This window comes from Eubalaena glacialis, chromosome 2 (genome assembly GCF_028564815.1).
Source record: "Eubalaena glacialis isolate mEubGla1 chromosome 2, mEubGla1.1.hap2.+ XY, whole genome shotgun sequence".
Taxonomy (NCBI): domain Eukaryota; kingdom Metazoa; phylum Chordata; class Mammalia; order Artiodactyla; family Balaenidae; genus Eubalaena; species Eubalaena glacialis.
This window is the reverse complement of record NC_083717.1, coordinates 126,393,369-126,970,084: the sequence shown is the minus strand read 5'-3', so window position 1 is coordinate 126,970,084 and position 576,716 is coordinate 126,393,369. Positions and strand designations below refer to the sequence as shown.

Sequence of the window (576,716 nt, the reverse complement as noted above, 5' to 3'; positions counted from 1 at the left end):
CAGAGAGGCAAAGGAATTGAAAGCATATGCAAGGGAGTTAATGTAATGATTGATTATGAAATTTAAGGTGATTTAGGAGGCAAGAAAAGCTTATACAGGAGTGAGGGAAAGCAAAAATACGGTAGGATTAATGGACTGGAGATCCATGTTGAGTGAAGGTATTGTTGAAGTTGGGGAGGTAGAGAGAGTACCCCAACATGGTAATTTGAGAATAGAATATGTTAAATCAAGATCATGGAGGGGTGGAAATTGTTAGCAATATCTAAGGCATGACTATTAGTGTTAATGGCTAAGGTAAGGTGGAGTGTAAGGCTTTGAGAAGTTCATCCTTGTAGGTATGGAAACTGTTGTAGACATGGAAACAAGACTGTTGGATAGAGTGACAATGAACCAGATGTTTGACTTTTCAAATGAGAGTGGGTGATCTGGAGGACAATAATGACAACAATAATAAAGGAGTAGTGGGTAATAAAATCCAATGACATAAGATTTAAAATAAATAAGTTGAAGAACATAAAAAATTATTTAGGGACTTCCCTGGCAGTCCAGTGGTTGAGACACTGACCTTCCAGTGCAGGAGGCATGGGTTCAATCCCTGGTTGGGGAACTAAGATCCCACATGCCAGGCAGAGTGGCCAAAAATAAATAAATAAAATGGAAAAATATTTTTAAAAAGTGTTCTTAGTATCCTTAGAGATATTCAAAAGGCATTCATAGGGCTTCCCTGGTGGCGCAGTGGTTAAGAATCCACCTGCCAATGGAGGGGACACAGGTTCAAACCCTGGTCTGGGAAGATCCCACATGCCGCGGAGCAACTAAGCCCGTGAGCCACAACTACTAAGCCCGTGTGCCACAACTACTGAAGCCTGCGTGCCTAGAGCCTGTGCTCCGCAACAAGAGAAGCCACTGCAACAAGAAGCCTGCACACTGTGACGAAGAGTAGCTCCTGCTCGCCGCAACTAGAGAAAGCCGCCGCAACTAGAGAAAGACCCAACACAGCCAAAAGTAAATAAATAAAATAAATAAATTTGTAGAAAAAAGGCATTCATAAATCATGAATAGGTTGTTATGGAAAGAGAACAATTTAAAAATAAAAAATAATGTGTAGAAATTAAAAGTATCATTGCAAAATAAAATCCAATAGATAGGCATAACCATAAAATGGGCATATGTAAAGAACAACTTAATGGTCTGAAAAATAAAGATAAGAATATTGCCCATGATAGAGACCAAAATTATAAAGACATGATATCTAAAAGAGAAGAGTTGAGAGACATGAGGGAATCAGTTGAGGGTCCAAAGAAGTTCCAGAAGGAGGGAATGGAATACTCAAATCATTAATAGAAAAGAATCTCCCAGAGTGGAAGAACGATCTTATTCCTCATACTGAAAGAGACAGCAAATGTTGAACATGGTACATGAAAAAAGACACCTACCTAGACAGAGCACATTAAGATTAGAATACCAAGGATAAGGCAAAAATTCTAATAGCTTCCAGAAAGGAATAGATTGTTAATTACTAATGAATGAGAAACAGATTTACATCAGGCTTTTTTCTAATCAACCACCTGGAATGTAAGAAGAAAACTGAGCAGTATCTTCAAACTAGTGAGTGAAAATACTTTTTTTATTGTGGTAAAAAGCACATAACATTAAATTTACCATCTTAACCATTTTTCTGTGTGTACAATTCAGTACTGTTAAGTATATTCACATTGAAATGCAAAGGATCTAGAGAACTTTTTATCCTGCAGACCTGAAACTCTACACCCATTAAATACAAGTCCTTCCTCCCCACTTCCTCCAGCTGTCAGCAATCACTTTTTTACTTTCTATTTCTATGATTTAAACTACTTTAGATACTTTATATAAGTGAAATTATGCAGTATTTTGCTTTCTGTGACAGGATTATTTCACTTAATATGTTCTCGAGGCTCATGATGTTGCAGGTTCCCCTTGTACAGAAAGAGAATGTAGATACTAATTAATTTTAAATGTGTTTGAAAAATTTAAGTATAAATATGCGTGACAAAAGTGTAAGTAATCACTGAATAATATAAATAGGCTCTATAACTTCCAAATAGAAGAAAAGGAATAAAATAGAACATCAATAGCTCAAAAAGTTCAACAGGGCAAAGGAGGGCAAAAGAGAGAACAAGAAAGCATAGTCATAGAAAACATAAACTAGGTAGTAGGAATAAGGACAAATATGTCATTAGTTATGATATTGGTTATGATGTTTAAATGGGTAATAATTTTAATATTATTTAGTTATATTTATTAATAAGGTGTTTGTTGATGGGTGTAATTTCTCTATTAAAGGATGGAGATTTTCAGATTGGGTAAACAACAATATTTAGATACGGTTTAGAGGCAACACTAAACAAAATGGTACAGAAAGGTTGAAAAGAAAAGCATATGCGAAACAATCTAACAAAACTAAAGCATGTATAGCAAGACATCGAAAAGTAGATTTAAAGCCAAAAATATTTGATAAACAAAAGGGATATTTTATATGAACAGCTCACTGAGAAGATACAGTAACCATGAAGAAAAAGCTGCTAAAAGAGTACAGAGAGACAGTAACTTACCTGAAATCACAGTTGGAAACAGTATACTTCTCTCAGAATTTGAAAGATCAGCTGGAAAAAAAATAAGTCAAAATAAGTAAAATTTCAGTAACAAGCAACAAGCTTGATCTAAGGTACCTTTATAGCTGCCTCTATCTTTATAACCCACATATAGGAAATCCACATCCTTTTCAAACCTTCATGAAAAATATGTGAAAAGAAAAAGTAAACATTAGTAGAGCTCCCCGCCCCTCCAATTTCAGTATATTCCAAAAACCAGAAATAGTTTAGGCCATGTGCTCTGATCACAATGCAATAAAATTAGAAATTAACAACAAAAGGGTAGAGAAAATAATCTCTAATAATTGAAAATAATTACTTTTGAAGAAGGGAGAATTTGGTGGGTAAGGGGGAGGTAAAATGGGATTTTCATTTTTCATAAAATTTATACGTCTGTACTTAAGACTTCCGTAATCTTACCTCTGTAGTTAAAAAATAAAAAGCAATTAGCAAGTTATTCCTTCAATGAATGAATAGAACCTCGAAAGTTCTCCTTATCTTCTGTCTTCATAATATTCCTGTGAATATTGTGGAGGTAGGCATTATTCCACTTTGATGCAATGAGAAACTGAGGTTTTAACAAAGCAGGTTAGAAGACTAAGCAGCTAAATTGCATTATTTTCCCCTTTTGGGGGGCTTACAGGATGAGTCTACCTTTCCTCTAGATTCCTACTTTCTAGAAATACATAAAAACAAGAATATCCATTTGTTTATGCAAACAAGTCAGAACCATGCTGTAAAGACAGAATGCTATATTTGAAAATTTTCTTATTTAAAATGTAATCCACTCTAATATTGTGAGCAGAAATCATTTTTTAAAGATCTTTTGTTTGCCAAGGACAAATTCTAGCTATTGATCGAGGCAGTAGAGTTCACTGTATGCCTTATTCTCTGAGAGGTAAATACAAGGAAATGATGATTCTTATTACAAGGTACCAGGCCTTTTATCCTTGGAAGGAACAAGACATTTCTGATTTGGGAAAGTTTATGATCCCTATTTTGACTTAAAAAATCTTTTAAAAATAAACATCTTAAGTATTAAAGAACATATATAATGTTTTTCTTTAACAGAATATACAAAATAATGAAAGCATCTTTTTTTTATTCAAAATGAAATCACACGACTTAGGAAATGAGTTCAGAGTTCAAAGTCCTCAACCCATTGCAAAAAACTAATACTTACTTTTCCATATTTTTCTCTAGTTCCCCTCTTTCTGCATTGAGACTTCCTGTAGTATTCAGAACCCTGACTCCTGTCTCCTTGATTTTCCACCAGGGACCTTAAGTTCCTCTCCATTCTACTATACAGAGCTCTAATCAATCTGCCACCCCCAGATTTTCACACCCACACTCAACATGGGGCTCAGTAACACAACAGGGCCTGCATGTAATGGGACCCACCCTCCTTAGAAAGAGTTGGGATCATAAATAACTAAGTTGTCTAGTTGACAGCTTGTTTTCTGTGGCCTGCAAAAGGTAGTGCACTTTTCTCAAGGACAAGTTAAGTATGAGGAAGATCCTATCCTGAGAACTCTTTTTATTTAAGTGGCAATAAAATTCAAATACAATATTTTACATTTCCAAATACCTCTGTGCTGTGTGCATCATAGAAACATGGCTTTGTTCTCCAAGACGATCAAGAAACCCTAGAGAGGGACTTCCCTGGCGGTCCTGTGGTTAAGACTTCGCCTTCCAATGCAGGGGGTGCAGGTTCGATCCCTGGTCAGGGACCCAGGATGCCTCGTGGGTCAAAGATCCCACATCCTTGTGGCCAAAAAACCAAAACATAAGACATAAGCAATATTGTAACAAAATTCAATAAAGACTTAAAATTCTCATCTCTCAACTTGCTTCACAAGAAAACAAAAAACAAAAAAAAAGAAACTCCAGAGAGAGTGACAACATCAGTTCTAGAAGGAATATGTTTGCTGCATATGTGAGTTCAGCTATCAGAATTTTAAATTAAACTAAATTTATTAAAAGCCATTTTTGTACATCCAAGTCATTTTTATATGTTTGACACAGTGTAAGATAAAGGGGAAAGGTCTCCCTGTATATGGCTCTCAAAGTTTACTTCATTACATTTGTTTCAGCATTTGGGTGGTATAAAAATTAGTCATGTGAACGCCAAGCTGAAAATATGACTCTCAGCCTCTGCTAACAGCTGCCTTAAAAACAGTTTTGCCTTTTCAGTGGTAAATGTATTTTGGGAAGTGGATTTTTATGGAAGTCTGGGATATTTTCAAGTGCATTCTTGGGTTTCTTTGTTTATTACCTGGGAACTCCTCGCTGAGAATCTAGTCAGGACACGTTGGTACATTCTGGAGAAGTTCTGTTTGTACTGATGAATTCCTTTTGAGCTTCAGAATAGATTCCTCTGTCGAGGTACCCATTTTTGGTGGCAAAGGGTTGTTTTAGAGGACTAGGAGAAGGAAGCCTGTGATATTGTGATTTATAATAAATATGTATTTGGTCTTTGATGGCATTCCTAGCACAGAGCTCCTTGGAATTTCCTAAGTGGTGAGAGAGATAAAAAGGTCTGTTGTTAATGTTATTGAGGTGACATTTGGAATGCCTCTAACTCTCCTAAGGATTGAGTCTGGTTGCCAGGGCAACCAACCGGGTGACGAGAGGGTTGGAACTTTCAGTCCCCACCGCCACTTCCCAACCTCTGGGGAGGGGAGAGACAGGGTTCTGAGAGCATCCCAGTGGTGAGCATGTGGAGGTGTGGGGAGAGTGACACACCTGGAGAGGGTATGGAGGCTCCACGTTCTTTCCCACAGACTTTGCTTTGTGCATCTCTTCCATCTGGCTGTTTTTGAGTTACATCCTTTTATGATGAACTGGTAATCTAGTGAGGAAAATGTTTCTCTGTGTTCTGTGAGCTTTTCTAGCCAATTAATCAAATCCAAGGAGGGGGTCATTTGGAACTCCTGATCCATGTATGGGCAGTTGGTCAGAAACACAGGTGACGACCTGGGCTCCTGATTGGCATCTGAAGTGGTGGTGGGGCGGGGCAGTCTTGTAGGACTGAGCCCTTAACCTGTGGGATCTGATGCAATCTCCAAGTAGATAGTGTCAGAATTGAGTTAAATTGTAGGACACCCAGATGGTGCCTGAGAATTGCTTGGTGGTGCAGGAGAATACTCCCCCATACTTCGGGATTGTTGGAGGAGAACCTTAAAACCAAATCTGTAAGAAAGAAGGTCTGAAATCATCAAACTCATTGACACTTCAGTAAGATTCAACAGGAAACTCTAGGCAGAGCTATGGATAAGTACTGAAAGTGCATTAAGATCTAAGCAAGAATCAGTACTGAGCAGGATTTATTAAACACCCATTTGTACATAATACCAGTCTAAATGTTGTACACTTAGATAGGTTTTGCATTCTTGAAAATTTCCCTTTGAAACCTAAGGTAATTTCTAATTCCTTTCTTTGAACTCCATTCTTTTTATCATTTGTTCCTGCTGCATAATTCCACTTAATGATTCACAGTTGATTCCCACCTAACCCCCTTCCCTTCTCTTTACAATTGTTCCTTTATATTTTTCTAGCTGTCCATTCCACCCTTCTCTCCCTTGGTCTTATCTTTGTCTCTTTATTTGATTCAAATGGGGAAGTTGTTGGAGTTTAAAGTGAAGGTTATTGCATCTGACATCCCTTATCTGCCCTCCTGGGGCTTGTTTGGGAGTCACCTTCCCACACATTCTCAGTGTAACATGTGATTGTTGCTAGTACAAATCCACAGCTCTGGTGAAATCTGAAGGGTAATTTGAGGAGCCAGCTGGTCTTGTGATCATGGATGACCAACCGAAAGGTAATGCTTAGAGTCAGGACCTAAATAGGCCCCAGAGGCTTGCGTTCCATTTAAAAGAGAGCATCTTCATGTTTCCCAGCTGTCCCAGCCCTTGGCAATTCCAGACTCATGGGGTTTCTTTCAAGAAGCACCTGTTTGCATTGTAGCCTGAATTTGTAGCAAATTATTTCTACACAGTTGGAAATAACATCAAATTGGCTCTTTTACCAGGCACGCTGGTTGGGCGCATTTGGGTTTTGTAGATGTTTGTGTGTTCTTGTAGTGTGAAAATGCCTTTATTTAAAACAAATACATTTTCCAGCTCATTATCCCGCAGTATGAAGCCCAATTCTGTTAAAAATAATTACAATGGCTGAATTGTTTTGCTGAGAAAAACAGGTATCCACATGCCACTACAAATTCAAACTTTTGTTTCCAACAGACTTTTGATGCATCATCCCAGGATATTGTGGCTTGAAAGTTTAAAGAATATTTCTCTAAGGTTATTGTCATAAATATTTTTACTGATTTGATGATGAAAAATCCTTACCAATACTCACATTAAGTATATTTCACATCTCTCTTAGATTAAATCCAAGGAGAATGAGTTTCTTTTATTCTTTTTTTAATTCTTGAAAATATTGAAAGTTATGAGATACTGTAGTCTTGTTGGGAGGAAAATAAAATGTTCATCTTATGACTTGCCATGTATGTATAAAAAAGTCTAATTTGCTTTGGGAAAATAGGAGTTAAAATCTGAATATGGTAGAACTTAAAAGATGCAAAAATTTCAATTCTCACACAAAATCTGACACCTTTGGGTCCATGAACCTCTGCTTTGAACTTCAAACGAACAAACCCCTCTACATTCTTTGTCTATATTTATCTTTGTCAGGACTACACAAGGCACATTTGCATGGCTTATTCTTCCCTCCATCTGTAATTTGAAGATAATTAAAGAATAGGCAGACAAGGGAGATGGTAAGAAAGAGAGAATTGAATGCTCTGTTCACCAGAAATTTTTTTCAGTGTCTGAACCTTCATGTTATTCAAGTAATTAGAGTTGATCGTTAATTCACAATAGCTTTCTAAGGTTAAAGCAGTCACGTTATCCGGGGAGACTGGAAAATTCCTCCAGGCAAATACAATTTTTGCAGTAACTGTTTTGGTGTGCAACAAAGTTTGAATTCGACTGCTTTGGCTCTCCTAGAAAAGACACTGGGCAGAGAGACACTCTAGTCCCTACGGGTGCCTTTTCCTGACCCTCAAAGATGCTCCTTGAATAGTGCTGTGAGATGTTGGCAAATACTGTATTTTATATCCTCCTCTTTGTGCTTCACACTGCACTTCAACATACTAAAAGTTGTAAGAAGTTCAGCAATAAAGTACTTTTATTAATTAATAAAGTAATTTTATTTAACCAAATTTTCCCAAACTTACATGATCACGGTACCCTTTTTATATGCAACATTTATTAACATCCTGGGATTCCACAGAAAGAATGCTATTTTTTGTTTAAAAAGCTTTGCAAGGAAGAGTTCTAGAATTATCTCCTGAGGTACAGGTTATGGTTGGTAAGAGTTATTGTATGAACTGATATTGCCAAAAGTATTCTAAAATCTTAGAAGATGTGTGAAGACCCAGGAGATAAGGAGGATGTAGCAGTGAGTATAAGAAATATATAATTGAGTCTCAAATTTGGTTTAGGCTTTTCTGGCAGAGTTGTCATTCTAATTTCTTTTAAAATTATCAAAATTTGTTCTTGAGATATAAGTTAATGTTTACAGATACTATTATACACGGGCAACGTTGCTGGAAAGTAAGGGACTGGCTGAATGTTGGTGGGAGTTCAATTTTAGGGGAAAATAGTCCCAAAATTTATAATTAAAAACTATTATATTTAATATATATATTGTTTTCAAAAGTTTAAAATAGTAATGTTTGAGTTTCTCTCCCCTCTACCTCTCTCTGTGCCCTCCTGCCCTTTTGCATATTTAAAAAGCAATTCTAAATCACCTCCTGGGTACACCGTTGTATGTTAAGTACCACTGGGGGGATAAGAAGAAATAGAAGGCATGATCCCCATCCTTGAGTAGCCGATTAGAAAAGACTTCAGGTTGGATTTTTCCACTGACTGGGTAGCTTTGGCTACACAGAACAAAGAGGGGAGGTGCGTTCTGGGTGGGAGGTTCAGCTGAACAAACCACGAAAGCAGAATGAAACCTGGTCTCATCCCGTAGTCAACTAGCACAAGGAAGCAGAAATAACGCAGGTTGCCTTGAGTCAAGTGGTTATTAACTCTTAGCTGGATGGCTGCTCACTCAGAGGGGCATGACCTCTATTGGCAGCCGGATCCCCTTTGTTGTTTTTATATGGATATACTCTATCTTCATCCCAGTTTAGAAAAGTTCAAGAGTTTTTTTGAGGTCTGTGTGGATACAATTATTTATGAAACTGGATTGACATAGGGGAAAAGTCTGCAAGACATTTGAAGGCTGTCCTTCTGGTGAATGTGATGGCAACTTTATGCAGCATGATCTAGAGGAACATGTTCCCCTGTGGTCATGGTTAGGTTAATGAAAACTCTTTTTCAAGTGGTATTTTGGGGATCTAAAAGGGACTCTTACTTACATCTAGTGAAGGAAGGAAAATATATTGGACCATGGCTAGAAACCTAGCTTCCAGGTTTCTGCTGGAAAGTTGATGATGTTTTCCCCACCTTGGAAAGGAAAGGAAGAAGAGGCAGATGTTCCACTTTTCTAAATAAATAAGCAAGTCTTTTTGTTCCCTTTTGGGAGATTTAGCTGGTTTGGGAAAAGGTAGAAGGGAACGAAGAACTGGAGGAAAAGGTAAGGAAGGGTCAGACTGGTTCATGGCTGTTTGCTTGATGCCAATTTAAGTTGCTAGCCCGGATCACTTCTCATCTTCCTTTCCTGAGATGCAAAAGGGAGACAATCAGCTATTTTATAGTGGCTATTGGACTTGAAAGATCAGAAAAAGTACACATTAGGGAATATTATTTCTGGTGAAAGATTAACAAGACACTACTCATTGACTCTCTGCTATGTACAACCTTTGTTTTTTCAAGTGCTTGTTATAAGGGACTTTACCTGTGGGCTATAGTTAGCTAACCAATTAACTAGAAATTACTCTCCAAGAATTAACTAGGGCTTTGCAGTCCAAAGATAGAAAATCCCCAAGAAGAAAAATTGAATAATTTAAGTTCTATAGAAATGAAGAAGGCTTTGGAAATTTTTCTGATGTTTTCTGGGATTCTGATGTGTCTTTTTAAGCACCATCAAATTCTGGATTTGCTGCCATGCTTAGATCAGTCTAATATAGCAATGTAAGTGCTGCTTAAATGAAGCAAGAGGTTTTGTTTAATGTTAAAACTATCATCTCTCTTCTTAAAAGTATAGAACCGGTTCTCTAAAATGTAGCCGATAGGAGATGTATGACAGTGTAATTATTCTAAAGGAATTTTAAATTGGTGTATAGGTACATTTAAAACACAAACCTGAAAAAATACCCTTCAAAAATACAACACAAGCATTGAAATACTATGTTGTCACCTTTACCAAGATATCTAAAACTCATACAACACAGTAAGAGGTCTAATATGAGTATAAACAGTTTAGCTTTTTCAACTAGAATCATTTAACTGCTTTACTCTTTATATTACAGCAGCTAAGACTCATTTTAAGACCTAAAATGTATCAACAAGTATGGCGTCATGTATTCACATGTAGTCAGTCTCAGTGATAGGGATTATTAAAAAATTAGCCCAAATAACCAGTTATTTCAGTCTCCAAGAGTAGAGTACACAATCCGAGGGCCACAAAGGCTGGGGTGTAGTCCTTGGAGCCAGGAGGCTACCAAACAGCCTTTAAAGTGTGGTCAGACTGTGAGGACTTGGGGAATTGGTCAACAATTGGCTAAATAAGCCCTGGACTCAGTCCTTGCCTTGAGCTGCCAATTACACAGCAATGTGGGCAGTGCTACATAGAAGTAAGCACAGGGCACTATAATGGCTCCTCGAGCATCTAGCTCAGGCTTGGGAGGTGGGGGGTCAGCAAAGACTCCTTAGGGAGTGCTTATCATTCCATGAAGTAGAAATGTATAACAGGGAAGTTATTATCTAAGTACAGAACAACTAAATGCCAGTTACTGCAAGTGTTCATAGATGATAGGATCATAGTACAATAATATTACAACTTTATGTGTGTATAGTGCATCCAGTTTAATAATTCATCTATAGCATAATATCATACCAGCTGAATGTTATCAACTTGAATATTTCCTGATCTTCTCTTTTCCAGACACATGGTAGGATTATACTTCCCTAATCCATTGAACTAAGTGTGGTCATCAGACTTGCCTTGACCGCAGAAATGTGAGCAAAAGTGATGTGTGTCACTTCTTGGTGGACATTTTAAAAGTTTGTATGCAATTCACCCTCTCTTTTTCCATACTGTGGTGATCTAGGAAGCCTGTGTCCAGATGAGACGCTTCTCTACTGGGTTTTGAGTGACTAGAGAAGCAGTGTCACCCTGTCAACCCGTAATGGACATATCGGGTGAGAAATATATTTTTGTCTTTAGCTACTGAGGTCTTTTCTTAACAGTGTAATCTCATCTTCCTTGGTAGATATAAACACTGTTCATTGTTCCTATGAACTCTCATGGTACCTGCTAAAGGAAATTAATGCAGAACATGCAGAGCTTCTAATGCTTTTTTTAAAAAATAGACTTCTTTTTTTAGAGTAGTTTTAGGTTCACAGCAAAATTTATCTTAAGGCACAGAAATTTCCCATATGTTTCCTGTGCTCACATATGCATAGCCTTCCCCATTGCCAACTTACCTCACTAAAGTGGTACATCTGTTATAATTGATGAACCTACCTTGACACATCATAATTACCCAAAGTGCATAGTTTACATTGGGTTTCGCTCTTGGTGTTGTACATTCTGTGGGTTTGGACAAATGTATAGTGACATGTATCCACCATTGTAGTATCATACAGAGTATTTTCATTGCCCTGAAAATCTGCTGTGCTCTGTCTGTTCATCCCTTCCTCCCCACAACCCCTGACAGTTACTGATCTTTTTATTGTATCCATTGTTTTGCCTTTTCCAGAAGGTCGTATAGTGGGAATCATGCAATATGTAGCCTTTTCAAAATGGCTTTTTTCACTTAGTAATATGCAATTAAGTTCCCTCTATGTCTTTTCATGGCTTTATAGCCCATTTTTTTTTTAGTGTAGGATAATATTCCATTGTCTGCATGTACCACTATTTATTCATCCATTCACTTACTACAGGACATCTTTGTTGCTTCCAAGTTTTGCAATTATGAATACAGCTGCTATAAACATATGTGTGCAGGTTTGTGTGTGGAAATAAGTAAGGTTTCAACTCCTTTGGGTAAATACCAAGGAGCACAATTGCTGGATCATATGGTGAGATTGTGTTTAGCTTTGTAAGAAGGAGCAAAACTGTCTCCGAAAGTGACTTGTACCACTTTGTGTTTCCACCAGCAATGAATGAGAGTTCCTGTTGCTCCATGTCATTGCCAGCATGTGATGTTCTCAGTGTTCTGGAGTTTGGCCATTCTTGTATGTGTATAGTGGTATCTCCTTTTAATTTGCATTTCTCTGATGACATATGATGTAGAGCACCTTTTCATATGCTTATTTGCCATCTGTATATCTTCTTTGTTGAGGTATCTGTTAAGATTTTTGGCCCATTTTTTAATCACGTTTTTTCTTATTTTTGAGATTTCTTTGATATTCTGGATAACAGTCCTTTATCAGATGTGTCTTTTGTAAATATTTTCTCCCAGTTGGTGGCATGTCTTTTCATTCTCTTGACAGTATCTTTTGCAGAAAAGAAATTTTTAATTTTAGTGATTTTTTTTCATGGATTCTGCCTTTGGCATTGTATCTAAAAAGTTAATGCCCTACCCAAGGTTGTCTAGGTTTTCTCCTATGTTATCTTCAAAGAGTTTTTAAATTTTGTGTTTTAAATATATATATATATATATATATATATATTTATTTATTTATTTTTGGCTGTGTCGGGTCTTAGTTGCGGCATGTGGGTTCTTTCATTGTGGTGTGCGGGCTTCTCTCTAGTTGTGGTGTGCAGGTTTTCTCTCTCTAGTTGTGGTGCGTGGGCTCCAGAGCACGTGGGCTTTGTAGTTTGAGGCACACGGGCTCTCTAGTTGAGGCGCACGGGCTCAGCAGTTGTGGTGTATGGGCTTAGTTTCCCTCTGGCATGTGGGATCTTGTTCCCCGACCAGGGATCGAACCCCTGTCCCCTGCATTAGACGGTGGATTCTTTACCACTGGACCACCAGGGAAGTCCCTGTGTTTTAAATTTAGGTCTATGTTTCTTTTAGAGTTATTTCTTGTGAAGGGTGTAACATTTGTTTCTAGATTAATTTTTTTGCATGTGGATGTTCATTTGTCCCAGCACCATTTGTTGAAAAGACTATCTTTGCTCCATTGTATTGCCTTCACTCCTTTGTCAAAGATTAGTTGACTATATTGATGTGGGTATATTTCTGGGCTCTCTATTCTGTGCTACTGACCTATTTGTCTGTTCTTTCTCCAGTACACACTGTCTTGATTACTGTAGCTTTATGGTAAGTCTTTAAGTTGAGTAGTGTCAGTCCTCTGACTTGGTTCTTTTCCTTCAATATTGTATTGGCTCTTCTGGCAATTTTTGTTCTTCTAGTGCTTTTTGTGCCTGGTGTGTAATACGGTGGTCCAAAGGCCTTTTTTGGACTTGTATCCTGATAATTGACTGCCAAAAAGCTGAGTTCTGGCGCAGTGAGTTGTTCCTAAAAAAAGGATAGCCATTGCCTCCAGACAAAATGTAAATGAGCCAGATCCACAAGAAGCATTTAAGTAATAATAATTCACGTCCATATGATTTTTGTCCTAGAACAAAATGATTATAATTCCAAACACATTTCAACAAACCTAAGATCACCTCTTAAATTATAGTTAAAAATAATCCAATAACCAATTTGTGTTAGTGTATTTACTCTTTAGGCAGGTAAAAAACACAATTTGCTTTTCCTATCTTGGTTCATGACAGCTGTGCCTTCCCAGTCACCCAGGCTCTGTTCTCTCTGTCATTCCTCAAAGCCCAAGCAATTGCCAAGGCCTACTGTGTCCTGCTCCAGAGTTCCTCTGTTATCCATCACTTTCTTCCCTCTGCATTGCCAAGGCCTAGCTCATGTTCTTTTCATCACTTTCTGTGTTACTGTGTCTTTCTGATTCCAATTTCTCAGATTCCAGAGAACGTATTCTCTATGTTGCTATTGTTCCTTTTCTAAAGCAGATTTGGATTTTTAGCTAAAAATGTGAAACCATATTTTGATGAATTTTTATGTCTCTTTTAGTATTTCTACTTTCTGGGCTCATTCTCCCCTTATCTATTGGCATTAGTATTTCAGCTTCTTGTTCCCATCACATAGATAAGTTTAGTTAAAAATTTAATTTATGTGGGAAGACATTTATGACATCGTACTATTTGAGAGATATTCTTTCCCTTATTGTACTAGTAGCACACTAACAATAAAACAAAAACCCTAGCCTGAAATTCAGCTCAGATTATATTTGTTTATCTTTTTCTCAGAAAACCTTATTGGATTCCTTATTCCCACTGAATAAAGGAATTCAGGGATGTCTAAGCTTACTTCTAACTTCACCTACTAGTTTGTCCTTTAAGGTAGAAACTCTTATGATTCCCTTGCCTATTTCATATATTATAGTACATATTCAAAATAAATGTTTTTAGAATTGATTTTCTGAATGAATTATTTATCTTAATGACTAATATTGGGTATATGAGAGCCTGGGGTTATTTGATAAATTTGCTGAAATTTATTGAACTTTTAGTAAAATATAATGAATATCTTCAGTTGAAAAGAACAGTGGCCCCAGACTTAGGCTAAGCTGGTCATTTCAGCACTGAATCTCATGGGTAAATTTAATAGAAGGTTGGACCAAAATGTCATGTATAGCAACAACTTCTTCCAAGATAGTGAAGTCCAGTGGAAAGGCATTTCATGTATAGATGCTGGCGCTACTAAATCAATTGGTCAGGGAAGACCATAAACCCTGTATGTACAGAACATACAATGTCCATTTTAAGTGAGCCCTAGATCTGCCCATCTTGCTGATCAAACGAGGGGTTCAAACAGGACTGTAAAAGGAAACATGGTTATTTGGGAGAATCTAGGGAAAGTATCTTAGAGAAGGTGGGATTGAGCCAGCCCTTGAAAATTGGGAAAGGTTTGCAAGGAAACAAACAGAAAAATACTAGGGGCAGGAATAAATAATTGAGAAACCTGTCTGATTGGAATTCATGTTAAAGAAGGGGATTTAGGTAAGATTGAGTAGATAGACTAAGCTAGAATCTAAGAAGCTTGTATAGCAAACTGAGAAGTTTGACCTCTATACTCAGGGCCGGTACTTCTAAACTGGGGCCAAGGGTAGGAGGAGGTAGCAAAACTTCCAGGAGAGCTTCTTAAAGCTTTATTGCCCTCTCAGTGCCTCATCACTAAGCTGCACTGAGTAGTCCCACTGTAGTGAGCCCCTGTTACTGACATAGTGCTTAAATTGTTTTTGGCAAGAACAAATATTTGTAAGGCACTGCTGTAGGCACTTAGGAGCTACTGGAAGTTTATGAGCAAAAGAGTTTATGCCAAATAGTTATATAATCCGACAGTGACCTTCACCCAGTGTCCCAAATCCCTCTTGAGCCTCTCCTTGACACCACTAAAGAAATATATGACAGGTGGAGGCAATAGAGCCTGTACTTGTCTTTTTAACCTACTATTTATGACATATTATAAAGTTATAACCAACAGAATTAATGTTTCAAGTATTTTCCCATATTTCAAAGAGGAAATATTGAATTGTAATATTCATGCACATCATAAATTCTAGGGTCATTGTTACCTCTTAATACACAGGTGATATTTTTGTACACTTTAAAGAGAGATTATTCTGGGTAAATGTCATGAAATGAACTCTATCTCAGGGCAAAGGTATGGCCAATATATAAATCCCTTTTAAAAATAAATGAAGAAGTGTTTCTTTCCATCTGTTCTAAGTGCTGCACCTGAAGTCCGGATCTGAAGCTGAAGCCTGCCAACATTTACATGCTGATTAATCCTATAAAATTTGATAGAGTCATTCCACTACAACACCTGGAATAATTGCATAGTTGCTGGCAAAAGAGAGCAGAAGGTACTGTTAAATCTGCCAATCATGGTGTAATTAATAGTTCCCCAGAAATTGCACTAAATACTAGAGTCCTGACCTTTTTGTTTATTCACGACCCATTTTCTTTGTATTTTTCTTCCTTTGATTTGATTGTTTGTTGCTACATTTAACAACAACAAAAAGAAGAAGCAAGCCACCCACACCAAAATCCTCCTTTTATCCATTAAAATTAAGCATTAATAATAACAGAGGCTGAGAGAACAGTGAAGCTGCTGAATCCTAAAGCACATCAATAAAATGTGGAATTGGGCTCTTTTATCAGTAAGGTAGGTCTGTTGGCTTCCCAGTGCTAGACTGGGCCCAAATCACAGTGCAACCCTAGTTTGGGAACAATTCTTATGTTAAATTATGCCAACTTGTTATTCTAGAACACCGTTTGATTTTTTTTTAATGTTTTCTTAATAGTGCCTCCATTCTCATATCAACTCTTGAGAGCCAAGTTAAAAAGAAAGGACTCAGGTGTTTTAGTTTCCCATTTTATTGATAGAAAACTAAGACATGAAATGGTTGTAACACTTTTCTATAGTTAATTCTGGTTGAATATCCAGATAATCTATGGGAAAAAAGTAAGACACTGGTCCACAGAAAATAAGTGGCATTAGTGGAAGGTATATGGATTTTAGAATAACAGACCTTGGGTGAGTTACCTAAGCTTGTTGATCTTCAGTTTTCTCATCTATAAAGTGCTAACAATAGTGTGTATACATTTGTATTGAACTTTGTCTTTTCACTATGTATTTTGCTCAGTTGTTACATTTTCTAAATTTGAAAACTAGTTGTACAACGTGTGTTATGTAAGAAGTGCTAATAATTTATTAACTCCTATGCAAACAGTGTTTGCCTTTTAATAAAATACAATTAAAAAAATTAGCAAATGGAATAATTGGGTCATTTATATAGATGAGAGATGCCTAAAATTAGTTTCAGAAAAAGAAGATTGTAAATAAATAAATCATTTAGAATGAGTGGAGATGAAAATTTCACTATACTACAGTTTTCTGAGTTCCTTAAAAATAACATTTATTCTGGTTTTTTTGTGATTACAAAAAGAATATTCATTGTATAAAGATTGGAAAATGTAGAAGAGAACAAAAGGAATTACAGTTATACATGACAGATTGAAGATACCCTTTTTCTTGAAAAGAAATTGCCCAGCATGTCAGTAAACACATTTTAAAAGGCATAAAATCTCAAGGACACACCAAAGAGAAAGGATATGACAGCAGACAGAGATGTCAATAAAATTTTGAATGATGGGACACAGATGGATTGGTGCTAAATCATTTAGAAGAGTGAGAAAGTAGAAATATAGTCACATACAAAGGGGGAATAAGGGGAGAATTTTAAAAACACCTAATAGTTTTGAGCCTCCAAATTCAGGATTATAGGCACATAAAATGTTCAGTAGTCTTGGGCAGGGTAGGAATGAAAATGGGAAGATTGCTTTAAAATGTATACTATGAATATGTTGGTCCTTAGATTTCCTCATCCCAGCAGAAGGCACCTTTGATGGAAAGGTTGAACCAAAGAGACTACGGATCCAACGTACAGCTGAGGCATGAGTTAGGTGAAGTGAAAATCCGTACTGAAGAATGTATATTCCTACTTTTTAGGTTGTATGTGGAGGGACTTTCCTAGACTGACATTCTTGGCATCTTGCCCTATTTCTATCTTCCTTTTTCCCATGGAGGAGGAGAGAATTACCTGATTGTTGATCACTGTTTTGTGACTGGGAGGAGCTAATTCATCAGTCTTTTTTCTCCTCTCTTAGTGTGAGGCAGTGATTACGGATAAGTGAGCCTGCTCTGCAGCCCTGAAACTTCCCTCAGGAATGCTGACCAAGGTCTAGATAGGGGCAGAGAATTTGAGCAAGCTCATTCTGCCCTCATGTCTAAGCCATATTCTTCTAACCAATCAGTGAGAAAGACGATATTTGGACTTTAGTCTCTCAGGTGGTTTAAAACTTTGGCAGAGCTTTAAGGCAACAGACATGTTATTAATTGATTTCCTAAATATCGTACAGTTTGCATCTTAAACAAAAAGATTCACAATCCCCTTTCTCCACTTGACTGCCAGAATATTGGCCACTGGCATGATGTACTTCAAACAGAAGATGAGTCAAACCTCTCTGGGGAACTGACCAAAGGAAAAAACACCACATGTATTGGCATTTTGGAGTCCTCCAGTGAGATAGCCAGATTCCTGGGTGTTCATCTATGGTAATGCCCAGTGGTCAGTAAGCCTGTTTAGGCAAGAAGTGTTTTCAGGCATCATTTTAGTGCTTCACTCTTAAATATAAATTCACAGTCAAGGACTTTTGAGGAAAGACTCTAATATAAAAGAGAAGAAGAAAAAAGAATGAAAGAAAGAATTTTCAGAGAAAATAGACATATCAGAAGAAAACATCACACTTCGTATTTAATATCCTCAAAGAGAAAATAAATTATTCCATGAAATAAGAATAGGATGCTATAAAAGGTAATATTCAGGAATGAGTAAAAGGTCTTAGAAATTGAAAATATCATAGTGTATTAGTTTTCTATTGCTGCTGTAATAAATTACCAAAAATTTAGTGGCTGAAAATAGCACAGATGTATTATCTTACAGTTCTGAAAGTCTAAAGTCTAAAGTGGGTCTCACGGGACTAAAATCAAGGTATCATCAAGGCAAAATTCATTTCTGGAGGTTCTGGGGGAGAATTTGTCTTCTTGCGTTTTCCAGCTTCTAGATGCTGACTGCATTCATTGCTTGTGGTTCCCTTACATCTTCAAGTCCAGCTGGTTGAGTCTTCATTACATTGCATCACTCTAACTCCTCTGCCTCCCTCTTTCACATTTAAAGACCCCTTGTAGTTACACTGGGCTCATCCAGATTATCTGGGATAATCTGCCAATCTTAAAGTCAGCTAAGTAACCACCTTAATTCCATCTGCAAATTTAATTCCTTGCTCTGTAACATAACATATTCACAGGTTCAGGGATTAGGCTGTGGATATCTTTGGGATGGGGGTATTAGACTATGTACCATAGATAGCAAAAGATAATCTAATTGAAAGACTGAAGATAAAATTGTAGAAATAGTCCAGTCAGTAAAACAAAAAGATAAAGAGATAGGAAATAGGGGAGAAAAAAAGTCAAGACATTTGAGAACCAAGTCCAATTAATAGAAATTCCAGAGAGAAAATACAGGAAAAAGAGGATGAAATTACTTTAAAACAAACAAAAATAATATAAGAAAATCTCCCAGAACAAAAAGACTTGAATTCCAGATTAACAGAAATTCCAGAAAGAGAATACAGAAAAAATTTATAGGAGGAAATTATCAGAGGGATAATACAAGAAAATTTCCCCAACTTCCCCAAAGTATTGAATTTCCAGATAGAAGGAGTCCACCCAGAGTCCAACAGAATGTTTGGGAAAGGATCATATCATAATATACCACACATTTCAAAATACTAGGAGTAAAAAAAGATGTAAAAGTTTCCAGAGAATGAAAAAGTCATGTACAAACTGACCTTCTCTAATGATACTGACATTCTCTAAAACAATATTGAAAACTCAAAGAAAAATAATACTTTACAAATTCTGAGAGAAAATAAATCCATTCTTGAATTTTGATCCTGAATAAATTAACTAAGAGGAAGAGTTGAAAACCATTTTTATCTACTGTGCATCCTCTCTCAGAAAGCAAATTAAGGATATGAAAATGTGGCAATGAACTAAGGAAGGAAGAAACAAAGAATTCAATAAGAGAGTGTGCTAAAGGGAAGTTTCAAATAAATGGTGAAGGGAAGTTCCATGTTGACTGCTCTGAAGCATATCCAAATTACAACCAGTCTCAATGGAGTAGAAGGACTGAGGGTTTCAGTGGCAATATCCCAAAGGAAAAAAAAAATTTTTAAAGGGAGGAAAGAAAACATAATGTTTTCTGTTTTAATGAGAAGAATTTGACACTTCTGTCAAAAATTTTAGACCTAAATTAGGATAAATACTTTGAAAAATAAACAAATGAAACAAGGCAATTAATAACGTGAGTAAAAACAAGTTTTAAAGAAAGCAGACATAAAGATAGTATATCATGTAAATCAGTTCCAAATAGTATTTACATAATAGTGAAAACACTAAATACTAATTTAACTGAGTCATTGTTATGTAATTATTTGGGGAGGATGGGGGATATATGTAAGTGTATAGTTTAAGACAATGAAATCTTTATTTTTCATAATAGGAAGTCAAAGAAAATGTCAAAAGTAGATACTTCAGGTATTTTCAATATAAACTTATTATTTTGAAAACAAGATAACCAGTTAAAAGAGTTAAAAGTATTGGGAATTCAGAATGTTAGGGCAAATTACAACTTAGTTTTTTTTAACTATCTACAAATAATACTTTTAAAAAATAAAATTTAAATTAATTTTTCTTTTTTATCTAGTTCATAAATTACTATTTTCCTCTCATTCACTATGCTCCAGCCAGACTGACCTTCTTCCTGTTCCTTGAAAATGACACCTTCCCATCCAAGAGTTTTTACAGGTTTGTGATATTCTGTTTTTCAGGAACATATGCCTTAGAAAATTTCCAAGTTTCCCTTCTAATATTCATCTCTCAGCTCAATCATCACCTCCTTAGGGAGGTGTGGTAAAGATGATTGAAATTTTTGGTACTTCTCTCATCAAGGGGTAAAATCTATTTCCTCTTTTCTTGAATCTGAGATGTGCTGTGACTACTTGATCAGTAGACTATATATCAGTAGTGATGCTATGCTAGTTCCAGGCCTAGATTTTTAGAGGATTGGCAGTCCCCACCTTGGTCTTTTGGAATCCTCAACTTTTCTTGTAGAAAGTCTGACTACCCTGATGCAACCATTCTGTGAGAAGCCCAAGCCCAACAAATAGTGATGTTTAAGTTCTGGCTTGCTTGAACTCAATTCCCTGCAGGGGCAGCAGAGGGCTCTCTTCAGACAGAGGCTAGGAAGTCTCCTGTTACTGAATCTGCTCATTTCCACGTGATACCTCTTGTGTGGACCCTCATCACAGCCCTGCTCTTCTAAATTCTCCCACATCGTCGTAGGTAACACTCACTCCATTTTTCTATCTCCTGACCAGCCTGACCTCTCTAATTTTTCTCTGTCTTATAAGAGAGTCTGTGTTTTCATATATTTTCTTTCCAAGCCTTGTTTCTGGCCAAAATTTTAAGCCTTTTCCTTTAAGGTCTTAGACTTTTGATTTTCAAATAACCAATTCTCAAAGTTCTTCAAAACTTCTGACCATTAGAAATATAAAGGATTGTCTCTGCTCTGAACTTTATAAAAATTAGAAACTCAAAATCTGACCTTTTACTTTTCATTCCTGCCATAATGGACAATGAAAGCCCCTGACTCAGTTGGCTAAGGAGAAGGTTCTACGGTAATGGTACCTACAAAACATAGCCCACCATACTATCAGCTGCAGGACTGGAATCTGAACACTGGGTGACTTCCAAGGCTCCATATAACCATGTGTTATGTGTCTCTCCAGAATTTATCCTTTTTCAACAAACCTACCTTTCTCTCAATCAGGGAAAAGGAGGGGGAAAACCCTTGGTTATAGGCTTTCCTCAGTGTGTGTGTGTGTGTATGTGTGTGTGTGTGTGTGTGTGTGTGTGTGTGTGTGGCATGTTAGACCTAATTACATGGTAGTGGTATTACCAGAAAAATGGGTTCTTATGCAAAGTTGATGACTAACATTAGTCTACCCTTTTTTCTTTGGAGGTGTAGGTATAAGATTTTCCCTAAGTATGAATGCTATGGAATCAGTCACATTTGAAGTACTTTATCTGAATTCAAAAGGAAAGAAATTACCACAGCATTCTAGGGTCAGATTTCAGTTCCGTTGTTAGAGTTCTAAATGACTCTAAATTTGTTAGTCACTGTTGGAAGCTTCATGATTCTTCCTGTTTCTCAAGAGTGTCATACTGTGTAGCAGCCATGTTGACTTGCTGACGCACACCCTAAAGGCCCCAAAGAATTAATTAACAGCTTCTGGAGGTGTGTGTCTTTATTAAATACTCTCTTATCGAAACTTTCAATATAGTGCTATGCAGAACAACTAAGACTGACATTTCCTCAGACGTTGAGACAGAGAGCAGGGACTCACCACTCCTCACTTCTTAGATGACTGCTTATTTCTCTCTGGGTCTCATCATTTCTTCTATAGACTCCACTCAGACTTTCAGATGAGTTTTTTGAAAGAAAAATTAAATGAGCATAGCAATTTTATTGTTAATAGATGTTAACCATAGATGTGGGATGAGGTAGACAAAGAAAGGGAGGAACTGGAAGGTGTAGGTTTGTTTCCCACAAGGTCCACCTGGCAGCATTCATGGTATTGCAGGCTTTGGAAACTGGGAGGTTGAGACAGTGACTGGAAGTTATAGGGGTGTGTTACGTGGCACTATGGATACTGAATATTCCAATGTTATAAATAAGTACACTGAATTTGGTTGTTCAGCTTTGTATGCATTGATTCTTCAGAAAAACTGACTAGGGTAAATCAGGGCTGTATGGAAAAAGAAAATTCCTCATTTGGGGAGTTGAGGGTTTCCTGCTGATTCCATTTACAGGTATCCCTCGCTTTTTGAAAGATTGCTTTATGCCTCTTTGCTTTTACGAAAGACCTACTTTAGTACCTATTTTCACTAATGGAAAGAAATCTGAAGAGGATTTTGATTTTATGAAAAAGATGAAAAGTGAAAATAGTGTTCAGTGAGCCCTTATAGAGGTAGTTGCAGTGAGCCCTTGTAGAGGTAGTTGCAGTGAGTCCTTATAGAGGTAGTTGCAGTGAGCCCTTGTAGAGGTAGTTGCAGTGAGTCCTTATAGAGGTAGTTGCAGTGAGCCCTTGTAGAGGTAGTTGCAGTGAGTCCTTATAGAGGTAGTTGCAGTGAGCCCTTGTAGAGGTAGTTGCAGTGAGTCCTTATAGAGGTAGTTGCAGTGAGCCCTTGTAGAGGTAGTTGCAGTGAGTCCTTATAGAGGTAGTTGCAGTGAGCCCTTGTAGAGGTAGTTGCAGTGAGTCCTTATAGAGGTAGTTGCAGTGAGCCCTTGTAGAGGTAGTTGCAGTGAGTCCTTATAGAGGTAGTTGCAGTGAGCCCTTGTAGAGGTAGTTGCAGTGAGTCCTTATAGAGGTAGTTGCAGTGAGCCCTTGTAGAGGTAGTGCACACCCAGAGCAGCAAGAGTGACACCACCAAGCTCCTTCCCTGGGAACTACATGCAGCATCTCAGCATCAGGCTGCCATACCTTTGAACTGTGTCTGTGAGCATCTGTCTTCATCTTGATTTATTTCGTGCATCCGTTAGCAAGATGTGTCTTAAGGAAATTGCTTCATCACTGTATGTCATTTTGGCTTATAAGAGATTTCATAGGAAAACTCTACTTTCAGATATCGGGGGAAACCTGTACTCCTGGAGGCAAAAATGCACAGCAAACACCCATTATCTAGAATCTACACAACTGACGCAAATTTTAACTGAAATCTTACTTAAAAAGTAGGACAATAGGTCCTTCAGAGGAGGATGTCGTTTAGCTCTCTTTGCTATGTAACATTTAGCCTAGTGCTTTGCGTGCAGCACGTGATCAACAATGTCAATACAGGTTAGTTGAATTAATTAGTTAACCATCATAGAAAGAAGAACTTATATTCAATATAATTATAGAGTCAAGTATAATCAATTTATCTGAGTATTCTGACTTTCAGTTGTTTTGAATAATTATGGGGATTTACTGGGAAAAAATGTTTTCTGGGATCATTTTATGTAATAGTTGATTATGGGTTTGTTTTCTGTCCTCCAGATATTCATTCAGTGTATATTTATTTAGAATTTAATATAATACTTGCAGAGCATTGGAAAAACATACATGAAAGAGGAACACTCTGTGCTGTTCCAGGAGTTTATGCTGTAGCTGAGGGGCACAGCAGGGGAATGTGTACATAAATTCGTTAGCAGATACTTAATAACTTAGATGCTTAGAAAAGAACATCTGATAGTCATAGAAGGCTTTGCAGGAGAGGAGGCATTTATGTGCTAAGAAAATGAGGATGACTTCACCATTTCTCCAGAAGTGGGTGAATGATTATATTACTGTATTTTAGGAGTAGGAGGATTTTGTGGAATTAAGAAAATAAAATATTTTTCCTTGATTTGATGAGCCAGAGAGACATTCAGAGGAAGATGCCCTGTAAGCTGATGTTTTTCAGACATATTGAACCACAGGCCACAGCAGGAAATTACATTTTGCATGTTGACACAGGGCATACAGATATAAATATCAGACAGAAACTAAAGTGTCACAAAGCAGTCCTTATCCTTACTATATGCAATACACTATGATACTTTCTATTCTAATCTGGTCTACTGTAGTTCGTGCTGGTTGTGATCTTCTAAAATGGATGTCGGGACCCAATCACTGCTGTAGACAGTTGTGAGTGTGGTTCTACAGCTCATGGTGCAGATAGAGTTTAACATAGAGACTTATGAGTGATCAGCTCCAGGAGGAGGCAAAAGTCATAAGAGTGACCAATTAGTGGGGTTTCCCTGGTGGCACAGTGGTTGGGAGTCCGCCTGCCAATGCAGAGGACACAGGTTCGAGCCCTGGTCCGGGAAGATCCCACATGCTGCGGAGCAACTAAGCCTGTGTGCCACAACTACTGAGTCTACGCTCTAGAGCCTGTGAAAGACAACTACTGAGCCCGCGTGCCACAACTACTGAAGCCTGTGCACCTAGAGCCTGCGCACCACAACAAGAGAAGCCACCGCAGTGAGAAGCCCGCGCACTGCATCGAAGAGTGGCCCCTGCTCGCTGCAGCTGGAGAGAGCCTGCGCACAGCAATGAAGACCCAACATAGCCAAAAAAATAATTAAAAAAAGAAAAAAAAAATCTACGAGCACCCAGTTCTAGAAGTTGGTGATAACATATCTTTATCTTTCTCATATACTTCCTTTTCAGATCATAAGTCAGTTTTAGGAGTCCAGAAATCCCTTTTCTATCTAGGTCTTCATCCTCTTCCCATATTTTCCTTGTTCTTTTATGCTCCTCTAACCTCCTTCTCAGTATCCTAGCTCCTGAGATCCTGAGAAGGTCCCAACACATCTGTGGAAGAGTGTCGTAGATCCTTAAAGTATATCCTCCTGTCCTCATAGAAATAGACTTAGGCTTTTTAAGATTCTTAGTAGTGGAGTTGCTATAAAATAAACACACCTTTTTTGTTGTTAATACTGGCCATGTCTCATAATATTACTTTAATATGTTATCGTGCTAATGCAGTCTCAACAACTCTGCCGTTTGAAGGAAAACTCATTCCCTATTCATGATGTTTTCTTGTGGAAAGGCTAGTATAACAATACTGGCCTTTTTCTGTCCCTTCACTCATTCCTCTCTAGTGAGAAAAGAATGAATTCTAATCGATGTGTCTGGTAGCAGACTGGGCATGCTCCTCAGTCCCTTTCTCCTGCCCTTCCCTTAGGGCATCTTGTCTCAGTCTCCATGTTGTAAAGGAAGGCCTGTGATTCTGGGAGGTAGGATCAATTCAGTGAAATGTTAGGACCTGGTGCATTGGCTGAAAACATTGAGAGGTTGACAAAGACTGGAATTTAGGGAGCAAAATAGTGCCCTGAGATGAAAACTTCTGGCAGAACCTTGATCAAGAGGCTTTAACACAATCCTAAATTTTGTGTTTTTAATTTGGCTTATAGGCCATGGAAGCTGTGGTATAAGCAAGTAAAACTGAGTCAAAAAATGTGATTATATATAGCAAACAGAGAGTTTGTAAACATACATTTTAGACATTTGGAGGTGGAATGATCCTTAGCTATTTTACTGTGTTTTTCTGCAAAATCTGGGAGCTAGGACTATCAACGGCAACTAAGTTACTTATTCTAGAGTGCGCTGGTGTGTGGACTTCTAGCTTTGACTTCTTTATACCAGGCTTCTTGGCAGCATAGAGAGGCTACTCGGAGTCCCATTCTTTTAAATGATGGATTTGGAGCAAAGGGAGGAAACTAGAAGAGATGACTTTAAATTCACATGGCTTGTCCAAAGTTTCCAGACCTACACCTCACTACAAAGTCTCAAGTTGTTTTTGAATTGTTAAAGATATAATGACTGACCGTGGCATTAGAATTCAGAGGCCAAATTGTGGATTGGCCCATACAAGTGTGGTAGAAATTAATAAAAAATAAACCACAAGAAGAATTTGAGTTTTTTTAGAAAGAATAAAAAGCTGTCTTCTTGGGAGGAAGCAAACAAATCGTTCATTGAAATTATTGTAAACCTAAAAAGGCAATTAAAAATCTTGGCCTGAAACACGGCCTCTAGGGATCATAAAGGAGAAGCTGCAGTGGTTTCCAAAGTGTGTTTCAGTCTTACTGTCAGAACAGGAATAGTGGAATTATAATGAGCTATGAGGAGAGGCATTTATATAAGACAAATATTAAAATCTTGGCTGGATAAAGGTGAAGAAAAAAATGAGATATTGAAGGCCAGTATTGACTGTAGGGTCACAACTGTGTCTAACTGCTTTGAGAGAGCATTATTACAAGGGGACATATATTTTAGTAGTTGTTAGTTGTTGCTAAATCAGAAATGGTGACAGGGGCTGGAGATACCCAACAGAAGAAGGCTGGCAAGACTTTAGAGAGCAGACTGGAACAGACTCTATCAAAGAGAGCCAAACTCCAGGAAACTATAAGAAATTTAGAGACATTAGACACCGTATCATACACTCCATATCATATCATGGAGTCTAAATTTCTAAATTTAGACTCCATATCATAGAGAGTCTGTTATGAGAGAAATTGGGTTACTACTACCTCTTAAAGAGTAAGCCAGCACACTAAATGCTACAATAATCTAGACAGAATTTAATGGGTAAATCCACAAAAATGTGCACTATTGTTGGAAATACAAAGTAAGGGTGGAGGTGTGGCCAGTGGATAATTTTGAAAAACTCAGAACCTACTGATTTCATGTTTCTCATTATGGAGGATGCCTCAATAAAAAAATTTGAGTAACATATTAGAATAAAAATATGTAGGGGCCACAAAGCAAGGAAAAAAAATAAAATGAAAGAAATTTGACTCTCAGTTCCCGCAAACAGTTCTAGTCTTCATGGATTCAGGAAGGAAAGGATCAAAGTATTTTAAACTATTGGAAATATAACTGAGTTTCCCAAAGGGAATTGTAAGATCAGACATAAGAGGCATATCTAACTACTGTAGATGAAGAAGAAAGAAAAATGATTGAAGGCCGGGAACATTCAAAAGTTTAGGAAAGATAGCATCAGGAGGAGCCTGTGACATGGATATTGGTTGGCCCTAGAATATTAGGGGTCCAAGCTTTTAAAACCATAATAGCATCAGCATTTCAAGAATCTTTTGAAGTGTTTCTCCAGCTGAAGCTGATGTGAGGATGAGGGGCAAAATTTCTCTTTGAAACAGATTTCCTAACCTAATGCAAAGTTTCTCCATCTCCTCACTATTAACATTCCGGGAGGAATATTTCTTTGTTGTGGGGACTGTCCTGTGTACTGTAAGTGGTTTAGCAGCATCCCTGGCCTCTGTGCCCTAGATGCCATTAGCATACCCCTTCCTCCCCACCTCCCTAGTTGTGAAAATCAAAAATGTCTCCGGATATTTAGCATTGTTGCATGTTCCCTGGGGACAAAATCATTCCTGGTTAAAAACCACTGACCTAAGCAATTCCTGTTAGAAGAGGTATGGAAGAAGCCAGTGTGGCACGGAATGGAAAAGTCTGTACGCAAGACATTGTGGGTGTTATAAGGTGGAGCTTGCCCTCAGTTCATCACTGGTGCGTTAGAAACACAGAGTCCAAAGGCAGAAAGGAAGTAAAGGAACCGAATGTGCTGATTCAGGAAGAAAGGCATCTCAGATTAGACCTGAGGTCTAAGGCTACCATTATTGCAAATTTTGTAAGAGGGCAGGATAATCTCATGCAACTTTCTATGAGAGGTGAATGCATAAGTGTCACCCTCAAGCCCCACCGTGTCTTCCAGATATGGTAAATGCATCATGCTCAAAGTAACCTCTCTGTGGGAGAGTTCTCCCATTATGTTGAATTTTTAAAGTTGTGGACAATTAAATTTGCCATAGATGGCTAGCGTCCTAGTTATGTAGAAACCAAGATTTTCATTATCTATCTGCCTTCCCTCAGATACACTGAGTCTCTGCCATGGCCTTTGGAAATGCCTAAGACCTTTGTCTGTGGACATAATTTTGCCTGGAAGATCTGCTTAGGAAACAGGGATTATTTCATATTCCAAATTTCATTGAAGATGGGGCCAGCACTGTTATATTCTTGTATGTCTTAGTAACCTTTTGGAATCTTGAAAAATGAGGCTCATCAGAGATTTTGAAACAGAGTCAGATTCACAGCTCTGAAGGAACTGTACTTCATTCATTATAGGATTGAAACTGCTGTGCCTCCACCAAGGCTTCTCATAGAGAATCTCTCCAGCTGAAACTGAACAAAATAAGAAGGCTGACCTCAATTTAACTTTAAATATTTGTAATTTAACTTTCAGTGGCAAGATAATTTTCATTTGTGCTTCAATTTTATTGGATTTAATTTGTGAATACTTTGAAAGTGAGGTACATGAGTGTTCAATTTCTTCATTTCTTGAGAAATTAATAATGAAAGAGAGTTTATGTTAAAATTTGAGGACTCTTTATTGCTGTCATTTTATTACTGGAGTATCTTTGATCTCACTGTAGAACCTCTGATAGCTATGTTAATGTGGCTGGGAAAAAATTGGAATTAGAATAGTGAGTGAGCGTTAGGCTATGGATAATAGAGTGGTCTTAGAAATTTTAACCCACTGCATGGTTCTGATCCATTTCAGAGCATTTTGGAGGCAAAACTATGCTGACCTAAGAAAACCCAAAATGGAGCAATGGTGGCTCTTGGAGCGTGGTCTCTTGAAATTGAGAGTTAGTCTTGTGGTGATAGTATGCTACAAATCTTCTTTCTTGGAAAATAGCTCCATTTCTGGTTTATCACTAGCGTAACAGTTAGCCCAATGCGTTTAGAGACTGAAAAGCTGAGCAAAATTGGATGCGGAAACATTTGTCCTTACTTCCTTATATTTCCCTCAACGTGGAGGGATGTGTATTAGTGCAACACTCTTGTCTCACTTCACTTCCTGCTGGTGGTGGTGCACTGAATTCAGCTTGGTGATTTGACAGAGGAATGCGCAGTCCCAGGTCTGCCCCTTCCTCCCGCCGTTTTCTTCTGAGCAAGGTGCCCTCCGGAAGCTCTGTGGGAGGCTTGCTTTAGGTACGTTTCCTTGTGCTCTCAGTCTGACAGCGGTAGACTCCCACAAGAAAGGCCTGACGATGTTTTGCACCACCTTTCTTACTCTGAGGTTTCGTCGTAATGCTAATAGTTATCTCTAGCCTACTCCTCATCTGTCTCTGAAGTGGTTCAGAATTCAGGACAGGAGAAAACGGTTACAATTTATGAGACCCTTCAAACCCCAAATGATCCTCTTACCACTTAAGGAAGGAATAAAGGGGGTCGGAATACAAAACTCCGTCCTACCACCCAAATCTAAACTGTCCTTGAGCCTTTTGTTTCTGGCTCCCTCTCCACAGGTACTCCCATTTAAGCTAAAAACCAGGCCAAATTAAACCCTTAGGATAATAAGCAGACACCCAGTTATGTCCTCCATGGCAGAGATTCTGCTGTTTAGAAGGTGGAGGAAATGCTTTGGATCTGATCTGTTCACTCTGGGATTGTTCTCATTTCCTAGAGGATTGGCAAAGCACCTCCCTATAGGGTTTATTTCAGAGGTATTCTGGCTCATCGTCCAGTGCTTCTTCATTATACCATATTGTCTAGTAAAATCTGAGAATCCCTCTTTGTATATTTCCACTGCTGAGTGACATGCACAGAGGTGTTCAATGCAGTAGATCCCATTAATACACTGGCATCAGGATATAAGCCAACATTTGCTTTAGAGATGTTCTCTAACAGTTGAGTGAATAAATTCTATGAGTATCATAGGTACACAAAGCATAGTTTTTTGAGTCCTCACCTTTACCATTATCCAACTGGTAACTTTGGCCAAGTCACTAAATAACTTTAAGTTTCAGTTCCTCAATATGTTTGTTAAAAAAAAAAAGATAATGATACCTACTCAAATATGTGATGTTAAAGTAATACCACAGATGTAGAAGTGATTGAAAAGTTGAACGGATTTTAGGAATGTTATGTATCTGAACGATAGTGTAACCACAGCCATGGACGACTAAGGCTCTTGATGATGGGTGTTTGGTGAATGTGCTTTCTGTGAGTCATCTATTCTATTGTGTGTAGCACTGGGCACAAAGCAGTCATTCTGAAATATCTGTTCATATGATTATCACATTACAAACAGCTGAAGGATCCAGCTTTCCACAGGATCCAGTATACCTTTTTAAATATGAAGGAGTAGCCTTTGGATAAACCTTTTTTGTTAATGTTGATAGTGAACAAAACAGTCAGAACCATGTGTTTATTTTGCTCAGTCTTTGATTCTTCATAGCTAGGCACTGGTTTGACTCTCCTTTCTTGCAGGGAAGAGGCCCATGACTCATAAAAGGCCTTTCCCTAGACCAGTGTTTCTCAGATATGTTAATTCTGATTAACAGTAGGTTGATTCTGTAGGTTAGGGTTGGGCCCCAAGATACTGCATTTCTAACAAGCTCACAGATGATACTGATATTATTGGTCTGCAGACACTTTGAGTGGGAAGGCAAGTCTCAGAGGCCATAGACAGATCCTTTCTAAAAAGTACCTTAAAAAAGAACAAAAAGGGGAAAACTACTCTTGCAATTAATTTGAAATTGATCAAGGTTCCAGCAGGGGAGGGGGGAGCAGTGTTGTGTTTTATAGCCTAACACCTGTAGCTTGAGGAATGATTTGTCTATCTAGAAAACTTTATGAAATTCATGAAAAAGACAGGTAATCATTGACCAGATTTGAAGAATTCTTTGTAAAGCTTAGCAGCTGGAAAGAGTTGAACAAATATGATGCATATTTTCTTGCCCATTGAGGTCAGTTAGTTGGCAGATAGGAAGAGCTACCTCTCGATATCATTGTCATTGTTGTAGTCAGTTTCTTCATCATGAAAACATCTATTTTGAGCACGTCATTAATGATCAATTCTGTTATGCATCCTGTCAAAAGTCTACCATATAGTCTGTATGAGATAGGCCACATTGTGACACCAACCTTGTCCAGGTAAATAACAATATTCAGTCCCTTAGAGATAGCTTCAACCTTGTATGCATGCAACTACTACAAGAATCAAGAATCAAATGAAGTATTTATTTATAAAAGTATTTATCTCCCCTTTGATGGTAGGTAGGAGGAAGCCAATATAATCAGAACACCAATTAGCTTTTAGCATTTTCTTTATTCCTTCTGTTTTTTCATGATCATAGTCAATGATGAATCTGATGTAATGACCATCAAAAACAAGAAAAATAAAGTGCCCACACTATCAAGGGCCCCCCTTTTTGTAATGAAAATGATCACAATAGGATCTCATTAAATTGGGTCAATTGAGATTGGGTGAGTTTAAGTGAGTATAACATATGAATCATGGCATGTTTTAATAATGTATTACTTTCAAATATCCACAATAACTAGAATGAAGCTCAAAGAACACTTTTTAATGAATAAATAAGAATACAATTAATCATTTGATATTATAAGTAGATTCTTTTAAAATGTTTGAGGGTGTCAGAAAATTGTTCTTTGAAGTTGTAACTTTATTGCTCCTTTTTACCATTACCATGTATGTAAAAGTTTTGTTTAAAAATAAATTGACCCAAACTTAAAAAAAATCCTAGTCCTTCTATATGTGCCATATGATGGAGCTGGAAAAAATGAAATCTTGCTGACATTACAAGTTTGCTTTTCTGTTTGGCTGAAGTTCTTTCAGGCCCTCGGCCTGTGAACATAAGCTCTGGTTATATTTTGACCAAGTCAAGAGACTGTTTTTAGGTGGCATAAGGATATGCATGGTTCTCTTTCCTTCCTTTTAATATGAGTTAATTTCTGTTGCTGTCTTCGTGTTCCAGTGTTGTTTAGAAGCAGGCGATGGTATCCTGCCAGATGCTTGCATTCCAAGGTTCTTGTCTATAGGTGGAGCCGCCTATCTGGCGTTTGATGAAAACCCTTTCACTGATGATTCTATTTTCACATTTTTTTTTAATAATCTCCCAATTAACTGCTTCAATATGTTTATGAAATTTCTAACCTGATAATACCAACAGGCATAACATTTGGTAGAGATATTTTGATGTGAGCATAGCTGGTAGTGGTAATACAGCAATAATTGCCGGCTCATTTACGGACTATTTAGGTCGTGCAGTGAGCCAGATGAGAACAGCTAATGAGCACAGCTTCTTGCTGTAATTAGTCAAACAGTGGTGGCTCACAGATGATTTACAGTTTGCAAAAAAATCTGTGTATTTACTGAAGTGCTTATGTATTCTGTAAAGTTGTGACAAAGTAACAACTTGGGGATGTTGTGCTTTCTGCCCCCACATACCCTTCAGAGAACTTAAACAATAATGCTCTCAGCACCCGCAGCTTTGGCGGCGAGTGGCGCAAGTGATAGGTGGCTTCAGGTTTTCTTTTTTGCCTGTTTCTCACCCAGTATTTCTTTCATATCCCACAGTTTCTTTCACATGCCTCTTTAACAGTGTGGCAGGTACAACAAAGCATCTCCACAGCTTTTCCATTATGTCTGCTGTAAGGTGAGATTGTTTTGTCAATCACATTTTTAAGAGCCAAACAGCTGGAATAATCACAAGTAACTGCAGAGTATGGTGACCTGTCTTTAAAAGGTGGATTCTCCATTTCTGGAGAGGACTGAAGCCAGAAAGCTATACCTGTAGATTTAGAAGGATCTCACTTGGAAAATATTCTGTTAAAAAAAAAAAAAAGATTGGTTTGAAGCTGCCCTTGGTTTTGGAATTATGCCAGAGGCATGACTTTAGATGCCTGTGATGATTAGCTTTCAAGGAAAGATGGTTCTGCCACTTTTTAAAAATATTTTTCTATAGGTAAAAAAATATTACTTTTAGATTTTTTCCATTATATTTTTTTCTTAATTTCTCTTCTTGCAATCAGACTAATTTCTTTTTTGTTCTAATCTTGGTACCAATAACTTGTTAATGTCTCTGGTCAAACTTAAACATTGCCACACCACTTGCTAACCACACTCATCACCGTGGCAGCCAGAAGTGACTGTCTTGTACAGCGATCCCATTGAAGACAGAAGGGTGTTTCCTTTTGGCATCAGTCTGATGGGCATTCCAGAAAAAAAAAAAAAAGAAGGACAGAATGAAGGAAGAAAGGATCCCTAACCTATTGAAGCATTTAGTTAATCAGAGAAAGCAATTAGAAGGAATGAATATCTCTTGGGCTATCTGAATATTTTTTAAAGGTGGATTTTTCAGTTACTTGCAACAAAAATCTTGCTAAAGGATACAGTTCCAAGAAGTTGTTCATGACTCCTTTTGTTCATAAGTCCAAAACAGCTCTATACAAATGGTAGCCCACACCATCTCTTGGTGATGAACAGAGTTGATAAATTTTGCCCTGGCTTAGATTTTTATTGGAGTTAGAAGGGTGTAAGCAGAGAGGTTATGAACTTCTTTGATATTGGTAAATACCATTTAAAAGAAAGCACATGGAACTAGAAAGTACTAAGGGGGTAATAAATGTTTATTGTCAAGATTGGGCAAAATTAGGAGTAAGGAACTCAGAATGACAACGGCTAGGTCTCTGCTTCTCCAATGTGAGTAAGTGGGACTTTCTTACTAACACACAAACCCACACAGTCAGTTTTGTTCTTACTACTTGTCTGCTCTTATAGGTATGCCTTGATGTGCTTTCTACTTGGCTGCTTGCATTAATTTCTATTAGTGAATCAACAATGAAAAAAACCCATCCTCACACCATACTCTGCTAGAGAGCAGAGACTATGGTCTTTTTAATAAGTATTAATTGATAACCAATTCAGGGCAAGTTCATTCTGGAAAGTTTATAAGACATAAAATGGTATAAGTGTAGTCAAAAAGTCAAGGATATTAACATTTTCTGTTGATAAGAAACTGTCAAGTGCTCCTTTTAATGAAGTGTGCTTGTTTTGGTGGCCTAATGGCACCTACTTATTTCCTTATTTACAGAGGCAACCTTCGGTCACCACTATCTCCCAGGAAAAAGAAAGCAATAATGCACTGAGATTAAGAGATATCCGGACCAGTTTCTTAGCAGAAGCATGGCACTGCAAGCAGTGCTCTAAGCCCCAAGCAATGGAAATGTGATGCTCTGAGCAGGGAAACCCTCACTTTCTTCAGCTATAAAATGCAGACAATACTAGCCACTGTGAGAAATGAGGGAGGATTGAGTGGCTAGCATAGTGCCTAGTATATAGTAGATATTCAATAAAAGGTAGCCATTATTCTCAATAATAATTATGATAGATGTAACTTGCTAGAAAAACCAGCTGATCTCAAAAAGTTGAAGTGTACTTTTATGACAGTGATGTTCATTTAAGAATTATTAGCTGTTCTTCTTTGATATAGGTTCTTTAACAAACTGCATATGGGCATAGGGAGCGCCTTGAGAAAGACACATTAGTTGGTGGCCTGTAAGTGGTGGCCTCTACGTAAGGAGAAATGGGATTCACACCTGGGAGACTACCTTCAACTCATAACAGTAATGGTGAAAATGTCTAAGCAAATTTTCTACTACGCTAACCTCCAGTAATTTTTCCTTCACTTTTGTTAGTCTTTTCTGACATTTTACTTAGAAGTGTTAAACTTAACACTATTCTTTTTTTTTAAAAAAAAGTATGCAGCAGCTAACTTTCGACTGTTTATCAGCTATCTGTTTGTCCATTAGGCTTCTCTTACTTAGTGCATATTTCCCTATTTATTTGCATTGTTACCCAGAAAACATAATATCAAGATTCTGTTGCTCCAATTAATCATTGAACAGGTCTGGCAAAAAAATTTCACAGGAGAGAGAATTTTTCCTTTTAATCGTGATACGTATTAAACACAAACTTGGTTATAAATCGTCAAGGCAGTTACTTACTGAAATTAAACTTGATATGTGAGCCTCTTGGACCAAATCCCCTTGGACTTTCTCAATTATTGTGTAAGACAAAATTATTTTTCTCTGCATGGGTCTTCTAAGAGTCTGAGAGGCCACTATGTAATCATCTTAAGTATGACCTCTTAAGGAAATGGCACACACACACACACAGAACACGGTAAGCACAGTTATGGGGTCTGAGAAAATTGACTAAACTTGTAGGATAAGAGACTGTCACAAGTTCATTAAAGATGAAAAAAATTATGAATCTTCATGTACCTAGGATTTAAAAAATTATCTCAAGGAGGTAACTTTTAAATGCTTGTCAATGACCATAGAATAGTTAATTTATGTGAGAGATAATAAAAATTCTTAAATGGATAAAAAACACGTATCTGCAGTTGTTATAAAAGACTTTTTCAAAGTGAGGTACCATTTTGTACTCAGAAGACTGGCAAAATCTCTAGAAGATGAATATGAGTTTATATGTGTAGAAATGAATACTTTCATACTTATTTTTGCAGCTTCATTAAGACATATTGATGCATAATAAGCTGTACATATTTAAAGTATACAATTTGATGCGTTTTAACATACCTGTCATATCTTTAAAGACATTGTCATATCAGAATAATGAACATATTCATTGCCCCCAAGAGTTTCTTTGTGCCCCTTTGTAATTGATCCATCTCTCCTCCTCTCCTGTCTTCCCAATTAGTGATCCTCTTTCTGTCACTATAAATTAGGTAACATTTTATGGAATTTTATAGAAAGATAATCAAAGAGTATGTACTCGCTTATCGTCTCACTTATATCACTCAGCATAATTATTTTAAGATTCATCTATGTTTTGTGTATCAATAGTTTATTTTTTTATTGCTGGGTAGTATTCCATTGTATGGCTATACCACAGTTTGTTTACCATTTGATAGTAGACATTTGAGAGTTTTTTTTTTCTTTGAGGGTGAGCTGTATAAAGCTGCTCTGAGTATTAGTGTACAGGGTTTTTTTGGGGTATTTTTTGGGGGGGGTTATTTATTTATTTATTTATTTATTCATTTATGGCTGTGTTGGGTCTTGGTTTCTGTGCGAGGGCTTTCCCCAGTTGCGGCAAGTGGGGGCCACTCTTCATCGCGGTGCGCGGGCCTCTCACCATCGCGGCCTCTCTTGTTGCGGAGCACAGGCTCCAGACGCGCAGGCTCAGTAATTGTGGCTCACGGGCATAGTTGCTCCGCGGCATGTGGGATCCTCCCAGACCAGGGCTCGAACCCGTGTCCCCTGCATTGGCAGGCAGACTCTCAACCACTGTGCCACCAGGGAAGCCCTGTACAGGGTTGTATATGGACATGTGTTTTCATTTCTTGGGTAAATACGTTGGAGTAGAATGGATAGGTCATACTGTAGGTGTATGTTTAACTTTTTAAGGCACTGCCAGGCTGTTTTCCAAAGTGAAACTGTTTTCAGCAGTCTCTGAGAGTCCCACTTGCTCCACACCTGTGCTAACATGGGTATGGATCATTTAGTATGATCAGTTTTGGGTTTTGGTTTTTATTATTTTTAATTTTGTCTATTATAATATGTAGTGGTATTTCACTGTGGTTTTATTTTATTTAAGTTCTACAGCTGTGTTTTCTTTATCAGAATTCTCTTGGGTACTCTAAGTCCTTTGTATTTCCACATATATCATAGAATCAGTTTGATAATTTTTACCCAAATGCCTGTAGGGGTTTTTATTAGGATTGCATTAAACCTGCAGATCAATTTGGGAAGGAGTGACACCTTAGCAATAATAAGTCTTCTGAGCCAAGAACACGGAATATCTCTCCCTATATTTAGATCTTCTTTAATTTCCCCCATCAGTGTTTTCTACTTTTCAGTGTATAGGTCTTGTACATATTTAGTCAAAATATATCTCTGTTTTATATTTTTTGGTGGCATTATAAAGGGTATTTTGTGGATTGATTTAATTTTAATTTCCAATTGTTTGTTGCTGGTATATAGAAATACAATTAATTTTTGTGTTTTGACCTTCCATCCTGAGAATCCTTCTAAACTCACTTATTAGTTGCCTCTTTTGAAGATTTCCTAGGATTTTATGGGTAGACAATCATGTCATCTGCAAATAAATATCTGCATGTCTTATTTATTTGTTTATTTATTTACCTATTTATTTTCATACTTCATTGCACTGTTTAGGACCTCCAGGATCATTGGAGCAGACATTCTGTCTCTTTCCTGATCTTAGGGAGAAAGCAGGCAGTGTTTCACTATAATATATGATGTTAGTTGTAGCTTTTAATGTATATGTCCTTTATCAGGCAGAGGAAATTGCCTTCTATTCCTAGTTTGCTGAGGGTTTCATCATGAGTGGATGTTGGATTTTGTCAAATGCTTTTTCTGCTTCTATTGATATGGTCATTTGGTGTTTCTTTTTTAATCTGCTAATTTGATTAATTGCATTGATTGATTTTGAATGTTAAACCAATTTGAATTTAAATCAAATTCAAGTCAAACCAACTTGAATTTCTGAAAAAAATCATACTTAGTCATGATATATTATTCATGCTTATATTTTTGCATTTGCTTTGCTAATACCTTAAGGCCTTTTACATCTATGATCATGAGGGATATTGGTCTGTAATTTTCTTTTCTTATAATGTCTTCATCTGGTTTTGGAATCAGGGTGATGCTGCCTTCATAGACTGAGTTGGGAAGTGTTCCCTCTTTAAATTTTTCTGTAAGAGTTCATGTAGAATTTGTATTATTATTTACTTAAATGTTTAGTGGCATTCATTAGTGAAGCTATCTAGGTCTGGACTTTTCTTTGTGAGAAGGTTTTAAATTGCAAATTAAGTTAAGTAATAGGTAGAGAAGTCTTTAGTTCATTTCTTGATTGGGCTTTGATAGTTTATATCTTTCAAGAAATTGTCCTTTTCATCTAAATTGTTGCATTTCTTAGCATTTTAATCTTATAGAATGTGTAGTATTGTCACCTCTGTCATTCTTGATATTGGTAATATGGGTCTTTTTTTCTTGATTTCTGGTTAGAGGATTATCAATTTTATTAATCTTTTCAAAGAAACAGCATTAATTTCTTTATCGATTTTCTATTTTCTAGTTTATTTTTTTCTGGTCTGATCTTTATTATTTCCCTTCTTCTGTTTATTTTGGTTTCATTTGCTCTTTCTTTTCCTTGGTTTTTAGTGTAGATATTCAAGACATTTATTTAAGACTCCCTTCTTTTTTTTCTAATTCAGGTGTTTAGTGCTACAAAATTTCCTCTAAGCATAGCATTAGCTGAATCCCACAAATTTTGATATGTTTTCATTTTCATTCACTTCAAAACTGTTAATTTCCCTTATGGTACTATTTTGACACATAGTTTATTTAGAAGTTTGTTGTTTAACTCACATGTATTTGGGGATTTTCTAGAGATTTTTCTGTTAAAGATGTCTAAGTTCATTTAGTGTGATCAGAGAACATACTTTATATGGTTCGAATCCTTTAAAATTTATTAAATTTTCTAATGGCCCAGATTATAGTCTGTCTTTGTAAATCTTCCATAAAAAGAAAAAGAATGTGTCTTCTTCTGTTATTGCATGGAATGTTCTATAAATGTCAGATATCTTAGGTCAAGATAACTGAGATTATCATGAGTCTTCTAAACCTTAAATACTTTGTCTACTTGTTCTATCAATTACTGAGAGATGGGTATTGGAATCTTTGATCATTATGTACATTGGTCTTTTTTTACCCTTTAAATTCTGTCATTTTTTGCTTCATATATTTTGAAGCCCTGTTATTAGGTGCATAAACCTTTAGGACTTTTATGTTTTCCTTCTGAATTGATCCCTTTATCATTATGAAATGACTCTATCTTCTTTATCTTGACAATACGCCATGCTCTGATATCTATTTTGTCTTATATTAATAATGCCACTTCAGGTTTTTTTGACTGGTGTTAGTATGGTATATCATTTTCCATCCTCTTCATTTTAACCCTTTGTGTTTTTATATTAAAGTGTGATTCTTGTTAGCAGCATATGGTTGGATTTTTATAAATCCAATTTGACAACCTTTGTCTTTTAATTGGAGCATTTGAACCATTTACATTTAATATTACTATTGATGTTTTTAGGCTTAAGTCTCATCTTGCTATTTGTTTTCTGTCCTGTCCTTTGTTAGCTTTTTCCTCTTTTTCTGTCTTCTTTTAGATTAATTAATTATTTTTTGTGATTTCATTTATTGGCTTGTTTTGTTCTTTTAGTGGTTGATTTAGGTTTTTTTTCAAAGATATGTATGCAACTTGAATTTGTCACCTATTGAAAGTGAGACACTATTCTGTAGTTACCAGATTGACAAAAATTTTAAAAGAGGAATATGAACTGATTGAAGAAATAAATATACTCTTACATTTCTGGTAGGTGTATGAATTGATATCATGTGTCTGGGGTGCAATTTGGCAGTAGTATCAAAAATCCTAAGATAATCCATTTGACACAACTGTTCTACTTCTAAGATGTTAACTTAAGGAAAAAAAGTGGGTGGATGCACAAAGGTGTTTGTATAATGACATTTTTACCACAGCATTGTTTGTAATAGCAAGATAATGGAAATGCTTTGAATATCGAGCAACATGGGAGAGAGTAGATAAATTATACTGTAGCCATTTTTTAGAATATCACACTATCATTAAAATGATGTTGTAGATTTATAATTTTGCCATAGAATGATGCTGTCTTGCGTGTGTTCTCTCCCTCCCTTTCTCTCTCTCTCCATATACATGTATGTGTGTATATATACATGTACATACATACATACAGAATTACAGGATAATATGTAATCTCATTTTTTGATTGACAAAAAAACACACATACATGTGTGTATTTTTTCTAATGGGAAGAATGTGAAAGTATAACAGTGCCTATATCTAGGTGATGGAATTTTATCAATTTTACTTTAATTTAATATTTCTTTTTTAATGTAATAATCATGAATTAAGTAATTTGTTTTAGTTAAAGCTAAAATATAATAATGATAGCAGTGACTACTTTGAGCTTAATTTTCCTATTATTTAGTCATTTTACCAGAATAATTGAGGTGATACTATTGACTATGTGCCTCATAAAAATGTTTTAAAATGTCAGGGACTGCACCTAGTCCCATATTGATTTTGGATATTTTGTATTATGTTACATGATTAAGTCTTTTAATAGCATTGATAAACGTTCATAAATGACAGAGGCAGTTTGCAGCAAAACAAGGACAGTGTAGCATCACATTATTAACTGACTATCACATCCCACTTGTCTAGAGTAATGTAAAATGAACTTATCTTTTTACAAAAGATAATGGGAGAAATTCAAGCCTTTGGTTTCATTTAGTTCAAGTACATAACCCAGCTCTCTACAATTGCTTCATCTTGAAAGGGTGTCATTTTCTGAGACGTTCTCTGATTTTGCTCATGTTAGAAATATCTTCAAGAAGTCTTTTTCAATAAGTTTCACAGTTCTGCTTTGAGCCTTAGATAAAAGTACATTGCTTAAAGGTGGTAAAATTTAGAAAACAAAATAAACTGAATTATGTTGGAACTTATGTTTTAATTCAGTTTCATTCTTTCTTTGTCAGTATTTGGGGCATACAGCTTCTCTCTCAAGGGGATTTATTTTCTGATTTGCTTTCTTATGTTTATTCTCATGAGAAACACCTGCAACATTTCATGAAAATCATTGCCCTCATATATTTTTCAGAGTTTTTCTTTTTTCTCCTCTGAGGATTCATTTATTAGGTATAGGTTAGAAGAACCAACCTGAGGCTTTGGTTTACATACCAATAATCTGTGGCTTCCCATCAGTGATTTCCATTGTAGGTTTGTATTACTGTGAGAATACCTGAATTTTTCTGAGGAAATAAGATTTGTTTTTCTTTTCTTTTTTTCTTGTGCTTGGTTAAGGAAACTTATCTTCAAGTGTAAATTTCAGCCTAAATTGGAAGAGATATACATGTAATATGCCACAGTTTGTCAAGTGCTTTAGGCAATTATTATATGGAATAAATCATAGGTAGCATCAAGAGTAGGTAAGAAAATATGGCAGATATACAAGATAGTTTGCAATTAGAGGAATTTGGCTTTAGAGAAATTAATTTAATATACCATAAAACTTGATGAACTAGTGTTTGAGTGTCCGTCAAGCTAATAACTTTCCCAGTATATGTAGTGCCTATACTAATTAAATCTGAAAACAAGGAAAAGATGAAACTCTGGAGCTGGAACTTGGGATCAGGAGATACAGCATAATCCCATTTTTAAATCTGGAAAACCTAAGGAAGAAAATATACCTAACCCAGTTCCTTTTGTCAATTAACAAATATTTGTTGCCTGGCTCCTATCTGCAAACCGTCTACCAAGCACAGGAGACTCAGTGAACAAGACAGACGTGGCTCCTGTGTTTAGGGAACTTAATTCCTGCACTGTAAATAGCTTGTATCTCAGAGTATTTTGGGTGCTTTTTAACTTTTGTGCTCCTCTGTATTTTCAAAAATTCCTATTCCTAAAAATACGATTTCAAAGAAAAAACGAGTAAGTACTGCATTTTAAAAACTGGCCTCAGGATAAATAAAATCTATAAATCAATAAAGTCATTATTCACTGAAGTCTATACTCTTGTTTCTAGTCAGCTTGCTGTGGCGTGCTATCCTGAGTTTGTTTCTCTCATTTAACGGTTCCAGTTTGGTTTCACTTTTTTGCTTTCCCTACAGTTGATTCATGGTGATACACTTCCTACCTCAAGATTTTGTATGTTCTGTTTTGCAGGCTTTGCAACCCTCTGGATCAATGGCTTTTTCTTACTTTAATTCCTTTATCTCTGTCAGTTCATTTTGGCCTCATTCTTTAAACTAGTCATTATAGAACACCCAGAAACTCCAACCCAACAACTTTTAATGTGCTTTAATAATTACGTACTTCATTTTGAAGATTAGAAAGGGAGAATCCCAAGTGTCCTATTCTCTATCTAGCAAAATATCTGAATGTAGAGAAGGACAGGAGCTAGTATATTCTGTATGAACTCTCATTCTTTCAATCAGTAGATATTTGAGGGCTAACATTTACTGTGTGATTATTCTGTGTTAGGCATCATGGTAAGTACTTTATTTAAATTATTTCAACTAAAATGTATAAGTATTCTATGAAGTAATTTCTGTTAGTTTCCTAGGGCTGCTAGGAAACCACAGACTGACTGGCTTAAAACAACAGGATTTTATTCTCATCTTTCAGGCCAGAAGTACAAAATCAAGGTGTTGGCAGGTTTGGTTTCTTCTTGCGGACTTGGAGGGAGAATCTATTCCATGCCTCTCTCTTAGCCTCTGATGGTTGCAGCAATCCTGACATTCTTTGGCTTTCACCTTCCTAATTCCAACCTCTACCTCTGTCACCACGTGGCCTTGTTCCCTCTGTGTCTGTGTCTTCACATGGTGTTCTTCTTTTCTTATTAGGGTACCAGTCATTTTGGATTAAAGGTCCATCCTACTTCAGTATGACCTCATCTGAAATAATTACATCTTCAACAGCCCTATTTCCAAATAAGGTCACATTCTGAAGTTTGGGGAAGGAAATGAATCTTTGGGGGATAGTATTCAACCAGTATATAAATATCATTCTCCTTTACACAGATGAGGAAACAAAGAATCAGAGCGGTTAACTAATTTACTTAGGGTTACATGTGTTGTGGGGAGTTAGGATTCAAACTCAGATCTGTCAGTTGACAAAGTCCATTCTCTTTAACACTAATATGAGATGCATGAGGAAACTTTCCATATCTCAGTAAATTTATAATCCAGTTGGGGAGCAGAGTCACAAAAATTTAAGTAATAGCAAAAAGGGAGTACTTCAAGGAGACTATACAAAATAAGCTACTAAGTATCCTACTAATTATCTTTACAAACAAAATAGCACACAGTTAGAACATAGTTTCATTTTTTCTGTCTTTTAAAAATGTGGTGTACGGGAGAACTACAACAAAGTACAAACATGATTATTGAATCTATGTGTCGTTACTTTTTGCTTCCTTCAGTACAAGTTAAAATCAAAGCTCGCTGTTACATTCTTTGCCTTTTATAGTTTATCATATCTCTTTATATATATAATCTGCATCTTAAATTCATCTATGCCAAGGCCAAGACTTTTGCCCCAGAATCTTCTCTTTCCTTCAAATAGAATTAGGTAGTATCCTAACTCACTCCTCTCTGTCTCTGGCAACTCACTATCATGTTTTGGGGCCCATAGGAGCAGCTGGGCATGCTAAAGGCATAAGGCTAATACTAGAAACCACCTTCTGGGAGTTGAAGATGACAGGGGTAGACATTACCTATGTGACTGGGTCTTCAGCTTAAGGAAGAACAAACGTTATCTGTGTCAAGGCTGGCAGGATTGGAGGCACCATGGTCATTTACAGAACTGGGGTACAAAGATACAGTGGGGCTGGCTACGGAGTTGACTTGCTGGTGATTCTCTGAACTGCACTTCTAGGTATGAATAGATTTCCTCCAACATCTGATTTATACCAGTGACAAAACTTAGGGCAGAAATAAGCTAAGTTGTTCCTGCTGTGTAGTGTGGGTGGAAGTGCTGTGTGTGTGTTTCTTTTATCACACAGAAAGGTGCAGAGATTAAGTGGCTCAGCTCCCATTGAATCAAGACTATTGGACATTTCCCTACACAGTCTCCCAGGGAAAGTAGTATTCAACTGTAAATAATATTTATATAGTTCTTTGGGAGAGAGAAATAACATTTATTAAGCACCTGAAATGCGGGAGACATTCTTTTATGTGTTTAACATATATTATCTCATTTAATTCTTATCACGTCTTTTTATGTTCGTCAAAATAATGCTACCAGGAGGTATTATTATTATCCTGCACTGTAGATAGGAAAAATGAGATTTGGTGAAGCTAAAAGCTTTTCCAAACCACTAGGCTAATAAGCTCCTTGAGGAGAGAGACCATGTCTGGGGTTTTTGTTGATTGTTTGCTTTATGTTTTTATTTTCCACCATGGCAAACCCCAACTCAGCATGGTGCAGCAGGACACATGTTGGCATTTGTGCCAGTGTGTGTTCATCCTAATTTTAGCTCATCTCTTTCTCTTTGCTATTTGGAAAATGCCATAGCATTAGTTAGCTCTCATCAAATAACCATATGCCCCCTACATTTTCCGTTCTCCTTTTCTGTGAATTTGGTGTCATGTGACTAGTTGTAGCCGATGGCTACACAATGGAAGGTATACATGCCATTGCCGGTCATTTTAGAGCTGCTGTGCCTCTTCCACCTCTCTCTTTCCTGCCTGTGGCGACCTTGAAAGACAGATGTTTCAAACGGCATAGCTGCAAAAGGAGGCTGGTCAGATTACTGACTCAGCATTTGGAGAACAACCATATAGGAGAGCAATACAACCACATATAAAGTGTAAATGTAAACTGTCACTGTATTATCTCTCTGAGATTTTGGGGTTGTTGGTTACTGCATCATAGCCTATCCTGTCATTATTAGCACAGACAGTACCTTTTGTTGATTTTCTTCAATACCTTCTTCCTCTTAAGATACTTTCCTTGTCCCTTACATAGCGCTGCCTAGAAAAAGAATGGTATGCTTTTGAGTGGGGAGGACTTTGTCCACAAGTGTGATCAAGAACATCTTAATTATATTCATTACACAATGAGAATTTCATTAGTGTTAAGTTTAATGACATTGTCAGAAGCAAAGAATTCTACTATTGAATACATCTTACAAATTGCTGTAGGCACTGTGTTATTGGAGTATGTTTAATGAAAGTTAATAAGAAGCATGCTATGTGGGATGAAAGCTTTTTCTTTACTTCTTTGTAACGGCTACTCAATCCAGGCTATAGCAGACCATTCTAATTACGGGCTCATATCTTGGATTTTTAGCATTTAAAAATGTTAATTTGAACCTAATTATTGAACGGACAACCTAAAAGTTGCCACTTTTGTTTTTATTGACTCAGAGTTTACAGAGACAATTAAATAATGCAGTGCAAACCTACAAGGAGGATTTCCTTTCACCTTTTGCCAGCAGAGTAGTAATATAGCAGCCGTTCTGAGGCAAAAAGTAAGATATTCATTGAGGCTGCCTTCAGTTGCTTGAGGATACAGACCATCTGGCAATGAGAGGAGATGGGGCTCAACGTGCCCTTTGTTAATAAAGTGATTGCCACTGGGAGGAATAATTCTTCCTTTAATTGTGTACCTATTTGAGAAGAGAGAGCAATCAAAGGGTCTCCCTTCTCAGATGAAAATGATGAATGACCTTGAAGACTCAGCACTAGTCATCCTTGGAAAACTGAATTCTCATCAACTCTGCTCATTATGAGTTCAGTCTGAGTGTACACAAAGCATCTATTGACTTCAGTGGGAGTTCTAAGGCACAATCAGTCCTGAGGGAGGCGATGTTTTTAAATTGTGCTTCCTATCTCACTGAAAGGCTAGAAAACGAAGGCAGAAAACACAGACGCCTCAGTTATGAGCCTTAGAATAAGATAAAGCATAGAGTATGGGTTTCACATCAGTATCAACAATTAACTGCAACCACTACTTGCAAATGGAAGCTTGTGGTGCTTGGTGTCACTCAGTCACTGCTACGATGAAGGAGAGAGAGAAATGTAAAAGGATCTTCCCAGAAACAAATATTTAGTTTACAATTCATCTGAGACCAGGATAAGTGAAAGAGAAATGCTAGAGTTCATGGAGCTTAGATTTTATCAACTGGTATTAATAGTTATGATTTCATGACTTTACTTTTTAAACTAGCAAATATCGAACCAAACTTCATTGTGCTCAGTTCTATGTCTGTTACGGCAGTTATCTACCAGTTGCTTGATAAATCCATTTTATTATTGTTGCAGACCATGATGATGATGAAGATGATGATGACAGAAATGCAGAAGAAATATGACATAGGCTCCCCTCTCACAGATTTCATGGAATATAGATATTGTAACCTAATGACCTCAGTCATGTTCTACTAAAGTTATTTCCTTTTAGTCATGATTATGGTTTCAATACCATCTATGCTATCAAGGAGAATTGCTATGTGTACCAAAAATCAGATGTTTCAAAATTGTGTTGATCCATCCCTCTGAGGAGACAAGTGAGAGAACTGGAGTGGAATGAAGGGATTTCTGCCTGAGTCATTATTATTCATTATCAGTTGAATCATTTGAAACCTTGAGTTAGGTTGAGTTAGGTTTAGTTAGTAAGAGTTTGTCAGTAAGCAATATCTAAAAACTACTAAGTTAATGCTCCTTCTACCTATCTTATGACCAGAACATGCCTTATGTCCTTTACTTTGGTCTCATAAAAACTAATTTTAAAATCAGCCTGGGCAGAGTCCAAAAACCTAAACTTAAAGTGATATATTGACCATTAGTAACTACACATCACCACTTAACAAAGTGCGTTTTTTACTTTTAATGAAGGGATTTTAATGACATAAATCTAAGTAATTTTATTACCATGCTAGGAACATTGTAAGTAACCAACAAATATGTTTGAATAGTTTCTCTCTGTGTCTCAGTGGAGTCCTGTACAAAGACCTGTTCTCTAGCAGGTTTCTCTTTTATTCTGCTTTCTATCTCTAATCTTCTTCCCTTATCTAACTCCAATGACAGAATCTTTCCATGAGTTGCGTGCACCTTCAAGCACACTGCAGGTTTCTCAGAACAGTTAAACAACAACTCTAATTACTATGTATAATTGAAGAGTAATTTTCCACAGTACAGGTGCAGTTACCTGAAATCCATTCTGCCGCAAAATACTTAACTCTTTTCCCCATGTTAATTTTGCAAGGAAACTATTTATCTTTCAATAACCTCCTTTTCTTTCTATTTAGAAGGTGAATTGGGCTTTACTTTCTTTGCAACAAGAGATATTATCATATCAGTTTATTCCTGTCAGCACAGTTTGCTGAGATTAAGTTGATTCTATTGAGGAGGGCATGGGCTTTGTCCATTTACTAGAATTGACTATCATTTAATGCAACAGTGATTATTTACTTTTATTTCTTCTGGTCCGAGACCATTAATGCTCTTTACCAAGAATCTAAGTACTGTCTCTTGTAAAGAAATGAGCTCTGCAAAAGCAAGACCCTATCAATTTTGTACTCTTTGCAGTGTTAAGTCAGGTGTAGCGGGGAGGGCAAGAAATGGAAGGTCTCCTCCACAAAAAAAGGTTTTCTTTTCTTGATTTTTTGGAAGTCTGATGTAAACAAAATAGCATTTTATACTAAATATATAACTAACTTCCATTAGTTTCCTCAACCTTGAAAAAGTCTGAATGTGCAGCTCTGTATACACATTGAAAAAAAAGCTTTGTTAGAGAATTTGTTCTGTTTCAGCTTAATAATTAGTAATATAGCCTTTAGTTTCAGGTAATATTTAATCTGTTAATGGAACATTAATGAATAGAAGGAAGACTAAAATAGAAGTGTTGCCTTACAGCTTAAAGATGGCTGGAAATAGCTGCTTTTTGAACTGATGACCCCGCCTCCCCAAACTCTAAGCAAGTGATGCTCTCGGTCTAAGGTATCTTTTATCTTCATAATTAGAACTGAGAAAATTAAATCCTATTCCTGAATTCCAGATATTTCAGCTTCTTTGCCTCACGTCATCTTTAACTTAATAATCATCCTAAAGTTGTTGTTGTTGTTCTTTGAGGAGGTTTAATCCACTTTTTAGGACAGTCTGAATGTCTTGTGATTCTTGAAAACAAAATGGCAATGGCATTTTATGCTGCAACATGCTACATAACACTTCCCCAGCAGCAGAAATTCAGTGCACCATAAGTGAGGGTTCTTGGATTCACACACACACACACACACACACACACGCGCACACACACACAGAGTTATTAACAGTCTTGTAGGACTTTGCAGGGCAGATTCTATGCCTGAGTTTGCTGATTAATTTGTATAATTCTTTTGCAAGTGTTACCCAGTAGGCTTCTTGGGTATACATTAATACAGTAGACTTAAAGTCACATATGCACAACAAAACAAATCATAAATAATGAGATACAAAAAACCAACTGTCACTGAGGTAGCAATTATTGGTGTCTCTTTTTTGCTTCAGTGACTTTTTCCTTTTACCCTGAGGCGCGCAAACAGAACAAACAATTAGCGAAATAATTGATGATCAGTACCTTCAAAGCTTGTGGTGACCTGGTTTATGCTTTATAAGCCTAATAATGAGAACACCTCTTATTACTGATTAGTGTGCTGCCTGGTGCTCTCTGATGCTGCTCAGGAGGTACATCTGTATCAGACAAAAGGTTTTTATCTGCCCTTTACAGTTAGTTGGTCCCTAATGAACTGAGCTTTTGTCCCTTGCTGTTTTTAGATTCCAATTAAACTTGTTTATAGAATAGACAAATAAAGATGAACTGTTTTCCATGACTTAATATTGTCTTCCAATAGGGTTGTGTTGAAGTTGGTGGCAATTAACATATACAGTAATGTTTTTCATCATTTACATATTAAACCACATGCAAAATGTGTCCATGTTTTCTGAATCTTCTTTGTGCTTGTCAACCCATTCTCTTAACTTGCATTGGGTATGCTAATTACCCTCTGTCAAGCTAGGGTAATTCATCTTTTCCAAGAAAAAAATTCGGTTTTCATTTTTATGCTTGAGAAAGTCAAAGAATGGCAATTTATTCTGGAGCTTTCAGAACCAGAAAGAAATGCTTTAAGGTTATGACAAACTGATTTTATGTTGTGCACAGCAAGAAGTATTAAACAGATAAATAGCATGTCATGTTAGAAATTTTATGTTAGAGTATAATTTCGTACCTCTTTTGTTGAATTTTCTATCAACTTGCATCCTATATTAGGTCCTTATGCAAAATACATGTATAAAATATTTCTTGATCACAAAAACATGGAGAATGAAATAGGGAACCCTTTTGGTAGCCACATCATCCCCAAACAAATTAAAAAGTCCCAAAAACCTGAGAGACTGTGGAACTGTTAGTTCTCTTGTAATCTGTAGATAGCCTCAAGTTTTCACTTTCACAGTTTTTAAACAAAGATTTTAAATATGGTCATACCTTATCAGTGAGATGGGGAACTCTTTAAAATTCCTCTAGGATTTTCAGGAAATGTGTGACATTAGCTCACACTCCCATATCCCGAACACTATTCCTTCCATATGGCAGGCCCTCAGTAAATGTCTATTAATGGATTCATTTCTCCATCTCCGTCCATTTGATTCATCTGATTTTGAGTTAAGTATTAGTGAAAAAGCTATGCCCTGGGCTTCCAATGGCCTCGATGAACAAGGAGACCACCTGGGAGATATTGTTTGAGTAGGTGAGCTTTTTGTTTTCGTGAAACATCCAGAGTATGTCTTGCATAGACACTGCAATGGAAAGCCAAGCTAGTACAATCTGATGCCTTTTGAAAATTGTGATGAATTTGCTGTCTTCAACCGATTAGAACAAGTAAAAATAGAAAATGTTCTTTATTCTGTAGTCCTGAGGAAAAGATGGGAATATAATTCTAGTTGTATTCTAATTTCTTTTCCTCTTTGTTCTGGAACAAATCTTAGACAGTTTGTACAAGGCACGTTTTGGATGGCTATCAATCCTTCAGACACTAAAACTTGCTACTCTACAATGCAATATAAATAGCTTGGATGATCTATAATTTTAAAAAATATATATTTCCAGCTATGTGTTTAGTCTTTGAGATTAATACCAAGTGGACATTTTTTTTCCTTATGCAGTTATGGGCAGTGAAAGTGCCAGATAATCAAATCCTACATAATAGAAGATTTCCCAGTAGGTCATGTGTACATGTGGTTGGAGTGGGTATGTAGAAATACACAATCAAATTGCTAGATCAGTCAGCTCTTTCTGTTCCTTTAGTAAGACGTGCTGACAGATGACCATGGCACATGGAGTGCCAGTGATTACTAGGTTATTCCATAGGGAACCCACACATTTTTGCTCCCACAAGATAAGTTGCGTGCTTACCAAGAGTTAGTTGTGTTTGCTCCCAAGCCTATGTATGCCATTGGTACTTGTTATTTTAACCACATAAAATTGCTTATAATCTTAATTACTTTTTACATCCATGAAATATGAGTGCAAAAAAGAAAGCTATGTTTCTGTGACAACTAAATTGAATGCTTTGGAAAAACATGTTAAAGTTAACTTACTAAAAAAAAAAGTGTTGTAGAGTTAGATTTGGGTGAGACAAAGGAATACATAAAAATCTTTAAGGAAACTCCACTCCGATTGCTATGTAAGTCTCTATTAGTTGAAGAAACTCCAACTAGAACTCATAGAAAATGCATTATGGATGTGATTTATGCAAGAAAGATAAACAGACAGACCCACACTCAATGAAAAGGCCCACACAGAAATGAAAATTATTTGGTTCCTCCTCAAAATATTGGTGAAATAATGCACAGTCATATATTTTAATTTAAAATGCTTAGAACATATTCTTTTAACTATCTCCCACTTTAACTTCCTTTTTGGGTTAATTTGACAACTGTTATTCCCATTTGCTTTGATAAGAGAGCATCTAGTGTAACATAAGTAGAATTTCCTTATAACCAGTACTTTGGGTAATTGATTAACTAAACACCTTTGGCTAGGAGCCCAGACTCATATTTATTTTCCTGCATCTTGCTCTGTGGTGATGTTAGAGTGAAATAACTCTAGAGCATGGAAAAATATTTTTGTCCCAATTTGAAGCATGGTAAGGAACTAAATTATGGGTAAGCCAAATGACTGATTCAGGATCAGATCGTTTATAAAGTGGAGTGTCTAGGTGATCTCACACCAGTTTACTCCTCAAAGCATGAATCCTGTACATTTATTTCTGTAACTGTAATTTCTTCAAAGGCTAGCTGTTCTCGTTTGATGAATAGTAGGCTATTGGATTTTGGCAGCAAGTTCCAGGATTTCTTCCATTTTATATGCATATCTAGCACAGAGTATGTAAGTGAGAACTAGGCTCTGGGTAACTGACACATTAGCATGTGTGAAAATAGCTCAATTAACACAGGTAGAATGTGAGAACGTCCATTAATTCCTCAGGAAACAATGGCTTATAGTGCTAGGACCAATGCAGGGTCTTGCAGATGGTGTCCAACCAACTGTGTTTGCAAAGACACAATGCAGCATCTGGAGGGCTGGCAAAATACAACAGCTTCAGAGACAGCAAGTCAAATTTGATCAGAGAGACCAACACTTGACCACATGAGTGTCTCAGCTTCCTGGGATGTGTTCCAAAATCCATCCATCTCATCCAGTGTGACAGTCAAAAAAAGTCACACTTCACATCTCTGCATCAAGCCATGTCTCTGACTGTCACACAACTCAGCCTGCCTGACAGAATAAATTTATGGCATCCTCCAAAGGCTTCCTCACCTTTTTTTAAATGCATAACCTTTTCTTTCCCTTAAGTAAAAGAATATGCATAATAGACACAATGAACTACAAATGCAGTTTTCTGTGGACAAAGGAGGAGACCAAGGATTTTAATAATTTCATTGATTTTAGAAAATGCTTCTTCTCTTACCAGTGGTCCCTTTGTGGAAATCAGGGCACCAGGCAATATAACCACCTGAGCGTGTGAAATGGTTAACAGAAAGGGCTCTTGAGTCCAACTTTCTGAGTGTGCATAGCATTATCTATTATCAGCTGTGTGCCCTTGGGTGAGACACTCAACATTCCTGGGCTTAGTTTATATTTCATTTTTTAATTGGGGGGGAGTAATATATCTATCTCTAGAGTGTCATGAGGCTACAAGTAGAATAGTTAGGATATTGTCTAGAATATAATACAAAGTTAGTAAATGTTATAAATTATTTTTTTAACATCTTTATTGGATTATAGTTGCTTTACAATGGTGTGTTAGTTTCTGCTTTATAACAAAGTGAATCAGCTATACATATACATATATCCCCATATCTCCTCCCTCGTGCGTCTCCCTCCCACCCCTCTAGATGGTCACAGAGCTCCGAGCTGATCTCCCTGTGCTATGCGGCTGCTTCCCACTAGCTATCTATTTTACATTTGGTGGTATATATAAGTTCATGCCACTCTCTCACTTCATCCCAGCTTACCCTTCCCCCTCCCCGTGTCCTCAGGTCCATTCTGTACGTCTGTGTCTTTATTCCTGTCCTGCCCCTAGGTTCTTCAGAACCTCTTTTTTTTTTTTTTAGATGCCATATATATGTGTTAGCATACAGTATTTGTTTTTCTCTTTCTGACTTACTTCACTCTGTATGACAGACTCTAGGTCCAGCTACCTCACTACAAATAACTCAATGTCATTTCTTTTCATGGCTGAGTAATATTCCATTGTATATATGTGCCACACCTTCTTTATCCATTCATCTGTTGATGGACACTTAGGTTGCTTCCATGTCCTGGCTATTGTAAATAGAGCTGCAATAAACATCGTGATACATGACTCTTTTTGAATTATGGTTTCCTCAGGGTATATGCCCAGTAGTGGGATTGCTGGGTCGTATGGTAGTTCTATTTTTAGTTTTTTGAGGAACTTCCATACTGTTCTCCATAGTGGCTGTATCAATTTACATTCCCACGAACAGTGAAAGAGGGTCCCCTTTCCCCACACCCTCTCCAGCATTTATTGTTTGTAGATTTTTTGATGATGGCCATTCTGATTGGTGTAGGTGTTACCTCAATGTAGTTTTGATTTGCATTTCTCTAATGATAAATGATGTTGAGCATTCTTTCATGTGTTTGTTGGCAATCTGTATATCTTCTTTGGAGAAATGTCTATTTAGGTCTTCTGCCCATTTTTGGATTGGGTTTTTTGTTTTTTTGATATTGAGCGGCATGAGCTGCTTGTAAATTTTGGAGATTAATCCTTCATCAGTTGCTTCGTTTGCAAATATTTTCTCCCATTCTGACGGTAGTCTTTCTGTCTTGTTTATGGTTTTGTTTGCTGTGCAAAAGCTTTTAAGTTTCATTAGGTTCCATTTGTTTATTTGTGTTTTTATTTCCATTTCTCTAGGAGCTGGTCAAAAAGGATCTTGCTGTGATTTATGTCATAGAGTGTTCTGCCTATGTTTTCCTCTAAGAGTTGTATAGTGTCTGGCCTTACACTTAAGTCTTTAATCCATTTTGAGTTTATTTTTGTGTATGGTGTTAGGGAGTGTTCTAATTTCATACTTTTACATGTAGCTGTCCAGTTTCCCCAGCACCACTTATTGAAGAGCCTGTCTTTTCTCCATTGTATATTCTTGACTCCTTTATCAAAAATAAAGGTGACCAGATGTGTGTGGTTTTATCTCTGGGCTTTCTATCCTGTTCCATTGATCTATATTTCTGTTTTTGTGCCAGAACCATACTGTCTTGATCACTGTAGCTTTGTAGTATAGTCTGAAGTCCAGGAGCCTGATTCCTCCAGTTCCGTTATTCTTTCTCAAGATTGCTTTGGCTATTTGGGGTCTTTTGTGTTTCCATACAAATTGTGAAATTTTTTGTTCTACTTCTGTGAAAATTGCCATTGGTAGTTTGATAGGGATTGCACTGAATCTGTAGATTGCTTTGGGTAGTATAGTCATTTTCACAATGTTGATTCTTCCAATCCAAGAACATGGTATATCTCTCCATCTGTTTGTATCATCTTTAATTTCTTTCATCAGTGTCTTATAGTTTTCTGCATACAGGTCTTTTGTCTCCTTAGGTAGGTTTATTCCTAGATATTTTATTCTTTTTGTTGCAATGGTAAATGGGAGTGTTTCCTTAATTTCTCTTTCAGATTTTTCATCATTAGTATATAGGAATGCAAGAGATTTCTTTGCATTAATTTTGTATCCTGCTACTTTACCAAATTCATTGATTAGCTCTAGTAGTTTTCTGGTAGCATCTTTAGGATTTAGAATCTTTAGGATTATCTATGTATAGTATCATGTCATCTGCAAACAGTGACAGCTTTACTTCTTCTTTTCTGATTTGGATTCCTTTTATTTCTTTTTCTTCTCTGATTGCTGTGGCTAAAACTTGCAAAACTATGTTGAATAATAGTGGTGATAGTGGACAACCTTGCCTTATTCCTGATCTTAGAGGAATTAGTTTCAGTTTTTCACCATTGAGAACGATGTTGGCTGTGGGTTTGTCATATATGGCCTTTATTATGTTGAGGTAAGTTCCCTCTATGCCTACTTTCTGGAGGGTTTTTATCATAAATGGGTGTTGAATTTTGTCGAAAGCTTTCTCTGCATCTATTGAGATGATCATATGGTTTTTCTCCTTCAAGTTGTTAATATGGTTTATCACATTGATGATTTGCGTATATTGAAGAATCCTTGCATTCCTGGGATAAACCCCACTTGATCATGGTGTATGATCCTTTTAATGTGCTGCTGGATTCTGTTTGCTAGTATTTTGTTGAGGATTTTTGCATCTATGTTCATCAGTGATATTGGCCTGTAGTTGTCTTTCTTTGTGACATCTTTGTCTGGTTTTGGTATCAGGGTGATGGTGGCCTCATAGAATGAGTTTGGGAGTATTCCTCCCTCTGCTATATTTTGGAAGAGTTTGAGAAGGATAGGGTCTTCTGTAAATGTTTGATAGAATTGGCCTGTGAAGCAAGCTGGTCCTGGGCTTTTGTTTGTTGGAAGATTTTTAATCACAGTCTCAATTTCAGTGCATGTAATTGGTCTGTTTATATTCTCTATTTCTTCCTGGTTCAGTCTCAGAAGGTTGTGCTTCTCTGAGAATTTGTCCACTTCCTCCAGGTTGTCTGTTTTATTGGCATACAGTTGCTTGTAGTAATCTCTCATGATCGTTTGTATAGCTGCAGTGTCAGTTGTTACTTCTCCTTTTTTATTTCTAATTCTGTTGATTTGAGTCTTCTCCCTTTTTTCCTTAATGTGTCTGGCTAAGAGTTTATCAATTTTGTTTATCTTCTCAAATAACCAGCTTTTTGTTTTATTATCTTTGGTATTGTGTCGTTCATTTCTTTTTCATTTATTTCTGATCTGATCTTTATGATTTCTTTCCTTCTGCTAACTTTAAGGTTTTTTTGTTCTTCTTTCTCTAATTGCTTTAAGTGTAAGGTTAGGTTGTTTATTTGAGATGTTTCTTGTTTCTTGAGGTAGGATTGTATTGCTATAAACTTCCCTCTTAGAAGTGCTTTTGCTGCATCCCATAGGTTTTGGGTCGTCGTGTTTTCATTGTCATTTATTTATAGGTATTTTTTGATTGCCTCTTTGATTTCTTTCGATCTCTTGTTTATTAAGTAGTGTATTGTTTAGCCTCCATTTGTTTTTATTTTTTACAGACTTTTTCCTGTAATTGATATCTAATGTCATAGTGTTGTGGTCAGAAAAGATACTTGATATGATTTCAATTTTCTTAAATTTACCAAGGCTTGATTTGTGACCCAAGATATGATCTATCCTGGAGAGTGTTCCATGAGCACTTGAGAAGAAGGTTTATTCTGTTGTTTTTGGATGGAATGTCCTATAAATATCAATAAAGTCCATCTTGTTTAATGTATCATTTAAAGCTTGTGTTTCCTTATTTATTTTCATTTTGGATGATCTGTCCATTGGTGAAAGTGGGGTGTTAAAGTCCCCTACCATGATTGTGTTACTGTTGATTTCCCCTTTTATAGCTGTTAACATTTGCCTTATGTATTGAGGTGCTTCTATGTTGGGTGCATTAATATTTACAATTGTTATATCTTCTTGGGTTGATCCCTTGATCATTATGTAGTGTCCTTCTTTGTCTCTTGTAATAGTCTTTATTTTAAAGTCTATTTTGTCTGATATGAGTATTGCTACTCCAGCTTTCTTTTGATTTCCATTTTCATGGAATATCAGTGTCCGTCCCCTCACTTTCTGTCTGTATGTGTCTCTAGGTCTGAAGTGGGTTTCTTGTAGACAGCATATGTACGGGTCTTGTTTTTGTATCCATTCAGCCAGTCTATGTCTTTTAGTTGGAGCATTTAATCCATTTACATTTAAGGTAATTATCAATATGTATGTTCCTATTACCATTTTCTTAATTGTTTTGGGTTTGTTATTGTAGGTGTTTTCCTTCTCTTGTGTTTCTTGCCTAGAGAAGTTCCTTTAGCATTTGTTGTAAAGCTGGTTTGGTGGTGCTGAGCGTTTGCTTGTCTGTAAAGGTTTTAATTTCTCCATCAAATCTGAATGAGATCCTTGCTGGGTAGAGTAATCTTGGTTGTAGGTTTTTCTCCTTCATCACTTTAAATATGTCCTGCCGCTCCCTTCTGGTTTGCAGAGTTTCTGCTGAAAGATCAGCTGTTAACCTTATGGGGATTCCCTTGTATGTTATTTGTTGTTTTTCCCTTCCTGCTTTTAATAATTTTTCTTTGTTTTTAATTTTTGATAGTTTGATTAATGTGTCTTGGCGTGTTTCTCCTTGGATTTATCCTGTATGGGACTCTCTGTGCTTCCTGGACTTGATTAACTATTTCCTTTCCCATATTAGGGACGTTTTCAACTATAATCTCTTCAAATATTTTCTCAGTCCCTTTCTTTTTCTCTTCTGCTTCTGGGACCCATATAATTTGATTGTTGGTATGTTTAATGTTGTCCCGGAGGTCTCTAAGACTGTCCTCAATTCTTTTCATTCTTTTTTCTTTATTCTGCTCTGCAATAGTTATTTCCAGTATTTTATCTTCCAGGTCACTTATTCGTTCTTCTGCCTCAGTTATTCTTCTATTGATTCCTTCTAGAGAATTTTTAATTTCATTTATTGTGTTGGTCATTACTGTTTGCTCTTTAGTTCTCCTAGGTCCTTTTTAAACGTTTCTTGTATTTTCTCCTTTCTATTTCTGAGATTTTGGATCATCTTTACTATCATTACTCTGAATTCTTTTCCAGGTAGACTGCCTGTTTCCTCTTCATTTGTTTGGTCTGGTGGTTTTTTACCTTACTCCTTAATCTGCTGTGTGTTTCTCTGTCTTCTCATTTTGCTTCAGTTACTGTGTTTGGGGTGTCCTCTTCGCAGGCTGCAGGTTCAGTCCCCATTGTTTTTGGTGTCTGCCCCCAGTGGCTACAGTTGGTTCATTGGGTGGTGTAGGCTTTCTCGTGGAGGGGACTAGTGCCTGTGTTCTGGTGGATGAGGCTGGATCTTGTCTTTCTCATGGGCAGGATTGCATCCAGTGGTGTGTTTTGGTGTGTCTGTGACCTTATTATTATTTTAGGCAGCATCTCTGCTAATGGGTGGGGTTGTGTTCCTGTCTTGCTAGTTGTTTGGCATAGGGTGTCCAACACTGTAGCTTCCTTTTCGTTGAGTGTAGCTGGGTCTTACCATTGAGATGGAGATCTCTGGGAGAGCTTTTGCTGTTTGATATTACGTAGAACTGGGAGGTCTCTGGTGGACCAATGTGCTGAACTTGGCTCTCCCACCTCAGAGGCACAGGCCGGACACCCGGCCGGAGCACCAAGACCCTGTCAGCCACATGGCTCAGAAGAAAAGGGAGAAAAAGAGAAAGAAAGAAAAATATATAAAATAAAATAAAGTTATTAAAAAAGAAAAAATAATTATTAAAAATAAAAAAATTTAAAAGTAAGGAAAAAAAGAAAGAAAAAGGAAAGAAAGAAAGAAAGGATAGAGCAACCGAACCAGAAAACAAATCCACCAATGATAACAAGTGCTAAAAACTATACTAAAAAATAAAAATAAAAAAAGAGACCAAAGAAAAAGACAGATAGAGCCCTCGGACAAATGGTAAAACAAAGCCATACAGACAAAATCACACAAAGAAGCATACACACACACACTCACAAAAAGTGAAAAAGGAAAAAATATATATATCTATATATAAAAAAAAAGGAGGAAGAGAGCAACCAAATCAATAAACAAATGTACCAGTGTTAATAAACTCTAAATACTAAACTAAGATAAACATAAAACCAGAAACAAATTAGATGCAGAAAGCAAACCCCAAGTGTACAGTTGCTCCCAAAGTCCACCTCCTCAATTTGGGATGATTCGTTGTCTATTCAGGTATTCCACAGATGCAGGGGACATCACGTTGATTGTGGAGATTTAATCCACTGCTCCTGAGGCTGCTGGGAGAAATTTCCCTTTCTCTTCTCTGTTCGCACAGCTCCCGGGGTTCAGCTTTGGATTGGCCCCACCTCTGCGTGTAGGTCGCCTGAGGGCATCTGTTCTTCGCTCAGACAGGACGGGGTTAAAGGAGCAGCTGCTTCGGGGGCTCTGGCTCACTCAGGCCGGGGGGAGGGAGGGGTACGGAATGCGGGGCGAGCCTGAGGCGCAGTGATAGCCATGGCTCGCTCCCATCTCTGGAGCTCGTTTAGGCGGTGTTCTGAATTCCCTCTCCTGGCGCACCGCAAAACAATGGTCTCTTGCCTCTTAGGCAGGTCCAGACCTTTTCCCGGACTCCCTCCCGGCTAGCCGTGGCGCACTAGCCCCCTTCAGGCTGTGTTCACGCAGCCAACCCCAGTCCTCTCCCTGGGATCCGACCTCCAAAGCCCGAGCCTCAGCTCCCAGCCCCCGCCCGTCCCGGCAGCCTAGCAGACAAACCTCTCGGGCTGGTGAGCTCTGGTCAGCACCGATCCTCTGTGCGGGAATCTCTCCGCTTTCCCCTCTGCACCCCTGTTGCTGTGCTCTCTTCCGTGGCTCTGAAGCTTCCCCCCCCCCACCCCGCACCCCCCGTCTCCACCACTGAAGGGGCTTCCTAGAGTGTGGAAACTTTTCCTCCTTCACAGCTCCCTCCCTGAGGGGCAGGTCCCATCCCTATTCTTTTGTCTCTGTTTTTTCTTTATTCTTTTGCCCTACCCAGGTATGTGGGGAGTTTCTTGCCTTTTGGGAAGTCTGAGGTCTTCTGCCAGCGTTCAGTTTTCTGTAGTAGTTGTTCCACATGCAGATGTATTTCTGACGTATTTGTGGGGAGGAAGGTGATCTCCACATCTTACTCCTCCGCCATCTTGAAGGTCTCTATATATTGTTTTTAAGCCTCTGCTATATGTTAAATTCATGTCACAGTCATGAGAGAGAGAGAACAGAGCATGGGGCCTATGGAAATGGGACTGGAGGTTCTTTTCCTGTTCTAGTCTAGGCTTATGGGAGAGGATAATAAAAAGCCCTCTGAATGGTACTGTCAGGGCTGCCAAGGTAGTAGATTGTTATAAAGTGTGCACTTGCCTGGAGTCCCCCTGTGCCATGTAATTCTACTGTCAGGAATTGGTGGCAGCAGGTAGCCTTTAGGTAAAGATTTGGGTATTCAGGATCCTGGCCATCTTGCCGTCTGTTGTGACTAAGTAATAATGATAATAAAATAACCATACAGACATAGTAACCATGTTTATTATAGTGCTAGACACTATTTTAACCACTTTTCATATATTAACTCATTTTTTCTTCTCAGCTACCCTATAAGGTCTTTTCCCATTTTACAGAGGAAGAAACTGAGACTCAGTGATTAAGTGTAAGAGCTGGAATTTGAACCCAGGCAATCTAGGTTTGGCATCTGTGCCATAGGCTATGATATTAGGAATAGATATGTGTTTCCATTATAATCTGTATCATTATATTGTGCTATGACTTTCAACTCTTCCATCACTTTTATCCCCAAAAGTAAGAATTCCAGGGACTATTAGAAATTGTAAGTAATAAATTCATTAGGAGTAGGTATAGTAACATAATTCACTGATAGTAGAAGGGCACTTACAGCTTTCATTACTGCAATTCTGTAAATTCTCCTGGGGAAAAATAATTGAGAGGCATTTTCTATTGGGGAATGCTTTTGTGTTTAGTGAATGACACTTACTATTAAATCGCCAAATCATAGCCTAGTTTATGAATCTGAGTTCGATCAGAAAATCAGAAGCCACCAAGGTATTTTGGTTAGAAATTAGAAATTCCTCTAATTTATTAGAGGAATTAAAGGTGTATACAACTTCTGGAAATTCTGAGAGGATGCAGTCAGGAGACCTTTCAGGAAATATTTCAGGAAATCCAATGAGACAGGGTTTGCAGGGAAGCTGCAGCCAATGATCTCAACTCCTTGTAGCACCATTGTGGCTGATTCTTAGTAGAAATCCTCAGAAGTCAAAAGCAGCTCACACCTCACATAATCTAAGCTTCCTGCCTGCAGTTGCCACTGGGGAATGAGCTTCAGCCCGTGACAGTGCCTTTTATAGGCACTAAGGGCCATGAGAGGGCCAAGGACTTATGGGAAGTGTAATTCCAAACTTCCCTCCTACCATGCAGAGATGAATGCAAATGGGGTGACACCGAGACCGCACTCAGTACAGACCCTACACCACACTGAGGCTCAGTCTCCGGAAGTCAGCTCAGTCATACTCCTACTTCTCAACAAGATTTTGTCAACCCTATGAGGATAGTTATTTTCAAAATGCAGGAGAGAGTTCATTTTTTTTCCTTGAGGTAGTAAAATGGTATAATACAGAGAGTTCATTTATTAATTCAACAGATACTTACTGGCCACCTTCTTTATTTAGAACACTGTTTTAGGGAGTTCCTCATTACTAAGGTGTAGGCCTAACGCTGCCTGTTCAATTAAGACTTTATGAATGAATAATTTAATTTTACATCATAAAGGTATTAACATCTTTTCTTACCTTCTAGTAGATACTGTGATCATTGTGTGTCATCAGCAGGACAGATAAATGCTAGAGGAATTCTGAAGAGGAATTGGCCATTTAAAATTTTTGTGGCCAAGGAAGACCTTGTTAAACACATGGAATTTGAGCAAGGCTTAGAGAAAATGACCAGGCATTGCCATAAGTGATTTAATTATATCAGACACTAAACCTAGGCCTCTCTGAGGGTAAGTACTCTTCCTGCTCCCATTGTGCACTGGTGGTAGCTGTGGCTCAGAGAGGCTGTGTGCCTACCCTCAGTTGTCTAATACCAACTGGCAGAAATTATTGGAGGTGGGCCTCAAATCCAGGTTAGTGAGATTCCAAAGCTTCTTTCACCATCACCCATACTTAGTACCAACTATGTTTTAAGCTCTAAATATAAACTGAGATAAAGAGAGTTCCCAGTGTAAGTTTATGAACATATCAGTAAAGCTACACAGGTGACCCAAGTTTCACATAGAAACATAGACATGAACACATATTGAAATAAGTATATTTAATGTAATATGCTTATGTCTGATATCAACAGAGACCCAATGGTACAATTGTGAATTAAGATACTATAAACCCTTTTGCAGTCAACTCTAAATTGTTTGTTTGAGTTAAAGTCACTTGGCTATGGTATAGTAAGCGGTCCAATTTAGGGAAAGAACTTTCATTCATTCATTTATGAGGCAAGTTGGCTCTGTGATTAAGAGTGTGGTCTCTGGAGCTATACTGCTCTTGTTTGAATCCTGTCCCTGTTATTTACTAGGTACATGAGCCTCAGAGTTCTCACCTAAAAAGTAGAAATAATAATAATAATGTGTCACCTATTGCTGTGTAACAAATTACCATGAAACTGAGTCAGGAATCCAGGTATGGCCTAGCTGGGTGCCTCTGCTTCAAGGCCTTTCATAAGGCTGCATTTAGAGTGTCAGCAAGAGGGCTGTGGTCTCACCCGAAGGCTCAGCTGTGTGAGGGTCTGCTGACAAGCTCATATGTTCTTAGCAGGATTCAGTTCTTCATGGACTATCAGACTGAGGGCCTGAGGTCCTCTCTAGCTGTTGGCCAGAAGCTTCGCTATATCCAGAAGAGTTGATTACAGACAGGTGTGAATACTAGGAGGTGAGGATCATTGCGAGTCCATCTCAAAGGCTGCCTACCACACCTACCTAATGGGTCTGTTGTGTGGGTTGAGTTAATTTATGTAAAAGATCTTTGAACAATGCCTGGAACATAATAAATGATAGATAAGTGTTGGCTCTAGCTATTACTATGTTCAAATCACTGGCATGCTTAATAAATAAGACTCAGTTTCTACTTTCAAGAAAATGATAGCCTAAGATACTATATGGCAGGAAATGAAAAGTACTGTAATGGAGGCACAAATGAAGAGCTGTGGATATTGAGAGGAGGGAATGGTCACAGTAAGAGGTGAATGACCAGAAAAAGTTTGATTAATGAAACAATATTTGTGCTGAGCCCCAGAATATGGGTAAGGTTTTGATGGGGCTGGGTGAGGGAAGTTTGGGGGGTGGCGTGGGATGGACAGGGAGCTGTTGAAGGCAGCAAAGCAAGGAAAGTAAGGGTATCCTTGACTTATATAATCACATGACAATGCCCGGGGTTGCTAGGCATTATCCAGGAAACCATGGCTAATCCAGGTCAACTGCACCATCCAAAATGCAGCAAAAGCTGGGAGGGAAATAGAATGAAAAGAGCGATTTACACCTGGTTATTGAAAATACTGAAAAGCTGATGTATTTTGACTTAGTCCTACCTGTAGTGGGAATCACTGAAGATTAGGAACTGAGCTTCAGGAAGTTTATTCTGGCAGCTGGAAATAAGAATGGATTGGGGCAAGGAAATCCTGGAGAAGAGCCCAGTTAAGTCATTATTATAATAGTTAAGGTGATTAGGGTTAAAGATCTATCTGACTAGAGCAGTGTCAATGGGCTGGGTGAGGAAGGGGGTGAATCTGAAAGAGGAACAGCCTCAGCTGATAGTTTTGTTATCTCTGAAGTATAGGATGAGGTTGACTGGCTTTGAGGACAGGCTTAGGGACAAATCCTGACTTTAACAACTTTTAGCTGTATCACCTTGGGTAAATGGTTATAAACTCTTTGAACCTTAGTTTCTTTGTGACAAGAGGATTAAATGATCTAACGTGTGTAAATATATGTAAAGGACTCACCGTGGTGTCTAGCATAGTAAATGCTCAATGAATACTAGTTTCCTCCCTCTGAAAGGGTTGTTATTTACAAGTAGAACTATAAATAGAATTCTGGGTCATTATTTTATAATTAGTCCCACTTGTAATGGGTTTAAGCTTTAACTATTATAGTTATATATAATATATATATTATATATATAATAGCAACAGCAGCTTTTATTAATTTATTAATTTATGCCCAGCACTGTGCTGAGCACTATACATGCATCATCTCATTTAGTTCTGCCATCAGCCATATGAAATATGTTTTCATCATCTGCATTTTATACTTCAGAAAACTGAGGCTTAGAGAAATTAACTTTCTTATTTTTTTTTTTTAATAAATTTATTTATTTATTTTTGGCTGTGTTGGGTCTTCGTTTGTGTGCGAGGGCTTTCTGTAGTTGCGGCGAGCGGGGGCCACTCTTCATCGCGGTGCGCGGGCCTCTCACTATCGCGGCCTCTCTTGTTGCGGAGCACAGGCTCCAGATGCGCAGGCTCAGTAGTTGTGGCTCACGGACCCAGTTGCTACGCGGCATGTGGGATCTTCCCAGACCAGGGCTCGAACCCGTGTGCCCTGCATTGGCAGGCGGATTCTCAACCACTGCACCACCAGGGAAGCCCAGAAATTAACTTTCTTAAAGCCCAGCAGCTGATGAGTGGCAGAGCCCATATTTGAACAGGTTTTTGCTGTTTCCAAAGCCTTGCTCTTAGTTATTGAACTGCCTTTCTAAAATATAAATGAGAACACATGAATATTTCTCTTTCCATATATATCTCACCTGATATACCATTTATACAGTGAGAGTTGCTAAATCAATACTTGCTTGTTGATGAAGACCCATCACTCATGTTCCAGTTGAGATGATGTGGCTGCCATTTTTCTGGCTTCAGACTCTCTTGGCACTTTACCTCCTGCATGATGAATATGGTTTTACTCCTTACTATTTTGGCACTGCTAAAGTGCTTTAAAAATGTTCCCTTCCTGACTTCAAGAGGTGATTTACCAAAATGTCAGTCAGAATTAATTTGAATGATATTCATTGCAGTTCCCCAAGGCCTAGAGTTACTGGCATGTTGTTTTTGCATGTCATATTTTGATGGGAGATAACATTTTAACTAGAGTAGGAAGGGCACGATATTGGATGAGTCAAGCAGTAAGTCACCGGGGACTGTATTCATAACTGTATTACTGTTCTGCTTTTACAGGAGTTGTCTAATCACAGTGATTCCAAGCCATTTAAAATTTCCAGCACCCTATTTTTTATTTCATTTACAAAATCCTTCTCCTTAAATTACTCTATGCCATGTTTTTCTTGAAGAGATTTCAAATTGAGTTTACTTTGATGACTTTAAAAAATTATGCTAATACCAGTGAGATCATTAAGGCCATTCCAGGAGGCTGTAGTACAAGGATTTGGAAGTGTTGCTTCCATGATTCCATTTCTCAGCTCTGCTTATTCAAATAAACTTGGAGAATCTGAAGTTCTTTCTTCCTTTTTTGGGGAAGAGACTCTTTTTTTAAAGCAACTTTAAGATATCTTTGACATATGGAAATTGTATATATTTAAGGTTTACAACTCTGTGTGTGTAGATGTGTGTATATAAAAGGTCATCATAATCAAGCTGGATAACATCATCCCATGTACATATTTACCCTTGTGTGTGTGTGAGAAGATTTGATTTAAGGTCTATCCTTTTAGAAAATTTCAAGTATATGGTACAGTATTATCATCACCAGGCTGTAATTTAGATCTCCAGAACTTATTCATCCCAAATAACTGAACCTTCATACTCTTTGACCAACATCTTTCCATTTCCCTCATCCCTCAGCTTTTTACTCTCTGATTTTATGAGTTTAACTTTTAAAACTTCCACATATAAGTGAAATCATGCAGTATTTGTCTTTCTGTGTCTGGCTTATTTTACTTAGCCTAGTGTCCACCAGGTTCATCCATGTTGTTGCAAATGGTAGGATTTCCTTTAAAGAGATTATTTCCAGGTGCAAAAGCAGGATAACAATGTTTGCTATTTTCTGGGATCAGAAGAGTTGCATCTCAGACTCATTTAATGTGAGAATTGCAAGCGATTTTAGAAATCATCTAATTCATGCCTTGTCTTTTAGGAAGAAGAACATTAAGATTCAGGGTGGTGAGGTAATTCATCCAAGGTCCTACAGTTGCTTTATGATGGAACTAGAAGTGAAATTCAGGACTTCTGGCCCCCAACCCAAATTCAAATTAAATTGACTTAGCAGGTGCTTAGCTCATCAGAGGTGCCTTGTTTAGGTGTTTAGTAAAAAGCCATAATCCTTGAGAATACATTACTGTTTATTACTAAGGATAAAATTCACTCTTACATATTGTCTTCTGAATTATTGCTAACTGGCTAGCAAATTCATTTTGACTTTAGTACTCAGTATTGCCCATAATTATTTTCTTATCACTTTTTAGAAATACATCAATTAAAAGAGATGATTCCATCAAACCAAATGATTTTCCTAAAGTATTTTTGAAATGGAAACAAAATCTCTTAATACCAGCATTGGACATTATTTATTAGGTACCTGTCTATACCTGATACAGTTTAGTCATTGTATAGACTAAGACAAACATATATTCTGATTTTTCTACTTTTGTGAAATGATTGCTGACTGGAATGGAGTTGATGGAATGGCATCCAGTAAGTTTAATTAAATAAATAACATGTTAAGATACATGTAACAAAGGGGTTACCTTGCAAAGTGGGTAACAAAGAAGGGTCAAGTCAATTAGTTAGACAAGTGGCTCCCAGACTTTTTTTTTTTTTAATTAATTAATTTATTTATTTATGGCTGTGTTGGGTCTTCGTTTCTGCGCAAGGGCTTTCTCTAGTTGTGGCAAGCGGGGGCCACTCTTCATTGCGGTGCGCAGGCCTCTCACTATCTCAGTCTCTCCCGTTGCAGAGCACAGGCTCCAGACGCGCAGGCTCAGCAATTGTGGCTCACGGGCCCAGTTGCTCCGAGGCATGTGGGATCTTCCCAGACCAGGGCTCGAACCCGTGTCCCCTGCATTGGCAGGCAGACTGTCAACCACTGCGCCACCAGGGAAGCCCAGCTTCCAGACTTTTGAATTTAAAAGATTAGGGAAATTTCTACCCAAGGTTTGAAAATCAAATAAAATGAAGCCCTGCTTATACACAAATTTTATTTTGACAAATAATGAAAAAAAGTTTAAAAGACACTTCATCTACCATTGACATTATTATATAAGAAACAGGATATATTAATATTTAAAAAAGTGTAAGAACATAATTTTAGAACAAAGGATAAGTCTTCCCAAGAAAAGGTAGTTTCAGCTGGCACCTTTATACCAATAGGGATGTGTGTGTGTGTGCGCGTGCATGCGTGCACCTTATGTTTTCATTTTGCTACAGGTGGTACAAACTCTGTAACAGCAGTGGTCCAAGGACTGGTATTTAGGAACGATTAATATTTGTTAAGTAGAATCTGTAGATATTTACTTCCTGCCCTGAAGCTAGGGAAGGATTAAAGGAAAAGGAAAAATTGCAGGAATGTTAAAAAAAAATAAGCTACCACAGGTGAGAGCCAAGTACGTTTTCAGGTATAGATATAGCCTGGAAGAAGTCTTAGACTTAGGAATGTAATTATTCAATGAAGAAAGCATTTGATAACTACATCTGAGGAAAACATACAACCTGCATAAAGAATGAGATGGAAAAGAAGAGGTTGAAGAAAACCTTTGGGTCATCTAATTAATTTAAATTTGAGGGAGTTCATTACTTTTCTTCTGAGTTTTTAATCATGGCCAGAGTAATAATGAAGAGCATTGATTCAAGAAGAGAAGGGAAAAGCACTGATAAAAATGGCTGTTCTGAATAAGTAACTAGACATTTTTCCTTTTGAAAATACCCTACTTGAAATAAATGCATACCTGTCAAGCTTCAAGGTAAATGCACTAACTCTCTTTTATAGGAGTTTGTCCTTTAAAGATATGTCTTTCTTGCTAAGAAAATGTTATTTAAAAATCCATAATATAGAAAATAGCAAACAGGGGCTTCCCTGGTGGCGTAGTGGTTGAGAATCCGCCTGCCAATGCAGGGGACACGGGTTCGAGCCCTGGTCTGGGAAGATCCCACATGCCGCGGAGCAACTAGGCCCGTGAGCCACAACTACTGAGCCTGCGCGTCTGGAGCCTGTGCCCCGCAACAGGAGAGGCCGCGATAGTGAGAGGCCTGCGCACCGCGATGAAGAATGGCCCCCACTTGCCGCAACTAGAGAAAGCCCTCGCACAGAAACGAAGACCCAACACAGCCATAAATAAATAAATAAATTAATTAATTAAAAAAAAAAAAAAAGAAAATAGCAAACAGTTATTACAAACTCTTCCTGAACACCTTGCCTGGGAACAGCAAGGCCAGGCTATGCCAGGAGCAGAGAGACTCCCTTTAAGTCAGGAAAATTATTTCCAAATTACCTTCCTTCCAAGGTGTTCGGGTGTGGGGAGGCTTTTTCTTCTCTTCATGTGTCTGGTAGCTGCTCTCATTTGGAGGATGAGGCTTTGGAAAATCATGACTGGAGACTGAGTTTCTTCTTGCCAAGTGGCCAATACTTCCTTCACCAATATCATGGAACACCTGTGTTATCCTGTGATTGGAATCTCAAATTAGAATTTGGGATACCATTTTCCTTTCAAAAGCAATGTTATTAATGATAGTTACATCCTAGGATGGAATAGAAAAAATTAACTCCTTATGTAACCTCAGTGCCAGTTCTAATTATTTACTGAGCACCTACCAGGTGTCAATCACAGTTCTGGATCAATAATGGGCCTTTCCGCAACTGGAGAAAGCCCTCGCACAGAAACGAAGACCCAACACAGCCATAAATAAATAAAATTTAAAAGAAAAGGCTTTATAAAATAAATAAAATTTAAAAGGCTTTATTAAAAAAAAAAAAGTAAGTAAAAAAAAAAAAATAATGGGCCTTCCCTAATTTTTTTTTTTTTTTTTTTTTTTTCCGCTGCGTTGGCTCTTTGTTGCTGCGCATGGGCTTTCTCTAGTTGCGGCAAGCGGGAGCTTCTCTTGTTGCAGTGCACAGGCTCTAGGTGCATGGGCTTCAGTAGTTGCAGCATGCGGGCTCAGGATTTGTGGCACGTGGGCCCTAGAGCGCGTGGGCTTCAATAGTTGCAGCGCATGGGCTCAGTAGTTGTGGCGCAAGGGCTCTAGGATGTGCAGGTTTCAGTAGTTGTGGCATGTGGGCTCTAGAGCACAGGCTCAGTAGTTGAGGCACATGGGCTTAGTTGCTCCGTGGCATGTGGGATCTTCCCGGACCAGGGATCAAACTCGTGTCCCCAGCATTGGCAGGTGGATTCCTAACCACTGCGCCACCAGGGAAGCCCCCCTAATTGTTTTTTAACTCTGTGACTGTGATGAGATTATTCGTTCTAACTGGCTATGGCCTGTTTTATGTATTCTCCATTAAGAGTTCTCTAAGTGGCCTCATTTGTACTATTATGATAAATGAGTGTAGCCAATTAGTCTTTTTTTGTTGTTGTTGAAACAATTACCAATAAAAACAAATATTCCACAGACCCAGGTCAGATTGCAAGAGATTCCTTATTCAACAGAATTTCACTTTTTTCTTGAATTTTGAATTACAGTATTACCTATAAACAATTAAAGGACCTCTTTATTTCAAGTAATGAAACTAGGGATTTATACTAGACCCCAAAACACAGTTCAAAGAAGATAATTACACTACTACCTTTACTTTCTGATAATGGAGATGCCCTAATTAACGAATGTGGAAAAAGTTGCATGGGTCAAATAGTCCTTCCTTCTCATCAGGAGATCTTTTGTAGCATAACTGACGCTTGCTCTAAAGAGGTCACTGGGAGGGGTAGTTGGGGAGCATTTGGGGAGATGCAAGGTAAATAAATGGATACACTCGTCTGTTATAGAAGGCACCTTTACCTTCCTCTCTATTCATAACTTGTTTTTGATTGTAAGGATAACTTTTGTTAATCTTAAAAATAGCATAATTTAGTATTAGGTAACAGCTAAGGGAGGCAGTGAGATAAGATGCACAAAGGATTGAGAGGTTACGTGTGAAGTATGAAGTGTGACCAATAAACCTTTCTCTGTATAGCATGTTGAATATCTATACTCTGGACCACATTTTCTGGGTTTGAATCCCAGCTCTACCACTTCCTAGTTGTGTGACCTTAAGCAAATCACTCAGCTCCTCCAGGCTTCAGATCCCTCATCTGTCTGTAAAATGGAGATACTAACAGTACGAACTTCAGAGGGTTGTTATGCGAATTAAGTGAGTTAATATATCAAAGCTCTTAGAATGAGACCTGGCACAATAAGTATTTGCTGTGATTATGGAGCAGTGTTCTCCAAAGGAGAGAGTGTATTCCTCAGAGACTGATAATCCAAACATCTATTCATGTCTATTTTTATCTTAGCCTTTTACGTTTCCTACTTTGTGTATGTTTTCTAAGGTACATAATATTTATGAATTATGTAATATATGTATATATTTCATACATATAACATATACATGTATTAGAGGTATATAAATTTTTTTATAGTCATAAAGATTGGGAGACCATTGATATGGTAGTCTCCTAATTTTGTTTCAAAATCTAATTTTAATTAGTTCTCCTTGGGAAGTATCTTTATGCATAGCAAATTTTATTTTGTGTTGAGGCTATGGCCAAACTAATCAGAGTAGGAATATACTGCTTTTAAGACTAAACTAATAACACCACTAAATTTACTCAAAGTTTTGTTTTTCTTCTTTTAAATCATTTCTTCAGAATGTCCCCCAGTAGGGCATAATTCTTTAATTTTTATGAACATTCAAATAATTTGTATTGATACGTTTCTTGAAAACACGGAATCATTCTGGGTGTCATGTACAGCTAGAAAGACCTCACTTGGGTATTTGTAAACTACTCAACTCCTTTCTACTTCCCCTTTATGTAGGTTTTCTTCCATGCATTGATATATTAATTTCCCAAATTATCTCCTGAAAATCTAAGGACAGGAGTATAAAAGAATCATTAGCTAGGTGAATTTTTTTCCTTTTCAAGTTAAATATTTTAAAAATCTGCTTCAAAACATATGTCCCTTTATGGCCCAGACCATTTTGTTACAACTGAAGAACAAACCTATGGCATCTAATTTAGGCTGAAAATTAGCAGGAAGCTTTTTGAAAGCACCACTGTGGTGACAGAACAAATATATGAAATAATTATTACCTTCAAAAAATTCTAGAGAGGCTTGCTTTCACAATATGTCATTATATAAATGATCTTTGGAGGGCCCCAGAGCTCATGATAAAACTACCAAATTGCTTATTAGGAGGCAAACAACAGCTCTGCTGAGATAAGTGTAACAGGCTTAGAAAAGCACATCCCTGGTGCGGTCCACCTACACAAATTCAGCTCCTACAGGAACACAGAAAACACTTCGGAATACATTAGCATGCAGTATTTACTCAAAAGCTGCAAAAACATTGTGTTTGCATAATTTTATCAATTGTCAATAGCAGTGCTTGCCAACATTCATATCTTTATTGAGATGCAAAATTAAGAGCAGGAAGAAAGTTTGTATCAATATTAATACTGAACTCACTTGAAAAGATGACATTTATTAATAAAGCATCTGGCTCAACATTCACAGTGGTATTTAAAGGCTAAACACAGTCCTGGTGCAGGAAACATTTTTTAGCAAATCTTGTTCATGAGCCACCTTATAGTTTTGAAATGTAGAAATCATTTTTTCCATTCCACAAATGGCTACTTCCCTAAAATTCTTTTGAAATTTGGGATGGGCTGGATGTAGTCAGAACAAGAGCAGTAATAAGACAAAGATTACAATGCATTAAACACTCTTTGGAGAATTGTGTTGGTGCAAAGCATATTAGTTTTAAAAACTCTATGTTGGGAAACAGCTGGTGTGGGCTGAACATGGAAACAACTGTTGTAAAACAAATGTTAAGGAATTGCTGTAAACAAGACTCCATCTATTTACAGTATGTTTCAATTCTCTTTCTTTCCTCTCTCTCTCACTCCTCTATCTATATCCATCCTGTCCAATAGAACCAGAATGGTGAAAGATTCCAGTATGTAGGTAGGTGTGTGTATGTGTGTGTGTGTGTGTGTGTGGTGTGTCTGCACCTGTGTGATGGGAATGTTATATGCACACATGTACACACACGTACATATGTAATATAAAATATATCAATATCTATCAATCTACTCTGCTTTCTTAGGTTGATCTTTTGTGCTCAAAAACTGTAAAAATGGAATAGTGATGATATTATGGCCATGATGTAAATTGTAAAAAAACTACAAATTTTTCTCACTATATTACCCATATTCTTCATGACCGACCATCCCTTTGTTTTTTATGAACCAACTTTCAATGTATTGTGGATACATTACCCACAGATACGTTACATTGCTCAAAAACAACCACATTTCACATATGACCTAAACAGTTTGAAACTTGAAACTTTAGATAAAAATGAGGAGCATGCTGAGAATACTTGAAGTGGGGCAGGTACCTCAGATTCCACCTCTCTCTTTACAGTTGATCCACATGAATTTCTAGCAACATTAAGAACCTAACACTGTCTTGTCCTATTTTCAGTCTGCTTCCAACCCACTCCTGCTCAGCTGTTCAGTACATAAGGAACTCATGCATCATGTCATTTTTTTCATCTTAATGTTGTTGCCCTTGCCTGCTTCCCTAAATGATTATGATTATACAGCTTAATTAAAAGAAAATGAGGGACTTCCCTGGTGGCTCAGTGGTTAAGAATCCTCCTGCCAATGCAGGGGACACGGGTTCGAGCCCTGGTCCAGGAAGATCCCACATGCCGCGGAGCAACTAAGCCCGTGAGCCACAACTACTGAGCCTGTGCTCTAGAACCCACGTGCCACAACTACTGAGCCTGTGTGCTACAACTACTGAAGCCCGTGCACATAGAGCCCATGCTCAGCAACAAGAGAAGCCACTGCAATGAGAAACCCACACACCACAATGAAGAGTAGCCCCCACTCACCACAACTAGAGAAAGCCCGCACACAGCAACAAAGACCCAACGCAGCCAAAAAGATTAAAATTTTAAAAATTAAATATTAAAAAAAAAGAAAATGAAAGGATTGTAGATAAAGTAATCTAATGGAAAGCTTCTTATGCAATTATTCCTTAGCATATAAATTCCTGGAAGGCAGATGGATGCTCTAAATACCATTCATTTTTTCTTTCATTGCAGACTTCTGGAAACACCTCTATTTTCTAGAAGACACTGGCATCACCATGACTTGATTCTTAGACAGTAAGTGTACTTCTTTTTTAATTCACGCCTCAGCTCCAATATGTTAGGAATCCTCACTAAATCATGCCGTGATTCTGGTCAAAATCCTGCAATGGTTGTCTGATTCTAGACCATGAGAAAATACTGCTTTGTTTTAATTTTAGTGACAAAATGCTATTAAGGAAAGAATACTTTTCTCAGAAAAGTGGTTTTGTTCCAGTTCTCTCTTAACTTTCATTGCTTTGTTGTATAATTTTAAGGCAAATCATGTGTATTCTGCTTCTTATGAAATGAGAATTACTGGTATTTAGGAATTGAATATTTTTCCTCCACAGTTGTGGGCCATTATATTTATCATTTTTCACCATGTGTGTTATAAAGTTTGATGAGTTCTAATTGTTTTATTTTTAATCCTTAGGAAGAAAAGTACAATATAGAATATGATGATTACTTTTATTATTGCAAGAAATCTATCAAACTATCCCATTGATCTCGATTAGAGTAATCCATTTATTATCTTTTTTTTTGTTTCAACAAAAAACATCAAGTGCCTACTATTTGGGAAGTTGCACACAATTGAATATTCTTTGTCATAGAGCTTACAGTTTAAAAGAGCAGCAGAAAAATCCCCCCAAAGTATTGAAAATTGCATGTATTTAATGAAAGAAAAGGGAGCTAACATTTATTGTGCTAGGCTGCTTATGTAATAACCTCATTTAATCCTCACAACCGTCTTGCTTTGCTGGTAAGGACACTAAGGTTCTGAAAGGATAAACAGCCGAAAGTCTCAAGGCCCAGTAATGAGGATAGGGGAAGTCGGAGTCGTTCCAAAAGCTACATTACTTTCATCATAGTGAAGTACATTTGGAATTCAGAAAAATAGGGTTAGGGAATGGTGTCAAAGAAGTCAGTGGGAAGGAAGTAGATCAGGAAGAATTTTAGAGTGAGTAATAGTGAGAAAATCCTGTTTCATACAAATAAGTGTTTGCAAATGGTAATAATTTTTAGCTGCTTACCTATCTTCTCAGCTTGATCTTCAATTAAACTAATCTAGAAACTTGAAATCTGTTTAGAATGGATTTTTGATTTAAAGTTAAATTGTTAAAAGTAAATATTTACATTCCTTGTTCTGAATATAAGCCTATGACTCGAAGCCTTCAGAGCTCACAATTAACACCAAGCTACCTGTATTATGATATATGTTATGGATTTGCTTATTATTGCTCAATTGACTGTTACTCTGTGGGAGGATCATGTGGTAAGCTGATGCATCTGCACCTTTCAGAGCCCTGACCGAAACAACTTGCTTGGGTGCTCTGCAGGGGTAGAGTGGCTCCAGAGCGCTGAGGGAGACCTAAAAAGAACAAGGATGTAGAGAAAAAGGAACCCTAGTGCACTGTTGGTGGGAATGTAAATTGGTACAGCCACTGTGGAAAACAGTATGGAGGTTTCTCAAAAAAACTAAAAGGAGAACTACCGTATGATCCTGCAATTCTACTTCTGGTATTTATCTGAAGAGAATGAAAACACTAATTCAAAGAGATATATGTACCCCTATGTTCGTTGTAGCGCTATTTACAATAGCCAAGATATGGAAGCAACCTAAGTTCCAATCGATAGATGAATGAATAAGATGTGGTATTTATATATGCAATGGAATATTACTCAGCCATAAAAAGAATGAAATCCTGCCATTTGCGACAACATGGATGGACCTAGAGGGTATTATGCTAAGTGAAATAAGTTAGAAAGAGAAAGACCAATACCATATGATTTCACACATGTGTGGAATCTAAAAACCAAAACAATGAACAAATGAAACAAAACAGAAACAGATTCGTAGATACAGAGAAGAAACTGGTGGTTGCTTGGGTGGGGGTGGATGAATTATGTGAAGGGAATTGAGGTACAGACTTCTAGCTGTGAAATAAATAAGTCACAGGGATGTAATATATACATAGGGAATATAGTCAATCATATTGTAACAACTTTGTATGGTGACAGATGTTAACTGGACTTATTGTGGTGATCACTTCATAATGTATAAAAATATCAAATCATTATATTGTACACCTGAAACTAATATAATACTGTATGTCAAGTATAACTTAATTAAAAACAAATTAAAGCCATATGTTAAAAAAAAAAAAAGAGCTGAAGACCTCAGAACAGCTCTCACTGTCTGCTTTAATGACTCCCAAGAGTCAACATGGAAGGTGACGCCCAGAGGAATGTGGGGAAAATTTTTTTTTTAGTGGAGGAGAGCATGCAGAAAACTTGCTGGCATGCATAGTGTCTTTGTGACCAGTGTACACTCACCTGTAAATTTTACAAAAATCAATATACATCAATCTGGATTGAGAATAAAGAGAGCAGTGCAGAGCTCCAGTTCTCCCAAGTAATGACACATTTCCAATACTCAGGTATATGCAGAGTTGGGGGAAAATCTCCATTAAAAATGAGGGAGGAGCCCAAGCAAATAGGCTTGATAATCTACAGTGTATCAAAATTTGATACAGAATTCATAGGTATATGCTTGTTTTTAATGATCAATTTAAAAATAATTTTAAAATACATTTTTAGGAAACAAATTTTGAACAGCTCCTGAGTATTACCACAGAGCTTTATAATCTTCTAAGGGACAGAATTTGAGGAGTACTGATTTAAAGCATAATTTTCCTCCTGGAGAACTAAAACTGTTGAATATAGAGGTAAACACTTCATTTTACTCTAAGCAAACAGGGGTCATTTGTGCCTGTCCAAATCCTTTTTCTAAATCTTCAGAGGATCTCCTACTGCTTTTGTTGACATTAGTAATAGCCCACTGGGAAAGAAACTTTGTGGAGAGAAATGTCAAATGTTTCCTGCTAGAAACTGGAAGTGGGGAAACATACAAGGGGACTATATGTGAATAAATAAAGTACTGTTGAATGGCTTAAAATACAAAGTAGCATAAATTTTTTTTTCCATTTCTGAACTCGACCTCTACAAAGCTGTTTTGGCTATAATAGAAAGGATTACAATAAAAATGTAATATAATAAATTACAGTACCTCCAACTATATCAGTGATAATTGAAAGTTATTGCATTCAATTAGGTGATTACTCAGTCACACACATCTACATTTCTACGAATTCCACTTCATTTTACTATATTATAAAAAAAGAATCATTTTAATAGAACAACTTTAGAAAATTAACTAGAAGAATATGTCCACTTTCAGATTAGATATACCATTGTACATTTTGGCATACATATTTAACAACTCGTCCTTAATATATTAATGTAAAAATTTTTGGCTTTCTTCAATTTAACTTCTAAGAGAAAGAAGCAAACCACACACACACACAAAGCTATCTATAAAGGAAATGGAATAAAATAGAATAAACTGAGTTTAGACTCAGCTCTATCATCTACATCTTCTACACCTCTGCACTAGAGTTCATCTTTACATCTTTATGGTGGTCTGTATGTTGAAAATTTATGTTCAGATCAATGTTCCAAGGTATTTCAGTGTATTAACCATCCAAGATAGATTCAAGTAGGTTCACTTATGATGTTCTTACTAAACAATTCTAGTCTGTCTGTCTGTCTATCTCTCTCTCTCTATCCAAATGTATAATTGTATAACAATACTTTTAATCTTATTTTATTTACTATATGTGTTATTCTCTATCAGTAGAGCAGAGTTTGGCAGACTTTCTGTAAAGGTCCAGATATTTTATAGTTTAGGATTTGTGATCATACTGTCTCTGTCACAGCTACTCAATTCTGCCTTTGAGCTCAAAAGCAGCCGTAGCCAGTGAGTAAATTTATGGGTTGGCGGTGATCCAATTAAACTTCATTTATGAAAATAGGGGTGAGCAAGATTTGGTCCTTCATCCTTCTCCATATGTGTAGTTCAAATTCATCTTTTATGGATTGTATGTATATGTAAAATCAAATCCTATTGAGGGATATTTAGGTTTCCAATTTTTACTCTTATAAACTGCTGCAATAAATACCCTTGTGTAAGTATCTTTGAACTCATTGATTGTTTCTTTATAGTAATTCCTAGAATTTGAATTGTTGTGTCAAAGAGGATACAGATTTAAATATTTGAATCATTACAAAATTGCTCACCAGAAGAGCCAGACCAGTTTATACTCATGTGCACTGGATATGAGTGCTTGTTTTCCCATATCCTCCCCAATACTGGGTCATATTTATCTTTTAAATTCTTTCTCAGCTTGGTTGGTAAAACATTGATTCCTCATAGTTCTTTGGGTTTTTCTGATTTTAACAATATGGAGCATCTTTTCAGTTTCTTATTGTTCATTTATTTATTCTTCTGTGTGTTGTCTGTTTATGTAATTTGCTTATATTTATACTGACTTGTCCTTTTTTTTCTTATTGGTTAGTAAGAACTCTTTAAATAATGAAGAGGTTAACATTTTGATCTTTATATGTATTACAAAAAAAATTCACCAGTTTGTTCTTAAATTTTGTATGTTTTTCCATGTAGAAGCTTTTACTTTTTAAAAGTGTTTTAATGTAGATCTTTTCTTTTATTGCTTCTGAATTTGGAGTCATGTTCACAAAGACATTTACCAATAGAAGATGTAAAGCTATTTTCTTGTATTTTTTTGTCGTGCTTAAAGCATTTTCCTTTTTGAATCTATAATATACTTTAAAATAGTGCTTTTAGATTTTTAGCTTATTAGCATAAATTTACATGTCCTGTTTCTTATTATTTTAAATCTCTCTTCCATAAATGTGGTTACATCTCTTTTCTTAAAGTTATGCACTTGTTTTTTTCTCTTTTATTATTTATCCATTTCCTCAACATTTGCACATTGTCGTATGTTATTTTTCTTTTCAGAAAACCAGCTCTTAACTTTATTGGTTAATTCTTCTTGGTTCCTGCTTTTAACTTATTTACTGCTTTTTGTTTTATGAATTTATCCCTCCACTTTCTGTTTATTTTCTTGTACTTTTTTCCATCCTGAATTGAAAACTTTATGAAATTATATTCAGTAGTTCTTTCCTTACAGTAAAAGAAATATTTAAGGCTATAGGTCACATCTCATTTCTTTGCATATATAAGGATACCATTAGATTTGATTTCTAAATAACCTGGAATTATTAAGCTCCCACACATTATAGTTTCACAGTTGATTTAACTCAGGTCTTAACCATTAAGAGGTCATGGCTCTTTATCTTGATTCAGATAATTTGGTCGGTTGTTACACAGATGCATGCATTTGTCAAAACTTTTCAACCTATATTTTTGAGAGCTGTGTATTTTACCATGTATAAAATATACTTCAATAAAATTACTACCACAAAACAAAAGTAAAATAAATGTGAGAATGTGGAGGGGGGATATTTGTGGCACAGCTTACTAGCTTCTCCAGTTCCATGGAAATGCACTGGAGGAGCAGGTGCAGGCAACTTCAAGCTTCAAGCATCTGAAAACCAGGCCCACTGCCTTCCTTACCCACTGTATAAGCCCCACTGTGTATACCAATGATGTATACATTGGTATACATCAACCCAATCAGATAAATTTGAATAGTTCAAGGTATTCAAGAATGCATTTCCAACACAGCCAATTTATCTTTGGAAGATTATTCCTGTGGAGTTCATGATCTTCATTCCTTCCACATGAACCGCTACCAAGATTCTCCTTCTGATCCATTGATTTTATTGCTTCATCCATAGATCACTTCAGTTCTAGGAGTTATCATGGATCTCAATTATTACTGTCAGGCCTGATTATCATTTGGTGCCATATGGAAATTTTGACCTGATTATGCATAGGAGATTGGGTGTGAAGTTTCAATACCTTTGCTATATCTTTGCCTCCTTACTAGTCTTGAATTCTGGAAGACTAATTTTATTTCAGTGTATTAATGATACAATGTATTAACTATAAAATGTATAAAAAATTATAACATAGGCAGCCTGATCTTTAGCAATAGCTTATTTTTGAAGGTGTGTGACAGAGAAAAAGCACAAGACAATTTTATGTTCAAACTCAAAAGACCACATGAAAAGGATGTTTCTGAAATAACTCCCTTGGTCACTCTGAGTTCCTCATAGACATGCTGGCTGAAAGGTTCATGGCTGAGAACCTCAATCTCAGGTGCCCAATATGTTCTTATCTTGTCCATAAGCATAGGGGTACATATCAATGTAAAAAGATACATCTTTTTTTTTAACATCTTTATTAGAGTATAATTGCTTTACAGTGGTGTGTTAGTTTCTGCTTTATAACGAAGTGAGTCAGCTATACATATACATATATCCCCATATCTCCTCCCTCTTGCGTCTCCCTCCTACCCTCCCTATCTTACCCCTCTAGATGGTCACAAAGCACCGAGCTGATCTCCCTGTGCTATGTGGCTGCTTCCCACTAGCTAGCTATCTTACATTTGGTAGTATATATAAGTCCATGCCACCCTCTCACTTCGTCCCAGCTTACCCTTCCCCTTCCCTGTGTTCTCAAGTCCATTCTCTATGTCTGCGTCTTTATTCCTGTCCTACCCCTAGGTTCTTCAGAACCTTTTTTGTTTGTTTTTTTTGATTACATATATATGTGTTAGCATACGGTATTTGTTTTTCTCTTTCTGACTTACTTCACTCTGTATGACAGACTCTAGGTCCATCCACGTCACTACAAATAACTCAATTTCATTTCTTTTTATGGCTGAGTAATATTCCTTGTATATATGTGACACATCTTCTTTATCCATTCATCTGTCGATGGACACTTAGGTTGCTTCCATGTCCTGGCTATTGTAAATAGAGCTGCAATGAACATTGTGGGACATGACTCTTTTTGAATTATGGTTTTCTCTCGGTATATGCCCAGTAGTGGGATTGCTGGGTCGTATGGTAGTTCTATTTTTAGTTTTTTAAGGAACCTCCATACTGTTCTCATAGTGGCTGTATCAGTTTACATTCCCACCAACAGAGCAAGAGGGTTCCCTTTTCTCCACACCCTCTCCAGCATATATTGTTTGTAGATTTTTTTGATGATGGCCATTTTGACTGGTGTGAGGTGATACCTCATTGCAGTTTTGTTTTGCATTTCTCTAATGATAAATGATGTTGAGCATCCTTTCATGTGTTTGTTGGCAATCTGTATATCTTTTTTGGAGAAATGTCTATTCAGGTCTTCTGCCCATTTTTGGATTGGGTTGTTTGGTTTTTTGATATTGAGCTGCATGAGCTGCTTGTAAGTTTTGGAGATTAATCCTTTGTCAGTTGCTTCATTTGCAAATATTTCCTCCCATTCTGAGGGTTGTCTTTTCATCCTGTTTATGGTTTCCTTTGCTGTGCAAAAGCTTTTAAGTTTCATTAGGTCCCATTTGTTTATTTTTGTTTTTATTTCCATTTCTCTAGGAGGTGGGTCAAAAAGGATCGTGCTGTGATTTATGTCATAGAGTGTTCTGCCTATGTTTTCCTCTAAGAGTTTTATAGTGTCTGACCTTACATTTAGGTCTTTAATCCATTTAGAGTTTATTTTTGTGTATGGTGTCAGGGAGTGTTCTAATTTCATTCTTTTACATGTAGCTGTCCAGTTATCCCAGCACCACTTATTGAAGAGGCTGTCTTTTCTCCATTGTATATTCTTGTCTCCTTTATCGAAGATAAGGTGACCATATGTGCGTGGGTTTATCTCTGGTCTTTCTATCCTGTTCTATTGATCTATATTTCTGTTTGTGCCAGTACCATACTGTCTTCATGACTGTAGCTTTGCAGTGTAGTCTGAGGTCCGGGAGCCTGATTCCTCCAGCTCCATTTTTCTTTCTCAAGATTGCATTGGCTATTTGGGGTCTTTTGTGTTTCCATTAAAATTGTGAAATATTTTGTTCTAGTTCTGTGAAAAATGCCATTGGTAGTTTAATAGGGGTTGCATTGAATCTGTAGATTGCTTTGGATAGTATAGTCATTTTCACTATGTTGATTCTTCCAATCCAAGAACATGGTATATCTCTCCATCTGTTTGTATCATCTTTAATTCCTTTCATCACTGTCTTATAGTTTTCTTCATACAGGTCTTTTGTCTCCTTAGGTAGGTTGATTCCTAGGTATTTTATGCTTTTTGTTGCAGTGGTAAATGGGCGTGTTTCCTTAATTTCTCTTTCAGATTTTTCATCATTAGTGTATAGGAATGCAAGAGATTTCTTTGCATTAATTTTGTATCCTGCTACTTTACCAAATTCATTGATTAGCTCTAGTAGTTTTCTGGTAGCATCTTTAGGATTATCTATGTATAGTATCATGTCATCTGCCAACAGTGACAGCTTTACTTCTTCTTTTCTGATTTCAATTCCTTTTATTGTTTTTTTCTTCTCTAATTGCTGGGGCTAAAACTTCCAAAAATATGTTGAATAATAGTGGCGAGAGTGGACAACCTTGTCTTATTCCTGCTCTTAGAGGAAATGGTTTCAGTTTTTCATGACTGAGAACGATGTTGGCTGTGGGTTTGTCATATATGGCCTTTATTATGTTGAGGTAAGTTCCCTCTATGCCTACTTTCTGGAGGGTTTTTATCATAAATGGATGTTGAATTTTGTGGAAAGTTTTTTCTGCCTCTATTGAGAAGATCATATCGTTTTTCTCCTTCAGTTTGTTCATATGGTTTATCACATTGATTGATATGCATATATTGAGGAGTCTTTGCATTCCTGGGATAAACCCCACTTGATCATGGTGTATGATCCTTTTTATGTGCTGTTGGATTCTGTTTGCTGGTATTTTCATGAGGATTTTTGCATCTATGTTCATCAGTGATATTGCCCTGTAGTTTTCTTTCTTTGTGACTTCTTTGTCTGGTTTTGGTATCAGGGTGATGGTGGCCTCGTAGAATGAGATTGGGAGTGTTCCTTCCTCTGCTATATTTTGAAAGAGTTTGAGAAGGGTAGGTGTTAGCTCTTCTCTAAATGTTTGATAGAATTTGCCTGTGAATTCATCTGGTCCTGGGCTTTTGCTTGTTGGAAGATTTTTAATCATAGTCTCAATTTCAGTGCTTATGATTGGTCTGTTTATATTTTCTATTTCTTCCTGGTTCAGTCTGGGAAGGTTGTGCTTTTCTAAGAATTTGTCCATTTCTTCCAGGTTGTCCATTTTATTGGCATATAGTTGCTTGTAGTAATCTGTTATGATCCTTTGTATTTCTGCAGTGTCAGTTATTTTCCTTTTTCATTTCTAATTCTACTGATTTGAATCTTCTCCCTTTTTTTCTTGATGAGTCTGGCTAATGGTTTATCACTTTTGTGTATCTTCTCAAAGAACCAGTTTTTAGTTTTATTGATCTTTGCTATTGTTTACTTCATTTCTTTTTCATTTATTTCTGATCTGATCATTATGATTTTTTCCTTCTGCTAACTTTGGTGGTTTTTTTGTTCTTCTTTTCTAGTTGCTTTAGTTGTAAGATTAATTGTTAATTTGAGATGTTTCTTGTTTCTTGAGGTAGGAGTGTATTGCTTTAAACTTCCCTCTTAGAACTGCTTTTGCTGCATTTCATAGGTTTTGGGTCATCGTGTTTTCATTGTCATTTGTCTCCAGGTATTTTTTGATTTCTTCAGTGATCTCTTGGTTATTTAGTAGTGTATTGTTTAGCCTCCATGTGTTTGTATTTTTTACAGATTTTTTCCTGTAATTGATAACCAGTCTCATAGCATTGTGCTCGGAAAAGAGACTTGATAGAATTTCAATTTGCTTAAATTTACCAAGGCTTGATTTTTGACCCCAGATATGATCTATCCTGGAGAATGTTCCATGAGCACTTGAGAAGAAAGTGTATTGTGTTGTTTTTGTATGGAATGTCCTATAAATATCAAATAAATCCTTCTTGTTTGATGTATCATTTAGGGCTTGTGTTTCCTCATTTATTTTCATGTTGGATGATCTGTCCATTGGTGAAAGTGGGGTGTTAAAGTTCTCTACTATGACTGTGTTACTGTCGATTTCCCCTTTTATGGCTGTTAGCAATTGCCTTATGTATTGAGGTGCTCCTATGTTGGGTGCATAAATATTTCTAATTGTTATGTCTTCTTCCTGGATTGATCCCTTGATCATTATGTAGTGTCCTTCTTTGTCTCTTGTAATAGTCTTTATTTTAAAGTCTATTTTGTCTGATATGAGAATTGCTACTCCAGCTTTCTTTTGATTTCCATTTGCATGGAATATCTTTTTCCATCCCCTCACTTTCAGTCTGTATGTGTCCCTAGGTCTGAAGTGGGTCTCTTGTAGACAGCATATATACAGGCCTTGTTTGTGTATCCATTCAGCCAGTCTATGTCTTTTAGTTGGAGCATTTAATCCATTTACATATAAGGTAATTATCGATATGTGTATTCCTATTACCATTTTCTTAATTGTTTTGGGTTTGTTATTATAGGTCTTTTCCTTCTCTTGTGTTTCCTGCCTGGAGAAGTTCCTTTAGCATTTGCTGTACAGATGGTTTGGTGGTGCTGAATTCTCTTAGCTTTTGCTTGTCTGTAAAGGATTTAATTTCTCTGTCAAATCTGAATGAGATTCTTGCTGGGTAGAGTAATCTTGGTGGTAGGTTTTTCCCTTTCATCACTTTAAATATGTCCTGCCAGTTTCTTCTGGTTTGCAGAGTTTCTGCTGAAAGATCAGCTGTTAACCTTATGGGGATTCCCTTGTATGTTATTTGTTGTTTTTGCCTTCCTGCTTTTAATAATTTTTCTTTGTATTTAATTTTTGATAGTTTGATTAATATGTGTCTTGGCGTGTTTCTCCTTGGATTTATCCTGTATGGGACTCTCTGTGCTTCCTGGACTTGATTGACTATTTCCTTTTCCATATTAGGGACGTTTTCAACTATAATCTCTTCAAATATTTTCTCAGTCCCTTTCTTTTTCTCTTCTAATTCTGGGACCCCTGTAATTCGAATGTTGGTGCATTTGATGTTGTTCCAGAGGTCTCTAAGACTGTCCTCAATTCTTTTCATTCTTTTTTCTTTATTCTGCTCTGCAGTAGTTATGTCCACTCTTTTATCTTCCATGTCTCTTATCTGTTCTTCTGCTTCAGTTATTCTGCTATTGATTCCTTCTAGAGAATTTTAAATTTCATTTATTGTGTTGTTCATCATTGTTTGTTTGCTCTTTAGTTCTTCTAGGTCCTTGTTAAATGTTTCTTGTATTTTCTCCATTCTATTTCCAAGATTTTGGATCATCTTTACTATCATTACTCTGAATTCTTTTTCAGGTAGACTCCCTGTTTCCTCTTCATTTGTTTGGTCTGGTGGGTTTTTACCTTGCTCCTTCATCTGCTGCGTATTTCTCTGTCTTCTCATTTTGCTGAACTTACTGTGTTTGGGGTCTCCTTTTTGCAGGCTGCAGGTTCTTAGATCCTGTTGTTTTTGGTGTCTACCCCCAGTGGCTAAGGTTGGTTCAGTGGGTTGTGTAGGCTTCCTGGTGGAGGGGACTAGTGCCTGTGTTCTGGTGGATGAGGCTGGGTCTTGTCTTTCTGGTGGGCCGGACCACGTCCAGTGGTGTGTTTTGGGGTGTCTGTGACCTTATTATGATTTTAGGCAGCCTCTCTGCTAATGGGTGGGGTTGTGTTTCCTGTCTTGCTAGTTGTTTGGCGTAGGGTGTCCAGAACTGGAGTTTGCTGGTCGTTGAGTGGAGCTGGGTCTTAGCATTAAGATGAAGATCTGTGGGAGAGCTTTTCCCATTTGATATTACGTGGAGCCGGGAGGTCTATGGTGGACCAATGTCCTGAACTCGGCTCTCCCACCTCAGAGGCAGAGGCCTGACACCTGGCCAGAGTACCAAGACCCTGTCAGCTTCACGGCTCAGAGCAAAAGGGAGAAAGAAAGAAAGAAAGAAAAAATAGAATAAAATAAAATAAAGTTATTAAAATATAAAATAAAAAATAATCATTAAAAATTTTAAAAAAAAATTAAAAAGTAATGAAAGAAAGAAAGAAGAGAGCAACCAAACCGTGAAACAAATCCACCAGTGATAACAGGAGCTAAAAAAATACTATTAAAAAAAAAAATGGACAGACAGAACCCTAGGACAAATGGTAAAAGCAAAGCTATACCGACAAAATCACACAAAGAAGCATACACCACACACTCACAAAAAGAGAAAAAAAGAAATATATATATATCTATATATTAAAAAAAAAGGAGTAAGAGAGCAACCAAATCAGTAAACAAATCTACCAGTGATAATCAACTTTAAATTCTAAACCGAGATAAACATAAAACCAGAAACAAATTAGATGCAGAAAGCAAACCCCAAGTCTACAGTTGCTCCCGAAGTCCACCACCTCAATTTTGGGATGATTCGTTGTCTATTCAGTTATTCCACAGATGCAGGGTACATCAAGTTGATTGTGGAGATTTAGTCCGCTGTTCCTGAGGCTGCACAGAGAGATTTCCCTTTCTCTTCTGTGTTTGCACAGCTCCTGGGGTTCAGCTTTGGATTGGCCCCGCGTCTGTGTGTCGGTCGCCTGAGGGCGTCTGTTCCTGTTCAGACAGGTTGGGGTTAAAGTAGCAGCTGATTAGGGCCCTCTGGCTCACTCAGGCCGGGGGAGGGAGGGGTATGGAATGCGGGGCGAGCCTGTGGAGGCAGAGGCTGGCGTGACATTGCAACAGCCTGAGGCGCGCTGTGTGTTCTCCCTGGGAAGTTGACCCTGGATCACGGGACCCTGGCAGTGGCGGGCTGCACAGGCTCCCAGGAGGGGAGGTGTGGATAGTGACCTGTGCTTGCACACAGGCTTCTTGGTGCCTGCAGCAGCAGCCTTAGCGTTTCATGCCAGTGTCTGGTGTCCATGCTGATAGCCGCGGCTCGTGCCCATCTCTGGAGCTCGTTTAGGCAGTGCTCTGAATCCCCTCGCCTTGCACACCCCGAAACAATGGTCTCTTGCCTCTTAGGCAGGTCCAGACTTTTTCCTGGACTCCCTCTCAGCTAGCTGTGGCGCACTAGCCCCCTTCAGGCTGTGTTCACGCAGCCAACCCCAGTCCTCTCCCTGGGATCTGATCTCCAAAGCCCGAGCCTCAGCTCCCAGCCCCCACCCGTCACGGCGGGTGAGCAGACAAGCCTCTCGGGGTGGTGAGTGCTGGTTGGCACCCATCCTCTGTGCGGGAATCTCACCGCTTTGCCCTCTGCACCCCTATTGCTGCACTCTCCTCCATGGCTCCGAAGCTTCCGCCCTGCCACCCCCGGTCTCCTCCAGTGAAGGGGCTTCCTAGAGTGTGGAAACTTTTCCTCCTTCACAGCTCCCTCCCAGAGGTACAGGTCCCATCCCTATTCTTTTGTCTCTGTTTTTTCTTTTTTCTTTTGCCCTACCCAGGTACATGGGGAGTTTCTTGCCTTTTGGGAAGTCTGAGGTCTTCTGCCAGCGTTCAGTAGGTGTTCTGTAGGAGTTGTTCCACATGTAGATGTATTTCTGATGTATTTGTGGGGAGGAAGGTGATCTCCACATCTTACTCCTCCGCCATCTTGAAGGTTCTCCCCAAAAAGATACATCTTAATTTAGAGGTGCAGCACAGTCTCCAGATCTTATTGCTTGGGTTTGTATCCTAGTTCTGTTAGTTACCAACTATGTGATCTCGGGTAACTCTTTTAGCCTTTATATCCTTCAGTTTGCTTATCTGTAGAGTGGGAACAGTACTACTACTTACCTAATTGGGCTGCCGAGAAAATCAAATGAATTGATTCTTAGAATAGTGCTTAGTGTATAGTTAGTGCTAAATGTGTGTTTTAATATAAATTGTAATTAACATTATCCACCATCCCTATAAAGCAATCCATTGGGTTATTATCTTGGTTGGGCTCCTTGTCTTTGCATTCTCAATGCATGAATACCATAGATATGTTTTCCTTTAGTTTCATGAAAAATTGCTGTTTTTAATGTATTATACTCAATTCTTATGGACATAGAAATTACACTTTTAAGTTGTCTCTTGTTTTATTCAGTAACTATGTTTTAGTTCAGTTGCTCTGATTGTTCTTTGTGACCCTTCCCCCTAATATAATTGTTGTTGTTACCCTCATCATCCTCCATCACCCTTCACTTCTGATTCCAGTGTTCTACCACACTAAACATGCCTTTCTGGTGGGGGCTCCCAATCAGAGTACACCCCCTTACCACAAGCTAAGCTTATCATAGTACTTAATCATTCTGGCCACAGTGACTGCTCTAGGCATGGAGTCCCAAGTTGGACCAATCATAATTCTTCCTTGGGATTTTTAACATGATAGAAGGGAGGCTCCTTGGTCTTTTGTGTTGTAAAACGGAAAGTTTTGGAGTTGAGAGTAACCAGCAACTATGCTTCCTGCTGTGAGGATAAAACCCATATGCAGCGAGAGAAAATGAGGCTAAGACATTCTTATAAGCAGAGAAAATCCATGGTGAGATTCCTGTTGCTTTTCCAAATCCTTCATTTCAGTTATTATTACTAAGACCAGTTATACTCTTGCATTTTCTGTTTGTGTTAAGTGCCTCTAAATTCCATACCCCTCTCCTCTTTTTTGTCTTTATTTTTGTTTAAGCTAATTCATATTGGATTTTCCTCACAACACAGTGTCCTAACTTATAGAATACCTCTCTTTCAAGCAGCCAATTTTCTTTATATGTTCGGAGATTTTAAAATGCCTATTCATATTTACAAATAACTGGTTAGAAGTCATTTTCACTAGTTCCGTGAGGACATGGACCATGTCTGTCTTAATAATCACTACATCCCCAATGTTTAACATGGTGTCTTATGCTATAAGATAGTAAGGTGGTTGGAATTCTCCTCCAATGAACCAGACAGAAGGTAGTTGCCCTAAAGCATGGGCTGAGGGGTTACCGGATTGTTTTCTTAAGGGTGTACTAAAGAGGACCAAGGGAGACCTCCCATCAAGTGTGCTAGATGGAAGGGGGCCATAGGGCTCTAGCAGGTAGAAGTTCCTGTCCATTCACTTCCAACCTATTGAAAGGACCCCTCTGTAATTATCTGTGGTATAAGTGATACACATATTTAACAACTGGCTTTCAGCATTGGTTGAGCTACCTCACTGGGAAACTTGGAGACAGATAGATGCAACTTAGATGTAGATTAACATATTGCTTCCAAAAAAATCAATAAATATAATTTAGATAGGTTATCAAGTATTAATATAATATTTCAGGTTGTAAGAAATTTAAATATACTAGTCTTCCCCATTCTGTACATTTTCATTTATCATGATTTATTATGATTGTAGTGTACATTTATAACTGTTGTGTTTTTAATCAACAATCTATAAAACTCTGAATTCTTCTAAATTGAGTCATTGAAGCATTAAATAGGAGCTAGCTAAAGGAAATGACACATGTAATATATTTTTGTACATATATATGCTAAAATTCACCTTTTTCTTTTTTCAGTAGATAAATAAATGTACAAAAACAAAGTTTTTATTTAGAAAAATGAAAATTGAATGTGCTCTCAGATTCCTGGTATTGGACCATATTTTTAAAACAAGATTCATTATAATCTTGTTGGATATTAAATTGTCAAATCAGATCCATTTCAAAGATTATTTCTTAATTCTGGATAATGAAGTCATTTTTTTTTTCCCAAGGAAAGCAATCAAAGTAAGAGACACTCCCCTTTCCATGATGCTGCAGAACTGAATCTGTTACTAACTGCATCTAAGGCACTCTGCAGCTAACTAAGCCAAGAAAATGTGCACAATCAGTTGAGTGACTTGACATTGAAAAGCAAGGTTTCTAGTCAGATCCTAATGAGAAGAGAATTTTAAGGGGGAAAAAAAAGAGAAAATCCTAAAGAGACTTGACTGCACTTGCAGACAATTAGGAGGAAAATCCAAGGTTTTGTGTTAGGATGATTATAGGTATTCCTGGCATAAAATATGATTGTACCAGTTGTTGCAGACCACCTAGCAATTCTCATCCCTGACTGATACCAAAATGCAATTTAAAGCAGCCTTCTCTGGAAGTTACGGATACTGGCATTTCTTCTCTCAATTCTTTCTCTTTTAGTCTCAAAATTCAATTCAAACACCATTATGCTTTCTTTCTCTACCCAGCCTTTCTGCTTTCCTGCTATCAACTATAGCTTCTTGTATATTAGCAGCTTTGGGAATGTACTAAAGCTATCTTCTGATTATACTCAAAGGGGAAGTCAAACTATACTGAATGATGACTTGAAAGTATAAAAAGCTTATATAGAAATGAGCTCTTCCAAGAAGTTAAACTGAGTCTTCTTAAATCAGACTTGACAGACTTAAGAAGTTAGGCTTTTCCAAAAAATCATAGGGGTCATTATCCCGACGTTCTGTGAAAGATAGACATGTAGTGTGTCTGATTAAACACAAACTCCTGGGCTCTCAGCTGGGCCTGTAGCATAAAAGGGAGTTGAACAATAGCTTATGAATTCATTAGAAATGACAGCAATGTTTCTATCAAACATCTCATCTGTTGTATTTATGAGTCACATCAGTAGAATGAAAACTTTCACCACTTTGTGTACAAAACTTAGGAAAGCAATGTACAGCAGCAATTCATAACATGTACACACTAATCATCTGGTTTGTAAACCATTAGGTTTGGGCCTGAATACACTGTTTGACAGATGCTTTCAGCCTCTTAGGTTTTAAACAGTTTTCACTTGCCAAAATTCCCACTTCATTATTATGAACATAACATGTGGTGGCAGCAGCTGCTTCAGGTAAGCTAGCGATTCTCATCCACACCTAACAGTGAATCTTAAATTAAGAGTTAACCTTCTCAGAAAGTTAGGAAAATTTGGATTGGTGCTTTGAAGTCCTTTTCTGGTTTCAATTTCAAATTACTGTTCAAACACAATTCTTAAATTTTCAAACAATCCAACCCCAGAAATACCCAAACTCGAGCAACTTACAAGTTATTTCTTTTGCTTCCCTATTGTACAAAATCCAAAATTTATGTCCAGAAAAATCTATTTAACTGATGGTATGTCTGAGGTGAAGGGCAAAGCCAGGAAAACCAAGGGCCTGAAGCCTGTGGCAAGAGGCACACATTACCATGAAGAAAGAGTATAAATCTACCTAGAAATCTAGCATGCTGGGCAGCCTAGGGAAGACAAGAAAAAAGGTGTCTTCTCACATGTTGCCTGTCCCTGAGACCAGACTGCTGCAGAAAATTTGGTTCAGGAAAATGGGCGGAGCATCCACTTTTCTTTTTCTTTCTTTTTATTAACATGTTTTTATAACTGGCCTTGAAGAAAGATGGCTGATCATGGTCCACTCCAAGCAAAAAATAAGAGAAAAATATCAAAAGCATATGCTGAAGAAGATAGGTAGACAACTAGAACAGGGATTTGTAATTGGCAATTATAAAAGATGCATGGTAGGATCTGATAGTGGTAGGCTTCTCAGTTAGACAAGACATATGTTTTCCCCATGTTTAGTTTCTTTCCTGACACACTTTGTCTCTTTTTTTGGCCAAAAACAAAAACAAAAACAAAATAGAAACAAGACAAGTTTTATAGAGCATGTAGCTAATTTCATCTGCTCACACGTTAGTGTTTAATTGAGGTTATGGTAGTTACAACACTTTATCTCTGAGAAGGACTTCATGGGGCTTTATCATAGTGGCATGTACTCCTGTGGAGCCAGCACGTTCATGCCACCCTCCCTTCCTGCCGCCTGCCAGCCACACACACTTACATACTCCTGAATGCTACATTTTCCTCATTTAATTGAATCCCTTTTTTCTCTTTCTATGTTTGTTTGTTTTTTCTTTCCACCTGTAATTTTGGTGAAGGAGTTAAGGGCGTGGCAGTAGCTAAATGAATCACTAAAAGCAATGGCAACCTTAGGTCTTAAATATATGAAAAACCACAAAGTTGAAGTTCCTTTCAACCATATCTCTCTACATCATGCTTTCAAACACAAGAAAAATGCTCATTTTTCTTACAGGTTTATGTGTTTTAGATTTCCCCAGTGTTATTAATCTGCCAATTCCAGTTCAAGAACTAACTCCAATTGTACACATTCTTTTTCTAATCTCTTATTGTTCCTCGCCTGTTCATGTGCAATTTTTTCATGCCCGGTTATTTGTAGAATACAGATAGAAAACAGTAGAATACAGTGCTCTCTTGTTCCTGAACATAGATAACCAAGTCCCAAGACATTAGGAAATAGAGAGAAAAACAAATGCTTTGCAGGATATGTGTTCGGATGCAAAAGATTTATTGCAATAGTATATGTTTTTACTCTATAGACCATTTGGTTAGAGTCTTGTGTTAACTTAATGAGCATATTTCTTATTTCATATTTCTGTAAGGAGCATGTGAATAAGTACATTTGCAATGTGCAGGTAGTGAACCTATAAGTTCTATCTCTTTGTGTTCATCTGTATTTATCAATGGGAAATGGTCACATAAGCAGCACCATGAACAAGTGGTTACAGTCTAATTTTTCATAGTCATTCTTCTTCTTGCCCATGTCTTTCATTATACAGACAGTTTATCATCTAGACCAGAACATTCACATTTTTTTAGTAATGGGCCATTCAATCAGATATTATATGTACTCAGATTGTACGGACTTTTAAAATTTAAAAAAATATAAATTATAGCCTATATATATTAAAATATCCAGTTTGAAAGTCACAAAAGAGCAATTTTAATCAACTTATTTATGTGAAAAGCTTACCATTAACAGCATATTGCTAGTCATTGATCATTTTTTAGCAAATCAATAAAAATACTGCTACTTAGTACATTGAGTTAATTTTAAAACCTGAGGGATATTTTTTACTTAAGACACATAACAAAGATGTGGTATATATATATATATACTATGAAATATTATCAGCCATAAAAAAAACGAATGAAATAATGCCATTTGCAGCAACATGCATGGACCTAGAGATTATCATACTAAGTGTAGTAAGTCAGACAAAGACAAATACCATATGATGTCACTTATATGTGGACTCTAAAAAAATGATACAAATGAACTTATTTACAAAATGGAAATAAACTTATAGACATTGAAAACAATCTTATGGTTATCAAAGGGGGAAAGGGGAGTATAAATTAGGAGTTTGGGATTAACAGATACACACTACTATATATAAAATAGATAAACAACAAGGACCTACTGTATAGCACAGGGAACTATATTCAATATCATAATAACCTATAATGGAAAAGGACCTGAAAAAGAATATTTATTTATTTATTTATTTATAAAACTAAATCATTTTGCTGTATACCTGAAACTAACACATTGTAAATCAATTATACTTCAATAAAAAAAAGACACATAACAATTCTGATTCCAAAATTGCATCATTGGTGGTAGCTTTCACCTTTGAATTTGTGGTTTCATGAAAGAGAATACATTTTCACAGAGTCAAGTAAAATCAAATAAAAGCCAAAGTTTTGCTACAGGGCCACAAATTAAAGGACAGTTCTGAGATTTATATATTCATTTCCAAATTTCAGGGAAACTATATTTTCTGTAATTCTCCCTCAGCTCAGTAAGTTCCATATCCATATTAGCAGCTGGTTTATATTTCACTGGGAAGTTTTTCTTCCATGCACCTCCACTGCAGAAACCTAAATCATGATAAATATTTATCAATCTATAAATTACTTCTGACATTGTGGCTTCCATTGACCTCATGGAAGTTCAGCTGTACAAGTGATTTTTCTCCCCTAGTGGTGGGAAGAGAATTTCTTCCTACAGAGCTTGGGGCAAGATTTAGGAGTCACAGTGTCTGATATCTGCAGTAGAGATTCATAGGGCCGTGGGAAAAAGGAAAGATAGGACCTGGAAATGATGTCCAGGTCAAAGCCTAAAGACTTGTTCCAAATAGATTCTTAATACAGGTAGTGAAAGAAGCCCCGGAGGAGGGGGGGGGATGCAGGAAAGGGAGGAAGAACAAGAGCAGCCCAGTGGTGGGTGATATCACATATTAATTCCAGAGACAAGGTACCAACACTTGTGGGAGGCTTTTAGTATATTACTACATACACCTATATTTGTGTTTACTAGTTAAGTTCATTAAGAGGTCAAGATTCTACTTGCCCTTTGCTTAGTCTAGGCAGTTTGAGTTTCTTCTAAAAATCCCATAAATTGGCAGAGGTTAATGGCAGAGTCATAAGGAGATAGGCCCTCATAATCCATTCTTCTGATCACATTACCTAATAACCCTTAAACCAAAATTCACAGTATATGTTTTTCTGTGGTACAATGGACACTGGGAACATCAACTTCCATTTAAAAAGAGATTTTTATTCAATTATAGTTGACCTACAATACTATATTTGTTTCAGGTGTACAGCATAGTGATCTTTTTATACATTACAAATATATACAATATATATTATACATATAAAATATACCTATATAATAAATGAAATATGTAAAATAAAAATATATTTTAAAGAATACATAAAAATATACATAGTTTTTTAACATTATGAAATAATTACCATGATAAATCTAGTTACCCTCTGTCACCAAAGTTATTACAATATTTCAAAACTGTATCCCCTATGCTGTACATTACGTTCCCATGACATATTTATTTTTATCTAAAATTTTGTACCTCTTAATCCCCTTCATCTGTTTTGCCTGTCCCCCATCTCCCTCCCCTCTGACAAATGGCAGTTTGTACCTATGAGTCTCTTTCTGTTTTGTTTGTTTTTTAGATTCCACAAATAAGTGAAATCATATGGTTTTTTTTTTCTCTCTCTGACTTATTTCACTTAGCATAATACCTCTCGATTCATCCATGTGTTGCAAGTCGCAAGATTTCTTTCCTTTTTAATGGCTAATACTCCATTATATATATATATATATATATATATATATATATATATATACACATACACACACACACACATACATACATACACCACATCTTCTTTATCTGTTCATCTATCAATGGACACTTTGGACACTTAGGGTGCTTTTGTATCTTGGCTATTGTAAAAAATGCTGCAATGAACATAGGGGTGCATGTATCTCTTCAAATTAGTGGTTTTGTCTTCTTTGGAAAAATATCCAGAAGTGGGATTGCTGTATATTAATTTTGTAATTTATGACTTTATTAAATTCATTTATTAGTTCTAATGGTTTTTTGGTGGAGTTTTTAGTGTTTCCTATATATAATGGCATGTCATCTGCAAATAGTGACAGTTTTACTTCTTCCTTTCCAATTTGGATGCCTTTTATTTCTCTTTTTTGCCTAGTTGCTGTGACCAGAACTTTCAATACTATATTGAATAAAAGTGGTGAGAGTGGGCATCCTTGTTTTATTCCTGATCTTTGAGGAAAAGCTTTCAGCTTTTCACCATTGAGTATGATGTTACCTGTGGGTTTGTCATATATGGTTTTTATTATGTTGAGGTATGTTCCCTCTATACCCACTTTGTTGAGAGTTTTTATCATAAATGGATGTTGAATTTTGTCAAAAGCATTTTCTGCATCTATTGAGATGATCATATGATTTTTATTCTTCAGTTTGTTAATATGGTGTATCTTGTTGATTGATTTGTGGATGTTGAACCACCCTTGCATCTCTGGAATAAATCTCACTTGATTATGGTGTATTGTTGAATTCAGTTTGCTGATATTTCATTAAGGGTTTTTGCATGTATGTTCATCAGGGATATTGGCCTGTCATTTTCTTTTCTGTAGTGTCTTTTTCTGGTTTTGGTATCAGGGTTGGGTTATGCTGGCCTCATAAAATGAGTTTGGAAGCATACCTTCCTCTTCAATTTTTTGAAGTTATTTGAGAAGAATAGGTATTGACTCTTCTTTAAACGTTTGGTAGAGTTCACCTATCTAGTCTTGGCTTTTGTTTGTTGGGTGTTTTTTAAATTACTGATTCAGTTTCATTGTTAGTAATCAGTCTATTCTGATTTTTTCTTTCTTCATGATTCAGTTTTGGAAGATTATATATTTCTAGGAATTTATTTCTTCTAGGTTGTCTAGTTTGAACTTCCATTTTGAACTGAATAAATTGCTAAAACTTTTTCTTCTCTTTCATTTTTCTGCCTAATCTGAGATAACCGAACTCAGTGTTTGCAAGCTTAGATTAAGTTTCTTAATATAAGCAGGGAGTTAAGACCTCTGGTTTGTGCATGCTAACTATATTAGTCTAATATTTTTAGTTTTCTTAATTGGGTTTGATTTCAATTTAGTTTTGTTGTCCTAAAATTCGTGGGTCTCAGGTAGATTTTGCTTGGCACTTAGACTAAATGTGAATCTTCTTTAGAGTTAGTTAGAAAGGTAGTGCTTAAAAAGCCATTTGAAATGGACAAAACTAGTTAATGCTGCTAGAATGTAAAGCCACAAAAGAAAGGATTTCAAGTAACATCTTGCCTTAGAAAGTTATTAAATTATGTGAGTGTTGAGGATACTAATGTTTTAGATCAATATAGGTAGGTAATACTTAAGAAATTAAAAATTTTTTCTATTTCTTCTTGAGTTGGTGATTTTCAGGGAACTTTTCTGCTCTGTAGATTCAGGCTTTATTAATTTTAAAATTTCTTTTATTATTTGCTTCTACCCTATTTATTTTTCTTTCTTCCTTATTCTTGGTTTCTATCATTCTATTATTTATTATATACAGAATGGATGATTAGAATTTTTCTTCCATAGAACCTCTTATCTAAAATTATTTTCATTTTTTTATCCTTCACTTTTAGATAAATTCTGAAATTTGTCTTCTATTTCGCTAAAGTGAATTTTCTGCAATATCCAATCTGCTGTTTATTGCCCCTCCTCAGGTTTTAGTTGAACAATTTTATTTTTTACCTTCATGAAATCTGACATTTCTTAACTTCTTCCTTTTGATATTTGACATATATTTTTGAGAACTCAAATTAGACATTTTATAAAATGTGCTCTTTTTCTTGCAATAAATCTATTTTAAGGAAGGCATTTCCTCTGCTTCCTCCAGATGGTCTCTCTCCTTTTGACTTACAGTATCTTTTACATGTCTTTCTGAGGAAGCCCTACTTTGCCAACTCTTGGTTTTGGGGGGCCATCTGTTCTAGACTAAAGCTCATCCACACATATTTTCTGTTTGGTGCAGCTGCCTGCTCCGTATCCTGCCCTCATTTCTCAATTATAGGGTATTAGTGTATTATTTTAGGGTCTCCTGTACCTGTTTCCCAGGTAATTCACAGTACAGAGAATAGTCACCAGTTGGCCTTCTATATCACCTTCAATACAATAGAAATGCCAAGTGTCTGGCATAGGAGTGGTATTTCCCCCTCATTTCCAGCACAGGTACTGGCATATTAGTTTCACGCTCTTTAGCCTTTTTCATGGCAATTGGGAGTGAGGTGAGTTAAATATCTACATTCATAGTTTTCTTTTTCTCTTAAAAACATGGTTTTTAGGTTCCATGAAGTACCATCTCCAGTTATAGGCACCACTGAGAGCCCAATGAGAGTCTGGTCTCTCAAATCTTTTCCTTATTACTGTTCTTTTCCCCATCCTCCTTCTGGTTTTGAACTCTCCGAGAGTGCATGGGAACCATGGCATTCCCATGCTGAGGTTCCGCTTCCTATATACATTCTCTAAATTCCTTCCTAGCAGCACTAGCACCCTCTTCTGCCTTCAGTCTTCCTCTCCTCCCAGAGGTGCTCGGGGTTAAGATTACGTTGCCACATTATTGTGGAGAGAATGGAACATCAGGATGTTAGACTGCATCAAGCATGAGTTAGAAGGCAGCTCCCTGAGTGAGGAGGGATTCTTCTCCCTCACTGAGAGAGCAGGGGAGCTCCTGAGACTGTAAAGAATACTTCTTCCCATGGATACAACCTGATTTTAATCTGTTCTATGTGGTTGAATAAACTGTTGTCAGGAAACTTATTTTACTTCTCTTTATAACTCTGAAGTGTCTGAGGAACTGAGAATCCAGGGACGTAGAAATCTTTAGAGTCTGGAAAAGTAGTTGGAGCCATTTTGTTTAAAACCAATGTTTTAGTCTCTTTTTCTTTTGATGTTTTTTAAAATCACATATGTTTGATGATTTGGGGGTTGCATGAAGGATTTTTTTTTTTTTTTTTTTTTTGGTAAATCTGTTCCTACAAAAAGCAATCCAAAGCAATCAGGCTTTAATTTATTATACGATTACCCAATTGCTCTTATTGTCAGCACCTTAGCTAGCTTCCTGAGAACTTCCTTAGCCTCTTAGATTAGTTAAAAATTAGCCACAAAGGCTGAGAAATCTGAGTGTTTAAATGTGCTTTGCTGTGAACATATCTTTCTCTTAAAGCAATGACAAAGCTTAGTACAATTTTTGCCAGTGGAAGTATGCTTGAAAAAGGGAAGCAGATAGCCTAATGAGGACGAGTGGATGTGATGCTAAATGCAGCATGTTTGGAGGAAGAACACCTGGGCCAGGACGTGGCCCAGCCTAGCGCCCTGAAAAGAAAAGCTGACAAGGTGGGAGGTAGGTTACTGGGCACCTCAAGAATTTCCTCACATGCCAATCAAGCTGATGTCCCTACCATCCTCTACCCTAAAGTATTAAGGGGAGAGAGCCTGCGATTCTGGCTCCTATGACTGGATGAATTCCTCGTGGAATGTCAGAATAAGAGAGGCTGCAGCAGGGTGAGTTGTGTTGTACTCCTTTATAGTCCACTCACTTGTATCCCCATCTCCTTTATAGTTTTTGCCATGCTTATTTGCTGGTTTGGTAATAAACCAAAGTGAAAATTGCCTTAGAAGAATCTGAATCTATATTCTCAAAAATCTTTGAGCTTGTGTTTTCTGGTCTGACTTAGTGCCATACAAACAAGGTCAGTTTTTAATGAGAACTTTTCATCCTGACTATTCTACCAGTGATTTCATAAAAAAGGTTTGAGGGCAAAATTAACCATTTTACCAACGTATCAGGTTCACCTTTCAAATGTAAACACTATTCATGATCTGAGAATGACAAGCTTACCTCTGCAGAGCTCTGAAGATTGTCATTTTTGGATAGAAAATATCTCATTAATCAGAATGTTAAATAATCCACAGTACTTATATAATGTGTTATTATTTATCAGTCTTGAGCAGCTCTCTTTCCAGAGGGGAGAAACAAAATAATTTCAACCAAGTGAGCATAATATTAATGACAGCAGTTTTATAAATAAATTTAAAATGATACCAGAAAGCATGTGACAACAAGAAAAAAAACCCAATTCTCTGAATTTTTTTTTCCCCTTCAATGTGCAAAACATGCTGCTATACTTTTATCCACAGACTTTGCTTGAAAATTTCTCAAGACACAAGCCAGCTCCATGTCAACAAAGGATGGGTACTTGGTTTGGTGCAATTAAAAGATTTTTACAACTTCTACAATGGAAATCTGCAGGAAACCAGGAAAACTGGCAATTCATCAAACAATCTAACTGAAGGGAAAAAACAAACAGGGTGTAGATGAACCACTGAAAAGAGTACCATTCTTCTCTGTGATATTACTATAGGAGTGATCTTAGGGTCCCATGAATGTGAATTTCAGGCTCCCTTTCATTAAGCTCTCTTTAGACTAGGAATTATTCCAATATGATGTGAATACCCCTTTACATCCCTCATTCTTATAATTTAACTTGGAGCCTGTGTCCCTAAGCAGCTCTGTTGTCATTCTCCGAATAGGACAAACAGACAGGGACACTGTAGGAGACAGTGGTTCTCTGTGGGACACCACTCAGTCTTCCTGCAGAGAGAATCATGTTTCCAGTTTGAAGTTTGCTATTTTGATGCAAGTAGGCAGAGTGTGCTATGAAGACGAGCTATCTTTTTATACCTAATTACATTGGCTTCTGAGGCCTGTTCTGCTGATCTGCATACCTGAGAATTAAGTTGTTATTTATGCTGAGACTTGCCACCAGAATGTATTGGGCCAAGAAATAGATTTTCTAATCTCAATATTTTTCTCCAGTGCTTTATCCAATGGGTACCGTTCTTAAAGAAAGGTGTTATGTGACTGTCAAATGCCAGGCTCACAAACAGGAATGTTAGCTCATGTGGATTGATTCTAGGATGCCTCTTAGGATTTTTAGTTGTTTTAGTTGTTTTGCAGAAGTTTACGTCCTAAAAATGTACACAGATTCAATGCAATCCCAGTCTAAATCCCAGCAGTATTTTTTCTGTAGAAATCCCCAAGCTGATCCTAGATTTCATATGGAAAGGCAAAGGAACTAGAATAGCCAAAACAATTTTGAAAAAGAACAAGTTGGAAGACTCACACAGTCTGTTTTTAAGACTTATAAAGCTAAAGTAATCGAGGCAATGTGGCATTGGTGTAAAGATAAACTCATAATCAAGAGGACAGAATTGAGAGTCAGAAGTAACCCCCCACATATCTGATCAATTGATCTTTGGCAGAGGTGCGAAGGCAACGTAATGAAGAAAGTATAGTATTTCATCAAATGATGTTAAAGCAATTGGACAAAGCAAAGAAAATAAACCTTGACCAATACCTCATATTTTATACAAAAATTAGCTCAAAACAGATCATAGACTTAAATGTAAAATCTAAAACTATCAAATTTCTAGAAGAAAAAAATAAGAGAAAAACTTTGTGACTTTGGGCCAGGCAAAAATTTCTTAGATATGACACCAAAAGCACCAAAAGAAAAATCAATGAATTGGATTTCATCAAAATGAAAACCTGCTTTGCAAAAGACATTGATAATAGAATGAAAAGGTAAGCCATAGACTTCATGAAAATATTTGCAAAACACATATCAGAGGAAAAACTTTTATCCAGAATACGTACAGAATTCTCAAAGCTCAGTAAGGAAACACAGAATACATTTTTCTGGATTTGTACAAATACATCACCAGAGAAGATACATGGATCACATATAAGCATGTGGGGCGATGGTCAACATCATTAGTCATTAGGGAAATGCAAATTAAAACCATAGTGAAATGTCACTAGAAACTATCAGAATGAATAAAAACAAAAAACAAAAAAAACCCCGACAATACCAATTGCGAGCAAGCACTGTGAGCAAGTGGAATTCTTGTACATTGCTGGTGGGAATATTGCAACGTGGCCAACCCAATACACTGTGGTATAGCCACTGAGGAAGACAGTTTGCCAATTTCTTTTAAAGTTGAACATACACTTACTATATGACCTAACAGTCTTACTACTGCTCCAGTATTCCAGGTATTTACCCAAGAGAAACAAAAGCTTATGTTTAGGGCTTCCCTGGTGGCGCAGTGGTTAAGAATCCGCCTGCCAATGCAGGGGACACGGGTTCGTGCCCCGGTCCGGGAAGATCCCCCATGCCGTGGAGCTGCTAGGCCCGTGAGCCACAACTACTGAGCCTGCGCGTCTGGAGCCTGTGCTCCGCAACAAGAGAAGCCGCGATAGTGAGAGACCCGCGCACCGCGATGAAGAGTGGCCCCCGCTTGCCGCAACTAGAGAAAGCCCTCGCACAGAAACGAAGACCCAACACAGCCAAAAATAAATAAATAAATTTTTTTAAAAAGCTTATGTTTACACAAAAACCTGTACATGAATAGTGATAGCAACTTTATTCATAGTCACCAAAAACTAGAAGCAACCCAGATGTCCTGCAACTGATGCATGGATGGACAAACTGTGGTACATCATACAATGTAATTCTGTTCAGCAATAAAAAGGAATGCACTATAAATCCATTTAAGAATATGGGTGAATCTTAAATATGTTTTGCTAAGTGAAAGAAGCCAGACTCAAAAGACTACATACTATATGATTCAATTTATAAGACATTCTGGAAAAGGTAAAACAATGGAGGCAGAAAACAAGTAAGTGTTGCCAGGGTTTGGGGTGGATGCAAGGTTTGGCTGCAAGGGGACTTGGAGGAATGTTCTGGGGGTAAAGGAACTGTTTGTATCTTTATCATGGTGGTATTACACGACTGTATGCATTTGTCAAAACTTACAGACCTATGCATCCAAGAGTGAATTTTACTGTATATAAAATTTTTACTTCACTCTGTATGACAGACTCTAGGTCCGTCTGCCTCACTACAAATAACTCAATTTTGTTCCTTTTTATGGCTGGGTAATATTCCATTGTATATATGTGCCACATCTTCTTTATCCATTCATCTGTTGATGGACATTTAGGTTGTTTCCACGTCCTGGCTATTGTAAATAGTGCTGCAATGAACATTGTGGTACATGACTCTTTCTGAATTACAGTTTTCTCAGGGTATATGCCCAGTAGTGGGATTGCTGGGTCGTATGGAAGTTCTATTTTTAGATTTTTAAGGATTCTCCATAGTGGCTGTATCAATTTACATTCCCACGAACTGTGCAGGAGGGTTCCCTTTTCTCCACACCCTCTCCAGCATTTACTCTTTCTAGATTTTTCACAGGGAGATCAGCTCCATGCTTTGTGACTACCTAGAGGGGTGGGATAGGGAGGGTGGGAGGGAGGCTCAAGAGGGAGGAGATATGGGGATATATGTATGCCTATGGCTGATTCACTTTGTTGTACAGCAGAAACTAACACAACATTGTAAAGCAATTATACTCCAATAAAGATGTATAAAATATATATATACATATAAAATTTTTTAACTGTAAAAAAGAAAGAATCAGCACTTAGAGCTTAAAAAAATCATATTGTAGATTTTTGAGGGTAAGGACCGTGGCTTCTTTTTCATCCTAGTGCCATACAGTAAGTGTGCATGTGTTTAAAACTTGTATAAAGTGAATTTTGTCTACATCAGGTCATAGTGAGATTTCTGTAGTCAGACACTTCTATGTTCTTGAGACCAACTAGATTTATTTTTACCAGAGATTTTTTTAATACACATAGGAAAAGAAATAAATAAAAGAGGTCATTCATTAAAGCATCCCCAAAGGCATTCCCAAGAATTGTTTTGTCTTATGTAAATAACAAAGGAAGACTTTATTTTATAATGTATCTGCATAAATAAGAGCTTTCCCCCAAAATGAACCAATAATGTATTTTTTTAAAGGCAGAAATAACAGAAGAGAAATACATGTGACCCTTTACAGTGTTTTTCTTTCCGCCTACATTTGAAAATGTGACAGCCCCTCGCCTCCAGCACCTCAGCTGCAGGATCGGGATGCGGAAGGATTATTAACGAGGGCGCTCCCATTCTGTTTTCAAACCCACATAATACCCGTTAAAAAAATAGCCTTGCTGAAAGAATATTATACATCTTTCACACCATACTTGGAGATTTCTGACAGCCAGATCCAAAAAAGTACAACACCCCGTAGTCTTTGTCAACCAGAACGACTTTTCTTTACATAGAATCAAGAAGCAGTGCCCGTTTTCCCCAGAGATTCTCCCAGCCTAATGTTCCCCAAGTCAAATGTGTCAGGGGAAACTACATCTTGCTGTGGGATTCAGATGTAGTTAATAGAAAGAAACGCTACTGTTGTTGCGGTACTTATGGTGGTGACAATCTAAAAAGTTCTCATGACAGCAGAAATGACACTTTTGACATGCTATATATAGCGGCAGAAGTGTACCATTTAGAATCTGCAATGGATCGTGACTCAGTCTGCTTGTTCTCACACTTTGTATTGTTCCTTGGCACCACTGTGTGTCTTAAAGCACACACCAGTTCTGCCAGTCACAGACCTCCTTAGCCGATCCTCATTATCACCATGGCACAGAATCAAACCCCCATTCAGCTCTCTCTGCTTTTAAGAAGAGTATCTTTTAAACTTTACATCAATGTCATGTCAGAAAACTAGGGAGCTCCCTGCTTATGGATTTGCCCTATTGAATAGAAAACAAGTAAATGGAATAGTCAGTGTTTGTGCTGCAACAAAGGAAAGCTCCCAGCCCTAACATTTACCCCACTGGGCTAGCCAATATCAGGGAAAACAATCTTCTGCCTCTGGGGCAATAACCTTCACGAAATCGGGAACATTCATGTTTTCCGTCCTTCTCGACAACCTTCACTCTTCGCCATGAGGGAACAGGAAGAAACTCTTCCAACTTTACTTTCATCTGAAAGGCCATGCATATTCTGTTTGCCACCCTGACTGCTTTTATAGTAATGGAAAAATTTCTGAGTAATGGAAAATATCCTGAGGCCATGATGGTTTCCTGAGAATAAAATAAGCAGAAAATGGAATGGAAGAGAGAAAGTTATAGAAGGCCCAGAGACAAGGTAAGAAAGAAAGAGAGGCTAAGGGGAGCCAAAAGAAAAGGGGTCAGTGTCTGGGCAGACTGAAGAACACTTTGAGAATTTCATGAGGGCCACAAAACCTTTACATAAATGCTATTCTCTGCTTAGGCAGTTATCTCTGCTGCTGTTCAGAAAATTCAAGGTTCTGCTCTTCATCTCCAGCTTCATTACTTACATTCCAGGCATTTTCCATTGAGAGGGCATTTGTTCTTTTCTTAAAAATTTTATTGAAATATAGTTGATCTACAACGTTGTGTTGATTTCTGCTGTGCAGCAAAGTGACTCAGTTATGTGTGTGTGTGTGTGTGTGTGTGTATATATATAAATTACATATATATATAAGTTACATATATATATACACACACATTCTTTTTCATATTCTTTTCCATTATGGTTTATGACAGGATATTGAATATAGTTCCCTGTGCTATACAGTAGGACCTTGTTTATCCATCCTATATATAATAGTTTGCATCTGCTAATCCCTAACTCCCAATCCATCCCTCCCCCATACCCCCTAACCCCCTTGGCAACGACAAGTCTGTTCTCTATGTCTGTGTGTCTATTTCTGTTTTGTAGATATGTTCATTTGTGTCATATTTTAGATTCTACATATAAGTGATGTCATATAGTATTTGTCTTTCTCTTTCTGACTTACTTCACTTAGGAGAAGACATTTGTTCTTAATGTTCTATCCCACATGGTATGGTACCACAACCTTTCTACCACCACCAAGAATCTTCTTTCACTTGCCTTGGGGTCACAGCATATAAGCACCCACTTACCTCGCCCTCGCCCCTCCCCCCAAAAACAGACTGAGCAACCTTGTCTGTCTGTATATCTCTATATTCCATTAAAAAAAAAATTATTACCATATAAAAGAGCTGGTAAAATTTAGATAAGTTTTTGTGTTTTCTATGTATTCATTCATGAAGTTGTTTTTTAATTGAGCAGTGTATCAATATATAATTTGTTTTGTTCTAAAGGTTTTTACAAAGTGAAAAGAATTTAATTTTATGTATTAAAAGGCATGCTTATTTTTAAAAATTAGAAGAAATAAAATTATAATGAAGAAAATTTATAAAATACTGTAATTCCATATACAAAAACAAACTATATTACTTTTTACTATATTATGTCCTTGACACTTGTTTCATTTAACATGTCCTGAATCTTTCAGAATGTGTATCAGTTAGGATTGACTAATTTAGGCTGCAGTAACAAAAATCCCCAAATCTCAGTGGCTTAATACTACAAAAGTTTATTTCTTGCTCATGTTACATATCCCAAATGGGTCAGTGGAGGGCTCTGTACCACACATTCACTTATGGACCCAGGCTGATGGAAGCTCCGTCATCCTGTGGCTGCGAAGGTTGGAATGCCCTGCTTGCTCAATTTTCAAAGTAAGAGAAGGGAGAGATTAGAAAATCTTACAATGGCTTTTAATTGCCTCGATTTGGAAGTGGCACACCTGACTTCCACACTCCACCTTGGCCAGAGTGAATTACATGGCTCTACCTCACTGCAAGGGTGTGACAGAAAATGAAAGGAGTAAGTGAAATATCTAGTAGATATTACTGTCTCTGCCAGATGAGGATGGGGAAAGAAAAGAACTCCATTGTTTTAATTTTTATTTCTTTGATTCTTTGCCCTATGCTTTAAAATGCTCCATTGTTCTGGGTGAAAAAACTCAAGACAATTCAGGACTTCAAGAAATACGCCAATACAACAATTTGTATGAAATGAGAAAAATTAAATAATTTTCATATAAATTGTTATAAAGATATCTTTTGAAACTATATAGTAAATAATTTATCTACTTATACTTAAAAAGCAAATTCAGTTTCTCAAAGTTTTAAAGCAGCTAGTTTATAATCTCAGAAGTTTTGCCAGAACTTTTTCACCAAGAGCAAGTAAACTATCACCAATTTTGAAAAACAAATTTTGCAGATATTTTCTTCAATCACATATGGCAATCATTTATCATTTTTGTCCCAAACAGTAGAATTTTTAAAAATTGGATTGGTTAGGTGCATTCAGCATTTTGGGAAGGTCTGTGAATTAATCGTTTAAAGTATAGTTAAATAATACAAAATATATTTAAATATATTATAAAGCATATTATAAATATTAGAACCTTGATAAGGCCATAAAAATCATTATCCTATGAAAGAAAAGCTCACTTGTATAGTTAGATTTTTGAAAAGTGTGTGACGTACAGAAAAATCATATTGAACACAAAGAACAAAGTAAACAGATTGGATCAGAATCTTTGATAAATGAATCTGAATAAATGTTACTAAATCGGTAAACACACTGTTGGTTTGAAGAGAGAGAAAGAAATTTTGTTCCTGTTTGCTTTTCGTTACTACCTTCCTACCTCTAATGTTTAATTTTCTCATTAATTTATGAGGTGACTTTATCATGTTTATAAGTCAAGGAGAGGATGGCCTTCTATATTTCCTTGTTTCTATGGCATACTTTTTCTTGGTTCACATTTTCATATTTCTGATATCGGGATGCATTTTGCATTTGCTGTTAGCGAGGCAGCAGTCATGACTTTTAGTCACTGTCAGCACATGCATGTCAAAGCTTAGAGGATGGGGGAAGCAATTGAAAGAACGTCTTGGAGACAACAGTGGAGCAGTCATAGGAAATGGCATATAACACTTTTGATAGCGCAGAGTGTAATATTGTGTGGAAAAATATCCTCAACAATCCTGAGTGTGAGAGGAATCGACCTGTGAATGCAGAGTTTTAGGAATACCTTGTTCAACTTGTTTGCCTACATTTTCCTTTCTGTGTAGGCTCAAGAGAGATATATGTGAGTGATAAAGTATTCTAGCCTAGTTTAATGGCAACGTTTATTTTTCTTTACAAGTGATGATATCTTAGGATCAATAAAATAGAGTTTTAGAGAATAGAAGAGGACAAAAGGTTGAAAACTTGAAAGACGGATTAAGGTACTAGAAGAGGCAAAAGTGGGTAAGGTCATTGACATAAATAGAGGAGTTACCTTGGGAAAGAAGGTGAAATTCTTTCTCTGTTGGAAGGAAAGGAGAAGATGAACTTTCTTCTAATATCCCATTGTTCCTTATACCCACCTCTCACTCATGCTGCTGCAGAAATCCAAGTCAGTCTATGAAGAGGAAGTGATTATCCTGTTGCACATTGACACCAGAGAATCCAAATAATAAAATCTGTCATTTATTCAACAAGCCTGCTATATTCCAGGCTTTATACTAGGTGCTTTATTTGCAGATCAGAAGAAAAAATTTGAAAGTGTACTTGTTTCAGTGTCCTAACTATGAAAGTAAAAGTTAAGGCAGGTGAGGTTTCTCAGAGATGTTTTGAAGGAGGAGGAAGGGAAGGCAAAAGCCTGATATGACCATTTTAATAGGTGATTCATAGATGCCATGGCTCTAGTGTTCTACAGAAGATATTGGGTCATACTAATGTAAGGTCATCTGTGAGTACATATTCAAGTCTAGAGTAAAGTGACAAATTTAGAATAGCCTTTATGGTATAAAAATAAATACCACTTATAGAGCCCATCTATAGATGAAACAGTAGGCTAAGTGTTTTACATTCATTTCTTCATTTACTTATAAGGAATAATTGTTGGGAGGCAGTACAGCGAAGTGCTATAGAGCATGGGTTCTGGAGGTTTAAATCCTGCTTCTGCTATGTGTTAGCTATATGGCCTTGATCAAGTTAGTTACCTTCTTGGTCCCTCAGTTTCCTCATCTGTAAAATGGAGATGATAATAGTGCCCCCTTCATTATGTTGTTGTAAGGATCAAGTGAGTTAATTGCAAAGGGCTTAGAAGAGTGCCATTATTTTCACCTTTTTTATGCATGAGAAGATCAAGATGGAGGAATCTGTGTGATAGTTACTATGATAAAACCTATGTTTCAGGTAAGGAGACCGAGGCATGGAGAGGTTAGGGTCATATACTTAGTAAGTGGCAAAAGCTGTGACTTGCTGTTAGGTCTCTCTGATGCCAAATCCTATACTGCCTTCCTAATATGGTTGGCACTCAATTTGAGGTGAAAAACAATTGCTGAGCAACAGAGTAGACCCAGCTGAAGAGCATAGATTTTTTAGTGAAAGCACCCAATGAGTTTGGTGACTTAAACTTCTGTAGACGAATATGTGCATGATATTTGTGTGTGTATAAATTTAAACATTTTCTTTGTATCTTTTATGTATATATGCTTATATATGCAATTATAATACAGTATATTTTAATCAAAACACAAAAACCATAATTCATTAAGAAAAAACCTGATATATCAGTATTAAAATGTCCTTCTGACAAGTCACGAGAAAGTTATAAAACACACCATATGGAGAAGAGTTTTTTTTTTTTTTACGTAGAATCATTTTACAATTTTATTTTTATATTTTTTTATTTTTTATTTTTTGGCTGTTTTGGGTCTTCGTTTCTGTGCGAGGGCTTTCTCTAGTTGTGGCAAGCGGGGGCCACTCTTCATTGCGGTGCGCGGGCCTCTCACTATAGCGGCCTCTCTTGTTGCGGAGCACAGGCTCCAGACGCGTAGCCTCAGTAGTTGTGGCTCACGGGCCTAGTTGCTCCGTGGCATGTGGGATCTTCCCAGACCAGGGCTCAAACCCGTGTCCCCTGCATTGGCAGGCAGATTCTCAACCACTGCGCCACCAGGGAAGCCCTAGAGAAGAGATTTTTACAAACATATATGAGATATAATAGTAGTATTCAGAATATATAAAGAACTCCTATAAATAAGACAAAAAGACAAACATCTCAAAAGAAAATTGGATAAAAATACATGAAAAAGCAACTCACAAAATAGGAAACCTAAATGGCCAATAATTATGCAAAAATCTTCCAGTTTGGCAATCATTAAGGAAATTTAAATTAAAATAGGGAGATTTTATTTTATGCCCATCAGATTGGCAAATGGTCTGACAATATAAATATAAAATGTTGGTGAGCACATAGAGAAAGAATTATCAAACATTTCTGGTGGGAATGTAAATTCACATAACCCTTTAGAGAACCAGTTGGTACTAGGTAGTAAAGATGAAAGTGTGTAGAGATGTGTATAAGGATATTCATACAGTATTGCACATAATAGTCAAAAATGGGAAATATCTAATAGGGGAATGGGAAAATTTATGGTATGGTCAATTATATAATGAAATGCTACCTAGCAGTTAAAAGTGAACAAGCTACTTACGCATTGTTCGTGTAACACATTGTTGAGTGATAAAAAGCAAGTTGAAGAATATGCACAGAATGAGTGCATATATGAATAATTAAAAGAACATACAAAGCAATATCATATATTATTTATACATAGATGTATGTTATAAAATGACCTAGAAGTATATACAAGACCTAGAAGTATACAAATCAAATAATGATAGCATCTGGAGAGGGAGTGAGGGAGGGGTACAGGGTGGAGAAAAGTAACAAATACTATTTCAAATTTTTCTGAAATGCTCTATTTTTAAAAACTCTGAAACAAAGTGACAAACTATAAGCATTTGTTAGTTCTGGTATGTGAATAGTACATGCATGATGATGATGTGTGTGTGTGTGTGTGTGTTTGCATTTTTACTGTATTTAAATTTTTTTCCTCCAAATATTTAATGAGAAAACAGAGTTTCCAGGAGGTCACTGCAATGAGGAAATGGTATTGTTGATTAAACAATGCAAATTTGAAAAGAAGAGTGATTGGCTCTAAAATGCTTCCCTTGACCCTGCAACTCTGCCAGACTACTTTCTCTTCTCTCTAAATTCTTTCGCAACCAATATAAATGCAGGTGTTAATTTGGGAGTTTAACCCCTTGACCCAGTGACGAAGTAACATAGATTATTTTTCCAGATTCGCAGAAAGCCCTGTAAGGCTTCAAGGCAAGAGACAGAGCAAGAGGAGTAATTTTGATCAGTAGTGCTCAGATTGCAATAATTCTCATCAGTTTCTGTGTGGACACTGTTCAAGACAATTTGTAAATTGTAAGATCTAAAAGTAAAAGCCCAGAGTTTATTAGGTAGGGTTTGGGGATGGGGCAGGGCAAGGCTTGGCATTGCATGTTGAGTGGCCCCAGTGGAGGGATGACCCTGTGTGGCTGGGACAGTGGATGAGAGCCCTGCAACTTGAACAGGTGACAGTCCTTACATTGGAAGCAAAGCCAGGCCTGCTCCCCAACATCGACCTCCCCTAGGGTTCCTGAAGCTGCTGGACTCTCCCTCTGTTTTCCATGCTGGTACTGGGTTGTTGCTCAGATGATCAATCAACTTTTAATGGCTCTTCCTCACTTTTCAAGGAATACTGTTCTCAGTGAAGTGGATACTAAAGAGATAGAGATATAAGCCACTTAGAAGAGGAATGGCATAACCACATTAAAAAATCTCTTTGGTAAGGGGATTAAGAAAAGATTTTTGATTAGCTATGCATCCTTTCCTCTGCCATCACAACTCAGAAATCAGCAAATAAAATTCCTTTGGAATAGGACTTCTCTGCTGAGCTAATTTTAGGCTTAGATTTTGTGGGTAAAATTCTTTCTTCCTTTCAATTAAACTCCCTCAACAGAGATCTCTCACTTCTGGTATGTAGAGACTTCAGCACAAATTTCCCTCGATTTTATACATTTCCCAAAAAGGCCGACTGTGAAATATTTGCAGTGTCGCAATTTCCTTCCTTTCGATTTTTATTTTTCCCTCAGAGGAATACATTTCCATGATGACATGTAACTACTACTTGGGCTCATGTGATGTATCACTCAGAAAACCTTTCTAAGCCTTAATAACATTTTCACTTCTGTTTGCTATTGTGGTGTATGGTGGTGACACACTCGGAAAGTTTGTGGTCTTTCCCAGCACCTGCTTTTTTTCAAATATGCAATTGAATTTTTCACAGTTGAACTCTAACATTTCTCTCCTAACTGAGCGAAGTTTTACAACACATTTGAAATATTTCTGAGCCTGGGCATATGTTCCTGTTTATCCAACACGAAGCTGAGGCCTCTTTGAACTTTCATCTCCTGATAATGTTCCTCATATTTTAACATCATAACACTCTAAGATTGGAACTGTTTGGAGGCTTTTGTGCTTTCCAAAGGCTTTTCTCCTTTTTCCCTCCTCCGTGTTTCTCGTCTCTCATTTTAAGCAGCTGTGCAAGGGCTGCAGTAGCAGAGTGTATGGGTGGTCAGTGCCAATAAACCTTTGGTATGTACCCTCTGTTTTCTCAGTGGGGAGTTTTCTAAGAATCTTTATCTTACACATATTTAAAATCCTACAAGACCTTCTGGAGAGTTCCAGTACACCATCGTGGGTGTCAGAAGCCCAATCTATGCCAAACGTCTTTGCTCCTGAGTTGAGCCCCTTCAGTTTTTCTTCTCAGATGCATTTCCAGCCCCCTGTTTGTTCTATTTCTGATGTGTTGCTTCCCATAGGTAATGAGAGGCTAGCATAACAAAGCCTCATCTCCGTTAGGAAATGGAATGATGTGGTTACAGGTTGGATATACTAAAATACTAAACCTCATCTGGAATCTGTCAGGTTTGACTTTTTATCTTTTGTGAGGTTTGTTATTTTAAAGAAAAATCTGGCTCAGAGAAACCTGAAAATGACTTTCTTTGGCTCTTTAACACCTTCACACACCGCAAGAATATTATCCAGGATGCATTTGGCCCCCTATCTGCCATGAAACCTTGGTGAGATATTTCTCTGGAGTTCCTCCAAAGCTGGAGGAGCCCACATGGCATCCTTTTACACCTCTAGGAAAGAAAGAAGGTATTCAGACTACATTTATTGGCTGATTTCTTGGTTGGCTCCAAAATACCAGCTTTATTTGAACATTGGTACCTTATGCTAGGAAAATATTACCTTCTCAGTCCCTCTTTTTAGATAGAGTTTGACATATTCTTCACCTCTTTTTATCTTCTTCTCCTACCTCTTCTCATGATAGGGCATAATAAGTCTCTCACATGAGTTCTAAGGGAATGGATAAAGTGATAAAGTGTTTTAAGACATAGTAATTATTTGGGTTGCACAAAAGCAAAACTTTAGCATTGTTGTCCAAAAGATTAGAACCTCCGATTTTAACAAAATTTACAATTGCAGCATCTCATGTGAGCAGATTTTTATTTCATCTTAATGTTGTCTGCACTATTTTTTTTTTTAAACTTTTTTTTTTTTTTTTTAATATTTATTTATTTATTTATTTATTTTTGGTTGTGTTGGGTCTTCATTTCTGTGCGAGGGCTTTCTCCAGTTGCGGCGAGCGGGGGCCACTCTTCATCGCGGTGCGTGGGCCTCTCACCATCGCGGCCTCTCTTGTTGCGGAGCACAGGCTCCAGACGCGCAGGCTCAGCAGTTGTGGCTCACGGGCCTAGTTGCGCCGCGGCATGTGGGATCTTCCCAGACCAGGGCTCGAACCCGTGTCCCCTGCATTAGCAGGCAGACTCTCAACCACTGCGCCACCAGGGAAGCCCTGTCTGCACTATTAATTATCTTTGAATTCTTCATAAAAAGAACAATTTGTAAATCCAAGATGTCATCATAATTATGTTTTTGTCTTCCTTGAAATTTACTTAAGTGATTGGGCAAAAATGGACTTCTCAGCAATTCTTTTTCTTCATCTGTATTTAAAAGCTTAATTTTTCTATATGTCTTTTATCCATGATTGCATTTTCAAAGAAGAAAGTAGCAATTAATTAATTTGTTTGGTATAGATATGCTGACTAAATAATTGGGTCATCTGGATCTGGAATCTACTCTAGGGCCTAAAATACCTGACTGAACTGTCTATACTGGTAATGTTACTTGGATTACTAGATAAGACTTCCTGAAATTTTTTTTTTTTTTTGGCTGTGCCATGCAGCTTATGGCCCCGAACCCAGGCACCCCTGGCAGTGGAAGTGTGGAGTCCCAACCGCTGGACTGCCAGGGAATTCCCTGAAATTTTTAATTAGAAACACGAGACAGTCAATTTTATTTCCCAGGAGATCCAACGCAGCAGAAAATCTAATCATAAGGATGTTTTGTCCTTAGTTTGGTTGTCTGAAAGAATAATGTGTTCCTAACTAGGAGTCAGATCAACTCACATAACTTAGAAAATCTACACAAACATTCTCCAGATGTGTGGTCAATGGTCATGTGAGGCAGAGAAATCTATTTACTCCCTTTAGTATTCAGTATATTCTGTACTTCTCCTAAGTTTTCTTCTCTTTGTTTTGTTTTTTTTTTAATTAATTTTTATTGGAGTACAGTTGATTTACAATATTGTGTTAGTTTCTGCTGTACAGCAAAGTGAATCAGTTATACATATACATACATCCACTCTTTTTTAGATTCTGTGCCCATATAGGTCATTACAGAGTATTGATTAGAGTTCCCTGTGCTATATAGTAGGTTTTTTTTAGCTATCTATTTTATATATGTGTATATGTCAATCCCAGTCTCCCAATTTATCCCTCTTGTCCCCCCTTTCCCCTTGGTAACCATAAGTTTGTTTTCTACATCTGTGACTATTTCTGTTGTCTCCTAAGTTTTTGATAGACTGAATTATGTTTTGAATCAAAGATTTTAGAATGATTTATTAGAAATGGTTAAAGGTCTACATTTCCATTTTTTGCATAATCATTTAGGGAACATCACATAACTGATTCTCCTTCTCCTAATCTTTCTGTTTTCTAATTCATTTGTCACACATTTGTTATGCACTTATTCATTCAGCTATTATCTCTCAAAAGCCTAGAAAGTCCAACACAAATTAGTCTTTTAAATAACTGCCAAGTTAATTGAGTATTTTAATTGAGTATGAGTATTTAGCTTTACTTTTTCCTGTAATTCACATAACCTGTATATCATTGGCAACTTCCAAGGGCTTTTAATTACAGTAAAATACCTGTGTGCTATAAAACCACTGACTGTGGGTACCATACTTCTGTGCACAAAATGAAGAAGTATACCAGAAATAAATGAAAGTCTACTAATGCAAATAATCTTACTAAAAATAAAGTCAAAAGGTGTGCCTCAGAGATATTGTGGGTTCAGTTCTAGACCAGCACAATAAAGTGAATATCACAAAAGAGTCACATGAATTTTTTGGTTTCCAAGTGCATATAAAAGTTATAGACTGTAGTCCAATAAGTATGCAGTAGCAGTATGTCTAAAAAACACAATGTGCATACCTTAAATCAAAACTACTTTATTGCTAAAAACTGCTAACCATAATCTGAGCCTTCAGCAAGATGTAGTCTTTTTGCTGGTGGTGGGTCTTGCCTTGATATCGATGGCTGATGGTTGATCAGGGTGGTGGTTGCTGAAGATTGGGGTGGCCATGGCAATTTTTTCAAATAAGACAGTGGTGAAGTTTGCCTCATCAATTGACTTCCTTTTATGAATTGTTTCTCTGTAGCACGCAATGCTGTTTGATAGCATTTTAGGCACAGTAGAACTTTCAAAATTGGAGTCAGTCCTCTCAGACACTGACACTGCTTTATCAAATAAGTCTTTGTAATATTCTAAAGTTTTTGCTGTCACTTCAACAATCTTCACAGCATCTTCACCAGGAGTCCATTCCATCTCATGAAACTACTTTCTTTGTTCATCCATAAGAAGCAACTGCTTATCCCTTAAAATTTTATCACGAGATTTCAGCAATTCACATCTTCAGGCTCCACTTAGAATTCAGTGACTTCCTCCACTGAAATCTTGAACTCCTCAAAGTCATCTATGCAGGATGGAATCAACTTCTTCCAAATTCTTGTTAATGTTGATATTTTGACCTCTTCCCATTAATCGTGAATGTCCTTAATGGTATCTAAAGTTGCGAAACTTTCCAGAAGGTTTTCAATTTACTTTGCCCAGGTTCATCAGAGGAATCACTCTGGCAGCTATAGCCTTACAAAATGTATTTCTTAAATAATAAGACTTGAAGTTGAAATTACTCCTTGATGAATGGGCTGCAGAATAGATATTATGTTAGCAGGCATCAAGACACCATGAATCTTGTGGTACATCTCCGTCAGAGCTCTTCGGTGACTAGGTGCATTGTCAATGAGCAGTAGCATTTTTTTTTTTTAATTAATTAATTAATTTATTTTTGGCTGTGTTGGGTCTTTGTTTCTGTGCGAGGGCTTTCTCTAGTTGCGGCAAGTGGGGGCCACTCTTCATCGCGGTGCGCGGGCCTTGCATTGTCGCGGCCTCTCTTGTTGCGGAGCACAGGCTCCAGACGCACAGGCTCAGTAGTTGTGGCTCACGGGCCTAGTTGCTCCGCGGCATGTGGGATCTTCCCAGACCAGGGCTCGAAGCCATGTCCCCTGCATTGGCAGGCAGATTCTCAACCACTGCGCCACCAGGGAAGCCCTGAGCAGTAGCATTTTGAAAGGAATCTTTTCTCTCAGCAGTAGGTCTCACAGTGGGCTTAAAATATTCAGTAAACCATGTTGTAAACAGATGTGCTATCATCCAGACTTTATTGTTCCATTTAGAGGGCATAAGCAGAGTATATTTGGCATAATTCTTAAGGACCCTAAGATTTTCAGAATGGTAAATGAACGTTGGCTTCAACTTAAAGTCCCCAGCTGCATTAGCCCCTAGCAAGAGAGCCAGCCTGTCCTTTGAAGCTTTGAAGCCAGGCATTGGCTCCTCCTCTCTAACTATGAAAGTCCTAGATGGCATCAACTGCCAGTATAAGGCTGTTTTATCCACATTGAAAATCTACTGTTTAGTGTAGCCACCTTCATCCATTATCTTAGCTAGATCTTCTGAATAACTTGCTACAGCTTCCACATCAGCACTTGCTCCTTTACCTTGCCTTTTTATGTCATGAAGATGGCTTCTGTCTTCTTTCTTTAAACCTTGTGAACCACTTTCTGGTAGCTTCAGACTTTTCTTCTGCAGCTTCCTTACCTCTTTCAGCCTTCCTAGAATTGAAGAGAGTTAGGGCCTTGCTATGGATTAGGCTTTGGCTTAAGGGGATGTGTGGCTGATATGATCTTCTGTCCAGACCACTACAACTTTCTCCATATCAGCAATCAGGCTGTCTTGCTTTCCTATCATTTGTGTGTTCACTGGAGCAGCACTTTTAATTTCTTTCAAGAACTTTTCCTTTGCGTTCACAACTTGGCTAACTGTTTAGCACAAGAGACCTAGCTTTTGGCCTATCTTGACATTCCACATCCTTCCCTCACTAAGCTTAATCATTTCCAGTTTTTGATTTAAAGTGAGAGACATGCAGCTCTTCCTTTCACTTGAACACTTAGAGGCCATTGTAGGGTTATTAACTGGCCTAATTTCAGTATTGTTGTGTCTCAGGGAATAGAGAGGCATGAGGAGAGGGAAAGAGACTGGAAAATGGCTGATGGGTAAGCTATCCAAACACAAACAACATTTATCAGTTAAGTTCACTGTCTTACATGGGCACAGTTTGTGGTGCCCCAAAACAATTACAATAGTAGTATCAAAGATCACTGACCACAGATCACCATAACAAATATAGTAATAATGAAAAAGTGAAATATTGCAAGAATTACCAAAATGTGGCTCAGGGACACAAAGTGAGCAAATGCTGTTGGAAAAATAGCACCTAGAAACTTACTCTACATTGGGTTGCTATAAACCTTCAACTTATGAAAACGCAGTATCTGTGAAGCACAATAAAACAAGGTATGCCTGTACATGAAAACTGAGAAAGGAATCAGAATTAAGAATTGAAGAGTGAAGTAGTCATAGGGCAACAACACTAGTGTTTAACTGAAACTAGCATTGTTTTCAGTTAAACATTTCAGTTAAACAGAGGTCAAAAAATTATTGTAATTATAATTATAATGCGCAACACAAATGTCAAAATGATTCTTAATGAAAGCACCGAATGTTCAAAATAATGTTTTAGTCTCAAGTAGGTGAAACTAAACATTTACACTGTATTAACAAAATGATGAAGGGCAGGAGGTGGGTGGGTAGAAAGAAGTAGAAGTTTGTTAAATGCCTTATCTTAAAGAAATGTTCTACAGATGAGTTGTTTATTTTTAGTTACTATTATTAATTTTCAAGTTATAAGAGTAGTTATGTTTGTTATACATATCACTTGAAAACAGCTTCTATTTACTGATTTAATTTTTTTTCTCTGTATCTACTTTTTGTTTTTCCAGTATTTCTGAAATAAGCCAGTTTATAAGGACTTATTTCAGCTATTACTTGGATATATTCTGCAAAATGAAATTCTAATAGTGCTTTCTCTAAGTACACGAAACTTTGAATTTTTATTCAATCAGGATTCAATGATGAAATCTGAAACCAAAATTTAATTTGTATTTCCCCCCAAGAATCTGTTGTTAAAGCTGCCAATTATAAGTAAAATAGTCAAATATACTAACAAATGAAGAATGAAGAGGAATAATGTATGGATCAAGGATGATTGTACATGTGGGTTTTGTCTGTGATATTACTGAGACTTACCAACATGGGGGAAAATGAATCTCACTGGGGTGCTAAGTTATCATGAAACCAGAGGAAGAAGCAGGAGGCCTGGCTAGTCTCTGCTGAAAGATTTAGTCAGGGTACGTGTGGAAGCACACGGGAAAGAGTGTCAAGAGATGGGTCACCAGCAAGCCTATATTCCCGACTGAGGCCCAGAATGTCTTCTAGAGATTGCCCGTACTCCCCCGGATTCAGTTTATGGGTTTAAAAGTTAGCTTCCTCTTGTCCGCATCACAGATACTCTACGTGAGTACTGAGCTGGAGGATAGGCTACCTAAGCTGCTCTTGAGTCACCTCTTAACTAATGATAGGAAGGAAATGAACACTATCTAGGAAAGTACAAAATGAGCATAATGGCAAGCAATGATGTGCCTTTTGCTGAAGCAGTAACTTCACTGGGCTCGGAAAGGATATGAGGAAATCCTTGGGGGAAAAAAACACGTTTCAAGAATCTTAAGTAAGCCAGCAATTCCACATGCATATTGCCATTTTATTTTTAAAGAGACAAAAAAAAAAGAGGAACTGCCCTTTCAAATATATAAAGCAATTGGATTCTTCGTATACAATACCACTTTAAAAAAAAGTATCTTTATTTACATGTATTAGGAACAATAATGAAAAGCTTAAAAGTGGAGTGCTTAAAAATGAGTTGAAGAATATTCTTCACACATTTGAGGCTGCCTAATCATGCTTTTGAAATATTTTGAAATGATATAGGCAACTTAAAAATGAAAGTCTTCATTTTTTTTGGAAAAGCTATATCAAATATGTTTTTAAAAGAACATTTCTGCCTATTTGAGAGCTTCTTGCATTTTATTACCAGACCAAATATGAAAAAATACAAACTAACTCCAACTTATCAATTAATTCAAAAATTGAGGTTTTTGGGTTTTTTTGGCTGTGCTGCACGGCTTGTGGGAATCCTCGTTCCCCAACCAGGGACTGAACCTGGGCCCTCGGCAGCAAAAGTGCGGAGTCCCAACCACTGGACCACCAGGGAATTCCCAAAAATTCAGTAATATTTTTATCATTAACTATGAAAGGTGCTGAGGTTCTACCCTCGTGAAGCTGGCATGGCAACTATAACAAAACAATCCCTAAAGTTAAAAATCTACCTCAAAAGGAAAGTGTCCAAAATGATGGTACTTGTGCTAGGGTGATCAGTTTATGGGTGATCTTTTCCCCTTTTTTATTTTCTCAGTTTCGTATAATGTGAATATTATCCTTAAAGTACCACTGATTGAGATCAGTGTGCTAATAGGTGCTTTATAAACATTGTCTCATTAATCTTAATGATTAATAACAATCCCTATTTTACACTTGTAGAAACTACAGCTTAAAATATTAAAAATCATACCTCAAGCACTTATCATGGAGTAATTTGAAACCTGGTTGGTTTTACCTCGAATGCTCACAACCACTATGAAACATTAGCAAATCACAGAACTTTTAAAGCAATATTTATTTCCCTTGAATACGATATAATATGTTAAAAGATAAAGTAAAAGAAAATTTTCCTGGACTTGAACTTTGTAAATTAAAATGTTTTTGTGAGAAACATAGCAATTCTTTATTTTCTTTAAATCAACTCAATGTCCAACTCTTCCCTTCCCATTGGGCTGCTGGGCAGCTCATTCATCATTCTTTAAGCTCTTCCTCTTCAAGGTTGCACCAGGGATCCAATATTATAAACAAGTTTCAAGGGGTTCTTGAGATCTATGGATATTGGTTATCTGTTTCCACTAGTTAGTACTGAAATGTCCATTGTCCAAGCCACGCGTTCCATTCAGGTCTGGGTAACTCTACAGCTTTTTTGATTATGTTTTAGGCATAGAGGTCTTTGGAGAGACTGGAAACTTGTAGCCATTCTTCTGTGGGGTCTTGTAATCTCTTTGGGGCGTTGTCAGAGAACAGGAAGTATGTCACTTGCCCACCCCACTCCCCACCAAAACAGCTGTAAAATGTAAAACCTCTGTTGGTGTTGTATGAAACCACCATTTTCCCCAAACACTTGCTAATCCTTGTTAGAGGTAAGGAAGGGTTAACTTGTCCAAAACTGATCTCCTGTAGATTGGCTTCCCAAAGAGCGCTGGGCTCCTGCAAAGTTCCATGGAAACTGGCTATGACCTATGTTTAAGGCCACCAATACTTGGCAGTCTCAGGGCTTGGACCCCAGTTCCTCACCCCACCATGCCAGTCGAGGGGCCACCGCTTCAACTATGAAAGCACGGGGGCAGATTCTTTGCTGACTTGCCACTACGTGCACCTATCTGACTCCCAAGAAAGGGCATTCCTTCCAGCTGTGAACACCAAACTGGCAGCTTAGAACTGTAGCAAAGGTTCTGCATATGATGTTGCTATTGAAACTTGGCTTTTAATCCCCCCAGAGAAGGGGTTGGCCTTTCTCAATTCTGCTGCATAAAAGCATCGTAGCCCAAGGATCTGAGTTGCTTTCCTAGACCCCAGAGTTGGGCTCTACTAGATTGCTGTGAGGTGCTCCAGGGTACCTGCTCCTGTCCCTTGAATGTTTCCCAGGAAATGCTGCTCAAGCGAGCCTGGCATGTGAAGTGTGTGGCCACTTGAACCTGTTTACACGATACTTTGACATCATCAAATTAAAAAAATTTTGTTGCTAACCTGAAGGGTATAAAATGACATATAGTGTGCTTTTAATATCCATTCCCTTGGCTATTAATGGACTGAGTGTCTTTCCTTATGTTTATTGATCATTTTTGTTCCCTCCTCTGTGAAATTCTTGTTCAGTCTTTGCCTTTTTCTTATTAATTGGTAGAAGTTTACTGAAAACCAATCTTTTGTTTCTCATATGTGGTTCAAACCTTTTTTGCCCATTGTTTCTCTTCTAATTTTACCTATGTTATCTGTTTGCAAAGAATTTACATTTTCACTCCTGACTTTTATCCAAGCTTTGATACCATATTTTCTTTCTTTTTTTTAAAAATCTGATCTTATTTATTTGTTACTCTTAGATAATCTTATTTTTGACTTGACTCAGACTAGCATAGAAGCTCTTAGAGAGAGTAGCCTCTGTCTCTTGGAAATGTTCCTGGCATTTCTCCTCGGTCTTCCATTCTCTTGGCCAAAAGTTTAGCGTATTCTTCAACCTCTTCCTTATTTTTATTAGTAAGCTGTTTCTTCAGAGCAGTGTGTAGAATGCATGGAGTAACAGGACATAGAATTTGGGCACTCTGGTTCTGGGTTTCTTAATTTCTTTGTGCAGTGATTTTCTAACAGCATCTTGCTGGACATCCTCTTTTTAGAGAGATTGAAAACTTTACAGATGCTTTTAGCTTTTTGGGGCCTAAGCAATGAGGCACAGCAGTATCCTTCCAGGAATTTCCTGCTCTCCCTTTTAAAAAATAACCAAGTTAAGAACACTCAAATTACCATTTCTTTCTCCTATTCTCCTTGGTCTATCACAGGAAAACCCCCTACTCAGTAGCAGATGAACATGACCATGGATCAGGGCACACTGGATCATATGGAAACCTTGTTTGTCATTCCCACCGCTGATTCAAGCCACATAACCCTTCCACTTTTCACTCACAGCACCATCAGCAACTTCTGTGTCCATAGGCTTCTTAACAAAGGTATGAAGTTTTTGTTCATTGTCTATTGCAGTGAGTTTCTGGCAGCCAGTGACTGGGAAGAAGGTACCTATCTTCATCCTGAAGCAGCTGCTTTTCCTCTGAGATGCCTTGTGAAAGAGGGAGCCAGTCTTATATTTTCTAAGTATGTGTTGGACATCTTTCAAAATGAAGTCATCTTACCTTTCTCTTATGACCTCTCCTTCCAAACTTTTCTGTCTTGCATGGTCCCAAACTACTGTTGTACATAATGACTTGAAACAAAGTCAATTTTGACTTTTTTTTCCCTTTTTTATTTTTTTAACCTTTAGGCCCTTTCTAAAGACAATAAGTCAAAACACATTTGATGCCAAACAAACACACCATGATGTTACTCCTTTGGCTTTTTTCAAAGTTGGTAGAGAAAATATTTTATTGTTATTTTTCTTGCAACATGTTCCTTGGGTTCTAAGTTCAGTTGGGGAAGAAAAATGCTTATGCAAATAAACTCTCATGTGCCAGTTTTTAGTGAATGAAAGCTATACTGTAAAATGTTTCTATGATTACTTAATATGCAAATAAACTCCTTTATTTAACTTTCCAAAAAAGGGGTTCTTGGCAAGCCTCCTTTCTTGACCTTTTAATAGAACAGTGTTGTGAGTATGAAGGCGCTCTGGAAAGGGCCAGCACTCGCTGTAGCTTTTTCTCCTGGCTTCCCATTTTCCTATGTGGTTACCTCCAGTCCCATCTATGGGAAATTCTGTGAAAATTTACTATATGTTGCCTTTCTACATGAGGCATACAACCATCAAAATTTTATTTCTCAGTAGCCAGCTAGGTAGAAGAAAAATCAGCTGTGATTGTAATTTTAATGAAGGAGAATTTACATTGTTTCCAGGCTGTCTGCCAATTTGTTATTTAGGAAAGTTAACCCAGATGCAGCTTAATCAGTTTGTCTTTTTATTTTAATCACAAAAAATTCTCTTGTCAAGATCAGATGAAGGGTAATAATATCCCCTTAATGGTTTTGCACACCAGACAGGAGTCAGTCCCTAACTTCAGTGAATAGGAACCAGCTGGAGGTCCTAAAGGGTCCTTCTCTGTTCCCACCCATGGTCTAATGCAGTCATACTCTCTTCTCTCCCATCCAACCTGTTTCTGTTGGCTTCAGCAAATCCATCAGTAGCTGGGGTGTGTGGCCTCTTGACGAAATAGCTTGGGAAGCAAAATCTGACCTCATTGTGATAAGTCTTCCCCTGACCCATAAAAGTTTTCATTATATTAAAACTGTCTTGGGATTTCCCTGGTGGCTCAGTGGTTAAGAATCTGCCTGCCAATGCAGGGGACATGGGTTCGAGCCCTGGTCCGGGAAGATCCCACATGCCATGGAGCAACTAAGCCCATGCACCACAACTACTGAGCCTACAGTCTAGAGCCCATGAGCCACAACTATTGAGCCCGCGCCTAGAGCCTGTGCTCCGCAACAAAGAGAAGCCACAACAATGAGAAGCCCACGCACCTCAACGAAGATTAGCCCCCACTCGCTGCAACTAGAGAAAGCCCGGGAGCAGCAACAAAGACCCAACGCAGCCATAAATAAATAAATAAATTTATTTTGAAAAGAGCGTCTTGATGAATAGATTTGAATCTTACACTCTCACAGAACATTGGGATCACAACTTATGTCACACAGTTTACAAAGCTGATTCCTGAAGCCATCACATTTTATGTTCTATCATGTTTCTGTCAGCTAAAATGTGCGTGTGTGTGTGTGTGTGTATGCAAAACACTAGAACATTGTGATATCATCTGGAATACCAGAAGTTTGTTGTGAGGCAGGGTCATGTTATGGCCCCTGCTCCTAGGTGTCCACCTAGAAATGAGACTATAGTGGCCTTGATAAGCCTAGTGTGTAATGCAAAAATCAAGAGACAGAATAGGTCCCAAACACGTTGATTATTTTCCTGTAAAAGAATAAAAGCTTCAGGGTCCATTTTATATCCTCTACCAAAATATAAATGGCTGCAACTCATTCCAGGTTCCTTTCTTCACTACCAGTCCTCACTCCCTTCCACCAGCCCCACCGTAGTAGGTATTTATATGATGTGTGTGTCCTGGATCTGCTTGCTCTCACACCCCTTCCCTGCCCTCCCCCTGCTCTGCTCTGTATCAAGAGGCAGCTCTGGTTCCCATGCTTTTCAGACTGGATTGTGGAGGGGGCAATAGGGAGGAATAAGCCAGGGTATCTCTCTTCCTCCTTCCCTGCCAGCAGCTTTATGAATCCAACTCTTGGCAGGTGGGCCAAACTATGGTTCCAGCTTCCACTAGTGCTGGGAACACTGCCTTTGCCTTTTATCCTGTCAGTTGTGGGCGAGGGTGGCTTCCTGCTGTTGTTAATCTTTGGATTGCCCCAGTGTCCCTTGTTTGGTGTCTCAGCTCTTTCATCACCCACGGAATCAATTTTCTGCATTAAAGTCTCTTTAACTACTCAGGTGGTTTCTGTCTCCTGGCTAGACTTTGATGATACACATAATTTCCTCAGTACATATGAAATAACCTTTCAGACTTTTTTTTCTAAATCTCTATAAAGACTGAAAATTATTCAGTCACCCACAGAGGGCAAATCCAAAAATAAAACTGCCAAGGGGGAAGCCCAAGAATGTGCAACTTTTTAATTTACTCTGATACATCTGTTGACTTGCTCTATTTAGAATATATTTATTTAAATTAAATATTTCCTCATTAAAGATGATGTAGAAAATGAATCTCCGCTTTAATAAATTTCAAGAAGTTGAAATATTGCTTTTTACCTATTCGTATCATTTCTCTGGTTAAACTTTACTGATTGTTAGATTTTTACTTTTACAAAGAGAATTATTTCAGTAGTTTGTGGAGAAGGAAAAATCAGCATATAACATTTTGCATTACTTTTCTCTGGTTAACTGCTACAAAATGTGAACCTAGTAACAGTAAAAGTAGCTTCCAAGGTTTCCCACTTAATTTCAAACTGAAGCAATGACTTAGAATAGAGCCCTTTCATCTTTCCTCTATTTGACATTAAATATTGACTTTCAGTAAATTGCATCTTGACATTATTCCTCTGTTTTTCAGTGTAAGATGACAGAAATCTTTATAAAATAAGAAATAATATTTGGTGTGTATGTGTGTGTGTGTTTGTGCACATCTGTGTGTCACACTTTCTGTTTGTTGCTGTATATTCCCCCTGAAAAAAATGGTGAGACTTCCAAGGAAAAAAAGGCACTGATAAGGAAGAGTTAGATATGACATTGTAATAAAAATTGTTAGAATCTGAAATACCTTTTGTGTAACCATTTAAATAGCTTCCATTCTCCCTTTTCCTTTATTTATTTATTTATTTATTTATTTATTTATTTATTTATTTATTTATTTATTTTTGGCTGTGTTGGGTCTTCGTTTCTGTGCGAGGGCTTCCTCTAGTTGCGGCAAGCGGGGGCCACTCTTCATCGCTGTGCACGGGCCTCTCACTATCACGGCCTCTCTTGTTGCGGAGCACAGGCTCCAGACGCGCAGGCTCAGTAGTTGTGGCTCACGGGCCCAGCTGCTCCGTGGCATGTGGGATCTTCCCAGACCAGGGCTCGAACCCGTGTCCCCTGCATTAGCAGGCAGATTCTCAACCACTGCGCCACCAGGGAAGACCCTTTTTCCTTTATTTCTAAAACAAAAACTCTAAGCCTAGTTTTTTTGTGTTTCTTTTAAACATCTTTATTAGAGTATAACTGCTTTACAAGGATGTGTTAGTTTCTGCTTTATAACAAAGTGAATCAGCTATACATATACATATATCCCCATATCTCCTCCCTCTTGTGTCTCCCTCCCACCCTCCCTATCCCACCCCTCTAGGTGGTCACAAAGCACGGAGCTCATCTCCCTGTGCTATGCGGCTGCTTCCCACTAGCTATTTTACATTTGGTAGTGTGTATATGTCCATGCCACTCTCTCACTTCGTCCCAGCTTACCCTTCCCCCTCCCTGTGTCCTCAAGTCCATTCTCTAGTAGATCTGCGTCTTTATTCCCATCTTGCCCCTAGGTTCTTCATGACCTTTTTTTTTAGATTCCATATACATGTGTTAGCATACGGTATTTGTTTTTCTCTTTCTGACTTACTTCACTCTGAGGTCCATCTACCTCACTACAAATAACTCAATTTCATTTCTTTTTATGGCTGAGAAGATGTGGCACATATATACAATGGAATAAGCCTAGTTTTTTAATTGCCACATTGCTTTTATCAATGTTGAAAGCACATGCCAGGTACCAAATGCCTGCCATGGGCTGTATGTTTTACTTGCCTGTTTCTAATCATTATTAGCAAGTTAGACATTTTTACTCTCATTTTACAGATGGAAAAACTGAGACTCAGATGTAAATTAATCACTCAGCATACAGAATTTAGGCAGCAAACTCAGGATTCAAGACAATATAGTACTCTTTTATTTCACTGAATTCTCTGTGAAAGAAGGAAAGCAAATGAAAAACATTTTTGAGCCATTTATTTATGCATAGGACTCTGTTAGGATTTTTTGAAGACTTTAAAGTTGAAAATATTGACTCTACTTAACAGAGCTTACAATTTAATTTGAGAAATAAAGAGTCCCAGATCATAAACAGTAACAGAATAAATGGCAATCCAGACTATGACCATGAGAGTGTCAGAATAGTGTGGATAAAAAAAAAAAACCTCTGGAGTAGTAGGGTCATGTTAAACAAGGGTGTTTTCTTTGAAGGATTAAATTATGAAAGATTCAAAAGATAACAGAAGATCCAAAGTACTGAAAAAGAGAGTGAGAGGATTGGTTTGATTGAACCAAGTTAATAAATAATGAGTAAAAGAAATGGGAAACAAAATAGATAAGTTTTAAAAACTAAACCAACTTCACCAGGGCAATTAGGTAAGAAAATGACATAAAAGACATCCAGATTGAAAAGAATAAAATAGGAATAAACTTAACAAAAGAAGTACAAAAGTTGCACTCTGAAAACTATAAAACATTGTTGAAAGAAATTTAAGAATACTTGAATAATTGGAAAGACATCCCATATTCATGGATCAGAAGACAATATTGTTAAAATAGCAGTATCCCTGAAATTGATCTACAAACTCAGTGTAATCCCTATCGAAATCTAGCTGGCATCTTTGCAGAAATTGACAAGCTGACCCTAAAATTCATATGGAAATTCAAGGGATCTAGAATAAGCAAAAAAAAAAATCTTGGTAAAGGAGAATAAAGTTGAAGGATTCACATTTACTGATTTCAAAAGTATTACAAAGCTATAGTAATCAAGACTGTGTGGTACTGCCACAAGGATAGACATATAGATCAATGGAACAGAACTGAGAGTCCAGAAATAAACTCTCATGTTTATAAACAAATTGATTTTTGACAGGGTACAAAGACAATTCAATGAGGAAAGAATATTCATTCAACAAATGGTGCTGGGACAACTGGTCACACAGACCACATGGTTCTCTATTGTCTTTCTCTTGGCCCAGTTTACACATTTCTCATACCTGCTTTGTGTCTGTAAGCATTTGATTTTTCAACCTTGATCAAGTCCAACCATTCACCCAGTGCTTGAATTCTGCCTACCATTTCCCTGAAAAGAGGTTCTAGCATATGCTTGAGTATGTCTCATGGCAGGGATCTCCCTTACATTGAGCTCCATTACTTAAATCAGTAGTTCTTTACAGGGAGAATTTTTAAGTGATGTGATTATTTTTATTTTTCATAGCAAATAGAGGATGATGTTATTTAGAGGGTGTGGGTGGACAGAGATGGTAGATGTCCCATTATGCACATGTCAGTTTTACACAGTAGAGAGTTAATGGTACATGACTTTCAAATTTTTGAAATTTGAAATTAATACTTGTGTACGGGGAAAATGGTTTACAATTATTTGAGAGACTAGAAAATAATTTTACATATTACAACAAAGTTTCTTCCGTACAGTTATAAACTCAAATTTCCAGGGATGCAATACTGTTTATATCAAGGGAATATTGCACTATGTTTTCTGAGTGATATTCACCATTTCAGAAAATCACAGCAAGAAAACAGTGCCACTCATTATAACTGAGTCACCTATATAACTTACCAGTGTCAGTTGGTACACATAGCTGCCACATGCAAATATATAACAAAGGAAACCTGAGACTCTTTTTAACAGACTTAGAATTAAAAATTGTTAAATTAGTGAAGATACACAAGATACAGGGATCTTGTTGAATTTTATTAATAAAGATTGTTTTTATATTTCATATTATTGCCATCACATACATTTAAAAAATTTTGTGAATAACAATGATAAATCTAGATTATAAAAGTTACATATTGGAATTATTTATTTTGAGGATTGTCTGTTTTTGCCAGTGTACATAGATTCTCTGTCATAGTTTTTCACTGGTTTCTTGTATTACTGCTTCTTTTTGCAGTGCACCCTCCATCCCCCATAGCTTATCAAAGGATATGATCTCCTGGGTCTTTCTAAGTGCCGGAGATTGATAGCGAGCCTCAACATGTGGAGGAATTCAAGGCAGGAGATATGTTTTCAGAGATACTTTGTCACTATCCCATCATAACATTGGGAATTATTTTGACATTGCACTTATAAATAAGGCTTATCTCGTTCGTGCTAATATCATACTTCATCATTTTCTCTGTTTCCAAAGTCTGTAATTTGTCTTGGCATGTTATCCTTATTTCAATTAAGATTATTTCCCTCTTTTTCTTATAGACAAATAAGTCTGGTCTGTTACGACTTACTTTTAGTTTAGTGACCATTGGTATCTCCACTCTTTTATCTTCTGAATTTCTTGTGATGATGGGTTTCTGATCATGTTACTCTGCTACTCAAAGACCTCCTATATAAATACTGAATGTATGTATATATATGTGTATGTATATATATGTATATATAATGTGCATACTGCATATAATATATAATACATATATATATAAATGTATATATTACACCTCTTACTGTTCCTCATTTTTTCCCTGAATTAAGTCCAAATCTCTTATTATTTCACTCATGACTTTCTTGATTCTGATCTCAAATAACTTTCTCAGTATCATTTGCATCAATCTCCTATGCACAGGCTTTGCTTATGCCACGTGGGTGGTTTGCAACTCCCTGAATCCATTCAGAGATTTCAGATCTTCACACTTTTGTTCAGGCAATTCCATTTGCCTGGAATGACCTTTTCATGTCTGTGGGCATCTTTGCTATCCTTCAGATGCACATTCAATTGTTGTTTCTTCTGAACTTTTGCTTGAGCCCCAATCTGATTAACATCTCCCTCCACTGAGTTCTGAAGCCCCTTTTTACTTTTACAGCACTTAGATGACATCACATATATACTGCATATTTTTAATTTCCTTTACAAAATCCAAGTTCCTTGGTAAAGCAACATGGCATAGAATTAAGAATGTGAATTAAGAATGTGAGCCAGACCTACTGGGTCCAAATCTGGATTCAACCACTTACTAGCTTATGTGGCTTTGATAATACTAGTACCGTGCCTCTAGGGTGTGTTACGTACTTATTTTTATTCTGATGATTTGATATGTGGGACCTAACTGGCACTGGAGACTTACCTGCCCCTCCCAGGGCTAGCCAGTTCTGAGAGATAGTAAATGACTAGTCTGTGAGTATGGCTCTTACATGCAAGCTACCCAGTCCAAAGCCTACACTCTCTCCTACCTCCTCTATCAGGCTCTTACACTGCAAGCCAATATTTCCCTGCCTCAGTCACCCCAAGGCCAGGCATCAAGCAACTTGGGACAGCCCCTACACCCCAGAGCTACCTGAAATCATTCCAGCTAGCCAATCTTAAGCCTTTTTACCATGCCTTGCTTGTTCCTCCCAATGGAAACCGCAATAAAGGCTCTTACCCACATTTTCCTTGTACTCTTTTTATATTCTGATTGATCCTGGTGCTTCTTTGTGTGGCCCTGCACGGTGTGACGAGTCCCCCTCTCTTGGGAACTATGAGTAATGAACTGTCTTTTCAATGGCAGTCATCTCCTGGTCTTTTGGCCTCACCATACCTGAATAATAATAAAACCTGAATATTAAAACATAGGGAATGTTGGGAGGGCCAAGTAAGTTGATATTTGTAAATCACATAGATCAATGTCAGACACATAGTTGGTGCTATTTGAGCATCAGCTGCTATTGAGAGAAGTGTTGGTGTATAGAGCATCTTTGTGTTCTCCCATAGTGTCTTGCACATAGTAAATTCTCAATAAATATGTGACTGACAAATGAATGCAGCTGTTCTTCTGCTGTCATCTCTACAAAGTCTTCATTAATGAAAAGCAGGAGCAAGTTCATGAATGGATTAGAAAACAGAATAATTAAGAGGAAAATAAGGCTATAACTGAAGGAAAACATTAGCATTGATAATTTAAAGGGGAGTTTGAGAGGGAGCAAGGGAGCTGAAGAAAGCTGAAATCAGAGAAGTAGACTGCTATGAAGAGAAGAGATAAGGGCTAATGGGAAATAGGAGCTAAGGGATGTGGAACATCAGGGAGGGATCCAAAAGAGGAAACTCAACAAGCAGGAAAATTAAATCCAAAGTTATTATTGTTGCAACCTAATTACAAACTCCCTACTTAGGGTGTTCAGGTATAACTTGCCTATCTTTGATACTGACAAAAATGGGGGAATGAAGAGTAGAGCTATTCAGTGCATGTGCTTGGGGCCAAAGTAAGAACTGTGTGAAATGATTCCATTTTCACTACATGAATTTTCACTTTTGAAAAATTAGACTTTTGCAGAAACCATGAATTTGATGAGAACTAAAATTGTGTCATTTCTACCATAGAACAGTAGGTTGTCATAGCACAGAAAATAAATACAAGTGGCAAAATTCCACATCAGTAATACATCCAGAACTCACTAATATTGCCCCTGGCAAAAAATTTACTGAGCTATATAATGTTAAAGGAAAAAGAACTCTTGAGGGAAAATGACAGACTTTCACCTGTGAGAAGTCACCTGTCATGGCAGAGGGAAAGAAAAACTTAGAAACTTCCAGAAAAAAAATGCAAGTTGATTTTGTTAGGCGTATATCACATTTTTCTCACCAACAGTGAGAATTTTTTCTCACAGTTCTAGAAGAGAAAGCAAAGCTGAAGTCAGCCAAAGTGTCCTGTATGAAAAAAAAACAACAAAAAAAAACTGTGTCCATAAGCTTGGAAAAGCACAATGTTTCATTTTCAATTTTTTTTAGGAAATATGACAAATACAAAAACAGAACAGATGTTATGTCTCTAAGCAACATCATCTTTGACACATCTTGAAACTTTGTGAAACCTGCTCTACTTTATTTCTAACTTTTTATATCATAAATGGAGGAAGATGAAAATGTTTGGTTTTCATGTTCCCGTGGGCTGTTAGTTAATTCTTTGCTTTTTTTTCTACCACACCACAAGCATATACTTGCACTTAAGCTTTCTCAATCTATAATCAAAGGGTTGTTTAAGTGCAGTTACTCATTTAATTTAATTAAGTGCAGTTATTTAATTTAACTGTGTAGCATAATTATTATTTATAGATTGTGAAGAAATACCTAAAGAAAACTATGCCAGTGCTAAGCATATTCTGGTATGCTATAAATGTATTATCGTGTCACCTCTGCAACCCTTTAGGCAAAATTACTGTTTATTTTCAAAAATAAATTTATGAATCACCAAAAGAAGATATACACAGAAAATTTGAGTCCTTTACCTGGCACAACAAATCAATGCTACAGTCAACAGCTTTGTTCTTTATTTATTAAGATCTAACATACGACGGTGAAATTATTAGACAAAGTAATGAGTCTCTATCAATCTGTCTTTAATTTTATAAAACCCAGCTTTACTCTGTCAACCTTGTCAATGCTACTGAATATTAATGGGAATAAAGTTAATTGCTGGGTGGAGAAAGGTCTTACTCAAAGTGAAAAGGAAGCACCTTGTTGAAATCTGTCATTTTTGACAAGCCATAATTTATTTCTATTTAGTGATATGTACCGACAGGTTTCAAACCTCACTCTTATCTTTACCACAAATCTAATTATTTTCATTCGGGATATTGTTGGATCCTAAGCCTTTGACCACTTTCATCATTTAGAAATAAATTATTTCATGAAAGGTAGTAACGCATTGTTAGTAGAAGCAATTTTGTCTGGAGTATAGGGAAGCAACTTCCTTCTGCAACCTCTAGAAGACATATAAATGTATTTATTTTATTTCAGTAACCAAGGAGAGGAAAGTAATGACTTTCATAACAAGAAAGGGTTATATGTGAACATAATAATGCTGGCATAGCTACATGCTAGTTAAACAATTTCATTCAGAGAAAATGAATAATGAATAATCACTTAAGGTTCATCCTGATTAGATTGTCACCTGATTGGAAACACAACATTCGGTTGTGTTAAGAATCTTAAGAAGTTTCCATTAACTTTAAACAGTTATAACTTTAAAACAATACATATTTTACTTTAAATCAGTAGCCTATCAAAAGTAATACCATTCTTCACTCAGTAGAGTTTAGGAAATAAATTAACCTTGAAAATAAGCACTGGCCAGCTTATAAAGTTCTTATTCAAAAGGACCAAATTAAAATAAGGTGGTAAGATGAAAATGCACTTAATATTGTCCATTTCCCCTTCATATATCTTTGCAGTTGCTTTTTTATGAGAATCTGCATTTATTGTTGGAAACTTTGAATTACAATATTGTTAGCTGAAGGTTCATTGTGGTCCTTACACAAATAATAAAGAAAACACTAGAAAGAAGAGAAACAGCTAAGAGGAAAAAGGGTAGCTCAGTGGGGTCAACACAGGATTTTGTTTTTAGAAATTAGACTTTGTGGCCTGATGATTTTAGTAATGATTTAATAAATGAAATCCACCTGCCCTCATGACCTGGCCTCTTATAGCTGGCTGTAGATTCTTCATTATATTTGTCATCTACATCTAGTAACATTTCAGGAACCTGCTCTTTTCCCTTGGCTGAAAGTAAGTGCCACATGTGACTGGCCGGCAGATTGGGTGGCGTTTATGTTGTGGTTCTTAGTCATCCCAATTTTTCTCCACCACATCCCAGTCACAATGGGGAAAAATGAAAAGCAGCTGCTAACAGCCTCACAACAGTTCTGTAATTACTTTCCTGGGCTGGCATTATATGATTTGACAATGGCCTGGGGATGTAACAAATAAGAAAAACCTTGTCATTCAATTTAAAAGGCTTCCTACCAGGCCAACACACTCCCCACTTCATCAGAATGACAGTACCCCGCTCTGACACAGCCAGCGTGTTTAGTGCTGAGCGATGTAACTGCAGCCGGGTGGTGCCAAGCACAAACAGCCGACTTGCTTTCCTATAGACACTGCCATTGAATTCAAAGAGGAACCCTAACTTAGGCCAGAGATTCACATCTCAGGTCCGAAAAGCACCAACCTATTTATTCCAAGAAAAAATGCTAATATATTGGAGCATTTTAGTTAAAAGCAAAGATTTTTGCCAGAGATTTCAAGTTTCCTTGATGCTAACACATGCCATTTTCATAGCTTTGCATAATCAAGTTTCATCCTACCTTTCTGAGATAATATTAGGTACTGGCTCTGTTGGTCATGGTGGAATAGATATAAAAATCAACCCCAATTATCAGTGCGATAAAACTATAAAGATTTTAGCCGTCATTCACGTCGTTGTCCAGTAAAGAGTTTGGTGAATGGTCTTCCACCTTGTGATTCAGAGACTCAGCCTCCTTTCATCCGGTGATTCCATCATGTTCTAGGGCATCTGAATCCTCCACTGTATCCTCTCCTTCCGACCAGGGGCAAGGGAGAAGAAAATCACAAGGGAAACGTAAGGGCTCAGCCTGGAAAGTGCAATCCTATTCTGTTGAATTTCTACCCTATTCTACTGTCCAGAACTACACTCATAACCTCCCTAAGACTCCCAGGGCTGAGAAGTGGAGTCCAGCTGTATACCAAGGAAGAGATAGTGTCACCCCTGCCATGCTGCATTGCACAATAAGGTGAAGGACCATTAATCATTGCAGCTTACAACCACTTTAAAGTAACCTATCCAAGACCAATAAATTGTTATGCCGCTTAGCATTACTGTGAAACTCTTCTCCACTAGTGTCAGTGATGAGGTATATTTTTTGAAGGCAGTTTTTGGTGTTACACTAGTCATAATTATACCTTAATTGGTGAGATCACTAGAGGAAAAAGAAAAATTCTTTTTGCCTTCAGAAGCTATTGGTCTAGCCTTAAAAGTTAAAGCATTCATTCACTCAACAAGTATTCAGTGCTCTTGGTGCTTGAAATGCATCAGTGACCAAACAGACAAAATTTTCTGTCCTCACGAACCTTATATTCTAAAGGAAGGAGATAATAAACAATAAACATAAGAAATATTGTATAAATAGATGGTAGTACAAAATAATGAATACTTGGGGTGTGGATGGAGGTTGGGATATGCCTCATTGAGAAGGTAATAATTACTCAGACTTGAAGGAGTGAGGAATTAGAAATGCAAGTATCTGGAGAAGAGGCATTTTAAGCAGAAGGAAAAGTAGTTGCAAGGGCCCGAAGGCAAGGGCAAACCTGACACATTTGATGAATGTTAAGAGGGCAGTATGGCTGGTGTGAAGTTAGTGACAGAGAAAATAGAATGAGGTTCAAGTTTTCAAGAGGCCAATTCATATAGGGCTTTATGGGCCACTGTAAAGACATTGGCTTTTACCCTGCATGAGGTGAGGAGGCATTGGAGGATTTTGAGCAGAAGAGACATGTTATATTACTTAAATTCTAACAACTTTACTCTGGCTGCTATGTTGTCAATAAATTGTAGGAGGACAGGGGTAGGAGTGGGCCAGTTGGAAGAACATAAAAGTAATAATTTAAGTGAGAGATGATAGTGCATTTATGAGGATATATCAGTGGAGATGGAGAAAGTGGTTGAATTCTGATTATATCTTTTTTTCTTTTTTATCTTTTTTTTTTGGCCAGGCTGCACGGCATGTGGCATCTTAGTTCCTGACCAAGGATCAAACCCTCGCCCCCTGCCGTGGAAGCACAGAATCTTAACCACTGGACCACCAGGGAAGTCCTGATTCTGATTATATCTTGAGTGTACTTTATATTTTGAACAGAAAATCTTTGTGGATTCCGTATGGGGTGTGAGAAGAAGGAAGAAGTCAAGAAAGACTAAGATTTTTGGCGCAAATGACTGAAAGAATGGAGTTGCCATCCTCAGAGGTGGAGATGCTAAAAGCAGAGCAGGTTTGGTGGCAGGATGACTTCAGCTTTGGACATGGTGAGTTTGAAACATCTATTACATACTCAAGCATATTGAATTGGCAGTTAGTAATGTGAGTCTGAAGTACAGGAGAGGGGTCTGGACTGGTGATATATATTTTGGAGTCATTAGCATATAGATGGCATTTAAGGCCAAGAGATTGGATGGATGCCAAAAGTGTGTGTGTGTGTGTGTGTGTGTGTGTGTATGAAAAGAGATCCAAGGATGCTCTAGTATGCTCAAATATTAAGAAGTTGAAGAAGAATCACCAGAAAAGAAAACTAGAAGGAGCAACTAGTGAAGTGAAAGGAAATTGAGAAGAGTGTAGTGTCCTGGAAGGCAAGTGTGACTACAAGACAAGAGTAGTCAACTGTGTCAAATGCTGTTGATTGGTCAAGAAAGATGAAGATTGAGACTTGAACATTGGATTTAGCAACGTGGAAGCTATTGATAACTATGACCAGAACACTTTGAGTGGAGTGGTGGGGTGAGAGTCAGATTGGAGTGTGTAGGAGAGGACTTGGTGAAGGGAATATAGATGTCTTTCAAGGGGACAAAGGGGAAGAAAGGAAACAAAACCATTTGTGCAGGATCTGTCAGATAAAGTAGACTCAAGAGTTCTTTTGAGATGTACAAAATAAAAGTATCTTTATGCATGTTGATGGGAATGATCCAGTTGAGAGTGAAAATAGGAAAGTCAGGGAGGGGGGATTTGCTGAAGTATAGGATTTAGGGTACAAAGTTACGGATAGGCTTTAGATAAGAGCATAGATAATATATCTCTGGTAACAGTCAGGAATCCAAAAATGTTGGGGAAGATGTAGGAAAATCTTTGGAAATTCTCAGCAAAGTAGGAAGAAGAAACAATAGCACCAAAGAATAATCAAACAAAACTCAACACTATTGAAGAGTTCTAAAGGAGGTACTTCTAATACTTCAAATTTATGTAGGCTATTTTGGGAAAGACACCTTTTGAATTGATTAATATGGTGTAGCATCTGCACCATGAATATTTATGACCCAGGTCTCATGAATTCCATTTTCATGATTATCCTCATTTTTTCCATAATACATGTGCTCCATTTCATTCAGGAGTTTCCTAACTGGACTGTTGTAGGTTGAATTGTGTCCCCCAGGAAGATTTGTTGAAGTTCTAACCCTTGGTACCTGTGAATATTATCAAGTTTGGAAATGGGGTCTTTGCAGATGTATGGATGAAGTTATACTGGGTTAGAGCCTTAAATCCAATAACTAGTATCCTTATAAGGAGAAAGAGATTTGGACAGACACAGACATGCAGAGCAAAGACAACCATGTGAAGACAGAAGCAGAAATTGGAGTGATGTAGCTGAAAATCAAGGAACAACGAGAATTGCCAACTATCAGAAGCTAGGAAGAGGCAAGGAAGGATTATTCCCTAGAGTCTTCAGAGGGAGCATGGCCCTGATAATATCTTGCTTTCAGACTTCTAGCTTCCAGAATTGTGAGAGAATACATTTCTATTGTTTTAAGTCACCCAGTTTGTGGTAATTTGTTACAGCAGCCCTAGGAAACTACATCAACCATGATCATTTCAGCCTCCATAATTTTGCTATGCTCTTTCCCTCACATGAAGTGCCTTCTCCTGTCCTCAATTTAATTCTTATGTATTTACACACATTAATTAAAATTATATATTGCAACCGTTTATGTTAAATGGTCTGTAACCAAAAATTGAGATCTGTAACAAAGGTGAGGTGGAAAAGTTGAAAATAAAGCAGTATCTAGTATTTGCTATCAAAATAATTTCAAGAGCTCACCCCAATCGAATTCTGAGTGTATCTGCCTTAGAGAAAATCCAACAAAGTTTTAGCACTTGGGGAATAGAGAAAACTCACTTAGGAAGAAACCAATTATATTGTAGATGTCAGTCATTGCCCTCATTCCCAGTCTATGCGCCTTCCTAAGGAGATCTCCACCCTTGACCCCTGCTGAAAGGATCGCCATAGAAAATCATAATTACTTCAATAAGCTCAACCCACTGGCCAGAGATTATTGACCCAAAATGGATGAATCAGACTCTTTCTTTTGAGAATTGCAAAATGAGCACTAAATGACTAAGTCTGTTGTGGAAGAAGAGCTGTAATGTCTGTAAAGACAGATAAAAGTCAGTTCATGCCAAGCCAAAGCCATGTGGCCTTTTGTGGGAGTAGAGAGACCATGGGCAAACAAAGCTGGTTTATAAGAGGAAGAAGAACAATAAGATAAGGGGAGAGGCAGAGACCCAGTAGCATGAACCTACTTTAAAGCCAAGGTGGATAGCCTTGTCCTGACCTTTCGGATCCCATCCTATGAATCCTGGTGTTATTGTTTCCCATTCTTGAATTCTCGTGAGATTGTCTATCAATCCTGAAACCAAACTTCTCTATTGATCCCCCTTCAAATAAAACACCTACACATTCTTGCAGAGAATAGGCTGGCATGCTGTATTTTATGAGGGATATGTGTTTCTGGAAGCAGACATGGAGCTGAATTAGGACTACTGGGGGATGAAGATAGGTAACCCCAATCTTGAACAACAGCAATAATCCTTTCTCTTAAAATGATCAGAAATCGTGATATTTTTACGACCATTGTTTTAGCCACCATTTCACGCAATTATCGGTCAGTGCTACTAGGTCTCTATGCTCTTAGGATGCCATAATGTTATGGTGCCATTTATAATAACAAGGATATTGTGAATCCCCATTAATAATAAGCTGACTGCTTTCTAATCTTTACCTTCCTTTATAGATCATTTAGTAGTCCTAGACCACTGGTAAGGTGGCTTAAACAACTGTAAAATTTGCATTTTGAAATCCATCATGATTCTCTTGTTTTGTTTATTTGGGACAGGTTCAACCCTGTCTCTTGCACCACTGTAGTCAGGCATATGTGTCAAAATTGTTCCCCAGAGCAGAAACAAAATGGTGGAAAAAGGTCCACTGTGGAATAAGGAATGCATGATTTGAAGGTAGAACTTTGGGCCATGGGGGAAGGAAGAGGTCAGCAAATCCTATTCTCAAAAGCCAACTGTAAAACTGTACAAAATTGTCAAAGCAAATCCCCCAAGCATTTCTGGGCTTTAGAAATCAACGAAAGTCAAACAATGAAGAGAGAACCATTTATTTATGAAAAGCTGCTAGAATTTAGGTAAAAACAGTGGGAGGCAGCGGCCTTCTTGCCCGAGGCTGCTTCCATCTCTCCTCCACCCCAGCTCAACTGGCACACTATTTAGACCAGGATAAGGCTGTCTGTGAAACCAGCAGCTTTGCTGCCAGAGGGAATGGAATTGGTCTGTAGCTGAAAGCAAAATCCCATGGCTGACAGGTGTTTTCAGTAAAAGGAGCAAACTTGGTAAGAAATGAATAGGCAAGCCTGCAGCTTTGCTAGCTTGAGAGTGCGGTCCTGCTTGTGATGGGTGGCAGGCTTACAGACTAGCCAGAAATTTAACAGGGAGATCCTGGAAGTGAGAAAGCTGTAGCGGGGCTATGTACATTCTTCACACATCCCCGACTGACTGGGGACTTTGTGAACACACAGTGGGACTCCAGAGAGCTGAGAGGAAAATAAAATCTGGAACAGACAAGAAAAAGTTGTCTGAACTTTGAATGTCTTCTTCAAATCACACACAGTTCCATTGGCAGAAGATAAGTTTTATGAGCACAAGGTGTTTGAGCACAATCTCTGACCACTAAGCAATTCAGAGTGATCCCTAGGAAGCCAGGGTAACAAATAGAAATAAGAATTCTGAAAATCTTAGCAGAGACATTTGTGGTGGCACATTACAGAGGAGACAGCTTCTACAGAATAAGTTCAACGAAGCAATGTATAAAGAGAGAGAGAAAGAAAGGAAGTGGGGGGAGAGAGAAAGAAGGAGAGGGAGAGAAGGGGGAAAGAGAGAGAAAGAGAGAGAGAGAGAGAAGAACTCAATGAAGAAAATCAGGAAAACCAGAATCCAGGGTTACTACAATATACTATCTAAAATATCCAATGTTTAACAAAAAAAAGTATGAGACATGCAAAAAAGCAGGTAAATGTGACGCATACCCAGGGGAGGGGGGGGGAACACTAAATAGAAACTGACTTTGAGTGGGCTTTACAGTATTTTGGATCTACCAGATACAGACTTCAAAGCAGCTGTTAGAAATATGTTCAAAGATCGAAGGAAACCATGTACATGTAATATAAATATAAATGGTTAAAAGAAAATATGATGACAGTGATAAACCAGGAATCTCAGTAAAGAAACAGACTATAAAAAAGAAACAAGTGGAAATTCTAGAGATGAAAAGTAAAATAACCAAAATGGAAAATTCACTAAAGGGGTTCAATAGCAGATTTCAGATGACAGGAGAAATAATCAGAAAACATGAAGACAGACCAATAGAAAAATCAAATAAACAAATTTTTTGAAAGAAGAGAAAAATTATTCATTATATACAGGAGAAACAATATGACTAATAATTAATTTCTCATCAGAAGCAATAGAGGCCAGAAGATAATGGAATGGTATAATCAAAGTGCTGAAAGAAATGGAAAACTACTATCAACCTATAATTCTATATCCAGAAATGTTCTAAAATTGATTCTGGTGATGGCTGCACAGCTCTCTGACTATACTAAAAAACCATTGAAATGTATACTTTAAATGGGTAAATTGTATGGTATATAAATTATATCACAATAAAGCTGTTAAAAACAGACACAGAAAATTCTATATACAGCAAAATTATCCTTCAAAAATGAAGGCAAAATAAAGATATTTCCTCAAAAATGAATACTGGAAGAATTCATTACTAGCGGATCTTCCTGACAAGATACACTAAATGTAGTTCTTTGGGCTGAAAGGAAATGGCACCTGAGAGTAACATGAATCCACAGGAAGAAATAAATAACATCAGAAATGGTAAATATGTGGGTAAATATAGGACCATGAAAAAAATTTTTCCTTTTTTCTTCAATTATTTCTTTAAAAGACGTAAGATTATATATAAAACAGAATGAAAGATGCCAAAGACACTCAATTTAAAAGAGTACAATAGAGCATTCATTGACAGAAAGCAATGGAAACACGGTGTGCTATGCCCATTGCCTGAAAGCTTACATGGCAGCTTGCCTTAAAAGTGCTCGTTAACTGAGAGAAAACAACACTCAGCAAATGAAAACACATACTATAAATTTTTATGTATATATCTATTTTTTTTGAATTTTTGAATTTTATTTAATTTATTTTTTTATACAGCAGATTCTCATTAGTTATCCATTTTATACACATTAGTGTATATGTGTCAATCCCAATCTCCCAATTCATCACACCACCACCACCCCTGCCTCTTTCCCCCCTTGGTGTCCATATGTTTGTTCTCTACATCTGTGTCTCTATTTCTGCCCTGCAAACCGGTTCATCTGTACCATTTTTCTAGGTTCCACATATATGCGTTAATGTACGATATTTGTTTTTCTCTTTCTGACTTACTTCACTCTGTATGACAGTCTCTAGATCCATTCACGTCTCTACAAATGACCCAATTTATCTATTTGATGTGTATATAATTGTTTTATATGGTTGGCCCTCCGTATCCCCGGGTTCCACATACTCGGGTTCAAACAACCACAGACCAAAAATATTCGAGAAAAAATTCTATAAAATTCCAAAAAGCAAAACTTGAATTTGTTGGCAACTATTTACATAACTAACATTGTAGTTACAACTATTTACATAGCATTTACATTGTATTAGGTATTAAAAATAGTCTAGAGATGATTTAATGTGTACAGGAGGATGTACTTAGGTTATATACAAATACTAGGCCATTTTATATAAGGGACTTTAGCATCCTTGGATTTTGGTTTCCGCAGGAGTCCTGGAACCAATCCCACACAGATACCAAGGACGACTGTATTCCAGCTTTGGGAATTGGACTATCTGATTGATTTATCACCAGCCATTTCCTCATGGCAGTGTTCTCAAGGAATGGGACACAGGAAGGGAAAATACTGATGGGAGAAAATGCGTGGGGAACATTGGGAACGTGAGTTCCTGCCAAAGCCCTCAAAATCTTATGTGTGGAAGGTAGTGGTGATGGTGGTGGTCATGGCGGCTAGGGGAGCAGCCGCAAATAACGAGATGGGAGCCCTAAAAACCTGTAGGAGTCTTCCGAGAGTAGGGAAAAGCCAAAGAAAAACTCCTCATATTTTATAGTTTTGCCTTGGGATGACCTTATCAATAAAGTGTGATAACAATAACAGTAGTAGGCAGGTGAGTAAACAGTAAGCTCGGGTGGGGAGTTGCAACACCTTTTACCCCTCATGAATAGGTTCTTGCACTTTTCCCCCTCTATGAAGTCAGTAGAATTGACCTATTCAGGGCTTTTCTAACTTTAACGAGTGTGATTTAGTCATACTGTTCTGAATTCTTATTCCTCTCCATACATCGTCCGTCTCCTTGGGGAGAAGAAAAGAATTGAACCATTAAATAGGAAAGGGTTTATCCTTAACTACTTCTTCTATTCTTCTCTCATCATCAAAGAACTACACACCTCCCTGCCAAACAACAGGAACAAGAAGAAGTGGATATGTGCCTTCCAGCCTTTCTGGATGTTAAAAGGGATGGATTGAGCAAAGATGGTTTTGTAGCAATTATTTGCCTTTGTTTCTGGGTGTATGTATTTGTTTCCATAAAAGTTTTTTTTCCCTCTGTGCTGTGAAAGTGTCATAACAGCAGTCATGAACAATATCTACATGCTAAACAAATACCTAACTAATAGATAGCTAATAAGTATTTTTACTATTGAAAAGATAGCCTTTCCTTTGCATCCCACTTTAATTTCCTACCCTAAGGCGATATGAAGTAGCAAACCAAAGGGGAGGGAGATGGGAGAGAACTAGAGGCCTGCTCTGGTGAGGAGCCCGTATGCTATCACCAACGTGATTTAGAAATGCATGGTGATAAGAAGATGTAAGCAGATTTTTAGTTGGTTTTATTATGGTTTTTCAATTCCCTACAGACAGTGTGCCTCCTTACAACCTACACCTGGGGCAGACCACACCCCCGCACCACCCTCACCTTACTCTGCCGCTGGCATTTAGGAGAATAGACATGACATGCATATTGGAGCCCCAAGAAAGCAGACACTTTGTGTGCACCTTTATACAAATGAATATGCATGCAAACATGAAAAGATGGTTAAGTTAATATAGGGTCTTGAGCTTCATGTCCATAAATGAATTCTTATTTAGTTATAACCTTCTGGTTCTGCTTCAGAGAAAATATATAATATATGGACACACATATATCTTATATTTGTAACTGTACACACATTCATGGTTTAGGGCAAAGTTAACAATTCTTATTCATATCTATCTATCTATCTATGTAACTATGTATCTGTGTAACTATGTATCTATCTATGTATCTATGTATCTATCTATCTATCTATCCATCTAGGAAGAGGAGGGAGATAAGCAGAAAAATAACAGTCGGATAAACTACTCCCAGCTCTTCATGTATAAGTTGTATCATTTACTACTCAGTGCCTCATTTTCCTCAGTGGTAAACTAAGGATAATAGTTGTGGCTCCTCATAGAGTTACTGGAGGATTCAGTGAAATGATGCACATGAAGTGCTCACTCCAGCGTAAGTCCATGTCCAGTAATCATTAACTATTACTATTATATGAAATAGCCTTGTATTATAGTAACTTGGGTATGTTTTTATATGCTCCATTTCTCTTTTGCCAAATTTCCTCACACTGCATATTCATCAGGCAGAGGAGGGAAAGGTACAAATGTGCCTTTGTGCCATCAGACTTCAGCGTGTACGTGCACGCCCATTCCAGGAGCTACTTCAGTGACACCACTGCTACTAGGAGAAGACAGCATTTTCTGTGAGTCATGTATTATTCTAAGTGTTTCATAAATATCAACTACTTCAGTCCTCCCATCAACCTTATGAGGATGAGGAAACAGATGAGGAAACTGAAACCTAGGCACAGGTATTTTGCTGGAAAGCATGCTAACACGTGACAGAGGCAGGAAGTAAACACGGGCGGTTTGGCAAAGCCCTGGTGGTTTGGACTAGCCCTCTGCACCACTTCCCACAGTTCTGCACAGATACACACCATGCAGGGACCTGGCTGTTTTCCCAGAATGTGGGTGCATAGACCGAGGTACTAATAAGGTCAGGTTAAATAGTTTCGAAGACAAGTCAGTTTCATAAAGTGAGCAACACTCTGCCCTTTTGTCACCTGCGTGACAAGTTGCTGCTTCTGGTTGTGAGAAGCACTGCTGAATGCTTCACCACAAGATGGGAAAAAATCCCAACTCACATTTCATTATTCCCAGGTGTAAGAAGCACCATTATTGTGTATGAAATAGGAGACATTATTTCGTTGACTAGATTCTCCCCTCTTTGTCTTAAAACAGCCTGTCATTTTTCTAGTCATCATTGGGCCTTTTTCCGAGCCTTTCTTTGGGAAGAATTCCTCCAGATTACATCCCCCTCCTTCACTCCCCTAGGGAGAAAAACCAAATAAGAGCAAAACCCTCTTTAGTATTATAAACTAAACTTCAGAAGAAAATCCATCCCCAGAGAGTACAGTAATACAGTAATATCTTACTTTGGGGATCTATTTGCCTTCTCTAGGCTAGAGCTCTCCTAACATTTCAGTTCGGAGTACATTGGTCCTTTTTATGTGACCACCTGCGTGGCTCTGTGCACCTTTAGTGCCAAGAAGCATGAGAAGATTTTATAACAAGAGTAATTGTAATAGGATTTAATCATGTTGTTGGCAGCAAAGGGCCAGCAACCCTAATGATAATGTTACAATAGAGAGCCCTGGAAATGGTATAAGTAGGTAAAATACTGTAAATTGAAGGTGCCTTATGCCTGTAATATACACTTAAATAGCCATTCAAAGCCAGGCAGCATAAAAATATGTCCAGCGTCTATATCAGGCATTAAACATGAAGCAAACCTCTGACAAAAATCCAAAACCCCAAAGGATGCCATCATGTTAAAACCCCATCTGTTAGAAAACTGAATTGCAATGCATCAAGAACAGTTAAGAAATCAACAGTGAAACAAAGGAAAAATTACAATTTACAAATTACTAGATCTTTCAAAATTTTGAACAGATGAAATTTCACAACCCATTCTTTCACCTCTCTAAATGGAATGGGTAGACTGGCACACTGAGTTTAGATGGCAAAATAGATATATATGTATAATCTTTTGGCAGATGCTTTAGGTGTCTGAGAGTCTGGTATAAGCCGAATATCAGGTTGATCAGGAAGCTATCATTTGTAGGTTTTCTGCATGTCTTTAAGGGATAATTTGTGCATTAAGTAATACTGACACTGTTTATTCCAACCCTTTTTACAGAATGTTGCAAATGTTAATTCATCAGCCTCCACAATACCGTTTTGGAATAACATAGAAAGCAATATTAATAACACTTTGGGCTTATGTAATGCTTTTGTCTGAAAATCCCTGAAGGCATCATAAACATTAATAACATGAACAAAAGTCCTAATAATACTAGCTGGGTCTCAAACAGAAAAGATTCCTAACCTCATTCTGTAGATGCTGAGATTTAGTCACAAATCGGCTAGGAAAATTGCCTCAGACTACAGAAGCAGTCACCAGCTGAGCCAGCAATAGAAATCAATGCTTTTTGATTCTCACGTCCCCATTCCAGACATTGGACTTTTTCCTACAGAAGCAAGAGGCATTCGATCTTTACTCTTGAACTCTTGAATGTAACATTTTATGTTCACAAAACTATCTAAAACTATCTTGGACTCTCCTCCCTGCCTACATCTGTTATCCCCAGTATCAGGAGCATCAGTTCACTCCAGATGTCTATTTTAGGTGTGGACACAAATATTGTAATGGCTGCTTTTCATGTTCCCAATCATACTTACCCATACTAGATCTTGTAAATGCTCCCACTTTAACAAGATTAGAATGGTTTGGTTCTCTTTCACCATACCTAGACTTGGAGCCTTTATTGAATTTGAAACTTGCTAAAGCAACTGACACACACGCACACGAATCTAATTCATTAGATGATCTCACTATTAAATAAATTTTTTTCCCTACAAACTGGTTGGTAAATATTTACCTTAAACTAGATTTGCGTTAAATTCAACTTGTACTCTGAGTGTCTAATATCTTTTAGAGCAGATCAAAATCTACTCAAAGCCAACTAACTAGTTTCTTCTCCCATTATAGATCTTGACGACTTTTAGTATTTCTCCCTTAGAGCTGCTTTTATGAAATGATGTGGAGCTTTTCAGCTTTACTTTTGAAGGAAGGTGATGCTTTGCTTCCCTTTTATATTTGTCTGAAAGCACCTTCGCCATCCAACTAGCATCTGTGCTACATGTGAACTTTTCTACAGAATCTCCCAAACAAGGTGAAAAAAAATCATTAGTAGTCCAGATTTCAATCTTCCGCACAGCTCAGGTAACAATAAATGAGTAATTTGCCGCCCTTCGCTTTGGCAAGCTGATGCCTAATGATTACCCAGGGACAGGATAATGGTACCATAGTGATTACACTATGTTTTTCTAACCACTTTCAAGGCCTTTGCTTTCAGACCTGCCCTAATGAAAAGAAAGCTCTGAAATTGGGCCAGGTTTTTATTAAAAATGTTCTGACAGGCTCTGCTTAGATAAAATGTATTCACTTCTCAGATTTGAACCTTCTTCAGAGGATTTGGGCTCCAGAGTGGATATGATTGCCTGAACACTTTCATAAGGAGGAAATGAGGTGTTGGTTAATTCCAAAAGCCACTGGAAAGATTTATTTAAAGAAGATACAATGATAACCCATCTCTAGACAGTTTACTGGCTGAGGGAGAACTGTATAAGAAAAGGAGACAGAAGATCATAAAAATCTGATGTTTGTTTATATTACTGAGTTACTGTGTGATTTTACAAAAGTTAATTAATATTTCCAAGTTTCTTGGTCACTGTAGGCAGTCAGCACAGATGTTAATTATCTACTTTATAGCTAGAAGAGATTGATAGGTGATAATGATAGATAGACAGGAATACAGGTAGACTTACTATTGACAGGAACCACTATCTGTGCATGCAGTTGTGGCTATAACTAGTACCTTTAACATTTTTATCTGCAGGAAAACATCTGGGCAGCATTTAATCAGCCTCTAGTACATCCTCCACACTGCTTCCAGAACTGTCTTTCTGAAGCACAATATTTTATACAACATCATTGTGTAATACCTCACCAGTGCCCAGTGTTTATCTGACAATGGTTTGTTTGATAATCACCTGGGAAAATTTTAAAACACAGATTATTTCTGCCCCCTTTCTGACTCGGTATGTTTATGGTGGGAGTGGGGGTGGATAGGTGTACAAATAACAAACCTGTATTTTTAAATAATCTTCCTCAGGCTCTCTGGGTAAATCATATTTGGAAACCATTGACTACAGTATACATCCCAAACTCTTTGGAGGACTAAAGACCCTTTACTGGAGGACGCTAGGAAACTATCGTAAGAGTCCACACTGAGGTAGAAGAATACAGATGTAAAAACAGGGGACAAAGCAAGTAGGAGGAGCTCTGGATGTTACTCGGGATTTTGGATTAGGTGATAGGAGGATAAAAACCAACAGGGATATAAAGTGAGGTAGAGCAGGGGTCCCCAACCCCCTGGGCCACGGACCGCCAGCGGTCCGTTAGGAGCCGGGCCGCACAGCAGGAGGTGAGGGGCGGGTGAGGGAGCGAAGCTTCATGTGCCGCTCCCCATCGCTCCCCATCACTCACATTACGGCCTGGACCATTCCCCTCTGCCCCGTCTGTGGAAAAATTGTCTTCCATGAAACCGGTCCCTGGTGCCAAAAAGGTTGCGGATGGCTGAAGTAGAGACATATTTGAGGGATGAAGTAGAAAGTGAACGTATGAGAAAAGTGATGAGTTTAATGTGTGCAGAGTCTGAAGCAGTTGTTGATAATTAGCAGCCAGTTAAAATGAGAGATCTGGAGCTCAGGGAAAGCTTCTGGGTAAGACATATTGCTTTGAGAGTCAGCACTCATGGAGCATGGATAAGATGACCTAAAGAATATAGCTGAGAATTGAACCCTGAGTAGCTCCAAAATTCAGGGCAGGCAATGGATGGGGAGCAGACGCAGAGATGACTAAAAACAAGAGGTCGCAGAGTTAGAAGAGAGGTGTCCCAGAAGCTTGTGTGTCAGGGGTGAGGAGTTGACGGTGTCCCATGTTCTAGAGGGCCCCAGGAGGATTAGAACTGAAAGGCCTACACTAGGTTTGAGGAGAGCCAATTTATTGATGTGTGTTGACAGATGTGTTGCTGCAATTCACTGGGAGGGAATGGGGCTGGAAGATATTTAATTATGTATTTATTTATTTTTATTGAAATATAGTTGATTTACAATGTTGTGTTAGTTTCAGGTGTACAGCAAAGTAATTCAGTTATATATATATGTGTGTGTGTGTGTGTGTGTGTATGTGTGTGTATGTGTGTATATATATATATATATATATATATATATTCTTTTTCAGATTCTTTTCCTTATAGGTTATTACAAAATACTGAGTACAGTTCCCTATGTTATATAGTAGGTCCTTGTTGATTATCTATTTTATATATAGTAGTGTGTATATGTTAATCCCAAACTCCTAATTTATCCCTCCCTTACCCCTCGCTATCCTCTTTGGTAACCATAAGTTTGTTTTCTGTGTCTGTGAGTCTATTTCTGTTTTGTAAATAAGTTCATTTGTATCATTTTTTTAAGATTCCACATATAAGCGGTATCATATCATATTTGTCTTTGTCTGGCTTACTTCACTTAGTATGATAATTTCTAGGTCCATCCATGTTGCTGCAAATGGCATTATTTTGTTTCTTTTTATGGCTGATTAATATTCTATTATATATATATGTGTGTGTGTGTATATATATATATCTCCACATCTTCTTTATCCACTCCTCTGTAAATTGTGCTGCAATGAACATTGGAGTCATGTATCTTTTCAAATTAGAGTTTTCTCTGGCTATATGCCCAGGAGTGGGATTGCTGGATCATATGGTAACTCTATTTTTAGTTTTTAAGGAACCTCCATATTGTTCTCCATAGTGGCTGCACCAATTTACATTCCCACCAGCAGTGTAGGAGTGTTCCTTTTTTGGGGCTGGAGGATATTTAAATTCTATTCTTCTCTTTAAAGCAGCTTGGCTGTGAGGGGATGAAGATATGTAGTAATAGGTAAAGGGCCAAAGGCGGGATTTGTTAGGTAGAAGAGGCTTGAGCATGTTTATATGCTAAGGAAAAAGAACAACTGAGACGGGAAGATTGAGGATAAAGAGGAGAAGAGAAAATTGATGGAATGAGGCTGTCAAGGAGATGAGAGAGAAAGGGATTCAGAACACAGTTATGCATTTGGGCATGGGAAGCAAGAGAAATGGCCCTTCCTCTGAGGCTTAAGGTAGGATGGCAGTGTAGATAGAATTCTTATCTCAGATGCTTTGATAAGCCTGATTGGGGAAAGGTTGAGTAGGACCTTGAGAATAGCAGTGAAACGTGGAGCAGCTTCTCTGCAAATTGAGAGAACAAGGCTCTGAGATTCTAGGCAATATTAATAATCCACTGGCAGTTAAAGACTATGAAAATATAACAGCACAAATCTCATCCACCTTGTGGTTTTTCTCCCATAGTTCTCAGCAGGGTATACAGTAGATTCAGAGTTGGGTTTTTTCAGGGAGGGTATGTAGAACAAGAAGATAGAACTCTAAGGATAATAAGAATTGGGAGGTTGGAAATTATGATTCTGAGCATTAGACTGGAAGTGTAAGCCCTACCATCGTAGAACAGAAGTGAAAGTTCTTGGAGTTAGGAATTAAAGGAATTGAGAAGTGAGACGAGAGTTGGTGTGGGATAAAGCCTAAAATTAAGGCTCAATATGATGTGCTGCCTTGACATCTGGTAGAATAAGAAGGGCCTCAAATACCTTAATCACAAGCTTCCCCCACTCCCACTCTGCTCTCAGAGGTAAGACCCCCTAGCCAAACAGCCCTCCTTATCATGGGGACCAGGTGCAGTTCCTGCTTATCCCTGAGTAGTGGGTTTCAGTTCCCTGTCATCCCATAGAATTATCCCAGCAAGCCAATCCCCTGGGAACCAGGGGCACCTACCCTCTTGGTACTATAACGCCGCCTCCCACTGCCCCTTGGTAGTTCACTCTGCTCCCAAGCACAAGCCCATGTAGCCTGGCCTGGCATATGGTGTCCTCCTCTCCTGAGCTGTGAGTATCATGAGTATCATGGGACATTTGGGGCCATCCTCACAACTCCAGGGCAGGAATCCCTCCCTCACCAACAGGGTTCTGAATAGGAGGTGATTAAAACAATTGGGTGTGGTGTTCACCTGGACAAGATGATACCCAGTAGGTGGAAGTAGTGTTTTTCTGAAGGAAATGAATGTTCCCACTGTCAGTCATCCAGGGAAGTGAATAATCATGGGGCAGAAATTGAGAAAGCTTTGTATGCCAAGCTTTGAAGGATGTAAAGTTACAGAGCTCATCATGGTCATTCATGTTCTAATTGTGTTACCTGGAGCAGTTTTGTTGGGTAATGGATAAAGGCAGTCAAATTTAGATGGACAGAGAGGAGGGAAAAGTCAGCAGGTGCCTTGGAAGAGTGTGGCACCCTGAAAAGTTGAGGCAAATCATGACCCCAATGGGGGAGGCAAGATAGACAAGAAAAGCATGTATGGCATGATGTCAGGACTTGGGGAAGAGGGAAATTGAGAGTCAAAAGCCAGTTTTAGTAAATGCTGGAAAGCAATTTTGAGGCAGGTGGAGCATTAAAGATAAGAGCAGACAGAGAATATCCAGGTAACATGAGCCATGTGCGTGGGGTCTAAGATTGTCAGAAACTGCTGACCTTCCTAATGCTCAAGCTGAGGCGTGTCAGAGAGTTGTAGGAGGTCAGAAAAAAAGGACCCACGTCTTCAGAGACAGATCTGTGCCAGATGTTATACTGGACACTAGGCATGATACTTCATTTAATTCTTTCCCAAGCCAAATAAGATGGGTATTATCGTCTCCTTTTTTTTCAGAGGTGGTAGCTGAGGACCGTAGAAATAGGGAAACCTGGCCAAATTCTCAGAGACAAAGGCTAGACTAGAACATCGATCTCCTAATTCCCACTACTGTCCTACAGTGACTCTGTCAGTTCCTATCACTGGACATTTTATTTTGAGATGCTATTATGTTCAAAACTCTATTTTAGACACTGAGGATATAGGACATCAGTGGATACAAGAGTTCCTTGCTTTCAAGGAGCCTACAACATAATGGGAAATGTTGTCATAGTCATTCCTCCAGGAGAAACAATGACTTATGCCAAAAGAATTTTTAAAAATTGGTAATGTGAGGTCTGTCTTTACTGCATACTGGATTATAAGTTATTTTCAAACCTAGTGTAATCCTTTTGCCAAACACGAGAAGAGGGACCACTTTTACCAGTGAATATAGAAGCATCTATTTTTAATCACCCTTTTGTTTTTGGATCTTGCACCAGCCCCTACAGCTTAAAGCTGTGTCTGTTTCTCTTATAAGCAGCCTAGTTATAGGCATTGTATGTGGTTCTTTAAGAGCCTTATGATTTTTTATTATCCCTTTGTGACAGTTTTCTCAGAGTTATGCAAATGGTATGCCAAGTGTAGTAGACTGAAATTTCTTCCATTTTATCTCTGTCCAAATAGAAGTTGCCTCATCTGCATATAACAGTTCCCTTTGCAACTCAGTTGTAGTAGAAAATTGGAATTCATTTGTATTTGCATTTCCTGGGGATACAGACAAGAGCAGATGCCAATAATGGATGTCATAATTTGCTGCCTTCTCTTTGCTGCCTATAAATCTTTGAATATTTTTCCTACAATAGCAAGTAAAGAGATTCAGCAAGCATAACGGGGAGAGAGGAGATGTAAATCTCAGCAGTGGTGGTGGATTCCAGCTATGAATATTTCAGAAACAAGGCACTCTCTTTAAATGAAACACTAATGGTTTTTAAGATGCTGATAGGCCTGATGTGCTTTTGATTTCATTTAATAACCAAAGCTCCTGACTGCATAACACTAGTTCCAGGTTTGTATATTCTAAAGAAAGTCTTTTCTCCAGTGCTGGCCTCATTGTGGTGTTAAATCTTGATTGCCTACACACTACACCAGAGATATGCAGGTACGCACAGTTCAAAATTTAAATTATTTATATTTGGTTTTGAAATGACACATATACAAAAAGTCTCTCTCTCTCATTTTACACACAGGCATACAAATATGCACACTCACCCAAATTCACCCCCAAACACCTAGCCTTGGGTCTTTGCTTCCCTGAACCTTTTTCCAGTAGTTTCTGACTCAACTGAGTGTTGGTGATTATCCAAACATCGATATGAAAGACAGCATGTTTACTCAAATTATGAATCCCAAATATAGAGATTTCAAAATGTAATGCTATTGATCAAATGTTAATTTTGTGGTTTTCTTACATCTTATATCTTGCAAGTAATAAATTAGGAAATCCAAAATTCTCCAATCTCCCCTTTTTCTAACTCACTTGGGCCATTTTTCTACCATTTTACTTTATTTATTTATTTATTTATTTATTTACATCTTTATTGGAGTATAATTGCTTTACACTGTTGTATTAGTTGCTGCTGTATAACAAAGTGAATCAGCTATACATACACATATATCCCCATATCCCCTTCCTCTTGCGTCTCCCTCCCACCCTCCCTATCCCACTCTTCTAGGTGGTCACAAAGCACCAGCTGATCTCCCTGTGCTATGCGGCTGCTTCCCACTAGATATCTGTTTTACATTTGGTAGTGTATATATGTCAGTTCCACTCTCTCACTTTGTCTCAGCTTACCATTCACCCTCCCCATTCCTCACGTCCATTCACTATGCCTGTATCTTCTTGGATTGATCCCTTGATCATTATGTAGTGTTCTTCTTTGTCTCTTGTAATAGTTTTTATTTTAAAGTCTATTTTGTCTGATATGAGACTTGCTACTTCAGCTTTCTTTTGATTTCCATTTGCATGGAATATCTTTTTCCATCTCCTCACTTTCAGTCTGTATGTGTCCCTAGGTCTAGGGTGGTTCTCTTGTAGACAGCATCTCTACGGGTCTTATTTTTGTATCCATTCAGCCAGTCTATGTCTTTTGGTTGGAGCATTTAATCCATTTACATTTAAGGTAATTATTGATATGTATGTTCCTATTACCATTTTCTTAATTGTTTTGGGTTTGTTATTGTAGGTCTTTTCCTTCTCTTGTGTTTCCTGCCTAGAGAAGTTCCTTTAGCATTTGTTGTAGAGCTGGTTTGGTGGTGCTGAGCATTTGATTGTCTGTAAAGGTTTTAATTTCTCCATTGAATCTGAATGAGATCCTTGCTGGGTAGAGTAATCTTGGTTATAGGTTTTTCCCTTTCATCACTTTAAATATGTCCTGCCACTCCCTTCTGCCTTGCAGAGTTTCTGCTGAAAGATCAGCTGTTAACCTTATAGGGATTCCCTTTTATGTTATTTGTTGCTTTTCCCTTGCTGCTTTTAATATTTTTTCTTTGTATTTAATTTTTGATAGTTTGATTAATATGTGTCCTGGCGTGTTTCTCCTTGGATTTATCCTGTATGGGACTCTCTGTGCTTCCTGGACTTGATTGACTATTTCCTTTCCCATATTAGGGAAGTTTTCAACTATAATCTCTTCAAATATTTTCTCAGTCCCTTTCTTTTTCTCTTCTTCTTCTGGGACCCCTATAATTCAAATGTTGGTGCATTTAATGTTGTCCCAGAGGTCTCTGAGACTGTCCTCAGTTCTTTTCATTCTTTTTTCTTTGTCCTGCTCTGCGGTAGTTATTTCCAGTATTTTATCTTCCAGGTCACTTATCTGTTCTTCTGCCTCAGTTATTCTGCTATTGATTCCTTGTAGAGAATTTTTAATTTCATTTATTGTGTTGTTCATCATTGTTTGTTTGCTCCTTAGTTCTTCTAGGTCATTGTTAAACATTTCTTGTATTTTCTCCATTCTATTTCCAAGATTTTGGATCAACTTTACTATCATTATTCTGAATTCTTTTTCAGGTAGACTGCCTATTTCCTCTTCATTTGTTTGGTCTGGTGGGTTTTTACCTTGCTCCTTCATTTGCTGCGTATTTCTCTGTCTTCTCATTTTGCTTAACTTACTGTGTTTGGGGTCTCCTTTTTGCAGGCTGCAGGTTTGTAGTTCCCACTGTTTTTGGTGTCTGCCCCCTGTGGGTATGGTTGGTTCAGTGGGTTGTGTAGGCTTCCTGGTGGAGGGTACTGGTGCCTGTGTTCTGGTGGATGAGGCTGGATCTTGTCTTTCTGGTGGGCAGGACCACGTCCAGTGGTGTGTTTTGGGGTGTCTGTGAACTTAATATGATTTTAGGGAGCCTCTCTGCTAACGGGTGGGGTTGTGTTCCTGTCTTGCTAGTTGTTTGGCATGGGGTGTCCAGCACTGGAGTTTGCTGGTCGTTGAGTGGAGCTGGGTCTTAGCGTTGAGACCGAGATCTCTGGGAGAGCTCTCGCCAACTGATACTACGTGGGGCCGGGAGGTCTCTGGTGGTCCGGTGTCCTGAACTCGGCTCTCCCACCTCAGTGGCTCAGGCCTGTCACCCGGCCAGAGCACCACTACCCTGTCAGCCACATGACCCCAGAGTCAGTTTCTGCTTTCCTGGAGTGCCATCTTCTGCCCCAACTCCTGTTTTCTGTTTAGTTAAGCAAGGAGGCATTAGACGGAGGGGGCTCCAGTGCCATGACAACCAACGTAAGCAAACCAAAATCTGTACCATTTTACTTTAAATGTAAACCTTTGTTTACTACATTGTTTCAGAAATTCTGGAGCCTCTGGCAAGACTACCTCTCATACACAGTTTTTCCTTTTTAACATCTGCCAACGTATACAGCCTTTCTATAAGGTGTCTATTATTACTCTAGTGAGATGTTGAAATACATTAATTAGTGTTAATGTTGTACACTAACCCCAGTATACCTCATTAACCAGCTATATTCAGTAATACTACTGCCAGGAAGTATTGGCAGCCTATAGCTTAAAGAAAATTATCCAAAAGAAAAAAAGGAAAAGGGAAAGAAAGAAAGAAAAGAAAAGGAACTAAATAAAAGTTAACACCTAGTTGATGAGCTTCCACTGAGTTCAGAAAAATGTTGAAATCAGATATATACGATTCTGACCACAAATCTCCTCCAGATTTGAAGTCAGTGATCTTGTTGCCTAAATTACTGTTCACTCCCTAACTTGGCTACTCCGTTCTCAGCCTAATTACCTCTTTTCTCTTCCTAACAAGCCAAGTGTAATCTTCATGACGAAGTCTTTTCTAATTCCTCAGCAAAGAGTTTCTCATTCCTCCTGTAGGAGAGCTGCTGGTGCCCGGCCCAGATCCCTTTTAGCAGCTCACGTACAATGATTGCCTCCCACCAACAGGAGCCACCTCACTCAGAAGCGTCTGAAATGTTGCTCTCTGTCCCAGAGCTGGCGATATGGGGAGACAAAAGTCTGCCCTCTTGCCTCCAGGTGGGACAACTCGGTGTGCCCTTCATGCTGGAAAGTTCACCAGGGGATCGCTGAGGCTAGACTTCTGCTGTATCTCCGTCTAGCTTCATCCTCTGCCCTATTCTGCTTTCCTCACTAACTTAAAGTTTCTTCTGAGAGAACTCCTTCATTAAATCATTTGCACTAGAATCCCTGTCTCTGGCTCTGATTTTGGAAAACCCAACCCAAGATAGTTGGTACCAGGAATAATCCTAGAAAGCAGTCTCTAAGGATGGGAGGCTGGGGTGAGATCATTCACCAGCCAGATGGCAACAAAGACTTTATTACTTTTGATTAGTAGCATACTGATTCCTGACCTGCTATAGCAGTACAGCTGCTGAGACTTTCACCTCTGGTGATCTTGGATGGCATACAGGTGGACATAGCTTGTGTAATGGTCCTAAGGCTCAAGAATTTCAGGGAAAATAATAACTGTAAAGACTGAGGTATTTGGGAGCTGTTGCTAAGTGCTACTAATGCCTTAAAGAGAGAAAAATGACAGGCTCAGACTCAGTCTCCAATTTAAAGTAAAACATACTTCCTTGACTGCAGTTAAAGAGACCCGTACCTCTTGTTGCCAAAGTGCAGGCAGATCTGACAACCAGTCACAGGACTTGACTGTAAGAGTGGCAGAAATTCAAAGAAAGCTGAATTCATAGGCTTGGCGAGTCTGTGATACCAGTCAGAGCCCTGATAGGGATGGGACCAATTGAATGGGCTCCCTCTCAATATGGTTCGTCTGGCTACTACCATGGCTGACTGTCTGACCTGTCAGCCACAACGACCAGCACTTTGCCTCCAATCAATTTAAGCAAACTGATAAAATTGGACCCTTTCCACCCTAGAAAGAGAAACCATTTAATCTGATTGTGATTAACTCGTATTCTGGATATGAGTTTGCATTTCCTATTCACAGTGCCTCAGCCAGTACCAAGATTCAAAGGTCTGATCTACCAGCATGAAATCCAGTATAATATTGCCATGAAGCAAGACCCACTTTATGGCAAATGAGGTGTACTGTTCCTACCACATACTATACCATTCAGAAGCTGCCAGCCTGACAGAGTGCTGGAATGGCCTCTTGAAAGTACAGCTGAGGCTTGAAGATGACAGCCCGTAACATGGTGCTATGTCTCCAAAAGGTAGAATATATGGATCTGGTGATCAAGGCATGGAAGTGGGAGTCAGCCAACACCTATAACTGAAGTAACCCATTTGGAGAATTTGTGCTTCCCAACCCCACACATTTAGGCTCTGTGTGTCTAGAGGCCTCAAGAAGAGGAATGCTCGTTAAGTTTTCCACTGAAATTAAAGCTGCAGCTGCTACTGGTCATTCTAGGCTCCTTATACCAATAGACCAACAGAAAAAAAGGGAAATTACCATATTGGCAGGGGTAGTTGAACTCTGATAAGCAGGAAGTAAGACTCGTTGCATCGTGGGGTAGGGAGGAATATTTTTGGCACACAAGTGACTCCATGAGTCATCTCTTGGTATTCCCATGCTCCATTTTAATAGTGAATGTGTAAATGGTAAGTGGGTTAATATAGCAACCATGACCTAGAATGGTCAAGGTAACCAGAGATTCAGATCTGTCGGGGATGACAGTCTGGGTCACCTTACCAGGAAAGCTACCCGAATCAACAAAAGTGTTATCCAGGGATTTCCCTGGTGGTGCAGTGGTTAAGAATCTGCCTGCCAATGCAGGATACATGGGTTCGAGCCCTGGTCCGGGAAGATCCCACATGCTGCGGAGCAACTAAGCCAGTGTGCCACAACTGTTGAGTCTGCGCTCTAGAGCCCATGAGCCACAACTACTGAGCCCACGTGCCACAACTACTGAAGCCTGCACGCCTAGAGCCCATGCTCTGCAACAAGAGAAGCCACTGCAATGCAAAGTCCATGCACCACAATGAAGAGCAGCCCCAACTTGCCACAACTAGAGAAAGCCCGTGTGCAGCAACGAAGACCCAACACAGCCAAAAATTAATTAGTTAATTAATTTAAAAAAAGAAGCCGCCTACCAATGCAGGGGACACGGATTTGAGCCCTGGTCCGGGAAGATCCCACATGCCACGGAGCAGCTAAGCCCATGCGCCACAACTACTGAAGCCTGCGCGCCTAGAGCCCGTGCTCCATAACAAGAGAAGCCACCGCAATGAGAAGCCCGTGCACTGCAACGAAGAGTAGCCCCAGCTCGCCGCAACTAGAGAAAGCCCACGCACAGCGACAAAGACCCATTGCAGCCAAAACTAAAATAAATAAATAAATAAATTTATTTAAAAAAATAATAAAAGTGTTATCCAAGGCAGAGAGGACTCTAGAATGGGTGGGTAGAGAAGGGCAATGGTGAGTACTAGTGCTGTGGGGACTGTAGTTTGTCTCACTAACCCTCCTCATGTAAGTTTCTCCAGAAATTTTGAACAACCCAAATCTTGGAGAAGTTGTGCCATCAAGATACTAATTTAATGTGAGAAGCAAGTGGGGCTGAACGGTGTAAATAGTGGAATGCAGTAGACACAGATTCTATTTCCTGGGCCAGTGCACCCATCCCCCATTTGCTGTGAGTGATGACAGTTAATAGTCTACAGGGATATGCCTGAGAGTTGTCCCCGGTCGACAGAAGCCTGCGCATTTGGAAATGCCTAGGGGCGTATGCCTTCTCCCCAGGGCCATCCTGGAGACTGTGCTTTATTGATATAAGGTCTGGGCCTTTATCTCAAGGTGGGACAACTTTATGATGCTGTTCCTGACCCAGAGCTTCTTGAAGAATCAGACCGAAGCTGAACTACTGAACTTACATCTTTGTCTATATTCTTGCTGCCCACACTGTATGTTAGGTTTCACTTGAACACATTCCCTCAATAAATCACTTGCACAAGAATCCTTGTCTCTTAGGCTCTGCTTTTAAGAAACCCACCCTCAGAAATTCTCTTCTGTGTTCTCATAGCTCCTTTCACTTTGTATCAAATACCTCCTATCATATCATTTATTTTTATTTATTTATTTTTGGGCTGCGTTGGGTCTTTGTTGCTGAGCGCAGGCTTTCTTTAGTTGCGGCAAGCAGGGGCTAGTCTTCGTTGTGGTATGCGGGTTTCTCATTGCGGTGGCTTCTCTTGTTGCGGAGCACGGGCTCTAGAGCACAGGCTTAGTAGTTGTGGCGCACGGGCTTAGTTGCTCCGCGGCATGTAGGATCTTCCCGGACCAGGGCTGGAACCTGTGTCGCTTGCATTGGCAGGTGGATTCTTAACCACTGCACCACCAGGGAAGTCCCTATCATATCATTTAATACTTTGCATTTATCTTCATTACTAACTATGAGCTCCAGGAGGAATTTGTCTCTGGGTCTCTATTATCTAAAACAATTCCTGACAGACTACATAAAAGCATATTGAATCAACTGAACAAACAACTGAGCAAATGAGTAAATAGTCATTATTGTAGGGTTTGCCAAATCTGGGCTAGACTATGCTTTGAATCTTTTCATCTTAATTAGAAAAAAAATTCAAGATAATTACTGTGGCTGATCAATAGTTTCAATGTATGTAATTCTCAATTGAATGTAATTTCCAAGTAATAATAATGTGTTTTTCTTCATTTTTAGCTCTATACCTGAAGGTGGCGAAATTCAACTGATCAAATTGTGCTGGTCTCAGGAGCTACCAATTGCTCACTCTGTGATGGAAGGACTATACCATACTCCTGCAGCACAGAGGAAATCCTCTAGGGTAAATAAATTGTTTTTTTACAATTTCTTCTGATGGTAAAATTCCACTAGGCTTTTTCCAATGGGGAAATCCCTTGAGCTTTTCTTTTGATTTATTTAGGAAACAATGGTTCCTGCCTCTTCCAAAATAGTTTAGGCAAACATAGCAAAAGGAACAAACAGTTCTAAACAAAGGTTTGCAAATTTTCTTCATATTTCCTCTGTGCAGATTTATAGATGTCTTATTGGAAAATCTCAGAGACTTTAGTTAGCAAAACTTCCCATGTGGGATATTTCCTGTTTGCTCCTTCGGATTCACTCCTCATTTTCCCACCCTTCTATGTGACCCTAAGAGTCTGACCTGTTTGGACTGCATCAGTGGTAGAATTTTTTTTATCATTAGTGAGCATAAATACTTTTCACATACTTATCGGATATGTGTGTTTTATTGATAATCTGTTCATGACCTTATTCCATAGGGATGTTTATCTTTATCTTAATAATTTCTAAGTTATTTTTATGTTAGGATTATTACTCCATTGTCTTACATATATGTTACATTATCCCTAGTTTTCTGTTTATCTTTCAATCTTTTGAAACAGTACCTGAATCTTTATTTTTATATTCTTTAATGGTTTGTGTGTTTCATATCTGACTTAGATATCCATGAAAAATTCTGGTTATGAGTCAAATAAATGGAGGATCCCTAATAATATTTAGCTGCTATGCATAATGCCTGTTGTTTTAGGGGGTTACTGAAAATAACTTCTAGCTTGGACACTAGAAGACAGAAGAACATCAGATTTCTTTAATTTGTCTATTGTAGAATAGATCATATTCATTGATTTTCTTTTGAAAATTCTTCCCTCTATTTTATTTGGAGCTATCTAGTTGCAGAGCTTCCCAGTTACTTTGTGGAGGTTGGAGGCAAGTGCACCTATGCAATTCCTCAAGCATTTCATTCCCTAATCCAAGGATTACTAGCAACTTTTCGGGTCACTCAGTAAATGGGCCAGTGTGGAATATGTTGCTTCTAAATTCCAAAGAGGCCCACTAGGCATTGTGTCTCTTTTTCGGTTGTGCCATAACTTACCCTTAATCTTAGAAGGCACATCTCAACATGCCCTACAGTACTGAAGTGCTAGAAATTTCACTGAGGTAGAAGGTCCCTGAATTTTTGTCAGATTTATTTCCCACCCTCTGACACACAAATGTCTTACCCATAAGTCTAGAGTAGTTTTTATTTCTTCCTCACTAGGTTCAGTCAGCATAATGTTATCAATGTAATAGACCAGAGTGATTTCTTGTGGAAAGGAAAGGCAGTCAAGATTCCTGAAAACTAAATTATGACATAGGATTAGAGAGTTGGTATACCCCTAAGGCAGGACAGAGAAGTTGTATTGTTGGCCTTGCCAGCTGAAAGCAAACTGCTTCTGGTGGTCTTTATTGACAGGTATCAGAAAAAGCATTTGCCAGATCAATAGCTATATACCAGGAACCAGGGGATGTATTAATTTGCTCAAACAATGAAACCCCAACTGATATAGTCATTGCAATTTTAGTAATTATTCAGTTAAACCTAATATAATCCACTGTCTTTTCAGTTAAACCTAAAATAATCCACTGTCTTTTCCAAGATCCCTGTCTTCTTCACAGATCAAATAGGAAAGTTGAATGGGGATGTGGTGGGAATCACCACACCTGCATCTTTCCAGTCATTGATAGTGGTACTAATCTCTGCATTCTCTCCAGGAATGTGGTATTGCTTTTGGTTTACTATTTTCCTAGGTAGAGGCAGTTCTAATGGCTTCCAATTGGCCTTTCCCACCATAATAGCCTTCTCACCACAGATCAGAGAACCAAAGTGGGAAATCTCTCAGGTGCTAAGTATGCTTATTCAAATTATGCATTCTACAACTGGAGAAATAACCACAGGATGGATTTGGGGACCCACTGGCCCCACTGTGAGTCAGACCTGAGCTAAACTTACATTGATCACGTGACCTCCATAAGCCCCTACTATAACTGGTGGACCACAGTGATGCTTTAGGTCACCTGGAATCAGTGTCAGTTCAGAGCCAGTGTTCAGTAGTCCCAGAAAGGTCTGATTATTTCCTTTTCCCCAGCATACTTTTATCCTAGTAAAAGGCCATAGACCCCTTTGGACGAGGACTGAAATACAGATTAGCAGTATAAATGTCTGGCAGTGTACCAGGGTCTTTCCTTAAGAGGGCCTCCCTTGCATTTAAAGCGTTCCAGGTCTGTAAACTGGCTCAAGTCTGGGAACGGATTGAGGGGCTGTGACTCTCTCTTTTTATATTCAAGTTAGACTTTAATTCACTTAACATAGAATTTTTCTGCTTATACAGATCAAGTAAGTATTTAGTAGGCTTGCTATTTAGTTCACATTTAGGTATATACCGTGATCAGCTAGTGAATACTGCTTGAGTCAGACTATTCTAATTGCTGCTTTGACTCTGCTGTCCACTGCAGTAACCATACTCACTTTTCTTTTGGCAGTTGAGTGATGCCATTTGGACCCCGCCACTCTGGGATTCAGTTACTCTCTTGCATTTAGGTTTCCCAATTCAATGACTGCAGTTCCCAATGCAAGGTCTGGCTTACAGAGACAAGCAAGCAACAGAGCACTTCAAGGCTGTTGGGACTCCCCTCACAAATTGATTCCTCATAGTTGTGGTAAAAAGTGTGTCTTCTGGACTATCCCAGGGTGGGTGAGTAGGTCTTAAGTGACAAATCCACTCTAACATTTCAGTCTCCCTAAGCCTTTGAATCCCTTCCTCTACCGTAAAGCAAGGTCGGTCCAGCATTTCCAGCTTGCTCACTGTGGGCCACCTTTTGGTCCATGTTTTAGCCAATCAACCAACCAAATTGTTAGCTCCCTTTCTAACTCCCCAAGATGCAAAATGAAATGCAGAATCACTGCTTAGTCAGTCCATATTAATGAATTTGGCCTGATCCAACTTTATATTCCTGATACCATTATCCCACATCCTTATTATCCATTCCCACACATGTTCTCCAAATTTCTGTCTGTACAAATTGGAAAATTCAGGTTCTTTTTTTTTTTTTTTTTTGGAGTATATTGCACATCCTCATGGGTCACACTTTCTACCTTGGCCTTAGGGACCTATTGGGTCTTTAGCCTGGTTGTAGGTCTGGAAGCACAGAGGAGTGGGGGACAATCAGCATTGTCTTGCGTGGCATCTGCCTCAGGGTAGACCATTACTCTTTCATCAGGCATTGCAGGGTTAATCCCCCTCAGATGGGGATGGAGAGGCTGCTTCTACTGGAGGTTCCACTGGGGATGAAAAGACCTCTTCCATTGTGAGTAGAGAGGCTGCTTCCATTGGCAAAATGATTCATCAGAATTTAGGGGCTCAGTGTCTGTAGCTTCAGCAAGGGCTTTCCATGTGTCCTCATTCCACTCTTCAGGATCCCAGTGCCTTCCCAATCAGTGCCCTTTAATAGTAGACACCTTACCAGGCTGGGAGTTCAACATGCCTTGTAATTTAGCCAGCTGCAGGTTGAGATTCTGCTTTTGATTTTCAGCATTTTCAGCCCTGCAGCTATAGGAGCACACATAGAGCTTTCAGGTCATTTATGTGGCTCTTGAACTGGGAATGTGAATCCCTGAGCTCATTCTTTTCTTCTCCCACTTTGTCCACCAGTGTTAGGAGCAATGAGTTACTCTCCTTATACTTGTTAGTTTGACAAAAATGTTCAAAAGTATCATGTACACAGACACTTAGATCCTTGCTTCTTGTAAGTGGTTGTTTAGGAGTCTCCAGTGGTGATATTTTGCTTATCTCTGTTGCCAGAGGTTACCTGATCATGAACTATCAGTGCTTTCTTTATTACTGGAAATGGAGTCATTAGCATCTTTAAACCTAATCAAATTAGAAAGCCAATTCCAGAAACCCCAGAACCAATTCAGAAAACTCATTCTTATAATTCTATTCCTCTAGAATCCCTGTTGGTAAAATCTGTTTTAGAGTTCCCCAGAGAAACAGAACCAGTAGGATAGAAATAGAGAGGGAGATAAAGATGGAGATAGAGGTACAGCTAGAACTAGAGTGAAAGTGATAGTGAGAGCAAGAGAGAGAGAGATTGAGAATGAGAGAGATTTATTATAAGGAATCAGCTCACATGATTATGGAGGTTGGTAAATCTTAGATCTGCAGGGTTAATCAGCATGATGGAGGCTCAGGAGAGCCAGTGGTTTGGTTTCAGTCTCAGTCTGAAGGTCTGAGAGCCTGATGGTGTTGTTCTAGTCCAAAGCCCAGAAGTCTTGAGACCCAAGAAGAGCTGATGTTTCAGTTCAAGTCCAAAGGCAGAAAAAAGCCAATATCCCAGTCCTCAAACTCTCAAAAAGAACTCTTTTACTCATGGGAGGGTCAGCCTTTTTGTTCTAGTCAGCCTTCAACTGATTGAATGAGGCCCATCCACTTTAGGGAGAGCAGTCTGCTTCACTCAGTCTACTGATTTAAATGTTCATCTCATCCAGAACTATCTTCATAGAAATATCCAGAACAGTGTTGACTAAGTATCTGGGTACCCTGTGGCCCAGTCAAGTTAACACATAAAATTAATCATCACACCAGACTTCCCCCCCCGCCACAAAAAAAGGCCTTAATCTTTAATACCAAGTATTACCACTCCAACTTGTATGTTATGTTTGTTGGGTATTTAAATCTCAATTTGTTTGTTTCCTCCTCCCCAAATTAATCATTATTATTCTTGTTATTTAATGAAGTCAGTACTTTTTTAGACTTATCTACTTTTTACCAATTTATTTGCTCACCTCTCCTTATTTCATCTCAATCCTTCTTTACCAATTCAATATTCTTTTTCATGAAGAATATTCAATAGCAGTTCCTTCAGTGATAGTCTATTGATAGTAAATACAATTCATTTTTATTTGTGAAATGCCTATTTTGATCTCATTCTTAAATGATGTTAAATGAGCACAAAATATCCATTTTTGTGAGAATTTAAAATTTTCTCAGCTCATTGAAGAGGGTAATTTACTTTCTTCCATTTTTCATATTGCTACTGAGAAACTTCTATGTCTAATTGTTGATTCTGGGCTGCCTCTTCTCTTGGCTTGGTTTAAAAATCATTTATTTGCCTTTGCTGCTTTAGAGACTGCTTGGGATTTATAAGATTTCTTGAATCTGAGGACTGTAGTGTTTTATAACTTCTGGAAAATTCTCAGCCATTCTTTTAATAGATAGGCTTTTCACCATTCTCTCTATATTGTCCCCTGAAATTACTTTTGAATATATGTGTGACTTTCTCATTTTACCTCATGTCTCTTAACCTCTCTTTTTTGTATTTTTCCATTTCCTTGGTCTCTCTGTGTTTCTTCAAATTTATCCTTCTATTCACTAATTCTATCTTTAGCCGTATCTAATCCCTTTTTTAAAAATTTCAGTGACTAAATTTTTTATTTCTAAAAGTTATTTTTCATTTTTTTTTCAAATTTGCCTGGTCCAATTTTTTCATTAGTAATAATCTTGCATTATGTTTTAAAATTATAGGAAACAAAACAGTTAACTGGAATCAGATGTAAAGAAACTGAACATCCTTTGTAGAGAAAAGGGAACTCTTATGCACTTTTGGTGGGATTGTAAATTGGTGTAGCCACTGTGGAAAAAAGTATGGGGGTTCCTCAAAAAATTAAAAATAGGACTGTCATATGATTCAGCAATTTTACTTCTGGGTATCTATCTGAAGAAAACAAAAACACTAATTCAAAAGGTAACATGCAAAGCAATGTCCATTGCAGCATTATTTACAATAGGCAAGATATGGAAGCAATCTAAATGTCCACTAATAGAAGAATGGATAAAGAAGATGTGGTACATATATGTATAAATATATATATATGTGTAATATTACTCAGCCATAAAAAATGAGATTTTGCCATTTGCGACAACATGGATGGATATAGAGAATATTATGCTAATCGAAATTAGTCAGATAAAGATGAATACCATATTATCTCACTTTTATGTGGAATCTAAAAAAACAAAACAAACAAAACAGTATGAAAAGAGACTCATAGATACAGAGAACAAATGGGTTGTTTACAGAGGGGAGGAAGGTGGGTTGGGAGCAAAATAGGGGAAGGGGATTAAGAGGTACAAACATCCAGTTATAAAATAAATAAGCCACAGGGATGTAATATACAGCATAAGGAATATGGTCAATAATATTATAATAACTTTGTACAGTGACAGATGGTTACTAGACTTATTGTGGTGATCATTTCATAATGTAGGCAAATGTCAAATCACTCTGTAATGCACCTGAAACTAACATAATATTGTACATTAACTATATCAATTAATTTTTTTAAATAAAAAAGAGAATGAACATCCTTAAAGCAAACACACAAGTGCCTTTTAAATTCTTTTAAACAACAATGGATTTATACTATAGGATGCTTTTGTAACTAGCTTTTTTATAAGAAAATTTGGAGATCTTTATGTATCAGCATATATAGATAGACCTAATCTTTTTTAATTGCTGCAAAGTATTCAATTATATGCATTGTTGATAGTATTGTATTACTTTCTTAGACTTTTGAGTCCTTCCTCTATTTATTTTAGTCAGTTTAAACGTACTTATTTTTTTTAGTGTGTTTCAATCTTATTACCTAAAGCTCCCAGGGCCTTATTCTGCTGTTTGCTTTTTCTGCGGATGCAAGTTTTTTATAGACGTTTTTTTCCTACCTAGGTCCCAGGTCACCTCAACAAGGTTTCTCTCATTTCACTTTGCCAGTAGATGACTTTTTCCCTAGCTACCCTTGCCCTGAGGACATAGCCCTTCATATGTCCTGGACTTATATATGTGTCTTTGAGGGGAGGGTTTGCTAGTCCAACTCGCCAACTCAAGCAGTTCCAGTGCTTTGGTTTTTGGTCCATAATGTTCATTAAATTCCTTTCAATAACAAGAGTGACTAATATGCCCCACCCTCTCAAGCTGCCAAACTTTCAGCATCAGTTCACTAATCTGGTTTTCAATTTTCTCTTTGCTTTTAGCCCCTGGGGATTTTACAACTTCTCTGTGAGTTTGACTATGCATTTTCAACAATGTTTGTTATGTTATTATCTCATAAGTGTTTGCTGCTGAAGATTTTCAGGGTCTCTAATAGTCTGTAATGTTGCTAGACACAGAAGTCCTACTGTTTTATCACTCAGCCTTAGAAATGCCTGGGTGCTGCTTGCCTCTGAAACTCTCTAACTCTGAATTCCTTGTCTTCATGTGTTCTTATTGATATATTTAAGTAAAGTGGGGCTAATTTAGGTCTGAAAATTTGACATGGGTTAGTGATCGCCTTGTTTGAATTTCAAAGTAAAAATGAACATGCCTAATGAACAATGCCAAGGACATATCTGGCAAATATCTTTATTCTTCCTCACCTCCTTCCCTTCTCTCACACGACAAAAGCTCAAGCTCCCTGTTTCAATTTCAAGTCCAATATCAATTTTATAATTACATTCGAGGCAGTGCAAGGTAGTAGAAATAATAGTGACTACAGTGAAACAACCTGAATTATAGTTTAAGTTCTACCACTAAATTGTATGCCCTGGAATTAAATTATTCTACCTTTTAGTGCCACTGTTAATCTGTATGAAGCCCTCAAGCTCTATCTATGATCATGTAATTCTAGAGCTTATTACTTCAAAGAATTACTTCTAGCCACCAAAAGTGTAGAATGATTAAAAGCTGGAAGGTTTTATGTTTTTACGTTTTTTAAATTATAATTTTTAAAGGCATTCATAAAAACTGAACGAAAGGGTAATTCTTAGTTTCTGGAGTTTTCCCATAAATCAGGAGAAAGTGGTCATTAGATACATTATATTAAAATTATTGAGGGTAAGAAAATAGACTGACATGATTTCAATAGGAAAAGTCTAGGCATCCGAACATGTAAGTGTCTAGGTTACATGTAGGGCTGGAGCTAACTATTCTGACCCAGAGCATAATTGAAGGAATTAAATATAGTCACAAAGCATGTAATTAAAGAACTGACTATGGTGTTTCATTCTTTGCAGTAATTCGACATTTCGTCTACAGTGTCAGTTTATCCTGTCTTCTCCCCCGTTTACTCTTACCCCTACTCACACAACCCACTGAAGCCCAGAAATAGACAGAAGTCACTAGAGAAGGTCTCAGAATCCTGACTTCCTCGATCCTAAAAGCTATTTGTAATAGTTAGGAATTATATACACATATTTCTATGGTCAGAGCACTTCCTTTAATAAAAATGCTGGGAAGGAAATTTGTAGATCTTTTTGCTCGTGGCCTTTTAGTACTTTTGACATTTCAGAGGTGAATCTCTCTTGCGATTTTGCCTACTCAAATTTATATGGGTTCCTTCTGTACTTTCACCAGCGATTAATGGGATTATTTTATCTTTAATTTTCTTTAACAGTAGTAAAGGACCTCCAAACCTGTGGTATGATTTCCTCAAAAAGCACTGATAACATTTTTTAGACTCGCTCTCTGGAGGCCTTAGTTGATAGTAGGGAAATGTACCTCCCATAGACTTCCAGTAGATGGCAGGTACAGTATTTCAAACCTCTCATAACATGAAAAAATCCAATAGCTCAATGCATAAATATAGATTGTTATTGTGTTTTAAATCTCAAGAGCAATAAAAAGAAAGAGTAAAACTTTTGTTTATGGATCTAGTATCATATTACCATATAAGTATCTTCTTATTTTTGTCTTCTACTAAAAATACAAATGCAACAAATGAAAATATGTCTTTATCAGGGAATGCCTGCAATTCCAGATTGCAAATTAAGCATTTAAATGTTGAATAATATAATCACCATGTTATAGTTGTTAATTAAAGTGCTTAGTGAACAAAGATACATTTAGCAATTTTTAAATATAAATTTTGGAGGATGAGAAACTATTGTTTTATAGCAATTATAGTTTAATAGGCTTCCATTTTACACTTTATTTATTCAGGTTTTTTTTACAGATTCGTAGATGGCAGAAGTACAGACATAGATAGACAAATACATACATATGTACATACAGACAGACAGACAGAATTCTCAATCTGTTCCTTTGTTTTCTTTGACTAATTAATCCCATAATGTTTCCTTCAGCTTACTATAGAAATGACTTTCTACAGTGTATTTGGAAAGAAATTCCTCTCTACTATCTATGGTAAGAAACAAAGAACGTTTAAGCTGGCCCCTTATAGATGGGAAATGAACACTCGGTCAGACCATATATCACCTGATTAGTAAGGCAGATGTTTTTTCTGAGAAGGAGTGTGAAAGCTGCAAAATATTCCATTACACATTCAGATACACACTTTCATTAAAAAATATGTCCAGGTGTGACACAGCTAAGGTTCCCAGGACTTTCTGAAATATTTTTTATTAACTCAGTAAAATACTTTCAAAGGATTTAAAAATACTTTTAGCTTCAACATATATCTTGAATTCCTTATAAATTTATCATATTTGTGTTATACAGAAGATGTTCAAGGTGACTTGTTTGAATGAAACTCAGCCAAAGTAGATTTTGGGCTATTTACTTGGTTTTCCCAACTTCAGTACTATACGTTTTACTTATTTTGTTTATTTTCTGTCCTTCCCTTGAAATTATAAGCAAAGGTTTCAAATTTTATTTTATAGTTTTATTCATTACTGAATCCACAACATTTAGAACAATGCCTGTCACTTAGTGGATACTTAGTACATAAGTCCATAAGTGTAGACTAAGTGAATGAATGGATTTACTTTATATGGTTAGGTCGCAGGGTAAAAGAAAATAATGAACAGCAGTCACTCAATGAATGTTGGATTGGCTCAGTTTCCCTTTTCTCTCTCTCCTGTCTACTATAGCACACTAGAAACCTTGAAGTCATCTTTGACTCTTATTTTCCTTCATCACACTGGATTAGATCATTATTTTCAAAATCTTGTCTTCTTAACATGTGGTTCACAGATTAGCAGTGTGGGTATTACCTGGGAGATTGTTAGAAAGTCAGAATTCTGGGCCTTAGCCCAGAACTACTGAATAATAATTTGCATTTTTAAGAAGATTCTCAGGCAATTCATGCATACAGTAAAGTTTGAGAAGTACTGATCAAAGTCTGTTTCTTCTCCCACGTCTTAGATTTTTCCCCTCTCTGTAATCACCGTCAGAGAGAAAACATCTTCCAAGTTAGTTTACTTGCCTCTGAACTGTACAGTATACCACAACCAGATTTAACTTTTTACACAAACATTTGGTCACAATACACCTCTGCTTAAGGATCTACAACTCCTCCTTTTGCCTAGTTACAGGAAGTCCAGGTAACTCCTCTTCCGTAATTCATGCCTCTCCATCATCTGGCACCACCCTCCCAACCCAGTATCATCTCTTATCACAATTTATTCTTCCGTTGGATTTCTGCAGCCTCTACGGTCATTCCTGGCTACTTTGTCTCTTAATCTAGGACACATTTTTTTTACCAAACTTTTTATCTAATCAAACTCTACTCATCGTTCAATGTTTAACACAAAGAATTATGCCTCCAAGATCTTCCCTCCTTGCTAGAGCCCACATGGATTTCTCTGTTGTCTACTGCACATAATTATGCCACCTAATGCTCATTGTGGAATAAGCTGCATTGTTTTGGAGAGTTTTGTTATATGTGAAGGTCTTGTTTCCCTAATAAGATTTTAAGTTAATCAAAAGCAGAAAGTTTATCTTTTTATTTCTTTGGTATCACTCATAAGTGATTTAGAAACTTAAGTAAATGCTTATGTTCCATTTTAAACTAGTCAACTTTTAGGACTCTCTGGGTTTCCAGTAATACAAAACAAAGCCAGTTGGCTTAAGCATAAAGAAGTATCTCACAGACTCAAAGGGCAGAAGTTCAGTAGAGCCTCAGAAGGTACAGGAGCTAGAGCGTGCAAAGCTGTGTAGAATTCTTTCACCACTCACATCCCTTTTCCTTCTGCCTGGTCTGTTAATTTACACATATCTGCTTCATTCTTCTCTTCTTTCTCTCTGCGTATTTGCTGTCTCTGCTTCTCTGATCTGCATGGAAGGCAGATCACACTCACCAGCAGCTCTGTCTTTGAGCCTACATATTTCAGGACTCAAAGACATTGAGTCAGGCTCCTCTCACCCCAATCTCTGATTAGTCCAGCTTAGACCCATCCAGTCAATCAATGTCAGAAAGGGAAATCATTGCTGCCAGGGCTTCAATGTTTTTGTGATAAACAGTTAATAGGGAGAGAAGGGAATCATAACTTAGGAAATTATTCCAAGTTTGTACATTATAGCCAGGTAAAATAGAATCTTAGCCCATGTCTATTTAGGTCAGATGAGAAGAAAGCTTTTTTCCCTCAGCAAGTACAGAAAATATAATTAATTCAACAGTATAGCCTTCTCTTTTCTCAAAATCTTCCATGATAACTTTTGTTTGGTCGTTTGATCAGTAAGATAGATGTTTCACTCTCTACTTCAACAGGGCCGTAGCAAAAGAGTTTTCCAGGAGTTATCTTGCCATCCTGCTTTTATTCAGGAAAGGCTGCATTTTTCAAAAGCTCTCTAGGGTTGAAAATCTTTCAGTTCCAGTTAAGAATCTATTGTACAATTCCAGTAACCCTAAATATACACTTCTGCTACTTAAAAAACAAAGGTGGCAGAAATAGTTCTGTTCGCAAAAAATGCTGTAGGAAGATTTTTATAATCATTAGAAGTTTAAAATAGGTGAACTCTGTTCTTTCTGACTTACACACACACACACACACACTGAGGTCACTGAATCTACGTGAAAAAGAAACAAGAGCAGAGGTAAACCCTGAAGTGTGGACTTTTTTATTCACTAACTAACTTTTTTATTAACTAACAAACCCTAAAGTGTAGTCTTTTGACTACAGTAATTATGATTTGAAACTGTAGTCAAAAGAAATATTTGGGGATGATGAAAATGTTCTAAAATTAGATTATGGTGATGGTTATATAACTCTGTAAATATACCAAACGACACTGGATTATATGCTTTAAATGGGTGAACTTCACAGTATAAAATTATAACTCAATAAAGCTATTAAAATACATTGCATAAGATTAAAAACCAAATTTAAAGAAACCTGAAAAGCACAGGTACAATGTCGTTTAGATCACTGTTTGGACACTAAAAATGTCACTTAGTATGTGTGACTCATCATTTTGATAATGTCGTGTGATTATAAGCAAAATTGTTGAGTTGGTTTTAGGTTATTGAATATTTGAATAAGGTGAATTATTAAATAAAGGCTGGAGATATAGGGAAATTATAGTTGTGCCATTGTAATGGGTGGTATAAATGAAGCAATTCATTTGTAGCAAATGACTTGTAGTTTTCATTTAAGTGATATATGAATAAAGCTAAGTATAAGGTTGAGGAGCAGTAGGTTGTCACTATCTGGATATTCACTGGAAGGTCGAATATCAGGGAACATTGAGCTAATCATAAAAACAAGCTCTTCAAGAAGAATTATGTGCAGGTTTTTTGTGTATGAATTATCCTGAATAACCAGCTACCTTGAATTTGGTTGATTGATTATTCAGTTTTTCATTTCACTTTGCTCACATAGTGTCAACTTTGTTTCAGTAATCAGCACTCATAGACTAAGAGAAAAAGACCTTAACATTGGCACTTAACTTAATGATTCAGCGAAGCTCTAACAAGACTGTTACACTGGGTCTCTCTCTGGATCATTAAGCAGATCATACAACCTTTAATTCCAGTTATCAGTGTAGGCAAATGAAAAATCTTGCAGACAAATGTAAAAGAAAACTAAATGTCACTCACTGTCCTGCAAAATGTCTTCTAGTGTACAGTATAGTGGTGCCTTGTTCTCATGCCATGTTCTTCAACTCTGTAAACCGATTTTCTGTTTTCTCATTGTTCACTGGAGATAATCCTGGGTTTAGTGATTTCCTGTGCCTTCTGATAGCATAACCCCTAATTGTCACCCACTACTGCTTTCTCAGCAGGTTCCTCTACATTTTTCTTCTTTCCTCCATCACTTTGTAGAGCAAGCCATATTTACTTATATGCTACAGCCTGTATTTCTTACATGTCTACTGTATCAGTTTCTATGGATCATGCTATCTGTCTTCATTTGTTCTTTCAATGGCCAATTCTCTGTAGTCAGTCAATTCACTGACTAGAAGGGCCGAATTCCTCTGTGATCAAGAAAAATGTGATGCCTGTAAAAATTTATTCAAATGCTGTATTTATTGAGCTATTTTTTATTGTAGCTTTATTTTTAATTGTTTAAAACTAGAACAGAAACAAAGAACCCAGTAAAACAGATAAATAAATTGTGTTATAGTCATACAATGGGATACTATACAGCAATGAAAAAGAATGTGTGCCTTTCACACACAGGATCACTGTGTACAGGCATACTATTAAGTGAAAGATGATTCCATTTATATGAAGTTTTAAAAGAGTCAAAACTAAGCTATGAAGATAGAAGTAAAAGAGGTGTACTGTTTTTCCGTTGGGTAATAAGGGCAAAGGGACATGAGGGATGTTTCTGGGTTGCTATTTTAATATTCTATGTCGTGATCTTGACAGAGGTTTCACAGGTGTATCACTTTGTAAAATTCACTGAGCTGTACACTTGACAATATTTGTGTACTTTGTGTGTATTATATTTCTTTTTTCCTACTCTTTCTCTTTAATATTATTTCATACAAATAATAATGTTATTTTTATATTCATCAAGATGGGCCACAGAACTGTTTCAGATAGCTTTTTAGTATTAAATTTAAATTTCCTTTTTTTTAACCTTTTGACCCCCTTCACTCATTTCTCTCACCTCCCACCCCCTGTCCTCATCTGGCATCCACCAGTTATTCTCTGTATTGATGAGCTTGGTTTGTTTGTTTTAGATCCACATGTAAGAGAGGTAATATGCTATTTGTCTTACTAGATGCCTAGACCAGTGCTTGGGAAACAAAGGTAAATTGCATAACCTCTACCCTCAATAAGTTCACAGTTAATTGGAGGAGATATTTACAATCAGATAATATGAAAATAAGTGTCACGACTTCTGGCTCCCAATCCCATGACTCTCTATATCCTCCTTATGCCTTTAGGTGTGAAAGTACAACCAAATACTTCTTGCCTTTAAGAGCTGTTAGTCAAAAAGCATAATATCCCAGATGATGGAAATGTTACCACATGAGAAAATTCCTTAATCAGCTAAAAGAGCTTAGCATTCAGAACTATCCAAAGTGACTAATCAGACATTTTATCCTGTGAAAAAGCAAGTGATAAAGACGTTCGTAAAACACTACTTCTAAGAACTTTGTCGGAATTAAAATAAATATCCCCCCCAAATTTGGAATAAATGGTTACTTTACTATAGTACAAATAGATATAGATGTTCTAAGTAACAGTAAAACAATTTTTAATTCAATCATATGAATTTTAAAGGTAAATTTGGGGCAGAAAAATCACATAGATGTCGTTTTTTAGGCGTTTAAGTAGTCTGTTTTATCTGTCCCCATTATCATTGTTTGCAAATGCATTGCCTGTCTTTAGTCTTCAAAAGCATGAGCATGATATCTAGGTAATTTGGGAATATTCTCCTTTCTCATTCAGTAAACTATTCTAAGCCTCCAACCTGGTGGCAAGATTCCCTTCACCCTCTGACTAGTCATCTTTTACAACACAACCCAGCAGCCAAGATTGCCCTAGACAGATTCGCTCTATCATTGTAAAGAGGAAAATGCCCAAGTCTGCAGGAATCACTGCAAGGAACAAACTGGTTTACCATAAATAAAAATGCCAATTTAAAAAGGTACATAACAAAAATTGTTTTTAAACGTCATTTTAGCATCCTTGTTTCATATAGGCCTCTGGACACACAAGTTCACATCATTTTGTGTTACTGGGTTTGTTGGAGATTTAGTGTGTCCTGATCACAAGGGCTTTTTCCAGAGTCCATGTGACTGTAAGGGTTAGAGTTTTCTTTGGTAAATTTTTGCTTACTTACTAATTAATTCAATTATACATTACCTGATTCCCTATTATGTACTTTATATAGTTTCTACAGAATTTGCCTTGTAAGTGGTAGGCAACCTGGAAAAAAATGAATGAATTATTGAACAGAAAACATTATATCCTAACCTTCAAGAAACTGGCACATAGGGTGAAAGTACTTGTGCCCCCCCACCATTCCCACCCGCTATGGCCTGATACCCTGTGCTTCTGTTCTCCCTGACCAGGCTCTAACCACCCACACAGCAACTTTGTGGGAATTAGGAAAACACACTTCTTCCTCAAGGAAAAAACATGTATGATGGTATATTTTCTCATTTATCAATAGCAAATTTATAACAAATTAAATTGTTACCCCAATTGGATTTTGTTACAAATGGATTGTTAATATTAAATGTTAGTTATGAAATATAATTATATGTGAATTATGTCTCAGTGAAAGCACTTGTAGATTTAAACTGGAAACTCAGCATGCATTCTGGTGGAGTAAATGTAGATGATATTAAATGCAAAATGAAACATTAGAATTATCTAGATTAAACCATCAGGCTTTTTTTTTTTTAATGTAGAGATATGCCCGCTAAGTTGTACATCTGTCAGGAAAGAAGCTCCTCTTTTAGAAGCACAGGTTACAAAAATGTTGTTAGATCGGCAAGAGTTTTCTTGAATTCACATCACCTTTGTAAGTCAAAATGGAACAATCAAGACCAACTATATAGGAACAAGCCTAATCATTTCATTTGTTTACTATGATAAAAGCCATAAAATTGCCATAAGTATACAAATTGCCCATCTCTGGATTCAGCAATTATAATGAAAAGATGCAAAAGTGAAAAATAATAAAAATGTGAATTACGACCCATTGATATGGTGCTTTTGTGCAGTGCACAACCTAAACAAAGGTGTGCTGCAGACCTGTCCCTGACATATGACTCTTTCTATATTATCAGTTTTCATATGCAATCCCCTCTATTGGAATGCCATGGCAACCTTCATAATTCTGACACAAAACTTCTATTCACTTTTTGGCCAAGTCAAATTGAACCGATCTATGAGGATATTCTGGAACTTTCTCCTGATTGGTTGAGCATTGCCTATGCTTCTACAACACTTGCTTCATTTTGTATTGCAAAACACTCATCAGGTTGTTTTATGATACAGTCAGTAGTGTGCTAATAAACAAGCTCCTTGGAGGGTATGGAGAAACCCTGATTAGTAGTATTTGTTGATTTCCATGGTATAAGTACTCCCACCGCGGCCACTTTGAAGCTATCAATGGTTTAACAACTGGCTGGCAAAAATTCCCAGATGTTTAACAGTTGGCTCTCATGAGCCTGTATCAGCCTGCTCTAGCACACCAGTGGATATCATTGTTTTATATATCAGTCTCATCTACTGGATTGTGAATTCCTCAAAGCCAGGAATCCTGTATGTGTAGCTATGTAACCCTATGAGCTAATAGGGTGCTAGGTACAAGATAGATGCTTAATACATATATTGAGATGTTAGCTTACAATTGTTTTCCATCGGGGGTTCCCATTTTCTATTCCACAGTTCAAGCAATTGGTTCAGAGAATATGCTGTAGGGTAGAAAAAAGAAATAAATGCATGTGTCTGGTTTTTGTAAACAAAAAACCTGAGCCCCAGAGAGGGGAAAGGATTTAGAGTATAGATCAAATGTTAAGACATTCTATTTGGGTAAATTTTATAAACATTTCTATGTGCTCTAATTATTGGTTACAGTTAGTAATTGTGTCGTCCAAATTTTCTATATCCTCAACTTTTTTTTCTTGTTTTATCAGTTATTGGTAGAAATGTCTTAAAATTTTCATCATAGAGAATGGATTTGCCAATTTCTCCTGAAGGTTTTATCATTTAAAAAATAAACACCTTTTCAATTGTATAATGTACATAGAGGAAAGTGTACTTATTCATATCAAGCCATAGTGTTCGGCCTGATGAATTATGACAAAGAGCATACACCGAGGTTAAGAATCCCAGAAGTTCCCTTTAGGCCACTCCTTGTCACTAGCCCATCTTCTTTCCCAAACCACTATCCAAACTTCTAATATCACAAGTTAGTTCTGTTCATCTTTGAGATTCATATAAATGGAATCTGTTTTATATACTTGATTTTTCAATCAAACTTATGTTTGTGAGACTATTCATTAATGCAGTTGCATGTAGCTTTATTTTTTTAACTTTCACCATGGTGTAATATTTCCTTATATGAACATACTATAATTTATTCATTCTACTGTTGATGAGCATTTAGGTTGTTTCCAGTTTGAGAAAATTAAGAAAAATGTTTGTCTTTTGGAACACATTTCTAAACATTTTGGCTGGGTATATATCTAGAAGTGAAATTGCTGGTCATATGGTGTACATATGTTCAACTTTAGTGGATAATGCCAAGCAGTTTCCCAAAGTGGTTGCGCCAATTTACAATCCTACCTGCAATGTAATGAGAGTTTACATTGTTTTATATCCTTAGAGACACTTGGTGTTTTCAGCCTTTTTAGTTTTAGTCATTCTAGTGTTATGTGGTATTCTCTCATTGTGTTTTTTAATTAAACTTTTTATTTTGAGATAATTGTAGATTTATGTGTAGTTGTAAGAATTTGTACAGAAAAATCCTGGGTTCTCTTTGCCCAGTTTCCCCCAGTGGTAACATCTTCCAAAACTATAATATCACAAACAGGGTATTAACAGTGATGCAGTCAAGACAAAGAACATTTTCATCACTATAAGGGAATTCCCATCACTACTCATTTTGCACTTTTACAGCCACGTCTAATTCCTTTCTACTCCACCTGCTCCTTAACCCCTTACAACTACTAATCTGTTCTCCATTTCTATAATTTATCATTTCAAGGAAGTTATATAAATGGATCATACAGTAAATAATCTTTAGGGATTGGCATTTTTACCCAGAATAATTGTCTAGAGATTCATTCAGATTGTTGCACATATCAAATTTCTTCCTTTTTGGGGGGATGAATAATAGTTCATAGTACAGATGTACCACAGTTTGTTTAACCATTCACCCATTGAAGGACATTGAGTTTCCAATTTTTGGCTATTACAAATAAAGCTGCTGTAAATATTCATGTGTAAGTTTTCATGTGAATGTAACTTTTCATTTCTCCAGGATAAATGCCCAGTAGTGTAATTGCTGAGTCATACGGTAGTTGCATACTTAGTTTTTTAAGAAACCAAATTGCTTTCTAGAGTGGCTATACCATTTTACTTTCCCAACAACAATGTATGAGTGATCCAGTTTCTTCACTCCCTTGCCATTGTTTCTTGTCATTATTATTTTTCAATCATAATGATTTGTGTGTTGTGATATATCATTGTGGTTTTAATTTGCATTAACCTTAGTGATTAATGATGTTGAACATTTTTCATGTGCTTATTTGCCACCTGTTCCTATTCTTCAGTGAAATATCTCTTCAAGTCTTTTGCCCATTTTCTAATTGGATTTCTCCTTTTTTATGGTTGAGTTTTGAGAATTCTTTATATAGCCTAGATACTTTGTTGGATATGTGGTTTGCAAATACTTTTCCCCAGTCTGTAGCTTATCTTTTTATCCTTTAATAGGATCTTTCACAGAGAAAAAGTGTTTAAATTTGATGGAGTCAAACTTTTCAGTTCTTTCTTCTACAGATTGTATATTTGGTGTCAAGTTCAGGAACTGTTATCTAGTCCTAGATCAAAGATTTTCTCCTATTTTTTTTGGTAGAAGTTTTATAGTTTTACACCTTACATTTAAATTCATTATCAATTACAAATTAATTTTTTTATTAGCTGTGATATTTAGATTGAAGTTCTTTTCTTTTTTTTAAAATCTATGGATCGCAATTGCTCTAGCACTATTTGTTGAAAAGGTTTCCTTTCCTTCATTGAATGGTTTTTTTCACGTTTGTCAAGCATCAGTTGGGCAAATTGGTGTGGGTCTATTTCTGGGTTCTCCATTTTCTTCCATTGATCTATGTGTCTATCTCTGCCAGTTGTACACAGTTTTGATTATTATAACTATATAATCTTGAAATTAGGTAGACTGATTCCTTCCACTGTATTTTTAGTTTCATAATTGTTTCAGTTAGTCTAGTCCCTTTGCCTTTCCATATATATTTTTGGAATAATTTTGTCTGTAATATATAATAATATATATATAATCTTGTCTTTAAAATACTTTGGGGATTTTGATAGCAATTTTGTTAAACCTATGTATAAATTTGGAGAAAATCAACATCTTTACTCTGTTGAGTCTCCTAATTCATGAAAATGGTATTTCACTTCATTAATTTAGATTGTCTTTGATTTCTTTCATTAGTGTTGCATGGATTTTAGTATATAAACCCTCTACATTTTTAATATTTATATTTAAATATTTCATTTTTTAGTGATTGTAAATGGTGTTGTATTTTTAATTTCAGTGTCCACATGTCCATTCTAGTATATGGAAATACAACTTGTTTTTGTATGATTATTTTGTAATCCCATAACCTTGGTGATCTTACTTATTAGTTCCAGGAATGATTTTGTAGATTCCTTGAGATTTTTCTGTGTAGACAGTCATGTCATCTGCAAAAGGGAAAGCTTTATATCTTTTTTCTAATCTGTATGCATTTTCTTTTCTTTTCTTTTCTTATTGCATGGGCTAAAACTTCTAGTACTGTTTGAATAAGGGTAATGAAAGCATACATTCTTGCCTTAGTCCCAAGCGTAGTGGAAAAACTTTCAGTCTTCAGTCTTTCTCCATTAAGTATAATATTTTCTGTATGTTATTTGTAGATGCTCTTTATCAAATTGAGGTTGTACCTAGACCAGTGTTTAGATACAAAGGTAAATTGCATAATCTCCATCCTCAAGGAGCTTAAAGTTTAATGGAGGAGACAAATGCAAACAGATAACTAAAATACAATGATGAAAATATGTGTAAGACATTACAGGAACTCAAAAAAGGGGGAAATAGCAATGTGTATCCTAGAGTGGGCATGGGTGTGAAGGTCATGAAAGATATGTCAAAGGGCCTATGCCTGAGCTGAGTCTCCCCCACAGCCAACATTTTATTATGGAAATTTTCAAGTATACAGCTAAGTTAAAAGAATTTTAGAGTTTCCACATCAAGAACCTAGAAAAAGAAGAGCAATATAAACCCAATGTAATCAGAAGGAAGGAAATAATTAGGATTAGAACAGAAATCAATAAAATTTAAAACATAAAAGTAGAATGAGTCAATGAAACCAAGATCTGGTTCTTTGAAATATCAATAAAAGTGACAAATCTCCAGCAAGACTGACAAAGAAAAAAGAAGGAACACAAATTACCAATGTCAGGAATGAAACAGGATATCAGTACATACCCTGCATACATCAAAAGGATAATACAGGATTACTATGAACAACTCTACACGCACAAATTTGACAACTTAACTGACACGGATCACTTCAATGAAAAACACAAACTACCACAACTCACCTAATATGAAATAGATAATTTGAATAAACCTATAACTGTTAAGGAAATTGAATTAATAATTTTAAAACTACCAGAAAAGAAATCTCCAGACCCATATGGTTTCACTGGAGAATTCTGCCAAACTCTTAAAGAATTAACACAAATTCTACACAATCTCTTCCAGAAAATAGAAAAGGAGGGAACAATTTACAATTTATTTAACAAAAAGTATTATCATATCAAAACCAAAGAAAGACACTGCAAAAAAAGAAAACTATAAACCAGTATCCCTCATGAATATAGACATAAATATTCTTACCATAGTATTATTAAATAAAATCCAGCAATATATAGAAAGGATTATACACAATGACCAAGTAGGGTTTATCTTACTGAGGTCTTAATCTGTATTTTCCTGAAGAGTAAGGTTTAAGGACCTTCTTAAATATATATTTTTCTATTGTCTGTCATTTGCTTATTGATTTATAGAAGTTCCTTATATATTCTGATTACAAGCCATTTACCATTTAATGGTGTTGCAAATATTTTTTTCCTTGTGACCTGCCTTATCCCTCTCTTAATGGTGTTGTTTGTAGAAGAGAAGTGCTTACTTTTAGTTTAGCATAGTTTGATAATCATTTTCTTTATGATCAGTATTTTTTGTGTCCTATTTACAATTTTTTCCTATTATTAAGATATGTTCCTTTATTATCTTCTAGAATTTTTTTTTTTACTTTACCTTTAATATTTAATTTGCAATCCCTTGATTTCTGTGTGTGGTTTGAACTAGAGATTATATCTTTTTTTTAAATGAATATCTAATTGGTCCAGCACAGTTTATTGACTATACTACTCTATTCCCACTGCCTTTCAGGGCTTCCTTTGTCATTATGTGCATGGGTCTATTTCTGGATTCGCTATTCTATTCTACTAGTCTATTAATCTATCCTTGTGACAATTCCACAAAGTCTCTATTTTTTATTCTTAAAAATGGCTTTGCTATCCTTAGTCCTTTACATTTCCATGTGAATTTTAGGATTATCTAGCTGACTTCCACAAAAAACAAAATGTGCTTCTGTCACCCGGATTGGAATTGCATTTAATCTACAGACTAATTTTCAATACAATTCATGAACATTGTTTATCATTTCATTTATTTGGATCTTCTTTCATTTCTCTCAATAGTGCTGGAGTATATCTGGAGGTCTTGTATATCATTAGATTTATTCTTAGGTATTTGCTTTTTTGTTATTATAAATGTATCATTAGTCACTTAAATTTTCAGTGTCTTAATTTCCGTATTTTTACCCTATATGGTGGGTACAGCTACTTTAGATGAAGAAAGTAAAGCTTAAAACAACAACAACAATTTAAGGAGGTTAATTATCTTATGCAAGATCACACTTCTAGTAATTGGTAGAGCTGGGATTTAAATTCAAGCAATTTGACTGTAGAGCTTACAGCCTTAACCACCACCTTGTTAGGCCTCATCAGTCATTGCTTATTTCAGAAATACAAGTGGACTGTGATGAGACTGGCCACGGAGAGTGCTACAAAATGCCCTGTAACTCTGGGCACATGCAGGATGGCAGGCACAAAAAAGAAGAAAAGGAAGTGCAGCCTTATCAATTTGCTGACAAAATTAAATTCTCAGATTCCCAAGAAAATACCTAAAAAGGGAAGGATTAAAGTTGATTTTTAAAGTCTTATTTTCAACTCTAAGTTTTTTTTAAAAATGAGAGGTAGATGATTCCAGTGGTACCAGCTCAGGTTCTAATACTTAGATGGACTCTTACTCAGTTAAAAGTCCTAGGTGGCATTTTGCTGGCTTTATGGAAAGCCTGGTGGAGCAGCCACAGACCTTCCAAAGCTGATCCAGGGCAAAGGAACTCATGGGTATCTCCAAATGGGCAAACACTAAATTTGCTTCCCATGAGGTGGCCTGGGACCCAAATGGAGAAACTAAGACCAAGGGGAGAATTCCTAACGGGAACACTGCTCATCCTGATGGGATAATGTTTCTAAGATTTAGGGAAGTGTAAACACTCCTCTTTTTGTTTTGATTATGGAGAAGATGGATTTTTTTTATGGTCAACAGGCCTCTTCAAAAGATTGCAGGGCTGCAGCCATGGGTGAGTTGGTTGGTGAACAGACTCTAGTTGCTGCAATTTCTGATCCGCTGATACCGTAGTTGTAGGGTCTGAAGAAACCAGAGCAGGACCAGAGTGTGGAGCTCCATTGGCCCCGCAAGAGCCAGGCTCAGCCGAATCAGTTTGCTTTCTTGTACCAGATGTCTGATCTATGAGGAAGACAAGGTAATGGGTGAGGTCAAGTTGGAGAACTACCCATTGTTCTTCTCCAATTCCCTGCTTCACTCCCCCACCAATTATGTGAGGCCTGCTGGAGTTTTATCTCAAACAAAGAACTTTCCATCTGCACCACTGGCTTAGCTTCCTGGAGGGCAGGACTGAGGGACTGAGACCCTCCTGAGGGAACACGTAGGGACCCACAAACAAAGGAAGTAAGACATCTGTCCTGTAATGAGGCTCCCCAGCTCCACACTTAGGGAAAGATCGTCACACAGCCAGCCAGTGCTATTGGAGTGGGAGTTACCATCCTCAGAACCCTATTGCGGACAAGGACACAAGTCCTATGCTCTGGAGATGGAAGTAGAGGGTAATATCTGGATGAAAAGTAAAATTTCTTTGCATAAAAGCAGAGAATTTCTAGAAAAATGGATCAAGATGATATTTTTCTGATATTGATTTATATTTCCTGTCCTAGTATTTCCTCCCTCCCGTTGCCCCCATTGAGACAGATAAAGATACTTTTCATAGCTTCAGAGAAGGAATGTGAGAGGTTTTGGGGCACAGATTAAATAGCTAAGACAGAAACATGAGAGAAAAAAAATGCCCAGAGACTAGAAAAAGTTTCGTTGGATCAGAGAGCTGGGAGGAGAAAAGGAGGTTACTTTTTTTTTTTTTTTTTTTTTTTAATTTATTTTTGGCTGTGTTGGGTCTTCGTTTCTGTGCGAGGGCTTTCTCCAGTTGCGGCGAGCGGGGGCCACTCTTCATCGCGGTGCGCGGGCCTCTTACCGTCGCAGCCTCTCCCGTTGCAGAGCACAGGCTCCAGACAAGCAGGCTCAGTAGTTGTGGCTCACGGGCTTAGTTGCTCCGCGGCATGTGGGATCTTCCCAGACCAGGGCTCGAACCCGTGTCCCCTGCATTGGCAGGCAGATTCTTATCCTCTGCGCCACCAGGGAAGCCCAAGGAGGTTACTTTGAATAGCTTTCTCAGAGTGTATCTGAAGACAGACAGGACCCCAGGCAGTCTCACATAAGGATTCCCAGGTTCCAAGAGTAGCATGGAAGCTGAAGGGGTTTCCTGGACCTTAGGGCCTTGCTTGACTGGATCAGTGAGTGTCTTAGCAGTAACTTGTGTGTCCCGCTCCTCTGCCTTGTTGCCACATCACTTGGGACATAACATATCCCTGGACAGGATTAATGAGACAGATGCTAGGATTTCCAAACACAACCCAGTATGACAGAGCTAAGAGAGTGCAGTTTTATTTCTTGGACTCCTGAGTTTTTGATCTGAGGTGCATTAACTATCACATTCTATTCTACCATACCTAAACAGATTAATATAGTATTTCCTAAAATGTGTTTTTAGGGTACAAATGGGGGTTCCTTGATTAAACAGTTCTGTGGGACGTTGTTCAAACTGTTCAGTGGTTATTTCTATTGTTCATGAGCAAGAAGTTGTTAGGGGATTAGTGCTGGAATTGGCCTGGGGTCCACAGCAGAGAAACAAAGGCACTAAAAGGCCACAGTCTAAATTCAGAGAAAGCTGGCTATCGGGCCAGCTACCTTTCCAAAGGCATACTGAGAGCTGGCTCTCAGCAGAACAAGGGGAAATGGGCCAAGACTTCACCTTCTCCAAGTTACCAGTTCCCATGGAAGACTGAAGCTCAAGAGTTGGCCACAGCATGTAGATGAGATTGGGGCTTTAGCCTTGCAGGGGACTGTCACAACATAGCACAGAGAAGTGCATGCTTCAGAGGAAGACAATATGATGTTGCCTTCTACCAGTCAGCACAAAGATATAGCTGAGTCTCATGGGCCACCAAGGCCAGGGGCTGCTGGGTGTGAGTCCCTCACAGAGGGGGTGCCTACTGGAGCCACCACCTGTTTTACATCAAGATGATGAGAATAAGCTAGAACTGAAGTTATAGCCACTTGCCCAGGCAATGTATTAAGCAGCTATTAGTATTTTCCTTCTATTTTTTGCCCCATCAGAGTAGCAAACATTGTAATGAGGAAAGAAAGTGGTGTGAAGACAGACTCTGTCTTTCTTAAAGAAAAATTTTCATGGTCAAAGACATTTGGGAGACATTATATTAAACAAACTAAAGTTTCTTTATTGCACTGCTTCTTGAAGCAATTAATCACATGAAATCCTGAGAAAGGGAATGTTATACACAATGTACCCAAATTCATTTAGCCACCTATTCCTTTTTTCACAGTCTGGTGTAAAGGTATTGTCAACTCTGAACACCTTTTGAGAAATGCTGGGTTATTTGTCTGTACACAGTCAGCAGTAGGGTTGGGGGAGTGGCGGTCACAGAATACAAGGGAAATATCCAAGTTCATTCTAAACCAGTGCTTAAGTAACACCCATATTGCTTTTTAAAAATAGTTAGGTAAGTATTTTTCTCTTCACAGCTGAAATGGTAGTAAATATCAAAAGGTTGAAAGTCCTTTCATCTATGTATAGGCTACAAATATTTTAGGTCTTCCGTAGGTGTTTAAGTGTTTAAATGACCCTGTTTTCCAGAACAAAACATTCTGGAGAAATATTTCTTTGTGAGCCTTTGGCTGCTGTAGAACAAGATAAACTGGTTTTATTGACAGAGAAAAAAGGTAACTTTTATTTCAAGAAGTAACCACGTTATTCAAAAAAATAAGTACGTTTGTCATAAAAAAAAGTCTATTTAATTGTATTCTGAACTTCAGTTTTACAAACGTATTCACATTTCTATTTATCCCATTGGCTTTTCCACCCTTCTGTGAAACACACTCTAAAAAATTTTTTGCATAGTCAATCATTCCCCAACATACTTACACCCACACACAACCACACACACACACACACACACACACACACTTTTATACCTCTGTCTCTAAAACTACATACAAGGTCATATCTTACCATCAAATCTTTTGCTAATAAGAATCAGGTGTGTTCAGTTGTGTTCTAGCCTGGACAAACATGTAATTAAAAGTGACTGTTTATTAATGACTGATTCCTGAGAGGGGAGAGTTCATCAGTGTAAAGCCTCCCATCTAAACTGTTGTTAAGACATCTGAAGTACAACTTTGTTGCAAAAACTTGAAGTCAAGCTGCAGCCATTAATTTGTTCTCATTTCCTGAACTTCTGGCATCCAATGGAGGTGAAATTCTCTAGGTACAGCACACTTTTCAGTCACTTGAACTCTACTCCTTGTCCCCCTCAAAGTACACAAAACTCTTCTCAAGGAAAGGAATTTTTGTTGGAAGGACAAGTCTTCTGGTACCCAAAGTCAAATTAGTTTTTATCAGTGAGTGACATATATAACTCTGAAAAATATCAGTGTAATTTTAGTAAGCAGGATTGGGAACCTAACAGTTGCCAAGAATGATAAACAGACCATAACATACACATTGTGTATGTTCACCTCTGACTTTCAGGTGAAAATATCAGAGAATAAGGTGGGAGAATGCGCAATGTAATGTATGAGGTAATTGTCAAGTGTCACATTTGTCTTGGGGCAGCACCTGTCTTATGTATCACCTCTATCCCTCCAGATAGGCTCAGCTTCTGAGCCATCTTAATAAACTGAGACATATTCAACACACAGGAAAGGGCAGGATTTCAGACATGGGGACCACCTTCCCACTGTTTCTCTGTCACACCATAAATATACACAAGGCCTGATCTAGTGGTGGAAAGATGAAAATGGGTTACACATCTTGTTTATCAATTGTTATTTCTTGTGCTTTTCTTTGATTTGTCTTTAATTTTTATAACTTGCTATAGCAGCTACTCAATTATTTAATAGTCAAGAAATAAACCACCACTGGAAAGACAAAACACTAAAAAGATCATTAATATCCAAATTGACTTCTTATCCCAGCAATGATAGATTTTTTTATTGACAATTTTAGAGTGGTAAGGGAAAAATCAAAGTGGCATGTAACAAGCTGACACATTGAACAAGTCACATAATATTAGGTGACCATATGAAATGCAACACACAAAAATGGCTGTTTCATATGGCTCGCTCTAATAACAAAGCACACAGACCTTGTCTAAACCGACTTGCTGCTGCCTTTCCAGATCCCAAAGGTGAAGGTTCCATGGGTAAACGAAGGACTTCCTCTACTTGCTGAAGCTTTGTAATGCTGAACCATGGTAAGAACAGTAATAATGGTAGCTACCACTTACCACATACTGAGTGCTGCTGTGTGCAAGGAGTCTTATATTATTTATCATATTTAATCATTACAAAGAAAACACTGGCATAACCATTTTGCCAATAAAGCTCAAGGAGGCTAAATATTTTGCCGCATTCACACAAGGAAAGAGGTTGCAGTGGTGGTGGTTTTTGAACTTAGTTTTGCATAAAATGTGCACATCACATCCCCTCCCACTAATCATATAAGTTTATTATTGTTTTTTTTTTCTCAAAGACAATCTGTTTTACTATGTTTTCAAGGTGTCAACTTGAAGTTAAAAATAACTACTTTCTAATTCACTGCTATAAAGTTAACAGGAAAAACAAACTACAGTTGAAATATATGAGTTCAAAATGAAACTAATAGTTGGAAAACTTATCTAACCAAACTAAAAAGTAATAGCAAGTGAGAACAGCTTGAATTTCCACTTTACTGCCTGGTTTCCTCTAACTGTGGTTAAACTGTCACTTGCAATTCTTCAAATGACAAGTAATAGAGACCAGCCTAAACAAACCCTTTTCAAAAAGTACTTTTTAGTATAGATACTGATAAGCTTAATGGTTTTAAGAAACAAAAACTCTCTAGGTGTCAAGGGTAGCCAGGTGAATGCATCTTTGAAATTTACTTTTTTCTTTAGATCTAATACTTTAGAGAAGCAGCCGGGGAGCTTCTGTGCATTCTGCTGTCTGGCCCAAGTGTGATCTGTCAGAGAAAGTACACATCACAATTCCTACAAAAGTGCCTAAGGAGGGAGGTACAGAGAGCCTCCATCCACATTTCAATCAAATGTATACACACTTTATTGCACAAATTTACCTGGGAATCTTACTAAAACATTATATCACATAGCTTAAAGAAGCATATGTTCAAAATGTCCACTATCACTCATTCCTCTATAATATTCTGGGAGTTATGCATAACATTTGTGTTTCTAGTGAGATAACAACACTTAATTTAATTTGAATGTTTAGTATCCCTCTGCTGCCTATCTTATTTAATGTCAACATTCCCATATTTCGTCAATTCTAAAGCACACCACCACTCATTTTAACATCTCTGTAATCAGGATGCATCTCATAATTAATAACTTCTAACTGTTGTTGGCCCAGGACACAGTTGTAATATAATTTTCATTGCTGATGCCTGCGTGAACATCTTAATTATTCCTCTTGATAGAGCTGGACAATGGCAATTCCCTGACCTTTTAGTCAAGAAAAATTTTAAGGATCACTTGAAGGCATATAAATCCTAGACATTGTCTAACAGCCTTGCTTTGACATGCTCTTGTAAGATCAACAAAGTGCCAGCTTCAAAGCTTACAACTTCAAAGAAAATCTCAGAAACAATAGCGGAGGACTCTTGTTGGCACAGAGGACAATACTGTATGAAAAAAAAATGGATTTTGACAATTCTGAGTAGAAAAATAACTTGTAAGAGTTAGATTCTGAATGTGAAAGAAGTTTTAGGAATGCTTTAAGCAATCTATTTTGCTTATGTTTTCCTTTTCAGAAGAGTAAACTATGATCTTTAAAATTTCTGTCTAAATAAATCTAAAGTAACTTTTTCAGTTGGTTCAAAATAAAAATTCTAAGAGGGGCTTCCCTGGTGGCGCAGTGGTTGAGAGTCTGCCTGCCAATGCAGGGGACACGGGTTCGAGCCCTGGTCTGGGAAGATCCCACATGCCGCGGAGCAACTAGGCCCATGAGCCACAAATACTGAGCCTGCGCGTCTGGAGCTTGTGCTCCGCAACAAGAGAGGCCGCGATAGTGAGAGGCCTGTGCACCGTGATGAAGAGTGGCCCCCACTTGCCACAACTGGAGAAAGCCCTCGCACAGAAACAAAGACCCAACACAGCCAAAAATAAATAAATAAATAATTAAAAAAATAATTCTAAGAGATAGGAAAACATTATGTTACAGTTTAATAGAGTTTTTCCCTTTCTTAGTGAGAGATCAAATAATGGTGCATTCTACAATCAAAGTTGACATAGATTAGTAATAATCTAAGCTAAAGATGATCAGAGGCTTCCACAACATCTTCACTCCTTGTATCCCATTAATTACAAGACTTTGTCAATTTTGCTTGTGGAATATAATTTTAATCTGACTGCCCTCCACCATTTCCATTGTTTCTTCCCTAATTATGATCATCGTAATTTCTTCCAAGATTGTTAATAGTGTTTTATAGCTCCCTTTGTCTGTGGTCTCTTCCCAGCCCAATTCATCCTTCTCAACAACTGAGTGATCCCCACAAAATACAGTTATATTCAGGTCACTACTCAGGTTGCAGACCCTCAATAGCTCCCTATTTCCTAAAGCACAGTTAATGAATGTACTGTGTGTCGTCTTCCCACATGTCCATGGCTAATCAATCAAGGTTTTTTTTTTGTTTTCTCTCCTTTAGTTTCTATGCTCAATAAGGACATGTTTGTGTCTACCTTGCCAACCACTGAATTCCAAATCCTTAGCATACCACTGGCATATAATATGATCTCAATAAATTTTTGGTGAATGAATAAGGAAGGCAAATTTGCTTCATAATCCATCTAAACACCAAACTCCTGGAGGCAACTATCTATCTCTTGGAGTTGGCACTTAAAGTTAACAATCCCAAACCTTCAGGACAAAATCCTAAACTCTTTAAGTTAATAATCAAGGTCATTAAAAGTCTATAACTCTGTTCTTTTACAGTCTCATCTTTTGTCTCTCTCCATCATGCATCCTTGTACTTCAACCTCATCATACCACTTGACATTACTTGAATAGTCTTGCCAAAATTCGTAACTTCTGCCTCTGTGCTCCCCTCATACTGCTAACTCAACATTATTACCCTGAGTTAATTGAATGTGTCTGTTTGCCCTTTTAGAAAGTGAAGGAATTATGCCATAGTCATTTTTTATGCCCTGAATGCCTAGCATCATTTCCATCAGAAAAATGTGCTGAAGTAAAATGTTTATGGATGACCGTATTTATGTTTCCTAGGGCTGCCATAACAAATCACACAAACTTGGTGGCTTAAAACAGCAGAAATGTATTCTCTCACAGTTCTGGAGGCCAGAAATCTGAAATCAAGCTGTTTGCAGGGCTGTGCTCCTTTCAAAGGGTCTAGGGGAGAATCCTTCCTCTCCTCTTACAGCTTCTGGTGGCTCCAGATACTTCTTGGCCTCCATAATCACCGGTCTTCTCCTCTTTTTTGTGTCTCTCCTCTGTGCCTCTCTTATAAAGACACTTCTCTTTGGATTTAGGGCCCACTCAGATAATCTCATCTGAGATTATTAGTTTAATTACATCTACAAAAATCCCTTTTCCAAAAAAGATTACATTCATGGGTTCTGGGATGTGGACATATCTTTTTGAGAGCCACCATTTAACCCACTAAATGACTGTCTAGCATACACACTTTCCCCACAAATAGTTCTAAAGGTGTGAACTCAATAAAATGTAAAGGTAGATCTTACAGGGACCATGTACAAAAAGACCACATATTTTGAATAATACTAATATGTACTCACGTTGCTTAAATCTCAGGCTAATGTTGACATTTGCATTATTGCATTTTTATTGATGGTAAAATTATGGCCATTCTATGGTGTATCACTAAAATGCAAATAAGTGGTTCTATCTATTACAGACTTTGAAATATGATCTCATCTCTCCACATTCAAAGTAAGCATGCATTTTATTCATAGACTTTCCAAAGATAAGTCAATTATTCTAAAATATATATATGTAGTTATACAGATATCTATCTATCTATATATCTATGTATCTATCTATCAGTGTTATCAGCTTCCTGCTATTGCTAACCCTAGGGAACATTGCCATCTCTTGTTGGTTTCCTTTAACCTTGCCCACAAATTTTAAATAATCCCTCCATTAATTTCTCTTTAATCTCTTATTTTGAGTTTGACATTTTTTTCCTTCTAGGATCCTAAAAAAACTGATTTGGCATCAGGAGTGACTGCAGGAAATTAACCTTTCAAATGGGATTCTGTAATTGAGTTGCTAACACATTCGTGAAGGATGCAGGTAACTTCCCTGCCATCGGAAAATATGACAAGTCATTGTGGCATGTAGTGGCATCACTATTACTCAAATTATCACCTATCATGGCATAGAATAGAGAGTAGGTCGAGGGCAAAATATTTTAAGATCAGGTGACTGTGACACTTCATCACTTTGGGGACAATGGTGATTACAAAATTGTGGCTTGAGCTGGTTATTTCTGACTATTCTCTAGTGTGTAAAGAGAAGAGGACAAATTGAAAGGCTTGAATGCCAGAGTCATTGCATAAAGGAAAATCACAAAGCCTTTATGGTTAAAGGAATGTCTTATCCCCTATTGCTGCAGAGCAGATATGGCTGAGCATCAAGCCCACAGCCTGACTCTAAGGGTTGCAAAGTTGTGGTGCCAATTAAATATGCCGCCTTGTCAGGTCTTTTAGGCCCATTTGATCTGGTGAATAGGAAGTAGCAAGCACCCTAGATGCTTTACTAAAACACATACATGCCAAAGGATGGGAGGTAAACCCCATAAAAGTGCTGGTTTCTTTGTATAAGTGAAGTTTCTAGGCCTCTGTGTTGTCTGGAGTGTGTGGTAAGACCCCTTCTAAAATGAGAGGTACATTGTACTGCCCACCACAAAGAAAGAGGCACAACTTGATGGATCTCTTTGGATAGCAGGGACCACATATGTTACATTTGGGCATGTTGCTCCAGTTTAATTACTGAGTAATCCATAAAGCAGTTTTGAGTGGTACTAAGAGCATAAAAATGTTCTGCAGCAGGAACCGGTGTGGTGTAAACTGCCTCACCACCTGGGCCTTAAGACCCAGGAGACCAGTTTGTATTCAAAGAGTTTGTGGCAGATGAAGAGGATCTGTGGAGTATCTGGTGAGCCCTGATAGGAAAGCCCTAGGATTTGGGAGTAAGTTCATGTCCTCTTCTGCCATTAACCATTTTCCATTTGAAAATAAGCTCCTGGCTTGCTTTAGTAGAGACTGAAGAACTGACCTTGGCACATTGAGTGACTGTGCACTCTGAAGTGCTCATGTTATGGTCCACAGGGTCATAAACTTGTATATGTACAGCAGTATTCCAACGTTAAATGAAAATGGTCTGAATGAGATAAAGCTTTAGCAGATCCAGAAGGCTCTACAAAAATGAATGAGTGGGTAGCTCAGAATCCCATGGTATCTGCTTCTGCCGCTTTGTCACTTCTTTCTCAACTTGCATCCCTGGCTCAGCACTGTATGCTAACACATGCCTGAAAGTTGATAGGCACTGCATTACAGTTCCATTCAGAGGTGGCCCTGAAAGACAGTGGCTAAGGAAAATCCTCCAAAAGAATAGAACATCTAGTTGTCTAGTTGGCAAGGAAGGAGAGATGGCCTGAGATGCAGATCTATGCTGATTCATAAGAATAGCTAGCACGTTTATTACATCAGTTGGTCAGGGACCTGGAAAGAACAACGTTGGAAGCATGGTAACAAGGAGTAATGGGGAGGAATGGGGATGAGCTCTTCACAAGTTGATAAGTAAAGCTTTTCATAAATCAGTGAGTCAGATGACCTGACCCATGAATATCAGTCAGTTTTTAATCCCAGCCACTCTTAATGTTTGTTGAATGAGCCCATGAACAAAGTGCCAAGGGGGCAGGGATGGAGGCCGTACATGGACTCCACAATATGGACTTTCCCTCACTTATGCTGAACACTAGCTACTCTATTCCTCTACACGCCACACACAGTCTCTCAATTCATCCCTGAACTTCATCGTATCCCTGGGAGAAAGGCCTACCACTGCAGATAGGAAAAGTTGAAGCAACAGAAAGACTGGTGCTTGAAAGACAAATGTTACCCACTTTACATGTGTGCCCAGAGACTTATCCCCCTCCCTGCCAAGTTCTTACAGTGATATTTTATAATGGTATGGGATTGGTTTTCTACTCGTTTCACATTTTACATAGAAGATAAGAATTCAGGTCTTTCTAGAAGAGAGGCATTTTTGTGGAAACAACTCTTTGCTGAGTTGTCATTTTCAAAATTTATTTGACTTGCTGCTGTAAATATCTGAAAAATTCAGCAAGTTGCAGAATACAAATCTTTCTGCCTACATGAACCTTGAAGGTGCTCCAAATATCCTCTTAGCTTTCTAAAGCCCATGCTCTTTCCCTGCATTTGTGTCAGTTGAAGTGCCTTTATCAATTTAGAAAACTTTAGATTGGGAAACACCACCTTAGAAGTAATCTAGATGATGGGTTTCATTTACAAATAAAGAACGTGGATCTCAGTTAGATACACTGATTTGATGAAAGTCACACAGACCTGAGAGTTAGGACTTAGACCCACTCTCTTCTCTCCCGGCTACTCAGATAACACAGGCAGGGATGTTTGCCTGGCCTCTCTGGAGCATACTCCACAGCTGTCATGAACAAACCAACAAATCTAATTAGTCAACAAAAAATTAATAAAGAAAAGAAAGCGCCAGGTCTTTATTGGCATTGTGAGGATCCAGTTTCACATGGTCACTGAACACATCAGAGTAACTTCGTTCTTTCTCTTAGTATATAACGTGTGTGGATGTTAGAGTCTGATGTGTCACCTGCCAGCAACTCTGCCCCTTCAGAATTCAGTGCTTTTCACATGAACAGAACTATTCATGAAATCTACTGATAGATGGCCACAATTCATTCATTTACCAGGAAATTAGAAAATTAGAGTTTGACAGCATGTGGGGGGCGTTAAACAGTCACTGTCACTTTTGTCTGTTGAGTTCCAGATATATAGTGATGCTAGCCTTGCATAAATTTATCTTTCATCTTTTTATTAAAATTCAGTCTTATAAACTAGCAAAAGAAGAGGAAAATTTTTCTATCTATCTATATGTGTATTTTTTAAATTCAGCAGCAGAAATTTCAGGCCAGTTTCCTCTCCTTGAGCCTTAACTTATTGGTCCCATAACATATTCAGTCTCAGTTTCCTTATTTAGGTTTCCACAAGTTAGTCATCATTTAGAGTCTGCATTTTTACTTTGTAAGAAGGTCCTATGATCCTTTTAAATTTAGGTTGTTTGAGCTGTGAAAATGCTTACAAAAATAAACATGCTTTGTTTAATCTGCTCTAGTTGTCGGAAAACTGCACCCGATTCATGCTTTTGTTTTGTTCATTGTCTTTGCCTTTGTTTATTTTTCTGATGGAGTAAAGCCTATGATTTCTAGTCTAAATTTTTTATAATAAGCTTGTGATTATTTTAACTTATTTCCGTTATAGTCTATGCCTATCTCATTTAGCTTGCAAAGGATCTTTGGGGATATTTAGGGGCTAAAAACTAAAGATTAAATGGGGGATTTAATTTTTGTTCTTGAATTTATTGACAGAATATCATAGCTAGATTATTTTTTATTTCCCTATGTCCTAGTCAAGTAATTAGAAAAATTTAAGTCATTGATTGTGTCCATTTGAGCAATATAAACTTAATTTTATGTATACTTTTAAATGAATCTCTTTATCTGTTAATCCTTGATTAAAGTAAATACATTAAATCAATTCATTAAGTCACGTTATTTAACTTAGCATCAGCAATACAAACCAGTTTCCAGAAAGACTGCCTTGCTTATTGCTTGGTGCCAGATAGCCTCTTAAGTACATATGGAAAAGTCCACCTGATTTAGTCAGAAAATTTGCTTCTAACAACTTTATGTCTATTTAAATTGGAAACCCATTACTATTCATATTTCTGAAAGTAATTAAAAATGATTCCCTCTAAGATAATATGGTTTCAATTCCATATTTTTTCCAAATGCACTAGAATATTAGTATTTATTTAAAAGAATTGTTGAAATAGTAGTTTCTTTTAACTTAGTTTTCTAATCCATTATTAAATCATGCATAATGATCCAATATTAGCATATGCAAATTTGAAAATGTGGCAGTACAGAATAAGCCATTTACTCCAACATTTGGGGAGTAATGCATGTAAGACCTGGTGCTAATTCTAACTTGATTAATATCTGGCTCATCAGTCTATGCATTTCCGTTTTCAGTGTTGATGTGTATAAACAACGGGTGTTATGCCAATACACATCCAATAAATGTTTTTTCTTTACACCATTACTTTCATCATAGGAGAAGAGTTGTGTCTGTCTACATAAACACATGCACATACACCAACAGTTAAGGACAATGATTTTAAATCAACTAAAATACAGAGACCCAAAAATCCTTTAGTAACAGGGTCTGAGATAAAGAGAACACATTAAAAGTGTTCTACAGATTACCAGTTGCACCATTGATCAATGAACATTTTTTTAACAGAAAAATGTACAGAATAAAAACAATATCCCTTAGTTTCTGTCAATATAATGGTTATTCTCTTTAATTACCAAGCTAAATGGCAGAGAATATATCAGGATCATTTCTGGATTCAAGGCTCTCATGCTCATGGTTAAAAATCAGAGATGAGAATAAAGTCATCAGAATACACCAGAAATCAGCAGGTGAACAAAACTAACTTGGCATTTATTCTCATCACAAAATTTTAGGCATTTTTTTTTTATTCCTTTGGGAAAGTCTGACTAAAAAAAGTAAACCCAGTTTCAAATTTAGAAATTCTGAGGGATGGGGTTTGCCAGTTTACTCTAGAGACTTACAAAAAGACAGACTTTTGTGAAAAATCATATCCTTGGCATCTCAAAGCATACATTTTTTTCTTTTTTATTTATTTATTTATTTATTTATTAACATCTTTATTGGAGTATAATTGCTTTACAATGGTGTGTTAGTTTCTACTTTATAACAAAGTGAATCAGTTATACATATACATATGTTCCCATATCTCTTCCCTCTTGCATCCCTCTCCCTCCCACCCTCCCTATCCCACCCCTCTAGGTGGTCACAAAGCACCGAGCTAATCTCCCTGTGCTATGCGGTTGCTTCCCACTAGCTATCTATTTTACGTTTGGTAGTGTATATATGTCCATGCCACTCTCTCACTTTGTCCCAGCTTACCCTTCCCCCTCCCCATATCCTCAAGTCCATTCTCTAGTAGGTCTGTGTCTTTATTCCCATCTTGCCACTAGGTTCTTCATGACCTTTTTTTTCCCCTTAGATTCCATATATATGTGTTAGCGTACTATATTTGTTTTTCTCTTTCTGACTTACTTCACTCTGTATGACAGACTCTAACTCCATCCACCTCACTACAAATAACTCAATTTCGTTTCTTTTTATGGCTGAGTAATATTCCATTGTATATATGTGCCACATCTTCTTTATCCATTCATCTGTTGATGGACACTTAGGTTGCTTCCATGTCCTGGCTATTGTAATAGAGCTGCAATGAACATTGTGGGACATGACTCTTTTTGAATTATGGTTTTCTCTGGGTATATGCCCAGTAGTGGGATTGCTGGGTCGTATGGTAGTTCTATTTTTAGTTTTTTAAGGAACCTCCATACTGTTCTCCATAGTGGCTGTATCAATTGACATTCCCACCAACAGTGCAAGAGGGTTCCCTTTTCTCCACACCCTCTCCAGCATTTATTGTTTCTAGATTTTTTGATGATGGCCATTCTGACCAGTGTGAGATGATATCTCAGTGTAGTTTTGATTTGCATTTCTCTAATGATTAATGATGTTGAGCATTCTTTCATGTGTTTGTTGGCAATCTGTATATCTTCTTTGGAGAAATGTCTATTTAGGTCTTCTGACCATTTTTGGATTGGGTTGTTTGTTTTTTTGTTGTTGAGCTGCATGAGCTGCTTGTAAATTTTGGAGATTAATCCTTTGTCAGTTTCTTCATTTGCAAATATTTTCTCCCATTCTGAGGGTTGTCTTTTGGTCTTGTTTATGGTTTCCTTTGCTGTGCAAAAGCTTTTAAGTTTCTTTAGGTCCCATTTGTTTATTTTTGTTTTTATTTCCATTTCTGTACGAGCTGGATCAAAAAGGATCTTGCTGTGATTTATGTCATAGAGTGTTCTGCCTATGTTTTCCTCTAAGAGTTTTATAGTGTCTGGCCTTACACTTAAGTCTTTAATCCATTTTGAGTTTATTTTTGTGTATGGTGTTAGGGCGTGTTCTAATTTCATACTTTTACATGTACCTGTCCAGTTATCCCAGCACCACTTATTGAAGAGGCTGTCTTTTCTCCACTGTATATGCTTGCCTCCTTTATCAAAGATAAGGTGACCATATGTGCATGGGTTTATCTCTGGGCTTTCTATCCTATTCCATTGATCTATATTTCTGTTTTTGTGCCAGTACCATACTGTCTTGATTACTGTAGCTTTGTAGTATAGTCTGAAGTCAGGGAGCCTGATTCATCCAGCTCCATTTTTCGTTCCCAAGATTGCTCAAAGCATATATTTGGTAATTGTATACTGACCCTAACCTCTTTGGTCCTCTCTGGGATATTGCCTCACACAATAGTCCCCATTCTTGGGATTTTCAACCTATTCTGCTCCAAGAGCTCCTTTCTCTCTTCCTTCAGGCATGTGTAAGTCTCCTTCATTCTGAAAATAGCTTTCCACAACCAGTCTCCTCTCTAGCTACTACTGCTCCTCTCTCGTCCCCTTCTCCAACCAACCTTCTTGAAAGAATATCTATATTGGTTGGCTTTTTCCTCAATATTTATTCTCTCTTTATCCCCTTACAAGCCTGGTTCTACTTCTACCACTTTACTGAAAACTGCTGTCATTAAGGTCACCAAGAAGATTCTTCAAGAGGTTAGGAGGAGTAACTGTGTTAAAGGCTGTTGAAACCTCAGTTGGATGGTAATTGAATCTAGACCTCCAAATGGGGCAATTAGAAGAAAGGCAACCTAGGCTTTTCACTGGGGCATGTCTAGAGGTCATGAAACAGTCGGTGCCCCCCAAAGTGAGGAGGCCCTTTTAACATTCTGAAATGTATGCCCTCTGATTCAAAGAGAGGTTAAAGCTCAAGAATGTCACCCAGTTAAGGCAGCAGAGAATTATTCTGAAATAAAGAAGAAATCTGGAAATTTCACATATTTTAAGGAAAAAATATTACCCCAAATGTACATAATTCAACTGAGAAATGAAGCAGAATTAACAGCTCAAGAATAGGGAACTTCTAAGAATTTATATAAAATGACAAGTAATGAAGCAAGGCAAGAATAGAACTAAGTCTAAAAGAATCAAAATTTCACTACAAAACTAGTATCAAAAATGAATATTGAAAAAGAAGCTATGTAATATAAAGATAATATTTTAATAAATCATCTGGGTCAAAAAATAATAGATTATGCAGACAAGGAGCAGTACATGAATGCGGTACCCAAAAGGAAGAAGGCTGTAAAATTCAAGCTGACCAAGGAGTTATGCAAATAAGTCATGTGTAAAAATTTATAAGGGTTTAAACCCTCCCAATAAGGAGAAAGATTTTCATATGGAATAAAAAATTAATATAGATACAATTACATGCTTTTTCCTACAGCTACCTCCATAAATATATAATTCACATATTTTGGCCTCTGGGCCAAGATGGTTTCAAGTAATAGAAATAATAGATAACTCCCTATTATAGAAACTGAGAGCTTGTTTTTTTTTAAAGGTGGAGAAATATATCAAATAGTACAAACTTTTAAAAAGTAGTTTTTGTAGTTTGAGTAGAATTCAAGGCAAAACAAAAAAACAACAAACAAATATTGAAAAATACACAGCCCACAATGAGGATGTTAGTTATGGACTTTTAAGTGCAGAAGACATAAAAATATGTAAAGCAAAATGCTCTAGGAATATAAGGATTCATTGATTAAAAATGCAATAGAAGTAGGCGACCACATTACTCTATGAATCTTTGAGAAATTAAAGCAAATCATGAATAAGGGTACAGATGTGAATAATATGATTAGAAAATTTGATTTAAGAAATTGCAGATGTGTCATTTTGTCCTACAATTGAGAACACCCTCTTTTCAGAATCCATGGAACATTCGCAAAACCTAACGTTATAGTAAGCCATAAAATACATAGTACAGTCCATATATTCTGACTACATTGCTATAAATATAAAACATAATGTTTCCAAGTTTAAACGTAGCAACTTGAAAACGAAAAATTACTCTAGTGCTTAAATTACTAAGTATTTAAGACAGGAGTTCACAATAGAGGGAGGGGTTTTATTTAATTTGTTTTGGAATTCAAATAAAATTTGTAAGTGTAAGATTTTCATATTTGTTGAAGAGATATGACTTAAAATTTTGAGAAACACTGATTCAGAATTTAATTTAAATGAATATACTATGTATGAAAACTCATAGGTACAAAGTCAAACTTGAAGCGATCCTTAAATGTTTCTATTATTAACCAATAAGAATTAAAGTAGATTATACATGTGCTTAAAAAAGTAGAAAGAGAACACAACCATCTAAAGAAATTAGGAAAAAATAATTAATATATTCACTTATGGATATCAATTCAAAAGTCCTAAGTAAAATGTTCAACAAACTTAAAGTATATTTCAAAATGATTAATGAAGGAAAGGATAGATTAGTGGGAGAAAAACTACTACCTTTGTATTATTAAGTCAAAGAAGAACAATGTTGAAAAAAATTTTACTAAACTGGAAAGATAAATTATCAACATTATCAAGAATTTCTATTTCTAACTAACTGCTGGTCTTATACTTAATGGAGCATTTCTATTAAAGTTAAATTTAGGAGTGAAGTGGCCTGGCATCACTACTTCCATTTATTTACGTTTTTTTTTTTTCTGGAATTCAAACTAATAGTATGAAACAAACCAAAAATGAGGGAAAGATGGAGGAGATGGAGGGAGAGAAGGAAGGAGAGGAAGAGAAAGAAGGACACAGTAAGAGAACAAGAAAGAGGAAATAAGTGGTATAGATATTGGAAAAGACAAAAATCTACTTGGAGTTAATGGGATTATCATGTCAGTACCCTAAGAAAATGTTAGCTATTAACAACAGCAACAACAGAGAAATCACAGAATTTTTATGAAAACAAGAGCAAACTAGAAAATATTACAAAGCAAAAGATTAAATAAATGGGCATTTATTTTCTACTGGGTTTTTTGGTAAGATTCAGTATGGTAAAAATATAAATTCCCCCAAAATTAATTTATATACTAAATTTAATTCAAATAAAATCTTAACAAAACTTACAAACAATCTTAAAGTACTTCTGTGGTGCTTCTGGAAGAATACATGAACAATTATTGCAAGAAAAAATATAAATAAAAGAAGAATATTGAGAAGGAAATTGCCTTACTGATATTAAAACATATTTGTAAAGTGGCAGTGGTTAAAACATTGAGGTATGAGAATAGTCAAGTCAGCGTTACAAAATTAAAAACCTGTTTTTAATGTTTGTATTTTGTATTTTTAATCATATATGAATCATCAGAGGAGAAATTTATTCTTCATCTCTAGGAACTTGCAGTGAGGTGAACAGTTGTGTCTGAAACATTAGGCAAATCCAAATAAGGACCTTCTGAACAAACACACATACAAAAGTAATCATGTTTCTATGCAAGTGAAGGAATGAAAGCACTTAATGAGATGAAGTAAAGGATGAATGAAGTGTAAGGAGAAAAATTCAAAATTTAAATATATAAAAAAGGGCACAAAAAGTAATCCTATACTTCTGGTAGATGATGAGTAAAGGAAATTTGCCAAGTAAGAGTTACTGGTAAAACATTAAAGTAGTAAAATGTCTTTAAAATTTTTATTTTTCAAATATTTGTGGAACAAGTAAGTAAAAATGATAAAAGATCACCTTTTAAATGATTTGATCATTTAAACAAATGCATCTCCTTTTTATTATTTAACTTTATTGCAAGTAGCAGCTTCTGAAGCATTAGCTGCAGAATTGTGTTATAGTCTTTGGTAGCTCTTTAAAGTGAAAACAAGGCTGACCTTGGAATGTAGTAATTTATCATTAAGGGCTCTCTACAAAATTAACTTTAAAAGTCACACATGAAGACCTATCGTCCAAAAACTTATCAGAAGATAAGCTTTCGGCCTCAGGACTTCATAGGAGAAAGCACTGACCTTGCTCTGGTAGTTTTTAGATAGTGTTTCATTTATAGACAGAATAAATGAAATATGATGCTTGTCATATCAGAGTTTATTTTGCAACCTTAAACACTACAGGTGGAGCATGACTTTTTTTTTTGGAAGATTAAAACATGATCATGAGAATTGTTCCTGAGACGATTCTGGCCAGAAAAATTATTCTAGTGGGAACCCTCTCCACAGAATCCCTTTTTCTCAATGTTTTTCTTGGCCTGGGACAACAATTTTTCAAATCAGTCCTCGACTCACCTCCCAAGTCGCCTTTCAAAGACTTCCCTGGAGGCAGGATAGGGGAGTGGACAGAGGCCCAGCCAGAGGAAAAGGAAACTGATTTTGATAATAGTGTCTTATATAGCTTTGTATAAGTTTATTTCTTTCTCTAAAAAGAGAAGATGATGCCGTCTCTGCCCAACAGCCCAATATGCTGGCTCTGATTTTCTTCATTCAACATTTACCTACCCCATAATGTTACTTAATTATTTCAATGTGTTAAGAATGAGGGACCATGACATGTATTTATTTTATATTCCCCACAGTTTTATCATGGGGCTAAGAACTATAGTAAGGTACTTAATACTTCTGTGGATTGTCACAAATTTTGAATTGAATGAGAATTATAATTGCATATTATTCATGTGGAATTGAAACACTTCTAAGAGTCTAAGTTGATAAGCAAATATAAGATTTTATTACTATATTTACTCTCACAATAACAGAAGTCAGAGGTTCACTATATCTTATGTCTCTCTCCTTTCTTTTGTTTATCCTATTTAGTCCAAAAGTATCGATGCCAAAAACTCGGCCTTTGTGCACTGGTGCCAAATCGAATATCAGAGACAGAGTTTTGGGTGAAGTAGAGAAGAATAGCTTTACAGCTTTGCCAAGCAAAGGGGGACACAGCGGGCTCATGACTCAAAAACTGTGTGTCCCAACCCAGGAGGATTTGGTGAGGAGTTTTATAGCAGTGGTTCAAGGGCGGAGTTGCTGATAAGGATCAGAGTGTGTGCAGGGCCTGCACTCCTTTAATCTGGTCTCAGGTGGTCTCCTGATGAGCTTCTCTGGTTCCTTTAATCTGGCCTTAGGTGGTCTCCTAATGAGCTTCTCAAGGTTATCAAACTGTGACCTTCTCTGGAATGAAGAATGCTAACATCATCCATCTGTTGGGGGTTTTACTTCTGTAGAGAGCTCAAAGATATTGTTATGTGTATCCCTGGAGGGGGAACCAGGACCCTGCCCCAAGGCTGCACTATTGTTTCTTGGCTGTTCCTCCCTTGTCTCTGCATCCCCTTCCTTCCCTGATTAGCAACTGTTCAAATCTGCCATTTGGAACTCAGGGAGGTTCATGGAGGCTGGAATCTATTTCCTACAAACAAGAAAAGAGAGACACGGAAAGGCTTCCATGCCCAGGAGCCCCACAGGGTCCTGCTCAGTTTCAGTATTAGGGTCCAAATTCTATTATAGTAAACTCTTAGGGGGTGATCTAAATTATATAGTTTCCTTAAATTTTTTGTTATGTACAGTAACACTTCAAAGTTGACTAAAGGCTGGATATAATTTTGTTATACATAACTTTAATATTTTATTGATAGAAATAATTTTAGATTTCACATTAGGATAACATCAATCACTAATGCTAACCCTCAGGTTATTTTCAAAACAGTCAAACATATTTTTTGTTAACTTGATCTTAAGTACAATAGTTTTTTTTCCCCAAGCCAAAGTATATTTTCTTGTAGACATCATGGATCTTCAGCCACAACCTGTCTATTACAGGTGAACAATATTTTGTCCACATTTATAAAATTCAAAAAACTTTGAAAACAGAAAACTTTTCATGACTCATTTAGAGCCAGAATCCAAGCTAAACCAGCTCATTAGATGGCACAACTTGACTTGGACTGACATGAAGCTATTTGTGTTTTTATCCGTTTTTGTGCATTTTGTTACAAAATACAAAAATATTAACATGTTTGATTACAGAGTGTGGCTGTAGACCTAGATGGGCTTATTGAGAAATACATAGTAGATGTATTGCATTGCTTTCTAAATTTCAAAAATAATTTAAATTCCCAAACACATCTGGAATTTGGGGCCTGCATTTGTGTTTTCATTCGTGAAAAGATTTTAATCAGGTCAGAAAGATCACAGCACTTATTTTTTGGTTAATCTTTGCAGGTAACTCTTCATCCTATTGCTGTTTGATTGTTTATTTGTTTGCTTTAACTCCCCTGGTTGTGGACCTCATGGTTCATTCTGCCTTTACCATCATCCTCTACTCAGTGCTCCTTTGTGTCTCTTGGACTAAAAGGCACTCTTGCCATGTCTCTCCACTGTCACTAGCAACCCTCCTTGCTTGTCTCTGGGGAAAGAGTTTCTACAAATCACTAAAGGAACCCCTTGACTTGTTCTAACTTTCCTTCCTCCAAACTCCAAATTTCTGTCCTTATTTACCCTTTTCCATTATTAATTGCAAACAATCGACTCTGGTGATATTTGAAACATTTTTGTTCTTCATAAAATGGGGAAAAAAACAGTTTAAGAGGAATTTATTCCAATATATTTTAAGCTCAGAGATTGATATACCAAATAGTACTTAGCATATATAAATTACTGAAAAAATAAATGAAGATGGCATGGTGTTCTGGTTACCTGTTGCTGCATAACAAACTGCTCCAAAACTTGATGATTAAAAAAACCCCAATTTGTTCTTATTTTATTTCATGATTCTGTGGGTCAGGATTTTGGACAGGCACAAAAGAGGTGGTTTTCTTCTCAACCACGATGTCTAGGGCCTCATTTTTTTTTTTTAATTTAATTTTATTGAAGTATAGTTAATATACAATGTTGTGTTAATTTCTGCTGTACAGCAGAGTGATTCAGTTATACATATATATATATTCTTTATTCTTTTCCATTATGATTTATCACAGGATATGGTATATAGTTCCCTGTGCTATACAGTAGGACCTTGTTGTTTATCCATCCTATATATACTAGTTTGCATCTGCTAATCCCAAACTCCCAATCCTTCCCTCCCCACCCACCCCTCCTTGGCAACCACAAGTTTGTTCTCTATGTCTGTGAGTCTGTTTCTGTTTTGTAGATAGGTTCATTTGTGTCATATTTTAGATCCCACATGTAAGTGATATCATGTGGTATCTATCTTTGTTTGACTTACTTCACTTAGTATGATGATCTCTAAGTTCATCCATGTTGCTGCAAATGGCATTATTTCATTCTTTTTTATGGCTGGGTAATATCCCATTGTGTATATATACCACATCTTTTTTATCCATTCGTCTGTCGATGGGCATTCAGGTTGTTTCCATGTCTTGGCTATTGTGAATAGTGCTGCTGTGAATATAGGGGTGCATTATGTTTTCAAATTATAGTTTTGTCTGGGTATATGCCCAGGAGTGGGATTGCTGGATCATATGGCAACTCTATTTTTATTTTTTTTGAGGAACCTCCATACTGTTCTTCATAGTGACTCCACCAATTTACATTCCCACCAACAATGTAGGAGGGTTGCCTTTTCTCCACATCCTCTCCAGCATTTGTTATTTGTAGACTTTTTAATGATGGCCATTCTGACTGGTGTGAGGTGATATCTCATTGTAGTTTTGATTTGCATTTCTCTAGTAATTAGCGATGATGAGCATCTTTTCATGTGCCTGTTGGTCTAGGGCCTCATCCTGAATGACACTGAGACTCTAATGGTTGGGAGCTGAAATAGCTAGACACCAAGCCAGAATTTCAACCTCTCTCTCTCATGATCCACTGCCTCTTCATATGGCTATTTTGGACTTCCTCATAGCATGATGGCTTCAGATAGGCAGACTTCTTACAGAGTAGCTTGAGGCACCAAGAGGTAGGGAAATGGAAATAGAGTTCTCTTAAAGGCTAGGCCCAAATCCGGCATAGCATCATTTCCACCATACTTTACTGATAAAAGCAATGAGAGACTTGTCAAAGAATTTGTGGCCTTCTTTAATCTGCTACAGTGGGTCAATCACCTTCCTCTGTTCTCTGGAGTTCTTCTCTTTCCTTTTATTTTCTTTATTCTATGATCATATGACCTGATTCCATGATCACCCTTAGTGGATTTACAAAAATTTTCCTAAGTTGTTATTTTTAAAAGCCAATTTGTTTGCATTTTCTGTAATGTTTTTGCTTCCTCCATTCTTCCTATATGTATTACAAGAAGGCTAAAGGAGGTGATGATTCTCTAGCCGGGACTTCACATTGCAGTCTAATATTTACTTGGAAAAACAAGCAATGCCAAGAAAGACAGAGAGTATTCCATCTTACCTTTCCTCCAAAAAAGCCCCACAGGGAAAAAGTTGTGGATACCTCTGAAATCTCATTTTATATAAGATTAGCAATTAAAGAAATGAATTTAGAGAGTGCTATAGAAAAGATCAAACAAAGGAGAGGTTTTAGAAGTCCTTTATTTCTCCCATTCAATACCACATGTTCTTGAAGACGAGCTCCAAAAGTATGTATTTTATAGGGTATTATTAAAGTTCTTAATTGCAAACAAGAGAATCCACTCCAGCTAATTTACAGAAAAGACATGAAGGAAAGGAGGAAGAGATAAAGAAACTATACAAGCTCCCAGAAACAATGAACAGGAACACACCCAGAGAGAACACACCCAGAGGAACACACCCTGATGAGAAATCTGTCAGCAATATCTGAAGAATGATAGCACTACCTGCAGTAAGAAAAAAAATCACCACACAGACTTTTCAGATAGTTCACTTCTGAATCATTGTCTTCCACGAATGTTTCTGATCAATGGAACCATGGCCATGTGTCCCACCCTAGCTATTAGACTCCCTAGGACCTTTAGGATTAAAAAAAAAAAAAAAAGGTTAAGATTGTGGCAAAATATCAAAATGCAAAGTGGGTGTTTAAAATTTATTTGAAAGCAGACATATATGAGAAATATCTATCTCAGTCCATCTTTCAGTTGACAAACATGAGTATACATTTTTTCTACCATATTAAACTTATAAAGAACACAGCAGCAATACTCTCCAACCTAATATTCTGTAAATATCGATTATACTTTAAATATTCTTACTCTTTTCCTGAAAGGACTACCCAAATTCTTCTCAATCCAGCTCCAAGTTGGAGATTTAGGTGATGTCCTTTCCTCCTCTGGTGTACCATAGTCCCCCCTTAACCTCAGCTGCACTTTTCACAGTTTCTGTTATCCATGGTCAACCTCAGTCCTAATACATTAAATGGAAAATTCCAGAAATAAACAATTTATAAGTTTAAAATCAAATGCCATTCTGAGTAGTGTGATGAGATCTCATGCCATCCCGATCCATCCTGCCCACGATGTGAACCATCACTTTGTCCAGTGTATCTGACTTATTAGTCACTTAGTAGCCTTCTCCAGTTTGGTATCACAATGCCTATGTCCAGTTAACCCTAATTTTACTTAATAAGGGCCCCAAACTGCAAGAATAGTGATGCTGGCAATTTGGACATGCCAAAGAGAAGCTGTTAAGTGCTTCCTTTAAGTGAAAAGGTGAACTTCTTGAATTAGTAAGGAAAGAAAAAAAATTGTATGCTGAGGTTGCTAAGACCTATGGTAAGAGCAAATCTTTTATCCATGAAATTGCGAAGAAGAAATTTATGCTAATCTTGCTGTTACACCTCAAACTCAAAAGTTACAGCTACAGTTCATGATAAGTGCTTCATTAAGATGGAAAAGGCATTAAATTTGTATAAGATATTTTGAGAGAGACCACATTGACGTAACTTTTATTACAGTATATTGTTATAATTGTTCTATATCGTTATTGTTGTTACTCTCTTACTGTGCCTAACTTAGAAATTAAACTTTATCATTGATGCGTATGTATGGAGAAGAAAAAAATAGTATGTATAGGGTGCGATACTATCTGCAGTTTCAGGCATCCACTGGGGATCTTGGAAGGTATCCCTCGGTTAAGTGGGGAATACCGTATTCACAATTCGGTCTTGATGTACTTTCTAACTTATGGACTAAAATATAATAACATTGGGAAAGGTGGGGCATGGAAAATGTTATAAGTTTATATATGACCATCAAAAAATAAAATGTGTCTGCAAGCATCCTCCTTTTTTGAAACTAATCATAAGGCTGTATTTGATATTTACAACTCTGTGCTTTCACTACACATTCCAAGTTCCCTTTTCCCTCAACCAAATCTTAGTTGGTTACGGTTCTTTACCTTGTAGGGTGATACAAACCTTTATTTTTGAGGGAGCTGAAGCTCATCTCCCTTGCCCTGAGTTGGAACAAACTCTGAGGTCCAGTTTATGCTCCAAGATCCCTCAGGGTCAGGCTGAGGCTGTTCCTCTTCCAGGTCCAGCCTCCCAACTCCCTTCCTGGCTTCTCTTAGGAGCACTTTTTAAATACGTCACTTGGGCAGGAATCCTCACTTCAAGTCTACTTCTGAAGGAACCCAATCTGACAGTGTTGTCATAGGGTTCATCCTCAAGAATTCCCAGCCTACTCTGCATTAAGAAATTCTGTGCTGTGAATTGACTGAGGGAGCCATGGCATGGAGGCTCAATTCTGGACTCTGTTTTCTGGATGGAGTTGTTGCTGTTGTTTGTTTGTTTGTCTTGCTTATACAGATAAAGGGGGACTTTAGTGAGTGCATAACTTTTTCAGAGCTGAGGACCTCCTAATCAATCAGCAAGGCAAAGTGACGTGTATCAGATGACTCTGATTATCACTATGTGGGTTAAGTGCTGCTAATGAGGCTCATATTAATGGCAGCATCTCTCACCATTGTTTTCAGCTTGCAGAGAATAGACACTGCATACTTTTCAAAGATGGTTGTGTCTTTTGTCTGTTTTTTTTTTAATCTCATACTTTCCTTTTTCTAAACCCATATCTAAAACTTTGCCTCAACAGGTAATTGTATTCCATTTGTTCTGATTCAGAATCTCAGAATCCATTCCCGCATATACTCCTGCAGGTCTTTGGCAATATAATTAGGCAATATACGGTATTCTTTTTGGTGTATAAGCTTTTTATTCATGGGTTTGATTTTGCAGTGGCATCTTGGAGCATGCTATACTCTGACACTAGTTATGAGCCTAAGGCATTGAAGGGTATCAGGAATAGGTTGTGAGGAAAGTTACACCACCTTGCAAGGTAACTGCCCCAGGCAATGTGCCTACATAATTTTCAAAGAGGGCAGGAAAAGCTCATTAAACAGTGGTGAAAAAGCTATTTCTTCCAGTAAGGGATGTTTAGTAACCTAAAGTATTCAAGATGCTCTGAGTTTTCAGGGTTTTCCCATTTGTTCCAATTACGATTGGGATTTCAATGTCTTAACTTTCAACAAGAGACATGATACCAACTGAATTCAACAGACGTAATTCATAAGCCACAGGATTAGACTGTGCATCTAATTTTTAGTTTCATCAGCCCTGCAGAGTTGAGAGCTAATTTTAGGGTAATCATTTTGTCACCCTGGCTTTTTTCCTTTCTTGAGTTGAAAATTTTAAACTGCAAGCTTGTCATTTCATTTCTTTCAAAGCTCAGCACATTTAGAAGTAGTTGACTCACCCTAAAGTTCTTGCATTCTTCATGCCCATTATACTGTTCTAAGGCAGTGACCATTCATTCTTCCCATTCCTTGCCTTTAATAGTCACTTTATTCCAGGGGACCAATAGCACAGATGATAAAATAAGCAACTGTTTCATTACAGTATGCGCTGAGTACCAGTGCTCTTCTCTCTAAGACTCACTGGACTCAGAGCTTTCACTCTCAACCTGCCAGATAATGAATCCCAGATATCCATTTCCTTGAGGGTTCCTTGCACTTCTGATACAAAGTGTTCTATTGTTAAGAATCTTAGTTGCAAGCAACAACATTCACTCCATTTAATTTAAGCAGAAAAGGCATTTATTAAAGATACTAGGTAGCTTTTTTAGTCATTGAGAGGCCTAGAGGAAGAAACAGGATAGCCTCACCAGAACATTGCCCATAGTCTACTGCCAACTTCTGAACTGCTTTAAAAACAGTCCCAAGGGAGAAACTGCCTATGGCACTGCCAATTCCACAATCACCAGAAGAAAATGGATGCTCTCCAGAGACTCTCCTTACTTAATTGAAGACTTATGTGGGTGCAAATGATTGCCAGTGTCTGGTTTTTAATTGGTATATTTAGACCATTTATATTTAATGTAACTTTTGACATGTTAAGGACTAAATTTTCTATTTTATTATTTGTTGTCTTTCTTTTTCATTTTTTCATCCTTCTGCTTTCTTTCATTATCTTCCTGTGAGTTACTTGAACATTTTTGAGGACTCCATCTGGATTTACTTTAGTGTTTATTAATATATGGTTTGTATAATTTTTAGTTATTTCTCTAGATAGTATATACATACATAACTTAACACAGTCTACTGTTATTGACATTTTACCACTCTGAGGGCAGTATGCAAGACTTCTATTTAGGTTCCTTTCTTCTCTCAAGTTTTAAAATATAATTGTCTCAAGTATTTCCCCTATATTCATCGAGCACCACATCATATAGTCTTATAATTTTTGCTTCAACCATAAAGTATGATTTAAGAAACTCATGACTTAAGCCTCAAGTAATATATTCTATTACATTGACCTTTCTTTTTTCCATTCTGGTGTTCTTTCTGTTCTGAAGTTTTGAGACTTCAGTTACAATGTCCTTTCTTTTCAGAGAACTCCCCATAGCCATTTTTTACAGGTAGATTTAGTGGAAACAAATTCTATTTTTTCTTTTTTCTGAGACTGTCCCCACTCCCCCTTCATTCGTGAATGATATTTTGACAACACATACCATCCTGGTTTTGTTAGTTTGCCTTTCTTTTTTTTTAAGCTTTAGTGAGGTATAATTGACAAAATTGTAAAATATTTAAAGTGAACAATGTAATGATTTGACAGTTGTATACATTGTGAAAGAATTCCCACAATTGCGTTACAATGCTCAATTGAAGGAAAACTTTCAGTACTTTAAAAATGATGTACCACTTCCTTCTGGCCTCCTTGGTTTTCGATGGAAAATCTACTGTCATTTGAATTGTTTTTCCCCAAGGGTAAAGTGTCATTTCTCTCTGGGTGCTTTCAAAATATTTTCTTTGCCTTTACTTTTCAGAAGTTTAATTATGATATGTCTTGGTATGAAATTCTTTGCTTTTATCTTATCTGGAGTTCACTCAGCTTCTTGAATCTGTAGGTTTATGTATTTCACCAAGTTTTGGAAATTTTCAGCCATTATTTCTTTGAATACTTTTTTAGTTCCATTGTCTCTTTCTGGAAATCAGGTGATTCAAATAGTAGCTCTTTTGTATTGTCCCATCAGTCTCTGAAACTTTATTATTTCTTCAGTTTATCTTCTCTTTGTTGTTCAACATAAATTCTCTTAATCTGTCCTCAAGTCCACTGATTCTAGCCTCTCTGATCTCCACTCTACTACTGAGCCCTTCAAGTAAGTTTTTATTTCTGATATTGCATTCTTGCTCTTTTTTTTTTAAATTTATTTATTTATTTTTGGCTGTGTTGGGTCTTCGTTTCTGTGCGAGGGCTTTCTCTACTTGTGGCGAGCAGGGGCCACTCTTCATCGCGGTGCACGGGCCTCTCACTATCGTGGCCTCTTTTGTTGCGGAGCACAGGCTCCAGATGCGCAGGCTCAGTAGTTGTGGCTCACGGGCTTAGTTGCTCCGCGGCATGTGGGATCTTCCCAGACCAGGGCTCGAACCCGTGTCCCCTGCATTGGCAGGCAGATTCTCAACCACTGCGCCACCAGGGAAACCCCTGATATTGCATTCTTCAGCTCTATACTTTCCATGTGGTTTTTAAAATAACGTTTATTTCTTTGCTGAGATTGTCTGTCTTTTCATTTGTTCCAACAAAATTTATAATAGCTTGTTGAAACATTTTTATAATGGTTGCTTTAAAATTCTTGTCAGATAATTCCAATATCTGATTCCCCTCAGTACTGGAATCTATTGATCATTTTTTCTCATTCATGTGATTTTCCTGGCATGATGAGTGATTTTCTATTGTATCCTGGCCATACTGGATACTATTTAATCTTCTTTTAGAAGATAATCCCCTGGTGAGGTATAGCCCAAGGGTTGGCTGGATGTGTACATTCAGCTTCTTGCTGCCTTCACTGACACCACTCAGGCAAAAGAGGAGCAATGACTCACACTGCCCCATCTGTCAAGCCAGACTTCTGTATCTAGTGAAAATGTCCTTCAGGAATTAAGGTAAATAAAGATAGTCTCCAGTGAAGGAAGACTAAGAAAATTCAAATGTAGGCAATAGACTTGCTCTAAAAGAATTGCTAAAGGAAGCTCTTTAGATAGAAGGGAAATGATACCAGAAGGAAATGTTAAACATTTGGAAAGAAGGAAGAGCAATGAAATTGCTGAAGTTACACAGTAGCTGGGGATATGGGGCAGTAAGAGAGAGTGGAGCCACATGTAAGTACAGGCCAGTGATAAGGATGTGAAACTTGAGGAAGGGGGAGAGGGTGAGGGCATGAGCCAGCAAGCTTTGCAGGTATGATTGCAGGCAATGAAGAGGGGTGGGAGGGTACACAGAGATACAGGCCAGCAGGCTTAGTGACCAAGGACACAGAATGGTGTTGGTGGCACTGTGTGGAGGTGGAGGGTGGGCCAGCATTGTTGAGAGATTGGTTACATTGAAAAAATAGGTAAATTACTTGAGCAAATGAATAAAAATACTGAGGATGATGGGAACCAAGTTTCTCATGTTGAAGAGTATATTAACAAACTCAGAAAAGGGGAAGGCTAGAAAACCCTGAATGCTAGAAAAGTGGATTACAGTTGGAGATACAATATCACTGTGAACTCCTTGTTTTATAATATATACAGATGGATATAAAAATAGTTATAGAAGTATTAATGTGCATACATTCATGCATATATAAATATATACATACGTGTATTTCCTAGCTCCATCTGCTGAGAGGGACTAGAAGGAATGACCCATCAGTAGCAATGGGCACTACCAGGCAGGGCCCTGATCTTGATTTCTGGTAACTTATCCTCCGCTAAAGGAACCAGGGCCTCTTGGGGAAATGACTGACTCCAGGGCTGAAGATGGAGGACAATGTGAGCCTGGGATATCTTTTTGTGCCAGAAGGTAAGACTAGTCAATGATTGGGGTACATCATAAGGACACAGAAGTCAGCTGGAAAGGGCTCACTGGCCAAGTACAGGAAAATTTCAGCATCAAAATAAATAATAAAATATTTCAATACCATAAACAAATAAGAATCTATGCGCTCACAGTCATAAATTTAAAAAATGAATAGAGTACCTTCTCAGAAAAAAGAGAACATGGCTAACAGTGAGCTTTATTACCTTGTGGAAGAAACCTCCATTAAAGGACAGAGGCACAAAAAAACTTACGGAAAAGAACTTCCTGAGGTCTCCAGATCTGAGATAAACTTCTTTTACATCTTAGATTTGAAGTTGGCAAAAATGTGACAAATACATTCCATTTCTCACACTTTAATATATAGGAATTCTTAATTTGGGGGGGCAAAAATTTCAGCAAATTTCAGAGCTTCTCTTAGATGCTTGACTTTGGCCACCCTCCCTGCTTTAACTTATAACTTGTCCCCTCTCCCCATTCCCCATCACAACCAACATTAGTACTACCAGTTAATTATCTAGATTTTTACTCACCAGAACTCAACCTGACCTTCAACTTCCCAGCCTCCAGAACTATCAGAAATAAATCTCTGCTGTTTAAGCCACCCAGTTTATGGTATTCTGTTACAGCAGCCTGGAATGACTGAGACAGTCAGGCTTTTGATGTCATATCTAAGAACTTTTAAAGTTATGGATTTACTGTAATTTCCTTAATAGTCAAAGATGATTCAATTACCTATTCATTATTGAGTGAGTTGTGGTATTTATGCTTTTAAAGAAATGCTCCATTTCATCTAAGTTGTCAAATTTATGTGTGTAAAGTTCACTATAGCATTCCCTTCTCATTTTGAGGTCTGCAGGGTTTTGTAGTGATATCCCCTGCTTCATTCCTGATATCAGAAATTTGTGTCTTCTCTCCTTTTTTTTTTGTCAGTTTTACTAGAGTTTTTTTTCAATTTTATTGAAAAATAAAATTCAGCTCTTTAAGAAGCTGAATGAATTTTATTTCATTGATTTTCTCTATTTTTCTGTTCTCAATTTTATTAATGTCTGCTTTTTATTATTTCCTTCCTTCTGCTTGCCTTGGGTTTATTTTCTTCTTTTTCTAGGCTCTTGAGGTGGGAATTTAGATTATTGATTTGAGATTTTCCTCTTCTCTAATGTATACCTTTAGCCTTTAGTGCTATAAATTTCTCTCCCAGCATTGCTTTAGCTGCATCCCACAAATGGTTAGATGTTGTATTTTTTTCATTTAGATCAATATATTTCTTGATCTCCCTTAAGACTTCCTCTTCAGCCCACTGTTTACTTAGAAGTGTGTTGTTTAGTTTCCAAGTTTTGAGAATTTTTCCTGTCATTGTTCTGGAATTGATTTCTAGTTTGATTCCATTGTATCAGAGAACACGTTCTGTATGATTTCACTTCTTTTAAGTTTGTTGATATTTGTTTATGGCCCAGGATATGGTATATCTTGTTAAATGCCCTATGAGTGTTATAAAAGAATGTGTATTCTGTTCTTGTTGAGTAGAGTGTGTTATAACTGTGAATTCAATGTTGATGGTTGATGGTGTTGTTTATTTCTTTTACATACTTGCTGATTTTCTGCCTAGTTGTTCTATCATTTGTTAAGAGTGGGATATTGACATCTCCAACTCTCTTAGTGTGAATTTGTCTATTTCTCTTTTTACTTTGATCAGTCCCCCCATCCCACTCATTTTGCAGTTCTGATGTTTAGGGTCTCTACATTTAGGATTGCTATGTCTTTTTGGTGGATTGACCTTATTATCATTATGTAATGTCCCTCTCTGTCCCTGGGAAATTTTTTCACTCTGAAGTCTACATTATCTGATATCAATATAGTCACTCATGCTTTCTTTTCATTAATGTTTGAATAGGATATCTTTTCCATCCTTTTACTTTAAATTTTTCTATAGTGTTATATTTGAAGTCATTTTTGTAGAAAGCCTATACTGAGTCATGATTTTTAATCCACCCTGCCAATCTCTGCCTTTTAATTAGTATATTTTAGATGATCTACATTTAAGGTAATTATTGATGTACTAGAGTCTACATTTGCTGTTTTATTTCTTATTTTCTGTTTATCCCTGCTGTTTTTCTTTTCTGCTTTTATTCCTGCCTTCCTGTGTGTTACCTAAACTTTTAAAAAATAATTTTATTTTGATCTATCGGTAGTGTGTTTGAGTGTATATATTTGTATATTTTTTAGTGATTGCATTAGGTTTTACATTATACATACATAACTTACTACAATATACTGATATCAACATTTTATTCATTTGAGTGAAGTGTAGTAACCTTATCTTCTTTTAACTCCCCTTATCTTCCACCATTTATAATATAATTGCCTTAACTATTTCCTCTATATAGATTGAGAACGACATCATACAATTTTATAATGTTTCTTTGAATTACAAATCTAATTTTAAAACCTCAAGAGGAGGAGAAAAGTCTATTGAATTTATCTATGTATTTATTTTTCCCTTGCTCTTTCTTCGTTGTTTATGTTCCAGGTTTTCTTCTTTTATTATTTCCTTTCAATTGCAACAATTTCCCTTAACCATTCATTTAGGGTAAGTCTGCTGGCAAAAAATTCTCTTTAGTTCCCCTTCATCTGAGGATGTCTTTATTTCCCCTTTTTTCCTAAAGGATATTTTCATTGGACATAGAACTCTGGGTTGACAGATCTTTTCCTTCAGTACTTAAACAATATTGTGCCTCTTTCTTCTAGCTTCCATGGCTTCTGATGAGAACCCACTGTCATTTGAATTGTTTTTCTTCTAGAGGTGAGTTGTCATTTTTCTCTGGCTGCTTTCAGGATCTTTTCTTTGTCTTTAGTTTTCAGATGTTTGATTATGATGTATCTTGGTATGGAATTCATTGGGTTTATCCTGTTAGGGATTTACTCAGCTTCTTGAATTTGTAGGTTTATATCTTTTGCCAAATTTAGAAAATGTTCAGTCGTTATCTCTTTGAATACTTTTAAAGATCCATCCTCTTTCTTCTCTCCTTGTGTGACTCCAATGGTATAAATGTTGGAGCTTCATCTCTTTCCGTGGATAGCTTAGGCTCTGTTTATTTATTTATTTGTTTCAGTTTATTTTTTCTCTGGTTTAGACTGGGTAATTTCTATTGTTCTATCTTCAAGTTCACCAGTTCTTTCCCCTGAGCTTTTCATTCTGTTAAGCTCATTCAGTGAGATTTTACTGGATATTCAGTTATCGTTTCTTTCAGTTGTAAAATTGTCATTTGGTTTTTCTTTATTTCTCCTCATCCTCCTCCTTCCTTTTTGTTGTTCTTTTTTTGTTAAAGCTTTCTTTTTTTATTTTGTTTCAAGCATGTTTGTAATTGTTCATTGAAACATTTTTATAATGTCTCATTTAAAAATCATTGTCAGATAACTCCCAACACCTTTGACATCTTGGTGGTGTTATCTGTTGATTTTCTTCTCTCATTCAAGTTAGAATTTCCTGATTCTTGCTATGAGAGTGATTTTCAGTTGTATCCTGGACATTTTGGATATTGTATTAGTATACACTGGATCTTATTTAAATCTTCTATTTTAGCACGTCTCCTCTGACACTGTGTGAGAAGAGGGAGAGGCAAGGTAATTACTGTCAGGTGGAGGTGGAAGTCCAATTCCCTGGTCTGTCTCCATTGTCACTAAAGTGAGGAGGCTTACCTCATTGCTGGGTGGGTGTGGAATTCCAGACTCTCCACTAGGCTTCTGCTAGCACCACTCTAACGATAGGGGAAGGCATGCCTCATTACCATTCAGAGGGTGTGGAAGTCTAGACTCACCATGTGCTCTCTACTGATAGGAGATTGTTGGCAGCTAGAAGGATTGAAAGCCCAAGCTCCGCACTTGGCTTTCTCTGATATTATCCCAGGGGTAGAATGGTGGGGTATTTTATGTGTGCCGGGTGTGGTGCTTGTTCCAGGGGGTTGATGAGAGTTGAAGTCTAGGCTTCTTGCTCAGCCTTTGATGATGGGTGTGGATCACAGTTTTTCCCATGGCGTTAGGCTGGAATAAGGTAGTTATTATCTCAAAGTTTTCTGTCTTACTGGGCTTCTCCTTTCCTGGTCCTTTGGCTACAGAAAGCAGGCTTTCCTTAGGGCTTTTTTGTTTATATCTGTTGGTATTTCCAGGCTGTTGGCCTCTCTAGCACCCAGTCCAGACATATGAGGCAAAAATAAAACACAGTGAACTTAATTTTGTGTTATTTCTTAGGTCTCAAAATCCCTAGTTGGCCTGTCTTCTTCTCCCTACTTTTCAGAGTCCCCCTTTGTTTCATTAATATACAGTGTGCAGGGTTTTTAGTCGTAACGGGAAAACTATGGAATAAGTGTATCTGCTTCATGTTATCCAGACCTGGAAGTCCCGTTAGTAAATGCTCTTTTGAATTTCTATTTTTGTATATATTTTACACCAATCATATAACATTAATATAATTATACGTATGTTAAATTACAAGTAAGTATACAAACACATACATAGAAGGTACATGCTAAACTTTTACTAATGGGGTACACAGTCAAATTCAGATCGCAGACCACTGGTGCAATGAAAGCACTGTTGACTCATTTCTTGTCTGGCTCTTCTACTAACTTATACTATTTGGAGAATTCCTTTTTTCACCTCTAAAATGAAGCAATTGGATAAGATGGTCTGTAATACCACTTCTACCTCTAAAATTCTACAAATAAGACCAGCCAGTATCCCTTTTTAAAGATATAAAATACCACATGAAAATTGTTTCCCTTATTTATATTTTATTTAAAGCACTTTTTAAATCCTGAAAAATATTCATTCCCTCAAGTATAAATTTTTATACAATTTGTAATTATAGTAACAATCAAGATTGATGTCAAAAACAGCAAAATTGATTTGATTAAAAAGAGCCTATTATTCTATTCAGTAGCTTCTCTTTTTGTTTTGTTGATGTTTTGTTTTGTTCTCTTTTTGCTTTTGTTTCCTTTGCTTTAGGAGGCAGATCCAAAAAAATATTGCTGTGATTTATGTCAAAGAGTCTTCTGCCTGTGTTTTTCTGTAGGAGTTTTATAGTATCCAGTCTTATCACTACCTTTAGGTCTTTAATCCATTTTGAGTTTATTTTTGTATATGGTATTAGAGAAGGTTCTAATTTCATTCTTTTACATATAGCTGTCCAGTTTTCCCAGCACCACTTATTAAAGAGACTGTCTTTTCTCCTTTGTATATTCTTGCCTCATTTATCATAGATTAATTGACCATAAGTTTATGGGTTTATTTCTGGGCTTTCTATCTTGTTCCATTGATCTATGTGTCTGTTTTTGTGCCAAAACAGTACCACACTGTTTTGATGGCTGTAGCTTTGTAGTATACTCTGAAGACGGGGAGCATGATTCCTCCAGCTTCTGATATTTGCAAATGATAAATAGCTCTTACACCTCAACATCAGAAAAACCAAACAACCCAATTAAAAATGGGCAGAAGAACTGAGTAGACATGTTTCCAAAGAGGAAATGCAGATGGCCAACAGGCACATAAAAAGATGCTCAACGTCGCTAATCATCAGGGAAATGCAAATCAAAAACATAATAAGATATCACCTCACACTGGTCAGAATGGCTGTCATCGAAAAGAACACAAATAACAAATGTTGGCAAGGATCTGAAAAGGGGACCCTCGTACACTACTGGTGGGAATGTAAATTGGTGCAACCACTGTGGAAAACAGTATGGAAGTTTCTCAGAAAACTAAAAATAGAACTACCATATGACCCAGTAATTCCATTCCTGGGTATATATCCAAAAAACCAAAAACACTAATTCAAAAAGATACATGCACCCCAGTGTTCCTAGAAGCATTATTTACAATTGCCAAAGTGTGGAAGCAACCTAAGCATTCATCAACAGATGAATGGATAAAGAAGATGTGGTATATATATACTACTCAACCGTAAAAAGAATGAAATTCTGCCGTTTGCAGCAACATGGATGGACTTGGAGGAAGACAACTACTGTATGATATCACTTATATGTGGAATCTAAAAAATACAACAAACTAGTGAATAAAAAAAAAAAAGACGCAGACTCACAGATACAGAGAAAAAACTGGTAGTTACCAGTGGGGAGAGGCAATATGGGGATAGAGGGAAAAAGGGTTATGGGATCATGTGAAATCATGTGTGTGAAACCTTTGAAAATTGTAAAGCGCTATAGAATTTAAAGAGTCTTACATTCAATTAAAAAAAGAAAAAATAAAATAAAAAGAATCTATTATCCTAGTTTTCTATGAATTGTTAAGTTCAGGGTTATATTATCTTATTAAGCAATTTCATATTTTTCCTTGACATTTTTCAGTAATATGCTCCCCTCCCACACTTTTCTGATGAAACTAAAGAAGGTCAAACATCAGAAAGAGAGGCTATTGTACTCTATGTCTAGTGGTCCAAGAAAATAGACCTTTGTCTTTTGGCTCTGTATGTATACTGAAATATATTCATTCTACCCTAACATATTATATGTGACTGTGTTAGTTTGCTAGGGCTAGCATAACAAAATACCGTAGCCTGGACGGCTTAAGCAATAGGAATTTATTTTCTCACAGTTCTGGAGGCAGATGACTATTCCCTTGCTGCCTCTTCACATGGTTGTACCTCTGGGCATGAATGCTCCACAGTCTTTCTATGTGTCTTAATCTCCTCCTCCAGTCAGACTGGAGTAGAGGCTACCCTAAAGGCTTCATTTTTAACTTAAAGGCCCTATGTCTAAATACAATCACATCCTGAGGTCCTTGGGGTTCGGGCTTCAACATAGGGATTTTAGTGGGGACACAATTTAGCTAATAACAACTACATTCACCATTCTGCCATTAAAAAGTAAATTCTTTAAGTTAAGATTTTGAGATTATGCTAATGACCATAGTTTTAGTTTTGCTAATACAGTACAGTGGAATGTATGTGTATGTGTGTGTATGTGACATATTTGTTCAAAAGAAGCTACCTTTCCTCAGGTTATTTCAAGGCTGTGGGCTGTCAATGTGCTCCACAAATATGCAGTTTAACAGTAACTAAGAACATAGGTCAGTTAGAGATACTGTACTGACATAATTTGGGGACAAGCCAAGCAAATTTTATAGGCCCAATAGAATAAAGTTGCTTAATTATTTTTTTTAACTAAAAACTAGATGATTTCATCAATTGTATCATTAACCAATAATCTATGGCTTTGTAATCTTGAAAATGGGATTGGTTTGTTAAAATAGAAGTTTTTTTAAACATAGTTTTACTAGGTTTTAAAAATCAATTTTAAACATCCTTTATTCCATCTACTTTTGAACCATGTGCTTATAATTTTTAAAGTATTATACTTTAGCATTAAGAAAATTAGATTGGCACTTATATTTCTAGCCAATTAACAAAAAGTATGGTTGGAAAGTAGCAAAGCAAATACTTTACAATTTCACTTGTCAATGATATTTCATGAAGTTAATTAAGTTCTGTCATAATAAAATACAGTAAAAAAATATATATTCTATCACTTACTTTCTAAATATAGCATACATCACTGTTTTGATTTCTGACAGCAGGACTGATGTTCTCCTGAGGTGTCAAATTTGATTTGATTATTCAATTTAAAAACCTACAAAGTGTCTTGCTGATTTAAAAAAAATGGTTTTTCAGATTTTATGTCAACTTAATGTATTTCACCGTTATGAATTCTTTGAAATTTTGTGCATTTTTAAATGATTCTATTTTAATTAAAAGCCTCTAGATATTATCCTTGTTAGCAGAGCCAGTTCCTCCCAGAATTTATTAGTCTTATTTATGTTTTTTTCATGCAGCTGCATTTCTAAATCTATATTTCAATTTATGAATATCTTTATTGCCCAAGCAATAGTGCTATTATTCACATTTTTTAAAGTGTCCTAGCAAAAACAAAAATAAATGTCACAAAAGCGAGACACAAACCTTATTCTAGAATACTCTGCAGCCATTCCAAATGATGTTTCTGAAGAACATTTAATGACTTCAGAAAAATACTTTGGTATATTAAGTTTAAAATCAGATTTAACAAATAATATTTTATTTATATTACTCCATACACACACTCACATAGGAGAAATAGAAGATTAACATTAACTCTGAGTTAGGAGCTGATAGATTTTTTTTTTTAGATTTTTGTTTTTTCCAGATTTTCTAAATTAACACATATTACTTTTATAATCAGCAAAAGAACAATGCATGTTATTCCAAAATAGAAGCACAGCTGAAGTAATTGATTTGGGGGAAAGCTAGGCCATTAGATTATGCAATCCATCTTTTTAAGGCGTTTTAGACTCAAGTCATTGACTCCTTCAATAAACAATTATTGAACTATTACCAAGTATCAGCATCTATTCTATATCAGGTTTAACAATTGATTCTGGAGACACTTGAGGAGGGGTATGTTGAGATCATTACAAAATGGTTCCCACAGGGATACGATGCAAGTAAAACCCATATAATGTGATAGATACTATAGCAATAGCCCTAAGAAAGTGCTATAAGCATATCAGGCCAGGGGAGCTAACTATGTCAGACTACATCACAAGAATCGAATCTATCTGAACCTTGTTAACTGAGTCCCTCAAAGAAATGTCTGTCTGATTTAGAGTTGGTTTCCGTGACTTGAACTTTTGATCAGGGTGGATATATATGACTATTATCTTGAAAAACAATACTTGCAAATTTTTAATCTTCTAACTGTAGTTGAACAGTTTTATTCAAAAAAGCACATTAATAAACATTTGCTGTATTTGGTTGCTAAGGGACAGAAGGTGAGTAAAACAAGAGTCTTGCCCTCAGGAAGCTCCGGTTCTAAATCAAGTGTTTTTCTATGTCTTGTGTAATATGGACACTTGTGATAATTTTATTTAAAATTTGTGTTTAAAATAAGACAATAAGAATTAGAAAATACATTGTTTTCCTTCTTTTGTATTGACTGAGGAGGGTTAGAGCTAAATGTTTCAGCGGAAATCGTGGATATTAGTTGAGATATTTGCGCTACTTTGTTTTAATAAAAATGTTTCTAATCATTGATATGGCTTCATTGTTTTTTGAAAAGATGCAGGTGATATATCATAAATTAAAACCATGTAAATCCATTTATCATTTAATTATGAAGTATTTAAAATTTTATATAAAAGCAAAGAAAATATTGGTAAAGGAAATAAAGGTTAAAATGAATCTTCCTCATAGGTGACTTAAATTGTTGTATTTCTCCAAAGCAAGTGAAATTTATTTCAATAACTAAATTTTTTTAAAGTTCAACTTGCAAGGTTAGATGTAGATGGATATGTACTGAAATAAAATAAAGAGAAGACAAAGATGTACTTGCAAGTGATAGGACTGCTGTGGCATGGACAAACTAAAGAAGCATTCAAATCTAATTATCTACACTTGTCGACTTCAGCATTCAGCCACAGCAGCAAAGTGCAAAGATTAAGGCACTCTAGAATGTTCTTCCTTTATCTAAAAGAGTAAGTACATAATTCTTTTCTTGAATATATTCTGAAATAAGTCTAAAAAATAATGATTTTTTTCAGTTTATGAGGACTCCAATTTTCCTAGACAGTCTGGATGACAAACTTATTGAACAAAACAAAATATATGTATAAAAAGTATGTATAATATCATATAAAGGATTTACATATTTAAAATAAACACAAAATTAATATTTAATTCAAGAAGTAAATATTCTACTTTGAGCTGTATGAGGTAGAGATTTTTACTTCGAATGTATGTGAGATCAAATGTGTAAATTCGGTGTAAAAATAGTAAAGTATGGGTAAGAAGGTTTACTGTGGTTGCAATGATATGATTTTTTAGGATGGTATATTTGAGGAAAAGAATTGATAAAGAAAATGCAGCATGACAATTAGATAAAATATGGCTTTAATTCCATATAAATGACCTCATTTTAATTATGCAGACTTTCATCCTAGTGGAATATGAATTTTACAATAAATGAATTTTAGAAATAATGCCATTTAAAATTTTTCTAAGCCAAGAAAAGCAAATTATTTTTTTCTTAAACTATTAAAACTATTTTTCCCGGTTATGTCACAAAGAAATAAATCTGCCAAATTCTCTCCCTTAAAAAGTTCATTTTCCAAATCAAGCATCAGAAACCACACACGAGAAATTTCAGCTCAAAAAATATTTTTTTCCAGGAAGGAACCCAAAAAGCAACTTTGGATTAACTGTACCTCCTTTATTCTTTCTTATTAGTTTTTCAAGATTTATCCAGTGTTTTATAAAATGTACTGAATAATAGCATGTAAAGTATCACAAAATAACCTGTACTAAAGAGAATAAATCAGGTTATGGAATATTATCAACTGATGGGATGTATTTGATATTCATAGTTGGAAAATATTTGGCTATGAAAACATGTAAGATCCAACAAGAATGGAGGAAAAGTTTGTATCCCTGGAACCAATGGGCCTCAAAATAGGATTAGAAGATTTGAATCTTTATTAAAAAATATATATATGTGCTGCTGTTAATAGTTTCTGAATTTGAATGTTGGATTGACTTAATAAAAGCTGTTGTGCACAATTAGAGTTGGCAACTCTAAGCAATAGCCTTCTGAGTATACTGAAGTCCAAGGAAAAAGTGTTTCAGTCTGTTTTCTACAGGGGACCTGAGCAAATTTTATAATACCTTGGAGCCAGCAGATTTTAGTTCTTATTAGAACAGCAGAGTCAGAGTTATTACTGTCCAGGAAGGAATGATGTTAAGGGAATCAAGTCTAACAAAAGAACATAGTATAAAATAGAAATGTAAATGTAGGTATTTTGCATGTGTGCAAAAAGTAAAACCTTCAACATTTTGGACAAAAAATTTTAAAGTTCACTTCACTCGTGACTTTAAACATTAGAGAAATGTAGGTTAAAAAATACTTTAAAAAATTTAAAGCTAAACACTGGAAGCTGGTTCTATTTTTTCTAACCCATTGATGAATATAAAAGCATATAAAAATGTCCTCCAATAGCTGAGACAATTGACATTTTAGAAAAAAATAGGTCTAGAAATCAGTACATGTACTCAGCTCCCAGATTGATTAAAGTTCTTAAAAAGCAAAATAATAGAGTAATAATGGAAAGTAAAAACTACAGATGAATATTTTTCTGATCTCAGATTAGAGAATGCCTTTCTAAGCAATATAAACAAAGGCAGAAAAAGACATTTATAAAGCAGCTTGAAAGATATAACCCCACAAAAAATTAAAAGATGAATGACAAAAAGCATTTGCCTTTATATATAACAAAGGAATGACATTCCTTATATATGACAATCTCTTATTCATTAATAAGCAGAAAGCAAATATTCCAATATAAAAATGTATGAGGAACTTAGAATGTAATATTCAAAAAAACAAGACATACCAGTGATCAATGAGCACATTAAAACGTTTAACCTTGTGTAAGTAAAAATTAAATTGAAAAATTTAATTATTGCCTGTAAGTTAATTTCTGGGCGGGGCGGAGAATGTTTAAAAACTTGGCACTCTCACATATAGCTAGTACATGTTGTTTTTAGCTTAAAATAACCTTTATTTTTATTTCATCTTGCTCATATAGTTTATGTTTATTTTCGTTCATTCTCTTTGCAGATCTGTACTCATCCAAAGCTTAAAGTGTAGTCACACTGGTGTCTGAGTTTATTGCTCACCGAGATCATTTGTAATTTTATAGTTAAATGCTTCTTCGAGGGCCTCCTGTCCTTTTGAGGGTCTCTGACTCTAGGATCATATTTGTTTTTTCTTTGAATTTTTGAAATTTTCTTTCTTAAAGAGTAAATCAGTTTTCCTTCTTGGTGAAAATTAATTTCAGTTCTTTTCTGTTTCATTTTCCATGAAATTATCGGCAAGACAAGGCAACATTTTGTCACATTCTCAGGTTTTAGCAGAACAATATTTTGGCAGATGACTGTATAGTTCATATCTCCATTAGGATATTATTTTTCTGTTGTGCCAGTTTTGTGTCATTAACTTTATTTAACCTGGTCTTACAGACTATCATTTATGAACCACTCTTAAGGAAACAAACAATATAAAATGGTTATCATATACATTAATCACCTATCATCCATCCATCCATCCATCCATCATCTCATCCATCCATTATCCTCATGCTCACAACTTTCAGTGATTAATTGTATAAAAAGGAGGCCATTCTGGGACCATACTTTCAAATTTCCAGTTTCCACATTGGTATATAATTTCTCTGCTCTTCAGTTTTTTAGGCTGTAAAATGGTCGTACTAGGTGTAGATAGGATCCTTTCAGCCATAGAATTGCATATGTTTTCTACTCATTTTTCCTTCTCCATCGTCTGTTTCATCTGGACAAAGCATATAGTGCTTCCAGACTGTCTCCCATCAAATTGGGTCATTCTCAATCCTCTTTCTGATTACTGATTGTGAACTACTAGACACTAAATATGCATCTGGTTTTGCCATTCATGCTCTTCTTCGAAGTGTCTGCTTTTAATTATCTGAGCAATTTTCTTTACCTTCAAATTTTAACTTAAATTCTTTTACATTTGTTGTATAGTACTCCATTTTCCAAAGTGTGTTCTGTGGAACGCTAGCCATGTGAAATGTTAGGGTATGCCGTGTGATAGAAACATCATCAGCAGCAACGACCACAACAGCAACAGTAGGGGTTCTGAGATCAAAAATGTCTAGAAAGCAGTGGGTTAAATGAAATAAAACTTTTGTAGGACTTCCAAGTGCCTTCAAGTGCTAGTTTATATCGAGACTTTAAATGCTAAGTTAATTTGTAAGCTATAAAGAAAAATAAAATGTATGCACTTATATCTAAAACTATTTCAACATCCAGCCCTCTTTTGAAGGCCATCCTAAAGGATTAACATTCAGCTTTGGAAATTGTAAGTACCTCCACATACTTCTGCACACTCAAATCAGTTTACAAGGAGTCTTGATTAGGGTAATGAACCTACTTTCCAAGATGGTATTCCTTGACACTGCCAGAAGTCCATTATTCCAGTAATGTTAGCCAAGAGTAAAAACACATCCAAAATTCATGAATATAATTTATATAAACAGCTATTCACTCTCTACATCCTTTTTTTTTTTCCCCAAAGTTCAAACACCCAGAAGGGATTAAAACCACTGAATTCTTTCAGATCCTTCAAGTTTTCTATGTATAGTTTCAAAGTCACCAGAGATGCACGTCAGGTTTCTTTCAGGTGTTATCTGTTGTTCATTCTCTTTTCACTCAGCAAAAATGGGGAGCAGTTGGCAAACTGTCAGATCTCAGGTGCCTACTATTGAAATTGCAATAACCAACTCCACAGGCATTTTCTGCTTGCTATGGGGGAGCTCCAGTGGTTCTGAGATTTTTTTTTCTTCTTCTTGTTTCCCTTTATTCAATCCCTTGCATTCAGTAATTTACCAGCCTCTTAAAAGTGATTCTAATTCTCCAGAATTAAAATTCTTTAGAAGTCTCTCTCCCGCCCCTGCTTTCTTCTCAGTTATTTCCAACATCCTACAAGAATCTTTCATACTATTGAGAAATCAGAGTATAAGAAGCAGTTCTTGTCCCACAGCTTACTTTCTTCCTATACAGGACATCTAAGTTCCTGTCTCATATAACTGATGACTGCCTTAAGCCCTTCCTCTGTAGCGATCTCATCTAATCTCAGTTTGAAACATCTTTGCATTAATTATTTCCAAATGTATTTCTGACCCTCCTCTCTTTCCTGAACTCTGAGCTCAAATATTCAACTATAGCTGTTATTTCTAAGTTGAATGTCTAGTGGCATCTCAAACTCAACATGGTCAAAGCAGAAATCTTATTTCTCCCCAAACTTGCTTCTTCCTTGTCTTCTCGGTCTCAGTCATCAGCACCACTATCTGGCTAATTGCTCAGAAATTTAGGAGTCTTTCACAACTCTCCTGTTCTCTCACTCCCCATAAACCTCTGATTCATCAACAAGACCTTCAGTTCTGCCTCCAAATTAGATCCTGCATCTTTACACTTTTTAGTATCTCTACTACAACCAGAGTCGTCCAAGCCATAAATGTCTCTAGACTGAACAACAGCTAATATCCTACCTGGTGTCTCTGCTTTGACTCTTTTCTCTTACACACAGAGGCAGAGAGTGATTTTTTTAAAATGCTAATTAAATTGTATCACTCCCCGCTTTAAAATCTTCCAGTGGTTGGACAGTGCACTGAGAATAGAATGAAAACCCTTTACCCCGGGCTTTCAAGACCCTTTGTGATCTGGCTTCTACCAGCTCTCCGACCTCATCTCAGGCACTTGCCCCTCTGTTCCTGTGCCTTGAAAATGCCAAGTACATTCCTATTTTAGTTCTTTGCACTAGCTGTTTCCTATGCCTAGAGTGTAATTCCCCCAGATTTTCTTAAGGCTGGCCCTTTTCTGTCATCCATGTTTTGGCTCAAATATAAAGTCAGTGAAAACTTCTCTCATCCTTAGTTCAAAGTTGTGCTTTTTCCACCATCCCCCTCCACAAGTCACTCATTACTATTGTATTATTTTTATTCACTGCAGTTACGATTATCAGAAATAATCTTATTTATTGTTTTCCTTTTTTCATTTTAATATGATCTGTTACGGTAGGAACCTTGTCTGTCCTTGCAACTGCACACCTGGTGCCAGTAGTGCCTGGCACAAAGAAGGCCTGAATAGATCATTGCTGTATCTACAGAACACGAATGTCTTCATTTCTCCTGAATCTCAAGCAAAACTATTAGCTTTTTGTACGGCCCTTGTAAACTGACCAGCAAACTTTTTTTTTCTGGTAATAGGAAATTGTGGGAAAATTGACTTATTCCAACTTTAAAAGAAAATGAAATACATTTTCTGACATTAAAAAAAACCCTCAGAGAATTCCAAAGGGCATTCATTGCATTAAGAATAATTCCACTATTCTCCTAGCTTAGCTGAATCTGGTACATTAAGGAAATTACACTCTACCATGGATGAAGCGAATCACTTTTTAAGTAAGTTAGGAGGGAAACTGCCAACACACATGTAGACCTTCTCAGACCATCAAATCCTGAGAAAAAATTTAGGTCTCTTCTAGAGCAGTGAATGACACAATGTTTTGGGGGACATTCAAGACTCCATTACTTACCCTGGGAACGAGTCTCAAAGAGAAAATCACCTTGCAATGTCATGTCCTGGGTCAGAAACAGAGGTCAAGACATAAATAAACAAATATTGTAAACAAACAAAAAATGCAACTGAGTGCAAAATAAAATATGCATATTCGTTTGCGCGCGCGTGTGTGTGTGCGCTTGTGCTGTATAAAGGGAAGGACTAGGGAAGTGGAGAAGTGGGCTACATAATTTACCTGGCCCACTGCAAAATAAAAAAAAAAAAATTATTACGCATTCCAAGATGGTGACAGGCAGCAGATCGAGGCCCTGTGCACCTACCTGCACAGTTACACACCCTGCGCAGTGTGTGAGGCACGCCCAGGTGGGAAGAGAAGATTAGAGTTCATCTCCAAACACCACCACCCCCACCTCCCCACCCCCGCCAAAACTACAACAACAAAGGCAACGACAAGAAACAGCTATCAAAACTAAAGCAGATGGTGCCCAACTTTGACGGTGGCGCTAGTGATGGCGGTGGCGGCTGAGAGCATCACTCCTAAAAAGCAGACTTTAGAGTGATGGCAAAGGAAAGAAAACGGTTTCTGAGGCTCCCGAAGTAGAAACATCAGACACAAAGAATAAGGTAAAGGGAAAGAGGCTACATCAGACCTTCCTCCTTTCTTTATGTAGACAATGCCTTCTCTTTCAAAAGATACCTTATCCTGATTTCAGTGACTTGTGTTTGGTCTGGTGCCTTGGTAGCTGCGGTGGAGCGTGTGGGATTGGGGATCAGGGTGTGTCAGAGTCAAAAAAGGTAGAGACAGGTTTAAATACATTTCCGTGGATTGGCCTCCTACCCTCTTTGGCAACAAACCCAAGGGCTCCTAAAAGGAGCCGGGATGTACGTGGGTTTCCAAGGAACCTCTATTTTCATCCTCCCTCGACACTCCGAAGGTAAGACCCCCGGAGAACCGCAGGGCTGGGCATTCTTGGGTCCAGCACAGGTCACCTCACTGGTAGAAGTGCGTAGTCCTCGGACATTTGGAAGAGGTGGCGGGGACTGTGGGGACCGTGAAGCTCGCGGTCCGGGGCGGCGGGTCGCAGGAGGTGCGCCCCGTCCCCTACGTCGGCAGTCGGGCAGCCGGGCCAGCGGAGAGCGGAGCCCGGGAGGGGAGGGTCGGACCACGCCCGCGGAGGCGGCCCCGAGCCCTGCCGCTCGGTCCTGCCCCGGCCTGGGGAGGCTTAGGCCCCGGGAACCTCGGGCGGAGGGGGCGGTGACCGGGAACCCTGCGGCCACTGCGGCCGCACGGCCGAGGCTCTTGCGGCTCCGGCGCCTGCCGGGTGGTGGCTCCGCAGTGCCCGCCCCCAGCTCCCCTTCCCCGCCCCTCGCGCCCCCTTCCCCGCCCCCGCCCGGCGCCCTGGCCTCGCTGACCCGCCGCCCCGTCCCTCCGCGCGCGCCGCGGCTGCTGCTCCTCCGCGCGGCGGCGCCTCCCCCGCGCGCCGCCCGCGCTCCCGGCGGCGCAATCCTCCCGCCTCGGCCATTTTCCCTCCACCCCCTCCCCTCCTGATCCTCATCCCCTCGCCCTCCCCCCGCGCGGGGACTTTTCCGGAAAGTTTTTATTTTCCGCCTCGACTCCTGAAGAAAGAAGCTCCCGGCTCGGCGGCAGCAAAACTTTTCAGCTGTCCGGACTCGCGGCCCTCGGCGCGCCCGGCCGAGCGATGAGCGCCCCTCCGGTCCTGCGGCCGCCCAGCCCGCTGCTGCCCGTGGCGGCGGCGGCCGCGCTGGTCCCGGGGTCGGGGCCGGGGCCCGCGCCGTTCCTGGCTCCCGTCGCGGCCCCGGCCGGGGGCATCTCGTTCCATCTGCAGATCGGTCTGAGCCGCGAGCCGGTGCTGCTGCTGCAGGACTCGTCCGGGGACTACAGCCTGGCGCACGTCCGCGAGATGGCTTGCTCCATCGTCGACCAGAAGGTAAGGCGCCGCGCGGCTCCGAGCCCGGCGCCTCCCAGCCGCGCAGGGGGGCGCTGCCAGCCCGGCCGCCCTCTCGCCGCGCCAACTTTCCGGCTCCGGGGGCTCGGCCGGGAGCCAGCCTCGCCGGCGCGCTGGAAGGGTCTGGCACCCGCCGAGGTTGGACGCCCGCATCTGAGGCACTGCGCTCCCTGTTGTCCAGTTCTCCCCTTGCCCCATCCTCTTATATTCCCGATTTCTCTACAGTCTGCATCCTCCTCACCCATTCCCACCCCTTTCAGGACATTCCCAGGTATCTTGCTCTTTTCGGGTCGCGCCTCTCCCTTCCCCTTAAGACTTCCCGGCTCTCCCCTCTCTTCCTTCTGCACCCTGGACCAGCACATTCCTGGCGCCGGAATCCTCCTTCCTGCACTAGAGTTCCTCCGGGGACACGCTCAGCACGATTTCAGCACCACTCCCTTCCCCTTCAGGCCCCTCTCCCAGCTCAGATTGATGCTGAGGAGTTCCTGGAATGATCTGGAGAGGAGGAATTTCTCACCTGTCAAATAAGCTTTGAAGAGAGAATGATTGACTCGGCCAGCTGTGAAAACAACTGACCAGACCACAACTACCCACCTCCTTGTGGTCTTTTATTCCCAACCTTATGTGAACATGGGAGCAAATTTTTCAACGATAAATCTGAAAGTTGCAGCCTTCTTGATTTTGATTCCCAGGGTACTGATGGTGGAGCTTTGAAGCGGGGACACAGATATGTAGATGGTAGGGGTACTGTCCAGGAGCACCCGAGGCTGGCTGTGCCCTTAAGTTTGAGGCTGTGGGACTCTGGACAGCGGCCACCGAAGGCAGGGTTGAAAAAGGGCCATTATCCTGGACGAGGCCACCCGAAGAGGAGACCTAGCCCGCCCACCAATGTTTATAGTGCAATTCTGAGTTTCAGGTTGTGTCTGTAGCCATCCAGAGGGACATTGCATGGAAGGGGGTGATAAGAGTATAAAGGAAAGGGGGCCATGGCGCCAGTCTTCTTAGTATAAACAGCAAGTGTTTAGGGGTGGAGATAGAGGTCTCTAAAGGTGCTGAATTTCAACCCCGGGAGGACTGACTAGTACTTGCCTTATAAAGATCACTTGAATAATCATGAAAGCTTTCTTTAAACTATTTGGAACAGAATTTGCTAAACCTGCCTGGTGCAAATTGTGGCACTGAGCACAGGAATATTAGGAAAAGCCCCAGGGAAAAAATCACTAATCTAAAAGTTGTGAAAGTTCTGGAGGCCAGACTAAGGTAACAGTGAGTGCCAGGAATTTTTGTTTATTGAACGTAGTGACATTTTGTAATACATGTTACTCTTAATTTTTTGCGACTTCCACAAAAATTAGACAAATTTTGTCTAATTCTGCTACAAGTCATATCATATGACTTATCATCATCAGTATCGTGGAGTGTCTGTTGCAGGTGAAAAGGAGCATTCTCCTAGGCACTGAAAGCCTTCCCTTAATGGCAGTTGTAGTCTACAACAATTTTCACTGAGGTGCAATCCATTTAAGTAAAGGGCAATACTGATGAAGCATATAAGCAAGGTAAATTAAAATTTCTTTAAAAAGCTAATGTAATTGTATAGAATTTTAATTGAAAGCAAGTGATAGAGTTACAGGTAATATTAAGTTAATATGGACAGACTGTTTTTGACCAGCTTTAAAACACACACACACGCACATACATATACACACACCTTGATGGAGTTTAGGATGGGGAGAAACATGTATGGTTCAAGAGGTTTACGACTGGAAATTGATTAGAGAGCGAATTCTTATCTCAGTAGCTACCAAGAGGGATGTTATATGGAGGGGGTGATATGCGCGCAGAGGAGAGAGGCAGCAAGCACCTTTGGAACACAGTGGACCTGAGGGTAGTGGCTAGGATATTTAGAGAAAGTAAAACTGTGAAAAGGCCTTGCAACTAAGATGAACTCAGATTACTGGGAGTCTCTGTAATTGTCTACATAGAGATATCAAACCAAGGACATCTGAAAGATGGATTTGCTGTGTGGAATATGTTTTAGAATGCCAAGAATTTTGTGGCAGAAGGAAAATTGGAGTTCATGAGCTAATGGAGTCCTAAGCCAAAGCTCTTGGGGAGAGACCTGGAGAAATACTGGAAGAGGAAAATCATCAGCCCTGGTGACTGAGATATAAGGGGAACCCCTTCCTTCTATATTTACTCTAGTAGTTCTGTCTCGAAGAGTTTGAAACGTTTGACTGCTTGGGATAGCCGGAATAAAGATCTCACTTACACTTTTTTTTAAGGTTATGGCAAAGGGAGAGTTAGATTTAGAGATGTGGATTTGACAGTTATTTATGTACAGGATACTGTAAATAAGTATTTACTGGATTGTGGGTCTAAATAGGAAAATTTTCATCTATTTATCTGTCTTCTGTCATCTATCTTGAGATACAATTATGGCCCCAACAAGATTAAGAGGGCTGAGTATCCATCACAGGATAGCAGAGATCACTTTGTTTTGTGACAGTAGAAATGGAGGAGGGGTCAATGTGGAGTTAAGGAAGTAGGAGGAGGTCCTTTGTCCCTCATTTCAGGTTCTCTTGAAGTACTTTTTCAAGATACTAACTCTGAGGAAGGATGACAAGAGAGAAAAAGGGAGAGAGGAAGGGAGAGAGGGAAGGAAATGGATGTTTTAGGAGAGTGCTGGGAGTTTGAAGTCATTTATAATTTACTATGTAGAATGGAGTCATGTTGAGCTAACAGCAGAATTCTCCAGATTTTCTGAGCCCTCCACATTCACTGTGTTACAGCGTGTTAGAGGGTTTTCACATGATATGTTTGAGAGTTTCCTAAATACTAACAGAGATCAGACTAGCTTAAATCTTTGGAAGTATTAGCTGACAGTTCAGTTTATATCAGCAACATCCGTGGGACATTTTCTGTGGGATGAGTGCTTGAGGTGTACAGAGCTAAATAAGAGAAGTCCTGTCCCTGAGAAACAATCTTTAAGTTATTATTGTTATTATTTAGAATTTAGAGTATAGTTTTCTTTTTAATTATATAGGTTTGAAAAGTGGCAGACATATGATTGTACTTGAAAATTTTTGATGGTAATTGACCAAAAATATTCTTATTTTAAGATAAATGTACCCTAGGTATGTACTGAATTATATAGCTAAAGAATTTTTTAAATTTTTAAAATTATTTTTTAAGTTTAGTTTTTATTTTATATTGTAGTATAGTTGATTTACAATATTGTGTTAGTTTCATGTATATAGAAAAGTGATTCAGTTATTTTAAAAAATATTTTAGTTTAGATGAAAAATCTAGTGTTGCATTTCTGTATGTAACAATTTATGAATATAGAGATAGAACTAATTCCTTCTTTTTTTAAATATTAGCTTAAGGTTTTATTTATATTATGCTTATTTCTTTACTTTGCAAGCATGTAACCTTGAAGGCTGGTTGTATGTAAAGACATGTATCGTGTTAGATAGTATACATGATTATTATTTTCTGGAGGGTAAAAAAGAAATAATAACAGTAGTTGGCTTCAGTTTGAAACAGTTACTTTCTACTATCAAAAGAACCTTGAATATATAGACTAAGAAGGAATTGTTTTCAAATAAGGAACAGTATTCCAAAGGAAGAATTACTTTAGTTTCATAGTACATCATCTATGTGTCTACACACACACACACACACACACACACACAGACACACGTTTTTAAAACAAGCAGTATTAATTTAGGGATGTGGGATGCAATTAATATGACTGTCCATTCATTTTGCCTGTTATCTTATTAGAAAGAGGACTCATATTTCCCTTTTGAATTTACTTAAATGGAGTAATAACATCTATAAGACTCCTGGCATAGTTTCGCTTTGCGTAGTCATTTATCTGACCAAAGAAACTAAAGAGTGAGATTTTATAGAAGATAGCTCACTAAAGGAATAACAAAGGTTAGTGCCTTGGTTTGAGAGCAGCTGTGCTCTGCTTATAGTTGTTTTGCTTTCTTAATTGTAAATTGTTTTTTTAACACTTGTAGTGTCACTTTAATTTTTATTGTTAATTTTAGCTATTCTACTTCTACACAGATTGAGGAAACTGGAAGTAATTAGCTGCTTGATGAGGCCAGCATATGTGGACCAACAAAATCCTTTTAAGCTAATAGGTGTTTGGGTCTTAGGTATATTTTTTAATTTATATTTTATATTTGTCATCATTATATGTTTATTGATTTCTGATTTAATGATGAAGTATAGAATGTGTCAGTTCATTAAGCGATTCTTAAAGTAATATAATGCTTTAATACTGTATATCTAAAATTTTGTTTTCAAGTTTAGTTAATAATAGGATTATATTTTGATATACAAGTAATGCCTATGTAATATATATCTAATATATACGTACATCTGTAGTATATTATCTAAATATCTGTGTTTTGAAACATAATTTTGAAAGCCTAATTATTCATAGCCTCCAGATGCTGAAGTATTGTTTTTTATTTTGCATTGTAGGCTGCAAAAAGTGGGGCCTTGTTATATATCTCATAATCCAAAAGAGAAACTCTGCTTTATGATTTTTCTATCAATACACAGAACTAAAAACCTTTTCTTATCGGTGTATACTGTTTAACAGTTTTCCCAAGGAAATACCATTTGAGTAAGCCTTCCAGACTTAGGGCTGGGAAGAATTGGACAAATATGTGAATTACTTTAGACCTTTAGATCCAGGATTAAGATAAATTTGAAGGAATTTTCTGCAGCAACTATAGTGTGTGTGTATGTGAGAGTGGAGGTTGAGAGTAGGGAGTGGAGCTGGAAAACTATTAATGAAGTTTGAAAATTTGTCCGATACTTCATGACTGCATTGCTCTGTGTCACCGGACTCCTGTCATAATTATTAAGGGAGATTTAAAACTTTATTTTGCCAATTATTATTACGCTTTTTTTTGACAAGATGATTGTATGTAGGTCTTCACTATTTTTGCATAAATGACTTTTTTTTTAACATCTTTATTGGATTATAATTGCTTTACAATGTTGTGTTGGTTTCTGCTGTATAACAAAGTCAATCAGCTATATGTAGACATATATCCCTTTATCCCCTCCCTCTTGCACCTCCCTCCCACCCTCCCCATAAATGACTTTTAATGACCTTACTAGACAATACAAACAAATTTATAATCCTATGAATGTATGGTTGTCACTTATCTAAGATTACTTTGAAGATTAAAGATAATATGTGTAAAGGATTAAATATACTGCCTGGTAGATAGGTGAATAATAAATAGGATTATTGATATGTGAGCCTTTATGAATTAGCATACTGTTTTGTTAACAAAGAAATGTATATTCTATTATCTCATTCTTATCTCAATATAAAATTAAAATTGTATTAAAAAGCAATATAGCTGTAAGGTCAAGGTAACACTTTTTCTTCTGCCCTCTATAATAGAGCAAATCTTAGGAGTAGTTGCATTTTGATACTGCCTCTGAAATTCAACCTCTCAGAATTCCTCAAGGAGTAATTTGATTATTGCTAAATGAAAAACACATATGTTGATGAAGTAAAACATCTTTTTATTGCATTTTATTATTTTTGACAAGAAGTTGATTTAATTGCTTTTCAGTTTCAAGTGGCATTCCAATGATATTTCATTTGATAAAAAAAGGGAAATAAAATAGGTAATGGTGCAACATTTGGCAACATAATGATTCTCAAACATGGTCCTCAGGACTGAAATCAAAAGTTCCTTTGCAGATCAACCCTTGATGTGAGGAGGAAGGCACTTGGAAATGACTTATGGAGATCACATTTTGCTGCGGTGCTAGCATATAGAGCTTATTTGTTAAACTGTTGCATCTGATGAATATCTAATATAACATGGTTGGTTGTGCACACGCAGAAGTGTTATATTGGGATGAGAGGCGATTTTACTGGGAAACAATTGAGACAACAGTTTGGCTAAGCCAATCACAAGTCTTTTTCCAGATCTTTTCACTAACTACCACTTAACACTCATGGGAGTCCATGCTCCATTAAAAAACCTTTAAGACAACAACAATCAGTAATTATTCATCCATCTTTTAAAGAAGAAAAGTGGAATGGATAATTACATGAAACCTGTGTGTGTGTGTCTGTGTGTGTGTGTGTGTGTGGTGTGTGTGTTTGTATTAGATTGGAATCATTGAATAAGCGCTCAAGCTATAGTGAGAAACTAGTATAATCAAGATAACAAAGGCTGGACTCAGATTGGATTAGAAGTGAATAAAATGCAGTTCCATTGGAGTTGATCATAACATGAGAATTCTTTGTTTTATTTTTAGATTTGTGTTGTTTCTGTGTGTTGAGGATAGCTAATGCTTTTGACCTCTGACCTCTGATAGTCACCTTGGTTCATCTGAAAGCTCTAAACCCAAATGTGAAAATAGAGGTTGAAAATATAGGGTGTTTTTAAAGATAGTGCTCATCTTTTAATTTCCCCAGTATTATTCTAGAGAGGTTTTGAAAATGAGATTTCAGTTTCTTAAATCTTTCCTTGGTGTTGGAATATGTAAGAACAACAAGAAAAAAAATGCATCAATTTTTCTGTTTCTTCTGATAACGTTTAGATACAGAGAAAATGGTTATTTTGCTCACAGATATTAAAAATTCTTTTCACATTTTCTACAAGAATATGTGAAATTTCTCCCAGGAATTCCTCTGGTACTGTCAAACAAATATTTTTGTACCATTAAAAATCGATAATGACAGCACCACTTGACGTTGCTTGGCAGCAGAGAAATTATGCTGTTTCTTATTCTGTCTTTCTACTCTCACAGAAAATAGATAATTAAATAAATAAAGCCTTTAATTACATGGCCACTATGGCCATTATGGAATATCATACAATTTATATAGTTATAAAAATAAGAGTTGGGGTAAAAATCTCACATATTGAGACACAATTATGCCGGTCCAAATTTATAATTTCCTATATAGAAGTTTCTTCCAAAGTTGCAAAAAGGTTTTATTTGGCTAAAGCTAGACACTTGATACAGCAGCTAAGCAGTGTTGGCAAATATGAAGATTGGGTTTTTAAATATGTAATCATGCACAAATTTTGTCCAACTTATTTTACTGAAAAGAAAAAAAGTTATGTACCCTTCACTGCTTCACTGCTTCACTGGATTTTATTCTGACTAGGCCGCTGATTGATGAGGAATTTGTTGAATTTAGTCACAATTTCAAAAATTTCTGAATGCCTCTCTCCCTGTCAGCAGCCACTTTTTTTTTCACATATATGTTATGAAATGAATGAAAAGTATGAATGTGATAATGAAAATATGAGCCACAAGCAGCTGTGGCTTTCACCATTGTTAAAAGCAGAAAAGAGTTGAGGGGAATAGTGGGGACAGGAGGGGTGGCAGTGAAGCTTTGGTGATGGCTTTGAATCCATGGTGGCTGAGTAGACTTGAGTAGGCTACCGTGGGCGAGGCCGGTGGGATTTTGAGACTAGTGGCACCTTTGGGCAGTGAAGGAGAATGACAGCAAAGCTGTGACCTCTTATGGATTGAATTAGCATGAATGGTCCCACCAAGTAAAGCCTGCATAGCAATCGGGAGAGGTATGGAAGTGGCTTTTTACAAACAGAGTTGGTCCTCTTGGGAGGTTTTCAGAGTGCCACAGAAGAGAGGTTCAGAGAGCAACCCCACAAGGATTTGACTGAGAGTTTCAGGCGGAGCTTGTCCTGGGAGCCTTGGACCCTGCTCTGCAAGGTTCTCGGGCCTCATGGTAACAGTGACCTGCAAAGGGGAGCCTACAGAGCAACACCTTCCTGTCAGTGACTCCGTGTGCCTGTCTGTGTCTTGGCTTCTTTGTGTTTGTCGCGTCTGATTTTCCCAGTAGCCCTTTGTGATAGTCATTTTCTCTCCATTTTAAGGATGAGGGAGCTAAATAAGGGTCAGAGAGGTTAAATCGTTCACCCCAGATCACATAGCTGCTAAGTAAAAAGCAAAACCATCCAATTCTTTCTGCCCTGTGTTGGGTGAAATTTACTTAAAAACACTTCAGCTTTGACAGTGTGATATTATTTCTGTTAGTTTAAATTATTCCTTAATCTGGAAGACTTCCCTTATGCCAGATTCACATCCCAGTTAGCGGTCAGCTGGAATTCTAACCACTTTGGAGGCCACCACTGCACGGCTTCTTTCATCTGTGGCAAGATACCTACCCCAGGTATTGATAATTAGCATAAGGGACATTAAATATGGACTCTCACTGGGGATATTAGGGCCATTAGAGATAGGTGATTGCCTAAAGTATTTTAGAGACATGCATCACCCTTGAGGAGTCATATGAACTGTAATGTATCTACTTGTTAATATGTTGGGTCTTTTTTAAATAAATATCTGTGTGGCAGGATCTGGTTTGGTATTTGCTTTCAGCCAGTCGTCACCCATCTTTAAAGTTCCAGACACCACTGTTATTTATCCAGAGAAGTTAATTACCTTATGTGATTAAATTTCCTGGGTTGGTTCACAACACTTCCTTCCAAGGAAATATGGACACAGAGGTGTTTTGGAAGAAGTGATTATGTTAAGAACGTGTATTGATTAGTGTGGCTCAAGACTAGTGTATGTAAAGAATTTTAGGTACCCGTGAAAATCAGTGAATCATTTCTTCTTGAATAGTATATTGATTCTGAGCAGATTTTGAGAAAATAATTAAGGGTCTTAAGAAAAGTGCCTGTCAGTGGTTGCTTTTCATTTGAGAAGTATTTGGATTGCCTGTATGCATATGCTAAGGATTATGCTTTGCAAATATGTTTCCTATTTTTATAAATTTTATGTATTTGTTTGTTTGCTTATTTTTGGTCAATTATAAATTAGTCCCCACCTTAAGGTAAACTTAGTCTCACTTGTGCATAATCAATTACAAGCCATGTGGAATTTTTCTTTCCACTTTAGTAGTGCTAACCAATCTGGATTGTGAATTGTCTTGTGTTCCTTTGCATTGTCTGTGTACAGGGCTAAGGCCAACACTTACCATGTAGACTAATTGTACTGTTTTTACAAAAACGTAGTTGTATATATAGGTAGACATGATCTGATTTAAAGTATTATCATAACTCAGTTATATTCCAAGGGTTCCTGCCCTGAATGACCATTGGGAAGCCTATCGTAAAGTAGTTACTCAGCCCTAATAGATTAGAAGGGTACCTGAAATATTGCCTCTTTCTGATATATTTGGAACTTTGGAGCTTTAGTACAACGGACAGGTTACATAGAGAATTATCTTTTGACATGACTCACTGATAGTCTCTTGGCTGACAGAAAGGGAGCAGAGCTGTCCAGCTGTACTAGAAATCTGAATTTACTAGATGTCTCCTAGTGGAGTACTTACTGTTCTTGTAAGCCTTATCTTCAGATAACCTGTCTTGAGCTAGGAGGGCATGGCATCAGTTGTTGTTCGAGGAGTAGTGAGGTGGATCACTCATGCCTGGCTCTCCTCTACCAACGATCAGTGCTGAGAAAAACTTGCTTAGCTTTAGAGTGCTCTCCGGACGGCAGGGTTCTGTGCCCTTCCCTTTGACACATGCTATTTCCATCTACTCATGTGGCATGAGCTCTTGTCACCTGGGATGTAGATTTTTAGAGTATTTAAATAAATCCTGTAGCTTGCATAGATTTGCAAAGAATGAAAGACTAGATCTTGCATGATCTTTGCTTTTATTCAATTCTTTGGGAAGAATGGGGAGCAAAAGTGAACATAGAGTGAGGATGGACTAATTAGTAGAGTTAAATACAGTGACCAGATGCCCACTTGTCTGGGATAGTCCCAGTCGTGTCTGTTTTCCAAGAATTCTTTTACATTGTATGTTTACTGATAAAAACTGTGGAATTTTAAGTTAAAAACAAACAACAAAAAAAACCAAAGAAAAACCTTACTTAAGACAGACATTTTATTGCCTTTTGGCCAAATGTCCTTGTATATTTAAATATAAAAGCAAAACCTACACTTAGAATTTATTTCGTGGAGTCACCAGATTATGTGTATTAACCATGTCACATTGAGTAATTTTTCTAAATGGAATCTTAAGCTAAAAACAAAACGAAAACCTTAGTGTGATTAGAATATTATCCCCTTTGACCAAAAGTTTCTGTATAACTTAAAGATGAAGACAGCCAACATTTAGAAATGATTTCATAAACCAGTTAATGAGATCTGACTTTGAATATAGTATCTGAAGTAATTTGAGCTCTATTTTTTCCAACCAATCAATGTAAATCAAGATACTGTCATACTTATGTATGTTTTTTGTTTCAAGCAGCAAATAATTTTACTTATTCTGGTAGCTCATACTACCCTTATTAATTCAAGTAAGTAAATAGAAAGGCCTGCCTTGAAGCTCCAGCACCCTTGGCAACCATCACAAAGGTAGAGTACACTGACTTACATGCAGAGGGATAACATTATCATAGTTTCAAGGTGTACTTTACTGTATTCTCTGGTCTGCAGAAAATATAATGTGGTTAGTCAAAAAGGAGAGAAATTGCACACAAATATCCTTGATTACTTAGAAAACTTGTCTTATATTTAAAAAAACAATAAGGCGAATAAGGGAGATAATTTCTTTGGAAATTATATTGTCCCACAATAACAATGTGTAGGCTGTAGCTCATATTTTCTTAAGCTGTTCACAGGCATAGCCTGGAAGAAGCAAATATATGAGTTATACCTGTTCTTCTATGCTTGATTTCTATTGATGAGTATACTGTTGAAGTAATATTAAGAATTTTAAATTCAGAAATTATAGTGTTGAAAATAATGCAAGTCAGTAGGGTCTAAAACCACTTGAAAAGGAACTTGATTTTGTATAATCATTTCTGTTTAGAATTTTCCCCACATGGAATATTATAATTTTATACTTCAATTAAATAATTGTGTTTCTTTTACTTTGAAAATTATAAAATTACCACATATAATAGGCTGAATAGTGACCCTCAAAGATGTCCATGTCTTAATCCCTGGAACCTGCAAATGGTACGGCAAAAGGGACTTCGCGGATGTGATTAAGTTAAGAATTATGAGTTGAGGAGAGTATCCTGGATTCACTGGGTGGGCCCAGTCCCATCATATGAGCCCTTAAAAGTGGTGAATCTTCCAGGTTAGGTCAGACAGGTGAGACCGAAAAGCAGGAGAGATTACAAGTATGAGAGGGACTGGATCCCCTTTTGCTGACTTTGAAGATGGAAGAAATGGGCCAAGAGCCAAGGAATGCTGGGATCACCATGAGGGGGAAACAGGAAGAGTCAGATGATAGTAGTAGGAGGAGATGTGACAGCAGTAACTGGAGGTGATTCAAGAAAGGGGTCATGAACCAATACAGCTGAAGCTAGAAGCTGAAAAAGGCAGGAAAGATGTTTCTCCCCTAGAGCTTCCAGAAGGAACGATACCTTGACTTTAACTCAGTGAAACTGATTTTGTACTTCGATGTACAGAAGTGTGAGAGAATGAATTTGTTTTTTAAAGCTGCTAAGTTTGTGGTAGTTTATTACAGAAGTAATAGGAAACTAATATACCACATTCGCTGGAGAAAAGGTGAGAAATTCAGATAAATCCCAAAAAGGGAGCTCTATTCATTCTATAAATGAATATGCTCATCATAACTTGCATATAGTTCTTTTTCTCTTTTCATTCGATACTGTCTTTCTGTGTCAGATTTTAAATATAAAATGTTCAGTGCCCTTGGGGGTAATTTTTGTGTGAAGAAAGGCTATTCAGATATTTACTTTGGTTTTAGAATTTAATATTCAAGGTATTAAAGTTACAGAGTCAGATGTTAGTCTTAATCTTTCTAGTGCAGCTTATAAATAGTTTAATTTTTTAAGTCTAGTAGATTTTAACAATCACATTTAAGGACGTTTGAAGAATTAGTATCCTTTGCAAATGCAATTATTTAGATACTTTCAAACATTTCAAAATGCATTTGTAAATTTAATATATTCTATTTTCTTTAAATACTGCAATCACCTGCTTGATAAACCTTTATATCTTCTTAAGTAATTCTTATACATTTTATAAATGAAACTTATAAATATGCAAATTTGGTAAAATTTAAGTTCTTAAATGTTCCATTGCCATATACATAAGCCAAAATTAAAATTAATTGCTTAATTATATTTATATAATATGTACAAAAGTATTAATATGATGGTTTTGACTCTCAAACTTTTCTATATTTAATTTCAAATATTCCCATTTTTGAAAGATGTTTTTCCACCTGTGAAATAATTATGTGATTCCACACAGTTTGTGGAGTTCCCTCCCCATATAAATTCTACAGTTGTCTTCTTGGCTTGGTTAAGGTTGCATAAACACCAGTGCTCTTAGCTGGGATGGAGATTGGATTCTTTCTGGAAGTGTAGGTCGGTTCCATGGAATCCTGTTTCTGTCTGTGATTCCATTACTTCAAGAATGGGGGTAATCATGTATCCCATCCCTGGATTCAATTTATGTATTACTTCTGAGTGCTGCAAAGTCTCAAATTCCTATCCAGATTGATCATTTGATTGGATTTTGAATCACTTTAAGTCCTAAGATAAATGAATCCCTTTTCTATCTACACTAAAGAGCTTTGAACCTAATGGAATAACTGCATTTTCATATTTTTTTCTTAAGGCTCTTAAGGCTACATTATTCTTAGAGATATTAAGTATGTGATTGAATGTTGGCCCTCTCTCAGGGCCTTGCCTGACCATCTAGTCACAACTCATAAGATGATTCTCCTAACTTGGTATTTTCCCCTGTAAATAAAAGAACACTCAGGGCACCACTTTCTAATATCTGAATAGAATTGGTATATGGATCTATCACAATATGTTTAACTTGTCTCCTACTCTTGGATATTTAGGATTCTTTCAATTTTGGGTTTTAGTTTTTTTTTTAAGCATCTTTATGCATATGCCATGGCAGAAATTTTCCACCTACATATATAACATTTATATTTGAACTTGTCTGTTAAAATTCCTAAGATTAATATTGTCTTTTAATATTTTAATATTGTCTGTTAATATTCCTAAGATTAATATTTAGATTATAGCTTTTATTTTAGAATTATAGTGATTCTTTGCTTTCTTCAATTTGAAAAGTACAAATGCATAGGGTTTTGGGGTTTTTGCTCTGCTTTTAGAGAGAAAAATCAAGTGAAGCAAGCAGCAAGATGCAGAATAAACTGTTATATTTAATAGCCAACACTTAAATCCATCATTGGGTAGACTACATATGGAATATATCTAGCAAATTCACAATGAACAAATAATAAAATTTAAAAAAAGAACACTTTCCTTTTTCCTGTTTTCTTCTGTAACAACTGACCTGATATTTTCTCTGTATATCCAAATTCACTTTGATCTTTTAAAAAGCAGTTTGAAAAATACACATTCCTATAAAATTTCCATAGGATAATTTCTTAAAGATTAAAATTTCATCCTAGCTTGCTCTTACAGTTCTCTGTAATGTTCTTTAGATACCTGAAATGCAGAGAAGAGGTTCTTAAAGACCTAAGTGTGAGTGTCATCTTGACATGTCCATTTTTCTCCAAAAGTCTTTTCTTTTGCAAAAGAAGCAGTTGCATTGTTTATTCAATACTGTAGAGCTGTCTTTGATAATTTAAAATATGTTTTGATTGATAAAACTTTGATTTACACACAAAGGTTCAGGAACGTCTTTATTGAGTAAATTGAATAAGATTGAGTAAATCACATGAGAGTGTAAACACCATACAGGCAGCCATCTTTGCCTGTTTCTCCTTTGTTACATCCCAGGGATCTAGAATAGTGCCTGGCACTGACTGATTTGAAATAAAGATTTGTCCCATTATTTACTGGTTAAGTTTCTAGAAGCAGAACTGTGTGATCAGTCTGTATGCAAATTTAAGTCTTCAGTTATATCTGATCTATTTGCTTTCTAGAAGTCCTCATTTCTACTTTTGATCCGTAATTATTATTCAAATCATTGGTTTTTTTAAAAGTGAATTAGAAATGTTTTGGGACATAAGATGTACTTCGAGAGAAAGTTGGACTGTTATTTGAGGAAACAAGCAAACACAAAATTCTGGGATTTGAGTCTCATCTGAGGAACCGGTATTCCTCTCATCTAACTGGGCCAAGAATTTGAAGCCAGTGAAAGCTTTCCTGAAAACGTTTTATGATTGGGCCTGAATAAATATTTGTTGAATTGAATTGAGTCTTTGGAACAGAAGGAGTCTTTTGTGGTTGTTAGTGGATACCTAGTTGAAATATTATGAAAGACACTTCAGTGTTTTACTTGTCAAATCTCAGCCTAATTTACCTGTAGATTTTAAGAACATAATTATGGCAATAATAAAAGTCTGACATATAAAATATAGTGGTAGGAGAGACAGTGATGGAGAGGAAAGAATGTCTTTGCGGGAGTTGGGGGGGTGAATCAGAAAATAACACAAATTCAACCAATGTTAGCTGGAAGTCCCTTTGCTTTTTTTTTTTTGCTTCCCACTGGCTTGTGGAGTGAACTTGAGAAACTCGGATGGGCTGACAGGGAACAGGGAACATTCAACAGAGTGGCCTCCAGCAAGGAACTTTTTTAATAGTTAATAGTCACTAGTTTGGCTGCTTTGATGTGAGTCAGTAGGATTACAATTTAAAAACATTTATCTTTTCTTTGTTTCCTGCCAATTCTTAACCTTAGTTACTTTAATTTCTTTACTTTTTATGTCACAATTACTGTGTTTTATATTTCTTAAGTCAGATTTTAGCTTTTTAAATGATTTAAAGTTATGCTTATTTTTGAAAATCATTTTTATTCATACTTTTAATACTTATTGTATACTAGATGGCAGGTGTTAAATTATATATCTATACCTGTCCATCTATATGTGTGTATGTTTGTGTTTCTTATTTGGGGGGATATTTTTTAAAGTCTTATCTTATTTGGGGGGGTATTTTTTAAAGTCTTTTCTTAATTCTTTTTATTTTCTGTTCATAATTTTAGCTCTTGACAATCCAGATTTACACCTCATATGTTTTAAATTTTCTGTCCTGCTGTTTGTATCTTTTTTTCTCCTTCATAATTTACGTTCTCATGCAGTTTTAAGTCTTCTAGGACATTCTTAAATGTCTGAGTTGATTTTCTCCAGAGTCACAAACACCACTGGGTGGATATCATATTTGATTTTCTGCAACCCTGTTGCTTTTTAACATAACATCCAGTCCTTGGATGAGGAATCTGTGATCACCCAAGTACATAACCACTCTATTTGGGCAAAGAGTTGCGTGCTGTCAGCCAGAAGTTTGTGTAACCTCAACAGTCACTGCTGGGGAGGGCTTCTCCCAGCCCTTGGTGCCAAGCCAGGGAAGATGACACCCCCATATCAGTCATTCATAACAGGTGGAACAGTAGTGATTTTGTACCCGTGATTCTGTTTAAAACTATCCTGCTTCTAGGCTACTTATACAAGGATGATCCCCACCTTTCCTGGCAAGATTTTATAAAGAATGAAAAAGCTGGTGAGAACAGGAGTTATCTCAACTTGGATTTTTCACAGTGAAAATTTTCTCCACTGGCAAACAGTTGTTTAAAGTCATCAAGTGTATCTTTTATCCAGCATTTTAAGAGTCGAGCTCTTGATACTGAAAACAACTTTCTTCCTGTTTATTTTTGGATTAGTGACCCTACCCCCCTCTTCCCTCAATTCCTTGTGGTGCAGGGATATGGAAGACTAAGAGTTCCTGGAGAGAAACTTGGTTAAATTTCAAGAATTAGGCCAAGTTACAACACTCTTGATGGTGTAGTGTGACCTTCCTGCCTTTCTCCTCCAAGAATTTTCTCTCTGACTCCCTTGAAGGTGTGCTCTTTCATCTTGATGGGGTTCATCTCACACAGTCAGTGTGCTGTGCATATGAAAATCAGCTTTAGAGGTGACATCAGTCATCTGGCAGTCCCAGAGTACAATTAAACTGTCTTCAGAAAAAGTACCATGTGTTCTCCACAAATTATTGATTTATTGGCATTTTGTCCAAACTGATTTCCAATTAAAAATCTTAAGTCTTGTTGAGGCCACTGATTTTTTATACTAGGAACAGTCAGGAATTGGATGCTATTCTTGTACCACCTCTTTTAACTGGAAATAATATCAAATTACTTTTAGGTTTTATTAACTTCACCTTGGCCTTTGAATCCATGAATAAGAATCAGTTGTGATTTAACTTATTTGAACTCAGCATATAGCCCTGATCGTTTAAGCTCTATCAGAACCTGCTCAGTAAGGGACCATTGGCATAAACATCAGTAGGAATCAACTTCTGATAGGTCACTTAAGATAATATTAGCAATTATTATTATTATTGTGAGTATTATCCCTAGTACAGCTAACATTTGTCAGCCATTACTATACCGCTCTTAAAGGGCCTACCTAGTCTAACTCATTTACCCCAGAGGTAGATAACAACTTTTACCCTCATTTTACAAGTGAGGAAACTGGGTCACTGGAAGAATTATCCAGTATTACATAGGCAATGACAGAGTTGGGATTTAAATTTAGTCATCTAGGCTCCTAAGTTCATGTACTTAGCCACCAGACTATATCTATAGAACATCTTGAACATTTCCAGGCAGATTAATAAACCTGAAAAAGCAGTGGCCCCTCATCCCTTTAGCTTGTGTCTTAAACATTTGATAATACTTTTGAATGAGCTAGATGTCTGTTATAGAAAATACAAAGAAAATGTTCTTTTCTAAATGGATAAGTTTTATTATTTGAAATTACGAGGAGCCCGGACTAGAGACTGATCCTGTTAATTAATTATTGCTATAAAGACAGGTACCTATAAACTTTTCTAAATCTAAACTTATTATGTTTCCAAGCTTATAATGGATTTTAAGGAAGCAATTATATATATGCATATGTATTTGTACCTGTAAAATATAGGTATTTGTTAAAAACATGCATAATTAATATAAAATGTAGATGCATATTTAGGTTTCTTGGTATCCTCACAAATAGTTTATCTTAAAGAGTACATTAAGACTAGTACTGTACCATGTTAGGCTTTCTTTGGATACTTTAGTAGATTTTTATTTTCACTTTTTAATTATGGGCTCCATATACCTATAACCTAACTTCAATAATTATCAAAATATAGCCAGTTTTGTTTTATTAATAATTAATTTCTTGTTCCTCAGTCATTATCCCTTTATCCTCTTTTACCCAGATTATTTTGAACCTAAATATTAATATTTATTTTTAATTAAAGTTCTGGAAAGTCTTCAGAATGAGTTTTGGAGAGAATCTTGGTGTTGTAACAGCACTCTTTCTAAGGGGGGATGCCTTGCATTTAAGTGCTCAGGTTTGTATGGCTCCTTACATTTTAGTTTTATTGTCAGTCAGGATATGTGTTCCTTTGTTCAACTAGCAACAAAGAAAAATTATGCTCCAGGCATTATACTGATACTTGCTCCTTAGTAGTATCTTATGTGAGAGAGATGGGCTTCAAGGGGAATTGCTTGAAGGACACAGAGTCCATCCATTCTCCCATATCTTTTATAGTACATTCCTGAATCAAGTTATGTTAAACAGCTGTGTGCCAAAAGGCATTGCATTAGTGAAATGTAGAATTACTTGTCATGATGCCATTAAGCGATTTCTAGGTTGGTTAGTCCGTATGATCCTATGAATCTCAGGTCTAAGGTGAGGCCCAATACATTGTTCATTATGATGTACAGCCTTCTTTATAAGGAACCTACAGAAGAATTTCCTGTTAAACTTTAGTTCTGAGAATAGTTGTTCGTCTCTGAAACTGTTCCTAGGCTTCTAATCTCACTGATAGTGTGAAGTGTGAAATTAACATTTTTCAAACTTGTGATGACTGCCCTAAAAGTTAGAGCCAAATTTGAGGCCCGAAGAGCAGGTGTATAGGACCTTATGGTATGGATTTTAAAATTTGTTCCTACCTCTCCTTTGTCCTCACACTTGTTCTTCTTTTTCCTTTTTCAGCTAAGACAGAATGTACACAAATGAATAAAAATCCTAATAACGGTTGTCTCTGTTTTGGGGTAAGACAGGTGTTTATTATTTTCTTTTTACTTTTCTTAATTTTTTTACAAAAATTGTGGTTGGAGAGCCAGGGTCCTGTGAGAATTGGAGGACTCTATGAGTGCAGATTTTATTTTGTCATTTTGAATTAGACTTACTTGAAATGACCACATCTTTATAGAAAAAGGCTGTTATGTTGAGTACTTTCAGAACAGTACCTCATTGCATCCTTGGAGCATCCATGTAGGAGAGAAATATTCAGTCCCTCAAAAATACCTTCTAAAGGAAGTGACCACCTCAGCTAAGCGGCTATTAATTTGATGCTTTAGCTTTACTCTATTTGCCTCACTTTTAGAAGGCTTTGGTACTGTTTTGATGATCCATATTATTGATAAAAATAATTTATTCTGGTAAACGTAATGTGTTTTGAATGAGTTTCTTGCCATGAACATGAATTCATCACAATTCCAACAGCACCTTGCTCCACGTTGTGCGTTGTGCCCCGTGAGAGGAGTGACAACGTGACAGAGTGGAAAGAGAAATCTGGCTTCCGAGTAGAAGACCCAGGTTATGGTCTTTCCAGATGTACACCCGGTACTTAACTATATGCCAACCACTGTTCTAAGCACTGGAGATGTAAACTTGAACATCATTGGGATCCTTGATAGTCTCCTAACTTCTGAATCCTGAGTCCCCACAGTTTTACAATGTCTCATCTAACAGGGATAACAGTTTCTCTTGTTCCTACTATGGGGGTGGTTGTTGAAACAATCAAAAAAAAAATGGCTTGAGTGAGTGTTTTGAAAAGGGCCCAGCAGTGTTATGATGGGAAGATAATTTTATTGATGAAATAGTTTGACATTTTCATGTTACTGTGGATCAGATGCCAGTGTAAGTTGATTAAATGATACATGTGGAGTTGAAAACTCATAGAACTAATGAACTTAATGATTTACCTTTTAAAGTGCTTTATAATAGGGTTATTATAAGAGTTTTCTTTTTCCCTTTCCAAAGCCAAAGGTTTTTAATTAACACTGGCTCTCACTTGGCCTGGCTTGAATACTGTTTTTGCTACATGCTTTCTGAGTAACCTTGGGCAATTTACTTATGATCTCAATTGCCTTTTCTGTAAAATGGGGATAATAAGTGTCTATGCATCATAGTGACCTTTTTTTTTACATCTTTATTGGAGTATAATTGCTTTACAATGGTGTGTTTCTGCTGGTGATTTCTTAATAATATTATCATGCAGGTTAATAATGTCTATAGGACAAACAGTGCTTTGCACATTCTAAGCAGTCTATGCTAGCTATGATGACATCTCATTCATAGCATTTATTAAGGTCATAAATTCAGGCTTATATGGGCAAAATCATACATGGTAAATTATTATTTTACATGAACAACCTCTTCATGTTTAAGGGTGTATTGTATAAAATAAATTGATTCTACATTTTTTTTCAGTTTCCTCATTTTATTATTATTTTAATTTTTTATTGAGTTATAACTAACATACAATAGTATATTAGTGTCAGGTGTACAACATACTGATTTCATACCTTTATACATTATGAAATGATCACCACAGTAAGACCAGTTACCATCCATCACCATACAAAGTTGTTACAACATCATTGACTGTATTCTCTATGTGTGCTTTTCATTCCTGTGACTTATTTATTTTATAGCGGGAAGTTTGTACCTCTTAATCCCCTTCACCTGTTTCATCTGTCCCTCCCACCCTTTGGCAACCACCAGTTTGTTCTCTGTATCTATGACTCTGTTTCTGTTTTGTTTTGCTTGTTCAGTTTTTTAGATTCCACATATAAGTGAAATGATATATTTGTTTATCTGTCTGACTTATTTCACTTAGCGTAATACCTTCTGTGTCCATTTGGGTCATCACAAAGGGCAAAATTTCATTCTTTTTTATGGTTGACTAGTATTCCAGTGTGTGTGTGTGTGTGTATATATATGTATATATGTGTGTATGTACATATACACACACACACACCTTCTTTATCCATTCATTTACCAATGAACATTTAGGTTACTTCCATAGTTGGCTATTATAAATAGTGCTGCAGTGAACATAGGAGTCCATACATCTTTTGGAATTAGTGTTTTCATTTTCTTTGTATAAATACCCAGAATTGGTATTGCTGGATTGTATGGTAGTTCTATTTTTAATTTTTTGAGGAACCTCCATACTGTTTTCCATAGTGGCAGCACCAATTTACATTCCTACTAACAGTACACCAAGGTTCCCTTTTTTCCACATCCTTGCCAACACTTGTTGTTCTTATCTTTTTGATAGTAGCCATTCTCACAGGTGTGAGATGTGGTACCTGAATGTGGTTTTGATTTGAATTTCCCTGATGATTAGTGATGTTGAGTGCCTTTTCATGTGTTTGCTGGCCATCTGTATGTCTTTGGAAAAATGCCTATTCAGGTCCTCTGCTCGTTTTTTGTTGTTGTTGATTTACAATGTGGTGTTAGTTTCTGGTGTACAGGAAAATGATTCAGTTTTATATATTACGTAGTTTTTCAGATTCTTTTCCATTATAGGTTATAACAAGGTATTGAATATAGTTCCCTGTTTTATGCAGTAAGACCTTGTTGTTTATCTATTTTGTATATGATAGTGTATATCTGTTGATCACAAACTCTTCATTTATCCATCCCCCCTTTCCTCTTTGGTAACCAGAAGTTTGTTTTTCTATGTCTGTGAATCTTTTTCTGTTTTCCAAATAAGTTCATTTGTGTCATTTTTAAGATTCTGTATATAAGTGATATCATATGATATTTGTATTTGTCTGATTTACTTCAGTTAGTATGATAATCTCTAGGTCCATCCATGCTGCTTCAAATGGCATTATTTCATTCTTTCTTATGGCTGAGTAAGAATAGGAAAGTGTGTTTTTATACCACAACTTCTTTATCCGTTCATCTGTCAGGGTACACTTAGGTTGCTTCTGTGTCCTGGTTATTGTAAATAGTGCTGCTGTGAATATTGGGGTGCATGTATCTTTTTGAATTAGAGTTTTTATTTTTTCCAGTTATATGCCCAAGAGTGAGATTGCTGGATCATATGGTAGCTCTATTTTTAGTTTCTCAGGAACTTCCATACTGTTCCCCATAGTGGCTGCACCAATTTGCATTCCCACCAACATTGTAGGAGGGTTCCATTTTCTCCACACCCTCTCTAGCATTTATTATTTGTAGACTTTTTAAAAAAAATTAATTTACTTATTTATTTTTGGCTGCGTTGGGTCTTCGTTGCTGCGTGCGGGCTTTCTCTAGTTGCAGCGAGCAGGGGCTACTCTTTGTTGTGGTTTGTGGGCTTCTCATTGTGGTGGCCTCTCTTGTTGCGCAGCACGGGCTCTAGGCATGCGGGCTTCAGTAGTTGTGGCACGCAGGCTCAGTAGTTGTGGTCCACGGGCTTAGTTGCATGCATGTGGGATCTTCCTGGACCAGGGCTCGAACCCGTGTCCCCTGCTTTGGCAGGTGGATTCTTAACCACTGTGCCACCAGGGAAGTCCCTATTATTTGCAGACTTTTTTATGATGGCCATTCTGACAGGTATGAAGTGATACCTCGTAGTTTTCATTTGCATTTTTCTAATTATTAGAGATATTCAGCATCTTTTCATGAACCTGTTGGCCATCTATGTGTCTTCTTTGGAGAAATGTCTATTTAGGTCGTCTGCCTATTTTTTGATAGGGTTGGTTGCTTTTTTGATATTGAGCTGTATGAACTGTTCGTTTATTTTGGACATTAAGTCCTTATAGGTCACATCATTTGCAAATATTTTCTTCCATTCTATAGGTTGTCTTTTCATTTTCTTTATGGTTTCCTTTGCTGTGCAAAAGCTGATAAGTTTGATTAGGTCCCATTTGTTTATTTTTATTTTATTTCTTTTGCCTTGGGAGACTGACCTAAGAAAACATTGCCATGATTTATGTCAGAGAATGTTTTGCCTATGTTCTCTTCTACGAGTTTTATGGTGTCATGTCTTATAGTTAAGTCTTTAAGCTACTTTGAGTTAATTTTTGTGTATGGTGTGAGGGAGTGTTCTAACATCATTGATTTAGTCCCATTTGCTTATTTTTGCTTTTGTTGCCTATGCCTGAGGAGACATACCCCCCCAAAAATATTTCTAAGTCCAGTGTCAAAGAGGTTACTGCCTATTTTTTTTCTAGGAGTTTTATGGTTTTAGGTCTTTAATCCATTTTGAATTTATTTTTGTACATGGTGTAAGAAAGTGGTCTAGTCTCATTCTTTTGCAAGTAGCTGTCCAGTTTTTCCAAAACCATTTATTGAAGAGCATGCCTTTTCCCCATTGTATATTCTTGCCTCCTTTGTTGTAGATTAATTTACCATATGGGCATGGGTTTATTTCTGGGCTCTCTATTCTGTTTCATCTATCTAGGTGTCTGTTTTTGTGCCAGTACCATGCAGTTTTTATTAGTATAGCTTTGTAGTATAATTTCAGATCTGGGAACATGATACCTTCAGCTTTGCTCTTCTTTCTCAAGATTGCTTTGGCTATTTGGGGTCTTTTGTGGTTCTATACACATTTTAGGATTATTTGTTCTAGTTCTCTGAGAATGCCATGGGTACGTTGATAAGGATTGCATTGAATCTGTAGTTTGCTTTGTGTAGTATGGACATTTTAATGATATTGATTCATCCAGTCCATGAGCATGGTATATCTTTCCATTTATTTGTGTTGTCTTCTGTTTCTGTCCTCAGTGTCATACAGGATTCAGAGTACAGGTTTTTTACCTCCTTGCTACTCCTAGGTATTTTATTTTATTTTATTTTATTTTTTGGTGCAATTGTAAATGGGATTGTTTTCTTAATTTCTCTATCTGATAGTTTGTTATTAGTGTCTATATTAATTTTGTATCCTGTAACTACTGAATTCATTTATTAGTTCTAATAGTATTTTGGTGGCGTCCTTGGGGTTTTCTGTATACACTATTATATCATTCTCAAATACTGATAGTTTTATTTTTGTCCTTTCCAATTTGGTTGCATTTTATTTCTTTTTCTTGCCTGATTGCTGTGGCTAGGATTTCCAATAATATTTTGAATGAAAATGGAAAGAGTGGACATCCTTTTCTTGTTCCTCTTCTTAGAGGAAACACTTTTAGCTTTTTCACGATTGAGTATAACATTAACTGTGGGTTTGTCATATATGATTTTATCATGTTGAGGTATTTCCTTTGTAGCCACTTTGTTGAGAGTTTTTATCATAAATGGAAGTTGAATTTTGCTTTTTCTGCATCTGTTGAGATGATCATATGATTTATATCCTTTGTTTTACTAATGGGGTGTATATTATTGATTGATTTACAAGTGTCATACCATCCTTGTATTCCTGGAATGAATCCCACTTAATTATGGTGTACGGTCCTTTTAATGTATTGTTTTAGTTGTTTTGCTAATATTTTGTTGAGGGTTTTTGCATCTAGGTTCATCAGGGATATTGACCTATAATTTTCTTTTTTTGTGTATTGTCTTTGTCTGGTTTTGAGATCATGGTAATGCAGGCTTTGTAAATTGAGTTTGGCAGTGATCCTTACTCTTCAGTTTTTTTGGAATAATTTGAGAATGATAGGTATTAACTTGTCTTAAAATGTTTGATAGAATTCACCTGTGAAGCCATCTGGACCTGGAATTTTGTTTGGGGGGAGTTTTTTGATTATTGATTCAGTTTCGTTTCTAGTAATTGGTCTATTCAGATTTTCTATTTCTTCATGATTTAATCTTGGAAGATCATATGTTTTTAGGAATCTATCCATTTCTTCTAGGTTGTGTAATTTGTTGGCATATAACTGTTCATAGTATTCTCTTATCTTTTGTATTTCTGTGGTGTTGGTTGTAATTTCTCCTCTTTCATTTTTAATTTTATTTATTTGGGTTCTCTCTTTTTTCTTGATGAGTCTGTCTAAAGATTTGTTGATTTCATTTATCTTTTCAAAGAACGAACTTAGTTTCATTGAGCTCTCCTGTAGCTTTTTAAGACTCTATTTCATTTAATTCCTCTCTAATATTTATTTTCTTGCTTCTACTAACTTTGGATTTTGCTTGTTCTTTTTCTAGTTCTTTTAAATGTACATTTACATTGTTTATTTGAGATTTTTTCTTGTTTCTTGAGGTAGGCCTATCTCACTATTAATTTTCCTCTTAGAACTGCTTTTGCTGCACCCTTTAGATTTTGGGCAGTTGTGTTTCCATTTTCATTTGTCTCAAGTGTTTTCTTTTTTAACTTTCTTTTTGTTTCCTTTGTTGACCCATTGGTTGTTGAGTAGCATGTTGTTTACTCTCCATGTGATTATGTTTTTTCTATTTTTCTTCTTGTGGTTGATTTCTGGTTTCATACCATTGTGGTCTAAAAGATGCTTGATATGATTTTGGTCTTCTTAAATTTATTGAGATTTGTTTCGTGGCCTAAAATGTGATCTGTCCCTGGAGAATGTTCCAGGTGCACTTGAAATGTTTTTCTTTTGTTTTTGTTTTTGTTTTTGTTTCTTTTGGATGTATGGTTCTCTGTATATCTATTAAGTCCATCTGGTCTAATGTGTTGTTTAAGGTCAGTGTTTCCTTATTGATTTTCTGTCTCAATGATGTATCCATTGATGTAGGTGTGATATAAAGTCCCCTATTATTATTGTATTACTGTCTATTTCTCCCTTTATTTCTTTAATATTTGTTTTATATATTTAGGTGCTCCTATGTTGGGTGAATAAATATTTACAAATATTATATCCTCTTGTTGAATTGACCCCTTTATCATTATGTAATACCTTTCTTTATCTTTTGTTATAGTCTTTGTTTTAAGGGATGATATGATTATTGCTACCCTGGCTTTCTTTTGATTTCCACTTGCATAGAATATCTTTTTCTGTCCTTTCACTTTCATTCTGTGTGTGTCTTTACATCTGAGGTGAGTCTCTTGTAGGCAGTATATAAATGGGTCTTGTTTTTTAAATTAATTCAGCTACCCTATGTCTTTCAATTGAAACACTTGGTCCATTTATAATTGAGGTAATTATCGATAGGTTTCTACTTATAGCCATTTTGTTCATTGTTTTCTGGATATTTTTGTAATTCTTCTTTGTTCCTGTCTTCTTCCCCTGGTTTCTTCTCTTGTGGTTTGATATATTTCTTTAGTGTTATGTTTTGATTCCTTTCTCTTTTTTTGTGCATGTATTCATTGTAAGTTTTTAGTTTGTGGTTACCATGAGGTTCATATATATATCAGCCTGTATATATTGCTGCCTGTTTTAACCTGATAGGTGTTTAAGTTTGAAGGTATTCTAAAAGCAGCACCTTTTTACTACCTCCTTCCTTCACATTTTCTGTTTTAGAAGTCGTATTTTACATCTTTTTATTTTGTGTATCCCTTAACTACTTATTGTAGTTATAGTTAATTATGGTATTTTTTCTTTTAACCTTCATACTAGCTTTTTAAGTGGCTGATGCCCTGACTTTACTATATATAAGTGAGATTTTTCCTATATTATCCTGTGTTTTCTTGTTCGTAGTTGTGGCCTTTTCTTTTCCACTTATAGAAGACCTTTTACCATTTCTCATAAAGCTGTTTTAGTTATGTTAACTCCTTTAGTTTTTGCGTCTGAGAAACTTTGTTTCTCCTTCAATTCTGAATGATAACCTTACCAGATGGAGTATTGTAGGTTGTAAGTTTTTTCCTTTCAGTACTTCAACTATATCTTGCTACTGCCTTCTGGCCTATGAATTTTTACTGAAAAATCAGCTGATAGTCTTATGAGATTTCCCGTATATGTGATTAGTTGTTTTTCTCTTGCTGCTTTTAAAATTCTGTTTTTATCTTTAACTTTTGCCATTTTAATTAGACTGTGTCTTGGTGTGGATCTCTTTTGATTCATCTTGCTTGGGACTTTTGGTGCTTCCTGAACCTAGATGTCTGTTTCCTTCCTCAGATTAGCGAAGTTTTCAGCCATTATTTTTTCAAACATGGTTTCTGCCCCTTTCTCTCTCTCTTCTTCTGGGACCTCCATGATGGGAACATTAATATGTTTGATGTTGTTCCTTAAAATCTCCTTATTTTTAAAAAATCTTTTTTTCTTTTTGCTGTTCTGATTGGGTTATTTGCACCATTCTGTCTTCCACATTGCTTATCCATTCTTCTGGATCATCTAATCTACTGTTGATTTCCTCTAGTGCATTTTGTATTCTTCAGTTCTAATTTCTAATTTCAGTTTTATTTTCTAAGTTTTTAAAAAAATTTTCATTGAGTTTCTCCATTCTTCTTCCAAAGAATAAGCATTCTTATGACCATTTCTTTGAACTCTTTATCAGATAAATTACTTATCTCCATTTCATTAGGGTGTTTTCTGGGCATTTTATTTTGTTCTTTTGTATGGGACATATTACTCAGTCTCCTCATTTTGTTCGACTTTAGATTTTTATTTCTATGAATTAGGCAAAACTGCTACCTCTCCTGGTCTTGAAGAATTGGCTTTATGTGGGAGTGTCCCCTGTGTAGACTGCTTGTGCTGGTGGCTTTGACAGGCCAGCTGGAGCTGGAATGAGCCCTGGCTGGGTGTAGTCTTTGGGTAGTGTGGTTCCTCAGGGTGGCTGGAGATGGGGCAGGCTGGGCTGGGGGCAGTCCCTGGGGAGCACTGTGCCTGTGTCCACCCTGACAGGAAGGCTGTGGCTGGAGGGGGCATGGGCTACTGGTAGTCCTGAGGGTCCTCGAACAGTGGTTCTTGCTGGTGCCTCCAGCCTGGGAGAGGACTCCAGTAGTTTCCTGCCTGTTTGACAGAAGCTCTAGTGTTAGTAAATGGATTTCCTTCCTGTATAGCCCAGCCTTTTAAACTGCTATTTGTCACTGTGTCCCAGGGCAAGTGAGTCTGCATTGTGGCCCCTCAGCAATATCCCTCCCTATTGTAGGTCATAGCATGAGGAGTTGGGTTCTTCTGGATACTGTGTCTCTGTCCTCCTACCCATTTCTGTGTGGTCCTTTTATTTGCAGAAACTGCATGTAAAAATCAATCAGCCCTCAGGTCTTCTTCAGGCAGAATTGCTCTATATGTAGGTGAGATTCGGTGGGTCTGTGGAAGGACGTGAGTTCAGGGTCTTCCTATGCTGCCATCTTGGGACCCTCTCCCCTGATTCTGTAATTTTTTGACAAGGTTTGAAAACTAGAAAATTGATTTATATCATAGAAACTCTCATCAAGAGATGTTTGAGTTTTATTTACAAATGTGTCTAAATTCAGTGTTATGAAAATACTGTATTTATTTGATGTAAACTGCATTCTGCTGGTGTGTGCTTGTATTGATTCTTAGTGAACTGTGGATTGAATTCAAAATAGCAAGTGCTAACCTTGGTATAAATATTTTCATATTTGCATCATAAGTATGAGAATTTGCACTTTGAGCATTTCATAAATATTAATCAATTAAACTTCAGAATACTCCAATGATCAAGATATTGTAAATCAACCTTCTGGATGAGTATTAAAATTTTCCAGCCCACAGAGGTATTCTCTGCCTTATGTCCTCTAAAATACCATCCAGATAAGAGCCTTAATATTGATTCGTTCTTCAAAATATATCTTTCTTTTTATTTTAAAATATACTAAGTGTAGCAAAGGAAGGCTCAGGCAGTTTGTATCTGTGGGCACACCTGATCATTTGGAGTGAATCGGAGCCTATTTAGTCCAGTTTTCAGCCAGCTCAATTAAAAACAAAACCAACATGAGTAGTGATAACAGTGTCTTCTATTTTGCTCAGAATTATTAATCTAGTTATGTTGGAAGATATAATGTTGATGTGCCTTGTCTTAAGAAGTCTAATAACCCAGTGAAGTGATGAAATGTGAAATACATTACATCTTATCCATGAAAAGCACCAGTATTTGAATAATGTGGGATTAATTTATTCAATAAACATTTTATAATGTGTCTTTATTGCGCTAGGCAAACATAGACCTGTTGATGTAAAAAGAGAAAAAGACCATGCCTCACCCTGAGGAGATCACAGACCACTCCACGGCTTCCTTAGGCACATTAACTAAAATGTAGTGAAAATTTTTTAATCCTTTAAGAAATGAAGTAGCCTCTTCTTTTTTTTTAAACTTAGATGATTATTATATCTAATGACCTGCATAAACATTATAGAGTGAGTCCCTGACTTTTTTAATGTGCAAAAATACACATAAATGTAGAACTGCAAAATCCAGGATTGAAAAGTTGGATATATTACTTTTGCAAACACGATGAATAATAAAAAACTTAATTTTTTTAAATTTGTGAAATTAAGAAACAATTAGTAGTTTTAGGATAAATTTATTTCAGTTTCAACTTGTTTTAAATTTAAAGGGGTGCATAATGTATGAGGTATGTCCTATATTCCTTTACATTTCAAGAAACATAGGTAGCTTTATATTACTATACAAGATTGTTTTTGAGAAATCACTTCAATATATAAGAAAATGCTAACTACTATTTCTTGAACATTAGTACTCAGAATTTATCTTTTATCAAAAATCATTGAAAAGAATGATTTCTACTGGAGAACTTACCAAATTATTTTTTTTTAAATCTTAATTTTCCCCAGGTTTTAAAGTATTATATGTCTATCTTTAGTGATATAGCATACATGACCAATATCTGTTCCATTACTTTGGCATTTAAGCTTATCTCCTCAAGAAAGGAAAGCATTATTTTTTAAGATTTTTTTCATGTGGACCATTTTTAAAGTCTTTATTGAATTTGTTACAGTATTGCTTCTGTTTTATGTTTTGGTTTTTTGGCCGCAAGGCATGTGGGATCTTAGCTCCCCGACCAGGGATCGAACCCGCACCCCCTGCATTGGAAGGTGAAGTCTTTACACTGGACCGCGAGGGAAGTCCCAGGAAAGCATTATTAGTTTTCTACTTTTGCATGAAATGCCCTCCAAATTAAACTTCATATGCAGATAATATTTTGAGTGTTGCAGAAGTCTTTTTTTCCACTAACTATACATCACACTCTCTTCAACAATAACTGAACTTTTCTTTGATGGTTTAATAGACTTGTTGGTGGGTCCTGTTTTGCTTGATTGCCTACTACAGCTATTGTGCACTGAACAGTTAGTTAAGCTGTCAAAATACTATGAGATCATAGTTTCTGCCAAGTTAGAAAGTCAGTCTTTCAGAAATGCAACTCTAATTCTTAATCATATCTTTAGAAAAAATTAGAGTAACTAGGCACCTACCAGATACAGATCACTTTACTTATTTTCTTTACATCTTCATAAAAATGCTGTGAGATTGGAATTGTTCTTATTTTACAGATTAGGAAATTGTGACAGAAAGAATAACTAGTAAATGGCAAAGGTCTTTTTGCTCCATAACACTTGTTTTCCCACTGGGTCATGGTTCCACATCAGAGATCATTGCACTGCAGTGCACAAGGTTGCTTTAATAGGGCATTTGTCATCTGGTCATAGAAAATACTCCCCTTTTCAACATGCATTGGATCTGTTATAGCTGTTTGTGGGGTTCCATCAGTGTAGAGAGTTACTGAGGGTTTTGGGCCACACCTTCCTCCCTAACACATGCTTCATCCTTGTTTTCTCTATTAAAGTGTTTCTTTTTAATTCCTTTCTAAAAATACCAGTTTGAAACACAAAAACATTATATAATGTTTCCCTATGTGTTGAATTTTAACCTTAAGGTTAAATGGGAGTTGGCTAAGTCACACAATTTACTACCAAATATTCTCCAACTTAAGATGCACAATTTTAAGGTTTCTGAAGTTGGAGAATTGGAAAATTTCTTATCTTTGTTTTGTAATATTATGAAGAGTTTTCTCTTTTGTTAGCTGTGGGACATTGGACAAGTTATTAAGCCTCTCTGAGTCTTTTTCTTTTAAAATTTCTGGAAGTATCTCCGGATCTTCCTGTTCTACCTGCTTATTGGGTAGCTCTATTGAGACAAAGTAAGCCAAACCTTTTGTAAGCTGTTCAGCACTATAAACATTTAACATATGGGCTAGTGATTATCAGATTTGAGTGTTCATGAGAATCATCTCCTGAGCATGTTAAAAATGCAGTCCTGGGACCCACTTCCAGTGATTCTACTTCTGTGGATTTGGAGAATAGAAACAGCTCATTAGAAAAAAAAGATCTTGCCAATAGCTTATGAAATTTTGTAATAAAAATGCACACAAAACATCTTTCAGAGACTGGTTTTCACCTTTTAAATTGGTAAAGACGAAAACAATTAATAATAATTGATGTCAGGAAATGACTGTTCTTGGATGTCATTGATGTGAGTATAAACTTGGAATCACCTTTCTGTAGAATAGTTGTGGAATATGTATTAAAATACGTAGAAATATTCTTGCCCTTTGATCTAGCAATTCCATTTCTTGGATTTTTTTAAGCTGAAAACCTCACATGTACACAGTCATATGTGCAGGAATATCCAAGCATATGTGCAGGAATATCCATTGCATAGTTGTTTATGAAAGGAAACATACACTAGACAACTGAAATATGTCACAATAGGAATTAGGTAAATGAATTATGTTATATCCACATTATCAAGAATTATGCAGACATTAAAATGTGGATGTAGAACTATATTTTTATTTACATAAAGGTGTCTGTGATATGTGGTTAAGTGAAAAAAGTTTATAAAACACGTATAAAATGAGCCAATTAAAATTTGTATATATACATATAAGTCTAGAAAGATAATCTGATCATCTGAAGTGGTAAATGGTTTTCTCTGGCTGATGAGATTGTGTTTTCATTTTTATTGTATTTCATTTTTAATAAAATATGAAAATTTACAAATTTTTATAACCAGATAAATAAAGGAAAGCAATTTCTCTGCTTTTAAAAGGAAAAACATTTAGGGGACTTATATTACTGATTAATATCATTATTTTCTCTCATATTGTGTATCTATAGCCCCGTCCACTGCCCATTCTTCTGCTAAACATGATAGTATTGGGTTTTTTTCTTCTTAGGCTCTGACAAGAAGACTCATTTATGTGTTGTGGTTATAGAAGCCAATGAGTTTCCTGCCCCCTCCTCGATTTTTAAATTTAATTCTCATGATAAATTGAAACATCAGCATTTTTGGACCATTTGATGTAACTAAGGCCTAGCTACCATGATATAATGTACTTTTACTTGGTTGCCACATGTCTTATTTGTTTCGTATTATGTTTTCCCAGCTTTATAACCATATCTAAAGGTTTTGCTGATGGAGGGAGAAATAAGTTCTCTCTTTTTATTTTCCTGATGGATTACTGATTATCAGGGAGAGAAAAACCATTGAGTCCACTTCCACTCCTGTCACCTAAGCAAATACTACTTGTAGAAGGGAAAAACAAACCTCTGTTTAGGCTAACAATTTTGATGGGGAATGTTTGTGAGTGCGTGTGCAGGTGCACATGTAGAAGCATTAAAAACCTGATGACTCTTATAAACATGGTATTGAGCCAGAAGGTATCCACTTCTCAAAGTTTTTCTTCAGGACTTTGAATTTAAATATGTACTGTTATTTGAATGTACACATTTTAATATCATATGTCTAGAAATTAAATGGGACATCTTAGTTTTAGAGTGATTTAACTAAAGCCCTGGGGAAGAAATAAAATTTCAAGCGCAATAAAGATTGCCTTTGTTCTTCCTTTGACAGTACACGATCTGGGGTGATTCATTGTTGCCTTGCTTATTTCAGAAACTGAGAAGGCGTTCTCAACACCACCCTCTCTCTGTCCCCTCTCTACTTTATAATCACCATGTCTTGTCCATTGTGTTTTCATATGTTAATCTCTCATCTGTTTACTTCTGTGCATCTCCACTGTTATCCCCACAGTCCTAGACATCATCAGTTTTCCTTGTACTGCAAGTATCCTCATCTATCCTTAGCAAACAGAGACTTTTGTACAAACGCAAGTCTCATCAAATCACAGCCCTGTGTAAAACCGTTCAGTGACATCTTCTATAGCTTATTCTCTACAGGCTCCTGTCCCTTCTCTGCCCTGCTCTGTACCTCAGAAGGCACAGACTACATCACTGGAACTCCTTTGGCTTCTGACTTCCCATTGAAGATGATATACTTCTCCTTGCACCTAGGATGAAGTCCACAATCCATGACACTGACAGTAATCTGCAAGGCCCTGTACCATCTGACAATCCACCCAGGACACTCATCTTGCCTCTTTTCCCGTCTCTGGCTCTGATGGTTCCCTTTCAGTTCCTTGAAGACCCCAAGCCCCTCCTACCTCCTTGGGTTCATACATCTCATCCCTTCTGACTGGACCTCCCTCACCCTTCACTTGTCTCGCCCTTGCTCATCCAGAATGTCTCAGCTTTAATGTCTCTTCCTCAGAGAAACCTTCCCTGGTTATACACTTCCATTTCTCACTAAATTTTTCCTTTGAAGCAGGTGGCATGACTATATATAAATATTCATGTCGTTATTTGCATAATGTTTCTTTTCTCTGCTGGATTCCAGGCTTCATGAGGTCAAAGATATGAAAGTTTTTGTTTATCTTTTGAATCTCGACCTCAGATACAGTACTTGGTAAATAGAGGGCAGTCACTAACTGCCTGGTGAATGCATTCAGAAAGTGAAGATAGCTTCACAGGTAGTTTTCAGTAATTATCAAATAAATTTTAATGTGTTAGTGTAGGGTGAGACCTAGGAGCAGAACTAGAATTCAGAATTACAAGGCGACCTCGAACTAGAACCTTGGTGTGGCATTCTTTCCTGCACTGAAATTGATACCCATGAACCCGGTGGTAACATGTAAGACACTAAGAATCGTATGATAAAGAAAATAATGTCAACAGGCATTTCTCATCTTTCAGTTTTGAAATGGAAAGAGTATATAATTTTTTTCATTACATGTGCTTATTATAAATTTTGTGACTGGAATTATTGACATTTTTTCTAACTTTAATTAAGAGCAGTTATATGTAACAAATGGAAATGAGGGAGGGAAAACTTTGGCACCATATATGTGGGTGAAGACAAAAAAAATGACATTAATAAGATTTGAAAAACAAACCTATAAAGCTATGTTATAGATAATTCTTGTTATAAAAAAATTCCAGTTACTTTTAAAAACATTAACTTTGGTCATTAACACCCTCAATAAAATATAACCTTTAAACATAAAATTTGTTTTTGCCAGTAATGAACTACTCTGTTACATGCGTTAAATATTTTGAAATCTTATATTTTACATTTTTGTCATTATGAAACTTATTTTCTACTAGAAAATGAAAATCTACTAATCTCAGTATTATAACTTAATTTTATGTCATTGATTAATTTTTAGAAGTTTGAATTGTACCCTGAGATAGTGCATCAATAGCCATTTCAGAAGTAAACAGATATGTTATTGAAGTACATATGGTATTCTAAGCATTTCAAGTTCATAGAGCTGAATGGAACTTATTTTTAACTTTATGAAGAAATAGTCTTTGATGGACATTTTTAATGGTGCTTCTATTCCAAAATAAGTTTTGTGGCTGCAACATTCTAGAAATAGATGTGTTTGATGGAAATGTTGACAGATACTTATTTGTAAGCAATGAATAAAGCCACCTAGAATTTTAGTGACCTCTCTTTCAATGAATGGCTATTCATATTTATTATTATCAATTCTAATAATAATCAGTTTTAAAGTGCCAACTGAGCACTGTATAACATTTGATGTGCTTTCAGTCTAATAGGCCCACTTCTAAAGTACCATGGTTCAGCACACTAAAGCCAGTGCACAGCAGGAGATGATTCAGCTTTGAGCCTCTACCTTTTCCACAAGTTAATATATGATAGGAGGTCAGGATGTATATGTAATAGACCTTGTAGTGTTAAGTCATTCTTGGCACTGCAAAGAAAGGTAATTTGTGTAAGACTTTTATTGTGAGGTGGAAACTGCGAAACAAACTCCTGAAAGAGATGATGTTTAATACTCTTTTGTCTTTTATTTATTATTATTGTTTTCTTGGTATGGGTGGCCAGACATGATTCCAAATTTAGTAGAAAAAGGCACAGAAATTTGTTCTTGATACACAGATAAACTTCCTCAATAATTTGGCTAAGGTGTTTGGGAAATTTGAATCCTTAAATGAAAAGAGAAAACCCAGTTAATTATTTATCTAGTATCTACCATATACTTATCAAGGTGTTACACTCAATACACTGGTGTGTTTTAAATGAAAGAAAGAATGGTTGTATGTATAGACATGGATGATGAGATGAAAGAAAGGTGCTGAAGAGCTGTGTGTAAAAAAAACATCTGGAGAATGTGTGATCTGTAAGAAGTGTGTGGTGTAACATCCCCCATATACTAAAAGGACATGTGGTTTCGTGAAATTAAATAATTCTTTTTTTTTTTTAAATTAATTAATTTATTTATTTATGGCTGTGTTGGGTCTTTGTTTCTGTGCGAGGGCTTTCTCCAGTTTCGGCAAGCGGGGGCCACTCTTCATCGCGGTGCGCGGGCCTCTCACTGTCGCGGCCTCTCTTGTTGCGGAGCACAGGCTCCAGACGCGCAGGCTCAATAGTTGTGGCTCACGGACCTAGTTGCTCCGCGGCATGTGGGATCTTCCCAGACCAGGGCTCGAATCCGTGTCCCCTGCATTGGCAGGCAGATTCTCAACCACTGCGCCACCAGAGAAGCCCAATAATTCTTAATTTATGCCAAAGTGAAGTCATTATTGTTAATACGAACATGATGATTTAAGTGACTTATTTGTCAGCATCAATGGGCCTTGAAACTTTTGATGAAAATATTTTAGAAATTTTAAGAGGTAAATAGGGAAATCCTTTAGAAGTTTTTATAAAAAATGAATTTAGGTTAGATTATTTTGGTATTTTATATATATGTGTGTGTTTATAAATAGCTAGCTACATAGTAAACTCTGTTTCTGAATTTAATTCCCCAGATATCTCTCAAGTACCTTCTATTTTTCAGACAATGTATTTTTTTCTGTAAAGGCTAAATAGGGGTAAGGTACACACATTCTTTAGAAATTTACCCCATATGTGGCAAACAGAACAATCTAGAAGGAGATTTAAAAAAAAAAACCAACACTAAAAGTGTACCATCTAGTAGTAAAGGCAGTTTGGAAGAAACCATGCCTTGGGAGAGACAAAGAAGGACAAGATCCCATTCACTTGGAGGGATCAGGAAGGCTTACCTCATGGAAGAGGTAAGCATTGGAGTAGACCTTGAAGAAAGAGACTTCTTTGTATATATGAAGATGGAGGGGGAAGAGGCATCATGACTTTAGATAATGGACTGTAATAATATAATAGCGCATGGGAGGGAGGGAGAGGGCAAACTGGTATCTAACCAGATAGTTCGCTTGTGGGTTTTGGTTTTCGCTGCTGAATTGGCCTGAGGCTGTTGCCATCCGTGGTGGCTCTGCTTTATATGTGAAAAGGTCGCTCCATTTTTGAGCAGCCAGTACCTTTGCCACACCAATGATATTTATCCCCTTTAAAGGAGTTTTTCTGTCCACTCATTTTGCCTTTCCTTATTACATAGCTGTCTATTGGGCATCCTGCCAGCATCCCTTGACCATATGTGATGGGAGGTGTTGTGCATTGGTGTTTCTTCCTTGATAAGTCCCCAGTGTCTAGAACAGTGCCTGGGATATAGCAGGCACTTGTTAAATATTTGGTTAATGTTCTTGGTATTCTTTTTTTTTTTTTTTAATATTTATTTATTTATTTGATTTGCTGGGTCTTAGTTGCGGCTCGTGGGCTCCTTAGTTGTGGCATGTGAACTCTTGGTTGCGGCATGCATGTGGGATCTAGTTCCCTGACCAGGGATCAAACCTGGGCCCCCTGCATTAGGAGCGCAGAGTCTTATCCACTGTGCCACCAGGGAAGTCCCTGTTCTTGGTATTTTCTTATATTTAGTATCAGGTATACTGAAATGCAGATTAAGCTCATCACAAGAAACTGTGACTAGTAACTGTGGTGATAGATACAATTTTCAGTCATATGAAGCATCTAACACGAAGCATCACAACAGTGGATCAGTTTCATAAAAAATTACACATCTTTGTCAGAGTATGTGATGTCAAACAGCTGTCAGGTTTCTTTGATAATTGGTTTCAGTGTTCGCACTCTTATCCATCCATATGCTATCTAGGCAGTATCTTCTCTTGGAGGAATTATTGTATTGGAAGATTCCCTTTCCTTGGAAGATACTTAGAATATATTATCTTTAAACACTTTATTAAAAGAAAAAAAAAAGACAAGTCAAGGGGCTTGTTTCAGTCCTGTGATAGTCCTTAAAGTATATCTGAATTTTCTAAGGTTATTGACAAACTCACCTTCAATCTTTAGATTGTCAGGAGTTTACTCATCTATCTTCTATCTATATCTACATACACACACACACACACATATACATGTATTTATTTTGGGGTAACATTTATTATGTCAGGTACTAGGCCGCATTTGTTATTCCTCCCAGCATATTTGTTTTATAAATGAAGAATTTAGAATTAAGAGGCTTAGCTCTCTTGCTCAAAAGTAAACTATTAGTAAGTTATGGGAAGGGATTGACTCTGAGAGATTATTTGATGGGGTTCTCGCTTTCAGAAGATGCCTTTAAGAGATTTATTCTTCTACTTACACAGATTGGGAGAATTAATAAAAGTTCTCAACAGTGAGAAAAAAGAAAACACTGAAATATCTGAGCATATCAGAAACTAGCAGCTCCTTGCTTTCATCTTAGGAGAAACAGAATGGTGTCTGGAGAGAACTACATTTGATAAAATATGGGCAAAAATATTAACTTACTATGGTAATATAAATAATATAATCGTCTAGGGATTTAAGAAGCTCAAACGTGTAATAAAAATGACACAAATTATTTGAGAACCTTGTTAGAGAATTACCAAGAAAGGATTTTTAGTTTAAGTGATTCCCTGTATTTTTTAGGGCTAAGATTTTTCCAGAAGTTTCCCTTTTGAAGAGTCAAGGAGAAAGGACAGGATTGAAGTATATTTATGAGCACCTTAGTGGTTGACTTCTTCAGATTAGAATTCCCTAAATACCTGAACTATTGCCAGCTGTTATTGGCAGTATTCTCAGTTTGCAGTCTAAGGTATACTTTGTGCTTCTGATAATTTGGGGGAGTGGGTATGACTGTGTTGTATTATTTCATCTGCAAAGTGAGCAGTTTTAATAGTAAAATGATCTTGGTCATTTTATGTTAGAGTAGCATAAACTTTTTACTTTTTCTATGTATCTCTTTTTTTTTTTTTTTTTTTAAGTAGCTTCATCACATTGTTGTCTTACCACAATGTAATTTCACATTTATCTGTATGATTCTCTAAGTGGTGTCTGTCTTCTCTGTTGGACTCTACACACAAGAATACTTTTCTGCTTTCTTCTATATCTGCAGAGCCTAGATGAGTGTCTGGCATACAATATATGCTCTGTAAATTCTTGTTGGATACATGAAAGGACATTCGTAGGTTTTTTAGAGTAGGCTAGATAATCCATTTTTCAGCATCACTGACTGCATTATTTTCTAAATGCTCAGGAAGTATTTGTAAAGGATGGAATTGTCATTTAGCAGTCTATAGGTTTTATTTTATTTATTTTTTATCTTTTAAAATTATATTTGCACAAAGTAATTTCTTATATTCAAAAATGGTTACTTTTCTCATCAAACATACCTTACGTTATTTTTTAGAAAAGTTTTAGCTTCGCAAAAAAATTAAATTGAAGGTGTAGCGATTCATATTATTTTATTTAATTTTTATTGGAGTATAGTTGATTTACAGTGTGTTAGTTTCAGGTGTACAATAAAGTGAATCAGTTATACATATACATATATCCACTCTTTTTTAGATTGTTTTCCCATATAGGCCATTACAGTGTATTGAGTAGAGTTCCCTGTGCTATACAGTAGGTCCTTATTAGTTATCTATTTTATATATAGTAGTGTGTATATGTCAATCCCAATCGTCCAATTTATCCCTTCCCCTGCCCTTACCCCATGGTAACCATAAGTTTTCTACATCTATAACTCTATTTCAGATTTATATTATTTTAAAATGATACTTGGACTACTGATTAACCGGTGAACCATTTGATCATATGCATTATATATTATACATATAAACTGATGTGCTGTTATAAAACTCCATAAAAGCGAACTTTTGTCCAGTAATATTCTAGATATCTCTAAATTTATTAATGAACTATTGGACCACCATAGGAATAGTTTTTAAATTTCAAAACTTTTCTGTTTTGAAAATATTTGATATACTTGAATTTATTCATAATTAAAACCACTTAGACATGTTGACTTCTTGTCTGATTTCCCAACAGCTTTTTTTTCCTTGAAGGAAATAATAATGCATATTAGATACTTTTGTCTATATTTGCAGATGAGGAAATTGAGGTGGAATGATTTTTTTTATGATCACTTAGCTAATAATTAATAGGAAGTTAGAAAGAATTATATTATTTTATCTATCTTTGTTGTTTTTGTTGCAAAGAAGAAAATAACCGTTCATGAGGTAGTTTTTCGGTTGCTTCTCTATTTAGATGTGCTGTTATACTCAAATGATGATACTGTCATTTCATTTTTAATACATAAACTCTTTTAGTTCTTTTTTTAAATGTCCATGGCATTGGGCAAAACTTCAGAAAAAAAGTTTAAAATGTGAACAACAGCATTTCTAGAAGAATACTCCTAATGTGTCATTATTAAGTAATGATGTCAGCTGTTGTTTTGTATATATTTTCATGTAAATGGAAACTTCTTTTTATCCCTGATAAAATAGTTGTTAGTATATTACTTGAAGAAGCATCGGTAGAGATCATTGCAACTACAAATCCTTTTAAATTTAATTTTATTTTTTATTGAAGTATAGTTGATTTACAATGTTGTGTTAGTTTCTGGTATATATATGTGTGTATGTGTGTATATATATATATATATATATATATATATACACACACACACTATATATATATATATATATATATATATATATATTTGTATTCAGTTTTCATATATATGTATTCTTTTTCAGATCTTTTCCATTATAGTTTATTGCAAGATATTGAATATAGTTCCCTGTGTAACTACAAATCTTAAAAAAATTTTGGTTTGGGAATAGCCTTTCTAATTTAGATCTGAAACATAATTGCCTTTAAAATCACAATTTCGATTATATTAGGATAACAGTATTTATAATTTTTTTTGTTTTTTTGGCCACTGTGAGGCATGCTGGATCTTAGTTCCCCTACCAGGGATCGAACCGTTGCCCCCTGCAGTGGAAGCACAGAGTCCTAACCACTGGACCGCCAGGGAATTCCCAGTATTTATCATTTTAAATTGCATTAAAATTAAAATGAGTTTAAGAAATAGTATCGAGAGCTCAAAGGCTAGAGGATTGCTGCTTATAATTTTATAGTAATCTTACTCTGAGGAGAACCCGAACTCAGAATGCTTGGGAGGTGTTTGCACACATGAGGAACACAGCGACTCAGGGGATAGGGGAAGACAGATGTTTCAGAGGTTTAGGTCGCTGTCACTACTTGTATAATAAAAGGCTGACTTTGCCCAGCTTTACTCACCAAGTTATTTTCACATTATACATTGTATGCTTTCTTTGTGAACTCTTTTAAAATCATTTTAGAAACAGGGTTGAGTAGGTATCAGTAAATACTGGGAATTTTGGAACTAGGTGAGCTATAAATAACTTAGTGTTGTATAAATGAATTATACATTACCTAGGAACTGAATTTCTGATTTGTATGGTGTACCTGTTCTTTTCATCACTCCTCTAATTCTTTTTCTATTTCATTGCTATGTGGAGTTTTATTCCCATTACTCACCTATGTTAACCCTGTTGGTCAATATGGATGTCACAGATTTCCTTATATGCCACTTGTGATTTGCTGTCCTGTTACCCTTGAATTAAACCATTTAGGTCTGGATTTTTTCTTCTTCTCTTGAACATATTGCTTACTAAAATACAACCTATATTCCAGGTCTTGAGCATATGGTATCTCCCTTCATGAGATGCCTTTCTAGCCTATTCCATGTAAAAATTGATACATCTTTTTATAGACCTTCTTGTGTTATTTTGTTTTATGAGGCATTTATACATTGCCTCAAGTCATATTGAATAGGACTCATATCACTTATGACATATGACACCATAAATTAATAACTTGAGCTTTTCTTTCTTCCTGATTTTAAAGTCATCGAGGAAAGGCTCTTATATTCTTTTATATCTCTCAAGGAGCCTAGTGTTGTTGCTTTTATAAATTGGGTGCTCGGTTTTTCCATAGTGTTCTTGTACTCACAGAACGTATAGCTTATTTAATGCTTATTTGAAAGAAATACTGCTCCTACTGCAGTATGGATATATTAAGTACACACACATATAGGTACAACACAGATCAAATCTTCATGCATTATAGGGGGCATGCATTGTGTTAACTCCCTGTTGTGTACCTGTCACACCCCTAGTGGGCGACTTTACCATCTTTGTGCAAGATGAAGAGAGAGCAGTAGTGGCAGTGGGCTGTCATAAATGTTAATTCATATCCACCCCCCCAGGGCAGTCAGGATTGCTTCCTGAGTTTTCCCCTGTAGTTTGAGCTGATAGTAAGCATTAGAACCGTCTTTAGAAGATTTTATATTAACACTGGCAAGAAACAAACAATTGACATCAGGCATAAGTCTTATTTTGCGTTATGCTTTTGGCGCATCGTTGCTGGGAAAATTATGCTAATCCACACCATCTGCAGATACCAGATGTGCCATTGAGAGGTGCACAAGTTCCTTTCCAGAAAACTGCTTGATGTCGAATGTCAATCATTCATGTTAAAATGACAGCATCTACCATCAAAGGAGGGAGAAAAACTACAATTCGTGTTTTATCTTTACCATCACATACCAATCTGGATGATTTATACTGTAAATTAAATGTGGCTGACAGGGGAAAAGTAACAAATGCAATTGCTCAGTCCATCTTTTGTTCTTTTGCAAATAGCTATAGAATCTGTTAAAGACTGTCTCATTGGGTACACATGTACAGTGGGTGTGGTTGCATCCTGCTGACAACCTTACATTTCTTGGCTTGTATAGTTTATTATATTAAAAGAATTGCCTGGAAGGGTGTCAGCAGATGGTGCTAGGCACAGAGTAAGTTTTGTCATTGCGTGGTTGCATATGCTTCCAGGAACTCTTTCCCAAATACGATTTTTGAAAATAAGTTCGTTCATTTAAGCACACTAATAGGTTCTTCATTCATAACATTATGTCATAAAAGACATTGCCATCTATTCAGTGGAACTATGATTTCGTGTCTTCTGGTTGGGGGAGAGAGGGAGAGAGAGTAAGAAGCAGTTACAATTGACTTTCATCTGAAATCTTTTCATGTTCTGCCTGGGTCTGGATGTATCTACATTTAGAGGTAATAGAAATCCTTTATGTTCTCTTTTCATATCTTTTCAATTTTGCTAGCTACTGTTAAAAGAATGTCAGGGCACAGTTCAGTCTGAACTGTTGAACATGTCAGGTACACCCTAAAATTCCATTAATTTCTAGGATATTAGTGAATAGCAGTGTTTGTCAGCAGCTAGAACTTACTGTAAGCGTTCCTTGTGTAGTAATGTGTCCAAGTGGGGAGCAAATCTCTTCCTCTCCTTTTCTTGTCCTTGTTCTAAAGTTCCTGCAGCCACACTGCACTGTTGCCTGAAGGGGCTTTGTAGGGACATCAGAGAGAGTTTTTCATAGGTCAGGTATTCTATAAACATGTTGCAACCATTGTATCAGAAAAAAGTGTGGCTTGATTGAAATTACCCCTTAACCCTGATCAATGCTGTTCTGATTCAGGTTTTGCCAGGAAATGAGACATTTTTTTTTTTAAGTTATAATTATTTCTACAGACTGTCTTGGATAAATATCTAAAGTCACTCTTTGGTCCTATAATTGGTATATGGTGTCATTCCTAAGTCTTGAGTAAATGGGAATTTATAAAAGAAAATGAATGAAGAGCCAGCTTCGTCCAAAAAATACGGGGTCCCTGTGGATAAGTAGGAGATCATAATGTTAAAAGAATTACACTGTTTTGCTTTTTTGAATAACAGTGCCCATTGAAAGCTCATCTCAGAAATAAATAAAATTGTACGTTTTCTTTTCTCAGGACTGATGAATAAAGCCTATAGAGAAAAATATTTTAAACATTTTTTACTGGCCTTTGTGCCTTTGTCCTGCTCGTTCCTTCTGCTTAGAGACTTGTCACTTTACCCACGAAACCCTGGGCTCAACCTCAGGTGAATTTACCAGTGAATTATTTACTAGTCTTCTTTGCAGGATGCTTTTTTTTTTTGACTTCTCAGGGGAGAATTCTGTGCTTGTTCCATCCTGTACCCCCAATCTCCTTCCCTTCCACTCTCAGTGAACTGCTTATATGCTCTAATAATATGCTAACTTTTGTCTTTGTCACCTAACTAAAGTCCTTGATGTGTTGAGAATTTCTTCTCTTCTCCTTTTTTGTTAGATATATCTTTGAATCTGTCTTTGGGAGATAGTGAATGTCTATTAAATGTTTGTTGAATAAATGGATAGATGAATAATTTAATATTCTATTATTTTTTTATGGACTTTTAGTTGATTTATAATGTTGTGTTAGTTTCAGGTGTACAGCAAAGTGATTCAGTTATATATACATATATATCTATTCTTTTTCAGATTCTTTTCCCTCATAGGTTATTACAAAATATTGAGTAGAGTTCCCTGTGCTATACAGTAGGTCCTTGTTGGTTATCTGTTTTATATATAGTAGTGTTATATGTTAATCCCAAACTCCAAATTCATCCCCCACCCCTTCTCCTTCGGTAACCCTAAGTTTGTTTTCTATGTCTGTGAGTCTGTTTCTGTTTTATTCATAAGCTCATTTGTATAGTTTTTTTAGATTCCATATATAAGTGATATCATATGATACTTGTCTTTCTCTGTCTGGCTTACTTCACTTAGTATGATAATCTCCATGTGGCTGCAGATGGAATTATTTCATTCTTTTTTATGGCTGAGTAATATTCCACCATATAAGTATACCACATCTTCTTTATCCAGTCATCTGTCGATGTACACTTAGGTTGCTTCCATGAAATAGTGGTGCAATGAACACTACTGGGGTGCATGTATCTTTTCGAATTATGGTTTTCTCCAGATACATGCCCAGGAATGGAATTGCAGGATCGTATGGTAGCTCTATTTAATAGTTTTTTAAGCCTCCCTACTGTTCTTCATAGTGGCTCTACCAATTTACATTCCCACCAATAGTGTAGGAGGGTTCTTTTTTCTCCACACCCTCTCCAGCATTTATTATTTGTAGATTTTTTGATGATGGGCATCCTGACTGGTATGAGGTGATACCTCATTGTAGTTTTGATTTGCATTTCTCTAATAATTAGCGATGTTGAGCATCTTTTCATTTGCCTTTTGGCCATAAGAATGTTATATTATTCTTATATACAAAACTTTCATAAATGAAAAGTCATATTTGCCATCTTTATCTTCAAGGTTCAAGAGGGTATAAAATTGTGGACCATGAATTACAGATAAAATAATTAATATCTCTTTTTATTTTGAAAAATGTAATAACATAATGTGTTATATGGATCATTGGTATTGCTAATATTAGACTTGACATATTAATACATCAGTGTACATTTGAAAGTTTTTTATAAAGTCTTATTAGCTTTCTGTGTTTTAGTTATTTTAAATTTGAAATATTATTTGTTTCATATTAAAAAAGAACTTAGCTGATAAAAAATCTTACCAGTAAAAGTTACTGTTACACTTTTATTCATTATACAAGCAGAACATTGCATATAGTTTGAAAAAAATTGTTTTAATCCTAATGTCAGTAAATTATTTTTGAAATTTTTGTCTATAGCCCTGCAGACCTTTTAAAATGTATTTGCGGCAGACCTTTTAAAATGTATTTGTGTACAGACTTTAAAGTACAAAGAAGATCACACGTTGTTCTTTAACTGAGCATCACTTTTGAGTTGACCAAATTACCCAAAACATTTTAGGGTAGGAGTTGCCATTTGATGATCATCTCTGCAGATGATGCTCACATTGAAACTAGAAGGTCAACCATATGGAGAGGTTAAAAATAAAATCTGCTGGCCTTCAAAATCCTCTTATCAGCCACCTAACGGGGTCAGATGCTGACAATGATGCATCTGAGAGCAGTGAGTAAAGACAGATTGCAGAAGTTTCGTAATTGTGAATTGTGTTCTCAATTTATTTAATTCTGCTTATCTTTGTTCCCAGCCTTGGAGTCTCTGGACTGTGCAAATTTGGTGGCAAATCTCAGATGCAGCCCCAAAGGGCCCGTAGTTGTTTACATATTTATTTACATATTTATGAAATAAAGTATTTTATGCTATGTCAATCAAATATACCCCAAAATCAGAAAACAAGTGTTTTCCCAAAGTAAGTTCCTTCTAAATGTAGCTAAAAAGAGCTACTTTGTCATTAAAGTGAATGAATATTCATTTTTAGAACAGACATGATATTTGGATTGTGTTAAACGTATATCTGTTAGTGAAAGTGTGAGTCACAAAGATAAAATTTCTTCTAAAAATAATATCTATAGAAAAAAAGCAGTAAGTATACACATGGTAAAATATTTCTCTTTTCTGTAAACTTTTACTTCTTTATTTTTAATGATTGTGATATTGTTTATTTTCTGTTATTAAAAGAAACTTGTGGGACTTTCCCGGTGATGCAGTGGTTAAGAATCCGCCTGCCAATGCGGGGGACACGAGTTTGATCCCTGGTCCGGGAAGATCCCACATGCTGTGGAGCAACTAAGCCCGTGCGCCACAACTACTGAGCCTGAGCTCTAGAACCCGCGAGGCACAGTTACTGAGCCCGCGAGCCACAACTGCTGAGCCCGTGTACCACAACCATGGAAGCCTGCACGCCTAGAGCCCGTGCTCCGTTACGAGAAGCCACCGCAATGGGAAGCCTGTGCACCACAACCAAGAGTAGCCCCCGCTCACCACAACTAGAGGAAGCCCGCGCCCATCAATGAAGACTCAACGCAGCCAAAAATAAATAAATAAATAAATAAATTAAAAAAAAAAAAAGAAACTGTGACCATGTTCATGGTAGTGTTTTTCACAATAGCCAAGAGGTGGAAGCAACACAAGTGTCCATTGATGGATTAATGGATAAATAAAACATGGTATATACATACAGTAAAATATTATTCAACCTTAAAAAGGAAATTATGACATGTACTACAAAATGGATGAACTATTATGCGAAGTTTAAATATGCGAGTCACAAAAAGACAAATACTGCATGATCCCGTTTATGTGAGGTATCTAGATTTGTTAAATTCATAGAAACCATTTGGTGGTTGCCAGAGGCTGGGGAAACAGGAAATGGGGAATTGTTGTGTAATGGGTACAGAATTTCAGTTTTGCATGATGAAAAATTTCTGGCAATTGAATATACCTAACCCTACTGATATGGTTAAGACCTTAAAAATGGTTAAGATAGTAAATTTTATATTAAGTATATTTTACCACAATAAAAACAAAGAAACAGAAGAGAAGATATAATTTTTAGACCAAAGCTTATTTAGTTTTAGTCATAATTGTTTCTACAGAATAAATGCCTAGGATTGGTCTTTGAGCCTTTAACAGGGTTATGATATAATACATGATTATAGATCAAATAGAAATATACAATGGATATAGTAAATTATTATTTGTAGAATAATTAAAAGCTAACTAAAATACTGAAATCACTATGTCCAGATATGTATTTAATAGATTCTTTGCTTTTATGGTTATCAATTCATAATTTGAAAACATTTGTTTATTCAAATATTTATCGACTGCTTACCATCCTGTCAGAGACTGAGCTGGGTTCAGATATACAATGCTAATAAGTCTTGTTCTCAAAGAGTGTAAAGGCAATTGCAGTGGAGCAGGGGGAGAGTTTACAAATAAACAGAAAATTACAATAAAGTACCATAAAGATTATGAAAGGGGTAAATAAAGAGTGAAGTGGGAAAAGGTAGGAAGTTTAGGGATTTCAGGGTTTCTTTTCTGGGGCTTCAGGAAAATCTTTATGGAAGAAGCAACAGCTTAGTTCAATGAGAACTGGTAGTTAATTAGATGAAATGGTTGGAGGAGACATTGGAGAGAACAATAAGGGCAGAAGGCTTGTGGGCTGAGAGAGCATCTTCCAGTTTTCCTGGGATAGTCTGTTATGCCTGTTGTTCTATTTGGATGGTTTCTTTTACACTCTCACAAGTCCAGGTTTGGTGATCTGCCTGTAGGGCTCAGAGAACCTGCCTTCATAACTGAGAGGAGTTTACTCTGCTTGGAACATTGAGTTTGGTGGTGGGGAGAGAAGAGACACCATAGATAAAAGGAGGTTATATAATGAAGGAGGTTATATAATCATGGTTATATAATAAAGGAGGTTATATAATCATGGTCACCTTTTACCATGATTCTGATGGCGTTGAGGAACCATGCAAGATTTTTGTAGAGGAGAAGAGTATGGCAAAATATGTACTTTAGAAATTTAAGTCTGGCTGCATTGACGAGAAGAGATCAGAATGGAACAAGAGGCACTGCTGTCATTTACTAAGTACATTACAGTGAGGGCAATAACTGACACTGGTTGTGGGCATAAAAAGGAGTAAATGAATTCCAGAGCTATTCAAAAGCTGGACTTAACAAGACTTAAGAACATTGCATGTGAGTTTATGTGCATGTGGGGTGGGGAGGGAAAAGCAAAGGATGACATTATGGCTCAGACTACTGAGTGAATGATGGAGCGTTTCACCAAGGTAAGGACATAAAAGGAAGGGGAGATTTTGGGAAAACACATCCATTTTCACTGAAGCCTTAGGAGGGGATGGATAAGCCTAGTGAGAGTCCATGGAATGGACTAAAGAAGTCTAAAATGTGGAACCAGAGGACAAAAATTAAAGAATTAACAGAGGGTGAACAACCCACGACCAAACCTAACCAAACCAACAAAAACAGAAAACAAACAAATAGCAAAACTGGGCAGGAGTGGGTCAGAGAGGAAGGAGGAGAACCTAGTGTGTCATTTAAAGAAACTGAGAGAACACGGTGTTTTTAGAATGAGGCAGTGGTCAGTGGGCATGTCAGGGAAGGATTTGACAGTGAGGTTCTGGGCAGTGTGCTTGGTGAAGGCATTTCAGGGGCCCTATGGGGCCCAGGCCAGGCTGAAAGGGGTTGCGGAGTTAGATCAGAAGTGGGCGCCATAAGTGAAGACAACCCTTTCAGTAATTTTTACTGTAAAGAGGAGGAGAATAGAATAGGAAGAATTATTCTGGAGAGGATGCAATAGTATAATTTTATATTTATTTATTTAAATGTTTTATTGTGGTAAAATGAACATAGCATAAATTTACCACTTAAATCATTTTCAAGTGTACAACTTAGTGGTATTAAATACATTCATAATGTTGACCAACCAATACCACCATCTAAATCCAGGACATTTTCATCACCCCAAACAGAAACTCTGTACCCATTAAGCAGTAACTCTCTGTTCCCTCCTCCCTCTAATTCCTGGTAATTTATAATCTTTCTGTCTTTGAATTTGCCTATTCTAGATATTTCACATAAGTGGAATCATATAAGGTTTGTCCTTCTGTGTCTGGTTTATTTCACTTAGCATAATGTTTTAAGGCTCATCTAGGTTGTAGCATGTATCAAAACTTCATTCCTTTTTATGGTTGAATGATATCCCATTATATATATATGCCACAATTTGTTTATACATTCACCTATGGACACTTGGGTTGTTTCTACCTTTTGGCTGTTGTGAATAATACTGCTGTGAACACGGATGTACAAATATCTGTTTGAGTTCCTGCTTTCCATTCTTTTGGGTATATTACTTACGAGTGGAATTGCTGGGTCATATGGTAATTCTGTGTTTAACTTTTTGAAGAACTGCCGAACAGTTTTCCACAGTGTCTGCAACATTTTACATTCCCACCAGCAATGTGTCAAGGTTCCAGTTTCTGCACATTATTGCAAACACTTGTTACTTTCTGTTTTACATATGACTCCTGGACCTTAATAATGTTAATGCGAACTACCATCCTGGCTTTTGTGAACCGCCCCTCCCACCCCGAAAAAAAAGATCTGTGAGGCATTATCTCCATGTTATACATGTAAAAACTTAAGTTTTGGAAAGTTCAGAAGTTTGCCTAAGATACATGCATTGCATCTCTCAGGGTAAAAATCTTTACAGCTATAAAGACTTAATATACTTACTCTATTCATCATTTAAAAAAATTTTTCCTCTCCATGAATATTAGCTAAAACTTGAAGTTGAAATGTGTGTGATTACAAAGCAGTCTGCTTATTCAAGATACATGGAGCTTTTACTATGTATACTACCAAGCAATGAAATATATATTAATACACATGCCAGCCTCGTTTGATAAAACTGTTAGACCTGTAGCAAATAAATCTTAATAACATATGAAACAACTGCATGAATTCAATCTGCGAATGAAGAGCTTTCCTTTTTGTGTAGTCTTCAAACTGTTTTGAGCACACACACCATTGGTGAAAACAAATTGGATCATATATTCTAGATCACATATTCCACATAACTATATTAATGAAATGCATATATTATAAAATTTAAAATAATACACATTTTATAAAGATAAGAATAGCATTAATATGAAATTATTTAATATGAACATATTCTTTACTTTTCTCTCTCTTTACAGTGGTTTTTCTTGCCCATTTCTGGGATGGGTGCCCCCCTACTTGTGTAAATTACTAATTAAAAAATGGCTAACAGCCATCTTGTACGATATGTTCAGGTACTTTTAAAAACAAATATTTAAAAGTCTTTTGCACGGGAGGGGTATTTACTCACATCAGTTCACAAATGCATGTTGAATATTTATTAGGTATAAAGTAGTTTTGAAAATGTCATGATCTTGCTTTGCTGTCTTCAAAATATACAATATAACAATGAATGCTGTTTTTCAGAATGGGTAACCTCTCGTAAAATCTAATTTTAACTTAATAATACATGGCTAAAGTTCCAAAACCTTGTCCTTGAGGAAGTGCCTCTAATTATGAGATGATAATATAAACAACACCAGATTCACTTGTAAAGCAGTGTTTGCAGCCTTCATCTATAACTTGTATATAAAATTGTCTTTGGAAAAGTGAACAAGGTAATAATTTATCTCATGAAGTCATTTATGCTGGTGCTTTGACATTTTGAAGAAAAACACAAATACATAAAACCTAATAGATGCTAAGGGGAAACTGACAAATGACTCTTTGTGATCTCAGGAAAACAACATCTAAATACATATATAGTTTTTCATAGCCTGAATTCACGTGACTGTGTTTCCATTTTGACTGCTTTTGTACATTGATTTGCTCCATAGCAACTAGCAAATAGAAATATTCCAAAGGGAAGGAAAAAAAGGGAAGGTACTTGGTGTGGAGATTGTTAAATGTTTTTTGAGTCAGGCCAGTCAGATGTTTTCCTTTTGATTGTAGTAATTATTTAAGAAGATTTGAAATGTGTTTTTGTGGTTACATTGTAAGTACATTAGAAAGTTTTTCCTGAATAGTGTGTTTTTGTTTCTTTGTTGGATAAATAAAATGAATTTCCTCTCCTGAAACAGTATCAGAATCAAATTTTCAAGGTCAGAATGTGTAAACCTTTTCCCCAGTGGCTCCTGAAAATCTAATGGCTAACTAGAGGTGACTGACTAGCTAAATTCCAGAGACGAGATTAATGAGTGAGAATAAAAACATCACGGGAACAGTTTATCAGTGAATACAGCTACTGTTATATTAGGTCTGGAATAAGCAAAAGATGACAGTTTTCTGTTTGTTCAGGAGAGTCAAGATCACCCTTTCTAAGTGTGTTTCCTATCTTTCACATACTTTTTTCATCCTTATTTTACCAGGATTAGTAGATGGTAATTTGGGCCAAGAGCTTTACCATCTCATGCAGCACTGGCTTAATTTCCAAACATGTTATCATCTCCTTTAGAAAACAGGTTAATTTATGTAATACATGAGGACCCAGACCTAGAAACAAACACTTGGCAGACACGTCAGGTAAGAGCACTCACTGCTCTTTGAAATGATGATGCTGAAGCTGATGATGCTGATAAAAGTAGCTACTAACATTTATTAAAAATTGATGAGAACCTGTTTTGGTAAGAACTTTGCATGTATTATCTCATTTAATCCTCAGAATTTTGCAGGTGTTAATTATCTCACTTCACCCTGAGTTAGGTACTCTCATAACCCCCTTTTTATAGATGAGGAAACTGAGACATGGTGAGGACAAGTCACGTTCAGGGTCACATATTTAATGGCAGAGTCAACATAAGAACTCAGGCTTTCTGACTGCAGAGTCTGTGTCTACTACACTCTACTGCCTCTGATTTTGGCAAAACAGTTTTTAGCAGGTGGTGATCACAGAAGTTGCTTAAAGTCACAACTTTTAAGTACTCTTTTTTTCTAAAGCCAAATTGTGTAACTTTTATTCCCCCCAGATTATATTATCACTTTTGTAGTTTTGAAGAGGAAGGTGTGAAAATTTGAAATGTTATCTCTTCTCATTTAATTTCTTACTTTCCATGGAGAACATACCATATCCAGATCTAAATGTCATTACCGGATTGTGTCTCACACTTAACGAAAGGGAAAGTGTATGCTCAGTTTTGAGCAGAGGCTCCCTTGTAGGTGTGTGTCAGTCCTCAGCAAAGTTTTGGCACTTGTGTTTGGCAAAACATCCCTGGCAGATGAGTGATTCATATGGTAGGAGTACTGCTCCTCGAAAAGGTGCATTAATATGAATATTAGCACCTCTTAGTGCTTGTGAAATAACCTTAATGGAAGGACTAGAATATTGACAAAACATTTTCAAAAAATTGCACTACATCTACTGGTTAAAGATATAGACAAAGTAATTTATTGCAGAAGTCTGTGATGATCCAATTCCAAGTTGTATGTGATATCTGTAATTATATTTTAGAGGAATATTAAGCAATATGGATGTGATATCTGATTCTTAAATATCATCATTAAACAGTTCTAAATATAATCCACCTATAACCATACTTAACGGATGTTACTATGTGACAAGCAAGACTTAGATGTAACAAGAAAAAATAGAAATTTCAAACTTACATGATTTCAAAATAATTCTAAATAATTCTTAGCATTTCTTCAAGGATTATTAAGGCAAATGAAAGGGATTTTTATAAGGTATAGTTCAGTTGCAGTTTTCCTCTTCAGAATTCGCATTATTGCCACAGTATAGTAGTGACAAACATTTGTGGACTATGGCAGCAATCTCTTGGGTGTTTCAATCTATTTTGAGCTGAAATTGATTAGCACTTTATGAAAAGTATACAGAAAATTGCCATGCTTATCAAGGCAAATCAAGCCATAATTCTGCCTTTTTTTTTTGTACACCTGCAGCTATGAATGTTTTTTGGTGGATACATTGAGATGTGCTCAAGAATATACATATTGGACTGCATATCATGCAATTTATTCTGATCTTACTGACAGTTTGCAAACAAAAACTCAAAACAAGATGCAACTGTGTACAGCTTCCGAACTGTAGGTTCTGATTTTGGCATCCATGAATGCACGAGGAAAGGGGCTACAGCTGACGAGGGAGGTGTGCTTTTGCTCATCTTACTGTGAAATATAATCTGGGCAATTGTTTGATGGATTTCATGAAATATCGAGGAAATCTGAACTAAAGGCTTTACCTGATTGCCTTTATTTTGTCCCACCTTGGAAATAATGAAAAGTTAAAATGATTTGGAATTGATGATTGTAGTGACACGAGTTGCCCATATTCAGAGAAAGTTGTTAAGAGTGAGGAAATGAGGAAGTGAGCAATGATGGTGAACTTCATATTTTGAGAGGATGAGCCCTCTTGGTTAGTAATACCTTTAAAGAAAAACAAGTATCAAGCCAAAAGAAAAGGAGGGAGACCGTGGACTACATTTGAAATCTGTTATTTGATAGAATTTTACAAACAAAAATAATGTAGAAAGAGACTAGTCTTTATGCTGTCACTCTGGGGCAGAATTGAGAATAAATACTATGAGATTAAAAAAGAAAGAAAATCATTGAAAATTTGCATGTGCTATGGAGTAAGCTATTCACCTACAGCTCATTTTAATTCCACCAAATGTTGTAAATTGCTACTTAAAGTAGCATATTGTGTGCAAATCTTTTACTTTATGCCTGGCTCTATCTAGAAAAACATCGTGAATCATCTTGCTAAGTTCTGTATCTGCAATGAGTCCATTCTGATAAAATACTGCATTTTACATGAAAACATTTCTAATAAACGTTATCTTAAAAATAGATGTTTTTAGATGTTTGCTATGCAAAATAAGGAAAAAGGAAGAAAATTTAAATCACTCATGATCCTAACACCCAGAGATGACACTGCTAACATTTTGGAGTACATCATTCTAGTCTCTTTTATTATAGATTTGATACGGTAAACTGTTTGGGAATTTGCTTTTTTACACAGTACACCATGAACCTATTTCTGTGTCATTAAATATTCTCCTCTAATATTGTATTTAGAGAATATACAGTTTTTTCATCATATGGACTTTCCAACATTATCATATAGATTTTCAACATCCGGTCTCTACATGGTTGGATGTTTAGATATTTCCAGTGTTTTTCTAATTAACGATAATAATAATTTTCATCATCATCAACATTAACAAAAAGTGAAATTCACGTAACATAACATTTGGTTTTGTGCATCCATTACCTCTTTCTAGTTCCGAAGTATTGTCATCACTCCAAAGACCCCTTACCCATTAAAGGGTATTTCTCTATCTGGCCCAGCCTACTCTCCATCATTGTTTCCAGTCTCCTCATAATTAAACTCTGAGGTCTTATCAGGGCCCAAACAAGCCTTGTAAATTCCTGCCCTATCACCTTTTTCAACTGTATTCACTTTTCTGCTTCTCTCCCTCCATTGTTTTTCAAGCCCAAGTCAATTGCCATCTCTCTTGTGAAAAACTCTGACAGACTAAGCCTAAATCATCTCTCTGTTATGAAAACTCTTAGCACACGTATCTGTACTGTTCATTTGGCCCATTTTTCATCTTAATGCCAGTTCAGTAGCATGTGTTGCCTATAAATTATATTGCAAACAATTTCTGTTTTGCTAGAGTGGTGTCTCATCTATTTTATGTCCTCTGATGATTATCTTAGTACATGGCACAACAGAAATGCGCAATAAATTCTTGTCAAAATGAATTAAAACTTAGTTTTTTTCCTTACAGACCTTACCATAGTGCTTAGCAAATAGTAGAGTGCCAACAAATATTTGCCAATTGATTTTTTATGTATTTATAGTTTTATCTAATTCTCTGTCTGGAGGTTACAAGTCCTGAATAACTAACAGATTTGTAAAAAAAAAAAAAAAAAAAGTATGTACTCTTATTTATATGACCTTATTTAGGAGATTGGTATTCATTTTTAGATACTGAGATTTATTGAACAGGGCCTTGTTCATCACATGTATTGATAAATCTTCCTCCCTCCCGCCCTCCCTCCCTCCTTTCTTTTCTTTGAGTTTGGTGTAGTCTTTTCTCAGCCTTAATCTTTCTATGTGTGATGTTTATTTGCACATGGCAAATTCCAAGTGTGGGATTCTAAAATGTAGGATTATATTTTTGCTTTTGTTTTCATAATGGTACTGGTGGCTAGTAACTTAAGAGAACATTCCACAGTGACCTTGGGGTCCTTTTTGGCTATTATTTCTGATATCTCAGAGCTCATTTTATTAGAGTTATTTAGTATATGACTTCTCCCTAATGTATTTGCTTTGTACTTGTGTCCATATCAATTGCCTTCACTTAATTGAATGCATATTTCCATAGGAACTAGAAATAATAAATTGGTATTACTGTGCTTAGAGTTTCATTGTACCATGAAGACTTTTGCAAAGCAAGAGAATGTGAATCTGTGTCCTCAGTAATCTATCTGTTTTGCTTTTAAAAATAATATATGTTTTTGAAAAGCTCCACTTCACTCCAAGAAAATATCTTTTTCTTTATTACTTCTGAGGAAAAATGTCTGCTAGGAACTGATGAAATTTTCACCTCCTTTTTCCCCTTTTATATGATTCCATGAAAAGCAAATGAAAAAAAATTCAATGAAGATGAGATTCAGAGCTAGATCTCTCAAAGTGTACCTCCATATGTTTCTGATAGACTTTTTGTATAGCATAAGGGCCACCATTTATTTTTATTGTTCTTATAACCAGTGAATAGGTTGAACTTAATTTTATTGACATTCCTTTTTAAAACAATTCAGCCTGATTTCAGAAGTTACACCTTTTGCATCAGAGAACTAAACTATGCAGAGTGGTGTCCTTTGAGGAATGCTCATGACCAGAATGGCATCAAGGAACTCAGCTCAAGCAGTTCCTATGGTGATTGCAAACTGGCTCATGTCCCAGCCCTTAACAATTTCAGCTTGGATTTTTCTTGATTGACCATCAGTCTTCAGCATCTCTAAACACATTATATTACACACACACACACACACACACACAGTTGGCCAGACACAAGATAAATAAAGACTCTTATTAAACTTGAGGAACAGCTTACACAGACTGATTTAATCCTTTTGGCATAAATAAGATCCCTGTGCTGCTACGCTGTTCTTGGAAATCCTATAAAGCTTGACTGAATTTTCAGAAGGCATAGTCAACTGTAGAATGTTTTTTAGTAGTCCAGATATTCAGGGTCTATGACTAACGGTCTCCCAACATGGATTCTTCTATAGTCTAAAACGCATTGCCAGACTAATCATTCTAAAACTAATTGGTGACTACCACTCCTAGCTTTAAAGTTGTTGACTCATTTATTCGTAATTCTGTCATCTATATTTGGTACATTTACCACGTGCCGGTTCTGTACTAGCTGGAGTGTCCGAAACTTCCCTGCAGCGACCCCATGCCCATCCTGCCTCTAGCATCACTTCTGCATGCCACAGTCATGGTCATCTTTTACCAACAGATTTGACCATGTTACCCTCCTGCTTCAAACTTTTCGATGAAATCCCATTACAATTTGCTTGCGTAAGTTACAAACTCCTTATCACAGCTCACAAAGCCTTGTGTCATGTGGCCCCCGTCACCTTTTCTGACCTCCTTTCCTTCTGTTCCATCCTAGATGAAGCCAGGATCTTTCTCATCTACAAGCCTTTGTATGATGTGCCGTTCCCTCTGGCTGGAGCATCCTATTATCTGTTCTTCCCAGAGTTGGCTCCTTCTCCTTCATGTCTTATCTTAAATGTCACTCCTCAGAAAGTTTTCCTCTGACCACACTATGTGAATAGATCTTCCCATAACTCTCTGTTGTTAACACTCTGTTTTCCTTACAGCACGTTCAATGCTCTGAGTTTATATTTATTTGCTTGCTTTATTATTTTCTTCCTCCCCCAGTAGGGAATGATGTCAGAAGGGAGTAAAGTTTCTGTCTTACTGAAGGTGTAGTGGGAATGGAGGTTTGAGACAGCCAGAAAGATGGAAGATTGTGGCCAGATTGGCTTTTAAGATTTTAAATGTGTAGCAGTTCTCAGGACAACTTTTGGGGTTAGGTTAGGTGTGTAGGAGGCCAATGTCAAGTGGAGAGGAAGTGAGAGTTGCTAGAGTTGAGTGTCTACCATGAACCAGGTTTCACTAGGCATTGGGTACATAAGCCTTAAACCAAAATCGAAAGCTCAAGCCCACTACAGTATTTTCTTGCTGTTTTTAACTTCAGTCCCCAATGGTACTGTTTTTTAACCTCCTACCTCTGCCACATTCTTTTCCCTAAATCCAGTCTAAGCCTATTCTCTGCCTTTCCTTTTTGCCTGTCTAAATTTTGTCCATCCTGTAAACCTCAACTCTTAAAAAGTCCTTTCCAATTACCTCTTGCTGCCAGCTGCCCCATCTCCCACTAGCATGCGCCATCTGTTTTTCCCTTAGGCATGTAGAGAGTTGTACCTCTCTTTGTGTTGCCAGTTTGTTTATGTCCCACCTAGACATAAACATCTAGAGTGCATAACAGTTTCTCCTATATCTTTGTAATATCATGTCTCAAGGAAGCATGTTAGGGAAAACATTTGATGATGATAAATTGAGAATTTCTTCTCATGTATATAGCTACCAAAGTGTTACATGGTGCTAATACATAGCTGACTAAGAAATTAACCATTTGACCACATTGTATATGAAATACTTGTATTGTCTTTTATTTCAGTAAGAAACTGATGGAGAGAGACATGCTAGACCTCTAAATGACATAGTTGCCATAGTCAAGGCTAATCCTTTCCTTTTTCTTTTTTGGTCTGAAATAATATCAATGTACTTTTAAAATTTCCATGTCTTGTTTTCTGTCCATCACTTTATCTTATCATGTGAACTTTCACAGTGATTAATGTATAATAAACATCATCATTCAACATGGTTGAATAATAGTACTTTTTGTTCATTTTAACTTGGGGGTAATGCAAAGTTATGGATTTTTTAAAAAACTAAATACATTCAAAGAGTATTGAGTACAAGGTAACCTTTGTTGTTTAAAAAGTAATTTAAGGTCTAACAAGCCATAATTATCAACAATTATTATTGTAGACCAGGTGTATGGAAGTTCATGGATAATTCTGTTACATAAATACAGAATTAGTAGAAGGTTTGTTGTAATAGGTAATCTGGAGAGTAAGCCAGGAAAGTGGAATTTGGGGTTTCCTGCCATTACCAGAAAGCAGCAGAGAGATATGGCAAATGGTAAGACAGATAACTGAAACAACTGTGGCCATTTTAATTTCCTCATTTGCAGCATTTTTGAAAACTTATTTATTCAGCAAATGTTTATTCAGTGCCTGTTCTGTTGTGTTGGAGGCTAGAGATAATTACAAAGGGAATAAGATAAGCACGGTCATCCAGCCTCATGATGTTTACATTATCTTCAGTATGCAATTGAGTGTGCAATTTTTTTGGCACCTACCTCCCTTGCATTTTGTATATTAATTTTGTATTATCACTGAGTACTTCCTGACTGATTGATATTATCATAAATATATGTTGGCAGCAGTTTTGTGTATATTTTTCTAATAAGATGGTGCTTGTACATGTGACTTGTGTCCCAGGAAAATACAGAAAGTAGTTGAAGACCTGAAAAGACTACCTTAATATTCAGTTCAATAAAGATACAGCTATTTGAGGAAAACCTGATGAAATAATCTGAGCATGTGACTTAAAAGATCAGACCTAGAAAGGATTCAAGAGCATCTACCAGCAAACAGGATTCAGAGAGAGAAATCCAGTAGATCTATGCTGTTTATTCACATGGACTAACTCCACTACTCTAGTTCCTTTATTTCCCTGTCCTTAATACCTTAATTCCAGGCTCTTGGGATTTAAACTAAATTGCTTCTTCTTAAAGTCATCTTCAAAATGATTCGTTTTTGGTGCCAAACTGTCCCTCAATTTGTCTACACACCCACACTCATACTCCCCCTTTGGCTTGTCTGTACGATAGTGGACATTTTAAATGTGTGTTCTGAGCCTTTGAAATGCAAAAATGACAATAGCTGTTGATAAAAAGGAGTGACATTCTTAGAGAAAAAGAAGCTGTGCTTAATTTTTTCTTTTCTTCGTGCTGTCAGTACTGAGGATCTATGGGAAAGAATAGGTGTTGAACTGAGAGCTTTGGGCTGTTCAAGGTGTACTTTGGATATGCTTCAAAATCAGACAGAATGTGTCTTCTTTTTAAGGTCAGAGTCTACAATTTAAAAAAAAGAGAATTGGATTAATTGACTGAGATTCCATATTCAGGAACCCTTAAAGACTTTTAAGTGCAGGCTCTACTCTTTGAATGTCGGAGTGAAACTTTCCACATGTATTTTCTTTGATTCCTCCTGTAGAGTTATAACAGTGTCTTCTGACCAAGTTACATTGGCAGGAACATTAGTATGTCACCAGTTTAATTCACATGTAGTCATTGCCCAGTAGTGATAAAAATGTCCCAATTAATGTGATTTGGTTCTGCTTTTTGATTCATAAAATACTCTCTTTAGTATCTTGCTTTAGAGATAGATTCATTGCTTTAGCTGATACCATACATCTGTATTTTAAAAACAAGCATTTTTTTAAACTGCAAAACGGTATTATGCCATTTGATTTTAGGTTTACCTTAAAATTATTTTGGCTGTTCTTTCATCCCTTCTGTTTCCTAGAAGTAGCTAAGTACTGTTATTCTTTTGTAGTTTTTTGAGACCATATCATCTTACCTTAGATTCTCTGAAAAACTCTGTATGCTTTACTGATTTTTGTTGGGGAAAAGTGTGCATTTCAGGACATAGTTCTCCAGGGTAATGGACATGTTATCCAAATATGAAAAATAGTAAGAATGCCCCCAAGAGCCTTGAAAACAAAGGGCAAGAGAATGGTGGTCACATTTTCTTTGCCATGTATTTTGCTTGATTTTTCACTATATATTAACTTATTTATGTTTCTCCTTTTTCTCTGAATTATAAGAAGTCACTTTGTGACCAGAGCAGATAGGAATATTCTTAGGCCTCATTTAGCTTTCAGCAGTTAGTTCTAAAAGCTACACTGGGGGAGGAGTCAAGATGGCAGAATAGGAGGATGCAGAATTCGTCGCTCCGCACAGGTGCATCAAGAATACATCTACAAATGGAATAGTTCTCATAAAGCACCTGCTGAACATTAGCAGGAGACTTCGGACACCTAAAAGAACAAGAAAAATCCCCTCACAACCAGGTAGGACGAAAGAAAGAAGAAAAGAGGAATCAAAAAAGGGACCAGCAACCCTGGTGGGAAGCTGAAAGTGAAGGGAGGTCCCTCAACTCAGAAAAACTCCCTCAGGGTGGGGAAATCAACTGGGACAGAAAAGAACCTTCAGGGGATCAAAGGAGAATGCAGCAGACAGTCTGTGGAAGGCAGGACAAAGTAAGAACTACGCGCATGGTCTACACTGCCGCTCTGCGCATTCCAGCCTGAGTCGTGAGTCACCTGTTGCAGAGGGGAGCTGGGTGCTGGAAAGTGGGGTTTGGAGTGTAGACCCAGGGAGAAGACAGCTATTGGCAGTGAAAAGACAGCCTGAAGAGACAGGAGTAAGGAGCTCCACAACCGGGAAAGTCTGCAGAAAAATCCTGGGACACCATAGAAACAAGGCGTCAATGTTGAGTGGCGCGCAAGGGGCAAAGCCACCATTACAGCCCCTTCCAGCACCTGCCAGCTTCTTTGGGCCATGGGAGGGGTTCCCTTCTGAGCCATGCCCACCTGCCCCTCAGGCCGGGGTCTACTCCGCCCGTGAGGGCTCCGGGGCCTGAGCGCCGCTCATCCCAAAGCCTCCTTGGGAATCAGCCCTGGAAGCCCTGCCTGGGACGAGAATCCGCCAATGCTGGCAGGGGCTGAGTGCAAAAGCGTGGGGGTGGGAGAACTGATCTGGGTAGAGGAATGCTATTCGCTGCACAGATACAGCAGAGGGGACGGGAGGGATGGGATGCGCGGTCAGGAATGCCCCTAGAGGAGGTGTGGTCTGCCTGGAAAGCGAGGCACCACGGTTGAGAGGCACGTGGAGGGCGGGGCCGCTGCCACTGCCACACACCAGCTCCTGCCTCCACGGGCACTGGGAGGGACTCCCACCAGAGTGAGCCACTACAGTTGGTTACAACCGCCTGCTGGCTCCCGACGCTGCAGGCAATTTGCGCACCCCCTGGTCTGAGTGAGTAAGTGTGCCCCAAGCAGCCACTGCTTTTGCTACCTCTCACCTGGGCAGGGAACAAACACCTGAGGGTGACACACAGAAGTGGGGTCAAAACCAAAGCTAAACCCCAAGGGCAGTGCGACCAAGGAAGGGGAATTGAAATCTTTCTGTGCAGCTGCACAAGCCACAGGTTAAATCCCCTAGATTGGCTTGGTAAGTCCGCGTCTGTGGAATATCTGAATAGACAATGAGTGCTCCCACAATTGAGAACGGTCTAGTCTTCGCAGCAGTGGCCTTACGGGACAAATGCATGCAGGAATTGGGCCAGGTCAGAGTCTGAGCTGGCCCCACAGTGCCCATGGCTGGCCCAGAGACCTACCTAGAGGTATTGGAGGGCCTCCTGGGGAGGTGGGGATTAGCTCTGCCTCACTGTGGGAACAAGGACACTGACAGCGGAGGCCCCAGGAAAATATTCTTATTACTATTATTCTTTTTTCTGTTTTTTTCATTTTGTTCAGTTGTGGCTGTTGTTGCTTTTATTATTTTTTATCTTTTATTTTCTTATTTTTTAATATGTATTTTTATTTTTTTTTTTTACTTTTCTATTTTTAGTTTTTTGTTTGTTTTGTAAGTCTTTTTTCTTGTTTTTGTTCTTTGTTTTTTATTTTACTTTATTTTTTCTCTTTTTTTTGATTGGTTTTTATGTGTATATTTTATGTTTTCTTGCTACTCTTGTTGTTTGTTTGCTTTCTGTTTTTGCTTTAGTTTTCATTTTTTTGTTAGTTTAGTCCTTATTGACCATTCTCATTTTTTAATTCTTTGTTTATTCTCTTTTTTTTTTCTCTTTGTGTGTGTGTGTGTTGTTGTTGCTGCTGTTTCTTTACTGTTGCTTTTGCTGTTAGTCCAAGGTGTTGTTTGTCTGTCTCTATTCTTTCCTCTTTTCTTTTCTTTTTCTCTGGCTACATGGTGTGGCTTGTGGGCTCTTGGTTCCCCAGCCAGGGGACAGGCCTGGGCCTCTGGGGTGGGAGCGCTGAGTCCAGGATGCTGGACCGCCGGAGAATTCCCAGGCCCAGGGAATATTAATTGGTGTACGTGCTTCCAGAGGTATTCATATCAACACCAACACCCAGCCCCGCATGACTGCCTGCAGGCTCCAGTGCTGCACACCTCACACCAAACAACCAGCAAGAAAGGAACACAACCCCACCCATTGCAGACAGTCTGCTTAAAGTCATACTAAGCTCACAGACACCCCAAAACACACCACCTGACTCAGCCCTGCCCTTCAGAGGGAAAATACTCAGCTCCACCGACCAGAGTGCAGGCACTAGTCCCTCCCACCAGGAAGTCTACACAAGCCCTTGGACCAACCTCACTCACCAGGGGGCAGACAACAGAAGCAAGAGAAACTACGACCCTGCAGCCTGTGGAAAGGAGACCATAAACACAGCAGGTTAGACAAAATGAGATGACAGAGAAATATGTTGCAGATGAAGGGGCAAGGTAAAATCCCACAAGAGCAAATAAATGAAGAGGAAATAGGCAATATACCTGAAAAAGAATTCAGAGGAATGATAGTAAAGATGATCCAAGATTTCAGAAATAGAATAAAGGCACGGATCAAGAAGATACAAGAAATGTTTAAGGAGGACCTAGAGGAACTAAAGAACAAACAATCAGTGATGAACAACACAATAACTGAAAAGAAGAATACACGAGAAGGAATCAATAGCAGAATAACTGAGGCAGAAGAACCGATAAGTGAGCTGGAAGATAGAATGGTGGAAATAACTGCCGAGGGGCAGAATAAAGAAAAAAGAATGAAAAGAAACGAGGACAGTCTCAGAGACCTCTGGGACAACATTAAATGCACCAACATTCGAATTATAGGGGTCCCAGAAGAAGAAGAGAAAGGGAAAAGGCCTGAGAAAATATTTGAAGACATTATATTCGAAAACTTCCCTAACATGGGAAGGGAAATAGTCAAGTCCAGGAAGCACAGAGAGTCCCATACAGGATAAACCCAAGGAGAAACATGCTGAGACACATATTAATCAAACTATTAAAAATTAAATACAAAGAAAAAATATTAAAAGCATCAAGGGAGAAGCAACAAATAACATACGGGGGAATCCCCATGAGGTTATCAGTTGATTTTTCAGCAGAAACTCTGCAGACCAGAAAGGAGTGGCAGGATATATTTAAAATGATGAAAGGGAAAAACCTACAACCAAGATTACTGTACCCGGTAAGGATCTCATTCAGATTCAATGGAGAAATCAAAAGCTTTACAGACAAACCAAAGCTAAGAGAATTCAGCACCACTAATCCAGTTCTACAACAAAAGCTAAAGGAACTTCTCTAAGCGGGAGACACAAGAGAAGAAAGGGACCTACAAAAACAAACCCAAAACAATTAAGAAAACGGTAACAGGAACATACATATCGAAAATACCTTAAATGTGAATGGATTAAATGCTCTAACCAAAAGACACAGACTAGCTGAATGGATGCAAAAACAAGACCTGTATATATGCTGTCTACAAGAGACCCACTTCAGACCTAGGGACACATACAGACTGACAGTGAAGGGATGGAAAAAGATATTCCATGCAAATGGAAATCAAAAGAAAGCTGGAGTAGCAATACTCATATCAGACAAGATAGACCTTAAATTAAAGACTATTACAAGAGACAAGGAAGGACACAATATAATAATCAAGGAATCAATCCAAGAAGAAGATATAACAATTGTAAATACTTATGCACCCAACATAGGAACACCTCAATACATGAGGCAACTGCCGTCAGCAATAAAAGGGGAAATTGACAGTAACACAGTAATAGTGGGGGAATTTAACACCCCACTTACACCAATGGACAGATCATCCAGACAGAAAATAAATAAGGAAATGCAAGCTTTAAATGACACAATACACCAAATAGACTTAATTGATATTTATAGGACATTCCACCCAAAAGTGGCAGAATACACTTTTTTCTCAAGTGCTCATGGAACATTCTCCAGGATAGATGACATCTTGGGTCACAAATCAAGCCTCGATAAATTTAAGAAAATTGAAATCATATCAAGCATCTTTTCTGACCACAATGCTACAAGATTAGAAATAAGTTACAGGGGAAAAAAAACTGTAAAAAAATACGAACACATGGAGGCTAAACAATTTGCTACTAAATTACCAAGAGATCACTTAATAAATCAAGAGGAAATCAAAAAATACCTAGAAACAAATTACAACGAAAACATGATGACCCAAAACCTAGGGGATGCAGCAAAAGCAGTTCTAAGAGGGAAGTTTATAGCAGTACAATCCTACCTCAAGAAACAAGAAACATCTCAAATACACAACCTAACCTTACACCTAAAGCAACTAGAGAAAGAAAAAAAACCCAAAGTGAGTAGAAGGAAAGAAATCATGAAGATCAGAGCAGACATAAATGAAATATAAACGAAGACAGCAATAGCAAAGATCAATAAAACTAAAAGCTGGTTCTTTGAGAAGATAAACAAAATTGATAAACCTTTAGCTAGACTCATCAAGAAAAAAAGGGAGAGGACTGAAATCAATAAAATTAGAAATGAAAAAGGAGAAGTTACAACTGACACTGTAGAAATACAAAGGATCATAAGAGACTACTAGAGACAACTGTATGCCAATAAAGTAGACAACCTGGAAGAAATGGACAAATTCTTAGAAAAGTACAACTTTCCAAGACTGAACCAGGAAGAAATAGAAAATATCAACACACCAATCACAAGCAATGAAATTGAAACTGCGATTAAAAATCTTCCAACAAACAAAAGTCTGGAACAGATGACTTAACAGGTGAAATCTATCAAACATTTAGAGAAGAGCTAACACCTATCCTTCTCAAACTCTTCCAAAAAAATTGCAGAGGGTGGAGCACTTTCAAACTCATTCTATGAGGCCATCATCACCCTGATACCAAAACCAGACAAAGATATCACAAAAAAAGAAAATTACAGGCCAATATCACTGATGAACATAGATGCAAAAATCCTCAACAAAATACTAGCAAACCGAATCCAACAACACATTAAAAGGATCATACACCATGATCAAGTGGGATTTATCCCAGGGATGCAAGGGTCCTTCAATATACACAAATCAATCAATGTGATACACCATATTAACAAATTGAAGAATAAAAACTATATGATCATCTCAGTAGATACAGAAAAAGCTTTTGACAAAATTTAACACCCATTTATGATAAAAACTCTCCAGAAGGTGGGCATAGAGGGAACCTACCTCAACATAATAAAGGCCATAAGTGACAAACCCACAGCAAACATTATTCTCAATGCTGAAAATCTGAAAGCATTTCCTCTAAGATCAGGAACAAGGCAAGGGTGTCCACTCTCGCTACTCTTATTCAACATAGTTTTGAAAGTCCTATCCATGGCAGTCAGAGAAGAAAAAGAAATAAAAGGAATCCAAATTGGCAAAGAAGAAGTAAAACTGTTACTGTTTGCATGTGACATGATACTATACGTAGAAAATCCTAAAGATGCTACCAGAAGACTACTAGAGCTAATCAGTGAATTTAATAAAGTCACAGGATACAAAATTAATACAGAAATCTTTTGCAGTCCTATGCACTAACAATGAAAGATCAGAAAGAGAAGGAATAATCTCATTTACCACTGCAACAAAAAGAATAAAATACCTAGGAATAAACCTACCAAAGGAGGCAAAAGACCTGTATGCAGAAAACTGTAAGACACTGATGAAAGAAATTAAAGACGACACTAACAAATGGAGAGATATACTCTGTTCTTGGATTGGAAGAATCAATATTGTGAAAATGACTAAACTACCCAAAGCAATCTACAGATTCAGTGCAATCCATATCAAATTACCAATGGCATTTTTCAGAGAGCTGGAACAAAAAATTGCACAATTTGTATGGAAACACAAAAGACCCTGAATAGCCAAAGCAATCTTGAGAAAGAAAAACAGAGCTGGAGGTATCAGGCTCCCTGACTTCAGACTATACTACAAAGCTACAGTAATCAAGACAATACGGTACTGGCACAAAAACAGAAATATAGATCAACGTAACAGGATAGAAAGCCCAGAGGTAAACCTATGCACCGATGGTCAACTAATCTATGGCAAAGGAGGCAAGAATATACAATGGAGAAAAGACAGTTCAATAAGTGGTGCTGGGAAAACTGGACAGCTACATGTAAAAGAATGCAATTAGAACACTGCCTAACACCATACACAAAAATAAACTCAAAATGGATTAAAGACCTGAATGTTAGGCCAGACACTATAAAACTCTTAGAGGAAAACATAGGCAGAACACTCTTTGACATTAATCACAGCAAGATCTTTTTTGTCCCACCTCCTAGAATAATGAAAATAAAAACAAAAATAAACTAATGGGACCTTTTGAAACTTAAAAGCTTTTGCACAGCAAAGGAAACCATAAACAAGATGAAAAAACACCTTCAGAATGGGAGAAAATATTTGGAAACAAAGCAACTGACAAAGGATTAATCTCCAAAATGTACAAGCAGGTCATGCAGTTCAATATCAAAAAAACAAACAACCCAATCAAAAAATGAGCAGAAGACCTAAATAGACATTTCTCCAAAGAAGACATACAGATGGCCAACAAACACATGAAAAGATGCTCAACATCACTAATTATTAGAGAAATGCAAATCAAATCTACAGTGAGGTATCACCTCATGCTGATCAGAATGGCCATCATGAAAAATATACAAACAATAAATGCTGGAGAGGGTGTGGAGAAAAGGGAACCCTCATGCACTGTTGGTGGGAATGTAAATTGATACAGTCAGTATGGAAAATGCTATGGAGTTCCCTTAAAAAACTAAAAATAGAACTACTGTATGACCCAGCAGTTCCACTACTGGGCATATACCCAGAGAAAACCATAATTCAAAAAGATACATGCACCCTAATGTTCATAGCAGCACTATTTACAATAGCCAGGACATGGAAACAATCTAAATGTCCATCAACAGAGGAATGGATAAAGCAGATGTGGTACACATATACAATGGAGTATTACTCAGCCACAAAACGGAACAAAATTGGGTCATTGGTAGGGACATGGATGGACCTAGAGACTGTCATACAGAGTGAAGTAAGTCAGAAAGAGAAAAATATCGTATATTAACGCATATATGTGGAATCTGGAAAAAATGATATAGATGATCGTATTTGCAAAGCAGAAAGTGAGACACAGATGTAGAGAACAAACGTATGGATACCAAGGGGGAAAGGGGAGTGGAGGGAGGAATTGGGAGATTGGGACTGACACATACACACTATTGATTACTATGTATGAAATAGATAATGAGAACATACTGTATAGCACAGGGAACTCTACTTACTGCACTGTGGTGAACTGAATGGGAAGGAAGTCCAAAAGGGAGGGGATATATGTATATGTATGTCTGATTCATTTTGCTATACAGTAGAAATTAACACAACATTGTAAAGCAACTATAGTCCAATAAAAATTAGTTAAAAAAATAAAAGCCACATTGGGTCCTGAAGTCTAAAATCTTTTGTTTTAAAGGAAGTAGCGTGAGATTTGGAGAAAGAGTAAAAATATGAATTGAAGATTTCAAAAAAATGAAAATTATTTCAATAGTGTCAGTTTAGGATTGGAAGATAGGAAGACGAGCATTTCAAGAACATTAATGAATAGAAACCATGGATCTTATACTTGGCAGCAAAAACTGGAGAAAAAGAATCTGTATGTTTAAATATTATTTCCTCATGGAAACCTTTCTCATCCTCTTAGACTAGGTCAAGTGCGCCTCTTCTACTTTCTCATAGCACTAGGTACCTGTCCCTCCATGGCAGCTATTGCAGTAGTAAATATTTATTTAATGACTGTCTTTCCCCATTATTCTTTTATTCACTGGTATTCCCAATAAACGTCATGCAGCATGGCACTTGGGCTCAATGAATTAAAAATAAAACAAAATTTAAAAGTCGGACAGAGACAACTAGTAGAATGAAAAATAAATTGTGTGCATATTATCATGTGAGAACAGAAGTATAACAACTTCTGTATGGTTCCCAAATGAACAACCGACAGTGATAGAACTGAAAAATAAGATGGCTTTTTTTCAGCTCCAGGGGATTGGTGCATTTTCTTCATACAGGTGAAGCATTCAGTTGATAACACTTTGTTTTTAATTCAACTGTTTTCAAAATACTTTCATGTCTGATATCTTGTTTTTACCTTAGTCTACTGTAAGGCAGTATGAATAGAAATTTTACTCAATTTATGAATTTAAACACAAAAAGAACAATATTGAAAAGATACTAGGGGGACCTACCTAAATGTCCAGAGTAGGAAATAAAATAAACTCTTTGATTTTTGGCTTCTAAATGGACTCTTCTGCTAATTTCATTCAATATGTGTGTTTTTCCCACTTGAGAGGTCAGTGAAAGGAAACCCTTGAACCTGTGCTACTGTTCTTCAACCAAATTCTCAATGGAGAGTGGCAGCTTAATCCAGCTAGTAAGATGTTGATCTCTTTATCAAAGCCAAAGTTGATTTTGCCCTATGAAGCTGCCAAAGAAGAAAACTCTTGTTGAACAGGTAGGATAGAATTATATATGGTATAAAAACTTCTAGAAATGGTGTGTCAGGATACAGTTTGTGAGTCAAGGCACCTCTTAGTAGAAATAAACAAGCTAAAACCAGCTTACTTCATGAGAAGTGGCACCAATGAAACTGGGAACTCCTTTCCCCACTGCCATCTTTTCCCCCACCGCTATCACTCGGTAAAAGTTATAGTTGGTTTAGGTGGTGCTAGTTATAGTTTATTTGGACTACTTTTGTCATTTATTCTGGCTGAAAAATGAGTTTAATTTGGCTTGCTTAGTGTACTATTACTGTATTGAAAAGTAAATGATGGAAGGGAGAGCCTGTTTCATGTAGGCTTGAAATTAGACTGGTCTGTTTTTTTTTTTAGTGAATGTGGAAAATGTAACCTGTCTGATTACAGAATTAACATATAATTGGGTGAGATAAAGATCTGGGAAAAGCTGGGAAGTTGATTTGGTAGAAGTTTATTGGCCCTGGAGTCAAACTAAATTTGAGTCCAGGTTTTATCAAGTGACCTCAAGAATGACATTTAAATTATTTAAGCCTCAGTTGCCTTATTTACAGAGAATAAAAACACCTACTTCAGAGGATAGGAGGTAATATTTATAAAAGTACTTTCTAAATTGCAAATAGTTAAACACATGTTAAGTATGATTACTAAATGAAAAAGACATTTGTAATGCATGCAAATTGTAGAGTGACATCAGTAAGCAATAGCTAAAACATGGTCTTATTTCTAGAGTTATAATTGTAAAAGTATCTCTCTGTGCCACCTTTGGGCAACAACATCTCAGATGAGATTTGAGCTGAATACACTTAAGTTTGAACTCCCCTGAAACCTCCATGCACTGCTCCTTGACTTGGTTGCAGCAAGTCTGAGACATCTGATCTGACTTCTGCCATGCAGCTTCCGCTATTAGGAATGCTATTATCATCTATCTTACCTTATGTTAGAAGAGTATCTTCATGTCCCCTTCTGAGCTATACGTTGCCTATGCAATTTAGTTTGGATTTCGTTCTTCCAGAAAAGTGTAGCCACATTTTTTCTATGATAGACCTTTGCTCTTCCAAACCTTCAATGTAATACAGCTGGTCATGTCGAAAACAAAGTTGCTTGTCTTATAATGATTTTTTTCAGGAATAACACTGACAGGAAAAAGAAGTGTACTTATTTTGGAGATTGTAGACATGGTATATATCCTATTCATGTATATTTTGAGTGAAGTGTTTATTTTCCAAAACCACTTCTTGCCCCTCCCCTCTTGCACTTACGTTTCTAGGAATGAAGAGTTGATTTAACTAGGACTGAATTACATAGAATTCAGAAAATGTCCTAAAAACCCACAAGAACCCTTTATTCATCCAGATTATGAAATATATTAGTTATACATTGTTTTAAAGAAATATCTTAGGCTAAGTATGTTAGAGTTAATTATTTTAAAAAATTGTTATTTCCTAAGCATAGTCTCCAACTGAAGAAGAATTACAGATCTCTTTCTAGGCCTTGAATGTTTACTACCAAGTGATGTACCTTTATGATTATTAATAATTAATTAGTTACTAAATTCCCCTTTCCACCTTTGAATTCTTATAATGAGATCAAGGTTATAAAGTGAAGCTTATTTCACCCACTTATCTACATGAGGAAGCTGGGTGACCGAATATAAAGAAGTCATTACTGCCAGACTTATAAATATGATTCACAAAGCACCTGGGCTTTGTCTATTGATAGCCTGCTTTATTTTGAAAATTATCAAACACTTCATGTGAGAGTCTGTCCAAGTGGGGAAATGATTTACTACTTTATAACAATCAGTATAAGCAATGAATACATTGGTCTGGAAATACAGATTTGACATTGGTTTAATAGTCATGGCTTTTTGAAACCAAAAGAATAATAACTAATTAGAAATAAATGATTTTGTACCATTATTTGGATAGAGGAGACTTCTCTAATATTAGAAGCAGATGGTTCTACAGGAAGTTATTTTGAGACACTAAATATGAAATAGGTGATTGTGTCCCCTCCTCTTATTTTTCTAAATATCAGTATTTATTTTTTCTACAGAAAAAGAAATGGGAAGATCTTACATTTCTGTATATGTGACTTGGTTTCAGAGGTCTTTTCAGAGAGAGGAAGAAGAGTTTATGGCACTGAAAAAAAACCAGAGAGATTCATTATATATGTGGAATTATCTACTTTTGGTGCAGGTGGAATCTCTCTTTGAAGGCTTGCCATTAAAAAAAAAAACCTGGGGGAGCAGTGGTGCCAAGGACAATCGCTCATATCATGACAAGTGATCTCCAGTGCTTCAAAGTCATCCGTGGGGCATTATTTAAAAGGAAATGATCACAAGTCCAGACAGTAGTCAGGTACTTGTGGTGTGAAACAAGAAGTGGAGACTGAGTGAGGGAGGGGGCCCAGAGTACTGCTCTTCAAGGCTTAGTGTTCAATCTCAAAGTGTCTTATGAAGACATTGCCTTTTCAGATCAGCCATCCACGTATTCAGCAAGTATCAATATTTACTGAGCATTTACAGTTGCCAGAGGTTGTTTTAGGTGAGGACTTTAGCAAACCAGAAAACAGTATGTACCCTCATGGAGTTTATGTTCTAGTAGAGAAGACAGGCAATGAATTGACAAACAAATAAATACGTATTATAAGGTCAGATAATGATATGTGTTTAGAAGAAAACCAAACCGAGATCAGGGGAGAGAGGGAGATTGATCAGGCTGCTCCTGGCGCTGGCTTGTCACGAAGGCTTTCCCTTCAATTATTCGGTCATCCATACATCTGCTCATCTGTTAGTTTAATGAAATAAATTATCTGTCTTAAACAAGAAGATATAGGTTCTTCTTTTCAGGGAGTCATGTGAGTGAGTTCTGTGGAACTTAGAACTCATTTTCCTATACGAAAAAAAGGTAAACAAATGAAGTTAAGATTATTAGCTGGCTCACGAAAATCCCCTTTAAGCCCTGTTAAAGCTTCACTGTGGTACTAATGATGGAAGACTGCATTCCAGTTCTTGGGAGAAGGAAGAAACCAAGTCAGAGGAGGGAAAAGGAGGAGAGGACTTCCTCCTCTTCCCTGGATACCTAGTGGCCACCTTGTGGACACATTTTTAAATTGGCTAGTTTTGGTTTTCAATGCTCCTACCAGACTTTCAACACCCTAGACTTTCCTTGTTTCCCACGCTGCCCTTTTCAGCTGCACTCAGCCTGCTCTGTTATTAGAAAGCACTCTGTGGCATTCCAGCATTTTCTTTATTTTTGGTTTCCCCTCACGTACCCTATGAGGAGAGCAGTTCGATTGAACTACTTCTCATAAGTGTATAGATGGGGCATAATGTGAGCATAACCCTAAACTGAACACAGGAATTTGTGTTTTTCTGAGGATACTTGAATCACTAATTGCTGGGGTTTTAAGCTGTCTAACAGACCTACGTGAAAACACTCAGGGAACGTAGAGGAACTACTGTGGGCCGGGGGCCACTGGGTTTCGAAGGCCAACACTTCCTTTCCGTCCACTGCGAGGTAAGGTGTGGAGCCTTGCTTTTCACCTTTTTCTCTTCCTCCTGTGAAAAGACTGGAGTTTTCTGCTCTGATGGCTCCCATGACAGCCAGGGAAGAGAGACAGTGGAGACAGAAGGCATTTTTATTTCCTGCCTTTTATTAAATTGGACAGGGAATTCCCTGGCAGTCCAGTGGTTAGGACTCCACACTTTCACAGCAGGGGGCACGTGCTTGATCCCTGGCTGGGGAACTAAGATGCCACATGCCATGCGGCCAAATAAATAAATAAATAAATAAATAAATAAATTGGACATTTGTAAGTCAGGAGTGGGGGGCAGTGGGGAGGGTTGGTTCTACCAGGTAAGTAGTCTAGCCTATTCCCGCATGTGAGAGGGGAGCCGGTAGCAGTGACGACAATGATTATTTTAGAGACTATGTTTCCTGACTGTCTAATATACTAGATATTTCACATGCATTCATGATTTCCTTCAATCTTTACCACAGTCATGCAGAATGTGTAATAAAACCATTTACAAATAAAGAAGGCTGAGAGGTTGAGGAATCTGCCCAAGGTAACACAGGTAGTAGTAGAGTTGATCCTCAAGTCTCTTTTCTCCTCATCCCCGTTATCCCAGAAAGAAGCGAGTGATGATTCCAGAGAAACTAGTCCCTTGTTAGACATGCGCTCTTAACTCAGGATCAATACGCTGCTTTTCGTGTCCTGTATATGGAGGCGGATGCACTAGGCTGTGGAAAGGAAAGCCTGGCAGCTTGCGTTCTGTTTGACTGTTCTGTCTTGTGTCAGCTCACTAGAGGCTCAGAGCTGTGTGCTGGGGTCATTTCCACCTCAGCCAGACTCCAACAGGCCTCCTGGGGCCCCTGTGCTTGGACTCTGTCCTGAGCTTGCTCATTCCCTCTTTGGAGTGTTAGAATGGGGACATGGAACAGTGATTAGTGTATTGAGCTAACAACCCTGTCGGTCCTTCTCATGCTCACTATTGACAGGACCTCCTGCTGCAGATTTTAGATAAAGTTTTATCTATTATTCACACCCGTTAGTTGTTTGTATTTCTTACTCCATGGGGACACTTTGGCTGATTGTTTACTTTTTTTTTGCCAAAACACCTAATGAGAAATCTGTGGTTTTAATGTCTTTGTTGTTCTGCTTAGGGCACCTGACAGATATTTGGTTGTGGTTGTATTACCAGTTATTCAGGTATTTCAACAACTGGCTGAATTAATTTTTTTGTTTGCTTGTTTTTGAGGGGTTTGGGGGATGGGCAGTGGTGCCTGAGTTTCTATATTTGTAATGTAAAGTTATCTGCTTGGATCAAATGAAAAATGTATTCTTGTAGACTTGGCAAAAGGATTTGTCTTTGACTATAGGCTGGCAGCTGCTTTTAGGTTTTCCAGTTTTTTTCCAATCGGCCAATTTCAACTGCCCTTTATTCCCTCTGTGATGTGAGGTATTGGGTGCAGCATTCTTTATACTGTGTCACTCTTCATCCAGATGTACATGTTTTTAGTGAAGCCCAAAGCTGAGGGAATAGAATAACTCCATTATGATGGGTCTGCATACAGTTTATGACGTATTCTCTGATGTGAAAGGTGGTCCTTCCACAAGTGTACTTTTGCATCAGAAACTTCATCACCAGTGAAGGCAGTCGAGCATAGTGGAAAGAGCAGAAATCTAGATGGCCTATATATGGTCCCATCTGTACCACTGACTAGAAATTTAACTGTTGATAAGTTCCTTTATTTTCTCGGTCTTAGTTTTCTCACTTATAAATTAAAGCAATTATTAACATGGCCTTTAAGGCTGTCATTTGGGTCTCATATTCTGTAATCCAAGGCAGAAGTAAAATAGGGTACATTCTAGGAATGAAGAAGATAAGACCAAATGGTTAAAAATGCATCACGAAATATGAAAACAAGAGCAAAACAAATCGCAGCTATAGAACTCAGATTGTGTTGAGATGTGGTAGAAGGGTCTGGACTTAAAAAACACTTCATTATGACAGTGTTATATTATGTTGGTGTTAGTTTAAGCTGTATCCTAGGGTGGTCTATGCCCTAGGAATACACAAAACCAAGAGCTAAGGATTTAATAAAAAGACTGAACTGAGGAGATGCATATTATCCCATGTCTTAATCTCTAGTCAACAGGAGAATTTTTGCTAGCGTTAAAAAACAAAATTCAGTTGAGTACATTTAAAGATCTAATTGGCTTTATTAAGAGATTCATGAATTGGGCGCATCTCATCTGGCAAACAGATACTCTCTGCAGTTACACAACATGGAAGACTTTTATAGTAAGGAGGGTGGGACAAGGAAAGGAAGTCATCAGTAAGGGAAAGATGAAAGTTCATTGGAGGAAAATAAAATTTCAGATGAGGACAGCTTCTCATTGGCTGAACCGCGGCATTTTTCCATTGGCTGGGCGTGTTGCTGGGCAAGGAGGAAGTCTTCCTTCCTCCTGCTGGGGTAGTAAAGGAGTTTCACTTACTGTTTGAGAGTGTAAGGCACATCTCTTTTTGTTGGGGGTCAGTAAAGTAACTTCTTTTTTGGGGTAATTCATGTCTTCCTGCTTGGGGTAATTGATGAAGCGTGGTAGGGCATGAGAACTCCCTCTACAGACCTTCCCAACTCCAATTTTAGTTGAAGTATCCTTTTATTAATTTTTTTTAACATTTTTATTGGAGTATAATTGCTTTACAATGGTATGTTAGTTTCTGCTTTATAACAAAGTGAATCAGTTATACATATACATATATCCCCATATCTCTTCCCTCTTGCATCTCCCTCCCTCCCACCCTCCCTATCCCACCCCTCTAGGTGGTCACAAAGCACCCAGCTGATCTCCCTGTGCTACGTGGCTGCTTCCCACCAGCTATCTATTTTACATTTGGTAGTGTATATATGTCCATGCCACTCTCTCACTTTGTCCCAGCTTACCCTTCCCCCTCCCCATATCCTCAAGTCCATTCTCTAGTAGGTCTGCGTCTTTATTCCCATCTTGCCCCTAGGTTCTTCATGACCATTTTTTGTTTTTGTTTTTTAGATTCCATATATATGTGTTAGCATACGATATTTGTTTTTCTCTTTCTGACTTACTTCACTCTGTATGACAGACTCTAGGTCCATCCACCTCACTACAAATAACTCAATTTCGTTCCTTTTTATGGCTGAGTAATATTCCATTGTATATATGTGCCACATCTTCTTTATCCATTCATCTGTTGATGGACACTTAGGTTGCTTCCATGTCCTAGCTATTGTAAATAGAGCTGCAGTGAACATTGTGGGACATGACTCTTTTTGAATTATGGTTTTCTCAGAGTATATGCCCAGTAGTGGGATTGCTGGGTCCTATGGTAGTTCTACTTTTAGTTTTTTAAGGAACCTCCATACTGTTCTCCATAGCAACTGTATCAATTTACATTCCCACCAACAGTGCAAGAGGGTTCCCTTTTCTCCACACCCTCTCCAGCATTTATTGTTTCTAGATTTTTTGATGATGGCCATTCTGACTGGTGTAAGGTGATACCTCATTGTAGTTTTGATTTGCATTTCTCTAATGATTAATGATGTTGAGCATTCTTCCATGTGTTTGTTGGCAATCTGTGTATCTTCTTTGGAGAAATGTCTATTTTGGTCTTCTGCTCATTTTTGGATTGGGTTGTTTGTTTCTTTGATATTGAGCTGCATGAGCTGCTTGTAAATTTTGGAGATTAATCCTTTGTCAGTTGCTTCATTTGCAAATATTTTCTCCCATTCTGAGGGTTGTCTTTTCGTCTTGTTTATGGTTTCCTTTGCTGTGCAAAAGCTTTTAAGTTTCATTAGGTCCCATTTGTTTATTTTTTGTTTTTATTTCCATTTCTCTAGGAGGTGGGTCAAAAAGGATCTTGCTGTGATTTATGTCATAGAGTGTTCTGCCTATGTTTTCCTCTAAGAGTTTTATAGTGTCTGGCCTTACATTTAGGTCTTTAATCCATTTTGAGTTTATTTTTGTGTATGGTGTTAGGGAGTGTTCTAATTTCATTCTTTTACATGTAGCTGTCCAGTTTTCCCAGCACCACTTATTGAAGAGGCTGTCTTTTCTCCACTGGATATTCTTGCCTCCTTTATCAAAGATAGGTGACCATATGTGTGTGGGTTTATCTCTGGGCTTTCTATCCTGTTCCATTGATATATATTTCTGTTTTTGTGCCAGTACCATACTGTCTTGATTACTGTACCTTTGTAGTATAGTTTGAAGTCCGGGAGCCTGATTCCTCCAGCTCCGTTTTTCTTTCTCAAGATTGCTTTGGCTAATAGGGGTCTTTTGTGTTTCCATTCAAATTGTGAAATTTTTTGTTCTAGTTCTGTGAAAAATGCCATTGGTAGTTTGATAGGGATTGCATTGAATCTGTAGATTGCTTTGGGTAGAATAGTCATTTTCACAATGTTGATTCTTCCAATCCAAGAACATGGTATATCTCTCCATCTGTTTGTATCATCTTTAATTTCTTTCATCAGTGTCTTATAATTTTCTGCATACAGGTCTTTTGTCTCCTTAGGTAGGTTTATTCCTAGATATTTTATTCATTTTGTTGCAAGGGTAAATGGGAGTGTTTTCTTAATTTCACTTTCAGATTTTTCATCATTAGTGTAGAGGAATGCAAGAGATTTCTCTGCATTAATTTTGTATCCTGCTACTTTACCAAATTCATTGATTAGCTCTAGTAGTTTTCTGGTAGCATCTTTAGGATTCTCTATGTATAGTATCATGTCATCTGCAAACAGTGACAGCTTTACTTCTTCTTTTCCGATTTGGATTCCTTTTATTTCTTTTTCTTCTCTGATTGCTGTGGCTAAAACTTCCAAAACTATGTTGAATAATAGTGGTGAGAGTGGGCAGCCTTGTCTTGTTCCTGATCTTAGTGGAAATGGTTTCAGTTTTTCACCATTGAGGACGATGTTGGCTGTGGGTTTGTCATATATGGCCTTTATTATGTTGAGGCAAGTTCTCTCTATGCCTACTTTCTCGAGGGTTTTTATCATAAATGGGTGTTGAATTTTGTCAAAAGCTTTCTCTGCATCGATTGAGATGATCATATGGTTTTTCTCCTTCCTTTTATTAATTTTCACACTAGTAAGCCAGTGAGTGTCCAAAGGATTTTTACTGGTGAAATTCACAGCTTGTTAGTTGGCATAATGGATGCTAGAATGAGTTTTTATTTTTTACAGGATTCATGGATTGGCTGCAATATCTTAGACACACATCCTACCCCTGCAAGAACATGGCATAGGAATCTAATGTGGCTTTCACGAATGACAATTGAAACATGAATCCCAAACTGGCCAGCTGATAATCAGGGGATTGTAGTTGCTTAATACCTGCGTAACAGAATCCTCTCTATAGATTGTTGCATGGAATGTATGATCAGAATCCCTAAAAGAACAGAAACCTGGGACCTCACTGAGCTTATAATCAGGTTTAAAGAACAGTATTTTTGTTTGTTTGCTTTTTTGTCCCTTCTAGCTAATTAATGTTCTAAGCGGGTCACCATGTATTCTAAGACTTGCTTTTCATACCTGTTTGTGATGTCCAGAAACAAAAATCCAGACCTTTTATTTACTTGTAACTATTGGTAGTAACAGTCAAAAAGAGCTTCATATTGTGCGTGGCCAAATTAGCTTGGGTAAATTTGCATGAGATTCTGAAAATCTTAGCTTTGCCACTTAATCAGCTGTGTAATGGGTTATTTAGCATTTATGAGTCTTGGTTTTCTCATCTATAGATTACCTTAACTGGCGATCGTGATTACTGGGATAATATATGCACTGTCCTCAGTACAGCTCTTGGAACAATGGTCAGAATGCTGGCAGGCTTTGATTACAGTTAGGATTTGCCCAACAGATTCCTATTTGAGCAGATCCTGGATGAAGCCAGTGATGTTAGACACATCCCCACTGCCCTGTAGGAGTCACAGAAACTACAGGGATGGACACTTGATCCAAGCTGGGCAAATTAGATTATCTTTTCTGGGGATTTGGCTATTGGTCCTACAGTTGGTCTTGATGTGCAGTTGGAACTGTAGAGCATGTTGAAATTTGGGAGTTATGGGATGGCCACCTTTCTCCATCATGAAGTTCAACTCCATTTCTGCCTTGGCTGCAAGAGAGACGTTTGTGTCTGTCTAATGAATAACATAAAATAAATAAAAGGTTTTGTTTGGGCTTGCTCAGATTACTTTCTATTAGTTGTAACCAAAAAAAACAAAAACAAAACTACTCTGTTTTCAAGGTCACCAAGTGTAGAGTTGGTCGCATCTTTTTCATGCTGTCAGTAGCATTTGATATAGTTGTAGTTGTCCTCATCTTTCTTAAGACACACTCTCACCAGGTATCCATTATACTGCACTCTCCTGATTTTCTTCCTACGGCAGTGGTGATTCTCTCCCAGTCTCCTTTGCTGGATTCACTTTCTCTTACCAAACTCCAAATGTTGAGATCCTGCAGGGCTCAGCTGTTGGCCTTCTCTTTATCTACATTTATTCCTGGTTATTTCATCTAGTCTGATGGTATCAAGTCCTGTCTACTTGATTAAATATTATCTGTGTAGTGATGATGCCCAATTTTAATTTTTGCCTCAGCCTTTGCTCTGAGCTCCAGACCTGTGTATCCAACGGTATAATTAGCATCTCTTCCCGAATGCCTGTTAGGCATCTCAACTTCATGTGTCCAAAACCGAACTCTTGATTCCTCTTTCCTACCTGTTTCTCCCAGTGTATTCCTGATCTTAGGAAATGACACCAGTGTTCATCCAGTTGCTTGGGTTGACACACTGGTGTCACGCTTGACTCTTCTCTTTCACCCCGTATCCAGTCCACCAGCGAGTGCTGTCAGCTCTACCCTGTATTCCAATCTGACTTCTCATCTCTACCACCTCCTTGTCTTTGCCGCTGCCCCTCTCAACTGCCAGTCTGTCACTCGCTGGTTTCTCTGCTCGTGCCCTTGTCTGTCTGTAGTCTCTTTTCTTCCCAGCCACCAGAACGATCCTTCTAACGTGTCCTATCATGTCTCTGCTCTACTGTAAACCTTCCCAGTGGCTTCCGCTTGCACACTGAGTAATACCCAAACACCCTTAACATGGTCCACGGGGCCCTGCCTGATCTGGCCTCTGGCTGCCCTTCTGACTCATCTCCTCTGTCTTCCCTCCTCTTTCCTCCCAGTCGCTCTACTTGCTGTTTAAGCACGTATGCCTCAGGGCTTTTGTACTCACTGAGCCTTCTGTCTGGGCTGTCCTTCCCTTGGATATTCATGTGGCACCCTTCCTCCTTTAATTCCGAGCTTTGCCTAAGTGTCATCTCCCTGGAGAGACTCTCCTTGCCCAAATTCTAAATACCCTTCCTTCCCCTAATGCTTGCTTTTTTTCCTTACCAGTTTTATTTTTCCTTGTAGCACTTATTGCCACCTGCAATTTTACTTTATATTTAGTTGTTAATTGTCTCCCACAGTAACATGTAAGCTCAAAAGCCAGAGATTTGTCTTGTTTATACCTGTATCCCCAGGGCTTAAAAGAATGCCTGACATCAATAAGTTTTGATTTTAGTTTGATAATGAATGAATAAATACTACCAGCAACTATCACCTGTTAGATCTTGAAAAATACACAACTTTCTTGGTTAGGTACAAAACATTGATAGTGTATTTCCTTAATTTTAAGATTTTTTTTCATGTTTTATTATTTGAAATCAAGTTGCATCTTATAATTGATACATATATTTAATATGGTAATTGTAACATCCTGAGCTGATGTTAAATTGATTCATCAACATCTCATAAATTTTAAGCAATATGTTGGCCCTATGGTTGGTGGGGTAAACAACATACTTCTGGTCCTTCTCAAATATTTAATAACAGTAGTTGCATAGTTTGTTGTTGGGAAGTCTTTTTTTTCCTCAACTGGGTAGAGGTGTTTGCTAATTCTTCTTTATTATTCTACAGACATTAATGAATGTCTCCTAGACATTATTTCCATTGTACTATACAGTATAAGTCATACTAGAATTGCCATGTAGATAGTGATTTTTATCAATTTAGCAAAATATGCTGCTATACAAAATGTGACTTATTTTCTAAGTCATTTACTGTCAAAATCATATGCTGTCTTAAATTTACTCTTATTTTGGGAATTCTACATTGATCTTGATCATATTATCTTGTGTTCAGAGTTTATCTAAAGATTTTCCAAATGTTGAACTCATTAGAAAGTATGTAATTTTGCAGCTCTTTTAAAAGTATTTTTTATTACCTAATAAGCCTTTCTTGGAATAATTATTTTGGTAGTATGCTTATAGACAGAAAATACATTAAATATGCCTAGATGTTGTATCTAAGATAGTTCCCTAATATTTATGATAAGTAGACATTAAGTTAACCTGTCAATAATTTAGTTTTTTCTCTTTAACTTTAAGCCCTTTCTTTACAGAGCACTTATGTTTTGGTATTACTTAATAACTTTGAGTATCATAAGCAAGAAAGCCTTTTGTTTTCAAAATTGTAAATATTACCCATGCACTGTACAGAATTTAGAGAATATAGAAGAGTCTTATGACAGAGACTACAAGGTACTTTCTTAATCTCTTCTCCCCTCTTTCTTAGTTCAGAAAAATAGCAACAAAAACAGATTGGCATTCTGCCACCCATGTAAAGTTGGTGTATCCTTGCTGTGCTACAGATGGGTATCTATGTTTGGGTAGGAGTATTGTGTGGTCTTGATGAGAAATCATCTTACCAGCAGGAGGGTACCCTTCCTCTTCCCCTTTTCCTCCATCTTGCTGACTAGAATAGATACCTGATGGATAATGCTCCACAGCCTCACTGGACCTTGAGGATGAGGGTCATACTGTAAGGATGGCAGAATGATAAACTAGAAGGAGCCTGGGTCATTGATAACTTCGTGAAACCTTCATACCAGCTCTGGGCTGCCAACCTCCAGACTTTTTTTTAAATGTGTAAGAAAAAAAACTTTGGTTTAAACTCTTGTTCTTTGCACGTGATCATCTGTTATCCTGCTATACTGGGGAAAAAATGCTTTCCTTCTTCCAGTCTTTCCCTGTGTCTATGTATCTGATACACACACATGCACATACCACACACACAAACTCATACAGAGCTGAGGCAAAACTGTAGATAGTGTATTTATATGGTTTTTGTCTCAATATCGTATCTGCACTTTCTCATATCATTAAAATTATTTTTAGACATTTTAATATCTACTTAACATGTCTATATACTATAGTTTGTTTAATTGGTCCATTATCTTTGGCTAATTATTTTCTTTTACTATATAGCAGTCTTTTTATCTCTCTTAGGAATATTTTGATTTGCATTTTAACTTACTGAGTATATGTTGTGTCGAAAACTCTATTTAAACACAGCACATGAAATTCACTTTCACTTCTCCAAGGGATTTTCCCTTTGAAAAAGATGCCCTAGATTTGCTGCACCTTCATTCTGCCTATAATCCCTCGTACTTGCCTCTAGTTTAGCACTTGGCATTTCTACTATAATTACTTATTTTCTTCCATGCTTCCCTCATTTGCACTTTAGGAAGGTCTGGAGCTGGGTTTGGTTACTCACTGAGTATTTGGTTTGTTCACTTATCCCGGTCGCTCCACGCAATAGCTCCATGCTTTCCTAAGTTTGAGTTTCTTTATCTGTAAAATAGGTATAATATAGTTTTCCACTCTAAGTATCTTGAGGATAAATTAGATAATCCCTGTGTATTGCTTAATACGGTACCGAACCCAAGGTCAATACTTATCTACTGCCTTCAAGTCTTTGCTCAAATTTCATCTTCTCAATGAAACCTATCCTGGAGCCGTATTTAAATTGTAAACAACACTTACCCATCATTCTTAATCCCCCTTACTCTGTTTTCTCTATAACACTTATCATTTCCAACACACTATATGATTCACTTATTTATTTAATAGCTCTGTTGTTCGTTGTCTGTTACTTCCCACCAGAGTGGATGTTTCAGTGAAGGCAGGAATGTTAATCTTTTTGTTTACTGCAGTATCCCAAGTCCAGAGAACAGTGACCGGCACATAGTAGGTGCTCAATAAATATTTGTTGAACAATGGTGATATTAGTATATTTAAGATGTGTTGAATGAATAAACATGTTTGAGGAGCAGTTTACAATGTTCTCTTTATTTGTGGTTTTAGAGACTCTGTAAAAAGCATCTATAACTTTTCCAGGCTCCAGAGGTTATTTTTCAGGCTCCGTATCCTGTCCTTGGTCAATATCTGCTGCTGTTTTGGTATGGAGCCTTTAGTTTCCATCCTGCACTTGTCTTCTTTATTAATTTTTTAAGGATGCTGTAACAAAGTACCATAGACTGGGTGGCTTAAACAACAGAAATCTATTTTTCAGGATTCCGGAGGCTAGAAGTCCAAGATCAAGGTGTCGGCAAGGTTGATAATCTTCTGAGGACCCCTCTCCTTGGCTTATAGGAGACCATCTTCTCTTTATGTCTTCACATGGTCTTTCCTCTGTGCTTCAGTGTGCTAATCTCCTTTTAGGACGCCAGTCATACTGAATTAGGGATCACCCATATGATCTCTTTTTTCTTTAGTTGCATCTTTAAAGGCCTTGTCTCCAAATATAGTCACATTTTGTACTAGGCATTAGGACTGAAACATACAAATTTTGGCATTTTGGCAGGGGGCAGGGACAATTCAGTTCATAACACCTTCTCTTTCTCTGACTGGCCCCTTGAGTAAGTTGCATAGTGGGACAATCTGTCTGAATTTTCTTGTGTCTTTTCACCTTTGGACACTGTCTTTTTATGATCTTTTTCTCAAAGCTTTGAGTTGGCCAGTCATCCCCCTACCCCAATATCCAACCCTGTGCCCTGTCCATGTTTCCAAGAGTCTTTCAGAAAATAAGTCTCAAAGGAAAGATTGCATTCATGCCTGGTATGCTCACAATCCTGTGGACGTATCAGTTTGGTTTAGTTTTGGAGGATAATGTGGGTCAAAGATGGACAATTAGTATACAGAAAAGGATTATCTTATGATGTGTTAAAGGAACAGTTTGCCAGGACAGTAGAATAATTTGGATATTATATACACCCAAATAACATAGCCTTTAAATATCTAAAGAAAAGCAAACATATTTATAAGGAAAATATAACAAATCCACAATGGGAATTGTTGCATATTAAACATACGGTCGGCCTTCTGTATCCATGGGTTCCGCATCCTTGGATTCAACCAATCGTGAATTGAAAATATTTGGGAAAGAAAATTTTGAGAAAGTTCCAAACAGCAAATCTTAGCATTTACATTTGTATTTACAACTATATACGTATCATTTACATTGTATTAGGTATTATAAGTAATGTGGAGATGATTTAAAGTATATGGGAGGATGTGTATAGGTTATATGCAAATACTACACCATTTTGGCTCAAGAATATGTAGATCAAGCCAGTGTTTTTTCTACTTCATCATAGACCAGGATCACTTGCAAGACTTGTTGAAACAGATTGCTGGGCCTCACTCCCTATCCCCAGAGTTTCTGATTCAGTAGGTCTGGGGTGACCTGAGCATTTGCATTTCCGACAATCGCAGGTAACTGATGCTGGTGGACTGGGGATCACACTTTGAGAGCCACTGGATCAAACAACTAAAAATGAGAAATTAATAAGGACGTAGAAGACCTTGAGAACAATTAGCAAACTTGATCTAATGTACATATTAGAATCCTGAACCCAGTAATTAGAAAATAAACCGTATTTTCAATCATACGGTGAGTATTTACAAAGTGGACCATGTACTGTGGCGTCAAGCCAACTCAGTAAGCACCAAATGTTGGTATAATAGAGACATTTTGATCACTGTGCAATTAGTTAAAAACCAATAATAAATAACTTAAAAACTTCATATATCTGAGAAGTATTTTTAGGAGATTCTATACTTCTAAGTAATTTCTTGATAAGTTTATATAGGAGGCCTCAATTCTGTCTGTAACTTTTATTTCTTAATAAACAAAAGATCTGAAGCACGTATGACACAATGTTAAAAATGGACAAATTGGGATGGTGGTTCCATTAATGTTTGTTTTATGCTACTCTGCAGTTTTTATTTGTTTTACATATATCTAATTTTAAAAATGATAAGTGATTTAGAAACCTATACCCATGTACATGAACTTTATGTGGGAGGGCAAAACAGAGACATTTTCCTAGACTTACGGACCCAGAAAATTCACCACCGATGGAACCTATTAAAAATAATTATAAAATCAGAAAACCCTCAGAGTCCATTTCACTTCATTAAGCATCCTTAGATCTTCGCCTGTGAAAACTAGTATGTGAATGCAAATAGGGAGTTTTGTGCTCTGCAGTTTTGTGCTCTGCTGAGAACTCCATATAGCTTCCAAAAGTCAGCAGCCAGGGAGTAACAGTATTTTCTAATGGAGTAGAACATTGACTAATGAGAATGTTTGAAAAATAGGTGTGCTGATAAAGTAAATCTGGCATTCCCAAAATTAGTCAGTAGAGCTTTTTATTGCAATGCTTGAAGTTCTATCAAAATTTTCTAAAATATAGGTATGTAGTTTTTTGTACATATATATGTGTGTGTGTGTGTTTGTGTGTCACAATAAGTACTTTTAGCAAACCTAAATGAATCTTTTTAATGATTGAGAATCAATGTTTTAGTTATTATTCACATCAATTACTATTACACTATTTATTACTATAATTAATGATAATACTTTACATTTGATTTTACTTATATAAGCTTTAGGTACAAAATGTAGGCCTTGTATTAAATTTATACCTGACAAAGCCATAGATTATAAGTGCCCATTGGATATAAATCTTTTATGCTGCTACATTTCATCATAATTTATCTTCCTTGAAAGTAGGTTTTAGTTACTCAAGGGTTTATACAAATGAATTTGATTACCACTCTACTTTTACAGTGTTAAATATTAAGCTTCTCTAGATACACATAAGCAAGCTGAATAAACATCCTTAGCACTAGTGGCTAATATTTATTAGAAAACAGTTGATTGAAAGTGCAGTGGTTTATGCATTATGAACCAAATTCCATTTTTTAAAGGCAGACAATCATGTACTTCAGGCTGCAACAAAACAAGGAGACCTAAGAATAGATGGTTTTGTTTGTTTTTATTTTTATGTTGTTTTTGGAAATAATTTAATTTTGAATCGTTTACAAAAGGAACACTTCAGCCATCATGAGAAAAAAGGGTATTTAGTTGCCTTCCTTTCCCTTCTTTTATTGTCATTGTGTTTATTGGAATTACTTATGGTGTGGAGGTGCATGATCCTTTTTTTCAGTTCTTAGGGCCATTTAAAGTCTAAATCCAGCCAAAGGTCTTTTACTGTGCAAGGAACTAGATGGAATCATTTTGACTACACTCACAGCCAGGAGTTTAGCTAACCATCCTGGTGATAGGTCTATGCCTGTGACTTTATTATGATTTTTATGGATACTTTGTGGAATCATGTGGCCTGCCATTTCTTCCTCTAACGTACTTCCTACTAAACTTAATCCTAACCCTGTCTAGCTCACTCAGATCTGGCCGTCCCACCTACTGGCCTTTTCATTGGCCCTGAGGAATGCTTGTTCCATTCCTCACCCCACCTGGCCCTCATTATTCCCACTTGCCTCCCTTACTTGAAAGTGAATCCTCTGATGACACTGGTCTTCCTCTCCAAGCTCTCTCCAGGGAGGCTGCCTTCCTTGCTGCCTCTGACTGAGGATGAGGAGGTGTTGGCAAGCTTTTGCTCCCAAGGGCTGAGTCCTGGTTATGTGATTTCTCAGCAGTTCCTCTCTGCAGTTCTGACTGCCTACTGACACCAGCTGCTGCTCTTCACCTTCATTAGTGTGGTCTGGGGGCCTTTTAAGACATTGTTCTAACACCCAAGGTTACAAGTACATGAGCTCTATGTCTACAACATCCCTTTATAGTTCTTCAAGGCCCTCAATACCAGTGAGCACGTTCTTTTAGCTCCTAGCTCTACAGTAAACATCCCTGGGTTCCATTCTACTCCTGGTTACCATATTAAATTTTCCTAGTTCACTGCTCTGATTTAAGACTGAATGGTTCAAAATCCTTGGTGACTCCTCAAGATTTACCAAATGGACTTGAGGACACGGGGAGGGGGAAGGGTAAGCTGGGACAAAGTGAGAGAGTGGTATGGACATATATACACTACCAAATGTAAAATAGATAGCTAGTGGGAAGCAACCGCATAGCACAGGGAGATCAGCTCGGTGCCTTGTGACCACCTAGAGGGGTGGGATAGGGAGGGTGGGAGGGAGGGAGACGCAAGAGGGAAGAGATATGGGATATATGTATATGTATAGCTGATTCACTTTGTTATAAAGCAGAAACTAACACACCATTGTAAAGCAATTATACTCCAATAAAGATGTTAAAAAAAAAAAAAGATTTACCAAATAGAGTACCAAAACCTCCGTGTGACAGTCCAGGCTCAGCTCCACCCCCACCCCCTCAATTCAGCTCCAGTTTACTTTCCAAACACCTTTATATTCCAGCTGGCTAAATGTGCTTGATGTTTCCAAGCACACTCCTTTTTGTTTGAAATACGCTTTTCCCTCCAGTCTGAATTTAGCCAAGCTCTAGTGAAAACCTGGCATAATTATCACCTTCTCAATGAAGCCTGTCTTGATTGTCTCCTCTGGGGAGTCCTCTCTTCTGATCTCCCATGGTACTTAGTTCATACCTTTTAAGTGACAGTTATTATACCTTTTTATTTTTAGAATATTTTATTGGGTTTTATGATGGCATGAAGTATGAAAAGGGGTCCTGGACCTTAGGAAGAATATAATATTGATTATGCCTGGATTTTCAGATAATTTCTCCAAAAAGCAAGCCCAGAGGTGACAAACATTCAGAGTCTGGTCAGTCAGTACAGATTGAGAAAAGGAGTCTTTTTTTTTTTTTTTTTCTTTTTGGCTGCGTTGGGTCTTCTTTGCTGCACGCGGGCTTTCTCTAGTTGTGGCTTCTCTTGTTGTGGAGCACTGGCTCTAGGCGCGCAGGCTTCAGTGCTTCAGTAGTTGTGGCACGCGGGCTCAGTAGTCATGGCTCGTGGGCTCAGTGGTCGTGGCTCGCAGCCTGTAGAGCACAGGCTCAGTAGTTGTGGCACGTGGGCTCTGGAGTGCAAGCTAGGTAGTTGTGGCTCACGGGCCCATTTGCTCCGCGGCATGTGGGATCTTCCCAGACCAGGGCTCGAACCCGTGTCCCCTACATTGGCAGGCGGACTCCCAACCACTGCACCACCAGGGAAGTCTCCGAAAAAGAGCCTTTGAACAATAACCAGCAGATTTTTAATCAAAGTTGGTCTAAAATAACAACCAGTTTCCTTAAATCTACACTGTTATGCCTGTTGAGGTAAACTGTACTATGTAATTATAAGATTTTTCACCCAATTAAAAAGGCAAAAGCTGAACCCATCATCCAGTTTTCAATTATTCAAGCCAGTAAAGGCAGGAAATAAAATATGAGCTGGAAAATGTTATTAGCGTTCATTAGCACAACCAAGTTGCTAAGTAAAAGCAATGAAGTTTTGATCTTTTCATTTTTAACTGCTCCAGTAGTTCTACAAAATAAATTTATTTATTATTTTTGCATTGGAACAGCATTCACAGTGCGAATACATTTTTAATTAAATGTACTTGTTAGTTGGTGTTCCTACATTTGTTTGTATTTTTGTGTGTTAATATTAATCAGATTGTAAAGTCACAAATGGAAAAGGATAAGTTTCAGAAAAAAAAGTAGGTCTCTGTACAGCATTATGGACTAGAAGGTAGTAATTCATAGCATTTAAAAACATTGACGGGCTTCCCTGGTGGCACAGTGGTTAAGAATCCTCCTGCCAATGCAGGGGACACAGGTTCGAGCCCTGGTCCGGGAAGATCCCACATGCCGCAGAGCAACTAAGCCTGTGCGCTACAACTACTGAGCCTACTCTCTAGAGCCCGTGAGCCACAACTAGTGAGCCTGTGAGCCACAACTACTGAAGTCTGTGCGCCTAGAGCCCGTGCTCTGCAACAAGAGAAGCCACCTCAATGAGAAGCCCGCACACCGCAACGAAGAGTAACTCCCGCTTGCCGCATCTAGAGAAAGCCCACGCACAGCAGTGAAGACCCAACGCAGCCAAAAATAAAATAAATTAAATGAATTAAGTAAATTAAAAAAAAAAAAAAAAAAGCATTGACGCTGGAGTCCACGGCCTGACTGTGACTCTTAGCTCCACCATCTTTAGCTGTATGACCTTTGGCTAATTACTTAACAGATATGAGTCAGTTTCCTCCTTCCTACAATGGGGATAATATTCACTTCTTAGGATGTAGGAGCATTAATGAGATAATCCTTGCAAAATGCTTAGTAGAGTGCCTAACACACAATGACTGCTATATGTTTGTAACTTACTGTTATTGCTTTTCAAATAAATATGTTACAAGATAGTGCCACTAATATTTAGTTAAATAGAAAACAGTAGCATTGGGAGAAAAATTAATTATATGTAAATTATCTATAAACTGGAAGACCAGGCATTAAATAATTAAGAATATGCTTTGGTTAATTTGCTTTGTTGTAAGATTTAGGGCAAGCTAAACCTGGAACTTAGTTATGTATGAGGACTAATGTTCAAGAAAAAGAAGTATCTTATTGTAACACCAGTGATGTTTGCACTGGATGAAAAAAAACAAGAAGAATCATTTTAGAGAGAAAAAAAAAAAATCACTTAAAAAATCAGGCCTGTATTTCAAACAAAACAAGAAAAGTGAGACAATAGTATGTCAACACAAACTAGATAAATGGCACAGCTATATTTTGTGCAAATCACAACTTGGATTTATGAGTTTCCCCAGCCAGAACAGTGAACAGCTGACGGCTTCTGTTTGTTACAGCCATTTTGATGAAACTTATTAACATTTTCCTTTTTTTTTTTTTTTTTTAACTGAGAAACCCTGCTTGAAAATATTCGTGTGGTTTAAAACAAATTAAAATTTTAGGAACCTATACAATTTAATATTAAAACCCATATAATTACTTTTTAAAGGAAGAATAGGTCTATTGCAGTACAAAATCTGTAGAGAGGATCTCCATCGGGAAGCTGGAGAAGGATATGCTCTTTCAGAAAAGAGCTATATTCCTTGCTCTGTATTTTGCCTTGAGAGGTTTGAATAGCTACTCTCTTGAGAGTTTTTCATTTTCTTTTTTTCAAACTCACTACTATCCAGTAATGGGTCTGATGGATAGAAAATGGAGGTGTAAAAGGGATTGCTTTTTATATACGAAATTGAAATTGGTTGAATTCAACAAATAGCAATTTCAATGTGTAGGAAGATAAATCAACTAAAGTTCTTTCAGAGAGAATGCAGAAAATGGATAAATGTGGTCAATTGTAAAGTAGAATCCTATCTTATACATATTCTTATACTGAAATGTTTCCTACTTTATAGGGAAGGAAAGACTGTTCAATTCTTTCTGCTCTGGAAGCAACAGTAAATATCTGACATCATCAGAATCCATTTCCTCTGAGGCACACTGCCTTTGGGTTGTGAGTAATGGTTTTTATTTCAGTAGATATACTGAAGAAAGGAAGTTGCCCATCCCATTTTGGGCAACCGAATGTCAAAAGGAAATTTTAGTTTCCCAGCTGCTGTTGAGGACCTTGAGAATTTGTGTGTGTGTGTGTGCGTGTAGTTTAACAGACTTATAAAGGAATAGAATTTTGTAGATCATTTTGCCTAATGCATTATTTTACATAAAAGGAAAATGAGGTTTAGTGACTTACCGTAGTTACATAACTAATGGCAGGATGTTTGATGTATAGAACTGTTTAAGATACTATTAATTCACCCAGATGATTTCCAAAAGAATAATGTAGGCTAGGGAAAGTGTTCATTAAGTCCCACCTTTCAAAAATGGATTGTTTCCAACTTCCATATTTTTGAGATATATTTTAAATTTTTACAGATAATGAATTATAGGGAAAAAATATATTTTGTCCTTATAATCTCTTTCCTTACATAATATTTTTCAGTTGTACATGCAGTTTGTATTTCCAGCTTCTCTGAAAGCTTAAAAATGTAAGTTACCTCAGTAATAAGAAAAACTGACTCCAAATAAAGAAGGAAGCATATGCAAAATGTGATACCCAGGTACAAACAGGGGATAAAATAAAATACCACAGATGGGTCAGTTGATAAAATATATAATCATATAAGTTACTGTGGTCCTTGTTATGATGGATAATGTTATCTTAACAAAAATTATAAATATTTTAATATTTTTACTTCAAATAAAATACAAAATAAAAAGATAATTCCACTGAAAATGAAGTGATGAATTCCGAATTTTATTGGTAATAACCAAGGATGTAAATAGTCACTTTGAGGAGCATTTTGCTCAATGCAAAGAAGGAATTAGTCCAGTTCTTATTCTTCTCTTAATTTTCTTTGAGAGGGTTACAAATAAGGGGGCCATTTCCAAAAATCTTGGAAGAAAAATATATACGTTCATATGAATTTGAATTTATTGTGCTAGTCAATGGGAAAAAATAGACAAGCTTTACTATCTCAAAATTAAAGTCCCTGTGTAATAAAGAATACTATGAACAAAGCTAAAAGCCAACTCTGTCTGGGAAAAAACAACATACATAACAGACAAATAGAAAAAGTTTTCAAATCAGTAAGAGCACAAACAAGCCAGGGGAGGAATGGGTGACTGATAAATGAATTAAAGAAGAGGAAATCTAAACAAGTAATAGTAATGAACTAGTACTAAGGGAAATGCATAAAATAAGAATGAGAATACCACCTCATATCTTCTAACAAAATTTGAAAGTTTGGACAATATTAATTAGAGAAAATTTGATGGGGGGTCCAGCAGGGATAACTGTGTAGTGGGTGCAAGTGTGAATTCGTACAACCACTTTGGAAAAGTATTTGGCCATATCTAGTGAAGCTGAAAATATACATGTACATTGAGCCAGAAACTTCTGCAAATAAGCCCAAAGAGACATGTACAAATATGTTTATATAGCATTGTTTGTTATGATGAAAAACAGAAACAAATAATAATACAGTATGTTCATAGGATGGATATAACAAGAAATTAAAAATAATGACCTGGACATACATACATATATTACATGGACAAATCCCCCCAGGCATAATTTTGAATGACAAAGCAACATACTTATAGTACACAATATGTACCTAAATAAAAAATACTTATAGTACACAATATGTACCTAAATAAAAAATAATTCTATGTGTCAGTTATGAACACCCATAACAAGTGATTATTGAATAATCATTGAATGATTAAAGCATGGGCTAGAAGAATACACAGCATATTTAGGAAGAGATGAATACAAATAAGGAGAACAAAAGGGACTAAAAAATTAAAAACCCCTATACAGAATGTGAAATAAAAAACATTTTATTGACTATTAGGCTGGGATTGAGAAGAACAGGGTTAGATCGTGTTCTGCTACTAATATATTTGTGACCTTAAGCCATCTGGCTTCAGTTCCCTTACCTACAAAGCAAGTCAATTTTAAATGTTTCTTCTAAACTTGAAATTTTCATGAGCTTTGTAGCTGTACAACACCAGGTCTGTTTTGTAAACTTACTTTGTCTCGGTTTCCTCATCTGTAAAACGGGAACTAACAGTAGTACCTACTTAATAGGATTGCTTTGAAGAGTATATAAATAATCCATGTAGAGTGCTTATCTCTATGCCTAGCAGGTATGCTTACATACATACACACTTGAGTAAGACTGAACTCAATAAATGTTAGCTCCTACAGCCATGACTTTAAGTTTATGAAACAGACTGACTCTGAGATACTTCAATCACAAAGAATATTTTCCTCTTTAGAGACTTCTTTTAGATAACAAGTTTTTCCAGGATATTACTATAAACTTGTTATATATGACTCCCAGGGACTCATGTCTTACATTCTGTAAGCTGGTCATACTTTTTCTAAATCTTGGTTAGATCGTAGTTTTTAATCTAGACAGGAAAAAATATGTATATGAAACAAGGAAAAATTTTAAACATTGTGTTGTATGTGATTTTTTTCTGTGTGTTGATTAGAAGGTTGACTGTCTACTTGAACAATGTCTTTTATTAAGTCTGCTGATTGTTATGGTTAAATATATACAAGCTTGAGTAAGAATGAAAATAATCTCTTGAGAAAAAAATTGAGGATTAGCATTTAATCATCTAACAGGAGAATGGACATGGAGTACCTCCAGGGCAGACCTGACTTAATTCTTAGATATGATTCAGTAAAATATAGATTTCTTAAATGAGAAGATTTGACAATGTGCATAATTTAATTGTACAAAGACAAACTCCACTCTGAATGTCTTCTTGGCAAATGAAGGCCCATTAAGGCATGTTTCAATACACATGCTGGGGTGGAGGGTAGGGAGGGGGGAGGGACAATTTGTAGTACACTGTATCTACTTTATGGCTACTGATTTTAAACAAATTTCAGATTACCCTTATTGTCTAATCATATGTTTGGGAGGATGGGCTATTTATGAGCTGTTAGCTTTCCAGATGCTCGAACAATGTGCTTTAAATGCTGTATTCATAAACCAGCCCCCAAAATGCAGCAGATTAGCTGTTTCTAATCTTTGAATTCAGAACAAATGTTAGAAAAAGGAACACTTGCAGAGCTGTGTAGTCTCTATTACCTCATTAAAATGTATTTATAAATGAAGTAGACAGAGGAGCAAATGTCTGCACAAAACATTGCTACTTCATTAATATTTTTTTATTACAAAAGCACTTTCTATGAAATCTGTCAGCCTCAAGGAAATAAGTGAATCAGTTGTCTTTCATTTTTGTGTTTTGTTTATTTTCCCTGATATGCAAACGCAAGTTTAAAAGAAATATTTTAGCAGTAAATATGAACTTAGTGAAATAAAAAGAGTACACGTGACTAGAACAACATCTGTTTCAAAGTATGCATAATTCTAGGATTCAAGCGGGGAAGGTTTCTGAACTTGAGGTTCTATTTTTCTTAAATGTGAGGTTTCTGTGTTAGGGGAGAAATATGTTATGATGGGCTTCATGCCTAAGGGTAATTCCGTAAAAGAAGGTTTCTTGTTATATCGAGTAGCTAGAAACAAACAAACATACAAACAAACAAACCATTTTCCTTCTCCAGATTAGAGATTATTGAATACTTAGGTTTAAAAAATACATAATAAAAAAGTTTTTTAAAAAGGGAGTGACAATGATACTAGAATGATGGACACCTGTCATTATACATAAATATACTTGTAACCCGTAGAACGTGCAACACCAAGAATGTGTCCGAAGGCAGGCTGTGGACTTTGGGTGATGATGATGTGTCAGTGTAGGTTCATCAGTTGTAACAAGTGTACCGCTCTGGTGGGGATGTTGGTAATGGAGGAGACTGTGCATGTGAGGGGCAGGGGGTTATGTGGGAGATCTCGCTGTACCTTCCTCAATTCTGCTGTGAACCTAAAACCGATCTAAAAAAATAAAGTCCTTAAGTTAAAAAAAAGTGAAAAGTAAAAGCATACTGTGACACTCTTCCCTATTAAGTTTGTATAAGGCAGTGTATTTTGGATTTTACTTAAGAAAGATCTGGTAGTGAACTACCTAAAAAATCAGGTAATGGATCTTATTTCTTTTAAGGATGGACCTTATTCAAGTTATCTATTGCTGTGTAATAATCATCCCCAAATTTAGTGACATTAAACAAGTTTTTTTAAAAATTATTTTAATAGATTCTATAGGTCAGGATTAAGAAAGGGCACAGGGAGTTTTTTGTCTCTATTCCACGATGTCTGGGGTTTCAGCTAGGAAAAATTGAATGGCTGGGGGCTAGAAGCATTTGGAGGCTTCTTTAGTATTATGTCTGGCTCCCTGGCAAGATGATTGAAGACGGTCTATGCCCATGCCATGTGGTTTAGGCTTCTAAGCCTAAGAATTGAGATGCCCAAGAGGGAGAATTCTAAGAGAGTGGAAGGTCCTTTGTCTCTTAAGAACAAGCTTAGCAAGTTAAATGTCATTATCTACATGGCACTCTGTTGGTTGAAGCAATAACAAGCCTGTCTGGATTTCAGGGAAAAGGTTGCAGACCCCACTTCCTGACGGGGGAGTGTTGACAAAATATTGGTGGTCCTTTTCAGAAAGTTACAGCTGATCAACAGTCCAATCTTTAAAACCCCATTTGATGTAATACGGCTAAAATGTAAATGAAGCCATGTCATTATTCCTTTTAAACTCTTTACATACTGTCCCTTTGGAAATTAGGTCCATACCGTGGTATAAATTTGCTATAAAAGTCTTGATGATTTGGAAAATATCTATTTCTCATTCTCTATCCCGTTGAAATTTATGCTACTTTTACTAGAGTGAATTTTCCCTGCCTCAGGGCAGTGACTTCTCACAAACACACATATATACAAATCATACATGCACACACACACATATTCAAAAATATGGCTCTTAGCCTGACCAACTGCTGCTACTTATCGTCTGTCAAGTGTCGGTTCCAGTATCACTTTTTCAGACCTCATATCTGCCTCGCATACCGCTTTGCTTTCTACACATACCTCTGTCATAGCAATCATGACATTATAAAGAAACAATCTTTTTATACATTATTTTCCCCTTTGGACTCTGTTAAGTCTTTATTCTTACTTCATCAGGAAGCACCTATTACATTTCCTGACACATCTGGGAAACTATCTCTTCTGCAACCCAGACAAGAACACTTACCTTTTAAATTCCTCACTAAGGAAAATTGGAGACCCACTAGATTTTGGAACCAAAAGTATTATCTCTCTTTGGAAAATTCTCATATTCAATGAAATTTTAAAACATAGATGTTCCAGTCCTCCCATAGGATCCCCTGTTGAGGTGATTAATTCTCTGGGTTTTTCAGTATGTTCTGACAAGTGAATAAATACTGAGTTTATGTCCAGTTGGACTAAATACTTTGTTGTCATCATTACTGACAAATGCTGGGATGTTTGTAACCACAAGTCTCTCTTAATTAAAAACAAACCTGAACAAGACACATCCTCAGTTATCTACTTAGGGATTTCATATGGCCAATTATATAAACTATCTCCAAGTCACCTAGAATGGCAACCAGTTAAAGAATGTACTTAACAGAGTTCCTGGTACAATTTCATCGCTATGGTGAATACATTTCTTGCATATGAATATATTCTGTTGATGTCAGTCAAGTTGTTTTTCAAGTAATATTTTGACAGGTCATTTGATACATTAGTTATAATTGGAGACACTAACATTGTGCCTGATTATTGGTACAGGGCCCTGAACAGAAAATGATATTGACCCTAAATTGCATTCCTATTGATAGATCTCATGCAGCAGGGAAAGGACGAGGCCACCAAGTGCTGCTGCCACTTAAAAAAATGGTGGTTTTGAAAGGCAGGGGTGGGAGAATCAAGTTTATTTATGACATCATTTTGGTTGTTCAGAATGCTAAGATATAGTCCCTACTTTAATTTTCATAAGTGGAAAATTGTGAAAGCTTGTTTTGGAAACTTGGACAAAACATTATTTAGCTTAGTCTGCTACCACTAAGTTTGATCCCTGTAGCCTTTGGCAGAAGGTAGCAAGTGTGACAGAGGCTGTTTCTCTAAAATGAATAAAGGAACATTAGAACATTCGGATCCCATTACTTCCATTTAAGAACTTTCCAAATACAGAATTGCTGTGCCCTGACCATAGCTGATAACTCACTTAAAATTCACACAAACTGATTAAAAAATGCATGGACCTCAAGCAGTGCTTTCCAACTATGTGTCTTCTGATTAAACTGAATGCGTGCAGTGTGTCTGAGAATGTGTCAGCTTATGGAGAACTGGGGGGTTTCTAAGGCTTACCCTCAGAGTTCTCAAATGGAACATTTGGAGAGCCAAAATACACAACGGAAAATAAGCACAGTCTTGCTGTTTCCAATTAGGAGTGGGCTTCTGTTTCTTTGACTTCAGCAGGTGGCTGTTCATCATTAAGATGGAAAAATGTTTATTAATGTGATATATTTTGGAATGGTTACAACCGAGAGCCAAAGACTCAAAACCTTTTTTTCCTCTTCCATCAAAAACTTATAATGGTCTCATCCTGATGTTTCTGTCCTCTGACTATTACTTAAGAGCTTTACAAAAGTGGTCTTCTTCCTTTTTATGTCAGCTCTTAGGTTATGCAATGGAGACAGTGCCCCACTAAATAGTGTTTTATATTTGATCCAGTTTACTAGGTAGTACAAAGGAGGTGATGGTGTGGTATTCACTGAATGATTTTTGTCATTTGTATCATTGTATCTGATAGGACTAGGAGCCCAGGTATTTTAAAATTACAAGCCTTTGTTTTACATTTATTAATCACATATATACTTTAATATGTGTGCATTTGAATAGTTTTCCTTTTGTATTATTCTATGAATACATAGGCTATGGAAGTAACTAACATTAAACATCGCTTATGAATCCACTTGTGACAGTTACTTCCCATGTATCACAGTGGAATATTTGTGATACTCTTTTTTTACAGGCTGGCAAGTAATCATTGAAATGCAAACCACACACATGTATAACGAAAAATTATGGAATTCCCTAACAGTGTTGTTCTTTACAGTATCAAAATGGAGAGTCAAGAAGGAAAGTAATATTTAGTGAGTGCCTAGAGGATACCAAATGCTAGGCTTAGTTTATTCACATATTCAATTATTCAATAATAATATTCAATTATTTCCATCTGTATTGTCAGCAAAGTCAAGTAACTTGTCTAAGGTCATCCAGCCTGTAAACCTGGGAATTTAGGTCTGTTTGAATTCAAATGTGACTTTCAAACCTGACTGTACTGTTTCCTATTTCGAGTTAGTCTTTTGTATAATTTACTGTTGGCATAAGTTTAAAATTTCCTTGGAAAAAATTTTTTTTGGTATCTTGATTCTTCACAGAAATGTCCAGCTCTTCCTTAGTCAGAATAACCTTTAAGAATGTGGTAGTACTGAACCAAGAACTGTGGGAGTATTTTCTTAGTAGCAAGACTCAGTAAAGAATGTCTTTTTTGCATCCTAGCTGCTTGTGGGATATTCCCTAAACAGAATAGTTTCCAGATATGCATGAACAAAACCCAGGATTCTGTACTTAGAGCAACATTTTTAAAAATGTTGATGAAAATCTAGATATTATGTACCTAAAGTAAAGGGCAGAACATTAACTGTCTGCAAACATAGTGATTGCTTTCTTCCTTTGGAAGCTAAGGATCTCAGCATGAGATTTTATTTATAAACAATACTGTTTCTCTTACAGGAGGTTCATCATAAGGTCATCTTTTCCACTGTCCAGATTGAAGCACTAAAATAATTATTGCTCTATTAACATGCTAGACCAATGGCAAAGCCATTTTGGATCTGAGCTTTTATTTGCTGATTTAGAAAGCATAAAGTGAATATTGACTCAAGAAAATATGCACAAAATGTAAAAGAAGGTTGTGTAACGCACATGGGATAAAATTCAGATCATATCTGGACAAAAGAAACTCCTGGAAGGCTTCTGTATAAATCCCTACCTACGTCACTTGTTTTGAAGCTTCTAAACTTGATCTGTGACTGATTATTTTCTATAGCTCATGTGTAATGAATACCTGTAGTCAGATGACTGGGTATTATTTATTCAAATGATTGTACAAGAAAAACAGATTGCTTTCTGTAGTGACCTGGGAGGCCAAGAACGGTGCAGATCCAAGCAGTACATTGATTATGAAATTTAAAAAGAAAAAAAATTATGCAGAGACCAAACTGGCTCAGGGAGCTAGTTGTAAAACCTGGTTGCTATGCTGGGTTACTGATTACAGGTATCAGTGTTTCTGTGAGAGGATAGGTGGATTGCACCAGGCTGTTGGTCACTGTGTGTGATGAGGGCAGAGCGTGTAAAAGGTCACTCTGACTATGAAGTCTGTGTGAGTGAGGAGGATGTTTGTGGGTGTGTGTGCACACATGTGCTGTCACATGCGCATCTGCAGGCCTTCCCTGTGGAGGGTGCTTGTTGTTTAACCCAGAATCACCCGGTATTACTATGATGAAATCAGAAGTTTGCATTATTTTAACCGTGGTTTATTATAATATTTTCCCCATAAATAATGTTAAAAAGAAGGGTGAATGTGTTGAAGAATAAGTTTGTGAACCTTTTTATCTTTATAGCCCTGAATGGCTACAAAGGCTCTAGTGCGTCCATGATTATAGTCCCTTTTAATATAAAGCCTTTTGTTTAATTTTGTAGTTCAGTTTGTAAAGAGAGAGTGAATAGAACAAGAATTTAACTTGCACTGTATCCAAACTTGAAAGTGACTATCTTATTCAGATACAGTAGGAAATTGGGATAGTGTAATAATCAGGTAGCAAAGCATCGGGTGTCTAATAGGCCTCAGTGATTGTGTGTTGAATGTTGGTAGAACTGTCCTGACTGGGTGTCTGACTCATGTATAAGTACCATGTAGTACCAGTTACCATAGAATTCTGTCCTCTCATTCTTTTTCCTTCTCTTGGCTTGTTTTTTTTTTTTCCTGATCATCTTTAAATATCTATCCTTAACTATCGTCTCAATCTACACGATCTTCCTTAAAGAATACAAGAAAGCTGTCTTGTATTTAATCATCATCAGTATGAACCCTAGCATCTTTATATTTACCCTAACTTCTCTCCTGAACTTCAGTGCACTTTCCATAATCCTAAATTCTATATTGAACGTCTCGAAGCACACTACACTGGAATTTCAGACTCGGTCACTGTTCATGACTCCCAAAGTTTAAGCTAGAAAGCTGTGTCTTCACTCTCATCCCTGTCATATCTCATCGCCCACAATCACTTGGTTGCTGAGCCCTACTCATTCTGCTTCCTTCAATGTCTCTTTCCTGGATGTTGTCTCAGTACAAGCTCTGGTCACAACTCTTGAAGGCTCATGCAATTTACACATGAACCGTTCTTCCTGACTCCATCCTTTTTTGATAATGTATGCTAACATTTCAACCAAAATTGTCTTTCTAAAATAAAAATTTAATCACTTGAAATTTCCTGCTGAAAATATTCTGCCGTTCCATCTGCAGGAAGATTAGCTGGCAGCTCCTTAGCATGCTCTACAAGGCCACTCGGGATCTGGCTCGGACTGATTTTACCTCCTCTGCTAACCAGACTCACAGGAGATGCTGTGCTCCCAGCCGTGGTGATTCCCTTCCTAATCTCTGAAAGCAGCTTACACTTTCATGCCTCTGTGCCATTGTCTCATGTTATTACTTGCTTTTACCTGAAATTCCTGTCTCACTTCTTTGTCTGTCAGCTGGAGGTTGTCACCTGTCTTTAAGGTCCCTTTCCCTGACACAAAGTAAACATTTGAATAAATGAATGAAGCCAAGTCTCACGTATGCCCTTAGTCCTTCTCAGAATACTTGATATGTACCTTTATTACATCAGTATTTCATATATTCTACTGTAATTATGGAATTAGGTCTTTTTCTCCTTACGTTGTGAGTTCCTTAAGATTAGTGCCAAAGCTTATTCATCTTTCTCTTCCCAGCACATAGCCCAGTGCCTGCACAGAGTAGGCACTAAGTAAACATTCACTGAGTCAGACCACTAGAGTTGTAGCCATAAGGTGTAGCCTCTGGATTGGTGGTGTGGGTGAACCTTATTTCCAGGGCACATGAGGGGTGGCTTTGTGATCCTGCAACCATTGTATTAAGGTAGATGAGCCTCGCTTTCTCATTATGGAGACTGTGAGCTTATAGTGGCTGAGGAACTCGAGTGTATCCAGGAGTACCTTTTTGGTGAGACCTTAGTGTTAGAAATAACTGGCACTCCATATACACCAAGGTCTTTTGAGACTTGAATGTCTGTGATAGTCCATGACATAAAATCAATACCTTGAGGGCAGGCTTCAGGGACTCCCCTTCTGTGTCCTGTAAAGAATGAGCTCAATCTGTGGGATTTAATTCATACTTCTGGTTCAGGTCAGTAGTTCTTCACTGTTGCTTTTTTTTTTTTTTTTTTTTTTTACTTTTTATTTGGAAATAATTTCAGTTTCACATAAAATTTGCAAACAATAAAAATAATACAAAGAACACTCCTCTACCTTTACCCAGATTCGCCTAAACATTTTATCCCATTTACCTCTTCCTCATTCTCATGCTTTTTTTTTTTCTCCTGAACCATTTGAGGATGTTACAGACATCTTCAGGAGATGGGTCTTTCCATCCGTTTACTGCAGGGTGCATTTCCTAAGGATGGGGTATTCTTTTATACAACCAGCATATAATTATCAATTTCAATAAATTTATCACTAAGAAAATACTGTAATCTATCTTTCAGATTACAGTTTTATCAACTGAGTCAATAACTTCCTTTAGAGCATTTTCCCCTCTAGTACAGGATCCAGCCTAGGGTCAGGGATTGTGTTTGGTGACTATGTCTACCTCCTTTAATGTGGACATTTCCACAACCTTTCTTTGTTATGACATTGACTTTTGAAGAATACAGTGTACCTCACCCTCTTTTTTTAGTAGAACATTCCTTCTTTGGAGGTTTGATATGTCTCTGTAGATTTTGCTTAATCATTTTTTTTCTTAAACTAACAATGATTTGAATTTGAGCTAATAAGTTATTACCACATCTAATACAAGTAATTACTACATTAAAACTGTTTATTACTTAATTTTCTTTGAGTAACTTGATAATATTTGTGAAACTTCACACAGAAATAAAACAGATCTTTCAAAAAAGATTTATACCCAAAAGAAGCAGATTGAAGGAACCAATTTTTGGTGTTTAAATAGGCTCCTTATGGTACTGAAAGATAAAAATACAATGCCTTCTATTGGGTTTTCATTAGTAAAATGAAACAATATAGTAAAATGGAACAAAAATAATTGTATTGAAGGACAGGTAAATTTTTTGTTTTATTTTAAAATAAAATGAAGTATTTATTTCAAGTGAACTATTCAATATTTGAAATTTTAAATGTCAAGAAGATTGAATTCACCTCCAGTTCCGTATGTTGACTAATTAAGTCTTTAAATAAAAGCTTTTGCTGTTATTTTGAGGAAGGTGTGCTATTTTTACTACAGGTACTTGTAAATTAATTCCTTGTAGAATAAAACCCTCAAGGTATTAAAACACAATACATGAATATTTCATAGGTAACAAATATTTAGAATGTTTAAACAAGAAAGTAAATTAGCATCGAGTTAAATAAGCAGCTCTGGATATTCATCCCCACTATTGGAGAGAATTGTGTAGTTTGATATTTCTGTTTGTTGTTGTTTGTCATCTGTTCTGCCATCTCAGCTGAACTCATGAATTGAAAAGCATCCTGGGCTTATTTACACAACATTCAGCCCTTACTGTGCATTTACATTTGCTTACAATATGCTTCTCTTTTCTTTGCAAGCATGGTCATCTTTCATTTTCACACCCTGGGGTGCTCTGCACAGCCGCTATGTACAGTGCCGTCAAATTGTCATAGGCAGCAAGGTAGAAAGGATACTGTCAAATGCCATTTCTTAAAAAACTTTAATTTGTTTTTCTTTCTTCATTGTTTATGATAACCTCCTAGAAACCTGAAAATAGCTTTTCCTTCCCTGCTGTTTTTTGTCATTTGTGTTTGGAAGTCAAATTTTTTTTTTTTTATTTCTTACTTTTAGTGAAAAATAGTTATGTTGCCTTAACTGAAAAGGAAGAAACTCCAAAGCTCTATACACTTTCATTTTCTTCTGTAATAAAGATGTTGTCTTGGTTTCTTATTGGATTTTTTGGTGGAGTTTATGAGAAGAATAAGGGAAGCAGTGGCCAGGAGAAGGCAGTTATTAAGAGCATGGTCTCTGAAGTCTTACTGCTTGGGTTCAGATATTGGCCCATGCAGTTTACTAGCCAAGTGGTCTTGCACAAGTTACTGCATCTCTCTGTTCCTCTACATTCTCATCTGTAAAATGGGTATTATATAACAGTACCGACTCATAAAGTTGTTATGAAGATTTATTGAGTTAATATTTGTAAAATACTTTAAAATAGTGCCTAGACTATAGTGAATGGTATGTGTTTGTTAAATAAAAACAAGTGTTTCCTCCTGCCCCAATTTTACTACACTCATTCTTTTTCTTCATGGTATGACTTAGTGGAAAACAGAATGCACAGCTCTTCAGAGAGTCCTCCTCGGAGAAGTAGGGGGGCCCTTAACTGAAGAACTGCAGGTCATTTTTGAAATTTAACCTTTTTAAAAGTTAACCTTTTTAAAAGTGACACATTGAAATGTGTCAATGTGCCGTTCATCCCTGTGCTTTGGTTGAGAGAAGGCATTATTAAAAGGTTAACTAACTATTGTTTATTCACCCATGGGCTTCTACTTAGTCATGCGTGTCTTCATTTTGATTTAGAAGGAGCCCCACTCTGTGTTCTTGTGAAGAACATTTAGTTTAAAATTTCACAGATGTTAGGTATGTAAACTTGAAAGAAAACACATTTTTAAAGATGATCCTAGGAGATATAACCTCATTCTTCACGCAAAATAAAACAAAACAAAAACCCAGCTAGTGTGAAAGTATATAAATGTGTATTTAGAAAAAATAGTTATAAACCTTCAGGCCTTAATATGTCTCTTTTATCTAAATGTAGTTAAAATGAGTCATTTTTGAAACCTAGTAGATCACCAGTAGTTTATTTTATACTGAAGGTAGCAACAGAGAAAGCATGATCTCTTGGACTTGCAGGAATGTGGAGGCATTTCAATGTGTGGAAACTATTTTTAGTAATCATAGGGTTACATGGAATAGGTTATTTACTTTATTGAGGACATAATATCCTGGATGACAACTGTCTTAGTTCCGGTTGCCAAATTACCATAGACTGGGTGGCTTAAACAGCAAACAGTTATTTCTCACAGTTCTGGAGACTGGGAAGTCCATGATCAAAGTGCCAGCACATCTGGTGTCTGGTGAGAGCCCGTTTCCTGGTCTGCAGATGGCCATCGCTTTGCTGTGTCCTTAGTTGCCAGGAGAGAGTAAGGAAGAACAAGCTCTCTGGTGTCTCTTCATGTAAGGGCACTATCCCATCATGAGGGCACCACCCTCATGACCTAATTACCTTCCAAAGGCCCTGTCTCCTAATACCATCACATTGGGGACTTAGAGTTTGAACATATGAATTTTTGTGGGGGGCACAAACATTCAGTCCGTAGCAACAGCTTTTACACTCCATTGAAATTTAACACCGTCAGCAAAGCTAAAGAAGCCTAGACCAACATCTTCACCCAGTACAAAGTCAAAGTAAATGTAAACTTCTGAAGATTATTAATGACATGGCTGAGGATATATATTTACTGTTAGAAAAAGAAATCGCCTAGAAATTCAGGACAGTAGTTAATTAAAAGAAGTTCATATGTTGGGCAGTGAATAATGAGAACTTAAAAAGCAAATAACTTTCCAGGTTATTTAAATGTTGTGTTTGTGGGTAATAATTTTTCTATTAATTATGTTACTATATAAGTTTCATAGCAATAGATTTAACTAACAATAAAACGTATTTTTAAAAAAGAATGAAAATCAACTCCCTACCACTGTGGTTCTGTTGTCATTCCTGAGTTTGTGGCACATGGTTAGTTCTTTTGTTAGGCAGTGGTGGTAGCTCAGGGAGCATGGCTTTCTCTCCCTGCTGATTTCTATAAATGCTGATAAAAAGCTTCTAAGAGGAGTATTGATTAATTACTGACATGGCTATGTTTCGTTAAAGTGTTCCCTTTGCTTACACCTCCACTGAGGGTAGAATTATTTTTTTTAAGTTAATGGAGAAATGAGTATTATTAATATGTAGAAAACTGGCACCACATTGGAACTGGTAGACATAGAAGCTATTATAATTTCTGTAGTTTATCTGGAAATAAAAATGGAGTCTGAATTTGTGCTATTCCAACTGTGAGAAGCCCAGCTGGAAGTATTCAGTGCACTGTGAGTCCACTTAAAGACTTGTGAAGAACATACATTGTTTATGGTCTGGGAAGCACCCTGTGATGAGGAGGCATGTCCCACTCTCCAGAGAGGCAGATACTACAAAATGTATCAGGCTGAGTTCTTATCGAATGTTCCATTGCAGAGTTCTGTAAATTGTTCCAGGCTCTCTAATTAAGTACTGCTTGGATTAATGATTAGATTGTTACCAATAAATTTCACCCCATTTTGTGTGTTCATATTCATACCTCAGTTTGTGCCAAAGGCTTGTATTCTGTACTTGAATTTTCTTCTCGTTGTGTTTAACATCTTGCTCTCAACAATTTCTCTCTAGGGACATTTTGAAACTGAATTTCTGGAATGGAGAGGTGAGAATATGCTGGGAGGGTATAAATCATGAGACTCTCTATGGCATTCTTGTCAATTATGATGTACTAGTGGATTAGAAAGAAATAGCTAATTACCGTATGATTGATTTATCTTAAATAATTTAGATATTTATAATGGTAGTTTTGCTATGTCATGATTAATTATTTAATGGTATAGAAGTGTTCAGTCAACTGGTAATTTCTCTTTGATGATTGAAAGGTGATTTGATGCACTTTTAAAAGTAGCTCTTTAACTTGAAAGGCAGTGAGAAACCTCTGAAATAGAGCGAGGAAGAAGAGCGGGGAAGTTGGAGCAGCAAATGATTTCCATGGGACGTTTTAGAAAACTAGTTTCTAAGAATCAACACAAAACACTTTGCATTGTTTATCTATGTTAAACCACACATTTTGTCATCTTCTTTTGGACTGGTATTTATTTAAATATTGAGCCCTCCTTTACACTGTTTATATAGTGACACAGTTCAAGTTGGCTCTTACCTATGTTTTGCTTAGTCATTAAAACTTTTGCATGTAGTTAATTAAATTTCATGAAATAAAATTCCTTCATTTCAAGTGCTGAGGAATCAATGGTAGAATAGAGCAGAGGCAGGGTTTTTGTGGTGCGTAGATACAGAGCTGCATTTGTGTCAGTGCCAGCCCTGCAGGCAGCAGGGAATCACTGAGACGGGCGCGCAGCCAGCCTGGGATCCGCGCCTACGCCAGGTGGGGAGGGTTTGAATATACCTTTGAGAAAGTGTATGGAAGTCAGGTGTGCGGGCACAGGCAGACGTGAGAGGTGAGCGCTGCCAAACTTGAAGGCCGGAGATGGGACAGGGAGAAGCCCAGTTTCTTAGTTCCCTGGCACAGTCAGAAGCCCAGCGATCCACAGAACCTGGAGACTGCCAGAACAAACTAGGGCACCACGAGAAGGAGACAGTGATAGTCAGCCAGCGCTGCTGTCTGCCTGGGGAGGTTCTTAAATGCTTTTTGTTAGACTCCCATGCTCAAAGCTTGGCTAGACGAAGGCGCAGTAATTTGCCACACCTGGCAAAGCCTGACGGAGTTGTTGATCCACGTCCGACTGGCGCTGACAGTGATTAATTGCGTAGCTGAGCCCGCACTATACAGTCAAGTGAGGTCGTGAGCAAAGTGCTGTTTTATTTGTGGTTCCTCCCCCTCTACTTTGATATGTTAACTCCAAAATGCAGCTGAAAGGGAATTTAGCTAGGAAAAGAGAAAAAAAGCCAGGTTGGAGAGATGTCTGTGCAGATCCATTCATTAATTCAGTCTTTCATTCAACAAATATTTTTTGAATGCCTTGGTATGTAATTAGCCAAAGTGAATGAATATTCATCCACCTTTGAAATTCAAATTCCATTTCACTAATGAACAGCCCAGTGTTTTACGCAGAGGTGCAGAGTTAGCAGTGGCAATATGAATTTGAATCTCAAACTTCTTTCATTGCTTAATCAGTTCTTCAGGTCTCTGCGAAGTTCTGGCTTGAACCAAAGGTGGGCTTATCTTGGCTATGAGCACTGTCTGTTGGAGCAAGAAATCGTAATTGGATGCATAATTTATATGGAGTTGGTGCTGAGCCCTTGAGAGGTCAGAGTGGGAACAGGCTGCTATGGTTGATATAAATTGTTAAAGTCTGGTGAGTATTTCCAGTGTGCTGGGCTCGGTGGTGTTCAGAGCATCTCTTCTTTTACCTTATTTATGGAAGTCAGGGTAGAATTAAGTGCCCTTTGGGCAGTCTCTGTTCCTGAGACCCTGTAGAAGTGGCCTTCCCCTTCCCCTCAGACTGTGACAAGATCCATCCCCTTTGGGTATTTGCTCCCATACACAGTCCTAAAAAGCAACATGGAATTCTCACCTGGCTCAGTTCCTTGGGAACTCAGCCTGGAGAATTCAGAGTTTCCCCATTATATTTGTGATGTCTCAGCATCTGACAGGGAAGATGTTTTATATTTGTATATAAAAATTAAGTCACTGTACCAGCATCAGATATGTCCTTTCAGTTGTAAATGGTACACTGGCCAACTCTTTGGATGCAAGAACATTTTAAAGTTGATTTTGTGCTATTCCATACACACTTCTCCCTCTTTTGTGAATAAAGGCATGCTTTTGTGTACACCACTTCAGTTTCCAGAGTATTTCTGTAGTTTCTCGATGGTGTGTTTTCATTTTATCTCAAGTAGATAAGAGAAGTTTCAACAAGTAGAGCTGAACACGTTCTTCCTGATAGTACACTCTGTGGTTAACGTGCTGATTGCAGATTTGTATTTGAGCTAGTTATTTCAAGGGTCGCTCTTTTACATCATGTCAAGTCAAATTATATACGATTTAATGTTCTGAATATATCCAGGTAGAGGTAGTTTCGGTAACGATCGCCTGTATGCTGAATTTTGTCCGTGTAATAGGCCTTGGATCTTTTTTCAAATTTGAGATAATTAAAATTTTCGGTTGTAAGAAATAATACAGAGAATCCCTTGTACAGTTGACATGGTTTCTCCCAGTGGTAACGTTTTGCAAAACTGTAGTGTAGTATCACAGCTAGGATACTGACATTGATACAATCCACCTTTACCCAGGTTTACTCAGATTTTCCCAGTTTGTACTCATTTGTGTGTGTGTGTGTGTGTGTGTGTGTGTATGTGTGTGTGTTTGTATTTAGTTCTATAAAATAAAAATAGGGAGCACATAATGAATTTGTGTGTCATCCTATGTGTCTGTGTTGTTCAGTTTTAGTGTGTATACTGCAGAAGTAAGCACAGGCCTTGGGTTTTTATATGAATCAGGGCTGGCTTCACGGGCCTGTGACCAGGGCACTCAGTTGGAGTTCAGTGCTCTGGCTTTCCTGACTTGAAGTCCTTAGTTTTATGTTTGAATTTGTGTTTTGTAAGTGAAGTCCGATAGGATAACGGAGGCTGGCCCGGAACTGGGAGCTTTAGGTTTGGTGGAAGCTTTGGTGTTTCAAAGCCGGAGCAGGTGCGTGCCACCGGGAAGCATCTTCTTGAGTGCCTTGCTAATATCAAGGTGATGAGACCGCCTCCTTGGGATGGGTTCTCTTCTGCTCTCCACTGCTCATTCCCCCAACTCCTAGGATCCCAAGGACCTGGCCTCTTCCTCCCTGCTTCTGCCCCACAACTGCTGCTGCCTTCAGCCCCTGGCAGGGGAGGCTCAGGGTCTGGAGCAAGAGCCTAGGATGTCTCAGGACAGGACACTGATGCGGCCATCCACATCCTGGAGTGTCACAGCAGTACCACAGTAGGGCGAACCTGTCACCCACCACAGTCTAGGTACCCAATCCAGGCACCTCCTTGCGTAGAGACTGCAGTGCTCCTGGGAGCGGGGGAGCGTCTGTGGGTAGGGAGATGCCTGACTTAAGCTCCCCGGTTGGTGTGCAGAGTGCTGGTCTGCGGCTGGAAGGAGTGGGGGAGCTCAGTACCTAGTGGGTGGGGAGTTAGTGTGCACTGTGGGAGCACACGTGGGGTGGTACCCAGATCTGCACTCACTCTGCAGGTATCCCTGTGCCGGAAGGATTGAAACATTGAGTAGCAAATAAACAACACCATGGCAGGTTGAGAGAGGAACTGCAGGAAAAAGGGAAACCTTGATACTTTAGTACCTTTACTAGAACTTTTACTCTGCATTTTGAACAGGGGACCTCACATTTTCATCTTGCATGGGGCCTTGCAAATTCTGGAGCCCATTCTGATAGGCACAGTGTTAACTTCAGCAATCATGTACTGTACACATTGCCCACTTGTTTCCACCGCATCATCCTATATTTGCTTCAAATTTCGTTGACATAATAAGAAGATATTCAGTGAGACTGTGTGGGGACTGGAGCAGCACAAAACCCATAATTATATAAATATGTGGTAGAAAATTACAATAAAACCCTTGCATCTTCCACTTTAATTTTGCCTCAAGGAAATGGCAAAATGCCCAGCTGGCAATAACCAGTTCCAAATGAGCTGCCAAAACTGCTAGGTGCTGAAATATATAGTTTGTTGCTCTTCTCCATTTCGGTGCTTGACTATAGGTTTTGAGGTTGGTGTGTCAAAGCCGGAGCAGGTGCCTGCCACCTGGGAGCATTTTCCTGAGTGCCTTGCTAATATCAACACAGTGAGACCTATTGAAGTGTATTTTTAAATAACATTGAAACTGCTTTACATGTGTATACATGTCTATTGAAATACAATCATAAATAGGCCTAAAATGTTTTCGTCTGGAATTCAAAGGGATATGATTTGTGTCTTGGAACAATGAAGGATTCTTATTAAAAAAAAAGGAACATGCTGATGAAAAACATTCAGATAAAATTAAAATATTTGAAAAGTTTGTAAATGTGGGTTGAAGTACTAGCATAACAAAATTAGATTGCTTCACCTTGGAGCCCTACAACAAATAGAGGTGCCTTGTAAATATCAGGCAGCGGTGCTCCTGGGGGCGAGGTGATGATGAAGAATAAGTACAGCTCTTAGGACACATTTCTATCTTGGAAACCAAAGGCCCTCTCTTGTTTTATTTGAAAAAAGTACCTTCATTTTGGTACCTGTAAATACATTTAGATATCAGATCCTTTCGGGACGCTAAAAGGCAGTTCCTTGTCTCCAGTTAAGATTTTCTTTTCCTTAAGCTAGTGCTAGAGTTTTCCATGAGTATCTCTGCGTATATATTGCATTAGGGATCAGTGAATGTCAAAAGTTTCCGAGGTCAGTTTTTGTTTCAATGCTTGTCTGAACAATCTGAACTGTTTCCCAGTTCTCATCTAACCAAACAACTGCTTTGTTTATAGTTCTGCCTGACCTGAAGTCTACTCTGCATAATGTGCTGGCTGTTTTCTGATTCAGACTATATACTTCAGGCTGGGTACACTCAGCACATTTCTTCCCCCAGCAACATGAAGGCCAGGCAAAGAGGGGGCATTGAATTCTAGGCTTAATAAGAATGTATTTTCATCATTAGTTTCACATGCTAATCTCCCTGATCCAAACCTATTGCTAGACCCCCAAATAAGAACACAAAAAGCAAAAACAAAAAAAACCCCAAAACCCTAATTTAATCGTCTTCTCTTCTCCCTACTTTCACAAAGTTGCTGATTAGAAGCAAAATGTCCAAACAATCCTGTAGGAAGAAGAAAGAGACCTAGCAGGGGGCCCAGATAATCTGTAAATTAGGTAATTTGTGTAAGGATAATGATGACTGTTGTCTTTGAGTGCTTTTTTGTATATTTGGTGGAAGTAAACTGTTCCTGTCCTCCTGTGGTTGGTGAGATCTACCACTTGACTTGCTTTCCTCTCTGGGGCGTTTATTTGCCAAGCAGATTGGTCTTCATTCAGTGCATCTGTGTCTGGTTGGATGATACTTCCATTAACACAGCACTCTCCTAAATCTATTTTTCTCCAAATATTACTTCCATTTTCTAAATTTTCCCTTCTCCAGCTTGTTCTCATTTCCTGTCTTACCCTAACTTCTCAGTTTTCCTCTTTCCTCTCCATCCCCTATTCCCCTTCATTGGCAACTTAAAAGTACTTCTGTCACCTTGCAGTGATTCACACTTCCCATCAACACTGAAATGTGCCTATGTTCCAGAGATCAGAGTCTCTGCTCTGGAGGCAGCCTGCCAGGAGTTGCGTCCTGGCTCTACCACTCACCAGTGTTGTGACTTTAGGCAAGTTACTTAACCTCTCCTTGCTTCTTTTTTTCCACATCTGTAAAATGGGGATAATAATATAGTTCCTACCTCATAGAGTTGCTGTGAAGATTATATGAGTTATTCCATATTAAGTATTTAGAGCAATGCCTGACATATAGTGTTTAACACATGTTAGCAATTTGTTTACCTCAGTTACATGACCATTGAATCTCCTATTAGCATCTTATTTTTCTGACAACACCTATTAATATCCCAGATAACTAGGACTCCTTGGGAGACATTTGGAAAATGCTGCTCTTCAAGGTAAGTTTAGTATTGCCTTTTTTTTCAGTGATTTTCCAAGGAGGGCAGTTTGGGGTGGAAAATCTAGAAGTAGAATCTCTCTTGCAGTCAAATCCTTCTTTTGTAAGTATCCCTCTGCCGATGTGCTGTCTTTGGCTCTTTCTCCTGACCAGTCAGTAATGTATTCTGTCATCTTGCTACTTCAGGGGTGGTCTACTGACATCACCTGGGAGCTTCTAAAAATGCAGATCTCAGGCCCCACCCAGACCAACTGACTCAGAATCTGTGTTTTAACAAGATCCCCAGGTGATTCTTAAGCACATTAATGGTTGAGATGCACCAGGCTAACATTTCTGCCTCTGCAGCACCAAAATTCTGCTCTAGGGAAATAGGAAGAAATCAACCTGAATTCTATTTTACAACACATAATATTGACTACTTATACAAGTATAGCAGTTTAAGCCCTATGAGATTTCCTGGAAAACCTATGCTGACATTCTCTTGGGTGTAATTGTTATCGATTAATGTCATGATTAAAAGTGTAGCTTAGGTCTGCTGGGAGCTTTAGCTCATTGAAAGAAAAAAAAACCCACCTCATTGATCTGAAGCCCTCAGTCAGTCATTCTTACCTTTTCAGAAAACACTTCAGATAAATAGCAATAATCTTAGCAGTGAGAGATTTGTCTTAAGGGATAATCTTTCCAACAATGACTTGCATTGATTAAGTTCATTGCTTTTTAACTGTTCAGTTTGTTGCTGTGGTAACTCTGTTTTAAAAATTAGGATGCATTTTCTTAGTCGGGGTTATGTGTGGGGATGGTATCACAAAGAAGCACATTTGGGCTTCTTCTACTACTGGTTTGGTACTTGCTGAGAGAGTCTAGTGCTCTTGATGTTTTCAGGTTAGTGCTTTGTTGAAACAAGGTTCTGGAACGGGGAGACATTGGACACGTTTACGGGGTGGACAGCATACAGGAGGGTCAGGCTAGTATTACGGTTCTTGGTATCTCTGTCAGCTGTCAGGAAAGGATCAAAAGTGCTAGATTGTTAGCTGGAAAACTGCTTTTGAACAGTTTGGTCTTATAAACCATGTAGAGTAGTGTAGTTAGATTGTTGCCTCGCCCTTTACGCCTGTCTTTATGGGTGGGTGGAACGTTTGGAAAATCTCCAGCTTGCTGTGGTTGTGAAGAGTAAAGACTCAGCTTGCTAGATTGGATTTTGACTTATGAACCACTAACTGGAGTGTATTAACTCATTCAGCTTCCTCAGCTACCATGCGTTCTTTATAATTGCAACCATGATTATTAATAAAAAACGATTTACTCGAGTTTTTATAACATTTACTGTAAAGAGAGACAGCAGAAATGTAAGACTGGTGTCACCTGTCTCCTACACTTTGCCTCACAAAAGCAATCTTTCTAAAATATAATTCACATCATGCCTCTCCCTCACTTAAAATTCCCCTGTGTCTTCCATCACCCCCGGGCAGAGCACGACTCATCAAGACAGAGCTTCTGGTTCAACCATATTGTGAGCTGATTATACAGAAAGGATTTTGATTTTATTTCTTTTGTTTTGTAATAAGAGCTAACTTACTTACCGTTGAGTCAGGCACTCTCTCTCGGGCACACTCTCTTTTTTTTTTTTGGCCACAACGCGTGGTTTGTGGGATCTTAGTTCCCCGACCAGGGATTGAACCTGGACCCTCAGCAGTGAGAGCACAGAATACTAACCACTGAACTGCCAGGGAAATTCCCAAGGCAGAGCTTCTGACCATTCCCTATGTGCACCTGGATTACACTACAGCCCCTAACCTTGCTCCCTTCTCTGCCTGGTGCCATAGCTTCAAGACTCAACCAATGATATCACCTCCGTGGAACCTTCCCTAACCTCACAGGTTGTTCACCTTGTGTGCTCATACCTCTGCCATGGCATTTATCATGTCGTATTAGTCAGGATACTCTAGAGAAACAGATCAGTAAGGTGTGTGTGTGTGTAAAGAAGTTTATTTCAAAGAGTTAGCTTATGTGACTGTAGGAGTTGGCAAGTCTGAAATCCACAGGGCAGCCTGTCAGCAGAAACTGATACTACAGTTACAGGGCAGAACCTCGTCTTCCTCAGGGAAACCTCCGTTTTGCTCTTGGGCTTTTTGACTCTTTGGATGAAGTCCATCCGGATTACTGAGGGTAATCTCCCTACTTAAAGTTAATGGATTGTAGATATTAATCACATCTACAAAATACCTTTACAGCAACGTTTATATTTAGTGTTTGATTAAATAACTGGGTACTGTAGCCTAGCCAGGATGACACATAAAAATATCCATTACATGTGTCGTACTGTAATTGTTTATGTACCTGTGTTTTCAACTTAGGACTGTGAGCTCTCTCAGTCATAAACAAACAATAACTTTAAATAATTGAAATATTATTATATAGATTGTTCAAACTGTGAAATGAAAAGCATGCTGGTTCTACCATTTATATATATAGTCCTTAAAAACTTGAGTCAGTTTGCCCATGATTTATAATGAAGTTATCCATTAATAACTTGCTAAGATTTTTAATTGAAGGGAAACAGAGGAAGCAGTATATTTATTAACAATATTTTATATATTATATATTCATAGGCATTCATTATGTGCTTTATTAAATTATTAAACTTGCAAAATATAGGTATAAAAATGAAAGAAAAAGATCTGTGTAGAAATTGTGATTCAGCTTGTTTTAAAATTAAGAGATCTGTATCATTGTGTAAATATATGCTACCTTTATTTTCATTGAGAAAAGTCCCCAACTATACATAATATTAAGTACAATTATTTAATAAATATTTAGTGTCAGCTTTTTACCATGTGTCACCACTGAAAAGGCAGTCCCCTTATTTTGATCCTATCTTTGTATTATAGATGTTTGAAAATATAGCTCAAAACACCTTTCTCTCATGAAAACTTCCAGGATTAATTGATATATTTTAATGTTCCTTTCTTCTCCTTAATATGTGTATATATGTTCACATTTGCTCTTTTTTTAAAAAATTTATTGGTATGCTGTTCTGTACATTTCAAACATCATTTTTACGTGTTAATGGTTTGAATCTCTTAATATCACTGTTTAGCATCTGCAAATGGGTTCATTATTTAAGGCCAAATTTAGATTGTCTAAACCCAACCTATTTGTCTTTCCTGCTACCCTATGTCTGCCTTTTTCCCTGGCATGTGTATTTCTCTTAGTGGCACTATTATACTCCTACTCCTAACCTTGGAGTCCATATCAACCTTTCTAGGTCCCTCATCTTTCACATTCAGTCAGATGTTCAGTGAATCCCAATGATTATCCTTGCCTTAGGGTCTCATCATTACACCTTCTATTTTTTATTCCAACAACCATCTTTCCAGCTTGGATTATTATTCTCTCCTATGTAGACTGTTGCAGTAAACTTCATGGACCAGTCCCTCTCTCCTCAAAGACATCTACTGTGCTCTTAACAAGTTAATTATGCTACTGTACTTACAATTTTGATATTCACCAGCTCAAAAGAAAAATCAAAACTTGGTGGCTTCCTATTGCCAATAAAATAAAAATCATTATCCAGTCTGGTCATTTAAAGTGCTCCAAATACCCGGTCTACCTGTACAATCTTCTTTTTCAATCTTCCTAAGATTGAATTAGAATAAATTGGATTATTTATTCTAATCAGTACATACATTGTGTTTCCCCATCTTGGAACCTTAGCTATGTTTTTCTCTCCATCTAGAATGGTCTACTCAAAATTTCTGCCCATTAAAATACTTATCCTGCATCTTTTTTTCTGAATCCTCTAGGTCCTTTCAGGCTTCAACATACGGGAATGACTCAAAGACCAATACTGGGAAGGAGTACAGAAAGGCCTGTCATGCATGGCCTGTCAAGCTGGCCTATCATATGACTGGTTCATTGAGGTACAGTTTCTGGTTCTCAGATTTTAAGCTCCAGAAATTTTATTTTTTCCTTCCAGCCAGAGTTGCTATAGCTCCTCAAAGACAAACGCCATCTAATAAAACTCACAAAAAATATTTTTATGAACCAGAATGCCTATGTATCAACCCACAGTGAGTGATGTGCTTTTCTGAGGCATTGCCTCTCCATAGCAAGAGGCCTATGAAGCAGCGTTAGTAACTGGAAAGTTGCTAAATTGGCTCAGAATTGAAACATAAGGAATTGATTAGTCTTGAGGGATATTCCATCTAGGTTATGGGAAAACCTCATTGCCTTATTGGGTCACCTGATAAGGTTCTTTTCCTTGGATAATTTGATATAAACATTGATGGATCTTCAGGTTCTAATCTCTTATCTGTCACTCCAACTGACTGAATTACAGTTCTCCTTTACATTTTCCATTCCAATAGTGTCATTCTAAAGATGTTGCTTTGTTACCTTGTTTTAAATTTTGCAACACTGTATCCTTGTCAATTAATTTGTAAGGTAATCCAGGTTTACAAAACCACAATTAGATCCCTCTACTATGGTGTCTTTGGATGGCTGATCTCATACATTGTGTTTGGTTTTTGACCCTTCATAGTCTCAGAATGTGCCTCTTGTTTGTCTTACACCACAATTCTTTATGCATTAGATGCATTTACTTCTGTATTGCTTTCTTAATATGTTTGTATTATGTTTATAAATGTTTGTATTTGCAAGCTGGACTTCTTTACCACTTGTCAGGTCTAAATTGTTGGAAAGCGGGAACTGTTTTTTGTTTTTGTTTTCACTTTTTTTTTTTTAACGTTTTTATTGGAGTATAATTGCTTTACAATGGTGTGTTAGTTTCTGCTTTATAACAAAGTGAATCAGTTATACATATACATATATCCCCATATCTCTTCCCTCTTGTATCTCCCTCCCTCCCACCCTCCCTATCCCACCCTTCTAACTGGTCACAAAGCACCGAGCTGATCTCCCTGTGCTATGCAACTGCTTCCCACTAGCTATCTATTTTACATTTGGTAGTGTATATATGTCCATGCCACTCTCTCACGTCGTCCCAGCTTACCCTTCCGCCTCCCTGTGTCCTCAAGTCCATTCTCTAGTAGGTCTGCGTCTTTATCGGGGACTGTTTTTTATTCTCATTTTTTTTCCTGTAGTCTCAAGTACTGTAACTTTGGGTTCTTTCCAGAAGTGAACTTTGACATTTATTTCTTCATTTACTTATACATTCATTCATTTTTTTCCTTCCTTCCTTCTTTCCTCCCTCCCTCCCTTTCTTTTTTCCTTTGTTCTTTAATAAGCATACTGAGGTTCAGGGAAGAAAAGTGACTTTCTTAAAAACACACAGTTAGTGAGACAGCTGGGATTTAAGCCCAGGACTCGTGCCTCAGTTTGTTCTTTTTCCCTATTGCTTATTAGTGTTCATTGGAGGCAACTTTATGGGGTAGGGTACTGTGATGGTTAGTTATATGTGTCAACGTCATTTGGCTGTGGTGTCCAGTTGTTGGTTAAACATTAATATGAGTGTTGCTGTGAAGGTATTTTGTAGTTGTGGTTTACATCCACAGTCAGTTGACTTTAAGTAATGATATGGGTGGGCCTCATCCAATCAGTTGAAGGCCTTAAGAGCAAATACTGAGAAGAAATTTTGCCTCAAGACTGCTGCACTAGCTCCTGCCTGAGTTTCCAGTTTTCCTGTCTGACCGTTAATTTTGGACTTGCCAGCCTAGACAATCGCATAATACACATACACAGAATATATATATGTACACACACACCACACTATTGGGTTCTGTTTCTCTGGAAACAAAGATTGATTAGCTGCTAAGCTCATACAGGTTCTGACAACTAAGTAGGCAAAAGTATTACACAAAAATGTTTATTGCATTATCTTAAGTTCCCAAATTAAAACAATGTTCTAAATTTAAAATTCATATGGCATATAGTAATTTTTTTAATAAGGAGGATTGGTGCCAGTTGCCTTATCGGGTAGGGAGCAAGTGTGGAGAGAGAAGGAAAGGGATATGAAGGATTGGATTGTTTCCCAAAATGACTGAAATAGTGGGCTGAAACAATCTACTCATGTGATAGCCATCTAGGGAAAGATTTATAGAATTGCTAAAGGCTTTTTCTTTCAAGGAAATCCAGCAACAACAACAAAAACAAACTCTGTTTTTTTTTTTCCCTTCTATTTTATGTTGGCATCTATCCATATATAGGGTATGTAGTGTTCAAATTTTTACTTTTGGGATTTTTAAGGTAGAGCATGTCAAATACTTTCCTGAAACATGGTTTTTCCAAATCAGAAGACATTGAAAAGGAAAAAGAGTGGTGATTTTAGGAATTTGGATTGTATAAGAAAAGTAATGTCGTCGTTAGACCCAAAATCACCATGGTCAATCCATAGAAGTAAAGTTTTTTGTTTGCTTGTTTGCTGTAGATTGGAGATAACACTCTTAATAAATCCCAAAATCTAAAGAATGGATTTTTGTTAAATAGAAATGGACAAAATCTAGGAACAAAGTGTTAAAGAAATGTGAATGTTCTGCTTTTCTCCCGACGCTGCCCCTCCTTGGGATGGTATACCATAGCCAAATTGATTAGAAATAACACAGTCGATGGTAGTTATGCTCTACAAAGTTACTTTGAACACTGAATTAGTAAATACCAAGCCATTGTTCATAAGGGAAATGCAAGATTGGTTCCTTTGAGTCTCTGACCACATTTTTGTCAACCAATCAATACATAATGTTGTTTATGTGTGTTTTTGTTTAAAGACACCTTGTTTAGTATACTCATTGGCCACCAGCAGTCTTAACTCATGCCTGAATGAAGCTAATCTGACTCACATATTTCTCCATAAGGCCCATTACAACCTTCTTACACTCAGGCACACCGGAAAGCGCTTCAGCACCATTCTCGGGGGCCATTTTAAACAGTGAAATCATCAAAAGAAGCACAAAATGCAAAAAAAAAAGTGGCACTAAATAGACGGAGAAAAGTATACTTGTTTACAGTATGAGAGGTGAACCAAGAAGGCAGAGCGTCAGCCTGGGATGTGCATGTTGGGTGACTCAGAAATTTTGCCACTCTGTGAATGACCCTGAAATGTCTGTGCATGACCCTGAAAGCACCGTGAGTTTTGGTTTGGGGGTTATAAATACATATTAGCCAATAGGTGAATTCACAAATACAGAATCTGCAAATAATGAGGATCTACTGCAAATAGTGTGGGGCTTTCTGTAAGATCCATATATTTGTAGTTAAATAGCCTCCTGCAAAGCCACTCTGTAAGAGAGTACAGTGCTGTGAAAGAAAGTTGTTGGGCCTCTAAACATTTTATGTTCATTTGCAAGATTCTTTAATAAACATTTTTAATCCTTGCTATCGCAGCCTTTTAGGAGAAGGAAATAAGTGCTATAAATAACAAAACTCCAAATATAGCAATAGGCTTTCCTCAGAAACCCTAGCAATTTCAGGTGTCTGTTTTGAACCACTGGCATGATTCATAAAATCAACAAAAGTAAACAATATCTGAGCAAAGTAATTTGTCATCTTTTCCAAAATATTAGAGGAGAAGCAGTTTGTTTTCTTTCACTAAGATTTACAAAGTTAATTCATTAAAATGTTGCATGTTTAACCATGTTAAGACAATTGCTTGTTTAATTGAGGTTTTCACCTTTTAATGATTTTTGTCATATTGAAATTTGCCAAGAAATCAGCAAGTCTACAACTTTGATTCTTGCAAATTGTTTATGTGCTTTTAGATTGATAGCAGTCCTATAATTCTTTATTTTTCAAACACTTATGTACAAATTTCTGTGCTTAAAAGTCCTGAGGGACTTCCCTGGTGGTCCAGTGGTTAAGACTTCGCCTTCCAATGTAGGGGGTGCGGGTTCGATCCCTGGATCCCTGGTCAGGGAGCTAAGATCCCACATGCCTCCTGGCCAAAAAACTAAAACATAAAAAGGAGCAATATTGTAACAAATTCAATGAAGACTTTAAAAAAATGGTACACATCAAAAAAAAAAAAAAATCTTAAAAAAAAAAAAGTCCTGAGTTAGCAAACCAGGGATTTTCTTGGCTTAAGCAGCTGTCACATCATGAAGGTACCCCCCGTGCCCACCCAAGAAAGTGGAGTAAATGGGAGATCTGCTCATATATAGCTACTAAAGCAAAAGTAGAACTCAGGGCAGAAGAAGTAGATCGGCTCAAATACTGGTGAGATTATTATCAAAAAAAGAAGAAAAGAAAAAATGAAGAATCAGTGATATGGAAGGTGATTTGAGTATTTTATTGTCAGTGTTTCAACCGCTAGACCATTGTACACTGAAGTGAAAGAAAGGTTAGGTTGTTATTTCTTTATTTTGAAAAGACATTGCAAACCACTTTCCTCAGCCATTTCATAAATTAGAATGGGAGAAAATAGATTTATGTTACAGCAAGTAGAATTTAGTTTAGACTAGTGGAAGGGGACACTACCAGAGGACTTTGGTTATGAATATTTATAATCTGAAATACATATAAGAAGTAAATTAGAGAAATTAGCATTGGCAATAATCATATTCATATAGTGACACTCTGACTTGGAGGGAATTATATTAGGTAGTCAGAAAACTTAAGTCTATTGCTGCTTGAAATTATGTATACGTGGATCCCTAATGTTCTGGGCTTGAATTTGAAAGACTCACTCATCAAGATTTTTAGACACATTATATTTGCTTTTGCAAATTAGAAGCTCCAACCACAGATGCAAGTATACATTGCCATGTGTGGAATTAATGCTTCAGACATCTTATGAATATGTATGTGTATTTTGGTGGTGCTTCTGCTACATAAGTCTGAAAAGCAGTGGGAAGTGGGTGGATCTGTGTGGAACTGCATATTGCTGTCAGAAAAGTGCAATTCTCAAAGAAAAAAAATTATAGGGGCAAAATTTCATTTCAGACACGTCTTCAAAGACATAAGATTTTCCAGAAGAGGAAAGCTGATATTTGTCCATTTTAATTGTTAAAATTTTTGTTGATATTTTCATAACAACTTGGAAATAATCTGAGGATAATCCTTTGTATTTAAGCGTGCATACATCTTCATGATGGTTTCTGGAATGCCTTAAGTATTCATATGCAGTGAGATTTGGATGATATTTAGTTCTGTAGTTACAGTTGTACCTGATTGAATGTCTTTATTACTGGTATGCATCAGTTGGGTTCAGCTTAAATTTTAGTGTGAGGTTTCATTTCTGTATGTCACCTGGATTTGGGTATTAACTAGTGATTATCTCAAAAGTCCGTTTTGGCAAAAAAAGAAAAAAAGCAAAGTTAATGGTAGTGCAGTTGCAATGCATCTGTTTTATGGTCCCCCACTTAGATCATAGTCCCTGGGCAGACTAGGGAGGAAGAACAGGAAAGCTGAGGTGAACGGCTGCTCGTCCAGTGATGTGTGTTTCTGCAGTGGTGGATGTGCCTTGAGATTCCCTGGGCTCAGTGGGACACAGGATCTCCACCAATTAATTGAGGCCCCCATGTGTAGTTTGAATTAATTATCCATTACAGTTCAGTGCAAAGAAGCCTCTTTCATAAAGGTTTTAGATGTTCGGAGAAACCTTGTTACTTAGTGACAAGTTGATGTAAGGGTGTGGCTAGAGCAGCATCAGATCATAGTTACATATTTTATATATTCTAACAGTACAATTCTGATACTTAAGACAGACATTTAAATTGACATCAGATTAACATCAAATTGAACTGGTGTTAATAACATCATCCCTCCAGGTCTATTTTATTGAATTAAGCTTATTACATTTGACCAATCAATCAACACCAAAGAGATTTTAATTTATCACTTACATACAGTTTGTTTACAAGGCATGCTAATATTCTCCCTAAAAGACCACCTAATACAGCTTTGCTTTTTTACCTGTTCTGGGAATAGTGTCCCTCAGGAGATTTCCCATTACCCCAGTATCATTTATGAAAGGGAAAAGAGCACTTGACTGCTGCTTTTGATATGTAGTTAGAATCCTGGTAAATTTTAACTACTTTGAAAGTAAGGCTGGCCTAATTGAGGGTTGAAAGTTTCCTAGACAAAAATATTTTCCTACAGTTAGCCCAGGTCATCATTTCTTAATGCCCTTCCTCATTTAGAGCTTTAAATTGGATTAAGAAAATATGTTGTCTAGGGACTTTATAATTGTTGTAAATTTTCAATTGTCTTAAAAACAAACAAACAAAGCCCTCTTGCCTTTTCATCTTTCTTGCCCCACTAGCCATTCTTTGTTTCCCTTGGCAGTGAAACTCACAACAAGTCTATACTTTTCCTCTCTACTTCTCCTTTAATTGTCTTTTAAATGTGCTTCAATCAGATTTATGTCCCCACCACTCCACCAGAAATCTGATCAGGTTCAATAGTGACCTTGCAGTCACTTGAATTGGTCAGTGTTTTGATCCTCTTACTTGATCTATCCCAGAGCAGCAGAGACAGTGCATTTTCCCAGTTGCCCGTGACTCACTTTTTCTTTCCCCTTCTTTTTTTTTTTTTTTTTTTTTTTTCCCCTTCTTTTGCCAGACATCTTCACATTGGAGTGCCTGAAGGATCAGTACTTAGTCCTCTTCCCTTTATTTGCACTTATTGTTGGGGACATCATTCAGTCTCATGACATTAAATATCATTTATAGGCTGATGACTGCCAAATTCATGTCATTAACCCAGAAGTCTTTCCCAAACATTCAGTTTTTCTATTTCAGAAAGTATAGGAATCTCTGGTTCTACACCCTAAAATTTAAATAGACCAGTTTTGCATCTTCCACCAAAAGAAAAAGCCATGACACTCTCTCACCCTGTCACATCTCACCCCTCCCCCTCCCCATATCCTCAAGTCCATTCTCTAGTAGGTGTCATGGACATATATACACTACCAAATGTAAAATAGATAACTAGTGGGAAGCAGCCGCATAGCACAGGGAGATCAGCTCGGTGCTTTGTGACCACCTGGAGGGGTGGGATGGGGAGGGTGGGAGGGAGGGAGATGCAAGAGGGAGGAGATATGGCAACATATGTATATGTGTAGCTGATTCACTTTGTTGTAGAGCAGAGGCTAGCACACCATTGTAAAGCAATTATACTTCAATAAAGATGTTTAAAAAAAAAAAAAAAAAAAAAAGAAAAAGCCGTCTATAAGATGATAAATAAAGAACAAAAATTTAAAACATTGATATCATTATAATTAAACATTCATTCTAATTTCTGTATTCAGGAGTTGGGAAATTTAACTTCAGATAGACAAACTAGAATCACTCAATTCAGGAAAACATCATACACGTTTAAATGATTTTTATGCATACTTGTTGATTGCTAGTTCATGTTTAAAGTTATTTACCTAACAAACTAATTCATACCAACATAATATACCATGTAATCCTATTGAGAGATATCATTTAGCCAGAGAATCATTTGCTTGTTTAGGAGAGTGTTACAAATATGCATAGCACTGTTATTTATATATCAATAAATAAAAGAAGAATATAGCATTTATAATTAAGGAAGAAACATATATACTAATATGGCCAACTAACACATTTAAAATGATCTTAGTAAATTATTTGTTTTGCTTGCCTCCCTTTGTAAACATTGTACTTTTTGCTTACCTACCAATAAAAAATTAACTCACTGTTTCAACCAAGTTGAGATATGCAGTCCACAGCGTACATCTTGTATTTTCAGGCTTAAAAATGTCCAAAGTAATAATGATGAGCATCCTAGAACATTTTGTGTCACATGTGTTAAGTGATTATTTTAACACCTAGAGTTTGGGAATATTCCAAGTTATTATATTTATCATTCTTAACTTCTTGGTCAGTTTTGCTATAATTTCTCACTAGAAAATAACTCTGATTTGAAAGCAATTCCATATTACTTCATTTCAACCTTAGTCACCAAAATGTTTACTCATTCTCTAAGTTACACAAGTACTACTTCTGCTGAAGGAAAGACAAAATTAAACTGAAGATTTCAGAAATGTTTGTTGGAATTTGTTAGATGAAAATTAGGTGAGAAGGTAGTGAGAACATGAGTTATTTAATGCACAATGTTGTAAAACTGAGGTAAGAATATAGAAGTAGATAAATTTTCCCTATACCTCATGTGATTCAAAAACGGGAAGACATATGTAATGTACAAAACAGATTAAAATAATTACATATATGTACGTAAATATGTGTTATATTTAAAAATATTAAAATAGAAGAAATACAAAAATTGACAAAAGCAAAATGGTTTTGGGGTGAAATTTTCTGGCTCTATATTTAAAATTTCAATAAATTTAATAGTATGATGAAGTATTGATAGAGTTGATAACTAAGAAATTGATATTGATGTCATTTTGTAGAATTAATGTAAATTGTGAGATTCAAAGGAAAGATAGATGTTCAAAGAATGAAAATAAATGTTCATATAAATGAAAACACAAATATCAAAGTTGAAAAGAAAAATATCTTAGTAATATTACAGAAATATAAATTAAAATAAGTGTGGGGTGTGTACTACTATAAATTATTAAATAACTAAAAATTATAAATCCACTTTAGGTGAATTTGTAGGGATATATGTGAACTCACACATTGCTGCTAGTATTATAAATTGGAAGAATTTATCAGTATATCGGGAGGGTTACAACTGTGATCATACCTTTGACTCTAACATTTAGCTTCTAATTCTAAGACTTTTGCTCAAGAAAATAACCCCCAAATTAAATACAGTGGCAGAGAGAGAGGGGTGGGAGGAGGGAAGTGTCTAAATTTTTTTATATTTAAACTGGTTTTATTTCAGTAAATTAAAAAAAAAATTTTTTATATTGGAGTATAGTTGATTAACAGTGTTGTGTTAGTTTCAATTGTACAGCAATGTGATTCAGTTATACAGCAATGTGATTCAGTTATACATATACATGTATCTGTTCTTTTTCAAGTCCATTTCTCGTTTAGGTTATTATAGAATATTGAGCAGAGTTCCCTGTGCTATGCAATAGGTTTTTGTTGGTTATCTATTTTAAATACAGCAGTGTGTGTAAATTTTTTATATTTATTATGAAGATGTAGTATAAATTGATGAACAACCATACATGAAATAAATATATCAGTATGCAGCATTTTATCTACACAATGATTATAAACATCTAAGGGTCTGTATGTGGAAGCGTAGTGAAAGGAATAGGCTAAGGAAAAACAAACCCAACCCTAATAATTTATAGATGTTATCTAATGTAATTTAGCTTTGTTTACTTCATTAATTTAAGCTTCTGGTTATAATAATTGTTGCATATTCATACATTAAAAAGAAATATGATACTTTTATATACTAAAGTATACTCTACCATATATTGTAATATATAATATAAATCATGGCCCTTGTTTTGTATGAATAAAATTAAAACTTGAAACTAATCTGAAATAATTTTTTGAAATTCTGAGCCACCTTTTTAAAAATCAGCATGTTAACCTTAAATTACAAGTTAGATTTGAAACTAAAATATCTGTTAATATGTCTGCATTTTGTGGCAACAAAACAAGCTTAATCACCTTTGCACAGCAGAACTTTGCAAAATGCTAGTAAGCTTGACTTAAAATGGCCACAGTAAAAATCTGTGTTGGAAGGAACATCTGATGTTAGTAAATTCACAGCATGGCCCATGAATTGCTGTGTTGAGAGAAGGTACTCCTCTCGCTTGCTTGTTTCCTGTCTCTATCTTTAGCATTCCCATTAATGCAAAATACACCTGTACATGGAATAAAAATAATATTATGTGTTTAAGAAAAAAATCTAATTAAATTCTACATCTCATTTTCTGTGGTTAGACAGCGACTGTGGATGACCTGAAACCCACCACTTCAGTAGAGTTACACAGAAGAGTGCTGGAGACCAGGTTCATTTTTCAAAGCTTGAGAAACTGACAACAAATGAAACCCCCTGCTCCCCCAACCAAAAACAAACCAAAAGACCAAACTTGTACTCCTTTCTTCCTATTTTTATCAGAAATACCCACTGTTCATGGACATGATTATTTTAAACATGGTACCTATTTAAGTGTAAGAAACTTAATTGTTCAAACAAAATAGTGTTTTTACCCTCCCACCTTCCCAGAGAACACACATTGAACAGGTAGCTATGATATTCTTTGCAGAATGTGGGATTTAGGTATGCAAGTATCTTAGAACAAATCGATTCTTGGTAGGGGCTTTTGTTTTCTTTAAGGAGAACATATCTCAAATTTCCCTGAAACAGGGAAAAAAAGTGAACAGATGAAGTGTTTTCTTTGGTTATTGTAGTTTGGACGATTTTAAAATAGTTGGCTTCTTTTATTTTTCCTGTGGACATTTTTTTCTTGCCAGCATTTTAAAGATGACTACTGTATATGAGGTATAGAGTTTGATTTTTTTTAAAGTGCAATTCCATTTTCTATTCTGCAGAAACACCTACCATTTAAATAAAATTACAGTGCTCCTACAAGCAAAAAATAATCTTTTGTTACCCTTGTATATTTATGCATATTTTGCTTTTATTTTAGCCACAAGAGCTTTATCCAGTTTTGGCAGCGCTAATAATCTGCAGATTGTCATTTTTTTGTGATGCTAGTATGAAGTTAAAAAAGAATCTGATTTGTAGCTGTCTCTATATTGCCATTACATTCTCTTGTATTTTTGAATATATTTTATTTTGTGATTAGGTCACTTTTGATCCAGTGAATGTTAGAGGAATGTTTGGCTTTTTAAAGCAATGTCTTCAAACTGGCAGCACTTTAACATTGGCTATTTTACTAAAACCTTGCTAAGTGAATTCGAATAATTTTTCCTGTCTATTTTCCATCATGTCATTGCTTTGTTTGCAAGTATTGCTGTGTCCTGGTGTTTGGGAGTTGGTAGCAGTTTCCATACAGATAATAAACTTTCTTTTTGCCTGAGCTCTTCAACAATGTCATGTTCTGGCACTTATGACATTTTAGCAATGTTCCTGACTGCTGCTGTTACTGAGATGGCAAATTATTTTCTCCCATTTTTTTTTTTTTGACTTAGTTATCATGGTCATCAAATTTTAGCCTTCTGGTTGCAGTTTCACAAGCTCAAATTGTGCCAAGTATTGGCCTTGGAAACTTTAAATATTGAATAAAATTTTTTTCTACAAAGGAATCACTCATAATAACATTTGAGATAAATTGATATGTGAAACACTTGAAATATTACTAATATTTGATAACTGTACTAAGAAGGTATCTCATCCTGCCCAGCTCTATAGGATTACAGTACAAAATTTGGACCTTCTGACTCTGTAGAAGATATTTCGTTTTTTATAATATTTCATGTTCTAGTCTGTGTTTGGGATTAAAACTCATTTGCCTGCTAATTTTACTGTGATGTAAATCTGCATTATGAAAGTTCAATTATAATATCAAATGGCATAAGAATTTTGACATTTTTTAAGTTTAAAATTTTTATATTAGAACACAATTTTGTGAACTCTGAAGGGACTTTTTGTAATTTATCTCATTGGGAGGAAAACATGAGCAGAGCTTCATTGTTCTGATCTATGACATGGAGATTATATATCTTTTTCATAGAATGAGAATTAAACAAGGTATAACTTTAGAATGGCTAAAGGTAAAATGATTTACCATACTCAGTGTCAGTAAGGATATAAAGGAAGTGGAACTCATACACTGCTGGTGGGGAATATAAAACGGTACAATCATTTTGGAAAACAGTTTGGCAGTTCCTTAAAAAGTCATATATTCCAGCTATTCCATTCCTGGGTACTTACCCAAGAGAAATCTACTATACCTTGGTATGGTATGTCCCTACCAAGAATTATATACAAATACCTATAATAACTTTGTATGCAATAGCCTTAGACTGAAAACAACCCAGATGTCCATTTCAGTAGGTGAATGTATACACAAACTATGGTATATCCACACAATGGAATCATACTTGGCAATGAAAAGGAATGGAGTATTGATATACGGTACAATATGGATGAACCTCAAAATAATTATACTAAGTGAAAGACGCCCCACACATAAAAAAGTATGTAACAAATGATTCTATTTATAGAAAATCTCAGAAAGCATGCAGTCTAATCTGTAGTGCCAAATTGTAGATCAGTGGTTGCCTGGAATCAGAGGGTGGGGAGGAACCAAGGGAGGGATTGCAAAGAAGCATGAGACATGATGCATATGTTCCTATCTTAGTCTGTCTGGGCTTCTGCAACACGGTATGATAGATTGAGTGGCTTAAACAATAGAAATTTATTTCTCACAGTTCGGGAAGCTGGAAAGTTTGAGATTATGGTGCCAGCATGGTCAGGTTGTGGCTTGCACACAGTACTTTCTTGCTGTGTCCTCACATGGTGGGGTGAGATCATCTCTTCTGTGTCTCTTCTTATAAGGTCACTAACCCCATTCATGAGGACTTCATCCTTATAGCCTAATTACGTCCCATAGTTCTTATCTCATACTATCACATTGGGGTTTAGGGCTTCAACATATGAACTGGAGGGTGACACAAACATTCAGTCTATAGCAGTTCCTTTGGGATAAAGCATATATTCGTTATCTTGATTTTGGTGGTGATTTCAGTGATGTATTCACATGTCAAAACTTACCAAATTGTGCACTTTTAGTAAGTATAATTTATTATGTCAATTACCCCTTAGTTAAGCTGTTAAAAAATTTAAAAAGGTAATATATATGAAAACACCTACTATGTTGCCTAGGAAATGGCAATCTCACAATGCATGGCATTAAACTGAAATGATAAAATGATGAGGTAGGGGAAAATCAGTTTCACTTCTACTACAAGGAATAAAATGGATAAACACTAGTTTCCCTTACAGTGAGAAGATTGCTGTGTATATGTAAGGATTGTTGTATACACTGGCTCTTATTTATTTCTGTGTGTGCATTCATTGAAGCCACTGTCACCCTGTTTTAGTCATGTGGTTGTCCACACATGTGAATGCTTATACTGGCAGGTCCTGGGGCTGAGGCCGATCTCACTGAAATGGCCCAGTTTGAAGAGGAGCTACATGACTGAGGAATGTGGAGAGATACAGAAGGGCAGAACTGAACAGGTCAAGGATGCTAAGTTTCTCAATGGCTTCATGCAAACTGGAGGAATGAGGGGCCTAATATGATTGGAGCTGCCTGACCTCAGCCCTAGCTCTTCTCTTTCCTGAGTAGCATGGCAACTCCCATTTGGATCTCAAATAACATATTTAGAAGAGGAGAGCTAGAAGTATTCTAGGGAGGCACACACTGTTAAGGCTCTGATGAGCAGAGTCTATGATAAAGTAATGGTAAAGATAATGAAATGGACAGCTACAAACTCTAAGGCCCTTTGTTGTTATTCCTGAAGCAATAGACAACATACAGTTGTTCTTAGCACATCTGGTTCTATTCATAATATATTCTAAACATGCCTGGTCTGGAGGACTAGGAAGATATTGAGCTGAATGATTTTAATTGTGTCATATCATCATCATTATCACCATCACTTCACTGAGTGGCTTCTATGTTCTGGGCCCCAGGCCGTATGCTTTTCAAGCATTTAATTTTCACAGTAACCCTCAGAGAAGACTTCCCTGAAAGCCTTTTCTCCCATCCCTCTTGCCCAAAGTAAGTCAGAACTTTATTTTATATGGTCTCATAGCATCCTGTACAGCTCTTTAACACTTGTGACCATTGCAGTCATATAATGGATTACGTAATTAGTTGATTAATATCTTTATCCCCTCTAGAATGTGGAACTAGATATGTCTTGTTTACAGCACCTTGTACATACTTAAAGTTTAACACTATTTGTTGAGTGAGTGAATGAATAAAATATCATCATAACATAACTTTTATAGAATTGCAATAAAGACCCTGTGATACAGTGATTCCAAGTTCTGTATAAAGATGTTTAGTCTGGGGATAATTTTAGTTTTAAACAAGTGAAACAACTGAACAGAAATATGAGCTATGACATTGAAAACAAGAATAGAGATTGGGAAATTGGAATGTTATAAATAGGTTAAATCAGAAAAATCCCCTGGGACTGGCTAGTTCCAGGGATTGTTAAACTCAGTCAGTTGATGAATATCTTCATCACTGAGAGGCATCAGCTTTTTTGTTCAAAAAGTAGAAGTAAAAAACTAGTGGTATTTATGGCATATGATCAGCATGTTGTTGAATAAATTACAAATCTTCTGTTATGTTACAACTGGCAAAGTAAATAATAATTAGACTGTATCCATAATATACATCTTCCTTTTTGTCATAAGATGCTCTCTCAGCCAAGCATACATCATTAGCAAATATGACTTTTATGATATGTATTTCTAGATGCAACATGCTTAGATGATGCTTCTAACCAGTTTTCATCCTTACTATTAAATAAACAGTGAAGAGTTCCCAAACCAAATACAGCAGAAGATAATTTAAATATTAAAATTGTTCAAAGGAAAGATTCATAGTTATAATTCACCTAAAATGTATAATTTACCTAATATAAAATCAAATTTTGTATTTTGCCTCAGGACTTTTCTGTTGTTGTTAGTAACACTCAAAACTCAGGAGAAATCACAAAAGTAAAATAGTCTTTAAGAGAAAACAAATGACCCAAAATTCATTTGTGAATCAGATCAGAACATATTAGTGCAAGTGCTCTTGAGAGCACAAGACTTCACTAAGACACAGAAAAGCATCGATAGTGGTCAGAAATGTTCACTGGTACTTTAGAGTTTCTTTGATAACTTCTCTTCTCCATTGTCCAGAACCTTCTCAAAGCGAGTAGTTTTTCGGTCTTCAATGGAACTGAGCATCATGATACAATATCTTACAAAAGCAAATGTTTTTAGGTATTCAAGGAATATAAGGGCATAAAGAATGCATAGTAGATATATTTCATATATATGAGATACCTCAGTGCATTTTCCAAGAATATTCACAAATGATACAATTGTCTCCTTCTCAATGCTTTTCAGAGAGAATATGCTGACTGCTCTTTTTTCCTCTGTCAGGTTATTTAGTGTGTTCTATGATTATGTTATAGAAGTGTTCCTGTAAACTAAAATCTCTGAATATACAACATAAACAGTGAACTTAAAAAAAATTCCAACTCTAGCCAAACACTTTAGGCTCATCGTGACCTTATTCCAGCTCCCCTTCCACAATGTCCATCCTCTCTGGTCGTACACAGCCCATTCTCTCCAGCACGTGCCACACTAACTACCCTTCCTTTGTCGTTTTCATGCTCAATCCTACTTCCAATGCAAATAGAGAAGGTTTTTGGTTTTGTGACTGCTTCTCCCATGAGCTTATTCACATCGCATTTTTTAGAACTGTTCATATTTCACCTTTTCTAGGAAGCGTTTTCCATATACTCCAGCCAACTGATCCTTCCTTTCCCTGATCTAATATTTATGGTACGTAAAACTTAACACGTCAGTGCTCTACTGTTTCTTATGAATGTGTATTAGTTTGTGTCTTTCTGGCTTGAAGTATGAGGTCCTGGGGGTTGGGGCCACAGTGGCTCACTGGTCATAACGGTTGGTTTTCATTAAACACATAGTCCTGAATTAGTCATTTTGGAATAATTTCCTGGTTATGTGGGTCCGTCTCATAGTCTCATGTCTAGCTTGTGGTCCCTTATCAATTTAGTTCTCTCAAAATAGGAAAAATCAATTTTAACAAGCAATGGTCAAAACTAATGAAAACTTGGAGTAAGTTGTTATGTTTCTCTCTATAGAAATAGCATCAAATGTGATTGAATTATATAACTGTATATATTTATATTTTTAAAAGGAAGTAACAAACAGCACAAATGGCTGTGATGAGCGCCAGAAAAATAGATCTGATGGTGATTTATGTGTCACATAGAAATGCATTGTATATACCTATATAATATAACTCTCTTGGGTTGTCTTTACAACTCAAAGAGTTCTCTCTTTTTTAAAGCTAATTATTTCTGAAAGGATTATCTAAAAGGGTTGGCAGAAGGATTTAGCAAAAAGTATCTTCATTGGTTTTCCAATCCTTATTGTAAAACTATTTTAAGCAGTCCTAAAAAACTTAAGATTTTGTAAAGTACATTTTAACATTTAAGAAATCTTAAGGCACTGAGCACCAAAAAAAATTGAATATGTTAAAACAAAAAATGAGCCAAAACAAGAAGACACTATCAAGTGAAGATAAAGAATGCAGTCACTAAGATTTCTCTAGAATAAAACCTTATGAAGAAAATTCTTGTTATCAGTTGTACTTCCTAAGGAAATGTAGAGAGCTGAAAACTGTGGAGGTGAACATGCAAGGGCTAACAAAGAGAAATGGGCACTGTATTTGCAGAAAAGGGGAAAGAAGCTAAGATTTCTGAGAAACTAAATCCTGCAATCTTTGAAGGCAGGGAAGTATACTTTGATTTGTTTGTTGATCTAATGTGCATAATCACATAACATTCTATCTTAGGCAGAGCTTTGCAACCTGTGGGCAATTGTGAAATGTCAGTAGAGACAGGATTGGTATTAAGTAGGTGTCAGGAACATTTCAGATGATAATAGAAGAAAAATGTATACTCAAACACATAAATCAATATGAAATGTATAATATGTAAGCTATAATGTATGAAATATGATTTATAATATGTAACATAATACATAATATATATCATTTATTGAGAGTTATTTTCTATAATACACATAGTATTTAATAATTTATTAATATGAATTTTTGTTTATATTCATATAGATAAATTTCCTTGTATAACAGTCTATATCACTATTTTCCTATACATTTATATATATGTATGTGTATATAGTATATTGTTTCTTTGTTAGTTTCCTTAATATACCAGTGGGTTGGGGGTTGAGATAGCAAACTGCTGCTTTTTTCCACATAAAGGAAAATATTGGCATGGACTCTTCCTCAAGAAACTTTTACATAAATTCTTGGGGAACTTAGATATTCCATATTAAAAAAATAGGAGAGAAAAGAGTGCCATACAGAGTCTCTCTCTGGGTGTGTCCCTGCATGGTAGACCTGTGGTGCTTCGGTTTTCTCCCTCTGGTGATGTGTGGAGCTCCCATGACCTACATTTCTGTCATTTCTGTCTTTTTTTTTTTTTCCCCCCAAGACTCTTATCTGTTGATGCTTCTGTTATTTCCTGGTATTTGTACAAGTTACTGTAATGCTTTTAGTTTCCTTCTTATCGGCTAACATTTGGCCCAGGTTCAGCATTTTGGGGTGTGGGGAGGCAGAAGGAAATGTACAGGTCAGGGATTACAAGTGACTTGGTCTCCCAGATTCAGGACAGTGCATATCATGTTGGCCCTGAGATGTATGTAACCAAGGATGGTTATAACAGAGGGAGAGCATCTTTTAAAACTGGTTTCAGAAAGTTTAAGGCATAGCATAATCTAAAATATACAGCATAACCTAAAATGTACAACATCCTGCCAAAAGAGAAGGAATTTGAAACTAGTTTCATAATGAGATCATGGAAGAGGTAGACTGTTTGAAGACTGTTGTATGGTGTTCCTAGATGATAACAAGAAAGCAGAGGTACTTAATAATTGTTTTACTTGGATTTTTTTTTTAAATCAAGGAGAAAGAGCTTCAAATTCTAGAGGTAGAACAAAGCTAGCTAACAGGAATTTGATGTCTTAAAAGATGTGAAAACAGTGAGTGAACCCTTAGGTAATGAAGAAGTTTTGTCTTGAGTCCAGATTTACCACTTAGGGATCTTGGAAAATCACTAAGTCATCTTTACAGATTCAAGGAATTGAAGAGTTCTAAGAGATTAAAGATAATTTTCCAGAAGGGGTAATAGAAAAATTTATATTGATAAATTACCAATTAGTTATTTTAATCTCAAATTTTAGCAAAATTTCAAAACAGGTTATGAAACTGTGAGCACTTAGAAAAGTAGCAGTGATTAATCGGAGATGGTACAGCTTCCAGAATCTAAGAGGAAATCATGCCATACCAACTTGTGTTAAATTAATTAGACAAGGGGTCCATTAGACTGAGGCAGTTCTAGTGCCTTAGTAGCCTATGTAAGCAAACCCAAACCTAAGCCTGTAATGCCTCAAGGTTAAGAAATCAAAACCTAAGGACAACCAATCAAAAACAGCCAACAAGGCTTTCCCAAATAAGGCAACAGCTTATAGCCAATCGAGTAAGTTTGTTCTGGGTCTTCCTTGTAATAATCTTGCCCCTAGCTCCTGTCGGTGGAGGTCTCCTAACCACTTCTTTCTTGTCATTGCCCTGTTTCAATGGACTTTTACTTAAATATCTTTATCTTTCAACACTTGATATCTCTTTTCAAACAATTATTTGATTGGGGGTACAGGGAATTTTGTGTATGTGGTGAGTCTGGATTGTTTTTACAAAATTTCTTTTGATAGTCTTAGGAAGTAGATGGAAAAGTATGGACTTACTGGAAATGGTTAACTTAGTTCTTAGTTGTGATGTTAATCCATCAAGGACTGTTGTTGAATGGGTCGGTGTGTCTTCGTATGGGAGGTTTCTAGTGTGTTGCAAGGTTCCTTCCTTGGTTTTGCCCCATTCAGAGGTTATCAGTGACTTGGGTAAAGACTAGAAGGCCTACTTGTCAATTCTGTGTTTATCTAAAGTCGTGAGATGAGTAGTAAAGGGCAGGGAGGTAGAGCACAGACATAGGAGTCAGATGAGGTATGAACACTGATTTCAAGGCAAGTTACTTTTGAGGTTTTGTACCTCTATTTCCTTATCTTTAAAATAACAATTTTCTGTGTTACAGACAGTAAGTACTCATCGAATGCTAACTAATTTACCTCTTGGTTAAAAGAATAAAAGAAATATTTCAAGAGACTCAAAAGTTGGTTTATAATTAATAGGGTGATATTTATTATATGTAAGTATAAAAGTAAACATAACTTTATTGAAATTGATCACTTATACAAAATATAATTGTGTGTGTGTGTGTGTGTGTGTGAGAGAGAGAGAGAGAGAAGGAGAGAGTGAGATTCTGAAGGTTTGCTGATTTTCACGTAACAGTGTAATAGTGCTGACAAAAAACAAGGTTTATTCCAGGCTGCATTAATAGTAACATGGTGTAAGCACAAAGTACCATGTTGAGTTTGAGCACTTTATTTTGGAAAAAACATTGACAAAATTGAGTTCAGTCCAGTAATGGATCTTGAAACCATGCTCTTTGAAGAAGAGCTGAAGAAATGGAATATGTTTAACCTGGAAATAAGAAAATAGAATCCTCTCTCTCTCTCTCTCTCTCTCTCTCTCTCTCTCTCTATATATATATATATATATATATATATATATATATATATACACACACACACATATATGTATATATGTATGTATGTATATATATGTGTGTGTGTATATATATATAGACCAACAAGACCTACATGAGGTTGAGAGATTGGAGATATTTTACATGGCTCAAAAATGTACAAGGGCCAGCTGGTACTGCCTACAAGAAATAATTAGAACCTCCTTACTACTACTCAGATTATGGATCCGTCCCATTGGAGTTTGGCTTCACTACTGCTGAAGGTTTTCAAGCTGGATAAGCATTCAACAGAGATGAATTAGATAGCATTATTGCGTGGGTTTGGGGAGACTGTGTTCTCGGAGTTGAAGAAACTGAATAGGTTGCTCAAGAGGAACAGGGAATCTGGGCAAGTTTTCTGTTTCAGGGACAGAAAAGATTCAGGAGAGTCGGACAACATGAAAATCAGGATTTAGGGGTAAGGGTTGGGCACTGTTATTAGGAATAATATAAGATTAACTACAAGTAACTTTTAGAAACTTAAACATGACATGAAATACAAACCATTCCTTTTTGGAGAGTGCGTTTAAAATAAAACATGATTTCATTTGGGAGAAGGAACAAATTCCTAACCTTAAGTAGAATTTCTCCCTCAAGACAGTCAGGGAATGATTAGTTAATTTTTAAGTCCAGTGCACTGAGTGACACCAAAGTGTCCCCAAAGAATATGCAGTATGTTGAACAAATATTTAACAAATGTGTTTTTGTTTTGTTTTGTTTTCTTCATCCCCAAATATCTATCATCTTAAATTCTAAACTAAAGTTCCTCATTTAAAAGAATCATGTTGTTTGGCCCCTGAAATGTTATCTCAAAATCTGTTAGAAGCCATGAGTTATGTTCAGCAACCACATTTCTTCCAGCTACATTTTTAAAGGTATTTTAAAAAGTCTGGGAGAGTATACATATAAAAATTACAGGCAGCCACTCCTACTCCTGCTGAGGTTGAGGAGAGAAAAGTCACATACTTGCTCTCATATCTGGAGAACATGGCATTGATGATCATACTGTCAGGACTGTTCAGCATTGGCGAGATTCATAGACAATAACCATAAAAACAAAGCCATAGTAGAGGTATTTATCATACCTGTAAGAATGATATCCGTAAGATTAAATGAGGCTGAAATTATATTGAACAAGTGTCATCCTGCCCATTTCCCCTGCTCCTTGAATACTCATTCCAGGATGTATTGTGTCACAGTTTTTGGCTGACTGAGAAAGCTACCAAAGAGAACCAAAAGTCAGGACAATAGCTGAATTAAGACCACAGTGAACAGTGGGCAGCGGAGAGGGTTTACAGAAAGGCACTGTATGATAAGAACTGATCTGACACTGTGCACTCAAAGGAAAAGATATGGTCACTGGTCTTATGGAACTTGGGATTTAAGTCAGTATTAAGCTCTGCTCCTCCTCCTCTACCTCCTTTACCTCCTTCTCCTCTTTCACCTCCACCTCTACTTCCACCTCCTTCTTCTCCTTCTTCTTCCTTCTCTTCTTCCCTCTTCCTATTACTCCTTGTTCCTCTTCTTTTTAAATATTGTTTTCATTATGAAACATAACATGTGACCAGGAGAGTCCATGAAGCTGAAATTATGGTGTAAATAATTACCATAAACACAAGTCCATGCAGTCATCACCAGCTCAAGAAAAAGAACATTGCCTGCTCTCCTGTGTGTCCCACCCCACTTATAACTTCTCCAACTCCCCAGTTCTTTTCCTTTTTCTTTAGAATTTTACCACTATGTGTGCATATCTAAACAGGATTATTTGATCTTACCTGTTTTTGACTTTTATGTAAGTGTAATCATACTATAGGAATTTTAGTGGCTTGCTTTATTTCATTTACTGTAATGATTTATGTTGTTGTATATAATTGCAGTTTACTTATTCTCATTGCTATATAATACTCTATTGTGTATACCACATTTTATTTATCCATTCTACTGTTGGTGGACTTTTGGGTTGTTTCCAGTTTTGGCTATTAAGAACAATGCTGCTAGGAACATTATTGTGTATGACTCTTGATGTTCCCTGTGCATGAGTTTCTGTAGGATGTATACCTTGGAGTGGAATTTCTATAGCATGTGTGTTTCTTCAGTTTTACTAGAAAAAGCCAAATGCTTTCCAGAGTGGTTTTTTTCTCCCCCAATTTATATTCCTATCAGAAGGGTATGAGAGTTACTGTCTCTCAATTCTCCAAAACATGTCCCATTCCCTGGCTTCAGAACCAGGCAATCAGGAGGGTGTGTAGTGTCTTTAATTGTGGCTTTATTTTGCATTTCCCTGATTATTAATGAGGTTGAGCACCTTTTCATGTATTTATTCACCATTTGGATTTCCCCTTTTGTGAAGTATCTATATAAATCTTATATAGGACTGTCTATATTGTAGACATTAGTCCTTTGTCTATTACATGTATTACCATTTTTTCTCACATTAGGTGGCTTGTCTTTTTCTTTATGATGTCTTTTGATGAACAGAAGTATTTTATTTGAATATAGTCACATTTACTTGTGTACTGGAATGAAGATACCTTCTCCCAGAAAGAATCTGTATTTGCTTCTACCAGGCACCTGGAGGCACTTTGAGTCTAGCACCAACTAAGTTCAGGGCTTGAGTTTCTTTGGATGACCCTCATAATGCCAATCAGGGCTGCAAATGCATTCTCTTTCACCTGTGCTCTGAATTTAAGTTGGGATTCCGAAAGGAATCTATATCTGCCTCTGCCAGAGTGATCTCCTATTAGATCCCCCACCCTGTGTCAACTTGGGATTTTGATTTCAAACACCTACTAGTAAGCCCGTTAAGAGAAAATTCAGATCTGTAGGAATTGTGAAATTTACACTCAAAGAAAGGTGTTGTCCCATGCTAGCTTATCTCTCTGGGTTCTTGTTTTTCTTTCGGTATTGATCTGATAATTCCTTATTATCTTGTTAGCTCTTTGATGCTTTTGAAGTGATTTATTAAACGAAAAAACTACTCAGCATTTTTTTTGCCAGTGGAGGGAGATTGGTTTGAAAACCTAGTTCATCATTACTGCAAACTGGCACTTCTTTAGTGGTTCTTTATCAAGGGTGTACCTCCGAACCAAATAGCGACTTCTTTTTTAACCCCAAAAACACACATGCTTGGGTCTCACCACAGCAATTCTGATTCAGCATGTCTGTGGCATAAGACAGGTCTAATTTTGAAAGTCCTCCTGGGTGATTCTGTTCTGTAAAATGATTGAAGTATCATTGTGAAACAAAATTAATCAATCTGTTACCTACCTACAAAGAAACAATACAGGCTATCCTAATTTATACAATTAAAGCAGATTAAAATCAATAACTTATAGGAGGGGAGGGGTAATTTAGGTTGCCTGGATTGCTTTGGGATCCAGTGTGAGCCAAAATCCAACAGACAGTTTATCCTAACTAGAGCAGGAGCTGTTGCAGTCAGTTCTCTACTCTGTACGTATTCTTCAGCAGGAAGAATAACAGGGTAAAGGGGGGTTTTAGGTACTTGGTTCCCAGTCCATTGTTTTTTCTATGGTTTCTCCCATGAGGTACAAACCAAATCATCAGTACCTTGAACATCTGTGGAAGCTTCTAGAGCACCACCCAAGGCTACAAGAGCTACATTTCCTGGCTTTGAAGCTTCTGCCTTTTATTCTATGATCCTTCTGCCACCAGGACACTGATTTAACAATAATCAAACGGCTCCATTCTTCCTGTTACTAATCATAATTTACTTCTGAAATACTTCAGTACAGTCAGTAATATATGTGTGTGCTCAAGTTTGCTTTCCATGTAGACATGGTTGGTTATACAAGAGGAACCTTAGGGGGAGTCTGCCATCTAAAGTGGTCACTAAATACACTTCAAATATTGCTCTATAAATATGAACCACAAAATTAATTAATTAATTAATGGATGTTAGAAGTAAGTTTCCGATAGTGAGATGAGTGTGGTGCGTTACGAGTTATATAGGTACCTCCATCCTTTGCATGAAAGGTGTGTAAGAATCTTGCAAGTGGAACAGCTAACACCTGCAGAATAAAGCCTCTGAACTGAGAATGCCAATGAGTCCACTCAGAGGAGCATTCTGCCTCCTTATTTGACTAGAAGGTTAGCTGATCCTCCGGAAATGGTGAATCTTTCACGCACAGCGGTGGTTGGAGTGCCTAAAAAGTTAAGAGGGGAGTTCCAGAGTCTACAGCAACAGGTAGCATGGTGGTGTTTATGCCTGTTTGCTAATGCCTATTTGAACTGGCGGCCAAGTTCCATCTAAGACTTATTTTCATTGCAAACAGGTTTTGCTGATTATTCCGGGATGCACATGTGTTTATCAAAAGAACTAGACAGTTGTGATAGGGCCAGTTGGTGTAAATCAGTTTGTAGCACCTCTTCTTCCTCCATTTCCCTTCAGGAAGCTCTTTACTTAGGGGAACCCATTTCTCTGCTTACAGGGGGAAAGAGGAGAACTCTTTTCTGTTTTATACGGGAAGGTTCCTTTTATTTGTTGTATCCTGTACCCCCTTTTTACTTGATAGACCACTGGCTAACATAATGATAGCAGTGATAGCATCAGCCTGTAGCACAGGCAGATAGACAATAACAATCAAATCAAGCATGAGAACTCTGAATGTGCAGTGGTCTGGAGCTGTGAGACTAGAGGCAGAAGTTTCACCTGTCTCAGCAGATTCTGAGAGCACTCCAGCCTTCTAGAGGAATGATGTGGACTTGTGTTTTCTGAGTGCTCTTAATTATCTAACTCAGTCATCCTGACAACCATAAGAGAAATGTGTTCTTATTGCCATTTTGTGCATAAACAGGCCAGGGGTCAGACAATCCCAAGTAACCTGATGAATTCGAGCAATGAGCCCAGGACTTTATTTATTTATTTAAAATTTATTTGTTTGTTTGTTTGTTTATGGCTGTGTTGGGTTTTCGTTGCTGCGCTCGGGCTTTCTCTAGTTGCGGCAAGCGGGGGCTACTCTTTGCGGTGCGCGGGCTTCTCATTGTGGTGGCTTCTCTTGTTGCAGAGCATGGGCTCTAGGCAGGCAGGCTTCAGTAGTTGTGGCATGTGGGCTCAGTAGTTGTGGCTCGCAGGCTCTAGAGCACAGGCTCAGTAGTTGTGGCGCACGGGCTTAGTTGCTCCGCGGCATGTGGGATCTTCCTGGACCAGGGATCAAACCCGTGTCCCCTGCATTGGCAGGCGGATTTTTAACCACTGTGCCACCAGGGAAGTCCCGAGCCCAGGACTTCTTTTTTTTTTTTTTTTTTTTTTTTTTTTTAAAACATCTTTATTGAAGTATAATTGCTCTACAATGGTGTGCTAGCTTCTGCTCTACAACAAAGTGAATCAGCTACACATATACACATGTTGCCATATCTCCTCCCTCCGGCATCTCCTTCCCTCCCACCCTCCCCACCCCACCCCTCCAGGTGGTCACAAAGCACCGAGCTGATCTCCCTGTGCTATGCGGCTACTTCCCACTAGCTATCTATTTTACATTTGGTAGTGTATACATGTCCATGACACTCTCTCACCCTGTCACATCTCACCCCTCCCCCTCCCCATATCCTCAAGTCCATTCTCCAGTAGGTCTGTGTCTTTATTCCCATCTTGCCACTAGGTTCTTCATGACCTCTTTTTTTTTTTTTTCCCTTAGATTCCATATATATGTGTTAGCATACTGTATTTGTTTTTCTCTTTCTCACTTACTTCACTCTGTATGACAGACTCTAACTCCATCCACCTCATTACAAACACCTCCATTTCATTTCTTTTTATGGCTGAGTAATATTCCATTGTATATATGTGCCACATCTTCTTTATCCATTCATCCGATGATGGACACCTAGGTTGCTTCCATGTCCTGGCTATTGTAAACAGAGCTGCAATGAATATTTTGGTACATGACTCTTTCTGAATTATGGTTTTCTCAGGGTATATGCCCAGTAGTGGGATTGCTGGGTCATATGGTAGTTCTATTTTTAGTTTTTTAAGGAACCTCCATACTGTTCTCCATAGTGGCTGTATCAATTTACATTCCCACCAACAGTGCAAGAGTGTTCCCTTTTCTCCACACCCTCTCCAGCATTTATTGTTTCTAGACTTTTTGATGATGGCCATTCTGACTGGTGTGAGATGATACCTCATTGTAGTTTTGATTTGCATTTCTCTAATGATTAATGATGTTGAGCATTCTTTCATGTGTCTGTTGGCAATCTGTATATCTTCTTTGGAGAAATGTCTCTTTAGGTCTTCTGCCCATTTTTGGATTGGGTTGTTTGTTTTTTTGTTATTGAGCTGCATGAGCTGCTTGTCAATCTTGGAGATTAATCCTTTGTCCGTTGCTTCATTTGCAAATATTTTCTCCCATTCTGAGGGTTGTCTTTTGGTCTTGTTTATGGTTTCCTTTGCGGTGCAAAAGCTTTTAAGTTTCATTAGGTCCCATTTGTTTATTTGTGTTTTTATTTCCATTTCTCTAGGACCTGGGTCAAAAAGGATCTTGCTGTGACTTATGTCATACAGTGTTCTGCCTATGTTTTCCTCTAAGAGTTTGATAGTGTCTGGCCTTATACTTAGGTCTTTAATCCATTTTGAGTTTATTTTTGTGTATGGTGTTAGGGAGTGTTCTAATTTCATACTTTTACATGTACCTGTCCAATTTTCCCAGCACCACTTATTGAAGAGGCTGTCTTTTCTCCACTGTATATGCTTGCCTCCTTTATCAAAGATAAGGTGACCATATGTGCGTGGGCTTATCTCTGGGCTTTCTATCCTGTTCCATTGATCTATATTTCTGTTTTTGTGCCAGTACCAAACTGTCTTGATTACTGTAGCTTTGTAATATAGTCTGAAGTCAGGGAGCCTGATTCCTCCAGCTCCATTTTTCTTTCTCAAGATTGCTTTGGCTATTCGGGGTCTTTTGTGTTTCCATACAAATTGTGAAATTTTTTGTTCTAGTTCTGTGAAAAATGCCAGTGGTAGTTTGATAGGGATTGCATTGAATCTGTAGATTGCTTTGGGTAGCAGAGTCATTTTCACAATGTTTATTCTTCCAATCCAAGAACATGGTATATCTCTCCATCTATTTGTATCATCTTTAATTTCTTTCATCAGTGTCCTATAATTTTCTGCATACAGGTCTTTTTTCTCCTTAGGTAGGTTTATTCCTAGGTATTTTATTCTTTTTGTTGCAATGGTAAACGGGAGTGTTTTCTTAATTTCACTTTCAGATTTTTCATCATTAGTATACAGGAATGCAAGAGATTTCTGTGCATTAATTTTGTATCCTGCTACTTTACCAAATTCATTGATTAGCTCTAGTAGTTTTCTGGTAGCATCTTTTGGATTCTCTATGTATAGTATCATGTCATCTGCAAACAGTGACAGCTTTACTTCTTCTTTTCCGATTTGGATTCCTTTTATTTCTTTTTCGTCTCTGATTGCTGTGGCTAACACTTCCAAAACTATGTTGAATAATAGTGGTGAGAGTGGGCAACCTTGTCTTGTTCCTGATCTTAGTGGAAATGGTTTCAGTTTTTCACCATTGAGGACAATGTTGGCTGTGGGTTTGTCATATACGGCCTTTATTATGTTGAGGAAAGTTCCCTCTATGCCTACTTTCTGCAGGACTTTTATCATAAATGGGTGTTGAATTTTGTCAAAAGCTTTCTCTGCATCTATTGAGATGATCATATGGTTTTTCTCCTTCAATTTGTTAATATGATGTATCACGTTGATTGATTTGCGTATATTGAAGAATCCTTGCATTCCTGGAATAAACCCCACTTGATCATGGTGTATGATCCTTTTAATGTGCTGTTGGATTCTGTTTGCTAGTATTTTGTTGAGGATTTTTGCATCTATGTTCATCAGTGATATTGGCCTGTAGTTTTCTTTCTTTGTGACATCTTTGCCTGGTTTTGGTATCAGGGTGATGGTGGCCTCGTAGAATGAGTTGGGGAGTGTTCCTCCCTCTGCAATATTTTGGAAGAGTTTGAGAAGGATAGGTGTTAGCTCTTCTCTAAATGTTTGATAGAATTCGCCTGTGAAGCCATCTGGTCCTGGGCTTTTGTGTGTTGGAAGATTTTTAATCACAGTTTCAATTTCAGTGCTTGTGATTGGTCTGTTCATATTTTCTATTTCTTCCTGGTTCAGTCTCGGCAGGTTGTGCATTTCTAAGAATCTGTCCATTTCTTCCAGGTTGTCCATTTTATTAACATAGAGTTGCTTGTAGTAATCTCTTATGATCGTTTGTATTTCTGCAGTGTCAGTGGTTACTTCTCCTTTTTCATTTCTAATTCTATTAATTTGAGTCTTCTCCTTTTTTCTCTTGATGAGTCTGGCTAATGGTTTATCAATTTTGTTTATCTTCTCAAAGAACCAGCTTTTAGTTTCATTGATTTTTGCTATTGTTTCCTTCATTTCTTTTTCATTTATTTCTGATCTGATCTTTATGATTTCTTTCCTTCTGCTAGCTTTGGGGTTTTTTTGTTCTTCTTTCTCTAATTGCTTTAGGTGCAAGGTTAGGTTGTTTATTCGAGATGTTTCCTGTTTCTTGATGTAGGCTTGTATTGCTATAAACTTCCCTCTTAGAACTGCTTTTGCTGCATCCCATAGGTTTTGGATCGTCGTGTCTCCATTGTCATTTGTTTCTAGGTATTTTTTGATTTCCCCTTTGATTTCTTCAGTGATCACTTCGTTATTAAGTAGTGTATTGTGTAGCCTCCATGTGTTTGTATTTTTTACAGATCTTTTCCTGTAATTGATATCTAGTCTCATAGCGTTGTGGTCGGAAAAGATACTTGATATGATTTCAATTTTTTTAAATTTACCAAGGCTTGATTTGTGACCCAAGATATGATCTATCCTGGAGAATGTTCCATGAGCACTTGAGAAAAATGTGTATTCTGTTGTTTTGGGGTGGAATGTCCTATAAATATCAATTAAGTCCATCTTGTTTAATGTATCATTTAAAGCTTGTGTTTCCTTATTTATTTTCATTTTGGATGATCTGTCCATTGGTGAAAGTGGGGTGTTAAAGTCCCCTACTATGATTGTGTTACTGTCGATTTCCCCTTTTATGGCTGTTAGTATTTGCCTTATGTATTGAGGTGCTCCTGTGTTGGGTGCATAAATATTTACAACTGTTATACCTTCCTCTTGGATCGATCCCTTGATCATTATGTAGTGTCCGTCTTTGTCTCTTGTAATTGTCTTTATTTTAAAGTCTATTTTGTCTGATATGAGAATTGCTACTCCAGCTTTCTTTTGATTTCCATTTGCATGGAATATCTTTTTCCATCCCCTCACTTTCAGTCTGTATGTGTCTCTAGGTCTGAAGTGGGTCTCTTGTAGACAGCATATATATGGGTCTTGTTTTTGTATCCATTCAGCCAGTCTGTGTCTTTTGGTGGGAGCATTTAATCCATTTACATTTAAGGTAATTATCGATATGTATGTTCCTATTCCCATTTTCTTAAATGTTTTGGGTTTGTTATTGTAGGTGTTTTCCTTCTCTTGTGTTTCTTGCCTAGAGAAGTTCCTTTAGCATTTATTGTAAAGCTGGTTTGGTAGTGCTGAACTCTCTCAGCTTTTGCTTGTCTGTAAAGGTTTTAATTTCTCCATCAAATCTGAATGAGATCCTTGCTGGGTAGAGTAATCTTGGTTGTAGGTTTTTCTCCTTCATCACTTTAAGTATATCCTGCCACTCCCTTCTGGCTTGCAGCGTTTCTGCTGAAAGATCAGCTGTTAACCTTATGGGGATGCCCTTGTGTGTTATCTGTTGTTTTTCCCTTGCTGCTTTTAATATGTTTTCTTTATATTTAATTTTTGATAGTTTGATTAATATGTGTCTTGGTGTGTTTCTCCTTGGATTTATCCTGTATGGGACTCTCTGTGCTTCCAGGACTTGATTAACTATTTCCTTTCCCATATTAGGGAAGTTTTCAACTATAATCTCTTCAAATATTTTCTCAGTCCCTTTCTTTCTCTCTTCTTCTTCTGGGACCCCTATAATTCGAATGTTGGTGCGTTTAATGTTGTCCCAGAGGTCTCTGAGACTGTCCTCAGTTCTTTTCATTCTTTTTTCTTTATTCTGGTCTGCAGTAGTTATTTCCACCATTTTATCTTCCAGGTCACTTATCCGTTCTTCTGCCTCAGTTATTCTGCTATTGATCCCATCTAGAGTATTTTTAATTTCATTTATTGTGCTTGTCATCGTTTCTTGGTTCCTCTTTAGTTCTTCTACGTCCTTGTTAAATGTTTCTTGCATTTTGTCTATTCTATTTCCAAGACTTTGGATCATCCTTACTATCATTATTCTGAATTCTTTTTCAGGTAGACTACCTATTTCCTCTTCATTTGTTAGGTCTGGTGTGTTTTGACCCTGCTCCTTCATCTGCTGTGTGTTTTTCTGTCTTCTCATTTTGCTTATCTTACTGTGTTTGGGGTCTCCTTTTCACAGGCTGCAGGTTCGTAGTTCCCGTTGTTTTTGGTATCTGTCCCCAGTGGCTAAGGTTGGTTCAGTGGGTTGTGTAGGTTTCCTGGTGGAGGGAACTAGTGCCTGTGTTCTGGTGGATGAGGCTGGATGTTGTCTTTCTGGTGGGTTCGTCCACGTCTGGTGGTGTGTTTTGGGGTGTCTGTGGCCTTATTATGATTTTAGGCAGCCTCTCTGTTAATGGATGGGGCTGTGTTCCTCTCTTGCTAGTTGTTTGGCATAGGGTGTCCAGCACTGTAGCTTGCTGGTCGTTGAGTGAAGCTGGGTCTTGATGTTGAGATGGAGATCTGTGAGAGATTTTCGCCGTTTGGTATTACGTGGAGCTGGGAGGTCTCTTGTGGACCAGTGTCCTGAAGTTGGCTCTCCCACCTCAGAGGCACAGCCCTGATGCCTGGCTGGAGCACCAAGAGCCTTTCATCCACACGGCTCAGAATAAAAGGGAGAAAAAATGGAAAGAAAGAAAAAAAGAGGATAAAATAAAATAAAATAAAGCAATTATAATAAAAAATAAGAAAAAAAATTATTAAGAGTAAATTTATTAAGAAAAAAAATTTTTTTTTAATTTTTAAAAATAGATTTATTAATTTTTTATACTAAAAATAAGAAAAAAATTATTTAGAAAAAATTTATTAAGAAAAAAAAATTTTTTAATTTTTTAAAATAAAAAATATGAAAAAACTTATTAAAAATTTTTTTTAAAAATAGAAAATAAGGAAAAAATTATTAAGAAAACATTTATTAGGGAAAAAAAAAATTTTTAAGCCGAAAAAAAAAAAAAAAAAACGGATGGACCTAACCCTAGGACTAACGGTGAGAGCAAAGCTATACAGACAAAATCTCACCCAGAAGCATACACATCTACACTCACAAAAAAAAGGAAAAGGGGAAAAGTTAATATATCCTGCTCCCAAAGTCCATCTCCTAAATTTGGGATGATTCGTTGTCTATTCAGGTATTCAACAGATGCAGGCACATCAAGTTGTTTGTGGAGCTTTAATCCGCTGCTTCTGAGGCTGCTGGGAGAGATTTCCCTTTCTCTTCTTTGTTCGTACAGCTCCCAGGGTTCAGCTTTGGATTTGGACCCGCCTCTGCATGTAGGTCCCCTGAGGGCGTCTGTTCCCCGCCCAGACAGAACGGGGTTAAAGGAGCAGCTGATTCGGGGGCTCTGGCTCAGTCAGGCAGGAGGGAGGGAGCGGTACGGAGGAGGCGGGGCGAGCCTGCGGCGGCAGAAGCCGGCGTGACGTTGCAGCAGCCTGAGGCGCGCCGTGCGCTCTCCCGGGGAAGTTGTCCCCGGATTACGGGAGCCTGGCCGTGGCGGGCTGCACAGGCTCCCGGGAGGGGCGGTGTGGAGAATGACCTGTGCTCGCCCACAGGCTGTTTGGTGGCGGCAGCAGCAGCCTTAGTGTCTCATGCCCGTCTCTGGGGTCCGCGCTGATAGCCGCGGCTCGCGCCCGTCTCTGGAGTTCGTTTAAGTGGCGCTCTGAATCCCCTCTCCTTGCACGCCGCGAAACAAAGAGGCAAGAAAAAGTCTCCTGCCTCTTCGGCAGCTGCAGACTTTTTCTCGTGCACCCTCCCGGCTAGTTGTGGTGCGCTAGACCCTTCAGGCTGTGTTCACGCAGCCAACCCCAGTCCTCTCCCTGCGATCCGACCGAAGCCCGCGCCTCAGCTCCCAGCCCCCGCCCGCCCCGGCGGGTGAGCAGACAAGCCTCTCGGGCTGGTGAGTGCTGCTCGGCGCCGAGCCTCTGTGCGGGAATCTCTCCGTTTTTCCCTCTGCGTCCCTGTTGCTGTGGGATCTGCGCTGATAGCCGCGGCTCGCGCCCGTCTCTGGAGCTCGTTTAGGCGGCGCTCTGAATCCCCTCTCCTTGCACGCCGCGAAACAAAGAGGCAAGAAAAATTCTCTTGCCTCTTTGGCAGCTGCAGTCTTTTTCCCGGACTCCCTCCTGGCTAGCACCGAAGCCCGAGCCCCAGCTCCCAGGCCCCGCCCGCCCCGGCGGCTGAGCAGACAAGCCTCTCGGGCTGGTGAGTGCTGGTCGGCACGACTCCTCTGTGCGGGAATCTCCGCTTTGCCCTCCGCACCAATGTGTCTGCGCTCTCCTCCGTGGCTCCGAAGCTTCCCCCCTCTGCTACCCGCAGTCTCTGCCCACGAAGGGGCTTCCTAGTGTGTGGAAACCTTTCCTCCTTCACAGCTCCCTCCCACTGGTGCAGGTCCCGTCCCTATTCTTTTGTCTCTGTTATTTCTTTTTTCTTTTGCCCTACCCAAGTACGTGGGGATTTTCTTGCCTTTTGGGAGGTCTGACGTCTTCTGCCAGCGTTCAGTGGGTGTTCTGTAGGAGCAGTTCCACGTGTAGATGTATTTCTCATGTATCTGTGGGGAGGAAGGTGATCTCCGCGTCTTACTATTCCGCCATCTTGCCCCTCCCTCTCCCAGGACTTCTGATTTTGATGCTCCATTGTGTTGCTTCCAGTAATTACTGATGTTTATTATGATGACTTCAAGCTAATGTTCAAAATTTAAGTTGTGTTTAACAAAATATCCTTTGGAGGGAAGGAAGCATGTTTTCCATGTTAGAAATATTTCAATACCTGTTACTTAAAATAAGGGGTTAAAATGCTAATTAAAAGTGAAACATTAGGAAATCTAGCCAACAAATGTATGCCTAGGACCACCAATTCTGTACGAGCTTTGTTGGGATAAACTTTTACTATGTAGCTAATGTAAATACAAGCTACCTATTATTAGGGTAGGTATATGTGTTACAAAGGATCTAGAAAGACTGAAGAACAAAGTGGAATGACTGCATCATAAGGCTGGTAGAATGGAGCTACAAGGTAGTAGTCAAGAAATAATTCACTAATATGCATGTTAACTAACATGTTTGGTGTTGGCTAAAGGTGAGAAAATTCCAGATGGTGAGACCTAAGTGGCACTTTATAGTGAATTTGAAATCCAGAAGCTGTTCTAATGCACCACTGTTGCAGGCAGGAGTGAGCTCTGTGTGGTCTCTTATTGGCAACTCAGCGACTCTGCAAACTAGAACAGAGAACAATTTCTCCAATATGAGGAAAGAGGGAATTTTTGGTTGGCTGAATGGAATGCTGCCTATTAAAAGGAAAATAAGAGAACTATTGAAAACTGCCATCATATGAAAATAGTAAACAATGGTTCTTGCCCATTAACTGGACACAATAGTCTCTTATTGAATAACATTGGGGAGGTCTGTATTTCTAAAGCCTTTCCATGTGTTTAGTCAAGGGTCTGATTGGCCAGATTATTTTAACTTTTGACCATAAACCTGAATTTGAAAAAGTTGAAATTAATTTTTGTGAACAAAATATTTTGCCAGTGACTAATATGCAGTGTCTTAGTCATAAAGAAAATATACGTACAAAACTTTTCTGCATGAGCGCCTCTTTAAGCGTTTTCACTTAGTGAATTTTGCCACGATGTAGCAGCTTTTCACCTACACGAGGTTGGTGCCTGACTGCAGACAGTACCAACTTCTGCCGCTGTGCCTGTGGCCCTTATGTTTCCTATGTGCTTGGTGGGCTCTCATATTTCTTGCATCAAAGTACAATGTTGTACATTTTAATAGAAGCCCTCCCTTTTGTGCTTATTCTGAGTATCACTAAATTGTGCGACCTTCAAACTACTGCCAAAATGCAGAGGGCTAGGAATGCAGTTGCTTCCTAGTCTGTAGTGGCTTCTGGAATGTTTATATTTTTAAATTAGTGTTAGGCCAGTGTTTAAAGTTACCTGAAGTGTGAAGATGCTTAACACATTTTAGCAATGTGACCTGTTTAATGCTTGAGCTTGCCTTCATAATAATAGAAAGATAGCTATTTTTAAATTAAGTAGGGTTCGTTATAAGGGCCCTGTGCTTTTCACACACCAAGTGATTCACATGCTCTTTCAGGTGAGTTCCATGTGCACTTGCATAGTCCCGATAACTACTCTCTTTTTTCATTTTTTTCTCTTCTTCTCTTTGCTTCCTGATAGTATAGAATCATCTCACTAGCATCTTCCACACTCATTGCCTTTGTACCTAATCTCAATATTGCGTGGTAACTACAATCATGGAGCCCAGAAAACCCAGCACAGTTACAACAGTCTCCTTATACTAGAGAACCCTGTGGTGGTGAAGACCAAAAGACCACATAATATTAATGAACACCATCTGTAAAATGTTGAGATACTTTTGCTCTGGAGTGCAGCTTTATTCTCATATATGAAAGTTTATAAGTTGAGAGTTTGTAGGTATAGGAACTCTTGTATTTAAAAATTTCTTTCTACTGGACGTGAATGTGCTAATATCAAATGAATATGGTTACAGTATGGGAAATGATTGTGTGACAGGAGGATTCTTTTCTTGAGAGTGGTAGATTGAGGTTCCAAAATTAGCAAGTTCTTTATCTGAAGAGGGAGGTTTCTCTCAGTCCCAACTTTGAATGTCATGTGGCCAGATTTCTAATTTTTGAAAAGAAATCAGAAATGATGTGAAACCTCCCAGTTTTTAAATATTGGTCAAAAAAGAAAAATAAAGTATAGACTACACCCACGACCTTGATGGAATTGACCTCTTGTGCTCTAAAGCTCAATTGAGGAATTGTCTCTTTGCAAATATAAGTCCTGATATGGCAATTAAACTTCTCCAGTTATATATTTGCTAACTGTCCGCATCTGTGGAAAAAAGGAGTTCAGTAAGTCCTGCTGACCCTTTCTTGCCTTGGCTCCCTCAGAGAGAGAACAGGCTTTTGTTAACAAAAGGTGTCTGAGGTCTATGACCTCCTGCTGAACTGCCAGCCATCTCTGGAAGTTTTACTTTAGTGGTTTGCTGGTCTCACTGTAACCACCTTGAAGTCAGATCTGCACAGCTGCAAAGGTTTGGTTCACTCTCGCTGATGCTAATTATTCTCTTTCCACTTTCTATAGATATCACTTCCCTCTTCTTCTTCCATATTGTTCACTCTGCTCATTGAAGTATCTTCTTTTTTCTCTTTCTCCTTTTCATGCTTTTATCCCCCTCTCTTGGTAAGAAGAGATTTTTATTTACCCCATAGGAAACTATAATTTTGGCAGAAAATTACTAGCTTCTGAGCAGTGCAGTCAGAAAGAGAGGCACACCCAGGAAGCAAAGCTTGCATCCTGGCATTTTGTACTCCCAAGAGCAGTTCTTCATCTTCTCCCCTAACTCTACTCTTCCTCTGGTATTCCCAATTTTGGAGGCTATCAACATGAACTATCTGGTGGGTCAGCGCTCAGATGTGAAAAATGTCCCTGCCATTTCCCTGTACGCACTACACCCTCCCGATCAGAGCTGCTGCCCTTCACTGTGTCCTCGCTGCCCTGCCCTTGGATGGCTCTCAGTACTTCCCGTTTGGATCTCAGCCACTCCCCCTCTCATTCCCTTTACTCCAGTCCGTGGAATGCCTCATCTATGATCACACACATTTCTATTGAAAAAAATCAATCAAACGTTTTTGCACCCATAATAAAACAAAAAGTTGTTGTAACAATTAAGGACTTAAAAAAAAAAAAAATCAAGGACTTTTCCCTGCCTACCTTTCCTGCCATTTTCCTGAAGTATGATTTGTTACAGCCGTATTCAGCCATGAGTCATTCTCAAGGAGTGCTGTGTATTTGCACATGCTGCTCTCTCTTTGCCCAGTGACGCCTCCATGCTTCGAAACTCAGCTGAGATGACACTTCTGCCATGTAGCCTTCAGGTGGGCCAGGTAACCCCCATCCCTGCATTTAGCTTTATCATTGTGTACATATTGCTTGGTTCTCCAGCTCTCTCATTAGACTGTGAGCTTCTTGAAAGCAGGAAATATCTTTCATCCCAGAATCCTTAGGGTTTAGTGGGATGCTTGTCTGTATGCCCAGGTACTGTGTTAGAACCTAAGAATGGTGAAACAGCTAACAGACGTCAGTTATTCAGTCGTTCAGGGTATGGAGCTGTTGCAGTTTACTAGCAATATGACATGTTAGCTCTGATGATCTTTATTAAGACTCATGTACAATAGATTCATTTAGCCTATCTTATAATTATTATTATTTTTATATAGTTTTAAACTCTGAGTTATAATTATTTTTAGTCTTTTAACTACTTAGACAAATCTAAAATTAAAAACATGAAGTTTATATGCGATAAAGGTGCTATTGGTCTGAATGTTTGTGTCCCTCCAAGACTCATATGCTGAAATCCTAATGCCCAATGTGATGGTATTGGGAGGTGTGGGGCCTTTGCTTAAGTCATAAGGGTGGAGCCCTCATGAGTGGGATTAGTGCTCTTATAGAAGAGACCTCACAGAGATCCCTAACCTTTCCCATCATGTGGGGAAAATGTGAGAAGTCTATGACCTAGAAGAGAGCCATCACCCCCCTGATCATGCTGGCACCGTGATTTCGAACTTCCAGCCCTTAGAATTGTGTGAAATAAATTTGTATTGTTTTTAAACCACCCAACCTGAACAGACTAAGACAAAGGGACTTCAAAGTCAAATAATCTGTTCTACCAGAGAGCATTCAAGTTAAAAGAGGCATTGAAATTGGTCGCTTGTCACTCTGCCCTTTTTGTAAACTTCATGAACAGCTAACTCAAAGGGTAGTCCCTGATGTTGAGTCCTGAGCCTCTCAGGTAGTTTCTGAAATACCCCATCTCCTAAGTCTGGGGCTACTGCTGTGGATTTGCCACTGCGCAGGCTCGCAGAGCTTTGTTTGCAGGACCTCAGACTTTCTGATTATGTGGTAGAGACTTCAGTCTGCAATGAAGGAAGAACCAATGGTGTAGTTCCTGAAATGAGTATTCAGTATCCACACTGATCCTATTTCCATCAAGGACAGAATAAAGGACAAACACTGGACAGTTTTGGTGGAAGTTTTATCTTGCTTTATTTTAAAGTAATATTCCAAAGAACTGTCTATGCTATTAGTATTTGAGGGTTTTAGTTTGTTTGTTTGTTGTATGTTGCTTTTATTCTTGAAAGCTTGATTGGTAAGAGATGAACTACCATGTGCATATTTTCAAATCCTACTTCCCCCCAAAATCATCAAAATCTTGGATATACCTTTATTACTGAGTAAATTTTGATTTAAGAACATAGAAAGTCTTTATACACATCACAGAGAAAGAACACTTCAAGCAGACTTTGGCAGCATGTGTCATTGTTTCTAAATGTAAAGTTTTTAAACATAGCTTGGTACAACAGTTTGTTACAGTTAAAATTCCGTTTGTGTCACTTTTAGAAATCTAAACATTGTTTCTCTGTCATATGTCTTTGAAATGATATCATATGTTCTGGAAACTCAATGGAAGTATTGAGAGTGCCAGAACTTACTAGAGGAAGAAATACATATGTATAACCACTATAGATATAGATATGACTATATATAAATATATGTTTTCCTTCTTTCTCATTAGGTTTATGAAACTGTAAAGTCACAATTGGGGACTACCTAAGGAAACTGAGTGATAAATGTGTGTGAAAATTGGTAAATCTGTATTTTATCTGCAAATCTCTGACACCGTGACCTGGGCAGTGTGGGGCTATGGTGATTGGGTGGAGAGCTAAAGAGAAAGCTTGGTTGTTCAGAGTCAAAAGACAGCCAAATTCTAAAAGTGAGATCAAGGCTACTGCTTCAGAGGGCTCCGTTCCGTATACCCAAGAGCAAGCAGAGACTGTGGGCTCAGGATATCAAGGCAAAGGCCACGGAGTCACCAGTTTCCCTCAGGCAACATTTTCAGGGGCAGGAGGTCAGTAATCCACCAAGAACCAAGGAGGATCCAAGTTTCCAGGCCAAGGTATTAAGACCAAATTTTTAGGAATCGTGTGATTACAAAAGTCAGAAACTAGTTGAGAAACATCTTCTTGAGGAACTCTTGGCACACCAAACTATGCTGACCAGGATTCAGTCTCACAAGGGCTTATCTCTTGGCTTTGTTGGCTCAGATTTGGGTCCAGCTACACAGTGAGCCTCTAAAATCCAGCCTCTCCCTTTATGATTCCATACCTTATATTCTTATGCTACTAAGCCAGGCAATGAAGAGCTTTGTTTATCATTCTTCACAAAAAAGTTCTGGGTTTTCTGTCTGGGCCAATTAAGGTAATACAGCTAATCCCTAGACCACTCATTATGGCAAAGGTAACTGATTTGCTGATTGGTAGGGTTAAAATATATGGCCTGAGTCTAGAGCTGGAGAAGGGTCACTTCTCCAAAGAATAATGTCTGATTTGTAAACTTAGATGAAATGAGTCCATTTCTAAAAAGATATAAAATGCTCAAATTGGCACAAGATGCAGTAAGGGATTGGAATTAATCAGTTAACGATTACAAACACATAACCCAGGATTGGATGGCTTTATAAGTTAATTGCACCCAACTTTTAAAGAACTCTAATTCCTATTCTTGAGAGTTGCTCCAGAAAATTGAAAATGAGAAAAAGCTGTCCAGCTCATTTAATGAGGCTAGTATAATCTTAACTCTAAAGCCCAATGAGCACAATAAAGAAAAGATTACTATAGGCCTGTTTCTCATATGACTATAGATACCATGATCCACACAAAGTAAAACTTCAGCTAAGCAGATCCTATGGTGTATTATAAGTAATGCGTCATGATCAAGTAGAGCTGGATATGTGATATTTAAAAATATGTCAGAGTAATTCAACATACTATTAGATCAAAGGAGAAATAAAATCAAATGATCATCTTTATCGATCCCAAGAGAGCATTTGATAAGGTTCAATACCTGTTTATGAAAAATATATCTTTCTTGGGAATAAAGGATTAGAAGGCTATGTTCTTAATTTGATAAATTTTATGTACAAAAAACTACAGAAATGATTATATTTCATGGAAAAATTTAGTACATATTTTGGAACATGAAAAAGTTAACGGGTAAAGGACAACACTTAAAAAAAAAAAAGTGGAAGGGGATTGGAATGAGAGAGATAAGACTCATTATTTGCAGATGAGATGACCATCTATCTTAAAAGAAAAAAACCCAAAGAATTAAGAGGCAAACTATTAGAATTATTAAAAGAGTTAACCAAGGTCCTGTATGCAAGATCAACTTTCGTAAATAAATACTATTGCTCTGTACCACGAATAACCAACTAGAAATTACAATGGAAAAAAGCAATACAAAGTGTTAAATACCTAGGAATTAACAATTGAGTTTATACAAGACTTCCATGGGAAATGTTAAAATAGAAAGCATAATAGGTGTTGTGTATAAAAAGAGATAGTCCATACTCTCGGGATGATATAATTTGATATTATAAACATGTCAAATCTGCCTAAATTAACCTTGATCTCAATTTCAATTGGATTAAAAAATACTAATTTGATTTAAAATATTTATGGAGAATAGAATTCCGGAAACAACTGAATTAACCTTAAGAAGAGGAAAGCAGAGAGATTTGGCCATCAAATATTAAGATATAATACAAAGTCATAGGAAAATTTTTAGAAAGTTTTATTGGTACAAGAATAGACAAATAGTCTGAAGAGATTGAATGAAGAGCACAGAAATAAACTGGTATATATGGACAAATTTTATATATGACAAAGCATCGCACCACAAATCAATAGGGAACAGATGGATTGATTAGTAGATGATGTTGGGAAAATTGGTTCAGCAATATGGAAAAAAGGAAACCTCATGCCTTCTTAATACCATATACAAAGACGTACCTCTTCCAAATAGGTGAAAGACCTAAGTATGAAAGGTAAAATTGTAAATTGAATTGAAGAAAATTTAGGAGACTATCTTGTAATGGAGAGAGGGAAGAAGGCCATCTTCAAAATTTCAAAAAGCAAAATCATAAAATGAAAAACTGATGAATTTTATATAATCAGTTGTAGGATTTCTGCTCATCAAAGGATACCATGGACAACATTAATAAACATGTAGCTAAACGGGTGAAGATATTTGGAATATCTAAAACCCAACAAGGGACCAATATATAGAATACAAGGAGTTGCAAAAAATCAACTAGGGAAAGAAAGCAGCACCAATAGAAAAATAGGCAAAGAATATGAACAGCTAATTTATAGAGGAAGAAACCCCTAATGCTTGCAACCTCAAATTATTTTGTAATTAGATAAATGCAAATTAAACAAATTATGAAATGTCATCTTTCACCTGTTAAAGTGAAAAAACATTAAAGTTGGATAATGCCAGGTGTTGATGAGGATTTGTATAGTTAGGAAGCCTCAGGCACTGCTGGTGAAAATGTGTGACGGTACAACCATCCTAGAGAGCAATCTGGCACTATTAGTGAAATTAAACTATACATATATTGTAACTCAGCATTTTTGGGTAGAGATGTCCCCCAAAATCTTCTTGCACTGGTATATGAGGAGGCCTGTATCAGGATATCCATTGCAGCATTGTTTGTGGAGAAAGCGAGTTGGTAGAAATATGGGTGTCATCACTAGAAAAGTGGATAAGTAGATTATAGTGGTCATCAAGGAACATTATGCAGCAAGTAGAAACTGTGAATTTGATGTGCATATGGCAACATAGATACATCTCAAAAGCAAAAAAGAAATACAATGATTACTTTGCATAACACTGTTTTTGCAAATCAAAATATATGCATATACATACAAACTAAAGATACCCATGAAACACATTATGATGGCTTTCCCTGGGGTGGAGAGAAAAAAGAAGTAAGTTGTAGGTATAAAAGAGAAGCAGAAAAAAGACATATCCCAAGGGAAGCAAGAAGCATAGATACTGTAAAAGACTGAAGAATGAATCTTGTCTGGCCAAAAAAAGCCAAGTGTCTACTGTCTCAAGAATGTTCAAGAGATCAGGACATCAAAAGTAGACTCTAATAGGCAGAGTATGAGAGAACACTGTGTGAACACCAACCTAAGGCACAGAGCACTGACTTCATTTATAGTCATTATCAAATTAGCCACCCAAAGACCTGGGCCCCCCCAAATGTGGAGAAAATGGCTAGCTACTTAAATTTAAGGAGAAGGTTTGGCAAGCATTTGCAGAATGGATTCTGAAATATCATGGCACAGTAAGCCAGAAACTAATCATGTCACACATAGAAGTTTCTCCCTAGCTCTGATAAAATTGGTTTCATTGTGATGCTTTCTTTCTTTCTGGCTTTTTTTGCTCTTCCTGTTTCTTTTATATGCCTTCTAGTTTTTTCTATACCATCATTCACATTCCTTGGCTCTGTCCTGTCACAATTTTTTTTCCACCACATCAACTTGCTTTTTCCACTTTTTTCCTTTCTCTCTGTATTAAAAAATGACTGTTATTTCTCTTTCTACACTTTTTCCTGTTCCAAACAGTCATACAGCCTCTGTCCCCATTTCTTTCTACTAAGAGATTGTTTTTCCTCAGCCTGTAGATCTATCCTGCACACCTCCCACACTGTTTTCCTAATATGACTTGGGGAGGGAAATGGTAGGAGGGAATAAACTACTAGGTTCCTTGATCTTATTTTCATGCACATATTTTAGCAATAGAAAGTAAATCTTATGAAAATCTCAGGAAATCAGAAAAGTTCATTTCTAAATATACTCCTTTTTACTTTTTAATTTTTGGTACTGTAGGTTGTTCTTTGATGATTTCACAGAAATGAAAAAATTAAATTTAATCACTGTATCAACTAATCTCATTTTTCAGCCTTTGACCTTATGTTAAGTTGGTGATGCCCTCATGGATCCTCAAAAATGAGGCCCACGTAAGAAACTGTTACCTGATTCCTATTTCTAATTGATGAAAACAGTTCAAAGAGCATGGATATAATAATAAATTTTAAAAATTGACTGCTCACTTCTGGGGAGGAATGCAAATAAAAAGTCCTTGTATTTGGAAATCCACCTCCCCACCCCACCTCCCACCATTTTTCTAGCTTTCCCTGCAGGTGTGTAAGGAAGTTGAAACCTACTTTCACTGATTATGTCATCCTTTTCCTATAGAGCTGAGCAGCTTTCTCTTGGGGAAAATAATTTATTATCTTTCTTTATGATGTAGAACTGGAAGAATCTCTTTTCTGTCTCAGCCTTTGGGAGTTCAGGGGACAAGGTGGCATGTTATCCCATACGCAGTAGTGCGCTGGTAAGTGTTTAACACCCAACTCTCTGAAAAAAAAGTATTATAAATTTTAATGATATAAAAGGTGTATCATATGATTTATAAATAATAATAAAATGTACAATACCCTTTATTATAAATTCCAAATAGCCAGTTATATCTCACGGAATAACTTCGTCTTTTTTTCCCCTAAACTCTTGCATCCTGTGGATGCAACCTATGGTTGCAAATGATGAATAAGTATAGTTCTGACATGACTGTTGGTTTATAATTTTTTTATATGAACATGAAGATGAAAATGAAACAACAAAGATGGAAGTCAGAACTTTACATGCTCGTCAATGACATGAATGAGTTCTTTGCTGAGTTGAATAGCGGTTTTGAATACTGGAAGAAAATTTCCTGTGTGTGTATATGTGTGTGTGTGTGTGTGTGAGCGTGCGCGCATGTATGAGCTCTTCACGTGGCAATGGCAGCTTTCAAGGGTAGCAAGAGAGGACAGACTCTAGTCTCCAGAGCTTGAATCACGTTTGCTTACATCATGTTGGCCAAAGAAAGTCACACGGCCAATCTCAGAGTCAGAGTGAAAAGGCACTAAAAATTACAGAGTAACTGAATGGACATGGATACAGGGAAGGAAATAATTGCCAGTCATTTTATGTATTCATTCTATCATAGATGCCTTCAGCTCCATCACAGAAAACCCACAGAACAATGTTAAACTATAGGGACATGTAAATGTATTTAGCGTGCAGTTTGTAGGTAGGCATTTCCAGGGTCTCTTCTACTGCTCCACAGTATCAGGTTGAGGGACGGTATCTCTGTGATTCTCTTGGCTTTATCCTCTTTGTCATAAGATAGCTGCCCACATTCTAGACATCATGGCCTTATAAAACTTTGAATAAAGGCGGAAGGTATCTGAGAGGTCAGGGCAGTGAGAGAGCTTAATTTGCATGACCCATTCTTTCATTAGGAAGGAAAGAGTGTTCCCAGAAGCAGCCAGTAGACTGCCCCTGTGTGTCATTGGCCAGAATTTGGTCACATGACCTCCCCTAGCTTTGGATGGCTGGGATACCAATTTTCAGGCTTTCTCCAAGAAGGATGGGAATAGCTCTGAGGGACAGGCAACTATGACTGAGCAGGACCCATTAATAGCCTAGGATATTATAGTTAAGAGTCGAGTCAGTGTCCCCTCTCATGCACTTGTATCACTCAGTTCAAGGATTAGAGGCACAGCAGAGTTTAGTTTGCACAGCTTGGGTCATGTCATCACCCCTTTACCAGAGGAGGAAATGAACTGTTCCTTTTTTTTGTAATCTAATGGACCAAAGATGTGATAGTAATTCCCTCTACCAAAAAGTGAAATGCTATTTCTCCAAGAGAGGGATGGATGTAGAATGACAAAAACCACTGCACCACCATCACAGGACATATTCTCCATTATGGGGGATAGATCTTCTGAATGGGAAGATACACTTTTCTGACTAACTAGAAGTAACTTCTCTGCTACATCACGTACTCTCCTGGCACAAAAATGTATGACTTGAAGTTATGGTAAGCTAAATAAATGTTAAAATCCATAGATGATTTTTCGCAAATTTGCTTTGCTAGAATGAACTGATTCTCTTACCGGGTGTCCCTTGGTTCACATTTGTTAGAATATTGATCACACCTCTGAGGGAGACTTATAATGAACTGTGATGCAGTGAACCTTGTTCCATGCAGTGCAAGGACGAGGTAATAATTCCTTTGGCAGCTCCTCAGACTGTGCCTAGTGATACCTCTTTTATTGTGATCTGGAATACATTTTTCTAATATCTTTTGCTCTGTAATTTTTCATTTGTGTGTGGTATACATACCAACGAATTCTGCCAGCAACTGATTAAATTTTCTCTAAAGCAATCTTGCACATGCAGGAGGAAAATAAATATTGGATTTGTGATTAAATAAGGGTTTAGAGGTATAGGGTTTCATCTTTCAGTCGCTGTTTTTATATCATCTCCTTGTCTTATTTATTAGTAAGTAATTATAGGGACTTCCCTAGTGGCGCCGTGGTTAAGAATCCGCCTGCCAGTGCAGGGGACCACGGGTTCGAGCCCTGGTCTGGGAGGATCCCACATGCCGCGGAGCAACTAAGCTCGTGCGCCACAATTACTAAGCCCGTGCGCCACAATTACTAAGCCCGTGTGCCACAATTACTAAGCCTGCGCTCTAGAGCCTGCGAGCCACAACTACTGAAGCCCACGTGCCTAGAGCACATGCTCTGCAACAAAGATAAGCCACCGCGAAGAGAAGAAGCCCGCGCACCGCAACAGAGTAGCCCCCGCTCGCCGCAACTAGAGAAACTCCACGCGCAGCAACAAAGACCCAACGCAGCCAAAAATAATAAATAAATTTATTTATTTAAAAAATAATAATTATAATAATGTCGATTATTTATTACACTTTACTACATGCCAGGCCCTGTTTGACAACTTTACAGACAGCCACATGATTTATTTATACATAAGTAAGGAAGACGACACCAAGCATGGGTCAGTAATGACCATGAAGTAATTGAGCTAAGTGGGCCTGACCTGTTCTTCCTGACCTCAGATGTGTTCGTAACCCCATGGCTCCATCTTGGTGCTGAGGACTGTACTGTGGTGGAGGAAGCACCCCAAATCTGTTGGTAGGAAATGAGTCCCTGGAGGAGCGACCCCTATATACCATCCCAACACGGACACATGTACACACATACAGACGTTATCTGGTGTATGTTCCAACCTGAATAGGCTTGTAAAATTGTATCCTGGAAGGCGGATCACAACCCATAGCCTGGTTCTTGCCTGTCTCTGTAACTGCCTGCTTGCCACCCCTCCATTTTTCTCTCCACCTTTCCTGTGTATTTGAAGAATGGGGCTACAGTCTGGCACATAATGTGGTAAGAGCTGGCTGGCTAGAGAGTAGGAGAAGAGATAGCAAGCAAAGTAATTTTAGGAGAACAGCAGGACCAAGTCCTTCTGCTGTACAATAGCTTTTTCCTTCTCCTTAATTATAAAGGGATTACACATATGTAGTGGAAAGTTTGAAAAATGCAAAAAAAACTTTCACAATCCCATTCCTAGATATATCTACAGTTAATGTTTTTCGATTCTCTTCACATCCTTTTTCTATGACTGCATTTATTTTTAACAAAATAAGGGTGCCATTGTCTATATTATTTTATAATCTTCCTTTGCACTTACTGGAGCATCAAGACAAATTTCTCACAACATTAAATATTTCAGGTGGGGGGTGAGATGAACTGGGAGATTGGGACTGACATATATACACTAATATGTATAAAATAGATAACTATTAAGAACCTGCTGCATAGCACAGGGAACTCCACTTTGCTGTACAGTAGAAACTAACACAACATTGTAAAACAACTATACCCCAATAAAAAATAAAATAGTATGACTATTGGGAGTAGACAAGTCTGGATATAAATCTCCAAGCTATCATGTACTAGCTTTGTGTCCCTGGAAAAGTTGTGTCCTCCCTCTTAAAAAAGAAAAATTAAATATTTCATTTCCCACTGTCCATTCGTTTGTTCGTTGATTGAGAACGTATTTATTGAGAACTTCGTATATGATTGGCCTTGGATTTTAAAGGTGGCATAGTGGTACATTAAAGTGACTCAGTTTATTTAATTTTCTATTAATGGTTATTAATTCACTCAATAGACAAATATATATTGAGCACCTATTATTAACCTGGCCTGTTCTAGGTGCTGAGGATATAGCAGTGAATGATGCAGATAAGATCCTTGCTCGTTGGAAGGTTACCCTGAGGGAAACGGTAGTCAGTCTCCATGTAAATATATGCACAGGAAAGGTGAGGGCCTGTATGAGATCTGTTTGCATCAGATTTCCATCTCCTTGATATTTGTCAAAAGTTTGGTTCATTGATGGTTCTTGCCACTCCCATGTTCAGTGGTGACATGCATTAAATTCTCTTTATACAATACTTTACTGTTCTTTCAGTAGAATTTTTCAAAATGAAACATTAATGTTTCTGCTTCATCTGCCATCTTGAACCAGAAAGCTTCTTAGCTTAAATGATTAGAAAGGTATTTCCTAATCAGATAAATATACTCTTATATTTCTTTCTGATTTATTTATTTATCTATTTATCTTATATTTAATTCCTTTAGCATGTATTTTGGTTGGTTGTAGAGATTTCAATTTATTTTTCCCCAATATTTTGAAATCCATAATCATAGTACATTATATGTATTCAGTAAATTATAACTGTTACTCTAATTATTAATAGAATCAGAATATTCTGATTTCTATTGGGAAATATTTCAAATAGTAATTCTATAGCCAGATTACACAGTGCCCATAGACATGTTTGTTACATTAAGTATTTGGAGTGGTTTTGGCATATATGTTTAGGAAGAATTGTATTTTTAAAGTGTAATTCTTTGAAGCTACTTACATTGAAATTATTTAAAGTATACTGGCTGTAGGAACTTACAGAATGGAGTGAAGAAATTGTTCCAGAGAAGCAGTGAAACAAAATCGTAGACAAAGTCATAGCAATTCACAAATTAATGAAATATATTAATAACTGTTAGCTGTGGGTAGTATTTGTTTACATTTCAGTAATGTTCTCCAGATCAATAAAGTGAGTCATTTCATAACTAAGAAAGAAAATTATATTCTAAAGTAGATGTCAAAATAGCCTATTCTTTTTTTTTTTTTAAACATCTTTATTGAAGTATAATTGCTTTACAATGGTGTGTTACTTTCTGCTTTATAACAAAGTGAATCAGTTATACATATACATATGTTCCCATATCTCTTCCCTCTTGCATCTCCCTCCCTCCCACCCTCCCTATCCCACCCCTCTAGGTGGTCACAAAGCACCGAGCTGATCTCCCTGTGCTATGCGGCTGCTTCCCACTAGCTATCTATTTTACATTTGGTAGTGTATATATGTCCATGACACTCTCTCACCCTGTCACATCTCACCCCTCCCCCTCCCCATATCCTCAAGTCCATTCTCTAGTAGGTCTGTGTCTTTATTCCCGTCTTGCCACTAGGTTCTTCATGACCTTTTTTTTTTTTTTTTTTCCTTAGATTCCATATATATGTGTTAGCATACTGTATTTCTTTTTCTCTTTCTGACTTACTTCACTCTGTATGACAGACTCTAACTCCATCCACCTCATTACAAATACTTCCATTTCATTTCTTTTTATGGCTGAGTAATATTCCATTGTATATATGTGCCACATCTTCTTTATCCATTCATCCGATGATGGACACCTAGGTTGCTTCCATGTCCTGGCTATTGTAAACAGAGCTGCAATGAATATTTTGGTACATGACTCTTTCTGAATTATGGTTTTCTCAGGGTATATGCCCAGTAGTGGGATTGCTGGGTCGTACGGTAGTTCTATTTTTAGTTTTTTAAGGAACCTCCATACTGTTCTCCATAGTGGCTGTATCAATTTACATTCCCACCAACAGTGCAAGAGTGTTCCCTTTTCTCCACACCCTCTCCAGCATTTATTGTTTCTAGATTTTTTGATGATGGCCATTCTAACCGGTGTGAGATGATACCTCATTGTAGTTTTGATTTGCATTTCTCTAATGATTAATGATGTTGAGCATTCTTTCATGTGTCTGTTGGCAATCTGTATATCTTCTTTGGAGAAATGTCTATTTAGGTCTTCTGCCCATTTTTGGATTGGGTTGTTTGTTTTTTTGTTATTGAGCTGCATGAGCTGCTTGTAAATCTTGGAGATTAGTCCTTTGTCAGTTGCTTCATTTGCAAATATTTTCTCCCATTCTGAGGGTTGTCTCTTGGTCTTGTTTATGGTTTCCTTTGCTGTGCAAAAGCTTTTAAGTTTCATTAGGTCCCATTTGTTTATTTTTGTTTTTATTTCCATTTCTCTAGGAGCTGGGTCAAAAAGGATCTTGCTGTGATTCATGTCATAGAGTGTTCTGCCTATGTTTTCCTCTAAGAGTTTGATAGTGTCTGCAAAATAGCCTATTCTTAATAGTTTTGAAATAAATGAAAATTTTCTCAGTGAATAATGAGGGGAACTAGCGTGAAGATGTGCTATTTATGGAGCATTCATTCAACAATTGTTTATTGACTATCTGCTCTGAGCCTGGCCTTGTCCTGGATACTGGGATAGAGCAATAAACCAAACACATAGTTTGTGCTCAAATGAGGTCACATTTTAGTGATCAGAGAGATACGATACATGCACATGATGAGATTATAACATAAAGATATTTGGGCATATACCAGTACCAGATGGTATGTGCCAGTGGACTGTTAGGTGGAAGAGTGTTTCAGGCAAAGGGAACAGCAAGAATGAAGACCATGAGGCAGCGTGCCTGGTAGTTGAAACGTCCCGAGAAGAGTGACTGAGGGGAGAGTGGAGAGTCGTAGTTGATAAGAGAGAGAGGTGAACTGAGCCAAGATTGTGCGGTTTTCTATTGATTGTGCGAATCAGCATATTTAGTTTTCCTTGCTTAATCTAAAGTTTTATAGAGGTGATAAGGACAAGATTCTCTGATAAGTCAACTGAGGAAATACCCATAGTGGCACAAAAACTGAGAATTAGGTCCCGGATGCCTGGAGTTTCTATATTGGGGAAACATGCTTCTCCAGTACGAGCAGTCTGCCAAAGTCATCGTAAACATTTGAGTGTTCGAATGTGTCTGGGCTGTAACCTCTGCCGGGAAAGGAAATCCTGATTTCTAAAAATAAAGACTGCTTTTATTTTAAGAGTCAAAGGGGAACAGACTGTCCCAGTAAATACAGGCCATTGACATGTTTTAATTGTGAAATTAGAATATGAAGAGAGATCATCACTTTAAATCCGTGGATCGCTAGATACCACTTTTTAAAATGTCTCCGGACATATTTTATAACCTCCATTGAGGAGTCATGAATTGGTTTTCAGTACTGATAGGTTGGTAATGTTAAAGGAAAATGAAACAATAGTTAAATTCCTCTAATACTTTTGTGAGGTAAAATAGCTCGCTTTGTTGTGACTTATAAATTTATTCGTGCATTCAGTACTTCATACTGAGCACATACTATGTACCAGACACTATTCTAGGCTCTTAAGTTATAATAGTGAATAAGATGGAAAAAGTCCCTGCTCTAATGGAACATATATTCTAGTTGGGAAACAGATAATAGTTTTTAAAAATGAAGATAGATACATTATATAACTTCAGATAGTGATGACTTCTCGGAAGCAAAAGGAGGCAGGATAAAAGAAATCAGTTAGAGGAGTTGCTTTTTTACTTAGGGTGGTCAGGGAAAGCTTCACTGAGGAGGGGACGCTTGAGCAACATGAAGGAATTAGTCATGTGAATCTCAGGAAAAGCAGTATTTCAAGCAGGAGGAGACGAGCAGGTGCAAAAGCCCAGAGGAAGAATTGTTTATGATTTATTTGAAGAACAGTAATGGGGCCAGGGTAGAGGAAGAGTGGTAGAACATGAGAGCAGAGAGGTAATAGCTGGGGTAAGAGCACTGTGGGCTCTGGTTACCACTGTGGGATGGTTTTAAGTATGAAGAGAAGCCGTCAGAGGGCTTTGATCTGATACTTGTTTTAAAAGGATGACTCCAAGTCCTGTGTGTAGAATAGACTGTGGGATCAAGAGCAGGAGCAGGTAGCTTGAGCAGTTTTTGGGGTTTGGGTGAGAGATGGTGGCTTGGACTAGGGACATGGCAGTGGAGATGGTGAAAAATTTTTAATTTGGAGTATATTGTACTTTTTTGTAGAGCTAACAGAATTTGTTGATGGATTACACATGAAGTGAGAGAGAAAGAGGAAATTTAAAGATGTTTCTAAGGTTTTTGACCCAACAACTGAATGTTGGTGCCATTCCTTCAGGTGGTGAGCAGCAGGGAGGACAATCAGGAGTTCCTGATTGTCACATGTCACATGTTGTGAACATGTTAATGTGAATACCTCATAGATATATCTATGCAGAGATGTTGAGTATTGTTAGATAGATGGGTCTGTGTTTCAGGGGAAAGCTCATTAACAGAGATGGACATTTGTATCACCCGACTCAGAGTATGATGATACAAATGTCTATCATCATTAAAGCCAGAAGACTGGATGAGGTCCTCTAGGAGAGTGATTATAAATAGAGAAAATAAACTTTCTGAAGAATGAGCCCTGAACACTGCAGCATCTAAGAGGTTGGAAAGAAGAGAAAGTTTTGGTAAACATGACTGAAAAGTTATAGCTTATCAAGTAGGAGTAAAAGCAAGAGAATGCACTATTGCAGAATCAAGGGAAGAAGGTGTTTTGAAGGAGGAGGAAATGAACCACTGAGTCAAATTCTGCTGAGATGTTGCCTATGAGGACTGAAAGTCACCCATGGAATCTGGCAATGTGAAGGTCATTGACAGTCTTAAGAGATTGGCTTGAGAGTAGAGGCTGGGCAGACAGCTTGCCTGCAGTCACTTCAAGTGAGAGTGTATGCATTGAGCACCAGTACTTCTTGTGAGGAGAATTTCTATAAATGGGATGAGGGAAATGGGATGGACTTTGGAGTGCAATACATCTTGAGTGTTTTGCTGGCAATCTGAATCTGATTGTTGAGTTTGAAGTTTCATAAAGCATGGTGTTCTGATTCTTAACATGTTCCAGTCTCAACTAATGAATTTTCTTTTCTATGAATTTGAAGTGAGATATCAAATTTCTTTTGATTCTCATTTTCTTGATTCTCTGTGTTCAACAAATTACAGTTTGTTTTCAGTGCTAATATAATCACTATGGCACACATATATATAGTGAACTTTAAAATACCATATTCAATTCAAATGTTTGTTTTAATTTTTATATGCACTCATTCCCTCCCAGTGAAAAGGAATATGAATTAGTGCAGTGACTGGATCTAGATGAAATGACGTCATCACGGGCTGCTCTCTTATAAACTCCCAGTTGCTTTGAGAATACATTAGAGAATTTTGATAACTTGCAGTTGCTGAGCTATTCAGATCACCCAGATTTCTCAGATTTCACACTGTAAACTAGATTCCTTTCAAGAGGATTTTACTCTGCCCTCTTTTAAAGGCAAATAGAAACTTATCTCAAAATGTCTCACTTAAAACATTTTCCACACTGACTACCATCTTTACTGTGCTGTGATTAGTATAAGCAAATTAGATCATAAAATACCAAGGGAACAGGATGAAGAATGGCAAGAAGTTAGCTTTTGGGGGATTGTCTGTGGTAACTAAGATAAAGTCATGAATTTTAGGCAGCGAAAATAGAGAGGATATCTTAGATTTTCATGAAGGTGGGGACTATTTGTCTATTGTTTACCACTGTGCCTCCAGGCACCCAATAAAATAAAAATATAAACTTGTACTGGAATAACTTATGTCACGAAGTATTAGTATAGTTATTGGCAGGCTAGCTATCATTGTTTTTCTTCTTGACAATACAAGTTATTTTATGTTAGCATACATATGTATTTATAGGTGACCTTTGATATGTATGAAAAATGAAAGAAACTAACCTACTTAATGCTAAGTCATAGTATAGGGTTTCACCTTTATATTCATCTGTACTATATACTCTAAATCAAAGAACACAAACATCTATATTTTTTTTCCCCCCCTCAGTGTTTCATCCTTTACTTCCACCTCACTTGGAATCCAGTGTACTTGCTCTCTCTCACCATTTTTCAGATTTAGTCTTTGCAAATTATCTATATCTGCCTTTATGAGCGACAGTATCAGAAGATTGGTCAGTTTTGCTGGAAATATAATACATTTCTCTATGACCCAATAACTTGAATCAAGGTCCAAGGCATCACAGATATTTGTAAGAGCCTTTGCAGGTATCTTTTTAATACAAGCTTAAACAGGTCTTTGTAGCTGGGGCCAAAACCTTTTCTTGACAAGAGCTCAGCTGAGGACATCTGGCCACTTAGAAATGAATTGAAAGGCTAATTTATTAAATGTTACTTCTGTTGGGGTGGCAGGTGGTTTTATTATCTTTGGCCACTCGTGACTCTTCCAAAAGCTATAGCATTCTTTCCAGAAGCTGTATAGCATTTTACAAGGGGAGAAAAAATTCTTTCCGATCTTGGGGAACATCAAAGTAAATCAGAGAAAATGTTTTAATTTTGATCCTATAAATCAGATGCACTGCCTGCTTATCAGTACAAAGAAGAAGAAAAAAAAAATACACCAGCTCCTTGGGGATTTGGTTTTAAGGAAATGAGATTTTTATCCATGGAACCAAAGGATCATTACCAGCACAATCAGAACAATGGAATTCCACAGTATGGATGCCAACATGCAAATCTATGGCCCTTGCTTGGTTCTAGTACAGTACTTGGAATTAACGCAGTAACATTACAGTGTAAATAAATACAAGGAAAGGAGTTGTTTAAAAATCAGTTAATTTATTTTCACCAAAAATAGGTTAGTTTTGAAGAAACATATCTTACATATAATGAATAGATGTATCAGAAAATTCACAAAACTAGGAGTGAAGAAGGTCTTAGCCTACCTAGCCTTTTGAGTTCCAGCATGTGGCTAGAGTCAATTAGAAATTACATGAGCTGTATTGGAGCTATAAGGAGCCAAGCAGAAATGACAAAACACTGAGCATGCCTGACGTATGCAGCTGAGTTGTCCCTCCTCTGGAGTTTTTGATGAAGAACAGAGTGGCTGGAAAATCTTGCTTTTCTTATAGCTAACTTACTTATAACTAAATGTTGTAATTATTATCTATAATAACAACAATAAACACTTATCAAGCGTTTACCATGGGTCTGGTCCTATTAGAAATACTTTACATACGTTCATTTAATCGCTACAGTGGTCCTGGGAGGCAATCAATCAATAAACAACTAAACAAGTATATGTGTGTACGTATTGAATATATATATGTATTCATATACATGGATGATGTATATCACATATATACACATATATGTGTCAAATATAGAAATATGATTTGGACACAAGTTTCTTTATAAACATGAATTGTGATAATGTGCATGGTGGGTTTGCAAGAAGGGCATAGTGTATGACACATTTTTCCAAATTTATTTCAAACCTTATTGTCATAGAGCTTCATAGAGCTTCTCATGGAGTCAATACATATGCTTTGAGAGATATTAATTTAGTCATTGAACTCAGGTCTAGGTCTAAGTCCAGGGGATTCTTAAATGAATGAGTGTTTTGTTGGGTTTCATGTGGTATCAGAGCTACAATGCAGCTCCTGCCGCAGGCATTGGACCCAGTGCGTATGACCGTGGGATCTGAAGGGGTGATGGCAGCAATACTTTTTTCTACCCTTAATCAAAGGAGACTTAGAGCCATTATTTTTAAGGATAATAAAGAACATGTAAGATTTCTGCACAGATGCTTGCTCTGCTGGGAGCTCCAGCCTCCTGCCACCCTCCATCTGAAGTTACTGAGTTTGAGCATTGGATCTGAGCTAAAATGTAGCCTCTTCAGGGGAGTCTTCCCTGATTCCCTGTCTAGTCCTTTGTCATAGTCCTTGATTACATGCTCTCTTAGAATGGCGCTCCATTTCTTTATCACATTGATCTCACTGTGCCATTACACTTTCATTAGTGCTATACTGCCTCATGTCTGCCTCCCCTACTTGTGCCCTCCTGCTTCTACAGCCTCCCCTGACTTATCTCATGACAATGGGGACCATCTCTGGTTTGACTTATCATCATATCTCTAGCTAGGGACACAGTGCCTAAGTGTCTGCTTCATTCCTGAGTGAATGAAGGACCATGAGCCCTTGTGGTGTGCCCAATATCTGTACCTACCTCTTGTGAGAGGTGTTATGTGTATTCTGTGTGCTGTGGTGATCCAGGCAAGCTCTCGTCATGAGTGTTGGATTCATGACATCAGCTTTTCAATTTCATTTGGAAAGCCAGTGTCTATACTCATTCCTTTTTCCTCTAAGGCATATCATTCAGATAGCTTTGGTGAGAAAAGTATTTTACCTCCAAACCCTTAGGAAATGTCCATTTCTGTACTTATGACCTGGGGTTCTGTATTTACGATCCAGGCAGTTCTCCTCTCTTCCACACCTATCTCCAGTGTTGTTATAATCCCTGATTTGTGCACATACTTAGATCTATCCCATTATTCTTTTTAATGAAAATTACCTAGAATAAAATTAATTTAGTAAAATTAAACATTTTAGAACATGACAGTAAACAGTTAAAAAGGAGATGGTTTACTTATTTATTTAGTTATTTTACTGAAGATTGATTTTTTTTAAACTGACTTTCATAAATTGGCAAACTGTTTATGGAGTCCTATAATTATTTGAAGTTAGTACCATCTTTAAGGATTACATATATACTTTGTTGCAAATGTGTGCTATTAAATTAGCATTTCCTAGTCATTGGCCTATGTGTGTTTAATGTTAAAATTTAGTTTTAATATAATGCAAAATTATACTTCCTGCATCTGAAATGCAAACCCAAATTGTGTACACTAATAGAGTTAGCCTTTCTTTATCATCATCAATGAAGATGGTAGTCAGATGTACAAACTTAACAAATAAGAGTACATTTTATTTTTCAATTTTATTTTAGATAATTTAATGGAAATCTTTTCAAATGTATTATTCAATACTATGTATATGTTTCTTTTTACCTAAAAGATCAATAATTCTGTAAATATTAATTGCAGTTCCATGTAATGCAATACTCCTTTGAGGGTGGGATGCGTAAGGCTAACAGCCCCTTGTCTTAATGACCTCAACCAGTTTTTCTGCTGCTGTAAGCTGCCATTCTGCTGTCAGCCAGCCTTCAATGAGCTACCTCACTGTCACTACCCTTTTAATGACTTGTCTGCCTAGTAAGAACTGGAGATGGCCAGGGAATAACTGCTACAAAGCTCATTAAGCCATTTACCTTGGTTTGTTCAGAATCCAAAATCTGGAGGCCTGGGTCTGTACTTTCTGGCCAAGATAAGTGCTCAGAATTTGCAATTCTGAATCACTGTTTGCTGGACATTTGGCTACTCTTCCTGTATTTTCTTTCTAAGAGAAGCAGAACTGAGAGGAAAGATCAAGGAGTATGTTTTAAGAGACTAGGCCACTCACCTTGTTCTGGCATTACCTAGCATTGCCACCTTGGTAATATGTTCTGGGCATCAGTCTGCTTATCTCTAAATGAGAAGATACATAATCCAGAAGTTTTTCTTTTCCAGAGTTAATGATTCTTAATTTTTGGTAAAACCTTTTTAGTTGCTGTCACAGTCTTCATTTTATCCAGTACATGCATCAATTATCATTAGTTCATTCATGAGCAAACATGTAACCTTATTATGCAATGTAAAAAATCTACAGTATGCTATAATGACAGTTTTATTCAGAGTGAGACAAAGAGTGTGAAGTACATTTTTTTTCCATTTTCAAGCTGCACATCCACACACCTAATTACTGTTGTGTGAATAATTTCAGAGTGCCTACTAAGACTTCTAATAGCTATCACTGACTAGTAATCTGTCAAGCTATAATGCAGGATAATATGTTTTTACACAACAATGGTGAGGCTCTCATTAATTATTACCACCTATAATTGCTTGATATGAACCTTTATTCTAAAACTTAAAAATTATATACAACAAAATAATGATTTAAAATACTTCTAGGAAGTCTATACGCAGACGTTGCAGCATTAGAGTTAATGATGTATTAAGTCATTTCTTATTGCTTTTGTCTTTGTAATAGGTGACATATTATTCAAATTGAAATAGAATAAAAGTCTGTGCCAACAATTAAGCATCACACTTAGTCACATCTGCTGCCTTAAAGATAAGCATATAATTTATTAGACAGACTTCTTTAGCAATATCTGATACAGAACATCAATATGTTTATATGCCCAAGGAAGAAGAATTTATAGTCTAGCTTTATTCTCCAACGGTATTGCAAGTTCAGGTTTTATGCATGTTCTATGTCTTGTAGTATAACTGACTTTCAGATCTCATAATCAAAATCTACCATTTCACCTTTAATCTAAACTTTAATTCCAGAAGATTTCAAGCAGACCTCTCTTTGATAAAGTATATTCTTTCTTTTCTCAGATATCTTATTCCTTTTACTTTTTTACTGTAAAACATATAGAGGGTAAGGCTAAGGTCCAAATTTAAAATTATGAATGAAAATGATTGTTTAAACAATGGGATTTTGAGTTTAATGGAAAAGAGAGGGGCTAAAAAAAGGAAATCTAAGCAGAAGAAAGTCCGTGTGTCAGATTCTAGATTTGCCTGTAGGAAAGCAAGAGTGGAATAAATTAAGGTTCTGTCTTGAATGAGAAAAGGAAGTTTTTGGCGTTGGAGTGGAGAAGGGAGGACTAACTAGAGTGACTTGTTTCTAGGTTTGGACCTTGAAGATTTCGGAAGTTGATAGACCCCTGGTGTTAGGCATACCTTTTCAAAGGCAGCATCGGGTTTGCGGAATGGAGAGTCATATGATTGCAGGTGCTCATGTGAGAGAAGGAACGACAGAGGAAGCAAGGCAAGGATTGTGATTGTTTGCCAGGGTGATCTGCATCTGGACAGTACGCCCATGGCCCAGAAAATAGCAAAGTCAAATGGAGAATGATGCTCTGCACTGGACAACAGTGCTGTTTTTCATGGCTGGGAAATGTATAATGAATCTTCTTAAAGTCAACACTGTAATTATCATTTAGTCTTTATTTCAGAAACTGAAATTTTTCATAGGCTTTTTAAAACTATTTCATGAAAATAGGTATTGCAGATTTATTTATATGAATCACATCTTTTAGAGTGAGAGATGAATGATTCAACCAGGGATCTCTAAGAAAACAGATTCCTACTAGGAAAGATAGTAAAGTACTACCTTTAATAGTAGTTCTTAGTTATTTTGATTCAGCGCTGTTCATTTTCTGCCTAGCTTGGGTGGCATTGGGTGGAGGAGGGAGGGAGGGGAAGAAAAAAGAAAAGTCTGAAAAATTTTTTCTGGTTTCTGTTTCCTAAGATTACATTCAGACACTAGTCACATAGCTATGTGGTCATAGTGTGGAATTCTTTTCAAGTGCCTCCTTTTGAGGATATGAAATCACCAAATAAAAGAGCCTGTGCCCAAATTTGAACACATTTCAGAACTATGCCTGCAAATAATACAGATTATTCACTTTTTCTTTTATGCTTTCATTGACACATTATAACTTGTGTTTCTAAGTGAAAATTTAGTGTTCATGCTTTTAGTGGGCTTGAGCCATCTCATGATTTTTTTTGTCATTATAGCTGTAGTGCTATGTACATGACACTCACCCAATGGTTATTCACTGTGTTGTTTTTTCATTTACTTAATTTTTTATACACTTAAATTTTCAATCTGTTATTAGATGCTTTTTCAAAAAGGGGATAGGTTTAATTTCCTAGGCAGAGTTAATAATACAAGTTTATGACTCGTGTCTTAGTTCTCGCCCATGAGACCCCTTGGAAGGATCCAACTGATCTTAAGGATCTACTGCTTTCAGACCATCTTTAAGTGCCTGCCCTTTCCTGCTTTTTACAGCTCAATGGCAACATCACTCAGGTGCAACTCCTCCAAGGGAATCCAGAGACATTTTCACCCAGTGGTTTAGGAATTCTCATTAAAATAGTTGCTTACAACGTGTCCATGTTGTCCCTGTGCTACTGGAACAAAACTTAGGGAGGATTTTGGTCAAGCTAGGAAGCGGTAGCACCTTTTTAATTTCTTTGCTCATTAAGGGTGACCAGTCATGGCACTACTTGTTGTAAACAGGAGAGTCCTAGGAAAATGACTTGGGAATCATCTTTGATGAGAAGAGTGCTGTATTCAACTGCCTGATGTGTTCTCTTACTGAGCAGAAAAACTGAATTTCAGGACTTTCATCACCTTTTAGCAAAAGTAAACTGCAGTGTATTTTCATTTCCTAATCAGGCCATTTCTCTCTTTCTTTTTCTGCTTGACTGAGTCATGGCTTAATTTGTTTCTGATATTGCTTGTTCCTCGCCCTCTGTGATTGCCCTCAACTGTGGAAGAGCACCCTTTGTTCCTTAGAGTTCCCTTTGGCCAGGTCACATTTCAGCTACTCATTGAAACATATATTTATTCTACTCTGGAGCACATTGTCTGGCCAGCCAAGAATTTATAGTGAAATGTAACAGTAAATTGTGCTCTGTGGTCAAAAAAATGCTGAATGATACACACAGCAGTACAGAGATTTCCAGCATAGGGTAGAATTAAAGAGCTAAGGACCAGTGCCAGGATTGTTGACCGTATTTTCACAGTGGCCAGGTTTGTTAGAGTCGAACTTGGAGAGAGCTTGAAATCACTTATCTCAGATGTTTGGGCTCAAAACCACGAAGCCTCTGAGAAACACAGAACTGATCTTGTAATAAGCTACAGCTGAGTTTACAAGCCTCCGAGCCTTTCTGAAAGCCTGTTTAGTTTAATGAGGGTTTTCAGATTTCAAAGCTCACACACCTTCACATAAAAACAGATGATTATGACCAAATTAGGGAATGTTGTTCCATGAGTGTTTTGCCCAATATGTTCTCTTCTCAGTTGTCAGGCATTGTTCCTTTACACTTTTCACCTTCCAGGCATCATTTTTAAATACAATTTTTGAAAGTCTTATTGTATATAGTTTCCATTCAAGCAGAATGTTACATTACATAAAAGAAAAGGTTTTCTCTTAACAGGAAAAGACAAATATGCATATATTTTATTCTGGTCAATAAAAAGAAGGTACAATCTTAAAAAAAATCGAACCCTTAACTTCTGCTGCCATGACAGCTGCCCCGAGAGGCTACATCTCCATGTTCACCCCTGTGCCCTGCTTCACAAGGCTCTACAACCTGTTTCTGAATGTCTTGTTAATGAAGAGAGAAAAGCCATGTCTGTGACCCAGTAGGAAGGAATGTGGGAGAGTGTCTATCCATACCTCAGTCATTTATATATTGGACAAACAACCTTCAAGAACATTTATAACACTAACTTCATTTTTTCAATTTAGCCTTTTAAAATAATAGCTTTAATGTGTGGCATATATTGGTATTATTCTACTTATTCTGATTTTTCCAAATGTTTTCTGAGTCACCCTTAGAAAGAAACATAATTGGGATGTGAGGCATTCAAGCCTTACTTGAATACCAAATCTTTGATTACATTATACCCATGGTCTTACAAAGAGGCACGACACAGAGTGTGATGTCCACATGTCAGCAATACAGGACCACAAGGGAATGGTATATACAGATGTCCAAGGGGCATGTGCATAGGGCCAGGTTGCGCTGAAATTGTGATGAGCCAGCAGAATCCTTGTCTCCTAAGCCCCTCTTCAGTATTCCCACCTATTCTTCCACCACACAGGCACATTGACAAGGTATTTGTTAGACGATGCGGTAAAGTTTAGCTCTTCTTTGGGGAAACAATTGCTGTTTCATCTCTTCCTTTCCAGCTGTTATTTTCTATTCACTCCAGCTCAAGTACTGAATCTCTTGAATTTTCTCTTCTCTCTTGAGTCAGAATCAGCTACCCATGGTTTTTGAAAGAATATGGTAAGAGGAACTGTGCATTAATTAGGGTATTATATTTTGAAGAACATTTGTATTCCAATCAGGGACAATCCTTTAACAGTTAAACAGTTAACTCAGGATAGGTCAAACTATGTTTTGAGAGTTATATGATAATTATTAATTTTTAATTCTTATTTCATTAAATATACTTTGCATTTATTTCAATGTAATATTAAAAATGTACTCTTACTAACTATGGATGTTTTATTTTTCTTTAATTTACTTTTCTTGCAAATGCTATTTGCATAGAATTAAGTAGTCAAAAGTTTGGGTAGAAAAGATCGGTATTCTATATTTAAAAAGCACATGAGACTTTGGCTTTCATTCACAAGGAATATCTGGTATGGGACATGCTCACCTGCCCCAAACAAATAGAAAATAATACGAAATACATAAAATGCCTGTTATAGACACTGGCCAACAGGCAATGCAGGGTGACCCCTGAGGAAAGGAAACAAACAAGGTAGGTATTACAGTCATCTGAGGTTTAGTGCAGGGAGAGAGAACCCAAGAAGAGCCTAGTTCTGTGGCTGCATAGAGGAGACAGGTAATAGAGCTCAAGGTGCCCAAGTCAACAGAATTTTTAGGGGAAGAATACTGGAAAGGTAGGACCTATACAAAGGAAGAGCTCCAGAAATCTGGTTAAGGGTCCACTTGAATATTAGACTGAATACAAGTCCATAGGGTAAAAATCTATAAGGCAGAATAAAGAGCAACTGTTGGGAAGCTATGAAATGAAACTTTTCAGAGCCCATATAGGGCTGAGAGATGGTCGAGTTCCTACCAGACAAATAGAAGAGATTTCACTGAGCATTTGAAGTGTTCTATAGAGATAATAGAGTCATGCATTAGTAGTGGGACTAAATCATCCCTAGAACAACTATTATTCTAGAGCTGCCATAACAAAGCTTAAAAGTAAGCCTTGAAAAGATAAAGCCAGTCTGCAAGTACCCTAATGTTTTGCCAAAACAAATATCAGTGTTCTTTAAAGGAAGACAACAACGTACAACTGCTCACATTAATTCATAAAATCTGGCATCTAATTTAAAAAACACAGGTATAAAAAAGCAGGAAAATGTGACCCATAGCCAGGATTAAAAGAGCTAATGGAAACATTACAGAAATGGTAGAGGTGATGGACTTAGCAGAAAAGAACTTTCATGGTTACATGAAAATATGAGGTGAAAGACTTGTACACTAAAAGATCTCTGAAAGAAATTTAAGCAAAGACAAATAAATAGAAAACATCACATGAACATGTATTGGGAGAATTAATATTGTTAAAATGTCCATACTACCCCAAGCAACCTACAGATTCAATGCAATCCCTATCAAAATCCCAAGGCATTTTTTACAGAAGTAGAAAAAACAATCCTAAAATTCATATGGAATCACAAAAGACCCCCAAACAGCCCAAGCAATTATGAGCAAGAAAAATAAAGCTGGAGGCATGACACTTCCTGATTTCAAAATATATTATAGTAATCAAACAGTATGACATAAAAACAGATATATAGACCAATGGCCAGACTAATCAAGCAAAAAAGAGAGAGGACACAAATTACAAATATAAGAAAATAATAGACATCACTACAGACATTAAAGGGTGATAAAGGAATAATATGAAAAAACTTTTTGCCTGTAAATTCAGCAACTTGGATGAAATGATTTGGTTCCTTGAAAGATTCAAAATGCCAAAGCTCACTTAGAGGAAATTGAAATCTAAGTAGTGATATATCTATTAAGAAAATTGAATGTATAATTTTAATCCTTCCAAAAAAAAATAATTCCAGGCTCAGATGGCTTTGCTGGAGAGTTCTACCAAACATTTAAGGAAGAATTTACACCAGTTTTATACAGATCTTCCAGAATGTGCAAAAAAATGAACCTCAATCCATATTTCTTACTTTATTAAAAAATTACCTCAGAGTGGATTATAGACCCAAATGTAAAACCCCAAACAATAAAATTTGCGGAATAAAACATAAGAAAAAATCTGTTACCTTAGGTTATACAAATATTTATTAAATATTAAACCAAAACCATGACCCATGAAGAAATTTTGATAAATTGGGTTTCATAGAAATTAAAAACTTTAGAAAATAATGTTAAGGGAATGAAAAGACAAGCCACAGACTGGAAGAAAATATCTGTGAAACATGTATTTGATGAACAGCTTTTATCCAGAATATATAAAGAGCTATCAGAACTCAACAATAAGAAAATAACTCAATTTTTAAAATGGGCAAATGAATTGAGTAGGTGTGTCTGTGTGTGTGTATGTGTTAAATAAGTACAAGAAATGATGCTCAATATCATTAGTCACTAGGGAAAAGTAAATTAAGACTATGAGATACCATTATACACCTATTAGAATGTCTAAAATTTAACAACCCAACATTGCCAAGTGCTGTCAAAGATGCAGAGCAACAGGAACTCTCATGCATTGCTGGTGAGAATGCAAAATTGTATAGCCACTTTGAAAACAGTTTGGCAGTTTCTTATGAAGTTATCCAGATACTTCCATATGCCCCAGAAAAATAAAAACTTACTATGTTCAGGCAAAAACCTCTAAGTGAACATTTATAGCACCTTTATTTTTAATAGTCAAACACTGGAACTAAATTAAATGCCCCTCCACTGACTGAGGAATAGATACTTACACTGTGGTACATCCATACACACAATGGTACAATCCTCAGCAGTGAAAAGGAGTAGATTAATGATACATGCAACAGCATGGACAAATATCAGCTTCACTGCACTAAGTAAAGTCAGATTCAAAATTATGTATATACTGTATGATACCATTTATATCACATTCTTGAAAAGACCAAACTATAGGGACTGGAACTGTTCTATATCTTGGCTGTGATGTGTATACTACATATATGGCATGTGGTTATGGTATACATCTTTCAAAACTTTCAGAACTGCACACTAAAAGGGGCAAATTTTACTGTATGTTTTTTAATCAGCCATTTATAATAGCATAAAAATATAAAAACTTAGAGATAAATTTAGCAAATATAGCTAAGATATGTACACTGAAAACTACAAAACATTTTTGAGAGCAATTTAAAGGAAACTAATAAATAGGGCGATATGCCATCTTGTTCATAACAAAATAGAAGTCTCCACATTGTTAAAATATAGATCTACCCAAGTTGATCTATGTTTCAAGGTAGTATCATTGAAAAATCACAGCAGATTTATTTTGTAGAAATTGACACAGTGATTCTAAAATGTGTATGGAAATTCAGAAGACCTATAATATCCAAAGCAATGTTGAAAAGGAAAAAGATGGAGAGCTTACACTAACTGAATTCAGGCTTAGTATAAAGCTCCAGTAATAAGTATAATGTGTTTTTGACGTAAGGATAGTTATATAAACAAACATACACTTATATGACCCAGAAATTCTTTTCCTAGATATTTACTCATAAGAAATGAAAAACATATACCCATCGAAACACTCGTACATAAATGTTCATAGCTTTATTATTTGTAATAGCCACAAATTGGGGGAAAAAATACGAATGTCCATCTGTGGGTGCACAGATAAGCAGTTATCCTAGATCCACATAATGAAATGGTAATAACATAATAAAAACAGGTGAATCTCAAATACAGTATGTGTAAATGAGTCTCAAAAACATAATGAGCAAAAGAAGCCAGCCAAAAAAAGAGTACATAGTGCATGTTGTATGATTTCATTTGTATGAAATTCTGTAGCTGGCGAACTAATCTTTGGTGACAAAGGAAAACTGTGTTGAGTTAAGATTGTGGGTAGCATCAACTGCAGGGGGTACAATAAAATTTGGGGGGTTGATGAAAATGTTTCATGGCTTGGTTGTGATTTTGGTTTCATGCGTGCAGGGGCAAGAGTCAAAACTCATAGACTTATATCCATTTTATTTATTGTAAATTACACATCAAATGAGGTTGATTTTTAAAATAGTACATGAACTATTTGTTGCTTTAGTTTAGAAAATGGTATTTTAGTTTTTTCCTTTCCTTGCACTCTAATAATATTATTGGAGAAATTACAAAAAAAAAGGAACTATTATTTTTGTTTTAATTAGCACAGTGGAAACATTGACATTATTTCAGCTGTTGCATTTTATTTTACAGAAGCCAGCTTTACTAAGTGATATGCAGAAGTAGTTTTAAGCCTGGTTGTCAACAGACTCTTAAGAGCAAGAGGATGTTCTGTATATACTTACTTATTTTTTTTTTTAATTTATTTATTTATTTTTGGCTGTGTTGGGTCTTCGTTTCTGTGCGAGGGCTTTCTCTAGTTGTGGGAAGTGGGGGCCACTCTTCATCGCGGTGCGCCGGCCTCTCACTATAGCGGCCTCTCTTGTTGCGGAGCACAGGCTCCAGATGCGCAGGCTCAGTAGTTGTGGCTCACGGGCCTAGTTGCTCCGCGGCATGTGGGATCTTCCCAGACCAGGGCGCGAACCTGTGTCCCCTGCATTGGCAGGCAGATTCTCAACCACTGCGCCACCAGGGAAGCCCTATACTTATTTTATTTTTTTTTAAGTTGGAAAAGAAAGAAGTATTTTTTTTTTAAACATCTTTATTGAAGTATAATTGCTTTACAATGGTGTGTTAGTTTCTGCTTTATAACAAAGTGAATCAGTTATACATATACATATATCCCATATCTCTTCCCTCTTGCGTCTCCCTCCCTCCCACCCTCCCTATCCCACCCCTCTAGGTGGTCACAAAGCACCGAGCTGATCTCCCTGTGCTATGCGGCTGCTTCCCATTAGCTATCTATTTTACATTTGGTAGTGTATATATGTCCATGACACTCTCTCACCCTGTCACATCTCACCCCTCCCCCTCCCCATATCCTCAAGTCCATTCTCTAGTAGGTCTGTGTCTTTATTCCCATCTTGCCACTAGGTTCTTCATGACTTTTTTTTTTTTCCTTAGATTCCATATATATGTGTTAGCATACTGTATTTCTTTTTCGCTTTCTGACTTACTTCACTCTGTATGACAGACTCTAACTCCATCCACCTCATTACAAATACCTCCATTTCATTTCTTTTTATGGCTGAGTAATATTCCATTGTATATATGTGCCACATCTTCTTTATCCATTCATCCGATGATGGACACCTAGGTTGCATCCATGTCCTGGCTACTGTAAACAGAGCTGCAATGAATATTTTGGTACATGACTCTTTCTGAATTATGGTTTTCTCAGGGTATATGCCCAGTAGTGGGATTGCTGGGTCGTATGGTAGTTCTATTTTTAGTTTTTTAAGGAACCTCCATACTGTTCTCCATAGTGGCTGTATCAATTTACATTCCCACCAACAGTGCAAGAGTGTTCCCTTTTCTCCACACCCTCTCCAGCATTTATTGTTTCTAGATTTTTTGATGATGGCCATTCTGACCGGTGTGAGATGATACCTCATTGTAGTTTTGATTTGCATTTCTCTAATGATTAATGATGTTGAGCATTCTTTCATGTGTCTGTTGGCAATCTGTATATCTTCTTTGGAGAAATGTCTCTTTAGGTCTTCTGCCCATTTTTGGATTGGGTTGTTTGTTTTTTTGTTATTGAGCTGCATGAGCTGCTTGTCAATCTTGGAGATTAATCCTTTGTCCGTTGCTTCATTTGCAAATATTTTCTCCCATTCTGAGGGTTGTCTTTTGGTTTTGTTTATGGTTTCCTTTGCTGTGCAAAAGCTTTTAAGTTTCATTAGGTCCCATTTGTTTATTTGTGTTTTTATTTCCATTTCTCTAGGAGGTGGGTCAAAAAGGATCTTGCTGTGATTTATGTCATAGAGTGTTCTGCCTATGTTTTCCTCTAAAAGTTTGATAGTGTCTGGCCTTACACTTAGGTCTTTAATCCATTTTGAGTTTATTTTTGTGTATGGTGTCAGGGAGTGTTCTAATTTCATACTTTAACATATACCTGTCCAATTTTCCCATTACCACTTATTGAAGAGGCTGTCTTTTCTCCACTGTATATGCTTGCCTCCTTTATCAAAGATAAGGTGACCATATGTGCGTGGGCTTATCTCTGGGCTTTCTATCCTGTTCCATTGATCTATATTTCTGTTTTTGTGCCAGTACCAAACTATCTTGATTACTGTAGCTTTGTAATATAGTCTGAAGTCAGGGAGCCTGATTCCTCCAGCTCCATTTTTCGTTCTCAAGATTGCTTTGGCTATTCGGGGTCTTTTGTGTTTCCATACAAATTGTGAAATTTTTTGTTCTAGTTCTGTGAAAAATGCCAGTGGTAGTTTGATAGGGATTGCATTGAATCTGTAGATTGCTTTGGGTAGTAGAGTCATTTTCACAATGTTGATTCTTCCAATCCAAGAACATGGTATATCTCTCCATCTATTTGTATCATCTTTAATTTCTTTCATCAGTGTCCTATAATTTTCTGCATACAGGTCTTTTTTCTCCTTAGGTAGGTTTATTCCTAGATATTTTATTCTTTTTGTTGCAATGGTAAATGAGAGTGTTTCCTTAATTTCACTTTCAGATTTTTCATCATTAGTATATAGGAATGCAAGAGATTTCTGTGCATTAATTTTGTATCCTGCTACTTTACCAAATTCATTGATTAGCTCTAGTAGTTTTCTGGTAGCATCTTTAGGATTCTCTATGTATAGTATCATGTCATCTGCAAACAGTGACAGCTTTACTTCTTCTTTTCCGATTTGGATTCCTTTTATTTCTTTTTCTTCTCTGATTGCTGTGGCTAACACTTCCAAAACTATGTTGAATAACAGTGGTGAGAGTGGGCAACCTTGTCTTGTTCCTGATCTTAGTGGAAACGGTTTCAGTTTTTCACCATTGAGGACAATGTTGGCTGTGGGTTTGTCATATATGGCCTTTATTATGTTGAGGAAAGTTCCCTCTATGCCTACTTTCTGCAGGGCTTTTATCATAAATGGGTGTTGAATTTTGTCAAAAGCTTTCTCTGCATCTATTGAGATGATCATATGGTTTTTCTCCTTCAATTTGTTAATATGATGTATCACGTTGATTGGTTTGCGTATATTGAAGAATCCTTGCATTCCTGGTAATGCATGGATTATACACCATGATAAACCCCACTTGATCATGGTGTATGATCCTTTTAATGTGCTGTTGGATTCTGTTTGCTACTATTTTGTTGAGGATTTTTGCATCTATGTTCATCAGTGATATTGGCCTGTAGTTTTCTTTCTTTGTGACGTCTTTGTCTGGTTTTGGTATCAGGGTGATGGTGGCCTCGTAGAATGAGTTGGGGAGTGTTCCTCCCTCTGCAATATTTTGGAAGAGTTTGAGAAGGATAGGTGTTAGCTCTTCTCTAAATGTTTGATAGAATTCGCCTGTGAAGCCATCTGGTCCTGGGCTTTTGTGTGTTGGAAGATTTTTAATCACAGTTTCAATTTCAGTGCTTGTGATTGGTCTGTTCATATTTTATATTTCTTCCTGGTTCAGTCTCGGCAGGTTGTGCCTTTCTAAGAATGTGTCCATTTCTTCCAGGTTGTCCATTTTATTGGCATAGAGTTGCTTGTAGTAATCTCTCATGATCCTTTGTATTTCTGCAGTGTCAGTGGTTACTTCTCCTTTTTCATTTCTAATTCTATTGATTTGAGTCTTCTCCCTTTTTCTCTTGATGAGTCTGGCTAATGGTTTATCAATTTTGTTTATCTTCTCAAAGAACCAGCTTTTAGTTTCATTGATTTTTGCTATTGTTTCCTTCATTTCTTTTTCATTTATTTCTGATCTGATCTTTATGATTTCTTTCCTTCTGCTAGCTTTGGGGTTTTTTTGTTCTTCTTTCTCGAATTGCTTTAGGTGCAAGGTTAGGTTGTTTATTCGAGATGTTTCCTGTTTCTTGATGTAGGCTTGTATTGCTATAAACTTCCCTCTTAGAACTGCTTTTACTGCATCCCATAGGTTTTGGGTCGTCGTGTCTCCATTGTCATTTGTTTCTAGGTATTTTTTGATTTCCCTTTGATTTCTTCAGTGATCACTTCGTTATTAAGTAGTGTATTGTGTAGCCTCCATGTGTTTGTATTTTTTACAGATCTTTTCCTGTAATTGATATCTAGTCTCATAGCGTTGTGGTCGGAAAAGATACTTGATACGATTTCAATTTTTTAAAATTTACCAAGGCTTGATTTGTGACCCAAGATATGATCTATCCTGGAGAATGTTCCATGAGCACTTGAGAAAAATGTGTATTCTGTTGTTTTTGGGTGGAATGTCCTATAAATATCAATTAAGTCCATCTTGTTTAATGTATCATTTAAAGCTTGTGTTTCCTTATTTATTTTCATTTTGGATGATCTGTCCATTGGTGAAAGTGGGGTGTTAAAGTCCCCTACTATGATTGTGTTACTGTCGATTTCCCCTTTTATGGCTGTTAGTATTTGCCTTATGTATTGAGGTGCTCCTATGTTGGGTGCATAAATATTTACAATTGTTATACCTTCCTCTTGGATCGATCCCTTAATCATTATATAGTGTCCTTCTTTGTCTCTTGTAATAGTCTTTATTTTAAAGTCTATTTTGTCTGATATGAGAATTGCTACTCCAGCTTTCTTTTGATTTCCATTTGCATGGAATATCTTTTTCCATCCCCTCACTTTCAGTCTGTATGTGTCTCTAGGTCTGAAGTGGGTCTCTTGTAGACAGCATATATATGGGTCTTGTTTTTGTATCCATTCAGCCAGTCTATGTCTTTTGGTGGGAGCATTTAATCCATTTACATTTAAGGTAATTATCGATATGTATGTTCCTATTCCCATTTACTTAAATGTTTTGGGTTTGTTATTGTAGGTGTTTTCCTTCTCTTGTGTTTCTTGCCTAGAGAAGTTCCTTTAGCATTTGTTGTAAAGCTGGTTTGGTGGTGCTGAACTCTCTCAGCTTTTGCTTGTCTGTAAAGGTTTTAATTTCTCCATCAAATCTGAATGAGATCCTTGCTGGGTAGAGTGACCTTGGTTGTAGGTTTTTCTCCTTCATCACTTTAAGTATATCCTGCCACTCCCTTCTGGCTTGCAGAGTTTCTGCTGAAAGATCAGCTGTTAACCTGATGGGGATTCCCTTGTGTGTTATTTGTTGTTTTTCCCTTGCTGCTTTTAATATGTTTTCTTTATATTTAATTTTTGATAGTTTGATTAATATGTGTCTTGGTGTGTTTCTCCTTGGATTTATCCTATATGGGACTCTCTGTGCTTCCAGGACTTGATTAACTATTTCCTTTCCCATATTAGGGAAGTTTTCAACTATAATCTCTTCAAATATTTTCTCAGTCCCTTTCTTTTTCTCTTCTTCTTCTGGGACCCCTATGATTCGAATGTTGGTGCGTTTAATGTTGTCCCAGAGGTCTCTGAGACTGTCCTCAGTTCTTTTCATTCTTTATTCTTTATTCTGGTCTGCAGTAGTTATTTCCACTATTTTATCTTCCAGGTCACTTATCCGTTCTTCTGCCTCAGTTATTCTGCTATTGAGCCCGTCTAGAGTATTTTTAATTTCATTTATTGTGTTTTTCATCGTTGCTTGGTTCCTCTTTATTTCTTCCACATCCTTGTTAAATGTTTCTTGCATTTTGTCTATTCTATTTCCAAGATTTTGGATCATCTTTACTATCATTATTCTGAATTCTTGTTCAGGTAGACTGCCTATTTCCTCTTCATTTGTTTGGTCTGGTGTGTTTTGACCCTGCTCCTTCACCTGCTGTGTGTTTTTTTGTCTTCTCATTTTGCTTATCTTACTGTGTTTGGGGTCTCCTTTTCACAGGCTGCAGGTTCGTAGTTCCCGTTGTTTTTGGTATCTGTCCCCAGTGGCTAAGGTTGGTTCCGTGGGTTGTGTAGGCTTCCTGGTGGAGGGGACTAGTGCCTGTGTTCTGGTGGATGAGGTTGGATCTTGTCTTTCTGGTGGGCACATCCACGTCTGGTGGTGTGTTTTGGGGTGTCTGTGGCCTTATTATGATTTTAGGCAGCCTCTCTGTTAATGGATGGGGCTGTGTTCCTCTCTTGCTAGTTGTTTGGCATAGGGTGTCCAGCACTGTAGCTTGCTGGTCGTTGAGTGAAGCTGGGTCTTGATGTTGAGATGGAGATCTCTGAGAGATTTTCGCCGTTTGGTATTACGTGGAGCTGGGAGGTCTCTTGTGGACCAGTGTCCTGAAGTTGGCTCTCCCACCTCAGAGGCACAGCCCTGATGCCTGGCTGGAGCACCAAGAGCCTTTCATCCACACGGCTCAGAATAAAAGGGAGAAAAAATAGAAAGAAAGAAAGAAAGAGGATAAAATAAACTAAAATAAAGCTATTATAATAAAAAATAAGAAAAAAATTATTAAGAATAAACTTATTAAGAAAAAAATTTTTTTAATTTTTAAAAAGATTTATTAATTTTTTATAATAAAAAATAAGAAAAAAATTTATTAAGAAAAAAATTTTTTAAAATAAAGTGAAAAAACTTATTAAAAATTTTTTTTTAATTTTTTATAAATAGAAAATAAGGAAAAAATTATTAAGAAAACATTTATTAGGGAAAAAAAAATTTTTTTAAGTTAAAAAAACAAACAAACAAAAAAAACGGACGGACCTAACCCAAGGACTAACGGTGAGAGCAAAGCTATACAGACAAAATCTCACCCAGAAGCATATACATATACACTCACAAAAAAAGGAAAAGGGGAAAAATTAATATATCCTGCTCCCAAAGTCCACCTCCTAAATTTGGGATGATTCGTTGTCTATTCAGGTATTCAACAGATGCAGGCAAATCAAGTTGTTTGTGGAGCTTTAATCCGCTGCTTCTGAGGCTGCTGGGAGAGATTTCCCTTTCTCTTCTTTGTTCGTACAGCTCCCGGGGGTCAGCTTTGGATTTGGACCCGCCTCTGCATGTAGGTCGCCTGAGGGCGTCTGTTCCCCCGCCCAGACAGAACGGGGTTAAAGGAGCAGCTGATTCGGGGGCTCTGGCTCAGTCAGGCCGGGGGGAGGGAGCGGTACAGAGGAGGCGGGGCGAGCCTGCGGCGGCAGAAGCCGGCGTGACGTTGCAGCAGCCTGAGGCGCGCCGTGCGCTCTCCTGGGGAAGTTGTCCCCGGATCACGGGAGTCTGGCCGTGGCGGTCTGCACTGGCTCCCGGGAGGGGCGGTGCGGAGAGTGACCTGTGCTCACACACAGGCTTTTTGGTGGCGGCAGCAGCAGCCTTAGCGTCTCATGCCCGTCTCTGGGGTCCGCGCTGATAACCGCGGCTCGCGCCCATCTCTGGGGTCCGCGTTGATAGCCGTGGCTCTCACCCGTCTCTGGAGTTCGTTTAAGCGGCGCTCTGAATGCCCTCTCCTTGCGCGCCTCGAAACAAAGAGGCAAGAAAAAGTCTCTTGCCTCTTCGGCAGCTGCAGACTTTTCTCGGGCTCCCTCCCGGCTAGCTGTGGTGCGCTAGCCCCTTCAGGCTGTGTTCACTCCGCCAACCCCAGTCCTCTCCCTGCGATCCGACCGAAGCCCGAGCCTCAGCTCCCAGCCCCCGCCGGCCCCGGCGGCTGAGCAGACAAGCCTCTCGGGCTGGTGAGTGCTGCTCGGCGCCGATCCTCTGTGCGGGAATCTCTCCGCTTTGCCCTCCGCACCCCTGTGGCTGCGCTCTCCTCCGTGACTCCGAAGCTTCCCCCCTCTGCCACCCGCAGCCTCCGCCCGCGAAGGGGCTTCCTAGTGTGTGGAAACCTTTCTTCCTTCACAGCTCCCCCCCACTGGTGCAGGTCCCGTCCCTATTCTTTGTCTCTGTTTTTTCTTTTTTCTTTTGCCCTACCCAAGTATGTGGGGATTTTCTTTCCTTTTGGGAGGTCTGACGTCTTCTGCCAGCGTTCAGTGGGTGTTCTGTAGGAGCAGTTCCACGTGTAGATGTACTTCTACTGTATCTGTGGGAAGGAAGGTGATCTCCGCGTCTTACTCTTCCGCCATCTTCCTCCAATCGTTATACTTATTTTTAATTCACACAAAATGTCTTACATGATTGTAGCCCCGAGTTTTATTAATAAGAAAAATAAGTTAGAATGCATAATATATTGTATTTATCTTCAGAAGATCTCATATTCTGGACATTTCTTCATGACAGTAGCTCCTTAAAGTCAACCTTTATTGACATACGTGTCGGAAATATCACATGTTTCAGGAACAAGACAATTTTCTCTCCTTGACTTATGACCTTTTCCCACACATGACAGATATCAATTTAGAAAAGAAATAACAACTGCTAATTATGTGAAAATATCATATACAAGAAAAAAGCCCTTTTCACATACCTATTAGCCTAGGTTGTTTGTTTTAATAAAAATATTCAATGCTAATACAGACGGATCTTTGCTTACACTGTTCATGAGATTGTGGTTTGTCATAAGTTTGAAGTTGGCTTTAAGATTCTTAAGGATGTTCCTACCCTTTGATCAAATAATTCTACTTTTAAGACGGAATTCATCAACCAGGACTATGGTTTGAATTTAGAGTTCTTTCTTGCGTTAGAAGGAAGAGAGGAAATGAAAGGAATAATATTAATTGTTAATATTCTAATAGTTATTGTTAATATCAGAATTTTTTAGGTTTCCCATTAGAAAATATCATTCATTTAGCTTTCATTATATGCCTGCTGTTGGGAGATAGTATTGAGTAATAAACTCTTGGATTTATCCCTGTGAGGAGAATATAAACTATGTATACTTAAAACGAATTGACTTCTAGCTATTGTACTTGTCTATTTAACCTAGATTGCATGAAAACTAAATGCAATGTATGGGCAGCAACAAAAGGGAGAGTTGGGTTGTCTCCTCTGGTGCTTTCCTGAATCAAAGAATCTAGATAACACCTCTGCCCACACACAGAACATGTTTAGATTTATTGAGTCATCTCTTATTTTTGAATATGCCAAAATGGACTGACCGTTTTTTTTTATTTTATTTTTTTGCAAACAAATTGCAACAATATTTGTTATGGAATTGTAACAAACTAACTCCCATTTTAACGTAATTGAATTGCTATAAATCATGTGAAAATGCACAGTTCTTACCACCTATTGTATTTCTTGACTGCCTTACTGCCAGGACATTCTTTGAATCTTATCTCAGATTCTCTTGTTTTCTTGCTCTCTAATTAGAAGATCATTTTGTCATTATTGCCCTTATGATATGTGATTTCTTTCCTCCTGCTTTGCAGTCATGTCAATATCAATTTGGCCATTCATTTTTATTTTTTGATGTTCTAGATATTTTGAACTTTTCTAATTAGCTTGTGTTGGTGCCCTGACATTTGTTTATTTGGTTTTGATTAAATTTAGGAAGATTTTGACATTTAACCTGTTGTGGTATTTGTATTTACAGTTCCCTGAATGTGGTTTCTATGGAATGTACGATAAGATCCTGCTTTTTCGCCACGACCCTACCTCTGAAAACATCCTTCAGCTGGTGAAAACGGCTAGCGATATCCAGGAAGGCGATCTTATTGAAGTTGTCTTGTCAGGTAGGATACTTTTTCCCTCTATCCGTAGATAAATAATTTGTATCTGAAGAATTCTTGGCCATATGTTTTTAAGGCAGCATAGAAAACAAACATCAAACTCGGCCCCATGAGGAAATTTTAGGGCTCTGTCTATATGAACTTTCAAAATTATTTTGAAAAAAGCAAAAGGTTTCCCTTGAATTGGCTCTTTCCCTAGCCAGTCCTGTCCCAGTCACTTCTCCCAACTTCACGCTCTCCCCAGGCTTCTAACAACACACATGAATACCTTCATTCGTTACCTTAGATCATTTGGAAGAGCAGTAAAAGCCAATAAAAACAAACTCACCAATAGTGAAGCTAAGACAGATGTCAGGGTCCCAAATGTACTGAGTGTCTGGAAGCCAAGGGCTAGGGAACGATTGCTTTAGTCGAGTCAGAAATCCAGTAACTACTAGCCAAGACCAAGTTGGAAACCAGAGCTCAGGAGTTACAGCAGGTCAGGCTATGCTGTGTGACTTTAGCTAACTCACTCCCTGAGAAATGGCTGCATTTCCCTCTGCCCAGATTTATATTTCTTTTTTTTTTTTAAAAGCACCTTTAATTATTATTTATTTATTTATTTATTTATTTTGGCTGTGTTGGGTCTTCGTTTCTGTGCGAGGGCTTCCTCTAGTTGTGGCAAGCGGGGGCCACTCTTCATTGCGGTGCGCGGGCCTCTCACTATCGCGGCCTCTCTTGTTGTGGAGTTGAGGCTCCAGACGCGCATGCTCAGTAATTGTGGCTCACGGGCCCAGTTGCTCCGCGGCATGTGGGATCCTCCCAGACCAGGGCTCGAACCCGTGTCCCCTGCATTAGCAGGCAGATTCTCAACCACTGCACCACCAGGGAAGCCCAGATTTATATTTCTTGTTTAGGATTTAGAAGTTAGTAATCAGACTGTGCCTGTCAATACAGAAAAAAATTTAACTTTTTAAAAAAATGCCAGAGAACACCTGTAGCAGGGACCCTAACAACAATGATCAGTGCACTATTCTGAAGAGGTACAGATTTTTATTGTTTACTTTTGTTAAAATTGAGTCATTATTGAGAAACACAGATTACATTGCTCTTTCTCCCTTCTTTGCTTGCTACCCCTTTGACTAAAGAAAATTCATTCGCTTTAAAAATGATTCTAGGCTTCATTTCCTCAAGTTCCAGAGCCCAGTACTTGGATGCACTGATTATAATTCACTTGGTCTTTGTTTTGATTCAGTCCAATTCGTGTTGTCTGTATTGATCTATCATTGTGACAGGTCCTGGGATTGCCACATTTTCATTGGGTAGATAGATCCTATAAAACAACTTGGTTTAGCTAGATAAAAGTAATAATTTTCCTGTTGTTTATAAGTTTGCCAGTTGCTAAACAAACCAAAAAAGGAAAAGTTTTCATTTTTTAAATTTGGGGGCCGGGGGTAGAAATCACTTGCTTTGAGTTCTCCTTTTTACTTTCCTTTGGCTCTTTTGACATTGGCTCACCGAGCCTGGCCTCACAAAACTAGTGCCTAGACATGTTCTTTAAGTTTCCTGTTTCTGAACACTAGGGGCTGCCTGAAATACATTATTCAAGGACATCATACACCGGATCTATTCTCACCGTAATTCATATTAGATTCATAGCAAGGCGGCTTCGCAAAGAATGTGCTTTATGAGTCTTTTCCCTGTGGCCATGTCCAGAAATATATGAAGATTTTCAAGATTGCATTTCTAAATTATTTTTCTTTTCATTTTACTTTTGTTATCAAGCCCTTCAGAGTAGTACCAGACAGATCGAATGCAAGCTGTGTGTGGGTGTTCTTAAGGAGGGGAGAGGTGCTGCCCGTTTGCATGTTATTCCCACGCCCTCCGTGAGCCAGAGCTGCTCTGCCCCACGTTGACGCGATGCAGCCCTCTGGAGGGCCCCTGGGCACAAGAATCAGCATTCTGCTTTTCCTCTCCATCTTTGCAAGCCCAGAACCTCATTGTGCCTACACTCCTTTTGCCATCCACCCTTTATGTTCTGTGTCCTGCCTCTCCTGTGTCCCTGGCCGCAGTGCTGAGGGGGCATTTAAAGGCAGCCCTTTTCCTCACCTGCTGTCGTAGCACCTGGCTCAGGAAAGCCTCTCCTACTCTGTCGGTAGCTATCTGGTTGGTAATTAAAAGGAGCCATTTTATAACAGCCTGATTCCAATTTTGAACCTTTGAACCCTTTTCACACTCCACGTAGTTCCACTTCACCTTAAATTATTCATCTATATATACATATATATATATATATATATATATATATATATATATATATACACACACACACATTCAATTATGTTTAGATCTCCGGCATTTACCTGTAACTTCTTTGGTATTCTCCTACCACTCTAACACTCAGCATTGTGATTTTCTCAATACATGTTAAAAATATTTTTCCTTAAAACCTCCTAGTCCTGCATATTACAGCCCTGTTTCCCTCTCACAGCTCTTACCTTTGCTGGATGTTGTCAGTCACCTGCAGTGTAACCACAGACCTGAACTCACCAATAAGGTGTGGCCCCCGCTCTGAGATCTCCACTTGAGCGGCACCCCTCCTCCATCTTGTCAATCGCCACCAAATGCACACACCCATTCCCTGTCTTTTTCACATTAGTTTTCAATCATTAACTCCCTACCATTTTTGGACTATATTTTTCCCTTTCTTCTTTGCCCATAGCACATGGCCCACTATATTCATGTCTTACATCACTTTGATGCACTCTCGACTACTTGGTTATTGTCTTATACCTTAGCAGGCCCTGCTATACCTGTCTGTAATCTGAATTACTTTAACATCCATTTTTGCCATTCCTGTTCCTGAGCCACACATGACTGCTAGACACACGGTCCCTTGCCGACATGGCTCAAGGCAGATCTGTCTTTCACCTGGCTTTACTGTTGTTTCTCAATCTTCTTCTCCCCCCATCCTTTTGTTACCATAGACATGAGGTTCTCAGTAAACATATGTGGGCTGCTTGAGTGACTATTTGCTATCACATTAGAAGTTATCATGTATACAACATTTTGTAAAAATACGGATTTGTTGTAAAAATAATGGTGGTAGATATATACTCAAAACTAAACTGAAATTCAAGTCTCCTTGGTGTGCGTTTACCCAGCCCTGACAAGAAATTAGTGCCTGTGATATGGGCAGGATTGTATCGTATTATAATGTGAGGCAAGACAAATGATAGCTACTAAGACACTTCAGACCATCGTGCAAAGGAGCTCATAAACATACTCATTCCTGAACCAGTCCCTGAAGAGAATGGATGCTATGATTGGCCAGAGAAATGTGCCATTTCCTGGAGGTGTGGTTAAGGATCAGCTTCATTCAAAATGCAGCGGGTAAGCGGGGTAGAGGAGCAAAACACGGAACATCTTCTCTGTGGCCTTTTGACCAGTTCCAGAACATAAACATGCTCTGGAAATTTTCCTCCTAGAGACTATAATTTTACTGTTAAAATTCATTTCTCCATATTTTCTGTTTTTCCTCATTAAAAATTAAATTTGGGGAACACAGCAGGCGCCTCTTGCTCTCATTGGAGGAGCACTCACATTCTCAGGAAGCCGCACGTGAGAGGGGCACTTGTGCAGAAGCCGGCGGCGTCTGGTCCAGCCCCCACTGGGAGTGGGCAGGTGGCGACCCCACGCTAACCCACGCAACTCTGTTCCGATCCCCGAATTCTCACATGGTGCCCGGACAGCCGTGTGGCTGACAGGGTCTTGGTGCTCTGGGCGGGTGTCAGACCTGTGCCTCTGAGGTGGGAGAGCTGAGTTCAGGACATTGGTCCACCAGAGACCTCCCGGCTCCACGTAATATTAAACGACAAAAGCTCTCCCAGAGATCTCCATCTCAACGCTAAGACCCAGCTCCACTCAACGACCAGCAAGCTACAATGCTTGACACCGTATGGCAAAAAAACTACCAAGACAGGGACACAACCCCACCCATTAGCAGAGAGGCTGCCTAAAATCATAATAAGGTCACAGACACCCCAAAACACACCACCAGACGCCATCCTGCCCACCAGAAAGACAAGATCCAGCCTCATCCTCCAGAACACAGACACCAGTCCCCTCCACCAGGAAACCTACACAACCCACTGAACCAACCTTACCCACTGGGAGCAGACACCAAAAAAAAATGGGAATTATGAGCCTTAAGCCTGCGAAAAGGAGACCCCAAACACAGTAAGTTAAGCAAAATGAGAAGACAGAGAAACACACAGCAGATGAAAGAGCAAGGTAAAAACCCACGAGACCAAACGAAGAGGAAATAGGCAGTCTACCTGAAAAACAAGTCAGAGTACTGCTACTAAAGATGATCCAAAATCTTGGAAATAGAATGGAGAAAATACAAGAAACGTTTAACAAGGACCTAGAAGAACTAAAGAGCAAACAAACAATGATGAACAACACAATAAATGAAATTTAAAATTCTCTAGAAAGAATCAATAGAATACCTGAGGCAGAAGAACGGATAAGTGACCTGGAAGATAAAATAGGGGAAATAACTACTGCAGAGCAGTATAAAAGAAAAAGAATGAAAAGAATTGAGGACAGTCTCAGAGACCTCTGGGACAATATTAAACGCACCAACATTCGAATTATATGGGTGCCAGAAGAAGAAGAGAGAAAGAAAGGGACTGAGAAAATATTTGAAGAGATTATAGTTGAAAACTTCCCTAATATGGGAAAGGAAATAGTTAATTAAGTCCAGGAAGTGCAGAGAGTCCCATACAGGATAAATCCAAGGAGAAACACGCCAAGGCACATATTAATCAAACTATTAAAAATTAAATACAAAGAAAAAATATGAAAAGCAGCAAGGGAAAAACAACAAATAACATACAAGGGAATCCCCATAAGGTTAACAGCTGATCTTTCAGCAGAAACTCTACAAGCCAGAAGGAACTGGCAGGACATATTTAAAGAGATGAAAGGGAAAAACCTACCACCAAGCTTACTCTACCCAGCAAGGATCTCATTCAGATTCGATGGAGAAATTAAAACCTTTACAGACAAGCAAAAGCTCAGCACCACCAAAGCAGCTTTACAACAAATGCTAAAGGAACTTCTCTAGGCAGGAAACACAAGAGAAGGAAAAGACCTACAATAATAAACCCAAAACAATTAAGAAAATGGTAATAGGAACATACATATCGATAATTACCTTAAATGTAAATGGATTAAATGCTCCAACCCAAAGACATAGATTGGCTGAATGGATACAAAAACAAGACCTGTATATATGCTGTCTACAAGAGACCCACTTCAGACCTAGGGACACATACAGACTGAAAGTGAGGGGATGGAAAAAGATATTCCATGCAAATGGAAATCAAAAGAAAGCTGGAGTAGCAATTCTCATATCAGACAAAATAGACTTTAAAATAAAGACTATTACAAGAGACAAAGAAGGACACTACATAATGATCAAGGGATCAATCCAAGAAGAAGATATAGCAATTGTAAATATTTATGCACCCAACATAGGAGCACCTCAATATATAAGACAAATGCTAACAGCCATAAATGGGGAAATGGACAGTAACACAATCATAGTAGGGGACTTTAATGGCCCACTTTCACCAATGGACACATCATCCAAAATAAAAATAAATAAGGAAACACAAGCTTTAAATGATACATTAAACAAGATGGACTTCATTGATATTTATAGGACATTCCATCCCCAAACAACACAATACACTATCTTCTCAATTGCTCATGGAACGTTCTCCAGGATAGATCATATCTTGGGTCACAAATCAAGCCTTGGTAAATTTAAGAAAATTGAAATCATATCAAGTATCTTTTCTGACCACAATGCTATGAGACTAGATATCAACTACAGGAAAAAATCGGTAAAAAATACAAATACATAGAGGCTAAACAATACACTACTTAATAACCAAGAGATCACTGAAGAAATCAAAGAGGAAATCAAAATACACCTAGAAACAAATGCCAATGAAAACACGATGACCCAAAACTTATGGGATGCAGCAAAAGCAGTTTTAAGAGGGAAGTTTAGACTAATACAATCCTACCTCAAGAAACAAGAAACATCTCAAATAAACAACCTAACCTTACATCTAAAGCAATTAGAGAAGGAAGAACAAAAAAACCCCAAAGTTAGCAGAAGGAAAGAAATCATAAAGATCAGATCAGAAATAAATGAAAAAGAAATGAAGGAAACAATAGCAAAGATCAATAAAACTAAAAGCTGGTTCTTTGAGAAGAAAAACAAAATTGATAAACCCTTAGCCAGACTCATCAAGAAAAAAAGGGAGAAGACTGAAATCAATAGAATTAGAAATGAAAAAGGAGAAGTAACAGCTGATACTGCAGAAATACAAAGGATCATGAGAGATTACTACAAGCAACTGTATGCCAATAAAATGGATAACCTGGAAGAAATGGAAAAATTCTTAGAAAAGCACAACCTTCCGAGACTGAACCAGGAAGAAATAGAAAATATAAACAGATGAATCACAAGCACTGAAATTGAGACTGTGATTAAAAATCTTCCAAAAAACAAAAGCCCAGGACCAGATGGCTTCACAGGTGAATTCTATCAAACATTTAGAGAAGAGCTAACACCTATCCTTCTCAAACTCTTCCAAAATATAGCAGAGGGAGGAACACTCCCCAACTCATTCTATGAGGCCACCATCACCCTGATACCAAAATCAGGCAAAGATGTCACAAACAAAGGAAACTACAGGCCAACATCATTGATGAACATAGATGCAAAAATCCTCAACAAAATACTAGCAAACAGAATCCAACAGCACATTAAAAGGATCATACACCCTGATCAAGTGGGGTTTATCCCAGGAATGCAAGGATTCTTCAATATACACAAATCAAGCAATATGATACATCATATTAACAAACTGAAGGAGAAAAACCATATGATCATCTCAATAGATGCAGAAAAAGCTTTCGACAAAATTCAACACCCATTTATGATAAAAACCCTCCAGAAAGAAGGCATAGAGGGAACTTACCTCAACATAATAAAGGGCATATATGACAAACCCACAGCCAACATTGTTCTCAATGGTGAAAAAGTGAAAAAATTTCCACTAAGATCAGGAACAAGACAAGGTTGGCCACTCCACCACCATTATTCAACATAGTTTTGGAAGTGTTAGCCACAGCAATCAGAGAAGAAAAAGAAATGAAAGGAATCCAAATTGGAAAAGAAGAAGTAAAGCTGTCACTTTTTGCAGACGACATGATACTATACACAGAGAATCCTGAAGATGCTACCAGAAAACTACTAGAGCTAATCAGTGAATTTGGTAAAGTAGCAGGATACAAAATTAATGCACAGAAATCTCTTGCATTCCTATACACTAATGATGAAAAATCTGAAAGAGAAATTAAGGAAACACTCTCATTTACCATTGCAAAGAAAAGAATAAAATACCTAGAAATAAACCTACCTACCGAGACAAAAGACCTGTATGCAAAAACTATAAGACGCTAATGAAAGAAATTAAAGATGATACAAACAGATGGAGAGATATACCATGTTCTTGGATTGGAAGAATCAACATTGTGAAAATGACTATTCTACCCAAAGCAATCTACAGATCCAATGCAATCCCTATCAAACTACCAATGGCATTTTTCACAGAACTAGAACAAAAAATTTGCACAATTTGTATGGAAACACAAAAGACCCTGAATAGCCAAAGCAATCTTGAGAAAGAAAAACGGAGCTGGAGGAATCAGGCTCCCGGACTTCAGACTATACTACAAAGGTACAGTAATCAAGACAGTATGATTCTGGCACAAAAACAGAAATATAGATCAATGGAACAGGATAGAAAGCCCAGAGATGAACCCACGCACATATGGTCACCTTATCTTTGATAACGAAGGCAAGAATATACAATGAAGAAAAGACAGGCTCTTCAATAAGTGGTGCTGGGAAAACTGGACAGCTACATGTAAAAGAATGAAATTAGAACACTCCCTAATACCATACACAAAAGAAACTCAAAATGGATTAAAGACCTGAATGTAAGGCCAGACACTATAAAGCTCTTAGAGGAAAACATAGGCAGAACACTCTATGACATAAAGCATAGCAAGATCCTTTTTGACCCACCTCCTAGAGAAATGGAAATAAAAACACAAATAAACAAATGGGAGCTAATGAAACTTAAAAGCTTTTGCACAGCAAAGGAAACCATAAACAAGACGAAAAGACAACCCTCAGAATGGGAGAAAATATTTGCAAATGAAGCATCTGACAAAGGATTAATCTCCAAAATTTACAAGCAGCTCATGCAGCTCAATATCAAAAAAACAAACAACCCAATCCAAAAATGGGCAGAAGACCTAAATAGACATTTCTCCAAAGAAGATATACAGATTGCCAACAAACATATGAAAGGATGCTCAACATCACTAATCATTAGAGAAATGCAAATCAAAACTACGATGAGGTATCATCTCACACCAGTCAGAATGGCCATCATCAAAAAATCTAGAAACAATAAATGCTGGAGAGGGTGTGGAGAAGAGGAAACCCTTTTGCACTGTGGATGGGAATGTAAATTGATACAGCCACTATGGAGAACAATATGGAGGTTCCTTAAAAAACTAAAAGTAGAACTACCATAGGACCCAGCAATCCCACTACTGGGCATATACCCAGAGAAAACCATAATTCAAAAAGAGTCATGTCCCACAATGTTCATTGCAGCTCTATTTACAATAGCCAGGACATGGCAGCAACCTAAGTGTCCATCGATAGATGAATGGATAAAGGAGATGTGGCACACGTATACAATGGAATATTACTCAGCCATAAAAAGAAACGAAATTGAGTCATTTGTAGTGAAGTGGATGGACCTAGAGTCTGTTATACAGAGTGAAGTAAGTCAGAAAGAGAAAAACAAATACCGTAGGCTAACACATATATATTGAATCTAAGGAAAAAAAAAATGTTTATGAAGAACCTAGGGGCAGGACAGGAATAAAGACACAGATGTAGAGAATGGACTTGAGGACACAGGGAGGGAGAAGGGTAAGCTGGGACGAAGTGTGAGAGTGGCATGGACATATATACACTACCAAATGGAAAAGAGATAGCTAGTGGGAAGCAGCCGCACAGCCCGGGGAGATCAGCTTGGTTCTTTGTGCCCACTTAGAGAGGTGGGATAGGGAGGGTGGGAGGGAGACGCAAGAGGGAGGAGATATGGGGATATATGTATATGTATATAGCTGATTCACTTTGTTATAAAACAGAAACTAACATACCATTGTAAAGCAATTATACTCCAATAAATTTGTTTAAGAAAAAAAATTAAATTTTATTCTGTGGTTTGACATAAACATAATCTGATTCTTTTCATGTTTAACCAACGTTCCACCAAAAGGAACATTTTCTGGCATAGTACAGTAATAAAATGTGAGAAAATGTGGAAAAAATTAATTTTCAGGAATGTTAAACACTCTTGTCTGTTCAGACAGCATCAAGAATTTTCTCTTGCTTGTGTCATTTTCTGCTGAGACCTTTCATCATCTGTTAGTACTAACTAGACTGCTCCTGGCTAATTCGCTGGCTTCCCCCACCAATCCCCGCTTTTTTTTTTTTGGAAAACATGGCATGGTTGAACTAATGCTTTTAGAACCAGTAAGCCAGGAAAAGATTGCTCATGGGTGGATGGGTTGGGTTATGGAGGGGAAAAAAAACAAAACAAAACTACATGGAAGTTTCCCACCATATATACTCCCATGGCTGGCAAACTTTCTCTGTCTGTTGACCAAAGGGTTAGCATTGTTACTATTGTTATGAAGTAGGAAAACACTGCAAATGGAAATTTCTTTTACTAAAGCCAATGTCAAGTTCAAGTGTATGGTACTGAACTGTAAATAAAGTTCATGGAATTTATCTGAAGTCTTCTGCATGATGGATCTCTATTGAAGCATGGTAATTCATCCGTAGCAAAGCATATTAATAATAGGACTGGATTCATATGACTCAACCCTTTGTTGCTTTGTTTTGCTTGGACTTGAGCTCTAATAATTGTCTATATGTGTGTATGTATCAATCTTGTAGGTGATTAAATAGACAAGAACTACAAGAATTTCTCAAATAAAATCACAGTTTTAAAGTCTTAGAGCTAAGTGTTAAATCTTTCCTCTTTTATTAATAGTAAAAACCCACATTTTTTCCTGGGAAATTTTTGTTATCTTTTACAGTAGATTATGCTGTATTATTTATAACTTTTGCAGAATGCTGTTTCCACATGTGGTTATTGGTTCCCCACTCTCTAGAGATGGGAGCCTCCTTAGAAAGCTAATACTATAGCCCAGGCAGAAGGGTATGGACCTATTCTCAGGCAGTGACAGAAGAGCTGGAAATGAGGTACAGAGATCAAGAGATATTTTAGAGGTAAAAATTAAAGAGATATAATAACCATTTGTATATAGTTGATGAAGGAGATGAGAAAATGAAGGCGACTCCAAGGAGAGCTACAGCTACCTAAGCGTGATCTCATTTCCTTTCCTTCATCCCAAGTCTTGCCCTCATACATTCTTCAACATGTTTGCCAAATGGTTTGGGTACTGCCCCGAAGGGCTGAAGAACTGATTTCACGGATATATAGTACCATTGATTTCCTTCGTGGTTTTGTATAAGTTGCATAACCTCTGGGATTCATGGGTTTTGTTTATTTTTTAACCTAAAAAGGAGCTTATACTGGATGAAAGTATCATACAGTGATAATAATACATGGATTCCATGTTTTCTTAAGCCTGCAAGTAAAGTGGTATGCATAAGGATTGAATAGTTTCCAGGGCCAGATCATCTGGGTTCATAGCCTTTTTCTGTGCTTCACCACTTACATCTTTGCTAAGACATTAAATCATTCAGCGATCCAGTTTCCTCATCTATAAAATGAGGACAACAATAGCACCTACATTGTATGGTTATTATAAAAATTAAAATAAATTAATGCATGTAAAACACTTCGGAGAATTTCTGTGCATAGCCAGCTGCACAATAGATGTTAGCTGTTTTGATTGCTCTCCTCACACTCTAAGTGGCCTTTCCCATGATGTTCATGATTGTTAAACATACCACAAAAGGGAATCCTGGTCTTTGATAACTTTGAGATAACTTTGAGAAATGTTGTGTTAAGCAATGTTGAAAGAATTATTTACTGCAAGACTCTTCAGAACTCTGGTGCATGCTAATAGGAAACATAATTCTCCAATATCACTTCCCAAATTCATTGTATCACAAAATACTTTTTTTTTCCCTCTATCTGGTGAGTCTTGGGTCAGCAGTTCACACTGGAAATACTCCTCAAGGTCAAGCCCATAGACCAGTGATGTGAGATGATATATCCATTCTCTTTATACAGGCCACTTCTCTCTCACAGAGGGCAATGTTTGAACCATGGAAAAGCAGGAGTTAAGAAGCAATAAATCTTTGTTTACATAGTGGCACAGGCTTTTGAAGCATTACATAAGTAATGTTGTTTCCTTTGCAATGACGCTGTGAGGTAGTGAAATCAGGTATCTTAAAAGCTCTGGAATATAAATTTTAACTTGCCCACATCCTACAGTGAGTAGGGGTAGTACTAACCAGAGCTTGAATCTAAGTGACTGAATTCTTCACACCGCTTCAAGTTAGCCCTTTGAACTTGTACTGGTAAACAGGAATTCTAGAGAACCTGTTCAAAGAATTCCTACTGTAGTAAGACAGTTTATATTTCAAAGAAACATTGATGGTATTTGTAACAACAAAACGCAGCAATGAGCTAGCTTCAAGTTCCATTGACGTGATTTTTATCACACAGCCATTATTTCCCTCTTCCTCATAAAAAATATTTCATAAACATACAAATTGTGATCAGGTTAAGAAAACTCTGGAGGCTCTTCTCTGTAGAGTTATGATACAAAATATGAAATAATAAAGTAACCATGTCCTTGTTTAAATAGGATCCCATCATATAATTTCACAGCTCTGATCAAAATTGAAATAGTGTCTTAGGGTCACTATATTTAAGGTATTCTTATGACAATGTTTTTCTATTAGTAAGATTCATTGCCTAAACTATAAGCCAGAAAAAATATATGGTAATGAAATTCTAGGTAGTCCTCCCTTATTTTATAGAAAGTGTAAATTATTGATTTATATGGTGCTATGCCAGTTATATCCATTTCTCTCAGATATAGTACATTGCCTAGCAGTGTTTTTTTCCCCCTCTGAAATATGGATGGAAGGGAAAAACCTCGAGAGTGATGTATTAGATCACTGCATTATTATTTCTCCAAGAGTAGGTTATGTAGACATAAGTTTGTTTGTTTGCTTTTAAGAAGGCAGAATTAATCATGGAAAGCACCTCCCCAGCCCTAATACTGCTTGGATAATTGTATTTCTTTGTAGTTGTTCTTGGACATCTAAATCTGCCAGGCCAAGTGGTCCCAATTCCTATCCAACTTTAGTTGCAATTATCTGTGCAGGTGGTTTTTTAACAGTGGAAAACTTAAATGTGAGATTACAGGTCATTACTCTTTTCTTCTAAATATGGTTTATGTTAACTGTGTCTTTAGCATTTCCATTTATTAGTAATATTAATTCTCTTTACATTCTTATCTTTCAGATAAACCTGGTTTTGGTCTCATTGTGCCACTCTAAACCATTTTCATTAAAAAGTGGATGCAAAGAGCAGACTGTTGGAATGTTTCCATAGATTTCCCATTTCCTACTTGTGACCTCCATGATCACAAGTAGGAAAAGGGGCCTTGGAGCACTCCTTCCTTACTTTGATAGTTTTCTCGATTATTTGTCCTTTTGTGGAGTGGATTCTCCAAGGAGATATAGTACAATAGTGCATTGCTTCTCTGTCTTTTTTTTTTTTAACTTAACTATCCTTAAGTGTCAAGGCAAAGTGAAGACATTCTTCCCAGGTCACATGGAGCATAAGACAAACCCTAAAGGAAAAAGCTCTTTGAAGAATCTTATTTCATTTGAAAATTTTATGCACATGTTGCATTCTGCTACATTGTATTTCTCTTAATTTTTTTATTGAAGTACAGTTGATTTTCAATGTTATGTTACCTTCAGGTGTACAGCAAAGTGATTCAGTTATACATACATATATATCTATTTTTTTCAGATTCTTTTCCCTTTTAGGTTATTATGAAATACTGAGTATAGTTCCCAGTGCTATATAGTAGGTCCTTGTTGCTTATCTATTTTATATATAGTAAAGTGTATATATTAATCCCAAACTCCGGGATTAACATAATTTTGAATAAATAATATTTCTTCCCCATGTTGTTCTTTAAGAAAAAAATGATAACATTAGTGATAGTGATATAAGGACATATAGCATTTATGATGTGTTAGGCACTGTTCTAACTGCTTTACATATATTCATTCAGAAATATGCACATTTCTTTTGTGGCATATATCCTCATAACTTCAATTTGATAAATAGTGGACTTCTAATAAAAGACTTCAGTTTAAACCCCAGAGCTGCCATTTATTTCTTATATAGTGTTTGGCAAGTCACCTCATTCCCCAGAGTCTTTATCTATCACCTGTCAAATAGCAATAACAGTATCTCCAAGGTAGGGTTGGGTTATAGATTTCATGAGAATAAATAGAAAGCCTTTCACAAGATGCCTGGCAAATGTGAAGTTCTCAACTTTCATGCCCCACCTCCACCCCACTGGACTACACTTTACTTGAAACAAGAACCGTTTATTTTGATATTGAATCCTCAGGACCTAACATATGACATGTAATCAATATCTATTGGTTCAGTGAATGAATGAATACTTAAGTAAACAAAATGAACAAACCAACAAATGAACAGTTAAATAGGTGCTCTGTATATGATGTTGAAAATTGCTGTTGTTCTGTAGGAATTGAATTTCAGTGCTTACTGTTGACTCTCCTTGGCCTAATTTGTTAGTGAGATTAATATTATTATCATCTGACTAATCTTTTTTTTCTGGTTTCTTGCTATCTTCTACATATCCTTAAAAACTAATTATTTTTTGGAAATTATTTATTTTTGGAAATTTAGTTTGCTTTCAAAACGTTGCAATGTCTTTCACAACATTTCTCATGTACAATGAGACCTAATTCATAAAATACCAATTGTTTTCCTATCTAATTCTTACAACTCCTGGATTGTGGTCATCACCGTGACCAAGTGACCTCATCTGCCACCGAAGTCCATTCATTCTTGCTTGAGTTAGCTTTCCCACCCATTGTTCTTTTCTTTCAAATATCCTTGCTTTCTTTCTAAAACATGTTTAGTAATCACTTCTTTTTGATGCGCTCCCCCTCAATAGTAATCTCACTTTCCTTCATCAACTTGCCATCATTTCTTCATCTGGAGCCTCAGGGTTCCCTACCTGGCATTACAGCTCAGAGAGGTGACCCTGGAGCTGGCCTCGGGCTCTGACCTTTCTGTTTCAGCATCTGGAAGGAGTAAGGAGTGATATCCTGAGATGCTGGCTGACCTTTCCGGCCGTTCCCCCTCTTCCTTTCCTTCCTCACATTGGAGCTCTGTAGCTTTGTCCGTCCAGCAGAACAGCTGTCAGTGCCTAAGGGTCAGCTGGCAAAAGATCTATAGGAGAAGCTGCGTCACCCGCTCCAAACTGGAGTCTAAATCTCTATAGAGATCTCTGTCCATGTACGTACTGTGGTTTTCGGAGAGGGACATATCAAGCCCCCTCTGCCCGCTCAGAATTAGCCTAAGGTCTAGTTCTTAACCATCTGGCAAGTGAATATCTAGCCAGAAATCATACTTTTTCCTTCTCTTCCCTTTTAATCTACTACTTCTGTAATTGAGGACAGTACTGTAAGTCATCCAGATGAACAGGAAAAGAACACATGGGTAATGAAAACCACACAGAGGGGGATTTTTCTCTGTATGTTCCGGTCTCTGTATAACCAAAAATTCCTTATAATTCTTCTTAGGGTGGACACTGAATGTCTCATGTATATAAATCTTATAATGTTAGCATCTTAATGATACAACAGGAGCTCAGAGGACGTGCATATTCAGACTCCTTCTAGAAAACATAGTAAGATGTTCTTGTTCTTTTTGCCTTTTTACATTAATTTTGTCTTTATGATTGGTTTATAAAGCACACAAAAAATGTCTTATTGATCTATCTTATTTACCAGATTTGACTCAGAATTATTTGGAGCTTATTTCCAAAAATCACACTCCAACTCAAAAATGAAGATTTTGACACATCAGAGATACTGAAATAGATGAGTTACAGAATCTGACCATAATATAAAAAATAGTTTAAGCAATAATAGTATCTTATAAATAGGTATTGCCTTGTCTCAATTCTCTACAGAGGTGATACAGATATTTTTCAAGTCAGAAACTTTGAACAAATGGTTAGTTTTCTGCTGAGTTAAATAACATGAAATTCTTGTGCTCTAGGCTCAAACTAGAAAATAAAAGTGTTTGGGTTTTTATTTTGTCCATCTATTGTGAAAATATGAAATTGTATTCGTGAGAATAGGTTGAGGGCTATGCAGTCCAACCATGCCTCTGGCTGTGCCCTGTCCGGTGTGGTAGCCACTAACTATGTGTGGCTATTTAAATTTCAATTAACTAGAATTAATGTAAAATTAAAATTTAACTCCTTAGTCACATGACTACATTTCAAGTGTTTAATAGGCACATTGGCTAATAGCTGCCGTATTGATATAGAACATTTTGACCATCAAAAAAAATTCTATTGGACGGAACAGCTAGATAAATGAAATTTTACTCCTAAAACTCTGGAACACATTCTTTACACACACACACACACACACACACACACATACACAGACACTGCAAAAATGCTTTTAACTGAAATGTTCTTTGATATGACATATTGAGAGATGTTATAAATAACACAACTGAAAATTTTGGTAGCATATTTATTACTGAAATCTCATGGGAGAAATTGTCTATTATATCATCTACTATATCACCCTTCCTTATTGGATAAATTCCTCAGACTTTAGTACCCAAAACAGCTCTATTTTATGAATAATATTACTCTTAGGACATTTAATTTTCCTTCTTGCTTCGGCCTTGACCTCTCAAATCTGAATTCGTGGGCCACGTTTAATAATGGTGCAAGTCAGTATTACATTGCTTTCACTATACTAATCCTTTGTATTTGGCATGATATTCACTTTCCCCAGGGCTTCTTGATTTCTTTATCTCATTTCACTGTGTGCTACACAGAATACCCTAGTAGTTAAAAGCACAGATTCTGGAACGAAACTGCCTGAGTCCAATTCCCAGCAGCCCATTTATTAGCTGTGTGGCATTGGGAAAGCTGTTTTGTGTTTGGGTGCCTTCAGACTAAGGCTTGACTATGATAATAGTGTAAAGTATCTAACACGTTATGTAAGACATCCAGATCTTGTAAAATCATCCTAGAAAGGAAGGAGACAGGGAAAGTAGATAGTAGAAAAGAAATAGGTCAGGAAGGATAATACAGCATGATGGTATAGTATATAGACTATTTGTACAATATATGAATGGCTTCATTTCTTTGTTTTATCTCACATTTTTCCAAGGTATATTTATAGTGGTTTACAAAAACATACAAAATATAATAAAATATCAGGGGTTAACAATGGATCTTGTGGAAGTTAGAAAAGACATTTAGTTAAGTATGTAAATTCTAAAATCTTTATTTAAAAAGTTATATAACCTTAGCCTCATACTTCATACGGTGCCTTGAATCAGAGAAAAACCTGCTTTTGAAGGCCAAACAGTGTCCAGCTGTTTGTTCTCTGGAAAATCATGTCTCTGGGTTTGCAGGAAATTTACATAGTAGCATTCTGAATGCAGTTTTTAAAATGTATTAATCAAGATTGATCAATGAAGATGAATATTGATCAAGACTGTCTCATGATCTTACATGGGTGGATTATTTTTCACTATGACGACAGGATATACTGAAATGCTTCTTGACTTCTTCCAAGATAATCCCCTTAGTAGTAGGAGAAATCATAATATATACTTTGTTTCCATATTCCTTCCTCCCCCCCTCCCCCTGTCTCTCTTTCTGTCTCTCAACACACACACCCACACACACACACACAAACACACACACACACACACACACACACACACACGAGAGCCCAGAGGAGGAAAGGAAGGAAGGAAAGGTAGAATTGTATGTACCATCAAAATCCGTGAAATAAAGTCATTGAAGCCTGCCTGTGTTGACAAAGGCCAATTGGAGAATGGCTACTGAATGGCTATCTGAAGACTTCGTGGACATGAATTATTTTTGCTTGAGGTAAAGGATTGGACTTCACTTGAAAAGCTGCCAAATATCCCTTTTTGATGTTCCATGATTGGTAGCACATAGCACTTCAATTCAATAACTCAGCCGTGCTGCCATCTGCCCAGCACTCTCATTTTGCTGGTTGGCATGTCGTTTATTTGCTTTTAACATGCCACCCATATAAAAATCCCTCGTAATCTGCCAAAATTAGAAATGCAGCTGTTTTAAGTCTTAAACGGCAATAGACTATTCATTTTGCCAGTATGGAGGAATAAAATAGAAAGATGTATTTGAAAAGAGCAGTACTATACCAGAATGTATTTGTACCTCCACTTCTAAGAATTTTTAAGACATCTATATACTGTTACCAGTGTTGACTTCAAAAAGAAGTCTACACACAAATATACCAAGTACCTCTTTTCCTACATATACTTTAATGCAAGAATTGGGATTTGAGTCAAACTCTGAATTCATTTTTTTTCATGTTATGAAGGAATTTCAGCATTTTGATTTCTAGAAAATGAAAATTTTCTAGCTAACTCTGGGTCTCGTCTTATTCTATTTTTATTTTCCCCAGGAGTTTTTTGAGGTTCTGATCATTATAACTTGTCAATCCTGAGAACGTGATAATGTAGAGCTGTGTGGAGAATTCTCAATGAGAACAAGCAGTTGGTCCTCTGTTAAAAGAAAAAAAAAAAAAGATGAAGAGAAAAAAGATTTTTCCCCACATGGTAATCCTGTGATGCTGAAAAAAACAAAAACAAAAACAAAAACAAAATTAAAACAAATACTACCCTTGTTTCACTATGTTATCCACAATCAGATTATTTAGGAATGATGGACATGAGGAAACAATAAAGATCTGGTATGGATCACTCTATCCAGAAGCATCTTTCCTCACAGTGACTAGACATAACCATTCTGAAACTCAAGTTGGATAGTTTGAAATTGGTTTGCTCCAGCCTTTACACTTTGACGTTCATATTGGTAAAGGTCTAAGTTGAATTCATTTGGTTACATGTTATGTTGCCCCCACATGAGACCTTACACCGTGTGAGTTTTGAACGCTTAAAAAAAGAATCATTTATATTTTTGAGAATTGACCTGTAAAAAATTACCTCTTGTGGAATCAGGGCATGAAAAGCAACAATAGAGCAAGACACAAGTTTGCTAAAATGAATGTATTTGATATGCATTTATCTTATGTATCCAACAAGATTAATAATACTAAAGAACAGGGACAATATGTTACAGTTCTTCAAAAATAACAATTAGCTCAGTGCCAGACATATAGTAGTCACTGTGTAACTACTTGTTCATGATATACTTGGCTTGGCAACTTAAGCCTTCATAAATGGATCTCAATTTGAAGGGAAAAATTTAATTTTGGTTTTAAGGAGTTAAAATGTTTGGGTAATTCCAAAGTTAAAAGACACACTAGACCTTATGACATGTTGTTATAACAATTATTTTGAAAATTTTAATGAAAAATATTTGTTTAATTCTATAGCCTTAATATACTACCTTTTCCCCAAGAACAAATGTGTAATGTTTATATATCCAGCCAGATAGATTCATCTTGTCCTTCAAGCTTAACAGCAACCTCAGTATTATCTCATGTGTAAATCTCCACTCTGGCTGGTTTTATGCTTTCAAAACATTTAGTGCTGAGCAGAGGTCTTGGTTTGCTATCGCTAATGACTGAAATCTATTTTTGGTCTCCTGGAATACTTAACATGCAGAACAAGTGAGACAAGCACAAATGCATCTTTCCCACTTTGAAATCAGACTGGCCTCCTTAGATGATACCACCCTAGCAAGTGAATCAGTAGTCAAGCATGATAGATTTTTAACTAAACTTTTTATTTTTTGAATAGTTGTAGAATTACAGAAAAGTTGCAAAGACAGTACAGAAAGTTCACCTCACTCGGATTTACTTTCCTCAAATGTTATCACCTTACATTGTCATGGTACATTTATCAAAACTAAGAAATCAACATTGGTCAAGGATTTGAACTTAGCAGTGTTTTCCCATTAATGTCCTGTTTCTGCTCCAGGACCCAATCCGGAGTATCACATTGCATTTAGTTGTTAACGTTTCTTCCAGTTTCCTCTGGTCTGCCTCAGTTTCTCAGACTTTCCTTGTTTTTCATGACCTTGGCAGTTTTGAGATTTATCTCTTCTCCATTTATTTATTCAGAACCCAATTTTAGGTGTTTATTCTTTTACTACATTTGATAACACAAGTTCTAATGCCACTTGTCACAGTAATATCTTTGAGTTCAGCTTTTTTTATTAAACGTATAAAGAGGATACACACACATATATATGTATAGTTCAAAGAGATAATTCTGAACACCAGTGAATACCAGTATAACCAACCATGATGGTTAATTTTATATGTCAATTTGAATGGGCCATGGGTGCCCATATATTTGGTTAAACATTATTCTGGGTGTGTCAGTGAGGGTGTTTCTGGATGAGGTTAAAATTTGGATCAATAGACTAAGTAAAGCCAATTGCTCTCCCCAGGGTCGGTGGACCTCATCTAGTCCCTCATAAGCCTGATTAGAACAAAAAGGCAGGGCAAGGGAGGACAGTCTGCCTGACTGCGTCTGAGCTGGGACATTGGTCTACTTCTGCCTTTAGACTGGGACTAGAACTAAATCATTGGCTCCCCAGTTTGCTGATTGCTGATCTTGGGACTTGTTAGCCTCCATAATTGTGTGAGCCAGTGCTCTTTCTCTATAGATAGAGATAGAGATAGAGATAATCTTCATCCTGTTGATTCTTTTTCTCTGGAAAGAACTCTGTTTATTATACCAACCATCCCACCAGAGAATTAAAGAAATACCATAAACCTGAAAACCCTTTGTGTGCCTCTTCCCTGACTCGATCCCTTTCTACACTCCTGAAATTTAAGTTAATCATCTCCTTGCATTTATTGTTTTATGTGATGATATTTCACAACTTATAAATTGGAATTCTTCTGAGGTGGTTAAGTAGGTATGGTTCTTAGTCAGCAAAAGCTATAAAATAATTTTCTTTACACTTTGAGATGGACTTTTCCCTTTTATTTAGGGGGATAAAAGGCATCTCTTCCTTAATTCTTTAGTAAAGATGACGAATCAAACCCTGTGTACTGAATAAACTAACTCTTATGGAGTTTCTTTACTCCATAACTAATCTGTTTCTGAAGCAGGTACTAATCAATGGGTAAGGATCCTCTTATCTTTAGATCTGAAATTGCCATAAAAAAAGAAACTTTGTTTAAGAACAATTTTTTCAAGTATTGCAGTGCAAATTGAAGAAACTTGACACATTAATACTACAGTAAAAGTTAAGTTGCATAAAAATATGTCTTGGAATAAATATATAAATGTTTACTATCTTGCTGTAGAAGGAGTGATTGTAGCTTTATCTCAATTTAAAGACCTAGAGTTTTTTGTAAAATAAATATTATAACATAAAGATGCTTGGTGTCTTTACCTTACCATGACTAATAGGTAAGGAAAGAACTAAAATCTCTTATTTGACATCATGGCCACTGTATAAATTTTGAAATAAATTTTTTTAAAAATTCAAATATTTATGCACTTATAACAGTAGTCATACAATCACTAAAACAAAGTCTTGCAGGGTTTAAACCCTAATAGTTATCTCGACTCCCTAAATCATTTAAGTTTGCCCACCTAAGACTGCAAAATAATCCTAATTATACTTTTTAATGTCATCCTTTAAATACTTAATCCTCTAAAGTCTCCTCTTTTCTGGGATGTGTTTTCTTTTATTTTTTCACTTTGCAGGTACAATTTACTTCTTCTTTATGCTTTACTCCCACTGCCTAGAACAGAGCCTGACAACTAGTAAACACAATACATATAAGTTAAATGAATGAATGAATGAATGTAATAAATTGGCAAGTTCTGTGGATATTACCTTTTACTAAATATCTGCATCTCTTACTGTTTTCTAGTTCAGGTCACCATATTTGCCCACCTGTATCATTGGAATAGTTTCCTAATTGGTTTCTTTGCCTCTAGTCTTGTTCCTTCTCATTCATCCTCTTCCATCATGCAACCCTAGTAAATTCTAAAGCCTAAACTGGATCATTCCATTCCTTTGTATAATACCCTTCAGTAGCACAAGTATAAATCCTCCTACATGTTTTAGGAAACTGTGATTTGCCTTCTGCTTATTTCTCCAGCCACATGGCCCCCTATTCCACTCCGTACCCTACCCAACTCTAGAATATGGACATATGGAACTTCTTTCATTTCTTCCAATGTTTATAATATCCTATTTTACTTCCAGTGCCCCTTTATACCTATTAGTCTTACAACCTATGCTATTCATATGCACCTCCATCCTCTTTTGACTTGCCTGGCCAACTTCTATTCATCTTTTATGACTGGGTATATGTATCCTCCTCCAGGAAGTCTTACCTGAAACACCAGGTTTGGGTCAGGCAGCTCTTCCTACCAGGTGCTCCCTTCACTAACACTATGTTTATAACAACACGTTTATTGGTTTTAAAGTAAATGATACTCTGTGAGTAAAGGGGCCATGGTTATCTAATATGCAAATGTAATAGTAATATTATAGGACTTTTGGTAAAGATTATATGAGATACTACTGTCAACTTCTTACATGTTTTAACTTTTCTTCTGATTATTATCATCTTCAGTGCCTTGTGCACCATATGGCAATAAATGTTCACTAAGTAATTATCATTGAGTATATTAAAATTCCACACTTATTATCATCATGGGCACTTAAGTCAGATTTGGAATTAAATATGATACAGATGATAATCAGTTTAGAACATGATCATTATTACTTGTCAACCCAAAGAGAAATTTTTCAAATGAATGTTTATGTGGGTTTTTAAAATTCATAACTTGAATAGCATCTAACAACAGTGTTCCTAAAAAGCACGCATCAGTGAACAAGAATAAAGAACATATGGAATGAGTCTCCATTGAAGTTGAAAAGCTTAAAAAGAAGTGGGGAAACCAAATTAAAAACGGGCAAAAAATTTGAATAGAAATTTCTCCAAAGGGGTTACATAAATGACCAATAAGCACATGAAAATATGCTCAACATCATCAGTCTTTAGGGAAATGCAAATCAAAAGCATGTGAGATACCACTTCATACCTACTAGAATGGCTGTAATCAAATAGGCAAAACAAGTTTTGGCAAAGATATAGAAAAATTGGAACCTTCATATATTGCTGATGGAAATGTAAAATGATATGGCTGCTTTGGAAAAGAGTTTAGCAGTTCCTCAAAATTTCTCAGCAATTCTGCTCCTAGGTATATACCCAAGAGATAACGTTCATGCAAAATCTTGTATACAAATATTCATAGCAGCATCATTCATAGTAAGCAAAAAATGGGAAAAAACAAATTTTCATTATCCAATGAATGGATAAATAAAACATGGTATATCCATTCAATAAAAATGAATGAAGTTCTGATACATGCTACATCATGAATGAACCTTGAAAACATCCTAAATAAAAGAAACCAGGCGCAAGTGTGGCATATTGTATGATTCCATTTATACGAAATGTCCAGAATAGGCACAATTTTAGAGACAGAAAGTAGATGAAAAATAAAAGAAAAAATAAAAATAAGAGAATTTGGCTTTTCTGTTCACCTAGAGGATAAAGGTTTGGTGAAGGGAGAATAAGGAAGATATTAGTGTATACAAAATACCATGGGGTTTTTTCATACACAATTTCAATTGCCCTAAGGGCTTTTAATTGCTTACAATCTGTAGAGTATAAGGATTAAAGAGTCAAGAAGTTGAAAATAAGCTTTATTTCTGGGAACCTACTTAATGAAGGATCATTATTCAAATTATCCTCTTCTGAGGATAGCCTGTTAATATAATTCAAAGGATTTGGCTATAGCACCTTGCAGTTCTGAAGTACAATATGCTTTGATTCTTTTGCAGCAGAGATTTTCCATTCTTGCCAATGCAAAGCTCTCTCATCTCCTTAACTTATACATGTTTACGCAGTGATATGATATTCTTGATAGAACAATACAACATCTTTAGCTTTGACAGGACAAAAATTGCATGGACTGAATTGTGTGTTAGTCTGTGCATGCGTGTGTGTGTGTGTGTGTGTGTGTGTGTGTGTGTGTGTACAATAATTAGTTGGTACTCTAATTATTTCCAGTGGTGTTTAACAGGTATTTATTTTTTCTTTTTCACTCTGTTTTACATTTTAGGAGCTCACAGATTTTTATATGTTCATTTCAGTTAAGAGCACTGGAAACACCCCCAAAATCCAATGGAGTATGATGATTCACATGTAACACTCTGCATGATCTACATACCAAAACAGTGGCCACATAATTTACTTGCCATACTTGATGTAGTAGGGAGTTTCACAGAGGCAAAGTAGATTTCCTGAAGGATGAAAGGCAGAAAGTAAAAAGCAGACATTAGCTTTAGTCCACAATCTGGTAGATTTAGTCATAAATGTTATCATCGTTTTTACATGGAAGGTGATGGGAGACTTCTGGATTTAAATGGGATAGCTCCATGAGCTGAGGATCAGTAAATGGAGACGAGGTAGCTAAAGAGAAAGCATAGACAAAGGATGATCAAAAACCCATGGGAAAAGATCAGGGATTGACTACATGGCAAAAAAAAATCTTAATAAATTCCTGAAAGTAGAAACCATCCAAGCTATGTTCCTTAACCTCAGTGCAATAAGATAAAATAAAAATCTAAAGGACAAACAAAATCTATCAACTTGGAAATTTTAGAAGATTGTACTAGAAATGCAAGTTAAAGAAAAAAAGCAAGCAATGAAATGATAGACTATTTGGAAATGACTGATAGAGAGCACTGTACATCATGTACTTTTAGGATATTTCCAGCACGGTCTTAAGAAGAAAATATATATTCTTAAATTCATCTATTAGAATACAAGAATGTTTAGAAATAATGAATTCATCATTCCACTCAAGAACATGTAAAGGAACAATAAAATAAGGGAATTGCAAAAGATTAAAGAGGATACTATGCATTATTCTTACTAATACATTTGAAAATCTAAATGGGGTTTATTCTAGGAATGAAGGACTGCACACTTTCTAGAGATTTATTGATATAATTTCTTACATTAATAGATTAAAAGAGAATAAATGATATGATCAGCTCAACATGTACTGGAAAAGCTTTGCATCCGTTTATGCAGTAAATCTAGCAAGTTAGGAATAAAGATAAACTTCCTTAACTTTATAATGCGTATTTTAAGAAACCTGTATCAAGCATCTCATGTAACAGTAGAGTGAGAATCATTCTCATAAAAATCTGAAATAAAACACAGTAGACTGGTCTAATGCCATCATTATTAAATATTGTACAAGAGGTCTTTGCTAATGACATATGTAAAACAAATTGTATATAAGTATTGAAAAGAAAACCAACTATTATTTTTTAAAACAATTTGATTCTCTAATAGTTAAATCTAAGGAATTTAACTGAAAAGCTCTTAGAGTGATTAGAGGGTTTAGAATAAGGTGAGATAATAGACCATAAATCGTGGGAGAAATCCATAAAGCACATAGGCGTACACCTTAGAAATGTTAATGCCTCTAAAAGAAAACTGTTACACATTGCTGAAAGGCATTAAAAGGAAGAGCAAAGGAGATATTTCCATATTCCTAGATAGGAAGTTTCAATAAAATAAACATTTCAGTTCTTCCCAGAGTAACCATGAATTTATTGCAATCTTAATAATGTTTAAGAGACTTTGATTTAATCTGAAAAGCTGATTTAGAAGGGAAAATGTGCAAGTATAAGACTATTTGGCGTATTCAGATTATGGCCTTTTCAGGTGATTCTTAGAAGGTTGGGGGATTTATGTCTGAGTCAGGAAATATACAAGATAAGCCGCTGATATTTCGTCGTGCCAGGAAGTAAAGAAGTTATCAAAAACTAATGAGTCTTGTCAGAAAGATACAGGAGCCAACATGAAGAGTTTCCCATTGAGTAAATGTGGCACAATTTAAGCATCAAAAAGGAATAAGTCCAATTTATGGAAACACTGAATATATAAAAAAAATCTATGAGCTCATGATATTTAAGACAAACCTAGAGTAAAAAAAGAAAAAAATAGATAAATAGTTATTGAACACTAAGGGAAATAAGTAGGGCACTAACTAATTATGAAAAATAATAGCAAGTGAAAGGAAATAATTAAGAATTTATTTTGCCTTCCCTATACTGACTGCATTGCGAAATAGCCAGATAGCACCAGTTCATGAGGAAAAGATACTCTTTATAGAAATATTCCCACTAACAATGTAGAATGCATCATAGAATTAAAACCACTGTTTTGCAGCCTCTAATGAGATCATTGATTCAGGCAGTGTTCATCAATGGATGAAACCATTACAGCATCAGTTCTGAAAATGTTAGTGTGCATCAAAGTCTCCCAAGGAACTTGTTAAAATACAGATGGTTGGGCTTCGCCTCCAGAATCTCTGATTTAGAATGTTTAAGGTATGGCCAAGAATATGCATTTCTAACATGTTTCCAAGTGATGCTGATGCTGCCGGTCTGAGGACCACACTTTGAGAGCCTCTGCATTAGGTGAAATTTTGGTGGGGAACCAAAATGGAAAAATCAGGCTGTCATCAACTGAATCTATGTATCAGTCAGCGTAACTAAAGTAGGGCAACCAGATACTGTGAGTCTCCAGATGTCACGCAGAAGGAAGTACATAGTACTGAACTATATGGACAGGGTTCTCCAGAGAAACATAACCAACAGAGAGAGAGAGATTGATTTTAAGGAACTGGCTCATGTGATTGAGACTGGCAAGTCCAAAATCTTCAGGGTAGGCCAGCAGGCTGGAGACCCAGGGAAGAGTTGATGTTTTAGTTTGAGTCCAAAGGCAGTCTGCTGGCAGAATTCCCTCTTTCCTCACGGAAGGTCAGTCTTTTCCTGTTAAGGCCTTCAGCTGATTGGATGAGGCCCACCCACATTATGGAGGGTCATCTGCTTTACTCAGAGTCTACTGATGTTAATGTTAATTTCACCTTTAAAATACCTCTGCAGAAACATCTAGAATAAATGTTTGCTCAAATATCTGGGTACTGTGGCCTAGCCAAGTTGACATGTAAAAGTAACCAGCACCTGAACATAAAGTGTTCTTGCCAACAAAGTTGAACCTGAATCCAATCAAGCCTCCAGAGCTAACTTTTCTTAATAAGAAATATGGGAGAAAGTGGAATAAGTTAAATGAGAAAACAAGATGTCGAATTGATTAGGCTTCTTCAACCTATCAGTGGTATGAAAGAAAGAAGGAAGGAAGGAGGGGAAGAAGGAAGGAAAGGAACAGGAGGGGGATCTGCCCTCAACCAAGAGATTTAAGAGACATAACAACCACATGTGATGTATTGAATTAGTTTGGACCTATTCAGACAAATCAATTGTAAAAAGAAGTTTTGAAACTATTGGAGACATTTGTTTATGGAATAGAAATGACCAAGAAATGAAGTTGTTGTTAGTTTCATTTAGATGTTATTATGGCATTTGTGATTACGTATGAAAATGTCATTTTTATTTTAAGGAATTCACTCTGAAATACTGAGGGCTGTAATGACAAAATGTATGGAATTTGCTTTAAAATACTTCAGTAGAAGTAAAAACAAGAATTGAAGGGGATAGGTGAAGCAAATGCAGCAAACTCATGATAGTTTTTGAATCTCGTGTTGGGAATGGAAGTTTACTGTACTATTTTTTCTTCAGGCTTAAAAATTTTCATAATAAAAATTTTAAAATACCTTGTAAAAGAAAAATAATAGAGGGGCAGGGCATTTACTCCTCCAGATATCAAAACATACTATACATCTACATAATTAAACAATGTGATTTTAACTTGTAGAAGGCAGATCAGTAGAAAAATATAGTCAATAAGAGACATATTTGTGTAGAAAAATTTAGTTTAATTTTGAATCAATAGAAAAAAGAATGGATTATACAATAGGTGATGTTGGAACACTTGGATATCCATTTAGAAAATAAATTTAAACAGTCAAGAGCTAAGAAGCAAATCTATAAATTTTAGGTAAAGCCTTCTGAAGTGTGACACAAAACTCTAAATTCATAAGGGTAATTATTGCCAGATTCGAACTTATTAAAATATTTAACTTCTGAACAATTAAAAAGCCATAAATATAAAGCACTGATGCAAGGATTGGAGAATGTTTTGCCATAATAGACAGAGGATTGAGAGTTTGGATATTTGTGGAGCTCCTTCAGAAATCAGAACAAGAGAAATTAATCAAAGGAAAAGTATGCAAAGATCTGGATAGCTCACAAAAGAAGAACTAAAAATATGTGCAAACAAATGGGAGACTATTAATAAACATTTGAAATGATGTTCAACCTCATTTTTAATCTCAGAAATGCACATTAATATAATATAGCCTTCATCTAGCAGATTGTCCAGACTTAAAAGCCGGGGGAATTCCCTGGTGGTCCAGTGGTTAGGACACCAAGCTTCTATCTCAGCGGGCCCGGGTTCGATCCCTGGTTGGGGAACTAAGATTCCACAAGCCGCGAGGTGTAGCCGAAAAAAAGCCAGGCAGTGTCCAGTACAGATGAGGCTCAGAGAAGTGTACAACCTCACATATTGTTGGTTGGAAAACAAATTGGTAAAGTTCTTTTGGTGGCAACTTGGTAGTTCCTTTCAAAAATCTTTAAAAAGCAAACTCATTGACCAAGCAATTCTACTTCTAGCAAAACCTTTTGTAGAAAGACTCTCACATGTAGAAATACTCTTTCAAGGTTATTAGCAACCAATTAGAAATCCACTATAATAAATCCTTAATGACCCAATAAATTTTGATACTTCATTGCCAGGAAATATTATTTAATAATTAGAAGGTAGAATTAAGGAGATCTATATTTACTGACACGGAAATATTCATAATATTGAATTAAGTGAAAAAAAGTCAGCAAATTTTATCCTGAGTTATGCCCTTTGTTAAAAAGCTTCACTTGACCACATGAATCTATATTTGAACTTTAGCATCTAACAGGAAAAGACCTTCCTCATTTGTCCCAAACAAAATTTCTTTTGCTTCATGAGGGCAGTACAGGCTGAGCTTTGTGTTTTGTGATTTTTTATGGAGTCCTAGCTGCTGTTGATTTTGTCCTTAATTTTAGGGCAAGTGGATGATGATTAAGTCGACTGTCAGGACTCACAAACTAGCAGTCAGTGCTGTGAGATACTGTTTGGAGCTGTGTCTGGAAGGCCTTTGCATTGTCAAATGGCTCTACATGCTTTCAGGCAGAGGGTTAGGATGATGTTCTTCCAATAAGCAGGGTAGACCCTCTCCCAATTTTAAGAGTAATAAATGTTTCATGATTAGAGAGCTACAAAGGAATTGGAAAAGCCAAGATTTCCTGGTAGCATTGAAACTTCATTGGCAACCTGGAAAGGCAGAAATTAATTCAAACGGCCAAACTATCTACCATCTAGGATTTTTTGTAATAGATCATTTTCTATTATCTCATTCCTTCCCTGTCAAGCTTGATAGAGCTTGATAAAGCTTGCTTTACAAAATTTCAAAACTATAAAAAGCTTTCCTTATAAGTAACACTGTTAAACTTGTTACTTTGCTCTCTTCATTAAAAAATGACACCCTAGGGTACTATGTCTACTTTACTTAGTTTTAGTAATTTAAAAGGTTTTATATAGTATCCCATGATCCAGATTATAGTAATTAGAAACATTTATTTATGTTTGCATATCATTTTTCAATTTTCCCAAAATTTAGTTTCAAATATCCAAATCTTTGAAATGAGGACACACTGGGTTATTGCTCCAAATATCGATGCTTGACAGATCCCATGTCATTAATGATAACAGGTTTTAGGAAAATTTGAAATATAGGGTGTAATCAGAAGGGCATATTTCAGTAAATTTTTTTGAGCATCTCTTGTTTCCTTGTGAATTTTGACCTCAGGTTACTTTAGAAATGCATAATACTGCTTCAGATATTGCTCTGCAAGTTTGAATAGGCATTTATTCTCAGGTGCTCTGTCTTCTCTGGCATATAAAATTACAGGGTTCTTATATAATATCAAAAAAGTAGAAAGCCGTGGGAGTTGTACAATTTTGTTATGTCAAACAGGAATAAATTAAGGCTTACTGTTTGTTAAAGTTAAAAATGCATTTGCTGAAATTACTGGAGAAATTCAAGCACAATCATGTCAAAAAAAAAAAGTAAAAAAGAACTGAAGTGTGATTACCTAAAATTATTTTAGTCCAGTTCATGAAACAGAATTTTATATTACTACCATATTGCCTCTCCTCCAAAGTTATTTTGCACATAGATTTTAATAAAATAGATGTTTGCTGTGGGAGAAAATACTGTTAATTAGGGGCTGCCCTAAAACATTTTGCTTCATGAAATTTAAAATGTTACTAAAAGCAAATCTGCATACATGATACAGACATCCTTATTTTAGAAAATAGTAATTCAAATGACATTTTAACTTTTTATTAAATGTTTAATCTTGTGTACATATATTCAATTATGCTGTTGTAACGCTGGGAGGTGTGTTGGTGCTATCATTTGCCAACTGAGTAGAAGTGGCCTTCTCCCTTGGAGCACAGTGTAAGAATAGTTTTCAAAAGATGCAGCCCCACGTTTTAGCTCTTAATACTGAGATTTTAAATTATCTGGTCAGAGTAGGAGTGGACTTAAATATGGGCACATGATTTTTATTTTCTTTGACTATGTATCAAAATGTGGCAACAAACTGGCAGTGCATGGGCCAGATACAACCTGTAGACATTGAGCCAACAAAATGTTGTTTTTTCCAGAAACTTAGAGCAGACATTTCAAAATACAGAGATTTCACATAAAATCTGGATTCCAGAATTTTCTTGAAAATCCAGAGGGCCTGGCGCTCAGGCTTAACATTCCATGGCAGCCGCTACTCGGAGCAGGCAGCCTCTCTTCTGATGCATCTTCCACTCTGCTGTCATCTCCACTCTCTGTTGTCTTCCTGGCACTGAGGCTGAGTGTCAGTTACCACTAATCTTTGCAACTGCAAATTGTATCTCTCATAATTCAGAAATATTTAGTGGCAACTATATCTCTAGCAAATGACAGAAAACAAAAAATTGAAATGGCTGAATGTTTCAAGCAGAATATGTTGAAATAATATAAATGATTCACTTCATTTATTTTTGTTTATTTTCTGCCAGGTCTTATAGACATTTAAAAATATCTTTATTGACATATAAATCATATACCATAAAATTCAGTCATTTAAGATGCATAATTAATGGTATTCGGTATATTTACAAAATTGTGCATCCATCACCATCTAATTTTAGAGATTTTCGTCACCTCCGGAAGAAACCTTATAACCATTAGCAGTCTTTATAGACATCTAAAAGTATGAACCTGGCAGAAGATGTGAAATAAAGGAATCAGCTTTAGTCTGTAATCTAGATTTTATTTCAAAATTTGGGGAACTCAATTTTCATGTCTCATAAACACCTGGCCTTTCCTAACTTTGTATGTACTTCAGATTTCATCTCTCCATCCAAAATAATGATTTGAAAAAAAAGCAAAACCAAAAAAACCTTGTACATGTGCACAAATATAGATAAGTACTTGGCTTAAAGGAGTATGACTAGATGCTTTCCTAGTGATGCATATGAATTCATTAATCAGCAGTTTATATGTTTAAAGTTCAGCCCGTATTTTTTTGTTTTGTTTTTTAATTTATTGGGCTAACCCAAGACACTCTAACGTGTGTTTTGCAGAAAACAAGGTGCTTCATGCTCTGGTTATTCCCTTGTCTTCTGTATACACCAAAAAGAACACTTACGCCTAAGACGAAGTGAATTTATTTGGCTGAAATGAATGAACTGATCACTATTTTTGTTTCCCTCAGGGCTCCCAACTTGTCTAATAATCCAATAAGAAATTTATATTGTAAATCTATTGGTCTATCATTTTCCCACTTTCTTCCCCCTTTTTAAGATCTAGGATAATATGTGCCAGTTTTCATTGCCTGGCAATCTTCCTCTTTTCTGACATTTCCCTACAGATTCACTCTAAACGTTTTTCCAGTTTGAAGATGTCCCCCCTGAACTCCAGACTGTCATATCCACCTGCCTCCTCAGCATCTCCACCTGGAATGTCTAATAAGCTTTGCAAAGGCAACACGTCTAAAACTGGACTCCTCTTAGTTTCCTCTAGACATGCTGCTCTCATACTCTTCCCTTCTGGGTGAATGGCAACTCCATGCTTTCTGTTGCTCAGGCTATGAATTTGGAGTCATCTTTGCTTTCTCTCTTTCATACCCTACCTCTGCTCATCAATCATATCTATTCTGCCTTCAACATATATCCAAGTGCTGATCGCATCTCCGTTTCTCTACTGCCTTCACCCTGGTTCAAGCCAACATCATCTCTTACCTGCTTCTGCCCTTGATCCCATACAGTGTGCTCACAATATAACAGCTAGATGATCTAATTAAATTCTAGAATTCAGTGCTTGTGGAGTAGCATTCACGGTATCCTGAATTGGAGGAAGTCAAAGACAGTGGATAAGTGTCGTATCAGGCCACTGCCATCCTTATTTTAAAAAGAAAAAAACCCACAGTGCACGTTTCCAGTAATTTACGTTCATACTAAACTTTCATTACAAAAAGAAAATATTCTGGTTGCCCCGCTAATCAAACATTTTAAATTTCCTTTTTCTGATGGCCACCAAATTTTGTAGTTCTTTCTCTCCTGCCTCTAAATAAAAATAATCCTTTCCCTTGAAGCAACCCCAAGAACAGTCATTCTGTGAAGTTTTCCCTGATTAAAACCCAGTCCTTAAGGTACAGCACTCTCTTGCTTCTAAGAACACAAATGAGGTTAAGTGCTAAGACAACCTAAAGTTCTAAGGATATTTAATTTTTATTTAACTGTGTACACTGAGAGATTTAAAGGCAGGGATTAAATCATCCAACAGGTACACTTGGACTAAAGGCATGCTGGGACACTTCATTTTCATTTGAGCAGAATTTTTTAAAATGAGTGGGAAGTCTGTTGTGAACTCCATTGAAGACATTTTAAAATTCCTAAAATGCCCCTTCCAAATTATTGTAATGGGGATAACTTATAAGGTCACTTAGCTCAAGCACACAGTATCATCATAGGAAGATTTAAGTTGTACTCAAAGCTTGGCTGTGTGGCTTAAGTTTTACATTTAAAATATTGCATTTATATGCATCCATGAAAATTTAACATGTTGTTATTCTGGTAGAACACTTACCTAGAATTGTATATGTGCATCTTTAAAAGCCCTAGAGGAAGACTGCCTCTTCATTAAGGTAGGCAATGGGGAGGGGAAAACATCTTTTTTAAATAAGCTCTCGTAGCTGTATGCAAGTGCTGTTGGAGAAATGGCGCCTATAGACTTGCTGGACACAGGGTTGCCATAACCCTTTAATTTGTAAAACTCAAATTGATGAGTTTGACTTTGAATATATGACATCTAAGGCTCCTGTGAACTGAACAAATGAACTATGGAATAGTAGCTGGTCATACAAATCTAAAGCTCATAACTGATGCTGGGTCTAGGGATGACTTGGGGAGTATAAATATTCATAGGATAATTAAACCAGGGGAGTGGATGACATTCAGAACATGAGAAGAGAGAGGAGCCTGGATTTAAAAATTTCAGGAATAAAGGAGTTTACTAGTGGGCACTCCTGTCCAATACCAGTACATTGGACATCAGTATAACTAGGTTATAGTTCTGGGTTTGGCACTTCTTATAACTATGCCATGGGCAAGTGATTAAATGGTTCTCATTTCATTTTCCTAATCCATTCCTGGAAAAACCTCTGCCTCCACCTTTGGTAATGCTCTATCAAAGTTGTCTATGTCCTAATCCCTGGAACTTGTGAAAATGTCAGGTTACATTGCAAAGGAGAATTAAGCTTGCAGATGGAATTAAAGTTGCTAATCAGCTGACTCTAAAATAAGGAGATTATCCTGGATTATCCTGGTGGGCCCAATATAATCACAAGCGTCCTTAAATGCAGAGGAGAGAGGCAAGAAAGAGAGAACCAGAGATAGCATCATGAAAAGAACTTGGCCTGAGTTACTGGCTTTGAAGATGGAAGAGTGGGCCATGAGCCGAGGAATGCCGGCCACCTCTAGAAGCTGGAAAGGCAAGAAAACTGATTCCCTCCTAGGAATTCGAGGAGGAATGCCACTTGCTGACACCTTGATTTTAGCCCACTGAGGCTCATTTTGGACTTCTGACTTCCAAAACAATAAGATAATAAATGTGTGTTGCTTTAAGCCACTAAGTTTGTGGTACAACAGCACAAACTTAGTGGAAACTAAGGAAACTTGTATTAGGAAACTAATACAAGTGATGGGCAGATGAAATGAGATTATGAATATGAAATAATTTTAAAGACAGCAAATGGATATACAAATGGATGTGCTTATGAGGGCATGTTTATGTTTTCCTCTACTGATTTCAGTGACAGATATTGAGCACTAGGTGGGGGTGAATTGTGCCAGATGTGATTGGTTTTAACATTAGACTCTTAAGCAGTTACTAAGTAATGGAAAATGATCAGAGACAAATGTCACATGAATATGCAATCGATGGTGATAATTCTGGTATTGAGATATCTGTGAAGTGCCAGGTAGTGTGTCAGAGTGGTTGTGATAACTGAAGACAGCTTCTCTACCCCACTCAAGGACTGTCCACATATAGGACCCCCTTTCCACCTACAACAAATCGTGCTGGAGTCTTAGGTGAACTTGGGCCTCATGCTGTTGACCCTGAAGAAATTAGCAAAACATTTTGAGCCTCCAGTGATACTAGCCTGTGGAGCTGTTGTAAAGAGATAAGTATATACATGATTAATCCCTTTTCCCTCTTTCTCTCCTCTCCACTCCTAATCTCAACCAGTTTCTCTTCCCACCAAAAATATGAAGACAGCCAGTTTCAACTGGGCTTTAGCACAGCTGGTAAAATAGCTTCCAGTACTTTACTTCTGTTATCAGTATATTATCATAAGAGACTAAAGTGTGTTTTCTAAGAATACACAAGAAGTTTTCTATTCTGATAAAATTTTTAAGTCCGTATTATGAAAAGAAATATGTTGTAGATGGTGACATCAGCCTCAAGAAATGCCCAAAGAGTCGGGGTGGCTGAATGCTTAGGAGGGCTCAGGCTAGCAGGTCTTAGAACCTGCGGCAGGGAGTGGGTAGTCAAGGTCAGGCTGTAGAGAATGAAGTAAAACAGACTGAGCTTTAGGAACGGGATGGAAGGCTCTTAGTAAGTTCTGTGCCGTGGTCAGCATCAACCCTGTTTAACCTCAGGTAGAAAGAAGGGTAATGATAATGGATTTCCTTCTTGAGTATTTAACTGAGTGCCAAGTATTGTCTTAATTACATTACAAAGAATCCTCAAAATATTCTGTTAGGTAAGTAACGTGACGATCATTCACATTTTTACAGATGGAAAAACTGAGGCACAGAGAAGTTGATGAATCTGGCCAAGGTCACGTAGCTGGTAGTTGGCTAGTAGAGTTACATGACCTACAGACAAACCCCTTGACTGGGAATCCAGAACATCTGTCAGATAATAGCAAGGCCCCAGCCCCTGATTAGTGTCTGTGGCTAACCAGTGAGGGGAAACCTGGCAAAATCAAGATGGGGCAATAGATGTAGAGGGGATTGTCTGTATCCTAGTACAGACAATGGGAAAAAAGATCCAGCCATCAGAACTGGATGCTTAGAGTACTCTGAATGTCGAGAAGTACGTTTGTCACAATTGACTGACTCACAGGGGTAGCTGGATATCACATCAGAATGTAGAGCACCAGCTTAAAGCCCCCAACCCTCTCCAAACTGACCACACTTTCTGTAGTCACTCCCCTAAATGCCTCCACCCGGAGACCTTGTGAGAATCCTGGTGTTTGCTAGTTCACCCAGAGTCAGGCAAGTCAAGCAAGCAGGTCACCAGCTGAATTGTGGAGCACCTCTCCCCTCAAACAAGAAAGTACCCCAAAGGATACAAATTAAGAGGAGGAGGGTAAGAGGAGAAGGCTTCAAGCCACCAGTGGGACAGGAGCTCTTTTTCCCATTCCACAAAACCAATAAAGAAAGTAGGAAGCCCCTTGAAGAACTGTGCAAACTGAATCTAAAACTGCATTATGCCTTCCCCCCCGATAATACTGTTACTGTGGAAAGTTATTATATGTGTGTCTTTGAAGACTTTAAAATGGAAATAAACATTTTCCCCAAATCAGCTGTCATCATCAAAATGAGAATCTGTCTTACTGTTAGAAATTCTGAGTTTAAAAAGTTTCTATTTCTAAAACTAAATGCTGATGAGAGCTCTACAGTCCAAAATAGAAACATTTTTTTCTCCTAAGAATAAACATCTGAAGTTCGAGTTATAGTTAGCTGGTCCAGTATTGCATGGAAAAGACTGTTAATACACACACATTCAGAGTGAGGATAAAGGTACATCTTTGTTCATTGTCTGAATTATAACTGTCCGTCTTTCTAAAGTATTAAACTAAAGATCCACAAAGGATGCTATTTGCTTCCAAAGGCTTATCACCTTTCCTGGAAAATATGTCAGAACGTTGATCACAGGATTGGGAATTGTAACCACCCACATTTTTGTTCACTTGAACAAGATGCAGCTAAAGCTGAATAAGATGGTCCCGTTGTCGTAACAGAGTTTGTGATGCCAGATTCATTTCCATGCAATTAAAGGAACACTTTACTTTTTTTCCTTGGAGAGGATATAAAACTGTGCTTGTGTAAGAACACTGTTCAGTTTAATATTTCAGAGAGATGAATGCTGATTATTTACAGAAAATTTTAAGATAAAAACTTACGGTGTATGAGGAAAGTTCGGTTGTAAAAAGCTTCATGGCTATAGTCTTTTTTTCACCAAAATGAAACTTTTTAGATGTTTGCACGTACTATACTATCATTTCTATCAAACTGAAGTTCCATTGCAGATGATGAAAGGAACAGCGGTTTTAAATGCATTTAGTTTGGCATTTGCTTTCTCAGATACGCTTGGAATAATATTATGGAGTATATTTAAACAAGCTGAAAACAAGCACTCAAAGCAGGGGGAAGACGTACTTTCTAGCAGTTGTCAAGTTAGATGTTCTGGATCAAATAAGGTGTCCCTAGTCCCAAGGGCAGTCAAGCTTTTGCCGAGTGGGCAGCTCCTTTGCCCTCTGAGTGGAAAAGAAGTCACGTTGAGTCTGTACCTGAGAAGTGCTGCCAGATGGAGACAAGCCAGGGAACTGGAGGGGCTTAAATTTTGGAGTTGGTCTCAATCTTACTCTAAGAGAAGGCTTTGTTTTTTACCAAAAAAAAGAGTGAAGTTTTGTTTGAGAGACTTTTTTTTGGTAGAATACTCCCTAGAAAGGGGAAAAATTCTTTCCGATTTCAGAAACCAAAGAATGAAAGGCAAGAAAGCCTTCTAAGATAAATTTAAACGTCTCAACCATTGGAAAGATTGTATGCCATAATTTGCTAACAGTCTCAGGGGTCTGATAAGTGCGTGAGAAGCCAGGTATAATTTCAAAGCTTCTAGCTTGGAACAGCCCTCCTCAGCCCCACCCAATGAGCAGGGTCTTTCCTTCCTAGTCATTGTCAATTCAAGCTTTTTGGTGGGCTGTGGATATCTTTCTGCTCTCTTAGAACCATCCTGGTAAATCCATATAACTAAGAACATTTCTGCTCACTTAACCCTCAGCACAATTCTGATTTCTTTTAGAGTCTGGAGGAATGGGTTCATTCACGACAAATATTTCCTCACTGGGTATACCACACCTCTCACTGACAAATTGCTTTGTCGGGTACAGAAGAAATATACAAGGTGATAAATCTCTGTCTGAAGGCACCAGCTACTTAGCTGAGGAGAGAACAATGCACTTAAATCTTTGGTGCATAACATAGGATGTTACATAAAACTAATTGGTCTTCTACGTCTTGAGAAGTAAAATGCTGTGAATGTTATAAAGAGGATATTTGGAGAGTCAGAGTTATGGGAATGATGGCTCTTGAATTAAGCTCTGAGGGCTGGTTTTGAGGAGTGAGGGACCTGTTAGCTAAAGAAACCTCACAGCAGTGGGGCATGTGGGCACAAGGAATTTGTTAGCTGTGAGAAAATGATCATCGGGGTCCAACCGCCCTGAATGCATCCCTACTCTGCCAATAAAAACTAGCATTATGTCTTCAGACAAGATGCTTAAATTCCGAAAGCCTTAGTTTTTTTATCTGTACAACGACAGTAGAATCTACCTGTTGTGATTTGGCATCAGGAATAAATGAGATCACACACATAAATTGTTTAACGTAGTGCCTGATGTATGCTATGTGTGTAATAAATGTTCGTTATTATTTCGCATCCTGTATCCTACTCCATAGTCATCTTTGCAGTATTTGATAGTGGTTTAAAAACTGTTCAATTTGGACATCACTTCTTCCTTAGCTTCCATGGAACTCCTGCCTCCTCTTTGACCATGGCTCTTCCATCCCTTACAGGACCTCCAAATGGCCTCTTTACTCTTTCTGTTGGTGACCTTGTCACTCCCATGCCTTTAGGAACTACCCATGTGGTGGGTGACTTCTCCAATCCTGAAGCACATTTCTAACCACTTGCTGATATTTCCACTTGCATATCCCACTGGCACTCTTGGCTCAATATATCCAGAACAGAACTCACTGTTCCTCCTACTCAGCTCACACCTGTTGGTCATCTGCCATCATTGATGGTGCCAGCTGGTTTCCAGTCAGTTGTAAGGGTTCAGTGTCGCCACTGACTGCTTTTCTCAGTAACTTCTCATTGCATAAGTTGTCAGGTCTGTAGCACGCATTTGCTTTTCTCTTTGCTTCCACTGCTAGAATCCCTGTAACTCCTTCTGGCTAGTGTCCTTGCCCCTCTGCAGTCCATCTTCTCTGCAGACCATTGACATATTAATCTTCCAAAAACCTGGCCATGATCTGATACCACCTCTGCTCCAAGGCTTCCGTTTCCTCCCTGTTCACTGTCTGCTGACTACAGCTTCCCTAAGCAAGTGTCTAATCCACACAAGTCCTGACTCACCTTCCACATTTTCCCTGGCACACTTCTGTACATCCCCTTTGGGTATTCCATGATCCAATCAAACTGAATGGCTATGCTCTAAACTGCCCTTTGCTTTTCTGATTCTGGGCATTTCTTTCTGCCTGGAATACCTGCCTCTTTCTAGCTTTGCCTCTCACATTTTATATTTACCCGTCAAGATCCACCTGAGATCCCAAACTCTGCATGAAGTTCTCCCTCTTCTGTTACAGTATTTGTCACATTCTACCTAGTGTAATTTTATGCACATTTTATGTCTTCTACTAGACCATAAGCACCTGAACCATATTTTACTTCTCCTCTGTTAATATCCCCACCTCTCCTTTCCTGCCCACTTCCTAGCACTATGTCTTCTGTATAGTTGCTGTTCAGCAAAAGTTTCTCGAATCAGTAATGCAGTGAGAAACATAAAGCCATTTCATTTTAAGCAAGGGAAGGGCAGTGATGAAAATGGTATTGGAGGAAGATAAGTCTGATGCTAATTACATGAGGGATCTGAGCTATGTTTTCAGAATATTTGAAACTTAAAAAGGGAAGTAAAATTATTTTATTGAGACCCTGAATCCAATTTATCCTTTCAGGCATAGGGAAGGCCTAGAAAAAGCCTTTGAGGTGGAGGTTAAAGGAAATTTCTCTAATTTGTACCTTTTATCCTACTGATATGCATAGTTCAGTATCTCCACTTTAACCAATGCTAAATAAATAAGTGCATAATAATTACCAAACCTTGTTGATATTCTCAGACATGACATTCACATTTTAGATGACCTAGTATGATAGAGAACCCTAAGTCAAATCTCATACCTAAATTCTTAATTACATGAATAGTCACACACACAGACACACTACTTTATAATCAGTGGGTATCAAATTATGCACTATGATCCGTGGTCATTTTGCTAGTTTTTACTTTCCATTTGTTCATTATCTTTAGGTTCAGTGTATTTTTTTTGCCATGGAAAATGTCATTGGTAGTGTAATTGAGAATTACATCTATACTCAGCAATTTTGAAAGCTTAACTGCTCATTTTCTCAGCATCCTCTTAGTGTTATTGGCTTGAACTGATCCTTCTGGAAGAATTTCACCATTATGTGAATTCTTGAATACAATTTGTGCCACCTTGCAGGTTTAGAATCAAAATCACAGGATCAAAACTCTGATCCATGAGGGCAAGTTTTGGTTTTACACAAAGGACAATGTAACTATGACAAAAGGGAAACATCTCTCAGAGATATTATTTTTTCTTATTTTACTTAAAGATATTAAAGTATATAATTACTTGACGTGTCTAAGTGCCCGCCTAATAATTTCAGCATAATAAGTCTCTGCTTCTTCACCTTACTCAGAATGCAGTGGAGAATAATGCCTGTCAGAATGATTTTTCAAATACACACTGAATGGGGACATGAGGAGGGCAGGGTTGGTCCCCTGTGGACATTATAGCAGTGACACAGACAGTTTATTCACCTTTCCCTTCCCCCAGTGTGAAAGTATTACCCATCTCTGTTATGGACACATGTAAATATAATTAATTTATGATTACTCAGAAACAGAACAAATTTTCCAGGATACTAGGTTCTTCTCTCTTTTTTCTTTTTATTGTTGAACTTTTAAATTCATCCCATATTCTCATTTTCATGAAAAGACAAAGGATCAGGAAGCAGACTTGAAAGTAACACAGAAAACTTTAAATTTTACTGTGGGAAAAAATTGAGGGCAGTAGCTAAATAAGGTTTGGGGATTTTTTTAATGCATTAGTCTTCCATTTTTGAAAGCAAGAATATATGAAAGAGAGCAGGCAAGCAAGAAGTAATACCTTATTTGCAGCAGGAAATTTGTCCCAAAATACCAGTATAGGACTCTGCAGAGCTAAACTGAAATACATGGAACAGTGCTTCTCTGTATTAGTTTTCTTTTGCTGCTTTAACAAATTACCACAAACTAATTGGCTTAAAACAGCATAAATTTCTCTTAACAGTTCTGCAGATCAGAAGTCCAAATGGGTCTCACTGGGCTAAAATGAAGGTGTTGGCAAGGCTGCATTTCTTTCTGGAGGCTTTAGGGGAGAATATGCTTCCTTGCCTTTTCCAGTTTCTAGAGGCTGCCTGCCTGCAGCACTTGGCCCATGGCCACCCCACCATCTTTAAAGCCAGCAATGAAGAACTGAGTCCTTCTCATTTTGCATCATTCTGCCTTTGACTCTTCTTGCTTCTTTCTGCCATATTTAAGGACCATTGTTATTACATTGGGGATTAGATAATCCAAAATAATCTCACTATCTAAGATCAGCTGATTAGCAACGTTAATTCCAGCTACTACCTTAACTTCTCTGTGCCATTATACTACAGGTTTGGGAGGTTTAGATGAGAACATCTTTGGGGAAGGGGTGATAATTCTGCTTATCACAGTTTTCCCTCTGGCTCAAAAAGATTCACATTCATCCCACATCCGAAGATCCTCAAAAGTCATTGTAGAATCAACTCAAAATCCAAAGCCTCATCGGCTCCCTCAAAAGCCCCAAATCTCATTATGTGCATTTGAATCCATTGGTTATCTTGTTAAAATGTAGATACTGATTCAGTATGTCTGGCAGGGCAGGGATAGGGGTGAAGGGTGTGGATGACTGTGATTCTGTGTTTCTAATAAGCTCCCAGGTGATGTTATATTGATGCTGTAGATGCATGGACCACATTTAAAACAGCAAGAATTTCACTTCTCTTCTAAAATCCTTGGTGGCTATTCTTAGAAAACTATTCCTGAAATTTGGGTGTAGACTTTTAGATTGAATACATAGAGCAGGTCTTTGACAAACTTTAATACTATGGTATCACACACACAGACACGCACACACACACACACACACACACACACACACAGACACTCAAGTAAAGAAAGTAAGGGAGGGAGAGAAGGAGGGAGGAAGTAAAGGAAAAAAAAGATTATAAACAACAACAAAAAATAGTTTATACTTGCTGCATGTTTACTGTTTGCCAGGCCCTGTTCTAAGAGCTCATTCAAACCTCAAAACCAACTGGGTCTTATTTTTATTCTCAACTCCTTTGTCACATGAGGAAACTGAGGCACAGAGAAATGTGTAACTCACCTAAGGTTACCTAGCAGATGCGTGATGGAGGGGCCAAAGGTTTATGCCCAGGGCTCTGACCCCAAAGCATGTGCTCTTTGGCTATGTCTTAGATCTCTCTTATTTGCTCTACTCCCATCTTTGCTATAGTGCAATGGATATACTAGCTTCAAATAAGATCAAATTGATGAGGGCAGTAGTTTAAGCCATAGGCGGCTGCAACAGACTAGAGAGAATACCATGGAAGGCTGTCCTCACCTCTCACGTGCAAGGTAGGCTGCAAGGAAGACTGGAGAGAGGAGACCACACCCCTGCCCATAACAGACTTTATTCTTCTGAATGTCATACTGGCCAAGAGCAAAGTGTGTACGTTAGAATCCAGAGAGGGGACTTAGTTGTCCTAGCAGCTAATTAAGGTAGAGATGTCAGGTAAGGAATAGTACATGTATGGCCCATGTTCTGCCATCAACACTTCCTATTCTTGTGGGAGAAGTTCACAGCATTGCCTGTGGAGAGTAGTTGCTGAATTCACAGGCAAACACTGACCAGTTGGTAAAGAATGCATGGAAGATTAAAGAATTTTACTCCATGCTTCATTGCTTTATAGTCTCACCAGGTTTATGTTAAGCTAGAATATTCTCTCCCACACTTTGAAGAGTAGCATCAGGCATATAGTTTTGACTGTGTTAGCTCCCATTATTGTCATCATACAATTCAGCTCTGAGTCATGTATGTCTTTTGATGTTCTTAAAATTGTTATATGGAATGTTGTTTTATTTCTCCATCTAGCAAATTATGGATGGCAATCACATCTTGCTTTAAATATGCTCCTTAATACCTTGAAAAATAATGAACCAATGCTAGGTTCTGAGACTTTGTTAATTGAATGACTTTTGGAAACCCATGAAAATCAGTGAGGTCACTCTTAAGCAGTGATTCTCACCCTGAGCACTCATGAGAGTTTATATATATGTGTATATATATATAAATTATAATGTATAATTATATTAATTATATAAATATATAATATATATTAATTATATTATATGTGTGTATATATATATATATATATATATATATATATATATATATATATATATATATTCTCTAACCCAGAACAATTCAATCAGATTTTCTAGAGGTCAGGTCCAAAGCTTTCCATTGGTTTAAAGCTTCCCAGGTGATTTTAATGCACAGCCAAGGTCAAGAATTTCTGCACTAGATAACAGGCAATTTGTGAGAAGGAGGCATAGGGAGGTTTAGGAAAGGCCAACTGCTTTGGCACTTTGGCAACTGAATAGGAAATATGTACTGGTTTTTGTTTCTTCTTCTTAAGGCGTGAAGAGGCTGGAAGGAGAGAGAGGTGATGAATGTCTCAGCACTGTTCTGGGTGCAGAGGGCTGCTTATGGGTTTCCGCAGCAGAAATATCATTACATGGCTACAATCCAAGGAAATTTCCTCTTCCTCCCATGACCCAAAGGGATCACTGTGGACTTCTGCTGCCCTTTAATGCCAATTACTGGGGATAAGAGAAGCTTAAATATATGATATTCCTTTGGAATTCTAAGTGAGGGAAGAAGTCCCTGCACAATCACTTTCTCTTTTTCATCCTTTTCTTTGTCAGCTTCCATCAGGCTGGACTCTGCCCCTCTGCTCTCTCTCACCAAAGTCTCCAACTGACTTGATGTTAAAAAACATGCAGGTGTGTTCTCAGGCCGCACAACTTGCCCTTCTCCCAAAGCTGTCATCTTTACTTGCCTGTGACACAGGGTGCCTCTGTTACCCCTCTGCCCTGTGTTTCTACTTCTGACAATCCCTCCATCTGGTTCCTTCTTAGCTCTCAAGCCTCAAATCTTAACTCTTTACTTCTTACTTCTCAAAAGGCTCATGTAGTCTCAAATTCTTCAGCAGGTGTTTTGGGAAATTATTTCTTGAACCCCTATCCTTCACCTTGGCTTCATTGTGCATTTTCTTCTACTGATGTAGTTTTCACACTTAAATGTCTCATTCCCTCAACTATGGATCTAAAACACAGGCTTTCCCTTCAAACCTTCCTCTCTCTTCCTATTTCTATTAGGGGTACCAATATTTTGTTTCATTAATGCCAGAACAATTCAAATTAAAACAACTTCAAAAATAAACAAGCAAAACAAACACAGCAGACTGAGTCATATTTGCCTTCCGATTTTTTCATAACAGGATACTATAGGTTTTTCCCTTCTTCTATATTCCCACTTCTCCTTTCTTAGTCTAAGGCCCCCAGGATTCGTATTGCTCTCTAAAGCATGTCTTTTTGTGTCTCCCTGGAAATGCTCCTGAACATACTTGACTGATCTCACCAAAACACAGACACTTCTCTATTTAATCCACCTACCTGGGAAGGGGATCATAAGGCAGCTTCAGAGGTAATGGTGATTTTTCTTTTTCTTCAGTTCGATGGAAATTACAATGGCTGTTTATTATTACTCTTTAAACTACACATATGTTACATATGCTCTTTTGTGTATGTGATACTTTTAACTAAAATGAATTACAGTCATTTTTTTTAAAAAGTCCAAACTATGTCTTATTGTATTCTAGAGCCTAAGCTTGAAATACCAGAGTTGGCCATCAGCTAATCTCAAATAAACTGTCCCCTTTCTCACTGCTTGGCGATAGTAACCTTCCCTTCCAGTCACATTAATTCCTTCAGTATCCCTCACTTCCCACATGTGTTTCCTCTTCTGAACCTTATTCCCACTGTTTTTCTATCTGAGAAATTCTGTTCCTTCTTCATTCCAAGATTGATATTTTCCTTCATCTTTCATAGCACATCTTTCTGTACACTCTCCCTTCTCCTTGCCTGGAACTCTTCCTGATAGTCAAATCTCCAAATCTATGTTTGGTTACATGCTGTGTTATAGTCTACCTGACCTAGTTTGTTTGTTTTTTAGTATATTTATCATCTTTCCTCAGTTAGAATATAAAATCCTAGAGGGCTGACCATGAATCTTATGCTACTTTGTTTTAAATATGCTGGAGTGTGCTGTTTTTGTTTGGTCTAATCATGTCGAGTGTCGAAATAATTTGGAGAATGTTACCGTAAATGTGGAGTGAGCCAAAAAATGTTGAAGGCCAGATACAGTCTTTAAGTGTCAGAAACAATGGCCTTTGAAAATGAATTCAAAGCTTTACCAAGTGTAATAATTCTGCAGGCAAAATCACCTTTTGGAACGTTTTGCTCAGAGTCACTTGTGCTAATGTTATGTTTATAGCACACTTTAGGAAGATGGGCTAAAGTTGCCATATGGTACATGTTTATTCTCTGCTTATCATCAAATCAGTTTTCTTCCATTTTAAATTTCCATTTTTAGGTTCATTTCATCAGCTTTTTTGATAAACATGGCACATGACTTGGTTTCTGAATTTTGTACTATTTTTCTTTATCATTTTCATCTAGGAAAATTACTTAAAAGTGTCCAGGAAAATGACTGCATTCTCTCCTGCCATGTGGCCTTCTGATTAACAGGCAGCTTTTAATAATGGCTGAAGCTTTTAACTCACCTAAAGCTGAAAGTTGATGTACAAATTGTCCTTTGTTTTTAATGTTTGTCTTAATGCTTACTTATTATCATTTCGAATAATGTTTGTTTTAATGCTTACTTATTATCATTTCAAGTATCATTTCAAATAATACCTTATGATTTAAGATGAGGATTATCATGTTAAATGTATGCTAATTGTGTTGTGACTCAAATATTCACAGTTTATTAATTTAAATCTGACCGTTTATGTTTAAATTCATTATTTTTATAAGAGATACAATTAAAATCAGTTATTGAAATACATTTTAATAGTAAGATTTATCCACTATGATTTTGTTCTAAGAAATTATTGGAATGTCCTCTTTACTCTCTGGTAAACATACACACACACACACACACACACACACACACACCCTTTTTGATAGAAAATGAAATTTGCTCAAGATGTACCAAGTACCCAAATTTTCCCTCAAAAAAAAAAAAAACCCACATTGTGTAGGCAATTTTTATTTATTTATTTTTGGCTGTGTTGAGTCTGCGTTGATGTGCGTGGCCTTTCTCTAGTTGTGGCGAGTGCGGGCTTCTCTTGTTGCCATGGCTTCTCTTGTTGCAGAGCACGGGCTCTAGGCGCGCAGGCTTCAGTAGTTGTGGCACACGAGCTCAGTAGTTGTGGCTCGCGGGCTCTAGAGCGCAGACTCAGTGGTTGTGGTGCACGGCTTAGTTGCTCTGTGGCATCTGGAATCTTCCCAGACCAGGGCTCTTACCATGTCCCCTGCATTGGCAGGTGGATTCTTAACCACTGCGCCACCAGAGAAGTCCTAACTAATCTTTTTATTGTATTTTTATAAATTTATTTATGTATTTATTTCTGGCTGCGTTGGGTTTTCGTTGCTGTGCGTGGGCTTCCTCTAGTTGCAGCGAGCGGGGGCTACTCTTCGTTGCAGTGCATGAGCTTCTCATTGCGGTGGCTTCTCTTGTTGCGCAGCACGGGCTGTAGGCGTGCGGGCTTCAGTACTTGTGGCTCATGGGCTCTAGAGCGTGGGACCAGTAGTTGTGGCGCACGGGCTTAGTTGCTTCGTGGCATGTGGGATCTTCCCAGATCAGGGCTCGAACCTGTGTCCCCTGCATTGGTAGGCGGATTCTTATCACTGTGTCACCAGGGAAGCCCGTGTAGGCAATTTTAAGTGAGATTTCTGTCAAACACTTAAGCAGAAACTATTTCAGAACACATAAAAGTTGAATATCTTGTCCAATACGTTATCTAAATCTAGTAAAATTTTAATACTGAAACCTAGAAAAGAAAGTATACAAAAGAAAGGGAAATTGCAATGGATTGAATGTTTTTTTCCCCCAAAATTCATGTTGAAATCCTAACCCCCAAGTGATGGTATCAGGAGGCAGAGCCTTTGGGAGGTGATTGGGTCAAGAGGACCCCACCCTCATGGCTTTAGTGCCCTTTTAAAGAGAACCCAGAGAGCAGAGCAAGAGCACCCTCCCCCCTGCTGTGTGAGGTAAGAGAGAAAGAAAGTCATCTTTCAACCAGGAAACAGGTCTTCACCAGACACCAAATCTCCTGGAGCCTTTATCTTGGGCTTCTGAGCCTCTAGAACTATTGTTTGTAAGCTCCACAGTCTGTAGTATTTTGTTATAGCATCCCAAATGGACTAAGACAGAAAGAAAACTGTAGACCATATGCACTAATGGAATGGGTAATGTTTTGAGTGTTTACTATTCACTCGGCACTATGATAAGCCTTTTTCAGAGGTGTAGAGACATTAAGTAATTTGCTAGGAGTCGCCAAATTACTTAGTAGTAAAATTGTACATAAAACCCAGGAATATCTGAAATCAGAACCCATTAATCAGGCAATTAATGAAGTATTATTTTTGCTTCCTGGATACAAAAGTTTTAAATAAATTGTTGGGAAAAACAGAATCCATAAGAAATCAAAAGAATAATACAAAATACCCAAGGAAGTTTATTCTAAGAATAAAAAGATGATTTGACATTGTTAGTAAATTAATTCATTGTCATGAATTTTTTTTTTAATTTATTTATTTATTTATGGCCGTGTTGGGTCTTCGTTTCTGTGCGAGGGCTTTCTCTAGTTGTGGCAAGCGGGGACCACTCTTCATCGCGGTGCGCGGGCCTGTCACTATCGCGGCCTCTCTTGTTGTGGAGCACTAGCTCCAGACGCGCAGGCTCAGTAGTTGTGGCTCACGGGCCCAGTTGCTCCACGGCATGTGGGATCTTCCCAGACCAGGGATCGAACCCGTGTCCCCTGCATTAGCAGGCAGATTCTTAACCACTGCGCCACCAGGGAAGCCCCATTGTCATGAATTTTATTACTCTTTTAAAGTAATAAGGAATAGCTAACTCACGTCAACAGCATCATATGAGGTATAGTCCGATCAAGTTTAAGAAGAAAAGAGCTGTCCTTACTGGAATTCAGCATTGTTCAGAAGTTCTTAGCAAATGCGATAATGCCACAAAAAGAAATGAATTGGAAATATTGGAAAGGAACAGCCAAATTGATACTTACTTGCAGTTGATATGATGATTTGGAAAAATCCATCTATAAGTCTGGATTCAAATGGATCTAAATTATTCTCCAGAACTTCTCTGTTATTAGTTTGTAGCCTGATTTGTCCACAAAGTCTTAGTCTCTTCATCTATAAAATGATGGTAATAATAGCACTCATTTTGTGAATTTGGGAGATTAAATGAAATAAATAATATATTGCTTTTAGCATGGAACCTGACTAAAAGTAAGTGCTCAACAAATGTTAACCTATTATTACTAAGTGCAATACTTATAAAGCTTGAGAATAAAAATGAAACGTAAGCTTAGAAAATACATGTAGAAAAATCACTCTGTGTTTTATGTGCCAGCTACAAGGTCCTTTTACTTTGCTAAATGCTCTCTCTAGAGCAGTGCTGTTCAATACAGTTTTCTGCAATCATGGAAATGTTCCATGCTTTCCAATATACTGGGTTGGCCCAAAAGTTCGTTCGGGGTGTTCAAAACCCGAACGAACTTTTGGGCCAACCCAATAGCCACTGGTCACCTGTGACTATTGCGAACTTGATATGTAGCTACTGTGTCTGAATTTTTAATTTTATTAAATTTGAACAAATTTAAATCGGAATAACAACACGTGGCTGGTGGCTACCATACTGGAAATTAAAGCTCGAGAGGATCTCATAAATTCATATGGTTTTAATTACTGTTGTTATGCTGTCGATTCCCGAATTAACCCTTCAGCCCACACCTCACTCTAAACCTCATTGTGTATCCATTTGCCTACTCCTCACCTACCTCTGCTTGTATTTCTCTGGTTTTCTCAGTTGTGCCTTGTGCTTAGCAGATCCAAAATTGAACTCAGGAATTGATCCCACTGATGTTCAAGGAAATGAAAAATGTTTAAAAGTCCACTGTGAAAGAGACTAGTTGCCTCCCAGTATCTATCTGCTCCTCCTTCTTTAGCCATATGAACCCCTATTTTTTTTTTTTTTTTGGACACATTTTCTTCAGGGTTCCTTGCAGTTGGTGGCTTCCAGCAAGTGTGAGTAAAGGGAGGTGGGCTGTCCTATTTCTCTATCCTGCTGCCTAGAACTAATGTCCATTTTGGAGCTGGAGGAAAAACCAACTGAGGAGATACCCAGGTGGTCAGCTGGAAAGAGCATAGGTTCATGGAGTAGCCATAGCAGCATGGAGCTTCCTACCTCTTTGTGAGAGTGTAACACATTCCCATGTTGTTTTTGCCACTGTTATTTTGGGTTTCTTTGAAATAAACATATGAACCTAATCCCATCCTAAAACAAGAACAGGACCACCATTATAAAAACATTGAGGACTTCAAAAAATTGAATAAATGGAAATTCATACAAAATAACAATAATAGTGATCATCATATTAATGTTTGACACCTAACCTGAAGATATAATAAGTGTTAAATAAATTTTTATTTATCTGAGCAACAATAAATACTTGTTGAATGAATGAACATTCCTTTGAGAAAGATAGAGATAATGCATTTGTTCAACATATATCTACTGAGTAGCTGAAATGCCAGGCAATGTGCTATTTTAAGAATAAAAATGAAACAAAAGAAAACAAAGACAAGCAAAGAAAACAAAAACAGGGAAGTAAGATCCAGTACCTTGGTATAGTTCTTTTCATTGATGATTTGCAAATGTTGACTAGAGAGTTAGCTGGGATAAACTTTCAATTTAGAAACAGCATTTTAAAAATTACTCTATGAAAGCTGAATGAAAAATTGTTACACTGTTTCATGTCTGCAATATTCACATAACGTAAAAACAAATGAATTATAAAATGAATATGGGAGAGACCTTCAAGATGGCGGAGGAGTAAGGCATGGAGATCACCTTCCTCCCCACAAATACATCAGAAATACATCTACACGTGGAACAACTCCTACAGAACACCTACTGAACGCTGGCAGAAGACCTCAGACTTCCCAAAAGGCAAGAAACTCCCCACGTACCTGGGTAGGGCAAAAGGAACAAGAAAAAACAGAGACAAAAGAATAGGGACGGGGACCTGCACCTCTGGGAGGGAGCTGTGAAGGAGGAAAACTTTCCACACACTATGAAGCCCCTTCACTGGCGGAGACGGGGTGTGACGGAGGGGAAGCTTCGGAGCCACGGAGGAGAGCACAGCAACAGGGGTGCAGAGGGCAAAGCGGAGAGATTCCCGCACAGAGGATTGGTGCCGACCAGCACTCACCAGCCCGAGAAGCTTGTCTGCTCACCAGCCCGGGTGGGCGGGGGCTGGGAGCTGAGGCTCGGGCTTCGGAGGTCAGATCTCAGGGAGAGGACTGGGGTTGGCTGCGTGAACACAGCCTGAAGGAGGCTAGTGCGCCACAGCTAGTCGGGGGGTAGTCCAGGAAAAAGTCTGGACCTGCCTAAGAGGCAAGAGACCATTGTTTCAGGGTGCGCGAGGAGAGAGGATTCAGAGCAGTGCCTAAACAGGCTCCAGAGAGGGGCACGAGCCGTGGTTATCAGCGCGGACACCAGAGACAGGCAAGAAATGCTAAGGCTGCTGCTGCAGTCACCAAGGAGCCTGTGTGCAAGCACAGGTCACTATCCACACCTCCCCTCCCGGGAGCCTGTGCAACCCACCGCTACCAGGGTCCCATGATCCAGGGACAACTTCCCCGGGAGAACACATGGCGTGCCTCAGCCTGTTGCAACGTTACGCCAGCCTCTGCCGCAGCAGGCTCGCCCCACATTCCGTACCCCTCCCTCCCCCTGGCCTGAGTGAGTCAGAGCACCCTAATCAGCTGCTCCTTTAACCCCATCCTGTCTGTGTGGGGAACACATGCCCCCAGGTGACCTACATGCAGAGGCGGGGCCAAATCTAAAGCTGAACCCCAGGAGCTGTGTGAACAAAGAAGATAAAGGGAAATTTCTCCCAGCAGCCTCAGGAGCAGCGGATTAAATCCCCACAATCAACTTGATGTACCCTGTGTCTCTGGAATAACTAAATGGACAATGAATCATCCAAAAATTGAAGTGGTGGACTTTGGGAGCAACTGTAGACTAGAGTTGGGGTTTGCTTTCTGCATCTAATTTGTTTTCGGTTTTATGTTTATCTTAGTTTAGTATTTAGAGTTTATTATCATTGGTAGATTTGTTTATTGATTTGGTTGCTCTCTTCCTTTTCTTCTTATGTATAGATATACATATTTCTTTTCTTTTTCTCTTTTTGTGAGTGTGTATGTGTATGCTTCTTTGTGTGATTTTGTCTGTATAGCTTTGCTTTTACCATTTGTCCTACAGTTCTATCTGTCGGTTTTTTTTTTTTTAACTATAGTTTTTAGCTCTGGTTATCATTGGTGAATTTGTTTTTTGGTTTGGTTGCTCTCTTCTTTCTTTCTTTCCTTTTTTTTTCTTTTTTTATAACTTTTTAATTTTTTTATTTTTAATAATTTTTTAAATTTCTTATTTTAATAACTTATTTTTATTATTTTTTTCTTTCTTTCATTTTTCTCCCTTTTCTTCTGAGCTGTGTGGCTGACAGGGTCTTAGTGCTCTGGCCGGGTGTCAGGCCTGTGCCTCTGAGGTGGGAGAGCCGAGTTCAGGACATTGGTCCACCAGAGACCTTCCAGCTCCATATAATATCAAACGGCGAAAGCTCTCCCAGAGATCTCCATCTCAACGCTAAGACGTAGCTCCACTCAGTGATCAGCAAGCTACAGTGCTGGACACCCTATGCCAAACAACTAGCAAGACAGGAACACAACCACACCCATTAGCAGAGAGGCTGCCTAAAATCATAATAAGGTCACAGACACCCCAAAACACACCACCAGATGCGGTCCTGCCCACCAGAAAGACAAGATCCAACCTCATCCACCAGAACACAGGCACTAGTCCCCTCCACCAGGAAGCCTACACCACCCACTGAACCAACCTTAGCCCCTGGGGGCAGACACCAGAAACAAAGGAAACTATGATCCTGCAGCCTGCGAAAAGGACACCCCAAACACAGTAAGTGAAGCAAAATGAGAAGACAGAGAAACACACAGTAGATGAAGTAGCAAGGTAAAAAACCACCAAGCCAAACAAATGAAGAGGAAATAGGCAGTCTACCTGAAAAAGAATTCAGAGTAATGATAGTAAACATGATCCAAAATCTCAGAAATAGAATGGAGAAAATACAAGAAACGTTTAACAAGGACCTAGAAGAACTAAGGAGCAAACAAACAATGATGCACAACACAATAAATGAAATTTAAAATTCCCTAGAAGGAATCAATAGCAGAAAAACTGAGGCAGAAGAACGGATAAGTGACCTGGAAGATATAATAGTGGAAATAACTACTGCAGAGCAGAATAAAGAAAAAAGAATGAAAAGAATTGAGGACAGTCTTAGAGACCTGTGGGACAACATGAAACACACCAACATTCGAATTATAGGGGTCCCAGAAGAAGAAGAGAAAAGAAAGGGACTGAGAAAATATTTGAAGAGATTATAGTTGAAAACTTCCCTAATATGGGAAAGGAAATAGTTAATCAAGTCCAGGAAGCACAGAGAGTCCCATACAGGATAAATCCAAGGAGAAACACGCCAAGACACATATTAATCCAACTATCAAAAATTAAGTACAAAGAAAAAATATTAAAAGCAGCAAGGGAAAAACAACAAATAACATACAAGGGAATCTCCATAAGGTTACCAGCTGATCTTTCAGCAGAAACTCTGCAAGGCAGAAGGGAGTGTCAGGACATATTTAAAGTGATCAAAGGGAAAAACCTACCACCAACATTATTCTACCCAGCAAGGATCTCATTCAGATTTGACAGAGGAATTAAAACCTTTACAGACAAGCAAAACCTAAGAGAATTCAGCACCACCAAAGCAGCTTTACAACAAATGCTAAAGGAACTTCTCTAGGCAGGAAACACAAGAGAAGGGAAAGACCTACAATAACAAACCCAAGACAATTAAGAAAATGGTAATAGGAACATATATATCGATAACTACCTTAAATGTAAATGGATTAAATGCTCCAACCAAAAGACATAGAATGGCTGAATGGATACAAAAACAAGACCCGTATATATGCTGTCTGCAAGAGACCCACTTCAGACCTAGGGACACATACAGACTGAAAGTGAGGGGATGGAAAAAGATATTCCATTCAAATGGAAATCAAAAGAAAGCTGGAGTAGCAATTCTCATATCAGACAAAATAGACTTTAAAATAAAGACTATTACAAGAGACAAAGAAGGACACTACATAACGATCAAGGGATCAATCCAAGAAGAAGATATAACAGTTGTAAATATTTATGCACCCAACATAGGAGCACCTCAATATATAAGGCAAATGCTAACAGCCATAAATGGGGATATCGACAGTAACATGATCATAGTAGGAGACTTTAACACCCCACTTTCACCAATGGACAGACCATGCAAAATGAAAACAAATAAGGAAACACAAGCTTAAAATGATACATTTTAAAAATGGACTTAGTTGATATTTATAGGACATTCTATCCAAAAACAACACAATACACTTTCTTCTCAAGTGCTCATGGAACATTTTCCAGGATAGATCATATCTCGGGTCACAAATCAAGCCTTGGTAAATTTAAGAAAATTGAAATCATATCAAGCATCTTTTGTGACCACAACGCTATGAGACTACATATCAATTACAGGAAAAACACAGTAAAAAACACAAATACATGGAGGCTAAACAGTGTGCTGCTAAATAACCAAGAGATGACTGAAGAAATCAAAGAGGAAATCAAAAGATACCTAGAAACAAATGACAATGAAAACATGATGACCCAAAATGTATGGGTTGCAGCAAAAGCAGTTCTAAGAGGGAAGTTTATAGCAATACAAGCCTACCTCAAGAAATAAGAAACATCTCAGATAAACAACCTAACCCTACACCTAAAGCAATTAGAGAAAGAAGAACAAAAAACCCCAAAGTTAGCAGAAGGAAGGAAATCATAAAGATCAGATCAGAAATAAATGAAAAAGAAATGAAGGAAACAATAGCAAAGATCAATAAAACTAAAAGCTGGTTCTCTGAGAAGATAAACAAAGTTGATAAACCGTTAGCCAGTCTCATCAAGAAAAAAAAGGGAGAAGACTCAAATCAATAGAATTAGAAATGAAAAAGGAGAAGTAACAACTGACACTGCAGAAATACAAAGGACCATGAGAGATTACTACAAGCAACTATATGCCAATAAAATGGACAACCTGGAAGAAATGGAAAAATTCTTAGAAAAGCACAACCTTCCCAGACTAAACCAGGAAGAAATAGAAAATCTAAACAGACCAATCACAAGCACTGAAATTGAGACCATGATTAAAAATCTTCCAACAAACAAAATCCCAGGATCAGATGGCTTCACAGCGAATTCTATCAAACATTTAGAGAAGAGCTAACACCCATCCTTCTCAAACTGTTCCAAAATAGAGCAGAGGGAGGAACACTCCCAAACTCATTCTACGAGGCCACCATCATCCTGATACCAACACCAGACAAAGATATCACAAAGAAAGAAAACTACAGGCCAATATCATTGATGAACATAGATGCAAAAATCCTCAACAAAATACTAGCAAACAGAGTCCAATAACACATTAAAAGGGTCATACACCATGATCAAGTGGGGTTCATCCCGGGAATGCAAGCATTCTTCAACATATGCAAATCAATCAATGTGAAAAACCATATTAACAAATTGAAGGAGGAAAACCATATGATCATCTCAATACATGCAGAAAAAGCTTTTGACAGAATTCAACACCCATTTATGATAAAGACTCTCCAGAAATTAGGCATAGAGGGAACTTACCTCAACATAATAAAGGCCATATATGATAGACCCACAGCCTACATTGTTCTCAGTGGTGAAAAACTGAAACCATTTCCTCTAAGATCAGGAAGAAGACTAGGTTGTCCACTCTCACCACTATTATTCAACATAGTTTTGGAAGTTTTAGTCACAGCAATCAGAGAAGAAAAAGAAATAAAAGGAATCCAAATCAAAAAAGAAGTAAAGCTGTCACTGTTTGCAGATGACATGATACTATACATAGAGTATTCTAAAGATGGTATCAGAAAACTGCTAGAGCTAATCAATGAATTTGGTAAAGTAGCAGGATACAAAATTAATGCACAGAAATCTCTTGCATTCCTATACACTAATGATGAAAAATCTGAAAGAGAAATTAAGGAAACACTCCCATTTACCATTGCAACAAAAAGAATAAAATACCTAGGAGTAAACCTACCTAAGGAGACAAAAGACCTGTATGCAGAAAACTATGAGACAGTGATGAAAGAAATTAAAGATGATACAAACGGATGGAGAGATATACCATGTTCTTGGATTGGAAGATTCAACATTGTGCAAATGACTATACTACCCAAAGCAATCTAGAGATTCAGTGCAGTCCCTATCAAACTACCAATGGCATTTTTCACAGAACTAGAACAAAAAATTTCACAATTTGTATGGAAACACAATAGACCCCTATTAGCCAAAGCAATCTTGAGAAAGAAAAATGGAGCTGAAGGAGTCAGGCTCCCGGACTTCAGACTATACTACAAAGGTACAGTAATCAAGACAGTATGGTACTGGCACAAAAACAGAAATATATATCAATGGAACAGGATAGAAAGCCCAGAGGTAAAGCCACACACATATGGTCACCTTATTTTGATAAAGGAGGCAAAAATATACAATGGAGAAAAGACAGCCTCTTCAATAAGTGGTGCTGGGAAAACTGGACAGCTACATGTAAAAGAATGAAATTAAAACATTCCCTAACACCATACACAAAAATAAACTCAAAATGGATTAAAGACCTAAATGTAAGGCCAGACGCTATACAACTCTTAGAGGAAAACATAGAACACTCTATGACATCAATAACAGCAAGGTCCTCTTTGACCCACCTTCTAGAGAAATGGAAATAAAAACAAAAATAAACAAATGGGACCTAATGAAACTTAAAAGCTTTTGCACAGCAAAGGGAACCATAAACAAGACGAAAAGACAACCCTCAGAATGGGAGAAAATATTTGCAAATGAAGCAAGTGACAAAGGATTAATCTCCAAAATATACAAGCGGCTTATGCAGCTCAATATCAAAAAAAACCCAACCCAATCCAAAAATGGACAGAAGACCTAAATAGACATTTCTCCAAAGAAGATATATAGATTGCCAACAAACACATGAAAGAATGCTCAACATCATTAACCATTAGAGAAATGCAAATCAAAACTACAGTGAGGTATCACCTCACACCAGTCAGAATGGACATCATCAAAAAAATCTAGAAACAGTAAATGCTGGAGAGGGTGTGGAGAAAAGGGAACCCTCTTGCACTGTTGGTGGGAATGTAAATTGATCAGCCACTATGGAGACCAGTTTGGAGGTTCCTTAAAAAACTAAAAATAGAACTACCGTAGGACCCAGCAATCCCACTACTGGGCATATACCCTGAGAAAACCATAATACAAAAAGAGTCATGTACCACAATGTTCTTGCAGATCTATTTACAATAGCCAGGATATGGAGGCAACCTAAGTGTCCATCGACAGATGAATGGATAAAGAAGATGTGGCACATATATACAATGGAATATTACTCAGGCATTAAAAGAAATGAAATTGAGTTATTTTTAGTGAGGTAGATGGACCTAGAGTCTATCATACGGAGTAAAGTTAAGTCAGAGAGTGAAAAACAGATACTGTATGTTAACACATATATATGGAATCTAAAAAAAAAAAAAAAAATTGTACTGAAAATCCTAGGGCCAGGACAAGAATAAAGACACAGACTTAGAGAAAGGACTTGAGGACATGGGGAAGGGGAAGGGGAAGCTGGGAAGAAGTAAGAGAGTATCTTTGACGTATATACACTACCAAATGTAAAATAGATAACCAGTGGGAAGCAGCCACATAGCACAGGGAGATCAGGTCGGTGCTTTGTGACCACCTAGAGGGGTGGGATAGGGAGGGTGGGAGGGAGACGCAAGAGGGAGGAGATATGGGGGTATATGTATATGTATAGCTGATTCACTTTGTTATAAAGTAGAAACTAACACACCATTATAAAGCAATTATACTCCAATAAAGATGTTTAAAAAAATGAATACGGACAGAGACAGAGTAAGCTAGACAGGACAAGCTCACTTTGCAAATATCATAGTATGATAACAATAACTTTAAAGTGAGACTAGAGAAGCAAAAAATTTCCTAAATGTTAGCAAACCTTTTTTATAAGGTTATTACATGCTAGGCACTGGTCTAAATGCTTATATACATGTTTAATACTTCAGCAGTCCTGAGGGAATTTCTTTTATATTCATCACTCTCATTTTACAGATGTGGTAACTAAGACCTACGCAGTTAAGGAATATAGCCAGGCTCAGACACTTAGTGAAGGTGGGTTTCAAAACCCGGCATTCCTGCTCCAGAACTGGCGTTCCTAACCCATTACCTGGAATGAAACAACACAGTCCTTTCTGCCTCCATGTTATCTACATGCTCGGCACAAAGTAAACTCTGCTATCACATGGAATAATAGTCAGTCACAGGAGAATATTCCTCTAGACCAGGAAATCAATTGCTATCATAATTTCAAGGGTAGATATATAATTTGAAAACTGCTTTGTTCCCTTCCCTCCCAATTCTGGAATATCACTGGGAAAATATTACTACTGTGTGAGAATCACTTACCTAAACAAACCATAAAAGGAAACATCAAATTTAGATAAAAATTTATATCTCTCTCCTTTAAAAATTTTTTCCTACGCTGTTTATCCTTTATTGTCCTGAAACCACTAAATTTAGAATTCTGGTAGAGAATTTATATGATAATGAAAATAACCCCTTGTTGTTTTTAATAATAATGACATTGTGATTTGTGATTTTTAAAAGGGAGAAAGGATAGTATTAAATAAATACTAAAATCAGGTATGACTGTATTAGAACAAGGTGAGAATAAAGTACATATTAAATGAGTAAATGAACAAAGTTGAAATAATAATTCACTTACCATACACATGCAGAGCATTTTGATAATCAAAAAATGAATGTTGTTATACAAAATTAATTAAAGGCTGTCTAAACATAGTTAATTTTATATTAAAAACCATAACCTGCAATTACTTGTGATGTTTTCTAAAAATTGTTTGGAAATGATGTCTTGATCTTCCAAAATATTCTCTTAAGTAGGACCATAGTTTGTGATTTCAGTTACAGAGATGGAATATGGTATAATGTCCTAGGACTGATATAGATTGCCCTGTATATGGGTGAGTTATATCCCCAAATGTATTAATTTGTAAGTTAAATATTTAGAACATGAATGATTTTGCATTGAAAGAGTTTCATAAATGGTGATAATAATCCCAAACTAGTTTACTAAAGACCACTGAACCCCAGTGTACTGCAGTGAACTAGGTTTCATGTGCTTCTTTGCCATCCATGTAGCTTCTTTGGTCAACTTGTCTTTTCAAACCTTTTGCCTATTTTTAGTTGGTTCTTTTCTTAATATTGTTGAGAGTTTTAAATATAATCTGGATACAAGTGCTTTATCAGAAATATATTTTGCAAATATTTTTTCCCAGATTGTAGCTTTTCTCTTCATTTTTAAACAGTTTTTTTGAAGACCAGAATTTTGTAATTTTGATAAAGTCTATTGATTTTTATTTTATTTTATTTTCTGCTTCTTTTTTTATTTTTATTTTATATTGGAGTATAGTTGATTAACAATTTTGTGTTAGTTTTCAGGTGTACAGCAAAGTGATTCGGTTATACATATACATGTATCTATTCTTTTTCAAATTCTTTTCCCATTTAGGTTATGATAGAATGTTGAGCAGAGTCCCCTGTGCTATACAGTAGGTCCTTGTTGGTTATCTATTTTAAATATAGCAGTGTGTACATGTCAGTCTCAAACTCCCAATCTATCCCTCCCCCTCTGGTAACCATAGATTCATTCTCTAAGTCTGTGAGTCTGTTTCTGTTTTGTAAATAGGTTCATTTGTGTCATTATTTTTAGATTCCACATATAAACAATATCATATGATATTTGTCTTTCTCTGTACGACTTACTTCACTTAGTATGATAATCTCCAAGTCCATCTATGTTGCTGCAAATAGCATTATTTCATTCTTTCTAATGGCTGAGTAATATTCCATTGTATGTATGTACCACATCTTCTTTCTCCATTCATCTGTCAATGGACATTTAGGTTGCTTCCATGTCTTGGCTATTGTAAACAGCGCTGCAGTGAACATTGGGGTGCACGTATCCTTTCAAACCATGTTTTTCTCCAGATATATTTCCAAAAGTGGGATTGCTGGGTCATATGGTAGCTCTATTTTTAGTTTTTTAAGGAACCTCCATACTGTTATCCATAGTGGCTGTACCAATTTATATTCCCACCAACAGTGTAGGAGGGTTCCCTTTTCTCCACACCCTCTCCAGCATTTATTGTTTGTACATTTTTTGAAGGTGGCCATTCTGACTGGTGTGAGGTGATATCTCATTGTAGTTTTGATTTGCATTTCTCTAATAATTAGTGATGTGGAGCATCTTTTCATGTGCCTCTTGGCCTTCTGTATGTCTTTGGAGAAATGTCTATTTAGGTCTTCTGCCCATTTTTTGATTGGGTTATCTGTTTTTATGATACTGAGCCACATGAGCTGATTGTAAATTTTGGAGACTAATCCTTTGAAAAAATAAAGCAAGACCCTATTGATGTTTTTGGTTTTTTTGGATATTTATTTTTTTTTTTTGAATTTTATTTTATTTTATTTTTAGAGAGCATGTTCTTATTAGTTATCTATTTTATACATATTAGGGTATATATGTCAATCCCAATCTCCCAATTCATCCGACCACCCCCTCCACTCCGCTTTCCCCCCTTGGTGTCCATATGTTTGTTGTCTACCTCTGTGTCTCTATTTCTGCCTTGCAAACCGGATCATCTGTACCATTTTTCTACATTCCACATATATGCATTAATATACGATATTTGGGTTTTTTTTTCTGACTTACTTCACTCTGTATGACAGTCTCTAGGTCCATCCATGTCTCTACATATGACCCAATTTCATTCCTTTTTATGGCTGAGTAGTATTCCATTGTATATATGTACCACATCTGCTTTATCCATTCGTCTGTCAATGGACATTTAGGTTGCTTCCATGACCTGGCTATTGTAAATAGTGCTGCAGTGAACATTGGGGAGCATGTGTCTTTTTGAATTACGGTTTTCTCTGGGTATTTTCCCAGGAGTGGGATTGCTGGGTCATATGGTAGTTCTGTTTTTAGTTTTTTAAGGAACCTCCATACTGTTCTCCATAGTGGCTGTGTCAATTTACATTCCTACCAACAGTGCAAGAGGGCTCCCTTTTCTCCACGCCCTCTCCAGCATTTGTTGTTTGTAAATTTTCTGATGATGCCCATTCTAACCGGTATGAGGTGATACCTCATTGTAGTTTTGATTTACATTTCTCTAATAATTAGTGATGTTGAGCATCTTTTCATGTGTTTGTTGGCCATCTGTATGTCTTCTTTGGAGAAATGTCTATTTAGGTCTTCTGTCCATTTTTTGATTGGGTTGTTTGTTTTTTAATATTGAGCTGCATGAGCTGTTTATATATTTTGGAGATTAATCCTTTGAGCTGCATGAGCTGTTTATATATTTTGGAGATTAATCCTTTGTCACTTGCTTCATTTGCAAATATTTTCTCCCATTCTTAGGGTTGTTTTTTCATCTCGTTTATAGTTTCCTTTGCTGTGCAAAAGCTTTTAAGTTTCATTAGGTCCCATTGTTTATTTTTGTTTTTATTTGCATTACTCTAGGACGTGGGTCAAAAAGGATCTTGCTGTGATTCATGTCAAAGAGTGTTCTTCCTATGTTTTCCTCTAAGAGATTTATAGTGTCCGGTCTTACATTTAGGTCTTTATTCCATTTTGAGTTCATTTTTGTGTATGGCGTTAAGGAGTGTTGTAATTTCATTCTTTTACATGTAGCTGTCCAGTTTTCCCAGCACCACTTATTGAACAGACTGTCTTTTCTCCATTATATATCCTTGCCTCCTTTGTCATAGATAAGGTGACCATAGGTGAGTAGGTTTACCTCTGGGCTTTCACCCTGTTCCATTGATATATATTTCTGTTTCTGTGCCAGTACCATATTGTCTTGATTACTGTAGCTTTGTAGTATAATCTGAAGTCAGAGAGTCTCATTCCTCCAGGTCTGTTTTTTTCCCTCAAGATTGCTTTGGCTATTCGGGGTCTTTTGTGTCTCCATACAAATTTTAAGATTTTTTGTTCTAGCTCCGTAAAAAATGCTGTTGGTAATTTGATAGGGATTGCATTGAATCTGTAGATTGCTTTGGGTAGTATAGTCATTTTCACAGTGTTGATTCTTCCAATCCAAGAACATGGTATATCTCTCCGTCTATTGGTATCATCTTTAATTTCTTTCATCAGTGTCTTATAGTTTTCTGCATACAGGTCTTTTGTCTCCCTAGGTAGGTTTATTCCTAGGTATTTTATTCTTTTTGTTACAGTGGTAAATGGGAGTGTTTCCTTAATTTCTCTTTCAGATTTTTCATCATTAGTGTATAGGAATGCAAGAGATTTCTGTGCATTAATTTTGTATCCTGTAACTTTACCAAATTCATTGATTAGCTCTTGTACTTTTCTGGTGGCATCTTTAGGATTATCTATGTATACTATCATGTCATCTGCAAACAGTGACAGTTTTACTTCTTTTCCAATTTGGATTCCTTTTATTTCTTTTTCTTCTCTGATTGCCATGGCTAAGACTTCCAAAACTATGTTGAATGAGAGTGACGAGAGTGGACATCATTGTCTTCCTCCTGATTTAGAGGAAATGCTTTCAGTTTTTCACCATTGAGATTGATGTTTGTTGTGAGTTTGTCATATGTGGCCTTTATTATGTTCCCTCTATGCCCACTTTCTGGTGAGTTTTTATCATAAATGGGTGTTGAATTTTGTCAAAAGCTTTTTCTGTACCTAATGAGATGATCATATGGTTTTTATACTTCAATTTGTTAATATGGTATGTCACATTGATTGATTTATGTATATTGAAGAATCCTTGCATCCCTGGGATAAATCCCACTTGATCATGGTGTGTGATCCTTTTAATGTGTTATTGGACTCTGTTTGCTAGTATTCTGTTGGGGATTTTTGCATCTGTACTGATCAGTGGTAATGGTCTGTAATTTTCTTTTTTTGTAGTATATTTGTCTGATTTTGGTATCAGGGTGATGGTGGCCTCATAGAATGAGTTTGGGAGTGTTCCTTCCTCTGCAGTTTTTTGGAAGAGTTTGAGAAGGATGGGTGTTAGCTCTTCTCTAAGTTTTTCATAGAATTCACCTGTGAAGCCATCTGGTCCTGGACTTTTGTTTTTTGGAAGATTTTTAATCACACTTTCAATTTCATTTCTTGTGATTGATCTGTTCATATTTTCTATTTCTTCCTGGTTCAGTCTTGGAAGGTTATACCTTTCTAAGAATTTGTCCATTTCTTCCAGATTATCCATTTTATTGGCATAGATTTCCTTGTAGTAGTCGCTTGTGATCCTTTGTATTTCTGCAGTGTCCGTTGTAACTTCTCCTTTTTCATTTCTAATTTTATTGATTTGAGTCCTCTTCCTCTTTTTCTTGGTAAGTCTGGCTAAAGGTTTATTGATTTTGTTTATCTTCTAAAAGAACCAGCTTTTAGTTTTATTGATCTTTGCTATTGTTTCTATTTCATTTATTTTTGCTTTGATGTTTATGATTTCTTCCCTTTCCTACTAACTTTGGGTTTGATGTTTATGATTTCTTTCCTTTCCTACTAACTTTGGGTTTTGTTTGTTGTCCTTTCTCTATTTCCTTTAGGTGTAAGGTTAGATTGTTTGAGATTTGTCTTGTTTCTTGAGGTAGGATTGTGTTGCTATTAACTTCCCTCTTAGAACTGCTTTTGGTGCATCCCATAGGTTTTGGATCATCGTGTTTTCATTGTCATTTGTCTCTAGGTATTTTTTGATTTCCTCTTTGATATCTTCAGTGATCTCTTGGTTATTTAGTATCGTATTGTTTAGCTTCCATGTGTTTGTATTTTTTCCTTTTTTTTCCCCTGTAATTTATTTCTAATCTCATAGTGTTGTGGTTGGGAAAGATGCTTGATATGATTTCAATTTTCTTAAATTTACCAAGGCTTTATTTGTGACCCATGATGTGATCTATCCTGGAGAATGTTCTGTGTGCACTTGAGAAGATAGTGTAATCTGCTGTTTTCCAGTGAAATGTCCTATAATCATCAGTTAAATCTATCTGGTCTATTGTGTCATTTAAAGCTTGTGTTTCCTTATTAATTTTCTATCTGGATGATCTGTCCATTGGTGTAAGTGAGGTGTTAAAGTCCCCCACTATTATTGTGTTACTCTCGATTTCCTCTTTTATAGCTGTTAGCATTTGCCTTACATATTGCGATGCTCCTATGTTGGGTGCATATATATTTATAATTGTTTTATCTTCTTCTTGGATTGATCCCTTGATCATTATGTAATGTCCTTCCTTGTCTCTTGTAACATTCTTTATTTTAAAGTCTATTTTATCTGATATGAGTATTGCCACTCCAGCTTTCTTTTGATTTCCATTTGCATGGAATATCTTTTTCCATCCCCTCACTTTCAGTCTGTATGTGTCCCTAGGTGAAGTGGGTCTCTTGTAGACAACATATATATGGGTCTTGTTTTTGTATCCATTCAACAAACCTGTTTCTTTTGGTTGGAGCATTTAATCCATTCAGATTTAAGGTAATTATCGATATGTATGTTCCTATGACCATTGTCTTAATTGTTTTGGGTTTGTTTTTGTAGATCCTTTTCTTCTCTTGTGTTTCCCACTTAGAGAAGTTCCTTTAGCATTTGTTGTAAAGCTGCTTTGGTGGTGCTGAATTGTCTTAGGTTTTGCTTGTCTGTAAGCTTTTGATTTCTCCATCGAATCTATATGAGATCCTTGCCGGGTAGAGTAATCTTGTTTATAGGTTCTTCCCTTTCATCACTTTAAATATGTCATGCCACTCACTTCTGGCTTTTAGAGTTTCTGCTGAGAAATCAGCTGTTAACCTTTTGGGAGTTCCCTTTTATGTTATTTGTTGTTTTCCCCTTGTTGCTTTTAATAATTTTTCTTTGTCTTTAATTTTTGTCAGTTTGATTACTGTGTGTCTCAACGTGTTTCTCCTTGGGTTTATCCTGCCTGGGACTCTCTGTGCTTCCTGGACTTGGGTGGCTGTTTCCTTTCCCATGTTAGGGAAGTTTTTGACTATTATCACTTCAGATATTTTCTCGGGTACTATCTCTCTCTCTTCTCCTTCTGGGACCCCTATAATGTGAATGTTGGTGTGTTTAATGTTGTTCCAGAAGTCTCTTAGGCTGTCTTCATTTCTTTTCATTCTTTCTTTATTCTGTTCTGAAGCAGTGAATTCCACCTTTCTGTCTTCCAGGTCACTTATCCGTTCTTTTTCCTCAGTTATTCTGCTATTGATTCCTTCTAGTGTATTTTTCATTTCAGTTATTGTATTGTTCATCACTGTTTGTTTGTTCTTTAGTTCTTCTAGGTGTTCGTTCTTTAATTCTTCTAAGTCTTTGTTAAACATTTCTTACATCTTCTTGATCTTTGCCTCCATTCTTTTTCCGAGGTCCTGGATCATCTTCACTATCATTATTCTGAATTCTTTTTCTGGAAGGTTGCTTACTTCTACTTCATTTAATTGTTTTTCTGGGGTTTTATCTTGTTCGTTCACCTGGTACATAGTCCTCTTCCTTTTCATTTTGTCTATCTGTGAATGTTGTTTTCGTTCTACAGGCTGCAGGATTGTAGTTCTTCTTGCTTTTGCTGTCTGCCCTCTGGTGGATGAGGCTATCTAAGAGGCTTCTGCAAGCTTCCTGATGGGAGGGACTGGTGGTGGGTAGAGCTGGGTATTGCTCTGGTGGGCAGAGCTCAGTAAAACTTTGATCCACTTGTCTGCTGATGGATGGTGCTGAGTTCCCTCCCTGTTGGTTGTTTGTCCTGAGGCAACCCAGCACTGGAGGCTACAGTCTCTTTGGTGGGGCTAATGGCGGACTCTGGGAGGACTCATGCAAAGGAATACTTCCCAGAACTTCTCCTGCCAGTGTCCTTGTCCCTGCGGTGAGCCCCAGCCACCCCCCGCTGTGGAGGGTTGGAGACCCTCCAACACTAGCAAGTAGGCCTGGTTCAGTCTCCTATGGGTTCACTGCTCCTTCTCCCTGTGTCCCGATGCACACACTACTTTGTGTGTGCCCTCCAAGAGTGGAGTCTCTGTTTCCCTCAGTCCTGTTGAAGTCCTGCAATCAAATCCCGCTAGCCTTCAAAGTCTGATTCTCTGGGAATTCCTCCTCCCATTGCCAGACCCCCAGTTTGGGAAGCCTGACATGGGGCTCAGAACCTTCACTGCAGTGGGTGGACTTCTGTGGTATAATTGTTCTCCAGTTTGTGAGTCACCCACCCAGTGGTTATGGGATTTGATTTTATAGTGATTGTGCCCCTCCTACCATCTCATTGCGGCTTCTCCTTTGTCTTTCAATGTGGAGTATCTTTTTTTGGTGAGTTCCGGTGTCTTCCTGTCGATGATTGTTCAGCAGTTAGTTGTGATTCCAGTGCTCTCGCAAGAGGGAGTGAGCGCATGTCCTTCTACTCTGCCATCTTGAACCAATCCCGGGCCTATTGATTTTTAAAAATGAGGTATATTTTTGGCGTTGTATCTAAGACATCTTTGCTTAAACCAAGCTTATAAACATTTTCTCTGAGGTTCTCTTCTAGAGTTTTTATAGTTAGGCTTTATATTTAGGTCTATTTTGAGCTAATTTTTGCAAATAATGCAAAAACATAAGATTATCATAAGTCTACATATGCATATTTGAGAAAATGTCTAGTGTGTTTTACCATATTTTGTGCACTACCACAGTGTAGTGCCAATTACAATGCTGTTATTTCAAAATATTTTCTCAATGAAATGATTATGCAACTCTTCTTTGAGTTAATAATTATACCCATTTCAAAGATGAGGGAAATGAGATACAGAGAGATCTTGCAGCCTAAAAGTGGTAGGTGGAAACAGTGATGAAGCCACTTTATCTCACTCTAAAAGTTATATGCTGTCCACTGTTGTAAAAAGAAAATTGTTTTCAACAATAAAGTTCCCATGCTGTGAATGACCTGTTCAGATCACAAATTATTCCTTTCCACCTCTTCCTCCCTACTGGAGCCTGGGCTCTGCACCCTAGATCCCTACTGCCCTCAAACCCAGCATGACCCTTGGCCCTAATGCCCAGATGAATGGATAAACTGATGCCCTTTTGAAAAGATTCAACTGGTGAATGGATAAGCAAACTGTAGCATATCAGCCAAATGGAATTTGACTCAGCACACAAGGATGAATTTCAAATGCATTATGCTGATAGAAGCTACACTCAGAAGACTACATTTATATGACATTTTGGAAAAGGGACAGAAAATAAATCAGTGGTTGCCAAGGAATGGGGGTGGGAAAGAGTTTGTCTCCAAAGGGGCCCAGGGGAATTTGGGAACGGTTGAAAAAAATTGTTCCATATTTCGATTATGGTATTGGTTACACAATTGTATGTGTTTGTCAAAACTGTTCACAGCAAAGCGTAGATTTTACTTCAAGTAAAATATTTACTCAGTAAGTGTGACTAAAAAGCATAAAAGCAGATTTTCAATTAATAAAGATCTTTTATTCTGATAAATCAGAGCAGACCAACTGAGTCAGTCAGCCTGATTCTTCTAAAAGAATACAAGGAGTCCCTTAGCAGTAAACTCCCTCCTCTGGGCACCCTTGAGCAGCAGCCAGAACTATTCCTGTTCACAGCAGGTGCCTGGTCAGCAGGCATTGAGTTGAATTCAGCCATCATTGAACTGTTGCTTCTTTGGGAGTGGGAATACCCAGCAAATTTCACAGCTTTTAAGGTTTTTGTTTGTTTGTTTATGAATCAAGAGTAAGCATCTGTTTTTAAGAAAAGTACAGTGAGACTTAAAGAAACTTGAAGCAAAGCATATAGGACCTCAGCATGTTGTCTCTATATGCAAAGATATTTGACAACAGTGATGCTATTTGTTGCCAGAAACCCTGCTGCCTATAAGAACATTTCAGTATAATACTGTACCTAACCTTTGTCTACCAGCCTTTTGTAAGTAGTCTAAAGGGCAGTTTGTATGCTGGTATTCCTCATGCAAATAAGGTCATTATCCTTTTAAAGGTATAAAGTCTCCTGTATGTGATGGAGCTTTCTAAGAAACAGGCTTGACCTTTCTTTCCCCTATTCCGGGTGCCTGCAGAGCCTGCACTCATTAGCTAGAATTTGACTCCATGACATTTTTACTTAATTTTCTTTTTCCTCTATGTTGGACACATGGGGCAACCATTTATGTTCTTTCTTGACCTGAGATGCTCTCAAATCTCTTTCCAGCTGTGGCATTTTTCATTCAGTCACATCAGGATATAGTGATCCTTCTTTCCCCTCTGCAATTCCCAACTGTTAATTGTTTCATTTTAGAGAAGGGACTAGACACAGTCCTATGGACTTAGCACCATTTAATTAGCATTAACCAGAACAGTGGAAAGAAAAGCAATTTCCTCTGGAGTGGAAACATATTCTTTATGAGGTAGTAGAGGAAACGAATAATAACAGTTTATAAAGGCCTTAATTTTTTTATGTGCTGTGATTGATGATAGATTTAAAAGCAGTGTTTCCCTCTATTAGTATTGATGATGATGACAATAATAATAATTACAAATAACAAATAATAATTGGGATTCAAACCCAGATCTTTCTGGTTACAAAGCCCATACTGTTAATTATTATGCTAAGAAACCCCTGTGATAACTACTACCAGTATGCCGAGGACTGTGCTAATCACCTTGTGTCCTCCTCACAGCCTACCTAACAAGGTGAGCTTCACTAAGCCAGTTTGAGAGAGAGGGACACTGAGATTCAGAGAGGGGAAGTAACACATCCAAGGTCACCCATTTGCTGTGACTGGGATCAGAGCCCAGATATGCTCTGACACCAAGTCCGTGCTTCTCACCACTGCCTGCACCACTCTGCCTATAGAGTAATAAGACACTAGCAAAGACATCTCTGGAAGTGTCAAGGACATTGCTAGTTACTTTTTAAAATGTGCAAATTGTGATCCACCTTGTGAGTCTGATGGGCTTTGCTTTTGAACTTGAAATACTGTATTTACAGATTATTAGGACTTAAAATGTAGAACCTTAGAACTGCAGGCTAGCAATATGAGTTTTAAAGGCATTGCTTCATTTATTCAACCATGGACATTAATTGATTACTTAATGTGTGCATATAAACTCAGAGAAGGTATACTCTCTATCCTTCAGCAATCTGCTAATGTCAGGTGTGAATGCATAAAGGGGTAAAGGGTGTCAGTGTAGCATGATACATTTTATGATACGAGTGTGCCCAGGAGCTTATCAGAACATAGAAGAGGGCAGTTAATGTCAGGTGGGGGTGGGCTTATCACTGAAGGCTTCCCAGAACAGGTGATACTGAGCTGAGTTGTGGGATGGGAAGCAGAAGGGAAGGTTTGTGTGAAGGGCAGGGAGGCATATATCAGTAATGACTGGATCAAAAAGTATGTTGAGGGGAGTGTTAATATGAGGGTCTTTGGCAACTTCTTAATATGGAGGTGGACGGATATAATAACTCGTCTTACAGCTCTCTTCCTTTAGTTACATAGAGTTCCATTTTGTATCTGTTTCATCCTAGTAGCCTTCCTGGCAGAAGACATTGCTACTACTGTGGCAGTTATTCTGCAGCAGCTACAGAGCTCAGTTGCCTGAGAGGGAAACAAAGGATTGATTGCTCAGGTGTTAACTGTAACCCTCCAGGTTCATGAACAGATCCTGAACTTCTTGTGCAGAATTTTTAGCCCTGCCATCATAACTCCTACTGTCCTGCTGCTTGCCTCTGGTTAAAAAGAAAAATAAAAGAAGGCAAATAAGGATCCTTCTGTTTCCTTCTGAGAAGGAATGAATGAATACTTGTGAACTTCCCTAATTTTCATACTAGAACATAGGCCTTGTCACCTGCATGCCTGACATCTAACGAGCGTAGGGATCTCTCCTTGAATGTTTGTGATTATATTATAAATGCTTGAAAGTATTGAACATAATTCTGTGACCTAGCATATATAATTATTATAAATAAACCTATGCTAAATAAAAGAGACTATTACATGACTCTTAGGGTAAGTCAGTCAGTAGTGCCTGCTACATGATCATGCTGATAAATCTTTCCCATTTGATTTTCCATCACTTTGAAGATTTATGAATTTCTTTTACTTTCTAAAGTCTTTTTTTCCTCCAGAGATTTGATAAGCACTCACTTCTGTTTCCTTCTAGTTTTTCCATGGTTTGTTATTTTAACTTTTTACTCATCAGGTATTTTATATATATACATATATTTATATATTTGTATAACATAGGAGATAAGCTTCTAAATTGTGTTCCCCCCCAAGTAGCTAAATGTTACTAATTGTTAATCATTTGTTAAATTATGTTTCTCTGCTGCATTGATTTATGATATCTATTCTATCATATTTAAAATTCATACATAGAGTAGATTTCTATGTTATCAGCTCTATCCTATTGATCTCTTTTGTCTTACACAACCACCACTTACTTTTTTTAAATAAATTTATTTTTATTTATTTTTGGCTGCGTTGGGTCTTCGTTGCTGCGCGCGGGCTTTCTCTAGTTGCGGCCAGCGGGGGCTGCTCTTAGTTGCGGTGTGCGGGCTTCTCACTGCCATGGCTTCTCTTGTTGCAGAACACAGGCTCTAGGTGTGCGGGCTTCAGTAGTTGTGGTGTGCGGGCTCAGCAGTTGTGGCTCACGGGCTCTAGAGCACAGGCTTAGTAGTTGTGGTGCACAGGCTTAGTTGCTCCGCAGCACGTGGGATCTTCCCGGACCAGGGCTCGAACTCGTGTCCCCTGCATTGGCAGGTGGATTCTTAACCACTGCACCACCAGGGAAGTCCCACCACTTACTTTTAAATATCATAGTTTTATAGAATATTTTGATATCAACTAGGGCTAAATTTCTTCATTAACTCTCCTTTTAAACTCTTCCATTCTTGTCAGAATATTTTCTATTTTTCTTAGAGAAGGCCTTTGGCATAATTCCACAAGCCCAACAAGAGTCTGTTAGAATATTGTGGTAGATGTTTTCGTAAGATTAAAAATAAATTTATATAACTCACCTGGGCCTATTGAGAACAGATCAGATTAGGTAATCTTTGTTCATCTACCCTAGACTTCGTTTCCTTCTTGAGTATATTTGATATTTCTTCTTCCCTTTATTTATTTTTTTATTTTTTATTTTTTTAGTTTGATATAGATACTCCCCTTCTAGAAAAGGTAGAAGCAAAACTGCAGTTGAATAGTTTAGCTTTTTCTACTTTGTCTGTTAGCATTAAACTCTTTTTTCCATGGTGCAGGCCTATCTCTTCCTCATTCTTGCCACATATGACACACAGCTAAACGGCCTTTTGTTCTTTCCAGCTTTTTAAAAGCTTCAGCTTTCTCCTCCTGTTAGCCTTCTTAAGGTGGTTCTCACTGGCCAGACCACTATCTGCTGTTTCCCTGACCCTGCTGCTCCTTCTGTAGCTGCATTCTCTTTCTGAGTATGAGCCTATCAGAGTTCCCTGGGCAGTTACATCAGTTTCTCTAGGTACCACCCCCTCTTCTCCCTAATTAGGGTAACTTGTTATTGTGCTGTCACTCTGACTTGTGAGACCTTTTTATTCCTCTTGGAGCCATACTTTTTTTTTTTTTTTAAACATCTTTATTGGAGTATAATTGCTTTACATTGGTGTGTTAGTTTCTGCTGTATAACAAAGTGAATCAGCTATACATATACATATATCCCCATATCTCCTCTCTCTTGCGTCTCCCTCCCACCCTCCCTATCTCACCCCTCTAGGTGGTCACAAAGCACCGAGCTGATCTCCCTGTGCTATGCGGCTGCTTCCCACTAGCTATCTGTTTTACGTTTGGCAGTGTATATATGTCCATACCACTCTCTCACTTCGTCCCAGCTTACCCTTCCCACTCCCCGTGCCCTCAAGTCCATTCTCTACATCTGTGTCTTTATTCCTGTCCTGCCCCTAGGTTCTTCAGAACTTTTTTTTTTTTTTTTTAGATTCCATATATATGTGTTAGCATACGGTATTTGTTTTTCTCTTTCTTACTTCACTCTGTATGACAGACTCTAGGTCCATCCACCTCACTACAAATAACTCAATTTCATTTCTTTTTATGGCTGAGTAATATTCCATTGTATATATGTGCCACATCTTCTTTTTAAGAGTCTGGCCATGTACTTATAAAATATTTTCCCAGAACTTTCTGAACTGCCTGATCAGCATATCTAAATACATTTTATGTTTCTTCTCTTGGCTGCTATAATCTTTGGGACGATATATTCACAGCCTCCCCAGTTCCCATCATTGCTCCTCACTAATGTTTTTCTGGTCATATGTGAGTGAAAAATTGAAATTTCTGTCTTTTTTTCTCCAATCATCTAAAAGATGCTTTTGTAAGTGTCTCAACAAGAATTTGTTTAATGCTCTTGTTTCTGAAGAGCTAAGGGACTTTCCCGACTCCAGATGTCTCCAGGTATAACAAAAATGTGAACCGTGTGATTAATTTGAACAGTGCTTGCATGAAGGGAGTATCTGGTACAACAGTGGTTTGGAGAGACTGGGATCAATGGAGAAGCAGAAAGAAATGACCAACCTCAGGGTGTAGGTATTAGGTAGTGGAATGGGGGAAGGGAGGTACACATCTGCAGGCTTAATTTTACAGGCTCAGATACCTGGGCCACGATAGCGTGCCAATGATCTATTGTAATTCCTCAGTTACCTGTGTCATGGACAGTTTGTTGGAGTCACTCTTGCTAACTGTCCTGGCAGTGTACCAACGATCAAGAGCTCACAAAATTATAATTATAAAGAAATTTGTAGGTAGTCTTACAAATGTTCTGTAATTAAATAAAATCAGGCTATACAAAATGTTTCCTCTTTCCTTCATCCTATTCTTTGCTTTTCAAAACACTCTTCATCCTTCAAGATTCTGTTCAGTGATCCCTCCTTGATGAAGCTTTCCCTGATAGACCCAGGCAGTCTTAGTTGCCCTTTCTTTTGTGTTTCCATCCCTGCATCTTGTATTATGATTATTTATGGGTCTCTCATCCTCATTTTGACTTTGAACCCTCAACAACAGATACTATTCCTTGTTATTTTTCTATTTCTAATATATAGTACATTACAATACACATATATTACTATATAGTAGGGTCTAGATATATTAGTAAAACATAATATTAATCAATTATATGCTTGAAGGTATTAGGCCTGCTTGACTTACATGAGCTGATTTAAGAAAGACACAAAAATGTCTTAATTTAAATGCTTGCTTTTAGAACTATCACCTCCAAATAGAAAGTACAGACTAGTGTTTGGGACTCAATATAAAAAAAATATTTCTAATAATTTGAGATATTTACAAATACAGTAAACTGATTTGTGAATAGTTATCATTTCCACTAATGAAAGCTCTCACGGAACAGAGGATTATTTATGTGTATCTGTTGTGTGTGTGTATGGATGAATGATAGGATGTTAAAGTAGATATGATTTCTTATCCACAGAATACCTTAAAACTGATGAGTATGTGTACTTACGTGGGGAGAGTGATATTCAGAAGCTATTTTCAGTATTCCAGAGGTTAAGAAAAAAACAAATTTATCTACAACAAATCTTAATAGTTTTTAAAAGCTTCATAATGTTTTGCTTTGGGCCAGACTTATCAATTGAATGACACTGGTTATCATGTAGACACAAAACTCGAATTGGCTGTTAGTTATCGTTACCTTTGATTTTTGTAAGAATTTTAAAACCAATTATTGTTACTAACTCCAATTTGTTTGGAGGGAGAAGGATTTCAAAAAATGGAGTATATGCAGAAAGTATGTTAAAAGAATTTTTGATCATGAACTGAATTAATTTCATTTTATACATTATTTCATGGACTTTTTTTCCTCAGTATTTTTTGCATCTCTGAGATAAGGATGCACCTTACAATAGTGGTGTGTTGTATTTAATTGCAGAGTTTTTTAAATCTTTGCTAGTAATTCATAAAATAAAGATGCAGCTTTATAATCCACAGAATTTTGATGGTCAGAGAATATGATGATTAGATTCAGAGTGGCTGAGAGAATTTGTATGGTTCAGCTATCAGGCTGTCTGAATCAAGATCCTGTGTTATCTAGGGCAGCTCCTTAATTTTTCTGAGACAGTTGTCTCATCTATAAAGTGGGGATAATAGTATCTACTTCATAGAGTCCTTGTGAAAAATTGAATGAGATGATACTTGAAATGTGTTAAGCTTTTCTTCTTATACCTATTCCAACTTGGCAATGCCAGAAAGAGTTAACACTTCTCCCAAATTGCCAAAATTACCAGTAAAAAAAAAATTACTGAAAGTCTTGGAAGATAGGACATTATTTGATTTTATTATGCAAATATTTTTGACCTCCAGAGATTATTTATTTTACTTTGGAAGCCTGATTTCTTCTGTACTGCTAACCAAACAGTTGATTCCATTTTGTGCAACAATTTATCATGAACCTTAAAAGAAGTACTGATTATCTTAGAGTTTTTGGCTCAATTACCTGTTTTAAATGCTCAGTGACTAAGGAAAACATGTTATTTTCTCCTCTCCTGCACCGTGGAGTATAACAATAGACTGTGAACAAAGCAAATCAAAGATACACAGGTGCCAGTATAAGGGGCCCATTGTGTTTAGTTTGTAGCCCTGTCATATGGTTTTAATTTAGGTCACCTGATTGATTATGACATACTGACAGATAGCACATTGTTCTCTCTTGGAATCTCTAGACACTTTAGTATTTCTATTCTTATCTGTCCATTTTGCTTCCAAACCTTAAGTGAAATGGAATTACAGCATTCACTTTGTTTTCCTGTGCTAAGTGATTATCTCTGAAGTGCAATTTTGTGATTAGGCAAGATGGCATGCATACACTCAGCTAATGCTGATTTCCCCCAGGGTGCAGAAACAGGTAAATTCATAATGAATGGATGTTGTGCTTTGATTTCAAATGCATGTGAAACCTCACCACACTTGGTAGTTTTATTTTTAAAAATGTATTTAATTATTCTAAAATTAACAGGAGAATATTAAAATTGAACTTTAGAAAATGGCATTTAAACATAAGTCAAGGGTGCTAACTGCTTATGAATGTTAATCCCCTTCAAAAAGTGAAAAAACAAACGTACCTGACATAAACTGGATTTGAGGGGGGGAGGTCATTGAAAATCTTCTTTTTAATTATTTGTATTCTTTCTGATTAATTCAAAAAATATCTGAACACATCTAGGTATTAGTATTGTCAAATTCTAACATTCCTTATTTTGAAAACTACCTTAATTATTCAACTAATTGCTATCATGGTATTGTCACCATTGTTTGGGTGACATTTGGCAGGGGTGGGAGATGGGGGGAGAGGCAGGGGAGAAGTTAGGAGTTAATGGTTGGCACAAAGTATTTTCTTTAACTATTTTCTTTGATGTTTTAAAAACAAATTTGTCCATGACTGTGAGAGACCAATTTTAAAGAAGATTTAGCATTTACAAAATTAGACACACTTTGACCAAATTATAAAAGTAGTTGATTGGAACCCAAACCATACCTTTTTACTGATTTACTTAGAATAAGCATTGACTGTAATATTGTGAAACTTGAAGTGAGAAACATAATAATACAATTTCCCAATCTTATTTCAATTGAAATCCTTTTTGTAAGGAGCATTGACACTAATCAGAACTCCTTGTAGGCAATGCTAGAGCAACTTACTTGGCTGCACTTCTTTGATTAGCTCCTTCTTTCCACACTTTAATCTCTTAGTGTAGTGTCCGGTATACAGTAAGAGCCCAATAAATCTTAACCTTATTATTATTCTCATTATCTTTCCATTGAGTAAAACTAGTACCTTTAATAAGTTGATGGATGATTTCCAATAGTAAAGCATATTAATTTGGAATAAAGTACTTTTATTCAAGGTTCAAGGGAAGACTGACCCATTAAAAATTTTAATCTCTTTTTATGGTCCAGATATACGTCTGTGAACTATCAGTAATATCCTTTCTGGTTGAAGTGATTCACTTTCCTGCATGTTCTGTTGTCACTTGCCCTGAGGGATGTGATACCCTCAAAGTTGTCCTCATAATTTTGGACACCTATCTAGCAGAGATGAATCGCCTACAGTTTCAGCGTTCACTCTGTCACACCTTGCATACTTACCAAGGTAAGCACTTCATAAGTATACTCCACAGGTGATTCGTTAGCCCATACCTGCTATCCAAGGCACCATCAGGAAAACTGCAGATGTTTATTTCCCTCACCGTGGGGCTGTTGGATATAACTCTTTGGGCAGAGTTAGGAAAGGTAAGATGTAACACTGGTATGATGAAAAGGACAGTGGATTGGGGACAAAACACTTGTGGGTTGTAGTCTTAGTTCTGTTTAGTAACTTAGGCCAAATTTTGTAGCTTCTTTGAACCTTAGAAGTTATTTTATAGTTATTGTGGAGTTTTTTGTTTCTTTTTATCTGCCTTTCTGCTGGTCTGGTAGGCTCTGTAAAGATGTCTTACTTATCTTTACATCTTTGTCCCTGGAATGGTGCCATTGACAATATTGAAAAGGTGTTTAACAAACGTGTGTTGAAAAAGTAAGGCAAGAAGACAAACAGGAGGAAGAGAAGGGAAGGCAGAATAGAAGGATGTATTTAAGGCCTAAATTTTTCCCCAAATTCTCTTTGCATAAAACCTTATGAAATCAAGTGCATATGGTTCTATTCTAAGTTAATGGAAGTTTACACTTTAAGGGTTAGGAGAAGTCACCATGGGTCAGACCTTCTCTTTTTATGTATGGGAAACTGAGGCTCGTGATGATTAAGTGAGTTGTCAGCAAGGTAATGGCAAAGCCTCATCCTCACTCGTAGGTCAGCACTCCTTGGACTATTATGGGCAGCCTTAATATCGGGCTATATGTGTAAATAGATCCAGAAAGATATAGCCCTACACACTAGAATTTTGGGAAAAGGGGTGGTCTTTCACTTTCAATTCTCTGTACCTTTCTATTTCTTGATTTAAGCAACACCAAAAAACCGTGAACTATTTTTATAACATAATAAAAATATCATGTGGAAAAGTATAATTTTTAAAACATAATGATTTCAATACTCTGTACGAATACCATATGGGATAAATAACAATAAGCAATAACAAAAAGTACCCTATAGCATGAATATGATTTGCTAAAGTATATTTCTCAGAGTGGGCTGAAATTCACCAGTGTGTGTATTAAATCCCTCTGTTTGGCATATTGATGAAGAGGCTGCTTGTTATTTTTAGGTCAGGATTTAAATGCTTGGTTATATTGCCTAAGAGTTCAAACAACTGTATCTCCCCAAAAGAGGCTGCCCAGATTTCTTCCAGTTGGGCCCCACCCTTCTAATGTACTTCTTCAAGGTCATATTCAAGTACACTGTCTTCTGATCTGTCTAAATTCCATTCATCAAGTGTTTCCTTTCCATTAATATTTCTGAATACCTCTCTGGCTCATTTACGTAAGAGAAAAAGCAAAGTGTTTTAAAGCAACATCCCGTATTTATAGATTGAATTGAGTTATTCTTTCATTCATTCTTTGTTCTAGCGTTTTGGCTATTTTTGAAGTGGCCTGAGACCTTGGTAAGCAGGAAGACAAGAAAGAGGTTCCTGTGCCACCACTTGTAAAGCTGTGGTTGAGAAGAATGGAGTGGAATGGCTAAAAGTCAAGCAGTGTTGCATCTTATCTTTCCTGACTTTGCCTGGTTATACCCATACTTGCATGTTAAGTATCTTGCATACTAATTATCTACAGATGAGCGTATTTATTCAACTTATTTTTCAATGTTACTATTTTCACAGCTTCCGCCACCTTTGAAGACTTTCAGATTCGTCCCCACACTCTCTTTGTTCATTCGTACAGAGCTCCAGCTTTCTGTGATCACTGTGGAGAAATGCTATGGGGGCTGGTGCGTCAAGGCCTTAAATGTGAAGGTAAGGTATTCCTTCCCCAGCCAAGTGGAACGCATGCTGGGGTTAGCTACTTATGTCGTGCCCTCTTCTGCAGTGCCTTCTTTCCTTCAGATACCTTCCAGGGATCTGGGTAGTGCGTGGATTCTGTTCGGTTCATTTCCTATCTTCAACATGTTAGCCCTGATCTGGGAAGCCAGATTCTCCTATCTTTTCCCCTATATCATGTGGATATGTTTCTCTCCCATAAGGTGTTGGTTATTTTGCTAACAGGCTGAACATATAATTTGCATCTTAAGCCAGAACTTGGAATAGTAGGCATTCAATAAATGTTTGCTGAAAGGAGCTGAGATTCAGGAGGTTAATCAGACCATCCAAGGTCACCCAGCTGTTGAGTGGCAGGCTGGAACATGTACCCAGTTTCTACACCAAGATCATAGTTTTATCATCCTCCATGGACAGAAATCCTTGGAGTGCATAATTCAGGTTTATAGGATACCATGATATAATCTTAAAAACGGACCAAATCATACCTTGCTCTCTTTTGATGAAGGGTGGGGAGGGGAGGGATAGAGCTGTTTGAACTTTGACCAAAAACCCCAAGCTTTTATGATGAAATCCATAAATAAAATAACCCTAATTTCTGAATTTCTATCTGTAAGAAGGGAAGTTAAGAGACAGTCATCTGGAAGAAAGTCTACCTAAAGTGTAGTTTTATGAAAATTTGTCTGGCCTGCTATGTGACACATGGGGAAATTCTGAACAGTAAGACTACATGAGAGAACTATGAACAGCAGAAATATTGACAGGCAAATGGTGCTTTCCTAATTACCTACCATGTGGAAACTAGCATGTGAAGTATTTTACATATTTTCTTAACAATTCTGCAAGGTAGTTATTATCCTCATTTTACAGACAGGAAAACTGAGGTGAAGTAATTTGTCCAAGGCCATGTAGACAAACAAGTTGTGGAGCCATGATTCAAATCAGTGTAAGTCAAAAGTTGTGAAGCGTTATGATTAATTTTCCCTTGCAGTAGAACTTGAGGCAGCTAAAAATAGGTCATCTCACTGGAGTTTTATTGCTAGATCCCTCAAAGCCCAACCAAGTCCCTTATGTTAGAAAACATTTTTTTAAATGATAACCAGGGTAGTTGCTGGGCTCATCCAATAAAATCAGATGTCAAAACCCAGCTTATTGACAAATTGGGAAAATAAATCAGGAGAAGCTCAAAAGAAAATGTAAATTTTCGAACAGCCTCAAGAAAAATGGAAGCAGTACTGTTTCTAAAAATTCATAATTTAGAGCTTATGCTATAGTAGCTTTTAATTTATAGTTGAACAAAAGTCATTTTTACTTTCTCCTTCCAGGATGTGGGCTGAATTACCACAAGAGATGTGCATTTAAAATCCCCAACAATTGCAGTGGCGTGAGGCGGAGAAGGCTCTCAAATGTTTCCCTTACCGGGCTCAGCACCGTCCGCACAGCATCTGCCGAGCTTTCCACCAGTGCCCCCGATGAGCCCCTTCTGGTATGGCCTCCTGTTTATCCATTTGCCCGCTTACTTGAGAAATCTGTAGGACGATGTGGTAACAGTGGTAATCAATCCAAGACAGTGCCCTGGGAGAGAGGACACAGCCAGGGTGTTAATGACTGTGTTTCTTCAGGGCCTATGCTGTAGATTGGTCAGTGCTTCAACAAATATCCAACAGCTTCGAGTTTGCTTTTATCTGTGAGCTTAGAGCAATTTTAAAATCTGTGAGGTTTCATCATGGTCATGGAGCCAGAGAAGCACAAACTAATGCGTGAATGTGACAAAGCATAGTTTGTCAAAATTTGGAAACCAGAGATAAAAGATTTTCTTCTCTGACGATTATTAGATTACTTCGTGGCATGGTTGACTGTTTATTCTGGGAGAAAATCTGAAATTCGCTCATATGAAAAGATGAAAATCTTTAATTGTTTGGCATTAAAGGCATACATGCTGATGTCAAAGTGACACTGGTTGACAAATGCCATGGGAAAAATAGCATTTAATACTTTAAATATTTCCATTGGCTCTAAAATATATGTCTGTGGATATGGCTTAAATATTTTTCTTTAAGAAAGTTAAAATTTGATTTTCCAAACATTGAAAGCAAAGTAAAAATTGTGGTAATTACGTGCACTATTTAAAATAAGAACATTATTCTGAAATAAGCTAATTGTGTGAGCTTAAGTTTCCTATATTTACTCCCTCTGCCAGTGGATATTACAAAAACTCTTTATAATCTAATAATTACAAAAACCAATTAAAGAGAAAAAATAAAAATTATGAAACATTTAGGTTAGATAAATCCCTGGAGTGGAGAGGGGCAATGCATTTTGAAGCCATCTCTAAAAAGCTGTATTAATTACTCTATTGTTTGGAAAATATTTTATTGTGATCTTTAAATCACTTAAATTTTGTTACAACATAAGCCGGACATATAACTCAAATGAATGCTTATTTTGATAAATAGGAAAAGTCCATACTCTGTGTTTCTGTGACTTTTTTGGGGGAGTTTGTTGTGTTTTCATGAAGTGAACCTGTTAGGGGAAGTCAGACACTAAATCCCACCAGTAACTAGAAGAATATATTATATTTTGGTGACTATTCAGAATGCATGTGTGGTTATATATTATTTTATAAAGTTGTATTAGTTAGAATTAATGATACTCTTACTGAAAGGTGCTTAAGTCAAAATCTATTTACTTTTTCAAATAACTCTCATATTATCTTTCCAACTCTGAGATTTCTTGATTTCGTTTGAATTTTTGTAGGTAGTGATTTTATAAGTTAACAGTTACTCTTGCTTTTAAGTACCGTCTCTGAGAGTCATACTGTTTACAGAACAGACATTTTTAAACAAGTTTAAGAAACAAAATTATAAATTAATGTGTATTGTTTTCAGTTTCACCAGGAAAAGATTTTTAAAAGTTAGTTAACATCTCATAAGAAATCTAAAGCTCTAAACTAAAGTTATTCATCATTAGAATAGATTAGAATCTAGGTAATTAATGCTAAAGATTCTTCCTTTAAAACTATCTCAGTTTTTCAAAAAGAATTAATAGGAATATATTTAATTAAGTTTGCCTGGAGAATTCAGACCAGACTTCCAAGGTGAGGAGTTACTTAAGCTGATCTTTACTGTGCTTTTTCATTTATCAGCGGTTTGATTTTCTACGTTAGGCTAAGTGTTTGATCTCTTCAAAGTCATACAGGGTAATTTTAAAATGATGGCTTTTGTGCAAAGACTTCATAAGTCAATAGAAAGAGTTGCATGTATATAATCTGTTTTAATGTGTTTCTTAATATATGCTTGATGTATTTAAAATTAATTTTGTGTGAAATTTGAATACTAAAATTAAGAAAAGAAAACTATCTCAGTTTTTAATAATATATACATATATGCACATATGTATGTATACATACACATGTGTGTATATATATATATATATATATACTTCCAAACATCACATATGTATCATTTAGATTTTATAAATATAAATGAAATTATTATATGCATGCATATTTATAAATGTGAATGTATAATTTATATATAAATTTAATTTAGGTTACTAAAGTCTTTAAGCAGGTTTTTGTGTTTTTCAACCAAATTATTTAATGGCTTTAATTGCTTTATTTAATCAAATTACATAATTATTTAATTATTTGAATTACTTGATTACAAGCTATATTCTACATCAGATGTTGAAATTCATTAGCACTTTATTGCTGAACGGAATTTTTTTGTAGTAGAATGCTTAAAAATGTTTTAAAAATACGTTTTAAAAATCACATTTTAACTATATCTGCCACGAATGCTTACAAAAGTTTGATCAAATCAGATATTTATGAGGTGAGAAAATACTGGGGCCACAGGATACTTTGAAAAATGTTATTATGAACTTTCATAACCTTATATAAAATGCCCTGTGGGTAACCTTTAAATGAAAAATGCCTTTGGTAGTAGTGTTGGTGACACATTGGCTCTCAAATGCATGTTTTACATTCATCATAGCACTTTTTGCCCCTGTGGGGTGCCTGTATGTCTCTTTTTGCATGCTCGGAGTGCAGCTAATATGTCTCTTTTCATCCCTGTGCAAAACATAAAAGGCCAGTAACTATAGTTTAAAGGTTATAGTGAATGCCTAGTCAAAGGTAACATTATGGTAATGATAGTAAAACCTTTTAGTCCGTATACAATAAACAATATTTTCCATTTCTGAAAAGGATGATGGCCTCTATAAGGATGGCATTGCTAAGTAATGCCACTAGACCACCCATGTTGCAAGTCTGCCGTAAGTATAGATTTTCTCCCAAATGTAAGAAAATGATTTTTCTTTTTTTGAAAATGATTTTTCTATTCAACACTTGATTGCCTATTTTGACTGGAAAATCACCATTTCACATATGGATTAAAATACTGGTAATTCTGTTAATTTACCCATTTCTGGCAAATAAATTGAGTCATGGATTTCTATAATGCTGCTAACATAGAAAAAAAAGTATAACAACATAGATCTTATGACAAGCTTTGTCTGTCATCAACTTCGGCACTAAACTGTATCCATTATTCCAACCATGATGCAGTCCTTTTTTAAGAAAATCCAAAATGTAGGCAATTTATGGCATAAGAGCTCTGCAAGGGTGTGTATCTTTTTGTACATCATCACCTATGTTAGAAGGAAACAAGAAAAACTCAGTAGGTACTTAAAAGAGGACACACTAATATGTTGTTTCATTATGTATAAGTATACTTATTAAGATTATATCAGTTTTATAAACTTTTAGACAATTGCATAGGAGAAGTCTAGATTAAATGATCCTATAATATCTCTATTTATCATCTAGATCTTTTTAAAAATCATCTCATCTTTTTAAAAATTTACAGATGTTCTTGTGGTGTTTGGGAAAAGTTAAAGCCATTTGAAATAATGTTATACAAGGCTTAGTCTTAGGCAAAAAAGTTAATAATCTGTTCCAGAACTTCTGCTCCTAGCTATGAAGAAGCTTGTATCAGACCAACTCTCCTGTAAGGGACAATTATAAAAGCTGAATACAGTATAACAGAACATAACAAAACAATATTTAAAGGTACCTAAGAGCAACAAAGGCAATCAGGATTTGTGGGACAAATGTCTTAGAAATAAGGAAATCACAGAGAGGTCAATGCACAGGAAAGCCCCCAAACAAAGAAGCAGCTGGCTCAAAATGTCAGTAGTGCTGAGTTTGAGAACCCCTGATGTAGAACAAAGCTGGAGAATTTCCAAACACATCATAAAGCCGTAGTTAAGACAATGTGGTATTACACAAGAACAGAAAATAAACCAATGAAACAGAATAGAAGGAGTCCAGAAACCGTGGGCATATACAGGCCAACTAAGTTATGACAACAGTACCACTGCTGTGAGAAAAGGATGGGTTTTTTTCAACAAATATTTCTGGAACCAATGGGATATCTATATGGAAAATATGAATCTTGACCTTACCTTATACCATATACAAAATAAATCCTAGGTAGATTAGGAGCTTCTAGGAGATAACATAGAAGAGTATCTACAGTAACTTGGGTCATGAAAACCTTTTTCAAATAGGATTCAAATAACTGATGACAAAAGAAAAAAGATTGATAAATTGGGCATCATTAAAATTAACAAATTATTTTCAGCAGAATATACCATTAAAAGGGTGGAAAAGCAAGTCACAGAATGGGAAAAGATATATTCAATGTATATAATATGTATATATATCTTGTAAAAGAGTCATATCCAAATGTATAAAGAACATCTATAAAAGTTGAAAAGACAGACAACCTTATTTAAGATACAGGCAAAATACTTGAACGGCCCTTTACAAAAGAAGACAGCCAATAAACATGAAAATGTATTTTACATCGTTATTTATCAGAGTCTAAATTTAAATCTACAATGAGATATCTCTACACCAGAATGTCTAATGTTGGGGGAAAACAACTGACAGTAACAAGTATTGGTGAAGATATTGAGCAACTAGAACTCACATACACTACTACTAGGAATATAAATTGGTTCAGCAGCTTTGGAAATCTGGTTGGCAGTTGTCTTCTAAAGCTGAACATATGCATATCATGCGACTCAGCGGTTTTACTCCTAGGTATATATTCACCAGAAATGTGTAGAAACATGCATGGAAAGATATGTACCAGAATTTTAAAAAAATTTTAATTTTTAAAAATACGTACCAGAATTTCTAAAAAATTTTCAGACTTCACTTTTTTAAAGCAGTTTTAGGTCCACAGCAAAATTGAAAGGCAGGCACAGAGGTTTCCCATATACCCCTTGCCCCCCACACATGCATAGCCTCCCCCATTATCACCATCACTCACCAGAGTGGTACTTTTGCTAACACTGGTGAACATACGTTGACATACACATCATAATCACCCAGTCACATCATAACCAACCAAAGTCCATGGTTTGCTTTAGGGTTCACTCATGGTGTTGTACATTCTGTGGATTTGGACAAATGCATAATGACATGTATTCATCATTATGGTATCATGCAGAGTATTTTCACTGCTCTAAAAGTCCTCTTAGCTTCATCTATTCTTCCCTCCTCCCCTCCACCCAACCCCTACCAACTACTGATTTTTTTTACTGTCTCCATAGTTTCGCCTTTTTCAGAATGTCATATAGTTGGAATCATACAGTATGTACCCTTTCCAGTTTGGCTTCTTTTACTTAGTAGGACATATTTAAGTTTCCTCCATGTCTTTTCATGGCTTGATGGCTCATTTCATTTTAGAGTGGAATAGCATTCCGTTGTCAAGATGTCCACAGTTCATTTATCCATTCACCTAACAAAGGACATATTGGTTGCTTCCACGTTTTGCCAGTTATGAGTAAGGCTGCTGTAAGCATCCATGTATAGGTTTTGGTGTAAACATAAGTTTTCAGCTCTTTTGAGTAAGTATCAAGGAGTGCAATTGCTGGATCATATGATAAGATTATGTTTTGTCAGAACTGCCAAACTGTCTTCCAAAGTGGCTGCACCATTTTGCATTCCCACCAGCAATGAATGAGAGCTCCTGTCGTTGCACATCCTTGTCAGCATTTGATGTTGTCGTTATTTTGGATTTTGTGTTCAGATAGGTGTGTAGTGGTTTCTCATTGTTTTAGTTTGCATTTCCCTGATGACATATGATGTGAAACTTCTTTTCACATGCTTATTTGCCATCTGTATATCTTTTTTGGTAAGACGTTTGTTAAGGTTCTTGGCCCATTTGTAAATTGGATTGTTTGTTTTCTTATTGTGGAATTTTAAGAGTTCTTTGTATATAGGTATATTATTTAATATTTATTTATTTATATATTTTGGCTGCTCCTGGTCTTAGTTGCAGCATGCGGGATCTTTAGTTGCAGCAGGCAGACTTCTTAGTTGTGGCATGCAAACTCTTAGTTGCAGCATGTGAACTCTTAGTTGCGGCATACATGCAGGATCTAGTTCCCCGACCAGGGATCGATCCCAGGCCCCCTGCATTGGGAGCATGGAATCTTACCCACTGGACCACCAGGGAAGTTCCAAGAGTTCTTTGTATATTTCGGATAACAATCTTTATTAGATGTGTCTTTTGCTAATATTTTGCAAATGTTTTCTCCCTGTCTGTGGCTTGTCTTTTAATTCTCTTAACATTGTCTTCTGCAGAGCAGAAGTTTTTAATTTTAATGAAATCCAGCTTATCATTTATTTCTTTCAAGGATCATGTCTTTGGTTATGTATTTTAAAAAGCACCACCATATCCAAGGTCACCTAGGTTTTCTCCTATGTTATCTTCTAGGATTTTTATAGTGTTGTGTTTTACGTTTAGGTCTATGATTCATGTAGAGTTAAATTTTTTAATTTAAATTAACTTAATTAACTTGCATTAATTTACTTTTTAATTTAAGTTAATTAAGTTAATTCATTGTAAGTTCTGTGTCTAGATTCATTTGTTTACATGTGAATCACCAGCACCATTTATTGAAGAGACCATCTTTGCTCCATTGTATTGCCTTTGCTCCTTTGTCAAAGGTGAGTTGACTGTATTTATGGGGGCCTATTTGGGGTCTCACTGTTTTGCTTCATTGATCTATTTGTCATTCTTATACCACACTGTTTTGATTATTATAGCTTTATAGTAAGTCTTGAAGTTGGGTAGCATCAGTCCTCTAACTTTATTCTTCTCCTTCAGTATCATGTTGGCTATTCTGGGTCTTTTGCCTCTCCATATAAACTATAAAATCTCTTTGTTGATATCCATAAAATAATTTGCTGAGACTTTGATTGGGATTGCATTGAATCTATATGTCAAGTTGGGAAGAACTGACAAATTGATAACATTGAGTCTTCCTATCTGTGCACATGGTATATCTCTCTCCATTATTTTGCTCTTTGATGTCACTCATCAGAGTTTTGTAGTTTTCCTTATATAGATCTTATTCATATTTTTTTAGATTTATACCTAAGTATTTCACCTTGGTGGGGTGCCAGTGTGAATGGTATTGTTACAAGCATGTTTTTAACATTTTTATTCATTGTAGCTAAAAACTAGAAACAAATAAATAGTGGTAGAGTCATACAATGGAATAGTATACAGCAATACAGCAATAGAATTGAGGAACTGTTGATTCATTCAGCAACATAAATGAATCTCACAAAATAATATTTAGGGGAAAAAAACAGACACAAAAGATTATATGCCTGTGAATCCAGTGTATGGAGTTCTAATCCAGAAAAACTGATTTATGGTGAGAGACATCAGAATAATGGTTCCTGTTAGGTGCCCACTGAGAGAGGGAGCAAGAGAGAGCCTTTCTGGATGCTGGAAATATTCTATATCTTGATCTGGGTAGAGGTTACATGCTTATATGCTCATGTAAAACCTCATCAAGATGTACACCTAGAATTTTCTGCACTTTATTCCATATAAATTATACCTCAATAAAAAGGTTTTAAAATGACAATAGCAAGTTATAAAGTCATTAGGTTTCTTCATCCCAAGTCATGTGGTAAAAGAATGAAATATTATATCAGAAAAGTTAATAATTAAATTTAATTCTGAGATTCCTATCAGTCAATTTAAAGAAAATGGGGTTATAGAAATTACATTATTCAGTAACAGGAAACATAAATTCTTTGGGTGCTAAATGAAAGTAATATGCCACATCACCCTAATATATATAGTATTCATTTACATAATAAACATTTTCTACAGTAGTCTTCACCACAGATACACAACTGTGATTCATATGATCTTCTTTCAAGGGAAAAACAAAAATAAAAACAAAGCTCTAGTAAAATATTACAACCAACTACCAAAGGAATAGGTGGCTCTCTTTTTCTTGGCGACCTATGGACATTTCTGGTGATTCTAATTTGATAGCAAGGGAGAAATACAGAGGTGTGTGTTTCCCAAAATTTTTTCTTCAAAATAATGGTGCTATAAAATATTATGCAAAAAATCCTTCTCCTAGTCAAATAAGATTGGGAAGTACTTCTCGGTCCATCCAAGTACTGGACATCACAGTATTCATTAAGCATGGTTATGGTTCTCAGAAGTCTTACAATAATGAAATCAGTGTTCCTAAACTGACTCAACTATGGAATCCCTTTTTCTCAGGAAACCTAGGAATATCTAGTGGGAAAATAACATGCACTTTTAGAAATGGTAACTTAGAGGAATAAGTCAATTAATGCATGTCGCATAGACCACCTTCAAATATCGTGCAGTAAACCAGCACTAAGCCGGAATTGAATTCTGATGATAGCCCAGAGTAAAGACATTCAGGGCTACAAACTGGAGGAAAATCCTGAGCTTTGGATATTAAGTATGTTGATGACAAGGATAATATCTTATTTTGGAAATTGAGGAAATTTGATTTCTTCTCGCAAAGGGAAAGCTTCGCCTCCTCTGTATGAAAATGTTCCATAAAAGTACTTTCAAACAGGGTTATAATTTCTCCTCCAAAGTCATGTTTGGATCAATTGTTGCCCCTGAATTCTGCTCATGCTTCATGTTAATCCAGAAGTCTAACTGGTATCACTGGGTAACAGTTAATCTTAGCAGAACCTCAATCTAAATGGACATCCCTTTCCAAAGTCTCTGACAAAATGGGTTAGCTGTAGATTGCAAATTAGGATGCAGGGACTGAGAGAACAAATAAAAGGATTTTTCTCAAAGTGTAATGTTTATTCAACACTGGAAATATCATGGATTTCAAAACACCGTCATGCATTTTTGTTAAGAAAAAGAGTCAACTGTATTTTAGTTTTGATTTAATTTCTAGTTATCAGATAGAGCTACCCCACAAAGTTTGAGGGAACAGAGATGAAAAAGAACATATTCAGCATAAATTACCAGATGCATGTCTACTTAACCAAAATGTTCCTTAGATTTTTCATTGATACTCCTCCTCTTAAAAAAATTTATCATGACCTTTCTACTTTTGAATTATATTTCAACCTTAAATGAAATCAGACAGAAAACAATGATATGCAGCGAAGACTCTAAAATGAGCAAAGAATACACTGTAGACATATTTCTCTCATTAAAACTCTAACCCACTATTGGACTTTTCAGGTTTGTAAAAAACTGACTGATACTGATTATTCATCAACTTATTCTTGCCTGCAGGCAGATAACTATGTCACATTTGATTACTTTGATGACCTTTTTCTTTCTTTTTCCATTGAGAGTATGAATTATTGTGAAGAAAATCTGATCTTTCACTTAAAGGTCAAAATGCTTCATTCTGACTCTAATTTATTTTCAAGAAGGTGAATGAACCGTCTTTCATCACTGACACTGTGACAAGTAGATATTTTCTTTACCTCTACCAACTCAAAACTGTAAACTGTGTTTTTGCAATCTTAGTGTCTGTAGTTCCATTGAAATGTTAAAAAGTAGTTTCTAACCCAGATGTTTCTGTGCCACAAAGACTGATTAGTATCACATTTTGCTTTTTCTTGAAAATGTATCTATTATTTGCTAATAATATTATTGAGTAACATGCACTGCTTTCCTCCAATAACACGGTTCTCTTGTCTTTTGCCTCGCCTTTTCTGCACCTTTGTCTGCTTTTTGCTCTTACGACTTCATGTTTCAGTCTCCTGTGAGTCCTGGCTTTGAGGTAGGTACTAACTCTGCCTAGGAATGTGCTTCACCATCTTTTGCAAGCCAACATTATAATATTAAATTAACATCAGACAGTCATCTGTATTGACTCTATGAGAATACTCAGGTCAGAATTTAGCTCAGAATCCCAGCTGTTGAACTGCAGAAAGCCCATGGGTGGTGGTGGTGGTGGTTGTCTTTTCCTGGTGTTATTGTTTAAGTTTTCACAGTCTTCAATAAGACAAAGAGCAGTGCAGGCGTTAGACCAATAGTTGGTTTATTAGATAAAATGTTGCCCTCAGATCACTTGATTCCATAACACTGGTGTCTTTTCTACGAAGCTGGGCAGGCTGGTTGAGAATAGAACAGAACACAGTCAGCACTCACTTTACCTGGTAGCATATTAACTGAAATGCCTGCATGCTGGAACTGTGTCCTGGTGCTAGGTACCACAGAACCGTGCCAAGTGAGGTCACCATCCTGATATCCACCAGTTTGGGTTGGCGCCATAAGGCACAAAACAAGGACTGCCTGAAGAGGACGATAACTTTTCAGGAAAGGAGCTTTGAATCCTTGATGCATTATCACAGTCTATTTAATTATTTTTAAAAAGGATGGTACTAGTGTATGTATTAAGGTCTCAATCCAAGAAGAAATTATATATGGAAAAACACGCATTTCCTTCATAAAGGTTTTAAGTAAGACCCCCTCCAAAATTGGCCTTTTGTCTATCTTAAGCAATTAATAACCTAAACATGGAGAAGTCAAGCATTAAAGCAGGATATACAACAGTCCTCTTCTTGGGATAACTTGTTTTGACCAGTTGACTTGTTAATGTTTCGTTTTTCTTATTTCTGTACCTCTGGTGAGTTGAGAGTTGACATATTGTTATTTTCTTTCATGAGACTGTAAATTTCAAATACCATTATTAGTGTCCATTCTAAGATGGTATTGTTAAGGTAACTCTAACATAGGAAGCAAATGAAAACACAACCAGAACATGTTCTGGGTTAAAGAAAATTGACAAGTCAAGGTATCTTGATTCATAAGATGTAAAATGAAGAGATCTGCTTCAATAATAGTGAATTCCCATGTTTGATCAATTATCCTAGTTCAAAATGTGCCGTACTTAGAAAAGTCTGGGGTGAATGCTAGATCAGTATAATTTTTGATATTCTTGTAAATTTAAATTTTGTAATTTACAGTGCCGTCCAGACATAATTTTAGATGTGGACTAGTATCTTTCCCTTCAAATTATCCTTTGGGAATAAAGCCAAAAAAGGGTGGGAAGCGTTTTCCACTCCCCTCTCCTGCACTGAAATCGGAGCAGATGGTGTAAAAGAGGACTGAAGAGTAGTTTGCTTTTCTGTGGAAGTTGTACAACTTAAAGGCAGCCAGGCCTTCACGGGATAGCTCCTGAGGGAAACAAGGTGCATTTTCTGCATAAGCTATTGTTCTTGAAGTTGTTTATAGCTGGTTTGTTGAAAAGGTAACAAACTTTTCTTCTTTTCTTTATAATGTCCTGGAAGATAATTATTCGTAAAATTTGACAAATATTTCAGAGAAATATTCTAGTGACAGTTTGTGAGTTGCAGAATTGTTCGAGAAACCTGGTCATGGCTCCATGTTCAGCATGTCCTAGTCAGAGTTGATATTTTCAGGTTTGTAACTCAAGGATGCAAAAGTATGCAAGTGTAGATCAATCCTCTGCCCTCATGGATTTGCAGGAATGGACACTATGGAAACAAAGAGATGTGTTTTTGTAAAAGCTTTCTGGTATTACATTGCAATGATACATATTAATTTACTTAATCTCCCCTATTGATTAGATTGGTTCCTTTTTTTTAAGCAATGTGGAAATAGGCATCCTTGTCTGTATTTTTTGCACATTTGTAAACATATTTGTAGGTTTCTCAGTAAGTATTTATCGAATGAATCCAGTAGGTTATATCCTTAGAAGCCAAGTAGACTAAAGAATATACACATTTTTTTTGCCAACTAGTTCTTCAAAAGGATGTAAAAGTTTAAATTTATGACTTCGCTGACTGCAGTGTATGAGTTTCCAGTTCCTCATAGTCTTCCCAACAATCGATTTTATCAGTATTTTGAAAGGTTTCTTTTTTCACAAATTTGATAGATAGGTAAAATAATTTCTATTCCTAAATATGATTTCTTTACTGGAGAAGAGAAACAACTTTTCATATATTTATTGGCCATTTGTATTTCACCTATGGTGAATTGCCTGTCTCTTTCTCTACTGAGTTCCTTATTGATTGCTTTGAATATATATATATATATATATTTTAAACTTTAAAAAAAATTTTAACATCTTTATTGGAGTATAATTGCTTTACAATGTTGTGTTAGTTTCTGCTGTATAACAAAGTGAATCAGCTATATGTATACATATATCCCCATATCTCCTCCCTCTTGCCTCTCCCTCCCATCCTCCCTATCCCATCCTTCTAGGTTGTCACAAAGCACAAAGCTGATCTCCCTGTGCCATGCAGCTGCTTCCCACTAGCTATCTATTTTACATTTGGTAGTGTATGTATGTCCATGCCACTCTCTCACTTCGTCCCAGCTTACCCGTCCCACTCCCCGTGTCCTGAAGTCCATTCTCTACATCTGTGTCTTTATTCCTGTCCTGCCCCTAGGTTCTTCAGAACTTTTTTTTTTTTTAGATTCCATATATATGTGTTAGCATACGGTATTTGTTATTCTCTTTCTGACTTACTTCACTCTGTATGACAGACTCTAGGTCCATCCACCTCACTGCAAATAACTCAGTTTCGTTTCTTTTTATGGCTGAGTAATATTCCACTGTATATATGTGCCACATCTTCTTTATACATTCATCTGTCAATGGACACTTAGGTTGCTTCCACGCCCTGGCTATTGTAAATAGTGCTGCAGTGAACACTGTGGTACATGACTTTTTTTGAGTTATGGTTTTCTTAGGGTGTATGCCCAGTAGTGGGATTGCTGGGTCGTATGGTAGTTCTATTTTTAGTTTTTTAAGGAACCTCCATACTGTTCTCCATAGTGGCTGTATCAATTTACATTCCCACCAACAGTGCAAGAGGGTTCCCTTTTCTCCACACCCTCTCCAGTATTTATTGTTTGTAGATTTTTTGATGATGGCCATTCTGACTGGTGTGAGGTGATACCTCATTGTAGTTTTGATTTGCATTTCTCTAATGGTTAGTGATGTTGAGCATCCTTTCATGTGTTTGTTGGCAATCTGTATATCTTCTTTGGAGAAATGTCTATTTAGGTCTTCTGCCCATTTTTGGATTGGGTTGTTTGTTTTTTGATGTTGAGCTGCACGAGCTGCTTGTATATTTTGGAGATTAATCCTTTGTCAGTTGCTTCATTTGCAAATATTTTCTCCCATTCTGAGGGTTGTCTTTTTGTCCTGTTTATGATTTCCTTTGATGCGCAAAAGCTTTTAAGTTTCATTAGGTCCCATTTGTTTATTTTTGTTTTTATTTCCATTTCTCTAGGAGGTGGGTCAAAAAGGATCTTGCTGTGATTGCTGTCATAGAGTGTTCTGCCTATGTTTTCCTCTAAGAGTTTTATAGTGTCTGGCCTTACATTTAGGTCTTTAATTGAATATATATTATGATAGTAATCCTCTATCTGTTAATCTGTGATGGAAGTATATTTTCAGTTTTACATGTGTTTTTGATGCCTTTTTCCCAGACTGATATTTAAATACAGAGAAAACGTTTTCACTCATTATCTTACTATACATGGAATACTATTGAAAATAAATCAATGTAGGCAGATTAAACATAATATTCTTTTCAAATGATTCAAGAGAATAGTCTTTTCTTGACGTAAATGAGCTGAAGTCAAGGTAGAAAATGAAGCAGAATTAAAGACACTGGTGTCCTTTGCAACGACAGGATACAATTGATGACACAATATTTTTTTAAGTTAGGTAGGCCTTATGGAAATTTTTTTTAATTTAAGAACTTTACTGAAGTTATTTTAAATATTTTTAAATGTCTTTAAGGAAGCATTTACTATTATAGCTTGGAAGTTATGAGGCTCTAGAGAGAATTTTTTTTTTTTTTTTGGTGAAATTAAATGCTTCTAGACTAGTCTTCTTGGTAATTCTTAACATTCAGACTGCCTTACAGTAAGATATTATTAGGAAATAAATTGCTCATTCCAAAAGCTTTCTCTATGTTTGACTGTTTACACTTCACATCCTTTAGTTTTTACAAAATCTGGACAATATTCAGTTTAACTTTTTATGTGAGGGTGCGTATTTTCTGAATAATTCTTTGCCATAAACCACTATTATTTTTATAAAGTTTCCTGAGTCACATTTAATTAAGACAAGTATTGTAGTAAAAGGAACTCTTGGCTGCATACTTTCCTAGAAAATCTCCCCCCAAAATGACTCATTCAGTTACTGTTTCTGTTCATTAATAAATAAGTAAAGACAAGAGAATACCACTATTGCATTATCTATCTGTAATTGGGTATGATCCTGATACACTTTATAATAGTTAAGGCAGATTCTTTTCAAATGAGCAAATACTGGGGGAAAAATTTATTTCTAATGAAACTATGGCGAAATTTCTGGCCAAATAAATATTTTCCAGGATATTTTCCAAAGTAGCAAAAGTCTGTCTAGAGGTAGACACTTTAATTGTTATGCTTGTGTTCTGGAGTTCCAGGAATCCTGGTGATTCATCTGAATTAAGAAGTCGTTTTTCCATTTAAATATGAACCATGACATCCAGTACGTTAGCCAGATATTGCAAGATTTCTTTTGATGATTGTACAGACTAGTTCTCTAAATTCAAACCTGGGCAGTGTATACTTCCAGTGAGGAAAAGACATCCAAGAATTATTTAACTGGCACTTCTCCACCTCCTGAGAGTCAGAAGAGTATGTGCAGTGGTGCGTTTGTCGGGAAGGAGCCCATCAGTAAAATTAAGAGCATGAGGCCTTCTTTGATGTGCTGTTGATCAGCTGTTGCCTGATTTCATTCAATATGTCTGGCTTGTCATCTGTACATTATTATTTCATGTTTTGAACGTAGACTTCCAGATGTGTAATTCTAAATATGAACACAGCTGGAGAGTTCTTCATGAACTCCACTGGGGAAGAGGACATCATATACCACTTGTCCACAGTTACAAACATACCGGTCTTTGGAACAAATGGATCTTTAGTGAAGTCCCTGAAGAGCCTGCACTCACATCGGGAAGGTACCTTGGCCTCCGTAACACTCCCCACTGCCATGACTTAAGACACAAAGCATTGCTCTCTGCTTTAAGATGCAAAACAACCCCCCACGCACCCAGTTACCAGTAACAGGCATTTGCTAAGTGGCTATCTGTGTCCATCTAATGTCATGCCAGGCCTGTCAAATTTAAGTCTCTGCTCCTTAAATTCCTCACCAATCATGACTACTGAGCTCCAAGGCAGTAATCGATGGGAAAATCTCTTTCTAGATTATTTCATTCAGCTTTCCCGTGAGCTCGAACACCGAGGCCAGGCCCCTGTCAATTCAGTCAAGGTCAAATACCATGAGAATATGTGTCCCTAAAATCACTTTTGAATTTCCCACATGATCTGCTTACCTTCCAGGTCACTTTCTATATGGAGATCAAGTCTGACAGTCGAAGCCCTCAACTTGTTGACACGCAGAGTTATTTTCTTCCTCAGTGGAAATGCTTTTTTATTTTATGAATGTATAGTGTGTGGCATTAAGGTTGCATTGCCTTCAAGTATAAGGAGAGGCAATCTTACTTGTATTATGTCTCCCCTTTCCTCCAGGAACCCAGAGATTTGTAGGATGTCAGTAACTGACATTTTGAAAGAAGAGTGCATGTAATTTGTAACAGTTCTCCAAGGGTCTAGTGCTTTCCCTGGAAAGGGTGGATTGCTTAAGAAAATAGTAAGGTTCCTTTATCCTTCATTTCTGTTTACTTAAAAGGAGTGAGGCAGTATAAAAGTTAATGTAACTTCCAAGACTGCTTTAGCACTCAGCAAATCCAGATCACCGTGTATTTTTAATAAGAGATTATATATGTTGTTACTATGAAAGCTTTCACAAATTGCTGCAAACGTTAAAAATGGATTCTCCACTGTAAAACAGCATCCATCACCACTAAGCAGGGGGCACACTTTTTTTTATTTCTGCTCTGTGGCAGTCCTTTTCACTGTTATGAAAAGGTGTTGATTAGATTTTATTTATGCTACATATTTAGGGTATCCAACTGAGGAGCCAAACTCATTTATCTGGCACACTTGGCAGGTAGTTCAAGGCCTGTAGAATCAGAATTGTAACAGAATAGCACTGAACAATTTAAAACTCGCCAAACACCCTACCCTCTTCTCAGCGAATTACAGCGCATGGCAACATGAGTGTTCCTATGTGAACCTCAATTCCCAGGGGTCTTCAAACTTGTCTGTTGCCCAAGAACTGCTCTGTGCTGGAAAATCCTGGACTCGCCATGTTTGAGGTGAAATATTCATCTCAGTGTTGTTGACAGAAGTCAATTGTTTCTTTTTTGCTTCGTAAAATAGACTCAGACTAAGCATTCACAGCCGTGTTTTACTAGCAGTGACAATGGGTGGCATTAGATAATCATTTCCAAGTGGGATAAACAGGTTTGAGAGCATATAAAAGAAATCTCTAGGCAGTCTGAAGATTAGGAGGACTGAGTTGTCCTAAACAGAATTTTAACTGCTAATAATAGTCAACATAGTCATTGCATGGCAAGACTCACTTCAGGATCCACACCCAATGCCTCTTCTTCAGGAAACTCCTTTTCTGAATGACCCCTTTATCTCCATCATGGAAGTGGTTTATCTTTGCTTCGAACCTTCATACATATGGGCACTTATTCTGTGTGAGGCAGTATTCCAGAAGTTGGTGATACAGTGATGAACAAAATTGTCAAGTTCCCCTTCTCATGGAACTTATATTCTACTGAAGGGAGACAGTAAAAACCTAATAAACAAAGAGGTAAATAAGATAGTTGTGCTCTGCAGTAATGGCTCTGGAGGGGACATGATGATGTGCCAGAGAACACAGAGTGGAGGAGATGTGGGCGGGAAGTGAGGTGATCTGGAGGCATCCTGGAGAAGGTGATATATGACCTGGAATCTGAAGAATGAGACAGAACCATCTATGCCTATAGAAGGGAAGAGCACATGTTGTTGATGGTAACAGTTATGTTGTGTCCAGAATTCTATTGAATAGTAAACTCATTGGGCACAGAGACTGTTATTTACTGGTCCTTGTATGTCCTGTAGCATCTGACTTGAGCCTTTAGGTAGGATTTGTCCCAGCAAGCACTTGTTAAATTAGATAGATCCATCTTGATGGCAGTAGGAGCAAACTGTTATAAGGTGCTGTTCTGCACAGTTCTTTGATAATCAAAAAATGCTAGATCTTAAAACTTCTGGAATAAAAGATTAATGTTTGGTTGGCTCTGTTTCACATAGCTGTGCTGGTATCTTTTAAGCATAACAGCACCTGAACAGGAAAGTAGGCAGGCAACTGAGTGATACTTATACAATAGAGGCTGTGTATTATGGTCATCATTATGTTCTAGAAAACACGCATGACTCAGATGCTATCCTCTGGGCACAGACAAGTTGCTTGAAAGTCTCTTCTGTAGGTCAAGGTTAAGGGGTTCACAATATTTTCACTTTGCATTTTGGCAAGTAGAACATACTATTACTTGATTTTTCTTGTTTCCTGTGAACTCTTCCTTCATGACTTAAATGAAGGGAAGAAAATACTTTCTATTTTTATATTAGCATAAAACCAGGGGATGTGAGAACTGGGAGAGGCTAAAAAGAGAGGAATCATTATTATCATCTGGAGCAAGAATACCTGAGTTCATAGTTCTGCTTCTACGGGCTGTGCGATCTTGGGCAAATGATGTAGTCTCTCTATGATTCAGTTTCCTTATCTTTAAAAAACCTGGTGGTCATGAGGTTTAAATGAGTTGATGAATGTAAAGTGCTATGAAAAGAATCTGGCACATACAAAGGTTATAGAAAGTGTTTTATGTCGTTATCTAGTTCAGAGGTCTCAGACTCCCCATGACCAGATTTATTCCTCAAATCAGTTGACTGGCACAACGTTTCAGAATTTTTTCAGAGTCGCTAATGTTGAGAAATAGAGTTATTTCGTAAAGCAACTAGATCTTCTGCTTCTTTTGCAAAACTAAGAGGTCTGGAAACATAGGGCTTTCATACTCACAGCCATTAGCAGTCTTTCATCCATCCCTTTTCAACTGAGCCTGTCCTCTCCGATTTACTGTAGTCTCCATTCTCTATTGCATCCCTGACACCCATTAATATTAGCAGCCTACAGGTATTATTGATATTTGAGCTTGCCACCTGTCCTCTTTCCAGAGCAAAAGGGTTCTGACAGATTTTGTTTTCATGTTGGAGATGCCAAGTAGGGATGAGGAGCAGGCAGACAAGTACAGAGAACAGTTCCAGTGGAAAACATTCCTTAGTCAGTTGTACTCTCTTAAAATTGAAACCCTGTAGAGCAAGTGTGTCAATGTTACAGTGCATGTAATACTAAATTTTTTTAAAAGCTTATATTAACAGTCTGTATTTTGAACATCTCTACTGAAATGTCTCGTCCATTATTTGCATGGATTTATTGCTTGAAGACATTCATTTTTGTTTAATTCAAGCAATGCTTATTACTTATCTTTACCAGGCACTTCTTTCCATTAACAGAGGACAAACATGATTAAGACATTGTCCTTCCCTTAGGAGCTTATTGGGTAATGATTAAGACCAAAAAGAGTCCCAAAAATGAGGAGTCCAAAAAGTGATGTCAACACGTACGCTAAAGTGTTCTCTACTTTTCTATTTCTCTTTGATTCCAGGGGAGTTTATGTCACCCCAAATCCAGTCCCCAGTATGGGTCTGTGAAATGGATTTTAGTTAATAAACATAAATATCTTAATACTGGAGAAGTTTTTACTTGAATCTTGTTTTTTTTTTTTTATAAATTTATTTATTATTATTATTATTTTTTTTTGGCTGTGTTGGGTCTTCCTTTCTGTGCGAGGGCTTTCTTTAGTTGCGGCGAGCGGGGGCCACTCTTCATCGCGGTGCGCAGGCCTCTCACTATCGCGGCCTCTCTTGTTGCGGAGCACAGGCTCCAGATGCGCAGGCTCAGTAGTTGTGGCTCACGGGCCCAGTTGCTCCGCGGCATGTTGGATCTTCCCAGACCAGGGCTCGAACCCGTGTCCCCTGCATTGGCAGGCAGATTCTCAACCACTGCACCACCAAGGAAGCCCCTGAATCTTGTTTTTTATACAGTGACTTTCATCTCTCAGGAAGTCTTATGTTTGATTTTTCCATAAATGACAACAAGAAACCACAAGTAAGGGCAATTTTTCCCCTCTGTTTTCTAGCTTAACTAATAAAGAGAATTCATTTTGAACTGTGAAGTGGAATATACCTTGTTGGGAAATTGTTTCAGAGTCCTGTTGAATGTTTAAAGATGTGCTGGCAGTTGGAGTTTCCATAATGTAATCTAACCAGTCATTTCCTGGGATGGTTCCAAACTTGCTGAGTCATCAATTTAATATACCAGGTTAAAGAACAAATTCAGTCTCTAGAAAAGCAAGATGCATTGCCTCTGTAAGTAGGTGTTCAGTGCATATAGTTTTAACTTTGGCAGTCATTTCAAATGAAATATTGTTAGCATGAGGATGTTACAGACACTTCAGGAAACCACAGTCTTTTAAAAAATTTTTAATGTGTATAATCTTTATTTAATATCTAATCCCGCGTTTAAATTCAGCTTTCATCATTTTTTTGTTCTCATATTCTCTCTCATATATGATGTGATACCTCTTACAATGAGAACAAGAGATCTTCATACTTTTCATCATCTATAATTTGCCAAATCCGATCATTTACATCAATCCATCCCAATACCATATTGTACAGTGATGTCAGTTCTCACAGAAGTTCCACACCTGTAATGTGATCCAAACTCCTCCACTCAGGAAAAGAACAATTCATAGGACCAATGGCTAATGTAAAAATGTAAATTTTTAGAAGCGCGTCCTCCTGCAAGTGCCTACCATAATTATAGAGAAGAGAATTTTATATCTGTTCCGAGTTTTGAGCCAGTTTTGCTCTGCACATAATAATGAAGCAGAATGAAACAAAATGTTGCTGTTCCCTTTCCAAAACATTTCAACTTTCCTCCCTGTTCCCTTAAAAAAAAAAAAAAAAAAAACCCTCATTCTGCAGATTGCCCAGGTTCACCAAACACACAGTGCCAAACTGGAGCAGCAAGTAACAGTGGAAATGAATTTAAACACCATTTAGTTAACCTAGTAAAACTAGTGTTGATGGGTAAGAGAGAGTTTTCTCTTTACCAGAATTAAAGAAAGATATTATTTAAAACTGTAAAGTTCTATACACATTATAATTAAGTATAAAAATATACAAATAAATAAAAAATAAAATGAAGTTAATGAAGAAATACAATGATAGCATATCTCTTTACTTTGCATAATAATGCATAACATCCATAAAAGCTGTTATTTAAGTCAACATTACCCTTTGAATTGCTAAGTCTACTTTCATATTGAAGTTATCTTAAAGTCCAAGCTAGTTGGATTTAGATCAATGAGATTTTTTAAACCATCCCCTGTTTCATTTAAAATTACTAATTTCTGAATTTTTGCCTACTCTGTAGCTTGATGCATCAAACAAAAATACTGTAATTATGGATTTCTGGTGTATATACCTTCAAATAAAACTGCACATAAAAATTGAAATTACAACTAGTAACTTTATTAAAATAGTAACAGAATATGAATTATTAATCAAAATCTATCACTGATTCTGAAAATCCTTAGAAGCATTTAGTTTGCTTTCATATTATTGGAAGGAATAATTGGCAGGATTCCAGAAATGATGGTTTTTAAACATTTATGTAAACAGTGATATATAGATAGATATTATAAATATAAATTTATATTACAGGTCAATGGCCTTGTTTCATAGGATCTTATTTTTCTGTTTGTTTTACAATCTGTTATGTATCAATAAAAGGTTTTTTTCACACTTTGAAGAATGGATAAATATCTCAATAAGCATTTACAAAGTCATCAGATAATGACCCAGTCTTCTCTTTTTGTCTTAGCTCTTAGATTTGCTTCATGACAGGGAAAAGCACGTGCAAATGTATATGTGTAAACTCCTGAAACATAGAATACAGTTCTGCAGACAAAACTTCCCTTTCCCAAAGTGTTTATCAAATAAAATTAAACAACTCAGTCTCCTTCCAGCAATAAATCAGTTCCCACATGCATGTACCCATCTCAAGATGGTAAAACTTTACTTTTTCATTTAGAAATAGAGGTCACATTGAAAATGATTGATTATATTTGGAACCATAAGAAAGGGGAATGATAAGTATTTCTGGTTGTGTTACTAGTTGATTTTAATTTTAAAATGTCATAAATGATAAGAGGACACTTTATTAATGCTGTGAAAATCTTAAGTTGCTATTGTATCTTAAATGCTATTAAAGTCTTAATTTTTGACCCTATAAATTATGCAGTTTGTGAGTTGTTATTCTGTGCCATGGACACATGTGGCTGTGTGAATCTCATCATTGCCTGAATACATGTGTAGTACGGACTCTGGGCCACAAAGTAACAGCCAATTTCTTTTCCCTAAACTCATGTAATGTTTTAAAATTCCTTATGTAATCTTGCCTTGAAGGTAATAAATGAAATGACTTCTCAAGAATAATTCTGGTTCTTGTAGTTTATGACAGTGTTTATGTGAATGTTACCATGTTGGATGAAAAGAAAACATTCAGTTTTATCAGATTGCTTCTTGCTCTTCTAAGTGAATTTGCCCCATGGTATACTGAGTAGTCCTACATCAAACTGGCTTTGTTAACACAGCCAAGAATTAGGTCTCTTAAATTAAGGAAAATAACTGAAAGGTGATTTGGTCAACTTTTCATATGATTTTCCAAATCTGAGAACATTTTAAGTCTGCTAAGAAAGTGTGACATCACGTCAGCTTTTATTCTGAGTGTTGAAACTTTCCAACTATGGAAAAATATCACTTTTCATTTTAGTGTATGCTTAAAACTGGCCCATTGGATATGGTTAAAGCAGGGACCTAACCCTACAAATTTAATTATTTTCCAGTAAAATTCAATTCCATTGAAGATATTTATTCAATATATTTATGATTCTGGTTTGGCAAACCTTTGGCTCATCTTTAAAAGTGCCCCAGATCTCTCTGCAAGAGTTGAGCCCTTCCAGAATAATTATGCTTGGTAGTTTTATTTTACGGAATCGAAATTATAAATGTAACTGTAGACATAATATCCCTAAGTAGAACCTCATCTCAAATTTCTTTTTATTGCAGCTGGTGAATCTGCAAATCAAAAATTTCCCATTTGGTAATAAATGGTATTACCTTTGATGCAGATAGGCATTGAAAAGGATGGAAATTGTCTGTAAATATGATTTGTTTCTCATCAGTAATTATTTCAAATTAGAAATTAACTGAGTAATGGGATAATACAAGGGCTCTAGAAGCAGACAAGTGTAGGTTCATGTTTTGGCTCCACTGTTTACTAGCATTTGACCCAAAAGAGTATATTTAAACTTTATGAGCTTAGATGCCTCAACTATAGATAACAAGGCCTGTCTTGTAAGGTGCCTAACACAGTGATTATTAAGAGTTAATACTAAGTTAAGAGCTTAATAAATGAGATATATAATTATAATAACTATTAAAAAGTAATTCAGTTCTTTTATTCCAATGATTATTTTTCCTGATGATTCCCAAGTACATTTCCATGATATCAAGAGATACCATGAAATTGTTCAAAAACATTGGAAACACAGTTAAATTTATTTTATTTTATTTTTTAAAAAATTTTTATTGGAATATAGTTGCCTTACAATATTGTGTTAGTTTCTACTGTACAGCAAAGTGACTCAGCTATACGTATACATATATCCCCTGTTTTTTTGATTTCCTTCTCGTTTAGGTCATCACAGAGCATTGAGTAGAGTTCCCTGAGCTATACAGTAGGTTCTCATTAGTTATCTATTTTATACATAGTATCAATAGTGTATATATGATACTATATACAATAGTGTATATATGTCAATCCCAATCTCCCCATTCATCCCATCTCCCCTTTCCCCCTTGGTATCCATATGTTTGTTCTCTGTGTCTGTGTCTCTGTTTCTGCTTTGTAAATAAGATCGTCTATACCAACTTTTTCAGATTCCACATATATGCATTAATATACGATTTTTTTTTTCTCTTTATGACTTACTTCACTTCATTTGTTTTTTTTTAATCTATGTACTGGGCTGATTAATTACAAAATGAGAGACAAGAGTGCACAGAGATATAATTGTAACCGAAATATTAATATTTGTGTGTCTTATATAATCCAGTAGTCACTATGTTTTCCAATTATATAAATGATAGTATAATTTTAACCCTTTACTTTTATGGTTGAGGAGTAATTTTTAATTATATTCATTTTTTTCTTGGAGGGAATCCAAAGAAGCTGTAGGCCTTGTTCAGATGAAGTACTAGATTGGACAGATTGGGGGAATTTACTTTTCATTTTTTATCTTCCTGAACTGCTTGCATTTCTTATATGTAAAACTTTAGAAAATGTCAATGAAGTAATATATGGAGTGGGATTAAGAACCATTTTTTGGTTTGCTTTCAACTTTATATTTCTGTATTAAACTAATGAAATTGAAAAGCTGCAAATTATTTGAAAGTCCTAGAAATCAGGTTCAAATAGTCTGATCTCCAATTCTCTTCTTTTCGTACTATAAAAACAAAGTAACTCAAAAAAGAAATTAAGGGGAAATAAATTACATTAATGAACAGAAACATAGTTTTAGTTTATTCCTCTCACATTCTTAAGGATCAAACCACTAAATACAATAGTAAAATAAAAGGCAATTTAAAAATACACAAATATATTATGCTGTGTCAGGGTCACTTGCATCTTACCATATCACTCTGAGAACATCACTAGTATCTGAACAGCTGGGTGTGCTTTATTGGGAAAATGATTTTTCTCTTTGTGTCAGTATTTCTGCACTAGTGCTTTGGCTCAGTAATGAATATGTGAGACCTTTTGTTGGAAAATAAAATAAATAAAAATATATGAATATATAAATCAGATAGTCTCTTATATCTTATTGTCCTTTATTGTTTTTCAAACATATAGCAAAAGTCACCATCAGAGTCATTCATTGGTCGAGAGAAGAGGTCGAATTCCCAGTCATACATTGGACGACCCATTCAGCTCGACAAGATCTTGCTGTCCAAAGTTAAAGTGCCGCACACTTTCGTCATCCACTCCTACACCCGGCCCACTGTGTGCCAGTACTGCAAGAAACTTCTCAAGGGGCTCTTCAGGCAGGGCCTGCAGTGCAAAGGTAAGGACGATCTTGCCACCAAGTATTTGTCAACGGCCGAAGTTTGAGCCTCACCTATTTGAAATGGCTCTTTTTCCCACACCTTCTCTTTCTGATGCATGCTTGGTTTTGATTTGTTTTCTTTTAAAATGATTGTGATTAGATTGCAGATTCAACTGTCATAAACGTTGTGCACCAAAAGTACCCAACAACTGCCTTGGCGAAGTGACCATTAACGGAGGTAGGTAGAAGGTCAGCTGTCACGTCTATGCTTCTTTTCCCTCTTAAGGCATGTGTCAGTTAGGACTTAGCGAGATTTTTTTACTTTTAATTTTTTTCCATTCAGATACTCGTGACCCAGACCAAAGTAAATTACGGCCTCTGTCCTACTTTACTGTAAAAAAGCACCCATCATTGCGTTGTGATAAAGACCAGAGATTTTCTTGATTTTTACGTGGTGAACCAGCTAGTACTGAAAACTTGGATATCCAGGATTTCTTCCCCAGCTCTCTTATTTTTTTACACCTATTCTAGTTCGTTCAGAAGCGTAGAAATTGTTGGAATGCCTCCCAGTTATAGCTATCAGTCTCGTCCTCCGTCCTTTTCATTCCGAGCATCGAGACAGAAGTTAACTTTTCTTCCCTGTCTGTCAAGGAAGGGAAGAATCACAGAAATTGACCTACCAGGAAATAGTTACAACTTTCTTCCTCCACCCGCTTACTATTCCCATTATGTATGTGCTTGTTAACCTGCATCTTTAATAATAATAAAAGGAACTTGAATTTAGACAATTAAAAACTACATATCCTTCTCTATATTGGTGAATATTCCTTTGGGAAAACCTTAATTGTACAAATTAAGATTGAAGGAATTCTAAGAAAAACCCTATGTCCTAAAGGAACAGCTCTCATTTTCTTCCCTGGTAGAATTCCTGATGGATTCTGACCAAAGCATTTGACTTAGTGTCCCAGGCTGACTTTTTCCATAGATAGTAGACTGTGTTATACTTTCAGTCTGTTATCAGTTTGCTGATTCCTCTGGGAAGAAAACTGGTGATAAAAGACCGGAGAAACAGGTTGAGTATTTCTGTTGCTAAAATCCTGAAGAACAAGTGATTATGTATGTTCTCCAACTTTCTTCTCTAGAAGAAGAAGAGAAAGCTCTCTAGGAAAACATTCCCATAGTAGTTTCTGGCTTCAAGATGCATGAATTAGCTGCCAAAATCAAAAGCTTGGCAATCTTCCCACTTTCTGTGGCATATGGTATTGATTTTGTTCAGGCCCAGGAAATGTCAATGTGTACTTGATAACTAGAACCAAAGGGAAACAGTGTAGTTTATGTTATGTTGATTAATTTGCAATTGCATTTTTCCATACAGTCAGAAAAATCTGGAAAAATATGCATTTTCCAAGCTTGGCAGGCTAGGGTCTCTGATCAATCTGTTTTCTAACTTTAAAGTAAGTACTTTGCCTTAGTAAGTAATTATAATTTACTACATTACCATCAGCTATATAATGACAGGATTCAGTATTACTTTGAATATCAAATATCTTAGGCTTATGTGACCATATATTAGAATCCATGATTTTAAAAGTTACTGGAATATCAAGAATCAGTGACCTTGAGTGTTCTTGCATGTCAAAGTTTCCCACATCCTCCAATGTATTTCTTTTTCCCACCAGGGCTGTACTACTGAAATAAGATTCGTATCCTCTTCACTGGTGCCTGGTGTCACTTTGCTTCCTAGCACTTTGTTTCTGTCTCACCCTTGGCTTCCTTCCAAGGCTTCCCATGACTTTTCATGCTTTTAGGCTTAGGGGCACAAAAAAACGAGCATCTGCTCGTAAAATTATATATTCATCCTCTCATACATTCAGGTGATTATGAACTAAAATTTAAAAGGAAAGTGAAAGAAAAGAAAAATTCACATAATTATATTTTTAGGGCTTCCAATTGATTTGCTTTAGGATTGCCTAACTTTCTCTTAAGTCCTGGCTCCAGGATTCCAGGCTTATGGGCGCCAAACAATTTTTTAGATTTGCTTAGCCCTGGGGCAGAGTCTGATGTAGTCATGGAAGAAGGGAGCGATGACAATGACAGTGAAAGAAACAGTGGGCTCATGGATGACATGGAAGAGGCAATGGTCCAAGATGCTGAGATGGTCATGGCAGAGTGCCAGAATGACAGTGGGGAGATGCAGGATCCAGACCCAGACCACGAGGACTCCAACAGAACCATCAGGTGAGGGCTGCAACCCCAGCCTTGGTCAAACAGGGGAGCCCCAAGTGGTATGTACTTTTTAAAGCTCTTTGATATTTTAATCTGTTATAGAAGAAACTTAAAGTGTGCATTCACAGGCATACCTCGTTTTATTGCTTTATTGCACTTCACAGGTATTCCGGTTTTTTACAAATTGAAGGTTTGTGGCAACCTAAGGTAGTGCACCGTCTATCAGTGCCATTTTTTCCACGGCGTTTGTTCACTTTGTGTCTCTGTGTCACATTTTGGTAATTCTCACAAGATTTCAAACTTTTTCCTTATTATTATATTAATTAGGGTAATCTGTGTTTAGCAGTCTTTGAGGTTACTATTGTAATTGTTTTGGGACACCACAAACCATGCCAGTATAATACAGTATACTTAATCGATAAATGGTGTGTGTGTTCTGACTGCCCCACCAACCAGCCGTTCTCCAGCCTCTCTCCACTTCCTCAGGCCTCTTTATTCCCTGAGATACAACAATATTGAAATTAGGCCAGTTAATAACCCTACAATGGCCTCTCAGTGTTCAAGTGAAAGGAAGAGTCACACGTCTCTCACTTTAAATAAAAAGTTGGCAATAACTAAGATTAGTGAGGAAAGCATGTCGAAAGCTGAGATGGGCCAAAAGCTAGGCCTCTTGAGCTAAACAGTCAGCCAAGTTGTCAATGCAAAGTAAAAAGTTCTTCATAGAATTAAAAGTGCTACTTCAGTAAACACGTGAATAATAAGAAAGCAAAACAACATTATTCCTGAAGGAAAAAGTTTCAGTGGTCTTGATAGAAGGTCAAACAAGCCACAACATTCCCTTAAGGCAAAGCCTAATCCAGACCAAAATCCTAACTCTTTTCAATTCTGTGAAAGCTGAGAAAGGGGAGGAAGCTGCAGGAGAAAAGTTTGAAGCTAGTAGAGATTGATTCACAAGGTGTTTAAGGAAATAAACCATCTCCATAGCATAAAAGTACAAGGGGGGGGGGAAGCATTAAGTGCTGATATAGAAGCTTCAGCAAGTTACCAAAAGATCTAGCTAAGATAATAAATGAGGATGGCTACACTAAACATCACATTTGCAATGTAGATGAAACAGCCTTATATTGGAAGACAGTGCCATCTAGGACTTTCACAGCTAGAGAGAAGACGATGCCTGGCTTCAGAGCTTCAAAGGACAGGCTGACTCTACAGCTGGTAACTTTTAAGTTGAAACCAATGCTCATTTACCATTCTGAAAATCTTAGGGCCCTTAAGAATTATGCCAAATCCACTCTACTTATGCTCTGTAGATGGAACAACAAAGCCTGGATGACAGCATATCTGTTTACAACATAGTTTACTGAATATTTTAAGTCCACTGTTGAGACTTATTGCTCAGAAAAAAATATTCCTTTCAAAATGCTACTGCTCACTGACAATGCACCTGGTCACCCAAGAGCTCTGACAGAGATGGACAATGAGATTCATGTTGTTTTCATGCCTGCTAACACAACATCCATTTTGCAGCCCATGGATCAAGGAGTAATTTCAACTTTCACGTCTTATTATTTAAGAGATACATTTTGGAAGGTTATCACTGCCATAGATAGATGGCTGTTCTTCTGATGGATCTGGGCAAAGTCAACTGAAAACCTTCTGGAAAGGATTCACCATTCTAGATGCCATTAAGAACATTCATGATTCGTGGGAAGAGGTCAAAATATCAACATTAACAGGAGTTTGGAAGAAGTTGTGTCCAAAGCTCACGGATGACTTTGAGTGGTTCAAGACTGCAGTGGAGAAAGTAACTGCTGATGTGGTGGAAATAGCATGAGAACTAAAATTAGAAGTGGAGCCTGAAGATGTGACTGCAGTGTCATGATGAAACTTTAAGGGTTGAGCAGAGGAAGTGGTTTCCTGAGATGGAATCTACTCCTGGTGAAGATTCTGTGAAGTTTGTTGAAATGATAACAAAGGATTTAGGATATTACATACATTTAGTTGATAAAGCAGTAGCAGAGTTTGAGAGGATTGACTCCAATTTTGAAAGAAGTTCTGTGGGTAAAATGCTATAAAACAGCATTGCGTGCTACAGGGAGATCATTCGTGAAAGGAAGAGTCAATCGATGCTGCAGACTTTATTGTGTCCTATTTTAAGGAATTGCCACAGTCATACCAGCCTTCAGCAAACACCATCGGCATCAGTCCACAGCCATCAACAACAAGGCAAGACTCTCCACCAGCAAAAAAATTATATCTCCCCTGAAGGCTGAGGTGATGGTTAGCATTTTTTAAAGCAATAAACTAATTTTTAATTAAGGTACATACATTGGTTTTTTTAAGCATAATGCTATCGCACACTTAATAGACCACAGTATAGTGTAAACATAACTTGTATATACACTGGGAAACCAAAAAATGTATTGCCATATTTGCTTTACCTCCGTGGTCTGGAACCAAACCTGCAGTATCTCCGAGGTATGTCTATAATTTGTTTATAAATGAGCTGTGTACTGTGGAGGAGACTCCTAACTTTGGAATTAGGAGGTCGGGATTCCCTTGGAGAAATGTAGTTTGCATCCTTTCCTGGTATTGCCTCATCCTTTGACCCATTTTCTTTTGCATGTGAGGGTTACACGTATGTGCAAATGGCAAATTTACTACTAAGTTAATATTTATTCAAAGCTCATTGTGTAAGGGTAAGCTGGGACAAAGTAAGAGAGTGGCATGGACATATATACACTACCAAATGTAAAATAGATAGCTAGTGGGAAGCAGCCACAAAGCACAGGGAGATCAGCTCGGTGCTTTGTGACCACCTAGAGGGGTGGGATAGGGAGGGTGGGAGGGAGGGAGACGCAAGAGGGAGGAGATAAGGGGATATATGTATAGCTGATTCACTTTGTTATAAAGCAGAAACTAACACACCATTGTAAAGCAATTATACTTCAATAAAGACGTTAAAAAAAAAAAAAAAAAGCTCATTGTGTGCACATACAGAGATCAGGGATCAACCTCAGCGGACATCATCTATTTTTATAGCTGGCCCCTATTACAAATATCACATACGTCTGGACCTTACTGTTCTTGATGTTATTTCAGAAGTGTGTGGAGTTTCATATTTGTCATCTAATTATCTGTACTTTTTGATCTGTAGATCATCCCCATTTTTTATATTAGTGGTCAGCACACTATGGCTGAATCAGGCTGCTGCTTGTTTTGTAATAAAGTTTTATTGGAACATAGCCAGGCCCGTTCATAGCTATGGCTATGGCTGCTTTTGCACCACAATGACAAAGTATTCTTCAAAGCCTGAAATATATATTACCTGGCTCTTTACAAAAATAGTTTCCAAACCTCTGATTTATGTTATAAAGTGTATTCAAACTTTTGTGTCCGTTTTACAAATGCCATATTCATTGACTGACTGAAATTGTTCATGAGAGGAGAGCAATAAAATAATTGGATTTTATTCCATTCAATAGCATGAGAAATATTTTTAAAATACTAGAAAATATTAGTCTTATGACCCCACTGTCTTTCAAAGGTGTACATTTCTTTAGTATCAAAAGATTGGTGTGGGCAGGTGGGCCTGTGGTTGGAGGCAGTGAAGGAGAGAGGAAGACACAGAGACAGAAAAGACAGAGAAAGAAAGAGACGAAGGACAGGCAGAATCCCATGAGCAATAGTTGTTTAAAAGACAGTTTCAACAGCAGGTTCTAATTTTTGTGAAATTATCCAGAGAGAGACTGAAATTCACAGTAACTGATATTATCTCTAAATGATTAATATTATGGCTGTAATATGTAGCAAGCAAATAAGCGTTCATGTGTGATTCTGAATACTGTGGCCTCAGTACACTAAGACTGTAATCTACCCAATGTTCACCCCAAAACTGAGCCCCATGCAGTTCAACCTGAAAACCGAGGTGCTTATTATCCTCCCTCGGGATTGTTAAGGTGTACCTGTAAAGCGCCTATCATCACTCTTCAGAGTAATCCAGATTCTGAACTATGGTACTCTGGCAGTACCGTTCACTAAAAGTGGGATATGAAATTTTTTTTTGACTTTCACTTTGAAATAGCTGAAATAAGGTTTTATGCAGGAAAAGAAGATCTGTATCTGAAAACATTTCTTTCCTAAAATATTTTGACTTTTCAAGTCCATCAACAAGCAACAATATCCCACTCATGAGAGTCGTGCAGTCTGTCAAACACACGAAGAGGAAAAGCAGCACGGTGATGAAAGAAGGATGGATGGTCCACTACACCAGCAAGGACACGCTGGTAAGATCCACAGCAAGAAATTTTCTCTTGTCTTGCGAGCTTTAATTAGAGGAACTGCTGATGCCCTGTCAAGACTGTGGGATGTCTGGGTTACCAGGAGCAAACCTCAGTGCAGGCAGGGCACCGGATTGGGGGAGCACATTCACAGTCTCTGAGTGTCCCAAGTAGTTGAGCAAACAACTGAGTTAGAAAAAAGTGTAGACAGCAATCTCAGGGAAACAAACTCATTTCCCTCCATTACTTGAGATGATTTCCAAACAACTTGAATGTCTTGCCTGTCATGTTACAGGCTTGCTTTCAGAACACTCCTCTGTGATTCAGGTTTTTTTTTTTTAAAGCACTGCATTTTAGGGAGAGAAGAAACAATGATAACTATTATATACTTCTTAAATCCTTAGGTGTTCACTTAAAAACTGACCTATTCAGAAGTACAGGAATCCTATATTTTATTAGATAAAAGACCACACATTTTAATTTTTTCATATAGTCTGAGTTGTTCATTACTTCTTATTTTCCTAATAGTTGATGAATGAGTTTGTGCATGTGTGTAAGAGAGAAAAAAATGTGATGTATGTTTCAGTTAAGCTAATTGACATTTAGTGCTAAGCTTCTTTCTCAGCTATTGGTAGAGTTTTCCTCATCACCCCCTAGCTATAGGATTCCTATCATTCCTTTAGATAAATGGATATCTATAACCTAATCGCTCTAGCTATAATCTCAACCTTCTCTTCTGGAGAGATTTACATGACTTACTTTAGGACTCAACTGAATACCATCCCGTCCTTCCTAGACATGGTAAAATATTTGAAGCATATTTAGTGTATTTGACTGGTCTAAGATAGGTTGTGGAAGAGACCAAGAATAGTATTAAGGCGTTTTGGTCTAAAAAGAAGAAACACATACACACATACAGACACACAAGGACCTGGTCACCAAATCATAGAAGTTTAGATCTGCAGTGAGCTTAAGAGAGGATCGAGTTACTGATGCACTCTCCTGATGTTGTTAAGTTGATGCCATGGAGTCAACCTTGCCATCCTATAGAACGTTCTTTAGTTCTGCTGTAACAGTCACAGCTCTTCCATCTCTAATGGAAGCCAGAATACCTGGCTGGATCAGCATGGCATGCCTTATGTTCTAAAATAATAAGAATATATAAATATTATATCTCCTGTAAAGCCTTTTTATTTTATTGCAGCTACAAATCCACCTTTAACTCTTCAAGCCATCAAATAAATTTTAAAATGGAGTTTTCTATTTAATATACATGCAGTAAGTGCCAGGCACTGCTTGGGTGCTAATACATCATCTCCTTTATTGCTCATAACTCTCGGATGTAGACACAGAAACTCACCACACATTTGCTGAGTAGTCACCTTCTAGAGTCTTGAAATTGAGTGTTAGTCTTCCTGGTCCAAAGCCCATGCACTTTCCACCATTGAATCTTACGTCCAGTGGGAAAATGTTTTGATTTTTATCTATCTTGGATATTTTTTAAGTTTTTAAAAGATACTAAATCCAACTTCTGTTTCAGCGGAAACGGCACTATTGGAGATTGGATAGCAAATGTATTACCCTCTTTCAAAATGACACAGGAAGCAGGTACTACAAGGTAAGGGTGGCTCTTTCCTTGACTGAAGTTTCACGCCCCCTCTTTCTTTCTCATGGGATTGTAGAGTATCAGAAATACAAAATACATCCAACAGACATGACTCTTTTGGAGCTTGCTCCAAGGTATATTTTTTCTTCTCTGTAGTTTACACATTTGGGGGGAATCAGGTTGTGACCCCATGTTAGTCATCTGTGAATTTCAAATATCCCTGTGGAATGCTTCTGGCCCCATGTGATGGTGGGTCAGGAGGGGGAGGGGGAGAGAAGAAGCTTAACTGACTATTTTAGCAGAGATGTGTGATTTAACTAGAAAATTCAAGGTCACAGAAGATTAGCGAAAAGTAAATTCCTGAAATCTGTTCTATCCAACTTTCTTTGTTTTGTTTTGCATCTGTAGCCTTGCAGTACATCACTGGGGGTTAAGAAACATTATATGATTTCTCTATGTATTGTCAATATTCACAAGGAACACTTTCCTCTAGAAAAAAATTTGTCAGCTATTTTCATTCTGTCTCTCTACATGAAATAATACAGGTGTCACATAACGTTATCACCCAGTAAAACACAGTTCCAAAAGAAATTCATACTGAAGACAGTATATACTTGCTCCTTCAAGATGAATGCAGGCTCAGGCATAGTTGGTGTCATTCTCCATGGCCCCTTTACACAGATCTAACAGAAAAAGGAGACCTCGTTAACTTTTCAATTAAAAATTTGTTCTAAAAGTTATTATTTCTTAGTCACTCTATACCTCCTGGAAGACAATGTGGTGATTAATTTTTTTAGTATCTATATTGTCTTAAAAGCAACTACTTTTAGGGTCTGAGGGCGGCCGAACTGGCTGGCTTGTTTTAAGATGAGGCTTCTGCTACTTCTCCTGTGGCGGCATCGGCGGTGGTCCGGAGCGATGCCTCGGCCAACCTGGGCGGCATGCCTGGCAAGAGATTAAAGATGCAGTACGCCACGAGGCCGCTGCTCAAGTTCGAGATTTGTGTTTCCTGAGGTTATAGGCGGGTGTTTGAGGAGTACATGCGGGTTGTTAGCCAGTGGTACCCAGGCATCCTCATTGAAGGAGAGAATTACCTCCCTCAACCAATATATAGACACATAGCATCTTTCCTGTCTGTCTTCAAGCTAGCCTATTAATTAGGCTTAATAATTGTTGGCAAGGATCCTTTTGCTTTGTTTGGCATGCAAGCTCCTAGCACCTGGCAGTGAGGCCAAGAAAATAAGGTCTATGCATGCATGATGGTCTTCTTCTTGAGCAACATGATTGAGAACCAGTGTATGTTAACAGGTGCACTTGAGATAACTTTGAATGATGTACCTGTGTGGTCTAAGCTGGAATCTGGTCACCTTCCATCCATGCAACAGCGTGTTCAAATTCTTGACAATGAAATGAAGCTCACTGTGCATATGGATTCAATCCCACACCATCGATCATAGCCCCACCTATCAGCACTGAATACTCTTTTACATTAAGGGATTTGTGCAAGAGCAGCGTGACTGACATTATGAAGGCCTGTACTGAAGACAGCAAGCTGTTAGTACAGACCAGATGCTTTCTTGGCAGGCTCGTTGTACCTCTTGGAAAACCTCAATGCAAGGCAGTTTTTCAGTACTGGCACATTTTGGAATTCTGCACATTCGTGGAGTGCAATAATACTGTATAGTTTTTTTTTTCTTCCCCAAGTCCACTCGGTTAATAGTTTTTTTAAAAAATGCAGACATTACTACTTGTACTTCTTTTTTTCTCGGTCATATTTGAAAAAGTAGAAAACTGAGTTGCAATTTGATTTTTTTTTTCAAAGATGTCTGTTAAGTCTGTTGTGATTTTATATGAATTTTCCTTTTTTATAGTTTAAAATTGATCTTTTTGGGACTAGAGCTGAAGTTCCCAAATACTTTATAAGAGTTTATCAGACATCTCTAGTTTGGTCATGTCCAATTTATATAGTTTTCAAAATACTACAGATTGTGGACAGCACATTATATAAGATTATGGGGGGAAATCCTATATCCAGAGTACTCTACCAATTTGTGTATGTGTGTGTGCGCGTGTGGGATTATGCGAGAGCTACTAAAAGACCAACCACTTTTTAAATCCTGTTAATGTAGTTCAAGTGTCCTGCCTTGACCGTCAATTTAATGAGTTGATTAACTGGGCTTTTATACTTAACTCAATAAAAAACTAAGCAGATGTAAGTTAAAAACAAAACAAAACAAAACAAACAAACAAAAAGCAACTACTTTTAAAACCACTCTCTGTGGTTTTTCTCATTAAAACTATTCATGTGGCTATATTATTATATTAACATCTATCAAACCAAATTGTATGATTCATTTTCAGTGCCTTAAAGAATAGTTGAAATATAAAAACAGCTGCGCATACCCAAGTGCATTTCAAAAGGGTCGTGATTTTACCTCACCGTTATAAAAATTATTTACATTCTAAATGTTAGATTTTGATGCAGGTTCAAAATTATTATTCTTATTCATAACTTATTCTTACCACATGAACATAGTAAAAAAGTCACTTGAATTTTTCTGTAGAAAGGAGATGATAAGTTTTCCCCTACTAAAGGTATTTTTGTATTTTTCTTAGTAATATTCTGTGTCTTATGAAACCATTTGATGGCTGATTGTAATGCCATTTCTCACATGTCCCTGGCATGAATTTTATTTGAAAGTTTACATAGTTTTGATAAACTGCATTTAACACACTCTTTCTTCCACAGGAAATTCCTTTATCAGAAATTTTATCTCTGGAACCAGCAAAACCATCAGCTTTAATCCCTAGTGGGGCCAGTCCTCACTGTTTTGAGATCACTACAGCAAATGTCGTGTATTATGTGGGGGAAAATGTGGTCAATCCCTCCAGCCCACCACCAAGTAGCAGTGTCCTCACCAGCGGCATTGGTGCAGACGTGGCCAGGATGTGGGAGATGGCGATCCGGCATGCCCTCATGCCCGTTATTCCCAAGGGTTCCTCCGTGGGTTCAGGAACCAGCGTGCACAGTGAGTCTGCTAGTTTTCTGACTATCTTTAGAACAGGTGAAGAGAGACTCTTTGGGGATGATTTATTTTATTGGCAAACATAGGGTCTCCAAATAAAAGCTGCTGCTATACATACTAAGATATTTCATTCATTAAATGATCCTATTTTATTTTTCATTTTACGTTAAAATTTTGAACAAATGCATGTCAACCCAATATATTAGGCAATAGCAGAAACCTAGAGCTGTTGGTCATAAAAGAAGAAGTAATCTAGTCAGCTTGAGCTTGACCTGGAATGCCAGTCATGCCATTTGCAAATGTGAGTTAACATGTGTCCTCAAAACCACCTAATATGCTATTCCGGGCAGGATGCTTAGTGTGCAGAGTACCTGGAAACTCTTGATCATTTTATCCCAGGGAGAAATCTCTGTTCATTGTAGAATGAGATAAATTTTACCAAAATGCAAACTGGATCAAGTATTGAGGATGAATTTGTAAAAGATATTTTAGAGGAGTATCTATTTAAAATGCAACTTAAAATCTTATAATGGCTATTAATAATGAAGCCTATGGCAAAAAGCCCTCTGTTTTCACATCACAGTGTGTTATCTGACGATCTATCACAACTTTTTAATTGATCTCTACAACCAATGTACATATTAGTAGAATATATATGCCTAGTTGGATGCTAAGCATTTTATGTGAGGTCTCTATTTTAATGCCTAAAATAACCTCAATAGGTGGATGTTAATGATTAGCCTGTTTTACAGGGGAGGGAATCAGGCCCTAGAGACATTAAGTTGTCTCAGCTTGTACCAGAGTTACGAAATGGCGCACCAGTATTTGAACCCAAGTCTTTACAACGCCTAACTCTAAACTGACAAAATATTATTATTTTTCAAAGCCAAGTACAGAGTAAACTGTAAAAGGAAAGAAACATTCTAATAGACATTTTTCTAGAAAAGTCTAATTATTATGGTTTTAAAACAGCCCTGCAGCTTGATTAATAAGCATGTATTTACTTGTTTTGCTATTATCTCTCTTACTTATTTTGTGTATTTTTTAACATGTATTTCCAGGAGATATTTCTGTGAGTATTTCGGTATCAAATTGCCAGATTCAAGAAAATGTGGTGAGTGTGTACCTACTAATATAAAACTTGGTACTGTGATCCTTTATTTGAAAATAAGAGCATCATAAAATACATTTTTATTGATCTGAAATTTTAATTTTTTAGTGTTGTCTAGAAAATAAAATAGGGTCCTTTAGGATGTTTTTCTTCTATAAAATTTTAGAAACATTACATTGTATCAATTCTCTTAGTGATTTTCTATCATCTGTTCTGTAGTGTGGAGAGTTAAATACCTATTTTTCATCTCAGATAAACAATTATAATGCAGTGCCTGACTTTTCACATGTTTGCGCATCTTGGTACTGGAATTTTAAATGGTTGATACTATGTAATACCAGATAAAATGAAATAAATTATTTGAGTTGCATGAATAGCTTAAACATGTCCTTATTCTCATTCCTTGATTGCTACCCAGAAGTGCTGTCGTATGACAAGGAGCTGCATATACTCTTACAATCACTTGTACTTAACAAGGAGACCTCAGAAAGCTGCATAAATCAGATTTTATGGATCCACATTCTAGCACCCTAGTCAACTGTGCCACATAACTCCATCCTTTCAACTCAGTTTTTGAAAATTGTAGATCATACATATTATGAAATAATTTACACTCTGTCATATATTTGCTTTTTTTGGTTATACTTTGTCACTGTAGCAAGCAGCCCAAAAGTAATAAGGCCTTTCCTACCTCATCCTGTGACTCGATCTTTCCCTCTATTTTGACTGCTATGCCTGTCACCAAAAGGAAAAAGTTTGTAGACTTACACTGATCTGAGTCTATTTTTTAAAGAATAAACTCCATGAAACTCGATTCATCACTAGCATAGCTTTGCAACCTTTGCTAAATTGGCATAAAGTAAACTGAAAACCAAATATGATTGAGAGAATTAGGGAAACTTCATAATGAAAATTAGACATATTCTTGTTCTGTCAATCATGAGATAGATTTCTAAAGACCTGAAGGTTCCTGTTGTTCTTGCTTAGCCAGAGAAGACTTTGGGAAATACTGATCTACCTATAAGCCTCTTGGGAAATTCTAGATTCCTGTGGGGTTCTTCCACCCTGTTTGGCTGAAAATTCTGGGTGGCCATTGAGCTATCAGAGAAAGATGGAGTAGTAGTTTGGACTCAGAATACTGGAGTAGTATTAATGCATTTTCTTGTCTTCAGACAACCTTGAACTCTGAACCATGGATACTCTGAAGGGATCACAGGATAGAGAGAACTTGTAGTTGTTTTCTGGGGGGAAGGACAGAGGGAAAGGATAGCAATGTATGGAATATGCAGAGGGTAGGATGTGATGTAAAAGGACTTTCATTTTTGTTTATTTATTTGTTTATTTATTTATTTATTTATTTATTTTTGGCTGGGTTGAGTCTTCGTTGCTGCACGTGGGCTTTTCTCTAGTTGTGGCGAGTGAGGACTACTCTTAATTGCAGTGCGTGGGCTTCTCATTGCGGTGGCTTCTCTTGTCGCAGAGCACGGGCTCTAGGCGTGCGGGCTTAAGTAGTTGTGTCTCGTGGGCTCTAAAGTGCAGGCTCAGTAGTTGTGGCGCACGGGCTTAGTTGCTCCGCGACATGTGGGATCTTCCCGGACCAGGGCTCAAACCCATGTCCCCTGCACTGGCAGGCGGATCCTTAACCAGTGCACCACCAGGGAAGTCCAGGACTTTTAATTTTGAAAGGACAAAGAGTACAAAGGTGGAGGATAGGCAGAAAATTCCATAGGATGTCATAGGAATACTGAAAGTGAAAAAGTATTGCATTGTGCTTTCATGAGTGTGGTCATCAAAATCACAGGCTAAGCATAGTCATCTAAAACAGAATGCTTTACTTAGCAATTATTATTTCAAAGAGGAAAGAGTAGATATTTGGAGACTTGTTAACCTCCAGAAGTGGTAAAAGTGGAAGAGTTTGGTTACCTCACAGATGAGAATTTCATCGTGGATTGTCATCTTTTTGTGGTGTCTCTGGCTCACTCACAGTGATTCAGCCTCCTCTTCCTTCACTTTAAATTCATGTGGATGTGGATGATTGATAAAGAGGCAGCCACAGCATTTTAGCCATAAAGAATGAAATGGTTGGAATCAGGACTCACACAGACATATGATTGGGAACCATGATTATTTAATGTGAGATTTCTAAATAACCATTGCAATAAGCAAATCACTTTTTGAATACTGACATTATGTATGTCAATGACATATAGTTTTAAGTCTTTTTTCTCTCTAATGAAACCTATATAATTGAACATTGGAAAATTTCTGCTGCTTAAGATTAGAATAGTTGTCCAACATTACAGTATTACATTAAATTGAAGAGTGGGTTTTTAATATTATAGTTATATTGTAGATTTCATCTAGCATTTAAATTTTAATTGTTTATGTTTAAAATATTTATCAGTGTTAATGATATATTTAATAAAATTATAGAGTTTATTAGGACTAATCTTTTGTTCCACTTCATGTTTGTTTTTCTCTGGACTTGCACCTATAGGACATCAGCACAGTTTATCAGATTTTTCCTGATGAGGTACTGGGCTCTGGGCAGTTTGGAATTGTTTATGGAGGTAGGTTAATTCACAAAGTATTTTTATTAATTTAAAGTTTTAGCATTTTTGTTTAGAAAAGTAATATCTCCAAGAAAAATATAAAAGACCTATATGTAGATACGTTTTTATGTATGTCTCTTTGTGTTTTAACTCTTTAGAAATTTCTCTTGAGGTAGTCACTAAATGGAAATTTGGTACCTTTCTGTTTTGAAAGAGAAATTTTTCTACTACTAAATATCAACAAACTTTTGCTTAAATATCGACAAACTCTATACACTATACTGGTTAAATATTGGTTTATTTAGACAAAATATTGAGAAACAAGGCAGCTATAATCATAAAGATTCCTTTTCCTCTTAGCATATTTGATCAGAATGCTATAGAAGTCCATTCAAAAATTCTTTAATTCTAACATCTTTAAGAATATTATGTATTTTGGTAAGGTTTGCATTTTTTACATTTTTGAAGTAAAATACTGAATTTTTACCTTTTTCTTATTGTCAAGCTATTTGGTGAATTTAGTTAAAACTTCTGCTGTTTTTGGTTCTAGCCAATTCAATGACATTTTTCAAGTCTTTAAGAAAGATTTAATATCAATGTTTCACCTGCCCTATAAAATGACATCATAACTTTCATTTCCTTAATATAATCAGTAACAGATTATCTTTTTCTGGTGAGGTTGGGGTGCTCTGAAATAATCACAATGTCTCACTCAATATTATTTATCATAGTATAATATTGTGCTTTTTATTTAAAAGCTAATTAAATTCTATTCTATTTTAAAAGTAATTTTGATTCTTAAAAAATGCACCAATTTTTTTTTTGATAGAAAATCTATCAAGTCAGCAAGCATTGTGCTTTTTGTTAAGGCATAACAATATAATAGAGGAGACCAAGTACTACACAGAAAATTCTTCTGCAGTGTAATAATTGCATGCAAAAAAATCATGGTATATAAAGCATGGTAAATATACGTAACTGCATATAGTGTGGAGGTGAAACAGGGATAAGAAATGAGGTTAGAGAAACCAGCAGGTGCCAGATAATTTGTAACATCCAACAGTGAAGGAGCAGGCATAGGAAGAGGCCTCCACAAGGAAGACTAAAATGTTACGGCTGGACACATATGGGATGAGGCAGATAAGAACAGTCACAGAAGAGAGGTCAGTTGCCATAGTGACAGAAGCATAGAGACAAAAGAAGCCGCAACCTTGAAGACAGTAGATGCAATAAAAGTCTGCATTGGAATAGAGATTGCAGCGAGTCAAAGAGTTAAAAAGTGATGTGAAGAAAGTAGAGAACATGAAAGCAAGACAATAGTTTTGTCAGTTGGGAAGGGAAGTATTCTGGAAGGAGTTGGAAGGAATAGTGAAAGTGGGATGTAGGGGAAAGGAAAGCTAGATTTACACCAAATGTAGAAATAATGGAATTTCAAGTTAGTTTGTATTTGACCCAAAAAATGAGTAATTAGGTTCATTTTCAAATTCAATTAGCATTCCTGTATTCTATACCTTCTATAATCTAGTAGTGTAGGAGTTAAAAGCTTGAGGGTACCCTGTGATTCCCTAGAAAACTTGCTGTGAGAATCAAAAGGGATGTGATGTATGTAAAGGGACTGTCAGGTGATGATGATGATAATTCATATTTTTGAGTGTGTATAGTTATCTGGGCACTCTGTGTACTGTATCTTATTACATCTAATTCTCACAACAACCCTACCATTGAAGATGAGGAGTTCAGAAAGCTTAAGTGATTTGCTCAAGATCATGAAGCTAATAAGGGACAGAGCCAAGACTTTTATTCTTTCCATTATAACGTACATTCGTTTTTTAGGACTTTAAAATTACACTGTCTTAAGGAGAGTACTTTTGCCCGTGGTATGAATATTTTCTATATCAAGTAGCTCAATATCCTGTTTCTAAAACATATATTTTACAAGAAAATATCAGGCTGTTCCTACAAATAGCTTTTAATGTCCTAATTCTTTTGTGTTCTAAATTGTGGCTAATTTTATAGTGCATATTTGATGTAGAAAATGGAGCTAAGAAGTGAAATCTTTATGGATATAAGTCAGCGCTCATCAGAAATGTTAACTTATTCAGTGAAGCATTTTTATAATTCCAAAAGGTTTTTATAAATTCTGGTATTCTTTAATAGAGATGATATATAGTAAGATTATGCTAATATTTCTCTTTTTTATTTTAAAGGAAAACATCGTAAAACAGGAAGAGATGTAGCTATTAAGATCATTGACAAGTTAAGATTTCCAACAAAACAAGAAAGCCAACTTCGTAATGAGGTTGCAATTCTTCAGGTACTTTTTTGTTTTTTATGTAGGGGCTATAAAATGTCCCTTCATCTTCTGCAAAACAAAGAAAAGTTATCCAAATATCTGTGGCATAGATATTTAGGAACATTTTTAAATAACTGAAAAGGCAGATCAAGCATCAAACTGCAGCCTGTGTAGTATCTTTCCTGAGTCTAGGCAGTGTTTTTTTTTTTTATGTACTTAATTCTAGGTTTTAATGTATTATTAATTCTCATTAAATGGGTAACGTTTCAGCATTTGCTCCTAGTGGACACGCTGAGACCATTTTGTTTTACATTATCAATGATCTTGCCTTCATAAACATTCCTCCTTTATGCAGTGATAATTATATGAATTGAGTACGTAGCTATCAGCATATTAGATAAAAGAGTAATACATGTCTGAGAATCAGATGATCTTGATATTATTAATGTCATCTTTGTGTCTCACTGTAAGCCTTTTATTTAATATTGAGACTGTTCCTTAACTCTTCTCATTTTTAAAGCCAGTCCCTTTTTAAAGCTAGAATTTGTTAATAAAAGGTATTATGTGATATATATAATTTCTGTAACTATTAAAACTTTTTCTGCAGATCAAAAGGAAATGGAGCAGTTGTTTGCTAAATGTGGTCAAACTAGCTATCTAGTCTAGACAATTTAGACCATTGAAAAGTGCCCATTTTTATATAACTTCCATAATTCTCTACTTGTCATGCAAGCTGATCATAATTTCTAATTTATAGTTTTATTGAATAATTTTCATTTGAACATTGCTAGCAAAGCAAAACAGATTACATTTCTTCATTTATTGTTTCATGTAACTGCCATTTATTGAGCTTATACAATAAAATGTTGAAAAAGATATGATTTCTGCCCTAAAGGAGCTCATGTGTACAGACAACTGAAAATAATTGCTGCTGTACATAAAAAATGACATAAACTTTTCTGGGACTCATATTTTCTAAAGATGGTGTTCTTGTGCTTTTGGACAACTAATGTAACACAGAGAACTACCACAGTGTTCTCTGCTTTCTTGGAAGAAGATAACTACAGATCTTAAGCTGACAATTCATAGAGTCATAGCTTAGTTCTTGCTAATCAGATTCTTTTTTTTTTTTATTCTTAATTTGGCAACATTGAGCTGCAAATGACGTCTTTCCACACTTGGACCCTGCTGTCCTGGTCTCCACCCTCACATAGTGTCCTGAAGGCAGACTCCTTTGCAGCTTGCCACAGTTGGCATAAGGATAAGACATTTATCCTTCCTTTCAGGACATAAGAGGAGTTTCACGGTTAACATGGTTATATCTTTCTACATTTTATTGCAGCTGCAGAGGAAGGTCTAATTTTCTGTGTATAGCCCTTTAATTGGCTCTCCTGAGCCTGTCAACACATTATCAGCTGCTGACTCTGTAGTAAGGTAGAAAAATAAAATACACCACAAACCGACTCCATCTCCTTTGCAAAAGAGTAGCTGCAATCAACAACTCAGATGCAGTAAACATACATTTGGCAAAAATTTCATTGTAATGTGAAAAAAGAGTTTGGTTAGGTTGGAAGTCAAATTCTGCCCCTTGAGCATATGAAGAGTTTGAGCAGCTCTTATATTATGGCCTGAAATCTCAAGAATCCTCATCACTTATCACTCGTCCCCGTTGTCCCCAACCATATTTCACTTCCTTCATCAAACTCATATTTATTGAGTACATATCATGAGCTAAGCACTGTTCTAGGCTCCGTGGATACAGTGGGGACAAAAACACACAAGTCCTTCCTGTCACAAGTCTTTAAATTGTATTATTCAGGCTTACTTATAGTCTGATGTTTGCAACATACTTATGTATAGAATTTTTAATTACAAAACCTGTATAAGGAGTCTTATTAAGGCTTGGCATAAATATATGAGGTTCAGGAGTTCATACTTTATCAAAAGTTGACATTTGTTTCAAACTTGTTCCTCAAAAGTTACTCTGACCTATGTTCTCTTTTTCCCATGACACTTATCACCTTCTAGCCTATTATGGAATTTCATTTATTATATTTGCTGTGGGTTTCTTTCCCCATCCCCTACCCCAGCCCCTCCACTGGAATATATACATTTCAGGAGGGCGGATATTGTTGTTTTGTTTACTACTGTATCCCAAACACCAGAGATTGTTCCTGACAAACATTAGGTATTTAGCAAATATTTGTTGAATGAATGTTTGTTGAATTAAAATTGTACAGAGACATCATCCTGTCACATAAGAAGACATATTGATACATAGTATCCAACCAGGTAGCAAAAGTCCGACTCTATTTTCTATTAATGGTTAATGGGTTAGTTAAGAAGGACTGTGTGTGTTTTGTTCTTTGGAATCCCTCATTCCCCTGTTTTATATTTCTTATCAAAAGCAAGAACTCATTTTTTGAACCTGAAAAGATAAAATGGTAATGAGGCAAGAGATAAGGGAAGGATTCTGACTCACTAAGTGATATGTTCAGGAAAAGTACCATGATTGAAATCAGCTGAATGGTGAGGAAGGTTTTCTTTTACTAATCTTGTGGAACTGAATTCTGTCCCTCTGGATATAAAAGTGATACCCAGAAGCATTTGTATTCTCTGCCCTGCCTCTGGTCTGTAGCTTATGAAAGCTGTTTTCCTGGTTTATGGTTATACCTGGAGTCTGACAAGTTCTGCCCCATCCCATTTCTCTTTCTGATTCTCCAGAGGGGATCAAGCGGGCCGAAATGGCTGATGGGAGAAAATTCCCCTCATGCAGTTCCGTTAGTCCTCTGGTCGAATTTTGATTTGTTCCTGTTTTTGTAAAAAAAAAAGCACCTTAGCTTGTAGAAGACTTCAAAGTTGTATAAATGCAGAATGTGTAAAAAAGTAGACTTCCTTCTTTTTCTATTTCATCTTCTTTACATAACCTATGTGGAGGCTTTCCAAGGTCTGATTCAGTCATTGGAAAACCAAGCTCTTTAGATATTTTTGAATAGTTGGAAAATTAAGGCAAGTGTGAATCTTTTGGCATAGTTATCCCTTGTTTATATCTTTTTGAATAGCCATTTTCATTATCTCTAAATGCTTCATTATCATTATTATTATGTTTCAGAAGAATGTTAATTAATGTAGATGTTAAACTTGGTTCAAAAATTCCCAGAAGATCCTATTTATATTGTTATTTTAAAAGTTGTATCTTGATTTTTTAAAAGGTAAATTTGAAATTACTGTTTTTTCTATTCATGTCAACAAAATAAGAATAAAAAGATAATTTACGATTATTAAGGGTATCACAGAAAACTGACTTTTACAAGGAGATGCAATTACATCTTAGAAGGCTTAGAAACTTAAAATCTAAAATAAGTGATATGGGCGTGATATATTTAATATAATTTATCAACACAGGCTTGTTCGGTCTAAATTAATTTTTATTTTCTAACATAGTATCACAATGCATAAAAAGCTTTAGGATAATACTTAATTGATTTACTATTATTTTTAATTGATTTACTATTATTGAATATAATATATGAATATTATAGTCTATTTGATTTGAATATAATTCTATATATTCAATTGATTTACTATTATGAATTTAATTCTAATTGATTTACTATTATTTTTCCTCTTTATCTTAAATATCAACTTATTTATCTAAGGAACAATACTAGAGCTTCTGTTTATGATACAGTATATTAAAGCATTTTGGAATTGTAAAGATGCTGAATACAAAATGTAGGAAAAAAATATGTAAGAATTTTACAGGCCATCAATTAAGTGTATCCCCTTGCACTTATCTCCTAAAATTCCCCCATCATTCTTATTTCTCTGTTGTGAGGCAGTCCTCTTCCCATTCTTAACTTTAAAACAAAATAACAGCAATAACAAACTGTGAGCTCGATATGTCTGCCACCTCTCATAACTGCAGCACGTTTTATATTGCCACACTTCAGATTTCTGCTCTATGCTACTTTCCATTCTTATTCCTAAATTCCTTTCTTTGGTTTCCACACCTTTCTTAAAATACAAGGCCCTTTGGTCTTCTACCTCTGCCCAACTGTCACCCTTTGGCTATTTTTTAGTCTTTACCCTACTTGACTCATCTCAGTCCTTCAAGAGCATTGATCATTTGCTCCTTTTTAAATCTCGCTACTCATTTCATCCCTGCACTTATCAGGCCCCGTTTCACCTTCCCTGCTAGCTCCATCCTTCTTCTTGAACTTCGTCTGTTCATCTAAATGATTTATGCTCATCTGGAACTCATTCCCAGAGTGAGCTCATCCACTTTAAGAGCGTTGTCTGTCATCTCTTCACAGGTCATTCCTTAATTTATCTCTTGAGCTCTGTTCTTTCACAGACACTTCAGTCTCCTGTTTCTGACCTTAGGACATCTCCACTTTGCTGTGCCAGTCTTACCCAAACCAACCAGCCGAAAACCAAATGATTATTCCTAATGTCTTTCCCTGCAAGTTATTCTCTCCCTAATTTTGTCTATTTTGCCATCATTCTTCCAGTTTCTAAGCCTAGTATCCTTTACCTTCAATTAATAAAAATATTAAGTCATTCAGCAGTACCCTGAAGCACTTCCTTCTTTGATACAAAGCGATTTACTGGGCCTCTGGGTCATATAACAATGAATGAAACCTTTTAGGATGTTTATCATCTATTTGAGCAGATAGATACAAGTAGCTACAAGTCAGGATAGCTGTGGAAATATCCTATATGTATAGCTGATTCACTTTGTTATACAGCAGCAACTAACACAAAAATGTGTAGCAATTATACTCCAATAAAGACGTTAAAAAAAAAAGAAGTCATGGATTATGACAGAGGTCAGGGCATTGGAATGAAGGATTACTTCAAAGAGAAATATAGCATTGGTGAATTCTTGAAAGATTCACAGACTTTTGGTAACCAAAGAAATGTTGGAAAGGGTTATTAGGCTGAGGGGCCACCTTAATAAAATAAATATACTATGAAATGTAAGTAGAAAACTAGATCATTTTAAAAGAGTGGCTTCAAAAAAAAAAAAAAAAAGAGTGGCTTCAAACCATTTCATGTGTCCTCAGTAAGAATTCCAGAAACTTTTATTTCTGCTTGTATATTTTTAAGTTGACAGATAGAACTATTTTGTCAGAAGTTTAAAGAATTTTAATTTTGTACTGTACTAAAAATATTGATATTTGAAAATAAGCTGCCATATAACTTATTTAAATATACTCATTAGAATCTAAATATCAGAAACATTTGATATTTTTTAACAATCATTTTAAAAATACATGCATAGGCTTTTTAAGCAATAGTTTATTTTACAGCATTCCTTGTTTTCTTTGACTACGTTACACTTTTCCCACAGAACTGTATTCCAATGTAATGTATTTTTATACTTAAAAGTCTTTTACTGGTCCCCCTTTCATACTTATTTGCAGTAAACATAAGTATATATTTTTAAATTTCTTGATTACAACACTAAATGTTTAAAGCATTCTCCTGGATGAATTTATCATTACAGTTATTATTAGTAAACCCTTTATCCAGCAAGATAAATATTCTAAAAAATTTGATCTATGTTTGTTAAACATAAAAAATGAAATGTTGCTGAAAATACATTATTTAATGAGATTTTTTAAAATTTAGTTCATAAATTGGTGGGTGATTATTACTTATTGTTTGAATTAAACAGAGTTCAGCAACAACTTTATTCATTTTTCTAAATTGTAGGAGCCCAGCTGTAAGCCCTCCCAAAACAAGACAAAACTATCCCAGTGATGTATCTTCGAAATTCATCCTCTCTCTTTTAATTCTCTGTCTGTTAGTAAATCTATTAAATGCTTCTCTGTTTTTGGTGAAAGCATGAATTAGAAACTAAGTGCAAAAGAACTGATTTCCAAGTTATTAGGGTCATTCACTTCATATCAACACAATGTTTCAAATTTTCCTTTTATTTTTCTCCCAGACAATTTTCTTCCCCATGGCAAGGTACCCTAGTAATATTTGGAATGTGTGAGAAGCATGCCTTCCTTTTGGAAAGTGGAAGAAAAATTATTCTGAAAGGCAACTTGGGGATGGAGAATTTGAAGACTGTGGGGATTTTCTCAAATAGATCTGTATTAGAAGAATATTTATAGACTGTTAAGGATCATTCATTCATTCAAAGTATAGTTATTGAGTACTCACCATGTTCCAAGCAGTAGAGACACAAATGTAAACAAAGCACATTTTCTTAAAACTATCACTCTGCTCACATATCTTTAAAATCTTCTGGTTCCCCAAGAGTATGCCTACCATAGTTTAGAGACTGCTGTGAAAGGACAGTTACGTAAGACTGGGAAATGGCTTTCATGTGAGTTCATGGAGAACCTTAGATATTGTGCCAAGTCAACTGGATTTTATTATGCTTTGGTGATTGTGAATTATTGAAATATTTTGAAAAAGAAATTGTTATGATCAGATCAGTATTTGGGGATGACATATTATAGAGAAGAAAGTTTAAAGGCAAGAAAACTTCGATAGAAGCTATTTTCAGCTAGTTGTGACAGTCAAAATGCCCCCGTTCTTGTATAAATAAATAATTACATTTTAGGCTCTAATTAGAAAACTATGATGTTTTATGAGGAGGAAGAGTTTGTAGAGTGGCTGCTCATTGTTCCAGATGTTACAGCTGTCTCAAAAGCTTAGACCTGGGGGGGGGAAATTGGGCATCAGGTGCGAAAGAAATCAGAGAACATGTCAGAGTGATACCTTTAAAGGCAATGGAACCTCAAGATCAGGAGGGGATTTGGTAACACAGAACAACACTGTGGCGGTACATGAGCTTAAAAACAGAATAAGCTGTAAGGAAGAAGTTCTTCCAGTTAGGAAGGCGAGGAATCCAAATTGTCAAGGTGGATGTCATAACAGGTACAGAGGACACTGCAGTGAGAAGACTGACAAGGCAGCATTCAGAAATCCAGACAACATGCTCAAATGCACTCTTGAGAGCAAAGTGAGGAGGCTTAAGTAGCGTGGCCCCTGAAGCATACTAGTTAGAACAGGCAGGACAGGTCCTAAATGGATTTGAGTCCAAGGAAAGCATTAAGGCAATGGATAACATATAGTTTAGAGAGCCTAAGATCTGGGGTTAGACTGCCTGGGTTCTCACATCAGGCTTAAGAGCCTTAGGAGCTTGGATAAGTTACTTAAGTTCTCTGACTCTCACTTTCCTTATCCAGAAACCTTGAACAGATGTTATAAGAATTGAGTGTGATAATTTTGTGAAATTCTTAGTGCCTAGCATATAGTAAAGATTCCATACTTATACTACTAGTATTGCCACCACTAAGTTGTAAATCTAGCTTCTAGGAACAAGTTCAAATAACTTGATATTGAGAATTTTCTAAATAGAGAACATAGAGACGCATAATTTCATTGTAACAGAGAACACAGTTGCCTCAAATCCTGGGGTAAAGCTGAACATATATACATTAACATATGCCTGACCCCTGGTAGACACTCAGTAAATATTTGCTGAACAAATTATGTAGCCACAGCTCAAGGAAACAGAGGGATACAGAATCACAGAGCATGCCAATAAGACAATAAAGTATTCTTACCTTAATTCCTTTTTTTTTTTTTTCAGGCAAGGCTTTATTTGGGACCCCTGCTGCAGCAGGGGGGAATGAAAACAAGCAACAGTTTCCCTTGCTCGCTCCCCAAGGCGGGTGCGAGTTGGTTCCTTATATGGGGTGAGGGTAGGGATGTATCCAGTGTTCGGGCAGGAGGGGTGCGTAGGTGGTTTGCCACCCCTTAGGTAGTGTTGTGTGCAGGGGGCATGCGCAGTACCCCGCTTTTGCTCCCTACCCCCTGCTTTTGCTCCCAGCTCTTCAAAAGTGGCAGATGGGTTTTTTGGTCTCATTGTATCTTTTGTCCAGAATTTGCCCCAACTGCACATGCATGCATTCCTTTTTGACTACAAAACATGGTAATTTATCTTCACAGAACAAGATTAAATATACATCTTGTAAATACCTGGCTTTGTTCTCTTAGTCTAAAAAGACGATCAAGAGTAGGTGGAAAAGAGGTAATCATGATAGAAAACCAGAGAATAATATTGCTAAATATGAGTGGGAAAATGAAAATTTGCACAAACTGGTGATTTTGCTTAAATCACGAAAGAGTCAACTTTTCTTTCTCTAGAAAAAATATGCAAAATTTGAGTTCTTTCTCTTTTGTGTGTACTGAGAGGTTAGTTTATACTTCTTTTGTTTCATCTTATATGTTCATCATATTTCTTTAAATATTTTTCTTTTTTACATTACTGCATGAAAAATTTTAGTGAAATTGTTTCTTCTGAAGACGTTCTGCAGCTCTAAAGTAATCTTATCTTCTGCACGTTCCAATAAATAAAGCCCACAGATTATGTGTATATATATCTAAGATAGAGGGAAAAATAAAACAAAGATCTATTATAAGGAAAAGAAAACAAACTTAGAAAATTTTCTGAATAGGTATTGTGTTCCATAAGAGGTTAGTCATAGTGAAAGCTTAGTGTCAGAAGGTCAGGTTCCAGTCAAAGCTTTTCCATTTTTTGGCAACCCTCTTTTGGTTTCCTTAATTATGGCTTAGAATTCATCTGACTTGGTGTGCTTGCTTCACAGGAATGTTTTGGGGGGATTAAATTAAATAATATATAAAGTGTGGGGTTTTTTTAATTAATTAATTTATTTATTTGGCTGCGCTGGGTCTTAGTTGCGGCACACAGGATCCTTCTTTGTCGCAGCATGCAGGATCTTTAGTTGCAGCATGCGGAATCTGTAGTTGGGGCAACTCTTAGTTGCGGCATGTGGGATCTAGTTCCCTGACCAGGGATCAAACCTGGGCCCCCTGCATTGGGAGCGTGGAGTCTTAGCCACTGGACCACCAGGGAAGTTCCTATAAAGTGTTTTTTAAATCAATGTTTCCCAACATATTTTTGGAAGATCATGTCTTTTGAGTTCCTTCATGGAAGAGGGTGGGGGTTAAGATGTTCTCATGAAGACAGTTAAGAAAATATTGTGTACTACATCCAGGTCATCTACATCTTGGAAGTGAATAGTCTTTCACTTATTAAAGATTCTGAGATGCCCCATAATTAAGAACTTGTTTAATTTTGATAATATGCCAGTTAAGTGCCACAGAACCCTTACACAAATGTAAGATATCACCAACTGACCTTTTTGCACATAATGTTCTGTCTTCTAACCCTGTACAGTAGACTTTACATGGTCACTCCAGTTCCCAATATCCAGTACTTAAGACATCAGAGAGATTATGTGTCTACACAGGTCATTTAACCTTATAATAGAATGTTATGCTTTCTGGGGTGCTGACATTTAAATATAGTAACTGGGCTACAGTGATATGAATTGTTAAAAGTTACACTTTAAATCTAAAACACCAAGGTAAGATGTGATTCATGTGTTCATGTTTCCAATCAGGCAGGTTAACAGGAAATAAAAAAGTTTTCCAGATGTTTTCTCCATTGCCATGCATTTGTAGCAAATAGAAAAAAAATCCAGATATTTGATCCATTTTTTAACTTTTATGTACAGTAAACACACCTTGACCTACAAATTCCAATTTCCTTATTTTAACATGCCATTCTTTTAATTCTTGCCTTTCCGCTAAAAACAAACAGTAATGGCATAGAGGAAAGGGGGTCACACTTTATGGGTAGAATGTTTACTAACACTGATTTTTTTAAAAGGTAACAATCAGTTATTAATTTTCTGCCTTTGAAGCCTTTGCTGCTTGTTCTCAAATATTACATCCTTTTGCCTAAATTCAACTTGAAACTCTGGCCTTTGTCGGGGGCTAGGGGATAGATACTAGGATGCATACAGGATCCTTGCTGTGTAAGGGTCTTTCTTTTGATAGAAATCACTTCCTCGACCACCAAAAATTATAGTAACAATTTCACACATATACAAACATCAATGCCAGTGAAACCTCAGTGTATGTATGACTCTAGATGGTGGGCTTAGGAATCTAGATTTTGCTTTTTAAATTTCTCATTCATACCTCTAATCTGAAAGTTTCCTGGTGATAAGTAGAAAATATGACATATTTTTATACTGTTTCTACCTGCTGAAAAGTCAAGAAAGGCTAGAAACATGAGAGATGATGGAAGGGTTTTTTAAGTGTATTTTTTACATACTCTTCTCCCTCTGCATTCGGTCTCTTCTCTTTTTATAAGGAAAGGAGAGGACTCATTCTATTTATCATGTGTCTGCACAGCCCTGGAATCTAAAGCTAGATTAAAGCATTTCCAGAAGAGATGAAGTGCAGAATGACTGAGAGGGTTGTATATAGGTTTATGGATATATGTGAATACAGAAGTTTTATATCAGGTGTCGCCTGATTTTTTTCTTCTGTGCAAACATTGAACTGGTCCTTTAAAAAATTTTTCTTGGGCCACTGTTACTTAATAGAATGCAGAGGACTTACAGCTAACTTAAGATGAAAAAATATATATATATAATGGTAAATTTTGCATTATAAGCCAGCCACCTAAAAGTTAACTCCCTTTCTTGATATCCAGACACAATATATGTATTGTCATTAACAGTCAGTGGAGATGCTTCAACTTATTATTTCTTCTACAAAATTTTGAACTATTTAAACCAGGGTCAATCTGAGCTAATTAGTGCCACACAAAAAAAGTAACATTACACTCCAGTTCTGATGGATGGTATAGGCAAACAATTTTTACCAGGAATGATCTGATCATTTCTGAGTTCTCAGAGTCTAATAGATTAAATTTGGTTGTGGCCCCATTGATCTAAATGTCAGCCAGTGACACCTATTCACAGGAGGGTGGATTGTTACATCTGGTCTTATTGAAGTAATATCGGTGCATTTATTCCTCTGACAGTATATGTTAGCTTTATTTGGTTCTAGGTTATTATCAATGTGCATTTCTAAAATTTTACAGATGAAATTTCCCCCAAAAATGCTACCTCCTAAAAGATAACCACTAGGGTATGAGCCTATTTAAATTGTAGGCTTTTTGCCAACGGAACATGAAATAGGGATACATTCACATGCAACAACCAAAGGATCTCCATCCTCATGTTAGAGCAGGAGAGCTCTCACATGGTGTAACACAGCCCTCACCTGTTGACTTCACAGTAGAGGCATCTCTGCCATCATTGAAGTTTAAAAATACAGCACAACGGAAGACAGGGGAGGACAAATTAGAAGGTGCAAGTTTGTGGCAGTTCATACTTAACTTAATGTAACCTCCTTTAGGTGAAAGACAAAAGGAAATTTTCTTTTCTGCCACTTACTTTAAATTTCCAGTTATCAAACTAAAGAGAGAATTTAGGAGAGATAGCTGAGTTTACTGTATCAATTTGGGTATTATCTTTCACAAGTCTTTTTATAATCATCTGCTCTCTACACGATGACTTTTCAGCATCTAGCAAGGTACTATTACACGCTGTGTCCCCTTCATAAGGCATTAGGTGATTATGACTTCTAGGACCAGTAAACGAAGCATAAATTGTAAGAGACTGTGTTTAGAAAATTCATAAGATGGTGTGTTTATCCCTCAATCCGGGAATGAGAATCAACAAAGCCGTTGCCATGGTGCTGTGCCTCCGAGAAAGGCACCTCTCTTCCTCACCCCCACTGCTGTGCACCACTGTGCTGTGGTATATTCTTCTGTCTGCTCTGCATGCTATTTAGAATTTAGATCCTGGATTCTTCACTTTGAATATTCTTTCTTTCTGTCCCAGTATGACCTAAATCACTTAGTTGTTTGATAGAGAAGTAGTCAGAAGTTCCCACATTAAGGCTGAATCCTCCTAAGTAACCTGTTGAAAAGATACATTGATTCCAATTTTTCTCTTTCCTACCTCTCATATGTTTGAGTATAATAATCCTGAAGGTAGAAGAAGGGGAACACATGACATTAATTTATCACAGCTAAATATATAGAATGAATTTGCAATGCTAGATTTACAATAAAGCAAAACTATTAGAATCAAAGATTATAAGTACAAATTAAATATTCCTTAATACAAATCCAAAAAAAGTAACATAAAATAGAAGGTATGCATAAACTAAAAATTTTAATTAAATGTTTTTATAAAATATTGCTGCTTTTATAAAATCCTTTGCTTTAGTGGCTAGTTTCCATTAATTACATAAGAATTCTCTTTGCAATTTGAGTCAGGAGAATTTTTGTCTTGATCTCCAAATGGCATTTCCTCCCAGTCTTCGAAACAACTTATATTCACCCCATGGATATGTCATCAATCTGTAATGTGTGAATAGACACTATTCTTTCCTATATTTGACCAAATGTTTCATTTCCTGAAAATTAAATTACTTAAATGCAACAAACAGATGGCCAGAAAGTCCTGTAGTAGCTTACTCTGCCATGAAATTTATTATCCAAATCCCTGAGATAGGCCTGAGAAGTTAGCAAAAATTCTTTCTGAACTCTACTATTCCACAGTTGATGGTACAGTCATCAAACCATTTTTAAGTTAATTAAGTTACTTTAGACTTCAGAAGGAAATTGTTGAAAAGCTATTTCATATTTTATATAAAAAATTAAAATTGTGAACAAGTCACATCAACTACTTTGGTTAAAGCTCATCTTAGAGTTGATCTTAAGGTATTAAAAAGATAATATGAATTATACATGATAGAAAATAGTGACTTTAATTTTTTTTTCTATCTCTAGTCTTCAAATATTATCTTCTCTAGGCTAAATAAATGCTTCTCATCAGTATAGTAGAGAGAATTTGGATGATGAAGGCATGATTCTTTATATTCCATTTTCTTTTGTTATTGTCAAATGTAAAAACAAGTTTGGTCATTTGGTTCAGTGCAAAAAAACACGGGTCTTGAGTAGGCATCTATGATGGCCTTGTCTCAACCATACATAATAAACCCAAAAAAATATCAACTTATTGTATATCAGCTATACAGAAAAAATAAAGTCATTTTGCTATTGGAAAGATTTTTCAGCTACCATTCAATGTATTCTTTAGCAAACCTATAAAACATAAAGGTTTTGGTAAAAGAGCAAGGGCCAATTGCAATGAACATACGAGTTTAAACTTTTCTAAGACATATTTTTTTTTTACCAGTTGTGTATACATGACCTTTAGTTCAATGCATTCATTGACTATACTTTTTTCTAAAATATACACCTAACTATATTCAAAGTCCTTTATCGAGAAATAGAAAAATTTTCCCTTATCCTTTTCATAAAGATGCTGTTAAAGGACAGTTGTACAGTCCTTCAGAGTCTACAGGGAACACGGCACAAAACAGTTGACAGTAAACAATCTCATTAATCCATTGCATACTTTTGGCCTAGACCATTTTGGGAATATACCAATTAGATAAGCACATGTTAAAGTCCTACCTTCTGAATAGGGGCCCCTCAAGTCATCTTGTTGAGTGGTGGAAAGGAAAAAGGAGTATACTGACTGAAGGACTTAATTACCTCTAGGAACTCATATGCTTAGAAAAATACAAGTAGAGGCCCATGAGGGTTGACATGGTGCATATATTCGAATAATTTAGGTAGGAGAGTTTCCTGGTCATCTTCTGACTCTCCCCCCAACCTTCACAGCCTACGACAAGGGCAGCAGAAGCCACAAGCTGAGCCACTACCTCACCACTTTTGTCCCCCCCCTTCCCTCCTTGGGTCCTAGAGGTCTCACTCCCTTACCTTTCGTCTTCTCCTTCACGCTCTAGGTTTTCCTCTGTCTACACACAAGGGACCTGCTTGCTTTGCTGCCTACTTCTGTTGGTCTGGTCCTTTCGTATTCATTGTTCCTACTCCCCACCTAGACAAGGCCTTGGCCAATTAAGGAAGCCAAACTCCCAAGAACACTGCTTAAGTGCTTAAAGTTAGAGTAAATAGAAGAAAGCATCAGTTAAGAAGATACTCGGAAGAGGGAGGTATACTTATCACATCTCATAGTGGACTTGTCCCAGGAGAATCATGACTCTGGCAGGACTCTCGTGTCATCCTTAAAGCTTCTTCTGTGATCACTGATTTAAAAGAGGACAGCTGAGATGCTTGGATACCCAGAGGCCGGTGGTCTGTCTAGTTGTTGTGACTCCTCTATCAGGGATGGGGATATAAGAGAAAAGAAATGAGACAGCCTGGGCACAGGTTCGGGTATGAACGATGCTGTCACTGGTCTTCCATACTGCGTATCGAACAGATATATGGAGTCATTAATTAGAGTTTCCCACCTAAGGATCTGGCTCTCCCACAGTGGTCAAAGCCAACCAGCTATCTGGTCCTATTGGTAGGCAGTCGGGACAAAGAAATTTAAGAGTAGTGACAGCCTGAGCTTTGTTAATCCCACCGTTGTTCCATGTACTTGAGCTCTGACCAGGAGAGAATAACTCTGGGGGCCTAGTCTATCTGAAGTAGCCAGATTTGACAGTTTCAAGAATAATCACTTCAGCCCTCGAGAGGTGAAAGGCCATTGGGTAGGTGTGCAGGCCTCTCTCAGACCACATTCAGTACCTTGCTATTCCATGACCACATTATACTGCATGATTGGGCACCAAGGCCTCAGAATCAGAAAGATCCATCAGATGTCTGAGGTGGAGATCAAAATTGCCAAAGTAGTGGAAGGGCACCCTGAGAGACAGGTTATCATCACAGGAGCTACTGCCAACCACAGCCGTAGCTCCATGTTGAGTTGATGTCAGGCTCTCTATGCCGATGAGTAGCATGGAGGACAATGGCAGTGCAGATCCACCCACATCCCCTCTGCTGCTCACCACCCAGCATCTGTCTGTGAGGTCTGAAGAGTGAACCATTTCAGGTTTCCAATAATTTGTGGAATTTTCATTTCACATTCAATTTTATTGCTCGCTGAGATTTTTTTTCCCCTAGAATAAAGGATGCAATTTCTTCTGCCTGTTCAGCTGTTAGCACATTAAAGTTAGTCCCTATTTTTTTCTTTTGGTAGTTTTTATGCATGATGGTTTTTTCCCCCATTTTTCATTGAAATATAAGTGGAATATGTAATAGTTCTTTTAATGTTAGGATTTTTTGTTGTCATGTGCAGAAAAAAAATATTAAAAGTTAAATGATCAAAGGCTTTTGTTGATGACCCCAGGCCAACATTCAGACTTAAGCATCATGACAAGGGCCCATCTAATGTTAAAAGTAACTTTACTTGACATGTGTGACAACCTGTCAAGCCAAATTCAGCCTATCATTATTGGTCATTACTTTATTGTGGAAATATTTATTGAGTGCTTGAGAACCGTGCAGCAGTGCCACATAGCATGGTGTCCTGAACAAAACAGGGCTCAATAATCATTTCTTTTCTGTTTTCATGGGGATCTTTACTCTATGTAAGAGCTTCTGTAGCAAACTAGAGCAGCCTCCAAGAGCAGAGCCATGCCAAAAGGTTTTGACTAATGTGCTCCATCAGTGCAGTCAGATGCACTCCACGAACATACTTCATCTTGTCTACCTTAAATTTCTACGAAGTGTGTAGAGATGGCCTAGTAAACTTATTTAGGACAGTATGCTTAATATTGGAGATGATCCTAAGAAATTACAGATTTCTCAGTATGGTATTCTAATTAAAACCTAATTAGCAATTCACTGTGCTGGAACTTGGATTTGTAGTATAGAAAAAAAAAATTCACTATGCACAGAAAGTAAAGATGTATTTTTTGGAGACATTAGAATTTCAAAAATATAAGGCAGCACATGTGGAATTTAGAGGTGTTAAAAATCTTAAGTGTGGGTTTCTCCATAGCTTTAAACTTGAACAGTTTTGTATAATCAGTGAGCTTGCCAAACAGTATCAAAAAACTCATTTTCTTCAAGTGCTTTATTTATCTTTAATAGAACCTTCATCACCCTGGTGTTGTAAATTTGGAGTGTATGTTTGAGACGCCTGAAAGAGTGTTTGTTGTTATGGAAAAACTCCATGGAGACATGCTGGAGATGATCTTGTCAAGTGAAAAGGGCAGGTTGCCAGAGCACATAACGAAGTTTTTAATTACTCAGGTAAGAAATCAATTAGAGTCAGAAAAAAAAAAAGGTAATATCTAATATCAAATGTTATCACTGTTTAACTAGAGCTTTCTACCCTTGTTGTTTAGTCCCTACCTCCACAGTCTAAACTACACTTTAAAAAAAAGTTGCAGTGGCTTATTGTATTCTCTAATTTATATCTGTAGCATCCAGGGTTCAGGATATGTACCAAATGAATAATGTGTGTGCAGGCCCATGTATTAAAACTACTCATGAAATTTTAAAATGCACAGTGACTGAGTCCTGATTCTTTGAAAATATTCAAGAATATGTATCCTTGTTAGATATCATTGAATTCTTTTATCTATACCTGTTTTGGTTGCTCTATGGATACCATAATATGATACTTTTTCCATTAAAGTTTCCTTAGAAACCTGCTGTGTTAATCTAGCTCATTTCAGGGACTGGAGTATAAAGAAACTCAACCATTCATTTTGAGTTTTCTCTTGACCCTGTAAATTTATGTCCTAGTAGAAAACATTTTGAAATAAACTTTTAGACTAAAATAAAATGATTTTGATGATTTTTTCCTTTATAGATACTTGTAGCTTTGCGTCATCTACACTTTAAAAATATTGTTCACTGTGACCTCAAACCAGAAAACGTGTTGCTAGCATCAGCTGATCCTTTCCCTCAGGCAAGTATGAAAGCCTCTCAGCAAAAAGCCAGCCCACAGCATCACTGGTTCCCCTGCAGCATTCTGTCACCCTTTCTCCTCAAAACCTTTGTTTCAAGTTTCACCTGTCTGTTTTCATCCATTTGTTACCCTTCTTATATTGTGGGGACTGCAGCTTTGTCGCTCTGCATCTCAGTTCAGCCTGCCTTAGTAATGCACACTGAGCCTCTCATTCTACTTCTACTTCTGTCGTGTGGACGTCCTGGAGAACTGACAGCACGATGTCAATGCTGGGAGCACTGGCCTAAGAGGGAGACGCTTAAGAGTCCCAGGGATGCTAGCAGCTCTCTAATGTTAGGCAAGATATTGCAGTTCGGTGTTGTTCTCAGGGGCAAGGAAAAAAGTTTCTTCTTTTCCTCAACTCAGAGGATGCAAAACAACTGGATCTCTTCCCAGGAACTGTCATATCTAAAGGGACCTGACTGAGGTGGCTCTTCTGCCTTGGCTCCCTGATACCCTCAGGTCCTGGCTAGGTGAAGAGCTAATTTGGAGGATTATTGTGGATGGCATGATGCGTCCTTGTGCTTATCCTTCAACCTGTACTTATAATAAGCCCTTGAGTTAAATCCATCAGTTTGCATGATGTTTTCCTGCCTGGTAAAACAATATTACCCACTTCTGTGTATACATATTTTCACATTTATCTCTGGTTTTACGGAGGAGGGAAGGAGAATGTTTAGATGATATTTTTATGAATAAAAGCATACTTTTGTGTCAGTACATAAACCACTATCTTCAAGTACATAAAATGGAAAATAGCTATTCTACCATGAGAAATCCATACAATGTATGTAAAATATTATAGTTGTTTTTTAGCGGATGTGGACTAAGACACACAATTTGTGACCTTACTATATCTCCAAACCGTTATTATCAACAGGTGAAACTTTGTGATTTTGGTTTTGCCCGGATCATTGGAGAGAAGTCTTTCCGGAGGTCAGTGGTGGGTACCCCAGCTTACCTGGCTCCTGAGGTTCTAAGGAACAAGGGCTATAATCGCTCTCTAGACATGTGGTCTGTTGGGGTCATCATCTATGTAAGCCTAAGTGGCACATTCCCATTTAATGAAGATGAGGACATACATGACCAAATCCAGAATGCAGCTTTCATGTATCCACCAAATCCCTGGAAGGAAATCTCTCATGAAGGTAATATCTTCCATTCAAAAGTGATAATGATTTCGTCATTGTGTTATATTATTAGTTCAGTTGTGAATTTTTAAATTGATAAATGCTTATTGCAAATTGCCCACTAAGGCAGGGGCACAAATTTGTTGAGGTGGGTGGAGAAGTAAAGGAAATGGAGACAAAAATATCTACTGGTAAAAAGTATATATATTATAGAGAAATTGAGAAATACACATTAAAAGGTAAATGAAATAAAGAGAAACTGTTAATATTTGGTGTATTTCCTTAGAACTTATAAATGTTTACACATTGATATAATGGTAATACTTGATCTTTACTAACAGTAATCTTTTATTTACTATATGCCTATTTCTATATTAAGCACTTTTAACTTATTATGGACACAAGAACCTTATGATATTGATATTTTAATTGTCACATTACATATATTAGTATACCGCATTCTTTGTATACTGTTTTCCTTTATGTGACATTAGAGCATGTATAATATTTTATACATATTCCCTGCTGTTATATTTTTAGGTTATTTCTATTTGTTCAGTGTTAGATAACCTTTATGTATAATTTCTTATATGTATCTCTGATGCTTTTTTTTAAGGATAGATTACCTTGGCAGTGTTGCATTATTTAAAATTAAATTCTTCTTAATAAATGTTTCCTTCTTAAAGGAAGAGTGATAGATAGTTTTAAAAGAAGTGGTGGGGCAGTCAGGGCAGCAAAAATGGCTCACTGCATGCTTCAGAAAGCAGTTCCTCATGAACGTGCTTTGGAGTTTATTTAAATCTCACACACACACACACACACACACACACACAAAACCTGAAGACAGGTTTAGCTATTATATCTATATTTCAAGTGAGAACACTGAATCAAAAGAAGTGAACCACCTGCCAAAATCACAAAGCTAGTAAGTGGCAGAGCCAGAATTTATACCCAGATGTTCTGAGCATACATTCTGTAACCACTGGTCCTGCTTCCTTTTTAGTTTTCAGGCAACATCTAGTTCTAAGTTTGTTGAGATTTTTCACCACTTAAAGAGGCAAATACATTCATAGATAAACATCTATTTGATACCTGTTATTGCACGTGGTGGTGCAGAAATTGGAAAAGAGCATGTATAAACTGCTTGGACAATTAGTTCTTAGACTACATTCATATTAAATGTCACGATCCATCTATTATCAGAGCTTTGAGTTACTATTGGCAGCAACCTTTTTAAAAAAATTTTATTGAAGTATAGTTGATTTACAATGTTGTGTTAATTTCTTCTGTACAGCAAAGTGACTCAGCTATACATATATATATAGATATATATACACATTATATATCTGTATATATCACATTATATATATATATATGTTTTTATATTCTTTTCCATTATGGTTTGTCACAGGATATTGAATATAGTTCCCTGTGCTATACAGTAGGACCTTATTGTTTATCCATCCTATATATAATTGTCTGCCTCTGCTAATCCAAAACACCCATTCCTTCCCTCCCCTCCCCTCCTTGGCAACTACAAGTCTGTTCTCTATATCTGTGAGTCTGTTTTTGTTTTGTAGATATGTTGATTTGTATCATATTTTAGATTCCACATATAAGTGATATCATATGGTATTTGTCTTTCTCTGTCTGACTTACTTCACTTAGTATGATCATCTCTAGGTCCATCCATGTTGCTGCAAATGGCATTATTGCATTGTTTTTGATGGCTGAGTAACATTCCATTGTACATATATACCACATCTTCTTTATCTGTTCCTCTGTCAATGGCCATTTAAGTTGCTTCCATATCTTGGCTATTGTAAATAGTGCTGCTATGAACATAGGGGTGCGTGTATCTTTTCGAATTATAGTTTTATCTGGGTGTATGCCCAGGAGTGGGATTGCTGGATCATATGCAACTCTATTTTTGGTATTTTGAGGAACCTCCACAGTGTTTTCCATAGTGGCTGCACCAATTTACATTCCCACCAACAGTGTAGGAGGGTTCCCTTTTGTCCACACCTTCGCCAGCATTTATTATTTGGAGACTTTTTGATGATGGCCATTCTGACTGGTGTGAGGTGATACCTCATTGTAGTTTTGATTTTGTCAACAACCTTTAACATCATTTAATTAGTTGTAAATCATAGCTAGGTGGATATATTTTAAAGGAATCTGTGACCTTAAAAAGAACTACCATGTAGCCAAAGGACTAATGAAATATTTAGGATAATTCAATAGGGGAAAAAAGGGAAGTGTAATTCTTTTTCTCAGCCACGAGGCAGAAAGGAGAGAATTATCAAATAACCTTGTGACCTAACCTTGTCAGGGAACATTACCTTTAAATACAGTTAAAGGTATGTTTGATATCTATAATCTAGAAATCCAGTAGGATACTTGATGTTGTTACCACAGTGCAAATCTGAAATAGCTCTAAAGCCAGTCATACATTTTCCTGTTATGCAAGAATAGGACATTAGGAAAATAGCCTTCACATTAAAAACTTTTTTTCTTGGAGTAGTAGAGTACTTTTTCTTGAAGTAGTAGAACAAATGATGCCCACTCTCTGGTATCATGGAAATATGCTGGCCTTCTGTGGAGATAGAAGCTATAGATTATGAATGTTTAATTATCACTAGTAATAGAAACCAGAGGCATAGATATCAATAGCTCAAGAAACTCTTGTTGGGAAACCACAATATACATGCATAAGTAATATGAAAGTAAAGGGCAAAACATAAAATGTCCTTCAAGTTTTCATAAAATGTCCTTGAAAGTTTGTTGGGGAGATGAGTTATATGAACTTGAGAAAATGATCATTTATTTCCTTGAATTGTTAGCTTGGTATAAAATCAGGGTCTCCAAGTTCAGAGGAGGGAGAATCACTGTGGACTTGACTAGTCAGAATTGCATTTTCAGGGGAGATGGAACTTAGGCCAGTCCCTGAAGAATGAAAAGGAAGAGATACAGCGTTTTACAAAGAGGGAATTACATGGGATTATTCAAGAGGCATTTATATTTGACCAGAAAGAACACATTTTACTTGGCTATAGACATGTCTAAGCACTAAAAATTCCCTGCCACTCAGACAAAGTGATGTGGAAACCAGCTCAGGTAGAATCTCCTTCTTCTAAATGACTCAAGCATCAGTTTGGGAATTAACTGGCCTCTCTTCTCAGTATCTTTTTGTAGCTCATCCTTGCCTTTGAGGCACAGGAGTTGTACTATTTGCTAAATGAAGCTCAGATGGCAAATGAGTTAACCTACCTGCTGGTGTACGAACAGAAGTATTATTGAACATAAAGACAAGCTAATTAAATTATGTCATAATATTAGCTGAGGTGTTACAAAAGTAATTACCGGCCCAGATTCTATTCCACTGTCTTGTTGGGAACAAATAGTTTCCTGATTAGATATTACCACAGGGCCGGTACCAAATAATTTTAAGCACGTAGGATCTGATGAATACACGAGCAAACTAGTATCGGGCAAAGGGTGGTCACAACTGAAATTAGTGAATTTTCAGTCTCAGGATACTGTAAACCACACCAGAACCACTAAAATTCCAGATGCAAGGAAGTAAAAATCTAGGCACCTCAGTGACTCTAAATCAAAGGTAAGGATCAGCAGTGAAGCAGTTTGTGGTGTTGTACTTCCTGCCATTCTCATCAGCCGTCACTTACCTTTTCTGAGCTTCAGTTTCTCATCTGTAAAACAGGGTAATGATTCCTGCCCATATAATGAAGTTGTAATAGAGACTGAAGGAGATAAAGGATGTGAAAGGCATTTATAGAACGCAGGTGTGGGGTGAGTCAAGGATTTGGATCTAGGAAAAGGATAGCAGAACACTAAGCTAAGCAGTTGCTCTGGCGAGTAACCAAGAATTGATTGTATAATTTTAGAAATTATATGCAAACTGATGTGCACATTTCCCAAGTGTTCTTCAGAAAAATTGTTAGTTGTACTTTTTTTCTTGGCATGGAAAAGCAAAAGATAAAAGAAAGTTGTAAGGTCTTTGTAACATACGTAGATGTGTCAGGAAGAGAAAATTCCTTTATCGTGCTTTTTTTTTTCTGTTAGTGTAGACATGGACTCAGTAAAATATAATACTATATATTGGAGTGCTTGAGCTATCACTGTGCCATTTGATCCTCACAGCAATCCTCTAATAAGTAACTTGATTTAGTCTCTATGTTAGAACCCAGAAAGGTTCAATGACTTGCCTAAGGTCACACAGTAGTAGGGCTTGGACTTGAAATCATTGGTTTCTCTCCATTTTTTACAACATACATTGTTGCACACCAAAGGGTGCTTATTTCTAACGTCTTGATATTTAGCAACCTATAGGGAATTTTTTTTTTTTTTCTTTTTTGGCTGTGTTGGGTCTTCATTTCTGTGCGAGGGCTTTCTCTAGTTGTGGCAAGTGGGGGCCGCTCTTCATCGCGGTGCGCAGGCCTCTCACTGTCGCGGCCTCTCTTGTTGCGGAGCACAGGCTCCAGACACGCAGGCTCAGTAGTTGCGGCTCACAGGCCTAGTTGCTCCGCGGCATGTGGGATCTTCCCAGACCAGGGCTCGAACCCGTGTCCCCTGCATTAGCAGGCAGATTCTCAACCACTGCGCCACCAGGGAAGCCCTATAGGGAATATTTTAAACTCATAAATTATTTTTGCTATTATAATATAATAAGCTGAGTATTGGCATTAGAGATATGCTTACTAATAATTTATCAGTGAGTTAATCAGGACTCTTGCATGCAAATAATAGAAACTTATCTCTAAGTTAGACAGAGATAATTTATTGACTCACACAACTGGGGAAGTCCAGAAGGTGAACTCCATTCATCTGGATCCTATAGTTCAAGTGTCAAATTTCTCTCTCTCTTACCTCTGCTTTGCTTTACGATGGCTTCCTTCTCAGGTGGGCTTTTCATGTGGTACAAAGTGATCTCCCAGCAGCTCCAGGCTTACATGCTACCCATTGTACATGACTCAGAATGGAACCATAATTATCTGTCAGTAGCTGTAGAGTCTCTGAAAGGGGCACTGATTGGCTGCCCTCAAATCCTGTAATACCCTGGGAACAATCACATTGTCACGGCAGGAGCCTGGCTCTGATTGGCACTGTGGATGATGGAGAGCCCCTCCAGGTTGGAGAGAGGAAGTTCCTGCAGGGAAAAGATACTAGGCTAAAAACAAACACAAAAGCATTAACAGATGTCCGTTATAAAAATAGATATTTTTGTGAATTAAAGCATGACTTGAAAAATGAGAAAAAATTTGGGGAAAATTTAACTTAGCAAATGTTACAGGTAAAATGGTAATAGTAAAATTAATTAAATTTTGAAAGAAAAAAATAAGAATCACTAATCTTCTATAACCTTTGCACTGTAGCCAAGCACTACTTTACACACTTTACATATATGAACTTATTTAATTGTCCCCAACCTTTGAGTAGATACTATAATTGTTTCCATTTTAAAGATGAGGCACTGCAGACATAGAAGGTTAAGTGGCTTCCCTGGGTGGGGCTAGGGTGCAAATCCTGTCAGCCTGCTCCAAGGCAGATGCTCTTACCCACTGCATTTACAGCCACTTGATTATCCTTTCTAATGGATTTAGCCATGCTGTCACATTAAATTTTTAATATGTTTTCACTAGCTTAGAGCTAGTGTAGCAACACAATTTTTAATAATGTCTCAAAAGACAGGGAAACAGGATCATGTTGTGATAAAGACCTGAGTTGCTTCCACTCAGCATCTTGGTGACCTCATCCAAGTTACTTATTCCTTCAGGTCTCAGTTTTCTTGTCTGCAATATAGTGACACTAGTTACTAACTCACTGGATTATTTTAAGTATTAAATGAAATTGCACTGGAAAGTGGTTAGCACAATGATTGACATAACTAGATTACCAACACTATTTCCAATCACTTTACATGATCAATCGATCTCTCTGTATATATATTTTTAGTTCTACACACACACATACAGTTATATAATTATGTATGTAACTAAACACATATTTAATCACAGTTATATATATAACTAAATACTTGTATAAATTATATATTGCTATACATATATAACTAAATAAAAATGCATGTATACAATAAAACACTCCAGAATGAATCATATGATTACAAATAATTGCACAAAAGGAGACTTTAGGTAATCATGGAAAGGGAGGAGTTTGAGAACATTTCAGTTCATTCTAAGGCAGTGTGTTGTACCTTGTTTGATTTCATCATTGTGACTATCTGATGGCCATTTGACAATCCAGTTTATCCATTACTACCTGTCAATAATTAGACATGGCCTCACTGTCACCTCCAGCTTTATCTCATACTAGGTTAAGCTTAGTCCTAAGCACATAGGATGGCTATGACATTTCTCAGTTCCTTGAAAGGACTTGTTCACCTATTTTCAAATAGTTACTTGATTAGGCAGATTTACTTCATCTTATGGAACAGGCAGCCCATTGTCACTTAAACGTTTTTTTAGATAATCAGATGAAACTAAAGAGAATTGCACCTTATTTGATCATGTACCAATATGCCCTTTCTTTCATTGCATTTTTAGCAATTCCAAAATAACAAGAGATAGGCCAGGTTGTCCTCCATGTTTGTCACATCTAGTACATAATAAGGGTGAATCCTGGATGGACATGGCCAAAAAACCAGAAAATTGCAACCAAGACTCAATCTATAAGTTAAGAAATAGGTAACAAGGATGTAGAGCTTAGAAACAGGAAATGGAAATACTACGTAATAGTCAGAACACAGGAATATTTGCAAGGTAGGGGATTACTCATAATTTTGCCAAAGAACCTCCTTGATCATGGCTCGTTTTAAACTACCTGTAATTGTCTAGTTCTAAATGCATACCAGACATTTTTTAACTTTGGCATGCCAGCAGTTAATCAGAGGAGCTAGTTAATAATGGGGATTCCCAGACTCCACCCCCATAAACTGCCATCTTGCTCTGAGACTGTAAGAAATCCATAGAGCACACTTTCTAAAACACTGCTCGGGAGCCCTGATCCCCTGAAAGACCTGACAGCTGACAGTGCTCTAAAAAAAATTTTAGTAAGTTTCCAATATTCAAATTTAGATGAATTAAAAGTTCCTCTCATTTGTAACATTTTTTTGTATCCACATCATTTTCTTTATCAGATATTTAATATCAGGACCTGTAATTTGTTCCAAATGTTGAATGTATTTCAATATAGACTTCCATGAAGATAGTAAGAAAAAAAATAAGAAAAAGCTTCTTGACAAGCTTCCTATGTCAAGATGAAAGAATAAAAAAGAAACTCCAGGAAATGCAAAAATTTGTGTGATAAAGTTATGTGTAATAAAGAAGAAACTAACGTGTGTCATGATTTTGAGCAATTAAGGGAATATAGGAAGAGAGAATACTTTTAACACTTGAAAATTCTCCTTTGAGTGGGCATAGGTGTAGAAATTTGATGCTACAGGTTGTAGGGTTATAGGTTATAGACTATAGGGGGTATGAGTTATAATCCTATAGTTCATAATAGTTATATATAAATTATTCCACATATTGCTTATTAATTTTAAATTATAGAAAACCTTTAGACCAAGCATATCTGACTTCATTATAATTATGCAAAAGGATGTGTAAATAATGAAACTTCTTTCACACTGGAAAGGGGGACAGAGAAGAGGTGAAAGGAGCTGTAAGAGCTGTAACTTGCACAGAGTTCATATCCGATTCTGCCGAGGTGAATGGATTGGCTTATGTATTGTGTTGGCCAAAAGGTTCGTTTGGGTTTTCCTGTAAGATTGTACGGAAAAACCCGAATGAACTTTTTGGCCAGCCCAGTACATTCACCACATGCATGATTTAATATATGATTTAATCATAGAGTTAATCCTTTTGAATAAATGTTTTATATATATATATATATCCTGTGTTGTGCACCAGGCACTGTTCTAAATTACAACAGTAGCCAGTACATTAATTTAATGTAACTAAATTAATTGCATGAAGGACAATGAGGTAGAAAAAGCTAAAATGAAATGATTCATTGTCCTTAATGGAAGAGAATCAATGTTTTATTTTGTTTTGTTTTTAAGGTGGTTCTTCTCAAACTATGTGATAAAGGACCAGTTTTATTTTACTTTAATTTCCAAACATATGGATCAGTACTTTGTGAAATATAATAAAAATGTGACAGCAATGTCAAAATGCTGTGAAAGTTTCCAAAGACTTAGTCTCACTTTCTATACTTATCTCATTGTAAACTAATAAACATTTCACAGACTGGCATTCATCCGTACTCTGAATAGCTTAAAGTTAGTGAATCAAGCATAAATGATACTGCACATATTTTTTTTTAAGGTGTACAGGTAATCAGAAGAAATTTTTACATAGTTAAAAGAGGTTTAATAATGAGATATTAGGTTTTATCTTTCAATTTGAACTCTTCCTACTGATTGATTTAGATCTTTTACCAGGTGCATATGACACTTTTGTAAAAAATAATAATAAGGAACAAAAGTGCAAGAAAGTTCCAGGAATAAGTGGAGTACAACCTTTTGTGTGACTAAAATTCTTGCACACCCGGTCTAAAAGTTGTCTATCATGTTAAATATGCAAACTATATCTATGTATCTATATCTATCTATATATACACATACATATATATATACAATTTTATATGTGAATATTACTGAAGAGTTAGAGGGTTATAGTTCCTTTTCTATAATACCAATCCTTGCATGGTGACTGAGCAGATGAAGAAGATGTAATCTTAAACCTCTAAACCTGCTTTGCCCACACAAAGGAGAATTTGCAAGTGTGAAAGTCAAATTAATTCTCTTTTTCTACATTCCTTCAGTTGGTCAAGATCCTAACACATCTTAAATTACTCTATTTTATAAATGGCTTTTTTATACAGCATTTTTTACCCAAGAGTTTATTCTTAGAAGAAGAAGAGAGATGACACAGGTAACCATGTGAGGTGGATTGTATAGCTAATAAGGTGAAATATAATTTGCTTCAGTGCAAATCATCCTACTAGGAGAATGATGACAAACCTGCAGTGATGGGAAAGCCTCTGTTAGAGTAAAAGTACATTTCCATCATCAGATTGAATTGATGTGTTCAATTAGAGACACACAGTAAATTTGAGGAAGGTTAGTAATAGACCATGATGATCACTGGATAAATTACTATTTTTTCCTTCTGAGTTTTGATATTCCTTTATATGCCATTAGGGAGGCAAGCAGGCAGTAATCAACACAGAGGCAACCTCAGAAATTGTCTCACAAAGAGCCCACGACCCCCGCAGACAGAGATCATTTTCTGTGCTTGCAGGTGAAGTCTGAAGAAGCACCTGTTCTCATCTCACCTGCTGTGTTGTCACTGCTCAGCTTCAGAGTCACATGGTTAGTTGATATAATCAAGAATTAAGATCAGACATGAAGCCTTGACATAGGTGAAAAGGAAAAAAATGAAAAGGAAATGCCCTTGCATTAATCCTATAACTTATCTTTAGTTCAAAATTATCAACTTGGGATGGTGCACCCGTGACACAGGTTTTTTTCCACTGCGCGATCCAACAGTCTCAATGGTAATATTTCTGCTGCTTCTGTCCCCTGATAAGCGCAGCTGTAGTTTATTCTTCCATTTGGTCTCAAGCCTCTGCTGACATTTATGTTCAGTGCAGAATATATGGCATCCCAAGGCACAGAATGGCTATAATAATATACCACTAAATTTATCCAAGCATCTAAATTTTATTTTAAAAGCAATTTTTTTTTGCCATTCAATGTGGTAAATTCAAATAAAATTGGTCACAAGTGCGTTTTTCCCCCAGAAATTGGAGATGAAAAATACAGCCAGTACAAACACAAAGCAAAGCTAAATAAAAGCCTAGCACCATTACCACATGGTATGTTTTCAAAATCCAACAGTGTTCCAGAACGCTAAACACTTAAGTTGGAAGTAGCACTTTGCCATGAAAAGGAACCAGCTGTAGGTCCCTCTTTCACTACATATTGTTCAAAACAAAAAATAACCCTATTGAAAATAAGCCTCGGGTAGATGAGACCCAGAAATCCAATGGTATGAGAAACAAAAGAAAGACAATTGTCATTTAAAAATTAAACTGTGTTTGTAACAGTTTATGAGCCTTGCAGATCCAGCAAGCCTGCTGAATATTAATGAATAGATTGATTTGTCAACATATTAGCACCACTGTCAGACATAACAGCATGGAGGAGATGCAAGGGGACTAGGCAGTGAAGTACTTAAAAATGCTGGACTGGGTACCATGAGATTCTATCATGATTGATAAACTATAGTGAATGATGTGGGTCACAACTTCCACTGGGTTTTAACATTTTAAACACTCTCTATTTGAAATTCTAGGATTACCTGCGTTTAATTTTTTTGAAAAAGAGTATGCTTTTTGTTCAGTAATAAGGAACTTTAAAATTATGAGCCAAAGGCATACAATGGTTTAAATGATATCTACTTAGTTGAGTGAATTTTTAAATATATGTATGTGTGTATGTGTTTATATACATATACATACACACACATACGTATTTCAAAATCCAAATGAGTTAATATCTGAAAAGGTGTCCCACCAGGAAAGGAACCTTTGATAGCAAATAAAATATAATTAGTGAGACTTTTTTCCTGACAAATGATAATTTGTAGAGAGAAAATGATCTGAAGAAGTTTTAGCCAGAACGTTGGCGTTATAAGTACTCAAAAATTGGCTGTTTGTGCTCCAAACTGAAATGTTTCCTATATATCCCAATTATAAAAATAAAATTTCACTTCTGAATGTATATCCTAGTTGAGTTGAAATGTGACATCTAAATATATGTGGAGATGTCAGGATATAGGAACAACAAATGTTAAATATTCTGTAAATTTGCTTTCTTTCACAATAACAACACAGAATAATATTTCAAAATACAGAATGTTAAAAATCTTATCCTACCCCTGTACTGCTCCACAATACCAGTCCACTGAGCAATTATCCAGAATACTCTTATGTTGCTACTGTAATAGAAAATGTACAGTTTCATGAGGAGCCCTATTTCTTCTCAATTTGAGCCTAGCACAATGAACAAAATGCCTCTGGGTTTTTACCCACTGGTAGAAACAAACCCAATCCTTTTTCCAAATAAAAGCTTATCTCAGAGGTTTGAAAACAGCCATCATGTCACCCCAAGCTTTCTCTTCTCCTGGGCAGTCAGTTTTTTCTTTAACCTCCTGTTCACTCTGGTCCAGACACTCCCCTCTTTATGTTCTTTTTAAATCAAACCTCAAAACTGTTCTGACTCAAGGTTCAATGAGCCTGAGAGTAACGTGAATCCACCATTCCTTCATTATAAAGAACACGTTTCTTTTAGCATGGCATAAAATAACACTTGATTTATGTATAAAATGTAGACTCATGTTGAGTTTACTGTGCATTTAGGACCCTGAATTTTTTCTTATAAATGTTATTGATAAGCCACATTTTTCAATTCTGTACTTAGACTGGTTTCGTTTTGGGGGGTGGGGTGGCTAAATAGAGGACTCTATTTCATTTGTCCCTGTTAAATGTTATCTTACCAGTACAGCTATATATGTATCTAGTTATCTTGGAACTTATTTGTGTAATCCAGCTTGTTTGCTCTTCCTGTTGGCATCCTCTGAGGAGAAGCTATCCTGAAACCTTTCTATTGTCTTCGTTCCAGGATACTGAACAAGATGGGGCCTTCTCTATGTTTATATCCATCTATTCTGGGGCCCTTTGAACAATATTCAACCAGTTTTTACTTTCAGTGTTCTCATACCCCTAGTCCTTTGCTATTCAAAATGTGGTCTAAGGTTCCACCTGGGACTTTCAGGTTGCACCCCAGTCCTACCTAATCAGAATCTACAGTTTAAGATCCCTAGATTATTCATATGGGTGTAAAAATCTGAGACACACTGCTTAGCACAGCCATTCTCAACCCTAGGAGCACATATTAGAAACACCTGAGGTGCTTCTAAAACTACCGACACCTGGAGGCCCCTAACGATTTTTCACTTGACCTTTGGCTTGAGTATCAGCATTAAAAAAAAAAAAACAGAAACCTCTCCAAAGTGAAAATGAAAAAAAGAAAAATTCACCCCAAACTTCATTAAACTAATATAAATATATTTTAATTTAGACTTTAAATTTTGAATCAATTTGGCATCAGTTTGGGGGCTGCTGTATGCTGTGTTTAAACAATTCATGATTTCCAAGATTGTCTTTCTAATCTTCAGGAGGAAATTAAACCAAATGTAAAGCAAAGGACTACCCAATGATAGAATAACTTTCTACAGAGGAAAGAACTGGGAAAGGAAAGACCCTGCTTGAGTCTCTAAAGGTCTTGCACTTCATTGGATTGTGGTAATTGACTCAGGAACGAGTGAGATGATGATTTCCAGCGGCCTTGTTTGCTGCCGGCAGCCTCTGGTTTCAGCCCCTGAGAGGAGCGTCCCACTTAGTGTTGCCGGGCAACAGCTTGCTGGGTTGAGAGCTGGAATGTGAAGGGTTGCAAAACGATTTTTTAAATAAACACATAACTTACCATCAGCATGAATCAAGCCAAAGGGAGAAGTACTGAGCCTACAGGGTGACAGGCAGTGAGGCAGAATGGAAAGGGAAAAAAGAAAACAAGGAGCTCAGTAGTGACAGATGAAGACTCCATCACTAGAGTGATAGTTCTGATCTGGTTTCTAATTTGAAAATTTGTACCTCAATAACTTGCAGCTGGACGAAAGACAGTATGGAAAAAACAATTTTTTCTAAACTACCATGTCTGGACAAAACAGGTCAGCCCCTGGGTTTCATAGATAATTTCTCTCGTGTCAAATAAACGTTGTAAAGTAAACATGATCTGTATTGCAGATCCTCTCAGCATTATTCTGATTTTCTGATGGAAGTCATTGATCCTGTGATCTGTTTGTAGACGTGTGATGTCCTACCATCCAGGAGTATTTTTAGCCAAAATATACAAACTATATGCACATAATGTGGATATTAAAACTTAGAGCTGAGAAAATGGATATTTAAATTTCTAATTAATGTATTCAATCTATCAAATGCTATTTAGCAAGCATTTTCCTAATACATTAAATGATGCATTTGATTTTAAATATTTATGAAATTGTGCAAAAATGAATACACAATCTGTGGGACCGTAAAGGAGCTAAAATCTAGTGGGGAGAATGGGGGGACAGGCAGGTACCTAAAATGAAAGATGGGAAATGGGGGAATTCCCTGGCAGTCCAGGGGTTAAGACTTGGCGCTTTCACCGCAGGGGCCCAAGTTCCATCCCGGATCGGGGAACTAAGATCCTGCAAGCCTCTCGGCTTGGCCAAAAAAAGATGAAAAATGGAAGATGACTGAGAGGTGTGACCTGAGGGTCCTATTATGTCTTCAGATATGTCCAGTTCCATTCTTTCTGTAGGATTTTCTCCAAGCTTTGGATGCTGTTTAGTTTAGCCATAGCTATGACACATGCCAGTGTCCCTTCTGCATACTCAGAACCTATTGTCCCTACACATAGTATTTGCTTTGAAATGGAGAATGACTGCAATATAGTTTCCACAATTTCAAAGATGATTCTGAATTTTGACACCCTAAGAAAATAGAATCCATACAATTAACACCGATGGAACGCTTCTTTTCATATTAAAACATAAAGCCCTTCAGCACCTGCGTATACCATCTAATTTTGTTTTTGTTCAGATATACTTACACAGAACTTCAGCTATCCCAGCATCTGCTGAAAGTCCCATTCTGGTAAAAAAAAAAAAAAAAAAAAAGTTTGATAAAATTTTCTCTTCGCTTTCCTGACATTTCAGTCTCTCAACAGATGGGGCAACAAGAGAAATTGCTGTACAGGAAGTTAGGGGGAAAGTAACTTTGTTAGCCAAGAATTTGTTGTAGCAAAAAAGAAACATTAGGCGTCATAAAACAGATTTTCTTTGCTCTTATTTTAATTTATAGGAAACATTAATATGAATCCATGGCTAGAGACGTTTTAGAAAACACAAAACTCTGTGCTTATGAGAGAGGGGATTCTTTAAAATAAAAATCTGAACCATACAATTGTTTAAAATTTTCCAATAAGAAAGAAAAAGGAAAGACTTCTCACATTGCCCGGATGTAGCTATTTGAGGTGTTCAGAGAGCTCAGCCTTAAGACAATTTATTAAAAATATGGAAGGAAGGGATTGAGTTTTAGGATGAATAAGAGAACAGAACTCTCAGAATAATATTAGAAAGGCTAACTCTCAGAGTAAATGGGCAAGTAGAATCAGAAAATAATCCTACCACTCCCTGAAAAAGTTGACATCATATTTACTGCAAAAAGAAGGAGGAACCAGCCACTGCCTATTTTGCTCCTGTTTTCTTTGGAGGTGGGGAGGTGGCTCTTCAAATTGAGAGAATAAGGGAAGGAGGGTGTGAAACAAAAAATATAACTCAGAGAATGGAGGATTTTCCTGCACAGCTTTGGCCCTAGGTACAACGACAGCTGTTTTAAATTACATCTGCTTATTGCCCCAAACTGTGGAGAATCCAGCACTGTGTAGCAATAAACCTTAACCTCATGAAAGGCAGGTATTGGGATATGTACCTTTTGCTGTATTTATGGAAGGAAGTATGGGGTACCAGGAATTTGAGGCGTTCTCTGCTTCCCCAAATATCTCTTTATCCTGGGGCTCCAGATCTTCCTGGTGCTCCGGGGAACCTGGAGTTTCTGTATCCTTCTAGCTTCCGCCTTGGGTGCTAGTATCCTGTTCTGCTGACATGCCAGCATGTCACCTTTCCTTCTGACTTCCCATTCTGCTGCAGTCCCCTTCCTTACTTCCTATTTCCCACAGCCAGACCACGGTCCCTTTCTCCTTTGCTTTGTTTTTGAAAGAAGTTCACAGAATGGCCCAGTTTTGTATCTGTCTTTCCCATTGTCTCTCCTTCTCCACCCCCAGCCACGCTGCAGTTTCAAAGACAAACCCTGTCAGATTCCCTCTAGGTCAGAATTCTGAGTCTTGATTTGAGTTTTGGAACTGGAGTTGAGATCCCATTTGGAATTTTTTCCTGATTGTTGACTCTCTAGGGACTGCTGTAGCTACTCCAGTTTTACTCGTCTTTTTGCTCCTTTGCTATTGGCTTCCTTCTTCCCTTAACTTGGATCCTTTACATTTGAGGGTTACCCATAGCAGTCTCAGCTGGGAGCTAGTACCTAGGGGGCAAATAGTGGTATCACAAGAGTACACTCAATGGCAGCTATAAACTATGACTGATGTTCAGAACAGGACTTACTGCATACTGAAGAGGCTAACAGAGGTGCTCCTAGAGCCATTGTGGGTAGTTAGTAAATCATGGATAAAATGAGAGAGATACCAGAATACTTAAGACAGGCCAGAGTTTTCTGAATTTCTAAAAGGGGGAAAGAATGGATTCTGTAATCATTCAAGAAGAAGCTTAATATTTGTCCTTGTCAAAATCCTAGAATGAATGATTAAATGAATAGTTTGCAAATATTTAGAAACAAATCCTGGTACTGAGAAGGAAATGACTAAAAACCAATACTAGTCAATATTAGTTTACTTAGAATCTGTTACTCCAGAATAATTGCATTCTTTTTCAATAGGATTGCCAGATAGGTAGAATGAGTAATACCAAGGACTGATGTTTCTTAACTATAATAAAACATTAGAAAAACATCTCCCACAGCAGCCTTTGGAGAAGATGATAACATATGGACTGAATGGGATACTCCTAGGAGGAAACATTGCTCATTTATGAGTGTGTTCAAAGAATAATTAGTAGGCATGGCAGTTGGGCGTGTAATCTTTTGGAGAGTCATCAAGTCCTATGTTTAAGCCTTATCCTGAAAAAAGGTTCCTAGTAATTTGATTAATACATAGCAGATAGGCTTACTCAGTTTGGAAGTGGTGGAAAGCTAGAAGATTAGTCCCTTCGATAGGAGAAGATCACATCACATTCAGAATAGTCTTTGAATGCTGAAATGTTGAGCTAAGGTCACAAAGATAGATAGATAGATAGATAGATAGATAGATAGATAGATAGATAGATAGATCGATCCAGGCATTTATGTACATAAAAGTATGGTGGAAACATGACTAAGAAGAATTTAATGTTCATTATTGGAAATTTTCTAAATTTAATTAGTTTTTGAGATTATTATTGGTTAATAATAATGAGTTAATGGTATGATGTGGCTACTGCATGCCGTAATATTTAAGAGCACGGGCTTTGGAGCCAGTTACCCTGGGTTTCAACCTCAACTGTTACCTGGAAACTGTCTGACTTCGACCAAGTTATATGACCTTTTGAAGTTTCAGTTTTTCCTTTTATATAAAATAGAGATTAAAATAGTAACTGCTTTCATATGTTTGTTAGGAGTACCTAAGAATATGAATATGAAATTTTTTAAAAAAAGGAAAACCTTCCATCCTAGGCTATATGAATAATATCACAATTAAGTTGTCAGTTAATTGTGAGGAAAATTCTGGTCCATTGTGAACAGGAACATTGAAAAAGAGCTAGTGAACATAGAAATAAGGGTGCACAGGGAGAGTGAAGAAGCTAACGGAACCACAGAAGGCGAGGTTAAGGTGAATCACTGTCCCCAGAACTTAAAGAGCTGTTGTATAGAATAGTCAAGTTCTCCACTGCATCTAGAACATAAATAGGATTAATGTGGCTAAGTTATAAAAAGACAACTTTGGGCACAACATAGGAGAAAAGAATTCTTGTCACTGGTATCCTGCAACACCGTTGAGATATGAAATAGATTGGACTACTGCAGTTAGTCACTAGGACCCTAGCTAGTTATATTTAGGGAGTGCTAAAGAAAGCATTTTCTTTCTTTGAGTAGGATATTAATTAAAGGTCAAAGATTTTAAATGGTGCATTTTGTCATGTTATATGTGTGTGTGTGTGTGTGTGTGCGTGCGTGTGCGTGTGCATATTTTGCCTTTGCAATTAGATTGGGAGCTTTTCAGGGCTTTATCATTACCTTTTTTATTCCCAGTGCCATTGCCAACAGTAATTCCGTAAGGAATATTTGGTGAATGAACAGATAAATGAATGATACGTATATGCGATAGACATGGTCAATAAAGAGAATATTGTAAAAACAAACAAAAAAAAAACAGTAGAATCTCTTTTTAAAAGTGAACTTAGTGAAAGGCATTTTGGATGGTATATTTAATGCTGGGTTGTATGAGACTTGATTAATGAAAAGGATGTTTTAGGAGTTCCAGAAACAGTGACCAGTAGAATGGAACTCTCAAACACTACGATGAACCTATATTCTCAGTAACACCAGGTTCCCAATATTTAACTACAGTGTCCAACATTTAATAGTTAATTATTTCTGTTTTCTGCTATCAAGAGCCATGAAATATATTTATAAATACACAGATACACACACACACACACACACACACACACACACACACACTCTCCCACTAATTCTCTCCTTAGGTCCTAAACTATTTTCTCTCGGAGGTACTTGTCATTGGCTTGCTGTGCTTATTCAGGTCAGCTGTGTACTGCGGCTGTAGTGAGACTTGTGATTATATGCTTCATTCAGCAGAGCAATTTTTTCATCTTCACATATTCCATTCCCTTCAGACACATCTAGTTTCTCCCCTGGCCGTACTTCCTTCCCCATTAGGCAGTGTGATTCACTGTTGGGGCCCATTTGGGCACAAACCAGACTTTTTGTCAAGTTGCTGTACTCCTACCTTCCTAATTATAGAATTCAAAGCAGAAGGAGTGAATTAATAACATGTCTTTATTCCCTGCAGTGTCTGGGGAAGCATAATGCTGCAGCATGCTTACGGTAGCACATGCATTCTCCCGTCTCCCCTTATTCTCCATTTTTGCTGTGTGACTTCACAGCAGCAAGAATGGAAGGTGCACTTTACACACCAGTGAGTAAATCATGTGAATGGATGTTTTAAAGCCCATGCCCAATACACAGTTCACTGAGAGAACTATACTTTCAAAAGCTCTCTGAGAACACATGCTTGGAATTTGAAATTGTACTAAATACTGTGTTTCCTAAGGTATCCTAGCGAAGGCAAGGGTGTAAGGGCATAGACAGCATTTAAATATGTGCTATTGCATTTACTTTCTCCAATCAAGCAATTCTTGGATGTTTGATTCTACAGTCCTCCCATGCAGGCAAATACTTGGAATATTAGTATCAAAGTGATACAATTCTAGATTACCAAAAGCCTGTAAAAATCACTTCTCTTTGCCTGATAACGAGAAGGATTCTGATTCATTCTGATGGAATAAAGTGATCTTTGTTCCAGGTGGCCTCAGGACTCCTGTGACACTGTATTTTCAGATCCACACAGACTGATGTAGACTAAACAATGGAGTCAAAGCCCCCTCATTCAGGACTTGATGGTTGAGGAAGTTGGGGAGTTAATTTGCATCTTTATCAGATACCTGTCTAAGGTTTTTGATAGAAAGATCCATCTCTCAAGAAACTTAATGACCAGGATTGATTAAGGGAGGGAATGGACTCTTTGGTGGAATGTGAATGCTTTCATTAGTTTGGCAGATTTCACTAAGTTCTTTTTGGGAAGAAAATGCTAACAGGAAAGAAAGAAATGGGAAGTCATTACAAGAATGAATGGGAAGCATGAGGTAATGAATTTAATAAATAGTGGACAATTAATGGTATAGGCTGAAAATAATAGTTTTCAGAAAGGTGAGTGAGAACTCGGTTACATGGTACTCTGGGTAAGATGCTTTGTAGACTAGATAACTAGAAGAATCACTTTTTTTCCTAAATTACACTCTGTTGAAGTCCCAGTCAGAGGCAGAGTATGAGGCTGGATGGTTTGTGATTCTAACCTCTTAGAAGAATTCTTGTTAGACAAGTTGATTACCTGTCTTCCCCATGAAAGCAATGAAGGCTGATATAATTCCAATTCATGGGTTATTTTTAAAAGTAAAGAGAAAGAGACAAAAGTGTTTCACCACTGGGCCATTGGTTTTTAGGCTCTAAGTTTATCATGAGTCATGGCCTATGTTATGCTTTATTTTCTTCCTTTTAAATGTGGTGTCCAGATGTCTGTCGCTTAATTCAAGACTACGGAGCCCATTATGTGTATTCAAACTTTAAACACATTTTGTAACAAAATTAGTAAATGCTTTCTTTTAAATATTAGTTTTATCCTGCCATTAGTGCAACACATATTTAAAGGATGTATATTTGAACAAAACTCCTACTTCAGAAAAATGTATTAGAAACTAGACTAAGAGAAATTCACATCATACTCACAAAGGACTCATACTCCTTCCTCTACAATTATTTGCAATTTCATTTTTTCACATCTAAAATAAAATTAAGGCCAAGGTTTTAGAATTCTCAAGGGGCATTTTCTTCAAGTTCTAGTGTCTATTATCACTGTGTTGCATTTAACTGTGTGAAATAGCAGATGTGGAATAAACTATAAATGAATTATGCATATGTTCCAGATATGTCATCTATTTTTACCAATAAAAATTTTTTTCAGCCATTGATCTTATCAATAACTTGCTGCAAGTAAAAATGAGAAAGCGCTATAGCGTGGATAAGACCTTGAGTCACCCTTGGCTACAGGTAAAAATCAATCACTGGATGTTTTCTCAGTTGAATAAGCTTCTAAATATTTAAGATTCTGATACTGTATATAAAAATCTTTTGTCATATTTTTTAAAGTATAATTATAATACCAGTTTGTTTGCCAAAATGCATGCAACTTCATAGGATTTAATAACAATTTAGTATTTCTAAACCTCTCTCTCTACCAGGAAAATTGGATAAGGGAGAAACACACCATACCACACACATACACACACACACACACCAAAAACGAAAGACAAAAAAAAAGGGTCATAATGAAACTCCAAGGACCAGATTTCAAAAGCATCTGTATGTGTAATCCTGATAAATATCCAAGTAGATGCCCACCTGGTCATGCACTGTACTTGTTTGGAAGCTATATATTTAAATCCAAGGCAATACTTGTAAAAGAAATGCATGGTAGATATAAAGCATATGCATGTGTTTGTTCTCTCTTAAATATTTTATTTTCACATTGAACTTAGAAGTTTAGAAAAACGATCCTCTGAAATACTGAAGGATTATTTGTAGGCATTAAATTCCAAAGGAATACCAACATTCTGCTTTGCTTGACTGCAAATATTAATTGCCCACCTTCTGATGCCCGATATCCTATAAACAGTATGCATTTGCAAAGTTTAGGTAAATAGGATGGCTTTGGTGCTGATGCTGTGACCTCAGGGTGCCTGATGAAAGACATAGCACGGTGGGAATGGAAGAAAATAGGGTAACGTGTATGTTGTGGGAGCTGACAACATATGAAAGAGTGTTTTAATGAGTTTTAATCATATCTGTGGTAATATTTTGCAATTTCTTCCTCAGGATTATCAGACCTGGTTAGATTTACGAGAGCTGGAATGCAAAATCGGGGAACGCTACATCACCCATGAGAGTGATGACTCAAGGTGGGAGCAGTACGCAGGCGAGCAGGGGCTGCAGTACCCCACACACCTGATCGATCCAAGCACTGGCCACAGTGACAGTCCTGAGACCGAAGAAACAGAGATGAAAGCCCTCAGTGAGCGTGTCAGCATCCTCTGAGTTCCATCCCCTATAATCTGTCAAAACACTGTGGAATTAATAAATACATACGGTCAGGTTTAACATTTGCCTTGCAGAACTGCCATTATTTTCTGTCAGATGAGAACAAAGCTGTTAAACTGTTAGCACTGTTGATGTATCTGAGTTGCCAAGACAGATCAACAGAAGCATTTGTATTTTGTGTGACCAACTGTGTTGTATTAACAAAAGTTCCCTGAAACACTAAACTTGTTATTGTGAATGATTCATGTTATATTTAATGCATTAAACCTGTCTCCACTGTGCCTTTGCAAATCGGTGTTTTTCTTACTGGAGCCTCAATTTGGTAAGAGTCTACAGAACCTGTCCATGAAGTAGTTCTGTTCTGTGTGTCCCATTGGTGTTGTCACTATAAGCAAACTCTTGAAGAGTAGATTATTACCAGTGTTCTATGAACAACTCCAAAACTCATGTGGAAAAAATGAATGATGGGGGGTCGGGGGTATGGATATGCAATCCTAAGACACAAATGCATGAAAGAGCTTTACTGTATAGTTTCAAATCCTTTGCCTGCCTGGTGTGCCTCAGTATATTTAAACTCAAGTAAATGGGACTAGGTGCACCTACTATTTTTTAAGCCTGAATGCCTTAGAAATGTAACTGCCATGTATAGAACAGGTATATTTCCCCCTTTCTTACAATACCCTGCTGTACTATGGAAAATCAGCAGCTAAGCAACCTTTTGCCTTTGTGTATTTTTCAACAATAACAAATAAATATTCTTGGCAAAATATGTGTCCATCCGACTGAATTATTTTCATTTGTGATCCTTGCTTGTTCTCTGGCCAAGTAGGAGCAGGGGTATCTGCTCAAAAACACCAGAAAAAGTCTCCTGACCTAGAACTTAGCTTTGTCTAGTCTGCAGCCACAAAAGTATGTTTCCAAGTGTACTGAAACCTTTCTATCTTGCATGTCATCTAGTTTCCAATAGAAAGGAGAAGAATGACCAAAGCCAAACAGAATACTTGGAGACATAAGAATATTACAAACAGCAATCTCAATGTAGCTTCCTGATTTATTAGAATAATGGCTCTAATAATTTCTTTCTAAATAAGAAGATTCTGAGGTGAAATATAATAACACATCAATACTGGAAAATTCCTAAAGAGAAAGCCAACTTAAGTAAAGTTCTATAGCCTGGGGAAGACAAAACTAGTATTGGGCTTAACAGACTTCAGGTGTGTGTAGTGGATAATTGTGGGCTGTTTTTCTTTGTAGCAGGATGACAGTGAATTATCATGTATTACTGTTACTATATAACAGAAAAAAATTGTAATAAAGGTTTGGAAGAATTTTATGTGTTGTAAGCCACTTGAATATGTTACATAATTATGTTAAGACAACAGACAATATTTGCACTTGGAGGGATGGGAGGAAAATAGTTGATCTTTCCAATGGTTAATTACTATTTTGTATTATTTTAAGGGATTTGGAATTTTTTCTGTGTTAAGTCTGAGGAAATCATTCAAACTTTTTAAGCAGAAGAATAATCAACATCAACAAGTTCACTCTGCCAGCAAGACAGAGTCTGGATTGAAGCCAGGGCAGGGGTGAGCCAAAAGACCAGGTAAACTATTGTAATAACACATCGGGGATAATGAGGGCATGAACTAAGGCAGGAGTAAATAGGAAACTAGGTGGAGAGGTATATATAAGAGATGTTGATGGGTGGAATCAGTGGACTTGGTTACTGGTTGAATGTGGAATTTAAAGGAGTCCAGAGTGAATCCTAGGTTTTAGCTCAGATGAATGATGGAACTATTAATCAAAAGGAGTTACAGCCTTAGAAAGGGTAAGTTCACATTTGAACATGTTGAATATAAAGTTCCTGTTAGACATCAAGTTTGAGATATCCTGAAGATATTTAGATATGTGTGTAGAGTTTAGGGAAGAATTCTGGAGTTGAAGGTACAGATTTGGGAGTCAATAACTCACCGCAAGTTGATTAGAATGACTCAGGTCCTTGGGGGTAGAATGAGAAAGAATGATCATAGGACACAAACCTGAGAAATATCAACATGAATGGTTCAATCAGAATAAAAGGAAAATTGGAAAGGAATATTTAAAGATAGAATTACATGAAGTAATATTATGGAACTCAAGGGAAGAAGTAAGTTCAGGAATGAAGTAGACAATAGTAGAAAATATTATGGAGGAATAATGGTTTCAGCCTTTTGGGGGGCAGCCTTACCAACTATTCCAGCAGTTTGTAACAAACATTACTCTTTCTGTTACATTCAGAGTTAGCATGTCAAAAGGATATCTGTGTGGCCATGCTACTGACACAACTTATTCAAGCACAGGAAAGAGTAAGTAACTGCTAATGTTCAGAAAAAAAGTGGGCCACTGAAAGTCATGCCACTTTCTTCCATCCAAAATATCAGTTGATGCTGCAAAGAATCCAATTTCACTGAACCAGCACCCACTTTTTATGCTAAATATCATCAGTGCAGTTGTCCACACTTCACATCAGTGGTATATCATTGTGTTCAATGACATGGGCAGTAGTCTGTATTTAATACAAGAGGCAGAGCAACATTTTTGATACAGAAGAATCTTCTGATTCTGACAAAGATAAGAGAAATGACTGACACATGATTTAGGGAGGATGTGTCCTCTGTCATTGTTGCAGTGACGATATTCCTTAAATGACATTATCAGTCTATTCAAGATGTCATAAATTTGCTGATCTCTACATATCCAGAACCAGTAGAGCAAACTCCCACTATTCTTGCTTCTGGCCTGAGCAAGAGGACAGTGCTTAGAAAAATATTTTGATCAGTGATGCTTTCGATTTGTCCATTAGCCCTAAAGAATCTTTGAGTTTAGTGAAAACTCACTCTCATGGAGACTTTTTTAAAAAATACATGGTCAGCCATTGTACTGAATGTGTACAGTAAGTACAGCAGTGAGAATAAGAAAGCCATCTGTCTCCTCTGTGCATCCATTATCCAGTCAGTGTTAAGTTTGACTACCTCTATGAAGTGATTACATTTTACATACTGTCTGTTTAGACCTGTTTTAAGGAACCAAATACTGGTTCATCTGAAGATACACTGAGGCCCATGGAGAAGGGCCAACTGCTTTTAGTTGCCAAAAGGGAACGGGCTCTTTGATCTCAGTCTTTTCACATTGTCTGAAACACTCAGACAATGTGGGGTGTCCTCTCCACCCTACCCTCTTGCCTTGTTAACTCCTGTTTATCCTTTTACCATGCATTTGACATACGTCTCATGTCTTTTTTGTTCCCCTGCTCCTCTTTAATTACCTTCTTTTTTGTTAGATAGATATTATTAATGTAACATTTTAATTCTTTTGTTGGTTTCTTACTATTCTTAAGTTATTTTTTAGTGATTTCTCTAGAGATTATAATATGCATCTGTTCTTTTCACAGTCTACTTCACATCAGTAATAACTTAATTCTGGTGAAATATACAAACTGTGCTCCAATATAGCTCCATTCCCTCCACCCTTATTTGTGATGTTATTATCATATATGTTATAGATTTATATGTTATAACCCAATTTTTTGTAATTATCACTTTATACAATTATCCTTTAAATCAGTTCAGAGAAGAAAGGTGAAAAAATACACCATCTTTTATATTTACCTACCTTTTCCATTGCTCTTTATTTCTTCATGTGAATTCAGGGTACTATCTAGAGTCATCTCCTTTCTGCCTGAATGACTTTCCTGAGGATTTCTATAAGACATGTCTGCTAACAACAAGTTCTCTCAGTCTTTGCATATCTTGTGAACGCCTTTATTTCACATTTATTTTTGAAGGAAAGTTTTGCTGGATATAGAAATCTTGGTTCACGGGGTTTTTTGTTTTTTGTTTTTTTCTTTCATCCTACTGCTTTTTAGCCTCTATTGTTTCTGATGAGAAGTCACCTTTAATTGTATTGTGGTTCCCTTATATGTGATGAATTATTTTTCTCTTTCTGCTTTCAGTATTTTCTCTTTGTCTTTCAGCAGTTTAAGATCATGTATCTAGGTGTGGATTTCTTTGTTTTTATCCTGTTTGAGCTTATGCTTCTTAGATGTGTAGATAATTTTTTTCATACAATTGGGAAAACTCAGACCATTGTTTCTTCAAATACTTTTCTGCCCTTCTATCTCTCTCCTTTCTGTCTGGGACTCTCATTACATATAAGTTGGTGTGCTTGGTGAGTTTTACAGGTCTCTGAGGCTGTGTTTTTGTTTTGTTTTGTTTTTGTTTTCATTTTCTTTCTGTTCTTCAGATTGGATAATCTGTATTGATTTATCTTCAAGTTCACTTATTCTTTCTTTTGCCAAATCAAATCTGATGTTGAGCCTCTCCAGTGAGTTTTTTATTTTACTTTTTTTCCAAATGTAAATTTTCTCTCTGGTTATTTTTTATTATGCTCATCTTTCTAAAAAGTATTTTCTATTAGGTGAGTCATTATCATACTTTCCTCCAATTCTTTAAATGTGGTTTCCCTGAGTTCTTTGAACATGTTTGTAATAGCTACTTTGAAGCCATTGTTAAGTCCAATTTCTGGGCCCTCTCTCCCATCCTCTACCCCACCAGAGACAGTTTCCATTGAATGCTTTTTTATCCTGTGTATGCATCACACTTTCCTGTTTCTTTTCATGTCAAAATTATGTATTTTAACTAACATATTGTAGCAACTCTGTATTGTGTCTCATCTCTTATCCTCCCCATCCTAGTTATTGTTGTTGCTTTTGTTTGTTCAGTAACTTATCAGGATTAATACTCTAGATACTGTCTTCCCTGAAGTACGCAGCTGCTTATGTCTCTGCTCAGTTTTAGTTTGTTTACTTTTTTTTTTTTTTTAATTTGAACGGTGGTATATTGTCAATGAATCTTCTGGAAACTTCACAGAGATCAGCACTGATACTGATAGTAATGCAAACCTAATATCAATGGCATGTTACTGAGTTTAGAAATTTTTTTTGTTTATTTATTTATTTATGGCTGTGTTGGGTCTTTCGTTGCTGTGCGAGGGCTTTCTCTAGTTGTGGCAAGCGGGGGCCGCTCTTCATCGCGGTGCGCGGGCCTCTCACTATTGCAGCCTCTCTTGTTGTGGAGCACAGGCTCCAGACACGCAGGCTCAGTAATTGTGGCTCACAGGCCCAGCTGCTCCGCGGCATGTGGGATCTTCCCAGACCAGGGCTCGAACCCGTGTCCCCTGCATTGGCAGGCAGATTCTCAACCACTGCGCCACCAGGGAAGCCCCGTTTGTTTACTTTTATTTTTATTTCTAAGACTGGCCTCCTAGATGCCACATCTAGGACAGCATAGGTTAGTGGTCAGTGATAGTTCAGAGATTGTGTTTAAGCACCTTGAGCCAGTTAGACTTCTATCCTTTGTTGGTGAATCAAAGTGTGGGTTAGGTTCAATCAGTTAATAAGTTTCTTTCCCTGAGATGCTTTTACTCTCTCTGTGTGCAAGTTCTTTCACTCAATCAGGTGAAAAGTAGATGCCTAAGGCTCAGACTCTTCTGTGTGTATACACCTTTGTACATACATGTAGCTTTTGAGCCACGAGGGATATGTGAAAACCTCCTCTGTATCTTCCTAGTAAATTTCTGGCTGTTCTACCAATCTGTTCATTATCCCAATCTGTATTGCAACCTCAGGATAGCTGTAATGTTGTCCTTCCATGTTTGTTCATGATGAGATTGCTATTGTTTTTGACAATAACTCTAGAAATGGGTTTTCCATGCTCTGCTCCAAATCAAGTCAGCCATCTGCTGTCCGTAAGACCCCTGGTTTTTCCCAGCCTTCCCCACCCTGGTAGAACTCCCTTGCCACAGAGTCAAGGGGAGAGGGGAGAAGGGAAGCAAGCTAAAAGGCCACAGACTCCCACTGTTCTTAGTAAGGGTTGGTTAGTTTTTCCTGAATAAATGCTTATCAGTTCATTGTATGCCCTTGGCCAATTTCCACAGTCCTAAAATGGTTGTTTTGGGAAAATTTGCTAGGTGTATTGCTCTTTGGGAAAAGATTTGCTGAGCTTCTCACTCCCCTATTATGAAAGTCTTCAGAGTTAATAATATTAACCTCACTTTAAGAATGTCCATAGGACTTTAAACAAACACCCTGAAAACATATATAATCTATTATAAATAAAAAAAGAGATACATTAAGAGAAAATATTCAGAGAATCCAAATTTTTCACATTTATTCAGACTTCTTATGATGAGCAAATAAACTATCAGGTAATTAAATTTCAATTATATGTGAAATTGAAATGTCTCATTTAAAATTTTCACTTAATCTATTTCTCCCTTATTTAGGCTCTGAGTGTCTGAACAACATGACTCCCGGTACTCAAGTGGATAAAAACATTCCCTATCTCCACAATAAGGGATGAGTGGGTGTGGGTGTGGCCTGCATGAACCTTCAAACCCTTAACACTAACCTCAGCTGTTGCTGCTTGAGGAGAATGTTCCAAATTGTTTTTCGAAAGACAAAGAGTTGGCACTAGTGGTAGCTATTTTGCATGTTCTCCTCAGCACCTCCAGCTTCTTTGCTCCTTTGTCCCTTTGGTTTGACTTGTTTTTCTTTCTCCCAGCTCTGAACTTTTCTTGCAGGTTCAGAGAAAGAATTTTTTTTAAATCTACTCAAAGGCTGAGTAACCCTCCTACCTGAACTCTTCTGATTCCTTCTTGCCTTTTTTCAGACAGAACGCAGCCCCCAGTTAACCTTGCCCTGTTTGGTATCCACCAACAAATTATC

The 576,716-nt window shown here is 37.1% G+C and overlaps 1 protein-coding gene and 2 pseudogenes across 6 annotated transcripts; 2 read left to right on the top strand and 1 right to left on the bottom strand.

Moving 5' to 3' along the window:
* The first annotated feature begins 96,332 nt into the window (after window positions 1-96,332).
* PRKD1 (protein kinase D1) lies at window positions 96,333-570,710 on the top strand. Of its 6 annotated transcripts, none has more exons than XM_061180741.1 (19): window positions 96,333-96,660; window positions 155,865-155,988; window positions 411,629-411,767; window positions 488,556-488,687; window positions 490,034-490,194; window positions 514,089-514,299; window positions 514,442-514,519; window positions 516,315-516,519; window positions 520,670-520,793; window positions 522,328-522,405; window positions 525,143-525,422; window positions 526,481-526,533; window positions 529,028-529,100; window positions 531,290-531,396; window positions 547,247-547,408; window positions 547,974-548,072; window positions 548,992-549,259; window positions 568,821-568,906; window positions 569,732-570,710. In XM_061180741.1, exons 1-19 carry the CDS (start codon window positions 96,617-96,619, stop codon window positions 569,948-569,950), a joined length of 2,643 nt encoding a protein of 880 aa, XP_061036724.1. In that variant the 5' UTR covers window positions 96,333-96,616; the 3' UTR covers window positions 569,951-570,710. The 6 variants fall into 6 exon arrangements, with proteins under 6 accessions (XP_061036724.1, XP_061036726.1, XP_061036721.1 ...); XM_061180743.1 differs by lacking the exon at window positions 96,333-96,660 and adding an exon at window positions 338,644-338,760 and having other exon boundaries at window positions 155,952-155,988; XM_061180738.1 differs by lacking the exons at window positions 96,333-96,660; window positions 155,865-155,988 and adding exons at window positions 224,848-225,326; window positions 380,641-380,724.
* On the bottom strand, window positions 118,699-119,374 carry LOC133085772 (small ribosomal subunit protein eS6-like; annotated as a pseudogene).
* LOC133085386 (thioredoxin reductase-like selenoprotein T) lies at window positions 523,261-524,086 on the top strand (annotated as a pseudogene).
* Window positions 570,711-576,716: the final 6,006 nt, after the last annotated feature.

Coding starts and splice junctions, on each gene's coding strand:
- PRKD1 (XM_061180738.1), top strand. CDS start 225,078: ATGAGCGCCCCTCCGGTCCTGCGGCCGCCCAGCCCGCTGCTGCCCGTG. Junction 380,725..411,628: donor CCATACGCAGTAGTGCGCTG/GTAAGTGTTTAA, acceptor TTGTATTTACAG/TTCCCTGAATGTGGTTTCTA. Junction 547,409..547,973: donor CGAAGTTTTTAATTACTCAG/GTAAGAAATCAA, acceptor TTTCCTTTATAG/ATACTTGTAGCTTTGCGTCA.